At 36.1% G+C, this 576716-nt stretch overlaps 2 protein-coding genes, 1 non-coding gene and 2 pseudogenes across 7 annotated transcripts; 4 read left to right on the forward strand and 1 right to left on the reverse strand.

The window, feature by feature from the left end:
- The first annotated feature begins 415 nt into the window (after window positions 1–415).
- On the forward strand, window positions 416–3900 carry LOC119507722 (annotated as a pseudogene).
- A 170842-nt stretch (window positions 3901–174742) lies between these two features.
- PRR16 (proline rich 16) lies at window positions 174743–420404 on the forward strand. Of its 5 annotated transcripts, XM_037802235.1 has the most exons (4): window positions 174942–175052; window positions 317371–317468; window positions 359962–360032; window positions 382100–384724. In XM_037802235.1, the coding sequence occupies exon 4, from the start codon at window positions 382151–382153 to the stop codon at window positions 382853–382855; it is 705 nt and encodes a 234-aa protein (XP_037658163.1). In that variant the 5' UTR covers window positions 174942–175052; window positions 317371–317468; window positions 359962–360032; window positions 382100–382150; the 3' UTR covers window positions 382856–384724. The 5 variants fall into 5 exon arrangements, 4 of the variants coding, with proteins under 4 accessions (XP_037658159.1, XP_037658161.1, XP_037658163.1 ...); XR_005211488.1 differs by lacking the exons at window positions 317371–317468; window positions 359962–360032 and adding an exon at window positions 420307–420404 and having other exon boundaries at window positions 174743–175052; window positions 382100–382996; XM_037802233.1 differs by lacking the exon at window positions 317371–317468 and having other exon boundaries at window positions 174933–175052.
- Window positions 420405–425738: 5334 nt separating this feature from the next.
- LOC119508119 (synaptojanin-2-binding protein-like) lies at window positions 425739–426375 on the reverse strand. Its single transcript, XM_037801594.1, has one exon. It carries the CDS (start codon window positions 426302–426304, stop codon window positions 425873–425875), a length of 432 nt encoding a protein of 143 aa, XP_037657522.1. The 5' UTR covers window positions 426305–426375; the 3' UTR covers window positions 425739–425872.
- A 7521-nt stretch (window positions 426376–433896) lies between these two features.
- Window positions 433897–433999, forward strand: LOC119508639. The gene has a single exon (XR_005211538.1). It is a non-coding gene; the product is annotated as a U6 spliceosomal RNA (small nuclear RNA).
- LOC119507723 lies at window positions 433925–434742 on the forward strand (annotated as a pseudogene).
- The last annotated feature ends 141974 nt before the right edge of the window (window positions 434743–576716 follow it).

Consider the following 576716-nt stretch of genomic DNA (forward strand, 5'->3'; position numbering starts at 1 on the left):
CAACGCGCCAAGCACAGAAGATGACTTCCCTTCTTCCATGCAGAAAGCACTTCTCTTCAGTTTACCAGTACCTCCCTTCAGGACCATCTTTCATTCACCTTTTTTATGAGGTTGCCTTTCCCCTTTTGCATTTTGATTATTTTCTATTTCCTCATTAGAAAGGATTAGAATATATAGATAGATATTCCTTCATTTTTTCGTTCATTCAGTTGTTAGCGACAGCCAGTTCTATTTCAGGCACCATGTCAGACAGTGGTAAACATGGCAACATTCTTGCTCTCAAGGAACTTTCAGACTGTTGTGAGAGAAAGAGAAATTAAACAAGTAAATAAATAAGACCATTTCAAATAAAGATAAACCTATGAAAGAAAGAAAGCAAAGGAATGGAATAGAAAGTAACCAATGTTGAGGCGGGATGCAGCAGCATATGATAAAGGTAAAAACTTAGAAATGGAAGTTAGGTCAAGATTATAGAATTCTTATGATGTCAGGGGAGGCATTTACAATTGCACCTCTGAGAATTCACCTAGAGAAATTATATGAACAAAGTAGTGTTTGGGGGATTAAATAATGTTTGTAGGAATGCAATTAGCTCAGCATTTAGCATACTGTAGAGACTCTATAAAATGTTAAATTTTCTTCCTCTTTGCAGAATTATTCTCATGGTTAGATTAATGTCTAACCAATTTAAAATTAAAGGCTCATAATCATCAACCATTGTGGATTGAAATCTATTTGGTGCCATTAAGTAAAATTATTTAAAAATACATTTTTCTTCTTTCAGTTATAATGCTAGTCAATCTATGCATGTCATATTTTATTTGGATTACAAACTTTGAGAGAGTAGACTACTATAGTTTTAGCATTAAAAATGAAGCTGATTATATACTTAGTGATTACTAATTTACTATTGATTAAGTATTAAAAGAATCATTGAGGTGCAATTGATAAGATAAGATTAGAACCAGAATTTATTAACTATAATGATCTGCAACTTGATACTCCTTTCTGGCCTTCACTTTTCAGCCTCATGGTTACTAAAATCCTTTCTTTCTCCATGAGGTTGAGGGTATTATGATTCTTCATAAGTGTGGCTTACTTGAAAAACAATATTTAGCAGATATATGTAGAGGACTTTCTTATGTAATTTAAAATTTGCTCAGTTGGTTCTTTGTTTAATTCAATTTTATTTCCACAGCTCTTCAGGGCATTATTTGAGCATTTAATGAATATTAATAACAATTCACCCAATTTGCTAGTCCAAGCGATTCACAATGACTCAGAGTCCCAGGAATGGGAACAAAGGAGACCACACATATAATAGGCGAGGGCCCTATGATGGCCCTGCATTTTCATGATCAGGAAAATGTAATTAGTGAAAGAACAAAGCTTCTGTGGGTATCTACTTGCTAATTAACCTATTCACAGTTAAATCAAGAAGAAACAAAACTTTTGGGAAAAGAGACTTTCCTTTGTTCAATAAAACTTTCAAGACTGCCATTTTTTATTTTTCATTTCTGTGATATTTCATAGTTTAGCTTAAAATCCGAAATGACTCTTTCTAATGTATAAAATCCAGTATTCAAACTTTGAAGTTCTCAACTCTTTTCAAGATTGTTCCAAATAAATTGCAGGGTGATATTTGCTTTTTGGTATATTAAGGTTTTGTTTTTTTGTTGTTAGCTTTAAAAATATTTCAAAATGCACTAGTCACTATCTTCCCATCCTTCACTATTACCATAAGATTTAGTTACTTAGATTTAATTCATTAGAGATGTTTAATATTTAATTCTAAAACCCAATGAAAGGACACCATTTAAAATAATAACATCTATTAAATATATTTATTTTAAGCAAACTATGAATATTATATTAAGAAATTAGTTTATATTTTTATACCTTCACTAAGCCCTTGATCATGTTCTCATGGAATCTGCCTTCTTGATTTTCCCTCTATTATGAGTGTTGTCAGTATAGTGGTGGCCCCATCATCATATCAATGACTCAGATTAGTTTATGTAGGACAAAAGGGAAAAGAATCTCAAATAATCCCCGAGTCAAAGTGCTAAAATAGTTTTGTCTCAGTCCTCTAACCCCCCAGACTCTAGAAGAGTTGGGGGAAGGAACAGTGTGCTACAGAGTTGCATTTGTAACATTACAAATTAAAGAAAGCTAAATTTTCAACTTCTCCTCAATTCTCAAATTCTCTATTAGCATAAAGTACTGATCACATATTTGTCCTAGGAGATTTTAAAGAAGATTGCATATTAAGATAATTTTCTCTTAAAAATACAAATTCTCATTAAGTAAATGGAAAAAGGGATTCCAATAACAAATTATTGCTAGAGTCAAACATTACATTTCTTTCATTCAGTGTTGGGTTTCATTATATTGGAAACTTGAAGAAGTTTGTCAACCGAGAAATAACAAACTAAGCAGCAAGGCAACAAAGGCATTTATTTGGTGTCTTAGAATTGCAATTCAGGGAGCACAGATTCAGGTAGCAAGCCAAACCATGTCCTGTCTTGGCATTTCCAAGCAAGGGTTTTTAAGGAAAAAGATTAGATAAGTTGTCTGTGCTTAGTTGCTATTTGGGATTCTTTATCTTGCGGTTTGTTTATGGTGTCCGGCTGCCTTAGGGTTTTGAGGAGCATTGTTGCTTGAGGTTTGTACGCTTTGGCAGTTTGTGATACCCAGCTGAGACGTAAGAACCACCTCCAGAACAACCTCCCCACTCCATTTAAAATCTCTTAGCCATAGTAACTATTTTGTTTTATTTCTTTTTACAAGTTCAGAAACAAGACTCTGAAATGCCATTTTTCTAGTTTGCATAACTCAACCCCCAAAACTATATCACTGGGGGAAGGCATGGGGGGGGGGGGGACCATGATGGCGGCAGCTTCCCAGGCGCGCGCTGTTTTCCTGCCTTCAGGCTTTGGAAGTCTGTACCAGGAGGAGGCAGTGGCTAGCGGTCCTGCGACCCAGAAAAATCCTGGAAGGAAAAAAAAAAAAAAAAAAAAAAAAGTCTTTGTATCCGTCTCTTGAAGACCTGAAAGTAGACAAAGTAATTCAGGCTCAAGCTGCCTTTTCTGCAAACGCTGCCAACCCAGAAGTTTTGCCAGAAGCTTCTGCTCCCATTGCTCAAGATGGTAGTTTCCATCCTAAACTGTATCCGGAGCTCTCTAAATATATGGGCCTGAGTCTAAATGAAGAAGAAATACATCCATATATGGCCATGGTCCCTGGAGAACCAGCGCAGGGTTTGGTTGTAAGGCCTTCCGGTGTAAACTATATGGTGGCTCCTGTAACTGGTAATGATATTGGAATTCAAAGAGCAGAAATTAAGCAAGGAATTCATGAAGTTATTTTATGTAAGGATCAAAATGGAAAAATTGGCCTCAGGCTTAGATCAGTAGATAATGACTTATTTATCCAGATAGTCCAAGCTAATTCTCTAGCATCTTTGGTTGGTCTGAGATTTGGAGATCAAGTACTCCAGATTAACTGTGAAAACTGTGTAGGCTAGAGCTCTGATAAAGCACACAAAGTGCTCCAACAGGCTTTTGGAGAAAAGATTACTATGACTGTTTATGACAGGCCCCTTTAATGAACTATTATGGTACATAAGGGTACTATTAGACATGTTGGCTTTATCTCAAAATGGAAAAATAACATCCATAGTGAAAGATAGCTCTGCAGCCAGAAACGGTCTTCTCACAGAACACAAGATCTGTGAAATCAATGGACAGACTGTCATTGGATTGAAGACTCTCAAAGGGCAGACCTACTGTTGACATCTGGGATTGTAGTTACTATTAAAATCATGCCTGCTTTTATCTTTGAACATATTATTAAATGGATGGCACCAATCTGATGGATCACACCATTCCTGAGGTTTAAAGGACAAGTCATAATGGAAACTTAGCTGAACTACTCCACTGCAATTTACCTCTTCAGCCATTTCTGTATTATGTACATGAAGCTTTCCAGGAGCCAAGGAGTATATGCATATGCTGCATGGAGATCTTTTGATCTTTCACATTGCTGGGAATCTTACTGTAAGATCTGATATCTTCTCCATACTTCAAGATAGTTGTAGTCTTATCCTGGTTTTACAGTTGTGAAACTTTCAAAATATACACAGATTTTCATGGAATAGTTTATCTACTGGAAAGTTGATGCTTTCTACAAGCTGTTTGATTAAGATGACTGATACAGGCTCCTAGCTTTGTGTTGGAACCAGTCAGCTTTATATAGTGAGTCCTGATCCTATTACTTTATTTATGTGTCGACATATTAAATTTAGAATGATTGCCTTTGGTAGACATTATGTATGTATAAGACATTAATTAATTAACACCAGTTTCATTCCTTTTAAGCAGCATTGTACAGTGGGTGTAGATTACAAAAGATTGTGATTATTATTAACTACCTTAACTTAATATGCTTGAACTGTCACGTTAACCATGTTATTTAAGCATCTAGAATAAAAACCAAAATATAATTAATTGCTGCCTTTATAAAATACAAAATGTAGTTCTATACTAAACTGAAATGTACACTAACCTATAACAGTTTCGTGGTACACATGGAGCTATGGCATAGCTATTTAGTTGTATTTGAGATTTTCTTGTCATTGCCTAGTGGAAACTTCTTTTTTCTTCTAAAAGTTACTTATCTCACTTTGAGAAATAATCACTATATATTTTGGCATTCTTATGTTAATCTTAACATTATACAAACTAGCTACTTTGGAATAGCCTTAGAATGTTGTCATTGTTCCATTTCCTGACTTTTCCCTGCAAACAAAATGGCAATGATACTTTATCCTGATAGTTTTGTTTTTATGCTTATTCTAATTACATGTGTATAAATAAACATTCAAAACAAACCCCCAAAACAAAAACACTATATCACTAAATATATCATTAAAATTCGTGTACCTCCCCATTTCCCAACAAAGTTGAGATTTCATTTATTAAGCTACTTAAAAACAGTGAGCCTGTTTTTACAATATGATTATATTGTGGAAGATAGAGAAAAGAGAATAGATGAACCAGTTTCCCAGAAAATGTTCACAGTTGAAGAGAAAGGAGAGTGTGAAGTTCACTGAATCATGAGACATCCTGGAGATTCACATTTGGTTTTGGGTTGTAGTTCTTTGCCTGAATGATTTAAATCAATTTAGAAACTTTTGTGGAGGGAGTTGTTTTTTAGGGATGTTCCTTGCATTACTAGAATGAACTCCAGTCCAGTCTATTATTAGGGCACATCTCAAACTTTATAGCATACAAAAGAATCACCTGGAGTGCTTATAATAATGCAGATTGCTGGGCCTTGATCACAGAGTTTTTGGTTTATTGGGTCTGGGCAGGACCTAAGAATTTGTATTTCTATCAGGTTCTCAGGGAATGTTGAAGCTGCTGGTCTGGGGACCACAATTTGAGAACCACTAACTGCTCAAGAGTAAGTCCAGTTCATTGCAAAGCCACAGAATTGACCACACAACTTGGAAGTCAACAAAACCCATTATCAGTATCCCCTTGGAGTAAAAATTCAAATAACATTGCTGCTTAATTTCATTCTCTCTTTTTTCATGACCTGTTGCCCACTTTGGTCGTGAAGTCTTTGAAATTGTTCAGAAATGACTATTCATTTCTTAATCACAATGGGCACTCTTGACACAAACAGAAATGGAAAACGATTAGAGATTATAGATTTTTAAAAGACAGAAATAAAGATTTTTTTAAATTAAATTTTAGGTAATAACCATTTCTATACCTCAGATTAATAATATGTGATGCCTATATATGAATTGCATTCCACATTAAAATCTTATCTATTTCCATGCCAATTTCATATTCACAATTTATTTTGAAACTTAAGAATTAGACTGCTTTCTCTTAATGTCTTTGAAAAATAAGGGCAATTTACCTCTTTCAAAAACCTGATGAAATAGAGCAAAAAAAAAAAAAAACAAAAAACAAACAAAAAACCCACTGATGATTCCCCTAATACTCATTCAAACCCCTATATCAATGCCTACTTTCTTCAAGTGAAAGACAGAAATGCTTGAGCTGGGCTGGTTAATTAATTTAAAGTATACAGAGGTGTTGCACACTTACATTAAAATTTGTCTTTAAATATGTTTTTGTTATCCATACTTGAATTATCCTCCTTTATCTCCTAAATGTGTTCATTGAGTATACATCATACCTTTTTTTAAATCTTTACTTCTCTTTTTCATTACCCCATTTCAAACTGTTCAATCTTTGCAAAATGAAAGATATTTGAGTACCTGTTTGATGAATGTGTATATGCTTATGTTGTAATCTTTTTCAGCTATTTTCAGATGGTAAAAATCTCTGAAGGAAAGTATATTGTCTTGCAATGCATGACAATGCACATGACTCCTAGAACACTGTGGTTGCTTAATAACCTTTACATCACCATCACTGATATCATTATCATCAGTCATCAAAGCTGGTCTCAACTCTGATTCAATTAGACATAGAAAAAAAAGAATTTTCATTTATATCTCTGGTGGCCATTCAGCCCTGACAGCTTTCGCTTTTAAAATACTTCTGCTCTCTTTTAAGTAATTTTGTTGTGTGCCTTTTGTACCTGTAATGGTGGTATGTTCAAATTAGTGACAGAAATAATTGAAATGAGCCAGCACTTACTGATGAAAGTGTTGGGTTCATGTGAGCATTCTAACCTATTTCCACATGGCCAAAAAAGAGTAAATCATCATTGAAGCACAGTCATTCTCTTAATCACCTAATGAGTCTATTACTTCTATATGGACAAATGCACTCAGGGCACCCCATTGTCCTCAGAAAGGTCATTCAACAGTTGTTAAATTTGAGTAAATGAGAGTTATGCTGTCCTTCTCTGCACCATGACCTTACCTACTTATATACATCCTACAATTAAGAAGCAGAAATATAAAATATGAAATGTATTTCAATGATAAGTAGGTACACAGTGATCTGTAACCAGAAACATCATTTATCCCTTTGAAAAGCTTAAATGTTTTAGAATCTGAAAGATGTGTTGGATTAATTTTCGTCTATGGGGTGCTTTGTTCAAATGGAGTTTTATGCAGTAACATGTTATGTCAAAGAGATAAAAGCACGAGTTGCGAGTGAAGCCAAGTTAGGCCGATGGCACTGCCTTTCTCTGTAGCAGTTCCAACGGGGCTTCCACAGCAAGCTCAGAGAGTCTCAAAGCAGCGTGAAAACCACTGTATTTGAAGGTTAATCCGTGTTTTTCTTCTTATCCACAGCATTTGTCACTAAATATATATATATACTATATATGTTTTTTCTTAATTCATTTATTTACATTGGAATCTAAAGTTTATGAGGGGAGGGATTTATTTTTGGCTGCCTGGCACTAGTAGGTACTCAACAAGTATTTATTAAATGAATAAATATATGCATGAATGGATATGTTCAGCAATTAGTAGAATGAAAGAACAACAGTCGATCCCCAGGGGGAAAAAAAGTAAGACATGGTCCCTAACATAAAAGAGCAGAGTATTTGAAGCAGATAAAATGTCCATAAGAAAACAACCAATAGCATAAAACCAATACACAATTGATACTTTTCCAGTGAGGGAGGAAATGTGTACTAAAGCAATTAGGAAGAGGGTGAACTCTTTGGGCCGAGTTGATCAGGAGAGGCCTCATGAAAGAAATGGAGACAGAATCTTAGAGTTAAGCATTTCTTCACACTGCTCAGAGTTACAGCAACGAACAGACAAGTCTTAGATGCAGTAACCAAGTATGGGTTTCCTTCTGTTTTCTTTAAGTAAAGCATTAATGTAGGAATAATAAAAATACAAAAAGTATGCAGCTAATGAAATTTTGTGCAATGAATATACCATGTAAAACACCACTGTGAGCAAACCAGCACTATGAGACCCTTTCTCAAGGCACTTGCCAGTTGTTACACCTCCCTGTCCTTCACACCCACCAAAAGCAGCAACTACTCTGAATTACATCACAATATATTAGTTTTGCTGGTTTTTGAAAGTCCTATAAGTGGAAGCATACATTACGCATTCTCTTCTTGCTTTTATCACTTAACATTGTGTTTATGAGATTTATAATATAACTCTAATGACTGATATAATTTGAATTTAAATACTCCAACAATTTTTGATTTATTCTGTTTTCTTATTCTTGCCTTCTTTTTGAGTAATCTACTAATTTTTTAAAAAAATTGTTCTGTTACTCCTTATTAGTTTTAGTTATATATTCTTTCCTTTAGAAAGAATTTTATTTAGAGCAGCAATCCTAGAACTGTAGTTCTTAAACTTGACTCAAGATCCCTTTACAATCTTAAAAACTATTGAGGACTCCAAAGGTCTTTTGATTATGCAGGCTATATATGTTGTCCTTTATCGTATTAGAAATTAAAACTGAGAGTGTTTTAACACAGCAATACACAAGCACACATTCCATTGCCATCCTCACTCAGAGCCAGAATGGCATCAATTGTCATGTTGCCTCTGGAAAATCCAACTGTATACTTGTGAGGGAATGAGAGCAAAAAATAAATAAATAAATAAAAATTAAATATAAAAAATCAAATAATAACTTAGTGTTGTTATGAAAATAATTTTTGCTTCACAGACCCCCTGAACAGAGTCCTTGGACCTCACTTTGAAAACTACTACTTTAGAGATTCAACATGAATACCTGATTTATCAGAATCTATTGTATATTAGCATTTTAAGTGTAATTTCTGTCCCTTGAATGTGGGCTGGCCTTAGTGACTCAATTCTAAGGAACAGAGTGCAACAAAAGTGATGGGATGTCAATTCTGAGATTATGTTATACAAAGACTGTGGTGTGCACTCTCTCACTCTAGAATCACTTGTTCAAGGGAAAGCCAGCTGCTGCCATGTTGTAAAGCAGTCCTGTGGATGAGCTCACTTGACGAGCTCTTAAGCAGATAATACCTCAGCTGAGCTTTGAGATGAATGTAGCCCTAGCTTCATCTTGATAGCGGTCTCATGAGAGGCCCTCAGCAAGAACAGTGCAGCTAAAACCTCCTAGATTTGTAACCCACAGAGACTATGTGATAGTAAATATTTGTTACTTTGAGCTGCTAAATCTCAGGTTTGCTTGTTTTACAGCAACAGATAAGTAATGCACTTGGCATACATTTTCTTTTTTTTTTTTTTAATTTTTTTTATTTTGAAATAAATTCAAAGTTACATGAATAGTTGCAAAAACAATACTAGCCCCATACACAGAATTCCATCATACCCTGACCCCCCTCCCTCGACGGCTCAATCAACCAACATTAACATGCTGTCACATCACTATTTCTTTCCCTCCCTCCCTCCCTCCCTCCCTCCCTATCATCCATCATCTATTTTTCTGTCTTCTGAACATATGAGAGTTAGCTGCACACATCCTTGAACATACACTATAATTCACGTATGTACTTCCCATGAACAAGAACGTTCTTTTACGTAATTCCATTAAGCGCAGCTAAGAAGTATAAGAGATTCAACAATGATACAATGCTTACATTCTATATTTCCTTTTCCTTATGTCTCAACTGTGTCCCTTTGAGCCACCTGTCCTCCATCCTCCGATCCCATCCAAGTTCATCCTTAGCATTCAATTGTCGTCTAGTTAGACTGTCTTTTTTTTTTTTTTTTCTTTTTTCAATTGTGGAAACATATATACAGCCTAAATGTTCCCATTCCACCCCCTCCCTAGCCTTCCATTAGTGGGATTAATCACATTTAGAATGATGTTATGCTCTTTTCCACCATCCATTGCTAGAAATTTCCCTTCACCGCAAACAGCAACCCTACACTCCTTTCTTAACTCCCCATTGCTCCTTCCCCCATTTCTCTTAACCCAAACTCTACTTTTCATCTCTGTGATTATATTCTCTGATAATTTCTTTGTGTTTACTGTGGGGCTTAAAATTAACCTCTTAAATCCCTATCAATCTTGTTTTTCTTTGATACCACCTTCACTTCAATAGGGCACATAAACTATGTTCCTATACTCCTTCATTCCCCCACCTTTATATAGTTGTCTAAAATTACATATTTTACATTGAGTTCAAATTGGCCACTGATTTGTCCTTAGAGTTCGTGTATTTTTTATCATGTAGGAAGTAAATAGTGGAGTTATAGTTAAAAAATTATTGACTTCTATTTGTATTCCATTGTGTTTGGAGAATATTCTTTGAGTATATTCAATTTTTTTTTTTATTAATTTCTTGAGACTTGTTTTATATCCCAGCTTATCGTCCCTTCTGGAGAAAGATCTGTGATCACTAGAGAAAAATGAGTGTCCTGGTGATTTGGATGTAAGGTACTATATATTTCTGTTAAAATTCTCTATATCTCTTTCTCCTTTCTTTGTTTCTCTGTTGGTAGGGCTTCCTTTAGAATCTGAAGTAGGGCACATCTTTTATTGGCAAAGTCTCTCAGCATTTGTTTGTCTGTGAAAAATTTAAGCTCTCCCTCAAATTTAAAGGAGAGTTTTGCTGGATAAAGTATTCTTGGCTGGAAATTTTTCTCTCTCAGAATTCTAAATATGTCATGCCACTGCCTTCTTGCCTCCACAGTGGCCACTGAGTAGTCACTACTTAGTTTTATATTGTTTCCTTTGTATGTGGTGAATTTCTTTCCTCTTGCTGCTTTCAGAACTTGCTCCTTCTCTTCAGTATTTGACAGTCTGATCAGAATATGTCTTGGAGTGGGTTTATTTGGATTTATTCTGTTTGGAGTTCGCTGGGCATTTATGCTTTGTGTGTTTATATTGTGTAGAAGGTTGGGGAAGTTTTCCCCAAGAATTTCTTTGAATACTCTTTCTAGACCTTTACCCTTCTCTTCCCCTTCTGGGACACCAATGAGTCTTAAGTTTGGACGTTTTATTTTATCTATCATATCCCTGAGATCCATTGCGATTTTTTCAATTTTTTTCTCCATTCTTTCTTTTGTTCTTTCATTTTCTGTTCTGTGGATTTCTAGGACACTGAGATGTTGTTCAGCTTCCTCTAGTCTTGTATTGTGAATATCCAGAGTCTTTTTAATTTGGCCAACAGTTTCTTTTATTTCCATAAGATCTTCTATTTTTTTATTTACTCTCACAATGTCTTCTGTATGCTCTTCTAGGGTCTTCTTTATGGCACTTATATCCTGGGCCATGGTCCTTTTGATGTCCTTTAAATCCTCTGCCATGTTTTCATTCTTCGATTGTAGTTCTTTGGTTAATTTTGCGAGTTACAAGGTTTCTTCCGAAATCTTTATTTGTGTGTTTGGAGCTGGATTCTCCATATCGTCTGGTTTTATCATATGCATTAAGATTTTCTGTTGTTTTTGGCCTCTTGGCATTTGTTTTGCTTGATAGGGTTCTTTCAGGTTGTATCAAAAAAAAAAAGGGATATCGATCTAATTTTTCAGAGACACGGTTTGGTGATGTACACTTTCTCTAACTAACCAGTAGATGGCATCTGTGAGTCACCTATATCCCTCAGATCAGTTGTCAACCTTTTTCCCACGGAGTGTGGGGAAATGATTCTTGTGTGTTCAGTTGGAGAACTCAGTTTGGGTGTGTTGCTGGAGCCTTCTGCCCTGAATGTGGGGCGTGTGTATGGGTGGCCAGGGAGGAAGGGCAGTTCTACTGTTCAAATCTCCCAGGTTCCAGGAGATTAAAGGCTGCTGCAAGAGTCTAAGCCTTCATTTCAGTTCAGCCCCAGACCTTCTCTCTTGGTGTTGCACAAACCACCGGACTTGGCGTAGTGCCCCTGCGTTCTCTGAGCGGATCCCCCCTCCCAGCCGCGATCCTCCCTCAGCCAAGGGAATGCCGTGCTACGTCATCAGTGTGCGCCGTCCCTCAAGGGAAGCCCTGGGCTGCTGGGCTGTGCCGTGGGGCTTTCAGCTCATTTCAGATTGCAGAATGTCTGAGGCTGTCTTTACTGCAATGCCTTGTGGTCTGAGAACAGCTGAGGTTTTCTCCACAGGGAGAGAGCGAGGGACAGAAAAAATTCCAGGTCCACCCGTCAGCCAGATATAGCACCTGATCCTCTGGGCTCCCTATCCTAAGACAGATATGTTCTGCGATTCTCCCAAGGTCAGTTGTCCCCAAAAGCCTCTGTCTGCTTGTTGAAGATTTGCTGTCTGTATTGAGCAGTTAATTTTAAAACCTCACTTGGAGCTGGGCTGAGAAAGTGCACGGCGCTGCTTCCGTGAGGGAGGGGCTCTCGGCTCTAGGTTCTCGGCCCTCAGCATGGGTCTGCAGTTTTACTTACAGATTTTATGCTGTGATCTTGGGCATTCCTCCCAATTCATGTCGGTGGATGTTGAGTGTACAGTCACGTTTGTCTCCCCGCTGTTATTCCAGGTTATTTACTGGTTTTTTGTTCATTTATGAATTGTTCTGGGGGAGACTAAGTCTTCCACTTCTTTCTATGCCGCCATCTTCCCAGAATCGGCATACATTTTCTATCCTTTTACTTACAAATTTCTGTGTCTTTATATTTAAATGGTGTTTTTATCCTGTAGAAGATCTTAGAATTTTATTTACATTAATTAGTCCATTTACATGTAATAGAATTATTGACATAGTTTAGGTTTCTATTTACTGTCTTTACTATTTGTCTTCATTTAGCATACCTATATTCTGTTCTTCTTTTCTCTTTATTAACTTGTTTTGGAATTCTCAATTTTTAAAATTATATTTGATTTTTCCCCTTGTTAACTTTTTATTTATGAATTCTTCTACTGTTTTCTTCATGGAACTCTAGAGATCACAACATACATACTCAACTATTCCAGTCTAGTAGCTGAGTGAAATAAGTCAGACACAAAAGGACAGATATTGTATGATTTCACTAATATGAACTAACTAGCATATGTAAACTCTGAGTCTTAAAATGTAGAATATAGGGTACTTACAGATAGACAGAAGCTAGAGAAGGGGAAAAGATTACCTAATAGGTACAGAATTTTTAATGAGGTTTAACTTAAATGTTTGGGAGTGGATAGAGGTGAGAGTAGCTTGTTATTGGGATCATAAGTAATAGTGCTGTATTGTAGGTGAATTTAGTTGAAAGAAGTTGTTTAGTAAGAGTCATGTATATCACCAGTTAACACTAGAAATATAAATAAGTTCTTGCATGAACTAGTACAAATGTATGACACTTGTACAAAGAGTTAATAATAGAGTGATATATGGGGAAAATTACCTATTATAAACTGAGGACTAAGGACTATATTTAACAGTAGTGCCTTAATATTCTTTCATTAACAGTAACAGGTGTACCACACCAATACTAGGGACCAATAATGGGGGGTGGGATAGGGGATACGGGGTGTTTTGGGTTTTCTTTTTTTGTGTCTGTCTGATATTTTTCTTTCTGGAATAATGAAAATGATCTAAAATTGAGTATGATGATGATTGCACAACTAGGTGATGATACTGTGAGACATTGATTGTATACTTTGGAAGGAATATGTGGTATGTGAATATATCTCAATAAAATCTGCAGACTCAAAAAAAAAAAACATGTTTACTCCTTCAACAATAATTCTAAAAACATTGAAAATATTTACTCCATATGCCTCCTCCTGCATCTTGTTTGCCTGTGTTTTAGTTCTACATATGATTAAAATACTAAAAGATATTATAATCGATATTTTGTATAATCACTATTCATTTTAATTATGTATTAAACCTTTTCTGTGTTCTTTATTCCATTTTTCTGTATTGGATCATTTTCCTTCTGCCTGAAGAACACTTTTTAGAATTCCTTCAAAATACAGGCTTCCAAGTGTATATTTCATTATTGTTTGTCTGAAAATATTTTAATTTTATTTTCACATTTGAGGAATATTTTCCCTGAGCATAGAAATCTTGTTTAATATTTTTTTCTTTCTCAGTATAAAGATGCCATACCTGTAAACAATAGATGTCTCTTAGCTTACATAATTTCAGTTGCATGGTTAACTCAAACTTATTGCTGCTTTTTAAAATGTGTATACTGATTTTTTCCTCTAGCTGCTTATAAGACTTTCTTTTTGTCTCTGCTTTTCAACAGTTTTATCATAATGGACCTGTGTTTGGCTTGCTTTGTACATGTTCTGTCTTTGAGATTTGCCAGACTTCTTAAAAGTTTAAGTACACACTTTGATCTGTTTTGGAAAGTTCTCAGCCATGATATTACTTCAGACCCATTCTTTTCTTTGAATCTGTGTGGAAATGGATTTAATACATGTGTGTGTGTGTGTGTGTGTGTGTGTGTGTGTGTGTGTGTGTGTATAAAAATGTAAACCTTTTGACTGAATCCCATATTTATGTTTTACTCTGTTCTGACTTTTTTCCCCTCATTCTTTCTTTCCATGCACCAGGTGGGTTTTGTCTTTGTTTTGTGTTTGCATTCACCAATCTTATTGTTTACTATATCCAATCTACTGCTAAATCCATCTAAGGGGTTTTTAATTTTAGATGTTTTATTTTTAAATGCTACGCTGTACAATTGATCCTCTCTATATTTCAGTTCTCTGTTAAAATTTCCATTCTTTCATCTCTTTTGTCCATATTATTCTCTATTTTTATGAGCCTGTCATAGTTATTTTAAAATCACATCCTGTGAATTTTAAAGGTAGATAGCTTGTGCATCTGCTTCTATTGTTTATTATTTTTCTTAGATGTTGGCCATATTGTTTTGCCTCTTCTCATAATACTTTTTTCATTGTATTAAGAGTATTGTATATAAAAGAACTATAGGGTCTCAGATGTTATAATCTTCCACCGAAGAGGATTTACTTTATGTGCCATTAAACACATAGAGTTGTGGTGTTGGGTGAGTAGTAGCAGGGAATGTATTGGTCAAGGTTAGCTTAAAATTTTAGTAAGACTCAGTGTGTGTCTGGTATATTTCTTTTCCTAGGTTGTTTAATACTCAATTCTAGAGGAGTTTGGGAGATTTATTTCTGCTTCAGGAGATTTTATCTTAGCTGTTTAGCTTCTCACCCTGTGAAACTTCAAAATTTGGCACTGCCTAGAGGGAAGACATTTAATATATTTAAGGACCCTTACTTCTCCAATGTTGTCACTCAATCCACATGTAACCACTAAAAGCCTCTATAATTTGTCCTTTGCATGGGTAAGGCTCAATCATCAATTTCTAGCTTGTGCCCATGATCACTAAATGTCGCCAGGAAAAAATAGGGCTATTGATTCTGACTCTACCTCTACATTTTTCTCCACTTTATGGAATTTTAGTAAGTCAGTCCTCATTGCTTTCACAGCTCTTCAGTGCCTTCAGCAGTTAAATGTGGGAATGTCAGACTGTTGAAACAATTATATCCTACCCAGAAGCAGAAACTGCCAGCGTATCTTCGAATATTGATTCGGTTCATTCTCTCTCCTTCTGGAACTCCAATAATATGTGTTTTTAATTTTTTCACTGTCACATAAATATTTTATATTCTTTGTATTTTCTTTTAGTTTTTCTCTTTCTCTGTTATCTTTGGTCTAAAGATTTGATATCCTGTCCTATTGCCCAGGCTAGGAATCCTTTTTTCTGCTATGTTTAATTTAGTCTTAAGGGCATCTAATAGGTTTTTTTTTTTTTTTTAAACTGCAACAGTTTTATTTTTGAAAGTTGGGAGGAAGGGGATAAAGCCATTAATCTGTTATTCATCCATTCCCTTTATGCTCCTTCTCAACTGGACATACAGGTATAGATTGATGGTATTCACTAGGAAGAAGAGGCTATCTCCAAAATGTCCTTACATGGGGGGCCTCAGCTAAGGATCCCCACTATAAATGTAACCCAGGATCTAGGAAACATGGTTCCATGGCAAATGTCATATGGTAAGGGCTGACAACTTCCTGCAGTAGAAACTGGAGATGTCTCAGATTTGAAATGCTCCCCACTGGGTGAGGGACCCTTTGGGTGTTGCTCAGAGGCCTCGTCTATTTGGGGCTGGAAGTTCATGTCTGATCCAGGAATGAAGCACATGGGAGAGTCATCACTGATATCCCAGAATCATCTACCTCTTTTTCCTAAGCCTTTTGATTGCTTGTATACTTGGCATTATCTTGTAAAGGTTTATAATGGGTAGGATAAGTGATTTATATGAGTTTGACTTGATTATCTGATTTTGTGTATTAACTCTCAAGTCTGTGATGAGATTTTCTAGTTTATCATATATTTTCTTGCTCATATTGATCACAATTATTTTAAAGCAATATCTAATTCACTTTTGAGACTGTTTATTATCTAATTGTTATTACTCTTGATTTTTGTCATTTGATCCTGTCTCCTGGCATACCTGGTGATTTTTGGATTGTAGCGGGCACTTTATGTATAAAAAAATGAGGAGTCAATGGATGAAGTTATTTTCCTATAAAGAGGATCAAATTTTCTTGGATAGAGGAGTTGTATTTTGACAGTTTACCTTGTTCCAATCAGAAATTTAGTTGATTTGTGGCTAAGGCTGAGTTTCAGTGTTTGTGAGGGCTGAAGTTTGCCCTGCACCTATAGTGCAGACTTTTAGGAGTTACAAGTGAAAACTTGGGGTGTTTATAAGGCCATACTTTTTTTAGGCCCTGAATTCCAATTTTTATTCCCATGATGATGTGAGACTACCATGAGCTCTGCTTTATAATTTATCCTGCCTCTTGATGTCTTTTCAAACTCAACCCTAGAATCATCAAATGCCTTGAAGGAAAAATCAACAGAAAATGTTGTTCTTACCTCAATGCATTTTCCTCCTTTCCTGGATCTTGGCATCATAAGTTTGAAATGATTGTTTCCTGGTGCCTTCAAATAGCAAGTGTTTTAAATTTTAGCCAGTTTTTACTGTTGCATTCAGATAGAGGGTAGATCTGTTACTGGCTGTTCAATCATAACTAGAAGCAGAAGTCAAGTTTGTCTTCTTTTAAGTAAGGATTGTGTCTCCAACTATGCTAGATATTCTACTTAACAAAACAAATGGGGGAGGAGAATTCATGTCTTTTCACAGAATAGAAAAGTACTTTGGTTGTAGTCTTTTCATTTATTTGAGCATATTTACACTGTACTTGAACAATACAATTGTCTTTTAAATTGCTTTTATTGAACTTTTGATAGGAAGATCATTAAAGTCATGGATGTTTAAAGACCAAATAGGTCCATTATACTTTGTGGTTAACATATAGACTATGTCAGTTTGGGGAAGAATGAGGCTAGAAAAATAAGTTTATGTAAATTTGTACAAAGAGTTGGGATTTTATTCTGCACATAATGGGGAGTCCCATGAGTCTCATAAGGGATTAATTGGATTAAGATATAATCACATTGTGGTTTCAAACATGTAGCATGATGAAGAACTTAGCTGGTCTTTGTCCTCATTTCCTGGGAGGTAACCTCTGTATCCTTGGAATTTCCTGTAATAGAAATTGCTTTGTTATTCATTGTGGGCCTCGAACCACAGTTGATAGTTTATACTAATTAGCTGACTCAGAATGGCACCAGCCTCACCACTGGTCTTAGGCTTGGGGAGCTGTGCATTCCAGAAAGACCAACTGAGTCATTAGCGGGTTGGGGTTTTGAATTGCATCATATTAGCTGAACCTCCAGGGAGGGGATAGGGGATGGAGATTGAGGTCAACCACATGGGCATTCATTCAATCAATCATGCCTGTATTGTGAAACCCAGTGAAGTTCTGGACTCCTGAACCTTGGGTGAGCTTTCCCAATTAGCAATATGTGTTGATGTTCTGGGTGGGTGATGTGTTCCATATCTTGATGGAGAGAACACAAAAGGTTTGTTTTTGAACCCTCCCAGACATCTGGCCCTATGAGTCTCTTTTTTATTATTCAATTTTATTGAGATATATTCACGTACCATACAGTCATCCAAAGGGTACAGTCAATTGTTTGCAGTACCATCATATAGCTGTGTATTCATCACCCCAGTCTATTTTTGGAACATTTTCCTTGTACAGAAAGAGTGAAAATAAGAATGAAAAATAAAAGTAAAGAACACCCAACACATACCCCTCCCTGTCCCACCCTATTTTTCATTTAGTTTTTGTCCCCATTTTGCTACTCATCCACCATACACTGGATAAAGGGAGTGTGATCCTTAAGGCTTTCATGACCACACTGTCATCCCTATGAGTCCCTTTTGATTTAAAATATTTTCCTTTATGTATCTTTATGGTATAAAAACATTGTTATTTAAAATTTGGAGCCAAGAATTTCTTTCTCTAAATGGAAAAATGTGAGAAAACTCTTTCACACACCATTAATTCTTTATAAAAGTCCAGGAATTGTTTTTTACATAATACTATATATAATAATTAAAGAAATCTATGGACTCTGTAGTCCAATTATGAATTAGGAAAGCTTACAAAACTGATGAATGGAGATGGTCAAATGGTAAACTGAGCACGTACTACAATCTGATACTGTCTTATGGCAAATCGATAGAAATTACAGAAAAATATTTTTATTTTTATACCTTTATGAATGTATTATAAACTAAGAAAGCATTCCTTGGGTGTTGGGTGAAACCCAAGAAAACTCAGGAGCTCTTGCATCCAGAGGTCTATCCTCTTCCCTGGAATCATTTCCATGTGATCTGTCACAATCACTGGGAATCTGCAACATTCACAGACCAGAAATATCTCAATATGTAAAATAACATCTCAAACATAAAAGTAAATACACAAACAAGAGTCACTAAACATTTGAGGACTATCAAAACCATAAAATAGGGGCTTTAAACTCAAAAAGCAGAGGAACTTAAACCCAAGGAAAGTGGTTTAGTAGAGCAACAAGGAAACAAGAATTAAAATAAATATACTGTATGTTCTCAGAGAGATATGAGAGTCATATTCTACCTAAGGAATCGGTAGCAAATCATGAAGATAAGAAATTTTGATGTTGAAATAAAAATCTCATTCAGTGGGCTGGATAAGAGATTGATCAAAGGTGAAGAATGAACTAGTAAGCTAAAAGATTAAGCTAAGAAAATTCCTCAGAATATAGCAGAAAAAGACAAAAAGAAAGTTAAATTAAAAAGTTATTCAGATTTTCCAACTTCTGTCTAGCACTCAAGAAGAAAAAACGAGTGATTGATAGATTAAGAATATACAAAGCATTCACAGAAGACAAATATCCAGACCTGAACTAAGTTTTGAATGAACACACTGAAAGGATAATTTTGTAAATAGAATGAATGAAAAATACTACATGCAGATAAATGTGATGAAATATTAAAATTAATGGATGGAAATTCAAGTATAAAAGTTTTACACAATAAAAAATTAAACTGAAAAGAAATTAGAATTAATTCATATCATATTTCTTTTTGGGAAGAGGGGGTACTAGAAGACAATAAGGTAGAACTCTTTAAAGATCTGAGGAAAACAGTTTTGATCTTAGAATTATATATTCATGTATGAGTGAAATATTGACATTCACTTACATTTTGCAAGGGCTCAGAAATTTCACTACCTACAAAATCTCCTAAAAAGGATTAACGAAGGATATATTTAAGCAATATTTATTGAGAAAAAAAATAAACATTAAACAAACAAACAAATAAACAAAAACTTTTGAAGGCCAAGAAGCAAGGCAAGCTACAAAACCAGTGATAATCTTTTCAATTATAGTAAATGCTAAGTATGCATTTGTGTAATAAGATAGTAGAAGCAAAGAAGCAAAATACTGTATGGGATCAGTATGAGAAGAAATAATATTGTAGGAAATTGGCACTGTAATTGACAAGTAGATCAATGGAACAGAATAGATGGCCTATGAATAGATCTTGATAGAAATTTACTGTGATGTTTAATTTCATGTGTCAACTTGGCTAGGTTATGGTGACCAGTTGTTTGGTCAAGCACTAGCTTGTTTGAGGGTGCTTCCTTAGATGAGATTTGCATCTATAATCAGTTGGTTGCATTTATAATATGTTGATTGCATCTATAATCAACAAAGGAGAGTGCCCTCAACATTGCAGGTAGTCTTCTCATACAATCATTTGGAGGTCTTAAAAGCCAGAACTGAGAATTTCAGAGGTCAGAAGAAGAATTCCTGCCTCAAATGCAGCATTGGCTCTTACCAGATGCTCTGGTTTGCTAATGCTGTCATTATGCAAAATATCAGAAATGGATTGGCTTTTATAAAGGGGATTTATTAGGTCACAAATTTAGAGTTCTAAGGTCATAAAAGTGTCCAAACTAAGGCATCAACAAGGAGATACCTTCACTGAAGGAAGGCCAGTGGCATTCGGAACACCTCTGTCAGCTGGGAAGGCACATGATTGGCATCAGCTGGTCCATTGCTCCTGGGTTGTGTTTTAAAATGGCTTTCTCCAAAATGTCTCTGGACTTCTGTCTTCGCTTATCTCTCTCAGCTCCTGTGTGTCCTTGGTACTTACTCCCAGGATGTTTCTCTTCAAGCATCTGGGGGTCCTCTCTTAGCTTCTCTGGGGCAAATTCTGGGCTTTATTTCTTAGCTTAGCATCTCCAAACATCCTTTCGTCTGCATCTCCAAGTGTCTCCAGGCATCAGTGTCTGCATCAGCTCTTGAGCTCTCTTAAGCACTCCAGTGAACTAACCAAGACCCATCCTGAATGGGCATGGTCCACATCTCCATGAAAATAATTTCAGCGAAGATCTCACTCATAGTTGGGTGAGTCACATCCCCATGGAAACACTCAATCAAAAGGTTCCACCCAACAAGATTGGGTTAAAAGGTCTTGGCTCTTCTGGAGTCCATAACAGTTTCAGAGCAGCAAACCAGAAATTCTAGCCAGCCAGCTATCTGGGCAATTTGGACTAAGGACTTCAGCATCACTTGTTTAATGCAATTTTGTTGAGATATATTGACAAAGCAGATAATCATACAAAGTGTATAATCAGGGGTTCATGGTATCATTATATAGTTGTACATTAAGCACAAATTTTGAACATTTTCATTACTCTAAAAAAAAATAAAAATAAAAATAAAAAAGAACACCTCCAACTCCCATACCCCTTATCCCTCCTATTATTTATTTCTTTATTGTCTTCATTTTCTTACTCATCTGCTCATACACTGGATAAAGAAAGTGTCAATCACTAGGTTTACACAATTACATAGTCACACCGTGAAAGTTATATAGTTATACAGTCATCTTCAAGAATCAAGGCTACTGGATTGCAGTTCCACAGTTTCAAATATTTCCTACTAACTATTCTAATACACAAAAACTAAAAAGGGATACCTATATAGTGCATAAGAATACCCTCAAGAATGATCATTTGACTCCATTTGAAATATCTCATCCACTTAAACTTTATTTTGTTTAATTTCTCCTCCCCCTTTTGGTCAAGAAGACTTTCTCAATTCCCTGATGCCAGGGCCAGGCTCACCCTGGGAGTCATGGCCCATGTTCCAGGGAGATTTACTCCCCAGGAGTCATGCCCTATGTAGGAGGGAGAGCAGTGAGCTTACCTACACAGCTAGCTTAGAGAGAGAGGCTACATCTGAGCAATAAAAGAGGTTCTATGGGGGTGACTCAGGCATAATTATAAGTGGGCTTAGCTTCTCCTTTGTAGGAATAAGTTTCATAAGGGCAAGCTCTACAATTGAGGGCTTGGCCTATTAAATTGGTAGTCCCCAATGCTTGTGAGAATATCAGGAATTCCCCAGGTAGAGTTTAATATTTCCATATTTTTCCCAGTCTCTCAAGGGGACTTTGCAAACACTTTTTAATTCTCTGCCCAAATTACTCTGGGATGTATTGGAGCATCACTTTAACCTGTGAAAACCAACAAGATCTCACTCCCTATTCAAATTCCATGTAATTATGGTGTCTGACTAAACTGACCATAAAAGTTAAATTAGATAGTGTGCTACAGAAAGTATAAATTTTGCCCCCAATAAACAAATAAACATCTCTTCCCTTGGTCTCACATGGAAGTTGAAGTTTTAAAATACAGTCAATCTTGTCCTTTACCCTTTGGTCTTATTTGCCTTGGAAATCAGCTTCATTCATATCTCTGAAGTCTGGTCTCTTTTTCAGCTTTTTTTTAACAGCTGCTGTGTGGGGTAATACTGACTTTCATGGCTGTGGAACTCTAGCTCTGAGTCTCTGGTGTCACAGAGGTACCCAAAGTTCCAGAGAACAACCACTTTATACACAAATAGCTCAGCATCTCAGAATTTAGAAAAGCATGCCACAACTCATGAATAGATTTAACTGCTGTAAGAGCTTACAGCATAGGAAACTTTACAATAACGCTTCCCCTGATAACCTATGCTCTTGAATTCAATTCTCAGTGTTTGTACATTTTAGTTCATCTATATTAGTGGGATGTTATAGTATATGTCTTTTCATTTCTGGCTTATTTTACTCAACATACTGACCTCAAGTTTCATGCCTCACAACTTCATTCTTTCTTTCAGCCATTCAATATTCCATTGTATGTATACACCACAGTTTGCTGTTCCATTCATCAGTCGATGTGCCCTTAGGCCACCTACATCAATTAAGAATCATGAAAACAGAATCAGGAATACAAATATCCATTCGTGTCCCTGCTTTCTGTTCTTCCAAGTATATATCTAATAACAAGGTTGTAGGATTATATGCCAACCCTATACTTAGCCTCCTGTGGAACCACCACACTGCCCTCCAGATGGGTTACACCATTCTATTTCCCAACCAACAGTGAATAGTACATTCCTCTGTCCACATTTTCTCCAGCACTTGTAGCTTTCTGTTTATTTTTTAAACAGTTTTATTCACGCACCGTGCAATCCATCCTAAGTAAAGAATCAGTTGTTCCTGGTAATATCTCATAGTTATGCATTCATCACTTCAATCTATATGAGGGCCTTTCCATTTCTTCCACAAAGAAAGAAGAGGGGAAAAAATGAAGAATAAAAAATAAAAAATAAAATAAAAATGAGAAACAACAAAAACACCAAGAATCCTATAACCCTCCCTCATATCCCCCTCTTATTGACATTTAGCTTTTGTATATTGCCTTTGTTACATTTCATGGAAGTATATTACAGTGTACTGTGAGTTGTAAACTCTAAATTGCATTGATTGTATTTGTCCATATACCATCCCATTTTCAATCCCATGCAATATTGACATTCATTTGTTCTCCTTCATGTAAAAACATTCTTACATTTGTATGTTTAATCACAATCATTGTCCACTCATCCCAGTCTTTATCATCTATCTTTCCTTCTGGTGTCATACATGCCCCTAGCTTTCAACATTACTCACAGACATCTTTTTTTTTTCAGTGTACTTACAATATTGTTCTACTATCACACAGGATTGTGTATCCATTTCTACATCTATACAATAAACCTATTGAACATTCTGTACTACTTCAGCATCAAATGCCCAATCTCTATCCTCTTTCTATCTCCTAATAACCTGTGTTCTCAACTTTAACTCTCAAAGTTTGTTCATTAATGTTAGTTCATATTAGTGAGACCATACATTATTTGTCCTTCTGTTTCTGGCTGATTTAGCTCAACATAATGTCCTCAAGTTTCGTCCACTTTGTTATATATTCCATGATTTTGTTCTGTCTTACAGATGTATAATATTCCATTGTGTGTATATACCACAGTTTGCTTATATCCAGCTGTCCGTTGATGGACATTTGAGCTGTTTCCATCTCTTAGTAATTGCGAATAATGCCACCATAAACATTGGTTTACAAATGTCCATTTGTGTCTTAGTTTTCAATTCCTCTGAGAATATACCCAGTAATGGGATTGCTGTGTCATATGACATTTCTATACTTAGCTTCCTGAGGAATTGCCACACTGTCTACCAGAGTGGTTGTACCATTCTACATTCCCACCAACAGTGAATAAGTGTATGTCTTTCTCCACATCCTCTCCAGCAATTGTAGTTTTCTGGGTTTTTTGTTTGTTTGTTTGTTTATTTGGTAATGGCCATTGTAGTAGGTATGAGATGATATTTCATTGTGGTTTTGGTTTGCATTTCCTTAATAGCCAGTGAAGTTGAGCATCTTTTCATAGTTTTTAGCCATTTGTATTTCCTCTTCAGAAAAGTGTCTGTCCATGTCTTTGTCCATCTTTTTAATTGGATTTTTTGTCTTTTTTTGTTGAAGTGTAGGATTTCTTTATTATTCTGGATATTAAATCCTTATCTGATATGTGGTTTGCAAATCTTGTCTCCCATTGCATAGTCTGCCTTTTTACTTTTCTGACAAAGACCTTTGATGCCCAAAAGAGTTCAATTTTAAGGCAATCCCATTTATCTATTTCTTCAGTCATTCAACATTGTTTTTACTTATAAGTTTTCCCAGTTTGTGACCTCCTCTGTGGAGTTCAGACTTGCCAGCACCCACAGTCATGTCAGTCAATTCCTTACAATAAATTTCTTTATATCTATATCTCTATGGATACCAATTTAGATATAGATATATCCTATTGGTTTTGTTTCTCTGGAGAACTTGTCTAATATGTTTACTCTTTAATAAAATTAGCTTGCAAATATGTGGGGGAGAGATTAGTCTTTACAATTAATGGTTTAAGAACAATTGACTATATACATTTGGAGATATATATTTATATTACAACATTCTCATGGACAATTCAATAGAAAGTGTGCGAACAAATAGCTATGCATTTGTGGTTATATATCTTCACTACAGTATTTTATTTCCCAAAATAAATTCCAGATGAATTACAGAACTAAATGGAAGAAAAAAAAAAAGATAGTCAGAAGACATGTTGGGAGAATATGTATACAACTTTGGTATAAGAAGGCCTTTATTAAAGTATTCAACAAGCAATTATCATATAATTAATGATTAAAACATTATCTACTTATAAAATTGAGCTTTGTAATGATAGAAATAACCAATTGTTAAAAATAATTGACAGACTGGGGAAATAGCTAAATATTTAAAATAGATAATTATCTCCAAAAATACATAAGGAACTCCTACAAATCAATTAAAAAGCAAAAATATAAAATCTAATAGAAAAAATGGCCAAACAAAAGAAAAAAACAATTCACACAAGATGAAATATGAAAGGCCAACTAGTATGAAGTGGGTTGTTCAACCGAACTAGTAATCAGGGGAGAACAATCAAAATGAAATTAGATTGCATTTCTCACCAAACAGTCTAGGGATAATACTGTTTGATAATATTGATAATATGAAGTTAAGTGATGGTACAAGAGAAAGTGCTCTCTTGCATCATTACTGGTGCTATAAATGGGTACAACCATTTTGAAAGGCAATTTTGGAGAATTGCTTTATATTGCAACCATTACCAACTAATTCCTCTTCCCAATATCACTACTTCATATCCACTCAAGGGAAATATTCAATCATGTGCCCAGGCAACATGGGCAAAGATTTTTATTGACACAATATTCATAAAAGTGAAAAACTGCAGACTACCTAATTGTCCATTGATAGGGAAGTGAATGACATGAAAAATTTCAAAGTCCTAACTTTAACAAATAAAACAAGTTGTAAAATGATATGTGTTTTTGTCTTTTACGTGAAAAAAAAATCCTCACAAAATTCTGTGTATGTGCACATTTGAGTGTGTGAGTATAAGTGTCTGGAATAAAGTCTCTAAATATATTAATCACTGAACTATTGATCATGTTTAAGTCTCCCAAGTGGACTTAAAATAGAGGTGGTGAACAGAGGGAAATAAGGTTTTTTTAGATTGTTTGAAATTTTATCATATATATAAATGTATACATGTTTTACTCATGTAAACAAAAATCAATTTAAAATTATGACACTCTTTATTTGTTCAAAATCTTTTGTAATTGAGTAGCTTGTATATTCCTAGAACACTGTAACTATAAATGAATTTGGAGGATTAATGAGAAAGACTGAGGTATAATGTCATTGAAGTTGAATATGTTTTTCCTAGAAGTGATGGAAATGGAATTAAGTTTGGTGTTCTATTTGTTTGGGAAATTTAGCATGGTAATCTTGTGAAAAGAGCAACAAACCACAGATCAGTAAAAAGAGAATTTACATGTCTGTGTCCATATAAGTAATAAAAAATGAAAAATGTTTCCACCGTCTTAATTTTGCCAAATAATTAAAGCCATCTGCTTGATCTTTACCCTGTCTTTCCTTATTCAGATTCATATATGCTCGCTTGCTAAATGTAGAATATTCTTCTAAATGTAGAATGTCTCAATTGTAGACACTAATATGTATTTTAGCAAGTAAAAACCATGAGAAATTTAAAGGCTGAAAGATTTCATTAGTAAAATGTTGTTATTCTCTAAAATTACCATTTTATTTGACATATAATTTGTATTTAAATATGCCACAACTCAAAATACAGTGTGGATTGTCATAATATGCCTCGAGTTTTTAAAAACATGATTGTTTTACTTTGCTCTGCTGTTTTATTTTTGATTTGGAAAATTACACCTGATTTTGTAGTATATTAGAAATAGCTTTTTTCGTGCATCTTTAAAAAAAAAGACTACATCTGATTTCATCTTACTTCTAGGAAGTAAAGTCCCCATCGCTAAATCAAGTCAGAGATTCAAAGCAATGATCCGTGTAATTGAGGTAACAGTAGATTTACTTTGATGGCTAACCCGAGTCGAGGTTTTGCCACTGGAATTAGTTAGGTTTACTTTCTAAGTCCTTAGAACATCCCAGATATTCTAGGTGATTGATTAAAGAGCTACAGCAGTTAAGCACAACAGAATACTACTATCCATCTCAAGGACTTATTATGTGGGCATGGGTCACCATGAAAATTGATAAGTACAAGGGATGCAAAATGTTTTTGTAGCATTTACCATGTTTTGCATGTATGCAAGTTATCGATGGTTGTCTCTCTTCCACATGGCTCCTTAAGCTCCTTGAGAGCACGGAACATGTCAGGTTTTCTCTTCATTGCACTGTGTTGCCCGGAACATGCCAGGTGTGCAATAAGTATTTGCTGAATTAATGAAATGAAGTGCTCAAAATTGTGGAATTAATTATTTGGTGATCATTAGGATGACAAAAAAGAATATTCCCAGGATGTTGTATTCCTTTCACAGTGCTTTATTTTTGTGACTAGTATTTTAAACTTAGTATATTTTGATCTGTTTATGTTTATAGTCTGCTTCCCCAATCAGAATGTTAACATGAAGGCAGGGACATTGTCTTTCTATTCTCTACTGTGTTACAGCCAAAACATGTTGATGTGAAGAAATATTGAGAATGAATAGCTAATCAGGTGAAGACAACTCTGTTACAGAAAGGCACAAATAAGTTTGATCCATATAAGCTCTCCTTCATCTCTAGCTTGTTTGTTTACTAACCAAAAATTAGACCTAGTTGGAAGGAATATTTAATTCTTGCAATATTAATTGATAGACTGATTCATTCAGTCATTCAACATAGGCCCTAGCAGCAGATTAGCAAACATTTTGGACATGGATCCTGATCCCTTACATGCCATTAGATATTCATGTCCAAGAGTCAATTGTTTTAGAAGTTGGGACCAGTGAATAAACCAAAATATTTTAGCTGCCAAATAAATTAATCTAGTGGTTTAGCAGTTAAGCATTTTTCTCTCTGTAACAGCATAATATTTTGACTGCAGTTATTATTTGAACCAACTAGACACAACAGAATAATATAATAAGAACAAATGACATTTAGTTTACTTTATTCTACCACATGTCAAACTGCAGCTGATCAATTACAGTTCAAACAGTTCAGTAATGGGTTTTACTGTCATTGAGCAGATGAGTGTGTGTGAGTGTGTGTGTGTGTATATATATATATATATATATTTACTCATAAACATCCAGTTTCTTTAGGAACATAGGCTATTATAGATCGGTTCTAAAGTAGATCTCATGTTGTTTTTTTCCTTTTTATGTTGTTACTCTTAATGTGTAAAGCAAGTAAAAAAATAACTTTCAAATTTTAATCAAATTAAAAGAATATCAAATTTGCAATTGACTCAAATAATTTTGACCACAGTTTTCATTTGAACCAACTAGACACTTTTGAGTAACATGGTAAGAATGAGTGGTATTTAGTTGTGCTTCTATTTATGCAATCATATATAAAACCAATATTTTAAAAGTGCTATGCTATTTAAGAAGTAAATAAATGATTTAAAAACAGAGTTCAGATTCTTAAAAATGAACCAAAGCACATAGATATAATCATGGAATATAAACATGGATATAAACTGGAAATCAGTCACTGTGAAAGAAGTCTGGGAGTAAGAAGAATTGCATACATTACGGTATTTTAGTACAATGGTGAAAATAAAATGACAATGTCATTTGAGAATTGGACATCACAACATAACAGAATATTGAAGAGGACTTTTCCTTTTTCCAGAATTGGTGACTAGTACCCAAAGGTGATGTTAAAAAGTCACTCAATACCTCATATTGTAGAGATGGATTAAAACAGTTTGGAGTGCAGACTGGCTCTGCTACCCAGAAATTATCATTCCTACTGCCCCAGTCTATATAGTTGAAGACTGAAGTTAAAGAGGCAGACAGGTAATCAGTCATTAGAGTTGTGACACATGGGCTTGGAGGAGGGTATGTGGCATTTCCTTTTCTTCTCCGTAGGAGAGTGAGTGTTCTCCCCATCCAGGAAAGTGGGAAGGATCCCAAGAGAATTACATGTAGGGTTTGAGAATTACACATAGGGTTTGCTTCTCATTCTGTGTTTATATTTGCCTATGTGTGTAATTGCTGAGCAACTCTCTGTGCCAACTGGAGAAGAGGAAAGAGAGAGTCAGAGATGGCATGACTGAGAGAAGTTAGTGGAGGAGCCTTCAATCCCAGGTTTGATGTGACATAATGCATGAGTTTCCTCTGGTTCAAGTGGTCACAACAGAAGATAGTCAGACCTGGGCTCTCTAGACAGTACCATACCTAACTGGGTGGGCTTTTAGGAAACAACATCACAGAGGCAAAATGCTACAGGAGGTACTGGCTAGTTCAGGAGCTGAGGGCATTGCAATAGTTGAACAGAAGCCAAAAGAAAACCATGCTCACCTTCAGCTAGTGGATCCATAAAGAAAGACCCTGTGAGGATTATCCCCAGATGCAAACACTGAAGTGGAAGAGATGGCAAAGTTGCAGGTCTCCCACATCTCGAATCTGTAGGATGGGAAGCCCCCAACCTGGACCATTAAATGAATTACATATGCACGCCAATAGAAAGTAAACTGTTGCATATTGGCCTCACAAAAGGCAGCAAAATATCTCAGGATAGCCAAACAAAGAGTAACACCAACAGAGGACCACAACAGCAGCCAGGCAAATTGGAGACTTGCTCATTCCAGGAGGCCCCTTCACCTGCCTGAAAACACCAGAGGAGGAAAGGAAGAGAAGAGCAGAACTCCTGCACTGCACGTCCCTCAGTGTAAGCCTGAGCCGGGGGAAGTGAAGTGATAAATTTAGAGTATTAAATTAGAGTAGATATGGCTCTTTAATAACTGACAGTGACCTGATCCCGTAGAATCTGCTTGCAATATTTTTAAGGGATAATAAAGAAAGAACTTGGAGATGGCTGTTGGGGAATAATAAAACCTTTCCACGTTTGAACCCCTACTGATATGAGACTATCAAGTATTCACATTATACTTTTCTAAGTCTAGGCAGGATTCTGAAGTTATTCATTCATTCAGTCAGTAAACATAATAAAAAACCAATGACCCAAAACAAAAACCTGTTAAATTTCACTTTTCATGTGCCCACATCAAGGTCAAGTTTTAGTCCACTTATATTGCCCCATGATTCTACAGCACTCAGTGTTTATTTCAATTATTTGACATCAGAATGTCAGTGTTATTTAACTATTTCATAAATATGTGGGCTGTCCCCTCAAATGCAACAATAAACTGGACAGGTGGCCTCATGACTTCATTCTTCCCCATCTCCCTTAGTGCCAAGCACAGTGCTATAAAAATAGCAATGAATACTGATATAATGCTTCACATTTGAGTACTGTGGATCTTTGTTTAAGGAGATAGAAAGTCTTAGGAGTCTTTTTCTGCCTTTTCTAACAGTCTTTGCTCTTTACATTTCAATACTGTGTTATCTTGCATGTAAAGTTTAAAATAGTCTTATTTTATTTTGTATTGTACCCTTATATATATATACATAACCTATATACTCATAAAAAGTTCATTGCCAAATGTTTGTTTCCTAGCTGCTAATTTAAATATCATAAAATGGGTTGGCTTCACAATAAGAATTTATTAGCTCATGGTTTCAAAGGCCTTGCTTCCTGCCAGGTTTCTTCTGACTGGGCAGCAATCTTTGGGGTTCCTTGACTTTTCTGTCACATGGCAAAGCGCATAGCAGTGTCTTCCTTTTTCTGTTCCAGGTTCCATTGACTTCCAGCTTCTGGCTGCTCCTCCTGTGGCTTTTCTTTCCATGTCCAATTTCCTTTACTTAGAAGGGCTTCAGTCATATTGGATTAAAGCTCACCCTTATTCAGTTTGAGTCCACTTTAATGAATAACATCCAAGATCCTATTCACAAATGGATTCATATCCACAGGACCAGGGGCTGAGATCTGAACATGCCTTTTTCGAGGGATATGAGTCAATCCCCAACACCAAATATTCAGATTATTCAGATTTTAAAATATTTATCATTATATAATTGACACATCATGGCTAATGCTTAATGCTTATTCTTTTGAACTTTCTATATAATTTGAATTTAGTGAGTGTTTTATAGAGGCATATAGTTCAGTCTTGTATGTTGATCCATTCTGACAAAATTTCTTTTTAAATGAAGGACTTAAACCCATTATTAATTACTATTATATATTTGCTTTTGTCTTCCTTCTGTCATCTTATTCAGTGTTCTAGTTTAAATATTTGCTTGTTTCTCCTGTTTTCTATCTTTAATTGTATAAGGTTACATTTTATTTTCTAATAGCTTGGAAGATATATGGCTTAGCTCTGAAACCAGGAAGAGTAGGAAATGGGTTTAATGATCATTTTTTGCTATTGACAAGGAAAGGATGCCCCCACCCTCCACCACTGAAAGAAATTTAAAGGTATAGTGGTAGGTAAAAATTAAGTTGTCTTGTGATTGCATTCTATGAGTCATGTTTATTCAATATACTGGATACACACACACACACACACACACACACACACACACACACGATATTTATCATGTGTTAACACTTAACGAGTTTACTTTCTAGGGTCATTTTCTGCTAAGTGGTAGAGTTGTGTATTGATTTGGAGCCATTTAGGTACTAAGTCTGTGCTCTAATCTACACTCTATCTATAAATATTTCCAGAAGTCTAAAACCCTATGCAGAAAATGGCCCTGGATCTCAGATGAAAGTGGTAATTTCCACAGTATCAAATCAGACTGAGACAAGACTGGCAAAGACATTTTTCCTCAAAGTGTCTGGATGTTTAGCCCCATCCAAGCACCAGATCCCAGGCTCTATTGATTACATAGCACCCACCCAGTCTTAGAAACTACAAAAGAATTCCTGAAAGGTTCTTTAATTCAGAACTTTCCAAAGATGCTGTTTTAATTAGCTATTGCTGTTTCCAACCCATCACCAAACCTTACTTGCTTATTAGTGGCTATTTTTTCTCAAAATTCTTGTTTGTTCCTCTGTTGGTTTTGCCTGGGCTAAAGGGTTGGCTGGGCTGGGGATAAGATGGTGTCACTCACTCGTCTGGCGGGTGGTGCCTGCTGTTGGCTAAGGCACTTTCATTCTCCTTCACATGACCTCCTATCCTCCAGTGTGCTAGTTTGGCTTCTTTACTTGGTGGTCTTTGGACAGCATGCCCAAGAAGCGAAAGCAGACTGCTGCAAAGCTTCCTAAGACCTAGCATTGGAGGTATGACAACATCATTCTATTGGGTAAATGCCATCCCACATTCAAAGAATGGAGAAACAGACTCCACCTGCCAGGTGAAGGAGTAGTAAAATCACATAGCATAGTGGTATGCCTATAATTCTGGGAGGAATTGGGTGACCACATTTTGAAATCTACATATGCAACTAACATGAGGATGATTTTAATCAGCACATGAAAAGAGTCAAAATGTAGGGTACTGGTATTGATTTCTAGCTTCTTCTCACCAAGGGATCTGTTAAAATTGCTTCAACCAGAATGGCTAAAGAAAACATTTCTGCTGATGGGTCTGTATGTATCTTCTTGCATTGCCCAGGTTCTCATCCTCTTAAATGGAAATAGGTTTAGTGGCCAACTCTTATTTTATCCTTAGTAAGTGCAATATTCCCTGTAAGTTCTTTATGTTCAATCCTTACAACACTACCAATAGGTAGGTATTATTACCCACTTTTTAAAGATGCAGAATCAAAGATTGAAAAAGTCTAACTTGCCAAGTCACATATCTGATGAGTGGTGTCATTGGAATCTAAATTTAGGCAACAGGCTCTAAAGACCATGTTCTTTTTTTAAAAATCCAGTTTTATTGAGATATAGGCACATACCATACAATCATCCACAGTATACAGACAGTTGTTCACAGTACCATTGTATGGTTGTGCTTCATCACTACAATCAATTTTTGAACACTTTCAGTACTCCAAAAAAATAAAAATAAGAATAAAAATAAAAGTAAGAAAGAACACCTGAAATATCTCATTCTCCCCCATCACACCTTATTTTTCAATTGATTTTTGTCCCCATTTTTCTATTCATCTATCCATATACTGAATAAAGGGAGTGTGCACCACAAGGTTTTTCACAATCACACAGTCATACCATGTAAGATACATAGTTACACAATCATCTTCAAGAATCAAGGCTCCAGGGTTTCAGTTTGATAGTTTCAGGTATTTCCTTCTAGTTATTCTAGTACACTAAAACTACAAAGGGATATATATATATATAGTGCATAAGAATACCATCCAAAATAACTTTTCAAATCCATTTGCAAACTCTTAGTCACTGAAACTTTATTTTGTTTCATTTCTATTCCCCCTTTTGGTCAAGAAGATTTTCTCAGTCCCATGATGCCAGGCCCAGGCTCATCCCCAGGAGTCATGTCCCATGTTGCCAGGGAGATTTATGTCCCTGGTAGCCATGTCCCATGTAGGGGGATGACAGTAAGTTTACCTGACATGTGGGCTTAGAGAGAGAGAGGTCACATCTGAGCAACAAAAGAGGTTCTCTGGGGGAGACTCATAGGCACAATTATAAGTAGTCTTAGCCTCTCCTTTGCAGTAACAAGCTTCATAAGGGATGGCCCCAAGACCGAGGACTGAGCCTACTAAACTGGTAGTCCACAATGCTTATGAGATTATCAGTAATTCCTCAGGTGGGGAAGTTTAATATTTTATCATTTTTTCCCATTCCTCAGGGGGGCCTGCAAATACATTTTTATTCCCTGACCAGATTACTTTGGGATGTATCAGGGTGTCACACTAACCTGTACAACCTATCAGATCTCACTTCCTATACTAAGTTCCATGTAATTATGGTGTTTGAATAAACTGACCATATAAGTTAAATTATTTAGTGTGCTACAGGAAATATAGATCTTGCAACAAATAAACATCCCTTCCCTTGGTCTCACACAGAAGCTGAGGTTTTGAAACCCAGTAAATATTGTCCTTTACCTTTTGGCCTGACTTGCCTTATTCCTACCAGATCTGCTTCATTTATATCTCTAATTGAAATCTGAGCTCTTTTTCAGCTTTTTTTAAAACAGTTGCTGTATGAGGTAATAGTGCCATTCATAGTTGCCAAACTCTAGCTCTGAGTCTCAGGTATCACTATGCACAAAGTTCCAGAGACTGACCAGGTTATACACAAAGAGCTCAGCATGTCAGAATTTGGAGATAACCATTACAACTCAGGAATAGATATGACTGCTGTAAGAGCTTATGTTCTAGTGACATTTACAATAAGAATTCCCCTAATAACCTGTGCTCTAAAATTCAATATTCAGAGTTTACACATTATAGTTAGTTCCCGTTAATGAGGCATTATAATGTTTGTCTTTTCATTTCTGGCTTATTTCACACAAAATGCTGTCCTCAAGATCCATTCACCTAGTTGTATGTCTCCCAACTACATTCCTTTTTGCAGCCACTCAATATTCAATTGTAGATCCAGGAGGCAGGGCAATATGGCAGAATAGGGAGCTGCAGAATTTAGGTAGTCCCTAGAGCAAATAGTAAATAGCCAGGAACAACTACAAAATAGTCTGGAACAACTGATGGGGGGACATTCATGACCGGACAACATCATACATCAGTCAGGAATTGGTGGAATGTCTGAGATTACAGCATAGAAGTAGAAGTAAAGCTCCCCAAACTGTGGAGCTGGTGCCCTCCCCTACCAGTATGGCAGGCTGAGTTGCAAAAGTTCACTGTGGGAAAAAGAAGCAGTCCTTACTGGGAACAAGGGAATGTAGCTCAACCAAGCTCCAATTGTTGATTTAATTAACAAATTTGGACTACTGAATACATGCTATGAGCACAGATAAACCTGGCACAGCAAGAAAGGAAACAGGAGGTTTATCCTGGTAGAGAGGAGGCAAGGCTGGTGGGAAAAAAAATACATAAATAAATAAAAACAGGTGTTTTGGAGTCTGCTGAGCTCGAAATACTGGAAAAGGGCTGTGTCCCAAGAAACAGGGGCACATAGAAATGGGCTCTCATCCTTGCCTGATGAACTGGAGGGCTGGGGACTGGCTCTGAAAAGGGGACTTCTTTTTTCTTTTCTCTCATTCAAAGTAGCTCATTAAAGAAAACCTCAGCAGTTTCAATTGTCAGCACTGACCCTGGCAAGCTTGGAGTTAAGATAGTCAGAGAGTCAAAAGAAAAACTAAAATGCAAGGGATAATTCCCTAAAAGGCTTATCTTCCCTAAGAAAATGAGGGGGTGGGACTCAGCTCAATGGTGGTCATCCCTCAGAGAACTCAGACCCAGGGCCTAGGGGGGGAAAAAACAACAGAAACCATGAAGCTTGGCTTCTGACAACCTCAGTCCCTGTCTAACACAGGTTCCAGGGAGAATTAAATACACTGCACCTCTTTAAGCTGGTGGGGAACTGCAGACTGACAAGCACCACCTCTGTGCATGATTGGAAAAGCACAGGAAAGTCTAACAATCTACTGGGTCTCACCCTCAGGGAAACCTGATACTGAATACAGCCCCCTCCTGAGACCTGGGCCTGTCTGATGTGGGAAAATCTGATTAGGGCATTCAAGGAAACCAGATGCCTAGACAACAAAAAATTACAAATCACATGAGGAAAATGAAGATGTGGCCCAGTCAAAGGAACAAACTTACACTTCAACTGAGATACAGGAATTGAAACAACTAATTACTAATCAAACAAATCTCCTAAATCAATTCAAAAATCAAATCAACCAGTTGAGGGAAGATATGGCAAAAGAGATGAAGGATATAAACAAGATATTGGACAAACATAAGGAAGAACACAAAAGTTTGAAAAAACAATTGGTAGAACTTATGGGAATGAAAGGCACAATACAAGAAATGAAAAACAAAATGGAGACATACAATAGCAGATTTGAAGAAGCAGAAGAAAGTATTCATGAACTGGAGCACAGGACATCTGAAATCCTACACACAAAAGAACAGATAGGGAAAAGAATGGAAAAATGTGAGCAGGGACTCAGGGAATTGAATGACAATTTGAAGTGCATGAAGGTACATGTCATGGGTATCCCAGAAGGAGAAGAGAAGTGAAAAGGGGCAGAAAGAATAATGGAGGAAATAATCACTGAAAATTTTCCATCTGTTATGAAAGACATAAAATTACAGATCTGAGAAGCACACAGTGTATCCCAAACAGTAGACTGACTCCAAGACACTTAATATTCAGATAATTAAATGTCAAGGCAAAGAGACAATTCTGAAAGTGGCAAGAGAAAATTGATCCATCACATACAAAAGAAGCTGAAAAAGACTATGTGCAGATTTCTCAGTAGAAACCATAGAGGTGAGAAGGCAATGGTATGATAAATATAAGATACTGAAAGATAAAAACTGACAACCAGTAATTCTACATCCAGCAAAACTGCCCTTCAAAAATGAGGGAGAGTTTAAAATATTTTCAGACAAACAGACACTGATAGAGTTTGTAAACAAGTTACCTGCTGTACAAGAAATACTAAAGGGAGCACTACAGGCAGATAGGAAAAGACAAGAGAGAGAGCATTGGAGAAGAGTGCAGAAAAGAAGACTATCAGTAAGGGTAAAAAGAGGGAAAGAAAAAAATAAAATAAGATATGACATATAAAATCCAAAAGACAAAATGGTAGACAGTGGACATTACATTGAGTAAAATTAGCCAGAAACAAAAGGACAGATAATTTATGGTCTCACTAATATGGACCAACATTGATGAATGAAATTTTAGAGTTGTGAACACAGGTTATCAGGAGATAGAAAGAGGTTAGAGATTGGGTATTTAATGCTGAAGGAATACAGAGGTTCAGCAGGATTGATTTTATAGATCTAGAAATGGAATGGAATGCATAATAGTGTGTGATGGTAACACAATATTGTAAGTACTCTGAAAAAAGATGAGTGTGAGTATGGTTGAAAGAGGGAGGCTCTGGGCAGGTATGACACCACATGGAAAGATAGAAGATAAAGACTTGGATTGTATAACTTAGCAAAACCTGGAGTGATCAATGATGGTGATTAAATGTATAAATATGAGAGTTTTTAAATGAGGGAGAACAAATGAATGTCAACATTGCAAGGTGCTGAAAATTGGAATGTATAGGGGAAAAGTACAATTGATGCAAAATAGAGTCTATAGTTAACAGCAACATTGTAAGATGCTTTCATTAATTGTAACAAAGTCAATAAACCAAAGCTAAATGTCTGTAAGAGGGGATAAGGGAGTGATATGGGATTCTTGGTGGTGGTGTTGTCTGACCTTTTCATAGTACTTTATTTTTATTTTTCTTCTATCTTTTGTATTTTGATTCTTTTTTTCTCCTTTTCATCTTTCTTTGGGGAAAAGATAGAAATGTCCTCATATATTGTTGTGGTGAATGCATAATTACATGATTATAATAGGAATCATCGATTTTTTACTTAGGATGGATTGTATGGAGTGTGAATAAAACTGATAAAAAAATAAACAGAGATACAAGTGCTGGAGAAAATGTGGAGAGAGGAATGTACCTATTCCCGGTTGGTAGGGAATTAGAATGGCACAGCCCAGCTTGAGAGCATTATGGTGGTTCCACAGGAAACTAACTATGGGGTTGTCATATAGTCCTGTAACCCATTTTTGGGTATATACTTGGAAGAACTGAGAGCAGGGACATGAGTGGACATTGCACACTGGTGTTTATGGCAGTCATATTCACAATTTGTAATGGATAGAGGTGGCCTAAGGGTACCTCAGCTGATAAAAGAAATGGTGAACTGTGGTGTATACATAAAATGGAATACTGAACAGCTGCAAGAAGAAATGAAATTGTGAGGTATGTACCTAGGTGGATGGATCTTGAGGACAGTATGTTGATTGAAATAAAACAGAATCAAAAGACAAATGTTACAACACCTCACTAACATGGACTAACTATAATGTGCGAACTCTGAGAATTGAATCTGAGAGCATAGGTTATCAGGGGAAGACTTATGGTAAAGGTTCCTAGATTGTAAACTCTTATGGCAGTCACATCTATTCATGATTTGTAATGGTTATCACTAAATTCTGAAGTGCTGAGCTGTTTATATATAACCTGGTTGGTCCAGGGAACTTTGGGTATCTGTGTGATACCAGAGACTCAAAGCCAGAGTTCAACAGCCGTGAATGTCAGCATTACCCCATACTTCAAATGTTAAAAAAGCTGAAAAGGAGATCAGACTTCCATTAGAGATGTGCATGAAATGGACTTGATTAGAACTAAGGTAAACCAGACTAAAGGGAAAAAGATGATATTGACTGTGTTTTAAAACTTCAATTTCTGTGGGAGACCAAAGGAAGAGATGTTTATTCAGTGCAAAATCTTTACTTTCTGTAGCACACTATATAATTTAACTTGTGTGGTCAGTTTATTCAAACACCATAATTACATGGAACCTTGAGTAGGGGTTGAGATCTGGTTGGTTTGTACAGGTTAGCATGAAACCCTGACACATCCTAGAGTAATCTGGGCAAAGAATAACAAGTATTTGAAGGTCCCCTTCACCCCCTGGGAAAAATGTGGAAACATTAAACTTTGACACCTGGGGAATTACTGATATTCCCGCAAGCATTGGGGACTACCATTGTAATAGGCCAAGGCCTCAATCTTGGGGCTTGCTCTTATGAAGCTTGTTACCACAAAGGAATGGCTAAGCCTAATTATACTGGTGCCTAAGAGTAACCCCTAGAGAATTTCTTATTGCTCAGATGTGGCCTGTCTTCTCTAAGCCCACTCAGCTGGTAAACTCACTGCCTTCCCCTCTACATAACTCCCAGGAATGTAAATCTCCCTGGCAACATGGGACATGACTCCTGAGGATGAATCTGGACCCAGCATCATGAGATTGAGAAACCTTACTGGCCAAAAGGGGGAAGAGAAATTAAACAAAATAAAGTTTCAGTGGCTGAGATATTTCAAACGGAGTTGAGAGGTCATTCTGGAGGTTATTCTTATGTGCTATATAGATATCCCTTTTTAGTTCTTGGTGTACTAGAATAGCTAGAAGGAAATACTTGAAACTGTTGAGCTGCAATCCAGTATCCTTGATCCTTGAAGATGATCACATAACTATATAACTTACATGGTATAACTGTGACTGTGAAAACCTTGTGGCTCACACTCCCTTTATCAAGTGTATGGACAAATAAGTAGAAAAAAGGGGGACAAAAGTAAATGGATAGGAGGTAGAAAAGGAGTATGAGATGTTATGGGTGTTCTTTTTTACTTTTATTTTTATTTTTATTCTTATTCTTGGTTCTCAGAGTAATGAAGTGTTCAAAAAATTGATTGTGGTGATGAATGCACAAATATATGATGACACTGAACAATTGATTGTACACTTTGGATGATTTTATGGTATGTGAATATATATCAGTTATTAATTTATTTTTATTTTTTCTTTTATCTTTTTTATTATTCTTTTAAAAAAAGTTTGGAGTAATGAATATGTTCAAGTTCTGATTGTGGTGATGAATATTAAAAAGCGTTCTGTTGTATGCATACACCACAGTTCACCATTCTGTTCATCAGTCAATGTACCCTTAATTGACCTCCATCAATTGCAGTTCATGAATACTGATGCCATAAAAACCAGAGTGAAAATGTCCATTTATGTCCCTTCTTTCAGTTCTTCCAAGTATATACACAATAATGAGGTGGCAGGGCCTTTTGGCACCCACATGCTTGGGCTGCACCAACCTATGTACCCACCAACAGGGAATAGGTATATGCCTTTCTCCATGTTTCTCTAGCATTTGTATCCCTCTGTTTATTTTTCTCCCCTGCAATCTTGTAGAGATATATTCACATACCATATAATCATCCATGGTGTACAATCAGTTGTTCATAGTGTCTTATAGTCATGCATTCAGCACCACAATCAGAACTTGAACATATTCATTACTCCAAAAAAATTTTTAAAAAGAATAATACAAAGGATAAAAGAAAAAATAAAAATAAAATAATATAAAATAATAAGGACAGACAACAACGTCATCACCAAGAATGCCATACCCCTCCAGTATATCCCACATTTATAGACATTTAGCTTTGTTATATTGCCTTTGTTACATTTAATGGAAGCATATTACAATGTTATGTTAACTATAGACTCTAGTTTGTGTTGATTATATTTTTCCCCAATATTATCCTTTTTAACCTTGCAAGGTTGACATTCATTTGTTCTCCCACATGTAAAACCAATTTTATATTTTTACATTTAGTCACCATCATTGATGACTCTAAGTTTCACTAAGTTATAGTCTCAGTCTTTGTCATCTGTCTTTCTGGTGTCATACATGCCCCTGGCTTTCAACTTTACTCACAGACATCTTTGTTCAGTGTACTTATAATATTGTACTACCATCACATAGTATTGTGTATCCATTTCTAGATCTGTACAATCAATCCTGTTGAACATTCTATACTACTTCAGCATCAAATGCCCAATTTCTATCCTCTATCTCCTGATAACCTGTGTTCTCATCTTTAACTCTCAAAGTTTGCTGATTAATGTTAGTTCACATTAATGAGACCATACAGCATTTGTTCTGTTTCTGAGTAATTCTGTTCAACATAATGTCCTCAAGGTTCATCCACCTTGTTACATGTTCCATGACTTTGTTCTGTCTTACAGCTATGTAGAATTCCATCATATGTACATACCACAGTTTGTTTATCCACCCATCTGTTGATGGAAATTTGGGCTGTTTCTATCTTTTGGCAATTGCAAGTAATGCCACTCTAAACATCAGTTTGCAAATGTCCATTTTTTGTCTTAGTTTTCAGTTCCTCTGAGTGTATACCTAGTAATGGAATTGCTGGATCATATGGCAATTCTATACCTAGCTTCCTGAGGAACAACCACACTGCCTTCCAGCATGGCTGCACAATTCAACATTCCCACCAACAGTGAATAAGTGTGCTTCTTTCTACACATCCTCTCTAGGGCTTGTAATTTTCTGCTTTTTTGTTTTTGTTTTTGTTTTTGTTTTTTGTTTTTTGTTTTTTGATAATAGCCATTCTAGTAGGTGTGAGGTGGTATCTCGTGGTTTTGGTTTGCATTACCCTAATAGACAGTGCAGTTGAGGATCTTTTCATATGTTTTTGAGCCGTTTGTATTTCCTCTTCAGAAAAGTGTCTGTCCATGTGTTTTGCCCATTTTTAAATTGGAATGCTTGTCTTTCTGTTTTTGAATTGTAGGATCTCTTTATATATTCTGGATATTAAACCCTTATCTGACATGTGGTTTACAAATATTGTCCCCCATTGCCTAGGCTGCCTTTTTACTTTTCTGGCACAGTCCTTTGATGTACAAAAGTGTTTAATTTTGAGGAGATCCCATTTATCTATTTCTTCTTTCATTGCTTGCACTTTGAGAGTAGGGTCTAGAAGACCACCTCCTATCAGAAGATCTCTAAGATGTTTCCCTACATTTCCTCCTAAAAGTGTTATGGCCTTAGCACTAATGTTTAGGTCTTTGATCCATTTTGAGTTAAATTTTGTGTAAAGTGTGAGACAGGAGTCCTCTTTCACTTCTATTGAAGAGGCTGCTCTGTCCCAGTTTTGTTGACTTGACTGCCTTTTCAAAGACCAATTGTCTGTAGATTAGAGGGTCTGTTTCTGAACACTCAATTCAATTCCATTTTTCAGTATGTCTATTTCAATGCCGGTACCATGCTGTTTTGACCACTGAGCTTTGTAATATGCTTTAAATTCAGGTAGTGCAAGACTTTCCACTTCATTCTTCTTATTCAAGATATTTTTGGCTATTTGGGGCCACCCTGCCCTTCCAAATAAACTTGGTTATTGGTCTTTCTTTTTCTGCAAATTAAGTTTTTGGGATTTTAATTGGTATTGCATTGAATCTATAAATCAGTTTAGGTAGAATTGACATCTTAACTATATTTAGTCTTCCAATCCCATGAACACAGTATGTTCTTCCATTTTTTTAGGTCCTGTTTGATTTCTTTTAGCAATTTCTTATAGTTTTCTGTGTATAGGTCTTTTGTGGCCTTGGTTAAGTTTATTCCTAAATATTTGATTCTTTTGGTTGCTATTGTAAATGGAATTTCCTTCTTGATTTCTCCCTCCTGTTGCTCATTACTTGTGTATAGGAACACTACTGATTTTCCATGTTGATCTTGTACCCTGTCACTTTGCTGTATTCATTGATTAGCTCTAGTATCTTTGCCATAGATTTTTCTGGATTTTCTACATATAGGATCACATCATCTGCAAACAGCGAAAGTTTTACTTTTTCCTCTCTAATTTTGATGACACCTATTTCTTTTCCTTGCTGAATTGTTCTAGCTAGAACTTCCAGCACACTGTTGAATAATAATAGTGACAGTGGGCATCCTTGCCTTGTTCCTGATCATAGAGGGAAAGTTTCAGTCTTTCCCCATTGAGTTTGACGTTTGGGAGCTTTTCATATATTGTTGTTATCATGTTGAGAAAGTTCCCTTCTATTCCTACCTTTTTTTAGTGTTTTCATCAAGAAGTGGTGTTGAATTTTGTCAAATGCCTTTTCTGCGTTGAAAGAAGATCATGTGGTTCTTCTGTTTTGATTTATTGATGTGGTAGGAATTACATTAATTGATTTTCTTGTGTTGAACCAGTCTTGCATACCTGGAATAAATGTCACTTTATCATGGTGTTTAATTCTTTTAATGTGCTGCTGGATTTGATTTGCAAGTATTTTGTTGAGGATTCTTGCATCTATATTCACTAAAGAGATTGGTCTATAATTTTGTTTTATGTAGTATCTTTGTCTGACTTTGGTATTAGGGTGATGCTGGCTTCATAGAATGAGTTGGGTAGCTTTCCCTCCTCTTCAACTTCTTGAAGAGTTTGAGCAGGATTGTATTAATTCTTTCTTGAATGCTTGGTATAATTCACATATAAAGCCATCTGGGCCTGGGCTTTTCTTTCTGGGGAGCTTTTTAATGACTGAATCAATCTCTTTGCATGTGACTGGTTTGTTGAGGTCATCTAGTTCTTCTCGAGTCAATGTTGGTTGTTCACGCTTTTCTAGAAAGTTGTCCATTTCATTTAAGTTCTCTAGTTTATTAGCATATAGTCACTCACAGTATCCTCTCATTATCACATTTATTTCTGTGGGGTTAGTAGTTATGGCCCCTTTCCCATTTCTAATTGCATTTATTTTCATTTGCTCACTCTCTCTTTTTTGTTTTTTTGTTAGCCTTGCTAAGGGCCCATCGATTGTATTGATTTTTCTCAAAGAACCAACTTCTGGTTTTGTTGATTCATTCTATTGTTTTCCTGTTCTCAATTTCATTTATTTCTGCTCTAATCTTTGGTATTTCTTCCCTTCTGTTTGCTTTGGAGTTAGTTTTCTGTTCTTCCTCTAGTTCGTCCAGGTGAACAGCCAATTCCTCATATTTTGCTCTTTATTCTCTTTTAATATAGGTACTTAAGGCAATATGTTTCCCTCTCAGCACCACCTTTTCTGCATCCCATAAGTTCTGATATGTTGTGTTTTAATTTTCATTTGTCTTGAGATATTTACTAATTTCTCTTATAATTTCTTCCTTTACCCACTTGCTATTTAAGAGTGTGTTGTTTACCCTCTATATATTTATGAATTTTCTGACCTTTTTTCTGTTTTTAATTTCCAATTTCATTCTATTATTATCTGAGAAAGTGTTGTTTTGGATAATAGCAATATTTTAAAATTTGTTGTGGCTTGCTTTGTGACCCAATATGTGGTCTATCATAGAGAATGATCCATTAGCTCTTGAGAAAAACATGTAGACCTGATGTTGTGGGGTAGTGTTCTATAAATGTCTGTCAAGTCTAGTTCATTTATTGTATAATTCAACATACTGTTTCCTTATTGATCCTCTGTCTAGATGTTCTATCCATTGACAAGAGCCATGTATTGAAGTCTCCAACCATTATTGTAGAGATATCTACTCCCTTCAGTGTTGTCAGTGTTTGCCTCATGTATTTTGGGGTGCTCTGGCTCAGTGCCTAAATATTAATTATTGTTATTTCTTTTTGCTGAATAGTCTCTTTTATTAATATATATTATCTTTTTTCTCTCTTTTAATTATTTTACATTTGAAGTCTAATTTGTCTGACTTAATATGGATACCCCCACTCTTTTCTGGTTGTTGTTCTCATGAAATATATGTTTCCAACCTTTCACTTTCAACCTATTTTTGTCCTTGTGTCTAAAGTGAGTTTCTTGTAGACAGCATATATATGGGTCCTGCTTTTTAAACCATTTGCCACTCTATGTTTTTCTACTGTGGAGTTTAATCCAGTACCATTTAGTGTTATTACTGTAAGGGCAGTAATTTCTTCTACTATTTTGTCTTTTGCAATTTATATGTCATATCTTATATCTTATTATTTCTCTCTCTCTCTCTCTCACTCTCTCTCTCCTTTTACCCTTCTGGATAGTCTTTATTTCTGCACTCTTCTCCAAGCCTCTCTCTCTTGTCTTTTCATATTAGCCTGTAGTGCTCCCATTAGTATTTCTTGTGGCACAGCTCTCTTATTCACAAGCTCTTTCAGTGTCTGTTTGTCTGAAAATATTTAAATATCTCCCTCATTTTTGAAGGACAATTTTTCTGGATAAAGAATTCTTGATTGGCAGTTTTTCTCTTTCAATATCTTAAATATAACATTGCCTTCGCTCCTCCATGGTTTCTGAGGAGAAATCTGTACATAGTCTTATCAAGCTCACCTTGTATGTGATGGTTCACTTTTCTCTTGCTGCTTTCAGAATTCTCTCTTTGTCTTTGAATTTGAACAATTTAATCAGTAAGTGTCTTGGAGTAGGTCTATTGATATCTTTTCTGTTTGGGGTATACTGTGCTTGTTGAATCTGTAATTTTATATCTTTCATAAGAGTTGGGAGATTTTCAGTGATTATTTCTTCTATTATTCTTTCTGTCCCTTTTCCTTTCTCTTCTCCTTCTGGGACACCTATAACATGTATATTTGTGTGCTTCATGTTGTCATTCAGTTCCATAAGACCTTGATTGTATTTTTCCATTTTTTTCCCTACCTGTTCTTTTGTGTGAAGGATTTCCAAATCCTGTATTCTAGTTCACTGATCCTTTCTCCTGCCTCTTCAAATCTGCTATTGTATTACTCCATTATGTTTTTCATCTCTTCTATTGTGCCTTTCATTCCCATAAGTTCTGTCATTTGTTTTTTTTGAGCTTACAAATTTTTCTTTATGGTCATCTAGTGTTTTCTTTATATCCTTCATCTCTTTTGCCACATTTTTCTTCAGCTCATTGATTTAATTTAGAAGAATTGTTTGATCTTTAGTTACTTGTTTCAGTTCCTGAGTCTCAGTTGAAGTGTTAGTTTGTTCCTTTGTCTGGTCCATATTTTTGTGTTTCCTTCCTAGTATGGCTCATTATTTTTAGCTGTCTAGGCATCTGATTTTCTTGATTACTTTATTTTGAGCTTCTTTTCACTCTTTTACATAAGGTTTTCTTGCTGGTTGGCTTTGTTCTCTATCTGTTCTTTGGTGTTCAGTTCAAACTATTCTAGACCTCTAACATAGCTTCTGTTTAGTTGATCAGAATTTTTCAGCACTTGTTTTTCTGGTCTTGCCCTGCCTCTATGTAACCTTTTTCTGAGAGGGTATCGCCAGATATGATTGACCCCAATCAGATTTTCCCAGTCTAGACAGGCCCCATCTCAGGAGGAGAGTGTAATCCATATGACGTTTACCTTAGAATGAGACACTGCAGGTTTTCAGACCCTCCTGTGAAGCCTCTAGGTTCTGTGATTTTCCTATACTGTCCAGCAGATACCAATTGTCAGCCAGCCTGTAGTTCCCCACCAGTGTAAAGACATTTGGTGTCTTTATTTCTCAGTAGATTCTGTCCCTGCCACAGGTGTTGCTGAGTCAAGCTATTTCTGTTATCAAGCCCTTAGGGTCTGAATTCTCTGAACAAGGGCCCCCAATTGAGCTGTGCCCTGACTCTCCTTTTCTTGGGGAAGTTAGTGTCCTTTCAGGGATTGTCTCCTCCACTAGGCTTATTGCTTTGTCTCTCAGACCTATCTTAGCTCTGCCCTTGCCTGGGTCCAGCTGCGAATTGCAAATATCTGAGGCTTTCTGTAATGAGCTGCTTAGAATAGTTTTAAAAAATCCTATTTCAGTGCCTTTCCCAAACCCCCAAGATTTTTCAGTCCCAGTATACACTATTTAAAAATACACCATTTAGGGAAATATCTCTTTCACCTGACTTGTTACTGTCAGACAATTTTAATTCCTCCCATTGCCCAGGGCAGTGCTAAAGCCTGAGGTTTCTGGTAGCTCTGATGGGCTATTGAAAAGTTAAAAATAAAACAACAACAACAAAAAAAACAGAAGAGTCAGAGAGAAACAAAAGAAAAAGAAAATAATCATTATAGAGCCAGACCCCAACTCCCAAGGTTTGCAAATGAGTGCTGGAGTTGGTACTTATTTCCATGTCCCCATTTCTCTTGTAGCCCAGCCACTTCCCAGTATTCTGAACACCTCCAACTCTAAAAGTCTCTGTTTTTTTGTTTTTTTGTTTGTTCGTTTTTTGTTTTGTTGTTGTTTTGTTGTTGTTAGCTGACTTCCTCTCTGCTGGGCCAAGGCTTCCCAGTTCCTTTCATGCCTATTCTTGGTTTTTGTGTGCTCGGGGCTTTTATTCAACAGCCCAAATTTGTTAATTAATTCTGCAGTTATGACCTGGTTGAGCCTCCCTCCTGATTTCCAGCACAGCTTATTTCTTTTTTCCTTGGGGAACCAGCTCCAAGACAGTCTGCCATGGGAGAGGGGCACCAGCCCCCTGCAGGGGAAACTTACAGTTCTTTGCTGTGATCTCAGCCATCTCACCTGTTCCAGACTTAAGTATGATTCGTGTCTGGTCACATATGTACCCGAAATAGCTGTTCCTTACAGTTCCTGTATATTTACCAGATGCCCTAGAGGAGTAACTAAATTCCACCCATCACCACTCCACCATCTTTTCCCCAGAACCTAAAATCTGTGTTCTTAATGACCATGGTTACTGCCTCTCTGATCTTCCCTGTTTTTTTTTTTTTTCCAACCTCATCTGGAATATGATATAGCTTGCTTATATCAGAACTTCTATTTTCAGCCTCTTTTAATGATCATGTTTGAAATTCCAATTCAAATAATATTTTAATCAGGGTGAAGCAATCAGTATCTACAATATTTAATCTGCTTAGGCCATTAGTATGATGAGTCTGGTCTGTGTTGTGTAGACTGGTGGGTGAGCTGTTCAGACCAGTGTTCCCAAAGTCTGCCAGGGCCATTGGTGGGTTGTGGGTGCTCAAGAAATGACAAGCAGCATTGTATCATGGTTAAGAATACAGATTGGAACAAAACTCCAAGAATTTGAGTACTGTCTCTGTCACTTACTAGCTAGGAAACTTTGAGAATGTTACTTAATCATTCTGTGCTTCAGTTTCTCATTCAGAAAATGGGATAATAATTTCTACTTTATAGGATGATTATGGAAGATTAAATTTAATGAGTTAATATTTGCAAATATGATAGGAATGCTATTTGGAATGTAGTGTTTGTTAAACATTTTGAAAAATATATTCAATTCAGGTCACCCACCTAGCAGCAAATGATGTATCTGATCTGGGCACTCAGTGCATCTTGAGTGTCTTGGCTGGAGATATGTATGTTAGTCTGGGTATATGCCTTATTTGTTCCACCTGTTGAATGTGCTAACCTTTCTTCTGGGGATTGCTTTGGTTCAACTGGGCTGGAGATAGAGTTGGGAGTGATTTAGCTTCCAGTTTATCGGACAAGAGACATGAACTGGCCTTTGGAAGAGATACTCTTTGCTCTCATCCGTACCCATGATTATCCACAGGCTGGTTTCAGAATGAGAAGGAAAATTTTCCCTAGGTTGCCCCAGCCTGGTCCCTGTATTCTGTGTGGTAGTAGCCTCTTCCTCTATCACATCTCATTCACTTCTCATATCTACTAAGCTCTGACCGTAGATGATGCGCCATCAACCCAACAACCATGGTAAGCCAATCAATCCCTCTTTTCTGCACACACCCACCTCCCACAACAAGGCCTTTGCCCAGCGAGCACCACTGAGGCAGCTCAGGTGATCTGGGCTCCAGAATTTGAAAACTTGGCTCGCTGGCATTTACTGGCTGTTAAAATTTGAAGTTACTATACCTTACTGAATATCTCTCTGCTCAACCATAAAGTAAGGATTATGGTAAAATAATATCTATTTATAAATTTTCTATGAATATTAATTATGTGCTCTTATCACAGCACCTATTGTATAGTTAACTAGTTAAATGGTAGCTGTTATCTTCTATTGGAAATAGCTGTCATCTTCTATTGGATATAGGAAATTAAGTATTTCTATAAAATTCAAAGGGACTATTTTCACAAGTTATATGCCTGTTCATTGGCAGGAGAAGCCATGTAAATACCATATTGTGGTGAACCATGGGGAAAAGTAAAATTTATACCCAGCTGAACTTTTGGATAACATATGTCAACATTTCATATGGAAAGAATTTAGATAATTTATCTTTAGAAGGGTGACTTCATTTTGAATTTCTTATTATTCCAAAGCTCAGATATTAACCAAGCATAAAATGTATACCATATTGTAAGTTAAATGGACCATTCTAATGCCTCTATTTTAATTCATGGTCAGAGCTGGTATTTTTATTGCCATTCTTTGAGTTATTACAGGGGTGGCTGTTTTCTTTACCCAGTGGTGGGTCTAAAATAACTTACTATGCTTCAGTCTCTTAATCTTAAACATAACACACACACACACACAAACCCTGTCTTATTTAGAGTCTGTTAAGATAGTCCATCTAAAGCAAAAAAAATAAAATAAAATAAAAAGCATGAGATCTGAGCTGCTTGGAAATTAATGTTATAACACTACACTACCATTATCACGCTGTGAATCCAGTAAAGAACTATCAATTCTGCAGCATTTAAGGTGCTGTTTAATGTCAAACTCACAATTTACAACACTGCCAATTTATCTCACTTGCTCCCTCTTTTTCTTTATTTTAAATAGATCAAAATCAGAAGCAAGAGTCTAAATGTGTTGCATATTTTTAACAGTGCAATGCAAGTAGAGTTTTATTCGTTAAAAATAAGTATATATTTTTTTAAAATTTTGAAATGACAGTTTGGGATCTGAGATAAAAGTACCTAATAATTTTAATGTGGCTTCTAATGGGAATATATGTCTCCTGGACTTGTGAATGAACTATTGGGAAAGATTTCAAATATTTAATGGTAGGATTAGACATTTCATCATTTTAGAATTGGCAGAAGTGTTTGTGGGCATTATAACTAGAATATTTATGGTTTTAGATAGATTTATTATTCTCTTTTCTAATATTACCTTCACAATACATAATTAGCATTGACTGTGCATATTTATTACAAACAGGATAAGAGTTCATTGTCTTTCCATGGTCAAATAATAGAAAAATAAAATATATCCATGTTATCAGTACTTTGCCAACTAAATATAGAAAGCAAACTATAAATGAAATAATGAGTCTGACAGTGTTCAAGCTAGTTTGTAACATTAATTTTAGCTTTTATTTCTTCAAGAAAAAATATTAAGAATGTAATTTATGCAAACTAGGAACTTTGAGATTCTCTGATTATGTTTTTCTTGCGTTTTGTTAGGTAGAATACTACTACCATTATAGATAGTATTTAAAGGAAGCTAAAGGATTTCCTGGCTGCAAAATTTCTGGTTCTTTTATTCAACTTTAACTCTAAGAAGGAAATTCAGAGTGTTATGAAGTTTCCCAAATATAAGTAGCAAGGACCACCTCCACACCATTTATAGTTATTAAGATAATAAAGAACTTTAGAGTGCTGTGGAAAGCTGTCCCTGAAATGTTATTTCCTCCAATCTGCTGTTTTTATGAAGTAGGGGACTGCAGACCAGTAAATCAGAGATTTCCCAAAGACAATATTAGATTCAGTTTGGGATCAAACATAAAAAAATTCACTTTGACCAGGTATTTTTTTTTCCTAAAATATCATTCTTCCACCCAAGTACTGTGTTTTTCCAGGATACTGACCTCTAGGGGCTATTCAGATGGATAGCTTGATATTATCTAATTAGGTTTAATCGGTTTATATTGCTTAAAATGTTGTGTATATTCCTGAACACTCAAAGGCCTGGAGAAGCTCCCTAAATAAAAGTTCTATAATCTCTTCAAGTAAAAATACTTTCCAACATGTCAGGAAAAAGTAGAATATGTTTTTTTGTTGTTGTTGTTCGTTTTATTTTGCTTCAAATCATCAAGAAATATATTTGTGGATTTGTAGTCCATGTTTCAGTTAATACAGCAAAGTATGTTGACTCTTTATCTTTCTTGTTTGTTTTTGTTGATTTATACATTGATCATAATACAATGTGCTAACTGTTGAAGTATTTCATTATTAATCCATACTTTTTATCATGGAAGTAAATGTTAGATATGTGCAACCGAGAGAGAGAAATACCTTCATCTGAGTATAAAACAGTATTTCAGTATTATCTTAATAACCATGGCCACTAGATTCTCTCCCATGTAAACAGTGAATAATGAGAAACTCCAGGAAATGAAATAACCAGAAAGACACACTTTCTTTGGAATTCCTCACCTTGGTACATAAGTCAAAGTTTTGTTTCAATATGATAAAAATTCATCATGAGACAGACTCTTAGTCTTGAAATAGTTTGTATTCAACATTTTTAACCCCACATATTAAAATTGATGTTTTTACTTAAATAAAATTAGAACTATGTGAATTTTGAAGTTATTTTGCCATTTGACCTTTTTTATTGACTGTTCCCTATGATACAGGAAGAAAATTGTTTCATAAAAAATAATGTCTTTGGTAGTATGATATGAGATTGACACTTTAAAACAGGTAAGTTCCTGATGATCCAATCTAGACTTCTAAATTGGCTAGACCTTTGCCAAAAAAGACCTTTGCCATAAGGTATAGTCCAGTCCAGTGAATTCCAATAAACAGTTAATAAGTTACAACAATATGAAATTCTATGCTGTATCTACATTAGTTGGGGAGGATCCAGATTTTATGAAGCCTGAAGCTCTTATAATTTGAAGGAGCACTTTTTAATAAACTTTTAAAAATTTATTAATTCAATACTGCTAGGTCTTTTTCAAGTCTTGTGAAGAGAGGAGGTGTACTCTAGTCAGGAGCCTTGACTTTATGTTTCAATAGCTTCTTGGTAAATCTGCCTTTGCATATTATAGTCGGATAACAAGATTACATGATCCCAATGGTGGTTAGGAGAACTTTTGCCTGCTCTGAGATGATTCTCTTTGGATTTCAATAGCCTCGTTACAAATCAGCAAGTGCACTCTTAAAAAAATTTCTAAGGTTCCTTCCAATTATACAGTTTCTGTTTTTCAACCGGAGAAGTCATTACTTCTGGAATGAGTAGAACTGTATGTCAAAGTGGAAAAAAATAAATGGGCATTGTGACTTTATTAAGGTACTCTAATTTACATGGTTATTTCCTGATAACTCAGATTTATATATTTTTTCACATAGCAATATCATATCATTGTTGATAATTCTCTGAAGTCTCAATTTGATATGATCTCTTATTCCTATTTTGTAGGAATGTAGTATATTCATAACTATTTCAAAGTCTAGATCTTGGGTTCCAGCTCAGATCACGATGTGGTGGCAGGAAGAGACTTATGGAAGAAGGGGCAAAAAATGACACTATCCCTATAATTTGTCTCCTCTTTCTCTGCAGTTCTTCACATTGAAAATTTGACCTATTAATTGAACTGATTAACATGTTGTCTTTGAAAGTTGAAGTGATATTTGAATTGTCTGGATTAGCAGGGTTTTAACTTTTGTAGACAGATTGATGCATGTAGAAGTTAGATTGATATGTTGTGAATATTATTGCAGGGTTATTTTTCCAAAGTCTGTATAAAGACCAAGCCTGTTTGTTTTTATCCTCTGTTTACATGTTTGAATATATATAGAAAGATTTTTCAAAGATATGCTGAAGTGTTTAGTCTGGTGTCACTTCGTAATGATTTTAAATAATGTTTTTAAACTTATAAGACAATCTTTGTAGAAAAGCCTCTGGTATATATTCTTATGCTAATCCTCCTAAATTTGGAGAGCTCATTGAAGGTGGAAAGTATGCCTTATTTCTTTTTGTTCTCTTAAAATCTACATAAGTGACTAGCATCAAGTAGGTATATTAATGAGCTATTGATTGAAAAAAATAAATAATTTCAAATTTACAGAGCATTACTGCTATTCAAAATGTATACTGGAAGCAATAAGCCTTTGTATTTTTCTATAATTAAAGTAACAAAAAATAAATGTGATGACATTTTACATTTCTCATTGTTAACAAAAAGGAAATGTTAATAATTCCACCACTTGTTAAAACAATACTTATGAACATTTAGTGGTTCAATTAATTTTCCAAAAATAGTTTATTGCATATATACCCATCCCTCCATATTTTCATAAGTTTATATACACACATGACTGTAATCTTTTAAAAGTTCATTAAAATTGAAATAAAATACCTTTAATCTTCAGTAGCTCTCCATTTTGTGAAAAACAGAAGAGCTAACTTAGAGGATAAGCAATAGTTGAACACATTAAACACTACCTCTTCTTGTTCAAATGCAAACCATGAAATAGTCTTAAAAGAGGAAAAGTCAAGTATCTTACTGAAGCTTTCCAATTTCAGTACAATACATTTTTGTGGGATAGATTGGACCATTTCACATAGATTAAATTTGACAGGATACCAGACTTTTGCCATATTTTTACTTTTAATTCAGTATCCTTTTTAATAAATGGGAGGCAGAAAAATATAGTTTTTGGCTTGTCCTGATGGGGAAAACCAATTGAATAGTATTTCAAAACTGTCATGACTGCGTATCTGGCTTGCATTATTTTATATACAGCTAGAGGGTATTTTAGCCTTGACATTTCACTTGTCTTGAAAATAGTAATGATACATGAGCCAGCACTACACAGAGCTCCCATTTTTCTTTCCAAAAGTGCAGTGTGATTAGCCTTTTTATCTGCCTAGGACTACTGCCCAGGGAGGCTTACATGTCAAGGCCAATGCCACTTTGATGAAGCAACATCTCAAGATATTATGGTTTAAATTCTGGGCAGCAGTTGGGGGTGGACTGTTACTGGTCTTCTTGTTGACTCTGAACTGTCCCTTTCTCAGATGGGAGTTGCAAATGATCTTTTAACTGGACCCTGCATACTGTTTATGCCCTTTGGAGATAGAAGAACTCCACAGAAGATCCAGGTGGATAAGGCAGGGCTAATGAGGGAAGCTGAGAGAGAAACAGAACCTCAATTCTGCTCTGGCATCACCAAAGCTTCAGGACACATATATTGCTTTGTCAAGTAAGAAATACAGCCTTTTCTTCCAAAAAAAATTGAGACAGGTTTTTAGAATAAAATTCCAAGATGTGCAAAACACCAAAAGGACAGAGCCAGCAAAATAGTTCTGTGAATAAGCAGTAAATGTCAGTTAAGATCAATTTTCCTCTGAACCACAGCTAGAGTTCTTAATGACTATTCATAGAGTAATGACTATTCATCTACAGGAGTAGAATCCTTGGAGTAGGCAGGCAGTGGAATTAGCCCACGCAAAATCTGATGCAGGCTAAGAGCACCACTGGACTCAACAGTGATAAAATAAAAAGTCTCATTATGTGCATGAGAGATCAGTTTGTTTAACTCATCTCTTTATTTCATTTGTAACATATTTTAGGAAAGTTAAATAATTTACACCTTATTTTTAATTTTCAGATAAAAGTGGAGCTGAGATGCATCTTATGAAATGGTAGAGTGATGGTGAAAGAAGTGCTGAGGAATGGCTTGAAGGGCTTTAGTTTTTCCATGATCTCCAGTAATTACTTCCAAAACCACCTTGTTCTAGTTTGCTAATGCTGCCGGAATGCAAAACACCCAAAATGGATCAGCTTTTATAAAGGGGGTTTATTTGGTTACAAAGTTACAGTCTTAAGGCCATAAGTGTCCAAGGTAAGTCATCAACAATCAGGTACCTTCACTGGAGGATGGCCAGTGGTGTCCGGAAAACCTCTGTTAGCTGGGAAGGCACGTGGCTGGCGTCTGCTCCAAAGTTCCGGGTTCAAAATGGCTTTCTCCCAGGACATTCCTCTCTAGGCTGCAGTTCCTCAGAAATGTCACTCTCAGTTGCTCTTGGGGTGTTTGTCCTCTCTTAGCTTCTTCAGAGCAAGAGTCTGCTTTCAACAGCTGTCTTCAAACTGTCTCTCATCTGCAGCTACTCTCTCAGCTTCTGTGCATTCTTCAAAGTGTCCCTTTTGGCTATAGCTCCTCTTCAAAATGTCACTCTCAGCTGCACTGAGTTCCTTCTGTTTGTCAGCTCATTTATATGGCTCCAGTGATTTAATTTAGACCCACCCTGAATGGGTGGGGTAACACCTCCATGGAAATTATCCAATCAGAGTCATCACCCACAGTTGGGTGGGGTGCATCTCCATGGAAACACTCAAAGAGTTACAATCTAATCAACACTGATATGTCTGTCCACACAAGATTACATCAAAGATAATGGTGTTTTGGGGGACATAATACATTCAAACTGGCACACACACCAAATAAAATACCATGTAAGTTAAAACATTGCTTTGCCATGCACAGTTGCCACACACAAAAATCTCTCCTACCAAGAAAACTGGAGACGCCAGTGGACAAAAAGAGGCCTGGAGAAAGATATAGGAAGCTATAGGGCTCCACTTGCCTTGTTGGCCACTGCATCCAATCCCCTCAGCTCCTTCCTCCTCCTTTTATATTGTGGGCATTTGTAGAATAAAACATCTACAAGAATTTGCTACAAATACGCCAGGATTCCTTGCACTATTGCAGAGGATCAATTTTCAGCTATCCAAGTGTTGATCCAATTTACATATGAACCATGGTTATACAAATTGACAATATATTGTGAAACAATTCAAACTATTTTCTCAGAATGACCTATACCATTTCCATAGTAAGCTACATATATCGGTTGAAGTTACATAACATATTGAAGTAAGAGAATACTTTTTCCTAACCGTCTATCTCCAAGCATATGCAGTTTCCAACTGCTGGTAATTCCTTTCCTCAGTGACCAGTTGCAAACTGATGGCTAAGATATGTGCAAGCAGCTGTGATTCCTCATTGTGAAATCTGGTCTATGGGGTGGGATGGCAAAATAGATTTGGAATAGTCTGGAGAGGGAGGAAGTATGTCTCAGCCTGACTGAGACCTGTCATATATTTAAGGGAGCAAAGAGTCCACAAAAGAAACATATCTATATATGCGATGGGATTCTAATGAATAAGTTTAGATTAAGATGGTTTGTACCTCATATTCAATGTTATGTTATTTCCCTATCTCTTTACCTTATTAATTAAAAAATGATTTTTGGTATATAATTGTCTTCTACAGATCTGCAGCATGGATAGTTCATACTGTGCTCATTTATGGAGGAATTTTTAAATTGTCAGTGGATTGTGTCACATTGCATGAGAAAAAGCAATTCACTCCTGCAGAACAGAAGCTTGCCATTATGAAGAATGTTATTCTCATGGTATCATCAACTTTATCCAAAGACAGAATCTTGAAATTTCCATAGAAGCTGGAATCTGACATGATAACTACTAAAACTGCAGTCCCCATAGCAGTATCAACTGAATTAAAAAGGAAGTGTAAATTGTCTTATCAGAATCTTTGCCACACAATCCATGGTTTTACAATTGTTGCACTTCCTTGCTGTAAGCAATTTTATAACACATTGACCAGCTGCCAGAGGGGTTGGCATTATAAGCAGGCTTGAGAGATATAATAGTAGTTATAATAATAATAATAAGCAAAAAGAATAACATAGCAACAAGAATAATAATAATCCAAATAATTAATCTGTAAATTAATAATAGTGTTTGCTTCCTTTGATTGTTAGTTAATATATGTAAAACATCCAGCAGAGAAGTTTCAAAAACAATGTTTTTCTTCCTTTTTTCCTTCTTTTTTCATTTCCCTCCTTCTTTCCTTTCCATTATTCCTTCTTTCCTTCTTTTCTACCTCCTTTCTTTTGTTCTTCTCTTCCCTTTTTCCTTCTTTCCTCCTTCTCACCCTTCCTCCCTTGCTTTCTTCCCTTTTTTCGTCCCTCCTTACATCATTCTTTCTTCTCTTCTTTCTTCAGACATCTCAGTTTTCCTGTCTATATTTGAAGAGCATCCAGGAAGAAATCCTTTAGTCACAGGAATCAAGAGGTCCTTCATCCTCTCCTGCATCTCCTGACTTGGTCTGACTTATATCCATCCAGTCATTAGTAGTCTGTGACTACAAGAAAAATAACTCCTAAGGTAACTGGGGCATCTTTACATGAAGATATATGAAGCTAAGCCCTTCGGCAATGCACTTTAGCTTTGCCCTGTTGATTATGGAAGCTCCCAGGAAAAAGAGCAGCCCTCAGAATCTTCCAGGCAGCCTATTCCACTGGCAGGTTGTTGGTTCTGCTTTTCTTTTAAAAGTGTCAGGCAGGGAGAAGAGGCTCTGAAGAGAGCACTGGATTCAGGCTTGACCAATAATTTAAGAGTTAGGAAGATGAAAAACACTTTAGTTCCTCATTTCTTGCTTCCATCTGCTTGGCCTCATTCATTCATTCATCCATTCATACAACAGTTATTTGAGTCCACACTATTTCCTTGCACCTCCGCACAATGTCACTTATCTGTTCTCTTGCATTCTCTGTGTCAGGGTCCTAATTATGTCTCACTTGGGTTTCTCCAATAGTCTTCTACTTGCTCTCCTTTCCACACACCAACCTTGTTCTTCCAACACATCCAAAAAATCTGTTGCCAGGTGAAACTTGCTAAGGGGTATTTAGATGCTGTTATTCCCATACTCGTGAACTTCCAGGGACTTCCCAGTTCCGTGGAATGAAACAAAACTCTTCATCCTCCAGTTTAGGGCCCTATAATCTGGGCCCAAGCAATTCCAATGTTTGAATTCCATATATTTAAAGCACTCTGAACTATCTGTTCTTCCCTCTCCACACCATCTTTTTCTCTTCCTGTCTGTTTTAATCATGTCTTCTTCACCCCCTTGGTGAGGGAGGGATTCCCACCTAAGTTATGGGGATGGCTGAATACATGATACCTGGCACAGGACAGGTGAGACTGACAGCAATGTATCAGTCACACACTCCGCAGCCTGGGAGGAGGACACCACACGCCATGCAGGGCCACATGGAGGTTGTATCCGGGAACAGAGGGAACAACCCGAGGCTGTGGGAGGCAGGCTTGTACTGTCAAGAGGACAAGGTGTCCCCTGGTTCCTGCAGAAGGATGTCATTGGCTTGTTTGAATAATTCCACGGCCTGGCAGGGAACTGAAGCTTGCTACTCAGGGATAGGCAGGAACTGTGTCTGGTCCCTGTGATAAGGAGGGTTGTTTGCTTGGGGACCTTATCCATGGGAGAAGAGTAGGAAGGAGAGCTTGTGGTTGTAGCCATCCGAGGCCCTCCCAGTTTCTTTTCAGATGTCAAGGCACACATAATATTCTAATTTCACTGACTTCATGCTATGCTGGTTAGCTCACAAATCCTATTCGCCTTCTTTCATGGCTCAAATGCTGCTCTTCCCTTTCCTGTGCTCAGGCTGGAGGTCATCTCTGGCTCCTCTAAACCCATAACACTTTCTCCCATTACCTTTTGCACTGTCTATCTAATTTTATGGTCATACGCATGGCTTATTTGTCCTCCTAGAGGGTAAGCTTCTTCAAAGCAGAGCCCACTACTTAATTAACTTTATATTCCAACAATGTGCTTTATACATACTCCTTAACAAAGTAACTGGATATATGCATGGAAACACCACTCTTTTGCATTTTTAAGAAGATATTTTGAATGATGAACCTATCGTTAATTGCAACTGTAATAGGTGATATGATTCAGTAACAGCCTTTCTTATCAAGCTCTTGAAATCTTTTCTTGTAAAGTACGCAGTGTCAGGTTCATCAATCTTAGTGAAATCAGAACCTCTGCAGAATCATCACATTCCTTACATATACAAAAGATTGTCCAAAAGCCCCAAAAGTGACTATAATGATCATTACCATTAAGAAATTTTCTCTTCATCCAGGAAAGGAAATATATTCCTCTTTATTCCCTGAAAGATTGGCTTAGTCTTCTTCAATTTTTAAATAAAATTTACATTTCAAATATCAAAAAGTATAAAAAGGTTATAAAATGCAAAGTCTTCTTCCAAACTATTTCTCAACTGCCCAGTTTCTAGGACATCCCTTAACAAATATTACTGTATTAGATTCTTGCATATCTTTCTAGAGTTTTAATATATATTAAAGCAGATACAAATGAATTATTTTCCCATGCTTTACACCAGTGTTACCATACTATACATATTCTTTAGCATTTGTGTTTTTTACTTAAAAATGTATCTTGAAGATCTTCTCAGATCAACACATAGAATATTATATCCCATTGTGTGGTTACACTTTTTATAAATTTCAAGGTTATTCTTGCTTTGTAAAATGCCCAATTGTGATTTAAAATAAGCAATGTATTATAAAAAAAGATTATTTTATAAATTAAATTAAATTTATAAATTAACTTAGGGAAAATTGATCTCTTTATTACGCTAAACCTTCCTGTCAACCAAAAGCTATTAGTTCAAGTCTTCTTTGGTTTCTTCAGAGGCATATTAACATTTTCTTCTTAAGTTCATTACTAAGTAGGTAATACTTTTTCTTCATGTTAGAAGATTTGTCTTTTCTTCTCTCATATCTTCTAACCATATATATGACATAATTTGCTTTTATTATGCTAATAGTTTTATCTTGCCAGCTTGTTGAATTCTCTTATTGATTGTCATGAATTTTGTTAATTGTATTGGGTTTTCCTCAATTTGTGGTTCCCCAGTTATATGATTTGGCATTAGGGAAATCGTTCTCCTTTCAAAGTTTTTAACTCTTATTTTTTTCTCTATTTTCTAATTGTGTTGGTTATAAAATTGTTTAATAGTGATAATAGTGGACATCCTTTGCTTGGTCTTGATTTTAAAAGAATCTAAAGGGTCCTAGAATGGTATCTGTGCCAGTTTGGATATATTATGTCCCCCAGAAAAGCCATGTTGTTTAATGCAATCTTGTGGGGGCAGACTTATTAGCCTTTTGATTATGGTGGAAACTTTTGATTGAGCGTTTCTGTGGAGATGTGACTCACCTAACTGTGGGCAAGACCTTTTGATTAGATTATTTCCATGGTGGTGTGGCCCCACCCATTGAGGATGGGTCTTGATTAGTTCACTGGAGTAAGAGAGCTCAAGAGCCAACACAGTCGTCACTATGCTTGGAGACGCAGACAGACAGATGTTTGGAGATGCTAAACTAAGAGATGAAACCCAGAGTTTGCCCTGAGAACCTAAGAGAGGTCTCCCATATACTTAGAGAGAAATGCCCCAGGAGAACCAAGCAGAGATTTAACAGAGACAGAAGGCCAGAGACATTTTGGAGAAAGCCATTTTGAAATGCAACCCAGGAACAAAGGACCAGCAGACTCCAGCCACATGTCTTCCCAGCTAACAGAGGTGTTCTGGATGCCACTGGCCTTCCTTAAGTGAAGATATCCTCCTGTTGATACCTTAGTTTGGAAACTTTTATGGCCTTAGAACTTAGATTATTTATAACCTAATAAAAAAAAGCCAATCCATTTCTGGTATTTTGCATAACAGCAAGCTGTAGCAAACCAGAACGGTATCATACTAACTTTTGCATTAAAACAGAAAATTTTTCTACTTTTGAGAAAGTATCTATTTCTATATTATTGATTACTTTTATAAAAGAAGGAAATTACTTCTGCCTTCATCTCTGATGATGATCATATGATGTTTCCAAAGATATTTTAGTAAAATAAGCCTCAATAATAGTTTTACTAGTATTGAATCATCTTTGCAATTCAAGAGTAGAGATCACAGCAAGCATAATTATTTTGTTCTGGATTCTGTTTGCCAATATTTTATGTGGGATTTTGAAATCAATTTTCATATCTGAAATTTATCTCTAGTTTTCCTTTTGGTACTTTTTTTGTAAGTTTTGTACCAATGTGAACCTTATTTCACAGAACTTTGAAGTTTTACCTTTTGTTTCATGTTTTTTAAGTTTAATTTGCATTGGAATTATCCACTCAATTTGTTTTTTAGAAATTCCCTGTGGAAAAAAATCTTAGATGGATAGGTTTTGATGACAAGTATTTGACAAAACTTTCTATTTCTTTTATTGAAATAGGTTTTTTTAAAATGCTGTTTTCTTCAAGAATTAGTTCTAATAAATTAAGTTTTTTCTAGACAATTGCTCTCATTTCTTCCAGGTTTGAGTTTTTTGTTTGTTTGTTTGTTTTGTTTTGTTTTGGCAGAGAGTTAAGCAAAATTATTTCTTATGATTCTATAATTTCTTTTTCTATTTCGGGGTTAACTTTCCCCTTAACACTTTGGATTTTCAGTAATTATGCTTTCTTGTCTTTTTTTTTTTTTTTTCTAGATTAGTTTAATTCACAGTACTTTATTGTTTTGTTTTGGTTTACTTTTGGAAAGCTGTTTTTTTGGATTTTTTGTAATTTATGCTTTTAACTAATTTGTAACTCATTATTTTCTGCTTTTACTCATATTCATTTCTTCCTCTGTTTTCCTTAGGATTATTTTGTTATTGTCTAATTTCTTTACTCATTTGTTTCCAATTTATTGATATAAGTATTATTGCAAATTGGAATTGCCTCGATCATTATTTTAGCTGTATCAATAGATTCTAACATATAATGTTTTTGTATTTTCAGAAGTTTGGAATTCATCTTTGAAACAGAGTTGCTTGAGAATATATTTCTTTAAATTCCATGTGTCAGGGCTAGAAGGAGAGAGTAGAGAAAAACACATGCATACAATTGACCATATCTATTCAGAAGTCCAAAGGAGAGATTTATTTTTCATCTTTCTTAACCTTTCAGCTGCATTTGACACAGCTGACCTTTCCGTTCTGATGAAACCCCTTTCCCTTCACTTCCCTTGTACTCTCCCTAGTCACTGTTTATCAGAGGTCTTTGCCAATTTCTTCCTACATATAAACTCTAAATATTGCCGTTCCTTAATTTTAACTTTAGACATTTTCTCTAAGTACACCCTCTCTGGAGAGAGTACACATCTTTTAAATTATCATCCATGCTGATGATTCCCAGTACATATTGCCAGTTAAGACTCTACTTCTTTTGAACCCTAAGTTAAACCATGGACTATAGTTAACATCACAAGTTAAAAATAAATGTGCTTTCATCACTTGTCACAAATGTACCACAACAATGCAAAGTGTTCATTCTAGGGTGGTGATATAAGAATCCTGTATTTTATGAATGATTGTTCTGTAAACCTACAAATTCTCTAATAAGAATTAAAAAAAAACCCACTCAACTTCTTATTTCTATATGTATATCATTTTATCGATCTTTCATAAAATTAAATATATCTGAAATGTGGCTCTCTGATTTCAGTGTTTTTTATCTCAATGAATGTCACCATCCTCCAACTAGTTTCACAAACCCAGGGTCCTAAAAGGTATCCCTGACACTTTGCTCTCTTAGTCTTTACATCTATTAAATGAATGAACTATCTTAATTCCCTGCCCCATATCTGCTTCTCACCTCATTGTCATGACCCTACTCTAAACCACCAGTATCTCTTGCCTAACACCCTAACCAGTCTCACTATATCCACTCACATTCCTCACCCAATTTATCCTTCATATTGAAGCCAGACTGATCCCATAACACTCTATCTTGCTAAGTCTACTCAAGAACTCCTCATTGTTCAGAAAAAAATAAAAATTATTCACTTGGCCTTCAAGGTGCTGAATGATCTGGCTTCTGCTCAGTATCTCAACTTGAGCCACTCTCCAGTTTGCTTTCTCTACTCCAGTCCAGCAAGTTGTCTTTCCATTCTTTAAACGCACCATTCTCCTTTTACAAACTTTTGATATTTACATAGGCTTGCTGTAACCTTTGCTTGGAAGGTGCACTCCTAGTGTAATCTTAATTACTAATACCTTCCCATCCTTCAGTTTGTCTTCAACATTTATTTCTCAGGTAAGCTTTTCCGTATTAATTTTTCTCAGGTCCCTTTCATGTTGTCTTTGTCCAATATAGAAACTGAACTTATAATTAAATAAATAATTGGGTAATTAGTTGTTTAGTGCTTATTTTCCATACTAAAATGTAGAAATTATACAATAATAATTACTATAAATGTATAAGTACAGTCTACTCACCATCTAGAAACAAAAATAGAAATTCCCAGATTACATCTTATACCAAAATAAATTCCACATGAATACATAAATAAATTTATATGTAAAGAATTACATGTAAAAGTACATAGTATCATTAAATTACTAGAAGAAAAAATATATATATATTTATCTAATCTTGGTTTGAACAGAACATGTAAATTTTGGCAACAAAAGTAGAAATGACACAGGAAATGATTAGTGAATTAAATCAAATTTTAAAAAAACGTTATTAGCAGAATAAAGATGTTTTTAAAAGTATCCATAATTGGAGACCTAAAATAGTTCTAACATATGTTATAGAAAATTCGTTGAAGTCCTTAGATAGTATATAATGTACTTATTATTATTTTTTAAAACTCTATAAATCACTAAGAAAATTACAGATACCTCAGTTAAAAAAAGTAATGGTTTTAGAGGAGGCAATTCATAAACTATTAAATGCAATATTATATGAAAATTTTTGTCCACTTTGATAAACAAGAAAATCAAAATTAAAATGGGATTTTATTTCATTAGAATGGCAATGATTTAAAAAAAAAAAAAAAGATAACATCCAGAATTAGTTAACATATGGGAAAATGGACATTCTTATAGAATGATGGCAGGGCTATGAATTGGAATAACCTCTGCAGAGGGCAATTTTGCATTATAAGTGAAAAACTTTCAGAATGATCAAAAGTTCTTTCATACCCTAAACTTAGTCATTCCTCCTCTAGGAACATAACCTAAGGAAATATTCAGTTAACTGAAAATAGATGTGTTTGGCTTAGAGCCATTTACTGTCCTACCAGCAGAACTGAAGAGGACTTTATGATCTGCCTATTTATATTAGCCACATTCATAGTTACACTTAATTTTCCTCGACTTGCTTTTTTTTGTTTCTTCTTTATTAATTGGGATATTTTTCAGTATTGTACAAATCCTTATATGCAGACATGAATGCTTTCCAGGCAAGGTAAAATACTAATACACACAGCACACACATCTTGATAATTGTAGTTGGAGCTTTTAACAGAGTGCCCAATATGTAGAAAACATTCAATAATTTATAATGAAATAAAACTCAGTATTTCATCATAGGAATTATGTGAGCTGAGCCTGGATTATCTGTGATGATTCCTTGTGAAATAAATCTTTCAGGCCTCTCCAAGTCTCATTTCCAGAGGCCACGTCCATGCTATACTCACTTAATTGATTTTATATGCTCTCACAATTTGTACACAGATTTGCTTTATTTTGCAGAAGCACCATGTCTAATAGAGGGTCTGACAGCTGGGAGAAGTTGCTATTCCACAGTCCCCTGAGTAAGCCCACTCTGTCTGTTCTGCAAATCACCAGCACACAGATACCCTTCATCTGCAAAGGCAAACATACACTAACATGCCAGTTAGCAAAGTCTTCATTTTACTTATCACTATATACAAAACTTTAATTTTCAGCTCAGCAGAAGTCTAGAATTAGACCCCTCCACATTGCTATCTGGCATTGCCCAAATAGACTGTGGGGTAACTTACACTCGTGATACAAATTTCAAGGTAGGAACCTAAGGTGTCTCTGACATGCCAATTTTGAATTCATGCCAGTGGCCCAACATTTTACAAACATGTTTGACTTTATTTGTCAAGATTATAGTTTCTGGAATGAATCAACTGATATTAACTTATAAAAGTAAGGAAATGCAAACAAAACAAGATAAAATTAATGTTATGCAAAATTGTAACAGAGAGAGGGAAAGCAAGGTTTTGATTTTGTTCCAGATTTGGTTTTAAATATGATCCTTCATTATTTTGCTTTGAAAAACCAATTTAATATTTTATAAAACCTGCAGTTTGGAATTGGACACACATTTTCTCAGCAGGAAAATATTGCAAATACATGTAATTGAAGATTAAAAACAAGGAGATTACTGTTTCACAAGCCTGAAGGGGTTTGTTCACAAGAAATGAAATCCTTTGCAATTTGCAGTGGTTATAATGTGAGTGAAACAAGAACTATCCTGATGGCCTGAGGCCAAATCACCAACATGTAGAAAAGATTTCAGATTAGATGATGCCTTTACAAATGCAGATATTGCTCTCACCTCAAATTGGGTATCTATAAAAATAACTTTTATAGCCATTTTTGACCATTTGTGTTTATTTCCTGACTCACTTGATCAAAATTTGACAATTTGTAAGATGAATCTAAAATTTAACAAAATATAGAATCATCTAAATTCACATGTTCTTAGTTTTGACTAAGGACATCTAAGGTAATTTTAAAGAAGAGCAAGGATGGGGAATTTATTGAGAAACTATAATAATTACAAGTGTTACTAAAGCTGGAAAAAGTCAGAAGAGAGGCCAAAATATCCCAAGCACGTGAAATTATATATGAAAGAAGTAGTATTTGGAGAAAAATATGGCCTATTTAATGAATGGTACTAGGACAAGTGATTATTCAAAGGGAAAAACAGACAAACACACACTAGATACTGTTATATAGAAAAAGAAACCCCTTTAGGAAAAGGAGGTGGGGGGATTGTATCAGTATGCATACAAATACAGCTTCAATGTTTTTTTTTTTTTTAATTAAAAGAGATCTGAAACAAATATTGCAAAATAACATTTTCTAACTCTGATATTTCTAACTCTGATATCACAGTTGTCTTTGATTTTTAAATGTATAAAAACATTTCATAATTAACATGCATGTAAATAAATGTAAAACAGTTTTTGTTTTTTAAAACTACAAATATTAAGTAACATATAACAAATTATAATGTAATTACTCTTTAGCTAATGCTTCTCATTAAGGCATTCAACATACAACCTAAAAGAGATTGTTCATATATATATTAGAAAAATCTTTCTTTCCAAATTTTGGTTGACTTAGGTTTTCTTTCCAAATTATGCTTGACTTAAGTTTCTTCTCCTCTCCTTACCAAAATTCTGCTTTAAGAAAGGATTTGATCAGTTAATTTACATTGTAGTATAAATAACCAATTACATATAATTTTTTAACTCTATCATTTGCATCTCATAAAAGAAAATAAACTGATTACATCTAAAGAATAGCAAGCATTAGTGGAGGGTAGTAAGATATTTTTGTGGTATTGTTAATGTTGTTAAAGAAATTGTTTCACATCTGAGGTATTCCACTGTAGCTAAGAATTATATACTCAGCGTTTTGCATGGAGAAAAAAGGGGTACTTCAAATAATTTAGGAATGTTGTCAAAAATGTATAAATCATTTTTAAGAGTTCCATCATGCTCACATTCCAAAAATAATACCAGTATTTGATTGTTGCAATTCAAAGACAAGTAACTTCACCTTCAAACAAAGGAATTTGATAGTCTGCATATGTGCACATTAGAAGGAGTTTGCTAAGAACAGAAACTATAGGTTTAAACCTATTTGTTTTAACAGTAGTAAAAGCTATTCTTTTTAGAATGAGTCAACAAATCATTTGGTTTCTTCCCTTTTCAATCACTTTCTAAAGCTATTTGGGATCATAACATCAACTTTAGGAGCAGCAAGAATTATATGAAGTTTATTCTGCCATGAGAATGTACAGTTCAAAACTGTATTTATTTTGACCGTATCCTTAATTTTCCCTTCTGCCTTGATGATTAAGTTTACAATTTTCCTTTTTTCTAACTTTTAATTTTGATATTGTTAAACATAAAAAATGTTGAGAGAATTGTGGAATAAGTTGCTATAACTGTATTGCATGGGAACCCATGCTCATGACCACAACAAAAATTTCCAACAAATGATCTCTTTATTACTTGTACAGTTGTCGCAGTCCAAGAGGGCCATGCCAGTCCAGAGGCCAAAGAAGACAACAAGCATTTTCTGATACATGAATTTTTATTCAGGGCTCACTTCAGGGTGGGAAGTCATGGAGAGATCATGACTGCTCTCTCAGGCCGGGCAGGCATCGCACTCACAGGAAAGTCGACTGAGCAATGTAAAAACGACGGAAAGCCTTTTATAAGGGTTTAAGACAAAGGCCCTCCTAAGGGTGGGGGGAGCATAGATGCAGGAATAGGTTACTTTGACCTGGGGGGTGGTGCAGGAAGGACTAGAATAACACTTGCACAATTACATTTTGCTCTTTTTGTGAGACTAAGGGTCTCTCACCTCCTGCCTGCTTGCATAAAGTTACATTTTAAGGTCAATTTACCCTTTTTCTCTTTACTGGCTTGGAAAGGCAATAGGTTAAACATTTAGCTGCCTAGGTCATGCAGACTGCTGTGCACCAAAGATCTGCAGGCCTGTTTTGCTCAGGCCATGGGTTGCCACAACAGTATAAAGAGTTAAAGAAAGCAAATAATCTCTCTGTTCCTTACACAGCACAAAGAGCCCAGAAGAGCAGGGGAAGAAGGCACATCAGAGTTTGTCTCCTAGGATGGCTGAAAACTGCTCCGGCTGGGGTTGGGGTCAGTAGATGGCAGCTCCCACAGGCCCCATTTTACTCCAGGGAAGAGAGAAAAATCGATACTGTTTGAATGTGGTTTTTATCCACCTTATGGGAGAGGGAGCACTGCCTCTGAGAACTCCTGATAAGCATCAGGGGCTGCTTGTTCTTGTTGCCGGTTGCCAAGTTTAAGGCCTGGCCTGGCCTTTTCATTAGACTTAACATCTCCCCCAGGTTGTGGAATGGCACACGAAAGAAAAGGAGGTGGGGTTAGTGGAAGGAAGATCAGAGGGTGGCCACGTAGTGTGGGTTCAAGCCTTCCCCAGAGAAAGAGGAGGGGTTAAGTGAGGTCTGGGCAATAGCTGCTTAACAGGCATCCATGACTTTCTTAGCAAGAATAGATTCACATTTGATAATATTTTGGTGAAATTGATCTCTCTGTTTCTCTTTCTCACTCTTAGCTCTCTCTCCCTCCAACAGCCCTTTGCTTTTCCTTAACCATTTATGGATGATATTTCAACCCTAAAAATGTTAATATTCACTTCTTAAGAATAAGTACATTATCCTACTCAGTTACAATAATATTCACACCTAAAGTATTTCATATACAGTAATTAGTTTTTCAACTGAAAGCAAGTTTCCATTTTGGCTAAGCCTTTTATCAATAAAATGTGTTCCCAAATACGGTTGAGAATATTGAGGATTTTGTTAAAGCTTTCTGCTATTTCTTGAAGTAAGTCTAGCTCAGAGGCACAGTTGCTCAGATTCTTTGGAATGGTCTCTTGCTTTCCAATTCCAGAATGCTATCATCATTTTACAGTATTGGCTCACATTTAGGAAGGGAGGACTAGGTTATCTGATATTGAGAATTGAGATAGCTTCTGTCAGAGATTATGTATGTCTCTGACCAAAGGTTTTAGTTAAAAAAAAAAAAAAAAAAAAAAAAGCGACAGGAGGAAAGTGGTTTTATTTTCCCTGTGTTTCCCTTCTGTGGTTTCGTTTTGACTGGAGTTGACTATATAGAGCAGCAAGCAAACCACCTGCAAAGCAGTTGCTCAGCAGAACTGTTCACTGCTTGATCTATCGATCTCTCTTAGCTAATCTGTGTGAGGACACTTTCCTGCTTGTACTTTGCTGAAACATGGGGTAGACCTTTTCTCTCTGCCTTATGACCCACTCTGAGAGCTTTGGAATGTCTTCTTCAGAGCAGAGCTGCAAGTATTTTGGAGCAGTAAAAGAGATCCTACCGGGGGCTCCGTATTAGTGAGAGGGCCCCCGTATGACAGGGAGTTTTGCTACTGAAGCAAAACATTACTTTTCCCTTGCCTATTCCTTTTTGGAAATATGAAATTAATTAGGGCACCCTTTTCCTGCTTCAAACCTGGCTCCGTATTAGGATCCTTCTCCAGTAGTGGTCCTTCGTTACTTACAGGAGGACCCATAAACAGGCAGGATGATTCAATTCCTCCCTATCAGTTGCTAAAGTATACCTTCATATTGATTGTTCTACTTCTGACTACCACATGGTCCAGCAAAGGAAAGGTTAATGCATCACTAAGGTCTTCAAGGGTTCTGTTTTGATTCTCATCTGAGCCTCTCAAATTGTTAAATACTTTGCTCATCACCTCTGCTTAGGGGCAGGCATATAAAAATAGAGGGGCCCGGTTTTATACTTCTCTCTCTCTCTCTCTCTCTCTCTCTCTCTCTCTCTCATACGCACACATGTATAAGCAGATTAATATGTAGAATATGATGTGCATTTTGTTTATTAGGGGTTGTGCTTGGGATCAACTCCTGTGGATGGTGGGGACAGGGAGCAAGATTGGAAAGAGAGAGGAGTTGATCTGCAGTGTAAGCTGACAACAGCATTGATTGATTCCACAGAGGGCTCTTGAGCTCCACTGGCACATCAAAGGTATTTCTCACTGGGGCAAAATTGTCATGCCTAAATAACCACACCCCCCCATCAGGCACTGGAGTGTACTGCTCAGAAAGGGCAAGTTCTTAGGTGAGGTTGTGCTCTGTAGCTCAGGCAACCCCAAAAGTGACTGGCAGCTGAAGGGGTTCTGCTGACAGGACTCCCATCAGCAGGGACAATTCCTTCTTGAAGGGAGATGTAGGTGGTGCCTTTCTATGTGGTTTTGTTTTTAAATGACGGACTTAAATTTTTGAAATGGATCTTTCTCTCTCCTTTTTTTAGTTTATAAACAGTACAGTTAATTTGGACTCCTGTAGACATAAGGAATTTGTGTATCTGGGGCTAGATATATTTTTGTAATCTAATAATTTGAATTGTTTCATAATTTCTCATGTGACCTCTTTCTTACCCTCTATTTCTCCTTATTTTCTCTATAAAATGCTAAAAAGAAAAAAGAATGCATAAACCCTGGAAGGAATAACCATATTAGGGTCAGATTAATATAGAATGTAACAGAAGAAGCCTTTGGAAGCCATTTGTAAATTCCTTGACTATTGGTGGACTCAAGTATTTGTAACAACTTCAAATTTGGAGTCAAGCCCAATTGCTTGGTTTCCCTTACTTACCCTGCTATTGTTTTCCTCAACTTTCCTTGTTGTCCAGAAACAAATTTGGAATGCCCTAGACATTACCACCTTGCTGATCCTGCATAATGGGAAATAGAGCTGAGGTAGAGCTTACGTGCTACACTTCCTTCGGTGGTGCAACACCAGGGCAGCTAACATGAGGAGAAAAGGGCCATAGAACAGAGAAAAGGAGAGTGAGTACAAGGTAACTACTGAAGACAACTTTACAAGAAAATACAACTGATTGCTTGATTATTCTGGATATCTCCAAAGAGGCTATTGGGGAAGGAAGGGCAAGGAATTTATTTTATGACTCCTTCCAATCTCCTGTTTCTCACTGTTCAAAATTTGCCCCAGGTGTATTAATTTCTCCACAATTCCCAGACACTTAATGGAGCCCCTCCTGGCAGTCACCAGAAAAGCCATATCCCTCTTCCCTTAGCACAGTGCCTCATCTGCGTCTGGAAACTGTGAGTGGAGCCAGAGTCACTATAGTTCCAATCACAGTATGATGGAAGCTGTGCCCAATCTTGGTCTTTGTTTGGGGGGAATCTGAGACAGCTGTGGATGTTTAGAGATAAGGCCAACAGCATAACTTGAGGCTGTATGCACAGGCAAGCCGTACTGCTATGAATTGGGTTGGCCTGGGGGCTGCAGGTGCTGACCCAGAAGCTAAAGAGCCTGGAGTAGCTCTGCTGAGCCTTCCTGTGGCTGCAAATCTAGGTGTGCTCAGCCAGGCAAATCTGGGAAGTTGCTTAAGTTGAGCCCACCATATACCATCTAATAACATTTCAAATGGTAACATATCCACACAAATAAAAACATCAGTCTTCATGTGTCCTCTGTTATTAACTTAAAATAAAAATTCAGAGTTGGAAATGACCTTAGATATCATGAAGGCAAACTTCATCATTATTAAGAAAGGAACTATGAAGTGATTTGCTCAAAGTTACAGAGAACATTTGAAATCAAAGATGAGAACCCAGGTCTACTGATTCATAAATCAGGGATTTCCTTTACTGTTTTATACAGCCTCTTATTTCATATCCTGAAATATTTAAATAAATGAACTTGGCACATGATCCTAGTCAAAAGAATATATATATCTATCAAACTCCATGAAAAACTTACATGTAAGGAAATGCACATACAAAAAATATACATTATTAATATTGTCAAAGCATCTTCTGACAATACAAAATGAAATTGCAGCAGCTGCCTTAGAATAGTGAGGTAAACTGCTACCCTGTTAGTACTGGAAATGACCTTATGGATTTATCAGTTCATTAAATTATTAACACGGTTGATGAATCCCTGCTAAAGGGATCTACTGAAACTATATGCAAAACGTGGTGCAAATGAGCATTTTCCTGGGAAAACGTTTTATAGATTTGTGAGATTCACAAAGGAATCTGTTAAAGCTTAAAATGATAAAGAAGAAGAAGAAAAACCCTTACTGAACCGCCTTATTTTATACAGGAGGAAACAGAAGCTCAGAGAAGTGACATTCCCAACTTCATAAGATGAGTTAGTGGCAAAACTAGGACCAGACTGTTGGTATCGTGGGACTAGGTCCAGTGCAGTTTCCAAAAAATGGAAAACGCCCTTACTGCATTTTGTACCATTAACTATTTTTCAGAAGAGTGAAGAATCAGAAAAACTCAAGAAAACTGAAAGTGTTTTTTATTTTTTTCTTGTAAGAAAACTTGGAGTTCAAATGTCCTTATTTCATGAGAGAAAAGTGAAAACCAAAGAGCTTTTTTGTTTCTCAAGTTCACTGCCAGTTAGTAATAACACTGATCTGGGGTTTATAACTCTATCTTCCTTCCACTCCTGCTAATATGTATTAATATTGTCCCTGAAAAGTGAAGAATAAACAGAACTTAAGAGAAAGCATGTATGTTAATTGCACATTCACAAAATCAAAATCTATAAACTCATTTTCTATTGAAAATCTCATATTGTAAAAGAAGGACAGTGATAACAATAGTTTTGCATATCTCAAATGTGATTTTTTTAAAACTTGGAAGTAATACGTAGATAGGTATGGTATCTCCTTAATGCCCTTCTTGTATTGAAGATATAGTGAGAAATAAGCTGTTATTTCCAGCCTAAATATGAATAAGAGATTATTTGGTAGAAATTATCTAGCAAATTTGTTAATTATTTTTTTACTCTACATCTGGCATTTAAAAATAAGTGTTTTTTTAAAGTAATATTTTGTTCTTTTATATAGACTTTACAATTTTTCACCCAGTAAGATTTCAACTTTGAAATGTCATTTCATTAATCTCTCTAAAGATACAGAGCCCAGTATTTTCAGAACCTGGCTTCTTATTAGGGAGAGTTTGTGAACGGAGAAGCTCCTTGGAAATTTTAAATTCTTGGATTGTGTTTTCTTTCAGAATAAAGTCATCCTCTGTTCGTTACATACTATATCCTTTTTATTAACTGTCTTTTGTTGCATTAACTTTGCCTTTTTCATCTATTCTTGTGCTGCTTGGCAGCTCTAACTTGATCCTTAAGTAATCTGATACAGTGTGGGGAAATTTTCCTTGCCTCCTTCCTCATTTGAGATCATTTTGTCTTCCCGTTGAGCTTCCTGTTGAGGACTGGATTTCTGTAGCGTGAGGACCTGGGTGTGGAGGAAGCAGGAGAAATTCTGGGAACCCTGGGAGGGTTCTACAGGGCTCTGTGGTCTCAGCATTTGAGTTGAAATATTATTAAGTGTCTCTCAACTATTTTCATTCCACTATGTCTGGGATGTGTCCCTGTCCAGTGTGGGAATGAGCTTTGACTTCAGATAATTTCCCTAACCCAGTGAAGACGCTGAGGCATTCACTGCCAAAAGTTCTGTTGTTGTCTCATCTTTGCAATCATTTCCACTTCCCAGCAATAATGGAGAAAAACATATTCACACAGAATTTTTTTTTTTTTTTTTTTTTGGCATTTGAATTAAGAGTCCAGGGGTGGGAGGAATGGCAGCTGGGGATCTCCGTAAACTCTTTCTGTCTCCCACTTGTGATCAAGCTTTTGCTTATTTATTTCATTTTTCATCTTCTGTTTGAGTAAATAGCAGTATGCTATTGGAGATAATTAGCTCTTGAGTGTTTATGGGATTTGCTTTTCCTGTAAGCTTTATGCCCATTAGGGAATCATCCAAATGGTGAACAGTGGTTTTCCCTGTCTATTACAGAGATTGAGAAGAGGTCAGGAGGGAACTTCTACCCTTGTGGAAATGTCCACTTCTACTCCCTAGACTCCTCTTGTATTACTCTCCTGAGTGGAGTTATTAGTGATTATTTTCAGAACATTTTTTTCTTACCTAATTTCCCTCCCAATCCTGCAACACACACAGAACAGAATTTCAAGCTGCTTGGTCTGTCCCAAAAACCAAAGTGCATTGATATTTTGAAACTTCTGTGAAGTTCTTTTGCTGCTCTCCAATCATTTTCTTTGATTGTGCTGATATATTTTGCCATGGTTTGGTTTCTTTATTTGTTTCTCCCCATTGTCTGGTTTTCTAGCAAAGAAATCTTGGTATCTTGGCTTCAGTTCACTACCTTAAAATTAAAGACCAGAAAAGATATGACTAACTAAAATATGAAAATATTCACGAGTGTGAATAATACGATCAGTGTAATGCACAAAATATACTAAAATAATGAAGAAAATACTAATGCTGTCTCCATGTTTTCTTCCCATTGCATTTTTATCCCCATTTCTTTGATTTATTTTTTCACCTGGAATAGGTATAGTGAGAGAGAACAAGTTTAATGGTCTTGAGAAATGCCAATCTATGTGTAATAATGTCCTGAGGGAAAGAAGAAGGAGACACTAAGCATATTGTCTGGAATCTCATATTGTGTAACTGATTGAGAAATCTCATCAGGTGAGAGTCTGTTTTCTCTTTCCTTGAGTCTTCTGAGTAGTCACAGCATATTCTGTCAAGGCTCTTTGAACACAGTTCAAATCAGTATTCTCATTACTCATGAAGAAGTAGAGGCTGGAGGTTGTGGTTGGCATTCTGACAGGGAACTCTCCAGTGTGGTCATCACAGACTATGATATTCCCCAAGTTATGAAACTGTAAATATGATATTCTGAGGTTTTCTTTAAGGCTTGACTTCCTCCCCCCACACCTGAGGTCACCTGTGAATCCATATTAAGATCTTCCATCGGAAAAGATAATGGGCCCTATTGACAATGTTGAAGGGTTTCACACAAGACAGCACCTGCTGTTACTAAGGAGTAGAATTGGAAAGCAGATGGCTACCTGCCCAGAAAAAGCCAAGTTAGGGAAATCAGCCAAGGCTATTGGGCTGGCAAGGCTGCCCGGACTCCCCAGTGTTCTTCCCAGGGTCCCATCATGTGAATAGGAGCTTCCTATAATAGGAGCCAGAAACAGATGCAGTCTGTTTTTCAGCAGTGAAAGTTACATTGACTTTATCAAAGTGAGGATGCCAAGCAGCTGATTGAATTAAAGTGCCACAGCAATGTCACATTTTGGGACTGTATAGTGCACCTTCACAAAGGAAGTGGAACCTTTTAAAATACCTAACAAGGCTGCATACACACATAAGACAAGATAAACATACATATATAGCAGAATATATATGTATATATATAAAAAGACAATATATGTATATTTATTTGTGGGCATGTATGGAAAATACCCACTATTCTACAAAAAATGGATTTGATTCATTATTGTGAAGCTGACAATAACTTTCTATTCTGACTAAATGGTCATTGTATTAAAATGTATCCTATATGTGATGAATGACTAACAGAAGATAATGATTTTATTATAATTCCTTTGTGGATTGTACTGTTTTAAACAAAATGTGGTAAGACTGCAACTACTCAAGAAAGTGCTTTCCGTAAATCTTACTTCTTTAGTAAACTATTATTTAGAAATAATTGGCACAAAGTGGGGGAGGGCAAAGGTCATTTAAATAAAAGAGTTCACCATGTGTTGCTCTTCAGTAAATGGTAGCTATTGTTATAACAACGATTTTTTTTTAAAAATCTTTATACAGCACTAACATCCAAAAATACTTTGAGGAACTATGCAATAGCCATATTAAATGCAATAACCATATTAAAAAATATTAAAAAATAATGTTTTATTAAAATATTATATATTTTATTAATATTTTATTTAAAAATATTTAAAAATATTTTATTATTTAAATACATATTTAATATTTTAAAATATTTTATTAAAAAATAAAATATATTTTATTAAAAAATAATATTTTTTAAAAATACCTAAAAATTTAATAAAAGCAGAGAGAGAAGGAGATAGTTAAGTTACAAGAGATTGGAGGTAAAGAGGGATAGGGAATCATCCAGAAAATTCTGAACTAAGGAAATCTATTGCAAGTAAGCACAAAACTTACTTCTGAATTTCCTGGTTGTTAAGAAGAACCATAGGAGATATGGCTTTGATAGCCAAATAACAAAGAATCACACCAATTTTCCAGAAGAGATAAACATTTCCCAATTTTGCTTGCAAAAGGTGCTGGGACAACTGGATATACTCATGCGAAAGGGAAATTAATTTGGACTCCTACTTCATACCATATACAAAATTAACTCAAAATGGATCAATGACCTAAATAAAAGAGCTACAATTATAAAACTCTTAGAAGAAAACATAAGGGTAAATCTTCATGACCTTGGATTTGGCAACAGATTATTAGCTATGACACCCGCAGCAGAAGTAACACAAGAAAAATAGATACATCAGACTTCATCAAAATTTAAAACTTTTGTGCATCAAAGGATATTATCAAGAAAAGTGAAAAGACAAGCTACAGAATGGGAGAAGATATTTGCAGTTGTATATCTGATTAGGATACAGTATCCAGTATGTTTAACAAACTCTTACAACAAAAAGACAACCCAATTGAAAAATGGGCAAAGGAATGTAATCAACATTTCTCCAAAGAGATACACAAATAACCAAAAAGCACCTGAAAAGGTTCTCAACACCATTAGTCATTAGTAAAACGCAAATCAAAACCATGAGATACCTCTTCTCACCCACTAGAATGGCTATAATGAAAAATAACAGGTAAATAACAAATGCCTGTGAAGATGCAGAGAAATCGTAAATTGTTGTTGGGAATGTAGAACTGCTGTGGAAAACAATTCGATGGTTTCTTAAGAAGTTGAACATAGAATTACCATACGACCTCGTAATTCCACTCCTAGGTCTGTACTCATAAGAACCGAAAACAAATATTGAAACAAGTACATATACGCAAGTGTTCATAGCAGCACAATGCACAATATTCAAGTGGTTGGAAACAGCCCAAATGTCCATCAACAAATGAATGGATAAACAAATGTGGTATATCTAGACAATGGAATAATGTTCAGTCATAAAAAAAGAAGGGAGTACTGATACATGCTACAATGTGGATGAACCTCAGAAACATTATGCTAAGTGAAAGAAGCCAGGCACAAAAGGTCATATGTATGAGTCCATTTATAGGAAATATTCAGAATCCATAGAGACAGGATGAAACTTAGTGGTCGCCAGGGGCTAGGTGGAGAGGGTAATGGGTAGAAACCTCTTAATGGGTACATGGTTTTAACTTAGAGTGATGGAAATGTTTTGGAACTAGATAGAGGTGGTGGTATCACAGTATTTTGAATGTTCTAAATGTCTCTAAATTGTTCATCATAAAATGATTAATTTTAAGTTACATGTATTTCCCCTCAACAAATTTTAAGTGTCCTTATTTGGAAAATAAATTATGTGGTCTTCCTCTAAAATAGCAGGAAAAATATTGAAATTCAGGGACTGATACATGTTTTATGGGACCTGAAACTTTCACTATCTTGGGGACCTTCCTTAAGAAACAAAACGTAAAATTACAAATACAAAATTAGGAAGGGAAAACAATATTTATTTAGAAGGAAAAAATAAATTACAAAAAAATCATAAATTTTAAAGATGACATAATATAAAATCACAAAATTGGAGACATAGCATTATATTTTTATTAATGGCCTGGTGAAACACTAATATTTATTCCTGCATTTGATACTGTATACTGTAGGAACACCTCTACCTAGAACATCAATTTTATTATATCACTATCTACAGAGAAACTAGTGTGGTAGATTGAATTTTTGAATTTTTATTGGTAGTTTTAAGAAGTTTCTTTGAGCTTTGCAATTTATTTGTAATGTAATTAATTTTAGAGCTGTTGCCAAATTTGGGGAAATTTCTATCCAGTTGTTATTCTATATGTACTATGAGATTTCAGGGAATTTACATTTCCATCTTTCCTGAATAGCGACTAATAAATATTCTTTAAATCAACAACATACACTAACCAGTATGTCATCAATGCCTAGATTATAATAGTGTATGAGTTTTGTTTTTTTGTTTGCTAATGCCAGTAATTCACGTCAAACTCAAATCAGCAAAAATAAATATATCAATCAGTCAGTCAACATTTTCCCTGGTATATTCATATGCATTCCTCTTCATTAATTGCATTATCAAACAAAAGCCTATTTTTTAAATCTGTAAGAAATTATATTTTCCTCTACAGAATTTACTGCTTTGTATATGAGCTATTTGCTATTTTCTCTTGAACTTCCAGACTTCAACAAGACAAGAAGTGTCAGATACATAAAGATATGATCTGAAGCATTGGAATACATAAAACATGCAACTTCACACACAGACCTAAATGATGTTTATAGTACTGCTGTAGGTTTGTGTCTTATAAAGACAGGAATTTTGATCATTTTATACCCCTTGATTCCCATGAAAAGGAATGAAAACTATGGTAGTTGTATAAATTGTTTATGCTGTGTTGTTGAGTGTATTCCTGGCAGGAATAAACTTCATTTTCACTTGGCATCAATGAGAACAGACTCTGCTAACAATTATACCTGTCTAATAATTGGAAGTGTCTTTGAAAGGCTTATGGCTTTCTCTAGATTTCAAATCATTTTTCTTTCTACTCTCCTCATTCTCCCAATGTTCGTTATGCTATGACCCAGGCTCTGCAGCTTTGTGTCATGACACCAGGTGAGGAGGCACAGCATGTGCCAGAATGGGCGGGGACAACATATTTTTATACTGAAGTGACTATGAAGCACGTATAACTCACCAGTTGAAAATAAATGTGTGGCCAACCCAAATTGCTCTTAGATACCTAAAATTCCTGAGGCCATACTGATATCATCAGACAAGAGTGTGCCAGGGGAGAAGGTAGAAGGGACTTAGGCAGTGGTGTTAGCAGGCTGTGGCTAAGGTGTTTTACTTTTGCAAGTTTTACAAAAACTTTTGACTGTGTGAACTCAGAGCTGGGTCTCTCCCAGAGACTTGGAAGGAGACTGTGGAAGTGAGGGGTCCTGAAGGATAAACTCCATCATCTTCATGGTAAATCTGTCTCTGCAGGCGTGATACCCAGGGACTTTTGCATGCCTCAGTAAAGACCTAGGGCCAAGAATTAACTAAGAGTTCAGTAAATCCAACTCTACAAAGGCTTGGAATACAGCTTTCTAGTAATTGTTCGATATATAAAACTTAAAGAATCTGGAGGAATGAATGTTTAGCATGTAATTCTTTGATATCAATACTTTAAGCAAAACATTTTTTCATGAGACAATTCAAAATTTAAATAACCAGGCAAGGAATTCCGTATTGCCAATCTGAATGGTATCTCCACCTATAGACATGTAACATGTGAAACACTCAGATTTTAACTTAGATATTGATCTCTGTAAAGGTGGCCCTGCTATTTTCCAGTCTGGTCTCTAGAATACTGACTTTACCAAGCGGAGGTTAACAAATTAATTTATGTATCAGAATATATATCTTTTATTTGGGGTTTTATAAAGTTACATTTGGAGTTATGAAAGATGACTGAACCACTCCATAGTAATGAAGACTAAAACAGTGAAGTATACAAGTAGTTAATAAACATAATTTCTTATGTCAAATCATGTGACCTTGCCAGTTTTACAGAACATCTGCATAGGGAGAAATTATTTGCAGTGGGTTTTGAAGAAGTGTCTGACTCAAAGGAAAAGACACTGTCGACAGCAGAAAATAGCCTGACCAGGGTCATGAAGATGGGCCATGTTTACTTAACATAAAACAGTACTCCTTTTGAAAGCAATAACACCTTCTCTATTACACATGGATTTCAAATTTCTTCGTCAATGACCCTAGTCATTCCCACTGTAACAAATGTCTCAAATGAGTGGGGAAAAGAAACAAAAGGCAAAAGCAAATAGCTTGTTTAATAAATTGTTTACATCTTTACTTAGAAAACAAAACAGAGGCATTGAGAGGAGGAAAAACAGTGCTGCAATGCTCTGCAGTTTTGGCAGAAGAGAGCCCCCAGGGATGAGAGTTCAAGCCAAAGAGGTTCTCTGGGGCTCGTGGATAGAGAAAGGGACAAGTGAGGCTGCTTCTTGAGGAATCCTGGAAGGAAACAGTCCTGTAGTTTCTGTGTTTGGGACAAGGAGCGGGGACTCGATCAAGGTTTTTAGGTATGAATTAAGGTGAGGTCATAAGGCCTGATACTCAGAGCTTGGGTTAGCAGTCTCAGGTTCCATTTCCTCCCATCTTTCTGGATAAACTCCTGATCCAACTTCTCTTTAATTTCTATATTCTGATCTGTAACACTACCTTGCAGTAAGTTACACGTAACTTTTCTAATATCCTTCATTATGCTGTTAAGAAACATGTAGTTATACAATATGTTTTTGTTTACAAGTGTGCATGTATATCCAACTAATACTAAAGTTTTTACTTTATAATTTTCACACTCACAATTGACCCAACACTCAAGAAGTAAATATGAGTCATTACAAAATATTGTAAAGATTAAAATATATTGTGGTTAAGGGGGCATTTTCAAACCAGTTGTAAAACTTATAATTTTATAGTAAAAAATGATAGCAAATATGATTTCAGCAGTAGTGTCATTTTAAATAACATATTAAAGATATCTCTGTCTCTGCAAATAAAGTTCATGTTTTAATAATACATTGTATAATGAATGTTGAGATAGTATGAGTCAATAGTCCCTTATTTCAATTGGGAAAAGTTATCATGCAGTCTCTGTCCAGCTAAAAATCCCAATTTTCTAAACAATGCCAAAATTGTCTCAAACATCTGTATGACATACAATGTAAGGTATATGCAACACCAATTAAGTTATTAATTAATCTCTAGTTAACTTGTTAGTGGTCCATATGTATTCTGAATGCAATGATACCATATTGAACCAAATACAAATTATGTTTTACTTCTACATTGCAATAACCATGTATTTCAATATAAATACAAATAAAGAAAATATTATGTATACAAACAACACTTAGCAAAATAAAATATAAAAGGAAGCCAATAAAGAACTGATTCATCAAGTGAAATGTGATCTATTTTAATGGACTCTTTACTTGGGTTATAAAAATTTGCAATCATAGCAAAGATTTGAAAAATGAGGTTTCAGAATGCAAAAGATAGGTTTTTATACATTTTAAGCAAAAGAGAATGATTTCAGTTTTAGGTGTTTTTTTTTTTGTTTTCTTTTTTTCCCCATAACAATTCTTCCACAAGTATTTCAAAATACATTGTGAATGACTGAGTACCCAACCTGGCTAATAAATGCAGTCCAGAAATACAAATTATATATTATATTCTTTACTTTTAACTTTATCAGTCAGAGGTGATGCCTCTGACAATATTTCCCTTTCCATTAAAAAGAAATCAAAGGGTCCTTTCAACATATTCTTAGTTCTACTGTGTAGAAAACAGTTCTTAAAACTGTAAAGATTATCTTTTAAAAACTAAAAAGAGCAACTTTAAAAAAAAAGCAGTGCATGTTACTGTAAAAAATAGGAAATAAAGGAAAAAATTACCAATGTCTGTGTATACACACACACACACACACACACACACACACACAGTGGTGATTTATATATATATACACACACACACACACTGGTTTTATATATATATGTATATATATATATACATATACACATATCTATCTCACAAAAAATTGTGTCATGCTATTCACATCTTTTTATAATCCCAACTTTTTCTCAAATATGGGTAGAACCTCTTTTTAAAGGAGATTTAGAATTGGAAATGATCCCTTCAAGCTGTTATATAAAATCTTGTAATGTATTTTCCTGGTACTACATTTCCTAATATAAAATGAGAATTAATGCTTCTATGTTTCTAAACATCATTACTTCAGACCTCATTAATTTGAAATTTATTATTGTTACGACCAGTAGTGGACTGAAGCTTGCCTCTGTTTTTGTTTGTTTGTTTGTTTGTTTGTTTTTTAGTGTATCTTCCTTTTTTCTTAATTAAGAAAATAGAGGAGTATAAATATAGGGGCATAGATTGAATAGAGTAGTGGGATAATGAAAACTAGTGTGAAGTGATTTGAGCTACAGTTTTAACTTGTACAAATACAAATGTTTCATATAATTATTGAAAAATATTAAATCAAAATTAAATTTCAAAATCCATATAATTCAAAGTTAAATGAAAAAAAATAATTTAATTGTTTATCAGTGTGGTTGTCTATCTGTTTTTGTTTTTTTTAAAGCAGTTTCATTGAGATAAATTCACATGCCATAGAATCCATCACTGTCTTCTAGTATATTCAGAGATACGCGTTCATTACCACAATCAATTCTAGATCATTTTCACTCTGAAGAGGGTTCCCTATGATGTGCAGTCTCATGTTTGATCCTCTGGCTTTTAAAAAGTATTTGTTGAAGTATAATTTACATAAGAAAAATACACAAATTGTATGCTACAGTTGAATAAATTTTTCACAAACTGAACATACCCATGTAATGAGCACCCAGATCAAGAAACAAAATACCACTAGCATCCTGGAAGCCCTTCCCTTTGGCCTCTTCCAGTCAGTACCAACCCCCTAAGGCAAGCAGCCATCTTGACTTCCAGCACTGTAGACTGGGTTGGCCTGTTTGGAATTTTACATGAATGGAATCATACCATATATATTCTTTCACATCTGGATTCTTTTGTGAAAGATTATGTTTGTGAGATTCAGCCATATCGTTTGGTGTAGTTGCAGTTTTTTCCTTCTCATTGCTTTGTGAATATATCAAATTGTATTTATCATTCACCATCCTGTTTCTAGTTTGGGACTATTATGAATAATGCTGTCAACGTTTTGTAAATGTTTTTTGGTGAATGTATATACACATTTCTGTTAGCATGAAAATTGCTGGGTCCGAAGATATGCGTATTTTCAGCTTCAGTAATGTGAAATAGTTTCCAGAGTGTTTCCCAAAGTGATTGCATCAATTTACTCCTCCACGAAGAGTCTCTGTGAGTTTTGGTTGCTCCACATCCTCAACCACATCTGGCATTGTCTTTCTTTTTCATGTTAGTAATTCTGGGGAAGAAACTTGTCTTTTTTATCCACAAAATCTTTTCCTTGGCAAAGTAGTACTATGATTAATCATAGCATTTTTAATGCATTTTCTCATGTAGTTATGAGTGCTTCACTATTAACAGTAACAAGCTTAACAATTAATAAGTACTGGTTGTATATAATACAATTATGCACACCCATTCTCCATCTGTTTTATCAAAAACTTTTACCAAAGCACTCAATGTTTATGTGTAAGTCTGTTCTCTTCAACTTATGTAGAAGAGTAATTTAAATATCCTCATAAAAATATATTAAATTGTTAATGCATTGTCCTTTCCAGTATTCTTCACTTCACAGGCCAGAGGTCAATACTTAATATTTTTAAAATTGAATAAATTTCTAAATAAGTGAGGAAAAAGTTGGGGCCCTTTCAATAGACCTCATTTTATACCTCCTAAGTAAGGTAATCGTAAATTCCAGGTTGTCTGGGATAGTCTTCCGGGTTTATACCTGTTGTCCCAGCAAAGTGCCCCTTTTACCTAAAAAGTTATCCTAGTTTGGATGATATATTATATGAACACCCATCTTGGCCCCCAGTATTCTGCTTATTTTAGCTAAGAAACTATGCTGCCTTGCAGTCTAGAAAACCTATTTGCTTGAAGGTTATCTGACTCAGCTCATATTTGGTGGAATATTCTGGTATAAGGGAACACTGAACAAGGAACTAAAATATTTTCCTGTTGACATAATATGTGATTTCAAAGCCTGATCCCATAAAATACATTTTAGATTTCATAATAGTCCTTTTCATAGCTTTGGAACATTACACATTTTTCAATGTTTCAGGATGGATTTCTGATTGCCTTACCATTACCCCTATTTCCATACATGAATTCTTTTATTGATGTGGGACCCTTTCTCTCAGTTATATTGCTAAAAAATTTTCATTTGATCATTTTAATTCCATTTATTAAATTTCCTCTCAAAGCAGCACACATATTTTTAAAATGATCTTTTATCACTATTCCAATGCTCTTTTAAAAGAAAGGACAGAACACATTTAATGTTCTGTGATAATACAAACTAGCACAAAACTGGAGGTAAATGAGGGCATATAAAAGATGACAGTACTGAAATTCCTTTTTCGATTTGAATTCATTATAGGATCCAATTTTATGAACTGAATCCTTGGGTTTATGAAGTTACATTATGATATGGAGAGTGTACCCTGAATGGCTCCGGATGTTTTTTCATAATAGTACAGACATATGGAACTTACAGTGCTGACTGATCAGGGAGAAAGTATATCTCCAGGGCAGACTCAGAATTACCTTCCTCATGAGAAACATCGGTTTAGTATTTAAAGAACTGATGTTTTCTCATTTTTCATATTCAAAATGGAGATAGAATACTTTTTTGGGTGGCCTTGTATCTATAACCAATAGCTTGGGATATTCTTTAGAATCTTCCAGTCACCCTGTCTCTGGGACCAGTAACTCAGGAACATTCCCCTTATACTTTCTCCACCTCGTTGAACTTTTAGCAACTATGATATGTGCTGGCAGGTCCAGGATCCCTATTCCATTTGCTCATAGTAATAGCCATATTACACTTGCCCTCACCCACATCCATGATCTCATTCCACTACAAGCCTAAGACTTATGAATCTGTTTCTCAGACAGGGGGAACTGAGGAGATGAGCAATGGACCATGCAAGGAAAATGATGGTGGGTGGGGGGAGGGGGTGGCCATTGACAGGAACACTATTGGACATCAAGCAAGAGACGATAGAATGGAAAGCTTGCAGATAGAACTGTGTTTTAATAGCCACAAATTAATCAGATTTCCTGAAATTATCTTCATTCAACCTTATGTGACATGACATTTTGGTGAATGGCTGGGGCTCTGAAGTCAGCCAGACTTGATTTTTAATCTCTATGACTTTGGGTAGATTACACTATCCTTCAGTCTCAACACTTTCATGTGTAATATGCAGGTTATAACAATAACTATCTTAGGTTGTTATGAGGATTTAAATTAAATGATGATGAGAAAGCACTTATCAAAGTATATGGCGTATAGAAAATTTCCCACAAATAGTTGTTCTTACTACATTATTATTTTTAGTCTTGTGCTCATACACAAGACATGAGCACCCCAGAGAAATCAAAGTTGCTAAAAATCTCTCTAAGAAATATTGAAAATTCTCTAGGAATTTTGCTTGCCAAATCTTGTCTGTTGGTAGTCAACTACTGTTACTCAGACCTTTTTGAATGCAACAGACTTATTAATTGCAAATAGCTATATCCCACGTCTGGGGCATTCTAAATATACATATATATACACACACACATAGTTGTTTACACAACAACTAAAGATAACAAACATCACAGTTGTTACATGGGGATATTGTAGAAATGATTAGCCTGGAAGGACTGGGTCTTGCTAAAATCCAAGGCTTCTTTTTTTCATTTAACTTTGAATTACATGGATTTTCATCCCGTTTGACAGCTCTTTTCCATACATATGACATCGTAGGGTCCTGGGTTAAAGTCCTGAACTTATTATGTCCTAGAGTGTGATTCTGTGCAAAGCATATAATTTTCTATACCTCATTTTCCTTTCTTATAAAATAGGAGTGATAATAGTGCACAATGGCTTGGGGTTGTTGTGCAGGATAAACAAAATAATGCTTAACATACTGCAAATAAAAAGTAAAGTTAGACTTTGAGTCACTTCCCCCATTGTGGGTTTGCCATTAACAGCAGACCATTCTTAGTGTCTATGCAACTGTTTCAAGTTCAAATTTGAAGTAATGGTTTTCATTATTTCCATGAATTTGTGCAGTGCTAGAATTTTAGGAGGCTTGCTCACTGTCCAAATGCTGCCAGCAACTATGCAGTAGGAGGGTACATCCTTTCTGCTCTGCATATTCTTGTTTATTCTCTGTTTTCCATGCTTTCTGATTTGTGCACTCTCTCTCTCTGAACTATGCTGCCAAAGTGGGAGAGGACTATTTACTCTGCTACAGCTTTAAGTAGGAAAAGAGTTGCCTCCATGCCAGATGTAAACTGAAGATGTTTCCTTGACTGTATGCAGAATCGGTGGACTACTAGTTACTTCTTAAAAGTGTAATTTTGGACAACCCTCCTAGTTGCAGCCACTTGGGAATTTGCTATTTCAATCTTACCATTATGAAGACTTTATGAATAGACTACTTTCTATATTGAAGCAACAAATGAGCTTCAGTAAGAAAATGTAAAAGCTTTTATGATCTCAAAAATTATTACTGATTTGCATGTTTATTCATTCATTTCATTCCTTCAATAAATATTTATTGAGCAGCTTCCTTGTGCAAACATCATTTTAGGTAGTAGAGAATAAGCAGGGAACACAGATGGAGTGTGTGTGTGTGTGTGTGTGTGTGTGTGTAAGGGAGGAGTGCTAGTTTTGGATAGGGAGACAGGAAATAACATGAGTAACTATGAGGGGACATGCTACTAGATATTTGGTGAAAGAACATCCTGGGCAGAGGAAAAGGCAAGTGAAAAGGCTCTGGAGGCTGAACTGTGTCTAATGTCTTCATGTGACGAGCAGGATGAGCAAAAAGGAAGGATTAGGAGAGCAGATCAGAAAAATATCCAAGACACATTCCCACAGGGCATTGTAAGGATATTAGATTTTACTTCCAATTAATTACAAAATCAGGTTATCTCTGTAGAGCAGATAAAAAGGAGTGCACATATGGTAACACTGTGCAGATATCTGGCTGCGTTGCTGAGAGTAACTGTTTAAGGGAACTGTGCGTGATCATACTGATAGGCAGAAAAAGGGTCCACACAAGTGCAATTGGTCAAGTTCCATCTCTTCAAAGTATATACTCTCCAAATTTATTTATACCAGTTAACACAATGCCTGAAATTCCATCCTATTTGATTACTCTTTCAGCCTCAAAAAATATGTATACCATTAAAAGAACCATTATAATGTAAAGATATGGCTGAGAAGAGTGTATTTAACAATTAAACAATCTCTGAGATAAAGGCTCTTTGGCTATGGGAAAGCAAACTCCACTATGACTTAAGTAATGTCTGAAATTTAGTGAGCACTTAATTATAGAGCAATCAAGTGTCAAGCTGATAAATTAGGACAAAGAGCTGAAATGAAAGCAACAAACAACATTTTTTGGAACAGTGCAAGTAAGAGTCAAAAAGAGGCACCAGTTCTCCAGTGTTCAATTTTTCCCAAAGGAACAGCACAGAGCGAGGGTCAGGTGGATTCATAACAAACAGTGGGAATCATCTCACTGCAAGCAGCCCCAGATCAAAAGCCTTCTGCACCTTTATGGAGCTGTGGGCCAGGGGAGGGGCAAGGAGGAGTGGAAGGGCTAAGAGTGACTGAGTTAAAGTGAAGAAAAGTGCCTCAGATACAGCCCCAAACAAGGATGTCTCTGCAGAGGTCCCTGGAAAGTGCCTCAGTTGAAACCCTTGAATGGAGGCACCAGGGTTGGCAATGCAGATGTACAGATAAGGACTCATGCATATGGGCATGGCTGATCTGAGTTCTTGACTACAACTTCCTCCAGAAAGCTGCTATGCACTGGCTGTGCACCAAGTTGGTGTGAGGAGGGCAGCTTACCCCCTCACCCCCATTCTGCTGAGGTCTTCTAGGCAAAGCCTTGTAGTTAGTTACCTGTGGTACAGCATGAAAGATCACACCCAGGATTTTGGCCCAGATCTCATTCCTTATTAACAAATAATTGGCTGTCGAATAAGTGGCAATAACTAAATGCTTACTAATGGCCATAAAGGAAAAGAAGGAAAATAATAAAAGGGGAGATGAGCTATCACAATAGAAAATGCTTTGATTCTTTTTTCTTAAAAATGATCCTGAGTGAATTTTATTAGAGCAAGATTATATGTTTCAATTAGCCAAAAGAAAATTGAGTCACTGCAGATCAGAAGTGAAATTCTATAAAAGATTGTCAATATACATTTTTATATTTTCTTTATAACTGGGACTAATGAAAATGAAGCTTTTAAATCAATGTTGCCCTCAGGGAAGAATTCTAACAAGAATAATTTATCTTTAGAGGTATCATTTCTTTCTTAAAAAATTGTCAGAAGTGGTTGCAAATTTATTTCTCATTATCAGCAAAATTTTAACCATGATATCTTTGATTTATACTTATTTGGTGAATCTGTTTTATAAATAAATGATGATTGCTTTAAAATAAAAGGAACATTTTTCTTGGTTCCTGGGTGTCCTAGTTTGCTAATGCTGGAGAATGCAAAACACCAGAGATGGATTGGCTTTTATAAAACGGGGATTTATTTCGCTACACAGTTACAGTCTTAAGGCCACAAAGCGTCCAAGGCAACACATCAGCAATCGGGTACCCTCACCGGAGGATGGCCAATGGCCTCCGGAAAACCTCTGTTAGCTAGGAAGGCAGCTGGCATCTGCTCCAAAGCTCCGGCCTCAAAACGGCTTTCTCCCAGGACGTTCCTCTCCCTCCAGCAAGCTTGCTTCTCTTCAAAACATCACTCCCAGCTGCACTCTCTTCCTCCCCCCGAGTCAGCTCATTTATGTAGCTCCACGGATCAAGGCCCACCCCGAATGGGTGGGGCCACGCCTCCATGAGAACATCTCATCAGAATCATTGCCCACAGCTGGGTGGGGCACATTCCAAGCAAATCCAACCATCACCAAAATGCCTGCCCCATACAAAACCACAAAGATAATGGCATTTGGGGGACACAATACACTCAAACCGGCACACTGGGTCTTATCATCTTCCATATTCTATTATAAATAAAGATGAATTATTTACACAAATAAAATTTGAAAGAATAAGAAAAAGCTATATTGAAATTATTTGATTTAAAGTACGTAGTCAGATACTCAGCTGTCATTAGAATAGTATAGCATTTGTGTAATCAGATATACCCCAGAAAATTTGTTAGAAGATGCAAATAGTAATGAGTGTGTTATTGAATTTGTATTACAAATTTAATCACTTTAGCAAACTTTAGTAAAATGTGAAGTCCCCCAAAGAAAAAAACTTGGTTCTAATTTTCTTTCTCATTAAAATCAAGATTGTTACACAAATAAAATAATGTAATAGTTGTGGGAATTAAACATTAAAAGCAACAACCATGTGTTCATTCCTATGGATATTTATCAAAATATGTAAACACATAAATTTCTCAGGGAATATAGTCATTGAGAATACTCAATAAATATTAAGCATTACAAACAAGGCACATCTTTCCTCAAAAAGCTATATATAGAACTTCTATATGATCTGGTAATCCCACTTGTATACATACAAAAGAATTAAAAGCACAGTCTTGGACAAATATTTCTATACCAGTGTTCATAGGAGCATTATTCACAATACCCCAAAGGTGGAAGCATCTAAATGCCCATCATCGGAGGAATGGATAAACAAAATGTGGTATGTACATCCAATGGAATATTGCTCAGCCTTAAAAAGGAATGGAACTCTGGTAGACCAAGATAGCTGTGTAACATATTCCAGGGTGCTACTCCCCCACAGAATCTTTAAACAACTAGCAAAAACTGACAGGAGCCATTGTCCTCAAATTCTGGAAAGGACTTAAAAAGTTGCAGTAGCTGGATGAATGTCAAAACAAGAAAATGCAGCTTTAAAAATAGTAGGAGAAGCTTGCAGTGTCCTTACTGGACCTTCCCCCATCCCCTCCATGGCACAATGTGAAGCAGCTCATGCTTCCATTGTGGGTTCCTAGCCCTGTTCCAGAGGGAGCAGAGTAACTGCTAAGCATATAGAGGGGACATTGTATGTTAGAGCAAGTCTATCTGGTGGAAGCATAAAGACTGAACTAGGAAACTTGTCTGCAGCTTGCCCTCCCAGAATTTGTCCTGAAGGCAGAGAAGGATCTTAAAGACAGTTAAAACAGTGCAAGAAAAAATTAAGTAGAATAAGCCTGAGGCAAAGGACTACTTGAATTAACTCATAAAATATTGCAACAAGGAGGGGGGTGAAACTCTATTTCAAAGGGAATAGAGGGGGCATTTGAATTCCTGTAAATTGAAAATGAGGGACTTCCTAAGGCCAAGAGAAAGCACAAGACCAGGAAAAGAAGCAGACTCCATGTCTCCCCACAGGCTCAGATAAGATGGAGAGGACCCCACACTTCACATTAACCTTAGGGTGATCTTCTTGGTAAGAGGGCTAAGCTCTGAAGGAAAAGACCAGCCAAAGCAAAGCTAATTTGCAAAGACTGTGAAAGTGTTTTGTTATTGTTATTGCTAGCTCCTGGCACTCAAGGAAATCTCTGTCATATCACTAACTGGAAACAAACTTAAGACAGACAGTTTAGGAACTAAATTCCATGGTTAACACTATAAATACTAAAATGTACATGTGCAATAAGAAAAACAAGGAAAAAAGAAAATAATGTTCCATCCAAAGGAACAAGATAAAAATCCAGAAGCCATCAATGAAGTAGACCAGACTTTGGACATACCCAACAAAGACTTAAAAGAAAAAAAAAATTAAAAAGATCCTTCAATATGCTTAAGGAGATAAAGAAAAACATGGAAAAAGAACTAAAGGATATGAGGTAAACAATGAGTGAACAATATAAGAATTTCTTTGAGCATCTCAGTAGGAACCAAACAGAAATACTGGAGTTGAAGATCACAACAACTGAAATGAAAAATTTCCTAGGTTTCATCAGCAGCTTGGAGCTGGCGAAAGAAAGAATCAGTGATCTCAAAGGTAAGACAACTGAAAATTTTTCAGGCCAAGGAGCAGAAAGAAAAAAAAATGCAAACAAGTTAATAGAGTCCAAGAAAACCATACTCATACATACATTATGAAAGTCCCAGAAGGAAAAAGAAAGACAGAAAGGGACAGAAGGAATACCCAAAGATTAATGGTATAAAACTTTCACAATACAATGAAAGACATGGATTTACAGTTTCAAGATGCCCAGTGAACCCAAACAGGATAAACTGAAAGGGCACCATGTCCATACACATAGTAATCAAGTTGTCCAAGGAGAGAGTTTGGAAAGCTGTAAGAGAAAAGCAAGGAGTTACATACAAGGAAATCCTAATAAGATTAATTCCCATTTCTCACCAAAAACCATGGAGGCAAGAAGACAGTGGGACAAAATTTTTTGCCAACCAAGAATTTTGTATCTGGTGTGACATCTGTCAAAAGTGATGATGAGATTAAGACATTCCAAGATAAACAAAAGATGAGGGAGTTCATCACCACTAGACCTGCCCTATAATCAGCACTAAAGGGATTTCTTCAGAACAAAAGGAGAGGCCACTAGACAGTGAACTGAAGTGGTATAAAGAAATTAAGACCACTGGTAAGGGTAACCATGTGAGTAATTATAAATGTGGGTAATTATAAATTTATAATTATAAAATTATAAATTATAAATTATGAATACTATTATATTGTATATATATTGTATATATATATAATGTATATATATTGTATATATATATAATATATATATTTATTTATTATAAAATTATAAATTATAAATTATAAATACTATTATATTGTATTTTTTGGTATGTAACTCTACTGATGACTTCTTACAGATTTTAAAATGTGAAGATATAAAAAGTATTGATAAATCTATGGTTTTGGACATGCAATATATAAAGGTACAATTTGTAACAGGTACAACAAAAATGTGGGTGAAAGGAGGGGTAGGGGAACAGTGTATACATATGCTATTGAAGTTAACATAGTTTCTAATCAAATCTCATGGTTATAGGTTTAGGATGCTAAGTTTTAGCCCATTGTAATCACAAAGAAAATGTATGAAAAAATATATTCAGAAATAAATGATAAGAACTCAAAAGGGTATAATACAAAAAAAAATCAAAAAAATTTGAAAATTAACATTAATGGAAGAACTGAGGGTCAAAAAATGTATAAGACTCCCAAAGACCAAATAAGAAAATGGCAGAAGAAAGTCTTGCATTGTCAGTAGTTACTGTAAATGTAAGAAGAGTAAATTCTTTAGTGAAAAGACATATATTGGCAGAATGAATATAAAAGCATATCCCAACTATATGCTGTTTAAATACCTTAAAGTAGGTGAAAGTGAAAGAATAGGTAAAATATATATTAGGCAAATAGAAACCAAAAGGTAGCTGGGGTAGTTATACTAATATCAATAAAATAGACTTTAAATAAAAAACTGGTAGAAAGAACAAAAAAGATCACCATATGCTGACAAAGGGGTCAATTCAACAAGAAGATTGTTTGTTTCCTAAAACAGAAGTTAAACAACTACCAAACAATCTGTTGGCTAGCTTTCATCTATTTTCTTCTATATTTTTGCTAGATATATGAACAGAATTTAATCTCCTATTTATGCTGCCAAAGAAATAGACTTTTATTCCTATTGCTAGAAATGTATTAAATTGGAGGTTTGATTTTTCAGAGGCCAAATATCCTAGTGTATAGTGCAATCCTAAGAGATCAGGGTCCTATTCTCACCACCTCATCTGTATGCATCGTTCCTAAGGCCTATTAGGCCCTAACCAGAGCTTCATACACTAGATTTTTGTAATAGTTGTCATTTAATTACCATCTGTTATGATCCAGGTATTCTCTCCGTAACTTAATGCATCCCATGGATTCAGCAATCCAAACTAACAATGTGGAGTTCCATATTTTATATCTGCCATTAAACTCAGAAAAAAAATGGTCCTGATAACACTTGAACAAACAAAGAAACATATACAGTAGGCCTAGATTTTTATTTTAATCACTAAAACTTAGCTATTAAAATACTGGGTCCCTGAAGTATGGGAGAAATCTGTGACCAGAGAATCAAGAAACTAGAATACTAGTCCTGCTTCTGCCATTTAGTGGGTACAGGGTGTTGGATAAGTCACTTGCCTTTTCTGAACCTCCCTCTACATGTATAAAATTAGGTAGTGGATCAGATTATCTCAAAAATTTCACATTTCTTATTAATAGCAAGTTTTTCCTCATTTCTATTCTTGGTCTTTTTCTTCCTACCATTCAAATAATTTTATACCAGTGGAAATTAAAGACATCTGTTGTCTCTCCAGTATCTTCTTTTCCATTCCAGTACAATTGCCTTCCTTATCCATATAATCGCATAAAAATATTTACTGCATCAATAATTGCTTGAAAGGCAAAATTATCTATCTCATTTGAACTTGTGATGTGGTTTTTAAGAGTGCTATCTGTAGTCATGTATAAGTGTTACTCAGCAACTAGTATGTGCAGAGCATTAGCTGGAAGTATGATCCTTATTCTTAAAAAGCTTAAAATCTAGAAGTTGAGAAAGATACAAAAAATAATTTAAATACAAGTGAATCAAATGAGAAACAGTGGGGATACATGCTAACTGTGTGAGCATCACACTAAGATAAAGCATATTTTTAAAAATTTTTCCTATAAAGTATACTTTATCCTATATTTTATTCTTGAAGAGGGTGGCACATGAATGTTATTATAGATTCTGTGTCACACTATTCAGATCCCCCCTTAAGGCACGAGGCATTAATTCTGTATATTGCTCAGCGCTCAGAGTTGAATCTCTTCCCATTAAATGCCCTGTGCCACAGGGAGCTGACTTGTTTAGGACCACCTGAGAGGCAACTCAGTGGAGGGGGGGAGGTGACCTACAAAAGCTTCAAATTGGGACATCTTTGCCAGTGTAAGAGTACCAACGGGACAGCAGAGGCCTCTGTTGATCCACATCACAGTTTAAATCTCCCTCTACCAAAACTGCTTCCCTCACTCCTTTGCAGATGTTGATTCCAGGGGCACACCTCAAAAAACCACCTGCAAGCCAATCTCCATCTCAAAGTTGATTTCCTGGGAAATCTAACCTGACAGTTTGTGCTAGGAGTGGTCAGAGAAAGCATCTTAAATGTGATCCTGTAACTGTATTCCCCACTGACTGGCTGGGAAGGAGGTGTGGTACTGCACTCCCTGGTATGGTAGAGGTCTAATTGGTAAAACTGTAACCATTAGAAAACTGAGGTTGTGAGATGGGGGGAGGGAATGCAATGGATGGTGCAATCTGAGACTATCTGAGAAATCAAGGAAAGTTACAAGAACTACAGTATAGAGGCCTTGGCTAAAGATGACGCAAGGCTGAAGGCAATTACTGATTTAAGGCCAAGTATGAAACCAAAGGGCCTTCCTGGTGACACAGAAAGAGACTTTCATCTCCTTTAAGCCAGAGGGTAGATAAAGTGTAGCATCATAGCCAGGACTAAATTACAAGCATAGTAGAGTTCCAGAGAAGGTTGAATTCTCAAACCTCCGAAGCCTGCTATGCAGACATTTGGGGAAGGAGTGAGACCTGTGATTTGCATTAGGAATATTTGGGTCTGTTTATTAAAAAGTCATGAATCCCCAAATTCCCCTCAATCTTCTGGGTTTGCAAAAGTGTCCCTCTCCTTCCTGTTAAAACCTAACAGTACCCTCTTGCTCCAAAGCAATGTAAAGGCTACTGCCTTTCAAGACAACCTGAACAAACCCCACATGCATGCCCAGGAATTTACCCCAACTCCCATTCTGTGTATCAGATGAAAAATTAGGATTAATCACAGCTGTAAACCAGCAGGAGAAGTGCAGGGTCTGCTAAAGAGAAAAGGAACCAGAGTGCAAAGAATTTGCAGGATCTGAAGGACATGTGCCTGCAGGACTGTGAAAGTATGTATCCAGAGAAGGCTTAATCAAGAGTGTCAAAGAATAAAGTTGGATGAAGAGTTTATCAATATGGGAGCCACCCCTCCAAAATGTAAGGTAATCTTTGATATTATATTGTCAGAGTAGCATATTTGAGTATAAAAGAAATTTAACTTTATTAGCTCAGCAATATTGTAGAAATTGAGACTCAAGATGAAAGGAGTTGGAGATTATAGCATTTGACTAAAAGTTTGGGGCTATATTGGACAAATAAGCACTATGCTTTTCAAATGATTTGAAAATCACCTTTATTTCCCTTTTAATTTTGATGGTGATTTGAGTTTTTTTATTGTTTTTTGAAGAAAATTGATAAACTTGGGCAATGGTATCATGGAAATTATCTTAGGTTTTGTGTGGTTGTGCTTTAATCAGGGTGGACAAAGCTTAAATTAAGATTGAAAGTACAAGGAAGTACAAGTTCTTGCTGCCTACTTCCAAAAGAAAATTCGTTCTTCACAACTACGTTACATTATAATGCCACTGACACATAAGGGGTTTAAATTAATTTTGTGAGGTAGAATACCAGAATTATTAGTATTCCTTTTCGTCTGGGATCTTTATTTATCAACCTTTCTTAGTCCTATTGGAGTGTTTCAGTGGTAACAATACTGCCAGAGCCATCATGACATGGGTGCTGGTTGTCATGACCAGTATGGAACAATTTTTAAAAATCAACTATCGTGACTTTCAAAGAAAAAAAAAAGAATGAAAGGAGTGATTTTACAGAAAAAGACAGATTTCCAAAACTACATAAGAAAAAACTATGTTTCAAGAAGTGATAGCCAATCTGAATAGGCCAATTCCAGTACCAACAATATGTGGTATTTTTTTTTGCATTTTATAAACACCTATGTTTATTAAATACGGGAATTCGACTTTTTTAGCTTAGAAAATGTTGTCTATACTAGACTCGAAATTGCTTTGATTTCTGTTTTAGAACAAAAGCTGAAATGACAGATTGTGTCTTCTCTCCCCCTTTCTTACTCAACCACTTTAAAAATAACACAACACTTCTCATTTTCCAATAATAAAGCAACTCATCAGTCATCCATGAATACCTTGCTGTATTAAGCCTACATTTAGAAGAATTAATTTCAATGATTAAGTAAAGAAACAGTCCCTTAATTTTTTTGTGAAATAATATAAATCAGGTTCACCTTGTTTTTATCATTGTCTCTACTCAATGACTGATCATTCTTCAAACTTCATCTTAGATTTATTAAATTCTTACCTTTGACTATTAATTTTCCCAAGTGCTAAGTAGGTCATTTAAACACTTTTATTTCTAAAGTAAGCTTATCCTTGTATTATGTTCTTAGGTGGAAAAGGAAAACTAAATCCAATGTAAAACAATTATATACAGCAATTATTTCTGTTGTATATTTTTCCAAGTCGATTTGCATGCTCAGTTAATTTCTTTTTAATATCTTAATATCTACATCTCCCAATTTGTTTTCTTATGATGTACACAAATATTAATCTTAAAATACTTGCTTATAAATGATGCTCAAAAATTATTTTTAATTAAAATCCTCACTTACATAGCCATCTACTTTAAAGTCACTTGTCAGAAGCTGCCCTTTCAATAATGTGAGGGCAGTGCCTGCATAAGACATAATACATGGATCAAGCACACTGGCTATATTTTTTAGCATGTAATTTACTCATATTAGATTAAACAAAGTGATATTCTCATATCAGTTGACTTGTTTATGTCATGCAAGCACAGTCCTATACCAATGGGACTAATTAAAAAAAAAAAATTGTCCTGACAGGAATGGATTTGAGGGTGAGAAGGACATTTTGCAAAGAAAATTGGGACTCTGACACAAATTATTGGTGTAAGCTGTCTATATGGTTGTCCAGCCCAGAAATATTGCATACCAAAAGCATACAGGTTTTTAACTGGTCCACCATTCTTGTGGGACTGGAAAAATATTTTTTTACCTTGCCAAATGTGTTCTTAATAACCCTGGTCTCTGGTCATTTGAAATCTGACTTTTCATTGCATTTATTTTTCATTCTTATATTTCATGAACTCCTTTCACCCTTGTAATTTTTCACATCTTTATTTAGTCCTGATCACATAATTTAAAATATTATCAATCATAGTATAGTATGGTTTTAAAGTAATATTCTTTAAAACAAAGACCCACTTTTGGGGGTAAAATACAAATTTAATTTGCCACAATAGTGACTTAAAAAGTGTCTGTAGCAACCCTTTTTAGGTTCTAAAGAATTGGGGTAGCTGGTGGTGGATACCTGAAACTATCAAACTACAACCCAGAACCCATGAATCTCGAAGACAGTTGAATAAAAATGTAGCTTATGAGGGGTGACAATGGGATTGGGAAAGCCATAAGGACCACACTCCACTTTGTCTAGTTTATGGATGGATGAGTAGAAAAATAGGGGAAGGAAACAAACAGACAAAGGTACCCAGTGTCCTTTTTTACTTCAATTGCTCTTTTTCACTCTAATTATTATTCTTGTTATTTTTGTGTGTGTGCTAATGAAGGTGTCAGGGATTGATTTAGGTGATGAATGTACAACTATGTAATGGTACTGTGAACAATCGAAAGTACGATTTGTTTTGTATGACTGCGTGGTATGTGAATATATCTCAATAAAATGAAGATTAAAAAAAAAGTGTCTGTAGGATAGTTTACTTTAGAATTATGTGGTAACTGATTTAAATTGTAAAATGTTTAAGTGGTAAAAAATAAAAAAAAATTAATAAGAGAAAATAAAAGTTTATAATTAAAAGTAATTATCCCCTAATTTAAAATGCAATTATCCTTTTCATCCCAAATAATTATAGAGGTCGCCCTCCCCAGAAGCAACTGTTATTAAGTTTATTGTTACCTCCTAGATATTTCCTATGTGTTTATAATCATATATAAATGTCCATATTCAGCTTTCATTTCATTTGGTTTGAGGATTACCAAACCTGTTCTCTAAGTCCTTGACCTTTATCATAGTGCCTATTCTCATTTATATTGCAACTGTTTATAAATTTAGAATAATTTTATTTCTTCTTCCTTTTCATTCCTGAGCTCTGTCAACTCTCTCTGTCAGTTTATTATACCTTCTTTGATGCCAATTAACTATTGAGTTTCTTTTCATGATAGAGGCCATAATTACAGTAATTTATTTTAAAGGGAAATTCTTCCTCAGTAATTTCTTCCAATTTGTATTCTTTGTGAGAATATTTATTTATTATATAAGCACAGGGAGTTTCTTGCATCCTGCATGTGCCAATTGGCCTTAACTTTCCAACAGAAAGATCTCTGGTTTGCCGCCCTCCCCGCTGTAGGGGATGCCACCTAATTTGGAGATTCTGTGGCCCTTTTGAGATTTGAAATGATGCAAATCCAAATTGCATCTTCCCTCAACTTGACACATTTCATTACATTTGGTCATAGCTCTTCTATAGGTGCAATACAAATAAAGTCTTATTTTTTCCTGGTCTTACTTGTTTTTATTGTGTTGATTTCAAAGTCGAAAGTAGAGGTAGGCAATGACTTTTAACCAGAAAATTTCTTAAAAACTTTATTTAAAACATTCCCATCAACTGCCATTACAAAGGAAACAGTGGGTACATTTTTTGCACTTTATATATCTTTAAAATTCTTAAAATATATGATGAATGAATGTAGGTTGCATAGATAGAAAATTTTCTCATTGGAGGGTTTCACCAAGAGGCTTTGTACATTTAGATCAGAAGACAGGTTGGCATCATTCATACCATACCAGCTCCAGAGGTTATATTTGGCCACAGGGTGATAAAATTATTTTTTGATTCTATTTTTAAGTGAGAGGAAGTAGGTTATATATATATATTTTATATAAAAATATAGTTCATTGATCAGTCAATTTATAGTTCATGTAAATTGTTCATGTTGTTAAATAAATCTCTCATTTTATGTGCAACTTGCATTTTTTTTTTTTTTTTTTTTTCATTCTGGAGTTTTCCTTCATGGAAATACAGTCAAATTTCTTTGTCTTGTTTTGTTGTTGTTGTTGTTGTTGTTGTTTTTATTTTGAAATAAATTCAAAGTTACATGAATAGTTGCAAAAACAATACTAGCCCCATACACAGAATTCCATCATACCCTGACCCCCCTCCCCAGATAGCACAATCAACCAACTTTAACATGCTGTCACATCGCTATTTCTTTCCCTCCCTCCCTCCGTATCTATCATCCATCATATATTTCTCTGTCTTCTGAACATATGAGAGTTAGCTGCACACATCCTTGAACATGCACTGTAATTCACGTATGTACTTCCCATGAACAAGAACATTGTTTTATGTAATTCCATTAAGCGCAGCTAAGAAGTGTAAGAGATTCAACAATGATACAATGCTTACATTCTATATTTCCTTTTCCTTATGTCTCAACTGTGTCCCTTCAAGCCACCTGTCCTCCACCCTCCAATCCCATCCAAGTTCATCCTTAGCATTCAATTGTTGTCTAGTTAGACTGTTTTTTTTTTTTTTTTTTTGTGGAAACATATATACAGCCTAAATCTTCCCATTCCCCCCCCTTCCCTAGCCTTACCATTAGAGGGATTAATCACATTTAGAATGATGTTATGCTCTTTCCCACCATCCATTACTAGAAATTTCCCTTCACTTCAAACAGCAACCCTACTCTCCTTTCTTAACTCCCCATTGCCCCTTCCCCCATTTCTCTTAACCCAAACTCTACTTTTCATCTCTATGGTTATATTCTCTGATAATTTCTTTGTGTTTACTGTGGGGCTTAAAATTAACCTCTTAAATCCATATCAATCTTATTTTTCTTTGATACCACCTTCACTTCAATTGGGCACATAAACTATGTTCCTATACTCCTTCATTCCCCCACCTTTATATAGTTGCCTAAAATTACATATTTTACATTGAGTTCAAAACCACTGACTTGTCCTTAGAGTTCGTGTATTTTTTATCATGTAGGAAGTAAATAGTGGAGTTATAGTTTAAAAATTATTGACTTCTATTTGTATTCCATTGTGTTTGGAGAATGTTCTTTGAGTATATTCAAAAATTTTTTTTTTTTTAAATTTCTTGAAGCTTGTTTTATGTCCCAGCTTATGGTCCCTTCTGGAGAAAGATCTGTGATCACTAGAGAAAATGAGTGTCCTGGTGATTTGGGATGGAAGGTACTATATATGTCTGTTAAAATTCTCTATATCTCTTTCTCCTTTCTTTGTCTCTCTGTTGGTAGGGCTTCCTTTAGAATCTGAAGTAGGGCAGGTCTTTTATTGGCAAAGTCTCTCAGTATTTGTTTGTCTGTGAAAAATTTAAGCTCTCCCTCAAATTTGAAGGAGAGTTTTGCTGGATGAAGTATTCTTGGCTGGAAATTTTTCTCTCTCAGAATTTTAAATATGTCATGCCACTGCCTTCTCACCTCCATAGTGGCCACTGAGTAGTCACTACTTAGTCTTATATTGTTTCCTTTGTATGTGGTGAATTGCTTTTCTCTTGCTGCTTTCAGAACTTGCTCCTTCCCTTCAGTATTTGAGAGTCTGATCAGAATATGTCTTGGGGTAGGTTTATTTGGATTTATTCTATTTGGAGTTCTCTGGGCATTTATGCTTTGTGTGTTTATATTGCGTAGAAGGTTGGGGAAGTTTTCCCCAAGAATTTCTTTGAATACTCTTTCTAGACCTTTACCCTTCTCTTCCCCTTCTGGGACACCAATGAGTCTTAAGTTTGGACGTTTTATTTTATCTATCGTATCCCTGATATCCATTGTGATTTTTTCAATTTTTTTCTCCATTCTTTCTTTTGTTCTTTCATTTTCTATTCTGTGATTTCTGGGACATTGAGATGTTGTTCAGCTTCCTCTAGTCTTGTATTGTGAATATCCAGAGTCTTTTTAATTTGGCCAACAGTTTCTTTAATTTCCATAAGATCTTCTATTTTTTTATTTACTCTCACAATGTCTTCTTTATGCTCTTCTAGGGTCTTCTTTATGGCACTTATATCCTGGGCCATGGTCCTCTTGATGTCCTTTAAATCCTTTTCCATGTTTTCATCCTTTGATTGTAGTTCTTTAATTAATTTTGCAAGGTACAAGGTTTCTTCCAAAATCTTGATTTGTGTGTTTGGAGCTGGATTCTCCATATTGTCTGGTTTTATCATATGCATTAAGATTTTCTGTTGTTTTTGGGCTCTTGGCATTTGTTTTGTTTGATAGGGTTCTTTCAATTTGTATCAAAAACAAAAAGGATATAGATCTGATTTTTCAGAGACAGTTTGGTGACGTACACTTTCTCTTACTAACCAGCAGATGGCATCTGTGAGTCTTTAATTTGTTAGAATTGCAGCTTGGTGACATACACTTTCTATAACTAACCAGCAGATGGCATCCGTGAGTCACTTATTCCCCTCAAGTCAGTTCTCCCCAACTTTGTGGTATGTGGGGATCTGATTCTTTTGGGGTCCAATTGGTGCACTTAATTTGGGTGTGTTGTTGGTGCTTTCTGCCCTCAATGAGGGGCCTGTGCCTGAGCGGTTAGGGAGGAAGGGCAGGTCTAACAATCAAATCTCCCAGGTGTTCCTGGAGTTTAAGGCTGTTCTCTGCTGCTGACACAAAAGTCCTTGGTATTGGCGTAGGTTCCCTGGGATTTCCGAGTGGTTCCCCCCTCCCTGCTGTGCTTTTCCAGGACCTCTGTTGGGGGGAGAGGTGGCTGTGCCATGTCACAAGTGAGCGCCGGCCTCCAGGGAAGCACTGGGCCGCCGGGCTGTGTAGGGGCATTCCCAGCCCACTTCAAAGATGGTTGAATGGGATGCGTTACCTTCCCACTTTCCACACAGCTCCGCTCTCCCAGCTCCAGGACAATCAGCCATGGGTGTATTCAAGGCCACTGTCCACGGCCAATATTGTGTCGTGTGAGCGATGCTGCGGGAAAGACTCCCTGTCAGGCTGGGTTTCTTGTCTCAGGTCCTTGCTGTGTGTTCAGCCGGGCAGGAGTAGCCCCGCCCACTGGGGTGACGGCTGCGAGGCTGGGTTTCTTGGCTGGGCTCCACGCTGTGTGCTCGCCCTGGGCTGGAGCAGCCCCGCCCGCTGGGAAGATGGCTGGGAGGCTGGGTTTCTCAGCTGGGCTCTGAGCCGTGTGCGGGAATAGCCCCGCCCACTGGGGAGAGTGCTGCAAGTTGTGTGTCTCCCCTTTGTTTCCCTGGACCCGAGACAATCAGCAGTGGGTGTGGGAAGGGGTATCCTCCCCCCAGACACCGAGACGTTAGTCCAGACTGCTCCCATCTTATCTGCAGCTGTTCCCAGGCTGCTTTTATTTTTTTAAAAAAGTCCAATCCACTGTTTCCCCCCAATGCAACATGGCTGAGGGATTCAGCCTACTCACTCACTCGTTTCAGAATGCAGACTCCTGGTTTCACCAAACGCACGTTCCCTGTGGCTTTAGCAGAACTTGTCCAGCTGGTGCTACTTTGAAAGTGGTGTTCTGGGTCCTTTCTGGTTTTTTACCTAGTGTTTTCCATGGAGGTGTTTTTTGCTCTGTCTCACCTAGTCACCATCTTAGGTTCCTCCCCATCTTGTTTTTATTTTTACCTTCTTAGTAAATCAAATAGCTCCCCATTGAATTGATAATATCTTTCATTTAAAAACACTCTTCTATTTTCTTCCCACAAACAACAGATCTTTATAATGGCACTTAAACCATCCCAAGTATTGATACTGCTATTTAACAACATTCAAAATCCCCATATAAGAATTGCATGTATAAAAATGCACATTGCACTCAAGTATTTATTTGTATAAGATATTTGCAGGCATGCTTTGAATATAGGAAAATGTGAATCACAAGATTGTTACATTTAGAAAGTTAAGACAACTAGTGGGGGATTTCCTTAGAGCCATTCATCACAAACCTAAGCCTACCCAAGTTTCCCCTATTATTCAAACAACATAGGGGACATTTTATACTATCAGTAGGCAGATGTTTTGCTCACTTTAAAATGGTTATTGTTTTGAATTCTAGAATGCCTATAAGACTCAATAATTATGTGCAATTTTGAAGAAATGACATTTGAATTCTGAAATAAGATTTCTGATGTAGATACTAAAATATTAAACTACGAAAGAACAGTTTTGTTTCTTGATCATAAAATATTTTACCTATTAGATAAATAAGACACAAGTTAAATAACAAAATAATATACATGCATACACATAAATTTGTAGTGAGTGAGAACTAGGGCAGTCTAAGAGTCAAATTCAATTTTCAATCACAGGAAATTAAGCAACAATTTGGCCATCTAGCATTTTAAATGATGAGTAAATTTCCACTTGTGGATTTTATCTTTGACTATGCCTGGAACCAATATCTGAATCCTTACTTGAAATGAGTTGTGAAATACCACTTGCCAAAATATCAGATTTGGAAGAAGTATTTTGGTAGTTTCTAGTTACGTGTAAGGTAAGAAGTTGTTTTGAGTATGTTAAATATTTTAATTGTTAAAGAAGAAATTAGATAATATATAATATATTTTATTTGAATGTGGAAAGGCAAAGAGCAGTGGTTCTTATAAAGAAAATTTATGTTTTCAGGAATTAATTTATAGAAGGAAGATCAAAGGCAACAAGGGGCAGGAAGATAATGATGCATAAGTTTAGAGACACATGAGAACTTGCAGCTGGGCAGCATGGTTTCCTTGTACCCAGATTGGGTGATCAAACATAGGGTGGAAGGGGCAGTAAGGGGTATTCCTAACAGTGGACAAGGACTAGAAAATCAGCCAGAACTGCAGGGCATTATTTCTAATATCTGGAAATAGATATTATTATTTAATAGCTATTATTAATAGCTAGCAATATCTGATCATTTTTTTTGGGGGTGAATGAAGCTGGGGTTGGAGAGGAAGAAATGATGTATTACAACTGGTGACAGAGCTGACCAAAGAGGCATCCAGATGGATTATCATTAGAAGTCCATGAGGGCCTGGACTTCTTTGATGTTTGCTCAAAGGAGGCAGGAGTTAAGGTTTGGCTCCAGTTTCTAGGAATGCACAGTTTCAGGAGTAAGAGAGGCTCCACTCCTAGATAAATGGAAAGGAACCAGGCAAGGAACACGATCTGGGAATAAAGAACAAATTCCAGTCTATCTCCAGGGCATTTTAGTCAGTGGGTGTGGGAGCAGGAGTATGGGACAGTGCAGAGACCCAAACTTAATGCTTCATTAGAGAATGACAGCACCATTGGGAGTTCACATAGACACTGATATTTATCTGGCCAAAGTTGCTTGGCAAAGTGCATTTGGTGTTCTACAGTCATGGTTAGCTTAAGAGCATATGTTCAGAACCACAATATGAGCAGTGAAGGAAGCAGTCAGGCAGAGCACATTAAATCCACTGCAGTCAGTCTAGGGTCGAACTGAGCCTTCATGCGGGAGGCATCCCAGTGTAAGGCATGAGAATGTAAGTTCCTATAGCGCAGGCCTCTTCTCTTTTGTTCATCCCTCTATCTAAGGATATCTCACAGTTCCTGGCTCATTCTAGGCCGTTAACAAATACTTGTTGAATGAATAAAAGAATAAATACAGGATACAGAAACAGGAGAAATTATGACTAGTGCAAATATATAAATTGATTTTTTAAAAAAAGAATCCAATGCAAAATTGTGAAAATCTGGCCATGTGAGAAAGCGGTATTTTTTCACAAACATTGTAATATATCTTGGGAGATATTTCCATATAAGTATATACCACACTATCTGACTCCATTATATAAATGTAACACAATGTACTTACCCTGTCCCCTATTTAGTTGTTTCTAGGATTTTGTTTCTTTGTTATTTTAAGAATTAAGGCATTTATGAAAAAAGAAACTCATAGAGCTTTTAACATCTTCAAAATCTACTTAAATGATTTGACACTATTAAAATGTAAAACGATCTTCACAATAAGAGCTTTGCAGGTACAGAAATAGAATACTATGTAATCCATTGAGGCAATATATAATAACATTTAAAATTAGAACTGAATAAGTAGATGACAGTAACATGAACTTGGCAAAGGTCCAATATTGTTTTGCAACCAAAGTATGACTAGTTTAATTCTGAAACTATGCATTGCAAAGAGCACTTGATTTTCTAAATCCATGTCAATGCTGTGAAACTATAATGGAAGTGGGCACCCAACCTGCCTAAGTTTGCAGCAACACCGTAAACATCATTCTCTATGAAATATATAATAAACACTGTATTGATGGTAGGTATATTAGGTTCAGATCCTCACTCGATCCAGTAGAAAGACTAATACTCAGGTGGCATACTTGCCCACTGAAGAATTATATTAATCATTTTCGTTAGCTGATAATGTATTAAGGGAGAGAAAGTTTTTCATTATTTTTTTCATCATTTTTCTACAAAGAAAAATGTTTTAGATCATAATAATATGATATATGCTTTTGTCTGTCTTCTTGATAATAGTCTGCCAGACTGACTTAGTTTCAATTCTCCTTTCTTTCCAGCTCAGAAAGAAACAAAAATCACATCCAAGAGTCCATTTGCTTGCATGTCAATGGATTACATCTTTACAGTAGATGCAATATAGGGTGTTAAATGTCTTTGACTGTTCCTACACCTTAAGAGGCAAAGAAAATAAATATCATATTAAAACAATTAAAACTGTTCGTCTGGTGCTGATTTGCTTGAAGACCTTTGTTTAACATTATGATTATGTGACCCACTTTCAGTAACTTTCTTTCAATTTGTTTTGCTTGAATCCAAACAAATTAATAGGGTTGGTTTTCCCCTTAAAAATAAGTTGTACTTTTTTTAAAATACCATATTTAAAAATAGATCCAGTGAGCAATATGCTTTAGATGTATGAGAAATAACCAGTATGTAAATGTAAGCTATGGTTGCCATTTCTCCTGGACAGACAGGTGCCTGAATCTTTATTCACAAGTGCAATTCTTCATAAAGCAGAGTATAAATCATTAGACTCTCTTACTCTTTAGAGCACTTTTTTTTTTGACAATAATAAAATTACTTTAAGGAGATTTTGCAAACCTCAGGAGCTAATGAAAAACCTTATCTGTCTTGGTTGGCTTTCAGCAACTATCTGTTCATGGAACAAATTAAATAAGAAGGATGAACAAAAATCAAAAGAAGCCAAATAGGCAAATAAATTAACAAAGAACAAAAACATATCAGATACAAGATTGAGAATATTGGCATATTGTCCTTCATGCCATTTATTTTCTTAAATAGCTGATTTACCTATTATCATACCAGCATGAGGGAGAAAAATTATGTAGAATATAAACAGTACTTTTGCATTAAAAGCATATTTTCCTTGATATTTGCTCAGGAAAAAGTTATTTTTTACCTAATCTAATTGGAATTTCTCTGCCTAATATTTTTTTGTAAAATTACACAAAAGACAACAATTAGTAAGCCAAAAATTAAAGGGAGATTTAATGATTTATCATTGGGTGTTTTTTTTTTTTTTTGGTTTTGCTTTGATCTGTTTTTTCGACTACTTATATTGAGATGGTTTTTAGATAGCCTGTTATTTTAAGAACGTGATTCAAGCAGGGAGCATTCAGGATTCTTATGATTAGATTCAAGACCAATCTTTTATACTTGAATTCCAGAAAAAGTATTTAAAGAAAAATTATTTAAAGAAAGTATTTAAGAAAGATAGCTATGTAACGATCTATGGAGTTCTGTGATGTCTCGATTAAAACCAGCCAAAAGCTGGAAAATATTTACATAATGGTTAGAGAGTCTACAGTAAAACTATTCAGTTTTTCTTTAAATAAGAAGGGAGAAACACAGGGCTAAACTAGTTAAAAATGATAGAGAATCAGACAAAGCAACAAGTGTAGGACATCCAAGTATTATAAACAATTTGATAAGGATAGAGTTGAAAAATTAAAGAACCAAGTTAAAAATGGAAAAAAAAGAAAAAGGAAAATAAGAATCAAATTATAGGTAAATATGTATATGTGTAAAATATAAAATAGCTATTACATTTAATATAAATAGCAATTATCATATATTATAACATCTATTACACTTAATTTTTCTGGTTTAATCAAATGACTTATACCATACTGTGAACTAGCTATTTTTGTGGATATGTTATCATATTTTTCTCATTATACATAATGCATTTTATGGCAAAATATTTTAAAAATCCAGAGAAGTAGAAACAATAAAAACATTCTTAAAGACAAAATGCAAGGAAAAACAACTAAAAATCTTTCATGAAAATAATGGGGTTATTGGCACTGTCTTTCTGCCAGGCACTGGCAAAAGTACACTGCATATATTATCTTATTTAATTCTTACTAAGGCCCTATCCGATAGGAATTTATTATCTCTTGACTCTGTAAGCTTGGAATTGTTTGGCTCAGATAAACAGTAAGGACAGAACCAGCATTCAAGCCCAGGTCTGTGCAACTCCAGAGCTCACCCTCTAAGCCACTGCTGTACTGCCTGATCTCATTTTCACTCACAGGCATGCATATTTTAATGTATATGAAATCATGCTATAGACATATACATTTCCCCAACATTACATAGTGAGCAATATCTATGTCAGTAAATATATTTGAAAATAATTTTACCAATATAGAAACAATATGAAGGTAATTATAATTTGGCTATCCATTCCACTCAAACATTATTATAATTTGATTATTTGCTATTACTAATAGTGATGGGATAAATATCTTTGTGTATAGAGATTTTGGCATATTTTAACTTTCTTAGGATAGATTGCTACAATATTAATTAGTGAATCATAGGTTATGAACTGTTTTGAGGGTCTATGATTGACTAATTCCAGGAAGATTGTGCCAATTTGCTAGGAGAGTTGAGATCACTTGAATCACTTTATCTTCTCCACTACAAAATATTATAATTTTCTTTAAATGTTGGCAATTATATAAATTTGCATATGATTACAAATAAAGTTGAATTTTTTCAGACAAGTATTGTTTATTTCCATTTCTTCTACAGTTAAATGTTTGTTTATGACCTTTGCTTAGTTTCCTAATGCAGTATTAATTTTGTTCTTATTAATTTGTAAGGATACTTTATGAAGTATTTATCTTAATTATTATCTTAAAATATTTGTTTCAAATAATTAATTCCATTATGTACCAGTCTTTCAATTTTACTTCTGTATATTGAACAATTTCTTTAATCAAATCAGTCATTTTCTAAATTCATGAATTCTTCTAATACTTTTACCATTTAAGAACATTTACCAAACTTAAATCATTTAAAAACTAAATTACATTTTCTTCTATTTCCTACATCTTTTTTTTAATTGAATTCTTTATATGAAATCAATTTTAGTTTTGATGTGGATTTAGAATTTATTTCTTCTCAAATAGTTTTCCAAACACCAATAAATGAGTATTCCATCCCTGATCTATTTCTTATTCCTTCTGGTACATATTCATGCTTTATGGGTAATATGATATGTTCCATTCAACTTTTTGTCAAGCTTTGAAAATAGCATACTTTTTAATTTTATAATTTATGTTAAAATATTTTGAGGTAAGTCCTCCTTTTACTTCAAGATAGTTCTTTTGTTTAAATTTCAGTATAAAATTTAGAAAAATTTTGTCATTGAAAAAGAGGTAGAGATTTTTGTTGGACTTGTGTTCTAACTATATGTTAATTAAGAAAGAATTGGAAAAATCCACCTCTTTGTGGAATATTTTTTCTTGGTATTTCATGAGCATATTTCCTTCTTTGCAGAAGCACATTAACTTTAATCTCTCATATGAATTAAATAGCATTTTCATTAAAGAAATACATTGGGAATTAGTATTTCATAGAGAGTTTGATACACCAAACATCTTCATTATGTATTAGATGAGCTAACAATGCTTATGGTTATATTTGTATAATGTTGAGAGTGATTGTATTGAAACATTGAGAACTAGGAAAAAGAATAAAACATAATACCTGAATTCATGAAATAGCCAATAGATGCAATTACATATTTTACAAAAGAATAATTTAAAACTTGTGTGTAGATGTTCCAGTTTGCTAATGCTGCCATTTTGCAAATCACTAGCACTGGATTGGCTTTCATAAAGGGGGTTTATTTGGTTACAAAGTTAGCCTTAAGGCCATAGAGTGTTCAAGGTAAGGCATCAACAATTGGGTACCTTCACTGGAGGATGGCCAATGGTGTCCAGAAAGCTTCTGTTAGCTGGGAAGGCACGTGGCTGTCATCTGCTTGCTCCCAGGTTGTGTTACAAAATGGCATTCTCCAAAATGTCAGTGTCAGCTTTAATTGCCATCTTCAAAATGTCTTTCTCAGCTGCAGCTACCTGTGAGCTCCTTCTGTATAAACTTTTATAGGGCTCCAGTGAACCAATCAAGGCTCATGCTGAATGGGTGGGGCCATGCCTCCATGGAAATTATCCAATCAGAGTTATCACCCACAGTTGGGTGGGTCACATCTCCACAGAAACAACCTAATCCAAAGGTCCAACTTAATCAACACTAATGTGACTGCCCACACAAGATTGCATCAAAGAATATGGCTTTTTCTGGGGGACATAATATATACAAACCAGCATAGTAGCTTATTTTGGAAATTACATACTATGATATATTAATTAAATTTGAGATTTCTCGGAGTATGCATTTTATCTTGGAAATGTTATTTTCCAAATATGTTAGTCTATATTTTAATAAGGAATCAAATGAGAAGTTATGTCAATCATTTGTTAGAGTCACAAAATTTCAGATAACTATTTACAAGGTAGTGTAATTGGCATGTAGTTATCCTCTTTTTAAAAATATTACATATTTTTACCTTTAGCTACTCCTTTAGAGAAAGTTTTAGTTAATACAAGGTCCTATATAATTAACATATGACTATGGGCATCTTAGAACAAGATAAAAGCCTCAGTTTCCAGGTAAGAAAAGTTATCTTAATGCTAGGTCCTTGAGCACTATAGTACTAAAATCAGCTTAGGTTGTCTTGATCGATAAATGGTCTTAATGAGTTTTGTTTTTTTGGGTATATAGAGTCTGGTTTTACTACTGTGTAGAAGCTGATTGTCTTCAGACAGAGAAAAGTAGTTTAACCAGTACTTAAATCCAATAACACTTTATTCTTATTCTTGAAACCCAGCCATTAAAACCCCTTCTCTATATTTCTAAATTAAAGAAAAATAATATGAAAAGGAAATTAGTATTAGAAATTAGCATATTTGAATGATGTAAGTGAACTCTCTTTAGTATTAGAATATTGTATTAGTAGAATGTTATGGAAAATGAGTTAAATCAGAGAGAAAAATGTAAGAAACATGATTCTTCTCAACCTATCAAGGCCACTTTACATCTCTAAGTTATATAGCTTATGATGCAGATAGTAAGAATATAAAGGTATCTAATGAAATTGTAACATCTATGTAAAATGGAACAATTAAAATTCTAGATGTGATAGACACATTCATGTAGATTAGGATTTTAATGCAATAATGTTATATACACCATTTTTGTTCTTTTAATTGATTTTACCATATATGTGGGCACTTGTAGATGCCATAGATTTATTCTGTTATCTTATTTCATATTCCACATTCCTTCTTGACAGAATACTATACAATTATAGTATACAATAATTAATTTATGCAGTCCCCTATTGCTGTAAGTGTAAATTGTTTCCATTATTTTTATAATGCACAAGAATGCATTGAGCACTCCAAGGCACTTTGTCTACTTTCTTAAGATTGTTCCTAAAATTAGAATAGTAGAATAAATGCAATGCACTTCTTTAAAGCTTTTGATGCATAGCCCAAATTACTCTTCAGAAACATGGTAATTCATACTATTCTGAGTTCTATGAGGACACCCACCTCTTCACATACGACCTGTCACTGTATATTATCATGATTTTCATTGTTTTCAGCCAGAGCAGTGGATAATGATGTATCTTCACTATAATTTACATTCTTTGATTCATGTTCATTGGCCATTGAGGGAATTTATTATTTATATTATTTGCCAATTTTTCTATTAATATGCCCAAATAATTACAAAATGATGAAAATCATAGCCAACAGTGATTTACTTATAGTGCAGTTACTGTATAAGTACATTATATATAGGTACCTTATAAGCTTATTGTTTATAAGCTGTCAGAAACAATCCTAAGAGGAAAAAAGTATTATTATCCTCACTTGACAAATAAGAGAACCAAGGAATAGAGATGTTAAATAATTTTCCCAAGGTCAACAGACCAGAGATGGAAGCTGGGATTTGAAGCCAAGCAATTTGGCTTCAGAGTCTGTCTTCTCAATGACCATGCAGTGCTGTCCATCTTTTCTTTATTTTTGGTATACTACCTCTTTATACAAGGAGCATATTAATCTTTTTTTCATGTATGTAGCAGATAATTTTTCTCAGTTAACTATTTTTCTTTTTATGTTTTTCATGTTTGAATAAAAACATATTTAATTGCTCTTCACTCATACCTGTACATGTATATTATATATAAAATATATGATATTATATACAATATATAGGTTTGATTTTTCTTTTGTTTTCCTGTTTAGAAAAACTCCTCCTTCCAAGAATATATTTATTTGTAGCATTCTTTTTATGTTTAATTTTGTATTTGAATTTTTAATCTATGTTCATGTTTGGTTTGAAATACTGCATGCACCCACATTTGCCCAGCCTTTCTTAAAATCCCTTTAAAATAGGATACCTTGATCAGCAGGTGATAGTTCTCAACAAATTTTTGTTAAATAGAAAATATATGAAGATTGCTAAAATGAGGATGCTTCAGCCTAAAGCCAAATCTTCTTATTTCATATTGGTGTATTTACAGGTATTTTATCAAAGTTGATAAATTAAGAAATAGAGGTGAGAATAAATTGAAATTATTAAGTTAACCAGCAGAAGAACTAAAACAGAGGCATTTAAAAGTGATTTCCTCTAGGGAGTGGAGAGGAATATGGCTGAATATGTTCCTATTTATAATTATCCTGAATTATATTTTCCATCATGTCTATGTATTACTTCAATAAAACATTTTAAAATTAAAACTTAAGCCACTCGAAGTTCAAGCTCATGTAAATATGAGGTAGGAAAAAAGTTTTAATGGATGATAATTTTCTTAAAAATCTATTCTTTCTACAGCAAATTGAAATTCCACATTTATTCTTTCTTGTATTCCCAGAAGTACATAGATCTGGTTCTGGACTTTGTAATTTTTTTTTTTTTAATCTACCTATCCTGACCAAGTATCAGGACCATTTTAACTAATATTAACGCACGATGTCATTTGTTATTCTGTAATATTTCAATCTTTAAAAGCATTATTAGCTATTTTCATCTGTTTTGTTCCCTAGAATCCAAATATCTAAAAAAAGAAAGCAAGAAGTGTTAAAAATGACAAAGGAGAGCTGTAGTTCATTTATAGCTTATGGGAAAAAAAACCCACATAGTTAACTCATTTGAACAAAAGTGCCTGTTTCTGAATCACTCTCTAGTGTTAAGGTTTGCCATTCCCTCTGACCTCTATAGCCCATCAAACTCATCTCCGTCCTGACCTTTCTCAGTTGTGTTTGTTCCAGAGTGCTCAGCCATTTCTTCTGTTCTGATAGTGATGTTTTTGTCCCTAGGTTATTTCAGAATCTTAAGCCACTGTGTATAACAAAGACTTTAAAATAGTAGGTCTCCAGATTGCTAAGGTTTTCATCTGTGTGCCACACATAATACACTATGCTTAAGCATATATGCTTACATATGCTTATAAACATGTCTACTGAACTACAATTATAAAATAAAGCTATTAAATTTACTTTTGCCGTAATTACTCTTACTGGTCTATTTTTTTAATGTTTCTCTGTGGTAGACTATAAACTGTGGTTCAGGTATTCCAAAATATTGAGCAATTCTAAAACTATGTTGGACTCAGGGACTTATTATTGTTAAGTACCAAATATATTTTTTTCATTGAGAAAATACCACTTTTATTTGAAGTACTATTAAAATTGATGTTCTTCCTCTATGCACATTCTGAATAAGCAAATGATCAAACAGTCCTGGCTGGATTTACATTTTTTTTTAACCACTGGGAAACAGTGTCCTAAATTTCGTCCTTAGTTTTTATTGCAGCAATATTTATGGAAAACCCACAATCTGGTACTAGAAACTAGCCATAAAACATTAAACATAACCCAGACCCTCCTGATGATTAGGAAAGAACAGTAAACAAATAGGCAAACATCAATCAAGCAAAAAGAAAACAAATGCATGCAAGCAAGAGAGCAGGGTATGGCACTGAACCCACAGTATGCTTTTTTTTTTTTTTTTCCAATTCAGTTTGATTGAGATATATTCACATACACTACAATCATCCACAGTGTACAATCAATTGTTTACAGTACCATCATATCCCACAGTATGCTTTTAAAGTATGTATCCATGCATAAATGATATGGCTCAAATAGCTGAAAATATACAGTTTATGAGGACTTTGATTGGAGGTACTGGCCATTCATTCATTGATCAGTTCATTTGTTCTTTAAACAAATACGTGTTGAATGTTCTTTGTGCTGAAGGTGTAGGCTTTGTGCCGAGTGTGTCTCTCAAGTATTAGATCCTAAATACAGCTACACTTTGTACTGTGTTGGATTTGACATTGGGAACATACTTTTGAGTAACTGCCAGAGTTTTACTCTGAAGATGTAGCAATTTCCTCTATTTGAAACTATTTGTCTTTTTTAGTTCTGCACAGTTCAGTCAAAAAAACATTTATACACAATTCTCTTGGCTGATTTCCATAACCAAATTATGTAAATCAAATATAACCACAAAAGTCTACAAGAACAGGATATGAATCATACCTTGCTCAATGCCTTAGTTTTGTGCTTTTTTGTGTGTGTGGTTTTTTTTTTGCCAAATATATTGTTTTGTTTTGTTTTGTTTTACTAGTGTGGGATGCATTAGTTCTAATGCCAACAGCACCATGTTACATTTATTATGCTGCTCCTTTATCGGGAAGAACATCAGAGAAAATTTTTCTTCACTGTGTCACTGAAACAGGGTTCACATAGTCAAACAAGAAATAAAACCATTTTTTATAAAATTATTCCTGGGTAGGTTTTGAAAATGTAGCCTCACTCCAAAGTCTTTTCCAAAAACCTGAGATCATTAGCCTTCTACTACTTGATTTAATAACCTCGTTAGATCTCAATGGCTAGCAGGTAAACACTCCTAATTATTTTGCATACTTTTGCTTTAAAAGAACAAATACTTCTCTTTAACCATTTTCACAGCCAGTGGTTTGAAACATAATTACAATGGCATGGCCCACCCTTGAGAACTAGTTTATATTATACTTAAAACCCTGGGATTCTTGAGGTGGGTATGAGTAAGGATAGATTACAGTAATTGATTTCCAGGTCTTCAACTTCTCTTTGTCCTCTTCCTGAGAAAGTGCCTGCTATGAAGGGACGTGACTGTTCTCCTTTCCCATGTCCCCTTTGGCAATCACTTTTTTTCCATATCTCCTCCAACCTAAATCTTTCATGTTGCATTGCTCAGAGATGTAAGAGTTCCCAGGGGCTAAAGGAGCAGTCCTTTAATCAGGGTATAATAACCCTTTTCCCCATCCATCTATTAGATAATCTAATAGATTTATCTATTTCTAGTAAAATTTGATTGTTTTAAGTTTCATAATTATTTATAAATACATATGTTTTTGAACAATTGTTCACTACTAATAATTGTTACAATAACCCATTCCAGAAGAAATTTTTAAAACTTAGAGTCTTATATTCTTATGAAATTTTAAAATAAATATATTTAATTATATAGTTTTGTTACAGACAAGTATGATAGGGTGTTCATTAAAATGTTCAAGAATAAAAATATATTAGGATAAAAATCTGCAGGGCAAATAGAAATATGACTTTAATGAGCAAAAAACAATAAAACTTTTTGACTATTACAAGTAATTTGTTCATATATTTTTAAAAGAATCATGGGAATAATCCCATCCCTGTGATATTTATTGTCCATTTGAATACATTTTAAAAAGGATGTAACAGCTGTATTTAAAATGGAAACTGTATTCTTTGCAACTCTTTAAATGTCTGATAAAATTTTTTTTATTTTAACTTTAAAAATATACAAGATGATATCTATCTTCTAAAAATTATTTTATGGAGTAAAGGTACTAGGTACAAAAAATGTGAAGACCCACACGGTTCAACTTCACAGCTTATTGGCACTTAGAAGCATCGTACTTTCAGGATACTTTTGTTTCTTTTTTTCCAGAAGGCTAGAACCTGCTCATTCCTCTGTCCCACAAAGTCATTTCCTTCTACTCCAACCTCTTATATCCATTTGGGGGAAGATATTTTCCCCTGGAGTCAGACCTGTCACTGCATGGCAAATTTTGTGTCACAATCCTACCCCTTGGGCCTGTGAAACTTGTGTTCCACATGCTGGTTTCCTCACGAAGGACCATTCTTTCAAATCTCCTCCCTAATTTGATGTCAGGTAACTACCTAGGAGTTATATCGATAACCAGGCTGGTTGAGAAAGAACTCCTAATGGCACTTGTGGGGAGCCAGAGAATTTCACCTAAGGGAAATCACCACTTACAGATAAGCCACTTTCTGGGGGTGGGGAAAGCCTTCCTATCATAGCTCTGAAAATCAAACCTCATTTGAGCTACCCAACTCATCATTTTCCTGAAAACATTCTGTGAAATGTTGCTAATCAATTATTAAGAACTAAATCTAAAGGATACCTTCAATCCATGTTCCACTTGAATTTCTTTACAATATTTGGCAGAAATAATTTGTCTTTGAAAATCTCAGTTTCCGTGACACCTCTCTTAGGTCACTTTCTACTATGCCTGCTACTCCCACTCATGCTCCCTTCTGTACTGCTCTTTGTCTGCCTGACCCAAAACTCTGTTTTTCTTATTCTGAACATTGTCTTGTTGATCATCCACTGTATAGTCTTTAATTGCCAATAAGATATTCAAACAGCTCAAACCTATATATAATACTCATTTCTTTACATTTCCCATGTCTAAATGCTCCCTTTCCTTCAGGGATTGATCCAGTTTTTGCACACTCAGTGCAGTCTTTCCTAACTATTTGTCATTCATCTTAACTTTGTAGTACTCCAATAGAATGTATGATGCATAAAATTTCATTTGGATATTAAACAATACATAATCTTAACTTCATGCATATATTTGTTGACTTCACAACTGTCTAAGCTCATAGGGTATGCGGACTTTTGTTTGCTCTTAATGGCTAGAACAATGTTGTAAACACAACAGTGTTTAATGAGTAGCTCTTCTATGAATAATTCCAGTCTGCTTTGTGCGTAGGTCAAGCAGGTTCAGGCAGCCAGAGAGGGACTGTAGGCAAAGAGTAAGTGGTGACACCTGCTCTGACCACTTTTGGCATGTGGTCTTTCTGTATTTTCCCCCTCTGCCAGAGAGTGTCTTTAGCCCATCATCTCCCAAACTTCCAAGTCTCAGGCACTTTCATCTGATTGGGAAAGCATAGGTCATTTGCCTGTGCTCCAGCTGCAAAGAGGCCTGGAAGAGTGAGTATCTGGAACTTTAGCCTCTATTTTGGGAAGCAGACTCTGCTTCTCCCATCAAAACTCACAAGGGGTTGGAGGTGATTCCACAAGCATTAAAATGATATGAAGAGACATGGAAGAAGATGGCAGCATAGAGAGGAATGGAGGTTAGTTAGTCCCTCTGGAGCAACTAATAAACAACCAGGAACAACTAATCAATGATCTGGAATAACTGCTGGGGGACAATTGTGACGGTCCACACATTGTGCACCAACCTGGATTGGGAGGAATGCCTGAGATCAGAGCATGGAATCTGTGAGTAGAAACTGCAGACCTGAGCCGGGATCCCCTCCCCACATGGCAGCCTGAACTGCAAAGCCTCACTGTGATAGAGATCAGCACTCTGAACAAGCAAATATACCTCAGTCCAGCTCCAACTGGGGTTTTAATTGGCAAACATGGACTGCTCATTGCAAGCTGCAAATCCCCAACAAGCAGACAGAGGCTTTTAGTGATGACTGACCTTGAAGAGCTAGGGGACTTCTCTGTCCTGGGAGGGGCACTCAGAGGAACGGGTGCTTTCTCTGGCCAGCAGGTGAAACTGGGGGCCATGGATTGGCTCTGAAAGGGGGCTTTCTGTCCCCTTTTCTCTCTCTCAACCTGAGTGGCTCAGTTTGCAGCTCTGTGACCCAGACAAGGGTGGAGATAGCAGAGTCAGAGAGAGAAAGAACCTATTTAAATGCAAATGAAATTCCTAGGGGTTGTATCTTCCCTAAGAGGAAGGAGGTGGTGCCTGTCTAGATTACTGGCCTTCCATTCAGAACCAGTTCCCAGAACCTGGAGGAAAACAACCAAAACAGACACTAAGGAGGCCACACCTTCTTACACCAGTGCCAGGCACAACCTGCTGGGCAGTTTAGGAAAAGCAGAGCAGATTGAGGCCTCACTGGGTGTGTCAGTCTTCTAAGACACACCCTCAGGGAAACCTGATACTGAATATTGCCCCCTTTTGGGACCCGGGCCTTTTCTGGTCTGGGAAAACCTGATTGGGGTAACCAAAGAAACCAGATGCCTAGACAAAATAAAACTATAACCTACACTAAGAAAAATGAAGTTATGGCCCAATCAAAGGGACAAGCTTACACTTCAACTGAGATACAGGAATTGAAACAACTAATGCTAAATCAATTCAAAAAGCTTAGAGAAGATATGGCAAAAGAGATGAAGCATAAAATGAAAACACTGGGCATACATAAGGTAGAAATCAAAAGTTCAAAAAAACAACTGGCAGAATCTGTGGAAATGAAAAGCACAACACAAGAGATGAAAGAAACAATGGAGACATAGAACAGCAGGCCTCAAGAGGCAGAAGAAAATACTCAGGTACCGGAGAGCAAGACACCTGAAATCCTACACACAAAAGTACAGATAGGGAAAAGAATGGAAAAATAAGAGCATTATCTCAGGGTATTCAATGACAACATGAAATGCATGAATGTACCTGTCATGAGTGTCCCAGAAGGAGAACAGAAGGGAAAAGGGGCAGAAGCAATAATAGAGGAAATAATCAATGAAAATTTCCCATCTCTTATGAAAGACATAAAATTACAGATCCGAGAAGCTCAGCATACTCCAAACAGAATAGATCTGAATAAGCCTATGCCAAGACACTTAATAATCACATTATCAAATGTCAAAGACAAAAGGAGAACTCTGAAAGCAGCAAGAGAAGTTTTCCATCACACACAAAGGAAACTTGATAAAACTATGTGCAGATTTCTCAGCAGAAACCATGGAGGCAAGAAGGGAGTGGTGTGATATATTTAAGAAACTGAAAGAGGAAAAACACCAACCAAGAATTCTATATGCAGCAAAACTGTCCTTCAAATATGAGGGAGAGTTTAAAATATTCTCTGACAGACAATGAGAGAGTTTGTGAAAAAGATACCTGCTCTATAGGAAATACTCAAGGGAGCACTACAGACAGAGAGGAAAAGACAGGAGTGAGATGTTTGGAACACAATTTGGGTGATGGTAGCACAGCAATGTAAGTACATTGAACAAGATGACTGTGAGTATGGTTGAAAGAGGAAGGTTAGGAGCATATGGGACACTAGAAGGAAAGAGGAAAGATAAAGACTGGGACTGTACAACTCAGTGAAACCTAGAATGCTCAACAATTGTGATAAAATGTACAAATATGTTTTTTCATGAGGGAGAACGAATGTCAACCTTGCAAGGTGTTAAAAATAGGGAGGTATTGAGGGAAAAATACAATCAATGCAAACTAGAGACTATAATTAACAGAAACATTGTGTTATGCTTCCTTGAATGTAACAAAGACAATATACCAAAGCTAAATGCATATAAGAGGGGGACATAAGGAGGGGTATTGGACTCTTGGCATTGGTAATGTTGTCTGACTCTTTATTCTACTTTAATTTAATGCTATCTTTCCTTTTGTTGCTTCCTAGCTGTCATATTGTTTTCCCTCTTTCTTTTTCTTTTGTCTCTTTACCTTCTTTGACCCTTCCTCCTGCTTTGTGGAAGAAATGGAGATGTCCTTTTATAGATAGTGGTGATGGTGGTAAATACATAAATATGTGACTATACAGGGAACCATCGAATGTTTACTTAGGACAGAATGTATGGTGTGTGAACAAAACTGTCTTAAAAAAATGGGTTGAAGAAAACTTGAGGGCACTATATTGAGTGAAATAAGTCAGACACATTAGGACAAATATTGCAGTGTCTCACTGATATGAACTAATTATAATATGTAAACACATAGATCTGAAATATAAGTTACCAGGATATCGAATGAGGCTAAAGAATGGGGAGCGGTTGCTTATTATGAGCAGAATGTTCAACTAAGTTGAACTTAAATGTTTGCAAATGGACAGAGATGACAGTAGCACATTGTGAGAATAACTAATAGTGCTGAATGGTGCATGAATGTGGTAGAAAGGAGAAGCTCAGAGTCACATATGTCACCAGAAGGAAAGTTGGAGGTTAGAAGATGGAAATGTATAAAACAGTGAATCTTATGGTGGGCAATGTCCAAGATTAACTGTACAAATATTAGAAATCTCTTCCATGAACCAGAACAAATGTATGACACTATAACTAGAAGTTAATAATAAGGGGGTATATAGGGGAAAAATGTACCTATTGCAAACTATGTACTACAGTTAGTAGTATTTTAACATTCTTTCATCAACAGTAACAAATGTACTATACCAATACTATGAATCAATAATGGAGGGAGGGTTGTTAGGGGTATGGGAGGATTTGAGTTTCCTTTTTTTGTCTTTATTTCTTTTCAGGAGTAATGATAATGTTCTAAAAATTGAAAAAATTAATAAATTTTGGTGATGGATGCATAGCTATATGATGGAACCAGGGGCAATTGTACACTTTGGATTTTTGGATAATTGTATGGTATGTGAACAATCTCAATAAAAAAGAAGATATTAAGAGACTGATATTTTCAGAGAATAACAAATAGCTACAATATATAGAAAATACTTTTTTAGTCCACAATTTAAAATTTCTTTGTTTGGCTAGTTTCCAGAAATTAGTTCTGCATCAAAGCTTCCCATCAAGAGAAGTAAAAAGAAGTGGTTAGTGAAAGACCTCAGCTTTAATTGAGGAGGTACAGTGATTCCTCCATTGTTAGTTTTACCTCAACTGGTTTTTCTTTCAGTGCCATTGTATTTGTGGGTCAAAATCTTAACTTTTTTATTTCTATTTTTTTTTTTTTACTTTTGACATGTAATAAGGTTTGCTGTAAGACAGAGTCTTTCTCCAAATGCATCCCAAGGGTACTATTAAAATCTGAGAGCAGCAGGCTCTTCTTTCTCGGTCTGATCTGTGAGTCACTCACTCACTCATTACAGATATTATGAGCCTGAGCCTACCCATAATTCTGTGACGGCAATTCATTTTGACAATACTATACTATATACCAAGAACTGTGTGAGGTAAGGAGATAAAATATGATGATAAGAAAGGACTCAGTCTCAAGCGAGTTCACAAACTCATAGAGTACATAAACTAGACAAGTATATAAATGACTATAACACAAGGGCATGAGAAAGGAACAAGATAATTACTATAGGAATATGGAGAGGGGCAAGTATAGAGCATTGAAAAGCTCTTACTTGAGGTTTGGAAAGGATTTGGGCAAATGGAGTTGGGCTGTGGAGGCACATCTTTGGAAGAAACCAAAATGGGAAAACATGGGTTCTGTTTGAGAAATATTAAATAGTTCAGTTTGCTCAGAATATTCAGTAGTGTATGTAGAATAACAGGAGAAAAAAGAGGAAGGAAGTAGCATGTGACTATTTACCTTATACAATCATGTCCCCTGGTGAACAGCCCTCTAGTCACCATGGATAATCACCAGAGAGATGTGGTCTTAGCTAAGTAGTAAACTGTGGGTGTCTTCTCATGTTAAGCAAAGTGCCTCCTCTTTTTGGCCATCAACAGGCATTTAACTCCTTACCTTTGAATAAGAAATTCACAATTAGAAATCAAATTCTCTTCAGACCAATTCCACATTCAGAGATAAAAAGGAGTTGCACACCTGGATGTAAGTCTCCCTGGCAACGCAGGACATGATTCCCAGGGATGAATCTGGACCCGGCATCTTGATCTAAAGGGGAATGTGAGATGAAACAAAGTGAAGCTTCGGTGGCTGAAAGATTTCAAATGAAGTTGAGAGGTCACTCTGGTGGACATTCTTATGTACTATATACTTAACCCTCTTTAGGTTTTAATGTATTGGAATAGCTAGAAGTAAATACCTGAAACTATCAAACTCCAACCCAATAGTGTTGACTCTTGAAGACAATTGTATAACAATGTAGCTTACAAGGGGTGACAGTGTGATTGTGAAAACCCTGTGGATCACACTACCTTTATCCAGAGAATGGATGGATGAGTAGAAAAATGGGAACAAAAACTAAATAAAAAATAGGGTGGGATGGGGGTGATGATTTGGGTATTATTTTTTACTTTTATTTTTTATTCTTAAATTAATTCTTTCTTGTGTAAGGAATATGTTCAAAAATAGATTGGGGTGGTGAATGCATAATTATGTGATGGTACTGTGGACAGTTGATTGTACACCATGGATGATTGTATGGTATGTGAATATATCTCAATAAAATTGAATTTAATTTTCAAAAAATGAGTTGCACATACCAGACATTGAATAGACATTATTTTACTGAACTGAGAAGCTGATTTCTCTTTATGATCTAGTTTAACATCTTTCTGAACATCTCAATTTTATAGTGACAGGTACCTTGGAGATAATACACTAAATAGAACTGTTCAGGAAGGCACAGAAGAACAAAGCTTCAAATAGTCTCTCACCCATTTTTAAAAAAATTTCTGCCAGAATGCAGTGGTTAAAATAATGTCATTATACCAGTCTCCAGTAAGTATAACAAACTGTTCTAATTAAGCCATTTAAAACAACAATTTTATTGCAAACATATGTGCAACCAAATGTGTTTTTAAATTTACTTTCCATTGCTCTTTTTGTTCAAATTTAAAAGATCTCATCATTGTAAGTGGGATATTGCAAAATGAAAATATTAGAAACCAGAATTTGTGACAAAAAAATCCCTTGCTTATTGAAATTTGCATCAGCAATACATGTTACACAAAAAACACTTTCAAATTTCAAAATTTGCTTGAAAGCTATAGTAATCAAGACAGTGTGGTACTGGTATGAGGACAGACATAGAGATCAATGAAATTGAATTGAGAATTCAGAAATCAACCCTTACCTTTATCCTCAATTGGTTTTCAACAAGGATGCTAAAACAATGAAATGGAGAGAGAATAGTCTTGTCAACAAATGGTGTTAGAATAACTGGATATCCATATGCAATAGAATGCAGTTGCATCTTTACTCCCACCTTGCACAAAAAATCAACTCAAACTGGATGACAGATTTAAATGTAAGAGCTAAAACTATAAAACTCTTAGAAGAAAACATAGGGATAAATCTGCATAAGCTTGGGTTAGATAGTGGTTTCTTAGATATGACAACAAAAGCATAAGCAACAAAAGAAAAAATAGATAAATTGAACTACACCAAAATTTTTTTTTAAAACTGTGCTGCAAATGATTCTCTCAAGAGAGTGAAAAGACAACCCACAGAATGGGAAAAAGTACTTGCAAATCATACATCTGTTAAGAGACTTGAATCCAGAATGTATAAAGAACTCTTAAAATTCAATAGTAAAAAGGAAAACAATCCAATTAAAAGTGGGAAAAGACATTTTTCCAAAGAAGATATGCAAATAGCCAAAATGCATATGAAAAGATGCTAAACATCATTAGTCATTAGGGAAATACAACTCAAAACCACGAGATAATATTCCACTCCAACTATATAATGGCTGTAATTAAAAAGACATGTTGGGTGAGGATGTGGAGAAATTGGAATCCCCTACATTGCTGGTGGCAATGTCAAATGGAGCAGCCACTGTGGAAAACAGTCTGGCAGTGCCTTCAAAGGTAAGTCGAGTAATCCCACAATCCAATAATTCTACTTCTAGGTATATATACAAACGAGAAACAAAAACATAATCACACAAGAACTTGTAAGTGAATGTATTTAGTAACAACCCAAATGTCATCGGCTGAAGAACAGATAAATAAAATTTGGCATAGCCATACAATGGAATGTTATTTATCAATTAAAAAATGGAGTACTCATACATGCAATAACTGGATGACACTTGAAAACATTATTATAAGTGAAAGAAGCCAGTAGCAAATTAACACGTACTATATGATTCCATTTATATGCAATGTCCAAACTAGGCAAATCAATAGGACAGAAATTCTATCAGCTGTGCTTAGGGCTGGGGGTATTGAGGAAGCATGGGGGATTGACTTTCAATGGATATGGGGTCTCTGGTAGGCAGGACGGAGAGGTTCTAAATTAAATTTGTGGGGATGGTTGTGCAACCTTGTGAATAATAAAAAAAAAATATTGAATTGTACACTTTAGGTGGGTGAATTGTATGGTAAAGGAGTTCTATCTCAATACAGATGTTCAAAAACAGACTGGATGAATGAATATCAGTAACAATGAGAAACATTGAAGATATTTGTAAAATGAACATTTAAAATATATAATATAATCCTATATTCTCAAATTTATTGTATTTTCAATGAATATGATATGTAAACTCTCCCAATTATATTTATTAGAAATCTGTATGCAGGTCTAAAGCAGATTTTCTGGAGGCTAGTCACAAGTAATAGTATGATTGTGTAACATGTATGTACTGTTCCTCAAACAGCCTCTGTTTTTTTTTTTTTTCCCAAACTTGAAGTAGAACTCAGTTTTTATTATAGCCCTGTGAAATTAAATCCACTACCAAATCATTATTGAGCAGTGTAGATTTTACCAAATAATGTGAGTCAGGTTCAGGGAGACAGAGGAAAGGTTTTATATTAAACTCCAAGTGGAAAATGCTTTAACAAATATCCCATTTGACATTTCAATCATTCCATAAATGCCTGCTTCAGCTGTCACTCACTCTGAACTTTTCCCTCACCAGTCTAAAACCTGTTTCTCCCTACCCCTTTTTTACGCAAAACTTCTTGTTGAAGTCACAGCTTTTATTCCTCTTGAGAGCCCTGGACCCAAAGCCCTGGATCTTTTACTTTCAAGTAAGTTTATTACGGTTTTAACTCAGTAAAACTGTAGGCATTTTGTTGCTATAAACAAAAACGTTGTCTCCATATCTAGAACTTATAAACAGATGAATTAATATTATTAAACTGTTTTGAAACACTGAATTTAATGTGAATAATTAGGAACTCAATTGGATGACCATTTATTGGCATGATGTGTCAGATATCATGCTAGATGCTAAGTATGTCCAAAACTGGAAGTCATGGTCCTTGCAATGAAGAAACTCACAATCCTGCTTTCCATAAATGTGATCTAAATTGGAATTCCTCTAACTCTGAAAGAAAACTTAGGCAAAATAAGGAAATTAAGAACTCAAGATCATGATGATTCATGCACCTAGTTTCCGAATTTGCACTCACAGTTTCTAATAATAAAGGTTTTGTATTTGACTGGTGAGTCACAATGACTATAAAGCAGTTTGCACACATTTTTTTATTTAGGTTTCATAGAATACATTCAGTGATTCCAAAAGCATTTAATGAGTTCCCTTGGATAGCTATCAATACTTTCTGTATCTGTCAGGTCTCTATTGAAAACAGAATCAATTTTAAGTAACTTGAGCAGAAAGGGATTTATTACAGGGAAATCAACCTTGCAAGTGTGTCCTTTGGTGTGTAGTCAGAAGGACCACTCTCATTTTGATGCCCATAAGACTTCGGGACCCATGTACTCAGTTGTGGGAAAGAGGAAAATAGCATCATGCATTAATTAATTGCTGGTTCAGAATATATACTACTCCTTAAAGGGCAATTCCAAAATATTTCAAAGTGTATCTCACAGAAGGTGCTGTAACTGTCTTCAATATTCCTTTCCACTGGTCTATAAGTCAGGTAGCTTCTAAGTGATGGGGTAAACGATAAAGCCAATGAATCACATGGACACAAGCCCTATTGTTTACTTCTTTTGCAAGAATCTGAGTTTCTTGATAAGAAGCAGTAATAGGTAAGATAACATAGTAGTGAATAAGATATTTCATAAGAAGACTTATGTTGTTGCTTTTAGAAGTATGGTGAGCAAGAAATTCAAAACTATAAACAAAATATATATTTCTTCCAGTAAGAACAAATTTCCCTCTATTAGAAAGTCTCTAGTTGCCACCAGGTGATTTGTCACTCAATTATGTAGCCATATGGAGGGCCCAGGGCTGGATAAGGCTATGTTAACTTAGGCCAAAATGGGTACAGAAAAGTAGGTTTTGATGTAGTTGACGATGGTGTTGTTTCACCTTTGCATAACCTCCATACCTGCTACTATTTCCACTTTCTTTATGGACTTGTTAAAGCAAACTCTATGGTGTTTGGGAGACAAAGGCTGACATATCCACATAGTAGACTATTTTGCCAACTTAATAATTTAGAGCATCCTCAGCAACTGAATGATCTTCACATAAAACTGCTCCCCAGCTCTGGACTCATTCCAAGGGGAAAGCTATCCAAATTTGTACCAATCCTCCATTCTTATCCTTCTCCCTGACCGTCTTAACAACCAGTTAAGAATTGAACAATCAGTTAAGAATTGAACTTTGGAATATTTTTCCTTCCAGCATAAAAAAAGATATTCTGCTCATAGTGAAGTTTCCTTCCTCTGTTGCCCTTCAGGATGAAGCCAAGGTGGGTTGTAACACCTCAGTAATCCACTTCCAGCTGGTGCAGACATATTGTGTAAAGCCATTTGCAAGCTAACCTTGATTTTTTTCCTTCCTCAATCAACTAGAAAACTCCTTATAAGGCTAAAGTTGTGGGCTGATGGAAGGAAGCCAATACAGCAGGAGTGAGCACACTGAGAGTGTGAGTGATTTCTTTAAGGGCTTGTTCATTCATGGCTGTACGACACCAACCACTCCAAACTTATAAGCAGCAATCCTGGTTATGTCAGAATTTATGGTTTGCTGTATCAGAAAACACCCGGTTCATCATAGGCAGTTGAGGTCAAATGGTCACCTGGTGTCCCACATTGAGGGGTTTAGCATCAACCATAGCCCAAGAGTAATTCAAGAGCTGAAAAGGACTCCTCTATGATTCTTCTTTTGGGACTTGTCCCAAGGGCCACATAGCATCCCTCTCATGCACAGACATGTCAAGCACCATTCAATGCACTTGGCCAAAATGGTGAAATAACAAGGCTGCTTACAACACAGACTAGACCTATAATGAAAACTAAGGGCAACTTGCTTAGTTTGAATTTTCAGAAAGATAAAAACAGATAATCTACCACCAATAAACTTTATTACATAAAACACTTAAGGATGTACTTTAGAAATAAGAAAAATTATTCTTGAAGGAAGGTATGAGACACAAGAAGCAAGAATGAACAAATAAAACTAGTGCATTTCTAGGAAAATATGAAGCAACAATATTATTTAATTTTGGGACTTAAAAATAACAATGATAACATTTGTGACAAAAAATATAAAAGCCAAAAAGAGAAGGGGGACAAGAGTTGAAGTACTCCAAAATCCTAGTTTTGTAGGATAGAAAAGATGCTGATTAACCATTGAATTGTTATGTATGTATGATAGAGGGAAATTGGCAACCACAAAAAAGAATTCCACAATATAGGAGGGGAAAATGGAACTTTTAAAAAGTCAGTCATAAATAAAGTAAAACAAGGAGAAATAAACAATGTAGCAAAATAGGACAAAAAAAAAGCAAAACAAGAAGATAGAAATAAATACACACCTATCTGTACTTATAATATGTATAAAGGAAATACATTCACCAATCAAAAAACAAAGTCATTCAGATGCATGAGATTCAGATATATGCTGTTTATAAGAAATGTAACTAAAATAAGCATATAGAAATGTTGAAAATAAAGAATAGAAGAGAATACATCAAGTAATACCGACCAAATGAATAATGGTATAGCTGTATTAGAATAAGAAAAAGGAAATTTAGACAAAACATTATTAGTAATAAAATTGTTCAATAGATAAAATTATCATGACAAAGCACTTTAGTTAATCAGCTAGATATAATAATTCTAGTCTTGATTTAACCATTAACACATACAGGACAGAACTTTTTACAGGTGGAAATTGGCAAATCCACTATCAAAGTGACTATATTAAGCAGACATCTGTTTTATAAAGAAGTAGAACTTATGAACAACAGAAATTTGTTATATGTTTTATTGCATACTTTATGTTACTATGACGTATGTTTGTGTGTGTCTATATATATATATATATATATATATACACATTTTTATAGATATATATATGGCTTCACCTAATAATTATTACACATTCTTTTCAAGCCTACACAAAGCATTTTATCAAATTTGCCATTTACCAGCCACAAGATTTAAACAAAAATTTTTAATGAATTTTTTATTTGAACATATATACATAACAGTGATAACTTTCATAGTACGATTTAACAAGTAGTTAGAGAACAAATTTCAAAGAATGTTATGGGTCACAGCACCACAACTTCAGCTATTTCCATCAATGTAAAATATTACATACATATAGAAAGGTGTTAACGTTCAATGTACAGCTCAACAAGCAGTCATATAGGTAATAATTTCAAAAATTTTTATGGGTTACAGTTCCACAGTTTCAGTTCTTTCTTTATTATGCCATATAGGGTATATACAGAAAGGTGAAGACTTTCAAAGCACAATTCAATGAGTAGCTATAGAGCAAATTTCAAAGAATGCTATTAGGCTACAGTTCCACCATGTCATTTACCTCTTTCCAGCTATTCCAACATCCCAGCATTTACAAATATATATATATATATAATTATATAAAGTTTCAGTATTCATAGACCTTTGTTAAATCCTATCTTGTTTGTTGCTACCCCTTCCTTTCACTTAACCTCTTTCTCCACCTTCAGAGTGTCTAGGCAGTGAGCACCATAACTTTTTCATATTGAAAGGGGGTGTTGACAGTATGGGGAAGGGGGCTGCATCTGATTGTTGATCCTAAAGAGGCTATGGCCTCTGGGTTTTAGGACATGTCTGACATAGGAACACTCTGGTGAATTTAAGTTTCTGAGAGACAAAACTTAGAGAGTGAATCTTTTATAGAATCTCAGGTAGGGACCTAGGTACTTGGAGAATACTTTTGGTAAGGGCATGACATACTGTGTCCATTTGAGATGTCTAGCTGGAGCTTGCCTAAGAGAAACCTCCAGGATAGCCTCTCAACTCTATTTGAGATCTCTCAGCCACTGTGACCTGTGCTTGTTACCTTTCTTTCCCCCCCTTTTGGTCAAGTAGGCATTTTCAATGCCTTGCTGCCAGAGATAGGCTCATTCCTGGTAGTCATGTCCCACATTGCCAGGGAGACTCACTCTCCTGGGAGTCATGTCCCTCATGGTGGAGAGGTTAATGAATTTTTTTGCCAAGTTGGGCTTAGAGAGAGAAAGGCCACATCTGAGCAACAAAAGAGGTTCCCTGGAGGTGCCTCTTAGGCATAATTATAGGAGGACTCAGCCTCCCATTTACAGCCCTAAGTTTCACAAGAGCAAGCCTCAAGTCAAGGGCCTGATTTATTAAGTAGTGGGTTCCTAATTTCACTTAATATATATTCTATCCCAAGATAAATGGTCAGTTTCTTACATTATCTTACTTATTTGTACAATCATCACTCTCAACTTTAAACAATTATCATAACATAATACATCCCAGAGCTCTTATCAGCTGCTAATTATTCACCCTTAGTATTAGTGAAGTGTTAGTAAGATATTCCTATTAAATATAGTCTATAATATGTAATGGGTAGCTTTTACATATACCACTCTGTTGTTAACCCTCTGCACCAGTGTTGTAACTTGTAAGTGTATCATGATAACACTTATTTAAGTGTGCAGTGCTACTCTATGTGTTACATGCCTTTAAACAATCATTTATGAACATGTTCACCTTCAATACATCACTGATACTTATAATCCCTTTAATGAACCATAATCACACCTGACCATATTCATACCATTAAGTTCACTCTCATTATCATATCTGTACATATTAGATTATCATTTCCTCTTCACTAACTTCTGTCTATCTCTAGGTCCCCCATATTCCACATTATAAGACACTTACTTGACATTTTTCATGGAGTTCACGTTAGTGGTAACATGCAATATCTCTCCTTTTGTGTCTGGCTTATTTCTCCCAGCATTATGTCTTCAAGATTCATTCATGTTGTCATATGTTTCATGACCTTCTTTCTTCTTACTGCTGTGTAGATTAAAACAAGTTTTAAAAATTCAGTTTTATAGTTCATGTTTCATCACATTGTAATTAGATTTTAACTCAATAGCAAAAACTTTTATTAAAATACCAAACATTAAGAAAATTTTAAAGCACACTTTTAAGTAGCTAATGGCTGAGGAAGAAAATAATACAAAAAAAAATACTTTCAACTGATTGATAATGAAATTTCTACATGTCACACTCATAGGATATAACTAAAACAGTACTTAGAGAAATGTTGTCACCACAATTGTTTTACTAGAAACAAATAATTACTCTAAATTAATTCATTAAACATACAACCAAAGAATTTTGAAAAAGAACAATAAAGTAACTCCAAGGAAAACTGAAGAAAGTAATTAAGGCAAGTTTAGAAATCAGTGAATTGAAGAAAGTTCACCTTCAACATTGCCAAAATTTGTTTCTTGTAAAAGACTAATAAAATAGAGAAACCTTGTAAGTTTTATCAAGGCTCACATATTTTAAAAAGGGACATTAATTCACAAAAATCATGTTTGTGGTAGTCGGTTACTGCAACAATAGAAAACCAGTACTTTTCTCAACCTACTTTATAAAGCTAGTACATTCTTTTTTAAATTCAGTTTTATTGAGATTTATTCACATACCATACAATCATCCATGGTGTAAAGATAAAAGTAGAAAAGAACACCCAAAGCATTCCAATCCCCCCATCCCACTCCATTTTTCATTTAGTTTCTGTCCCCATTTTTGTACTAATCTGTCCATACTCTGGATAAAGGGAGTATGAGTCACAAGGTTTTCACAATCACACGGTCACACCATGTAAGCTATATAGTTACACAGTTGTCTTCAAGAATCAAGGCTACTGGGTTGCAGTCTGAGTTTCAGGTATTTCCTTCTAGCTATTCCAATACATAAAAACCTAAAAAAGGGATATCTATATAGTGATAAGAATGCCCTCCAAAGTGACCTCTTGACTCAATTTGAGATCTCTCAGCCACTGAAACTTTATTTTGTTTCATTGCACTTCCCCCCTTTGGTCAAGAAGATGTTCTCAATCCAGCGATGCCAGTTCCAGGCTCATGCCCAGGAGTCATGTCCTACATTGTCAAAGAGATTTTACGCCCCTGGGGGTCATGTCCTGTGTAGAGGGGAGGGCAATGAGTTCACCTGCCGAGTGGGCTCAGAGAGAGGCCACATCTGAGAAGCAAGGAGGTTCTCTGGGAGATAATCTTAGGCACAATTTTAAGTAGGCTTAAACTTTCCTTTGCAGTAACAAGCTTCTTAAGGGCAAGCCCCAAGATTGAGGGCTCAGCCTACTAAATTGCTAGTTCTCAATGTTTGTGGGAATATCACTAATAACCCAGGTGGGGAAGTTCAACATTTCCACATTTTTCCCCAGTTCCTCAGGGGAGCCTTGCAAATATATTTTTGTTCTCTACCCATATTTCTTTGGGATGTATTGGGTTTTCACACTGATCTGTACAAACCTACCAGATTTCACTTTGTATTCAAAGATCCATGTAATCATGGTGTTTGAATAAAGTGACCATACAAGTTAAATTATTTAGTTTGCTGCAGAAATTATAGATCCTGCACCACATAACCATCTCTTCCCTTGGTCTCACACAGAAGTTGAAGTTTTAAAACACAGTATCGTCCTTTACCCTCTGGCCTGATTTGCCTTAGTCCTAACCAAATCAGCTTCATTCATATCTCTAATTGAAGCCTGAACTTGTTTTCAGCTTTTTGAACATTTGCTGTATGAAGTAATACTGACATTCATAGCTGCCAAGCTCTAGCTCTGAGTTTCAGGTGTTACACAGATACCCAAAGTTCCAGAGACTGACCAGCTTATGCACAAAGTGCTCAGCATCTTGGAATTTGGAGATAACCATTACAACTCAGGAATAGATGTGACTGCTGTAAAAGCTTACAATCTAGAGACCATTACAGTAAGCATTCCCCTGATAAGCTGTGTTCTAAGATTTAATTCTCAGAGTTTACACATTATAGTTAGTCCATATTAGTGAGGCATTATAATGTTTGTATTTTCATTTTTGGAGTACTTCACCCAAAATGCTGTCTACAGGATCCATTCACCTCATTGCATGTCTCATAGCTTCACTCCTTCTCACTGTTGCTCAATATTCTGTTGTATGCATACACCACAGTTCACCATTCTGTTCATCAGTCAATGTACCCTTAGGCCACTTCCATCCATTGCAAATTGTGAATAATGCCTCCATAAACACCAGTGTGCAAATGTCCATTCATGTCACTTCTAAGTATATACCCCATAATAAGGTTGCAGGACCTTATAGCACCCACATAATTAGCTTCTTTGGAACCACCACACCATCCTCAAGACAAGCTACACCAGTCTACTTCCTTACCAACAGTAAATAAGTACATCCCTCTCTCCATGTTTTCTCCAGCACTTGTATCTCTCTGTTTATATTTTTCCCTGAAATTTTATGGAGATATATTCACATACCATACAATCATCCACAGTATACAATCAGCTATTCACAGTATAATCATACAGTTAAGCGTTCATCACCACAATCAACACTTGAACATATTCATTACTCGAATTTTTATTAAAAGAATAAAAAGATTAAAAAAATTAAAATAGAATACGATAATAAGGTCACACAACAACACCACTACCAAGAATCCCATACCCCTCCCTTATATCCCAGTCTCATAGACATTTAGCTTGGTATATTGCCTTTGTTACATTTAATGGAAGCATATTACAATGTTACTGTTAACCATAGAATCCAGTTTGCATTGATTATATTTTTTCCCCACTACCATCCCTTTTTCAATGCCTTGCAAGGTTGACATTCGTTATCCACATGTAAAAACATTTTTATATTTGTACATTTAGTCACCATCATTGACCACTCTAAGTTTCACTAAGATATACAGTCCCAGTCTTTATCACCTAACTTTCCTTCTGGTGTCATACATGCCCCTAGCCCTCCTCTTTCAGCTTTACACACAGACATCTTTGCTCAGTGTACTTACAATATTGTGCTATGATCACACAGTATTATGCTATCTATTTCTGGATCTATACAATCAATCTTGTTGAACATGCTATACTCCTTCAGCATCAAACGCCCAATCTCTACCTTCTTTTTATCTCCTGATAACTTGTGTTCTCAGCTTTAACTACCAAAGTTTGCTCATCGATGTTAATTCATATTACAGAGACCATACAGTATTTGTCCTTTTGTTTCTGGTTAACTTCACTCAACATAATGTCCTCAAGGTTCATCCATGTTATATGTTCCATGAGTTTTGTTCTGACTTACAGCTGTGTAATATTCCATCATATGTATATATTACAGTCTGTTTATCTGCTAGTCCATTGATGGAAATTTAGGCTGTTCCCATCTCTTGGCAAGCAAGTATATTCTTGATACCAACTACAAACACATTCAAGATGACAAAGGGAAATTATATGCCAATCTTATTTTTGAAACAAAATACAAAGTACCCTATAGAAAATATCATCAAACTAAATCCACCAGTATATAAAAACAATACATTTTAAACTAGTATTGGTTAACAGAGATGCAAGAGTGATTTACTATATTCTCTTAACATAATCCACCATATTGAGATCAGAAGAAAAAAAAAGTTCATCTCAGTAGATTAAAATTTTTTCAGGAAACTTCACACAATTCATGAGAAAATATTGATCCAGAAATAGATGGGAACTTTCTTAACTGGACACATGCTAGGTTCTGAAAACCTTCAGGAAATAACCTTAGTGTTGAAGGGTTTGAAATCATAAATAAGATAAGGGTCTCACCATCCACTCTTCACCAATAAATAATCCATGGGTTCTAACTTATTCAGAAAAATAATAAGAAAAAATGTCATAAGGAAAGGATAAAAGTAAGCAAAACAGGTATTATTCATAGATAATTTTTTATGTTTGTAGAAAGAGGTTTACAGAGGTAATTATGTTGCTAATATTCTATTTCTTAAGCTGATGGTATGTACATGGTATTATTTTTAAGTGTAAACACCAGAGGAATTCTTATATACGTATTAAATATTTCATAAACTGTTAATCACAAAAAGAGTTTTTAAAAATTTTTGTTCTGTTTTACTTCTGTAGCACCCTTCTCACTGTACATTGTATGTGAGTTGGTGTTTTGCTATTAGTTTCTTCATGGCTTTTGTTAGGTTATGTTACTCAGATCTGGATACAAGTTTTTATAGGAATCCACAAATTAGAGATGATTAGTAATTATTTCCCTAAATTTGGATGCTATATGTTCTTCTATTGATACAGCCTTTGTCTTAGATGCAATTGATGGTATGTAGAGACACATTACTACTAATTCATGATACATTTTCATTCAACTAAAACATTCAGCACTCAGTCATATATATTTCAGTATTCTCCTCCAAATTGTACTTCATTCATCCTTTATCAATTTGACAAATACGAATTGAGTGTTATGTTTTAGGAATTCTCTATGGAACTGGGATTTATGCATCTCAGCCCAAAAAGAAAGGTTGATGATGAGTTAATTAAAATATAGTGTGATAAATTTCACGTTAGATTGTGTTGGAAGGAAGTCAGGAGGAAGGCGGAGAATTTTTTTTTCAGATAGTCTGCAAAATTGGCATTTGGCACAGCTGTGTTATATCATGGTTTATTTAGTTCAGCATTTTGAAATCTGGTACTCACTATACATGGCAAAAAAATAATGAAATGTGAGGTATGAACTAAAGGCTTTGTGTGTTTAATGTTGTTTTTACCACACTGAAGTAGTTAGATCTTATCCTGAATGTGTTGTTGAACAACTGGGGGACTTTAACTGCAAAGAAATGAAAATCTAATTTTCACACTTTTAAAATATTACTCTATCAGCAGCAAGGAAGACTAGATTAGAAGATGAAAAAAGTTAAGTCATACACTAGCACACTATAGATGAAATCCAGAGATAGGAGAACTTAAGGTTAAGTTTTGAATCAGAAGACATGAGGTAAATCTATTAGTGTGTTAACCTTTTAAAGTTCTTTTAATGTTTTCTCAAATTGCAGGATTAAGTCTTACAATCTAAGGTATGGCATGTTAGAATACAAATATTAGGAAAACTAATAAATGTTATTGTCATACAATGATATATCATTAAAGAGTGAATACAGCAAATGGTGCCTTTCTTCAGTGCTCGTAAGACCCTTTCACCCATAGAAAGTTTCTTTGTACAACTAACCTGCAGTAGCTTAGAATACATTGTAGGCTTTTGTCACTTCTTTAAAGTCTATGTCATGAAATACTTGTAACCCAAATGGTTAGGAATGGGAATAGGGTAGATTAAATTCCAGACTTAAAAGTTATTAAATAGGCTTCTGTTCTAGCCCACCTTTTACTTACTCTCAGAAATAGTAACTAGGCATCAAATGTAGAAGTACTAACCTTGTCTTGGGAGACAGAAATAAAGTCAGAAATAGATGGTCTTATATAACCATGGCTGATATTTCATTTCAGCCACTCAGAAATATATATTTGTAGCAAACCTGCCTTTGACAGACTCCTGACAGTGCTGTACTAATCTAAGTTGAATACTCAACAGGAGTTATACTGAAATTATTCTGTGCTTGAGGTTATTTGCATCTGTGTTCAAATGTTCAATTCAAAATAAACCTTCCCTATTGTAAGGTATTGAGCCAAGAGTCACAGTGGATCAATTGTCTAATGTTTAAGTAAGTTTCAAAGGAACTTTTTCATGAATGACTGGAATTGGGTCTGATTGAGAAGTAGAATGATCTTCTATGGGCCAGGAAACCCATCTGCCCCCAGTATTTAACTGTAGAAAATAACTGTTTCCCGACCATCTGGTACCTAAAATATATGAACTATTTTGTGTTCAAGCTTCCATTCAAAGCAGACAGTTATCTTTTGGAAATGTAAAATAGATTTAATACCACTCCTCTCTCTTAAAGCCCTCCCTCCAAAAGCCTACTATTGCATTTGGGATAAACTCCAAACTTTATACCATGTACCAGCAAGATTTGGGCCCTGCCTTCTCTCACGAAAGATTCTCTACTGGCCCAATATTTCCTCAAGCACACAACATTCTTGCCGACTTCATAATCTTACCACTTGTTCCCATGTTCTGAAACTCTCTCCTTTTTAAGTTTTTGACTAATTCTTACCAACCTTGGGATCTCAGCCATCTACGACTCCCTGTCTTCCTTGTAAAAGCCCTCCATTACCCCTCAGTGTAATTTAGGGACCTTTATCTTTTCCATGCACAATCATGCATTCTTTCGTAACAGATAAATTAAAAGCAAAGCATAAATTGATGGGGAGAAGATATTAACATGTTGGGAAGAGTTACATTCCAAAATAAATGTATTAGAAACTATACAAATTTTATTGCACTTAACGAAAATAGGTGATCACATATTTATTTGTATAATTCTTTGACTTATATGATCTCCCTCTTTTAAGCTTTGAAATAAAAATCCTTTAGGGCAAGAACTATTTTGGTTTTGTTAATTACTATATAATCTGTACTCACTGATGACTTGACACATGATAGACTATTTATTATTTATAACAATGCCAATGTATTTATAATAAATTGAAAATTAGTTATGATAAATGAAAAATTATTTTTTTCATATAGACAACCAAATCAACCATATAATATATTATCAGTGTAAACAAATATCAGATATTTAAGCATTAATTGACAACAATCCAGCACAGGCCAAATGCTTAAATGATATTTTACCCATTATATTTTTAACTCAAAGCAGGCCATTTGATGCTTCCTGTGGTTTGTTAACACCTATTCTAATTTAAGGTATGATTGCCACTACTCAATTAATATTCAATTTTAAATTAATAATTTCCATAAGTAATTGATATATTTTAACCAGTAATTCCAGCAGCACTTGTTGAAGAGGACTTCCTTTCCCTATCGAATTGCTTTGATATCTTTGTCAAAAAAACAATTGACTATATAAGTCTACAGCTATTTGTAGAAGTTTTCTTCTGTTCCTTTTACCTATTTGTCTATGCTTACACTATTACCACACAGTGTTGAGAAAGCTTTGTTGTAAGACTTAAAATAAGACAGTATAAGTGTTCCAAACTTGTCCTTCCATTTCCAGATTGTTTTGGCTATGCAGTTTTCATATAAATTTTAGAACTTGTCAATTTATACGAAAGAGAAAAGCCTTTTGGAATTTTGATTAGGATTGCATTAAATCTATAGATTAATTTGGGGATAATTGACATTTAACATTTATTTTGTGTTCTAATTTATGAAGATAATGTATTTCTTGACTTATTAGATCTTAATGCATCTCAGCAATGTTTTGTAAATTTCAGTGTTGATATCCTGCACATCTTTTGTTGAAATTAACCACTAAGTATCTTATTATTTTCACCCCATTGTAAATCTTTTTCATGTTTTGCTTGCCAATTGTTTGCTGCTTGTATATAGAAACACAATTGATTTTTATATGAATGACCTTAAATCCAGCAACTTGCTAGATTCACTTTTTACTTCTGGTGTATTTGGGTTATTCTTTGGGTTTGGTGTGCTGTTGATTTGTCCAGAGTTGGTTTCTGTTGCTTGACAATAAATCGAACCTTAATTTATACAGATATTGGTACCAGAGAGTATGTTGAGGGCAACTGGCCTTCAGGAATATACATTCCAACGACTTCAATTCAAAATTGTACTGGAGGGTCTGGCCAGTACAGAGAAGCAATAATAATAAATTAAAGGGAAAAAGTTAGGAAAGGAAAAAATAAAATTGTATTCATTCACAGACAACTGAAAAGTTTGATAAATAGCTGCAGAAGTGCCCAGAAATCAAAGGAATAACTAAAAAACTGAGAGAATTTGAATCTGTGCATTTCTGGGAATGAGAAGCAAGAGGAATATATATGGACCTTCTCTCTAGGAAATACCCATCAAGGTAATTCTGCTCCAACAAATGTCTTTATGTAACACTGTCAATTATCACATTCCTTGGGTATTTTTTTGGAGTGGGTTTGAGTTGTCAGATACCAAGTCACATGGCAATTAATAGTAAGTGGTTCTCCTGTGTGGGGCCTTTTCTAGAGAAGATGGAATCATTGTGGTGAGGGAGCCACCAGAGTGTAATACACTCTTAAGGCATCATGGTAGGGTAGAGAGTCTTTAAAGGGCATGTCATCCTTGAAATGTTTCTAAGACTCATTCTTGTCTAACCAGAATGCCTTTTCTCTTTACTTTCCCCCCAAAGTTAATGGTTATTTAAAACTCTCATACTTGTCTCTTTTAAAGAGTTTGCCGATTATATTAATTATTAGTACATTTACTAAGATCATGATTTGATAAATCAGTGTCAAATTTCTTCCATTGCAGTGTTGGACTAGTTATTTCAACTAATTTAGTAACCGTTAAATACTTCAGCACATGTAAAATAAATGAGTTATATACTTGGTTAGATTAATACTATTATGTCACTTGCCTGACTTTTTGCATTGTTTAAATTATCACAGTTGTTCCTGAAGCAATTATTTTGTCATGTAGTTATAGGATTTATTTTGGAAGAGTTCCACTAAAGTCAAATGAACAGGAAAATGCTAAACAAAAAATTATTAATACTATGAAACAAGATTCAAGGAAGATAAGAAATGCAAACTCATGGCACCCACTTTTAACTTTTCTTTTCTGCCTCTGGAGCATTTTTATTCCTGTCTTGGTCATTTGAATATCATTTGAGTTTGATATTGAGTGTGTCCAAACTCTTGTTAGGATTGTGTAAGTATAAAAATCCTGGAGAAACTCTTGTCAAAAGAAAACAAAAAATAATTGATCTTTAATTGAAGATAGCCTAGAGATAATTGTTGTATTAGTCACATGAAATGAAGTATTTGATTACACTCCCACTCTTTCAGCAAACTTGATGTTTATATACCTGTTCTCCATCACAATTTTACATTTCTCATTGTATATAATCCTGTTGCTTGGTCTCTGATTGAGACATTTTTGGGAATGAATTCAAGGATTTTCTCCTCTATTCTAGATGTCTTCAATACTGTGTGATGAACATAAATTCTAATATTAAATGGATAATTTGTCACAGGAAATAGTTTGTAAATTACACTAACGCATAGTAAAAAGAAGGGAAGTTAAAAAACTTTGTTACAGAGTTAAGAATCAACTGCTAACTTATACGAGAGCTAAGTGCATCAAATATATCATTAGATTAGTACATTAGGAGATTAGTACATTAGGAGACCAAAAGTAGGGAAGGGGGCTTGAAGATAATGAACTAAATGAGGGATTACACCTTGAAGTTATGCATTTATGAAGACATGATGCAAAACAAACTTAACAAATATTATTATTATTTTAACAATTTATAGTTTGGGGTCATAAAATATAAAATATTATGTTAGTCTTTAGACTACAAATAATTATATAGTTTCTACATTCTTTGCTGCCATTTTTTTCTTTTTCTTTTTTTAATGCAATTTTATTGAGATATATTCACATACCATACTGTCATCCAAAGTGTACAACCAGTTGTTCACAGTATAATCATAGAGTTGTGCATTCATCACCACAATCAATTGTTGAAGATTTTCATTACTTCCAAAAATAAAAATAAATGTAAAAAATAACACTGAAAACATTTCACACCCTTCCTTCCCCCCTATTATTCATTTAGTTTTTTTCCCCATTTTTCTACTACTCTGTCCATAAACTGGATAAAGGGAGTATGAGCCATAAGGTTTTTACAATCACATGGTCACACTGTGTAAGCTATGTAGTTATACAATCGTCTTCAAGAATCAAAAATACTGGATTGCAGTTCAACAGTTTCAGGTATTTCCTTCTAGTTATTCTAACATACTAAAAAATTAAAAAGGGATATCTATATAATGCATAAAAATAACCTCCAGAATGACCTCTCAAATTCATTTGAAATCTCTTAACCACTGAAATTTATTTTGTTGAATTTCTCTTCCCCCTTTTGGTCCAGAAGACTTTCTCAATCCCATGATGCTGGGTCAAGGCCCATTTCTGGGAGTCATGCACTCTGTTGCCAGGGAAAGCTGCACCTCTGGGAGGTATGTGCCACGTAATGGGGAGGGCAGTGAGTTTACCTCAGAGTTGGCTTAGAGAGAGAGGCCACATCTGAGCACAAAAGAGGTTCTTTGGGGATGAATCTTAGGCACAATTATGAGTAGGCCTAGCCACTCTTTGCAGTAATAAGCCTCATAGGGGCAAGGCCCAAGATCAAGGGCTGGGCCTAATAAACTGGTAGTCCCCAATGCTTGCAAAAATATCAGGAATTCCCCAGGTGGGGGAGTTTAATATTTCCACATTTTCCCCCAGTCCCTCAAGGGGGCTTTGCAAATACATTTTATTCTCTGACTAAATTACTCTGGGATGTATTGGGGCTACATACTAACCTGTAAAAACCAACCAGATCTCACCCCCTATTCAAAGTTCCATGTAATGGTGTTTGAATAAACTGACCATACAAGTTAAATTATATAGTGTGGTACAGAAAATATAGATTTTGCACCAAATAAACATCTCTTCCTTTTGTCTCATACAGAAGTTGAAGTTTTAAAACACAGTCAATCGCATCCTTTATACTTTAGTCTGATTTACCTTAGTCCTAACTAACTCCGTTTCATTCATATCTTTAATTGAAGTCTGATCTCTTTTTCAGCTTCTTTAACATTTGCTGTATGGGGTAATGCTGACATTCATAGCTTCTAAACTCTGGTTCTGAGTCTCATGTGTCACATAAATACCCAAAGTTCTGGGGACCAACCAGGTTATATACAAACAGCTCAGCATCTCAAAAATTTAGAAATAATTGTTATAATTCATGGATAGATGTGACTGCTGTAAGAGTTTACAATCTAGGAACCTTTATAATAATCCTTCCCTGATATAATCTATGCTCTCAGATTAAATTCTCAGTTTGCACATTATAGTTAGTCCATATTAATGAGGAGTTATAATGTTTGTCTTTTCGATTCTGGCTTATTTCACTCATCACACTGTCTTCAAGGTCCATTCACCTAGTTGCATACCTCACAACTTCATTTCTTCTTGCCACTGCTCACACTGCTCAATATTTCATTGTATGAATACACCACAGTTCACCATTCCATTTATCAGTCAATGTACTCTTAGGCCACCTTCATCCATTGAAAATCATGAAAACTGCCGCCATAAACACCAGTGTGCAAATGTCCATTCATGCCACTGCTCTCAGATCTTCCAAGTATATACCCAAAGGGTTTCAGGACCATACAGCACCCCATTCTTAGCTTCCTGTGGGGCCACCACACTGCCCGCCAGATGGGCTGCACCATTCTACTTCCCCACCAATAGGGAATAGGTACATAGCTCTCTCCACATTTTCTCCAGCATTTGAATCACTCTGTTATTTTTTAAACAGTTTTATTCACATACTATAAGCAAGCTATTGATGGTTCCTGATATAATCACATAGTTATGCATTCACCATCACAGTCTATATGAGGACATTCCCATTTCTTCTGCAAAGAAAAAGAGGAGAAAAAAAATGAAGAATAAGAAAATAAAAGATAGAAGAAAAATAAAAATAAAATAAAATAAATTGGAAAGGTCAAACAACAACATCACCTAGAGTCCCATACCACTCCCTTATATCCTCCTCTTACAGACATTTAACTTTGGTATATTGCTTTTGTTAGAATTAATGGAAGCATATTACAATGTTACTGTTAATTATAGACTCTAGTTTGCGTTGACTGTATTTTTCTCCTATACTATCTAATTTTCAGCACCTTGCAATGTTGACATTCATTTGTTCTCCCTTATGTAAAAACATTCTTTTTTTTATACATTTAATCACCATCATTGACCACTCTAGTTTTCACTAAGTTATACAATCTCAGTCTTTATCTTCTACCTTTCCTTCTGGTGTCAAGTTTCCTTGAGGATGAAACCCAAAAAATTGTCAGACTTTCCAGTGAGGCCTCTAGATTCTGTGCTTTTCCTATCCTGTGCAGAAGGTGGTGCTTGTCAGCCTGCAGCTCCCCACCAGTGTAAAGAGGTGTGGAGCCTTTTTTTCTCAGCAGACCCTGTCTCTGCCATGGACCAAGGATGAATCAGAAGCCAAGCTTAAGCTGTTTCTGTTTTTTTTTTTTTTTTTTTTTTTGGTTTGTTTGGTTGGTTTCTTTGTGGGTTTTTTTTTTTGTTTTTTTTTTTTTGTTGTTGTTTATTTTTTAACCCCCAGACCCAGTCTGAATTCTCTCTGGAAGAGGGCTGCCACTTGAACTGGGCCCTGCCCCCAATTCTCAGGGAAGATAAGCCCTTTAGGGAATGGTCTCCTTCACCTGACTTCTTCCGTTGTCTCTGACAATGTTAACTCCACCTTTGCTTGGGTCAGTGCTGATAATTGAAAATGCCTGAGGCTTTCTCTAATGAGCTACATAGAATGACAGAGCCCTTTTCCAGTATTCTGAGCTCAGCTGACTCCAAAAACCTCTGTTTTTATGTTTATTTTTCCATCAGTCCTGTCTCCTATTTGCCATTAGAGATCTCAGGGTTTTTTTTTCCTGCTTGCTCCAAGTTTATCTGTGCTCATAGGTTCTATTTAGTAGTCCCAGTTTTTTAATTAAAATGATGATTGGAGCTTGATTGAGCTCCCTTACCTTGCTCTTGGAGAGACAGCTTCTTTTCCCACAGGGACATGTTCCAATTCAGCCTGCCATACTAGTGAGGAAGGGATGCCAGTTCCTCAATTTGGGGAGCTTTACTTACACTTCTATGCTGTGATCTGAGCTCTTCCACCCATTCCAAACTGGCGTACATTGTGGGTCTGGTCATGGATGTCCCCCAAACAGTTGTTCTGGACTATTTACTAGTTGTTCCAGGCTATTTACTAGTTGCTCTAGGGGACTAACTAAATTCCACACCTTCCTAAGCTGCTATATTGTTCTGCCTCTTTGCTGCCATTTTGATTATACCCATTTATCTCTGCATTAAATAAAAATATTAAATATCCATTTGAATGTGCTAATTTCAGAAGAACAAAGAAGACAGTCATTTCTATTAATAATTTTCACACAAAGATAGAACGTTTCTGTAGGCAGACATTATATAATGAGATAATATAGAAAATATTGTGCATGTGTGTATGTATGTATATACTTTTTAGATATTGGATACATATTTTCATTGGACACAGAAAACAAGGTATGTTCTTAAAATTTTGAAGATAAAGTATAAATGATGAGGACAAGATTTACTGGCATAAATAAATGTATAAAAATTGTTTGATCTAAGCACCTGGTGTCTCCTACTGGACACTGGGCAGCCCCCTACCCAGGAATTTATAAAGAATGTCAGGACAAATGATGCAGGCACTGATGGAAAAGGAATAAAGTTTATTACTCACGTAGTAAACCCAAAAGGATTTTACAAACAGAAGGGTTCCAGTTCTCTCAGGATTGAACCAAGATCTGAGAAGAGAGATGGCAAGGGTTGGAGATAGAGTCCACATGGAGGAGGGTTGGGCTTGCCATGTTTGAACTTCCTGCCAGCCAGAAAGGACAAGTGGCACACAGGGACACTCTTATCTTGGTTGCTCAAATGTGAGACAGGCAGGATAGAGAGGTGGGGATCTAAAAGATGTTGGTCAAACACCAAATAAAAGTCTGCTTATTTTTTATGAGAATAAATGTGCAAGAAATCATGCAATTTTCCTGGAAGATGTGGAAGTTATTGTCAAACGAGGAAGTAATGAGGCTTTGAATTAGAGTGAGATGCTTCTTTAGGTCTATCCGGTGAGAGAAAATTCTCCAGAAGGGCTAGAAGACCTTTGCAAACGCTTATTACTATTTCTGGGAAACACTATTGCAGTGGCCCTGGGAGTGTTTAAAAGTTGACTATGCTAAGTGAGGGAGACTTTGTGAAGGAGAGAATTCAAGGACAAGTTCCACTTAACTGATGGTATTTTGATAAAAACAGAAGATGTGAAGATGAGAGGTGAAGATTTCTTTTTTTCACTCAGAGCAATGCCTATAAAGAAGGTAGAACCATGATATACATTTTCTCCACTGGCTTACTTTATACAACTAAGGTTATTATTCCAGTGTATGTTTGAACTGAGACTATAATAATAATGATGTTTAGTATGGCAGTATGTTTTTAAATAATTTCAAGGAAAATTATCTTTTTCTGAAAAATAATCTTAGTAAACATTTATAGAATATCTATCCCATATCGTGCACTGTGTTAGAAGCTCTAGTGTTTATAAAGTTTGATATTTTCAAAAGAATATTATTTTAACATGTAAAACATTTTTACCAGGAAAAGATGCTTTCAGTGGCATAATGTGTAATAAAAACTTGACATTTTCTTATATCTTAAATTCTGTCAATGTTTTTTCTCTACAATAGGGGAGAAAATTAATTTAAAAATACAAAAATTTGTCTTTCTAAAAATATTTGTTGATAGTTTATTTATGACTTTGTAGGTTTAATGAAATATGTGTTCAGTATCCTTTAAAAATTCCTTATAGAAGAATCCAACTTTGTTTTCTGCCTATCAAGATATAGAACATCTACTTAAAAGTTTTCTTTTAGCAATTTCTTATTTTTTTCATGTTGGAACCTAATAAAAGGAACGTCATTAAACAAAATCCTTGCACAATTTTAGACCATCCCAGTAATCTGTCATAATCCCAGTAACCTATGAAGACTGAATGGTGTGTGCTTACGTAGAAGAAATTTCCCAGGCAATGTTTTAAGATATGGGTTTTTGCAAAATTAAGAAAAAATAATGAATGACCTCTCTTACCTCACTAGACAAAAGGTGAATCATACAATAATGGCATCATTTGGTTAGTTTTTACTCCTAAAACCTTGGGCATACAAAGAGTTTACCTTGGGTCACTTTATTTGGTAAACAATAGAAAATATACTATTATTAATACTAAAATTATTTTTGTAATCACTAATGCAGTTTCCTTTAAGTATAGGATGCACAGTGAGCTTAGAGTTCCTAGTGTCCATTTAGCTCTAATGTTAAAGACAGAATAAAAAATATTGAAAACTTTTGTACCATATGAACTACGAAACTATATATTGTAGTTCATTGACTCATTTAGTATCCCTACCTGGGTAAGCTGGTTCTGTGTTTTCTATTGCCCATAGATTAAACTCCGAAAATCATTCTACCTTCTCTTAATTCATACTATTGATAACCAGGAGAAATGGAACAAGAGTGATGACTCAATAGAAATCCAGAAATTATGCTAGAATAATAGCTTAAAATGCCCAGCAGTATAGTTCAGTGCTGTCGCCTCAGAGTTCCCTATTATTATTATATGATTATTACATAATACAGATGAGTTCACCCTCCAGCTGGCATTGCTCTATTGGATCATTATATTTATTGTGTGTATCAGAGTTACGTATTTCAGTGCCTCCACTGGACCCTGATGGCTTAATCTAAATTTTTGATTTGGAATTTGGAGAGGCTTTGTAGAATTGCATCAAATATTACCAAATAAAAGACAATGTCTGGGGGTTTGTGCATACTTTTCAATTTGTACATATTTCACATTTATTTTATGTTTGTTCAATCAATACTAGCTTGTTAGAATCCCAATCCCTTGAGTGATGATTTATCATTTACTGAGGCACAGGACATTTTTAACATGAATCAAAACTTCAGAGAATTAGAAATTACTTTACACATACACATACACAACTTCTGTCAATTCTGTCACAGTCAAAACATTGCCAGCTGCTTCTGAGATGATATCAAGTGGCAATTAAAATAGCACAAGTAATACTGAGCTATGCTTAGGTACAGAGAATATTTTATCTGGGTAAAGCATGAACTATATTTAGGTGATTGGGATGTATGTTCCAAATTAAAAGAACAGATGCTCTGAAAAATTAATCTTTGGTGCCATCCTGTCTATTTGTGCATAATATTGGACACGATGGGGCTTACTTGGGCCAGATGCCTGCCTTGTCCTACTTTAGTCCTCTCCTCAGTGGTCTCCAAGTATCTTCTGGAGACCACTAGGTCATAGAATATTTATAGGTGTTCTGTCAAAAATGGGTTGTATGGTCAAAGATTTGAAAACACTAAGTTAATCAAACTTGCACATTTGTCTCTAATACAGAACTCTCATACTATTTAATATATATACATGTGTTATGGGTCTTCTGGGGGAATGCATCACTTCCCCAAATTATCTATAGAATGAGTGCCAGAATAACCATTAACTACTAGGCATATAAAATACATGTTTGGGATTCCAGCAAAGTTGGGAAGAAAAAAAAAGTTAAATTAATATTTAATACGTGTTTAAAACATCAAGAAAGTAACTTTTAGAAAAAAAAATCAAAATTTTGTTGGACTTGTCACATTTATTCCCCAGTCTAATGTGCTTATTTTGGAATGCATGGCAGATGTAAACATGAAGATTTTTAGTGTTTAGTGACTTGAATGGTACTGATCCAGGACACTTTTTTTCAAGGAGCTTCTACTGGGGTAAATTGCTATTAAAGAATTGCTATTTAAATCCCATTCACAGCGCTTGTCATTCTGCTCATTTTAGGATACTGTAACACTTTCCCTGCTTGGAACCTTCTGACACTAACAGTTCCCTCTGGATAACTATGGGTCTGATGTGGCTGCCTCAGGTTCTCAGTGATTAAAGAAGGGTTCAGCCATCTCCTCAGAATAAACAAGTTCCAAAGAACAATTTTGGACACATTGGGACACTGAAGAGGTTGCCTACATTGAGCAGTTGGGCAAGGTGACCAGGATTCTGTTTGAAGAAGGATTGACATTAGGCATTAGGACCAAACCAAGTCAATATAGCAAAGTGAGTGATTTATTTTTAGCAACCCTAGTTCAGTGTCCTTTCCCTTCTCTCATATCCCAGTCAACCATGCACTCTGGAATCCTCAGGTATCTCTTATTCAGACCCTTCCTACTGTGATAAATTATTTCCCTGATTAACTGGTGGTTTTATCTTCTCCCTCTTCAAATACTCAACTAAATGACAGCAAATGATTTTTCGAAGATTTTCTCACATAAGAAAAAAAGGCCTAAGAGACAACATTTTATATATAGATAGATATAGATATTATATATATTATCTATTTTACATATAGCATTTTATATACATTTAATATATAACATTATATATAATATATATTATATATATATTAATTTGCAATATGGAAAATAGAAAGGAGAATCATAATTGAGTTAACAAAATGGGGAAAGTTAACACCTGAATTCCTTCAGAAGGGCATGCCAAAGAGAAGCAAGGCAACATTCCCTAAAGAACCCATGAAAAGTTCAAAACCTAGAGGCAACAAATTTACAATACCAATGAGTTACAGAAATGTTAGTGCTGTACCGCTCTATTTTCTTTTCCTCCTTTTGGTGGTATTGTTACATGTATTACATCTATAAATATTACAGTCCCAACAAAGCAATGTTATAAAGTTATAAAAGGACCAAAATGCATGAAGCAACAATTGACATAAATGAAGGACGAAATAGACAATGCAACATTAGTCATTGAATCCTTCAATATCCTGTTTTCAATAATGTATAGAATAACTAGGCAGAAATTCAAGAAGGAAACAGAAGACTTCTAAAATGCTATAAGCCAACAAGACTAACAGGCATCTATAGAACACTTAACCTAACAACATCAGAATATATATTCTTCTCAAGTTCACATGGAGCATTCTCTTCTAAGATTTCCCATACACTAGGCCATAAAACAAACCTCAATAATTTAGAAGGATTGAAATAATACAAGGTATGTTTTCAAATTACAATGAAATAATTTTTAGAAATAAATAACAGAAAGAAGTTTGGGACACTCACAAATATGTAGAAATTCTACCGCACATTCCTAAATAACCTATGTGTCAAAGAAGAAATCAAAAGGGGAATTATAGAATACTTTGAGGCAAAGGAAAATAAAGATACAACATACCCAAACTTATGGGATACAGCTAAAGCAGTGCTTAGGGTGAAATTTATAACTGGAAATGCCTATTTTAAAAAATAAGAAAGCTCTCAAATCAACAACCTAAACATCCACCTTAAGACAATAGAAAAAGAATGTAAAACTAGACCAAAAGTGATCAGATGGAAAACAATAGAGAAATCTATGAAATTAAATGGTTTTCTTTGAAAAAACCAATAAAATTGACAAATCTTTAACTAGACTGACCAAGATAAAAAGAGAGAAGATCCAAATTACTAGACTCAGACATGAAAAAGGGGGCATTATTTAAAAAATCTTACAATAATAAAAATTATTAGAAAGGAATGCTTTGAACAATTGTATGTCAAAAATGAAATGGAAAAATTCTTAGAAGGATAAAAACATGTGAGATTGACTCGAGAAGAAACAGACAATTGGAATAGACCTATATAATTAAAGAGATTGAATTAGTAGTTAAAAAACTAACCACAAAGAAAAGCTCAGGCCCAGATGCATTCACTAGTTAATTCAACCAAACTTTTAAAGAAGATTTAATACCAATTCTTCACACGTTTTGCAAAATATTGAAGAGAAGGGAGCACTTCCCACCTCATTCTATGAGGCCAATATTATCCTGATGCCAAAACCAGATGAAGACATCAAAAGAAAATAAAACTACATACTGATATCTCTCATGAATATGGATGTAAAATTCTTCAACAAAATATGAGCAAACTGAATACAACAACATATAAAAAGAATTATACACCATGACAAAGCAGGATTTATCCCAGGAATGCAAAATTGGCTTAACATCTGAAAATCGATTCAAGTAATACACTATATCAAGAGAATAAAAACCAAAACCCATACAGTCATCTCAGCAGAAGCAGAAAAAGTATTTAAGAAAATCCAACACACTTACATGATAGAAATACTCAACAAACTAGGAATAGAAGAAAACTTCCTCAACCTGGTAAAGGGCATCTATGAAATGCCCACAGCTATCATCATACATAATGGTGGAAGACTGGATGCTTTACCCCTAAAAAGACACACAAAATAGGGATGTTCATTCTCACCACACTTCTATTCAACATTGTACTGGAGATTCCAGCCAGGGCTAACCTATAAATCTCTGGAGCTAGGTATAGGACAATGGTGCACTTTTCTTTGACTGACACCTGTGGCTACTTTAGGAGTTCGGTGCTTATGGGAGAAAGGGGCAGTAGCCTCAGGTCTTTTCAGCTTGCCTTTCCCCACATGGAACCTCCACCTTACAATCCAGGGCAAATGTGATGAAGACCCCTGTATTCTCAGCAGCTTCACACTGATAGGAGCGCCTCCATCCTAAAAGTGGGACTGGACAGAGGTAGGGAGCCCCCATCTCAGCCACACTCACCCAGAACTTATCCTCTGCACCAGGTAGCTTATCCTCAGCAATGGGTAAGTGAGAAATACAGACGTCCTTTCCTCCTGGGAAGATAACCCTCTGACTGGGACCTGGGCGGGAGAGGGAGTCCTTGTTTTGATTTGCACCAGGCAAGCCTGGAGTTTTTATCTTTCTGAGTTGGGAGGTAGAAGAGAGAAATTGGGTTTTGGTTCACATCCCAGAGTCTCACTGTTCTTACCAACTTTCAGTTTCTTTTCTTTTGTAAATGTTTCATTTGCAGTAGGCTCTTAGGACCATTTCCAGGGACTTTAGCTGGTTGTTTTTGTTTTTTAATAATTTTCACCAGTTTCACTGGAAGTGAGTCCCACAGAGTTCCAAATGTTATCATGCTGGAAGTGGTTTGCCTGTAAGTAGTTTCTGATTTTATATAAGAGACTCAAATTCTCTTAGACTCATTTTTTCTTTAAAATGAAGACAATACTGCCTAATTATCAAGTTTGTTGTAGTATCAAATAAAATACGCACATACATTATTTGATTTAATATTTCTCACATGGAAGGCATTTTTATAAAGAGAAGCAATTATTGTCCTTAATCAGAAGTGATCATATTTCCCATACTCATTAATCCACTTAATAAATATTTCTTAAGCACTAGCTATATGAACTATTCCAGATGCTGGAAATTTTGAGCAAATCAAAGGTGCAGACTACACAGAACAAGATAGACAACAAACAAATAAATATATAAAATAATATCAGGAATTGATAAGCACTCTGAAGAAAAATAAAACAGATTAAGGGACTTGGAAGTGATGGGGACTACTAGAGGCAGATTCCAAATATTCCGTTTTCATCATTAAAAAGCTAAGCTAGACTGAAATTTCCAAATTTTGGTGTCCAAATGTCTTTTGTCTTCAGAAGTAGAACAAAAATCCTTTATCCACCCCTGAATCCAGGTTTTAGACACAGAAAATATAAATATTATTCACAGCAATGCTTAAATGTAATAACCTTTAGACAAGCCTTTCTAAAAGGTGGGGAGACAGGCTAATAGAATTTTTCTGGCACTTCTAATTCTGTACTATATCATAAAAATGTTCCAATTATATGAGAGAAGAAAGGAGAAAGAGATTAGAGATCCTATAAATCCTACAGGATATTACTGAAATTAAAAATATTATAGATGTTAGAATTTATTATTCAGATAGTAACTTTGAAAAGGGAGAAATATATAATGTCATTGTATACACTTTATATAGAACTAATTACTAAATTGGTTTCTATGTATTAGTATACTCTCAGAAGATAGAATGCTCCTTTATTCACTGTAATTCGTGAACATTGAGGTATACAAAGTATTCATTATTGTCAAGCGGTATACAGATACCATTAGCTCATATAAACTATACTCATGGAGCTTGTGCTGTAGTAGAAATAAAGTAACTACAGAAATAACCATGTGGCCAGCAGCACAGTAATAGTGTTAAGATGAAGTTAGCACTAAGGCTGCTCTGTGCTTAAACTTCTTCACCATCTTCCTTTTTTCTCAACAAGGATGCTAGTGCATTTAAGGAGCAAAGATGATTATCTTGTCTTACTCCTAGTTGTCCCCAACACCTCTGGGGACAACTACTACTGGAAAAGTCCTCTATTTCAACCACTAATTTCCCTGCATAGCAGTGGTCTTGGGTGATGGGAAAGGGATACTACTCCTGGACTGGCTTCTCTTGCCTTGGGCAGGAAGTTGTGTGCTGGGAGCTTGTGCAGAGAAAGCTGGCTGAATCTTGTGTCATAGGCAGAAATTAAGAGGTTTCATGCCGAGGTTGCTGCTCCCTCTGCAACAGCTGCTCAGTTCCTCTACAGAGCCATCACCACCGTTACCAGCTGTGTGGACCCTTCATTGCAAGGTCCCCTGGAGAATGTACTTTTCACTGATAAAATAGCTTATTTTCTTCTGCCTGTACAATTTCAAGAAGCTATAGGCTCTGTGTTCTGAATTTGCTTCTGATCCTTGAGAAATTATTGACGCTGTTGTCTCATAAATTGCTGACTAATATATCTAGTTCACTGAGGATCTGAATTTTTAATGCTATTTAACTTTAGTTAATTTAAATTTAAATAACCACATTAGCCTAATAAATAACCACAGGTAGTTAATTTGGATAACATATTGGACAGTTTAATTCCACAGAGTTGGAAGAAAGATGGACTGAAACCAGCAAGGGTGAGGTAATGTAATGCTTACGCTACCACAACACTGGACCTCAGGGTAAAAGTGGACTTCACACTGTCCTCAGCCTGTCTTTCCAGCCTTCTTATCATCTACCCTACTCTAAGGTTACAATTGCACACAGACTAAAAGACTAAGTCATGTCTAGGAGAGAGAGATTAATCATGTGCTGTTGATAAGTATAAGCTCCTGTTAACTAGGTATTGTCGATAAAGATTTGTTGTCATAGTCTTTATATACACTATTCTTTTGCAAGAATGTCCTTCAAGTTTCTACATCTAAAGCAGCATATGCTATTTCTTCTGCCACAATGTCCTTTAAGTTTCTCTATCTAAAGCAGCAATTCCCAGAATTTGTGTGCCCTCTAAATCAAAACTATTTTCAAAATATACTATGACCTTATTCGTCTTTTTTTTTTTCTTCACCCTGCTGACATTTGCACTGTGGATAAAACAGCACAAATTAAGGCAGTGGCACCAACTATCCTAGGTATCATTGCACCCCCTCACTGCCAGCCACTTGCAGTTTGAAAAAAAGAGAAAATTTTATTTAAGAATTTGTCAATGAAGGAATGAAGATATTAATTTTATTAAATCTCTACTCTTCAGTATTTAACTTTTAAATATGCTATGTGACAAAAAGGGAAGTACACAAAAAAGTACATCTGCTGGACACTGAAGTACAATGATTGCCCCCAAAGCACTTGTGCTATTGTTTGAGTTATAAGCGGAACTAGCCAGATTTTTTGGTGAACATCATTTTTATCTGAAAGAATGAATGAAAATTATGGCTATTCAGACTTGGGAATTTGGCAGACATTTTCTGGAAAATGAAGTGAGCCTATATCACTTCAAGGAAAATAATTGACAATATATGTTGCCAATGATAAAATTTGAGCTTTGAAATGAAAATTGAAATTTTGTAAAACTTTTATCTGTCACTGTGAGCTTAACCATTTCTCAGTACTTAGTGACTTTTCTGATGAGATTAATGGTAATATTAATGAATATGATTTTTTACATCATATGATGAACTGTATCAATATTTAGAAAAGCTATATAACTCCATGAACCAATATTTTCCAAAAGACCAATTCAAAATATTACAAAATGATGCAAAATATCTAATGCAAGTCAGGCCAGTGGAGTGCAATGAAACAAAGTATGAAATGTTCATTAATGTGATCTTTAGATTGCATATTACAACTAACCTGTAGGAGTCTTATCACTTTGCCAAGTTGTAGTGTACTATCAAAGAATATTCTCAATTATCTTTAAAGTCTATCAAACTTTTCTTCCCTTCAATTATTTATCTGTGTGAGGCAGGCCTTTCTTTAACTGTTTCAACCAAATATGCAGCAGATTTAATGCAGAAGCATATATGAGAAACCAGCAGTCTTCTGGTAAGACATTAAGGAGATTTCCAAAATTGTAAAATAATGATATTCTTTGAACACTTCTCACTGATTTTTAAATACAGCTATTTTCTGTAAAAAAAAAGTTTTTGTTATATCGTGTAACAGGTTTTATTTTTATTTATAATTGAATTGATAAATATTTTACAAATTTCCCAATTTTAATTCATAATACAGTGAATATTGATAGTTATAATTCACACAAACTAAAACTGTTTGGGGTCTTCAGTTATTTTAAGGGTTCCTGAATCCAAAATATTTGCGAATCACTGATCTGGAAAAATCTCACTGATACCACGGAATCTGGCTCAAACATGAGTCTTCCTAAAACATTTTCCATGATTCCCCAGCTACTCACACCCTGTTCTGTGTTTGTGTACCAATTTGTATAAATATTCTGTTGACTGCGTGTATATTGTATATCAGGGAGAGAGACAGATAGAGAGACAGACATGTAAGCAGGTGGAATTGAGCAACGGTCCTTTGTATAAAGTGAAACAGAATAGGGAAGAAGAACATTTGGCAGCTTTTAGGAGTACTGGTTATAAAGAGGAACCAAGGTAAGAGAATTAATTATTCTTGAAAAGAAACAACTACTTTTTCTATCTACATTGAGAGGGATAGTATTGATAAAAATTCATTACTGGTGAAAGGAAAAATTTCCCCCTCAATAAAGGGGGAGACACAGTCAGCCACTAAGAGAGGAAAGGAAGGGGGACTTGGAATCCTGGACCCCAAGGTCGTGAGACGGCTCTAGGAAACCACTGAAGACAATTAAAAGTACTGCTGCTGATATTCGCTGAGCATCTGAGGTCTCTGGCCATAGTTAGGTAGCCCAGATGTTTATTAGAACCTCTCTGACCCTTCCCTTGCTTTCTTTAATAGAGCAGGGAAGAGAAAGCTACTCAGAGTCAAAGTCAAGTTCAGAACTGTCAGAGAGAGTGACGTCAAAAGAGAGTGAGCAAACAGATTGGGCAGGCATGGAACTCCATTGAGGGGGTTGCAAAGGGGGTTTTGTTTGTTTGCTTTATTTGGCACATTTAATTGTATGTTAAGTGCTAGGCAAATCATATTAATAACTTACTCTGGCTAATAATTGGTGTATGTTATAATCTTTGAAGTTGGGTTAATGTCTAATTTAATTAAGAATAATGAGCAACTTTACTAATTGTGGCTCCAATTATAATTTATAAAGCATGAGGATACCTTAGGATAAGACCTACCCTATGCCTTAACTATAAAAAACAAAAAGCGTATTTGACAGTGACATCTTATGTACTCTCTTTCATCAACAATCACCCCTAACTGGCAATAATGGAGGCAAAGCAGTAAATATAAATGGATTATAGTCTTTATAATAATTGTAGCTTGATTTCATAAATTAAATACCATACTGTTTTTGCTTATTTTGAACATTAAACAGTGTTTGATTTTAATACTGAGATCCCCCCAAAAAGGGTAAACCTAAAGATTTGTATATTTCCATGAAAAGGAACTTTTGACTCATTTTCCAATTAGTTATTACCTGTTCCGGTAAGCCTTCTTACATTTCCCACAGCTAGCTAAGTCCCTTTCTGTTGGATTCTCATACTTCACTATGTCTACCTCTACCTTAAGAGTTTCGCACTATATGATAAGCACTCATTCACTTGTCTGCATCCCCCAGACAAAAACTCCTTAAAGGCAAGATAAGTGTTTTTTTTTTTAACTATTTCATCCTCAAAGCCAACACTAATACCTATCAAATATTAGATAATTAGTTAATACATTTAATCAAATTGAACACAAAGAGTAAGAAAAGGAAAATACTAAAACAAGTTTCAATGCTTAATCTAAGTTGATCGTTTTAAGCCAGGTAAATGGAGGGTGTGTTATGTAAAGAAGCTGGATGTCCTAGTTTGCCAAAGCTGTGGAATGCAAAACACCAGAGATGGACTGGCTTTTATAAAAAAGGGGGTTTATTTGGCTACACAGTTACAGTCTTAAGGCCATAAAGTGTCCAAGGTAACACATCAGTAATCGGGTACCTTCACTGGAGGATGGCCAATGGCATCCGGAAAACCTCTGTTAGCTGGGAAGGCACGTGGCTGGCGTCTGCTCCAAAGTTCTGGTTTCAAAATGACTTTCTCCCAGGACATTCCTCTCTAGCAAGCTTGCTCCTCTTCAAAACGTCACTCACAGCTGCACTGAGTTCCATCTCTTAAGTCAGTTCATTTATATGGCTCCACTGATCAAGTCCCACCCTGAATGGGTGGGGCCACACCTCCATGGAAATATCCCATCAGTTATTATCTACAGTTGGGTGGGGCACATCTCCATGCAAACAACCTAATTCAAAGGTTCCAACTTAATCCCCACTATTCTGTCTGCCCCACAACATTGCATCAAAAAATATGGCTTTTTCTGGGGGACATAATACATTCAAACTGGCAGATTCCACCCCCTGGACCCCAGAAAAACATATTCTTTCCAAATACAAAATACATTCATCCCACAATACCACAGAAACTTAAATCATTTCAATAACAATAGTTAAGTACAAGATCCCATCAAAATCAAATATAAGCATGGTCAGTCCTAAGGCATACTTTCCTTTAGCTTTGGATCTGTGAACTTAGAACAAGTTATGTGCTCCCAATATACAAAGAAGAGACATTCATAGGATAAACATTTCCATTGCCATAAGGAGAAAGAGTAAGGAAAACAGGGTTAACAGGACCAAAACAGTTCCTAAAACCTGCAGGACAAACTCCATTAGATTTCAAAGTCTGAGAGACATTTATAGAACAACGTTGCATCCTTGGGGCTTGAGAGAGCGGGAGCCTAACCCTTCCTAAGGGCCTTTTCGGCAGCCCTTTCCTCTCCAAATGCTTAGGTGAGTGCTCCAACATACCCACACATTGGGGAGACCACCTTCTCGGCCCCACCCTCCTCAAACATCGGGGCAGCTCCCGGATTCCCTTCCATCTCCGGGGCACACGCTCAACCCCTTGAGAACAGTGTGGTGGCAGCCAGGCTCTCCCCAATTCCCTGGGAATGTGTTCCACCCTCTTTGGGACCTCAGGTGGCAAAACTCTTCCAGAGCATCGAGGTGGAAAGCCCACCCTCGACCTCTGGGGCAAACTCACCCTTTCCATGCGTGCGGGCTGCTCCGCTCTCCCAGCCCGAGACCTCCTGACTCCAGACCTCAACCTCCATGGCTCTGTCTTTGAAGAGATTTTTCCTTTAATTTTTTCCTTGTCTGTCTCTTCCAGTCCAGACCGGCAATGGCTCTGTCTATAAAGAACTCACAAAAATTCTGTTGGCTTTGCATGAAACACACAGGGGTCAAAGCCATCAGACAACAGGACTTTCCACAAATCCTTTCTGCATAACTCCTTTTCCAATCTTGGCTTGTACTGAAATGGCGGCTGGGTTCCATGTTTGGTTATATCCTCGCGTTGGGCTGTAGCTTCTGGGATTCCACCCACTGCCCGCCCGTAATTTTCCAAGCCATCAACTTCTGGTTTCTTTGAACCCAAGAGTTCAGTTCTAAGCTTATCTCTCTCTGCTCGCATTTTACTATAAGCTGCAAGGAGAAGCCAGGATACATCCTCCACATGTAGTCTGGAGATCTCCTCAGCTAAATATTTCAGGTTGTTGCTTCCAAATTCTTCCTTCCATCTGACACCAGGACTCAATTTTGCCAAATTCTCTGCCACTTTAAAACAAGGATCGCCTTTCTTCCAGTTTGCAACAACACATTCATCATTTCTGCTTAAGTCCTCATCAGAAGTATCTTTAGAGTCCATATTTCCATAAACAGTCTCTTTAAAGCAGTTTTGGCCTTTTCTATCAAGCTCCTCACAATTCTTCCAGAAACTCCCCATTATCCATTTAAAAAGCCGTTCCAACATGTTTGGTATTTGCAAACTCAGCAGCAAAAGCACCCCACTTCTCCGGTACCAAAATCTGTCCTAGTTTGCCAATGCTGCGGAATGCAAAACACCATAGATGGATTGGCTTTTATAAAAAGGGGGGTTTATTTGGCTACACAGTTACAGTCTTAAGGCCATAAAGTGTCCAAGGTAACACATCAGTAATCGGGTACCTTCACCGGAGGATGGCCAATGGCGTCCGGAAAACCACTGTTAGCTGGGAAGGCACGTGGCTGGCGTCTGCTCCAAAGTTCTGGTTTCAAAATGACTTTCTCCCAGGACGTTCCTCTCTAGCAAGCTTGCTCCTCTTCAAAACGTCACTCACAGCTGCACTGAGTTCCATCTCTTAAGTCAGCTCATTTATATGGCTCCACTGATCAAGTCCCACCCTGAATGGGTGGGGCCACGCCTCCATGGAAATATCCCATCAGTTATCATCTACAGTTGGGTGGGGCGCATCTCCATGCAAACAACCTAATTCAAAGGTTCCAACTTAATCCCCACTATTCTGTCTGCCCCACAAGATTGCATCAAAGAATATGGCTTTTTCTGGGGGACATAATACATTCAAACCAGCACACCGGATAATAAACAATGGCAGATTTCAGCACTTACATTTTCATGTGCAAACCCAGTATTTCTTTATTGTTTGGGAGTGGGAGGTTTAAAAGTAAGAGTTAAATGAAGAGCCAATAAAGCCACGATCCCTTATTATTGCTCAAACAGCTGGGGTCATGTGCTGTTTGAACATGCACTGTGGAATTTTTTGCTAAAATATTTGAAGGATCTTGTATTGGTTTCATCCTAACTTGTGAAAACACTACTAGCCAGAGAATCTGTAAGACCATCATGAATCGTCATGGACTTGTCTTGGATGTTTATTTTAAATTAGGAAAAAATACTTTTGCCTATTTTTAGCTAAGAAACATTCACATCTTTATGGATATTTTAAAATAATGTTTTTCAATGTGGAATACATTGAAACATTATACAAATAGATGATACATTATACAAAGGGTATAAAAGAATGTACATCATGTACATTATAGAACGTTTCCTTCCCTTCTCATCCCCCAGCTGCCTCGTTCTATACACTCAAGACAAGCATTCATAAAGATTTTATAGATAGTTTGCAAATGAAAAATTAATTTACATAGAATATATATTCTAAATAGGCTTTCTCTACTCCTATATTCCCCATATTTCACACACCTGGCCAAAACTATCTCACCCTTTATATCTCATTTGAAATGGTACACCCTTAGAGAGAACTTTCCTGACCCCTCATTGTGGTTTAACTTTCCCTGGTATTTGCTCCCATTATACCAGGCAATCTTTGCTCCATAATATGTATCACACCTACACTTTATTATATAATAACCACCTTTCTTCTAGAGTATGATTTCCATAAATGGAATGAACAATGTGTATCTTATTCAAAGTTATGCTCTTCCCTAGGCACAGTTCCTTGCTCAAGTTTGATACATAATTTAGGCCTGATGAATGGATGTAAAGTAAACAAGGATGGGTTAATCTACAAGTCCAGTAAAAAAAAACAACAACTTAAATATCAATTCTAGATAATTCCTTATAGACTGAGGGAATATAATTCAGGGAATAGTTTACATGGGTGATAGAAGAACTGGTGAGCCAATCAGGGACGAGGGCAAGCCAGAGATTAATAACAGCTAGAAGCATGACTATTTTGGACTAGACGGAAAAAAAATGGGAAGAGGTTGTGATACAAAAACTATTCGTGGGGAGCAAGAACTTTGGTGGTGGCTGGCCAGCAATGGCTGGAACTAAGAGAGAGGGACTGCTCTACAGATGCTGAGGAGATGAGCTCCTGTCACAGATGTCATTGCAGTGTCTAACCCTCCTGTAAAAGAGGGAGGAATACGCAGGTTTCTCTCTCATTCTCACCTTCCAGTTTTCATCATTGGTTAAGCCTATCCAGAAACCAGTTGTCAAGAGAAGCTAGATGACAGGAAAATGGCATTCCTTGTGATGGAGAAAAGAATGGGAGAAGGACAGGAAAAAAGATTAGTGGATTAAACAAGCAACACCCAGCACTGCTGAACTTTTAAGTTGCCTGGCAGACCAATTTCTGTGGGAAATTATGGGAGACGAGTGGGGCACAAATTAAATCAGTATTGATGTATAATCAGCCTTTTCTGGCATTTCAAAAAGGGGAGGAATGAAATAATTTCTACCTCAAAATGCATGTTTTTATACCAACATAAATCTATACATGCTCATAAGAACATGGCATATGGGAAAACATATCTTGAGTAATGAGTACAATGGATAATATCAAAGACAGAGAAACATGATGAGAGCAATCATTTTGGGCATATGGACTGTGTAAGGCTGCTAGAAACACAAAGCAAAGAATAGCTAAAGTGTTTGCTTTTACATAAGTGGGGAACATTTATAGCTTCTGGAATACAAAAAAATGTGTGATCATAAAAGATCTTGTGTTTTTCTGACATCAACTTTATGGTCCAAGTAATAGGTTTCAATCAGCAGAGGAAACATTCCAGACCCTTTTTTCATTTTTTCATTATTACAGAACTGAAGGGAAAATGAGGAAAACACAGCCAATTACATAAATATGGAGCAATTTCAATAGGCATAATTTGTCTCTAGAATAAAGAAAATATTATTAAAGTAAGGAAGATGTGGTCCAACTGTTGGTGAAAAATTACATGTTTATGTGTCTATAATATTGATGGTGGGAAGTGTCTGGGGAAAAAAGTAAAAAACACAGATATTGTCTTATTTCTGTCTCTTGATATAATCTCCTTTGAAAAGGTAATGTAGGGAAAGTGAATGATTTGAACCTATACTACTCAGATAATCTGGTGGTGTACTTTAAATTTCCTGGACACTTAATGTAAGCTCATTAAATACATGATTTATTGAATATATGGAATATTTCAGACAGAAACTTTCTTAGAGATCATGGAGTAAAATGTCTTCTTTATACAGATGAAAAATTGAGACTAAAAAGGTACAAACACTTATTCAAGTTTGCAGATAAATGACAGATAACAAATACAGTTCTTATCTCCTGACCCAAATATTTGTAGTTAAAAGGACTGGCTATGCTGCTTCTCATTGTGTGACCATAGTCAATTAACTTCTTTTTGCCTGTATTTCATAATAAATGTATTATCTAACTCATAAGTTGATTGTAAAGATGAATGAGCTAACGCATATAAAGCACTGGGCAGAGTCCATAGTAAAGACACAACAGATGTTATATTATTCCTGTTCGGTAGTACTCCCTGAGTCTCCACCAAGCTCTGATTATCCAAGCATTTGATTTGAAAATATTATTTAAATCCAAATGGAGATCCACAGAAGGAGGCACCAGTAGCATTCACATGCTCTCATGATACTTTCTCTGGAACTCATTCCAACATCTTCTGCTATTGTGATACTGCCATGGTGGTTTTCTTGTCCAAACACACTGTCTTGATTTACTGTTCCCTGATTACTTCTATTATCCGTAATGAGCAAGGCTACTCAGTAGCAGCCGACTACTAGAAACTTTAATCTATTTGGACAAAGAACTTTGTAATTAGGCCTTCATTAAAGATGTGGAAATGGAGAGATAAATAGGGACAGTATTCCCTGGCTAAATGGCCTCTGCACGGGGTAGGATATGGCTGTCTGCAAGAAAAGGCAGCGTTTCATCAGATGCTTTGCACGTAATTGGTACTCGAGAATTTCTGTGGAAATAAACTGGATTGAGAGAAATGTAGTTGGAATGTGTGACAAGTCTGATTGTTCTGAAGTATATCAGGGTTTTGAAAAGGCTAAGCACTCAATAAGAAAAAATATATATATATATATATATATATATATATATATGTATATATATATATATAAAATCAATAGCATCACTAGTTTTCTGAAAGATCGTAGTGGAGTGGTTTGGGAAGCCATCACCTTGAAGGTGACATTTGAGTAAAGGCTAAAAAGAAGTGGATAAGTAAGTCTGTGGCTCTATGGGAGAAAGGCATTTCAATCAGAAGGCTTGAGGAATAGGACAGCATGACTGGAGGAAAGTGAGGGAGCAGGAGAAGAGTATGAGAGAAATTAGGAAAGTTAGCTGGGGGCTGGAATGGGTATGGACTTGTAGGCATTTTTGAAGTATAGGAAAAGTTTTAATTTTGTGGCTTTTGCTTAGTATCATTAATGCTCTGAAAAGAGAAAACAGGAGGCTCTGGTTGACTAATCATTAATTTAAAGCAAAGTGATATTGTAAGAGGACCTCCTTATCAGTTTTCAAAGAGACTCCCATCTTCTGCAGTCAGAGGGCCAGTCTTGCTGAAGAGCAAGCTCAAGACTTAATTACAAGCATTTCAGAACTACAGAGAAGGCTGATTCCATAGCCTGAGCAAGTCTCTTATACCAAAGTCAGGCCCCTGATAGGGAAGGAATGTGCATGTGAGATTAGGGATGGATGTACTTGGCTAGAGGCAGTTGAGAAGCTTCAGATTCCCCTGAATCCTCTAGGCCTGTTGAATTGGTCCATTTGCCTTGACAGAGGACAAAGGTTCTCCTTGTTTGAAGACTATACTTTACAGGACAATAATGACCTACTCGGACTCTTCCCTCCTCTTCCCTCCTGGCCAGCAGACCAATAATTTTGTCAAATCTGAGCATGACCTGAATGGAGAAGAATGGGGCAAGTGAAGGGAAGAGCTACCAGACCCAATAAACACATATAACGTGTACAAATAGAAGTCAGAGTTGAAAATTGAAGGCACTGATCCAATAGGGGCAGAATATGATGCTGGATAAGGGTTTTTTTTTGTTATTTGTTTTTTTCAATTTTGAACACCTCTCCCCTGCCTCAGGAATTAACACCCTGGTGCAAGCCTCTGGAGAAGGGTTTAATATGCTTCTTGTATGACTATTAGAAGTTGATAGCCCACATTGAGTGAATTAGTGATAGCAGAACTGCTGTGGAATATGTAAGAAGGAATGTAAATGCTCAGAGAAGAACACATACTAGAAAGAATTTGTTATGTAGGCAAGAAGACACACCAGTTGAATATGCCAGTGCAATAAAAGATGCACTGATGAAGGAAGCACCTGCATTGCTGAGTAGCTAAGTAAGGGCTCTGCACTGTATGACAGGGCTGACAGTGGGAGATCCTGTCCCTTCCCCATAATGGTAGGGATGATAGAATCTGGGAATAGCAGAGACCAGGAAGCAGTAGCAAGGTGGGTGTAATTACCATAGTGGACAGCTAAGCCAGAATTTCAGCCCTGAGACATCAGACCTAGAGGAATCTTTGGAGATGACTCAATAAAACATGGTGATAACTGAAGTCCTTGCCCAGATACATTACATAGTAGGTCCATTGAGTCCACAGACACACCCTAAGGTCATGCCCCCAGTTCCTGAATGTATAATCAGAATGGACATAGTTAGCAGTGGAAGAACCATTTCATTGACTTCTTAGCCTGTAGAGTAAGTATTACAGCAGCTAGTGCTAAGTAGAAGGCCTTGTTACTATGCCCTCCCCAACTCCCATCCCAGTATCAAAATAGTACCAAAAACTGTATATATCCCAGGTTAAATAGTAGAAATTAGTGCTGTCCTCAAAAACAAATGAAACAAAGTTGGTGGTCCCCTATGTATCCACAGTTAATTCACTGGACTAACCCTGCAAAAACCAGGTGTGCCATAATGGTTGATAATGGCCTACTGAGAAGTTAACCAAGTTGTAGTGCCAGTTGTAGCAGCTGTCAGGATGTCGCATCTTTATTAGATCTTTACTAGATGAAATATTAACCTCTGATATTTCATATTTAGCTGTGGATTTAGCAAATGTGTTCTCTTCCATACCCGTCAGAAAGGTATTTTGCATTCATGTGAGATGAATGTCAGTATATGTTAACTCTCCTGCCCTTTGTCATAATGTAGTCCAAAAGGATCTGAATTGTGTGGACATTCAGCAAACATTGGTTTCTATATTAACATTATCATGTTAATTGGACCTAAAAGTAGAAAGTGACAAGTACTCTGGATGCTCTGGAGAGATACATGACCTCCAAACAGTAACAGATTCAGGAACCTGGCATATTGGTTGCTCTTTTGAGACTCTGGTGGTATGGGGCATCCCAGGGCAACCCCTTCTTATGTAAAAGACAATTATTGCTCCTTTCACTTACTGTCATGTCCCTTACCATTCAGAAGCTGCCAGCCTAACAGAGCATTGAGATAGTCTCTTGTGACACAACTGGAACTCCAGCTTCAAGGTGACACTACCTAAAAGCTTATGACATTATCTTTCAGGGTATGATATAAACCCTAAATTCATGATTATTATAAAGTTCTAAGTCTCCAGTAGTAGAATATGTGGGCTTAGGAAATAAGAGGTGGAAGTAGGAGTAGCCCCAATTACCATTTTACCATTACTTCCAGGGAGCCATTTAGGGAATTTGTGCATTGTGTCCCTTCAACTTTAAGCAATATCTATCTAGAGACCCTGGTTCCTAGTAGGGAGACACTACAACCAGGGGAACAGTAAAAGTCCCACAACACATAAAGCTATGACTGCTGCCAGATCATATTGAGATCCCCATGCTAGCAAGCAAAGAAAGGAATGACCACAGGCTGATCATGGTGAAGAGGTAGTGTTGCTGCCACATAATGGGGGAGAGAGGAATACGTTTGGAATTCTGGTGATCCAACAAGGAATCTCTTGGTATTCCCTTGCCCAGTTTTAACTATAAATGGATGAGGATAACAACCAGTTCCTGATAAGACCTCTCAGGGAAGAGTCAACTCATCTAGACAGCAAACCATCTAGGCAGCAGAAATGCCAGTCAGGAAGAGCTAGACTGGCTGGTAGAAAAGACAGAGAAATATTGGTTATGGCCTTAGGACCAACTGCCAAAGTAAGGCATATAGGTTATCCCACAACCCTCCTCTTATTTCTCTAAAAAATGTAAACAGAATCCTGGAGAAGCTGCGTTCAGACTGAGTGAAATGAATGTGAGAAGAAATTGAATCAAATAGAGCAAAAAGGGTGGACCTTAGAGATGCTGTTAGTGACCCACACAATTCAATTATCAGGGTGGGACACCTGTACCCAAATTGCACCCTTCTCCAGAAGAGTCCTCTTGGCTGATGAGAGCCTCCTCACCCAGAGATACCTGGGAGGTTTTTCTTTCCGTCTTTTCAGGGAGAGCTGGTAGACAATGACTGATTAATGCTGGATTTAACAGCCACTCTCCTTGCCTCTAGGCAAGATAACCTTGATGGTGCAATTCATGTTTTAGAGCTCTTAGTGGGACCAAACTACGTCCCACTAAAAGGCCAGACTGCTGGAACTATATCATTGTCTGTTTCTTCCTTACTCTCTCATTTCTTCTCTACTTCCTTATAGGTACCTATAAGAGCACTCTCTCAATAAAGAATCCCCATCTTTTTTGAGAGGCTCTGTACAACAGAACCAAACATAGGATAATAATGTCTATTCTCATATTTACCTAGCATTTGCCATGTGCTAGACATGCCCACATGGGATGTGCTGGCTTGAATCTGTTATGTACCCCATAATAAAAGACCATGTTCTTTTAATCCAATCTTGTGGGGGCAGACATATTGTGGGTTGGACCATTTGTTTAGATTATTTCCATGGAGATGTGGCCCCACCCATTCAAGGTGGGTCTTAATTCATTTACTGCAGTCCTCAAGAGAGCTCAAGGAGAGAGAGAACACGAGCTCAGAGCCTACACAGACCCGGTTGCTTGGAGATGCAGACAGAAAGACTTTTGGAGATGTTAAGCTAAGAGATGAAGCCCAGAGTTTTCCCAGGAGAAGCTAAGAGAGGACCCCCAGATGCATAGAGAGCAACACCCTGGGAGAAAGAAGCAAGGACGCATAGGAGCTGAGAAAGAGGAGTGAAGACAGAGCCCAGAAACATTTTGGAGAAAGCCATTTTGAAACACAACCCAGGAGCAAAGGAACCAGCAGATGTCAGCCATGTGTCTTCCCTGGTGACAGAGGTGTTCTGGACACCATCGGCCTTTCTTCAGTGAAGGTATCCTCTTGTTGATGCCTTAATTTGGACACTTTTATGGCCTTAGAACTGTAAATTTGTAACCTAATAAATCCCCTTTATAAAAGCCAATCCATTTCTGGTATTTTGCGTAACAGCAGCTCTAGCAAACTGAAACATGGGGTATGTGATGGCAAACATGACAGACATTCACCTGCCCTCACAGAGCTCAGAGACTAGTGATCTTATTGGCATTATTTATTAAGCATTTTATTAAGGGAATTTGATAAGAATTTCTGAGTGCCTTTGATAATTTTCTAATTATGTTTTAAAAACTTTGGATATTAATTTCTGAAACTGTTGTGTTCAGATTAGAGAATATTTTATATCATATCTGCTTAAGGGAAAGATATATTAGAAGCCTAACAAATTTTATAAATTTTCCAGAAATACTTAAAGGGAAATTCTCAATCTGTTTTTTTTTTTTTAAACTTCTCTTATCTTACTGCACAGATGCCATATTTCCTTTCTTCTCATTGATATTGCTAAACAGATTTCTTTTTCAAAAAGTTTTTTTTTCCTGGTTTTTATTAAATTATTTATACAAGCATTCTCTTCCTTATTTTTAATTTAAAAAATTTTAAAATTATTTTGCCTTTCAATCACATCGTCTGTGTACTCATAATCCCCATGTTCACCCACTTTCTTCTTCCTCCTCTCACCCTCCCTTTCCACCTCATCCTTACTTATCTGAGGATCTAGGCTTCTGTCTCAGTGTCTGCAAACCTATCGGTCGCCTTGCTCTGTCCACATTCCTCTTGGACATGATTGCATATTTACGTACACATCTCAGATACAGCCACAAGCAGTTTGTGGTACATGATATCAGTGTACTTTTGGTGTTTAGTTGGCATTTATTTAGTGTATTTCTGCTTCAAGAGGCAGTCTTATTTTGCCCTCTGCTCATCCTCTTACACTTTAAACTTAAAGACCTACTCTTTGCATGAAAATGTGCAATTCCTGCTATGCAGAGCTACTTCACGTCCTTTCCTTAGCTCATTTTACTTCTGAGGACTCTTCCCCTCCCCGCCTGAATGGTTTCGATTTGCCACTCCCTGCCTCCTCTTCACAGGACTGTCTGCTGTTACCTGTCAGTCACAGCCCCTGTGTGCATGTGTAGTATTCTCATCACATTAAAAAGAAATACCTAGCAGCAGAAGGGCTGCTTTTACCTAATATTTTTGTCAGTGGGCAGGCCTCCGATTTAATTTTTTTTTGTCTTTATAGGAATTTGAAAGGAAATTTTAGGAAGGCAGAATCAAGCAAGCAAGGAACCATTTAAAACTGAAATCATCCACTATGTTTTGAGATTTTAAAATGTAGCGTTAACTTTAGCTACATTTTACCAAAGCACAGGGACACATTCATACTCACCATATGCCTGGAGAGTATCTGTTAATGGTGTGGTCTGTAGAAGTCAACCCTGCCCAGGCCCCAGTGAGAATCTGTCCAACAAGCCTTCTCAATTCTCCATTTTTATACAGCTGTCATGGAAATTGGAGGGATACAACAGTGTATATAAGTCTGTACAAAAGCATGCTAAAGATAGCTGCAAAAATGAGAATACTAAGAAAAAACATACAATATATAGTTAAATATATTATAAAAATCCAAATGAGAACACTCAAATAGAAAAATTGAGCCAGCACAGTATGAAAATAAACTTGAGTTTCTAAAATAATCAAGATGTAAAGCAATTTTTCATGTTCTTTTCATAGTAATCAGCACTACAACTGACCATTCTCAGATGAACACATATAAGCACAGAAGTTAAAAATAATTCAATTATATTTTATAAATATTCATTGACTTAATAATCAATGATTATGATGCCCAATCTCTTTTATTTGCATTATATTGCTACGGGAGACACAATTGGCATTACTTGCACATTCTAATGATTTTCAAATCCATCTAGTTGTGTAGGAAAATAATCTGAATGCAAAAGATGTGTATGATGGTAAAGTTATTTGCACATTTTACATGTGAAAGTTAAAGAAAGAAAATCATAAGAAAAATATGAAATTTTGTACACTTGAAAAAAATATTAAGATGACCCATACAAACCTAATATTCTATACTTTTGACCTAATAAGTAATATATTAAATAAATTATAAATTCACTCATTCCAGGGTGGGTTGTGGATGGGAGGACAAATCTGAAAATATATACTATATTGTTAACAACAACAAAAAAAATTGTTTCCCTGTAGTGACTATTAAAGCCATAGTTTTGGACCAAGCTTGAGGAAGCTGGGCCTCTTTTCTAGAATAAAGATCATTCCAGAATGCTCCTTTATATTTTTGCCAATAGAAGACTAACTGGTTGGCTGCCCATACATGCACTTTGTAGTGTATATTTAAGGAAGGATTGGGTGGTAGATGGCACTTTCACATTAGGTAATTTAAGAGTTTAATAAAGGGACTGCTTACAAAATTTTGCTTAGTGTGGTGAAACTCGCCAGTGGTGAAGAATCTCAGAAGATGCCAAGACCTAAAGGGAAGAGGAGAAAATGGCGAACAGAATCCAAAGAAACCCTTGGCAGGAACTGTGTCTTAAGACACATCCCACACTACAGGAAGTATGACTGAACAAATAAGCGTTCTTCCTCTAATCCCCACTACCTGAATCAATCTGAAAGACAAGGGACATAGTCCATACAGGTCAGCCTACTATGACATAGATCACTGTAAAAGAGAGTAGACAGTGTATCTGGAATGCACATCAAAGATATGGTGAGCTGTGATTTTATCAATTCAAACTCTCTATTATGGATTGAATCTGTCTTCCACAAAACCACGTTCAAGTTCCAACCCAGGTCTTATGAATGAAACCATTTGAAAATAGACTTTTGAAGATGATATTAGGTAAGATGAGGCCAAACTGAATCAGGGTGGGCCTTCATCCAATATGACTGGAGTGTTTATAAGCAGAGGAAATTTGGACACAGTAATAGTAGGAGACAGAAGGAGACAGATGACCACGTGTCAGAGGCTGAGACTGAATTACTGACTGCCTGCAAGCCACCACCAGAATGCTACAGATTTCAAAGAAAGCATGATCCTGCTGAAACCTCGATTTTGGACTTCTAGCCTCCCAAACTGTGAGACAATAAATTCCTGCTGTTTAAGGAAACCAATCTGTGATATTTGTTATAGCAACTCAGGCAAACTAGGGCAAACTAGGGCACTCTTGATCTGGCAACTGCCCCTTCAGACTCCCTGGTCAACCCTCGTAATCCCTCACCTGCTGCCTAGTACATGTATTTTGTGAGAACAGAATAGTTTCAGTAGAAAGTGAACCAGGAACCCTATTTTATTTTCATAACATTACTAGAATTAGCCTTACAAAACTGAAAAATTTAAGTATATGTGCTAATGTCAAAAATTAAAAGACATGAAATTAATTTTATAATATGTAATTTATCACTGGATTCAGTGAAACACGAAATACTGCAACAATTTTTAAGCTTAAAAATATTTTCTTAGGTAAATAAGAAACAGGGTAGTGCTACTAGAGTCAATGTTGCATAAATTACTGAATTTTATGGTGCAACTTCTACAACAATTAAAAAAAGAACCTGAGTTGGGAGTAAATTGAATTCCATGGTCACATTCTTGCATAATTTGGGACATAGTATAGTTTTTGCACCATTCCAACCATCCATTATCTTGGCTATAAATTACCTGGCATTCAGCCTATCAATTAGAAGCTGCCTGAATCTGACTGTGTGCTGCAGCAGGATGATGTGCCACTGTAGTCTAAGTCGCACTTTTTGCTCATGTGCTGCTCTATTGAACAGCTCAGAAATGTCAGGAATATTACTGAGCTGCCAATATTTCAAATGCATGGCAGAAAGGACATGGATGGAAAGTTTTCCCTCTTGTTTTCTTGCTTGCTTTAAGTATATTCAGAACTTTTTATGGCCCTAGATGGGCAACACTTGACAACTGATTTTGCCTTCATAAAATATTGCCATGCCCTTATTGCAGGGGAAGTCATTGTCATAGTACATACTGTTCTACTAGAAAATTGTTAACCAAAACCTTTAAGAAATCAGAATCATCCTTCAAAACTGTGTAATAGCCACCATCTTTAAAATTTCTTAAATAATTCTCAGTCTGAAATTGAGAATGGGAGACTTTTCCTTAAGTAATTCAGACCAAATGTCAACCTCCCATTCTCCCTCTCCTATTTCCTAATATCCTGTACCAAATAAAGTTAGAGATTCATTTATCAGGCAGGTAAAAATAAGCAAGCAAATTCTTCCCCTTCACATGTCTAACCTGAAGCAGAAAATATACTCTTTTCCTTTGGCACTCAAAGACAACAAGGGGGATTAGAGGTGCAGAGTATAAAAGGCAAATAATTCAAGAAGCTTTGCACTGAAGGAGAAAGCTCAGCAAAGGAGGAATTAGGACACTTAGGTTCTACGCTGGTTCTGTTCCACAACACTTGTGTGACCTCAAGTCCCTGAGCCTGGGAACCCTCATCTGAAATTGAGGATAATACTTCCTCCTTGCTCTAGTTTATGAGATTATCCTAAGAATCAAGGTAATGATGATATAAATGTGAAAGTGCTGGGAAAATGGTAAGACATGAATGAAAATAACAGAACAAAATTTGTTATATGGAAAAATACATCAGCATAAAAATACTACTCATACAAAGACACATGCACATACACACACAGTTCCTGATAAAGCCCCACTATACAGAATATAGGCATACAGAATCAATCATTTTGAAAAGCAAAATATTAAGAGTAATCGCTAAAAATTTTTAGAACAGTATTTACCAAACTGTGTTCCATAAAAAAATAATATATATATACATATATATGTATGTATTTATTAGGCAGGATGCTAGAAGAAGGAAGGAAGAGAGTAAAGAGAGGCAGGCAAGGAGGCAAGGAAGAAGAGAAGGAAGGAAGGAAGAAAAAAAGGTCCCACAGTCAAATGAAATCAGTTTAGAATGTAATTAAAAATATGAACAGGTAAGATCTTTCAGATTTTAATATCCCGATATTTAACTTCATCATTATCAAAGAGAAGTATATACAATGCGATGCTTCTCCAAAGTTTTGTACAATTGAAATTACTGGAACACACTTTGAAAAAAATGTCGTTTAGAGGGATTTGCTTAATCAAGCAATTCTGGGAAGCAGCCAAATCCTGGAACAGTGAAGACAGCAGGTTCCTTGATGTACCAAGACTGTCAATCAAAACAGACACAAAGAAGAACATTAGTAACTAACATTTGTTCAGTAATTCACAGATTACAAAACATTTCCATGCAATTATCTCTTTTTATCCTCTATTTCTGCAAAATACATATTGTATCCAGAAGAAGCAAAGGCTGGGGTGCTTTCGTATCCAAGATCACATAGCTCGTGCCAGAACCTGACCTAAGGTGTCTGACTTCAAATCCAGTGGGGTTCCACAATAGCCCCTGCTCCTATCGTCTAGAAAGAATAAGAGAGACAATGAAGAACTTTGTACTAGTTCTTGAAAAATTCTTAATAATGCACAGAGACTTTTCCTTCCGGTAGATCCTACATAACTATGGCACAGTGGTTTTTAAAGGGAACAGTACGACCCTCTATGGAACATATTAGACATTTGAGAAACTGATGCAACTGCGATGAAGCCAGAAGTAAAATATTACCAAGCGACTGGTTGTTTTTCTATCTGACTCTGATACTGTCTTTGGTGATCTCCTAAATGATTTTTGTAGACCCTCTAGTCTTTCCTTTTTTCCAATTCTTTCTGTCTTTCAAAGGATGTCATTACCAGGCTCTTTTAAAGTACTAGAGGTTGACTGCATGCCTCAACACTAGGGAGCTATTAGGAAAAGTCAGTATTATCCTCTTTTATACATTAATATAGGGAATTCTTTAGATATGTTAAAAAAGGGTCAGTTTAGGGCAGGTTAATATTCTCTTGACCTACTATATCATTTGAGGATCTTGGTGGAGGAAGAAGTAGAAGATGGAAGTACATGATTATGGATCTCAATTCTCATATCAAAGTCCACGAACTCAGACTGGCTGAGTATCTTACCTCTGCATTACACGCAATGCTCTTGAGGACATTCTATACTAGGTTTTCAGACTTGGGTGTTTACATCCCAGTTCCCAGGTGAGGAAATAAAAGCACATACTCTAACAGGTCACATACAGTGGTTAACATTGGTGACCAACACTGGTCATCAGTGGCAAGACATGGGCAAGACATCAGTGGCAAGACATGGGTTTATATTCCTGAAGGTCAGGATAATACTTAAGCAGAGGAGGTAGTCTCTCTCAACTTCTCTGTTCTCCCTGCCTTTATTAAAACCAATAACACTCTTTGGCCCATCCCTACCCACTTCCTTTACAAAGATAAAGGCCCTAAAATTTAGCAAGGGCAGATTTTTACAGGATCTCCAGGTATCTACTAAAATTCTCTGGGAGCATTAATGACCATCTGGGACTTTCAGTTGTGTTGAAAAGAGCATGGTGTGTTGGGTTTTACTCAGTGGTCAAGGTTTCCTTGGATGTAGGTGAAATACCTTCTAAGTAAAGGGGCTGTTACGTTGAGCCGAGTAGCAGTGGCCAGAATTTAGGAACTTTTTCTGAAATCCTGGAGAATCCTGGAGTATTTAAAGTCCTAGGCACTCTCATCACCTGGCCCAGCAGAGTTCACATCAGATAGGTAGAATGATATTGGCGATTACCATGTCAGGCATGGACTCCAGGATTTCAGGATGAGTGAAAACTCCTGAGAACTTTGTTTTCAAGGAGTAATTATTTAAGCTCTGCTTGCACATGTGGTGGGACAGTACAGCAGGTCTCTGGGCTGGGGAAGATCATTTGGCCTGAGTTGGAAATGGATGAGGGGGTTGGCTGTTGGCATGGGTAAACTAAATGCCAAGCATAAGGCTTGAATGAAATAGTTTTGGAAAGCAAAAGCAATTTTAAAGTGTCAGGTCTATAAGTATGAGGTAAAAGATATATAATCTAATCTAAGGATTATATGGTAGATATCTGCTGTTTTAATCTGCCCAGGGCACATCTCCTCTTTTTGGGAGGAAAACAGGCCACAGGGCAGGCACATGATCCCAGTTGTGCCAATCATACTTCCTCACCACTAATTACCAACCTGACCAGAACCACTGATAATGTATATGGTGCATTTGTGTGAATATGAAAATGTTGTCACTTCCTAAAGAAACTTTACTTCTATCTAATATAAAATTATCATAACATACAGCTTTTGGCAGAACAATTCATTTCACTACCACCTGTTGAAAAATCATGGTAATAAACTTACAAACCTATGATGTTTCTATGATAAGAATGACACAACTGTAAGAAACAGCCCTGTTCCCTATAATCCCATCCCACAGTTATTGACAGAGGTGTATTTACATGACCTAAATTGGACATATCCAAGTTTGATGTGATGAGCCCTTTCTGTTTTAGGTGCAGAGTCGTGAAGATGTAAGCTTGAATTTATCAGTGACCAAGGTTCAACTTTGTTGTGAAACTGGCCTAAGAGAAAGAAGTCAACCCACAAAATAGTAGTGGGTTAACAGGGGCAAAAATAAATAATCCCAATGGTCTTTGATTTCTTGGTTCCAATCCTACCTGAAGATAACTATTCTAACCTTTCTGTGGTTCAGCTGTAAGACAAATTCCCTTGTTGACTTGAGCAAACGGTGAGCTTCTTTCACATGGATAGATTATGGTGGAGGTCAAGCAAAATGAACAGACTACGGTTAAGAAATAGGGCAAAGATAGATCCTCTGATGTAATCCTGTTTTATATGAGTTGTATGTGAAATTGTCTAATCTCTCCTGCTGCAGGAGTACAACTGTATCTTGCCAAATCTAGTGACATCTCCATTCCATACCATAGATTCTTACCCAGTGAAGCTACTTGAAAATATTTGTTGTATTGATTTCAAAGCGTACAGAGGTAGATAACATTTCATTCACTCCTTCATTATTTACCTGTCAAATATTTATTGAGCATTTACTATGTCTAGACACAGTGCTAAGTACTCAGGTTACTATAGTGAGTATTTGCATTTAAACTTCCAGATAACATTTGGTTCTTTTTTTTTTTTTTTTTTTTTGCCAATATGTGTCTGTAGTATTAGTTAATGCGATTATACCAAAAGCAATTGATACATAGAAAAGAAACATTCTCTACACAAATGGACACAACTCAACATGGATTAATGCATTAACATGGGGTTCTAGCTCCCAATCATTATTTGATGTGCAGTTTCATCTCTCTAGATCTTAGTTTCCTCATCTATAAACATAAAGGGACTTAACTAGATGATACTTAAGGTGTATTCCGGCTCTTGACTCTATGATTGTAGACTATGACTAAACATGTATGATTCTAGACTATGATCCATCTTTCCTTGCTACTTAGAGGAACACTTACAATTGAATCTCCACAGCATTCTAGTTGAAATAGTCTCTAAAGTAAACTGGGATACACTTAAGGTATTCTTTTTAATCTCCAAAACCATTGGTTTCCAAAGTGTGGTTCCTGACTAGCAGCCCCAGCATCATCTAGAGATCTGTCAAAAATGTAAGTTTTGAGCCCCATCCTAGACCTACTAAATCAGACTCCTGGTAATGGGGCACAGCCATCTGTATTTTAATAGCCCCCGATGCTTGCTAGAATTTGAGAATCACTGCCTATACATAGACAATAAATTTAATAATATATACATATATATATGAAAAACTTTTCTAGTTTTTCTCACCTTAATTTCCCTAACAAACCTCTTCTTTCCTAGACTTTCTCCACCACTTCCCAGTGAAAACTGTTTGGGTCAGAACAGAGTTTTTTTTTTCCTGCTTTCATGTTTTCAAATACCTCCAATGATGTTATCAGATCTTACAAACAAAAGTAAATTCATTCAAAAAGAAAAAAAAGAAAGGAAAACAAAAGTTTCCATTAAGAGTGATGTTATATTATGCATATCATATTTTCTTTGAGACTCAATAATGGTTATTATGTTAGTGTGTCAATGACAGCTACTGCCATCAAAATGAGACAAAAATATTTTGGGAAGATTCTTGTGCCCTCTGAATTAAAAATTATGTCAATGTCATAGGGTTTTCTCATGCAGGTTAATTATCAGGGACTGACTGCAATGGAGTAAACACACACACATTCACTACACGTACACAATTGAGACAGTATCTGGTAAGGGCTTGTAACTGAAGAAACAACCACTAGATGATCTCCTATAATCATCCAATCTTTCCTGCTACAAAATCAGAAAATGCTGGCTAAAGAGACAGTAAGAAGAGAATGCTGGGTGTACAATCACTTCTATAAATAAAAAAGACCCTCCTCTATTTAGACATCTGTAATCCTGTTCATGTTTATAAGAATGTAGTTTGGGCGTGTACTTATTTGTAGCTATCACTAATGTTTGAAAAAATTTATAGGCAGATTCAGCAGGAATTTTACTAGGTGTCACTTTTGCTATTTGGTTCATCACTGAGAGAGTCCATGATGGGCCAAATGAATGAATGATTTTCCCATGAGGGTATAAAAAAAAAAAGTACATTGACTTGATTTAAACTCACGTATCCTTTTCATTCTGTCTCCTTCCTCTCAAAATTCTTAACTCTCTTTTTTCTGTTTTCTTCTTTAGGAATACTTTACCAATACTTGCTTTAGGTGATCCCAAGCAGGAGGGCAGTGAGAGCCACCACGGCTGGAGCACTATCAGCTTTCTCAGTTTCGGCCTGGAAGCCGTTTTGACTTTTCCTCTTTGAGTTAACTCCATACTGTATATAGATATAGAGAGATGATACCTATTGTTTAACAGCAAATTGTGTTGTGGGTAGGGATGAGGTGTTTCCGAGTGCTAGTTATATTTGATTTTGAGCTAGAACACTTTGATTCAGTAGCAAGAATGGATATCAGAAGAGAAACAGGTGGGGTTTTTGTTTTGCTTTGTTTTAAAAACCTTTAATGAAGGCGATTCAGCGTAGCATGGAAATATTCTTACACTGAAGGAGGGTTATTTTGTAAGGTTAGGAGGAAAGCACCACTTCCTTTCTTCTTCCCCAATATTCCTGCCTAAAATCACATACTTTGTAGTTTAGGGACTTCCCTACTGACTCACCCACAACTGCAAGTCAGAAGCTCAAATCTAGAAAAGCACCACCTTCTCTATTTTCTCACATTAGCTTTTGCTATTTCAGACCATTTATCTTTCTTCAGATATGAAATAAAAGTGTTGTTAAACATCAGCAAAGTTCAGTGAAGAAGTTCATAAATGTGATTTAATTATTTTTACTGTTATATCTTTATACAATAAAGAAGAATCTGAAGACATAAGAGAAGTGGAAAAAAATAAGCATATTACTTAACATTTCTAATTATCTCTTCTCTTTTCTCCTCTCTAATTTACTCTCTGCAAACTGGTTCTTTTATTCTTTCTTTATTTAAATTCTTTCCCAGCAACCTCTGTTTTCTGCCTTTCTTCTTTTTTCCTGATTTTTCAATGCTATTATATTTTTTACCCAATTCTAAATGCATATTTTTTTCTTCTACTCTCTTTTACTTCCTCCATATTCCAAGTGTGACTTCTAAAGAAGTTTTTAAAAAGATGAATTTTAAGAATGAACAGATCAATTATTAGGGGCTTGTGAAATTGGAATCAAGCAATAGTGGGACAAGGAGAGCTGCCAAGATTTTCCTTCATGTATGTAAGCATGTTGGAGTTACCTATGGTGTGAGAAGCATGAAAGGGAGAGCTCTGCTCTAGCATGACTGAAATGGGAAGCCTATAAAAAAATGATCTGGGGGATTGTGCACTGAAGAAAATAAAGCAGAGCCAGCCTGCCAGGTCAGTAGTTAATAGCCCATGGGTTTGCTGCTAAGGAAATTAAAACTCTAGCTAATGAGCCCGGTAACCACCCACTGAGAGAGAAACTGAAGGCTTCCTTTAACTCCCCTGCCCAGGTCCTTTTGACAGAATAGAAAGTTATTTCCTATTTGTTTAGTAGCAAGACTTGAAGTGGAGTCAGAAAACTGATGAAAAAGAAATTGGGGACAAATTCTTACTCAGATCTCTCAGGACCAGACCCAGACAGGGTATTTTCTCCCTTACCCCCAAAACACACTTCAGTACAGGTCATGCAAAGAGGAAGGACAGTTAAAAAAAAAAAAAAAACTGGCCTAGATAAGAAGTATAGCCAAGATGACTCGGACAGTCTCCTGGGGGGATTTTTGGTATAGGCACTTAAGAATTACTATTAGCTTTGTGGAATCAGCAGCTTTAGTCCGACTCTTTCAAGAAGACTGGCTGAATTTCATGATTCCAAGGGGTAAGGGGTCACATTAGGCACCCCATTTTTTTTGTTTGTTTGTTTTTGTTTTTGTTTTTTTTTCCTGCAGAAATAAGAAAACGTCTGTTTAACTCGTGTTAATGATTGGAATAACTGGAGGACTTTTGGCCATCATCCAGTCCTGGGTAATCATTTAGGGTCGCTCTATTGACTCTAAAAGCAACTCTTGATCCTACTGTGCTTATTTATAAATCGATCAAAAATCTTGGTGGAGATCCAGGTCTCCGCTAGCTAGTGAGGCAGAAAGAATCCTGGCTAGATGTAAGAAGCACAGCAGGCTGGGATGATGGGGGCATTTCATTATCAGAAGGAGGGAGCGGTCAGGTCACCAACTTGTCTCTGTGCACCCTGATACTGCCTTGGTCTGGGGAGACAGATCCCGGAAGGATGTGCCGCCGGGGCTGCAGCTGACAGCTCTCGCGGCTGCTGCCCAGTGCGGCTCTCGGCGGGCGGGTGAGCCAGCTCCAGAGTGCGCGAGAGAGGCGGGCGGCGGCGGCGGCGGCGGGAGGAGGCGCAGGCGCGGTGCTCTCCGGTCTGCAGCCCCGAGCCCAGCGCCGCGTTTCGGGGAGTTGATGGCAGCACCACAGTGCGGCCGCCCGGCCGAGCGCGAAGCGCAACCACCCGCCGCTGCCCAGGGAGCGCCCAAGATGTGGGGGGACCGGGGCGGCAGCGGTCGCAGCAGCCTCTCTTGACCTGCCTCGATTGGCCCCAAAGAATGTCAGCCAAGTCCAAAGGGAACCCCTCCTCGTCCTCTCCAGCCGAGGGGCCGCCGGCAGCCTCCAAAACCAAGGTGAAGGAACAGATCAAGATCATCGTGGAGGATCTGGAATTAGTCCTGGGCGACCTGAAGGACGTGGCCAAGGAACTTAAGGAGGTGAGAGGCGCGGGGGCGGGGAGGGAGTTCGGCGCCTTTCGCCTCCCTCGGGGGTCTAGGGTCCGATTTTCTTTGGGGACTGCCAGATTTCTAAACTCCTGGGAAACTACAGAAAGACGCCTGCAGACGGACTTTTCTTTGCTCCTGCGACTCCTGAGAAGAGTTGTTGCACTTTCTTTTTCTAATCAAGAAGAAATCAACTAGTGTTTTAATCGATGGACCTGGGATGGTGGGAGCGGCACACGCGCGCGTCTGTCTGTGTAAGGGGGAGTGGGGTGAGGGGTGGGGGATTAACCGGGGGTGTGTCGGCAGAGGAAGAAATGAGGATCCCGGCCCGAGCGTGCGCGATGCTCATCTCCTGCCCCTTGCTCCCCCCGAGTCCTTTGGCAAGTCCGCTCCTTGCCTGGCAGCCTCCCCAAGCCTGAGCTGAAGGGGGGCCAGGTTCTGGGCCCCGGGCCAGGCTGGGGAGGGCTGCCTGGGGGAGCTCGGTTCCGGCTCCCCTCATTGCTTCCCGAGCCCCGCTGAGAAGAAGGAGACCAGGGCTGAAGGCAGGAGAGCCCAGATGTGGAGCGGGTCTGGGACTTTCTCACTTTCGCAGTTCCTGAAGCATCCCCAGGTCCTCTCCGCACGTCGCTCCCAGCAACTCTGGGCCTTCTCGTCACCCTACCTCCTTCCTTCCTTTCATCCTGTTGCCACTTGGCATTGAACCCGGGGAGCGGGACGCGCCGGCGCGGGTGTGAGCTAGAGAGAGAGAGAGAGGAGCCAATGTGTGTGTATATGTGTCATGAGCGCGTCGGGGTCTTGCCACTTGCATCCTGGCTTTTTGGAACTGGGAATGTTTTGGTCCTCCCCACCGCCCCCCACCCCTCGCCATCCCATGGTGCTCTCTCTTTCCCTCCCGGGGTGATCGGGTTGGAAAGCGGCAGTATCAGTGTCAGGGCTGAGGCTGTGACTCAGGCGGCGGCGGCTCCGGGTGGGGGCGGGAGCCCGGCTGGGTGGGGTGGAGTGGTGTGGGGTGGGGTCCGGGCGAGCCGGACTGGCAGCTGGTGGCGCCGCGGAGCTGGTGGCCGAGCCCGGGCGAGTGCTGTTCCGCTACCGAATCCGTGCTTGGCGCGGTTCCCGGTAAGGGAGTCCGCACTCCCAGTTGCACACCATCTAAGATTGTAACTTCTGGGGTGGTGGCGGCCGCGGCAGGAAGGGTAGAAGCGGGGAATAGTCTAAATACAAAATTGTAATCCCATTTCTGATGCCAAGGGGTAGGAGAATGAGGACTGTTTGGATGACTGGCTTCTAGAGATTAATGCCTCCTCTCTCCAATTTCCAATCCAAATTTGAGGAAAGAGTGCTCCGGTCCCCCATTACCTCTGTGAACTGAACTCTGCATTTGTTACCTAAATGCCCGTCTCTTGAAAAGCCTCATTCCTTGGAAACGTTCCTTTTGCTAGTGGCAATTATTGTAGGGTGCTTCGCTGGCAGAAAATAATTACTACTACTAAGGTCCGGAGAGTGGCCGTTATATACGTGCGGGGAAAAATCTTGTCCGTGTTTGCAGGACTTCTGTAGGTTTATTACCACACAACTGCTTGACAGATGGGGAGATTATGCTTTGAAATTCAAGTCTGAAGCTGCAGTTCGGTTTGCTGTTGTTATTCTTTTATTTGACATCTTTGGCAGGCTGTGTTTTCGTCTGATACATTATGCCATTTTAAAAAAATAAACAAATTTGTGCATGTTCATTTTGGCAGAATTATGTTTCTTTGTGGTGAGAGATGTGGGAAACCCACAGCAGAGTACTTCCATATTTACTGTCTTCAGGAGGCTGAGATTAAAGGAAAGTAGTCAATCAAAATTCTGCATCTATGGGTACATAATTTCTTAGGTGAAAGATGTGTCATTCCATTCCCTATTTTGGCAGAATAAATTAAAAGAAATCTTACATCATGCTTGTGCTGCTTTACTTCATTATTCTGTAGACATTTGGAGACCAGGTAGATATACAATACAGTTAATCATCTAACCTCCCTGTAGCAACTCTTGGTTGGAATAGCAAAGTGTAAATCAGGGATTCTGTAGATTTCTCTCTGTTGGTTTCACTCTATCTATGTCTTTATTTACCTAAGGATTTTTAAGGGAGAAAAGTCAAGTAGTTTATAAAAAGAATAGAAAAAGCATGGATAGCGTGCAACCAAATAGACAAAAGAAACTGTCTTCTAGTAAATACTGTCTAGACATAAAATTTTGACTTGATGCTTTGGAAGCTTTGCTTGGCTATTAGCACTTATTTGTAAAATAATCTTACTGTGAGACTGAAATTTATGAATGATAAATGATGTGATGTGATGGTTAATTATTTTCATACTGGGTTTGCGCGTGCAACTGTACTACAGTGGAGTCTCAAAACATTGGCCATTTAAATAATATGAATGAGAGTTATTTTGAGAACAAAATATATAAAGGGCATATTTAACCTATGACATCTTGCAGTTGCCCAGCATTTATCTTTTTAAGATAATATTGCACAGCTGACTATGTCTTTGTTGCAGTTTTGAATGAAAGAGTAATAGAAGACTTTGTAAATTGCAAAGTTTGTTGGCCTATATACCTATGACTTGTAAATATCAATGTTGCTATTAATTCATCAGTTGTCACATTCAATATTCTGGTTTATAATATATATAAACTCTTACATTTAGAATTATAGTTCCTTTATTTGCTATAACATGCTTTTAGGTCATACTGTGTTTTGATACAGATTAGCAGAGAACTTACTAACTTGGAACAGAATTGAAAATTTAAAAAGTGATTATGACTATATCAGTACATCAGGCACCATGTGGTATTTGCTTTTCTTTTCTGCTTTTTCATTCTAACTAAACTGCAGTATTCCTTTTTCAATATTCTGTCCTTTTTCTTTGCATAAACTGTGTGACAAGAATATTGGACTTGCGTTTCAGGTTATTTTGAAACTGATTTTCTTTGTAGAAGTTTTCTGGACTTTAGTCATCTGAAAATTCAGGTAGGAAGGTAGATTCTAGTATAATAGTAGCAGCATGAGATCCTTTAATAATTAGTAACAAAATCTCCATCTGTTCAGCAAAAGAAGTTGGCATTATGGGTGTCTTTATGATTAGTTATTTAGGTTTAAGTGTTAGTATAAGTGTGGAAGCATCTATTTTAGCAGTCTCTTAGATGAGAATGAAAGGATTGGGGATGATTGAAAGTCTATATTTGGAGTTGCATATTGGAACAAGATCAACAGGATTTCTAGAAAGTCTCAGGACTGTTGTATTCTACTGTTAGAATGTAGTAGAACTCAAATAACTTGACTTTTCAGAAATAACATGTAATGGAAAACCCTTAAATATAATTCAGCATATTTTGTAAGCACCTATTATGTGTCAAAAACTATACCATCTTTTTATTGCTACCAAGATGGATAAGTTGTAGACTCTGGTCTCAGCGAGCTCAAAAAGTTGATTTAGGAGGCATTTAGCCTATCCTTCAACAATAATGATATAAAAAGACATTACTGCTTTTAATGGCCACTCTCACTGTGATCTGAACAGGCTTCAGGAAAGAAAATGGGTATATGTTAATTTGTAAACCATGCTTACTATGTAGTGTGTTAAACCTTGGGTGAAGCGAGGTAGAGTTTAAAAATACCATAAGAACACAAATGGATCAATGCTATATACATCAGACCACATATCCAAGTGTTAAAGCTCAATACAGGAGATTTCAGGAAGAATAAGTCTTTTGGAACAATGGAAAGTCTAAACGGAAGATTTTGAAACTTTCCTTGAAATGTGGATAAGATGTTGAAAGGCAGAAAGGAGAAAGAATTAACAGGAAATAGCATTGGGACATGAGTTTAATCCATGTTGATTTTTTTACATACCCCCATAAAAGAAAGAAAAAAAATGGTTGTGAAACTCTAGACTTTTAGGGATAAAATTAACCATAACTGGTATAGCAGGTGTGGGGTGATCCTTTACAGTAGAAGTGTAGAAAAAAGAGCTATTGCTTTCTAAAAATGGTTTTCAAATAATCTAACATATTTGAGTAGCAATTTGCTTTTTTTTTTTCTTCAATGAGGACTTCACTAGCAAACTGTTTTGCATGAAATGTTGGTGTTAATATGGGATCACAGCTCTTGTTGGTTAGAGAGAGATTGAAATCTGTAATAAACATCCTTTTATTTGGAAACAAAATTCATTGCTGTTTTAGCTGGATTTTCTTTCACTTTAGACTGATTATAACCTTGACCTTCTTTAATAGTGTTTCATTTTACAATTTTTAATAATAAGAATACTACATGGATTGAATCACCTTTAACAAAGGAATTTTTTTATGAAGGTTTTTAAAAGTAGACATGACACCCATGGGGGAACCAATTAAAATGAGTTTTTCTGTCAAGTCCAGGAATCAGTCAGTGATTGGTCTCATGGGTGGGAAGGCATGTCAGCACCATGTTTTTTTTTTTTTTTTTTTTTTATGTATAATGCCATATACCAAAATAAATTAAGCTTCAATATTCTGAGTTTGAAAAAACCATAGGAAGGACTCTTATTTGGGGCTGATGAAAAGAGAATCAACACTTATTTGCAAAATATTTTTGGTTTTAAATACCTTTTTCTTTTTAAATGGCTTATCCACTTGAATTTCTGTAGTTTATTGCTCTCAGAAATCTGCTGAATATTTTTTTGGTTGATTTGTCCATGCATATAAAACTCATTAACTGGCAGAAATTGTATAGAATAATCTCTGGAGTATTTTCAAAGTTCTAAAGTGGTAAGTGAATGGAATTTAAGAGTTCAATTGTAGCAATGACTGTTTTTTTTTACCACTGTATATAACAATGTACCTCCCCCAAACTGAGGAATATTTATCAAATGTTAAAATGCTTTTTAATTTTTCTTTTCTTAAGCATGATGGCTTAGCTTATTACTGAAAGAGGAGAATGATCTGAAAAAATTGAGGATAGCCAATAACCATCCTTCACAGTCTCTTTATTTCCAATGCATTAAACCATTCAAGACTCAGAAAATTAGCTGATAAGAAATTCAAGCAGCCTTAAAATAATAGTGTGCTTCAGGCAACATTGAAGTAATAGATAATAAAACCAATGTAATAGGTTTCATTGTTACCTGAATTATGTTTTTTCTGCCCCTGTTGCTTCGAGGATCTCAGATGTTTTTAATCAAAATGTAAGAAAGAAGATAGAAATACAAGTTTGAGTAAAACATATTTTCCCAAATTAAACTACAGAATCTTATATAGGTTCTATGAAATCTATGAAAAATTTTATAGAAAGTTTTTGAGAATTAGAGATAAAATTCAAAGTTATGAGATACAGTAGGTTGTTGAAACAATTTCTGATTGAAAGGTGCATAACTGGCATTAAGCCGCAAATATAAGATTAATAAACAACAAAGCATGCTATTTTATAGAGAACAAGTTTCCCTTTTCTGATTTCAGAAGTAATACAATACATGAATGTTATTGAAAGTTTGGAAAAATCTCAAATATATAAAGGAGAAAATAAAAATGATCCTTAATACCATGCAGAACTTGGTATGCTAAATATTTTCCTGTTGCTTCTTATGCATATTTAAAATAGAAGTCATATAAAATTATGAAATTGTATATAGTTGTGCTTTCTTGAATAATATCATATGATAGCCATTATATGGATCTGTTATCAGTTTATTTTATGGTTCCCTTAATGTTGGACATTCTATTTACTTCCAAATTTTTATGGTTATTAAACATCACTAAAAAAAACACCTTTGGCAATAAAAGCAGCTAACACAAATAGGTCTTACTCTGTGCTTAAGTGCTCTTCTAAGAGCACGTATTTATATTAAATTTTCTAATCCTCAAAACTGGCTTATGAGAAAGATGCTATTGTTACCGCATTTTACAGATAAGAAAACAGAGGCTGGAGAGATTAAGTTACTTGCCCAAGGTTACTTGGCTTCTAGGTAGAGAACTGAGGCTTCAACATCAGGCATTTTAGTGCCAGAGCCCAGGCATTCAACCACTAAGTGTTAGAGTTTTTCCTAAGTGTTTTTATAACCTTTTCCCAGAAGTCAAAGGGTTTGAATGTTTTAATGTTCCTGATCCATATCGCCAAACTCTCTTCCAGAGAATTTCACGTATTTTAGCCCCACCACTAGTATGTGTGTGGACATTGTTTTTAAATTGGGGTGAAGTTAATAAACATTTTAATTCAAGACTTGCTGTGTAGTTTATTATTTCTTCATTATAACGGGCATCTTTTTAGTGGGCTGTGTCCAACTTTGGTCACCACTATTGAGGCAAAATTAAGTGACTTAATTAGACAATGCAAATTGAATCTTGCAAATAAATAGGTGCTGCAGTGAATTACCTTTAATCTTCAACAAAAATGTTAATATTACATAGCTTTTTAATTATGATTTAGAAAATAAAGGGCAACTAATATGGGTGCTTGCATTGTATGCAGTTATTTCTTCCATTGTATGCAGTTATTTCAAATGAATAAAAATAATTTGGGATACTTTTATTCACTTTAATTGTTATCAAAGTGCCTTAGAAAAGGAGACATTATCCTTAAGTTTTTTGAGACGTTTCACTCTCTGCTATGACTGATGTTTGTTTCACCCTCTGCTATGACTAATGGATAGAGAAGCTTGTTGAATTCTCTACCAGGTCTAAAATTAGTTAACTGGGTAATGATTTCACATGTATTTTGTAATTAGATTTCTTATATTAACTTTAGTGCTGTTGAAAGTAACCTCACCCACCCCCATCCTTGCATGTAAAGGATACAAAAATGGCCTTATTCTAAAATCCTGTTATGTTTTTAAAATTTGGTCTAATATTAATAGAAATGTTTTCATTATATTGAAAGTTAGTTCATTAGGAAAGGACAGCACTAAATTAAGGTTTCCCAAGGTGGCCTGTCAACTCTGGACAGATATTTGCGGTACATGACATAAGTTATTTGTTTCTTTGAGAGTGGAAGGGAGGATATGAGGATCCCAAAGGAATTAGGGTCCTAAACTCCACTTTCAGTTAAGAAATTTTAATATTTTGGGATCAGAAGTTATATTTATGATCCCTATTTCTCACCTTCTGCTTGATAAATGCTACTTCAGGTTGGTGTTTGAGATGAAGGTTTACTTGTAGAATAATTGAAGTATGTTAAATTACATACCCATGCCCACTGTGTCAGTTATTAAAGTATTTGACATGTTATAAATAGATTTTCAACTACAGATAACATGTACTGTATTTGCTTAGGAAAAGGAAATTTTGTGATTTTTAACAGTTTCTTTTTTAGTGTGGCATAAAAGCAAACAGATATATATTGATGCATATTTGCCACTTTCATCATATCAAATCTTATCCCAAAATGCAAACTGTTTGTGTGATAGAAAAATACCAGGTTAAAAAATATTGGTCAAATTAATTGTCTTCTACCAACAGTGTTTCTTAATTTTTTTTCCATGACACAGACCCCAAGAAAAACATGACAAAAATTTTGAACTTTTCTCCTGGAACAAAAGCTCATACAAACACATGTTTTTACATATCTTCTGGGAATCTTGGGTGAGTGGCAATGGACTCAGGCCCAATAAATGTGATTGCCTTTTCAAAAATTTTCAGCTAGTTATTTGAGACCTAGCTCCATAATTTTCAGGATCAATACACCTGGCTGTTCAAAAAGGGAAAAAATAAATACCGATGACTGGAATCTAATTATGTTTATTCCAGAGAACAGGTAATTTTTCAACAATTTATTTCTCTTAGAAGGGCTCTCAAAGTGGAAAAAAAAATATGTGTAATTTGTTCCTCACCAAAAACTGTAGAAGGGTCTGGTGTGTGTCTGCAGGTTAGCTGTCCCATTTGTTGTTTCTAATGATGTGTGCCAGAGTAGTTACTACAACAGAAGGACGAACTGTTTTCAGAGCTCATTGTAAAGTAAGCATGTTCTCTCTTCTTAAAACTGATCCTAGAACAACATTTTGTTTTGTCTTGTTTTAATGTTTTCCTGTGTTCTTCAGTGTCATTAATTCATGAATTTACTGTAAAAAAAAACTCATTGATTTCTTGATACGCTTAAGATACTTTGCTGACGTCTATAAAGGATGAAAGCATGGAAAGTCTAAACGAATTGCGCTTGAGGGCCTTTACCTCTCTCCAGTAGGGTGAACGTCTCTAGCAGGTGCAAGAATAACTCTAAAGCAATGAAGAATGTGTAAAGAGCCATACCAAATTACACACAGAGTGCAAATTTGGAAGAAACATTAATATCACTTTCCATTTTAATTGATTTCTCTCTGAGTTAATGCATTTTAAACATTGCTTAATAAGATGTGTAGTAACTCCTGTAATGATACATCATAGTTTGGAAATGTGAGAGCAAGCCTTTCAAACTCAAATGTGTTGCTTTATTTTATTCCACATTAGAACATTATTCTTAAGGCTATGTTAATATATTCTAAAATTTCAACACAAATTACTAACACTAGAAATTGCTTTTATGAAATGAACTTTTTTCAGAGGAGTTTAGTTGCCAGTGAAGTGGGAATACTTTTGAAAACAATCAACAAGTGAGTGATTGTTCTTTTTAAAATCTGTTAAAATAAACCATTAATGTTTGACATACTTTTTGTTTCAACTAAGCTTTCATAGGTATGTGATTTCTACATCTCAATATAATTTAAATAAAACATCTGAAATACTATGGTAATTACTGCAAAAGATAACTATTTTCTTTTTGCTTTTGGTGATAGTGATAACAGGATAGGGCAACTATAGTTAATTAAAAATAACTTCATTATATTAAAACCCAAATATCAGAGATAAATTTATGTCTATTTAATATGCAGAATAAAGTATAAGTCTGATTATTCCTTTATTGCATAGAGCAATGTCTTTGATAAAGGGTTGGAATTTTTATTTTTATTTATTTATTTTTAATAATGGGAGAATTTTGAGGCTCTGTTGCACAATACGGTGACATAGTATAGAAAGTTAAGATTTCAGACTCTAAAGCCAAGCTGCTGTGGTCCAAATTCCAGCTCTGCCACTAACCTGCTATGAGATACTTGGGCACATTATCTAATCTCCTCCTTAATTTCCTCTTTAAAATGGCAACTATGATAATATAACCTATAGGCTAGTTATAAAGATTAAATGAGTTAATATACGTGAATGTTTTAGAACAGATTCCTATGCACAGAGTGAACACTGTGTATATATTATCATTACTGTTATTATTGTCTGAAATTTTCTCAGCACTTTTATTCATTACTCAACAAACACTTATTTAGCACCTACTGCATGCCAGGCATTGTTCTAGTGTGAACAAAACAGACAAAATTCCCTCATGGAGCGTGCATTCTGGGTGGGGAGGAGGCAGACAGACCGACATAATAAAAAACCAAACTATATCAAATATTGCAAAGCAACAAGTGCTATGAAATAATAGATTATAGAAGGATAAACAATGATGGGAATGAGGTGCAATTTTAAATAGGCTGGTCCAGAGTAAGCCTCCTTGAGAAGGAGACATGGAAGCTTCAGAAGAAAAGCTTGAAGGTGAAGGAACAAGCTGTATGGATATGTAGGGGAGCACTCTCCAAGCAGAGGGAAAAGCCAGTCCAGAAGTCCCAAGGCGGACAGGTGTCCCACATATAAGAGCAAGGAGGTCAGTGCAGCAGGAATGGAGTGAGCAGAGTAATAGAAGCTGGAGTTAGAGGGTCACGTTTAAGGATTTCGACTCTTACTCATAGTAAAATGGGGACTCTGGACGGTTTTAAGTAGAAGAGTGACTAGATCTGATCTACTTCCATCCCTTCCTCTTCACCTTTAATCCCTAGCTCAGGGTTTCTCAGCCTCTGCATTATTGATATTTTGGGTCTGATAATTTCTTGTTGTAGGGGACTGTCCTGAGCATTGTAGGGTATTTAGCAGTGTCCCTGTCCTCTATCCACCAAATGCCAGTGGCAATCAGAAACGTCAGTGTGACCACCAAAAATGTTTCCAGAAATTACCAAACATCTCCTGGGTGACAAAATTATCCTGATTGAAAACTACTGCTCTAGTACTTCCCTCTTATTCCATATTACCTAATATTGCTTACTTTTCCCATCTTTTTTCTTTCTTTGTGTTTTTATGCAGTTCTTATCCATCAAGCATCAGAACATAATTTTTTTTCATGTCTTTTCTATCTTATTCTCTATCTTGTTTTTACAAACCATTTTCTGTGGATTTTTTAGTTGCCTTTTCTTAATTCTCTTTCCATTTATTCAACCTACTTTCAAAACGTACTTTCCCATTTCCATCCATCACCTGCCCTACATAATTTTCCAACTATCACAATGAAATAAAAATTAAACTGAAAATTTGCTAGGAAGTTGGGTGTACATATACTTTAGGATTTGGGAAGAAGAAGGGAAACTCAGAAAAGAACAATGGGAGTATCCAAGACTGAGCTGCTTGTCTTTGTGCCCATTTTATTTCTGACATGAAGTCAGTGACATCCTTTGCCACAATGAATGGCTCTTTGTCTCATCCATCAATCTGTATTTCTTCCATTTTTGAAGAGACAGGAGGTCTTTGAATGATGTCACAGCTCTCTGGCATAGCACAAGTTATAGAAGAATAAATATGGCAATGGTGATGATCATCATCATCATGCCTAATGTCTGATGAGTGCCAGATACTGTTCTGAGGTAATTCGTTTATTTCTTACAACCTAACTCTGAGCTTATTATGACTAGCCTACAGATGAAGGATCTAAATCAGAGAGATTAATGAATATAGAGTGTTGGAGCTGGAGCTTTCTTCCTTTAAACCATTACCTATAAACAGCTTCCCCATTCTGGGTAGCAATACACTTGCCTTCCCATTTTCCAGTCTTTTAATTTTAATATAATCTCTCTCCTCTCCCTCTTCCTCCATCTCCTCTACTTCTGCCATTTCCCCATTCTTCTTCTTCCTCTTTCTCTTCCTCTCTTCCTCTTTTATCTCCTCTTTTTCCTTCCTCTGCTTCCTCATCAGCTTCTTTGACATGCTGCCACATCTTATACCCTCACTCAAAACTTTTATTTGAGTGCCTTCTATATGCAGGGCACTCTGCTAGGCTGTATAGATCCAATAATGGGAAAAAACATATGTGGCCCTCACCCTCCCTCTAGTGGGGAGAGTTCTATTGAATTTATATTCAAATAGTCACAGAAATGATATTTATTAGGAAGTATTAAGGGCTATGAAACAAAAGTAGCTGATGGAACAAGAACATAAAATCATTGATCAGTCTGGTAGAATCTTGGTAAGCACAGGTTTTCAGATTGGCTGCCTTCTCCCTCTCCAATGCCACCCCTTTAGTCCCTATGCAGTTACCCTTCTGATGATGTTTTAATAGCCCTAGAGCTAATAATTTCTCTGGCTCTTGTTCTCCGCCTGCCAATTCATTCTTTAAACACTGTCAGATTAATTTTTTTTTTTTTTTTTTTTTTAATGCACTGCTTTCTTCAGGTCACTCCCCTGCAAAAAGATCAAACAGTATCCTCTTGTTACATAAAATGTCAAATGACTAAATCCAGCCCCCCAGCCTGACATCTAGAGGTTTTTCCTATTTGGCCTTACTTCCATCTTCTGTTCAGTGAACCTCAGAGAACCTATTCCAGACTATCTCAACAAATTTTATAGCAACTTGAATTCTGTACCCCTCATCTATATGGCCTCTTTGTCACTACCTTGTATTTGCTTACATTGCTTAACAATTATTCCCAGATTTTTTTTTCTTTCAAAATGTAGTAACCTTTATTTATTGGTTACTGTGCTGATTTGAAGCTGTTATGTACCCTAGAAAATGTCCTATTCTTTTAATCCATTCCTGTGGGTGCAGACCTAATGTAGGTGGGATCTTTTCATTAGGTTATTTCAATTGAGATATGACCCACCTCAGTCAAGGTGGGTCTTAATTCTTTTTACTGGAGTCGTTTATAAGAGGATAAAGGAAGGAAAAAGCGAAAAGATCTTGGAGAGTAGAAGGCCCGGGAAGAGCTAAGAGAGGACCCACAGAAGCTTAGAGAGAAAGCCACTGAAGCCAGAAGCTAAACCCAAGAGAGAAGTACCAGCAGACGCTGGCCTTGTGTCTTCACATGTGACAGAGGTGTCCCACATGCCAGCAGCCTTTCTTCAGAGAAGGTATCAGTCCTGTTGATGCCTTAACTAGGACATTTTCATGGCCTTAGAATTGTAAATTTTGTAAACTAACAAACTCCCATTGTAAAAGCCAGTCCATTTCTGGTATATTACATTCAGGCAGCTTTAGCAAACCAAAACACCCCATCAGAAAGTCTTTCCAACTCTATCTTAAAAATGTTTCCAGAGTCTAATCAAGTCTCATCTCCTCCACTACTACTATCCTGATCCATGCCAACATCCTCTCTCATCTGGTTTGCTACAACAGTCTCCTCATCACTTTCTCTTTTGCTCCCTAAGACTTTTTTACAACTCTGCAGTTGGGATAAAATCGGATTCTGTTATTCTTTGCAGGTTCCTGTGGTGGCTTACCATTTCACTCAAAGGCAAGGGCCCTTCAATGGAGACAAGGCCTTGCAATATTTTCCCCCCTCCCCTGTTATCTCTCTTATACTTTCTCTCTGGCTCTGTTTGCTCCAGCCACAGTACTCTCCTTGCTGTTCCTGGAAAGAACATTCCTTACACATTTTTATGGCTAACTCCACTCTTGTGGCTAGCTCTTTCACCGTATTCAAGTTTTACCCGTGTTATCATACCCCCAAGGGCTATTACGACAATTCCATTTGTTGTTTTATATGCTGGCACTCTCCGTCCTTCTTTTGCTGTTTTAGGTTTTCTCTTCTCCTTAATTCCTAGCAGCTTCCAATTTACTAAACAATTTATTTCTTTCTAATATTTATTATTCATCTGTATCCCCCCCACTCTAGAATGTCAGCTGCTAGAGGTCAAGTGCCTACAGCAGTGGCTGGTGCGTCGTATGTGCTCAATGCATGAACTGATGAGTAGCTAGATCTCTTCCAACTCTATACTTGTCTCACCAGTGTTCTCAAGGATCAAATCTATCTCCTTTTACTTTCCACAGCATATCCACTAATTACACAGAAGGTGCACATGGTAAGTGCTTATTAAACACTTTTTGCATGGATTCTTCATCTTTCCATTTGTTTCATATATGATTTGTGAGTTTGCTGGAGGGAGTTTTTGTCACCCCAACTTAGATTCCATAATCTACCATCCTCATTAAATCCATCCCATGGTATTCTTATTTTTTGAAATTGGCAAAGTATCTCTTAGTAATAGCTAAGACATTAAATGTTTACTCCGAGTCAGCACATTTGTAAGTGTTTTAAACAAACTAACTCATCAAATCCTCACCTCCCTCATCTCCCAACCAAGTTTGTCCCTCCCATGTGTAAATCCTGGAGCCACTCTGTCTATGTAGACCCTAAAAAATGGCCTAAAACCTCAGGGCTTCACTTTACAAAGGCCTTGTTCTGATTTGAGCATTTTGTCCATTTATCTTCTAGGCCCAGGGATGTCTTTGTAAACCATTTGAAGCACTTAGAATTATATCTTCTTCATCAGAGATAATTCTACTTTCTTCTAATAAATATGTAAATTAAAATGACATGAGAGTGTGTCTGCCTTTTACAGCATTCACTATATTTCTCTGCTTCTTGAATATTATGCATATTTTTTGCCATTGGATATTACAAATTTTTAAAATAACTGGAAAATGTCTTATAAAAAGGAATATTACTTATGGTTAAATAAATTCAAGCATATTCACTTACGGGCATGAGGAATAAACAAGCACTTTGGTGCAAAGATTCAATATTATGTAAAATACTCAGAAACTAGATAATATCAGTGTTTACTTCCTTTTTTATCTTTCTTTTATGTACTCCCTCTAGTGTTCAAAAATATGGGTACTTAAAATTAGTCAATTCAAGTATTAATACACAAATAGGGCTTTCTTAATGTACCATTATTTTATTCTGCTCAGGAAATTATATTGTTAAGTTACTGGGCTTTCAGTGTGTTGTCTTAGAAACACATTTTCTCTCCCCATACCAGTGGGGATCTTACATGTAGGAAAAATAAATTACTGTCAGAGACTTTTTTTTTTCCTAATGTCTATCCACTCCTTGGGAGTACTTCGATATTGTAAGGAATAATGCACTTTAAAATGGAATTCAAAACTGAACATTCACCCTGTATATTTTCTCAGGGAGGTTTATATTCGATACTTAATACTTGAATACATACCAGGATGCATCATATGCCTTTGTGAAAATATACATTTTTTTAATATACTGAGTAATATGGCACAGGCTGCATGTTTGGGTTGTTTCATTAATCACAGACAGTATGCACCAGAATGCTTGAGAGTTTAACATCTGCTTCCTGAAGTTGCTAATACTCAGCAAATGTGCAGAAGTGTCTAATGAGTTCTGTACATCAACAAAATTGTCTTACCTGGGTTCTGAAGTACTCTGCATTGAATACCAGACTGAACAATAACGCTTCTAGGATTTTCCTTTGGAGAACAGTTTACTTAGAAACTACCAAAGAGAATTTGTATTCATAATGCTCTTCTTTTTGTCACTCCACTAAAATAAAGTCCTATCTTGAATATTGATAATTTAGTATTACTAGGGTCAAGACCTATAGTGTCACTTGGATTTGAAATGTTTTTAACTATGTAATGTTCTCATTGGTTCCTGATAAGGTGTCTTTTTCCTCAGGAAAGTTAATGAAGAAAAAGGGATTGAGTGAAAAAGCACTGACATTTGAACAGAGTTGTAGAGAGAAAAGATAAGCAGAGAAAGGGCTATCATTGAATGGAAAACACAGTAATGAGCTTGTTTTGTACAGCCAGGACACTAGTTATAATAATTAGTGAAGAAGATGGTAGGCCATTGGTTGTTAAGTTAAAGCAAGATGATGATTTGTCTTACTTTGTGAGGAAAGCTAAACCACCTGTTAGTACTTTAGTCAGAATTACAAAAATACTAAAATTGATCTTCAGTGCAACTGAAATATAAAATGTTCTTGTTTTTCACTCCATACTAACAATAAATATATTTGAGGACTTTTTCTATTCATATCTTCCCAAATTCTCTGATAGAGATAGTACTTACCAACTTGGCATTAACCTGAAGTGTTTTTTCGATAAAGTACATATCAGGCAGCACTTTGGCTGATGTAGTGCCCTCTGATATTTGTTACTTTTCAAATTAAATACAGCTACTTTACCAAAATTATAAAAAAACATCATTACAGAAATTGCTTCCATTACTAGTTAGGACAGGTTTTCAGTACACATGTTCATATTACATAGTACTCCTGGAATTTGTTAAAAGTAGAAACAAAAATAATGCATTATATTAATATATTTCCTATAAATTGTAGAAAGCACATTACTTTTTTTAGTATTCATAGAAAAATGATGCCTTAAGATGGATAAAAGAATAACTTAAAAATAAGATGTTTCTGTGAATTTAAGAGATGCTTTCTAATACCAAGATTGCTTCATGTACAGTGTCATAAAAACAAAATTCTCTTGATAAGTAAAAATTTTAATTGTAGGATTTTTAAAATGGAATTAAATGAAATGTGTTTCAACTTGCCTAGAGAGTGATGCTGAATATTTTTGTGTTCCAAAATAAACTTCAGTTGTTTAATGATTATGTTCAAATAGGTTTCCATTACTAAAAAGAATCAAGAAATATTGAGATCTGATTTAGTATCCAATCTCCCAATCTAACAGAAGTTTAGAATGGCTAGTTATTTTGCTTGTATGCCTGACATAATTTTAGTATTTTTAAAATTCAATTTATAATGAGGGCAGAAATTACCTAGATAACTAGCTAATAAGAAGAATGGCAAATTGCCGACATTAAAAAAAAATGCATATACCTATTGCAAACTATATACTGCATTTAGTAGTATTTTAACATTCTTTCATTAACAGTGACAAATGTACTATACCAAAACTATGAATCAAAAATGGAGGGAGGGTAATGGTTAAGGGTATGGGAGGATTTGAGTCTCCTTTTTTTGTCTTTATTTATTTTCTGGAGTAATGAAAATGTTCTAAAAATTGAAAAAAAAATCAATTGTGGTGATGGATGCACAACTGTATGATGGTATCGTGGGCAAGTGATTGTGTACTTTAGATCTTTGGATAGTTGTATGGTATGTGAACAGTCTCAATAAAAAATATATATATTTAAAAAAATGAGCGTATTGCCCATGGCGCATTATGTTCCCCACAATCAGGACGTAGGCTCCATGACAATAAGGACTCTAGGTGTTTTACATTACTTTACACTCTTAGCCCAGAGCTGTGGCTATCGTGATGCAGCCTAGCAAAGTACATTTAATGAAGACCTATAAAAATAAAATTTAAAAATTGTTTCTTGACAAGGGTATTTAGCTAATATAGTGTGAATAAGGAATTTTTAGCATGTGAACATCTGTAATGTCAGTCTTATATCAGCTTCTTTTGTTTTGCTTTCATTATTTCAGAATTAAACTACTGTATTAGGATAGGTTAGATTATGCTACAGAAACAGATTAACCCTGGAATATCAGTGGTTTAGCTTAACAAAGATTTTTGTATTCAACACTCTCCTTTCCAATGCAAGTTGGGGTGGAGCTCTACTCCAGTCACTTAGGACCCAGGTTGTTGTGATGCTGCTATTTCCACACATAGTGGAAAACAAGAAGATAAGGAGGCTTCATACTCACAATTCTGAGTTTTAGTGTGGAAGTGACACAGTTCGCCTTATGCTTATGGAGTTGCAGCCCAAACATAAATACGAGGGGAATGAAGCCTTTTTACATGCCTATAATGAAGAAAATTGAAACATATCTTCCTTTCCATCAATAGTGAATTAGAAGACAAGAGTATAATGTGCTCTTAAATTTGTAGAGCAAAATGTGCCATATATTTTTTATTTCTCATTTTATCTCTAAATAAAATTGTGAAATAATTAGGAAATTGGTGCTTAGCCTTAGTTTTGCTGTTGTCTCCCCCACCCCTTCCTATGGGATACAGGAGTATTGAATATTTTTTTTAATTCCATTTTGATTTTTTGTAGTGTTTTTGATTTTATCTTTTTGTATAGTTTTTTTTTGTAGTTGCTCTAGGTATAACATTATAAATACATAAATTATCACAGTCTACTGATAGCATCATTTTAAGTGAAGTATAGGTAGCTTACCTCTCCTTATGCCTTTTTAGTCTCTCCTCTACATAATATCATTGTCTTAAATATTTCCTTTACATACATTTGGAATCACATGTCAGTGTTATTATTTTTGCTTCCACTAGCAAACATAATTTACAACACTCAAGAGGAGAAGGAATATCTATTTTATTTACCCATATTTTTGTTAACCATGTTTTCTTCCTTCCAGATGTTCCAAGATTCCTTCTTTAATCATTTCCTTTCTATTCAGAAAACATCCTTCAGTTATTCTTTTCAGATACACCTGTTGTTGACAAATCTCTTAGTTTTCCTTCATTTGAGAATGTCTTGATTTCCTTTCCTCTGCACTCTTGAAGTATTTTTTTTTTTTTTTTTAATCCTGCTGGATGTAGGAATCTGGGTTGAGAGGTTTTTGTTTTTGTTTTTGTTTTAATTCCAGGGCTTAAAAATATGCCACCTCCTTCTAGCATCAATGATTCTGGTGAAAAATTGACTGTCATTCAAAATTTTCCTTTATAGGTAAGATGCTATTTCTCTCTCAAAATGTTTTCTGTATTTTTTTCTTTATCTTTACTTTTCAGTTGTATGACTATGATATATCTTGGTTTAGATTTATTTGGGTTTATCCTGTTTGGGGTTAGCTCAGCTTCTTGAATTTGTAGTTATATGTATTATGCCAAATTTGAAAAAGTTTTAGCCATTATTCCTTGGAGTACATTTCTATTCCTGCTCTTTTTCTCCTCTCCTTCTGGGACTCTGAAAACATGAATGTTTGATCTTTGATTATAGTTCCACTAATCTCCAAGTCTCTGTTTTTATTGTTGTTGTTTACAGTCTATTTTTTTCTATATTGTTCCGACTGGATAATTTCCGTCATTCTATCTTCAGTTCACCAATTCCTTATTCCATCCCCTCCATTCTGCTGTTGAGTCCATCTACTGAGTTTTTAAAGTTTTGATGATTGTACTTTTCAGTTCTAAACTTTATATTTGTTTCTTCTTTATATCTTTTATTTCCTTGTCAAGACTTCTATTTCTTGGCTGGCAACTTCCATTTCTAAAATTTGTTTCAAACGTGTTCATCTTTACTTGATGAAATACTTTATGATGACTGCTTTAAAATTTTTGTCAGAAATGTTGACAAGTGTGATTTCTCAGATCTTGGTGTTGACATGTATTGATTGCCATTTATTTTGTTGTTGTTGTTTGGTTTAGGGTCTTCCTGGTTCTTGGTATGAGTTATTCTCAGCTGAAACCTGGAGACTTTGGGTACTACATATGAGAGTCTGGGAAGGGGTGGGTGAGACACATCATGCCTGTTGGGTGTAGCTAGTATTCCAGTTTCCCTACTCTCCTTATTTGACACCAATGGTGGAATTGCAGGAGGGGTGTACCTTTTTACTACTTTGTGGGGGATGAAAGTCCTGGCTTGGATTTAACTCCTTCTTACTCATCCTTCTTTGATACCACCCTTGTTGGGGGTTGTGGCCCCTTATTACAGCTTTACAAGATTGAACCTAGGCTTCCCACCTGGCCTTTGCTGTTGTTGGTTGATGTAAGCTAACATTTTTCTGTAGTGTTTGGAAACTGTATAGCAGCTGTATAAGATTTTTCTGTCTTGCTCAGCTGTTCTTTTGCTAGCCCTTTGGCCAAAGAGAGAAGGCTTTTGTTTGGGCTTCTTTTTGTCTGTTTACCTTGATGTTTCCAGGTTGCCTGATTTTTCAGCTCCAAGTTTGGTAAATATAAGGCAAAAAGCAAACCCAGGGGATGTATCACTGTTTGTTTCCTTGAGTATTGAGGCCCCGAGTGAATCTATCTTTTTTCTACTCCCCTTTCAGAATCTTTTATGTTTATTTTATTTATAATATCTGGGGTTTTTAGTTGTACTTAGTGAAGTGAATAGTGAAACATATATCTACTCCATCTTCCTGGAAGCAGAAGTCCTTGATACCATTTGGTTTTTAAATTGAATATTAAGCTAGTTCTATCATTGTTATTATAATTGTGTTGTAAAAATTAAAACTTTTTTTGGCTAAAGTGTTAAATTTGAATCACAAAATTAAAAAATATGGCAGTCACTGAAGGGCAGCATTTACTCTTGATTTCTTGCCTATTCTTAGTTAAATAATGGAAACTTCATGTGCAAAACTGATTCCCTCTTAAGAAATTTAGATTTTTTTATCCATTCCATTAAAGAAATCCAAATATAGACATTATGCTAATGGCCATAACTTATTCTTATCTTTTTTTAAAAATTTTATTGAGATTGTTCACATACCGTATAATCATCCAAAGATCCAAGCTGCACAATCAGTTGCCCACAGTACCATCATACAGCTGTGCATCCATCACCACAATAAATTTTCTTTTTCAATTTTTAGAATATTTTCATTACTCCAGAAAAGAAACAAAGACAAAAAAAGAAAACTCGAATCCTCCCATAACTCTAACCACCCCCCTCTATTATTGACTCATAGTATTGGTATAGTACATTTGTTACTGTTGATGAGAGAATGTTAAAATACTGCTAACAGTAGTACATTCATCATTAAACCTTAAAATTAAAATGAATTTATGAGAAGAGAATTATAATTATTTAAGTTCATGCTAAATTCTATTAATAATTTTATATTCATTTCTTTGTTTATCTTGTAGGTTGAGATGAATTTAGTGCTTGGACAAGATTCCCTTGTGCTTATGTTTCTGATCTTATTCCTACATAATAATTAAGAAGCTTTAAAAAAATAAAGTGAGTGCTATGACATGAAAGACCATGGAAATACGAAATGAAAAGATAAAGTACCTTACCTTATAGAACTCAAGGAATAGGCATTTAGCTTCCAGTGACAGACTTAAACTTCTTAATTTGAAATAATACAAAAGGATTTGCATAACTATATAGGGAATGTATAAAGGGTCTAGAAAATACCTAGAGATAGTTTAATGCATAAATCCTCAGAATTGGGTTTACTCTTTTGGATGGCACACTTAAGTTAATAACAAAATAACATGAATCAAGTATTTGAATATTGCTTTTGAGTTCTATCAGTGACTTTTAAGTAGAAATAAATTTATCATTAATTTAAACGAATATTTTGTTAGCAGTGGAAGGGGGAGAGGGTATATCAAAAGTATAAATAGATGACAGATTTTCCTTTGTCTAGAAAAAAAAAGGTGACTTAGAGATATTAAAACACACATACACACTAAACTGCATCATGGTAAACAAAGACTAACTTCTAAAATTAAATATAATTTATAATGAAATGATGGAAATCTGTTATTTGCTATCTTTTCTAGCATATGCTCTTTAATAAAAACATCTTTTATAAACAATATCTTCACTATGGTTTTAAGGACTTTTTAATATTAGGATGATATTTCCATATTTTGATGCAAACTTCATTCATAGAAATGAGTAGAACCATCAAAACTGAATAATATACAGGGAATATCATCAGGTAGTTCATAAAAGAAGAAAAAAGAAATGGCCAGTATGCCTATGAAAAATTACAGTAGAGGGAGTGGGAGAGTCAGACACTGTAGTAACAAAGCTAATGAAGATGTGAATTGGAAATATATTTCTGGAAGGTAGTTCCTCAATCAGAAGCCTTGTCATACCAAAGGATCTGTCCAAAGGAAATAGAGAGACCAAAAATATTTTATATAAAGGAGTATGTATCAAAATATCTACAACAATTTTCTGTTGCATGTTTTTGTCATTCTTTATTTTAATTTTTCTTAATTTTCTGCTCATAACTTTTTTTACAGTGGACAATCAAAAGTATCTCTTTCCCAATTAGTAAAGAAACTCAATAAATATTATTTTCAAAAACATATTAAAATTGGAAATTTTAGCACATTTAAACCAGCTGATCAAGGGTTAAAAATTCTGATTGTCTTTGTTACTCCACAAGCAGAGAATCACTGATTCTTCCCTGAGTCTGTGACAGGAATGTTTTAAATGGTAGAAAACAGAAACTATAATAGAAAGGCAACTGATACAGGAAGAGGCTTTGAGTGCTTAAAATGCAAGGCCACCTGGTGTGGGAATCCAGAGGTCTTGGTTCAGATTCCAGCTGTTAATAACCGTGGGCAAGTCTCTTAATCCCTTTGGGAGACTGTTTTCTTTTTATTAGTTGAAGCATATGACATTGCCATTTGTGTTGCTCAAAAATAGTTCACTACCCACAATTTCTGGTTCAACCTATTAAATGTGTAATAGACTTCATCCTAGCACTAATAATCTGTGGGTTTATTGTGGAGTTGATGCTATTTTGTTTAAAAAAATAATAATAAGTGTTCCTTCTCATTCAAATCATCTGCTTTTAGGAGAACAAGGAACCCCTCTGGCCATTCAAGAACCTTCTCATATTAGCTAGTAAAATGGTCTGCACAGTCAACCTAGCACTTATCCTTCCGTTAAAAAAAATATTTTCCTGGATCACACTCCCAAACTTTGAAGCATATAAATACTAGGGAGCCATGAGATTTAAAAAAAAAGTTAGCTATTAAGGAAAAGCAAATTTTAAACATTCAGTTAATCTTGGTTAGAGACATCAAATTCAACTAATAAATCCAATAACTTTGAAGATTAAGAAAATATGAGCATTAATCATTTTTATAAAAATCATACAAAATCTGAAAAACGCATCATTTGTTAATTCAAGGGCTTAAAGTGTATCAAGTTTGGAGAAACGAGGTAAATGAGGAAAAATTATAGAAAAATATTTACTTAAAAAATGCCAATTCCAAAAATTTAAATGTGTTTTATTCTTATGAATATGATTCCAGTCGTTTACAATTTCTGTAAAGTGCCATGATTTTACATGACCTAATTTTAACTCTTGGAAAAATGAGTTTATCAATGTAGTGACAATGCCCCCATAGAAGTAATAGCAAAATGCATAGTCATTGCAGGGAAAATCTGGAATCAAATTGCTGTACTACTAAGGCAATGCTGAAAGAAGAGGGCAAGGAGATTCAAATAACCATCATGAGCTGAGAACATTTATTGTCACTCAAGTAAGAATCATGATTCTGTGTGGAAAACTTGTTTGTAAATCAATCCAGCTGTTGGAGACACAGTGGTATTTGGCAGAGGTCCAGGCCTCTCTCTCACCCTCTCTCATCTTTCTTCTGTCCCTGCCTTTGTGTTCTGACTGCTGGAGGTAAACACCCAACCTTGTTACATCATCTCAAGTGAAAACTCTATCACTGACAACACACCGGAATTAGTAGAGGTGCACTTGCAGTTTCATATCATACTCACATCCTAGTGGAGACAAACCAAAATAGATGAGCAGCATTTCTTTGAATCCCCACCAGCTATTTCTTATACATGGCCTGAAAAGTAACTTAAGAAATCATGGAAGTATGTCAAAAGTCAGACCTAATATATTTTTCCTACTACCATGAGACTGTCTAGTTTGTAGGATTCTGTCATGTACCAGGGATGACATGTTAAAAATAAATTCTTTTGTTCCAGTCTCTGCAAATACTTTCAGTAAAAAAGAAGTGGTGAGTCACCCTTCATAGGGTTTGAGTGGTGATGGACACTTCGTCCAAGAGGGGCCGAGTCTCTTGAAGAACATGATGACAGTCATTAGAGAGGACCTCATGGGGAGTTCAGAGAAGGGCACTGAGCCAGGTGCTTGCAACATGGACAGACAGACCCTGTCAGCCACAGGGAACCCCTCTGAAGTCAAGACTAAGAAGAGGATGATGAGGGCTGTGGCATTTTCATGCTGCTTCCTAAGGCATAGCAAATGTGAATGCCAGAGTGTCACACTCTGGGATCACCTGCTCTGTCACATTAAATCATGCAAGGCCCAAAGTCACAAGTCTATAGGCAAAGAAATATCTGCATATTCAAAGATGATCCCACTAACTCATGGGAACAGGTGGAGGCGGCTGATGATATAGGATAGGAGCGTGTGTGCTGGATATTGGTAGCTTTTATTGTCTCACATCTTCAGGTTCCTAGGAATTCTCTCATTTTAGTGTTTCTTTTCCCCCAACACATTTAGAATATAGTCTGGATAACCAATCTGGTTCATTAGTTTCAAGAATAATAATAAAAAAGGATTCCACCTAATTAATTGAATCTCATTCTCTCTTCCCTTTCTCTCCCTTCTCCTCTCTCTGTCCTGTTCTCTTTCTTCTCATTTTCCTAATGCTTTTCTGACTACTGGAAATGAGTTACAGAATAATATCAATTTATTGAGGCTTTTCATAAGTATTTGAATTGAAAATTCTAATGTCTAAGGAAATACTGATGGGGGCCTGAATAAAGAAATGATTTCTATTCTGTTAGATTATTAAAGTATTCCTGAGCTAATGCTTTCCAAGTTCTGGAAAAGGGAAATAGTTACTTTAAAAGTGTCTGAATCTGACTGTTGTCACCTTCTTGGGCAGATGTCCAATCAGAAATGGACTTCCCAGATAGGCTCCTTTGCACCCACACTTACCAAATGGAGAAGACTTGAGTAGCTAAAGCTGAAATTCCAAAATTTGAGTTTCAAAATTTACTCTTAGCTTGTTCATCATAAGAATTTTTAGGCTATCCATCACTGGAGATTAAAGTTACATGCATTTGACAGTTGTATGAGTGCCAATTATTTTAATGGAAAAAATGGTATGGAATTAGTAAGTTTTTTTATTCCAGATTGCTGGAGCAGCTTTAAACAGATTGAAGCCTTCTATTGTCTTCTCTCCTTGAATAATCTCTCCAAAACTGTAAAACAAATAAAAATTGTTCATGAATTATTTGGCATTTAGTATCTACTTTTTAATTTTACTTCTTCTCTTCTGCAAGTAGGTGTGTGTATATATGTATGTTTCTCCTTTTTCCTACATAAACTGTATCTTGTTTCAGCACATTCACTTGTAAACCCATACTGTGTGAGAAAGAATAAAAAAACATTTCTTCCTTTGAGAACTTAAATATACTGATTTCCAAGCAATGGTATGTGTGCCAGTTTGGCTATATTATGTCCCTCAGAAAAAGCCATGATCTTTGATGCAGTCTTGTGAGGGCAGAAGTATTGGTGTTGATTAGGTTGTTTCCATGGAGATGTGACTCAATCAACTATGGGCAAGCCCTTTGATTGGCTAATTTCCATGGAGGTATTACCCCACCCATTCAGGGTGGGTCTGAATTAAATCACTGGAGTCATATAAAAGAGCTGACAAACTGAAGGAACTCAGTGCTGCAGCTGAGATAGACACTTTGAAGACTGCTGTTGAAAGCTGACATTTTGGAGAATGCCATTTTGGAATGCAACCTGGGAGCAAGCAGACGCCAGCCACATGCCGTCTCAGCTAACAGAGGCTTTCCGGGGGCCATTGGCCACCCTTTAGTGAAGGTACCCTATTGTTGATGCCTTACCTTGGACACTTTATGGCCTTAAGACTGTAACTTTGTAACCAAATAAAACCCCTTCATAAAGGCCAATTCATTTCTGGTGTTTTGCAAATGGCAGTGTTAGCAAACTGGAACAGTGTGTAAACATAAACAGAAAGATGAATATGTATATACTATACAGAAATTAATGGGATCTTTTATACGAATTAACTTTGGATTTCCACCTGTGCTTCCTTGTTTTAATTTTGAATTTTAACAAAAAAGTAGCTTTTAAGTTTTCTTTACAACTCCTTCCATCTGTATCTCTTTTTTAAAGGAAAGGATTAAAGCAGTGTTATTTTAGCAGAAATCCCTGCAAACCAAAATTAAAATGCTATATATTTTGGTTAGCTATTTCTTTATAAAATTTTTAAATTCTATCAGAGTTATGGTATAGTGTTCGGTGAATATGTACATGATGTAAGCTAAACTAGTTTGTATCACTTAGGAGTATGTTCAGTTGCAAATTACAGAAAATCTGATTAACAGTGGCTTAAACTTACAGTAATTATTTTTCTTATGTACCAAGAAGTTACATGACAAGAAGTCCAGTGTTAAAGCAAGAGCTCCACAGTGTCATCAAGGATCCAACCATATCCCGTCTTTTATTTCTCTATCCATGTTCTGTGACTTTTTCCTTGATGCATACTCCACTTCCTAGGATCACATCAGTTTCCAGACGGAAAGAAAGGAGAAGAGCAAAAGGCTACAAAGTGCTAAGAAGGGCTTGCCAGCTGAGTCTGTACTTTTAAAAATGTTTTCTCGTCCATTCATATCTCAGTGGCCACATTTGGGTCCATGGCCAGAAGGAAGACTGGAAAGATTGGGCAGGGGGTATTTTAGCTTCTGGCCTCAATAGAAGAAGAAGGAGGGGAACCATGAATGGCGTAGGGAGAGGGAATTCAGTTTCTACCATACCATTCATTTCAGCTTTCTCTCAGTGGTCACATCAGACTAAAGAAAAACAGTAAAAGAAACTTCTTGATTTTGTAATATAACCAGGTGGCTACTCTGTTTTCATTCTCTTCTTCTGAGATTTGTGTCAGAGGATAAGCCTGTTTGAATTTTTGTAAGATATATCCAGACACCCTGAAGATATTAAAGATATATGCCCTGTTCCCTACAGTATGCCACAACTAAGCTTCTTAATGAGCCATAGTATGCTTCTTTTACAATATTAAATTAAAGATTTATATGCCCTAAGGCATTTAATGTTATATGTACTTATGATCTCAAATTTAAAATGGATGTTAAAAATTTATTTTTATTCTTGATGAAATATATCCAGAAAATATTTACTTTAACTACAAAACAAATTTTCAGTGATTGCTCCTAATTCATGAACAGTTATTTCTCGGTATGAAAAACATTTTAATTAGCAAAAATGGGAAACGTGACTACATGCAGAACAGATGGTATACCTCAGCAATGCACTTTGGTCATTATACAGTAAAGTGTGATTCACTCAAGATTGACATACCCAGTCCATATCATTTATGGAGACAGCAACAGTGGAATGTCAGACTGACATGATGGAGCTGTGGTCTCTATATAAAGCCTGAAGAGCATAATTTAATGTTTTGGTCATTGTTATTGTTTCACTTTGTCAGATTTCCTATTTTTCTTAATCAAAAACATCTTTTTTTCTCTCTCTCTCTTACTACTAACAAGTCCAAGTCTACTTCTTGAAACTTGAACTGGGAGTCAGAAAGTCCTGGTTTCAAATATGTTTTCTGCTGCTTCATTTAAGTTGGTCTCATTTTAGTAGAATTACTGGGTAAGGAGTGTTAGCTTCTGTCTTCTCATTTTTAAAATGGGGACGGTACCCCTGAGTGTGTGAATTATGGTCATGCTTCAATGACACAAGCGTGTGACACGCCTGGCTTAGCACCTGCGCTGACAAGGACACCATTTCCCCCCTTCTCTTCCTCTCCACCCTCAGCCTTTTATCTCCTTCCCTAAAGATCCTAGCTCTTTCATGACCTTTGCTAGGGATTACAAGCAGAAAAGCTAAGGGAGAGGGACAGAGCATGCCAGTTAACCATTTATTCCTTCAAGGTCAGTTGAAAGCACTAAATATGACAGCATGAGCTTGGTTATCTTTGGGGCAGCAATTACTGCACCCTGGTGAAGGATCAGTATAAACCAATTCCCTTTCTCGGAGACTTTTCCAATGTATCCTTTAGGTTTGTACACAGAAGAAAGTGGACTGCAAAGCGGTGTGTTTATGACAATGGCAGGTACTGCTGGTTGCCTGTCCACCATTTATTCCCTCCTTCTCCCTTCATGTCAGAATTCCACTTTGGTTGGAGGCACTAATATGCCCACTAAAATAAGAATACATCTCAGCCTCTCTTACTAAAATATGACACAGTCAGACCCAATATATCTAAGTCATTGGGTAGCAATTCCTGGAAAGCTTTTAAAAGAGGACAGGCCCAGCTGCACATGCCTTTTCCCCTTTGCCTTCCTTTTCTTCCCTTCCCCTTGCCTGGGACCAGAATGTAATGCCCAAAGGTGCAATGGCCATCTTGAGACCATGAGGATGAAAGCCATACACAAATACGGGTGGTGTCTTATAGTTGTTGCATCAGGCAGCCCTGCTTAAAATTGCACTTCCCGCCATGTAAAACCCTGTGTACTGAAGACACTGCTATTTGAGTTGTTTTTCACATGTAACTGAACATAATTTCTGGTTGTTATATTAACTCAGAGGAGAATGTGTGAAGCCTAATGGCAATTTGCCCTCTTCATAGCAGTCTGCTGCAGTATGATATAATCAGTGCATTTGGTGCTTCCTTCAGACAAGTGAAAATGCAGGGAGCATAAATTGCTTTAGAAATTAGAGTAGAAAGGAAAGCCTTTAGAACAATGGTCTTAGTCCTTGCTATATTCAAATTAGATTATTTGTATGTAAATAAAGATTCCCATGTTTGCAGGGCTCAGGACTCTAGGATACATGCAGAATATGCTTATATTATAAAAATCTGTCTTTTTTTAACAGCAGTCATATTATTAGCATTCCTTTTTAAACATTTGGATGATACAGGGGTCATCTTAAATTTTAAAACTTTGGCTTGCGGTCAAAGCTATGATATGATTATCAGCCTTTTGGTATATGAATACTGACAGTGACTCTTTCCTGTATAGCTTGTAACTTCGTTAGGATAGGAGGTGGAATGGAAATGATTATGTAGTTAGTCAAATAAAATTTGTAAAGTTAAAACTATATATTGATAGGACTGGCTTTCCCTAAAATAAGCTGTTGATTTAGATTATAGAGCTATGTCTTATGTTTATGTTGCCTGCGAATCTAGATAGTGAATTTCTAATTAGTTGGCAAAATGCAGTAGCACAGTAAATCCTTGTCATTCACATTCATGCATGTTTTCTCTTTCTTGTATTCCTCTTGTAAATACTTTAATTCACATGGTTTATAAGCACTACAGGGCCTCAATGGAGTAATCATACATCTGCAGGACAGATTTCCCCGTGGTTTCTGTTGTGTTCTCTGCATCCATCTGTAGGACTGTTTGCAACCATATGCTTTGGTATCATGTGAGAAAAAGTAGAATTGGCTGAGACCACCAGAAGATGGGTGGCAAGTCATTCTGGGGTACTGAAGTGTCTCTGCTGAGTGCAGTCACATGCTGTAAAGTGTGCTGGGTTGTTGAGGTTCTGTTTTTCTCAGGGTGGGGCTTAGGGAAGAATGTCTGAGAAGGGCTTCTCCATGGAGGGCTTCTCTGTCTATTGACAATTCCTTCGGTCATTCCTCATAGTTAGATGTAGTAGCATATAGGCATTACTTCAAGGGGGAGGGGTATTTGAACATAGAAAGAGGAGGTGATTAATTTTATGCTAGTGATTGCTGTTGAATTTTCATTGTCTTTCAATATTAAAGTCACCAGAAGTTTGTCCTATAGTATCTGAGTTAGAGCAAGAAGAAATTAATGTGGGCAGAAATTGCCAGTTGAATATTGTTTCAGTTTCCTAGCTGATAAAACAAATACTATTTGATGGGCTGCCCTAACAGCAGGAATTTACAAGCTCATGGTTTCAGAGGCTTCTTCCTGGGGTCAGTATCTTCTGGTTAGCTGGCAATCTTTCATGTTCTTTGGCTTTTCTATCACATAATCGTGTCTTCACTTTTCTCTTCTGGTTCCGCTGACTTCTAGCTTCTGGCTGCTCCCTGTGGCTTCCTCTGCCTCTCTGTTCGAATTTTGTTCTGCTTATGAAGGATTCCAGTAATGCAGATTAAAGTCCAACCTGATTCAGCTGGATCACTTTTTAATTGAAGTAAATTCTTGAAGAGATCTTATTTATAATGGGTCCAAACCCACCAGAATGTGTATAAAGACCAAGAACATGCCCAAACTGGGGTAACACAATTCAATCCACCTCATTCCACCCTCTGGACTCCAAAAAGACATGTTCTTTGCACATGTAAAATACATTCATTCCATTATAACACTCTGAAATCCTTAAGCTACTTTAGAACATTGCTAAGTACAAAGTCTCATCAAAATCAGTTATAGATATGGTGTGTTCCAGGACAAAATTTTTCTGTCTGATGGACCTGCGAAATCTAGAAAATGAGTTACCTGCTTCCAATATACAATGGAGATGCAGGCATAGGATAAACATTCCCATTCCAGATAGGAGAAATTGGCAGAAAAATAGAGGTCACAAGTCCCAAACAAGCTCCAAACCCAACAGGGCAAGCTCCATTATATCTCAAGTTCTGAGAGTCACCTGTGGCTTGATTCATTGTCCTCTGGGCCTGATGAAGTGGCAGCTCCGAGCACTTGTTCAGCATCCATGCTCTCCTGAACACTTGGGTGTACATCTGACTCTCTCCAAGCATCGGAATGGCTGCCAGGCTCTCTGCCAATATGGGATTGGCAAGTCTGAATTCCATAGCATAGGCCACAAGTTGGGAACTCTGATGAAGGTTTTGATGAATTCCCCAGAGAAGCTGGCTAGTGAACTCATCAGTTATCCTTTTAATGCCTTTAATTGATTGAATGAGACTTTTTTTCATTTTTGAAGGCAGTCTCCTTAATTGATTGTTGATGTAATCCACCACAAATACAGTAAACTGACTGATGATTTAAATTCATGAAATAGCCTCATGAGAACAATAAGGCCAGTGCTTGCTTGACCAGAGAGCTGGACACCATAACCTAGCCAAGTTGACACATGGATTAACCATCACAAACATCAAGGCAGGTCTGTTTTTATATTATCTGATCAATCAGCAAATTTCATCAACAGAGAATGAATAACCTTCTAAATAGGAATTTTGTATCAGCATTGAATAATATTTAATCCATGATGGCCTGTGGGGACTCTATGTCCTTACTTTGGAATGTTTCCCTAGTCTAACATGCGGGGCTTTTGGCACGATAAGACAACTGCTTCCCTGCTCAATGTACTGCCCTCTACATGTCCGTGTTTGGGTTAGTGCATCAATAAGGCTTCTACTAGCCTCCAAAGAATGTTTCAAAAGAGTCAGCAAAGGAAGGGTTTGTGACTGAGTGGAAAAACTGGGTAAATACCTATGCCTTGTTCTAGCTAGGCTTGTTATTTAAACTGGCCTAAGTTTTGTCATTGATTTACTCTGACTTACTGTTACTTTCTCAGCCCTTAAGGTGAGAGAATGATTTATGCCTTTCTTCAAAGAGATAGTATTGTGAGCAAAGTGCTCATGATTGGCAGAATACTTTGTGTTCTCCGAAAGCTACTTAAATACCAGGTAATAACTTTCAATGTGTTATATAGGAGCTTGTTAATGTATGTTAGAATATAGTTCATAATGGAAATATGAGAAATGGATAAGTTCTGACAGTTGAAACTGCTCCTCAGTTGAAAGTACTAAGCTGAAAAAATTACTCTCTGGCATGCTTATCATTGTGCAACAGAGCTTGCCATCTGAGAGGGATTATATTGCACTTCCTATCATTTGTAGAAAAGGATCATGTTCCATGAAATGCTGTCTGCACTCATATCTTGAATGTTAGACATGGTGTGATGCCATCATTTTTAAAAACTATTAGAAGCAGCTTTACATAGCAGATGAAGAAGGAAATAAGATGCATTGGGTCACATGGTTTGCTTAGATAGATGAATTCCACTTAGTCTGGTCCCCAAATTGGAATGCCTAGAGAATTCCTGTTTACCTCAAATCCTGAAATATATGCAGAGTCAATAAATAATTGGTGAGTTACATATATCTCTGAGACAGTAAGGATGAAATGGAATGAAAGGTGGACCAGTAATCAGGAAGCATAGATTCTGCTCCTGGTTCCGACATGTATAAGCCACGTGGCCTTGGTTATCTCATCTGTGAAATGTGTGGGTTCTCTCTTCCCTACTTGCATGGAAAGATCAACATTCAGTAGAGGAGAGTCTAAGATAAGATTATGTGATCCAGTCTGGTTTTCAGCTTTACCATCCGTGAAACATGATTTATTAACATATGGAATGTGGATACATCTGTCAGGAGCCCACACACAAGCTCTCAGAAATTAATGAATAAAAGTAGAATATCAGTGTGTTAATTTATAATAAGAAATTGCACTACCAAAGGGACTATCAATTTCTCCCCAAAGCCAAACTACTTGGAAAACCAAAATATAATTACAAATATATACTGGTTTCATGAAATCAGTTTAAGTTAAATGACATAAATCTACGGTACCTTAATTCATGCAAATAAGGTTTTTGTTTGTTCCTAGGACCAGAGAGAACACATCCTTGGGCCAAATTTTCCTCAACCTTGGACTGGGATCTGAGAATGTTCATTTTCTGCATTTTTTTTCTAAACTCTCATTGCTGACTTTTCTTCTGACTGATTCATTTTTATTGATTTTAGTCAACTTATGGTCCAGTTTTGAATATCTGGGAGTCATTTCTGGCTCTTTGAGATGACTTGCCTTAACTCTCTCTGACTTATTATGTGCTGATTTTATAATTAAATTTCAGAGGGAAATGTGATCTCCTTATTTCTAAGTTCTTGATGGAAATTCTCACTGCAGCCCCTCTCCTATCATTGCTGCTTGTGTTAGGTTAATTTATTACTTAAAAAACTCAGATCTAGGACAACTTTCTACTCAGTTAAGGTATTTATTTGGAGTGTTCTTGATGTTTAGGAGACAATAGTAATTTTCAGATTTTACTTTCATTATGTAACATTTACTAGCATTATCTTTACTAATGTCTTTTTAACACAGTCAGAAACTGCTGGAAATGTCTCATTCCCATCAATTTGGGTTACCTTAGAAAAGTAAGGAAACATGCCCTCTGGGGATCTTCTCGGAAAATGAATAACTATTGATTTTAAAAGCTTTGGAGAATGAGAAATCTATTTGAAGGCCCTGCACCCTTCAAATAGTAAGAAGTTATTCAGTCTTATTCACACCAGCAATTAGGTAATGTTTTATTAGTGTAATAAAGGAACCTTGAAAGGAAAGGAATAATGGCGCTTCAAAAACTTTTGCCATCACAGCTATGTGTGATTTCAGCACTGCCCTAGATTGAGGCATCAGCTGATAGCTTTGCAGGCTCCAGGCTCTGCCTGGAATCCCCAGCTGTTCCTGGAATCCCCTTCTATCAGCCTTGTTTTCCTTCCATATATAGGAGCAGTTCAGGAAACACATCTCCCTACCCTCTCCCTTCCACTGTCCCTACTTTTCTATAAGGGATGACTTTCTATTCCTCTGATGTTTTTGTGAGCATGAGAGTAGAGAGGGCTCCAGGTGATCAAATCCACAAAAGATTACAATTACCTGGCTATGGATCTGCTCCTAGCTTAAAAAAAAAAAAAAAGCCAGTCATGGAGAGTGGTGTGGAGGACCACCAGAAAAAGATGAGATGTTTCTGTTACAACTTGGTACATGGAAATACCTTGCTCTGGGAGACATCCTTCTGGCCATTCTTTCCAGACATTTGGAAGGTGGTGGATGAGTTAAATCTTATAACTGGTAGCTTCTGGCAGCAGAGAAAAAAAAGTCTGACATTAGAATCAGAATATCCTTTTTTACCTGTGACAAGATGATAGAATTTTCTGTGTCCATAAAGATCAAAAATAACGAATCACATTAGGATGTGGGCTACTTATCTAGGATGATGGCCATACTGTCTTTCCTCTAAGCACTCTCGAAACAACCTGTTTACATCCTAGATCAGGTCATTGTTCTGCTTATATCTTTTCAATGAGTTACTGCTGAACCTGAAAGACAGATATCTCATGATGGCACCTAAGAAGCTTCATGAACTTGCTGTTGCCTACCAGTCCCACCTTTTCTCAAACTTTGCTTTCCTTTCCTCATGAGGCTGTAGCCATACTGATCTCCAGTTCTCAGATACTTTGTCCAGGGCTGTAGCCTTCACACATGCTGTTTCCTCTGCCTGGGATTCTGTCCCTTTTGCTCTTCACCTGCCTCTTTCCTTCATCCTCAGATGCTGTTTACAGCCTCCTCTCTCCTCACCCCAGTATTCTCAATTACATCATTGTGTACTCTTTCTTCATAGAGCTTTTCATAATTTGGAATTACATATTTAATGAGGTTAGAGATCCTATCTGTTTCATTCACCATCATATGCCCAGCATGTAGCACGTGTTTGACATGTAGTGGGTGGTCAGTAAGTATTTTATGAATGAATGATTGAATGAATGAACCTAAGATGCCATTTCCAGCCTAATGATTTACTGATTATGCCTGTGTAACATTCTAGAATGCTTGAAATATCAATTTAAGTTTTCAATTTAATATTGTATGAATTTGAAGGCTCTTATTTTGTGATAAAGGAAAATCGATGCATTTTCTTTGGTATTAATTGCCCAAGATTTACATTCTTAGTGTATCTACTGTCCTGTAATTTCTTCTAGGGACTCCTTAATATACATTTATTGACCTTCTCCTTTCTTTTTAGTTAGAAAGAACATGTTTTTTGCCCCATCACATTTTCAACAGCAGTCCCTTTCTAAAATAATCTCTTTTGTAAACCAATGAAAAAGTGATATGTGATTAATACTGATGACTGTAATTCTGATTATATCATAGCTAAAGGGAATTTTGTATAATACAGCCGAGCAGGACACCTTTCCTTAGAAGTTATTGGGTTAAACAACCTCAGGGATACCCTCTCTTTGGATCACTTAAAAAAAATCTTTTCTCCACTCACTCCAAAAACTAGGTTAACATATTATATCAGTTTCTGACACAGTCTAGACCTGTGTGCAAATTAATTCACACAATAAATACAGCATGTTTTTCACAATCAATTTTAAACAATATGTTATGGAAAGTTGACCCCAGATAAGAGAAGCAGAGTGTGGATTAGAGAAGTGTTGTGGATTAGAGGTTATGCAAAGATCCCACATTCATTATCTTTATAACATTTATGTATTCTGAGATTATTTAGGCTTCATTCAGTTGGAAGGTATTTCCATATGCATTATATTGATAGATTATCTTTCTTCAAGAATCTTTTGTCCAAGAGAGCCTGACCCAGTGCTAAAGCTTCTCTCAAATTGAAATCAATAATGTTTTTTTCTCCTTATTGAGGATTTTTCTGGTGGATGACATTCATTTTTCTGATGAGTCTCTTTCGTTATTATAGTAACCTCCTTCTATTGCCCCCATATTGCAGCTCAAGACTGAGAACTTTCTGAGAAAAAGAGTCTCTTGATAGTATTTTCTCAGGAGAGAAGTACACATACATTGCCAGTTATAAGGCATTTACATTAAACTTTAAAATCCTTCTATCATAGCATTGATAGGTACAGACTATTAATTAGACTGAACAAAGTAAGGCTTGCTTGAATGCTTTTCTTTTTACATTTTCTTCTTTCAAAAATGTAGTTATTTCAAGACACCAATCAAAGAAGTAAAAATAAAATAGGAAGAATTTATTGAAAAACTATTTGGTGCATCAGTTAATTCCATGGATATTGGACATTTCAGGGGCAGGAATGTTTCGCACCATAGACTCATGCTAATTCTACCATAGCAAGGGAAGCTGGTGGCATCAGAACCTGCTGCTCTATTTCCCGTTTTAGCAATTTCCATATGGCTCATATGGTTCTTACCAGCAGGCTTTGCCAGGCAGGACCACAGGGTTGCCCGTGACATTTTGAGCATCCTGCTGGGTCTGTATCATAACCAAGAATGATATCTATTGTTAGCAAATTCCGTGAGAAACCCTCCTGAGGTAAAAGAGGAAGCTGTTTTGGGATTTCCCTGAGTCAGAGTGAAAAAGCTGGTGGGAAGAAATCTTTGGCAGCAGATGCTTTTGCCCTGCTGTGCAGGAAAGTCTGGGAGAAAACTGTTAAACAACAGGGAACATACTGAGGCCAATTTGCTCGATTTGAATCCTTCTGGGCAGGCTAATTTTCCTTGTTTTAAAACATTAATTTTAATGTATTATTTATTTGATTAGAGTTATATGCACAATATATAATTAAATTCATTCTTCTTTTTAAAAATGTGAACATTGGAATTGAAGCAGAAACTGCTTCCACCCCCACCAGTGTCATTCTCCCTCTTCCTGCTCAACTTCTACTCCCCATCCACTCCCACAAATCTTGGATAACCAGTTTTAGGCTTCTGTATGTATTGTCTCAGACTTTAAAAAATCAAAAACAAAAACAAAAACAAAAACAAAAAACTTTTCATATACCTATGTGGGTTCCCATAGAAAATATATAGTTTTCTTTCTTAAAAATGAAAAAAAATCAGAAATTTTTTATGGTGGAAAAAAATATCCTGGAAAATCACTAGGGTTTAAAAAAATGATTTCATACATTTCTTTTCTTATAGAAAGTAGTTGAATTTTTTATAGATTACCCTCTTTTCAGAAAACCAAATATTCTGGAATATGCATGATTAATAATTTGTAGCCAAAAGAAGAGAGTGCCTAGGTGAAACTTGGCTCTATGTCTGTCTCAGTTTTTCTGGGCTCTATTTCCAAAGGGAGGGGCCAGAGTGAAATGGTGGCCAGACTTTGTTCTGAGAAACAGGAGACCTGAATTCTAGTATATTTCCTGCCCTTGCTAGCTATGTGACCTTTCTAGGTCTCATCTCTGTGAGAGCAATAAAGTTCTGAGATTCTCTGTGATGCATCAATAGACTTTCAAGTAAAATAGAGTATCTTGGTTGGGGGAAAAGTTGTATGTGTCAGTACAGTGAAAGATGGGTCATCCTATCAAGCTGTGGAATCTGGAGTCAAAATGTCTGGATTTGAATTTCTCTAGTGTGCTTCTGGTTGTACATGACACGATCTGGGAAAAGTTACTTAACCTCTTTTTACCTCAATTTTTGCATGTAGATAGCGGATGAGAATAGTACATACCCCACAGACAGTTAAAGGATTAAATGAGATAGTTCATGCAGAGCACTCAGAAGAGTAATTGCTCAATAAATTGCTAATTCTCTTTAATTTTAGAAAGCACTATTTGCATAAGTAATTTACATGGGGCCCAAGAAACCATTTGGGTCAATGGTTCGCTCAGTTTCAATAATTTGGTTTAATCATATGTAGGTATTTGCAAAGGGATAGGTGACTCTATGAGAGCCAAATTAAGGGGAAGAACTGTGGAGCCCTTAAGAAGGAATTTATTGTAAGATAAGGAGACCAAGGCTGGGGCTTGGATATGGATTCCAGGAGGGCATGGAATCTGGAACCCAAGTGCATCCTGACCCAGCCATCCTAACAGAGCCTGCTCACACTGCAGAGAAAGATAACTCCATTTGTGGACTGAAAGGACTTGTTAAACTTTTTTTGTGGTGGCTGCTAGTTTCCCCCCAGTTACTTGGTCCACCTTTTCAATAGTAATAAATTTTTTCCTCAATATGTAGCCTTTCAGAATAATAAGCACATTATTCAATTTCTTTTTCAGCATAGTTTGGCAAGTGACTCCATTTTGGCCAGTGGATATGAGCGAGGTGATGTGTGCAATACTTGTACTTTGTTTCCATAAGGAATGCAAATGACCTCCTCTTCCTTCTTTTATCCTTCCTGCTTGCTGGAATTCAATGTAAAGGCTAGAGCTAGAGACATCATCTTGGAGTAGGAGGTGGAAGTCACATATTAAGGATGGTTGAGCAACAGGATAAAAGAGACCAGAATCTCTGATGCCCTAGAGCAGCAATATTTCCCATGGACTGCTTATATCTGGACTGTTAAAAAAGGAAGAAATAAACTTCTTACCTTGTTCAAGCCATTGCTATTTTTTATGAGTTAGGTCTTTATCATAACTAATGACATGACAATAGTTTGTGGTTAAATAAACCTGCAATTGAAGCCATCTCCTATCCCAAACTGAATATAACCTGGGAGGAGGGAGTATCCCTTTCTCTTCTCCCTGCAGACAATTGCGTTTTCAGGGTGTGGTGAGCATATAGAGCTTAGGAAGTGAAAGAGAATTAGCAGGTATGTGCCCCTCAGGAGAAAGATCCATGTTGATTCATTATAGGATTTATTTATTAATTAAATATTAATAATTATTTATTATCTTGAGTAAAAGAATTAGCTTTGTCTGTGCTATTGGCAAAGATGGAAAAACTATATGTTATTTAGTGATAAGTTTCTTATCAAAGGAAGAATGCTAATTTCTTAGAGATGAAATGACTGGAATTTGTTTCATGAATCTTTGCCCATAGACATTGAGTGACAAAATAAACCATTTTATTGATAGCCGTTTTATAGCACATGAATTTGTTTCCATTATGGACATTCTAATCCAAGTATGAAGTTTTCTGGAGAGTAATCCAGATTTCTTTCACTGACAAAGTCTTCATGTGATGTGATGTTAATGGACCTAGGTGTCTTTCTTGATATCATGTAGAGCAGAATTTGATTATGATTCTTTCATTTATAAACTTAAATCTCTTAGGACGCTATTGCTTTTGTCACGTAAATCACCTCTTGTATCAACTGTGAAATAGCCCAGCTACTTTTTTGGTCTCATTTATTTTAAAAAGAAAAATATGCCAGATATTTTGTTGGGCACTTACGACTCTGGGTAAATTAAATAAACAGGATCTTGGAGACCTAGAAAAAATTAAACAAATAGTAACACAGCAAATACACAATTACAGATTACTACTGTTAGGGAAAGAAAGAGTTGGATGTAATGAAGTAAGATGTGCTGATTGAGACTAGGACAAGGATACCAGGGCTCATTTCTCTGGAACAGATAATGGTTTGGCTGGGGCAAAGCTCTTTAGTCAGAGGGGAAGGTAAATGTAAAGACTCTGGGATAGAAAGAGTTCTGTATAGTGGAAGAACTGGGATAAAGGAACCTGTAAGGAAAGGGTGCAAAGTGAAGTTAAAGAGATTGTAAAGAGAGGAAAGCAGGAACATCTGGTACTACTCACTATCATATCTCCAGACCATATTCTGCTGAATGAATGAACAAATGAGTGAATAAATAGAAGAAAGAAAGAGATGACCAAAAAGAGAGTAAAGGAACTGGTGGCAGCTTAGGAGGAAAACCATGGGAGTGAGGGGTCATAGAAGACAAAAACTGAATGTTTTTCAAGAGAGACAGGATGTTTTCAATTCTTTGAGGTATATACCTAGCAGTGGAATTGCTGGGTCACATGATAATTCTATACTTAACATCTTAAGGAACTGCCACACTGTTTTCCACAGTGGCTGCACCATTTTACATTTCCACCAACAATGAATAAGTGTTCCTATTTTCCACATGTTCTCCAACACTTATTTTTTCATTGTTTAATGGTAGCCATTTTAGTGGGTGTGAAATGGTATCTCATTGTGGTTTGATTTGCATTTCCCTAATGACTAAGGATATTGAGCATCTTTCCATACACTTTTGGCCATTTGTATATCTTCTTTGAAAAAAGGTCTATTCAAGACTTTTGCCTATGTTTTGATTGTGTTTTTATGTTTTTATTGTTGAGTTGTAGGATTTTTTTATAAATTCTGGATATTAAACCCTTATCAGATATGTGGTTTACAAATATTTTCTCACTTTCTTTAAAGAGTTTTTCTAAGTTCTTTTTCCACCTCTTTGAGGTCCAAAAGTTTTTAATTTTGATGAGATCCTATTTAATTACTTATTTATTGTTGCTTTAGGTGTAAAGTCTAAGAAACCATTGCCTAACACAGGGTCCTACAGATGATTCCCTACATTTTCTTCTAGATGTTTGATAGTTCTGGCTCTTATATTTAGGAATTTTGATCTGAATTTTATATATGGTATAAGGTAGGGATCCACCTTCATTCTTGTGCATATGGAGAACCAGTTTTCTCAGCACTATTTGTTGAAGAGACTATTCTTTCCCAATTGTGTTCTCTTTTCCTCCTTGTCAAAAATCAGTTGGCCATAGATGTGAGGATTTATTTCTGAGCTGTGGATTCAATTCCATTGCTCTATATGTCTGTCTTTAGCCAGTACCATACTGTCTTGATTACCATGGCTTTGTAATAAGTATCAGGAAGTATAAGTACCCAAATTTGTTCTTCTTTTTCCAGATGGCTTAGGCTGTTTGGGGTCCTTTATAAATAGGACCTTTACATTTTATGATTGACTTTTCCATTTCTGCAAAGATGTTGCAATTTTTATCGAGACTGCATTGAATCTGTAAACCTCTTTAGGTAGAAATGACATCTTAACAATACTTAGTCTTCCAATTCATGAACACAGAATGTCTTTCTATTCATTTAAGTCTTCTTTTTTTTTTAATCATATTTTTATTGTAGAATTTAACATGTTTTGTAGATTTCTGTATACAAGTCCTTTACATCCATGGTTAGATTTACTCCTATTATTTTATTGTTTTAGCTTTTATTGTAAAGGGGATTTTTTTCCTTGATTTCTTCTTCCAATTGTTTATTGCTTGCGTAAACATTACTGATTTGATGCATCATAGATGCATCATAGAGAATAAACACTACTGATTTTGGGGTGTTGATCTTCTACCCCACCAATTTGCTGATTTAATTTATTATCTCTAGGAGCTTTGTTGTGGATTTTTCAGAATTTTCTGTATATAAGATCATTTCATCTTCAAATAGGTAAAGTTTTGCTTCTTCCTTTCCAATCTGGATGCCTTTTGTTTCCTTTTCTTGCCTAATCGTTCTGGCTAGACTTTCCAGTACAATGTTGAATAATGGTAGTGAGAGTAGGCATCCCTGTATTGTTCCTGATCTTAGATTAAGTAGGAGGTTAGTTGTGGATTTTTCATACATGTTTTTTATCATGTTGAACAAGTTAGCTTCTATTCCTATTGTTCTAAGTGTTTTTATCAAGAGAAGATGCTGGATTTTGTCAAGTGCCTTTTATGCCCAAATTGAGATGATCATGTAGTTTTTTTCTTTCATTCTATTAATGTGATGTATTACATTAATTGATTTCCTTATTTTGAACCACTCTTGTATACTTAGGATAAATCTCTGTTCATCATGAGGTATAATTCTTTTAATGTGCTATTGGGTGTAATTTGCTAGTAATTTGTTGAGGAATTTTTGCATCCATATTCATAAGAGATATTGGTCTATATGAGGGTTATATGTCGGCCTCATGGTATGAATAATGATTGCTCTCTCCTGTTCAAATTTGTGGAAGAGTTTGAGCAAGGTTGGTGCTAATTCTTCCTGGAATGTTTGGTCAAAGTCCCCTTTGAAGCCATCTTGTTCTGGGCATTTCTTTTTTCGGAGTTTCTTTTTTTTTTTAAATCACTGATTCAATCTCTTTATTAGTTACTGTCTTCTGTTTCTTCTTGAGTCAGTGTAAATTGTTTTTTTGTTTCTAGGAAGTTGTCTCTTTCATCTAGCAAATCTCATTTGTTGGTGTACAGTTGTTCATAGTATCATCTTATAATCCTTTGTATTTCAGTGGGGTCAGTAGTAATGTCTCCATTTTCGTTTCTGATTTTAGTTAATTTGTCTGCTCTTTTTTTCTTGATTGGTCTAGCTAATGTTTTGTGAATTTTATTGATCCTTACAAAGAACCAGCATTGATTCTGTTGGTTCTTTGTATTCTTTATTTATTCTCAATTTCATATTTCTCCACTCTAATATTTATTACTTCCTTCCTTTTGCTCACTTTGGGTTTGGTTTGCTTTTCTCTTTGTAGTTCCTTCAGCTTTGAAGTTTGGTCTCAGATTTGAAAACTTTCTTCTTTTTAATATAAGCATTTAGAGCTTTAAATTTCACTCTCAGCACAGTCTTTTGCTGCATCTCATAGGCTTTGGTATGTTGTATTTTCATTTTCATTCACCTCAAGATATTTCCTAATTCCTCTTGTGATTTCCTCTTTAATCTATTGGTTGTTTAAAAATACATTATTTAATCCCCACCTATTTATGAATTTTCCATTTCCCGTTTTGTTATTGATTTCTAGTTTCATTTCATTGTGGTCAGATAAGATGCATTGTATAATTTCATTATTTTTCATTTCATTGAGACTCGTTTTGTCATCTAAGATTTAGTCTATCTTGGAGAGTGCTCCATTTGGTCTTGAGAGGAATGTGTATTCTTTTGCTGTTGGGTGATGTGTTCTAGATATGTCTGTTAGGTACAGTTGGTTTATAGGATCTTTCAAGTCTTCTATTTCTTTACTGATCTTCTTTGTAGAATTTCTGTCTGTTATTGAAAGTGATATATTACAGTTTTGTACTATTAATGTAAAACCATCTATTTCTCCCTTCAAATCTATCAGTATTTGCTTAGTAAATATTGGGGCACTCCTGTTAGGTGCATATATATTTAAAATTGTTATTTCTTCTTGTTGAACTGATCCCTTTATGAGTATATAATGGCCATCTTTGTCCCTTGTAATGGTTTTTACTTGAAGTCTACTTTATCTGATATCACTGTATCTACCCCCAATTTTTTTTTTTTTTTTTTTTGCTTACTAATTGCACAGTAAATTTTTTAACCATCCTTTCACTTTCAACCTATTTATGTCTTTGAATTTAAGGTGATTCTCTTGTAAGCTTTCTGGATATGCGTATTCACTTCTTTTGCTAAGTTTGAGAAGTTTTCTCTCATTATATCTTTGAATATTATCTGACCCTTTTCTTTCTTTCTTCTTCTGGGAATCACATAATACATATATTGGCATGCTTGATGGTGTCCCAGAGGTCTCTTGCACTATTTTCACCTTTTACAATTATTTGTTTTTATGCTTCTCGGCCTGACTCATTTCAGTTTTCATGCTTTTGAGATCAGTGATTCTTTCTTCTGCCAGTTCCAGTCTGCTGTGGAAACCCTCCTGGGAATTTTTCATTTCAGTTACTGTGGTCTTCAATTCCAGTAGTTCTGTTTGGTTCCTTTTTAAAATTTCTCTCTTTTAATATTCTCACATTATTCCTTCACTATTTACAGATATCTTTAGTTTTTTCTTTGTATTTTCCTTTATATCTTGAGCTTATTGAAGCTCATTTTTTAAAAGTCTTTGCATGATATAGTCACAGTATGGTGTTCATTGATATTTTCTGTTTTTTTTATCCTTTTACTTTGGACAGATCATCATTTCCTATTTCCTTGTTTGTCCTATAATACTTTCTTGCACACTGTACATTTTAATATTTTAAAATGTTGACTCTGGGATATATTCCCTGAAATATCTGTTCCTTGAGTTTATATCCATATGTAATGTGATGGAGATTTTTCTGAGTGCCAGAAGCTAACAAAACCAAGGAAACCTAATAAAAAAACACTTTTGCCATCTTTGCAAGTTGGTTTTATGTTGACTGGTGCTCTGCATCAAAGTTCAGTCCCCCTGTGAGGAAGGTCAGCCAAAGGCAAATACAAAGTTCAGTGTCCTCTCTATCCTTTCTTGGCTTATGTCTTGCCTTGGGTTTGTGCTTACTAGTGTCCTTAGGTGTTCCCCTGTTTACAGGAGTTTGAATGTCCCCTCTGCTTCCCAAGAAGCAGACCTTCTCCCTATCCTGGGTGATCCAGTGTAGGTCTTAAAACAGGTAAGATTTTGCCCCAGGCCACCTACTTCAATTATTGCTTATACTGCTTTCTTTGTGTCAAATTTCTTTTGCTTAGAGGGCGACTCCGGGAGTTGGGGTATATTGGAGAGAAATTTCCCAAGTCAGTCTTTCCCAGTTGGAACAATACCAGGGACCCACCAGAGACCCACAAAGGAAGTGCTGGTCAGCCCCAAACTGCCTTGGTAAGGGGCCAGGAATAGTGCTCGGAGCTTCTCCCATGGCTCCCCAATGCGGTGCTTTTTTGACTTGGCTCCCAACTAGGAAATGCAGCCCTTCAACTGTCTTCTTCAGCTCAGTGATCTGTGATTGGACCATGCTCCCCATGGATCTTGGGGTACTGAATTTTTTTTGTCCTTCTCTGGCACCAACAAACTATGCCAGGGACCAGACCCCACTGCTACCTACTGCTAGAGTAAGGATGGGTGACAGTAACTGCTGAGCCGAGAGAGCAATGCACTGGTATTTACTGTAATTTATCAGCCTTTACCTCATGCTCTTCCTTGGATGTTTGTAAGTGTTTTACTGGACTTTGGAGTTTTGAAGTAGTTGATTCAGACAGTTCCTTCCTACTTAGTAGTTGATCTGGTGGAGGAACGAATTCCTGGAGTGTCCTTCTCTGCCATCTTCCCGCAATCCCTCCTGGAATGGTTTGTTTTTAAGTCTTTCATTTATTTGTTGCCATCTTGTAGAGGTGGACTTTACTGTCTGTGCATTCTAGAAAATAATGCATGTTCTCATTACATTTTTTTTCTATAGTTTATTATTGATATTGGAAAACATGGAAATTTTTAAGGTGAAATTACCTCTAGATTTGATATATTTCAAAGGCTTACTTAATTACAGCATATAGTAGGAAGTGTTATTTAATAGTTAACATTATTTTTAATTTTTTTAGTGATGGTTCAAGTGCTGGTTTGAATCGCAGGCATGAACTTTGCCATAGTACGAATGACTAGAATAAGTTTATTTGTATTTATGAATATTATAGCTAACACTCTTTAACATGGATTTTAGTGACTATAGTTTATTATGTTCATACTATTTAATTTCTTTAAATTTAAATTTGTAGCAACATTATTAATCATAAAATTCTTTAATTAACATTTTATGATTTAATTTTTATTTTCATTGAAATCTGATTTTTCTGAGGGCTTCATAAGTTACTGCAGTCATTACTGCCCTCAGACAGGGATTTATCATTATTTATCAAATTAAACATGTATTTCCTAGCAGGAGTCACCTGCAGTGGACACTTTCATATTATTTATGTACTTACCTATGTATTCATTTATTGATATATTTCTCCACAGCTTATACCACAAAAGCTTTGAGGTAATATCAAAAATGTTCTATTTACTAAAAGTAGAATAAAGAAGAAATGGAGAATCAGAACCAAGGGAAATATAAAGTAATAACTGAAAAACAGAGGAAAGAATATTAATGTGTAGACCACAAGGGACAACATGGTTCTTGTACTTAGCTTCCAATTTGATTCTGAGTTTTCCAGTAACCAGAATAAAAAGAGAGAGCTTCTCAGGTACATAGTACTCATTGTTAGAGAAGGTAATATTATTATTGTCAATTTATAGATGAGGTAACCTGCCCAAAGATACATAGCTAGTTGGAACTAGGTTACTGATAGAATTATTATGACTTCTACATCCAAACTTTTAACCTTTCTCTAAGAAATAGTTTCAATATCTCTACCACCACCCCAACCCCTATAGAAAATGTAGTATCAGAATTCAGAGATTTTTTGTAGCTGAATTACCATTCTGAAAAATGATATTGTATTTAATCATAATTAATACTGTATCTTTGTTTATATTTCTTCCTTATTGAAGGTGTAATGTGTCTTACATACAAGCTGAAAAATTAAATAAGGGTAAACAGATCTTGGTGCTTCAGAATATCTAGATCACATTTTATTTGCACTGCTTTCCAAACTGTTACATTGAACATTCGAATTTATTGATAGTTAACCACTTTTTGACATACAAAATGGCAATTCCATATGGTTCAAACTATTACTTCTTTCATTGGTGTGGAACATTTGTTACAATTGATGATAGCACATTTTTATAATTGTACTATAACTATAGTCTGTGGTTTAACCTGGGTTCAGTTTGTGTAGAGTAGGTCCATGGGTTTTTTTAAAAATTTTTATTCTTTTACTATATATGCAATCTAACATTTCCCCTTTTAATCACATTTCAGTAAATGCCTCTTATGGACCTTAGTATTATCTTTTCTAATGCAGACTTACTGAGATATGAAAACAAATTTTACTGTGCTTTGTAAACTGCAAAGTGATGCGCAAACATGAAGGGCCTCATCACATGTTCAAATATACTGAATCAGGTTGCCTCCAAATTCACCAAACTATTCTCTCCCTTCAGGCTTAATGACTCCTTTTTAATTTAGTTTTTTTGTATCCAGACTTGACCTTAGTGAAGTAAATACGAATTGTAGCTTTACCATTGTTTTTCTTTCTTCACCTCCTTACCCCTTAATTTATACTCTCTTATTTTAAGAATCTTTTAAGCCAGCTTCTTTCTGAAACATGGCTGATTAAAAATAGATACACTAATTAAGTAAAAGTTCCACTTCAAACGATTTAGTCCCACAGACTACTATGAATATACAATAATGACCTAATTTAAGAATGCATGGTTTTCCTTTAGTAGCAACATCAATATTTAATTTTTGAGTAACTGCTGGGTTAAAAATTCTGCTAGGTGTTTTGAGGGCCGTTGTCTTGCCAAATCCTGAACCACAAGTAACCAAATAGAGAAGAAATGGACACACATGGAGCAGTGACAGATCATGTCAGTGCTTCTAAGTCATCAGTGCATTTCAGAAAATAAACCTTGATGAGGACACACTTCAGGACAGCTTAAGTAGTCAAGTTGGTGCAATAGAAGATTTTGAGCAAAACTTTTGTTTTTTAATAAGACAATGACTGAATTATTAGGCAATGATAAACTTTTCTCCATAGTTAAAGATTTTCAAGTGTTTAAAAAGAAGAAACAACATTTGGGGGCAGATCTTTTCCTATGCAATAACATAGCAGATTAAGCTAGGTTTGAAGGGAATTCTGATTGAGTATTTTTCTCAGCTGGGAAACAGATCTAGGAGACAGTCAGGTCTGCAATCCCAGATGCAGTTTTTCTGTTTTGAAGGGGAAGAACATCCATGGTGTGATGTTGTGTCCTGCCAAACTAGCAGTAGGACTTACCCTAAAAGAGGAAATAGGGAAAGACTCAGCCAGGACTAAAATAGGGTGGTAGAGATTCTTAAGAAAGAGGCAGTACAACTCTGCAAATACACTCACTCCCCTCCCCTCTATGTGGGACATGACTCCCAGGGGTGTAAATCTCCCTGACAACGTGGGGCATGACTCCCAGGGATGAGCCTGGACCCAGCATCGTGGGATTGAGAAAGCCTTTTGACCAAAAAGGGGAAAGAGAAAGGAAACAAAATAAAGTTTCAGTGGCTGAGATTTCAAATAGAGTTGAGAGGTCATTCTGGAGGTTATTCTTATGCATTATATAGATTCCCTTTTTAGTTTCTAGTGTATTAGAATAGCTAGAAAAAAATACTTGAAACTGTTGAACTGCAACCCAGTAGCCTTGACTCTTGAAGATGACTGTATAACTGTATAACTTACACTGTATGACCATGTGATTGTGAAAACCATGTGTCTCACACTCCCTTTATCCAGTGTCTGGGCAGATGAGTAATAAAATAAAGGCATATATATAATAGGGGGGAATAAGGAAATATGGGGGAATAAAGACTTGGGATGTTTTGGGTGTTCTTTTTTATTTTTATTTTTTTTCCCTTTATTTTGGAGTAATGAAAATGTTCTACAATTGGTTGTGGCTATGAAAGCACAGCTACATGATGATACTGTGAGCCATTGATTGTATACTTTGGATGGTTTATATGGTGTTTGAATATCTCAATTAAAATTGCATTTTATAAAAAAAAAGAGGCAGTAATGCCAGCATTTATTGAAGGAAATTACTTACAGAGAGTTAAAATTACCTTATGACAGAACAAGATAGACAAGGAGTTCATGCGAGTCTGTCCACACTTAACAGCGATTGCTCTACAGGTTATATATGGCTGGGGAACAAAAGTAGCTAAATGCCAGGGACTTGTATGTAAGTTTTGGGAAAACATCTTGGTATGTGCCCTCTTCTCAAAACAAGATGTGTTCATGGCAGGCAGCACTCAAGGTTATAGCAGCCAAAGTTTGGTGTTTTTCCAGGGAGTTATGGGGAGGGATGCCCAAGGGGGCAGGGTGGGGTGAGGTCAATCCTTGGTTGGGTAGGAGATGCTGTATGTGTCACACATATGAGCTGTGGACAAAGCGGTGTATAATTCCCAGAGACTAATAAAGCTCTCATCCTTTGGTTGCCTTCAAGTCATTACACACTTTTCTCCTTCATATGCCAAGTCCCAAACAATCCCATCCTTCCTCATTCCCTTGTTGTGCATTCCTAAATCCATTTATATCACTATTTTCAGATCTATAAATTTTCCAGAAATGTTTATGTTATTTTATTTTTGTAATTGCATTCCATTTATTTCCATTTCTGACTTTTGGAATACATTTCTGTACCTCCTATGTTTTCTCCCCAGGAAACAAGTCCAGGCAATAACATGAGCTATTGGAATTCCCTCTGTCAGTTTTTCATGTTACAGTGCTCCATGGCATATGAAACCCTAGGTTAGGGACATCTTTGATCATAAAGACTGCCATGTTTACCACTTTTACCCTCTATCAGGGATTGGTAATCACAAAATAATACAGTCTGTAAGTATCATAGCTGGTTGGATCACATTTTTAAAAATTTTCAACAATCTGATTTCTGTAAAATCTCATCAAATAACAGATGAAATATTATGTAATAATTATGTACCAAAGGTTTTCGGGCATTTAAAGACTATATCTAGATTTTCAGTGACTCATTATGGCAGAACTATCCCAACTATTCCGGATCAACCTTTGAAGAGAACCAGTAATGCGCTGTCTGATTGCTAATTTGTTCAGATTAGGCAACTACTCAGATAGCATTCCTCTCTGGATTATGACATTGGATTAGTATACTTTAGAGCCCTAAATTCATGGGGAAAAAAATTAGTTACTATCAAAGTAAAAACGTAAGGAAATCAAAGACACCTGGTTATATGAAAATGAAGCTAATGCCACATGGTGAATTAATATTTGAGGTGGATTGATTACTTAGGTTTACTTATTGCATTTCTTGATCAATTAATTTGTTTCTTGTTGCTGTGTATAAAACTTCACCTTGGTAGATAATGGTTTCTCAAGTTAAAACCTATCCAGGCTAGTACCCAATTTGTAGTTGCAATTAATCGCTTCTCCCCTCCCTCAATAAGACCTCTAATGCCAGGGAGGTGAGCCCAGTCTGTGGGATCTGGAAGGGTCAGCTCATTCCCAGTTCTGGCTTGGATCTTTGCGTTTTTGCAGAGGAGTTTCATGTTGGGCTTTGTGATTTAGACAAGATCAGGGTATTAGAAGTTCAAATTAGCATTGGGATGTAGGTGTTTATTAAACTCCTGAATCCTGAATGACAGTGTGACTGCCTGTGCTGCTTCTGAGTGTAGAGTGGAGGGCAGAGTGCACAGCAATAAAGAACTGGTACCTTTAGGACAAATGGAAACTAAAGGCAGTTAAAGAAATTGCTAGAAGGAGAGGGTAAACAACAAAGGAGAGAGTAGTATGTTATTGTGATCAAGAATAGGGACTTAGAAGTCAAACTAATCTGTGTTTCTTATTTGCTCTGTGTCTTGGGTAAGCTGGTTAGCCTTTCTGAGACTCCATTTTATTTTCAGCTTAAAACAGGAATAATGCCTGTCTCATAGGGTTTTTGAAGTACTTCGTATGCATTCCACTGATGCTAGTATATGTATTAATTTGAAAATACTAGCCTGTTTTAGTAAGAAAAGGAGGACTAAAGGGTTAATACGGACTTTGAAAATTAGAAAAACAAGGCCATATACAGTTTAAGTTGGAAAGAAAGATAGTTTGAAACTTCTGGAGTTCTTGCCTTAATTTAACTGAGGGGAGATTTTTCTTTTCATTTCATGTAACATATACAGCTGAGTATTCCCTTAAAGCAGGGGCTGACAGATCTTTTCTGTAAAGGGCCTGCTATTCTAATCTTTGTCAGTCAAGAAAAAAATCTAGCATATAATGTAGATACTTACATAACAAACACATTTCCACAATTTTTTATTTGATGAAATTCAAAATAAAATAAGAATCATTGAGTATAAGTTTTTGTAATACAGGTCTACTAATAAGACAAATAGAATTCTTCTTTGGGGGCAATAACATTTTGCTTATTTGTGATTCAAAGTTAGTGTTCCCTATCATCAAATTGATAGCTAATGTTCATCTGTAAAAAAAATTGTTCTTAGTTCACTGGTTGTATCAAAACAGGCAACAGGCTGGATTTGACTCTGAGGCTGTGGTTTGCTAACTCCTGGTTTTAAAGGATTAGGGAAGCAAAAGAGCTAGGAGATATTCTGTTCAAATTAACATGTTAACAAAGTAATGTTTGCATAGCCTCAGGTTAATAATAGAAAAATTGGATTTCGCAACCTGTTTGGGAACAACCAAGATAAATACGGCTAATTTGAGTCATGGAATGAGAAGTACAGCTAGTTGTAGTTGTGTCTGAACATATTTAGTTGTAAATTATAATTGAAAATAAATATTGGGAGTATATCATGGGTCCCTAGTTTCTGGAAATAATTCTCTTCAATCAAAAAATGAGTTCCCTTTCCCTTTATACTTGCATGAACTCTCTGCAAAACAGGTAGACATTGTTGACAAATACCCTCTTATGTGCGTGCTCTCACATGTTTGGGCCACTTTAGCAGAGAAGGGAGAAAGAGAACATCAAAGGCAGTACTGAAGAATGCACATTTCATTTCATCTCTTGGAAGAACACAGAAGACAGACGACAGGAATGGAATTTCTCTTTCCCCTTTGTATGTGCCCAATGTGAGAACAATGTGAAGAGGTGAAGGGAAATCCACAGCTATACTCTAGAACCTTTTCTTAAATGATACAAAATTTCCAAATTACATCAATTGGTGAATATTATTTTAGATAAAAGGCAGATAGGAGAGGTATGCAGAAGACTTAATCATGATGGGGTGCCCCATCTCTCCCTGCTGAGCCAGGATGAGCATTCTGTGAGCCTGGGATTGGCAGAGAGAATGTCTCTTACTTGGTGCTGTTGTAGCTTCTGGAATTGAAATAGAATGGAGAGTTGAGTTCAGGAAAGGGAATTCAAATAGGACACTGTTATGGACAAAAATACTTAGAGCAATTTTTTTTTTAGCAGAGTCAGCACTGTGTTGAGCCAAGAAGATGAAAACAGAGAGCAATGTTTGATGGTAATCAGTTGGAATGTAATGATCTGGGAGAGCTGGTATTTTCCTAAAATGGCTGTCATCTGATTGCCCTTGAAGGTGATTGCCAGACTCATTATTTTGTAGGAATCAAGATGCTGACCAACGTTACCATATCCTAGGATGAGGTAGAGTAAAGAGCATGGGGTGGCAAGGAGCCTATGGAAAAGGGGAAAATGGAGTGAACTGTGGTACCTAACAGGAAGTGCAAACAGTTCCTAAAACCAGGTGTGGATTCAGGCCCAGTGAAGGCATCTGGATTTTCAGCTGGGCCTTAGGAATCTACAGATATCCAATGCAGAATGGTGAAGCACAGGCTCAGTTTTAAGCGTATAAAGAGGATATGGTAGAGATACCAGGTCCTGAGGTATTTTATGCAGAGAGTTCAGTCTGGGTAGGATGTATGACCACGTTCTTTCCCCAGAAGTTTGAATGTGGCAGGAAAATACTGGAAGGCTAGCCAAAGCGGCCATCTGGAGAGAGTTGACAAGTCTTCCTCCTGACCACCTGCATGCTCCATGGGGATGGACATAATCATGAGGAGGTACAGGAAACTGAATAGTATGGACCACCCAAGTATCTGGATAGTTTTGATGTTCATTCAGAGAAGGCTAAAATTATGCGGCCTTGTGGAAAGGCACAAAGTTTAGTCGACCCTGTCACTAATTAACCTGGATTAATAAAAAATCATGTTTTTTTTTATTTTCCTAAACAACCAATTTTTATGATTTAGTTGCTTTCCTTTTCCTTGAAAAGCAAACTCAATCTAACAGATATTAGTTCCTGATGTATATATAAGCAATGCACTTCCATTGGTGGAGAACGAACCAATCAATATTCAACGTAATTGCTTTTCTCATCACAGCATTTATTGAGGGCCTACTAAATGCCAGGTGCTGCCCTAAGATTATGAAGATGAATTTATATGGTTTCTAGAAAATGTAGCTTTAATAATTATGTTAATTATGACATTGTAGTCAGTACTAAGGAAGAGATACATAAAATTGCTGCAAAAACACAGAGGAGATAGTAACTAACTTTCTTGATTTCTGATAAGTTTTACTTTTAATAATGGCTTAATTGACAACCCAAACCATCTCTGAGGCTATGTATGTACTGAAACAATATCTGATAAAACTTTATCAGATGCTATTTTGTTTTTAAAACATATCTGTCTCTAAGACAAAACTCCAATTTTTCCTGTCGTGTTAACAGCAGGCACAATAAATAACCTTCTAGATTGTATAACAAATCTGGCCATGTTTATCCATTTGAATTAAATGCTAAAATTCCTTCTGGTAGTTCCCTATCACAAAGTTTATCAGCTTTCATGATTTGCTAACTGCTCCTATTCAAATCAGCTTGTTGAGGGGTAAAATAGGACAGAGAAAAATTCTTAAACATCCTTTTGAAAAATATGACAAGGGAGGAAAGGGCAAACTGTAATAGTTACTATGAATCTCAGGATTCAATAATAGGATATATTTTAATCCCCTTTGTATTGGTTTGCACTAAAATAGAATGATTGTCAAAGAATCTAGTTACCATGGTGATACATCATTTAAGAGCACATAACTAGATAAGGCTACTCAATTATAACACCAAAAATTTTGAACACAATGTAACAAGCTTTCCTTCTTTTTAATAGTAACCACTTTTGCTACATAAAACAATACAAAATTGAGTTTTGTGTGCTGGAATGAAATAAGAGTATATTATGATATTTCGTTTCATTATTTAGGAAGACTATACTTAAGATTTTTTTTTCCTGTCATTTATCAAGGTAAGAAAAACTGACCATTTGAGAACCAATATAGCCAATTCTCAGGCAACCAATGTCATCCCTATAAATATACTATACATACATATTTTTGCTTAAACACTACATGTCAAACACTTAACACGATGCCTGCACCAGAGTAAGCCCTCGTTATACATGGACAACAATGATTTGATAATTCTGTACTTTCTCTGTCTCTTTTGTCCTCTGATTTCCCTCTGCCTTTTGTCTTTTCCTCACTTGTTTCATTGTGTCTCACTGCGAATTCTGTTTTGTATTTCCTTCTATTGACTCTCAATTCCTTGCTCTTTTGCTTCAATGTTTTTCTTTTCCTTCCATTTATCCTATTTGATAATTCTGTACTTTCTCTGTCTCTTTTGTCCTCTGATTTCCCTCTGCCTTTTGTCTTTCCCTCACTTGTTTCATTGTGTCTCACTGCGAATTCTGTTTTGTATTTCCCTCTATTGACTCTCAATTCCTTGCTCTTTTGCTTCAATGTTTTTCTTTTCCTTCCATTTATCCTATCTAATTAAAAAATAAGATTAAACATGATGGAATAGCCTAAAAGTAGTTCTGGGATAGATCCATGGTACAGAGAGAGAACATTTTGAGAGGTCGAGTAGCATTTGATTTTGGATGAGGTTGCATGCGTGGCATATGGGGTAGGTAAGTAGGAGACAAGATTAGAAAAGTAGAATTTGATAGGAGGGAAAAAGGAACAACCCTACTTGAGAATGCATTTGCGTAATGAGGAAGAGTGTCCCTGGCAGAACTCAGGGTGGAAGCTTATATTTTCCCACCTCAGCCAAGGAGTCTAATAAAATCCCTGTTACCAAAATAGTAGAAGCTTTAGCAAACATTCTGCAGAAGACTTTAGTAGGACACATTAGAATCTCTGTTATAATTTTGCTTTCATTATTCCGTGCAGCATATACCATCGTGCAACAGAATTTAGAAACAGAAATAGACATAGAGTTGGTGAAAAATAGTTGAAGTATAAAAGAAATGCACTGAAAAACCACTTCCTTCTACTAAGTCAAACATTGTCATAGCCTAGCTCCATTTTCTCTGCATTCTGTTCACACTGGCTAGAATAAATAGAAACCCAAGCTATAAGTTTTCTTACCCCATGTATAAAAAATGACAACTGTCAAGCAAGAACCCTTCTAGAATGTAAGCATCTTCTTCCCATCTTAGTTTGCACTACCAGTGGAGGTAGTTTGATTGTAAATGATGATTTGCCATAGTTGATCCCAGCTTTTTCATGGAAATGGTTGATCAGGGAAGTGATTTAGCCTTATAGGAGTACACTGTAGGAGGAGGCCCCTAACCCCTTCTACTTTCTGCAAGGTCCTGGGTAGCTCAGGGAACCCTGGTGGCCAGAATGCATGGTGGGCTATAGTGAATGACATTGAGCAGGTTGAGGTCTAGAAGAGTATTCTGGGTGTCCAGCTTTCCATCCATGAAACCATAATATCATCCATATATCATAATACTTCCAAATACAGTATACTAATCAACAAATTCACTCGCTCCCTAGGAGTTTATTCCCATGTGAGCTTCAGTTGGGTGTTTCCTATATGAAATTATTTGAATCTTTTGATTTCTGCCTTCTTGGTTATATCTTTATTTATTTAAGGAGATTGCTTTGTGACATTCTTTTCCTAAATGACACTTCAGATCTCTCTAAATTGGCACTCATTTGGTAGACAGGAACCCAAGAGAAAACACAAAATAGAGTGGTATCTCCAAAGCATAATGCTAAATAATAAATATTTAACTTATGCATGCATATTTAAATATGTAAATATGACAAGGAATAATTCATTGATGTGACTCTGTCATTGTACAGAAAGTTGATGAGACAATGATAAAAATGTTGTTACCTAGCATTTAATGAGTTGAAAACACCCATATTCAACTTGTTTATAGTGAGTTAATTAGAGAGCTAGGTATAAAGAAACAGCATATTTTTAGGTATGTTTGGATTCTCTCACTTTCTGAAAAAGTAAGCATGGATTTCATTTTATATCCAAAGAGAAGGTGAGAATGAAATTTATATGATGGATTATATAAAAATTGTCTCAAAATCATAAAATCCTACATGTTGGGATCTAGGACACCATCTTGCCCAATCCTCTCTTACTTCAGGCAAGATTGCACATAAATCTCATGATGGTTAGCCAGCAATATCATTTTAGGTAAGGATATTACAAGTGGTTTGAAATACTGTCTATATTTACTACATATATGCAAGTTCTTCAGAAAATCCATCTACAATTTCTTTGAAGCCTATTAAGATAAATTTTATCCTTGAATTTATGTAATATTCTTTAAAATCCTTTACATTTATGGATTAGCTTCTATCATGAACTTTTGGGATAACTTTCCCAGAATGTTATACATATTACATAATAAAACTGACATATTTTAGCCTCCTTCATAGATATAATACAGTGGGTTAGAAAAGTATTTATTAGATCTCGTATGATATATCAGGTTTTATAGGAATTGTTAGTAATTCCATTTTTCTCTAGTTTTGAAGGTTATTATTACATCATCATTCAAGCCATTAAGCCTAAGGCTAAGATGGCTCAAAACATTTATATATAAATATAAATACAGATATAAATGTAAATATAAGTACAAATATAAATATAAATATATAATCACTATATTACTCAAGGAACTTAGAAGAGATTTAAAATATCATTTTATCCTTCAAAAATATTCACTTTTATGTTTTATGGGAAAAGATAAGTTTTTGTAAGGACTTTTATTTTTAATAAGAATTATATTTTATGCTCAATTATAATCTTATTTTATAAGAATGTTTAGGAAAAAAAATCACAAACTAAAGAAATGACAATAAGAAAAACAAAAACCCACCCCAAAGTCCATTCCTTAGGGAAAATACACAACCTTATTAGCATTTTATGCATGTCATTCTAGAGATTTCTCTGTATACAAATAAAAGGCATAGAATGAGTTGTCCTGAAATGAGTTATCACTTCTTCTCTGACCTTTGCTCTCTGGCTCAGAGCAGTTCCCTTAAGCCATGGTCTGATGGTTGCTTCTCCTGCTCTTTCACTCCTGCCAGTGTGGAGGTGGAGAGAGGTGCTATAAGTAGGGTGGTTACTGGAAAACTGACATTTGAGCAAACTTCTTGCTGCCTACTTTAGGGGTCAACTTCAACCAGAACTAAAGGGTCCAGGCAGAAAATGATTGGATAGTCTATTTCCCATCATCTACTTCTCTTCCCTTTTTGGAATGATGTACTGGATATCTTGAATGAATCTTTATATGTATCCTTCGCAGCTACCCTGAATGCAACTTCAAGGCATCAAATTTAGCAATTCCACCTAATCATCTCTAACCCTGCTAATTGGCCTTTCATTTTTTATTTAATTTAATTCAACAAATACTTATTGTCTATTTTGTGCTAGGCATTGTTCTAGGCACTTGGGGTTATATGTCAGTAAACAAAACAGACAAAGATCCTTTCTCTTTTGGAGCGTAAATTTTAAAAGGGGAAATAGACATTACCCAATAAACATAATAAATTAGTAGGTAATATAGAAGGTTAGAAAGTGATAACTTCTGTGGAATCAGTAGACCAGAGTAAAGGGGATCTGGAGTGCCAGTGTGGAGGTGGAGAGAGTTGCTATAAGTAGGATGGTTACTGAGAACCTGACATTTGAGCAAACTTTAAGGAGGTGAGGGAACTGGACATGCAGCTATGTGTGGGAAAAATATTTCAGCCAGAGGAAACTACCAGGGCAAATTTCCTGAGTCATGATTGTGCATGGTATATTCAAGGAAGCCTGTGTGGCTTTCTTGTATGGTTTGTGTGACTGAGGAAGCAAGGGAAGGGAACTAGGAGATAAACTCAGAAAAGCATTGAGGTCCGGGTCATTGGATATTGCAGCCTTTGCAACAGCATTAGTTTTTCACTGGGTGAAGTGGAAAATCATTGCAGATTGTTGAGCAGAATTGTAACATGATCTGAGTTACATTTCTAAAGGATCATTCTAATTTCCATGTTGAGAAAAACATGTAGGATTATAATGGTAAAAAGAGAGAAAATTAGGAGGTTATTTCAGTGACGGATGATGATATGATGGCTTGAACCAGAAAGGTAGCAGCGGAGGTAGTGAGAAGTGGCTGAATACTGGATATATTCTGAAGTATAACTAATAAAGTGTCCTGACAATTGGATGTGGGTTTATGACAGCAAGACAGGAGTCAAAGATGAATTCAAGTGTTTTGGCCTGAGCTTTTGGGGTTGCCACCATTAAATATCTGATACTATCCATTTCAAAGGGTTCTATGGATGAAAGTTACCTTTTTAAAAAAAAGTCTGGAATTAAGGACCCACATACACTGTCTAGTTCACACAAAATACACATGGGTGAATGGAGAAAACACATTCACATGAAAGAATGGCAATGTTGGTGCTTGGAAACAGGCGGTATATATACATTCCCCTTTTAGTGGATCTGCCTCTTTTCCCACTGGTCACTGATGAATTCTCATACTTCTAGGATTAGCTTTTATCTGCCTCCTATCAATCAAGATATTTCCTTTCTCCTTTAAAGTTTATTTAGATTAGTGGTTTTCAGATTGTGTTCTGTAGTGCTCCAGCATGCTTCAAGAGGGTTATTATTTAATTTAGAATTGATTAAATAATTAACCATTCAGAGAACTTAAGAGAAAACAAATGTATTAACAAATTTGAATACAATGAAGATCACAAAAGTACTTCATTAGTTATTTCAAATTAATTCTTGAAATAAAGCTTTTCCTGCCATCTCTGGGCATATATTTGGCACTTCTGGAAAATCTGTTATTGACTGGACAGGTTGTAGTGCTACACCTGCTTCATTTGCAGTCATATAAAATTTCTTAATTACGTTAGCATACATGTTGTATAACAGGGAAAACTCAGTGGATGCCCTAGCAAGTACTACACAAATATTATACATCCCATCATAAAAATGTCATCTTATCCATGGTCCTAGTGGTTATTGTTAGACTGAAGGGCTCCCTCACCCCCAGCTGTTATTATGCAGAAACAGCTGAATTTGGCCAAGCAAGATCAGAGTTATCTTGCAGATAACTTCAGTTAAAGACCCCAGAAATGGAGCTAAAATAAAATTCGTAGTCAGCATGAAAATAAATTGTTTTTGAACTTTTCAATGAGCTTTAAACCAGAGATTGTCATCCATATATTTTGGATTTTTAAAAATGATATTTTTCAGCATTCCATAATGTTAAAAGATACTTTAAAACATACTTTCTGCTAAAAAAAGGAGACTAAGACAGGATGAGTTGTCTATTCATTGACTCTATCCATGCTGAATAATTACTGTTTAGGAAATGTAAGCAAGCTGTTATTAATGTTTCCACTTCTGTGTTGAACAAAAGATTTCTACTACCTCTCCTCAAGCTACTGGGTTAGTTTAATGGATGAGTATTCTGAGGTGGTAAGAACTCTTGAGAAAAATGGCACTTTCAACTACATTTCTGCATGATTTAGGATTTTGTCGTCATCTGCAACCAAAATGAAATCCAGGCTTTTCTAACTGTGCCCAAATAATCCATTTCTTCTGAGTTATCAATCATCACAATTACCTCACAGCCTGTTTTCCCGGTGGTTACAGCTGCCTTTGGAACTTGATGAGGATGAGCAGCCTGGCTAGGGCCACCGCTGGGAGGAAGTTTGGTTGCAGATTTTCAATTTTATTGGGCCTTTGTTCCCAGGAGGAAGATTGTGAAAAAGAAGGTGAAGTGAAATAGAGAGAAAGGAAATCAATAATAAGGAAAATGGCTAAATCAGGAGGGGACAAACCTTTGGGAAGGCATTTTATTTTTCTTTTTTTAATACCTAGGCTCCTGAGGAAACAAGAAAAAGTAGCTCAGTATGGTTGTTGTCATTTGGTGAAATTTCTGACAGGAAGCTCTGAGGCCATTTCTACAACATGTAGGGAAGAACTGATGCAGATTTTCATGAATATTTTCTATTGAAGAAAGTAGATTTTTAAAAAATCAAAATATTGATAAAACAAAGCAACTGCATTTGTTTTAAAAAATATTTTTCTGGAAGTTTCAAAATTTTCTAAATCAAGACCCAATATTTAGAACCATAACAAACAAACAACAACAAGACACAGTGGTCATAAACTATTCAACATGATTTTAATAGAGACTTTACTCTGAAATTTAAATGATTACTACTAATGAACATCATGAACATACATGACTCACTTGGATTTAAATCTCTGTTATCTCCAGGAAAAATGTAGCTATATTTATTGACAAACATTTTGTAGGAGAGTATTACTAGGCATGAGGCTCTTGTGGTGGTCACTTGGTCATTGAATCTTTATCAGTTCAGTATAACGTAATTGAATGTCATTTTTTAAAATGGTAATTTATATATCAATCTGAGGCTGATAAGCTCTTTGAAATATTTTATTTTGTCATTTCTTGGAGGTATTTTGAAAAAAAACAGAAGGGAATTAAGCTGTGTGTGTGTGTGTGTGTGTGTGTGTGTGTGTGTGTGTGTGTGTGTGTCTTTAGTCATTTTTAGAGTTCATTGTCTTTTATATTAAGATATTTTGTTGTTCTAAATGTCTTTTTGGTTGAATTTCATGCAGGTCTCTTCTAAGGCCTGAGAATACAGCTGCCTTCACAGAGGTTTATATCCATGTAAAGCTGGCCATGTTCTTATTTTACCATGAAACCCATTTCAATTTTGGTGAACCTAACATGGTTTTATATTGTGATGGTTCAAGAGTAATGTAATGTCGTTTTCTTGAATGGGCCAAGCACATTCACACACTATATTTTTTGTTGTTCGTGAGCCTTTCTTCAGGCCAGGGTTTGCTTGCACATAGCAGCCAGATTGATCTTTCTTGAATACAAATCTGAAAATGCCTTTCTTCTTTAACAGCTTTACAAGCTTGGACTTGCTTTTACCGGAAAACCTTCAGGGCTCTTGGGATAATGACCAGATTTCTGTGTCAGGCCTATACCGCCCTGTGTGCCTGGCCCAGCCTTTCTCTTCTGGTCCATCATGCACCACATGCCCCTAGGCAATCCGTGTTGTAGTTACAGGGTCCTGTTTCCTGTTCCTTGAAAACGTCCTTCTTCCTGCCTCTGCCCCTTCACTCACTGGGTGACTCCACTTCTTTCCTCTCTCCCTGATCTTCCCTGGCCAACTCTTAGCCATCCTTTAGAACTCAGCTTAAAGACTCAGCCTTCCACTAACCCCACGCTAGCTCAAGACCTTCCTTTATGCTATGTTTTCATGCCACGTACTTCTTTTCTGTTGTATGTATCATATCACAACCATAATTAAATTGTTAAATTTATTATGGGTGGTTTATTGTCTGCCAGCCCAGGTGGAACGTAAGCTCTGTGTGGGCACCTGGAACAGTGCCATGAATGGAGGGACTGCGCAACAAATAGTATTCAAAAAATATATTCAGACTCATTTTTTAAAATTAATTGTCCAAAGAGATTCTTTTGAGGTGGGGCTGGGGAAGCACAGAATATTTATTGCAATAAAGACTATGTTTTGCAAACCTGAATGATTTTCAAGCTTCTCAACTCTGCATCAATTCTAGTCATAAGTAAAGGAATTTGTTGAACAGAGTAGACAAAGTGCATATTAGACTGTGTTCTGTTCCTAAGAACTATTCCTGAGCAATTAAGTAAGACCTTCTGCCACAGCAGATGTACAGCTTCCAAATGACTGCTTAATGGCATATTGAAATATCGCCTGTTTCTTAGGATTCAGGTGTTCACATGCCCTCATATTCATGTCCTTTATTATATAACAAAAATTAGTCTTTGGCAAGGATTGTGGAACTAGACATAGGAGTGTTCTTGCTGGTATACTTAGGATCACACAAGCATCAGGGTTCAGACGGGCTTTTGGGAATAGAGGTGTCCATCAGCTGAAAAGGCATTTCCCCCAGGACGTCTTGGTCACTTCATATTCTCTTGATCTTTCTCTGAATCAAGGCAGGTTTTATTTCTCTGTTCTTTTTTATTATACTCTCAAGTACTTACTGGAGTCACAGATTAAAAATGAAACAATAAAGTCTTCTCAGCACTACCCTGTTGGAGCCAAATCACTGGCATTTCTTCACTTTAGAATGTTAAAAAGTACCTCTGAAAAAGATACTTCTTTTTCATTAAAAATATACGTGTGTATGCATGTGTGTGTGTGCATGTGTGTTTGCTATATGCCTTAGGGGACACTGTAGTTCAGTGCTGAGCAAACATTGGTCCTTGTTACAACCTTGGTCTTGTAATAGTCTTGTACTAGCTTGTTGCAGGATTTTGATTTGTGATAGTAATGCTGGAGCAGCTTTTTACAACAATACAGGCATACTTTCTTCAAGATAAATTTATCCCTTTTGTATTTTTAGTGCTGACCTAATACAGAATTTTCAAAGCATCTTGTAGCATCTTTATAATTTAATAGTTTTTCTCTATTTTTAATAAAACTTTTATTTTGGAATATTTAGATTTACAGAAAAATTGCAGATAGTAGAGAAAGCTTCCATGTACCCGTCATCCAGTTTCTCCTGACATTAATATTACACAGTACCATGGTGCTTTTGTTAAAATTAAGAAATTAATGTGGATACATTGCTATTAATTAAACTCCAAACTTTATTTGGATTTCACTAGTTTTCCCACTAATGGTCCTATTTCTGTTCCAAAATCCAATCCAGGATACCACATTGCATTTAGTCTCCATGTTTACAACATACAGATGAAAATAAATAAACCATTAAAAAATTGAGTGAAAAAACTGATCCAGGATGTCATGGAACATGTCAATGGTAAAAAGAAATAGGACCATGTATACCATATTCATCATTTGATGCCAGTATTACACCATTGCAAAGTGTCTTGTAACCAGTGCTGGAAATGCTCCTCTTTGGAGATGAATAAGTCTTGGCTTTTCCACATTTGCTCCTCACCCTTTCAAGACACTTAGATTGGGGTTTATATTATTAGCATTCATTCTTTAAAGAATCAAAAATAGCAATAATGAAGACAATAAGTAATTATGCAATCTATGGTTTGATTGCTCTTTTTTTTACTATGAGATGATCATTTGGGGACTTTATAATATTGTCAGTTTTAGCTTAAGGTAACAATTATGAGGATTATTACATTTTCTATGCTTCTGTAACAATTCATTTGCTTCTAATATGTATGACACAACTTGTTTTTATTAGAAATCTGTGGCCTAAAATATAATCCCCTTACCTTTAACATTCAGAGATTCAATTTGTAATTTGAATTTTTGAGCAACAGTTGACCTTTTCCTGCCTTGTAAAATACCTGCTTGGGAAATTTCCATAAAAATATGTCAAAAACTGGTTAAAACTTGCTTAAAAGTACATAAAAAATACTTCCATATGCAGTAATGTTTAGGGACAAGGAGTAGGTTTATCTTCTTCTTTAGCTGAGTGAAGACATTTTATGAGCCTGGTGTTCATCTGTATTAGGGGACTGTTAAATCAAAATATATTGGAAGCATACTCTTTTTTTCAGTCATTTAGAGAAGATGTCACTTACCTTTAAATTATGCCATATAATGGATTGCTCATATTTTAGAATGCATATTATGCAGTAATTGATCTACACCAACATTCATTCCTTCAATTGGATGTGCACTTGGCAAATGTAGATAAGTAATGACACTGATCTGAATAATATATGATGCTGGCAAGAACAGAATAGTGGTGGTACTTTATTTCTATTGGTGATGTCCACATTACTAATGGATCATTTACACATAACAAAGATCACATTGGCTTGGGTATGCCTCAGCAGCATTTGTACTACCTTTCATTTCTGAAAATTATGTAGCTAAAGGCAGCCATATGTAATCAAATGGACATAGGATAGGAGTGAGGGGAACATGTTTCCTGCCATGGAGTTATTTCATTAACTTTAGGACCTCTGGCATTTTACTTGGTTTCTTTGGCTCTCATTCTCCTCATCTGTGAAATGAAACATTCAGCATCAGGACCTCTAAGGAGCCTTTTGGATTTACATTTGGATGATTTTGTAACTGTTTCTTCCATGATCATCCACAGTCACTCTTCAGTGTGTCAATCTGCAGCTTGGACTGGGCTAAATCATGAGTCCCTCTGACATTGCTTGGGCCTCTGGATCATCATAGGAGCAAAAGTCTAGAGCAGAAGCAACAGGTTCAGATGTCTGAAGTCATCTGGCAGGTACAGAACCTAGTGAAAAAGGAGGACATAGGGATCATGATGACCTGCTGAGGCATGCCCTTCGCCACGGTGCAGCTGCCGTGGAGCTCTCCTAGAAGTGCCTCAGAGGAATGGGGGCCAGAGCATCTGACTTTTCAAGGGAAGCCACATGATGACTTTTTTCTTTTAATTTTTAATACAGTTTTATTGAGATATATTCACATACCATACAATCATCCACAATGTATAATCAGCTATTCACAGTACCATAATATAGTGTGCATTCATCACCAGAATCAACTTTTGAACATTTTCCTTACTCCAAAATAAATAAATAAATAAAAGTAAAAAGGAACACCCCAAACATTCCACCCCCCCCATCCCACCCTATTTTTCATTTAGTTTTTGTCCCCGTCTTTCTACTCATCTGTCCCTACACTGGACAAGGGGAGGGTGGGCCACAAGTTTTCACAATCACAGTCACACCATGTAAGCTACATAGTTATGCAGTCATCTTCAAGAATCAGGGCTCCTGGATTGCAGTTTGTCAGTTTCAGGTATTTCCTTCTAGCTATTCTGATACACTAAAAACTAAAGAGGGATATCTATATAGCACATAAGAATGCCTTCCAGGGTGACTTCTTGACTCCATTTGAAATCTCTCAGCCACTGAAACTTTATTTTGTTTCACTTTGCTTACTCCTTTTGGTCAAGAAGATTTTCTCAAGCCCACGATGCTGGATCAAGGTTCATCCCTGGGAGTCAGGTCCCATGTTGCCAGGGAGATTTATGCCCTGGGAGTCATGTCCCATGTAGGGGTGGGGAGGGCAGTGAGTTTACCTGCCACTTGGGCTGAGAGAGAGAGAGAGAGAGAGAGAGAGAGAGGGAGAGAGAGAGAGAGAGAGAGGCCACATCTGAGCAACAAAGAGGTTCTCTGGGGGAGACTCTTAGGCACAATTATAAGTAGGCTCAGCCTCTCCTTTGCAGCAACATGCTTCACAGGGCATGCCCCAAGATCAAGGGCACATAATGACTTTTTAAGAGAACTCACATTCCTGAAATGTTGGCAACTAATTCAGTCTAAAGAAACCCTATCTATGGACTAAATAAAAGTTTCAGTAGGCTGAAACTCATCCATTGGATGTCATTGTGTGATTTCTGTTCTATTTCAGTGCCTTTCAAGCCATTTTCCCATTATAACACTAAAACATACCTTTTTGATCACAAACAAGTACACACTTGTGTGTGTGTATAAAACTAAAACAAATATTTCATGAAGCAATATATGTAATACATCACAATGTTTTCTGTTCTGTTCTATATAGCATATTTTCTATTCTGTTAAGTATTTCTGTATTTCATTTTTCTTAAAAAATGCTAGTCACATTTATGAAGCCATTTTGATAACCCACCAAAAGATTGACTTCCTAATCATTGCTCCATAGAAGAATCTAAAGGGCAGTACCCTTGATCACTAATTGTGACTGGTCCAACTAGGGAGTTTCCCAAATCTGAAATATCTCAAGAGATGATTTCCTTGGCTGGATAGCTAAGGGAACATTTCATAATAAATCTGGATATGTTGCTTGCTGAGGATTTAAATTTCCCATGTGGCCCAAATTTGACCTTAATCAGTACACTGGGAAATAACAGTGTGCCCAAGAACAAGGTAAGAATGAACAGAAAGGGTAGGAAAGAGGAAAGTATAGGCTAATTGGGAACTTTAACTTAAACATCACATCTCTTTTTGGTACAAGAGATCATTTTCTTTCTTTTAATTGCCTATAGATGTATGCCTTCATACATATATCTGTCCATAAGCATTCTTGTCTCTTCCAAATGTTTTAGTTATTTTCTGGCAAATAAAAGTTGATTTCATTGCATAGAAAATATAGATGTCTTTATGTATTAGATTCTATAGAAGAAATGTGTAGTTTTATGAGACTCTTCGTTTGAAATTAACCAGTGTTCCTTACATGGTGTAAAATATATTAGTGAGTTTTTTTTCAGCTCTAACATCCTATATTTTTATAATTGACCACTCAAATATGGTAGTAGCTTTCATAATGTCACCAGAAAGGCAGAAAACCTCACTTTACACTTTTTCCCTTCAAATTTATATCAAGTTAATGGAGCTTAATTTTAGGAGAAAATATTGATGAAGAAAAATGATTCAGTTTATAAAACTGTGTAACTCAGATGACATTTAGTATGTCATAGATTAAGTTCTTTTAAAAATGTGACATATTTTATAGTTTTTATTATTATCTTTAGGGAAATATATTAAAATTATATATTTTAGCAATGAATTTTGAGTACTATGTATGTTAAGGCTGTGTTTTACTACTCCTTATGAATCATTTGTCTAATGAAAAATAAAATAAAAGGATGTTGGGTACCCACTGATTTAACCTTTCCTTTAATTTAGAACTTCTTACAAATGTATTTATTCAATATTCAAATTTATATTGAAGAAATGCATCATTCTTGCCAACTTCTTTTGAGGTAACTTAAAGTATACCTGGAGGCTCTATCTTCTATTATTTAACAATATTGATTTTGACAGTGTGGTTAGTAAAGATATGGTCCTCTAATATTCAGGTAGACATACACCAGCATTTATTAAGCACTCCCCTTGTTATGTGCCTTTCATATATTACTCCTTTAAGTTTCAGAACACTTACTTGGAGTAAGTATTTTCATTATTTCCATTTTATAAGTGAGGAAGCTGAAGTTAATAAATGACAAGGAGTTTTTCCAGTGTTGTACAATTAGCAGCAGAACTCATGTACTTAACCACTGTGCTACACTATCTCCTTATTTAGCCCAAGAAAGATTTACTTTGCAGGGCTGCCAATAATTAAGTCACAGCCCTCTCTGGAATACAGAGATGAGTCATTGTATGCAGTGTGCACATTTCTAGGAATTTGTCCCTTTCATCTAGGTCATCATATTGTTGGTGTATAGTTGTTCATAGTATCATTTCATAATCCTTTTTATTTCAGTAGTAATGTCCCCTATTCATTTCTGAATTTGGTTATTTTTTCTGCTGTTTTCTTCTTCATCAGTCTAGCTAATATTTTGTGAATTTTATTGATCTTTACAAAGAACCAGCACTAGTTTTGTTGGTTCTCTATATTCCTTATTTATTCTCAGTTTCATTTATCTCCGCTCTAATCTTTTGTTATTTCCTTCTTTCTGCTCACTTTGGGTTTAGTTTGCTTTTTTCTTTGTAGTTCTTCCAGCTTTGAGGTGTGGTCTCTGATTTTACTTCTTTCTTCTTTTTTAATGTAAGTATTTGGAGTTATAAATTTTGCTCTCAGCACTGTCTTTTGCTGGAACCCATAGGTTTTATTGTGTTATATTTTCATTTTCATTCACTTCAAGGTATTTCCTAATTTCCCCTTGATTTCCTCTTTAACCCATTGGTTGTTTAGAAATATATTGTTTAACTCCCATCTATTTGTGAATTTTCCATTTCTCCCTTTGCTTTTGATTTCTAGTTTCATTCCATTGTGGTCATACAAGATACATTGTATAATTTTATTATTTTTCATTTCATTGAGACTAATTTTATGACCTGTGGTGGTTTGAAACTGGATGTACCTCAGAAAAGCAAGTTCTTCAAGTTAATCCATTCTTGTGAGGGTGGATCCATTGTAAGTAGGACGTTCTGATGAGGCTAGTTCCATTAAGGTGTGACCCACCTCATTCAGGATGGGCCTTAATCCTCGTACTGGAAACCTTTATAAATGGTTTGGATACAGAGAGAGAGAGAGGAAGCCACAGAAACAAGAAGCTGAAAGCAACAAAACCTGGAAGAAAGGGAGAGACCAGCAAATGCTGCCATGTGCTGTGCCATATGGGAGAGGAGCCAAGGATCACCGGTGAAGAAAGCATCACCTTGATTTGGACGTTTTCATGTCCTCAAGCCTTAAGCTAATAAATTCCCATTGTTAAAAGTCAACCCATTTCATGGTGTCTGCTTTGTTGCAGCCTAGCAAACTAAAATGTGAACCAGCATACAGTCTATTCTGGAGAATAATCCATGTGCACTCGAGAAGAATATGTATTCTTTTGCTTTGGGGTGAAGTATTCTATACATTTCTGTTAGGTCTAGATGGTTTACAGTATTGTTCAAGTCTCATATTTCCCCCTTGATCTTATGACTAGACGTTCTATCCATTATTGAAACTTATATATTAAAATCTCCTATCAATTTCTCCCTTCAAATCTGTCAATATTTGCTTCATATATTTTCAGACTCTGCTGTTTGATACATATATATTTATAACTGTGACATTTTCTTGTTGAATTGACCCCTTTATCAGTATTTAGTGACCATTTTTTTTCCTTGTAACTGTTTTTGACTTCAAGTCCATTTTATTTTAAATTACTACAGCTACCCCAGCTCTCTTTTTGTTACTACTTGCATGGCACATTTTTTCCATCTTTTCTCTTTCAACCTACTTTTATGTTTGAATTTAAGGTGCGTCTCTTGCAGATAACACGTCGTTGGTTCATGCTTTTTATCCATTCTGCCAATATCTATCATTTTACTGGAGTTTTTAATCCATTTACATTTAAAGTCACTACTGATAAAGCAGGACTTTCTTCTGCCATTTTTGCTATTTAGTCTTTGTAAATTTAAAAAATTTTTTCCCTCAGTTCTTTTAATGCCTACTTTTTAAAAAATTTTTTTTGCATTGTAACATATTGAATGCCTTCTCATTTCTATCTGGATATATATTTCATCTGTTGCCCTAGTGGTTACCATGGGGTTAAACTTTTAAATATGTAATAATCATATTATATAACAATCATATTTGGTTTGATACCAACTTGACTTCAATAGTGTACATATACACTTTTTCTGTACCACTTTATCCCCCAACCTTTTTTGGTACTTGTTACTACTTATATAATTGTGCATTGTATGTCCAAAACCATAGATTTATCGTTAATTCTTATGCATTTGCATTTTAGTACCTGTAGGCATGAGAACTGGAGTTACGTATCAAACAATACACCACAATAATTCTGGTATTTATAATTACCCAAATGGTTACCTTTATCACAGGTCTTTATTTCTTTATGCTGCTTTGCACTTCTGTCTAGTTTTATTTCCTTTCAGTCTGAAGAACTCCTTTTAGCATTGCTTGTAGGGCAGATCTAGTGGTGATGATCCTTCTCAGCTTTTGTTTATCTGGGAATGTCTTAATCTCTCCCACATTTTTGAAAGAAAGTTTTTCACTAGATATAAAATTCTTGGCTAGCAGTTGTTTTCTTTCAGTACTTTCTGCATTTTGACCCACTGCCTTCTAGCCTCCATGGTTTTTTATGTGGAATTGGAACTTAATCTATTTGAACTCCCTTATACATTACATGTTGCTTTTCTCTTGCGGCTTTCAGGAATCTCTCCTTGTCCTTTGCATTTAATAGTGTGATCAGTGAATGACGGGATGTATTTTTCTTCATGTTTATCTGTTTGTTGTTTTCTGGACTTCTTGGATATGCATATTGGTGTCCTTTACTAAGCTTGGGAAATTCTCTGTCATTATTTCTTTGAATATTCCTTCTAACCCCTTTCTCTCTTTCTTCTCCTTCTGGGACTCCCATAGTATGTATATTGGTAGGCTTGAATTGTCCCTGAGGTATATTAGGCTATTTTCACTTTTTATAATTCTTTTATTTTCCTACTTCTCACCTGAGTTGTTTTAATTGTCCTGTGTTTAAGTTTGCTAGTTCTTTATTCTGCCAGCGATAATCTGCTCTTGAACCCTCCCTGGGAGTTTTTCATTTCAGTTATTGTGGTCTTCTACCCCTGTAGTTCTCTGTGATTCCTTTTAAAATTTTCATTTTTTTACTAAGATTCTATATTATCCATTCATTGTTTTCCCAATATCCTATAGTTCTCCTCTGTATTTTCCTTCATCTCCTTGAACTTTTTTAAAGTCTTTGTTTGGGATGTCTACAGTCACGTCTTCCTCATTGATGTTTTCTGGATTTCTATCCTCTTCCTTTGGATGGGTCATCATTTCCTATTTCTTTGTTTATCTTGTATTCATTTGTTGCACATTCTACATTTTAATATTTTGAAATGTTAACTCTGGGATTTATTCCCTGAGATGTCTTTGCCTTGAATTTGTAACCAGCTGGTGATGAGACAGATTTTCTTGAGCTTCAGTTGTCCTATCAGGAGGGTCTGCCCAAGGCGAATGCAGTGCACAGGCTCCTCTGTGTCTTTTCTGGGACTGCGTCTTGTCCTGGCTTGTGCTTATTCATCATTTTTGAGTTTCTCTGTTTACAGGAGTTTTAATGCCCCTCTGTTTCCCAAGAGACAGACTTCCCTCTCTCACTTGTTGCATGCAAGGCTTTGCCCCAAACTGTCCTCCCCTATAGTTTCTTACACTCTTTCCGTTGCCTGAAGTTGCTTTAGCTTCAAGGGCAAATTCAGGGGTGGGGGTCGGTGGAGGGGAGGCACCAGAGAGGAGTTTTCCAAGTCAGTCTTTCCTAGCTGAAATAGGGCCAGGGACTATGGGGGGGGGGGTGCAGACCTGCTCCAAAGTGCTCTTGAGAGGGGATCAGAAAGGGCACAAAAGCTTCTTCCCTGGCTTCCCATAGTTGAGCTTTCTTGGTCTGCACAACAAATGCTGCCCTTCAATTAACTGTCCCCTGCAGTTCTGAGGAATCAGCATCTTTAAGTCTGTTCTACCACTGCCTTTGTCTCAGGCAGGTTGGAACAATTGCTGCCCTCAGGGCCAGGCCCTTAGTAATCTGAAGTCACTAATCAAAAGCCATGATTAATAATCAGCTGTGCCCATCCCTGGTCTCCCTGGTCTTGGAGAAGATGATTTTTTGTCCCTTTATCTCACTAGTGAGCTAGCCAGGAGCTGGATCCCATGGCGGCCTCCCATGAAAATGGGGGATGGGCATGGTAACACCATGCGGAGAAAGCAGTTTACTGGTCTTTAACTTGATTCACCAGCCTCTTCCTCCCACTCCTCCCTAGAGGCTGTACAGTGTTCTACTGCCCTCCGGAGTTTCAAAATGGTTGTTTCAGACAGTTCCTGCCAGTTTAATAGTTTTTCTGGTGGTAGGAATAAATCCTGGAGCTCCCTACTCCACCGTCTTCCTACAATTCTCTAAAGTTGAATATTGAGATCCAATAATCTAAATGAAGGAACACTGGCAAATTGTAAATAGTTCAAAGCATTTCAGTTTCTAAGGCTGGCAAAATAATCCTAAATACTTGGATTCTTCATTCTTAGGAAAGTACCAACATTAAAAATATATATAATTAAATTAAAAGGTCATTGTGTAGGGAGAACCTCAGATGGTGGCTAGGTGAGACAGGGCAAAAAAACACCTCTGTGAAAAATAATAGATAAAAACCAGAAAGTGACCCAGAACACCAGTTCCAGCAATGCACCAGCCAGACAAGGTCTGCTAAATCCACAGGGAGCATGCATTTGTTGAAACTGGGAGTCTGCATTCTGAAACAAGTGAGTAAGCCCGCTGAAAGTCCCATGGCCATGCTGCGGTATGGGGAGACTGGGAGTTGGCATTTGGTGACAGACTAGTTCTTTAAAAAAAAAAAAAAAAAAAAAAACCCCAGGAGCGGCTGCAGTCACGACAGTGAGAACCTTGCAGTGAAGCACGGCAGGAGCAGGCTGTGCCAACCTCTCGGTGTCTGGCATGGAGGATAGACCGCTGCTGATTCCCTCAGGCCAGTGGGGCAGAGGGGAGAGCCAAAAGGAGAAAGAAACCATGCTGCTTGCAGCCAGCTCCCCGGCGGGCTGGAGACACTCCTGCCTGAGGCCATACCCACAGCCCAAAGCCGCGCCAGGAAGCCCAGTATGACAGGGAGTGTATCCCACGGCACCACACACACGCTACAATATCAGCTGTGGACAGTGGCCTTGGGTACATACACAGCTAGTTGTCCTGGACATGGGAAGGTGGAGCTGTGCAAAGGTGGGGGGGGTGGAGACGCCCCATTCAGCCATCTTTGCATCAGGCTGGGAGCGCCCCTGCACGGTCCGGCGGCCCGGGGCTTCCCTTGAGGAATGGCATGCACTTGTGACATAGCACAGCCTTCCCTCAGCAGAGGTCCTGAAAGATCACAGTTGAGAAAGGGGGCCCGCTTGGAAAACCCAGGGATGCTACGTCAGTGCCGGCAACTTGTGGGTCAGAGGCAGAGAAAATTTGAGGCAAAACTGAAATGAAGGCTTAGACTCTTGGAACAGCCTTGGATCTCTGGGAACACCTGGGAGTTTTGAATATTAAAGCTGCCCTGCCTCCCTAACCACCCAGACACATGCCCCACATTCAGGGCAGTCAACTCCAACAACAAACCCAAACTGAGTCACCAGCTGAACCCCACAAAAATCATTTCCCCACACACCACAGAGACAGATTTGGGAAGAACTGACTTGAGGGGAATAGGTGACTTGCAGACGCCATCTGCTGGTTAGTTAGAGAAAGCGTATGCCACCAAGTTGTAGTTCTGAAAAATTAGATTGGTATTTTTTACAACTTGAAAGAACCCTGTCAAGCAAAGCAAATGCCAAGAGGCCAAAAACAACAGAAAATCTTAAAGCATATGATAAAACCAGACGATATGGAGAACCCAATCCCAAACACCCAAATCAAAATATCAGAAGAGACACAGTACTTGGTGCAATTAATCAAAGGACTACAATCAAAGAATGAGAGCATGGCACAGGATATAAAGGACATGAAGAAGAACATGGCACAGGATATAAAGGACATAAAGAAGACCCTAGAAGAGCATAAAGAAGAAATTGCAAAAGTAAATAAAAAAATAGATCTTATGGAAATAAAAGAAACTGTTGGCCAAATGAAAAAGACTCTGGATACTCATAGTACAAGATTAGAGGAAGTTTAACAACAACTCAGTGTCCTAGAGGACCACAGAACAGAAAATGAAAGAACAAAAGAAAGAATGGAGAAAAAAATTGAAAAAATCAAAATGGATCTCAGGGATACGATAGATAAATAAAACGTCCAAATTTAAGACTCATTGGTGTCCCAGAAGGGGAAGAGAAGGGTAAAGGTCTAGAAAGAGTATTCAAAGAAATTGTTGGGGAAAACTTCCCAAACCTTCTACACAATATAAATGCACAAAGCATAAATGCCCAGCAGACTCCAAATAGAATAAATCCAAATAAACCCACTCCGAGACATATTCTGATCAGACTGTCAAATACTGAAGAGAAGGAGAAAGTTCTGAAAGCAGCAAGAGAAAAGCATTTCACCACATACAAAGACTAAGTAGTGACTACTCAGCGGCCACCATGGAGGCGAGAAGGCAGTGGCATGACATATTTAAAATTCTGAGAGAGAAAAATTTCCAACCAAGAATACTTTATCCAGCAAAACTCTCCTTCAAATTTGAGGGAGAGCTTAAATTTTTCACAGAAACAAATGCTGAGAGATTTTGCCAATAAAAGACCTGCCCTACTTCAGATACTAAAGGAGCCCTACCAACAGAGAAACAAAGAAAGGAGAGAGAGATACAGAGAATTTTAACAGTCATATATAGAACCTTACATCCCAAAGCACCAGGACACACATTTTTCTCTAGTGATCATGGATCTTTCTCCAGAATGGACCATATACTGGGACATAAAACAGGCCTCAAGAAATTAAAAAACAAAAAAGAAAAAACAAACAATTGAATATATTCAAAGCACATTCTCTGACCACAATGGAATACAAATAGAAGTCAATAATTTTTGATTTGTAACTCCACTATTTACTTCGTACAGGATATAAAATACACAAACTTTAATGACAAATCAGTGGTTTTGGACTCAATGTAAAATATGTAGTTTTTGACAAGAAGTATACAAAGGTGGGGAAATGGAGGAGTATAGGAACATAGTTTACGTGTCCTATTGAAGTTAAGGTGGTATCAAAGAAAAACAAGATTGTTATAGATTTAAGAGGTTAATTTTAAGCCCCACAGTAAACACAAAGAAATTATCAGAGAATATGACCACAGAGGTGAAAAGTAGAGTATGGGTTACGAGAAGTGGGGGAAGGGGCAATGGGGACTTAAGAAATGAGTGTAGGGTTGCTGTTTGAGGTGATGGGAAATTTCTAGTAATGGTTGGTGGGAAGGTGATAGCATTACAACATTCTAAATGTGATTAATCACACTAATGGAATGCTAGGGAGAGGGTGGAATGGGGAGATTTAGGCTGTATATGTTTCCACAATTGAAAAAAAAAAAAAGGCTAAATAGATGGCAATTGAATGCCAAGGATGATCCTGGAAGGGATCTGAGGATGGGGGACAGGAGGCTCAAAGGGACACAGTCAAGACATAAGGGAAAAAAAAAAAGGAAATATAGAATGTAAGCTTTATATTAATGTTGAATTTCTTGAACTTCTTAGCTGAGCTTAATGGGACTGCATAAAAGAATGTTCTTGTTCATGGGAATTGTATATATGAATTATATTGTTTGTTCAAGGATGTGTGCACCTTGCTCTCATATGGTCAGAAGACAGAGCAATAGATGATGGATGATAGGGACGGAGGGAAGGAGGGAAAGAAATAGCGATGTGACAGCATGTTAAAGTTGGTGGATTGGGTTATCGGGGGAGGGGGGTCAGGGTATGCTGGAGTTCTGTGTATGGGGTTTGTATTGTTTTTGCAACTGTTCCTGTAACTTTGAATTTATTTCAAAACAAAATTAAAAAAAAAAAGTCATTGTGTAAAGTCCCGATTCCTCTTGGATATTATCCTGATTGCTAGAAGATATCTCACCCAAAGCCGATCTACCCTTAGCTCCCCTAGGTAGGAAAGCCAGGGCTGTCCTTAAACTTGGTCTGCCTGTACTGAAAGGAAAAATAAAAGTTTGGTGACTGCCCTCCACTTTCTTCCTCCTTAAATCCTTGACCAATATTCTTGGATCTCTGCTTCTCTAGAAGGGCAAATTATGCTCATTATAGTACAATTTTCTTTTCTTACAATATTAATGATATTTTGGCATTATCTATGAGAACATTATTGATGTAGACATAAATATATTTTTGTTACCTGATATCTGGTCAAAAGAGCAGAATGTCAGTTACTAAAGTGAGTGAAGTGCCCACTTGAAATTGTTTAAAAGTTTCTGTGACATGTGCTAAGTCATTTCATGCTGTGATACCTGTAAACATGCAAAAGAGGTAGAGGATCCCGAATACAGATATAGTAAGTTATATTATTTCTCCACAAATTGATTAAAGGCCCAAGTGAACCTATCAGTTATTACAAGAACATGCACTTACTAGCTGTAGACAAGAAATCTACTTATTTTAATTTTTGTAGTACTTTACTTCAATAATGTGAAAAAATGCTAAGTGATGAGAATAAAAACACCAATGTTTTTAATGAATTAATTTCATTAATTTCATAAAGTGTGGATTTAAGATGAGTCTTCTCAGCTTCTGCTGATAATGACATGTGTCTAAAGAGATATTGAGGTAGATGGAAGGTGTTTTTGAAGATGAGAAACTTGATTTCAAAAAATAAAACCACAACTCTGTGACCCTGTTTAAAGTATTGTAGATAGACCATGGCCATGAAGGCTTGATATTATCATTGACATTGTTTCCTAAGTTGTACCTACATCTAGATAAGCAATTGTATATAAATGAACTTTCCTGGCATACAGCAATGCTTACCAGAGCCACATGTAGCCATTGTTTTTCAAAAATAGACACCAATATTTTCCAGTCACTTGTTTACATTAATTTGTTACTTCTTCATTATTCTCTCCTTAAAGCTCTGCCGGCTTCAAATACAGCTCTTTAGACAAATGATTTAAAAAATAATAAATGATAAACAAAAATATTTAAATATATCATCCACTTTCCATTGCTGGCCAACAGAAAATGTGTCACTTTAGTTGAATCAGGATTATTTTTAAGAGAAATTGGCATGTTTTAGAAAAATAACAGGTCAGTCTTTTCAGGCTCCCTGTGTTCTTTGGTTGACTGAGTAGCTTCAGTTTAAAGGGTCAAATCTAATTAACCCTCAAATCCTTACCTTTTTTGTTGTTGTTGTCCTGGAATTGCCTTTTATCAGTACAGCTGAAAATAAGCAGACTATTAGCTAGGGCTTGACACATGTTATCTTTTCATGGATTAAGTTTATTGTAACATTATGATGGCATCTGACTTGCCATTGGCCAAGAGGTGACTGGAGAATTACATCAAAGAGTGATGTAAACAGCTTTGTGCTTGCTCTACTTTCTGCTTTTGGCTTGATTCAACAAATTACATTGTAAAGTACTGTACCAAGTTTAAATGTACTAAAATTTGAGTGCTGAAAAAGTTGAGACTTAGTGTTAAAAACAAACTGGTCTCACTTTCTCTCTTTGAATAAACATAGACACACAGACATGCATGTGCATGTGTGCATATATGCATACATCTATTTCCTTTTCATCAGTAAAGCCAAGTTACCATTTTAGAACATTGTATTGGCTTAATTTCCTCATCTGTCCAAGTTGTCTAAACTTGCATGTTTTTCTACTTTTATTCTTTTTTTTTAATTTTTTAAAGTTTATCAAAAAATTAAAACAAGCAACAAAAGACATACATTTCAAACAAAACAAAGCAAAGGATTAAGAAAAACAGAAAACCTAGAATAACTACTTGCTTCCAACCTGTTCCTACCATACCCCAAGAAAATTAATAAACCCTATCCAAACAAAGGAATAAGAAAAACAAATAATCTGCTGAAGGACAATTTGCTTTTTTCCAAGTTTCTGCTGTTACAAATGATGGTACAGTGAACTCCCTGGGTTGAAAGTGGGTACATTGCAAATTTCAGTAAATGTTGTACAAATGCCCTCTACTTCCCCAGAGGGTTCATGACCTTTTCCTCTACCTAATAAAAATATAGCAATCTTTTACACTTTTACCAAACTGATAGACCAAATGTTATTTTTTTGAAATAAATCCAAAACAATAGGAACAGTTGCAAAAGCAATACTAACCCCATACACAGAATTCCATCATACCCTGACCCCCCTCCCCCGATAGCCCAATCCACCAACTTTAACATGCTGTCACATCGCTATTTCTTTCCCTCCCTCCCTCACTCCCTCCCTATCTATCATCCATCATCTATTGCTCTGTCCTCTGAACATATGAGAGCTAGCTGCACACATCCTTGGCCATACACTATAATTCACGTATGTACTTCCCATGAACAAGAACATTCTTTTATGCAATCCCATTAAGCGCAACTAAGAAGTATAAGGGATTCAACAATGATACAAAGCTTACATTCTATATTTCCTTTACCTTATGTCTCAACTGTGTCCCTTTGAGCCACCTGTCCTCCATCTTCCGATCCCATCCAAATTCACCCTTGGCATTCAATTGTCATCTATTTAGACTGTCTTTTTTTTTTTTTTTCAGTTGTGAAAACATATATACAGCCTAAATCTTCCCATTCCACCCCTGCCCTAGCCTTCCATTAGTGGGATTAATCACATTTAGAATGTTGTAATGCTCTTTCCCACCATCCATTACTAGAAATTTCCCTTCACCTCAAACAGTAACCCTACACTCATTTCTTAACTCCCCATTGCCCCTTCCCTCATTTCTCTTAACCCAAACTCTGCATTTCATCTCTATGGTTATATTCTCTGATAATTTCTTTGTGTTTACTGTGGGGCTTAAAATTAACCTCTTAAATCCATATCAATCTTGTTTTTCTTTGATACCACCTTCACTTCAATAGGAAACATAAACTATGTTCCTATACACCTCCATTCCGCTACCTTTATATAGTTGTCTAAAATTACATATTTTACCTTGAGTTCAAAACCACTGATATGTCAGTAGAGTTTGTGTATTTTATATCATGTAGGAAGTAAATAGTGGAGTTACAGTTCAAAAATTATTGATTTCTATTTGTATTCCACTGTGGTTGGAGAATGTGCTTTGAGTATATTCAATTTTTTTTTTTATTAATTTCTTGAGGCTTGTTTTATGTCCCAGCTTATGGTCCCTTCTGGAGAAAGATCCATGATCACTAGAGAAAAATGAGCGTCTTGGTGCTTTGGGATGTAAGGTACTATATATGTCTGTTAAAATTCTCTGTATCTCTTTCTCCTTTCTTTGTTTCTCTGTTGGTAGGCTTCCCTTTAGAATCTGAAGTAGTGCAGGTCTTTTATTGGCAAAGTCTCTCAGCATTTGTTTGTCTGTGAAAAATTTAAGTTCTCCCTCAAATTTGAAGGAGAGTTTTGCTGGATAAAGTATTCTTGGTTGGAAATTTTTCTCTCTCAGAATTTTAAATATGTCATGCCACTGCCTTCTCGCCTCCATGGTGGCCGCTGTATAGTCACTACTTAATCTTATGTTGTTTCCTTTGTATGTGGTGAATTGCTTTTCTCTTGCTGCTTTCAGAACTTGCTCCTTCTCTTCAGTATTTGACAGTCTGATCAGAATATGTCTCAGAGTGGGTTTATTTGGGTTTATTCTATTTGGAGTTCGCTGGGCATTTATGCTTTGTGTATTTATATTGTGTAGAAGGTTGGGGAAGTTTTCCCCAAGAATTTCTTTGAATACTCTTTCTAGACCTTTACCCTTCTCTTCCCCTTCTGGGACACCAATAAGTCTTAAGCTTGGACATTTTATTTTATCTATCATATCCCTGAGATCCATTTCGATTTTTTCAATTTTTTTCTCCATTCTTTCTTTTCTTTCATTTTCTGTTCTGTGGACTTCTAGGATATGGAGATGTTGTTCAGCTTCCTCTAGTCTTGTATTGTGAATATCCAGAGTCTTTTTAATTTGGCCAACAGTTTCTTTAATTTCCATAAGATCTTCTATTTTTTTATTTACTCTCACAATGTCTTCTTTATGCTCTTCTAGGGTCTTCTTTATGTCGCTTATATCCTGGTGCATGGTCTTCTTGATGTCCTTTAAATCCTTTGCCATGTTTTTGTTCCTTGATTGTAGTTCTTTGATTAATTGTGCGAGGTACTTTGTCTCTTCTCATAACGTGATTTGTGTGTTTGGAGTTGGATTCTCCATATCGTCTGGTTTTATCATATGCATTAAGATTTTCTGTTGTTTTTGGCCTCTTGGCATTTGCTTTGCTTGATAGGGTTCTTTCAAGTTATAAAAAAAAAAGATACCAATCTAATTTTTCAGAAGCTTAGTTTGGTGGTATACACTTTAACTAACCAGCAGATGGCGTCCGCAAGTCACCTATATGCCTCAAGTGAGTTCTTCCCAATTCTGTCTCTGTGGTGTGTGGGGAAATGATTTTTGTGGGGTTCAGCTGGTGACTCAGTTTGGGTTTGTTGTTGGAGTTGACTGCCCTGAATGTGGGGCGTGTGTCCTGGTGGCTAGGGAGGCAGGGCCACTTTAATATTCAAACCTCCCAGGTATTCCCGGAGATTCAAGGCTGTTGCCAGAGTCTAAGCCTTCATTTCAGTTTTGCCCCAGCTTTTCTCTGTCGCTGACCCACAAACCACCGGCATTGATGTAGTGTCCCTGGGTTTTCCAAGTGGGCCTCCCTTCTCAGCTGTGATCTTCCAGGACCTCTGCTGAGGAAAGGCTGTGCTACATCACTAGTGCACGTCATCCCTCAAGGGAAGCCCCGGGCCACCGGGCTGTGCAGGGGCACTCCCAGCCTGATGCAAAGGTTAGCCTATAATTCTTGCCTGGTGTAAGTTCTGAATGGAAGGCAGGTAGCAGAGCTGGGCCCCACCTCTTTCCTCTTAGTGTAGATAGATGCCCTAGGGGAGGTCATTAGCATTTCTGTGGTCTCTCTCTGCCTGTGCCACACCCTTGTCTGTTCACAGAACTGGGAACTAAAAATGGCCGAGGATTTCTCCACTGAGTCAAAAAGGGAACAGAGCTAGTCCCAGGTGACCTTCTGCCTCTCCAAGGTCAGTCGTCACCCAAAGCTGATGTCTGCTTGTTAGGGCTTTGTACCTCTTAGTGAGCAGTTCACACTTGCTGATTAAAACCCCAGTTGGAGCTCAGCTGAGCTATATTTGCTTGCTGGGAGAAAGCTTCTTCTGGCACTGCGAGGCTTTGTAGCTCGAGCTGTGGGGGGAGGGGTCTCCCGATTTGGATCTGCAGTTCTTACTTAAAGATTTTATGCTGTGATCTTGGGCATTCCTCCCAATTCAGGTTGGTGTATGATGAGTGGACGGTCACGTCTGTCCCCCTGCAGTTATTCTGGATTACTTACTAGTTGTTTCTGGTTTTTTTTAGTTGTTCCAGGGGGTCTACTTAGCTTCCACTCCTCTCTATGCCACCATCTTAGATCCCTCCTTCTACTTTTATTCTTTAACAAAGAAACCTGTTAGAACAATCTTCCTGAAACATTTTTCAACATCTCCTTCCACTTCTAAGAATTGGAAGTGGCTCTTTGTGGTCTGTCCCATCAGCCACAATCTCAGACTGGGTTTGAAAACCCTCCTTAATTTCTGGTATCTTTACCTATGATACATTCCCTCTATTTTTCATCCTCTGCTGGAGTCAAGCAGGCTGCTTTCCTTCTTCCAGAGGATCTAAGTTTTCCTTGTTTCTCTAACCAGAACCACCCCTCTAATTTAATCCACATTGTGTGTATTTCTTGTCAAGTGCTGTGCCCCACATCTCTTCTCTGCCCTGGTCTGATGATGGTTGCCTTCAGCGAGCTCTCTCGTTACCCTTGAATTAGTGCTTCCTCATTTTCACATCCTTAAATTACTCTGAGTATATTAGTGCATCAATATTGTGAACTTTTTGAGAGGAAGGACCATAATTTATATTTCTTTGTACTTCTGTAGCATTTCATGAGTATGGAGATGTTAAATATGTACTTGTTGATTCTTAAAAATAAACCTTTGCATTTTGGGTATTGAGGAAATTTACATACATTGATAATAAATTAGGCACCAAGGCAGGTCATGGCTAAAGCAGCTAGGGCAGGACATTGTCCCAATTAAACTATAGTCAACTCCAGATTTACTCCAGTAAACTTTAATGCATTCTATCACTACTGATGTATCTAGTTCAAATTGCAAATTAATTAGTTCAAAAAATGCCTATGGAGCACTTACCACACAAAGGAATGTTGCTAGGCACCTAGGAATATGATGTTCAGCAAAAGTGGACAAATCCCTGTCCATGTGGAGTTTACCTTCTAACACAGGAGACAGAAATGTACTATTGCAACTCTCACAAGGGCTTATAGGAGATGCATAAGGGGAGTTAGCGTCAGGCAAATCCGAGTAAATTTCCCTAGGAGATGACAATGAAGAATGAATCAGAGTTATGTAAGTGACAAGAGGAGTTACACCTGTGCTCGGCAGAGCCTGTTAGCCATAAAAATGGTAACAGGAAAATGGGGTGTTGCACAGTATCTTCCATAGTTTCCACAGTACCTGTTTGCAATTATCACTAGATAAGCATCTTTAATCACACAGTCCTCTATCACTACTTAATAACAACTTTAAATAGGAAGTTCAAGACATTCAAAATTTGTTGGGAAATAAAGGACTTAGTCACCATCATTGGGTCTGAATTATGTGCTAGTATTCATTTTTCAAAAAGGCTCGAATAGAATAGAAATTATTCAACTGTGGAGAAGGTGAAAAAGAGTTGAGAAGTAAATTATAAACTGAAGATTAAGTTATTTTACAGGCACAGGTGTAGGAAGTTCTTGGATTTGATGGTGAATAACTAAAGATGAAATAAAGAGGCTTTAAAAAGCAGCTACTTTCCCATTCCACTCTAATGAGAGAAGACGCTGCCTCAGTGCTCCTTGTGCTTTATTAGGACTGACAGTGAGTAGGAGCAAGCAAGGGTGTTTGAAAATGCATCATCTCAGGGTCAGGCAGACTTGGTTAAAACCCAAGTTTTAATAGCCTAGTGCTGCTATTCAGAGGGTGACTGTGAAAATAGAAACAATATTATGAGTTTTGAGTTAATAATGTTTGTGTAAGTACCCAATGTATACCTTGAAAATAGAAGTTGTTTCCTCTATTTCTTTTTCTTCTTTTTCTTTTTGCCCTCAGTCCTTTCTTCCTCATTGTTAAAATATTTTTAAAATGCAGTGTAGCCCAAGGCAGGGAAAGGTAGAACTTGGCAGATGCCCTGATTATTTCAGTATCTTCGTTGCTCTGCACCAGCCCCCAATACTGCGTCTCTTCTTTTTAAGGAGAAAATGAATACAATTTTGACTGTTAGAATCAGACAAACTTGGGTTAAAATGCTGGCTCAATTGCTAACTAGATTGCTTGATTGTTGGCCAGTTATTTGATTTTTCTTTAGATTCATATTCTAGTTCATCATCCATTAAATGTGGATAATAAGAACTCCCTCTACAAGTTATTGTTCTCTTAGCAGTACCTGGCATATAATCAATACATAATAAATGCATGTTAGTTCCTTCTATATACTGGAAATAATTCAAACTTAAAGTTAAGTTTTGTCACCCATCACTGTGTTTTAAATTCAAGTTTTCTACAAACTGCCAGTACCTTCTTTCATCAGTGGGTAAGACCTGTGCATTCATGTAAGTATAGGACATGAAAAATTTTTAGGAGAAATTGCTGTTGATGTGGAGTTAATGTTGGTGGAGGGGTGTAGAAAGACACCAGGTGCACCAAAAGGGGTACTTAGCTCTCCAGGGGGAAGTTACCGTTGGGTTCTCTGACTTAGTAGAACAGGTTCTCTTACTGTGCTATGTGTCATGTCTTAGGCACTTAAATATTCATTACTTGATTGGATGAAGGAATATTTCCACCACGAGCTCAACCTAGGATATGCAGAGCATCTTATGGATTTACTTACTGATTTAAGACCAGAGGAGAACTTTCCTGCTGATGAAGCCCTAAACAAAAGTGAGTCCTAGGCATCTTCTCAGATCCCAATTCACAATCACCCACAGCATTTGGGCACAAATAAAAATGACATTGTGGCTTTCACAGTAGTGATAGTCTATACAATATGTGGACCATTTTGATAAGACCACATGAGCCTCTGAAGTTTATATTGATTGGAAATCCAATTAGTTTCTTTTGAAAGCCTCCAATGGCTCGTAATATTGACCTGGCTGAAGATATTGTTGTCGGTGGGGACTAGTGCTGAACACTTATTTCTTTTTCAGACTCATCGTATTGCCTCAAGTGATAGTGCTGGGAACTAGGTACTTGATTCTTTTCTATCACTGTTCACAGGGCTTAACATTATTATGATCTATAACATTCAGAACAATTATAAATAGAGCCAAAACAATAAGGTGTTTGTATTGTTTTGGGCAATGGTATTGACACTGGTGATATGGCCAGAGCCAGATGAAAGTAAGGCAGTTTTTGAAACAGAAGATTTACCCTTTGCCATTTAGAATGTGTGCCATTTATATCATTTTAAGATAAACCTGCAATTAAGAAACATATTTTCTGATTGGTTGTCAATTATTTCTAGCTTGTTCTGAAAAATTGATGTAGTTTTTATTCCCCAAAAATAGTTTTACTAAACCTTTGTCACTGATAACTTATAATACTTATTTTCATATATAAACTATACTGAGTTTCTTGATGTAGAGCATCCTTGTGGAAATAAACCTTATGCAAATTTATTCTGCAAATTTCTAAGCTTAGGCTAATTGTGTCTTATCATAATGAAAGTTTTGCAGAAGAAATCTTTGATAAATTATCATTGACTATATTTTATATTTCTTTACCATGCCGTACCTTAAGAAGTTCCTTAGCATCTATTTTCTATTGATTTTTAGAGTCATCCACTGCATATTGATAGTGAAAAAAAGATTAGAATCAAATTAGGAAACCTGATTTTTGAGCCTGCTTCTGCAAATAACCAGCTGATGATCTTGACTAAATCTTTTTAGCCCTCTAGAATTACACAGTTCAGAGAATGGGCCAGATTACTGATCTCAGAACTCTGAAATCAGACTACTTCTTTCATTTTATAGATGGTCCAGAGATTTTACATGGCTTGTCAAAGGCAAATTTGTCTAGGCAATAAACTTGAAAGTATAATCCAGGTTATCTGACCTTGGTTTCAGTACTATTTCCAGAATACCCAGATTCCATGAAGAATGAAGGAGATTCCAGATTAGTTATTGTTATATAATGTCACCCATTTAATGAGAAATGAAATATCATGGGAGCTACATACAGAGATTAGTATTCTTGCAAATTCTGGATACACTTATTATTGAACAATGAGCTGTGGATATTAAAAAATTGCATGATAAGCATATTAGAGTGCAGATTCCCTAAGAACCAATCTCATCACTCTCATTTAATTTTTGTAGGGTTAATCAGCATTGTTATGACTGTTTCCTCCATAGCATAATTTAATTTAAGTAAGGCATTTTACTCAGGAAGACTCTCCTCAATTTCAATGAAGAAAAATTGCTTCAAATTATTGCTCACATTTTATCAATCCATAAGCATTCCAAATAATGATGCATACAGGATTGAGTATTAGCAGCGTCTTAGTTTTGTTGTGAGGGGCTTTCCTTGCCTTTTTTTTTTTTTTTAATCACTTGATTTCATGACTTTCAAGGAGAATATCATACTCCATTGGATTCACAATGCAAGATCATTGGACTCTTTTTCCATTTTATTCCTTCAGGAAGATTTTGAGACAATACCTATAACTGATTTCCAAGAATTGGAAGTCTTACTAGGTTTCAAGGCACTCAGTAGCCAATATTCATATACACAGGCATAACCATTGTCCTTTGTTCCTGCAATGCTTCTGATTAGTGTGTTTCATTTTTCCCAATTCTTTATACCACAATATCACTATAACTGGAGATAATAATTACTAACAAAATAATCATACTTAGGTAATTTTAATTAATAAGTCTTTCATTAAATGAAATAATATGTAAGACAATTCCTATCACACACAATAGGGATTCAATTATTTGTTGTTTTTGAGTGTAACAATCAAGGACTTCCCCAGTAACATTCCAATGAGTTCTGTGGTTTATTTTGTCCTCTTTAAAATCTATTCCTTAAATTGGTTAAATCCATAGAAGCAATAGTAACTAAATTTTCTGATGATGCCAAGTTGAGAAGTAATAGCAAATATATTGAAGTTTAGAATCAAGTTTTCAAATGATACTGTCTGGAACCATGGGCAGGATACATGACCAAATGTAGCAAAGAAGGATTTCAAGTATTAAATTAATATTTAAAAAATTAAGCTGTGAAATTATAGAGTGGGGAATCATTTTTATAACAAAACTGGGTATGAAGGAACTTGATTACTTCACTAATACTCAATGAGAAGATGAGCCAATGAAATAGCAATACAAGAATTGAGGGATAGGGAGGAGAAAGAGGATAATAAAATTCAAATTACAACTTGGTCCTAGTTTGAAAGGTAATTCTGTTTCCTACTTTGGGGCAAGACTAGGAGGGTAGAGATAAGAGAACTAGCATTTATGAGTAAGGGATAGGTTTTAGGTCTAAGGGTAGCTATTTCAGAGATTCTTTATTATGTTAGCTTCACATCAGCTCAGATTCCAACTTTCCCAGCTCACCTAAATCAGTCTAATATAATGGTAATTTGAAGTATTGTCTATTAAATTGGGAAAATAAAGAAGGAATGTACCACAAATATCTGGGATAATTTTGTGAAGATTTAACTAAGAATGCAAAACTCATAACAAGAAAGGTAGCCAAACACAGCAGAAGTAGATACAGCATATTTTTCCTTAACTCCAGTTTCCACTAAGGTGCCTGTGACAGTGACATTCCACATAGTTGGGATCCGGCTGGAATTGAAGGTGAAGTTTAATTCTTACTTACTTAGTGCCCTTTTATTATGCGGGTTTATATTCCCATTTTGGTAGAATTTATGCTAACAATTCATGTGAATTCTTTTAAGAGTTGTTCAACATGAGAAAATAAATTAATGTAACCACATTAATAAAAAGAAGGAAAAAACCCACATGACCATCTGAATTAATGCAGAAAAAGCATTTGCAAAGTCCATCGTCCCTTCTTGAGAAAAATGATTGGAAACTAGTAATAGAAGGAAACATCCTCAACATAATAAAGGCCATATATGAAAAACCCACTGCTAAAATCACACTCAGTGGTGAAAGCTGAAAGTTTTACCTCTAAGATCAGGAAGAAAACAAAGATGCTCACTGTCACCACCATTATTCAGCTTTGTACAGGAAGTTGTAGCCAGAGCAGTTAGGCAACAGAAAGATATAAAAGAAAACCAAAATGGAAAGGAAGAAGTAAAACATTCTTTATTTGCAGATGACATGATCATATATGCAGAAAATCCTTAAAAATCCACAACAAAGCTACCAGATCTAATAAAAGAATTGAGCAAAGTGGTGGGGTACAATATCAATAGGCAAAAATCAGTAGTGGGTCTACATTAGTAATGAACAATCTATACAGTAGCAACTATAAGAATCAATATTTAGGAATAAATCTATCCAAGGATGTAAAGGATGTGTACATTGAAAAGTACAAAACATTGCTAAAAGAAATAAAAAATTACCAAAATAAAAGGAAAGATATTACACATTCATGGATTGGTAGACTAAATATCATTAAGTTGTCAATTCTACCCAAAATGATTTACAGATTCAACACAATCTCAATCAAAATGCTGATGGCCTACTTTGCTGAAATGGAAAAGCAAATTATCTAATTTATTTGGTAGGGTAAGGGGTTGTGAATAGACAAAACCATCTTGAAAAAGAAGAACAAAGTTGGGGGACTCACACTTCCCAATTTTTAAGTTTATTACACAGCTACAGTAATCAAAACAATATGGTACCGGCCTAAGGGAAGCCATATAAACCAATGGAATCAAATTCAGAGTTCAGAAACAAACCCTCACATCTATGGCCAACTGATTTTTGACAAGGGTTTCTCATCCATTCAGTGGGGAAAGAATCGTCTCTTCAACAAATGGTGCTGGGAAAACTGGATATCTCCATTTTTTAATAAAGATGGAACTAATAGCATATAAAAAAATTAACTCAAAATGGGTCAAAGACATAAATGTAAGAACCAAAACTATAAAACGCCTAGAAGAAAATGTAAAGATGCAATTTAGGACCGTGTGTTAGGCAATGGTCTCTTAGACTACATAACAAAAATATGAGCAACCAAAGAACAAATATATAAATGGAGTTCATAAAAATTAAAAATATTTTTGCACTAAAGGATTTCAAAATGAAAGTAAAATGACTGATAGGAAATAATTAGAATATGCAAATTCATAGAGTCAGAAGCTAGAATACAGATTACCAGGGCTGGATGGTGGTAGGAAATGGGGAGTTAATGCTTCAGTGGTACAGAGTTTCTGGGGTGTAGAAACATTTTAGTAATGGATAGTGGTGATGGTAGCACAACATTGTGAATGTAATTTACACTGTTGAATTATATATTTGATGTGGCTAAAAGGGAAAATTTTAGGTTGCATATATGTCAGAAGAATAAAAATAAAAAATAAAAAAATCATAGGACTGAACAACACAAATAATGAACCCTAATGTAAACTGTGGAATATGGTTAACAGTGTAATTATAATAATATTATTTCACTGATTTTAACAAAGTTACCCCACTTGTGCAAAGTTTTTATAACAGGGTGGGGATGAAAAGAGTAATTTCTGTATGATTTTCCTGTAAAACTAAAACTTCTCTAGTGAAAAATGAAAAGAAGAATGAATTTTCAAAAACACTGTTTTGACTGGTGGCAGATTGAGTTAGGTACCCCAGAAAAAACATGTCCTTAATCTTAATCTACCTTCCTGTGGGTGTGAACCCATTGTAAATATGGTCTCATGAAAATGTTATTTTAGATAAGATGTGGTCGTCTGCATCAAGATGGGTCTTCATCCTATTACTGGTGGCGGTATAAAGTGAAAGACACAAGGAGGGGCCATAAGCTGGAAGTCAGCAAGAACTCAGAAAAGAAAAGAGAAGACATTGCTATTTGATGGAAAAACCAAAGAATACAAGATTGTCACCAACCAGAATGCTACTGATCCCAGGGGGAAGCTATCCTTCTAGCCTCTGAAACTGTGAGCTGATAAATTCCTGTTGTTAAACCTGCCCAGTGTATGGTATTTGTCTTAGAAGCCTGGGAAACTAAGACAAGATCTATCAATAAAATGGGCAACTTCCTCATTCTTTTATACTTTAGAATCAATCTTTTAGATAACCATTTAAGTTATTTAATTATTTGTTTGAGTTTCTCATTCATTTTTTTTTTTTTTTCCTGCAAGGGAAGGGAGAATTCAGTTTACAAAATATAATCCTAATCATTGCCACATTTTGTTTTCCCACCAAGGAAAGGTGATTTTTAAAAATAGTGACCTCTTGTTTTCATTGATAATAATTATATTCAGCCACTTCATATTCTTTGAATATTTTTAACCAAGATTTTTACCAATACCATTGTGATATTCAGAGTATTCTGAAATGTAAATTTCAGGTTAAATGGTTTCTAATCAAACTGTTTCTTAATCCGCATTTTTATCCACATACTATACAGAAAGATATGTTTTCAAGTCCAAAGAGAAACTTCAGTAAACAGTCCAATTTCTCTCCCATTAGTAAAAGCTTTTAGTAATAAACTATACCAGAACAATTTTCATCCTTTTGTTTTTGCATCATGCTATACAAATGGAAATATTAACAAAGTCTACCAAATCATTGTTTATCTGGAGCTCTGTGACACCTGTAACTCATCCAGTTACTTTCTGGGTAGAGTATTGCTCACACCAAACAGGAGCCCATAAAGGTTCTCATGTAGATAATTTCTCTGATTAAAATCTTCCAGCTGAAGACCACTATGTCTATGCTTTCTAGTGCACATCTCTGGGGTTGACTTGACTTTAGGGATTAAATAGATCAGGATCTTTTCCCAAGAAAAATGTTGGTATAGCCTATATTTATTCATGTATACTATCATCGATTAAGGCTGGAGACCAAGACAAGCTCTTTGATTTTCAGTACGATTCATTTTTGCCAGACTTGTGCAAGGTAGCTCTAGTATATTCTGTATGCTGTCATACAATTTAGTAAAAAGGGAAAAAGGAACCCCTCTCAGTGGATAAATTACAAAACCCCTTTTCCTCTCACGTGAGCAGCCAATTGCACATCTTGGAAACTGGAAGACTGTGGATTTCAGCACTTACTTACCCTCGAATAGGTAACCCTATTCAGGGCACAAACTGTAAAATCATATGAAGCAGTTCTGCCTATATGTCTCATTTCTTCTATGAATAGCATTAAACAACTCACTTTCCAGCTCTGAATTTGTCTGTCTGACAGCTCCTTTAGAGAGCTAGCCCACTCGTCTGGTACATGAAGAAACATTGTCTAGGATATGTTTTGTTTTGTTTTGTTTTTTGATTTTTTAAATTTTATTTTGAAGTACTTACAGGACAGTTACAAAAATAATACAAACTCCATACAGACAACTCCACCATACCTTTCCCCTTCCCAACCCAGATCTACCAATTTGTCACATTTGCTATCTCATTCTATCTTTCAATCTGTCTCAGTCAATCTATCAATCCATTTTCCGAATATTTGAGTGTAGATTGTATGCATCGTGTTTCTTGAGCACTTAATACTGCCATGTACATTTCCTAAGAACAAAGATAATTCATTTCTGTAACAACCATAAATATAGTTATCAAGTTCAAGAAATTTAACATTGATATAAAGCTTACAGTATATATTCTAATTTTTTCAAATGTCCCAATAATGACCCTTTGAGCCTTTTCTCCTCCTTTGCTAGGTCCCATCCAGGATGAAGTATTGCATTTGATTGTCATTGTCTCTTTAGTTGCTATTTCTTCTTCTTGTTGTTGTTTTAAATTATGGGAACATATATACAACATAAACTTTCCCATTACCATCACTCCAAAGCATACCATTCAAAGGGATTCATAGCGTACACAGTATTGTAGTACCCTCACCATCTTCCTTTACTAAAACTTTCCTATCTCTCTGAATAGAAATCCCATACCCATTAGATATTAACTCCCCATTCCCCCTGTCCTCTGCTCCTGAAACTCTGTACTCTAATTTCTGTCTCTGTGAGATTACATATACTCCAATATTTTCTTTGTAGTTTCCATGGACCTAAATTTAACATCCTGGATCTATAAAATTCTCCTTTTCTCTGATACAATTTAGCTTCAGTAGTATACACAAACTATGTTCATATACTCCTCCATCCCCCACTTTTATGTAGTTCTTGTTACAGATTACACGTGTAGGTTATGAGTCCAAAACCATTGATTTATTACTACATTTTATGCATTTGCCTTTTAAATCTGTTCTGGTTTGCTGATGTTGCCACTAAGCAAAATATCAGAAGTAGACTGGCTTTTATAAAGGGGGGGGGAGTATTTGACTTCAAATTTACAGTCCTAAGGCCATCAATGTGTCCAAATTAAGGCCTCAACAAGAAGATACTTTTACTGAAGAAAGGCCAATGATGTCCAGAACACCTGTGTCATATGGGAAGGCACATGGCTGGTGTCTCCTGGTCCAGGGTTGTGTTTCATCTCCTCTCTCAGCTCCTGTGTGTTCTTAGTTTAGCATCTCTAAACATCCTTCTGTCTGCAACTGGAAGCATCTCTAAGTCTCTCTAAGTGTCAGCAGCATCTGTGTCTGGGTTGTCTTTCTTTTAAATGACTCCAGTAAACACACACTGAATGGTTGGGGCCAAATCTCCATGGAAACATTCAATCAAGAGGTCACACCCTAATCAAAAAGTTTAATCAATGTACCCCACAAGATTGCATTAAAGAATATGGCTTTTGGGGGACATCATATATCTGAACTGGCACATTCCACCCCCTGGACCCCAAAAGGACATGTTCTTTCCATATACAACATACATTCTTTCCATCAAAAATAGATAAACACAAAGTTCTAACATTTTATTCTGGCTGTGGACCTGTGAAACTCAGAACAAGTTATCTGCTGCCAATATACAAAAGAGGGACAGTAATAGGATAAATGTTCCCATTGCCATAGGGAGAGATTGAAAAGAAAACAGGGGTCTTGGGACCAAAACAATTCCTAAAACTCTCAGGGCATGTTTCATTAGCTTTCAAAGCCTGAGATTCATCTGTAGAATGAAGTTTTATCCTTGGGGCTTGAGAGAGCAGGAGTCCAACCCCTTCCAAGGGCCTTAGTGGCAGCCCTTTTCTCTCCAAACACTTGGGTGAGTGTTCCAACACATCCATGCATTGGGGAGACCACCTTCTTCTCAGCTCCACCCTCCTCAAACATCAGAGTGGTGCCTGGACTCTCTTCCATCTCTGGGCCACACACATAACCCCTTCAGAAAAGTGGGATGGTGGCCAGGCTATCCCTAATCCCCAGGGAATGTGCTCCACACTCTCCATGCCTGAGGCAGCAGCACTCTTCCTGAGCATTAAGGCAGAAAGCCTGCCCTCTGCCTCCTGGGCAAATTCACCCTTTCCATGTGAATGGGTTGCTCTGCTCTCCTTGCCCAAGGTTTCTTGACACCAGACCTCACATTCCATGATCCTGCCTTTGAAGAAATTTTTCCTTCAATTTGTTCCTTCTCTGTCCCCTCCAGTCCAGACTGGCAGTGGTTCTGTTTATACAGATCTTGCAAAAAATTTGTTGGCTTGGAATGAAGCATACAGGGGTCAAAACCATCAGACAAAAGGATTTTCCACATATCCTTTCTGGATAACTCTGTCTCCAATCCTGGCTTGTACTGAAATGGCCATCGGTTTCCATGTTTGGTTAAATCCTCACATGGGGCCTCTGCGGTCTCATTTTCTGGAAGCCCAGAATTTTCCAAACTATCAGTTTCTGGTTTCTTTGGACCCAAGAGTTCAGTTCTAAGCTTATCTATTTCCTCTTGCATTTTACTATAAGAGGCAAGGAGCAGCCAGGCTGCATTTTCTATATTTAGTTTGGAGATCTCTTCAGCTAAGTATTCCAGGTCATTGCTTTCAAATTCTGCCTTCCTCCAACACCAGGACTCAATTTTGCCAAATTCTCTGTCACTTTAAAGCAAGCATCACTTCTCTTCCAGTTGGCAGTGACACATTCAACATTTCTGTTTAAGGCCTCATCGAGTTATCTTTAGAGTCCATATTTCTACCAACAGTCTCTTCAAAGCAATCTAGGTCTTTTCTATCAAGCTTCTCACAATTCTTCCAGAATCTTCCCCTTATCCATTTAAAAAGCTGTTCCGACATGTTTGGTATTTGCAAACTCAGCAGCACCCCACTTCTGTGGTATCAAAGTCTGTTCCAATTTGCTAATGTTGCTGTTATGCAAAATACCAGAAATGGATTTTTTTTTTTTTTTATAAAAGGGGGCTATTTGGCTACAAATTTACAGTCCTAAGGCCATCCAAGTGTCCAGGCTAAGGCATCAACAAGAGGATAACTTTACTGAAAAAAAGCCAATGGCATCTGGAACACCTCTGTCAGCTGGGAAGGCATGTGGCTGGCATCTGTTTTTTCTAGGTTGTGTTTCAGTTCCTCTGTCAGCTTCTGTGTGTCCTTAGCTTAGTATCTCCAAGTGTCTTTCTATCCACCATTCCAAACATCTCTCCAAAAGTCTCTCTCGGATGCTCTTTAGGTATTTTGTCCTCTCTAAGCTTCTCCAGAGCAAACTCTGGGCTAGCATCTCAATGCATCAGCAAACATCTGGGTCTCCTGGCATGGCATGTCCTAGGGCATTTTCCTCTCTCTGCTTTCTATGCAAGCTCCCTTCAAAGGACTCCAATAAACTAATCAAGACCTACGCTGAATGGGTGGGATCAAATCTCCATGGAAACATTCAGTCAAGAGGTCATACCCTAATCAAAAAGATTAATGACTCTGACCTTACAAGATTGTATTAAAGAACATGGCTTTTCCTGGAGGACTTAATCTATCCAAACCAGCACAAGATCCTGTAGGAAGTAAAAAGTAGAGTTACAAACCTAAAATACAACAGTACTGGCATTTATATTTACTCCTGTTACTTTTACTAGAAATCCTTTTTCATGATGTGGCTTCAATTTACTGCCTATTGTTTTTCCTTTCAACCTGAAGAACTCTCTTTAGCATCTCTTCTAGGGCCACTCTAGTGACAAACTACCTCAGCTTTTGTTTATCTAGGGTATCTTAATCTCTCCCTAATTTTTAAAGAAAGTACCATTTTGTCAGATATAGAAATCTTGGTCGGGAATGTTTTGCTTTCACTCCTTTAAATATGTCATCCTACTGACTTCTTGTCTGCATGGTTTTTGGTGAAAAATCAGTATTTAATTTTTTTGAGGCTTCCTTGTAGGTGGCACATTGCTTCTCTCTTGTGGCTTTCAGAAGTTTTTTCTCTATCATTGGCATTTGACAGTTTAATTATAATATGTTATGTTGTTGGTCTATAGGTTTATCCTATTTGGAGTTCGTTGAGTGCCTTGGATGTGTATATTCATGGCTTGCATTAATTTTTGGAAGTTTTCAGCCAGTTTTTCTTTGAATGTTCTCCCCACCCCTTTCTCTCTTTCATCTCCTTCTGGGACTCTCCTAATATGTGTATTGATCACTTGAGGGTATCCCTAAGGTTCCTCAGGCTCTGTTCACATTTCTTCTTTGTTCTTTCTGCTCCTCAGTCTGAATAATTTCAATTGTTTTATCTTCAAGTTCTCTGATTCATTCTTCTGTTAGCTCCCATCTGCTGTTGGACACCTATAGGGAATTTTTCATTTCTGTTACTGTGGTCTTCAGCTCTGTTTGGTTCCTTTTCATAATTTCCAGCTCTCTATTGTTAAACAGTCATTTGCCTGATATCTTTTAGTTTTTTGTCCATGTTTTCCTTTAGCTCTTTTAGAATATTAAGACCATTTTTAAAAGGACTTTGTCTTGTGTTTCCCAGATCTGGTACTCTTCATTGATAGTTTCTCCTATTTCTTTGTATGTTTCGTAAGCTTTTGTTGAAACTAGACATTTTGATATTTTAATGTGTTATTGTTGGAATTTAGATTCTGAGACATCTGTTATTTAAACTTGTATCCAGCTAGTGTTATCACAGAGCTTCCTTGAATGCCAGGAACTAGGAAAAAAGAAGGAGGAAGTGAAGGAAGAGGAGAAGGAGGAGAGAAAAAAAGAAAACACCTTTCCCAGTCTTTATGTATTGACCTATGTAAGTGCTGTCCTTCAGTGCTTATCCATACAATGAATTTAGAGGAGCTACAGGCCAAAGCGTAGGGCTACCCTGATCCTTTCTGTCCATGTGTATTGTTTTGGGCATGGACATGTGGCCGCAGTTTATATGGATACAAATGTCCTTTCTCTCTAGGAAACAGTTTCCTCATGGTCCTGAACACTTCACTGTATATCCTACTACCAGCAATCCTTTGCCCTAGGCAATACAACTTGACTACTCTCCCACAGCATTCTGACCTACATGCAAGGCAATTTCTGGGATGGCAAGTCTCTCAGGCCACCTCCGGACAGTTTGAGTAAAACATGCATGCTCTCATATGTTCATGAGGGTTACTCTGCTCCCTCTGGAACCAAGACGAGGTATCCACACACACTGAGAACATGGACTGGCTCTGCATTGAGCCAGTGAGGAGTGGAGGACAGTCAGCCATGGCACCAGGGGCTCCTACCACTTTTATGTTGCCTTAAGGGTTGGTGGTTTGCAAAACACTGTGAAACTATTCCCGTGAAATAGATTTATTAACCCTAATGTATGTTTTGTATCTTAGTGGTTATCTTCTAAAACACAAACATCTAAAATATCATTCTGTTTCACTGTTTTGAGTATTAGATTTCTTATAAGTGCAAATACTTTATAATCGCATCACCCATGGATTTCTTTCACAGTATTTTGACATTTCAATTTATTCTGAATAGGTTTCCCTCTAAATTTTGACAGGACTGATTTAGCCTATTCTCACATGGGACTTAGCATATTCTGTGCTAAATATATAATCTCTGGCATGGGTGACTTGACTATCTGACGACTCCTGCCTTTCCACTGGATGGTACCAAAAGACTAACTTGAATATCTTGTAGTTCTGTATCTTGTTGAGCTTTACAGATTTTCTCTCTTTCTCTCTTTCTTTTTCACCAAAAGTCTAGAATTTGTTAGTTCCACAACTATTTAGAACAATGTCTTTTGCTGGGCTGTTTCTATAGGCTGATGGATATGGTTTTGATTACTGATTTCAGAATATGGTTATATCCGTATATAAAAAACAAAGAGAAAATGAAGAATCATCTTTTGTTTTAAAATTGATTAATTTTTAAATAGTTTCTAGATGTGAATGCTATAAAATTTTAAAGTTTCAAAAGGGCATATGCTCTACAGTAAAGCTCTCTTCTATCTCCGTGTCTAAGCAACTCACCCTTCTTCCTAGGGAGCGATAACTGTTAACAATTTCTTGGATAGCTTCCCATACGTATTCTTTAAGCAGTTTTCTGTGAATTCAATCAGAAAAGCACTCTTACTGTAACTCAGACAATATCATACTGTTCTTAGGTTTCACTATAGTCTTTGGCATATTGCTCTTAAATTGGAAAGAAACTTGATTTTGTTCTGATCTCACAAAGTTATGTCAATTGTTTTTCCTTTCTGTTTCTAAAGCATACTCAGCTCCTGTTCAATTTCTAAGTAATCGGCTTTTCAGAGTTTGTGTTGGTCTTTTGTGCTTATCAGATCAGTTTGTGCTATGCTTTCATTCTTATCACATCTTTTAAATTGGTCTAGAAGAATAAATCCATTATCCTAAGCCTCATATCTCGCATAGGCCATTTAAGCGTGAAATGGTACTATCATGTCTACCAATTGATGGTTTGGGCCCTTAATGTAAAAATACATACTAACACTGTGTTGCTGGCTTTCTGGTCTAGTTCCTTTTTTCTGAAACACAATCTGCTTACTTATAACCCTGACAACCTGCTTAACCCTCCTTGGACTGAGGGAGTGGAACTTGCCTTGGCTCTCCCATTGACCTTTCTGCCACTGGGCTTTACTCATCACATTTGACTTTTTGAATTGGGGCACCTGCCTAGAATAGACAGAGTTCGTAGAGCTGGTAGAATGTTTTCATTAAGACATCTCACTCCCTTCTATGGGCCAGCCCTGTGCAATAGATAATCTGTTATTTTGGACCAGGCCCTATATTGACCAGGTTTACTCCTCTTTCCACCTATCCCACTGTGGTCCAGCATGTCTGTTGCATGAGGCTCCAGAACGGATGGCAGCTGTAGGGGCTTTATATGGTCAGTTTCTCCCATTCCAAATATGATATGACAAAAATTTTAACTTTAATTATATGAAGGTACTGCAAGTCTGCATTGTATGACTGTGCTTATTAGTGCATTATCAGTACCTATGGAACAGGTGATTAGAAGCTTTGTGTTATGATGCAATTGCTTCTCTGCTTATCAATCATCTCCTTACTAAAAGATGGCCCCACATGGGGCCAGGTAGTGTTTAGCAATAGCAGGGATCACAAATACCTGTATCTGGACCCTAATAAGCTGACTTTTGACAGTTACAGGTTTCCAGGCATGCCCCTTGATCAATAGGACTGGGATGCTACCCAAAGATTCTGTGCTTTTCAGAAATTACCTAGATAGTAAGGTTGTGCAGCAGTGGGGAATTATTGAACTTTCTGTCACTGGTTATGATCTGGGAGATGGGTTATTTATGGGAAAGCTCTTTCCTAAAACAAAACAAAACAAAATAAAATAATCTGGAAACTAAAAAAATAGTTTTTTAATGTTCTGTATAAAAAAGAATGTAAAGAACCAACTCCTCTCCCTCTATCTCCCTACTCTTTCTACCACCTGATCACAGGAACCCACTCCAAATAGAAAATAATATTCAATATTTGTTAATTTATTGACTATGTTGTATGGCAAGACATATATATTATATCAGTTTTTATATTTGTAGTGAACAGAGTAATACAAAACTAAAAATTGCACATTCTTCAGTAATGATAGATTATACAACACAAAAAACACACAAAAATGGAATTCTGATGCCTTATAGCACACAGGATTTGAACCTTAACTGTCTAGTGCACTAGGTTAGCTTGTCAGAAACATCTGAATAATGTTTTGTGAAATGAATTTAGCTGGTTTTAGGGAAACTGTGAGGTATTTTTGGAACGCTGTCATCATTGGTTCCTGGAAAATACAACAATTGAATCAACCACCACCTCTCAAAGCTTTGACATATGGTCCCTTTTCTGGTGTGTTGACTTGTGAATATTTTATTTCCCACATGGGATGATGTGAGATCAATTCATTCCATTCATATTTTGAAATCTTCATTCTCTTCATCGTTCTCACCATGATGCTTTGAGGGCGTTGTTTTCCTTTCTGTTTATGTTTATAAATATTTTGCCAGATGTGCTAATGTTTTCTGTTGCATACTCATAAAACACTTTTTATCAATTGTTTATCCTCCATAAATGTTAAGACACTTTCTTAAAAAATGCATTCACTAATAAGCTTGCAAATTTTATACCTATAAAAACTCATATAAGGGAGGCGGGGCAAGATGGCAGACTGGTGAGCTGTATGTTTTAGTTACTCCTCCAGGAAAGTAGGTAAAAAGCCAGGAACTGCGTGGACTGGACACCACAGAGCAATCTGTCTTTGGGCATACTTCATACAACACTCATGAAAACGTGGAACTGCTGAGATCAGCGAAATCTGTAAGTTTTTGCGGCCAGGGGACCCGCGCCCCTCCCTGCCAGGCTCAGTCCCGGGGGAGGAGGGGCTGTCAGCTCCAGGAAGGAGAAGGGAGAATTGCAGTGGCTGCTCTCATCGGAAACTCATTCTACTGATTCAAACTCCAACCATAGATAGACTGAGGCCAGACACCAGAGACTCTGAGAGCAGCCAGCCCAGCAGAGAGGAGACGGGCATAGAAAAAAAAACAACACGAAAAACTCCAAAATAAAAGCAGAGGATTTTTGGAGTTCTGGTGAACACAGAAAGGGGAAGGGTGGAGATCAGGCCTTGAGGCGCATATGCAAATCCCGAAGCAAGGCTGATCTCTCTGCCCTGGGCACTTTTCCTTAATGGCCCTGGTTGCTTTGTCTATTAGCATTTCAATAACCCATTAGATCTCTGAGGAGGGCCGTTTTTTTTTTTTTTTTTTTTTTTTTGTTTGTTTTTTTTTTTTTTTTTAAATCCTTTTTGCTTTTTCTAAAACAATTACTCTAAGAAGCTCAATACAGAAAGCTTCAAAGAATTGAAATTTGGGCACGTCAAGTCAAGAGCAGAACTAAGAGAGCTCTGAGACAAAAGGCAATAATCCAGTGGCTGAGAAAATTCACTAAACAACACAACTTCCCAAGAAAAGGGGGGTGTCCGCTCACAGCCACCATCCTGGTGGACAGGAAACACTCCTGCCCATCGCCAGCCCCATAGCCCAGAGCTGCCCCAGACAACCCAGTGTGACGGAAGTGCTTCAAATAACAGGCACACACCACAAAACTGGGCGTGGACATTAGCCTTCCCTGCAACCTCAGCTGAATGTCCCAGAGCTGGGAAGGGGGAGCAGTGTGAATTAACAGAGCCCCATTCAGCCATCATTTGAGCAGACTGGGAGCCTCCCAACACAGCCCAGCAGCCCAGAACTGCCCTGGGGGGACGGCACTCACCTGCGACATAGCACAGTCATCCCTCAACAGAGGACCCGGGGTGCACAGCCTGGAAGAGGGGCCCACTTGCAAGTCTCAGGAGCCATACGCCAATACCAAAGACTTGTGGGTCAGTGGCAGAGACAAACTGTGGCAGGACTGAACTGAAGGATTAGACTATTGCAGTAGCTTTAAAACTCTAGGATCATCAGGGAGATTTGATTGTTAGGGCCACCCCCCCTCCCCGACTGCCCAGAAACACGCCCCACGTACAGGGCAGGCAACACCAACTACACACGCAAGCTTGGGACACCAATTGGGCCCCACAACACTCACTCCCCCACTCACCAAAAAGGCTAAGCAGGGGAGATCTGGCTTGTGGAGAACAGGTGGCTCGTGGACGCCACCTGCTGGTTAGTTAGAGAAAGTGTACTCCACGAAGCTGTAGATCTGATAAATTAGAGATAAGGACTTCAACTGGTCTACAAACCCTAAAAGAACCCTATCAAGTTCAGCAAATGCCACGAGGCCAAAAACAACAGAAAATTATAAAGCATATGAAAAAACCAGACGATATGGATAACCCAAGCCCAAGCACCCAAATCAAAAGACCAGAAGAGACACACCTAGAGCAGCTACTCAAAGAACTAAAGATGAACAATGAGACCCTAGTACGGGATATGAAGGAAATCAAGAAGACCCTAGAAGAGCATAAAGAAGACATTGCAAGACTAAATAAAAAAATGGATGATCTTATGGAAATTAAAGAAACTGTTGACCAAATTAAAAAGATTCTGGACACTCATAGTACAAGACTAGAGGAAGTTGAACAACGAATCAGTGACCTGGAAGATGACAGAATGGAAAATGAAAACATAAAAGAAAGAATGGGGAAAAAAATTGAAAAACTCGAAATGGACCTCAGGGATATGATAGATAATATGAAACGTCCGAATATAAGACTCATTGGTGTCCCAGAAGGGGAAGAAAAGGGTAAAGGTCTAGGAAGAGTATTCAAAGAAATTGTTGGGGAAAACTTCCCAAATCTTCTAAACAACATAAATACACAAATCATAAATGCTCAGCGAACTCCAAATAGAATAAATCCAAAAAAACCCACTCCGAGACATATACTGATCACACTGTCAAACACAGACAAGAAGGAGCAAGTTCTGAAAGCAGCAAGAGAAAAGCAATTCACCACATACAAAGGAAACAGCATAAGACTAAGTAGTGACTACTCAGCAGCCACCATGGAGGCGAGAAGGCAGTGGCACGATATATTTAAAATTCTGAGTGAGAGGAATTTCCAGCCAAGAATACTTTATCCAGCAAAGCTCTCCTTCAAATGTGAGGGAGAGCTTAAATTTTTCACAGACAAAGAAATGCTGAGAGAATTTGCTAACAAGAGACCTGCCCTACTGGAGATACTAAAGGGAGCCCTACAGACAGAGAAACAAAGACAGGACAGAGAGACTTGGAGAAAGGTTCAGTACTAAAGAGATTCGGTATGGGTACAATAAAGGATATTAATAGAGAGAGGGAAAAATATGGCAAACATAATCCAAAGGATAAGATGGCCAATTCAAGAAATGCCTTCACGGTTTTAACGTTGAATGTAAATGGATTAAACTCCCCAATTAAAAGATATAGATTCGCAGAATGGATCAAAAAAAATGAACCATCAATATGTTGCATACAAGAGACTCATCTTAGACACAGGGACACAAAGAAACTGAAAGTGAAAGGATGGAAAAAAATATTTCATGCAAGCTACAGCCAAAAGAAAGCAGGTGTAGCAATATTAGTCTCAGATAAAATAGACTTCAAATGCAGGGATGTTTTGAGAGACAAAGAAGGCCACTACATACTAATAAAAGGGGCAATTCAGCAAGAAGAAATAACAATCGTAAATGTCTATGCACCCAATCAAGGTGCCACAAAATACATGAGAGAAACATTGGCAAAACTAAAGGAAGCAATTGATGTTTCCACAATAATTGTGGGAGACTTCAACACATCACTCTCTCCTATAGATAGATCAACCAGACAGAAGACCAATAAGGAAATTGAAAACCTAAACAATCTGATAAATGAATTAGATTTAACAGACATCTACAGGACATTACATCCCAAATCAACAGGATACACATACTTTTCTAGTGCTCACGGAACTTTCTCCAGAATAGATCATATGCTGGGACATAAAACAAGCCTCAATAAATTTAAAAAGATTGAAATTATTCAAAGCACATTCTCTGACCACAATGGAATACAATTAGAAGTCAATAACCATCAGAGACTTAGAAAATTCACAAATACCTGGAGGTTAAACAACACACTCCTAAACAATCAGTGGGTTAAAGAAGAAATAGCAAGAGAAATTGCTAAATATATAGAGACGAATGAAAATGAGAACACAACATACCAAAACCTATGGGATGCAGCAAAAGCAGTGCTAAGGGGGAAATTTATAGCACTAAACGCATATATTAAAAAGGAAGAAAGAGCCAAAATCAAAGAACTAATGGATCAACTGAAGAAGCTAGAAAATGAACAGCAAACCAATCCTAAACCAAGTACAAGAAAAGAAATAACAAGGATTAAAGCAGAAATAAATGACATAGAGAACAAAAAAACAATAGAAAGGATAAATATCACCAAAAGTTGGTTCTTTGAGAAGATCAACAAGATTGACAAGCCCCTAGCTAGACTGACAAAATCAAAAAGAGAGAAGACCCATATAAACAAAATAATGAATGAAAAAGGTGACATAACTGCAGATCCTGAAGAAATTAAAAAAATTATAAGAGGATATTATGAACAACTGTATGGCAACAAACTGGATAATGTAGAAGAAATGGACAATTTCCTGGAAACATATGAACAACCTAGACTGACCAGAGAAGAAATAGAAGACCTCAACCAACCCATCACAAGCAAAGAGATCCAATCAGTCATCAAAAATCTTCCCACAAATAAATGCCCAGGGCCAGATGGCTTCACAGGGGAATTCTACCAAACTTTCCAGAAAGAACTGACACCAATCTTACTCAAACTCTTTCAAAACATTGAAAAAAATGGAACACTACCTAATTCATTTTATGAAGCTAACATCAATCTAATACCAAAACCAGGCAAAGATGCTACAAAAAAGGAAAACTACCGGCCAATCTCCCTAATGAATATAGATGCAAAAATCCTCAACAAAATACTTGCAAATCGAATCCAAAGACACATTAAAAAAATCATACACCATGACCAAGTGGGGTTCATTCCAGGCATGCAAGGATGGTTCAACATAAGAAAAACAATCAATGTATTACAACACATTAAAAACTCGAAAGGGAAAAATCAATTGATCATCTCAATAGATGCTGAAAAAGCATTTGACAAAATCCAACATCCGTTTTTGATAAAAACACTTCAAAAGGTAGGAATTGAAGGAAACTTCCTCAACATGATAAAGAGCATATATGAAAAACCCACAGCCAGCATAGTACTCAATGGTGAGAGACTGAAAGCCTTCCCTCTAAGATCAGGAACAAGACAAGGATGCCCGCTGTCACCACTGTTATTCAACATTGTGCTGGAAGTGCTAGCCAGGGCAATCCGGCAAGACAAAGAAATAAAAGGCATCCAAATTGGAAAAGAAGAAGTAAAACTGTCATTGTTTGCAGATGATATGATCTTATATCTAGAAAACCCTGAGAAATCAACGATACACCTACTAGAGCTAATAAACAAATTTAGCAAAGTAGCGGGATACACGATTAATGCACATAAGTCAGTAATGTTTCTATATGCTAGAAATGAACAAACTGAAGAGACACTCAAGAAAAAGATACCATTTCAATAGCAACTAAAAAAATCAAGTACCTAGGAATAAACTTAACCAAAGATGTAAAAGACCTATACAAAGAAAACTACGTAACTCTACTAAAAGAAATAGAAGGGGACCTTAAAAGATGGAAAAATATTCCATGTTCATGGATAGGAAGGCTAAATGTCATTAAGATGTCAATTCTACCCAAACTCATCTACAGATTCAATGCAATCCCAATCAAAATTCCAACAACCTACTTTGCAGACTTGGAAAAGCTAGTTATCAAATTTATTTGGAAAGGGAAGATGCCTCGAATTGCTAAAGACACTTTAAAAAAGAAAAACGAAGTGGGAGGACTTACACTCCCTGACTTTGAAGCTTATTATAAAGCCACAGTTGCCAAAACAGCATGGTACTGGCACAAAGATAGACATATAGATCAATGGAATCGAATTGAGAATTCAGAGATAGACCCTCAGATCTATGGCCGACTGATCTTTGATAAGGCCCCCAAAGTCACCGAACTGAGCCATAATGGTCTTTTCAACAAATGGGGCTGGGAGAGTTGGATATCCATATCCAAAAGAATGAAAGAGGACCCCTACCTCACCCCCTACACAAAAATTAACTCAAAATGGACCAAAGATCTCAATATAAAAGAAAGTACCATTAAACTCCTAGAAGATAATGTAGGAAAACATCTTCAAGACCTTGTATTAGGAGGCCACTTCCTAGACTTTACACCCAAAGCACAAGCAACAAAAGAGAAAATAGATAAATGGGAACTCCTCAAGCTTAGAAGTTTCTGCACCTCAAAGGAATTTCTCAAAAAGGTAAAGAGGCAGCCAACTCAATGGGAAAAAATTTTTGGAAACCATGTATCTGACAAAAGACTGATATCTTGCATATACAAAGAAATCCTACAACTCAATGACAATAGTACAGACAGCCCAATTATAAAATGGGCAAAAGATATGAAAAGACAGTTCTCTGAAGAGGAAATACAAATGGCCAAGAAACACATGAAAAAATGTTCAGCTTCACTAGCTATTAGAGAGATGCAAATTAAGACCACAATGAGATACCATCTAACACCGGTTAGAATGGCTGCCATTAAACAAACAGGAAACTACAAATGCTGGAGGGGATGTGGAGAAATTGGAACTCTTATTCATTGTTGGTGGGACTGTATAATGGTTCAGCCACTCTGGAAGTCAGTCTGGCAGCTCCTTAGAAAACTAGAGATAGAGCTACCATTCGATCCAGCGATTGCACTTCTCGGGATATACCCGGAAGATCGGAAAGCAGTGACACGAACAGATATCTGCACGCCAATGTTCATAGCAGCATTATTCACAATTGCCAAGAGATGGAAACAACCCAAATGTCCATCAACAGATGAGTGGATAAATAAAATGTGGTATATACACACGATGGAATACTACGCGGCAGTAAGAAGGAACGATCTGGTGAAACATATGACAACATGGATGAACCTTGAAGACATAATGCTGAGCGAAATAAGCCAGGCACAAAAAGAGAAATATTATATGCTACCACTAATGTGAACTTTGAAAAATGTAAAACAAATGGTTTATAATGTAGAATGTAGGGGAACTAGCAGTAGAGAGCAATTAAGGAAGGGGGAACAATAATCCAAGAAGAACAGATAAGCTATTTAACGTTCTGGGGATGCCCAGAAATGACTATGGTCTGTTAATTTCTGATGGATGTAGTAGGAACAAGTTCACTGAAATGTTGCTATAGTATGTAACTTTCTTGGGGTAAAGTAGGAACATGTTGGAAGTTAAGCAGTTATCTTAGGTTAGTTGTCTTTTTCTTACTCCCTTGCTATGGTCTCTTTGAAATGTTCTTTTATTGTATGTTTGTTTTCTTTTTAACTTTTTTTTTCATACAGTTGATTTGAAAAAAGAAGGGAAAGTTAAAAAAAAAAAAAAGAAAAAAGACAAACAAGGAAAAAAAAAAAAAAAAAAAAAAAAAACGATGTAGTGCCCCCTTGAGGAGCCTGTGGAGAATGCAGGGGTATTCGCCTACCCCACCTCCATGGTTGCTAACATGACCACAGACATAGGGGACTGGTGGTTTGATGGGTTGAGCCCTCTACCATAAGTTTTACCCTTGGGAAGACGGTTGCTGCAAAGGAGAGGCTAGGCCTCCCTGTATTTGTGCCTAAGAGTCTCCTCCTGAATGCCTCTTTGTTGCTCAGATGCGGCCCTCTCTCTCTGGCTAAGCCAACTTGAAAGGTGAAATCACTGCCCTCCCCCCTACGTGGGATCAGACACCCAGGGAAGTGAATCTCCCTGGCAACGTGGAATATGACTCCCGGGGAGGAATGTAGACCCGGCATCGTGGGATGGAGAACATCTTCTTGACCAAAAGGGGGATGTGAAAGGAAATGAAATAAGCTTCAGTGGCAGAGAGATTCCAAAACGAGCCGAGAGATCACTCTGGTGGGCACTCTTACGCACACTTTAGACAACCTTTTTTAGGTTCTAAAGAATTGGGGTAGCTGGTGGTGGATACCTGAAACTATTAAACTACAACCCAGAACCCATGAATCTCGAAGACAGTTGTATAAAAATGTAGCTTATGAGGGGTGACAGTGGGATTGGGAATGCCATAAGGACCAAACTCCACTTTGTCTAGTTTATGGATCGATGTGTAGAAAAGTAGGGGAAGCAAACAAACAGACAAAGGTACCTAGTGTTCTTTTTTACTTCAATTGCTCTTTTTCACTCTAATTATTATTCTTGTTATTTTTGTGTGTGTGCTAATGAAGGTGTCAGGGATTGATTTAGGTGATGAATGTACAACTATGTAATGGTACTGTAAACAATCGAAAGTACAATTTGTTTTGTATGACTGCGTGGTATGTGAATATATCTCAATAAAATGATGATTAAAAAAAAAAAAAAAAAAAAAAAAAACTCATATAAGAGTAGTGCTCAGACCATGAGAGCATCCAATGTGATAGTTTGGGGAGAGATCCTTGCTAGTCAAGGGTTAAGAAAAGTTCATTTCTTAAGCTTTAACAGTGATAGGGTGTGGGATTATCTCTTGAACACAGAATTTTGTATCTTGGAAAGTGAAAAATTGGAGTCAGAATTTGACTACCACACAGGGAAAACATGGACATGCTTTAGACAGTATGTCCATTTACTAAGGCTTTACTTTCTTGGAAGAGACAATCAAATAAAATTTGTGGTCCATGAATTTTGAAAGCTTTCGAGTAGGCCAAGGGCAACAATGAATATTGGAAACTGTCCATTAGAAGAGAAGACTATAGAAGACTGTAAAAGAGATGGGAGAAAACAGAATATTATCCCACAAAGGAGTAGCAGACAAGTGCTATGGTATTATATGGTGTCCTAAAGTGATGGGGAAGGGTTCATAAATAAGACATAAATAAAGCAGGGTCTTGAAGAGTAGGATAGAAGTTGCTAGAAAAATTTAGGAAATAAAAAAATGCCCAGGGGAGTGGTTGGATACTGGATGAAAAATATCAACTGGTAAAGGTTTAATATAAAGAGTAATTGGAAATAAAATTTGGTGAGTATTATGACTTCTATCAGACCACTAACAGAATTTCTAAAGGGGAAGAAAATTTTTTTAAAGAAAAAAAATGGTGGGAATTGTTGGATAATGATAGCTTATAATTCCAAGAATAGGATTCAGTCGAGGCATGGCTTATTATAGCATGAAGATGTGAAGAGGACCTGGGTTTTCTTTTATTATTTCCTAACTCTGTGTCCTCAGGGTTTGCTCTGTTGCCAGACTTTATATCTTTCACCACCAAATCCAGGGGATAAGATCATCTCTTTGGTAAGTTCCACAGAAAAGAAATAAAAATTTTTCCCCCAGAAGCTCTGGCAAACATCTCGAAGTGCCTTACGTCAATCCCTGAACTAATCACCATGGCTAGAGAGAAAGGGATATACTTAATGGCTTATGCCAGTCACTTCACTTCCTTGAGTTTGCATTCTGTTGCATCCACCTGAACATGAGAAAGAAGTAAATTTATTAAGGGAAAATCAGGATACTGTTGATGGGAGAGAGGGGGAATAAATGTTGAAGAGGCAACTACCAGACATCTACTGTAGGTAGATATACTATGGCAGATGTACATTGTAGAGGCTGAGGAAGCTTAGATGGTTTTCAGTAGAAATAGGACCTAATGCAGAGAGTAATGAAAAAGTTTAACATTCACATGCCCTATAATCTAGGAATTATATTGCTAGGTGTATTAGCAAAGGAAACTCTTGCACCTCTGCAGTGGAAGACGTGTTCAATAATGTTCTTAGTGGCACTATTCATAATAGCAAATCTGAAAGCCATCAAAATGCCACTTAAGACAAGAGTGGATGAGTAATTTGTGGTATATACACAAAATAATACCACAGTCGAAATGAATAAACTATGGCAACATACAAAGATATGGATGTCTTAGTAAAAATAGGTAGTTTTTAAGGATAATAAGGCGAAGAGAAATTATATATAAACAAGTAGGTAATTTAGATGCCACTGTTATATGATTTGGGAATAAATGAAGCAGTGTAAAATGATAGTGTATGCTGAGAGAGGATGGCTATTATTTTAAATATGAGCATTATTGAAGTCCTTCCAAAAGGTGGCATTTAAGCAGAGAATGGATGGAAGTGAAGACATGAACCATGTGTGTGACAAGGGAAAGAAGTCTGTTCTGTGAAGAGGAAATGGTTAATGCAAATCCCTGCAGGGGGAGTGGGCTTGGCATTTTCCAGGAACTTCAGTGAAACCAGTGTGACTGAAGTGTAGTAGGTACAAGGAATAATAGTAGCATATAAAGTCAAAATGGTAGAGGAGGTTTACATAATGTAGCGCTATTAAAAAACCATTGTAGGTCCTGGCTATTAACCTTGGGGTGATAGAAATCCCTTAGAGTGTTTTGAGCAGAGGAATGAAATGTTTTTAAAAGGATCTGATTGCTTTGTGGAAGAAAATAATGTGAGGGTCGAGCTTGGAATGAGACATCAGTGAGAAAGCTTTAAAGTCATCTAGTACGCCTCTTTGTTGCTCAGATGTGGCCCTCTCTCTCTAGATAAGCCAACTTGGCAGGTGAAATCACTGCCCTCCCCACTATGTGGGATCTGACACCCAGGGGAGTGAATCTCCCTGGCAACGTGGAATATGACTCCCGGGGAGGAATCTAGACCCTGCATCATGGGATGGAGAACATCCTCTTGACCAAAAGGGGGATGTGAAAGGAAGTGAAATAAGCTTCAGTGGCAGAGAGATTCCGAAAGGAGCGAGAGGTCATTCTGGTGGGCAATCTTATGCACAATATAGACAACCCTTTTTAGATTCTGATGAATTGGAATAGCTAGCAGTAAATACCTGAAAGTATCAAACTACAACCCAGAACCCATGAATCTTGAAGACGATTGTATAAAAATGTAGCTTATGAGGGGTGACAATGTGTTTGGGAAAGCCATATGGACCACACGCCCCTTTGTCCAGTGTATGGGTGAATGAGTAGAAAAATGGGGGAAAAAAAAAAAAAGGCACCCAGTGTTCTTTTTTACTTTAACTGTTCTTTTTCACTTTAATTTTTATTCTTATTATTTTTGTGCGTGTGGTAATGAAAATGTTCAAAAATTAATTTTGGTGAGGAATACACAACTATATAAGGGTATTATGAACAATTGAATGTACGCTTTGCATGACTGCATGGTATGTGAATATATCTCAATAAAAATGAATTAAATAAAAAAGAAAAAAAGGAAGTCATCTAGTGTGGCATGATGGTACTTTGGGAGAGGATGATTGTTCTGGTTATCTATTACTTTGGAATAGACTACACCAAAAGTTAGTGAGTTGTAACAACAACCATTTTATTATATCTCCCAGTTTTGTGAGTCAAGGATGTGGGCAGGGCTCTCAGCTGGGCCATTCTCCTTCCTGTGGAGCCTGTTTGGGTCACCTGAGGTATTCAGCTGGTGGCTGGTCTGGAGGATTCCAGACAGCTTCCCACGCATGTGTGATGCCTTGGAGGGACTAGTGGAAGGTTTAGTCGAGTCCATTTCTCCCTCCCTGTAGTATCAGAGCCACTCCACGTGCTCTTCCCAGTGTGGTAGCTAGAATGCTGACATGGCAGTTTAGGACTCCAAGATGGAGTATCTCAAGACAGGAAGTGGAAGCTGTCAGTGGTCTAAGGCATAGATTTAGAAACTGGCACAGCATCACTTCTGTCCTGTTCTGTTGGTCAAAGCAGTCACAGAGCCCATCCAGATTTCAGGGGAGGGAATTTAAACCCAACCTCTTAATGGGAAGCTGTCAAAGAATTTGTGTCCATCTGTAACCTGCCATAGTACAAAAGTTTCAGGTTGTGAAAAGTGGATAAATTCTAGATAAATATTAAATATATAGCCTGTAGGTTTAGCTGATGGATTAGGTGTGGGGTATGAGAAAGAAAGAAGAATTAGGGATGGCCCCATGGTTTTTAATCTAAACAACTGGAGGAACAGAGTTGCCATTTCCTGAAATAGAGAAAATGGAAATTCCATTTTGTACATACTCAGTTTCAGTTGCCTGTTAGATATCCAAGTGGATATATCAAGTAGGCTGTTAGAGTCTGGAGTTCAGGAGTAAGGTCTGGTGGAGAGCTATTTGTATAGAGATGGATTTAAATTAATGTGACTAGATGAGTTTCATTTAAGGAGGAGAGTCGGGAGATGAGGAGAAAGATTGAAGTACTGAGCTCAAGGGAAATTCAAATGTCAGCAATTACAGAAACGAGGAGGAGCTAACAAAGAGTAGGTTTTAAGTAGAAGAACCAAGAGAAGGTGATGTCAAAGATGACTTGTGAAAGTATTTCAAGCTCCTTATGCTCATTTGGATATAATTATGTCATCCCAAAGGCCATATTCTTTAATGCAATCTTGTAGGGGCTGATGTGTTAGTGTTGATTAGCTTGAAATCTTTTGATTGAGTGTTTCCATGGAGATGTGACTCAATCATCTGTGGACAAACCATTTGATTAAATTATTACCGTGGAGATATGGGCCCTAACTATTCAGGGTGGGTCTTAATTTAATCACTGGAGCCATATAAATGAGCTGACAAACAGAAGGAACTCAGTGCAGCTGAGAGTGACATTTTGAAGAGGAGCTATAGCCAAGAGGGACACTTTGAAGAATGCACTGGAATGGAGAGAGGAGCTTCAGCTTACAGAGACATTTTGGAGATGGCCTTTGAAAGCAGACTTTTGCTCTGGAGAAGCAAAGAGAGGCCAAATGCCCCAAGAGCAACTAAGAGTGACATTTTTGAGGAGCTGAAGCCTAGGGAGGAACATCCTGGGAGAAAGTCATTTTGAAACCAGAACTTGGAGCAGATGCCAGCCTTCCCAGCTAACAGAGGTTTTCCAGACACCATTGGCCATCCTCCAGTGAAGGTACTGATTGCTGATGTGTTACCTTGGACACTTTATGGGCTTAAGACTATAACTGTGTAACCAAATAAACCCCCTTTTATAAAAGCCAATCCATTTCTGGTGTTTTGTGTTCCGGCAGCATTAGCAAACCAGCACAATGCCTTCATTTGGACATTTCATGGCCTTCAGACTGTAACTTCGTAACCAAATAAATCCCCTTTATAAAAGCCAATCCATTTCTGGTATTTTGCATAATGGCAGCATTAGCAAACTGGAACACTCTTTTTGTTTGAATCCTAGGTACCAAGGCCTGAATGTAGTAGGTCCAAGAAGAAATTGTGAGGGGAGTAAATAGAAAAAGCTGATACGAGTTTAACTCCAAAATAAATTTCCCAGTACATCTCTGGTCTGCCACAATGAAAAGTCTCTATTCTCTCTTGCCCTCTATGTCTGAACAGAAAATCCAGACAAATGGGATGGGGGTGGGGGGTGGGGCACCAGAGCCTTTGTATCAACTTAAAGACAATTGATAAAGCTAGAACCTGTCCCTTTAAGTCTGCAACTTATAAAATGTTGCCTAGAGTTGTTTCTGGCCATTTGTGTCCCTCTCACACTATTAAACCACAAGGGTTTTATTTTCAACTGAATATCCAAAAGGTTTCATCACTTTGAATTTAAATGCTTGTTTGGAAAAGTGTTCTTACTATTATGTCAAAATAACAAGAGGAAAACATTCTAATTTTGAACCTATGACAAAAAAAGTTGAATTTGAAATCTTTGGGCTGATACTTCCCATGTGACCATAGTTCACACCATTATCTGTTGTTTTATTAATATTTCCTGCCTGGCCTCTGAAGTCATTTGAGTTTGAGCCATTGATTTTATTGTGGCAATGCTGCAGAGTTCTCTTGGAGTAATTGGGTAAAACTTTAGAAGCAGCATTGAAGGACATTCAACCAGCTGCTAGATATCTGAGTTTCAGGCCTGGCTCTGCTACTGACTGCATGATAAAGATGACAAGGATGCTCACGATGGTAATATCAACCTCAACAACACAGAGAATCCAAACAAAGAGGTGGTGTGCCAGTCAAGTTACACACTATCCCATGTAATCCTTCCTATAAATTGAGGTCGGTATTGTTATTGTTGCCATTTATACAGATGAGGAAATCAAGGCTTAATGAGATTAGATAACTCGTCCAGTGTCACACAGCTAATCTGTAGCAGAGTAAACATGGAAAGCCAGACAGACTCCAGAGCCTATAACATTTGTCTCTAAGAATGACAAGTGTCTCCGCTTTCCTAGGTTTTTTCATTTAGTGAGGTAAGGATAACAATAGCAATATGCCTTATATTATAAAATAACCAGAATTAGACATACACACAGTTTTTAAATTGTAAAACTATATAATTTTGAGATCATCTCTACAGTAAAGACTGCAGTCTAGGGTTGTTGATTCCTAGTATTTTTGCATTGCATTTTCGTTAAGGTTCCTGGATTTCTAAGTTAAATGAAATAGAGTGCCAAGTTAAGAGTCTTGCTTTTCATTCCTCCCATAGATAAAGCCAAATGATTTATGTGTTCCTTTTCCTACAAAAATAAGCCATATATTAATAGTGAATACAACTATTATAACAGTTATTTAACAGCATTGACTTGCCTAGTTTTCAAAATGATTATTGTCAATTTAATTATATACCACTTTTAAGCTAAAAACAACAAAGCTTAGAGCATCTATGAAGGATTTAAGAGGTAAAAGGGGATGCTTGATTTTCAAAACCTATTTATGTTCATATTAAACTTACAGGTAAATAATGGGAAGAAAGCCCCAAACCCCTTTTTTTAAAAATACAACTTTAGGCTTCCTTTATGTACAATTTAGATAAATTCATTTTTATTTAATTTGCTTTCATTCTGATACTATTTCACCAGAGGCATCCAAATAAGTAGAATCCATGGTCGTTGTCCTCCTATTTCTACCATTTCTTGAATTCTTTAAAACTAATAAATTCATGCATTAAAATGTATGCTTAAGCTATATTGCAAAGTATGTGGTCCCTTTTTCTGTTTTTTTTTTTTTCCAAATAATCATAAACAAAGATTTAACATGACAAGTTAGCTAAGTATTAGTGTGAAAAATTCAAAGAGAACTGCTTAGATTTTCAGGATAGTTGTTTAGTGCTCTATAGCATAGATGAAACATGACACAACATTTGATTTAGGTAAACTTAAAATGGTCTAAAAATGGGATTTAGTCTAACAAATCTCTCCAAAGCTGTTAAAGTCCTAGCAATTTTTATAGCAGTGTCTAGCATATGATTTGCTCCATCACTGTGTCTACTCAATGGTGCTTATATGTGCTAATAAAATACATTCACTCTTCTAGGCAAGTGGCTATGTTCTTATTATATTAAGAGAATTTTGGAAGAGATGGATTTTAGATATGTTTTTTGTTTTTTTTGTTTTGTTATTCTACTTTTCTAATTCGAGTCTTATAAGTCACAACAGATATAATAAAAGTCCCAACTTTTTCTCCTACTGGATACCTGAGTTTCTCCTAGATATACTAGAAGTCCTAGATATACTATAATTCCCAACTTTTTCTCACTCTGTCTCCTTTCTGACAAATTAGGTAGGAATACATCTCATTGGAAACTATTCGTTTTTGAGACAAATTTGACCTTTGAAAGTAATGTTTTTTCTGTGTGTAAAAATAATATAGGCTCACTATCAAAGTTTGTCTGATCTATTAAAATATAAAGAAGAAAATAAAAATATAAAGCATAATCTTAGGTCAAAATCAATGCTTTCAAATAGGAATCCTTGAATTTCCAGTGTAGTAATTTCCTAAATGGAATCAGTCTTAAATCTTGATGTTGTTGTGGCAAAAAAAATTGCTAGTTTTATCATTTCTCAGATTTTTGAATTCTAATTAGCTCTTTCATGAAGTTACTACATGTTTTCAAATTAAAATACTTTGACATTTATATAGTTATTTCAAATTTGGGTATAAATGTTGAATACTGACATTTTACTATTCATTTTTTCTTTAAAAACAAAGCATCCCATACTATTAGTTAGAAGAATGTGAAAATAAACTACTTCATTCAAGAAACATTTATTGAGTCTTTGCAATATGCCATATCCTGTGGTAGGTGGTGTGGCATAAGACCTCCTACTTCTTATTCTCTAAGAAATCAGTAAAGATTGTAGAATTAGGAATGCAATGGGAATATAATCTTGATTTGATACTTTGTAAATTATAACCTTATTCCCAAACTGCTTTTAAAAAGCAGCAGGGGTAGCTACAATACTTGATATTTTGTGTTTGTGCAATAACTAAGCTGAAGTTAGTAAGCAAAATGACTGCAGTTGTGGAGAATGGTGCTTTCAATTAATAAGGCCATAACAATACAGATAAATTTTGAACCTTAGTTAATAGCATTAAAAAACTACAGGATGGTTGTAGTTCTGAAAGTGAAAGATAAAATATAAAGCTCTTAGGGAAAAATAGGGGAATATCTTCATGACCTTGTGGTAGGCAAGAATATGTTTAAACAGGACACAGAAAGCTCCAGCTCTAACCGAAATATGCCAGTAAATTGGACTAAATGAGAATGAACTATTGTTCATCAAAAGAGATCATAAAGAGAGTGAAAGAGCAAGATACTGAAATTGAGACCATATCTGTAACGTGTATTTGAGAAAGGACTTGTTTCAAGAAAATATAAATAACTTCAACAACTCAAAAGAAACAAACAAAAAATCCAGACAACCCCATAAAAAATGGACAGAAGACATTAACTGAATTTCACAAAAGTGGATATCTAATTGCTCAATAAGCATATGCAAAGCTACCCAGTTTCAATTGCTAAAGGGAAATGAAATTGAAACCATTTTAGGATATTTGCAAACACTCACCAGAATGGTAAAAATGGAAAAAGAGTGACAATGTAGTGTTGGTTAGGATGTGGAGCAAATAGTTTTTCTCTCATACACTGTTGGTGGAAATGAAAATTAATAAATCTATTTTGGAAACTGTTTTCGTCAGATGTAATACAGCAGAATATAATTACATTAAAATCCAGCAACTCCACTTCTAGTTACAGATCAAAGGAACCTTGCTTATGTATTTACCAAAAGTCATGAAAAAGGGGCGTTCATTGTAAGTTATTCAAAAGAGCCCCAAATTGGAAGTAACTCAATTTTAGAAGAATAGAATGCATAAAATATTATAAATTCCTACGATGGAATACTATATAGCAAAGAGAATAAACTGTATGCAACAATATGGATTAATCTTGTGAATTAATAATATTTCACCTACTATGTTGAGCAAAAGAAGCCAGGTGCAAAAGGTCATTCCATTTTTGGAAAATTCAAAACTGGTAAAGTGAATTTGTGGTTTTAGAATTAAGAATCATAGTTATCCTTCTGGGGAGATAGAAACTGGGAAAGGGAAGGGGTGGCATCTGGAGTACTAAGAGTCTATTTCTTGAACTGCCTGCTGGTTACAGGGTGTGCTCCTTCGTAAAAAATTGCAAATGTTTTGTTCACTTTTCTGCATACATGGCAAACTACAATAAAATGTGTTAATAAAAATCAGAGAAATAAATAATTATATTGCCTGAATTGACTCCTCCAAGGAAAAAGGCTCATCTTTTTTTTTTTTTAAATAAAAATTCTTTTTGACAGTAAGGAAAAGCCCACTCATTTACCCTGCTCTTTCTCAGTTATTATGCTAAATTGAGCTGTAAGTCCATCATCATCCTACTATTTGGTTCTTGGATTTTTGCCTAGAAAAATAGAAAATTATTGCTAACATAAAAAATACTGGCTAACAAAAAGCCATTAAAAAAAAAAAAAATTCCTGTTCTTAACCTTTTCTGGAGGAATTTATCCCAGGTAACCCTATCACTTCTTCAGGATATCTGGATTAATTTTGCATAGTGCACTGTCAGATTTGGTGGTTTTAACATATTCCTTGTTTCTGAAAGGAATTTTATTTATTCATCATTTTAAATCTTTCATTTACTGTATTTTGTTGCTCTGCCATCCTCTTGAGATTTATATCATGAAGGTCAAATGCTTTCTTAATATTTAATAATTGTACATGTAATATGTAACAATGGAGGTAGTTGAATTTAGATGACTTGATTGTAGATGTTTTAAATTTAAAATTATGTACTCTTCCATTTACATTTAGAAATGAAGGGGGGAAATCAGGTAATTACATTTGTGACACAACGCTTCACGTAAATAAAGAGGTCTACCCACTGTTTGAATTATATGATACTCACCCATGTGAATCCGTTGCTGAAAGGATGGGATTGGATCATGTGTAGTGCATCAGCTTTTGTGAGGGTGGAGAAATGCTATGCAACATGGGCATTATTCTGGCTGCACATCCCTAGAAATCTTAACAATGGGTGAAACCACTCAGAAACTGTTAAATATTAGAATTTTCACATATTGTTAACAAACTGCCTCTGCTTTCCTTATTTTCCACCTCATAGATCTTGAGGTTCCTGTCTGTTATACCTCTTTACTATATCATTGTCTGTATTCTTTTTCATTTTTATTACCATAAAAGCAAAATCATTGTACAGTGTTCATTTCACTTTGCTTCAGATTTCTTGTAAGGGACCGAATTAAAAATATGCCTTTGTTTGGAAAAACAAGGATTGGTTGAGATTGGGTAGGTTATGATTTTTCTCTTATGTTTGTTATGTGCAAATTTTATTACTGTACATCACCAGGTAACCTACATATCCTTTACATAATACTACTTAAAATAAATTATTAGAAGATAGGGCTCCTCTTAAAAACAACTATTCATGTGACTATTAAGCCCCACATTAACCAATGCATGAATGAGAGTAAATATGCATAAAACAAAAATGAAGCATGTAAATATTCGTATACAGATTCCACACCATTTGTGTGTTAATTGTATCCATGGTAATGTGCTCCTCCCTTAACAAAGGAGTTTATGAAAAAAAATCCACTATCCATTTTCTTCTTATTTGACAGCAACCTAAATATAAAACCATTTTTCAAAGATTAGGTTTTCCTATGCTAACAAATACATTTATTTTATTTTTTTCTTTTTAACATGGGTAAATTCCAGGAAATGTTTCAAAGTGGATGAATAATTGCCTATTTTTGTGAGTTCACACTCATATGATTCATACATTACTATATATAGTCGTGCATACAGACAATAGCAATATGTATTCCAAGGATGTGCTTTGAAATTTTAACAAAGAAATCCAAACCCTAAGGTTTTTGTATTTTCATCTCAAATCTCCTTGTTTAATGCCTTGCAGTGTTCACACTAAGAGGTTGCTAGCGTATGAAATCTCAGTTACCAAAGGCTGTAAACACTGAAAAATGTAGAAGCTAGAGAGAGACTGTTTTATTGAAGTCTGGGGGATAACCTTGGCCCATCCATCATCTCCACTGACAATAACTTGAATGGCATATCAGTTCCGTTTTGAGGAAATAAAATAGGAGCAGACAAATAGTACCCAGTTATTTTCTTCAAGATAACTTTTAGTTGTGTGGGTTTCTTCTTTTATGAAACACTGAGATCTTCCTGATATTTTCAGGAAACACCATTTTATGACCACTCCTTCCTGGAACTTTCGGCAAATCTTTTTACACAAGTTGGTTCAATATCAAAGACCACAAAAATTGTTTGCTTTGGGTAGGCAATATTTGATGTGCCTCCTGCCTTTGTAGAGAGGTAAAGAAGGACAGAGGGAGGAATGACAGGGGAGAGAGAAGACAGCCAAGCGGCACTCAGCTCTCATTCACTGAGTGATGACTATCTTGCATGTACAATGCATATTATCTTACATAGTATTCCCAGAAATCAGAGATGGAGGATAGAGATACTATTATTATGCTAATTTTATAGAGGTGAAAACCTATATGGTTACTAGTTTCATGGTTACATGAATTAACACTATTAGAGATGTGATTTAAAACCATTTCTCTTTTGGAATCCAGAGACTACACTTATAATTGGTATGTTTAATTATGAGTGAATGAAGAAAAGAAAGGGAATGAAGAGAAAGGGGGAAGAAAGAATAAAAAGAAAAAATTATTTTTTTAAAATCATAATTCTTATCAAAGATATACTTTATTTTAAAATTCTTGAAAAATAACTGAAAATGTGAAAGAAAGAAAGTCCGCTATAAACCCACAAACCAAAGAACCTCTTTTACTTCTCACCTCGAAAATTGTTGTGGTATGCATAAAATTGCTTGATTGTGGTCCTATTATGTATGCACTTTTATTCCTTTGTTTTCTCTCTAAACACTGTATCTTAAGCATTTTCTGAGTTACTATAAATTCTTTGTAAACAATTTACTGTTGTTCAATATTACATTGAGTAAATGAGCCATAATTTAATTAACCATATTTCTATTATGGGCATTTAGTTTTTCACTATGATACATAATACAATATGAAAATCAGTCTTCATAGAGCATTTTACCAATTTGGATTAATATCCTACCACTGAATATGTTTTATATGAAACTTAAAATACTTGTCTCATGGGAGAATTTTAATCTTTGGGATGGCATATTATTAACTCTGTTAGTATTGCTCCAAATGAAAGGGAATTAAAAAAACATTAAATTTAAAAACTTTTTGTCATTTATCTTGTAATTTTCCTTGTCAATGAATTGAATATCATGGATTTTTAATATAAAGCACCCGTTTCATAGAATCTTAGAATACTGAAGTTCTTTTCTACAACCATAATGCATGTTTTAAATTCCTCTATACCCTTTCCAACTAAGCCTTTTTTAGCAATACAGATTATAGATATTTAAATGAAGATTTACTTTTTCTACAAAGTAACACTTATTTTCATAAACTTTTTATTTTATGTCATTCTATGTCACTTACAGATTACTGATCTGGACAACTGAGGCCTCTGACTCACATTATTCAAATATAAATCCATGCGTGACCTGGTTGACAAGATCATCTGCCGACCTCTGTCCTCTGTAGTCCACAGAGATTGCCAAAGTTCACTTTGTTTTTTTACCTTGCACCTCTTTAAACTGAGAGAAAAGACTGCAGTTTCTCAAGAGAGAGACTTTGCTCATTGAACTGCTGTCCTGGCAGGTGCAGTTCTAGATTCTAAAATTGTGGTTTTTGTTCCCTATTTTACTTTAATTGGCTTTCTGAATTTGCATGTGTTTTGTCAAAGTAAATAAATTCTCCTTGGAATATTGGAATAGGACTATTATTCGGGTTTTATGGGTGTGTTTTAAATTGTAGGCATCCTTTGAAGTTGAGCATCTTCCTATTTTGTCTCAAATAATCAATTTGCAGGTGTAATGCTCTGGCCTCCTCTGTCGGCAGATAATCACATACATTGAGTACTGATTGGCTGGACACAAACAGAGTGAGGCAAAGAACTTGCTCAGAAAGAGCTTGTGAAGATAAGATGTAAATATAATAATAACTATAGGTATACTCTGACCTATTATCATTTAATCCTCACTGCGACTTCCGGAGTTAGTTACAATTATCATCCCCATTTGATATATGGGGAAACTGAAGCACATGTGAAGAGATGAAATGGACTTATGTTGGCCTCAAGAGTATGTCATTTAGCAGATTGGAGAGGAGATCACCCACTTAGGATGTTCCAGGAAGGCTTTGTGGAGTATCTGTAGATATGTATGTTGGTAGATGAACGGGCATTGAGGAGTTTAAGATGGGCATTCTAGGGATGGGGGAAGGAATTCTAAGAGGGAACAGTGAGTGAACAAAAATTTCAGAGGAATGTTTTCTTGAGTCAAATAATTTGAGTGGAGCCAAGGATATATAGAGAGAAACCTAAATTCAGATGAATGGGTGAAGTCTCCATTGTCAGACAATAGGGAGTAATGGGCCCTGAGATTTACATGACTGCATTTCCTGCCTAAAAGAATTCTCATTTCAGTAAAAACAAAAATAAATATTAAAAAAAAAAATCAAAACAATAATAACAACAGTACAACTGTCCTCTTCAAATTCTGTTGGAGAAATAAAGTTGAAAACATAGGGAAATACTATAGAGGCCTTTAGAAACAAGACAACAATCTGGAGGCTATTGGCAAATATTTAAGAAATTTGGTACAGTAACTTCTGAATGTTTTTCTTATTCATTTCATATTGGTGATATTTGCAGTAGGTCTATGAATTTCAGGGTGGTCATTTGCAGGCAAACTGCCAATAAACAATTGCTCTGAGAATGTGGGGCATCTCAAAGTGCCTTAAGGCTAGTTTTAAACTGATATGCCAAAGGTTAGGCAGCATGCCTAATATTGGTTAAATATTAGTTATTTACTGCTGCATAATAACCCATTCCACAATTTGATAGCCTAAAGCAGCAATAATCATTTATTCCTTATCATGGTTTCCACGGTTTCAGCTGGCAGACTCAAAGGTAGAGGGCTGGAATTATGTCATCTCAGATGTACTCAAAGGCCTGGTGAGGAGGGCCTGCCTTGGCCGTTTGCAGGTAGCTTGGACTTCCTCAAAACATAGTGGCTGCATTCCAAGAGCAAGCATCTCAAGTTAGAGGGAGAGCCAAGCTGAAGTTGTTTTGTCTTCTAACCTAGCCTCAGAAGTCATGCTACACTGCTTTATCCACATTCTATAGGCCAAGGCAGTTCCAAAGGTCCACCTAGGTTTAAGGGGAAGGGAAATTAGCACTCATGTCTTGTTGAAGGATCGCCAATGTCATATGTGAATACAAGTATGTGGAAATAGATATACGTTTGGGAAGAGGGGTGTGTATGTGCGTGTGTGTGTATCTCCATGTTTGGAAAACGCAATCTGCCATTGCATCTCAGGGTTCTAAAAATGGGCCAATGCCTGGCAAACCATGTAGGAAGCAGAGTCACATTTGTCTCCTTGAGATATTTTCTTAAACATGGCATGTGTTAAGGCCAACTCACAAGGGAAGACTTTACTTTGTCTCTCTATGGCCTGTATGTAATGTGTGTTTGTACTGAGAAACTCAGGATTTGCTTTGTGGAATCTGACTGGAAATGGACTTGAAAATAAAACAACTGTGTCAAGAATGGAAGCCCAATTGTTTGTAAGTCTTAAGGGATTTGGGCATGTTGAACTGCCAAGCCTAAGCTTATTTGCCTGGCACAAAAACAACTCTGGAGGTTGACGGATGCTTTAGGGTGAGGATTTTGTTGTCTGAGTAGAAACTACCTGAGAACTGTAGACCTCTGTGCTCTTGAGTGCTGGTTTCCACAACTGCAGGATATATGCTTGTCACCTGATGTCGTGGAGGGCTCTTGACTCTCCCGCACAGCATTTAAACATTTGACCCATATACCTGTCCTAGGTATTCCAGAGATTTGTAGGAAGTTTCAAAAAGTGTTCTGACTTATTATGTGTTCTTTTCCACATTTATTAAATACCTGTAACCATGTGCACTTTGAAGAAAAATACAGAGATCAACAAAGTCCCCTATGTCCAGTGATATTTCTACCAAAAGTCCATTTCACTACATGCAAACAGGCTATTTCACTACAGGAAAGGAAGTGCCAAGATAAAAAGTTAAAAGAAAAGGAGGCCTTTCAGGCAAAGGGAGAAACACTAGAAAAGGTTGGAGATAGGATGCCACAAGGGACTAATTATAAAATACAGGATGAAGTGGGAAGTGATAGGAGCTGAAGATTGTGAGATAAGAGGAAGAGTTTATTACTGAGCAGAGATACCTGAACTGGATAGACCCAGTACCTTAACTTTCCTGAATTCTGATTTAGAGACTGGATCAGTAATGTTTACAAGAAGACATACAAAATTATAAACTTTAGGAATTGGAAAGAATCTTAGAAGTCATGTAGCAGTTGTGCAATTCTAGTTCAATACAGGATAATAAAAGGATGAAAGTGAAAAGATATCAAAGTTGATTCACACACCGAAATGTTAATTGCTAAATATTTTTCTTGCTGTAACTCCTGAATTTTAACAGTATTTTACGGATGCTATTTGGAATTTGTTAGACTACATTCATACTGCTTTTCTATTCCACACACAGTTTAGAATTTGATCCTAGAGCAATTTGTTTTAGATAAACACACAGAAGATTTATCTGCATTTTACAATGGGGTAAAATATATTTTGGATGGGTTGTGAATAGCCCATGATGAATGTTTTAGTTTCCTAGCCTGCTCAAACAAATACCATGCAAAGGGTTGATTTAAACAATGGAAATTTGATGGCTCATGGTTTTGAAGTCAGGAAGAAGTCCAAATCAAGACATCATCAAGGCAATGCTTTCTCCCCAAAACTGTGGCATTCTGCCGTTGGCTGCTGGCAATCCGTGGTCCTTGGTCCTCTGTCATATGGCAGTACACATGGTGACTTCTCCTGTCCTCTCAGTTCTCTTTCAGATTCCCTTGAATTTCAGCTTCTTACTTCCTGTGTATTTCTCTCCATCTGTCTTGAGTGTCATTCTGCATATAAAGGACTCCAGTAATAGGATTACGATCCATCCTAATTGAGGTGGGTCATGCCAAAACTGAAGTAACCTCATCAAATTTCCCACAGTGAAACAGTGGTTTCGCACCCACAGGAATGGACAAAGTTTAAAAACATGTTTTTCTGAGAGTACATACAGCTACAAACCACCATCATAATGAAACATTGAGTAATTTGCACAATCAGAAGTAATAATTCTGACTTCTGTCTTCAAATCTCATGTTCAAGATCGAGGTTCTTCCAAATTAGTAGCCTCTTCTGTTTACTAAGAGCCTTCTGTATAGTAGGGCCTCTAGAAGCTACTTTCATATACGATCTCATTTAACCTTCCCAATGAACTTGTGAAATAAATGTCACAATAGAGAAACTAAGACTCATAGGCAGCAGGTCACTTCCCTCATGGTCAGGACGGGCAGGGGTGGAATGCATCCAGTCAGAATCCGGGTCCCTGACCTTCCTGCCTCACCGTAAAGGCCCTGCTGTTGAACTTACTCTCTCAAAAATACTCTAACATAAAACTAATATATTTGCCCTTCTCTCATTTTCCAGCTCTATGGGAAATGATTGGTTCATTTGTTAAAACAGTTTAAAAATCAGTAGACTTTGAAATCATAAATAAGAATCAGGTAGGTATGTCACTTCACTTCTGTGCTTGATGAAAATGTGTTTTCCTATTACAGACGGTATGTTTTTTAGTATTTAAATTGTAGGAGAATGAAGGACAGGGTTTTTTTGTTTTTTTGTTTTGTTTTCTGTTTTGTTAATAATAAAGAAGCTTTTCCACTTGCTGTCTCCCCTACATATTGTAGCTTAATTTCTTTTTTTGGACCCCCTAATATTTACATTCTGTTAAGGATTTCAACTGTGTTATTTAAGTTATCACCATTTAATGTGTTTTAGGTGCTGTAAACCTACTATAGTCAGATCTGGGATCCCCGCCATCTTGGAGTTCACACTACATACAGAAACAAATTACAGGAATATATTTTAGATTTATGTACACAAAATTATCTTAATTTTTAAGTTTAATATTCATACTATTTTATTAAATAATAAACTTGTTAATATTTCCAGTTTTAAAAAAATCTTTCTTATTTTAACAGATCTAATCCATTAGTCTGTTTAGAGAAAGGAAAGCACATTTTTTCTTTGTTTCAAATGTGGTATTAAAAAACTTCTACAGTAATATTTTTAAATTATATACTTTAATTTTATCTATGTATTGTGAATACAAGCAATTCATCACTATATGCACACCACAAATTCTGATATTGAACACTCAAACAGATTGAATACCCTTCTTTATCTCTCCCTTATTTCTTTCCTTTTCAAAATAATAGGACAATCAAGTCTTTCTTCTCTCCGCAGCTTACATAGGGCCCATAAATTATTCATACTAAATCCCCACTGCAATAACATTATTTTCTAGTTTAAAAATGTCCCAGATTCTGTCCTGGATTAGAATCTTGGCTCTACCACTTTGTAGCTTGTGACCTTGGGAAAGTTGTTTACCCTCTTTGTGCTTCAATTTTATCTTCTATAAAATCAGAATAATGATAAGAACCATTTCCTAGGGTTATTATAAGGATTAAATTAGTTATCATTTGTAAAGAGAATAAAGAATAAAAATTAAGATCATTAGCCTGATTTTCTTGGCTTTTTACCAACTAATGTAAAGGCACTTTCTGAAACATATCTTCCGCCTTAAAAAAATGTGTGCTCCAGTTAACCTGCAGCATGCCTCATTTTCTGAACATTCCTTATTGGATCAACTCTGATGCCTTTTGTAGATGCTACTCTCTTTAACTAGAGTATCCTCTATGCGCTTTCCACTTATATGAATCGATTAATATTCCATGTTATCTGACACAGTCCCAGGATAGGCCCCATAAATCCTCAAGGTATAGGAATGTCCAACCCAACACAAACTCTGTGGCCAACTCCTACAGGCTTAGTCTGAGGCTTGGATTTGGGACAGTGATCCTTAGACCAGACAACCAAAAGGCCACAAAGTGAGAAGAGATTGAGTTCCGAGCTTGCTTGCCAAGAAGGTAGCTTAGAACCCAGAAGAGTTTTTCCTATAAGCATGATAGTAATTATGCCTTCCTTCTCTCCTCAAATGTGTTTCTGTGATTCTTAGTTGATTTATTGGGTGTTTTCATCTAGGATTTTCAGCTGGTGTTTTTGTTCCATGTGTAAGACATAATTGTCAGAACACACTTAGCTGTAAGAATATATTCCCTCTCAACAGAATACAAACAATAGGACCTAAAGTGACAATATCAAATACTATCCTCCCTTAATAAGACTTCGTCTCCAGTCTCACCCCAACTTGACCCTCCGAGGTCTAGCTCAGATTCTTGATTTCTTTCATTTTCACTCATCTCCTTCCTTAGAATGTCCATTGCAGTGTGCACCTCTTTTGCTTTACCTATCCAATCTACTGTGTCCTAAAGTTATATGTGCATTTGACTTGTCTCATTAAGAAATAGTGAGCAGTTTGAGGGATGTTTGCCTCATCTTAGAGTTCCCCACAAGTATTTTGTCAGTAGTTCTTAAATATTTTATTTTATACTCATTCTGTAATAACTGATATTTCATACTCATTCTGGAATGACTAAACGTTGACGTTTTTGAGGTCTGTGTTTTAGAAAGCTTCTGGCTTTTGAGAGTTAGCTCATATAACTAGAATTCTTAGCAACAAAGATTGACACTTGAACTAAGTTATTGGGGGACTTGCAGTCAGACAAATCAGAATTCAATTCATGGTGTGTTTTTGCTTTCAGATGTGTGACCTCCCCAAGCTCCACTTTTTATGATTGCAAAATTGAGAAGGAAAATTGTAAAATGGTTGCTGGGAAGGTAGAATGAGACCTTGACTATAAGTGAATAGCCCAGTGCATGGCTCATAATGAACATTCAGTAAAGCTTAGCTATTATTATCAATAATAGTGTGCATATATAAATTACTCTGAATTATTCCTAATTGTTCTGCTATGTAGTACAGAAAAGAAAGCATCTTTGATCTTCATTTATTACATGATTTGTTTTATTTAGATATAGTCAAATAACAGTATTATGTGTTCTTTTTTATAGGATGTCCTTGATTTAGAAAGAATTCTAAGAGACTGTGTATTTTACATACTCTACATGTAAATATTACACATATGCATATAAATATGCATGTATATTCCTCTTTCTTCACCTATCACAATCATTGTATTAAAGGCTATAAAATATTTTTATAAATGAATATAACCCTAGATTGCTTTATGACAGATAACACATCTCTGTTTCACAGTGTTCTTAGAACTATGATTTAAATTATATACACATTACAAAGTAAAATGTAAAATTGATTTTATTTACTTAATTTAATAAATGAAGATCACGGTTTAGAGAACTGAGGTATAAACCAAAAGTTTATCTGTTCATTTGTTTTCCTGTTTTCTGAATTATCAGTATGATTACCTTCTTTTGTCCCATAACTGCAAGTCTCCAAGTGTAGTCTAACTGTTTTGGGAATATAAGTAGTGTGGGCTGATTTCAATTGTTAGTATTACAGGAAGTGCCACATACCTTGGTAAGATTAATTTTAAAATAGTAAATTCACAGAGAATAATGTTGTTTTAAATAAAATTGCATAAAGGAGCTTGGAATTTATCTTGAATCTTTAAAAATAAAAATTAAGCATATAATTTTAGAATGATCTGTTCTCCAAGAGACATGCTAAAACAGCATGGAGTAGCTCATGCTTCCATCTGATATATATGAGACAATCTGATATATATCAGGTTGCTGTCAAAATTTTTATTTTAAAGTGATATAACAGCTTGAATCTTTATAAGATATTTTTGACATCTTTCACTTTTATCATCAAAATGCCTGAGAAGACAAACTGTCATAACCAAGGTATTATACTGTATTCTAGTTTTGCTATACGTAATGATGAAGATGTCACATTACCCTTCCATAAATTTTGGTAACAAACTAAACTTGATTGAAGCCTATATGGCGTTTCCAAAACACCCTCTTTCAAATATAAATTTCAGGTGAAAATACTTTACTTATTAACATGAAAAGTATGCCTGTAGGTCTAGAGAATGAAATGCAGAGTAACTCTTGGAGCAGTGTTCTGCACGGAGTATGCTTAGTAAATGCCATTGACTCCATTGACAGTTGATGCAACCAAGTTGTAAATTGCTATATTCAGTACCAGATATTTTGTGTTTGTTTTGTTTTGACAGATAAAGTGTCAACTCATATTTATATTTATATAAAGGGTATCCATCATAGTAAACAAGAATTCCTTTTATATTGTGGCCTTAGCAAAGCATGCCTTTGGAGTACGATAGAAGCATAATCTTTTGTAGTGGTTTATTTCTAAAGCAATTTGCAATACACCTGCTCTACAAACTGTCTTTCCCCTTTCTTTGCTGCCCACTCTCTACATGATCCATCCTTAAGAGGATCATAATTTATTGTTTAAAGTGAGTCAAGACAGCTCTATTACTTAGTTAGTAATTGACTTTGGATTCTCATAATACTGATTATTGTTTTATAGGAAACATCAAAGGATTTGTGTATTTTTAGCATTTTAACATGTCTCCTGCATAATCCAGAATATCAGTGATAGATGCTGTATTTTAAAGATATATTAATCTTTTCTAGAGTAGCATGAGATAAGTAAAGCTAAACTCTGGTACAGATACAAAAACCTGATATAATCAACTTAGTTTATTTCCTTTTTAAAATATTAACTTGAGAAATAAATTTATTCCCAAAGAGAGTCAATGTGACTTTGTGATTCTCCTAGAGGAATCTTCTTTTGGCCAATTAGTGTCTATCTCTTTCAAATAAATACTTCTAAGGATTTTGGGTCTCTAATAGTGTTTTATCTCAATAGTACCACAAATACCAGCTTTGAAGAGTTTTGGCTAAGTAGTTAGCTTTGCAACTTAAATTAATTCTTCAAATTATTTAATTAAATAACTAATTAATTAAACACATATTTAATTTAAAATTCTTCCATTATTAAAAGCTTCTTAATGTATTCCCTGTCAAAATGTAATATTTTGTAAGCACATTTTCAATTTCAGATCTTCATAGTGTGTCAAAGGATTGGCAACCATTGGGTGATTTTAAGATCTACATCAATGTTAAGAACGGCTTTATTCCCATGTATTAGTAATTGTTTGGCTTTGTTTTGACCCCTCAGAATTGGCCATTTAAATATAGAAAAGCTTTTCCATGACTTGTAATTTTATCTACCTATCTGTCTGTCTGTCTATCTATCTAATCTACCTGCCTAACTACTGACACCTCTCTCTCTCTCTCTCTCTCTCTCTCTCTCTCTCTCTCTCTCTTACATAAGGGGTATCCTACTTTTTGATCTTTGTGTGTGTGTGTGTGTGTGTGTGAGTGTGTTTCTAAATCCACTGGCCTCTGTGATTGTTTCCATTATGCCTTGATTTGATGTGAGAAGGCACATGCTAGAGCATGTTGGAAAGTTTCTTTCTTCTTCCTACATAAGGTACCTGGACTTCATCTGGACATTGTGGTGCAAGGATGGGAGCTCTGGAGGGACCCCCATCTGAGAATGAAGCTAACACACTTGAAGGGAAGAGTATGAATTTCAGAAAAACAGAGCTTGATTATATTGAAAAACTCCTGAAACTTGCCTTATCAGTTTGTGCTTTATATAGTTATTTATGACTATTGGATTGAAACCATTAAAACTTCTTTTTTTAAAAACATTAATTTTGAGCCATTAAATTAGATCCTTCATTCTTCTTTTAAGAATCTTTTTTTGTTTTTGTTTTTCTCTTTTTTATATAATGAAATATTTCAGTCATGCAGAAAATGCAGAGAACAAGGTAACCAATTCTTTGTATCCATTGCCCAATTTAGCTGAAGAAAATATTTTGCCACATTTTATTTAAATCTTTTAATAACAAATAAAATTACAAATATAATTTACAGTTCCTGTGTAAGTACCCACCCCACCCCCACTACCCATCCCATTCTCTTTTCTCTCTCCCTCTCTCCCTAGGGATAAAAATAATCCTGAATTAGGTGTTTATTTTTTTATATTTTCTACATATGTATATTTCCATACATAATAAGGATAATTCCTCAGTATTTTAAAATATTTTCTGATTTGGGCCATACTGTAATTATGCACAGCATTTTTTTTTTTTTTTTCATACAACATTATCTTTCCACAACTCCTGGCTCTATATCAAGCATTTTTACTGCTTGGCAGAATTCCATTAAAGAATATAAAGGCCATTTCATTGTATGGATACACCACATTTATTTATATATTCACCTATTGATTGACAAGTATAGTGTATCCAAGTTTTGCTACTGAGGGTTTTAAAATAGGATCTCAATGTTTTAATCTGTGTTTCGCTGATTACAAATGAGATAGAACTTAGTTTCTTATGTTTGTTCACCAGGCGTGTTTCTTCATTTATTAATATTGTAGATATTATTTATCTTTTTCTACTGGATTATTTGTCTTTGATATAGATTTATAGAGTAGCTTTATTATATTTGAATATTAAGGTATATGCTTTGCAAATATCCTCTCCTATTCTATTGGTTGTGTTTTAACATTGTTTATAGTCTCTTTTTATTTGTAATATAATTCATCAGTAATTTAGTTTATGCTTATACTTGTTTAAGAAATCCTAGGTTTTCCCATATTTTTTTCTGAAGTATGAAATTTGCCTTTCATATTTAATAAGTATTTTCTATTCCAAGATGATATGTTTCTCTGTTTTTTTTCTAAAAGCACTGGCATCTTGCTTTTCACGTTTAAATTGTGATTAATAAAAGGTTTGTTATCTGATGTCATGAAAAATAGGTATAAATATTCTGATTTTCCACATTTACGGCAAATTAACAAGCACCATTTATTTATTCTTTCCCCACATAATTATCATGTCAAGTCACCAAACGTAAGGGTGAATTTCTGAGCTTTCTATTCTTTTACTCAGCTATGTAGCATTATCATAGATATGTAACAGTATCAAATTTTTGTAAATACTATAGTTTTATAATGTCTTGATATTTAGGAGGATGCTTTCCCCAATATGTTATGTTAATCTTTTCTTTCTGCTTCTCCTCCACACTTTTTCCTTGTAATTCTTCTAGTGAATATTTTGGGCTATTCTCATTCCTTTGCTTTTCCATTTGAAATTTAAAATCAGTTTGTCAACTTTTTTGAAAAGTTCCTGTAGAATTTTAGTGAAAATGCATTAGATGTATATGATAATTTGGGGGTAATTGCTTTTGTTACAAGATGGAGTCCTCCCAGTCATGAACATGGAATGTTTCTCCAAATATACAGACATGAAGGACATAATTATTGTTTTCCAATGATGTTTCATAATAGTTTCCATAAAAGCTCCCACATCCTTTAAAAATATATTATAGCTGGTTTACATTTGGGTTATTATGTAGATTTCTCTTCATATTCTGTCAGTTTATGCTTTATATTTGTATTTATGACTTGGATTGAGGACATATGTTTCAGAATTTTTATATATTCCTTGTTAATTATTTCTTTTATAATTATGTGGCAACGTTCCTTACCCTTATTAATGATTAATGACTTTTGTCTTAAAAATCAATATGATCTGAGATTACTAAAGTTATACCAGCTTAATTTTAGTTAGAATTTTCCTTGTGCATCTTTTTAAGTCTCTTTACTTTTAATCTTTCCTTATGTTTTAGGTGTGACTCAAAATCAGGAATCAGGTTATGGCTTTTTAAAAATATATAGTTACATAATTCATATTTTTAAGGTGGAAATTTAATACAAGAAAACTTATTGTGTGTCTAAACCTATTAACTGCAGTGTTATTTTGTTTTTGGTTTTGTTTGCTTCTTTTCCTTCTTTGCTTGCCTTCTGTTGGACTGATATAAAGTTTTCTGTTAAGTTCTTCCTCTTCTAGTTTGGAAGCTGTAGACACTGATTCCTTTTATTTCAAGTTGAATGTCAAAGTCATTGTATAAGTTATACATAAAAATGTAACTTTGCAAAACACTTGTATCTAAGCTTATAAATCTTGCATTCTCCCAAAAAGTAGCCTTAATATTTATATTTCTAGTTGTTTAATGGTTTTCTTTAAGGTTTGAATATACTTATTTAAATATTAATTTATTCAATGAAGTTTAAAGTTATCCAATAGTTCATTATGTCTCTTTAACGAGACAGAAATCATTAGCACTCTTAACTTCTCATTTTGTTTGATAATTTCTTGGTCTTTTTTAAGGGAAGGTTTTTTTTTTCCTTGATCTCTTTGAACATGTTAACATACTTATTTTAAATTTTTAATGTTGTAAAAAATTTTTATTTTGAGTGATTTTGTTTTAGCTACTGGTTTTCTTGCCTGTTGTAGCATTCAATTTCTCAATATAAAGCGTCATTTTGTGAGTTTATTTTTGCTTATGTTTTTCTCATTCTTACTGTGCTTACCTCTCTCTGTTTAGTAGTGTTGATTCCCTCAACCTGGCCACTGGCTCCTGTCCCCCCCCAGTTTAGAACTTGGTCTTTCCCCAAGTGTTATTTTGTATGTAATTGACTCAGTCCCTCAGTTCTTAGCCTGGTCAGTTTCCTCTTCCCTGGAAAGGAAACTTATGAGCTTTCTTAATGGTCTCCTATATCCCTAGGCCCAAAAGGGCCCTATAAGACTCATGCGGAGATGGGCAGCACATATTTATCAGCATCCAACTGTGAATGTGACTGAGATCTTCAGTATTGTTGAAGCCCTTTTAGTCTCTCTTTACCCCAGAGGGGTTGGAGGTCCACCAGCTGCCACCTGGCTTAAGCCCTGCTGACACCTGTCATTTCTGTTCTGATTCTACTCCATGGAGATGCTGTTTCATTTGGAGCCCAGTTCTGTTGGTTTGGTTTGTTTTGTTTCCTGTTATATTTGGTCAATCACAACTATGTGTTTGAGGTTGTATGAAATGCACTGAAACATGTACTTACAATGAGAGCTTGATTCGAAGTTTTCCTTTTATTGTTTAAGCCACTCTTCTCTTGTTTTTGCCTAAAAAAAACCTCTAAATTGATACATCATATCAAATACACATACATCTTTATGTATTTTAAATATTTTCTGAAAGTATTATGTTTTATTATCTATCTAGCTTTCCATCCACTCACAACAATAATTGGTATTATTTTAACAGTTTAAAGATGAGGAAACTGAATGTTTAGAGAATAAGTAACTTGCTAAAAGTTGTTAGTTTTAGCAGGGCCAAGATTATACGGTTGTTAGATTAGTTGACGTACAAAAAAAATGGCATGTAAAAGTGCAGGTGATATGTCAACATGATTAAAAAAAACTTATATCTGGCATATAAATGACTTTTACATTTTATCTGGCATATAAATGTAAAAGTCTTTATATTGGCTAACTTTTATGTGTAACTGTGTTTTTTTAAAAAGGAAGACTTCTATCACTGGTTTGAGAAGTTAGCTATATTTTTCAAAATCATATAAATACAAAATTATTACATTTGAAAAATTGTCCATTTATTACCTAAAATTACTTTATTAACCACCAGTCTAATACTCTAATGAAAAATTGTGACAAACCATAACACCTCCTTCACTTAACATTATATGTTATCGATTATAATTACTTAGCTATGCCAACATCCATAGCTATGTTAAATGATTTCTAAAATGCGAGGAAAGCTTTGTGACTCCAGTTCAGAAGGAAGATCATTTTAGTCTATGTTTAGATGTGTGTGTAGGAATTTTGACTATCAGTGAATTCTTCTCTTTTGTAACTATTCATTAAAAGTTGTGAACATTAGTGCCTGGTTAAATTGTTTCAAGAAAAGCAGTAAAAGGCACTCATAATTTAAAATAGCATTGTTCATGTAGCTTTTTATGAAATGTATATCTTTGTTTATTCACTCTTCAAAGAAATCCTTTGGTAAAAAATTTTTCCCACCTATAAATTCAAAGTGAAGAGCTTTTTTACTTTTTTTTTTTTTTTTACACTATGTATCCTACCTGTGGTGATATAATGTGAAATGTGATCATTATTTCAGTGAATGGAAGAAACTAAAGCAAGCTCTTCTTGCTTCTTTCATTTTTGGAAAGGAATGTTTAATTTCCTTGAGATATTCTGCTATACTATGGAATTTTAGTTTGGGACTTAAGGCGATCTGTACGTGCAGGTGGAGTGGTTCTGAGAGCTCTTCTGTGAGCACGGAGGCTGCAGAAGGGGTCCTTGGTCTGTGCTTCCTCAGTGTCCAGTGCCCTGTTCTTGGGCTCTCTGGGGTTCCACATCCTTTCTGCAGTCTGCTTTACAGAGACTAGCCCTTTCTCTCTTCTAAAGGCTGCTAAGGAAGATTTACACTAACTTCTTTAAATCACCAGTAGAATGTTTTATTGTTTTGTTTTGTTCTTGTGATAGTTGTTTTTGTTTGTTTCATTTAGTCTTGCTTTCCTAGAGTTTATTGCCTATATAAGTGTGTGTGTGTTTGTGTGTATGTGTGTATTTGTGTGTGTGTTCTGGAAAATTCATTTTAAAGAGAAAAATAAAATCTTTTAAATTTGACACAACCCAAGCCATTCTTCACCTTTTCTTATCCCTCTCCCACTGTAAATTAAAGAAATAATCAACAGTAGCATTTATTAAAAAAAAAAAAAAGCCTTTGAATCACTACCTTTAATCACTTATTCATGCAAAGTTTGCATTCTTTAACTCATCCTCCAGATGCATAGCAAATCTAGGTGTTCTATAGTTGAGTCACTGGTATTCAGGCAATGGTAATCATTTGGATGCATGTCCTGAGGCTTAAAACATTTTAAGCTTATTTTAAAAAAAGGGGAGGGGGTCACATATTTTGGGTGAGGCCCTTCCTTTATATTTCCTGGAAATCTGTCCAGTATTTTGTTTCAAACTTAAATTGATACAAAGTGAAATCAGAAGTTTACTAGAAGAAGACTAGTAAGATTTAGTCTTCTCAAAAACTTTTCTCACTATGCAAAACTGATTTCTTAGACTGGGTTCCTGACCCACCCTTGCGACTAGATTGCTGCTCTGAGCCCTTTCTGTGTAGGAATTTTGCAACCAGCAGTGGTATTCAGAATTTATGGTAATCTCATTAGTATTTAACATAGAGGGCAGAAGTGGAAGACAGTTAATGCAAAACTATGGAACTAATGCAAAAACAAAAGAAAAACAAAAGTATAGACATGTATTCCTGGTGAATTTTTACTGCTTAACAGCACAAATTTTGAAAATAGGTAGTTTGAAAAAGTGGCTAGTGTACTGTACAATGAGTGATTTAATATGCTGAATAAAGTGTTTTTAATCTGTTAATAGGAATACTTCTATTAGGCTAGGTTTTACTAACCTAATTTCAATGATGAAACTGCATTTCTTTAAAAAAGTATGTAAGTATTATATACTTAAAATAGTGTTAAGTATTAGCAATCCCCAAGCCCTTTGATGGTATTTCATTTCTTTTTCTTTGCTGTCATGAGCCAATGTTCTGTGTTTGACCCATAGAAAATAAACTGGGAATAGCCTATTTCTTCTGGATTTCTGGAATGTAAACAGGACCTACATTCCTATTACACTCTTCCTGGATCTAGAAAGGTGTCAAAAAGGTCTCTCCTCCTGGTCTTAGTGTTCTGTGAAGCTAATTAATCTTTGTATCTATTCATATTCAAAAGAGAGATGACTATTCATCCTAGGGGGAGCATGTCTCCCCCCAAAATTTCCATTTATTCCATGAGAAAATATCTTCTTCATAGAGTTGTATCACTTAGCTTCTCTTTTCAGAAAAGGACATTTGGGGATCTTTGCCAAATTATTGTGGAAATAGATACGATATTCTTAGGAAGAAGAACCATTTAGCCAAGTTTTAGACAATGAAAAGTTTTAGGGTTAAAAATAATAATAATTCAGCATGAAAGTAAAACTCAAAGCAATGCATTTCTTATCAAATTAATCCATGCTTTCCATAGAGAAATTTGGATTTGTTTTATCAAGGATTTGATTTGTTTGAGTGATGCATCTGTATATTCTACATTATTTGTGCAATTAAAAGAGAAGTTTTTGAAGCAAGTGATTATTATTATCTGGAAATCTTCACTCCATTTTCTTTCCCATTTTTTCTGGGCTGTTCCTGGACTAATAATAATAGTTTAAACTCTGCGGAAAGCCACCACAATTTCCATTCTTTTCCCATGGTCCCAGATTACTGTTTTTACTCTGCATGTAGCTTTCCAAATTCTCAAACTCCCCTGAAGAGTTAGTCTCTTTTGTCTTGAGGCCTGCCCTCTGCTCTGTTCACAATCCATAAAGAAGGAAGTTTGGCTTCAAGCAGTTGTGCCACATCTAATCTCAGGTGTATGTGGCAGGCACCATGGGCCCAGTTTAACACCTTGAACAGCTACGCTGCAGAGGCAGGTGGGAAAGCAGTTCCCTACTATTTACTGCATAGATTTGTGATGGGGACAGTTTTCTCTGCCCGTGTCCATCTGTTTGCTAGTGTTCCTTGAACTAATTGCCTTTTACTACAAAGGCAACTGGTCAAAAATTAAACACTGACTTGAAATATTCCACATGAAAACTGCACTCTTCCTTTTATTTAAACTCTGACTGCCTGATGTGGCAATATATGGCAACATAGTTTTCAGATTATTTTAAATATGGTTTAAATATAGTATACAGCTGAGAAGAAATTTTAATGTGTATATATTATTTTATTGATTCTTTTTTATAATACACCATTTTAAGAATACTAAATGTAATTCATTTAATACATTGTTCAATGAAGTGTTTATATAATATTACTTCCACAAAACCTTGAAGCCTTTTTAAATATGAGAATTAATGATGTGTTCCTTTCAAGTTGAGTGCTCATATAACATGCTCTTATTTTGATAAGTGATGAATTAGTTAAAAGCTCACTTTAATGTCACTATTTTTTTGGTAACTGAACATGTTATTGGACAAATACATGTGAGAATTATGTATACATTGGGCAGATTATGTGCAGAGCATCCAGTTAACAGTTAAGTAGAGATTGAAGGGCACATAATGAATTTACAGATGGAGCTTGGCTATAGTTTATCTTGCCCATGTTTAATAAAGTAAAGGAAACCTATTAATTAAGTACAAATTTTATAATGGGGCACAATTTATTATTGTATTACTGATTTTATGAATAATCATACAATATACAATTAAAACTGATATTTTTAAATGACTTTTTATTCTCATATTTTATCATTACTTTTTGGTGGCACTTAAGTTAAAATTAGTTGAAACTGGAAAGTTTGTAACTTTATTCTTTTCTATTCTTTTCTTTCTCTTAAATCTTAAAATGTATTATTTTGTCCAATGGAAGATGGTGCTTTATATTTTTTCCCAATAATCCTTTAAGCAGTTAATATATTTAAATTTCATAATCTAAATTCCTAAAAAGATGTTTCTAAATAATTTACAAATAAACTATTGAGACCATTTGTTTTAACTTCCATTTGGGACAAAACAAACGATAATCCCAAATTTGAATGTTTTATTTAATTCACATGACTGCTTTACATGTATGATCTATTATATAATTATATTTAGGTTTTTTATATTTATATTGTAGGCTTTTCTGGGGTCCTTTGTGTAATTTCAACAGCATGGTGATATGCTGATACTTGATAAAAAACATTTTCTTTAGGACAGTGACATATCTCATTTAGGCAACTGCCACTAAAAAGGAGACTTAACCCTGAATTTTCATTCATTGTGTCCAGAAACATGGTTCATTTAAGAAATATGAACTGAAATTACAATACCCTCAGCTGCTAGCCTAAGAACTGGGTATTAATAAAGTGTGTGTATCTAAGAAACAAATGTCTTGTGATTTTCAGATGCTGGTGTTATAAAGATGAGTAAGGGGTTTTATCACTGCCCTGAAGAACCTTCGTGAGCCAGTAGAATAATGATTAGCATTTGAATAGCTCTTTCCTTAGCAAAGCAGTTTCAAACACAGGGAATCAAGTGATGGATATTTGTAGCTGGTGGGTTATGGGTAGGTGTTTGATTCCTAGATAAGTCTGATGGCTTAATAAAGAGACATCTTCCTCTTCTGTCACCAAACTCTGACCCTGTGGATAAAGACACATTTTATAATTATATGTCCTTGATTAAGGAGAGACAAGATAATGTGTCAAGCTGAACATAAAACCTATCATGATTCCTGAAAATTTTGTTTGGCATGCATTCTATGTTATGTTCCTTTTTTGTACCTCATTTCTGGAAAGATAAGCAAATGCTCCGGGTGGATTATCAGAACACATTATGGGTGCTGATTAACTCTGCAAAGGCCAAAAAAGTAAAATGTACATTTGTCAGGAATTCAAGTTCATGCCCTCCCCCATGGGAAAATTAAGATCATTTTTTTTTTTTATTGCCCAGTGGCCAATGCCAAGTGTAAAGTTTAGATGTATTCCTTCTAGAATTGACATAATACTCAGGATAACTGATATTCACTTTAATGATTTACTTCAAACATTTACCATATAATTTTCAAACCTTTCCCACTTTGGTTTGGTTAGACTAGTCTGAGACCATGCCTAAAATGCATGGGAGGGATAAAGGAAGGAATTGTTCAGCTTATACTTGGCAGTAAAGTGCTATTGCCGAATAAGATCACAAGTTATGGCTGGAAAGGTTTGGTAATAGTTTTTCCACTGTGCAAAGCCAGACAATCTCAGCCAAGCAGCAGAACAGAATCTATACTGTCAAAATGGAAAAATGAAAAAAGTGGTGGCAATTACGAAGCTGGGGAATTCTGGCAGTTCACTTAGAATTTGGCACTTGTATTTCACTTTGCAAAGAAACATATGGGCACTGACTATTTCATCTTGAGCCGCAGCTGTACTTGACACCTAGATTAATGATGAGACTTAAATGCGTGGTTCAGAATTCTTCATTCAAAGTGTCAGTAAACTTTCTGACATGCATTGTTACTACAGTATTTTCCCAATTTAAAAACAGAAATAAGAATTGTGGGAAGATGGCAGTGTAGGAAGGGCCAGAAATCAGTCCATCCACCAGAATAACAATTAAACAAGCAGGGACTGTCTTTATCAATTATTTCAAAACTCAACAAGAGTCTAGTAGATCACTATACAGCATCCAGGGAGGAATGGAAAGAAGAGGCTAGTAAATTACAGTAAATCCAGTAAATTGTTCTTTCCCAAAGTGGTTACTGGCACCCATCTCCCACTCTTGCAGCAGGCAGCTTGGGATCTGGCCACTGGTGTAGCTTGTTGGCACAAGAAGGGGACATAAAAATCCAGTACCCCAAGATCTGGAGGTTGGGGGGTGAGTCCAGTTACTGATTACTGACTTTGATTAGCATCTTTGGACCACTGGGGGCCCAGCTCTGAGGGTAGCTATTGTTTCAGCCCACCATGGACAAATACAGAAGAGAAGACTTAAAGACAGTATGCTTCCTCAGAGCTGCAGATGACAACTGAAGGGCTGCATTTGTTGAGCAGGTACCGAGTCAACTGCATTTGTTGAGCAGGTACCAAGTCAAGAAAGCACAGCTTTGGGGAGCTGTGCAAGAAGCTCCTGGTGTCCTTCCTGGCCCCTTCCTTCTTCTCTCCTCAGGGCAGTTTGGAGCCAGTGGCACTCCCTTTGTGGGTCCCTGACCTTGTTCCGTCTGGGAAAGACTGACTTGGGAAACTTCTCTTTGGTGTCCCAGTCCTCCAAGAATTTATCCTACAGGCAAAAGGAGCTTGAGACAATGAAAGCAGTAAAAGAAACAATTGAAGGGTCCAGCCTGAGCAAGGCTTGCATGCTTTGAGTCCAGTGGTGCAACACTCAGGAGAGGAAGAATTTCTCTTCCCTGGGAAATAGAGGGGCATTAAACTTCTGTGCACAGTGGAAATTCTAAGGCCACAAGTAACACAAGTGCAGGACAAGACACAGGCCCAGAAAAGACAGGGAGGATACTGTACTTTGCACTCACCTTGGGCGGACAATCCTGATAGGAGGGCTGAATTCTGACAGAAAGTACCAGCAAACACAAAGCCAATTTTTCAAAGTGGTGAAAAGTATTTTTTGCTTAGATTTGCTTAGTATTAGCTCCTGACAGTCCAGAAAATCTCTGCCGTATCATTAGCTCAAACTCAAAAAACAGATATCTCAGGTAAGGTAACAAATCTTTTGTGCGACAAAAGATTACAGATAAACAAAGAAACAGGAAATGATGGTCAATCCAAAAGAAGAGGATAAAAACCCAGAAAACATCAACAAAGAAAACCAGACCATGGACATACTGGAAAAAGAGTTTTAAAAAATGATCATCAATATGCTCAAGGAGATGAAGAAAAATACAGAGAAAGAACTAAAGGTTATCAGCAAATCAATGAAGGAAATGTATGAGAATCTCAGAGAAAAGATAGAAATTTTTAAAAGGAACCGACAGTACTGCTGGAGTTGAAGAGCACAATCACTGAAATGAAAAATTCCCAGGAAGGTTTCAACAGCTGATTGGAGCTGGAAGAAGAAAGAATCAGTGAACTCAAAGACAAAACAATTGAAATGAGTCAGGCTGAGGAGCAGAAAGAAAACGAAATTTTAAAAAGTGAAAATAGCCTTAGACACCTCTTGGATACCATCGTATGTACTAATATACACATTATGGGAATATCAGAAGGAGAAGAAAGAGAGAAAGGGGCAAGAGGAATATTCAAAGTTACAATGAGAGAAAACTTTCCAAACTTAGAAAAAAACATGAATATGCACATTCAAGAATGCCAGAGAATACCAAAAATGTAAACTTGAGGAAAATTATGCCCCATTACTTACCAATCAAACTGTCAAATGCAGAGGACAAAGAGAGAGATCTGAAAATTACAAGAAAAAAGCAACATGCTATGTATAAGGGAGTCCCAATTACATTGAGTACTGATTTCTCATCAGAAACCATGGAAGCAAGAAGGCAGAGGATGGAAATACTTCAAGTGCTGAGAGAAAACAACTGCCAACCAATACTCTTATTTCTGGTGAGACTTTTATTTTTTCAAAAATAAGGAGGTTAGTAAGACGTTCCCAGATAAACAAGAGGCGAAGGAGTGCATTACCACTAGACCTGCCTTATAAGCAACGCTAAATTGAGTTCTTCAGAACGAGAGGAAAGGATACTAGACAGTGGGTCAAAGTGGCATAAAGAAATAAAGACTTCCAATAAGGGTAACCGTTTGGTTAATTATAAATGTCAGTGCTATTACATTGTATTTTTTGGTATGTAACTCCACTTCTTACATCCTATAGGTACTGCAATGCAAATGAATAAAAATAATATGGTTTTGGACTTCAGATGTACAAGAGATAAAACATTTAACAAAGACAAAAAAGAATAGAGGTATAGGAGCTCTATATATGTATGCTATCAAAGTTAAGTTGGTATCAAATCAAATATGGTAGTTATATATATATGTATATGTATATATCTGATGTTAAATTTTAATCCCATGGCCACTACAAGAAAAATATATGAAAAATATATCCAGATATAAATGAGAGGGGACTCAATATGGTATAGTACAAAAAAATCAAATAAATATGAATGTAGGCATTAAGGGAAGTTTGAAGGAGAAAAAGGTATAAGATTTACAAAGACTAAAGAGCAAAATGGCAGAAAAAATCTTGCAATATCAGTAGGGAGTTTAAATGTAAATGGATTAAACTCTCCAGCCAAATTGAAGAAATTGGCAGAATGGATTAAAAAAAACATGACCTGAAGACATGCTGCTTACAAGAGACTCACCTTAAGTTCAAAGTTACTTTGGAGCGCTGCACCTGTATGAAAAAATACTGACAGGTCTGAAGGGATAAATAGATGGCTCTACATTAATAGTAGGTGACTTTAGTACACTATTTTCAATGATGGACAGAACATCTAGACAGACGATCAGTGATGAAATAGAAAACTCGAGCAACAGTCTAAACCAAATAGACCTAACAGACACACATAAAACACTGCTACCAACAGGAACAGAATACATATTTTTCAGTAGTGCACATGTGTCATTCTCCAGGAGAGACCATATCTTAGGTCACAAGTCAAGTCCCAATAAATTAAAAATTCTTGAAATGATGCAAAGTAACTTCTCCTGTCACAATGGAATGAAGCTAGGAATCAAAAACAGAGGGAGAAATGGAAAATTCACTAATATATGGAAATTAAGCCAAATACACTAAACAATCAATAGGCTAAAGAGGAAATCACAAGGGAAATTAGGAAATACCCTGAGGTGCATGAAAATGAAAATAAAACCTACAAAATCAGCAAAGGTGGTGCTGAGAAGGAAATTTATAGCTCCAAACGCTTACATCAGAAAGAAGAAGCAGTTCAATCAGACCTAACCTCACAACTGAAAGAACTGGAAGAAGAGCACAGGGGGTCCAAAATAGGCAGAGGGAAGGGAATAACAAAGATTGGTGGAGATTAATGAAATAGAGAATAATAAAACAGAGAGAGAATCAGTAAAACCAAAAATTGGTCTTTGAAAAAATCAATAAAATTTACAAACCTTTACCTAGACTGATGAAGGATAAAAAGGACAGAAATAACTAAAATCAGAAATGAAAAGGGATACATTACTAATGACCTCACTGAAATAAAAAGGACCATAAGAGGATCTATGAAAAACTGTACACCAATAAATTAAATAACCTATATGAAATGGACAGATTCCTAAGAACACCCTCAGACTATCTCCACTGACTCAAGAAGAAATAGAAAATCTCCACAACCATAACTACTAAAAAGATAGAATCAGTAATCACAAACTCCCCAACAAAGAAAATCCAAGGACCAGATGGCTTCACGGGAATTTTACCAATCATTCCAAGAAGAATTGACACCAATCCTCAAACTCTTTCAAAATTTGAAGAGGAAAGAGCATTACCTAATTCTTTTCACAAGGCCGACATTGAGAGGCCAGATAAAAATATCACAAGAAAATAAAATCACAGACCAATATCTCTTATGAACATCAATGCAAAAATACTCAATAAAATATTAGTAAACTGAATTCTACAGCATGCTAAAAGAATTGTACACCATAACAAAGTGAGATTTATCCCAGGTATGCAAAGGTGGTTGAACATAAGAAAATCAATTAATGTAAACACTACATTAACAGAAACAAGTAGAAAAAACAAAACAAAACAAAACATGATCATCTCAATTGACACAGAAAATGCATTTGATAAAATCCAGCAGTCTTTATTGATAAAAACACTTAGAAAAGTAGGAATAGAAAGAAACTTGTAACTTACATGACATGAAAAGGGCATATATGGAAACCCACAGCTAACGTTATACTCTTGGTGAGAGACTGAAGGCTTTCCTTCTAAGACGGCGAGAAAACAAGGATGCCCACTGTCTCCTCTGTTATTCAACTTTGCACTGCAAATTATACCTAGAACAATTAGACAAGGAAAATAAATAAGAGGCATCTAAATTGGAAAAGAAGAAATAAAACTTTCCCTATTCACAGATGATATGTTTCTATACACAGCAAGCCCAGAAAAATCCACAACAAAGCTTCTAGAGCTAATAAATGAATTCAGCAAAGTGGCAGGGTACAAGACCAACACCCCCAAATCAGTAGTGCTTCTATAGACTAGTAAGGAACAATCAGAAGAGGAAATCAAGAAAAAAAATTCCTTTACAATAGCAATTAAGGAAATCAAATATCTAGGAATAAATCCAACCAAGGATGTAAAGGACTTGTACACAAAAACTACACAACATCACTAAAAGAAAACAAAGATCACCTTGGTGGATTGGCACACTAAATATTAAAATGTCAATTCTATGCAAAGCAATTTATAGATTCAATGTAATCCCAATAAAAATTCCAACAACCTTCTTTGCAAAAAGGGAAAAGCCATCATTACATTTATATTGAAGGGTAAGGGGCCCCAAGTAGCCAAAGCCATCTTGAAAAAGAACTAGGTTGTAGGATTCACACTTTCTGATCATAAAACTTATTATAAAGACACAGTATTTAAAATATCATGGTACTGGTGCAAGAACAGACATTTACACCAATGGAATTGAATTGAGAGTTCATAAATCAACCCTCACATTTATGGTCAACTGAGTTTTGACAAGGGAGCAAAGGCCTCTCAGTTGTGAAAGAATAGTCTCTTCAACAAATGGTGCTGGGATACTAGATTTCCATTTCCACAATTAGAATAAGAAAACTCATAGAGTCAGAATCTGGAATACTGGTTACCAGGGGATGGGAGGGGGTAGGGAATAGAGTTAATGCTTAAAGCATACACAATGTCTATTTGGGATGATGGAAAAGGTTTGGTAATGGATGGCAGTGATGGTAGCAGAACATTGTGAATGCAATTAACAGCACTGCATTATAAATTTGTATATGGCTACAAGGGAAATTTTTAGATTGTATATATGTTACTATAATAAAAAAATTTTAAAAATCCATTGAACTGCACAACACAGTGTACCCACAGTTAAACCAAGGACTATTATTAATCATAAAATTATAAAATGTATTTTCATCAATTATAACAAATGCACTACTGCAATGCAAGGTGTTAATAATAGAGTGGTATATGGGAACCCTATATTTTACACATGATTTTTCTGTAAACTCAAAACTCCCTTTATAAAAAAAAATAAGCAGAAACCATGTGCTTTAAAGAGAAAGTCCTTTCCATGCAGTAGCTCATCACATTGTACTCAGATTACTCAAATCAAATCTATAAACAGTATTTTTTTTTTTACCTCCTTCTCAGAATGAGGAAAGAGAGGCACAGGGAAGTAAATACATGCATTGATTGGGGTCACACAGCTAGTGAGTCTGACTGTGGGAGCCATTCTCCTATCCCTGTCTCCTGTGCTGTGGCTTGAAGAGTAAACTGGTCCTATTTAACAGAAAATCTACATTCCTTTCCCTAGGTCCTAAGGTTTTTTTGTTTGTTTACACCTTTTTTTTTTTTTTTTTTTTTTTTTTTGGTAAACATTTTTGGGGGCCTGAGGTAGTTAAGAGAGGTGAGAGGCAGGTAAATTCCATCAGAACAGTCCAAGCATAATCTTCACCATTTCTTTGCTTTTCCACTCCAGCATTACCACTTTTATGAATCTCTGATTTTGTCAGTAGTGTTAGAAGTATTCTATATAGATTTAATGTGAAATGTGGTTGAAGGATTTGATTGCTCTCATTTTTGACTGTTGCTTTTGGAAAAAGTTTTAACTGTAAATAGTTTACTACTGAGTATCAAATAGTGCTTGCCTAATGCTATTCATGAGATTCTTTTTAAAAATTAATATTCTTCATTCAAACTGTATAATTCACTATTAACTCAAATTTTTCCCATAATTGAGATGTATGTAATAAAAATACAGGTAGTTATTTTGTTTGTTTTATTCACTGCCATATTCCCAGTATCTAGAAGGGTCCCTGGCACCCAGCTGGTACTTGAGTCTTTTGTTAAAAGAGTGTAAAAATGGATGAATGATGGAGGCAAAAGCCTTTAGTTTATTCAAAGATATAATTTTGGTTTTCCTCTTAAATATTCAAGGTTATTGTTGATGAAAATCATTAATGTCATCGGAAGCTGCAAGAAGCTGAGATAAATTGTGCCCCTTCTCCCCCCACCCCCACTACCCTACCCTGTTTTTGAGGTCCTTGAAGGAGAGTTTTTCTCACTCATTTCTGCATTGTTAGTACTCACACATAGCACAGTGCTCTCTAAATAGTGAAAGAATCTGTGAAAAAATGATTGAGCAGACTGATTACTTAAACTCTCGTCTCCCTATTCATATCTAATATTTGACCATGTCTCAAGTACAGTGACTGCAGTGTTTGGGAAACACGTTACCAAAGCTTGAGGCAGGAATGGGCACCCCCACACTTGGGGAGAAGTGATCCATCATCTCAGGATTGGGTGAGACCTCAAGGTCATGGACTCCAGCTGCCTTTTGGTCCTTACGGTGCTTACATCATCACCGCCAGGAGGTCACTTAGCCTCTGCTTTAACACCTCCTCTGTTATTTCACCTTTGGCTTCACATTTCCCGGAGTGTGTTTCCTTGAGGTTCAGTCCTTTGACACCTGACAAAATAAGCCTAGGTTCCCCTGAGACATAGCATCCCTTCAAATATTTGGGGATAGCTCTTATTTTCAGAGGCTGCTCTGCACTACACTACTTAGGATATTTATATCAGGTTCTGTGACACGATTTCTTGCCCCTTCTCTTCCTGATTATTGCCCCTCAATATGGTCCTAATTTGTTTGTGTTAGTAACTCAATAGACAGCAATACTCTAAAACTGTATTGATTAGTGAGTCAGTATGAAACTCAAGAAAGATTCCAGTGATTTGCTGTAGTCTTCTGCTCTCAGCAGGAATACATGCTCAGTGAGTGCTCTTGAAGACTCGATTGACGGACTGCTCTTTCCTCAGGGCTTTTATGTGTTCGCTGACTGTGTGATCCTTCACATGCACTGCCTCGATGAACATGCCTCATTAGTTGACTCCTCCTCTCCTCCCATCCATGTGCCAGTCTCCATCAATGCACTCCATTCCTTCATACTGACTCACTCACCCCGATTCATAACTTTCTGCACTTTGTTCAGTTCAGTGTGTTTTGGGAAGTCTAAAGTAAATACTCTATTTTAAAAAGCTCTCTAATTTTTTTAACAGAAGCTTCATAGCCTACTCCCACCTCCCCACATGATGAAACAGGGAAACAGTGCTGCAGGCAGACAGTGACAACAGGACACCAGGAAATGCCCGAGAAGGTCAGCCCTACCTTGACATGATGTTTTCAGGAATTTGAAGAACACATACCAGCATTTCTAAGAAACATGCAAGTCCAGTATATCATTTGTTATTTGAAATATACGTAAAAGTAGCGATTAACAATTAAATCTCTTTGAATATTAAAGTTATTAAATATTGACATAATTAACATTATTAAGAATCACAACATTAATTATCACCATATAAATTGTCATATTTTCGGTCTATGTTTATGTTTAAATTCCACAGAGGAAAATGCATGTAATAATATCATGAATTTTAGCAATGCTTTCTTTCTTTGTAGGGTTCCAACAACATTTTAAGGAGCATTTATAGTGCTTTTTAAATTGCAAGTTTAACTTCCAAGGTGCCAGGAATAATGGGTTCATGTTAGAATAATCATGTTTTATATCAACAAAGTTAGTTTACATTTGGATAATTTTTTTTTTACGGAGTATAGGAAACTAATAATTTTGGCCATTAGACAACAATCAAAATTACATAAAATATATGATAATAAGGATCAAATATTTGAGCCAATGTTCATTTCTTCTTTTTTTAATAATGAAAATTAAAATGTTTATTATTTATGGATAAATTGTACCACTTTGTGTTTAAAATAATATTTAAGTAAAGTCATTCCAAAATTTGATAGAAAATTCCAATTTTTAAATCAAGAAAGACTCAAACGTTTGTTCCTTGCCTCTGGTGTCCATGTAGGAGACAATTTTGAAGTAGCTACACAGTGTTATTATATAAGACCAAGCATGGGAGGTTTTGCTGTAACGGTTTTGAGGAAGTAGGGGGAAAAGGGAAAGAACTAACATATTGAGTGCTTTCTATGTACCAGGTGCTTTTCTTATAAAAAGTGTATGAAGTGGGTATTATGCCCATCCCACAGGTGGAAAAGCTAAGTTTCCTAGAGAAGAAGTATTGTGTTAATTAGCGATAGGGCTAGACCTTTAATTAAGTCTGCCTGGCTCCGTTTTCTTCCATCCCACTTTTCCTCTTCCGAGTTGTTTTTGGCAGTGGGTCTCTGGCCAGGTGGCTGATGGGATTGTGGTCAAAGTCACTGGAAAGAATGTGACTACACATCGCCCCACACGCCTGGCTAACCCTGACTTCGTGGAAGGACTCCCAAGAGAACAACACCCCACACCCCATCCCCCATCCCCGCTCATGGCCAGGCAACCTCTTCTAAAATGGCCCACTCTAAAACTTCCCAGCAGCTCACCAGATCTAACTGGTGCAATTAAACTTGCGTGGCCCCACCCTCCCTATCTAAATGATTTTTCACCACTTCAACAGAGCATCTCCACCCTTGTCAGAGAACTTTTCTTCTGATCACCCTCCCTCTATCCCTGTGGTTCTCTTCTGTCTGTCCTAACCACGATCCTGACCTGCTCATGGAACCTCCCAGCTCCAGGTTCCCTGTCTCCACGCTGCACCTTAGCCATCTCTCTCCTGACTTAGCTGAGCTCCTGCCACAGTCCTACTTTGCACCACGCCCTTTAGCCCTTGATTCTACATGGTCTGGTACTGTTCTCAACCTCCTCTGTCACTTTTGTCTCCCCCATCAGAGTTTAAATTCTTCAAGGCCAGCCTCTGTGTCTTACATGTCTTTTAATTTCCCTAGGGGGCTAGTTCATCCTTAGAGATACAGTAGATAGTCAAAAAATTAATTGTTATTATACTAAAAGATACAAGGGCTTGCATTTTCCATATTTTCGTAATCAGAAGGCCCACCTACCCACAGACATGCCCTACTCAAATGCATAGACATCTGTGTTCATCTCAAATGAGACCGTATCCATCATCACCTTCTGGTCACAGCAGTACAGAAAGAGGGTCTGCATTTTGGCCTTGATCTTGCACTGCCCCAGTTTCTGCTGCAATAGTACTTGCCCTTGACAGAACCGTGAAGTAGGTCTGGTTCTGGTTTACTGAGCCCTTTCCCTCCTCTTTTTGTCATCAGGCGCCTTCGCTGCAACTAAGAGTCTGCCCTGGCCATCTTGTCTGTCTACATTCCTTGTCTATTTTCTCACTCCACATTCCCCAGCTGGTTAGCTCATCTCTTCTCACCAATTGAAATTTTTTTTTTTAATAATAAATTTTATTTTGAAATAAGTTCAATCTTACAGGAACAGTTGCAAAAACAGTACAAACCCCATACATAGAATTCCATCATACCCTGACCCCCCTCCCCCAATGCCCCGATCCATCACCTTTAAGATCCTGTCACACCACCATCTCTTTCCCTCCCTCTCTCCCTCCCTCCCTTCCTCCCTTCCTCCCTAACACCCATCATCTATTGCTCTGTCCTCTGAACATATGAGAGCAAGCTGCACATATCTTTGAACAAACAATATAATTCACATATACCTTTCCCGTGGACAAGAACATTATTTTATGCAATCTCATTAAACGCAGCTAAGAAGTTCAAGAAATTCAAGATTGATATAAAGCTTACATTCTATATTTCCTTTTTTTTGTGTGTGTGTCCCATCTGTGTCCCTTTGGGCCTCCTCTCCTCCTACCTCAGATCCCATCCAGGATCATCCTTGGCATTTAATTGTCATCTATTTAAACTGTCTTATTTTTTTTTTTTTTTTTCAACTGTGGAAAGATATATATAGCCTAAATCTTCCTATTCCACCCCTCCCTAGCATTCCATTAGTGGGATTAATCACATTTAGAATGTTGCAATGCTATCACCTTACGACCATCCATTTCTAGAAGTTTCCCTTCACCCCAAACAAAAACCCTACTCTCATTTCTTAACTCCCCATTGCCCCTTCCCCCACTTCTTGGAACTCCTACTCTGCTTTTCATCTCTTTGGTCATATTCTCTGATACTTTCTTTGTGTTTACCGTGGGGCTTAAATTTAACATCTTAAATCTATAACAATATTGTTTTTCTTTGATACCAAGTTAACTTCAATAGGACATGTAAACTGTGTTCCTATACTCCTCCGTTCCCCCACCTTTATGTAGTTCTTGTCAAAAATTACATATTTTACATTGAGTCCAAAACCACCGATTTATCATTACAGTTTATGTATTTTAGATCCTGTAGGAAGTAAATAGTGGAGTTATAAATCAACAATACAGTAGTATTGGTATTTATATTTACCATGTGATCTTTACTGGAAATCTTTATTTCTTCACATGGTTTCAGTCAATTGTTTAGTGCCCCTTCCTTTCAGCCTGCTAAGGACTGACTGGTCCTGACTGACTGGTGATGAAGTCCCTCAGCTTTTGATTATCTGGGAATGTTTTCATCTCCCCCTCATTTTTATCCTTTGGGTGTTTGTGAATTCTCCAAGTCTCTGACGGTTATTGACTTCTATTTGTATTCCACTGTGGTCAGAGAATGTGCTTTGAACAAACTCATTTTTTTTTATTTTTTATTTTATTGAGGCTTGTTTTTATGCCCCTGCATACAGTCCCTTCTGGAGAAAGATCCGTGATCACTAGTGAAGAACGTGTGTCCCAGTGACCTGGGATGTAATATTCTATATATGTCTGTTAAAATTCTCTATATCTCTCTCTCATTTCTTTGTTTCTCTGTTGGTAGGGCTCGCTTTAGTATCTGAAGTAGGGCAGGTCTTTTATTAGCAGACTCTCTCAGCATTTGTTTGTCTGTGAAAAATTTGAACTCTCCCTCAAATTTGAAGGAGAGTTTTGCTGGATAAAGTATTCTTGGTTGGAAATTTTTCTCTCTCAGAATTTTAAATATGTCATGCCACTGCCTTCTCGCCTCCATGGTGGCCACTGTATAGTCACTACTTAGTCTTATGTTGTTTCCTTTGTATGTGGTGAATTGCTTTTCTCTTGATGCTTTCAGAACTTGCTCCTTCTCTTCAGTATTTGACAGTCTGATCAGAATATGTCTTGGAGTGGGTTTGTTTGAATTTATTCCATTTGGAGTTAGCTAGGCATTTATGCTTTGTGTATTTACATTGTGTAGAAGGTTGGGGAAGTTTTCCCCAACAATTTCTTTGAATACTCTTTCTAGACCTTTACCCTTCTCTTCCTCTTCTGGGACACCAATGAGTCTTAAATTTGGACGTTTTATTTTATCTGTCATATCCCTGAGATCCATTTCGATTTTTTCAATTTTTTTCCCCATTCTTTCTTTTGTTCTTTCATTTTCTGTTCTGTGCTCCTCGAGGAGGCTGAGTTGTTGTTCAGCTTCCTCTAATCTTGTATTATGAGTATCCAGAGTCTTTTTAATTTGGCCTACAGTTTCTTTAATTTCCATAAGATTTTCTATTTTTTTATTTACTCCTGCAGTATCTTCTTTATGCTCTTCTAGGGTCTTCTTTATATCTTTTATATTCTGTGCCATGCTCTTCTTCAAGTCTTTTATATCCCATGCCATTCTCTCATTGCCTGTCTGTAGTTCTTTGATTAATTCTGCCAGGTACTGTGTGTCTTCGGATCTTTTGATTTGAGTGTTTGGGTTTGGGTTCTCCATGTCGTCTGGTTTTATCATATGCTTTAAGATTTTCTGTTGTTTTTGGCGTCTTGGCATTTGCTTTACTTGATCTTTAATTTGTTAAAATTGCAGCTTGGTAACATACACTTTCTCTAACTAACCAGCAGATGGCATCTGTGAGTCACTTATTCCCCTCAAGTCAGTTCTCCCCAACTTTGTGTAATGTGGAGATCTGATTCTTTTGGGGTCTAATTGGTGCACTTAATTTGGGTGTGTTGTCAGTGCTGTCTGCCCCCAATGAGGGGCGTGTGCCTGAGCGGTTAGGGAGGAAGGGCAGGTTTAATAATCAAACCTCTCAGGTATTCCCAGAGATTTAAGGCTGTTCTCTGCCGCTGACACAAAAGTCCTTGGTATTGGCGTAGGTTCCCTGGGATTTCTGAGCAGTTCCCCCCTCCCTGCTGTGCTTTTCCAGGACCTCTGCTGAGGAGGGGAGGGCCGTGTCAAGTCATCGGTAAGCACCGGCCTCCAGGGAAGCCCTGGGCCACCGGGCTGTGTAGAGGCGTTCCCAGCCCACTTCAAAGATGGTTGAATGGGACATGTTAACTTCCCCCTTTCCACACAGCTCCGCTCTCCCAGCTCCGGGACAATCAGCCGTGGGTGTATTCAAGGCCACTGTCCACGGCCGATATTGTGTCATGTGAGCGGTGCTGCGAGAAAGAGTCCCTGTCAGGCTGGGTTTCTTGGCTTGGCTCTGTGTTGTGTGTTCGGCCCCAGGCAGCAGTAGCCACGCCCACTGGGGAGATGGCTGCAAGTCGTGCATTTTGTTTTTTTTTTTTCTCCTTTTGGCTCCCCTTTGCTCCCCTGGAGCCAAGACAATCAGCAGTGGGTGTGGGAAGGGGTATCCTCCACCCCAGACACCAAGGCATTAGTCCAGACCACTCCCATCTTATCTGCAGCTGTTCTTGGGCTTCTTTTTTTTTTTTAAAAAGCCAACCCACCGTTTCCCCACACCACAGCGTGGCCGAGGGACTCAGCTGACTCACTCACTCGTTTCAGAATGCAGACTCCTGGTTTCACCAAACACATGTTCTCTGTGGCTTCAGCATAACTTGTCAGCTGGTGCTACTCTGGAAGTGGTGTTCTGGGTCACTTTCTGGTTTTTTGTCTAGTGTTTTCCACAGAGGTGTTTTTTTCTCTGTCTCACCTAGCCGCCATCTTAGGTTCCTCCTCATTTCTTCTTAAAGCTTGATTTGTGGTACATAGAACTCATTCATAATTCAGGGATAATCTTTGCTATACCATATGTGACCATAAGAAGCATCATTACCTTTAACAGCTGTGAATACCTACTGTCATGAAGACATACACAGTCTAGGTCAACAAAGTACTTTTGATACAGTTTTCTGTATTCCCATCTTAGAAAGCTACCAATAGGGTGTTCATTGGTCCCAGTGTTTTCCTATGTATGAAAGAATGTGGGCTTATTGTTCATTATGCACTGTTGTTTTTGGAACTCTCAGTTTCAGCCTTCTTATCTGTACAGGGTTGTAGTTATCTTTTGTATTAAATGTGGATAGTCAGTTTTTCCACATCTAGATAAAACCTGAAAGATGCAATTATCATGTCTAGAGAATGTCAAATACTGGGGATATATTGACAAGCATACCATCACTATTTTTCTTTAATTAATTACATCATTTTATCATGTATTTGGGAACAGTATTTGAAATTAATTCCTCTGTGCAGTACTCATTTTATTTAACTGAGTAGTCTGTTAAGTAAACTTTCTATATTAATGTACCATTAAAGTGAATTTAATAATTTAATTATTTTCAGTGCAGATTGTAGTAATTAAATTGGTTTTCAACAGTCAAGAGCCATGCCATGCATTAAATTTTCATTTTAAGATGCTGTAATTGTTGTAACACAAGAAAAAATGTTGTTTGGAGTTTAGCTACACATATCTTCTCAACCAAATTCTACTTCGGAAGTAAGTAAAAAAGATATAATAGCACACATGTAGTATGCAAAAATACACAGAAAGGCAAGTAAGGGAAAATTGTTGAAGAAATCAGGATAATGAGAAAAATGGTAAAAAAAAAAAAAAAAGAAAAAAATTTGTCTATATCTACATTGATAAGGAAGACCCATAGAAGACATATTTGGAATTACTTTTTATTCCCTTTTTTACAATGTGAATTTGCCATGAAGGTACACAACATAGCAAAGATTAAATTATGCGGCAAAGGGAATATTAAGACCAGAATTTAAAATTTCTTAAATTTAAATTTTAGCTCTAATATTAACTTGCCGATTAATATTTTGCAAGTCATTTAATGAGTTCCCAAGGCCTTCAGGTGATTTAATTGACCAGGGAGTTCAGGACTAGTTCCCATGTGTTCTGTTTGACACATTTTCTGTAGTTAAAGCAGAGCTCATAGGCCTAGCATTTCCCATTAGAATAAAGTCTTGATAGTCTACAGCAAGACAATATCTTTCTTTATCTAGAGGCATTCAGCAGGCATAGATTGATACTCATGTTTGAGGATGAGAACATCATGCCAAATTCACAATATGTTCAGAAGCAACCCTCAGTACATGTTACGTGATGCCACAAACATCATTTTCTCAAGTGAAGTGTTTTGCACCCTTTACATTGTTGCTGGTGCACTAGAGAGTGACAGAACCTCTCAAATTGATTTATAGTTTTTCTATTAAAGAATTCAGATCTAAATATTTAACTGCCTTTGCTGTGTTTCATTTAACTAAAAATGATGAATTTACAGTTGAAGAAATTATAAGTTGACTAGTAAGAATAACTGTATAGAACTAGAAATATCTTTCCATAATTATTAGAGGGTCTATACATTTTGATTAAATATAATAAGTATTTGCTTCATTGAGTAAAAATGAGAACCCAGCATTCAATGTTACTATTGATTTTAATCACATTATTAGTTTGAGGATAAAAAAAAAATCACAGATAAAGTTGAGTAATAGAAGTAACTTAAAATGATTTGTTATTATGCAATCATGCCAAATGACAATTACATATTCCAATAAAAGGGAGACAGAAAAATTTGGGAGACCGATGAATTGCAGCAAAGGGAAAATGCATCCTAAGTATTTAATTTAAAATACAATAAAGCAAACTTTTGATTTTTTTTGCTATTTTTATCAAACTTAAAAGAACAGTTTGAACTAATGTAATAGATCTTTAATTAAATAAGTCAATCACTTGACACTTATTGAGTACAGCATAGGGAACTATGCTAGAAATAAGAGATATGAAGATTAATAAAGCACATTTCTGTTCTGCATATTTTCACAGTTTAGTAGAAGAGTTAAAAAAAAATAAACAAGGTGTAGGGGACAAGAGTAAATAGATGTTTACATAATAATATAACATCTTTTCTGTTAGAGTTGGAGGTAAATCAGAGAAAGGCTAAAAAGTAATAAATTGTGTTTTATGAAATAGGAGCTAAAATTAATGCAGCTCTAAGACTGGACTAAATATTGTTTAATAAGTGTCTGGATTTCTGAAGGAAGAATGTACACTGAACTGGCAAGCCTTGGTAAAGTTTGCCATTTTACTTAATAAAATAAAAAGAGGAATGTAAGAAATATCTGTCAGAACTTTTGAAAGGTTGTATAATTCCATAATAAAACAGTGAATGGAATTTACTTTAAGTTTATTTATCAAAGAATGAACTGGAATTCAGTTGCTTTAGCAGAATAAAAATCTTTATTTTTAAAATTCAAATATGCTTCAACTGAGAAGTACTGTCCATTTATTAAGCACCCAGGAATTATAGAGCATAATGATAGCAAGGCCAGCAGTTGCAGTGATCAGACAGGTTGATCAACTTCATGGTTGTGTTGGAATTATCTATAGATGTGGGCAGTGATTGATAATGTGCAGGAAGGTGTATTTGAGATGGAGTTGCTTGATTTTGTTGTCCAATCAAAACAATGTAGAAATTATTCTGTAGCAGTAGTGTTTACAGCCAGCCTTAACAAGTAGTTTTATGATGTAGATTGGTGAGCTTGCTGTATAATAGCTATGCCATATGAGGAAAAATGCAAGAGAGCACTTTTTGGTTATTGTTAGAATGTTATTTTGTCAAGTTCTGTGAGGGGAACAGGTGAATTTATACTCCCTACCTTACCGGCTACCCTTCCTTAGTCTTTGCTCAATCCTTCTTTTATCCTCAACCTCTCCATATTGCAGGACCCAGTTCTCTGTCCCAGCTGCCTCCTTCCTTCCCCCAGCCTTCCCACAACTCTCCTTGCCGATCTCATCTAGGCCCTAGATTTAGCTTTAAACACTAATTCTGTCAACTTTATGTGAGTGACTCCCACATTTCTATCTCTATCCCTGAGCCTACCCATCATCTCTGCTGGATGTTTTATAAGCATCTTAAACTAAGCATGTCAAAAGTAGAACTTTAGAATCAAAACCCAGGCCCACAATTCTTTTTATCCTTTAGTTCTTTACCAGTAAATTTCACCCACTTCTGTCCAGTTGCCAGCACCAAAATTCTATACACTGTTCTTGCTTCCTCCCATTTCCTCATCTCTCATATCAAGTCTTTTGGAAAGTTTTGTCATAACTGCCTCCAAAATATAGCCCGAATCATTCTTCCACCACTGTCACTGCTCCCACTTTATACCACCTTATGTTTTAATTAGACTGCTCTTATGTGAATCCCTAAATGATTTCTGCTTTCCCTCTTGCCCACCTATTATCCATTTTCCTAATATCAGCAGAAGTGTGATTTTAGAAATTCATCAGAGAACTATGTTATCTTGTGAGAACTCTAGGGTTCCCCTTTGTCACTAGAGCTTAATCACTCTCCTTAACTTGGCAGCCTAGTTGTGATCTACCCACTGTGATCTCTTCTGAACCCAGAACTCATCTTGCACCAGTCTCTGATGACCCTGTCCAACACTATCATACAAGACATTCTTGAGTTTCTTGGGTTTGCTTCCCAAACTTATTCCCATTTCTGGACCTTTGCATTTAGCATGTACATCTCCCAGGTCTTCCTGCTGCTGTCTCCTTCTTTTCATTTACTTCCATCTTATATGTTCACCTCTTTCAGATGTGCCTTCCTGACCACCCACCCACACTTGAGCTCTCCATGGATGTCTTTCCCACTCACTCACATACTTAGCCTCGTGGCACAACAAAGCTCTCAAGATTCTTTACCACATGCTGGTTGGCTTAACAATGGGAATATATTGGCTCATGGTTTGGGTGGCTAGAGGTCCCAAATCAAAGTGTTGACAAGGCTGTGCTTTCTCACAGAAGTCTGTAACATAGGTTTCCTGGGTTTGTATTTCTGCGTCCTGTCACTTGGAGATCTCTGACCTTGATGTCCTCCTATATCTTTCTCTGACTTCTGGCTTCTCTTTTTAAGGCCTCCAGTAACACAGATTAAGACCCACCCTGATTCACCTCAACTAATAATAACATGTTCAAAAGGTCCTATTTACAAATGGGTTCACAGCCACAGGAACTGGATTAAGATTAAGAACATGCCATTAGTTGGGGTACATGATGATTCAATCTACCACAGATTAAAAGAAATGTCTTACTCATTACTTTGGATTGCCTTCTGAGAGCAAGGCATGAAAAGTATGCATTTTAAAAAGTTGGCAGTCTACATTTTAAAAGCTTTTCACAGTCTTTAAATCTAGTACTTTTTGTATGATTTCCTTTAAGCTTTGTAAAAGGCTATATGTCAAAATAGAATTTGATTTGCAAAAACTTAATGTTTGCACTTTAAAAAGTATGCAGTAGAGAAAAAAACAAGAAAATGTGCACTGTTCACTTAAAAACAACACATTTTATGTCTTGGAATTAGGGATTAATGTATTTTCCATAAAAAAATGAAAGGTAATATGAAATAGTGCTGTGACTGCAGATACGTTTTATTATTTTCAACTATTTACAGAACATACATCAGTTTGAAAATGTGCTGTCACTGCAGTTATGCTAGGATAGAGAAGAATTAAAAAATAAATGTTCTAATCACCATGCTCCTTAGTAAAGAGAAAAGGAGACATATAAAAATGGAAAGGTTTTATTACAGCAAAACTATTGCATTTGCATGAATGAATTATGATGGATAAATTTTATCTACCATTACAAGTCTTCCTTGGTAGCTTTGTGTAATGATTGTATTTCCTAGTTCATTCATATTAATAGAGATTGTACATGTGTAAATCAATCTAATTGCTCAGGACACATTGTGAGGTAGGCCAGTTTAATAGAATGTGGATTCTGTGTTTAGCATGCCTGGATTTGAAAACTACCCTCACCCCTTTCTAGCTGCATGCCTTAGGCATATTACTCAGTTTCTTTTCTGTGAAAAGAAGGCTAATTGATTATTACTTCCAGTGTGTGGTTGTATTGAGCATTAAGTGAGATATACTTAATGTTGAACACCTAATGTCTAGCACATGGTAAGTCCCTAATAATGTTAGCTAATAGTATTCTTTTATTATCATCTTTATAATTATACAAGTTATCAAATCTTAAAACTGTCATCATTTCCTTGACACAGACCCCCAAGATTATATTAGAATAGGGTTTCAGTGTAAGAATAAGAAATAATTGTAGTTATTTTTAAGGATTAGTGAGATGTCTAGTGCAGAAAAGCAAACTCCATTAATAAATAAATTTAAAAAAATGCTGAGTTAAACAGATATAAGAGGTTTCTATACATTAAGATTTTCAGAACCTTAAAAAAATTAATGTAGAATTATATTATCTGTTGGTTTTAATCTTTTTAAAGTTTGTTCTTAGTGCTTGTGTAATTAAAAGTTAAAAAAAACTTTAATATGCATAGTGATCTTCCAAGAGGGACATAAATTGTGCAGGATTTTCAAAATTGGGACTATTTTTCCATAGAGAGTCTGGTACCCAGTCAGTTCAAAGATAGTAAAAGAACAATTGATTAGAAAAAGAACATTTTTCTGATCAGGTTAGGGATCCTTTCTAGAATATGAAGAACCTCATCTATAAACTTGAGAAACTTAAATATTTCAGTATTACATTTATAGCAAATGTGTAAGCACATTTAAGATGACATTGAAGGGAGTATGTAATTCAGACCTGCCATTCATCTTTTTCGTCATTTTCCTGTAGTTTAAAGCAAATCAAATAGTATGGTTAAAGGAAATTGGTCTGCATGCAGAACAAAAAGTGATTGTGTTTCCACCTCTTTCCTGGGAATATGTTTTATTTCAGTTAGATGTTTCTGTCTTCCAGTAAAGAGGTGGCAGAAAGAGTGTGCAGATGCAAATGCTGGAGTCAGGTAGCCTGGCTTGAAGCTCAGCTCTGTGCTTACTAGCTGTGTGACCCTGGTCAAATTACTCAACCTTTCTGTGCTTCAGTTATCTTTTCTGAATGTGGAGATAATAAATAGATACTACTTCAAAGTGTTGTTGTGAAAATTAAATTAGTTACTATTTGTAAAAGATTAAAAAATTACAAACTGCTCCAGCCCACAATGTGCACTATATATTTGTTAAATAAAATAATTAAGTTGGTGGAGCTACATTATTGTGTTTTCTATTTACTTTTCATTCCTTTCCTTCTGTCCTGTGTCTAGGGTCACATTCAAGAGAATATGGTAGCAGGAAGAATGGTTGTCCAGTGGTAAAAATCTAATTCTGCTATTTTGTTTCTGAAGCAGGTGGTTATTAGAGAGTTTCATCCCTGGCCAATGACTGTGTGGTAGTGGCCAATTAGGAAAATGGTATTTGGCTACCCTCCATATAAAAATACACTGTTTGTGCTTGATAGTGTCCAGTGTTGAGCAAGGATGAGGGTTGCAACTCTTAGAAGGAATCTTATGTACGTCTTGTCTTATTAGCTCTACTCCTCTGTTAAATTTCTTCCCATGATGATTTGGTGCATACTTTAAATTATTTACAGTAGTTAACTTTATTGTGCACCTTGCTAAGTGCGTTTTGCATTAACTGCCCTTCAGGACAAGTTAATAAAGAAGCTATTGTCATTATCCCATTCTACAGTGAAGGAAACCAAAGAAGTTAATGACTTGCCTAATTTAGAATTAGCATAATGGTGAAATGGTTTTCAAACCCAAAAAACTTGAATCCAGATTCCTGTGTTCTTAACCACTCTATAATGATGTTTCTCTTCACTAAAAAACCTTGGAACATAATGGAGCATCTGAAAAGTCTAAATGTAAGCTTTGTGTATCTTGATACAAAATTCCCCAGGGCTGAGTAAACACTATAGACATGTTTCTATTCATAAAACTAGTTTATGGTATCCATCCAACATTATTTATAATAGACAAAAAATGGAAACAATCCACATGTCCATCAGCTGATGAATGGATAAACAAAATGTGATATATCCATACAATGAAATACTATCCAGCAATAAAAAGTAGCAGACTACAACATGGGTGAACCTCAAAACAGTTGTTAAGTTATAGAACTAGATACAAAAGACCACTTTTCATTTTAATGAAATGTCCAGAGAAGACATCTCTGTAGAGTCAGAAAGTAGATTATTGTTGCCTCGGGCTATAGGCTGGACAGAGATTAACTGCAAATAAGCATGAGGGGTCTTTTTGGAGTGATGAAGGTAATCTAAAAGTGGATTGTGGTGATGATTACACAAATCTGTAAACTTATAAAAAATCATTTACTACAAAAGAATTGTACACTTAAAATGGGTGAATTTTATTGTTTGTAAATGAGACCTCAATAAAGCTGCCAAAAAAAAAAAAAAAAAAAAAGAAAAAAACAAGAAACTGGGTCATGGCTTGGGGATTAAGTATCCTGGACCATAGTTTAATGAAAAGGTTAAAGTTTCAAAATCAAGTTCAAAAGTTTATAATCCATAGTAATTTTCAAATGTATCTGCCCTTTCTCTATAATTTATAGAAGATAAAAAGTCACTTTTTAACATCTCATAAAATAAATTGGCTATAAAATACAAAGGTTTATTTATTTAGGATATTGTACTGACAAAATTTCCCTTCAACATGATACACCAAATATCTGACTTTGGAAATAAATTAGGTTTCTATACTCCATTTAAAGCATGTCTCTTAAATGAAAATATTTAAATAGGAGTTCCATCATGGTATTTGATTCATGTACAGAGAAAACTATGCAAAGTTTAGAAGAAATCCACTACCTATACCTTGGACAGATAATTAATATACCCCTTTAAAGTCAACAACTCATTTTACTATGTCCTAACGTTTGATTTTTCACTTACTTTTACTTTGTGAGCCATGCAGGACATTCATTTATCGTTTCTGCTATTTTACAGATTAGGCAACACAGGTATATAAGGGTTAAGCCCAAGTCAGGGAGGGATCTTTAAGTGGCTGAGCTGGGCATAGTACTCAGTTCTCCTGGACACTAATCATACATGAATCATACATGATCCTTCTATTCTGCTCTCATTGTTCCAAGTACATTTCCTTGCTTCTCTAGAGTGATGGCAGACATTGCAGCTGGGTTCTTAAGCAGTTAGTTTCATCACTAGTATGTTTTAAGATTCTCTCAATATCAAATATTAAATTGGAACTGCAAACAATAAGTTACAAAATGTGACACAAGACTGATGCATTATAATAATCTTTAATGTACATTATCAGGAATCTTCCAATGGATGGATGGAGAAAATTGTGAACCCATGTACACCATACCCATTTAAAAATAATGTACCTGAGTACATCATTTTTTATTCCTGGGCCTCAAGCTTTGTGGGGAAAAAAAGATGGGAAAGTATTAACTAATGTGCTGACTGGCCATATATCTAAGGAATAAGAGAGAGCTATGCTGCTGTTTTACAAAATGTAGAATTGTACTATAATGTATCTCCAAGTTAGTCTTCCCCAGGAATACTCCTAATTGCACATTTCCTATGTTTAAAGCCTTAGATCTCAGTCCATTTCATATGGACTCAAATACTTACTGCTGTAATAAGAATTGTCAAATTCTCACAAATCCAGTCCCTCTCTCTCTCTCTTTGGTATTTTCTTAATGAAATAAAGAAAATTTAATGTTGTTTTTTGTTGTGTTAGTTTGTTTCTAACAATAACATCTCTTGACCTAGTCTTAATATAATTATATTTCTTAATTATATTCCCTTTCTGTTGACCTTATTCTACTCTGCTGGATCTATTTCTTCTTTTAACAGCAGCATGGATTTTATAACCCCTTCAATTGCTCTGGTTACTTTGTGAATTTAAGCTCCTTACACGTGAAGATAGATTGTTCCCTGGAAGGCTGAATGTCAAGCCTGAATGCTTTGTTTTTTATTTGCAGTCCTCCTGTTTTCACTTCATGTTTTCTTTGTGCTTAGAAACTGATGTGCTGACAGCAAGGGAACAAAGATGGGTATCTTTCTTAGAAAAGCAGTATGCATGGGAACTATGTAAACATCTTTCTGGTCACATTTGTTTTGTTTTTAAGACAGTTGTGTTTTAGATGTAAGTGAGACTGGGTGGGGTGGACTTAATGTAAAGCACATGTCTTGGCAAGTTTGCCGACACTTGTTAGAACTCTCTGTGCATATGTTGAATAATAGATTCTGTTTCAGTTACGTGTTTTTGGCAGAGCTCAGCTTTGTGCCTTTTAAAGTCTAGGAGACATTTAAGTTTCTTGGAACTCTTTTTCCCCCTAAGGCTGTAAAGGGGAAAGTATATGAAATGTAGGCAGGAAATATTAGATTTCTCTAGGATAAAAAAGTATTTTAATCTTTTGTTGTATGAAATTGTATCCATATCTTTCCTATTCAACAGTAAGCATCTAAAGGGCAGGAATTTCTGATTTTCATTATTGAATTTCCTTAACTTATTTGAAATACACACATTTTGTTTCTATTCTTTTAGAGATTGCATTTCAATTCTTAACATGGATACTAAGAGTTCCAAAATTGTATATGTAAATATATAATATAAGCCTGGAGTACTTCTTTTCATCTAAGCATGAAAGAAATAGATTGGAAGGAAAATAATTTAACGTTTGAGTTTCACTTTTTTCTTCAGTGTTTTTCATTTGATGAATCTGTTTCCTCCATCTTTGTACATTCCTATTTTTTGCTATTTTCAACTCACTTTCTCCCATATACTTTTTAAAACTCATTTTTAAAAGGAACCCTGATTTAGCAGTTTCATTGTTGGTTTTCTTTGAAAATCATGCAAAATAACACATAAAGGCAAAGGGTCCTTAATAATACCATGCTATCTTCCTTATTAGATATTTTAAGCAGAGTTGTTAGTTCTTATTGAACTCCTCTGTTATTGACAGGCATCATATTAACTTTGTTTTCTGTCTTTTTAAATGCAGAAATGGAGGCAAGGTCCAGTTATTTCACCAAGACCATTCATGAAGTTATTAATAATATGGTTTTTCACAAATGGAAATGTAGCCAAAAGCTATGTAAACATGTATTTAGCCCAGTAATCCTTAGGACAATTCTTGATACATAGAAACTGAAGAATTTGGATAATAGTCTAGTCTTCATGAATACTATAAAGGATGTTATTTTAGAGAAATTGGGGCACTTCTTTCATAGGATTGAAGGCAAGATCTTATCTATGTAATTATTTTCAATGAATACTAAAATTATTAAAACTCTTATTTTGTTACTATTGAAAACAACAGATTTTACTTTAGAATTTAGTGACTTAATTCAGCATCTGTGCTTTCTGCTAGGTTAGAACAAGCAAATTAAATGACATTTCTCATTAGCAGCCTAGTTAATTTTTTGGTGCTTAGCCATTTAAAACACAATGGCTGCTTATTAACCAACATTAGATTTTTAATTAGTATTTGGATCTAATTAATGTATTTTTTATTGTTTTATGTAATTATTATTTTAATATTCTTATATTTTTAGGACTCTTCATCATAGTTGGTTTAAATCAGAAAATTGAGAAAAATAAATCTTAAATATAGTTGATTACATTGTGAGAAGATTATAAAAATGGAAATAAAGCTCTAATGAATGGGAACAATAATATCCTTCCTCTCATGATATCTCAATGTATATTGTAGTTTATTTTCTTTGGTAGTTTGACTGGCTAGACTAAACTTAACAAAACATTCTAGAGAAATGGTTTCTACTTGCCCAAAATTGAAAGCCCAAAAATGAGTGATAGTTTTTCTTATTCTTCTTCTTCACCTTAAAATACCATCATTGTCATTTTAAATCAATGTCACTGAATTCAAATATATGACATAAATTCTACAAGGACTTTTACATAGGTGGCATTGGTGCCATATGGAAAGAGAAATGTAAGAAGGCACATATGCGGGTTTGTGAAGATACTCATTCTAATGCTGCATACTAGTTTTGTAATTCACCATTAGTGAAACAGTAAGCTCAAAAAAGACTATTTTATTTACATATTAATTACCTCTGAATAGAGAGTTGAAATTACATTTGGAACGGTGCATGTATTTATGAATGGACCACTAGGTAGAGAGTCAAAAGTAGAACACGAATTTTATTTTACTGCTATTTTGCCAACAGGATAACTTCTGGCCAACTCTTTTATCTTTATTTGGAAAGGATACGAGTGGTACTGTCAAATGACCTCACCACTCTCAAAACAATCAAACAAGAGAAAACCAAACCCAACCTAACCTTCTTCCCTGGTCCTTTACCTAAGACCATCACCCACAAAACCACTAGTAGGCTTTAACCATTCAGGTTGAGCTAACTTACTGGTTAGGCAGTTTTCACTTTGCCATCCTGTGAATTGGCAGTCTATGAATTGACTCTCAGTGACTTGGCTGACTTCCTAGAGATCCTAGAGGCAAGGAGTTAGGGAAATATCCATTGCTTAAAAAGTTTTAAAAAGAGGCCATTGTGAAGCCCAGGACTTGGCAGCCAGAGGAGCATAGAGTAGGGGAGGGGGAGGAGCAAAAGGGTAGTGACAAACAAGCATGTGAAGAGAACCAGTGAGGAGCTAAACAAAACTTCCATCTAGTTTAAAATAGTGCTGAGACTAAAGCAGAATATGGCCTACCTTCCCTTCTGTATGCAAAAAATCCTCCCTCTTCAATCATTCAACAAATGTGCATTCAGGGCTCTGAGTCAGTCACTGTGTGAGGGCTGGGAACCCAGAAGTTAAGGAGTCACAATACATGGTCTGATGGAGCTAAGGGATTAATGGGTGAGGCGAATAAGGGGTAACAGAAATACACAAATACTATGTGGTCTCTAAGAAATTGCAGGGCATGGGGGAAGGAGGAAAATGTTTGATTTCCTCCTTTTCCTTCAACCAGGGTCTTCAGCCTTTCTGCTCTGATGGAGAACTGCACCCTCAGGGAGCATCATCACATAGTCACACTGTCCTGCGGGGAGTGGGGCTGAGGCAGCAGCAGTGCCTAAGCAGGGTTCCTGTCTGAGTATACCATCCATGCCTTCAAAGGGGAAAAAGAAATCCACCCAACAGCCCTAGGCAAGTAGGAATGCCTCAGACTTTCCTCTGTTCCTTCAAATGAAAGGAGCAAGTGTAAGAAAATGCCACTGTTCTCTCTGAAAAACCTGCCAGGGACATATCCATATGCTTCACTTCTCAGCACTAAGCTGAGAAGGACACTAACCTGATTCCGCAGGTTAAGCCTCAGCCTGGACCTCAAATTTGACATCCTTTTGTGTATTGATCTTAGGTCCCCTCAAACTCGTTATGTCCAAGACTGAATCCATCTGGTTCTCCGCCCTTCCTGCCCCTGGACACCTCAAACCTGCCACTCTAGTGTGCATTACCTTGTACACTCGATTACTCAAGCCAGAAATGTCAGTGCCTTTCTTAATCCCTTTTTCTTCTTCACCCTCCTCATCTAATCCATCACTAAGTTTTATCATTTCTACCTCCCAAACTTTACTATGTATGCTTCCTTAGATCCTTAGTTCCTTCAGGCTGTCGTCTTTTCTTCTCTGGATAAATGGGATAGCATTCTTCCCAATTTCAGTCTCAGCACCCTGCAAGTCTGAGCCTATCATTTTCCTGTTAAAAATTCTTAAATGGCTGCTGCTTTCCCATAAGGATAGTTTTCAAGCCTGTTTTAGTGCGTAGACTCTTCTTTCAAATGATGTTTTACGTAGTATCTCAGTTACATGGCATAAACAAAAAATATAGGCACTACCCTCCATTTTATGGTTAGGTACTGCCCAATTCATGAGTCTCTGAATAAAGCTGTGAGATCCTTAAATAAAGAAAGAAAGAAACAAATAAATAAATGCAAAAAAAAGGATATGCTTAGATTTGACATTTAGTGGGTGGGAGAGTGATATACAGAGAGTGGTTTCAGAGGTTCTCCCCATCATGCCTTGCAGAGTAACCTAAGGTACCTCAGTGCACCAGCAGTTAAAACAGAATGAACTTGAAAACCATCAATCTATAGAAAAAATTATGAGTGCCCTTGGGTGACATAAATCTTCAGTTATTCACTTGTCCAGATTTATTTCCTGTACTCCTCATCTTTACACTTCATGCTGCAACCACATTGAACTGTTGCAACTTCACAAAACGTGGGGAGGTCTATCGTGCCTCTATCTTTTGACACACTGGTCCCTCTGTCTAGAATGTGACTCTCTGATAACACCTCCAAGCAACTGGCAACTCATCATCTGAGGCTGAAAGAGTATTATCTGTTCCTTGCTATGCTCCTACCCTCAACCTCTAGGCACACTGAGACGTCTGTGTGTGCTCCCACTGCATTCCTACATAGCATATTGCATTGCAATTGCCCGTCTTCACATCTGTTTCTCTAAGCTACTTGAGATCAGTAACCATGTTTTCATTTTTGATTTCACAATTCCTAGCAGTCTTTTGACCTATAGTAGGCCATTAATGAATATCTGTGACACGAATAAATGGATAACTGGCTTCCAGAATTATTTTTATTGGATGACATTCATTTCAGGGATAAAGGTATTCTTAAAATACTTTATAATAATATTTCCCTCATTTTTTAAAAAATGAAATAACTCAATTATAACTTTGCTGATAATAAACTGATTGAAAGCAAGAAGAAATATATACATGGGGAAAAGCCTGAAATTTTCACTTTTGAAACTATTGAGACCCATATATCAGCTGTGGAATTTTCTCTATGTGCCTTTTTAGTTCTTTATTAGTAAATTTAAGGCATGTGATAAGTGCCTGCCCATTCTCCAGCCCACTCAAAGTTTCTTTTCTCTACATGATTTTATTGTATGCACTGGTAGCCAAAGACATCATCTATAATTTTGTTACGTTCATTTTACATTCAGGTAGCAGAGTATTTAAATTCAGGAAGTATTAAAAAAATGGAAACATAGTTTAAAAAAAAAGATGCACTCATCCTTTTGTTTTGGTAAAAATACTACAAATCTTTAGGAAAGTGAATAATGAAGTATATCTGTAATGCTTTATCTTTTTATTAACTATTAAAATTATTAAAATTACATTTGTATGCCTACATTGAAAACCTACAGGATATTATTGATTATGTCCTGAAAGTGTAAAATGACCCAATGAAACAAAAATGTTGTTTCTCTATAGCCTCAGGAGGTGTTCTTTTTCCCTGGCAGGGCTTCAGTATACTGTGATGAAGCAGGTTTGGGGCTAAAACTTTTTAGCTGAGGCCATGGAGCATCCTGGATAGAGCTCAGCAAGGGGGTTTCCAAACACCCTCACTATCTTCCTAGGAGTATGAGCACTTGCCAGTTACTTAACTTCTCTAATTTCTCATTTCTACTTTTGGGAAATTGAAATGACAATAACTACCTCATAATGATTCTATAAGGATTAATTGAGAAAATGTATATGAAGAGCTTATTTTAATTCCAGGCACAGAGTAAACATTCAATAAATGTTGGCTATTCTTTTCATTTAGCTCCAATTTATAGAAAAAGTGTCCTGTGAAAAGATCTGATATTTACAGCCAGGCTGCTGAGTTTAAGAGACAAAAGGAAATGACAAAGTTTGCTAAAAACAAGCAGCTTGGAAAATGTCAGACATTGATATTGTAACAAGTGATGTATAATTTTATTCATATTCTTAATAAAAGAGGCCAATAATATTTAAAGACGTATGGAGTAGATTGACGATAAGGTTCACACATAGGGAGTGAAAACAGGGCATTCCAAAACATCTGACAGCTATCCATTGTATTTTTACCTGAGTTCAACAGAAAATCGTATCACATTTATATTTTCATTTAATATTGCCTCTTGGTCAAAATATTTCATACATAGCCTTGTGAGTTAAAGACTGGGCTTACCTTAGTTTTTTATGATGCATAGTCATGATTCTTCATTTGATCTGGCATTTGAAAAGGCATTCCAGTTCTTTTCTTTGAGTAAGATGATGCCTGTATTTCTCAGACAGAACATCATCACTGAGGGTATTTCATATAGAGCAGTAGCACAGCTAGTGTTAGTATGCACTTCACTTTGTTTATATTATGAGTTCATAAACCATATGGGAATTTAAATAACATGAAATGAGACCTTTTGATAGAAAGCCCTCTTACATGACTTTCATTTATAGAAGAAAGATTTATCTCCGCAAGCCATTCATCTAAAGCCAGCTGTTGCCTAAAATCAAATATGTATCTCTGTGGCTCTCTTCTGACTAGGTGCCTTGCCAACATTTGTATGTCTTGTCATCTCTGAAGAGAGTTGGATATTTCTAACTTCTCTAACACCTACACTTTTACTTTTCTCTTTAAAATTGCAGATTACATATGGTATGTGAATATAACTCTATGAAATTGTAGGAAAATATATATATAGGAGTAAAAGTGTTGGAGAAAACATGGTGAGAGGGATGATGCCTCACCAATATGGACTAACTACAATGTGTAAACTCAGAATTGAATCTTAGAACATAGCCTAATGTGGACATAATAATTGTAATAGTCCCTAGATTGTAAGCTCTTAGAGCAGTTAACTCTATCCCTGAATTGTAATGCCTATGTCTAAACTTTGAGATGCTGATCCCCTAGCATATAACCTGATCGGTCTCTGGAACAATGCATATCTCTTAGACACCTGAAACTCAGAGCTAGAGCTCGGCAGATATGAATGTCAGTATTAGTGCATACAGCCACTGTCAAAAAAAAAAAAAAGCTGAAAAAGAGCCCAGACTTCAATTAGTGATATGAATGAAGCAGGTCTGGTTAAGACCAGGGCAAGCCAGGCCAAAGGGTAAAGGTTGAAACTGATTGTGTTTTAAAACTTCAACTTCCATGTGAGACCAAGGGAATAGATATCTATTTGGTACAGGATCTAAATTTTCTAAACGGTACAACTCTACAGTCGATTTGTTCAAACACCACAATTGCATGGAACTTTGAATAGGAAGTGAGATATGGTAGGTTAGTATAGGCTGGAGTGAGATAGTGGCTCATCCCAGAGTAATTTGGGCAGATGGTGGAAGGTATGTTTGCAGCCTCCCCCTCCCCGGCCCCGGGGGTCTGGGGGAGGGTGCGGATGTGTTGGGCATCCTCGCCTGGACTGGTGTTGATGTCGTCGCGGGCATTGGGGCTGGCGGTTTGGTGTGCTGGGCCCTCGAGCGCAGGACTTGCCCTTGTGGGGCTCGTTGCCGCGGGGGAGAGTCTGGACTTGCATGTGGTGGTGCCTGGGGGTCTCCCCCTGAGTCCCTCTTTGTTGCTCGGATGTGTCCTCTCTCTCTCTGGCTGGGCTGTCTTGGCGGGTGGGCTCGCTGCCCTCCCCCCTGCGTGGGGCCCGACTCCCGGGGGTGTGGATCTCCCTGGCGATGCAGAGTGTGGCTCCCAGGGATGGGTGTGGGCCTGGCATCATGGGACTGAGAGTGTCTTCTTGACCAAAAGGGGGATGCAGGGGGGACGGGGTGGTTTCGGTGGCTGAGAGATTTCGGGTGGAGTCGGGAGGTCGCTCTGGTGGACATTCTTGTGCACTGTGTGGATGGTGCCTCTTGGGTTTTGATGTGTTGGGATGGCTGGAGGTGAGTGCCTGGGGCTGCCGGGCTCTGGCCCAGTGGTCTGGACTCCTGAAGACGATTATATAATAGCGTGGATTGCAGGGGGTGGCGGTGTGGTTGTGGGGACCTTGTGGATCGCACCCCCTTTGTCTGGTGTGTGGATGGGTGGAGGGATGGGGATGGGAACTGGGGGACGGGTGGGGTGGGATGGGGGATGGTTTGGGTGTTCTTTTTCCACTTTTGTTTTTTGTTCTTGTTCTGGTTCTTTCTGGTGTGTGGGGGGTGTTCGAGAGTGGATTGTGGTGGTGGACGCGTGGCTGTGTTGTCGTACTGTGGACGGTGGATTGTGTGCCGTGGATGGTTGTGTGGTGTGTGAATGTGTTTCAATAGGGCTGAATTTGATAAAGAAGAAAAGGAAAGGAAAAGGAGAAGAAAAGAAAGGAGAAGAAAGGAAGGAAGAGAACAGAAAAAGAAGATGGAGAATTGCAGATTACTTGGCTATGTTTTTATATGTTTTTATGCTTTGTCTCTTGATGTCATCATAAGAGTTCAACCTGTGAGTTGCAACTTCATGGGTCACGCATTCTAAGAGCTGAAAGGACAAACTCAGAACTGTAAAATGCCTAAAAGCTTGGATACAAAAATATAAAGTTGAAATACAACTTTAATTTTCTCAACTACTATTTTTGACAAGCTGTTATGAACCCAAATCATGCCACATACTGTAGGCAGAATGGCGATGAAAAAGACATATTCCTCATCTCAGACTGTTTACTATCTAGTAATATAGGATATCAGGATAATATTTGCTGCAAATCACTGGCTTAAACAAAAACTAAAAGAAAAGTCATGTAGTGAGAGGTTTCAGGGTAGGTATGTCTGTGGAGAACACAGGATTGGTTAATTCAATAGACCAATGATAGAATCAGGGCCAGAGTCCTTTATTGCTCCATTGTGTCATGCTTGGTTTTGGCATTATCCTCTAGTGCAATCATTCCAGACATTACCTCTTGAATATCAATGACCTCAAGTAAAAAGTATGCCATATGAACTTGCAGTTATCTTTTTTTTTAAGACAGAAGAAACTTTCCTGGAAACAGACCTGCAGTCTCATTCTTGCCTTTTATGTATGTTTGCCAAGTTTGGGGCCATGTTTGATTTAAACTTATCATCTGAAGAGGAAGAGATGTTCAGAAGAGTTAACCACAATTCTCCAAATAGAAGTTCAGCCTGTAAATAAATATAATACATGCCGTTGTGTGATAAATAGTATAGAAAATTGAAACATTAAAATGGCATGGGATTAAGAGACAGGAATAAATAACAACATTTCCTTATGGTTCTGAGGGCTAGATGAAGAAAGAGTCAAAAGTTTCTGTTACTGTATTTATAGATTTTTTGTGGGGTGGTGGGTAGCACCTCTAATTTTCCATCATAGCACTTCTCACAATTGCAGGCAATTATTTGTAAGATTGTTGATTTTCTGTTGTTGCCTCCATATTGGAACTTCTTTAGGATGGGAATAATGGCTGTCTTCCTCACCAATGTGTCCCTCTTTGTTAAATGGATCAAGGAATGAATGGGTAGCATTAAAGAAACTGCAGAATTTTAACAGGCACAGGGCAGACATTCCAGGTACAGGGAGCATCGTTAGCAAAACTGTAAGTCAGAAAAGCTCAGACATTTGCCTGAATCATAGGGTAAGTATAGTAGAAGAATGAGGAGCTAGGCTGAAACGACAGGACAGAGTACAAATTTCATGGACTTTTTTTAGCACTTATTAAGGAGCACTGAATATATCACAGTTGGATGGTGATATGGTAAGAGCTCTGCTAGAGGAAGACAAATTTGGCAATGATCTGATAGACTACAAGGCAAAGAGGGAGGATATGAGACTACTGGCCAGGGGCTTTATCAATATGCAATAAGAGTTGTTGACATCCTGATCTGGGGTTAGCTGAGGAAGAAAATTATAATAAATGAATATAAGGCAGTATCACAGATGAGAATTGAGAAGGCTTATTAAATTATTAGGTCTAAATTATTAGGAATGACTTAGCAATGAGAAGACTAAGAAATGCAACAATAGAATTATGGATATCAGAAGCAGAAGTTCTGTTTTGTTTTGTTTCACGGAGTATGGGTTGAGGAGATATCCTGTTGTGGTGAGAGAAGGCAACGGGTTATCTAGGTGGATAACATGGTTCTAGATTCCTGAATTTGCCATATAATATGTGTTTAATATTGGAAAATGTATATCATGATAAAAAATAACTCAATTAAATGTTTTCTTAAGTGAATTAGCAAATTATAAATATAAAGTAAATTACAAATGTATTATAAATAATTTTATAATAAATTTATAGCAAATTATGAATAATTATGAAGTAAACTATAAATGATTACAAAATAAATTAATTTTATCCAGCTAACAACACAGAAAATAATATTGCTCAATTTTATTTTTTTATTAAAGAAGTTGTGGGTTTACATAACAATCATGCCTAAAATACAGGGTTCCTATATTCCACCTTATTATTAGCACCTTGCATTGGTGTGCAACTTTTGTTACAATTTATGAGAGCACATTTCTATAATTGTACTATTCACTGTAGTCCATGGCAGAGATGAGAAACTTTTAAGAAGCAAATATCAACAAATTTATCCAACAATTGTTGCCTACTATGCTTCTTGGTTTTAATCATACAGTTGTGGAACAGGAAAAAGCTTTACTATGTCTTCCAATCTTCCCTATTTCAAATAGATTTCAAAATATTCCAGATACATGAAAATCTGCTCAATTGTTAAAAACTTCCAAAAGAAAGTTCATAAACAGTGTCACTTTATATTTAGGTGATAAATAGCAGCATCTTCCAATTAAATTATTCTTTGTACTTAGAATAAATAATTCATATAAAAACGTAAGCTCATTTCTTTTTGTTTTATGGCTACATTGCCTGTGTTTGACCATTTTTTTTTTTTTTACTGCTTAGCCTTAATTTCCCTGAAGTCCTTTATAATATCACCCTACAAGTTATTTCTTTACTAATTTCAATCTCTAAGAGTCAGACAATAACTGTTATTTTTATAATCTGTAATTGCTTTTGGCTAACTTCTGAACCCTCTTTAAAAACATATAATCCTTTTAAAAACTATGTAGCATAGAATATGTTGAAGGCCTTTGTAAAAGTATCTGAATATCATACTTCATCTTGACATCATTTCCTAAACTACATTACAAAAAACTAATGCTTATAGGTGATATGAGAAAATTGACAGTTTCCACAATTTTGTTTGTTTGGAAGGGAGAGATATTGAGATCCTGATTTAAGGACTAGCAGAGAAATAAAAACAGCAATAATTGTATATCTAGCTGTACTACAGAGGACTTAACAACATTATTAGATAAAGCATTTAGGAAAGGATTAGGTTAGCAATTCACTGAAATTGGAAGATCAAGAAAAATATGACATGTTTGAGAAACACAGATAAATTATTTATTTGGATTTCTTCTATACAGGACTTCTCTGAACTTTAAAATGCCAATTTATAATGTAAATATATAAGCAGAATTTAGAAAAGGCTGCCCTCTAAGGCTACATATATATATGCAGAGTTTATATATTAACAGAATTCAGAAAAGGCATTTTTTAACCATAGCTTCTATTTTCACAGTAGCAATACATTGCTGAATTTAGTTGCACACTATAAATAGCAGCTAATATTTAGAGTAGCTTCCCACTTGTCTCACTTTACTCTTTAAAACACCTCTAAAATGTAGACTATTATCAACTATTATCACTTTTTAAAAAATGTAAAAATAAGGACTTCAGGGCTTAGAGAGATTAGTTCCCAGTGTATTAAGTGACAAAAACAGGATAAAACACAGTTCTGTCTATGTAACGTGTATGGTTCCCTAAAGTTGCTGAAATGCAATATATCAAAAATGGTTTGGCTTTTACAATGGAGGATTTATTATCTTGCAAATTTATGGTTCTAAGTCTGCAAAAATGTCACAATTAAAGCATCAAGAGGATGATACCTTCTCTGAAGACCGATTGACGGCATCTGGGTTTCTTCTGTCAGCTGGTTATCTGCTGATCCTTCTCTCTGGGTTCCGTTGCTTTCAGCTTCCATGTGCCCTTACTTGCTTCTCCAGGCTTTTCTCTTTCGGCTCTCTCTGGATGTTTCTCTCTGTTTTCTGTCCTTTATCCACTCACAAAGAACTCCAGTAAAGGATTAAGACCCACCTTCAATTGTGTGGGTCAAATCTCAATTGAAACAACCTAATCAAAAGTCCCACCCTCAATGGGTCTGCACCCAAAAGATTGGGTTAAAAGAACATGGCCTTTTCTGGGGTACGTAACAGCTTCAAGGCAGCACATAATGCAAGTATGTTCCACTACCTTCCTTTACATCCAGAATTTGTTAAACTTACATAGAATTTTTCTTACAGCTAATTTTGGGGGTCTGGGGTAGGATTTGGACATTGCCTTTCTGTCTCTTTTTCCATTAAAAGAATGAATATCTTTTATTATTTTTATATGGATGAATGTTATATACCGAACTGAAAGTTACAACAACTGGAGCATTTCCCCAAAACAACTATCCTTAAAGTAACCAACAATAAGAGTCTGGTTTTCTTTGGGAGATGGAATTTGCAGGTGGGGGTTGGGCTGGGGGGTGGGGGTGGGGGTTTTAAGGATGGGATGGGGTCAGTGGTGTGTAGATTCTGATTCTATGAGTTTGCTTGTTGTAATTAGTTCATATCAATGAGATCAAACAATATTGGTCCTTTTGTGTGTGGCTTATTTCACTCAACATAATGTCTTCACAGTTCATCCACGTTATCATATGTATCAGAACATCATTCCTTTTATAGCTGAATAGTATTCCATATTTAACAATTTGTTTATGCATTCATCAACTGATGGATACTAATGTTGCTTCCATCTTTTGGCAATTGTGAATAATGCTGCCATGAACATCCATAAGAAAATATCTTTCCAAGTACCTGCTTTCATTTCTTTTGTGTGGTAGTTCTATACTTAACTTTCTGAGAAACCACCAAACGTCTTCCACAACAGCTGCCCCATTTTACATTCCCAATAGCAATGAATGAGTATTCCTATTTCTCCACATCCTCTCCAACACCAGTAATTTTCCATTTTTTTAAAATAGCAGCCATTCGTACGGGTATGAAATGGTATCTCATGGTGGTTTTTAATTTGCGTTTCCCTGATAGCTAATGATGTTGAGCATCTTTTCATGTGTTTTGTCCATTTGTATATCTCCTTTGAGGGATGTCTATTCAAATCTGTTACTCATTTTTAATTGAGTTGTTTGTTTTGAAGGATTTCTTTATATTTTCTGGACAGTAAACATTTATTGGATTTGTGGTTTCCAAATATTTTCCTCTATTGTGTAGGTTGTTGTTTTACTTTCATGATAAAGTCCTTTGATTCACAAAAGTTTTTAACTTTGATGAGGTCCCATTTGTCTGTTCTTTCTTTTGTTGCTTATGCTTTTGGTATAAAGTCTAATAAACCATTGCTTAGCACAATGTCCTGAAGATGCTTCCATTAATTTTTGTATAGGAGTTTGATAGTTATGGAGCTCTTATTTAGTTTTTTAATACACTTTGAGTTTATTTTTGTATATAGTGTGAGGTAGGGGCCATCATTTTTGTGTGTGTGTGTGTGCAAATAGAGATTCCGTTTTCCTAGCACCATTTGTTGAATAGACTATTCTTTCCCAATTGAGTGCTTATTGTCCCCTTGTCAAAAATTGGTTTGCTATAGTTGTGGGGATTTATTTCTGAACTCTGGATTGATTCCATGGTCTGTTTGTCTACCCTTGTGCCAATACCATGCTATGTTGATTACTCTGGCTTTATAATAAGTTTTATTATCAAGAAGTGTGAATACCCAACTTTGTTCTTCTTTTTCAAGGTGGCTATGTGGGGCCCCTTACCCATCCATATAAATTTGATAATTGACTTTTCTATTTCTGCAAAGGGTTCCTATTTGGCACAATAGAAATGTATTGGAAATGGTGGTATGAAGGTGGTGATGGTAGCACACCATGGTGAATGTAATTAGCGGCACTGAAACATATATCTGAATGTGGTTAAAGGGCTAATGTTAGGTTGCATATATGATAGTGGAATAAATTTAAAAAAAAATTCATGGAACTGCACTGTACAGTGAACCTTAAGTTAAAACATGGACTATAGTTAATAGTACAATTATAGACATAAATGTGCTCTCATAAATTGTAACAAAGGTTGCACACCAATGCAAGGTGTTAATAATAGGGTGGTATATGGAAATCCTGCATTTTATGCATGATAGTTATGTAAACCCACAACTTCTCTAATAAAAAAATAAAACTGAGCAATATTATCTTCTGTGTTGTTTGATAAAATGTTTTACACATTAAACCAGAAGAACAGTTCAGAGATGCTTTCCAGGCATATTTCCCACTGGATTTATATGTTTGTCTTCATATTAGATAAAAATGGGTGGTAATGACTTTTTTATTATATTCTTTATAAGGGATTCTATAATAAATTACATAATATAATCAATGTTAATCATGGAAAAATGAATTTTTCTACTTAAATTTCCTCAGCATTCTTCCGTATCTGCAATATTAACTCTTATTGCTTTATGGTGCATAGAGTTGTGAATTTTCTTTAGTAACTCTAGGCTTACACATGCAAGAGAAAGGAAAAGATATGAATCACCTAAGATTTGGTTAATCCAGATTTCTAAATGAATTTATATCTGAATTATTTGAACACTTTCTAGTTCTCTTTTCCATTTGCTTTATGCAGACTGACTCTAAGACTGTTTCTATAGCTGCACACTGATATAAAGATCAAGTTAATTAACTATTTTGACAGTCAGTTTAGGTGGTTCAAGGAATAAACACATTGACAACAGTGCCTCATAAATTGGATCCATGGTAAATTTCCTGCACGCCCTTTTCGTGTAGGTTCGTGTACAGTGTAGTGGTTAAGATGCTTTACTTTGGAAGTCATGTAAACTTGCCATTTTCTGTGCTATATTACTTTGTTCCATTGAGTACAGTATGGAAAGGGAGGAAAAAAAGGAGTAAAGTAACAGTGGAAAAACCTGAGAAATACTACCTCAAGCCAAGTGATCAAGGTTAACATCAACAATAATAGGATATATTTATGGTGAATACCTTTGGTATGATGTGATGAGAATGGCATTTTACCTCTATGGTTTTGCTCCCCAGAACCCTTTTACCTTAGTCTAAACATGGGAAAAAATATCAGAAAAATCCCAATTGAGGGGCATCTACAAAATACTGGACAGTAATCCTCAAAACTGTCATGATCATGGAAAACAAGGAAACTCTAAAACCTTAACAACAAAGAGAGGTTAAGGAAAATTGACATCTAAATATAATGTGGTATCTTAGATAAGATCCTGTAATAGAAAAGGACTTTAAGGGAAAACTGAGGCAACCTGAGTAAAGCGCAGACTTAACGGTAATGTATCAATATTGGTTCGTTCATTGTGATAAATGTAACATACTAATGTAAAATGCTAATAAAGGGAAAATTGTATATGGGGTATATGAGAACTCTGTACTATTTTCACAGTAATTAAGTCTAACATTTTTCTCTGGTTGAAGGGTTGTTTAAAGGCTATAGCTACGTGCAATGATGTAGAAATATCTCATTCAGTCAGAGCCAGACACAAGAGTGAATATGGGATATGATTTCATTTATCAAGTGTAAGGATAGGCAATGCTTGTGCCGGTTTGAATGTATTGTGTCCCCCAAATGCCATTATCTTTGTGGTCTTGTGGGACAGACGTTTTGGTGCTGGTTAGATTTGCTTGGAATGTGCCCCACCCAGCTGTGGGTGGTGACTTCGGTGGGATACTCCTATGGAGGTGTGACCCCACCCATTCAGGGTGGGCCTTGATTAGTGGAGCCATATAAAACATGCTGACTCAAAGAGACTGAACGCAGTGCAGCTGTGAGTGACATTTTGAAGAGGAGCAAGCTTGCTAGAGAGGAACGTCCTGGGAGAAAGCCATTTTAAAACCAGAACTTTGGAGCAGACGCCAGCCACATGCCTTCCCAGCTAACAGAGGTTTTCCGGACGCCATTGGCCATCCTCCAGTGAAGGTACCCGATTGCTGATGTGTTACCTTGGATGTTTTGTGGCCTTAAGACTGTAACTGTATAGCCAAATAAACCCCCTTTTTATAAAAGCCAATTCATCTCTGGTGTTTTGCATTCTGCAGCATTAGCAAACTAGAACAATGCTAATCCATGAAGTTAGAAGGTTGGGAAAGTGGTTTCACCTGGGAGAAGGAAGTGACTGAAAGTGACTCAAGGGATCTTTTGGGGTTCTAGAAATGTTTAATTATTAGTTTATATATTGGTCGTATGGGAGTATTCACCTTGAAAAAAAAATTGAAGTGAATTTAAGATTTGTATACTTTCCCATATGTATGTTATACTTCAATAAAAATAAAAAGTTAATGGAAATGTTTGGTTTTCTTAGTGGCATTTGAATTTTGCAGATTATGAGGGAGTTTTTGAGCACTGAATTAAAAGCTAAAATTCATTCTGTGGGAAATGTTTAAAAAAGAAAAAAAAGAAGTGAGGACCATCACAGTATCGGCCATAAATATAATACGTAAGTTTTAGGTTGTGAAATTCCAATCTGACTCTAGGGTAGAGTAGGTGTCCTTCCCATAGTTCTAAGGGCTCTTACAAACTTTTGTTTTACTTAATGCCATTATATTGTATTTATGATTTTATATGCCTGTCTTCTTCAATACAATAAGACCTTGGAGAGCAGAAATAATACTTTATTCATCTTTTTTATCACCACTACCTAGCATGTGTTCTGGCAGATAGCATGTAGTCAATAACTATGATTGTGATCCATGAGGTAAAGAATGAATACATGCAAACATCAATAGATATTTACAGAGAGTCATTTACTTCTGTTCTGAGATGTGTTTATGTGTTATGTTGCTGATGATTCCCTCTCTGCCATTCCTTTCTCCTTTCTTTTAGATTGTATTTTCCATTTCTGTCTTTTAGTTCTACTTTATGCAGTTATCTTCCAACCCTTTAACTGGAGTTTTAAATATAGTTATAAAGTTTAATATATGAGACCCATTCATATTTTCATTATGTGTTTTCATAGAATCATATTCTTTTTTGATGAATACAGTTATATTCTCTCTCTCTCTGAACATATTCATAATAATATTTGAGATTTATATATTCTCTGCATTGTCTGTTTCTTCTCAATTCCTTCATCCTTTTGTTCTTTTCCTGGACCTGTTTGGGGGGAAGGCAAATTAGTTTGAGAAGATTATCTTTAGCTCAAAAATACTTTTCTGCATTTATTTTTGTGCCTGAGGTAATACATCTCTTCAGTCAAGTTCAATAAACACTTTTTGGGGGGCAATTTTTATGTGTCAAGCAATATGTTACGGACTGGAAAAAAAGACTAATAAATTTTGTCTTTTTCTAATTTTCATGCAAAGAAGAAGATATCGAGTAGGGATAGGAATATAACATTTCAGACAAAGGGATACTAAGATACAGATGTAAGAAATAACATGACGTATTCTAGAAAGTGCTAGTTAGATAGAGCTGCAACACAGAGTGCAGTTGTAGGAGTCATGAAAGATGAACCTCCAAAGACAGCCAGCAACCAGATCATGAAGGATGTTTTTTACTCATTTGGATTATATTCAACTCTGAGTGACCAATTCTCATAAAAGCAGGTGTTTAAATGAGTATTTTTTCTCATGTAAAGTAGGTAATCCAATGCATCTTCAAGGTACATCTTCCATCTTCAAGATGGTTGTTCATCATCATGTCTGCATTTCAGGCAGCAGACAGGAGAAACAGGAAGGAGATGGGAAAAACCCTTCCTTAAGAAGACTTCCTGGAAGTTACATACCTCAGTTATATTCCATTGACTAGGTCTACATTATATGACACGCTTACCAGCTACACCAGAATGTCCAACAAAAAACAAACAAATCTGGACTTGGCAAAGAGAGACTTTAATCAAAATGATTATTGAAAAAGGGGGAAAGGGACTATTGCAATAGAAAGAGGGGGCTATTGCAATAGGGAGAATGCTCTGACCCTAAGGTCCACAAGCATCTCAAGACATAGGCAAAATGGGATTTTTCTTGTAGAGAAGAATGAACTTGGCATAGGGAAGTGGGATGAAAAGTTGGTGTGATCATATAGTAGATCCAAGAAAAATTTTTGCTGAAACAGTCTATCTTCTGGAGGTCCTCTTAAAGTTCAGGGGTCTGGAGGAAGGAGAGACGCTTAAAATATTTTTGGTTAACAAGCACTTTGTTCTAATTGGTCAGTAGGGACAAGGTGTTTAGCTAATCATTTATAAATCAAAGATTGGGAATGTGCAGAGGCTGTGTCTGGCTTTGTCAGAGGCAAACAAAGGGGCATCCATGGGTTTTATCTAATTCTTATGAAGAAGAGTGGTTCTTTGCAGTAAACCATTTTCTGGAACACAAAGGGTAGGTGTGGGGGATTTCTTAATCTTCTGTTTTCCAGTATCACAGCGATCAGGTAAAAATTTAACATTGCCAAGAGTGAGGAAAATGTGGAATTTTGAGGCAGGGTAGCTGTGTGCCCAGCTAACATTTAAGCATTCTTTTACTGAAGAAGAAAAGGGAAAATTGTTGGGGGAAAATTCACAGTGCCTGCCAAAGACTTATTTAGAGTATAAATTTTCTCTGGTGGTGAGGAGCCACTGAAGAGTCAATGCCATGGAATTTTTCAGTTTAGAAGTATCACTCTGCCTGCCACATGAGGGATAAAGTGATGTGAGATTAGAGATGGTCTGAGCAGTTAGGCTTCATGTGAAGCATGTAAATATGGGAAATATAAGGTGGTAGAGCCATTATAGAGAGAATGGCAAGAAATTATCAGTAATAGTGATATTAAATAACTGCATTCACTTTGGCTTTCTATCTGCAGGGTTCATTAGATTTATAATTACTTTTATGAAAACATTCACCACAAACAGGCTAAATTCAAATACATGGTGATCAATTCTGTTAACTTACAGATACCCTTTCTTAAAACTTATTGGAATTTTGTATTATTTCAGGAGTAACTTTGTTTCTCCCAAAGACGTGTATTATAAAAAAAAGTTACAAACTCATGGTGAAATTTAAATAATATAAAAAGATATGCAAAAAGTGTGATTTTTTTATATACATCCCCAATTTCTAAAAGATCATCAGCCCACTCTGTCTACAGGTATGGTTCAGCCTTCCAAAAAATCTTCACCTATACACCACCACCACCACCACCACCACCACCATCACCACTATCTTTTTTCTCTCAAATACGTGAGTACTATTTGCAAAGGAGGTGCCAATATATGGTCTTTAACTTATAGAATTTAATTATACATGCAAGATCAGTATAATAAGGGATATTGGGATAAGGGGGTATTTAAATAGTGCAAACTGTTCCCATGCTCAAGAATGGGAACATAAATATTCTGTATCTAAATCTGGTCCCAGTGACCATTACTGCCCTCCTACATTTTGTAATATAAGCATCACTTTGAATTGAGTGTGATTCTAGTATTTATAAATGTACATATTTGCCTTATTGTCATTATATTTACAACATGGACTTCAGATGTCAGCAAATTCCTTCATTTAGTGCTCAACCAAGCAGTGAATCTGTTCCAAGTCTGCAGGAAAAACTCACTGTTAAAATTATAGGAAAATAATATATTCGTCTCCATCTTAGAACCTTCTAAGGGATTTTCAGAGTAATCTTGATCCCACTGTGGCCATTATTCTATAGTGCTGTTATTGATTTATTTAAAAATAGAGCTTTAGGTCTTTCCAAGCCAGCCACAGCAGCATGGCAAAACTTTCTGTGTCAATCTTTTAAGGAGCTGTGCTGTGTGGATGCTCCAGTTCCCTGGCAATGCCATAGTTTTTGCACTTTTTCCCCCCATTTTGTAAGATTTTAGTTTTGTTCTTGTTTTTATTTCTTACAAGCAGTGTTTCAACAAATGATAATCCACTGAACCTTCTCGTAGGCATGGTGAGAGTGTATCTTATGTTTAAACATAGCTACATCTATAACAAATAGTACTTTGTGAGCGTTCTTACATGCACCATGTGCAAGAGTATGTATACATACAGACGTGCACACATAGGATGACTTCCTAGAACTATGTTTATTTATTATTTTTAAATATTGTCAAATTACCCCTAGACTGATTATATGCTCCCATCAACAGATTTCATAATACCTAGTTAACATAAATGCGTTGAGCAGCTTGAATGTGAGGTATTAAGCTGCTTGTATTGTGACCAAGCAACCTATTTATATTCTCTTTTAAAACAGTGCCTAAACAGAATATCCCCTTGGGTTATGTGCCATCTATGCTGTATTTTCAAAGTTTTTCACTTTTTCCCTTCTCTTTGTACATTGGTATCGAATACGGATGTTGAGCAGTATGAGCCTTGACAATAAGGATGACGTGGGCATAAATATTGAAGACCCAATGCCAGAATGAAAAAGAAGTGATGGGAAAAAATATCAAGAGGTACTGAACCAGCAACTGAGCCTGAATATAAACAAAAAGCTGCTAGAAAATATAAAAAACTTCATAAGGCAGACGACAAGTGCCTCTCATTCACATTTCTAATTATTTTCCACAAAGATACAACCTTCAGCCTTCCTCCTTTGCTTTTTTCATTTATTGTTTATGTTAACTTTGGCTGTAGTAATGGTGAATATTTAATAACATGATACTTAATTACATAAGAGCTCAGTTTCTGTTGGTAATTGTGTATATTGGTTTGTTGACTATAAAGTCCATAAAATGTACCCATGCAGGTAACCAAAGGGAATAGAAATTTATAATGTTTGCAGAAATTTTCAATGAATGGTTTTTCTTCCATTCAATAGTTGACTTTTTAAAAGGAGAGATTTGTGTGGTACCTAATACTTTAGTGAATAAAAGAAAACATGGAAGGTGGTGGACCCATTTGTTGCAGACAAAAAGTAAAAAAGAATGAGAGAAAGTAGGAGTATAGGGAGTAGTTTATTAATTCTTGATAAGCCAATTTAGTGCTTCATTTCCTTTCTAACATTTTTTTATTCAGTTTATAATCTCAAAACTCGGGAGTATGCCCTGTGGGATGGTCCACTGAAATCCCCTGGTGTTAAACATAGTACAATAAAACCACACAACAATCTACCCTGTGTTAATACAGATTTGGATGATGGTGATTGATGACTGGTCCTCATGTTCAACCCAGCCTGTGTTCTCAAATGAAGGTGGTCTAAAGTTCTCATCTACCAGGATGTGACCAGATATGCAGGGAAGATTGGGGCCCCCTCTTGAGGAGCCAGGCAACTCGAGGCTTGGTCCTCATAGTCTCAGTGTTTATCCTTCCCAAACTCCCTGGATAGGGGTGATGAAACATCTGCCAGCTAACCAGATTCCTTGGGTTTCAGTCACTGTCCAGGAAATCCCAACTAGTTTCAGAACCCAGCCTTTTCCCTGCTACACAGAAGACAGAGTGGACAGCTGCCACCAGGTGGTGCCAAGTTCTAGCTGGAACCTCTATGGATTTGGAACATATAGTCAGAGCTACAGAATCCCATGCCCAGTGGCTGGATGGAGATAGCTGTTTAGGCTTGTCAAGGTCATATCATTATCCTCACAATATCATCGCCAGCTTTTACACAGATGAATCTCTTAGACCCTACTTAACCACATCATGACAGGGTTTCATTGTACTTGAATTTCCCTTAGCTGAAAATATGCAATTACACTATTATCGGGCATCATGGAGGAGCAAGTCAATTGAGCAGAGTCACACTGTATAGTTAATTTGAAGTTTTATCTTCTCCTTTCTTTGACTTATTTGTCTACTCACTTCTTACAGCACTGCTTTTCTTAATAGATGTAAGGTTGAAGGGTGGTAGCTATTATGTGAAAAAAATTGCTTTCTTCCATAATCCCTCCTGTCACATTTAGCTACAAAGAAAATGGAAACAATTTCTAACAGAGTAGACTCTCCAAGGAAAAAGGACTTATCAAACATAGCAGAAAAGGGGAAAAAATCATTGTGAGTATAAATGCCAACATCTAAAATTCAGTGTAATTAACTGTTTCTACAAATAAAGAATAAACTATAAAAGGGGCACATTTCTGTTGACATATTTAAATCCACCTTGCAAAAGTAGCTTTTAACCAATTTAAAAAATAGCTACTTCTATAAATTTTGGTTTATGATAAATATAAGCAATTTAAATTGTCAATTGTTGAACATTTTTTTTTTTTTTTTTTTTTTTTTTTTTTTTTTGTGCTTAATGTTTTCAATATTAGGTAAACTACTTAAGAATATATTTCATCTGATCTACTTTTATTATGAGATTACCATATGCTTCTGGAAAGTGTAAGATCCTTTCTACTAGGGCCATCTTCAAGAAGAAAGCATATCAAAATCTTTTGGTAGAAATACTGGAGGTTCAGAAACAAGAGAATATAACATTTTAATTCTTCAGAGCTTTAGAATGAGAAATGTCTGCACTTTTCTTTGTAGTAGCTGAATGATTTTTTAAACTAAAAAGCCCAGATTGTTCAAATGAAGGTTAAAAATTGTGCTATTGTTTATATTCAGAAATGTCCTTACTCATTACAAAATCAAATTTTATTCATTTATTTCCATTTGCTAACTGACAGTTTGGTTCAGTTACTATATTGCTCACAGAGCTACAAAGGTAAATTAGAAATGGTCCATATGAACCTCTATGTATTGTGGTGTTTGAGAGTGATAAATAACTAATACTCTTATTGCCAGCCCAGGCTTTGAATCAATTGAGAAATTAAACTTCCAAGTAAGCACATGGAAGCTAAAATATCACTTAAATTACTCATAAAAGGCAGGTTAAAGAATGTTACCTATATGCAGTGGTCCAATTCCATGTTCACTGACGTCATATTGGTTACTTAAAATCAGCCACAAAGGGAGCATTTATGCCAAAGAAACTGTTCAATACCACAAACTGGGGACGGTTTTTCCCCGAAAGGGCTGGTTGATAAATGACACACCATTGTCTGAAGACATGTTATAATCCAGATACTGAACCTACAAGGAATCTGAATCAGAGGAGGCTAAGAAATGCCCTCACTGCACCTGGAGCTGAACAGGTGTGTTCTCTGCAGATAACTTATGCATAAGAGGAAGGGGAAACACAGAACTTTAATTATACATCCATTCCCCCCTCCCCAATTCTCCTGTGAAATAACTCATGCCATCATCCCAAGGACAGAGGAAGTGAAAATGTGCCTCCACCAGAAAGGAAACATTAGCAGTAGTGAATAAATGTTTCCCCAAACATCTCCCTGAAACTTCTGCTTTTCTTCTCATGTTCCACTTGACTTAACCATTAAGAATTGTACTTAACTGGTAAGGGCTGTAATTGTTCTCTTATGTGGCAGAAAAATAATCTTCCATCTATGAAATCTATCTTTGAAAATGAATTAGTAGTAGATTTATTTTTCATTGTTTTTTCGGCACCAGTAAGTGATTTCACAATGGGAGGTATTACTCATTCTTTGCTGAGAAGCTCATGGCTGTGTAACTTTCCTGTTTATACATACACACACACACACACACACATATATATATACACACACATATATATATGTGTGTGTATATATATCTGTCTATTACATCAACTCTGAGCACCTTTGGGTTCCTAGGATTTAGGTATTTCTGAAACTGTTGTAATGGTTTCCCATCAGTGGTCAAAGATGTGCTCTGAAGTCTAGTTATTCAACCAGAGTAATGTTTTGGTGACACTAGAAAAAATGAAGCAAAGAGACAATGCCTGCCCCCACATTTCCACTGCCCCCAGACAGCAAAGAAGCTATTCAAAACAGTGCAATAATTAAATCAATTCCAAAGCCTCTCTGCATTCCTCTGAAAATCGACTTACTAGTCTGTGTCTCATCCTACATCATTTCAACCACATTGTCTAGCAGTTTTGCAATTTGATTAAAATAAAAAATAAGATATTCCAATAATAAAATACATGAAAGACTCCAAAAATAAAATGCCATTTTCAAGATGCCCCATATTTGCATATGAATCTGCTCCCATCTTCTAAGTATTTGACAGAAATTATTATCTGAAAATCAATCCTCTTCTAAGTTAAAATCCAAACATGTCGTCTGAAACCACATAATCTTGCCCTTGTGCATAAAAAAAAACAATAAAATTGTAACCCTTGCCAATTTCTTCCTCTGCTCTCCCTGGTTAGAATCAGAGTCCTTTCAGCAGGGCAGCATGGGCTTCAGAAGTTACATTAGCTTAATGCCGAGTCTTTCATGAGCCACACTTTAAAGAACCTAAAATTTAGTAAGACAGTAGTATTAGAAGCACTGGCCCCATAAAATGATAGTTCAAAAGTAAGCCAATTTGATTCCAGGACCAAGTAGTTAGGGTTTTAGGGAACCAGAGCAGAGACACAGTGATTTCTGACCAAAGGATGGTTTAGCTTGCAAAGGTTTGAAATGGATCGTTGAGCCAGATCACTTGATGTTTACAGAGATGGCAGATGCCTTAGCCGAATCACCTTCACGTTCAGATTACTGAACAGGTCCGTGAAGGAGAAGAGATAACACGCCCGTCTTCCAACCCCTGAGCCCTGGTACTTCTCACTACACACACTGCCCCGCATATTCGCAACTCAAGTTCCTCGTACCTATTCTGAGATTGCACTCTTCGTTACGAAACCTATCCTAAAATTATGAAGCTAGCACAAGCAGTGTATAAATAGATTCATAGTTTTAGGCAAAACAAGTTTTTTACAGTAAACTTATCAACTTTTTATCTTTTGGTCCCCAAACATATATCTTATAAGTATTTTTAAATGTGGAATTGTATTCCTTATGAACAGTTTTTGTTATCAACGCATTTTAAATAAAATAGTGTGATTTAGTGGTGACATATTTTATGGCTGGAATTTCTTTTCATTGCCAGACACACTTGCAAAGGAAACTTGCCGTGATGCTCTTTCTGTTTATTTGTCGTCTTAGGACAGAATCAGCATTTTAATAACTTCATGGATTATACAAGTAAACTGTTCAAAATTTCTACACAGCAAAGCAAGCTAATACACTTTGTTTTGTACTTTTTAAACATTTTTATGAACATTTAAAAATATTTAGAAAACAATAGGAAACAATGTAATAGGCACACAGTACCAACGATCCAGATTTAGATGTTCCTGTTTGCGAAATTTGCCTAGAGAACTTTTTTTTTAAATTTATTTAAACCACACAGATACTGCAAAGCCCCTAGTCCATCTTCCCAATGTACTCTTCTGTCTCCTTGAAATTGTTACTTATCCTCTCTGAGCATGCTTTTGTACTCTCACTTCCCAAGTATATCCTCATGACAATATATAGTCTTATAAGTGTGTTCTTGAACTTGCATAGATGATATAATTTATGAATTTATTTTAAATTATGATTTTGTTTAATAATTATGAAATATAAAAAGCAAATTTGGATTATTTTTTTCTATGTTTGATGTGGTCTGATACTGCTCTAGAAATAGCCATTGTTTTTGGTTAAAAGAAAACATTTACACTGAAATGAATTTAGAAATTAAAATAGTGTAAGGAAGACATTAAAAAACATTTCTAGAAATAACCATTGTTAATGAAAGGTAAATAACATTACATATATGGGGGGCAGGAGGGAAGGAGATGGCTGGAGCTAGGGAAAGAGGGAGCAAAGTAGAAAGGAGGAAATGTGATAGATAATTTTAAATAAATGGTATTAAATCTTACTGAAATATACTAGAAAAAAAAGAAAGAAACCTAAGTAAAATATAAAGAATAGCTGAACTTAAAACATACATTTCTTCATCTCAAGATACACTAGTTTCTAAAACATCCCCTTGAAATAAAGAAAAATATTGATGAAAGAACATTAAAAGCTTTTTTCCCCAGCTGTCTGATTGTATAAGTATCTGTTTGGAGGTATGAGGTATTTATTACCCTGCACTTCCTCCCATTTTCCCTCCGTTTCCTTCTAACGATTGTTAGTTTTTTGTTGTTAAGGAATTTAACATTTACATTCTATTCAGCAATAATAATTCCTGTTGTTGATCCTTTGTTCTGACTTTTTAATTAAAAGATACATATGTTAGCATCAGTTCTCTTACTGCCGTTTCTACAATGCCAAAATCTTAATTTTGATTTTATTTCTTTGTTAGCTAGATTTCATTGTACAATAGATTTTTGTTTTTGTTTAGTTTTCTTTAGGAAGTTTTGAAGAGATAACATAATCTCTGGTTTCTCAGATACTTGAGAATTTCTATTCATTGTTCCTATACTTGAAGGAAAACCTGGCAATTTTAAAATTCTCTTATAATGTATTTTCTTCATGAGAATTAGTGCACTTGGCTGTTGAATAGTGAACTAATCCTTTCTTCACATCTTTTCCTTTCATCTTCTGACTGATGAACCTTGGTGTTTGATATATTCCTTGGGTACTTGAGACTTGAGACTGTTATCTAGTGTCTTTATATTTGAACAGCAACTTGGCTGATCATGACATTCTTGGGTCACTCCCTCAGAACATTGAACACACTGCTATTCCATCTTCTAACATTTGATGTTGCTCTAGAAAAGTCTGAGATCAGCTTGATTTTTCTCCCTTTTTACTTAACTTGCTCCTTTTGCTTAGATGCCTGTCCTCGAAGTGCTGGATATTTCTCAGTGGCAGTTGTTCACCCACAGCTTTAACTGAAACACAATTTGCAGTTTAAATGGCCAAATTCAGTCCTTTCTTCATTTCAGAGAAATTATCTTCTTGAATATATTTCTTCATTTCATAACAAATGGGGTCTATTATTAGGAAAACAATTATTCTTATAATACACATCATCTTTGTATTTCCCCCATGTCTATTATCTTTTCTCTAATTTCTGCAATCTGGACTGCCTTTAGACCTAAGCAAGTGGGATCCTGTGCTTTAGATGGCCACACTCTGCCTCCTCCAGCTGCTACATTGTGCCAATCAGCCATGCCCATCCGAAATCTGATCTCTTGAAATCATCCTACAGTTCCTGGGACCCTGAAATTACCCAACTATTAACTTCAAAACACATTTCAAGGATATGTGATAGCCTCTTGCCATGATCTTTCTTTCTGAGGACAAACCAAAACACTTGTATACTTATTCTGAGACACAAGAAGTGGCCAAAATTTGACTATTTGCAGGGACTGTGTACAGAGCTTGGCATTATAGGCTGGGATATCCACACGCAGCATTTGAGGCCCTTCATGGTGTCTAAAAGAGCTGGATGGGAAAATAAAGGTGATGGGCAATGAGCAGGACTGTGGCCAGAAGCTGGTATTTTCCTCACTGCCAATTCTAACAGAATGCTGAGTTGTCCACAGATTCTGTATTAAAATCTGGCCTTGCAGGTCTTTTTATCAAGGTATATTTGTCAAGAAGAAGAATAGAAATTGTAAATATTTTTAAACAGTTTATTTCCTTGAATTAGGTGTTGAATATTTAGAAATATGGGTTTTGTGGGATTTTTTCACTTACCCCAGGCCCTGAAAATATTAGGGGCAGGCCTGGCTGGAATCTCTTGTTTTTTACCCTTCTGCGGTCAACATGTTTATGTCAAACCTCTCTATGCCAATAATTCAGTTTCAGGAATGTTTATCCTCTACCTTTCTGTTTGCAGTTTATTTATTAGTTTGGTAATGCTGTTATTTTGGACCTCAGTTTGTTTCCTTGGCTTTTCAGTTCCTCTTCAATCTTATACTGTTGTTTTATATCATATTAAGTATTTCTATAGCACAAAACACTCAGGGGAAATTTGTTCTTTTTTCTTCCAAATTGACTTCCTCACCCGTCTTTTGCATTATGAGTTCCTTTGTCTTTTCTTTTTCCCCCTTACACAATAGCAGTTAATAGAGTCCCATGCTCATTCTTTTCATTGTGCTTACTTTTAAAGCAAACGGCTCTGCTCAGAACTTCCATCAGGCCTCAAGCAATGAGGGTGACTTTCCTTTAACACGTTCCCAGGTGAGCCATAGTGTGAAGGTGAGTGTGTTTTCTGTTCTAGTAATAGTCCTATAGCTTAATGCTATACCATATATATATACTATATATATTGATGGGGCTGGACAGGGCTGGGGATGGAGCAGAACCCAAATCCTTGCTCTCCCTATGCAGAACATACAAATATTGTATTCGGTTCACTCTACCACATTCTGGGGTATATCATGGGCCTATGGGAAATGTGCTTATGTGACGTGTTAATTCCTCCAATTCAGTGCAACCCCAGCACTTAAGCTTCTATCCTTCAGTTCACTTCCATCTGTTCACTTTTACTTGTTTCACCATCTTCTCCTACAGTCCTGTCCATATTCCTATCTAGACCACTTTTTTTTTTTTTCATATTTTGGGTTATTTGGAAAATGTAAGGGTTTTTGTTACCTCACTGGAATCATTTATGAGGCAAAAGATCCAATTTTAGGATCTGTACTGAGTTTGCTTAAAACCATCACTTTTTTCCTTTAGCTGATAATATTTCAAATTTAAAACAGTAGGTTGTACCTCTTAATTTTTTGGTGTCTACTATTAGGTGACTTTTGCTAGTTGTTATTTTATTTGTCACTGAGGAAGGAGTTTCTATTTTACTCCGTCATCTATTTCCTAATCTTCTCACTGTGACCTCATTATTTATAAGTAAAAGTAATGCTTGCATGCTGTTTTAAGGTTGAAAATTTTGAACAGGGTACAAAAAGTTAAAAATGCAGTCATGGGCTTGGGGCAAGATGGCGGCATAGAGAGGAGTGGAAGCTAAGTAGTCCCCCTGGAACAACTACAAAAAATCAGAAACAACTAGTAAATAATCCAGAATAACTGTGGGGGGACGAACAAGACTGTCCACTCATCATACACCAACCTGAATTGGGAGGAATGCCCAAGATCACAGCATAAAATCTGTAAGTAAAAACTGCAGATCCGAGTCATGAGACCCCTCCCCTATAGCCCGAGCTACAAAGCCTCGTGGTGCCAGAGAGAAGCTTTCTCCCAGCAAGTGAATATAGCTCAGCTGAGCTCCAACTGGGTTTTAAGTAGCAAGTGTGAACTGCTCACTACAGGTACGAATCCCCAAAAACCAGAGTCTTTGGGTGACGACTGACCTTGGAGAGCTGGAGGGTCGCCTTGGACTAGGTCTGAAGTGGACTATCTGCTTCTTTTTCGGCTCAGTGGTGAAAGCCCCAGTCATTTTCAGTTTCCAAGGCTGTGACTCAGGGAAGGATGGAGACAGCACAAGCAAAGAGAGAGAGACCATTGAAATGCTAATGACCCCCCTTAGGGGGTCTATCTTCTCTAAGAGGAAAGGGGTGGGGCCCTTTCCATTCAGAACCAAACCCCAGAGCCTGGGGGATCACAGCCATAACTCCTCACACCAGTCAAGAATTATAGGCTAACAGGCATCACCGGCTGGGCAGAAAAGCACAGTGACCTGAAGCATCACAGGGTGGAGCAATTTTCTAAGACACACCCTCAGGGAAACCAGATACTGAATATTTCTTCCCTCTGGGACCTGAGCCTGTTCTGGTCTAGGAAAAACTGATTTGGATAACCAAGGAAACCATGCCTAGACAACAGAAAATTACAACCTACACTAAGAAAAACAAAGTTATGGCCCAGTCAAAGGAATAAACGTACCCTTCAACTGAGATACAGGAATTTAAACAACTAATGCTAAATCAATTCAAAAAGTTTAAAGAAGATATTGCAAAAGAGATAGAGGCTGTAAAGAAAACACTGTGTGGCATATATAAGGCAGAAATCGGAAGTTCAAAAAAACAACTAGTAGAATCTATGGAAATGAAAGGCACAACACAAGAGATGAAAGACACAATGGAAACATACAGTAGCAAATCTCAAGAGGCAGAAGAAAATACTCAGGAACTGGAGAACAAAACACCTGAAAGCCTACATGCAAAGGAGCAGATGGAGAAAAGAATGAAAAAATATGAGCAACATCTCCGAGAACTCAAGGATGAAACAAAGTACAATAATGTACGTATCATTGGTGTCCCAGAAGGAGAAGAGAAGGGAAAAGGGGCAGAAGCAATAATAGAGGAAATAATTAATGAAAATTTCCCATCTCTTATGAAAGACATAAAATTACAGATCCAAGAAGTGCAGTGTACTCCAAACAGAAGAGATATGAATAGGCCTACACCAAGACACTCAATAATCAGATTATCAAATGTCAAAGACAAAGAGAGAATCCTGAAAGCAGCAAGAGAACAGCAATCCATTACATACAAAGGAAGCTTAATAAGACTATGTGCGGATCTCTCAGCAGAAACCATGGAGGCAAGAAGGAAGTGGTGTGATATATTTAAGATAATGAAAGAGAAAAACCACCAACCAAGAATCCTATATCCAGCAAAGCTGTCCTTCAAATATGAGGGAGAGCTCAAAATATTTTCTGACAGACAATGAGAGACTTTGTGAGCAAGACACCCACCCTACAGGAAATACTAAAGGGAGCACTACAGGGTGATAGAAGACAGGAGTACGTGGTTTGGAACACAATTTTGGGAGATGGTAGCACAACAATGTATAAGTACACTGAACAAAGATAACTATGAATACAGCTGAGAGAGGAAGGTGGGGAGCATGTGAGACACCAGAAGAAAGGAGGCAAGATAAAGACTGAGACTGTGTAACTTGGTGAAATCTAGAGTATTCAACAATTGTGATAAAATGTACAAATATGTTCTTTTACGAGGGAGAACAAGCAAATGCCAACCTTGCAAGGTGTTAAAAATGGGGAGGCATTGGGGGAGGGATGCAATCAAAGTAAACTAGAGACTGTAACTAACAGAACCACTGTATTATGCTTCCTTTAATGTAACACAGGTGATATACCAAGGTAAATGCAGATAAGAGGGGGGGGATAGGGGAGGCATGTTAGACACTTGACATTGGTTGTGGTGTCTGACTCTTTACTTTGATTTAAGATTACTTTTCCTTTTGCTACTTCCTAGCTGTCATTTTTTTTGTCTTTTTTTTTGCCTTTCTACCTTCTTTGACTCTCCCTCCTGCCTTGTGGAAGAAATGTAGGTGCCCTTATATAGATAGTGGTAAAGATGGTGAACACATAAATATATGACCATACAGAGAACCATCGATTGTTTACTTAGGATGGAATGTATGGTGAGTGAACAAAACCATATTAAAAAAAAAAAAATGGGTTGATGACAAAACCTCGAGGACAATATACTGAGTGAAACAAGCCAGACACATAAGGACAATTATTGCAGGGTCTCACTGATAGGAACTAATTATAATATGTAAATTCATAGACATGAAATATAAGGTACCAAGATATAGGCTGAGGCTTAAGAATGGGGAGCGGTTGCTTAGTATGAGCAGAATGTTCAACTAGGATGAACTTAAATGTTTGGAAATGAGCAGAGGTGTCGGTAGCAAGATGTGAGAATAACTAACAATGCCGAATGGAGTGTGAATGAGGTGGAAAGGGGAAGCTCAGGGTCATATATGTCACCAGAAGGAAAGTTGGAGATCAAAAGATGGGAATGTATAAAACTGAATCCTATGGTGGGCAATGTCCATGATCAACTGTACAAATACTAGAAATCACTTCCATGAACCAGAACAAATGTATGACAATACAGTTAGAAGTTAATAATAGAGGGGCATGTAGGGAAGAAATATATACGTATTGCAAACTATATACTACAGTTAGTAGCATTTCAACATTTTTTCATAAACAATAACAAATGTACTATACCAATACTACGAGTCAACAATTGAGGGGGGTTGGTTTGGGATAGGGGAGGATTCGAGTTTCCTTTTCTTTTTTTCTTTTTTCATCTTCCACTTTATTTCTTGTCTGGAGTAATGAAAAGGTTCTAAAAATTGAACAAAAATTAAGTGTGGTGATGGATGCACAGCTGTATGAGGGTACCCAGGGGCAAGTGATTGTACACTTCGGATCTTTGGATAATTGTATGGTATCTGAAAAATCCCAATAAAAATGAAAAAAAAAAAGCAGTCATTTCATTTTCATTTTCTCCAGTACACATTTCCTACTGTGATTATTTGTACTTATTAACCAGTAACTTTTCCTTTATCATCACTTCCTTGAGGTTCTATCCCTATCATACTGTCTTATTTAGATCATGCTCCTTTCCTAGCTCAGGCCGACATGCTTACAGTTAAGGAAAACAACCTTAGAAAGAAAAATTAGTTAGAATATCATGTATTATGACTTCCTAACATTAAAGCTCTACTTTTGTCCTCTCTAAAAAAATCTGGCTTCCCTGCTGCATACATTCATATTGTAGATTGTGTCCAGTTTATTTTTTGGGGAAATTGGATTATTATTCCATTGCTTTTGGCAGTTGGTATAAGCTAACTATCAGCATATTGGCAATTCCTGGAAACAACTTGTAATAGAAAATAACATGCTTTTATGATATCCTGGTGTGTCAGAAACTATTTTGAGGTGGGCTGTAGGTAATTTCTTTATTTTTTTTTTAACTAATAATAAATATTGAAGTTCAGGAATTGATTTACTTTTTAAAAAAATATTAAACTATGTAAACAGTGAAAGTATCAAGAATTAGACGAATCCTTATCTATTATAAGAAATTCACACCACAGTCCTCGGAAGAATGGCCATATGTGCACAGGTCCTACATGTGATGAAGCAGTGACAATGTTGAGAAAAAATAATTTAAAAGGTCAAGTTACCCTCTGGGGTTGTGGGATGCTCTCTGTTAAGTTATTGTTCAGGAAAGACTAATTCAGGTATTTTACTTTGAATAGTGTTTGTCCAAAAATTCTTTCCAAATGTACAGAAAGAGATTAATTCCATGGTGACTCAATGCAGTGATACTGAAGTCTATTAAGCCAGAGGTTTCAAAATGGTCATTATGAGCTGAGTAATGCCTGCAGACAGACTCAGCTTTGTATGCATCAGGTGTTTTTTGTTTTGTTTTGTTTTGTTTTTAATTACACCAGTGTTTGGAAAATGAGGAAACTTCTTGGACTCTTTAAATGGCTTCACGCTCTACTCTTCACCACATTTCCTTTTTTTCATTGTTGTGTGTTCATATACCTTCCTCCCATTTGAAAATGACATTGCTTTATAAACAATCCTCATATAGTTCTTATATAAAGGTTTAATATTGGTCTTCTGAAGAATATTGTTATTTGAATGGATAGATATTATAAATTACTCAGAATATTTGGCCATTCCTTCGAAAATCTTGGTGTCTACATATATTATTTCTCCACATATTAATTTTTGAAATTTCAGAACATCTTGTACATACTGTCTTATAATTGTGTATTACATATGCATCTTATTTAATTCCTTTCTTAATATTGGTATTAACTTAAAGGGCACAATTATGGCACTTTTTGAAAATTAGACCTCAGTAAAAGAGGTGCAATTACGCTTAATCCACTAAGAATACTAGAACTCAGGCACAGAAAGGAATATCATAATGCTTGAAAGCCTTTATTAAAGAACTAGGTATTTATCTCACTCCATCTTATTTGCAAAAGAAACATACTGAATCATGTTTCATTTCCAGGAAAAAGAAGATGGATGCAGATGTGTATAGAGTCATATATTTTGAAGAGGAAATTAAGAGAGTATTAATTCCCTAATTGCTTTGATTTTCTTTATGGAATAAGAAGCTAGATCATGGTAGAGGGGACAAGGGAGAAGAAGTTGGGTTTGCAAAGACTGGATAAAGTTTGAAGTAAAATTCAGAAGTGAAAAGGGAAGTTGACAAAAGGACAGTTATTGCACTGGAAATCATAGATTTCTAGTGGGACAGATTTGCCCCATTGAGCCTGTCCCAAGCAGAGTTCAACTACATAGATACATGCATAGATTAAAAGGATAAAAATGTTTATTCATGAATGGAATTGCTGTACACTGGAAATAGGGAAAGGCAGTGGGGTTCAGAGTTTGGGCAAGAGTCTTTGTGGAAAAACAAACAAACAAAAACAAGAAATGGACTGTAAACTCTAAACTCCATAAATTAGAAAGGGCCGGGGTGGGGCGGGCGGGGGTATGGCTGACAAATTGGATAAATTAAGATTGCCAATATATCAGAAATCCTGATGAGCTTTAGATTTGGTGAGACGTTGAACAAATAAGCTGAAAGGAAAGTAAGGGAAGTAGCTAGTGGCCAGGTACTACACAAAATGCTTGATATTAGTGATTTCTGCTGCAGATGAGTTTTGAGAGATGATAAGATACAAGGTATGGCCCATCGCAGCACAATACCTAACCCATAGTATGTATTCATTCCTAATGTATTTGATGAATGAATGAACTCAGTGGCTAGAGATAAGGCTGTATAAAGGACAAGAACACAGAGGACTTTCTCATGTTAAGAATATTTTATCATAATTTGAAAGATTTTATGAAAATGAGGAACATGAGCCAATTTATGTGTTTGATTGAGCTTTGTGAAAGAGATTTGAGAAGGACAAAACTAGAGGCAGGAATCACTTGAAACATTGTGGGAGTAAGTTTCACTAAAGAAAATGTAACCTCTATAAAATGAAAATCTTGATATTTTATCGTAACAGTGACTTATCTAAAGAATGAGATTATCTAATGGTGATATATTAAATAAGGGTTACAACAAGTTAATGTCAGGAGATATTTGCATATATCCTGCGTCTATTTAATATTACCTCTGTATTGTTATACTTAGATGAAGTGTGGAACCAATCATCCCATTCTAATCTTTTTCTCCTACCTTTTTTAATTAGCTAAGCAAAGAACCACTTCATAAAAGAAAGGCTGAGTTTCACCATCACACAACTAATGAAAGTCAAAATTATAACTACATTCAACTGTCCTACCTTCTGATCCAAGAGTGTTATCAATATCCTTTTTAGTAATATTACTCTGATTTTTGAGGCGTTCTGCTATTTTACAGTATAATTATGTACTTGAGATATCAAATAGAGGAGAAATCAAGATTTTTCTGATATTTTGAACAAGTAATTTAATATCCTATATGGATTCCAAAATAATTTAAGCAGCTAATTGTCTAATTTTCTAAAATTCTTCTTCATTAGTGTTATATGCTAAACATTTCACTCAGTATCTGAGTCATACAAATATTTGACCTTTATCTTAAATATTTGGTCTTTATCTTATGAACAATGGGAAACCACTTAAAGGTTTTAAACAGAGATGACATAGATAGAAAGATATATGATAGATAGAAAGACAGATAATGATAGATACATAGATATAGAGAAATGATGAGAGATGAGAGATGAAAGAAGAGAGAGAGAGAGAGCGAGCTTTCTGACTGCAAAGTAGGGAATGGATTAGAGAGAGGATTGGATGCAGAGGAGTTTTGTTCTTTCAACTTTACTCATGATACTTACAGAATGTTTTATTTATAAAGCTTATTTACTATCAGTAGGGAAAATAATAGACAACCTGAGGTTTATTTCATTTACAATTTTACACATGCAAAATGATATAGAGATTGAGAGCCATAAGCTTGTGTTAATGTTTACAATTCCATTATCTTGAGTTACAGACTGCTCCTGAACCTCATTAACATAATGGAATCATTTTGAAGTGTATACTTCACAAAATGCAAGTAGATGAGTCTTTTACATCTATTAGGCTGCTAAAGCAATTATTATGATGGATGTTTCCTTTTCTACACTTTACAGAAGCCTCAGAGTAGAATAAACATGTTGCCTGTTAAAATAACAAGATTTCTTATGCAAACAGAAATTTAAGTTAGCAGTGATATTTCAGCCATTATAAACTGTGGGTAATGTTCATTACAGAGAGAAAACAGTAGTTAATAATTCACTTTCCTAAACCTGATAGGCAAGTCAATGTGGGTCTTACTTGAAGTGATTATCCCATGTGGTACATTTTAACTAAATGGAGCTAAATGTGCTTTAATAAAACCACTTTTCCCCTTAGTTGTTTTATGTACCCCTATTCTAATCCATAGTTGTTTGGACATGTGACAATTAGAATCTGTGTATGGTCCTTTGAGCGACCGCTATGTCCTTTGAGAGCAACTTAAAAATGTTTACCACTATATAAGGAAATGATTTAAATGAAACCAAGTGCTTTGTGTCATAATTTGAGTCTTTAAAAAAAATAAGTATCTTGGTTTTACAAATTGGAAAGTTAAAAATTGTAGACCATTTAGTGTTAAGTAACACAAACTTTTGAAACTCACATAATTTTCCAAGACTGCCAAGGTCCATTGATGCTTATGGACAAAAAACGTTAGAGTTAGATCTTATATTTAGATCTGGGCTATCTATATATTATCCTGTGTATGGTTATTAAATTATCTGGTTTGGTTATACAATAATGAGTCTTAAAAAGAAATGAATCTGCTAGAATATATGCCTCTATCTGCACTCTGTCAAACTACCAACCTCTACTTTCTTTTGATGGTGGCTGCCAATACAAATCTTTTGGGGAATGAACTTTAAAATTGCAACCAGTGTCTAGGCTCCTTTACATGGCTTAGAGTGACCCCTGTTTCCTGGCCCTTACCTCACTTTTTAGCCTTGTCTTATATTCACACTCTATCCCCAATTTTCTTCTTTACCAACACACAGAAAATTATTTCATGACTTCATGTCACTGCACATTTTTATTGTCACTACCAAGGACTGTCTTTTCCTCCAAATTTCTTTTTATCATTTGAGATGGCTTCTCAGATATCACCTACTGTTTGAAGCTATTCCTGACCAATGCTATAAACTGACCTGCTTGAAAATCAATTACCCCTTCATCTGTTCTCCTGAACTTGCAAACCCTTTAACCACTACACATAGCATACTGTCTGGCAATAACTATTTTTCATGGGGAATAACCATATCTAGTTCATCATAGATTCTTTTGGCATGATTTTAACTATTATTAGTCTAGTACATGTACATGCACACACCCCAATCAAGCTCTACATAAAGATGTACGAAGTCACCTTCTTTATCGTCTCCACCTTATAACTAAAACTGTTCCCAAGAGATAATGTCTTTTATCTATGTTTTTGCTTTCCTAGTGTTTGACTAACTAATATACACAAATACTTCTTTGTCTTTGACCTCAAATGGTATCACTTGACTCACTTTTATGGAAAATGAGGAATTAGTCTTTTTTTTGTTCCTTTTCCCCATATGTTGAAGAGACATATCGATAAACAACATCTCAATAGTAAAAGTAAAAAGAAACAGTATTAATGAACCCATAGAGAAGGAAATTTACACCTATTTCTATAAACAGGAACCTTTCAAAAGGGTGTTTAATTCAAGATTCAAATAGGTCTTCTTCTCACCCACCATCAATTTCTCATCACCCACATTTCAATGTGTCACTTCTTCCCCATATCACTAAGAACTGGCAACCTTCCAGGAATTCCATTTATTGAATATAGCCCATTATTATTTTTTTGAAGCCTTCTGATTTCCTGTTTTATGATTGAATAGTTGCTTTTTTAGGACTGTGGTATAGTTGTAATTCTTAAATTCTTTTATTTATTTTTGTATATCTGAGTTAGTTACAGTGTTTCTGGGATCCCACATTCTTCTCTATCTCAGATTCCAATTTTACTGTACTAGGGTATGTTCTTAATTTATTTTTAAGGAACAGGTACAAAGAAATGTCTTGTTTTGAATGTCTAAAAATGAATTTTCCCTTGTAATGGATTGTTAATTTGACAAAATATAAAATTAGAATTTGGGGTTTAAATCATTTTGCCCCAGAACTTTTGAAAACATTACTAAAATGTCTCTTAGTATCCATTGTTCCTGAAGAAAACTGATGATCATCTCTTTTAATTTTTGTCTGGCTGTCCTGTGTTTTAGTTGTTACGTGGACTGACTTTACCTCTTCATTCATCTGATGGTCAGCACTCATTTGGCCCTTTCCTTCTGAAGCCACATTTCTACTGTCAATCACGGAATTTTTTCTTATATTATTTTTTTATTATTTCCACTTATTTCCACCACGTCTTTTCTTTCCCTTTCTTTTTTCTGGAATTCCTTAATCAGTCATTAAACCTCCAGGATTGGTTTTCTTGTTTCATATCTTTCAACTTTTTTCTTGTATTTTCTTTTTATTTTAATCATCTTGCTTTATGGTTGGGTCTATTAGATTTTATTTTTCAGCCTTTCTATTAATCTTCTTTTTTTAAAATAGAATTTGTATTTTATATTCTAAATATTTTCTAGTCTTATGACCACTGTTTCTTTTTATAGTACTGTCTTCTTATTTTATGGGTGTAGTACATTCCCAAACATCTTTAAATGCACTTATTAAACTTCTACAAAGTTCAGTGATAATCTTTTTAAATTATTCACTTATTTTAGCCCTCAGTGCAAATAATTTTTGCACTTCCATAAGCACACCATCTCCTATTTACCTTTCCTTCAGTGTGAAGCTAATGATGAATCTCACAAAATTTAATTTTTATGCTACTACAAGCAAGGGAAAGAACTCTCCTTGAGAATCAGCAAAGAAGACCAAAATTATTGACAAAAGAATGTGAAATTTTTTATATTTAATGCAAAGTAAATCTGCTTAAAAATAAAATTAAGTCTGAAAAAAAAGTTCAATGGTAATAACAGTTTCATCTTCATATTCATCTATTCACTCGTCTTGGTCTTATTTTGTGCTATCGTTTATTCTTAAATACCTCATGATCCTGAGTCATATTTTCACAGTACATGGATGTTCCCAAGTCTTTCCTATCTATAAGGTGAGGGGGAGATTCTGATCAAAGTCTCTGAATGTATATAACAGGTGTACAAGACTTTAGTGTGTTTGGGCAAGGAGAAGATAAAGTGGCTGCTTTTTCTCCCATCCCCACTGTCCTCCTTGTGGAAAAAACGAAAGAGGAGAGTTTTGTTTGGAGTTTCTACCAACCACACTCAGAGACTTTTGTATCTGGAGCCATTGTTCAATTTCCTTACAGCAAGAATCTCAGTTTTTCTTTAGGCTGTAAGTTATTAACGTGCTGTCAATCTCACTACCCAGGAAAGAGTTTGGGGCTGTTCCAGTTTGCTAATGCTGCCAGAATGCAAAACACCAGAAATGGATTGGCTTTTATGAAGGGGGGTTATTTGGTTACAAAGTTACAGTCTTAAGGCCATAAAGTATCCAAGGTAAGTCATCAACAATAAGGTACCTTCACTGGAGGATGGCCAATGGTGTCCGGAAAACCTCTGTTAGCTGGGAAGGCACCTGGATGACATCTGCTCCAAAATTCTGGTTTCAAAATGGCTTTCTCCCAGGATGTTATTCTCTAGGCTGCAGTTCCTCAAAAATGTCACTCCTAGTTGCTCTTGGGGTGTTTGTCCTCTCTTAGCTTCTCCGGAGCAAGAGTCTGCTTTCAACGGCCATATTCAAAATGTCTCTCTCAGCTTCTCTCTCTCAGCTCCTGTGCATTCTTCAAAGTGTCCCTCTTGGCTGTAGCAAGCCCACTCCTTCTGTCTGAGCTTATATAGTGCTCCAGTGAACTAATGAAGGCCCATGCTGAATGGGTGGGGCCACACCTCCATGGAAATTATCCAATTAGAGTCATCACCCACAGTTGGGTGGAGCACATTTCCATGCAAACGACCTAATCCAAACGTTCCAACTTAATCCCCACTAATGTGTCTGCCCCCAAAAGACTGCATCAAAGAATATGGCTTTTTCTGGGGAACATAATACATTCAAACCGGCACAGGGGCCATTTGACATAATTTTTCCACTGTGAAATAACAATCATTCAAGAATTTCTCACCCTAATTTTTTGCATTTTTCTCACTCCCTCTCTCTATAGGCCGCTTTCAAGTTTGGAAACCCTCTGGGATGCCATCAGCTTTCCCCACTTTTTCTTTTATCCAGTCACATATGTATAAAAGTCTCAGGTCAACTGATATGCTCTCCCCCACTTTTGTGTGTTTAATTGGTCCCTCAAAAAGATATCTTGAAGTCCTAACCCCTGGTACCTATGAATGTGAACTTATTTGGAAATAGTTATGTGCAGATATAATGAATTAAGTTAGGATAAGGGCACACTGGATTAAGGTGGGACCTACATCCAATTTGGTTGGCATCCTTATAAAAAGAGGAGAAGGTGCATAGGCACTGATGCAGGGGGGAGATGACCATATGAAGATGGAGGAAGAGATTGGCACTGGGCAGCCACCAGCCAGGGAATACTTGGGGCACCGAGAAGCTGGAAGGGGTAAGGACAGATTCTCCTTTAGGGCCTTCCAAGTGAGCATGGCCCTACTGACACCATGATTTCAGACTTCTGGCTTCCAGAACTGTCTGGGAATAAACTGTTTTTTTAAGCCACCCAATTTTTGGTACTTTGTTATGTTAACTCTGGGAAACTAATACATCCACTCTGAGAACATTTTCTGAATTTATTTCTATTTTTACTTCTTTACTCATTTATAGGATTTGGGGAGGAAGACACAAAGTGCATATACTCACTCTATCTTAAACCAGAACACTTATTATTGTTTTATACTCAGTGTCTCACACAATACTAGGATAATAGTAATTGTACAATAAAATGTTTGTTATACCCAACCAAACATAAAAAATAAGACAAAGTACATAATAGCTACATCTTGCTTTTGACCATAAATATTAGTATTGTTGAATGCTTATGTAATTCATATTTATCAGGTTCAATGGCTGTTTGTTTATTAAATCTAGTTTACTTCAAGAGAACAAGGCAAGATTTGCCACTTATCTGTATATTACAAAAGCAATCAGCATTACCACCATGAAAAAATGTATTCTGTCTCAAAGAAAGTTAAAAGCAATTTTCAGCAAAGAAGGTCAACTCTCAGATAAGTTTATATCCTCCAAATTTACTTCCCACCAAGGATAATCAGATGTGTATGATTTTGTGTTGTTGCTTTTTCAAGTCTCTGTTTCAGAGGTTGTTAGTTGCCTTGGAGTTTCCTTTCTCCCGTTCTTACCTTGTATAACCTAGTTTTACATGTTGCATGTGCAAAACCAGGTAAAAACCTGCATTTCCCAGCCTCTCTTGAATCTAGGTGACTACATTTTGGCTGGTGTGATGTATGATAATTTCAATATGCTGCCATATATTACCTCCCTCTAGACTTTATGTGAAAGAAAAAATAAACTTGTTCCTCAATTAAGTCACGGCAGTTGGCTTTATTCCATTTATATATACTTCATATTCTCTATCAAGTATTCCAAGAAAAATGAAAATAAATATGAGAATACAATCCTATTATTACGGTGTTTGCAATGTTTCTGACTTCAAAGAGTGGCATGCTTATTTGGTCTAGTTGATAAAGAGAACTTAATAAAAATATGGAACTATCTCAGCAGCTGATTGGCCAGGTCTCTAAGAAACAATAATGTTGTGTGGAAATAAAGCTTGCTCTGGAAATCCAGAGACAGCTCTAGGAACCCAAGGCAGCTCTCTTAGTCACCCTTTGGAAGCAAGCATTTAATGGTCATTGCTAACACAACTCTTCCACACTGGTCACTGGGCCTTTTTAGAGGTCAAGAGAGTCCTGAGTCAGTCCTATTTCTTATGGTTTTATAGAATTTTTTAAATAAAGAAATTCCAAAGCAGAATTAACCAAATTGCAGAATCATTTAAATGTTTCCATTTATTAAATTGTTTCAGACACAAGTGCAATTCAATAGAATTTTATTACTCAAGGATAACTACTAGATTCATTCATAAATATTAATTCATAAGTACATAACAAATAATGTGATCTGGCAGTGAAACACCAAGTTGTACCCTGTGTGTGACGACTTGTTTCAATCCTGTCAATAGGTCACTGGGATGGATGTAGATAAAGATGATACAGATAGATATAGATACAGATACAGATATGGATATAGATATAGATTTAGATATAGATACAGATACATCATTTTTTTTTAAATTGTATAATGTCAAAAAAGAAAATCAAGTGTGTGAGCTATGAATCTGAGGCCAGGGCAAATTGCCCCCTTTTGTTTCCATGCTGGAATAGCCCCCACTGGTGACTCCACTACTTGCTGCTTCTGCTCTGTCAGGCTTATACTCCATCTCTCCCACGGAAGGATCTGACTGGGTCTGCCAGTTGCTAATATATTGTGCCTCTGTTGAACAGAGCTCTTGTACTTGAATTCAGCCACTGAACATCGTCAAATAGCTCTGTCAAGGTAATGTTCTTAACTATCTTTTTCTCTTGGTAGAAATTCCTGTGGCTCCCATTCATTTCTTTCTTCAGTTCTTTGCTGCTGATGCTGCATATTTAAAATGTAATTGTTTTCGTAAGTCAATCTTAAAGATCATAGAAAAATTCATAAATTTTCTGGTACAGGTTAAAGTTGTAGTTAAATTCCTCCTTTCTCTTCATTAAATTTGTAATTGATATTCTTGTGATGGAGGATTGTTGATGAGGAGGCCCTAGAGAAAGATTCACTCAAATTAAAAAAGGTTTATCTTTGTTTTTAAGGCAATTGAACTATATATTATGTGATTTTTAATTAAACAAGACAAATAGGATTTAAGAAAATGGTGAATACATCTAGAGCTACATGAACAAATATTTAAAGTTAAATGTACAATCAAATTACCTTAGTTGTACTGGAATCTGCCTGAAACGTCCACAATGCCAAGCTATAGAGCATGGCTTTAAGAGTCGGGTAATAAAGGAGGAGATTTCCCCCATTCTCACCGAGTCTTTATTTCTGTCTTCTTTTTTCTCTACGTAATCCATCTGGGTTTGGTGGGGCTGAAAATCAGACCCAAGCTAGGGAAACTGGGGAGGGATCAAAGTAAGGGCAAGAAATGACTTTTCTCTCAGGGTCTGCATTCATTCAGTTCCTTCATACAACAAATTATTATTGAATACCTACTAGGAGTTTCTATGATTCTCTGCCAGGGAAACAAAGATGGATAGACAACTTACGTGGTCTGAGGGGAAGCACACATAGACAGATAATTTCAATGAGTTTGTAATGCTGAAGGGGCAAAACACTGTGCAAGCATAGGAGAAGGAGCTCCTAAAATTTTCCTTAAAATTATAGGAAAGAGGTCTCTTTCCTGAAAATCCCACTGTAGTAACACCACTACAAGTATTTTTATTTTTACTATTTGAAGTTTAATATTTCCAAAAGTAATGTAAACTAAATCTCAATTAGCACAAAAAACTTAGATCAGATAGCTTATTTTCTTCTAAATCTGTTTCTCTATTATGAATATATTTAGGGATATTGTCTCAAATCCAAAAGTGAAGTCATGCGATTCCTAAGTCTCATTTATTATTATTCTTAATTACTCCTCATATTATCATAGCTGCCTTATATGGAAGGCTAAGTAAATCCTCCTGGAATCCTCAAACACAACATCTACCTAAGGTTATCCTTTCTTTAAAACTCTCTTTGTTTTGCCTTCATTATAAGATCCTCTGTGAACTTGAGTAGCTATAATTACTTGAACAAATGACCCAGTTTTCACTTTTGAGATGTACATGTCTCCTTTGTACCTTATGCATAGGTGAACATTCTTAGATTATGATAATCCTCTGACTGATTGATGTCATGCTATCTTTTCATCTCCAGATATCTGCCAAAAAAAAAAAAAATGTCCCACCAGTCCTATGTTTTTTCATTTTGTTTTCCCTGTAATTCCTTCATGACCCTGGCTAAGACTCCTTTAATTGCAATGTGATACCTTGAAATAGCTTACACAAACCAGAAAAGTATAATTATAAGGATACAGTAGATTTCTTGTCTTGCTAATTTATTCATCTCTCACTTAGCTGCAAGAACATCTAACTGGCCAAGTAAATAAACTCCAGCTCCCTTCAACATGTTCTTCATATGGCAACTGAAGATTACTTTTTAACTTCTTTCTAACTTTATTTTTCTAGTGTTCAATATTCATTTTATTTTCAAATTATAAAATATTTCACACATAACAGAAAGTAAATAAATAAATACAACAAATGCAACTGAGACTTTTGAAATGTAACATTTTGTCATAATTACTTTATATCAAGTTTTAAAAGAAATAAAATGTTTCAGTTATAGTTGATACCTCCCAACATCCATTCCTCTTCTTCCTTACCTGAGGTAAAAATAATACTGAATTTGGTATGTATTATTTATTTTCATGTTGTGCAAACTAAATCCACGTATTTGTATATAAAAACAATATACAGACACTGAACATATCTTTTAATAACTTTTTAATACTCAACATTATGGTTTTGAAATTTATCCCTGCTGATACATATAGCTCTAGTTAACTCATTCTAACGACTCTATGTAACTTACCCAGTCACTTACTGATGGATTCTGAGCTGTTACCAATTTTTAGCTATGGTAAAAATTTTTTTAAGAAACCCTGCAAGAAGCATCCTTGTGCTTATGCTTTCCAACCCTTTGCACATCTGTTATGGTTTCTCTAGAGTAGTCTAAGCTGTGTTCCTAAAAGACTAGATCATGGTACATACTCTATCCAATGTATAATGTATTGTCAAAAATTGTCTTAAAGTGGCTAAATTTACATTTCTACTGGCAATGTGTAAATTTCCCATTTATCTACATCATCACTAACAATTGGAATTATCAGATTGTTTTATTTTTATCAAACTATGGAGTGTGAAATGCTAGCTCATTTTTCTTCAGTTTGCATTACTTTGTTTACTAGTGAGATAGAGCATATTTTCATGTTTTTTGCAAATTTCATATTCATCTTATGTGAATTATTTTTTTGTAAACTTTCATCCATTTTTATCTTGGTTTGTTATGTATTATATGCATAAATACACACATATTTATATATATGTACATGTTATTCATATATGCATGTATTACATACACATACATTTGTTTATTGTATGTAAAATCTAACAAAGATACATGTGTGTGAATATTAAAATATATATATACATACACTACATGTATATATGTGTTTATGTGTGTATATATATATATATACACATACACACAGAGAACTTTCAATTCTCATTCATTTATTGATTCATCTAAGTATTAATACAATACTGTTTTGATTAAGAAAGATTTAAGCTAAGTCTTTTTGCTTGGTATTAACACAACTGCCTCAGGTTTCATTTGGTTATTTCCATCACTTTATATTCAAACTTCTTGAGTTTCTTTTTAACAGCAATCACTATTTTTGAATAAATTATTTGAATTTATTTGCATATGCTATGATTTCTGATATAGTTGAAGTCATTTGTTCCACTACCTTATGGTAATTTTTATTTGCCACACTTTTTATTTGTTTCTAGTTTTCTTCTTTACTATCTTTTTGAGATTTATCAAATAATATTTACTCACTTCTTATTTATTATGTTATTTCAGAAGCTGTAATTTTGAATCTTTTGTTTCAGTAGTTGCTCTAAAATTTTTCATGTAATTTTTACTTAATAAATTCTAAAGTTAATCAGTATCTCCATCTTCCTCATGCAAAAAATACAGTGACATAAAAATGCTTTAACTTTGTTCTCCAATCTCACATGTTAATTTTTCCTGGTATTTTAGTTCACATTTTCTTTCTCCTCTCTTAAATCAGTCATTAGTATTTCATATTTTTGTAATCAGTGAATACTTTGATTTACCTGCTTAGCAGTTTCTTTGTTCTTCTATGCTTCTTTCATCCCAGTCCTTCTTTCTGCTTGTTTTACTTTATATTGAATTGTCACTTGATAGTACTTTTTGTAATGAGCTGTAAGAAGTATATTCTCAATCTTTATTGTCTAAAAATTTCTTTATTTCATGATCATGTTTAAAGAGTTAACTATATTACATTTCAAACTATTTTCTTTCAGTATGAAATACATTTGCAAATTTTCTTTAGGCCTCTATTGCTTAAATAGAAATCTGTCAGCATAATTTTTGCTACTTTCTAAGTATTTGTCACTCCTTTTTTGTTGAGTATAACCTTTATCATTATTTTTCTGTGTTCTGTAAGCTCACTATAGTATTTCCAGATGTGGGTTAGTTTGTATTTTCCTGTTTGAAAATCTTTGTACTTATTAGAGAACTCTTCAGTTCTGCAAAATACTAATTTGTTGTCCTTTTGAATATTGCTTTTCTCACTTATGGAACTCTTAAATTTATGTGGTACTTTATCACAGTAAACCAAGGTTTCCAAGCTAGCTGATACCTAGCTCTCCAACCTCCCTCTCAGAGTCCTCCAGCAGAAGGATCTTCTTTAAATTGCACACTTAGTGCACTCTTCTGTCAGAGGACCTTTATTTTGCTCTGGTCTCCTACTGGAAAGCTCAAACCACTCCTCTTCTAACAAGTGATTCCAACTCATCCTTTAGGAATGCTTCACCGACCTTTCTAATGAGGTCTTATTCTCCTCTTTTACCACCTTGCAGTTTTCATTCAGAGTACTTGGAGCAGTTGCACTTCATGGTTATTTGTTTGAGTATGTACTTATGTCAAGCCCTTACACTAGATTCCCTGCTCTATGAAGGAATATCCCTCTAGGAGAAATTATTTTTTGCTGTTTGTTTGTTTGCTTTTTATTTATTTATTTATTTTCTTGGGCATTTTGGTGGCAACCAGGAAATAATGTAGAATCTGAAGACAGCCAGGACCTGTCACAGAACCAGGGATTCACTCACGCAGTACATATTCATCTCTGAAAAGCAGCTTCACTTCCCTCACATTAGGCCAGCTTTCTGTCATTTGCTGTAGGTATTTAATAAGGCCAAAGCCGCGGGTAAACTCTTCAGATGAAAGAGCACACAGTGCCTATGGGCCAAAGCTGTCCCTCCAGCTCTCACAGTCTTTAGGTGTCCTCCCCCTTTGACTTCTACAGCAATTTCTGGCCCAGAGCTAGAGAGCCACCAACTCTGTGGCTCATTTATGGATAAATCCTTTCTCCCCTGTTTTCTTCTGGAATAATGGAGCCAATATGACATTTTCAAAGTTGCAATCTCCTCTAAAATCAAATAGGAAAGATAGTGCTTTTGCTCACACTCGAACCAAAGAAATAACTCTTACTGCATCTATTTAATAACTGTTTGCTGAGTACCTTCTAAGTGCCAGCCACTATATTAGGCCTTAGGATGCAATAGTAAACAAAAATAAGAAAATACTCTGTGCATATGGGGATTATAGACTAAGGGGGAAATAGTATCTCAATGCTGATACTATTTAATATAATTAAAAACTGATGTGAGTTCTTTGAATGAAAAAAAATATGATTGCTCATATATACCAAATTAGCATGTCCTATAAAGGATATTGCAGTTGGACAGGGAAGGTTACTTCACGAGCGACTTCTGAGCTAAGATTGTAAAGAAGACTAGGAGTTATTTAGTCTAAGTTGAGAGGGAAATGCGTGCCAGGAAGAAATATTAGTATGTGCAAATGTCCTGTGGCAAGAAACACAATTATGAGGGTTTAAAATTAACCACAGATGTATGCGAATAGAAAAGAAAAGGAAAACTTGAGAGTTGAAGATGGAGAGTTCTTTAGGAGTGAAAGGCAATGATTTGCTAAAGCTGACTTGTACTGGCTAGCAAGGACCAACTGTTAAATTTTCAGAAATTTGGGGTTCTGGTTTTTCAATACAGCCATAATTAAAAACAAGACTGTATAAACTTATACTTAATTATATTAAAAACAAATGTTTTCTAATTATCCCTAATTATTCCTAATTGCTTTCGTATGTTTTCTTATTTGTGATCCCGAATGTCTTTATGTTATCTGTATGGTAGAATGTCCTACTGTTCATTTCTTCCCAACTCCACGTTCAGTGATGTCACATTACTAATCTGATATCGGCTATGGTGGAAATTTGCACCATGGAAATTGGCAAATGGTTCAAATCAGGACTTTTTTGTTTGATTCCTGGAGAGCCAGTTGTTAAACATGCCAGCACACCACTGAGTGAGATTATGCAGGATCTTGGAGGTCTTATTAAGAACTGGTGGTTATCATGGAGAAATGAACAGTCATTGAAAAGTTGTAAGCAGAGGGCTGTTTTAAAAGATCACTGAGACTACAGAGATGCAAAAGAAGCAAGGTGACTCTGGATGGTCCAAGTGGTAGACAATGGTGGCTCAGACTAGGATCACAGAGATGAAAATGGGGAGAAGTAAATAAATTCAAAATATACTTAGGACCTAAAATAAACAGGACTTGTTCTCCAGGTATACTGGAGAGACGGTGAATGAATGAATGGTATCAAGGACATATTTTAGGTTTCTGACTTACTCAAATGAGTGGTTGGTGGTACAATTCACTAAAATAGAAAACACTAGAAAAAACTCAATTAACTGGAGAACATGGGCTATGTCTTGGGCATGGTGAATTTGTTGGTCTTTTAGATACCCAAGGAGAAGACTGACCGTGGTAGACTTGGCATTTATGTTACTGAAATGCCTCAAGGGGAAAAAAGTAGACCTTCTAGATATCCTCCCCAAACCCCCCAACTTCTGGATGTTTATGATATTTCATTTTGAGCTCAATTCTGCCACTATGTGTCAAAGAGCCAGCTTCTGTTGAACAAAACTTTGGCCTGAATAAGAAAAGAGGGAAAATTCTCTAGATGAAAATGCATGGAATGAAAGGATTTGTCTTCTTACAAAAATAAACCATTTGTAAAGCAACCTGTAATTTTTCCATCTTCTTATATGCATAATATTTATGCGTGTAAGCCATGAGAACAGCCTCTGAGATCTCTGACTGTGGGAGGCATAACTCACTGAGGGCGCCACCTCTGTGCTCTGAAATCCAACACTTGAGCAGAGCCCCTGTTTCCCACACGGTGCTCCTTACCAATAACTGAACGCAACAGAGATACAAAGTCAATCCTGTTATAGGGGGTATCAGAATCTCTTGACAGGCAAACCTTATGAGATTCTGTGCCAAGCCTTGCTAAACTTTCCTTAGAACTCCACTGTCTAAGATGATTTCACCCTATTTTCCTGTCTTCACAACCTCCCTCCTTCACTAGGGGTCTGACAGCTTTATCAGATTCCATATCTCTGCCTTACATCTGTGGAAGGACTTGAGTTTGAGATTTGCTGCTCCTCTGCAGTGATAGCAGACATATGCTTTGTATTAATGTAGGATTCTGTACCCCAGGGGGTTCTCTGCTCCCTTCACCATAGTCAGATGGCTTTTGCTACTACCTCCCACAGTTGCAGGGTATCTTTGCTAGTGTCTTGAAGGTGGGAGAGTTTCCTTTCACTCCCCCAACAATTTAAGGCTCCTGCTTTGCGAGAAGGGTCTGGGGGTGGGTGGGGGGGTAAGTGGGTGAGGTTTTGCCCCTTGTTTGCCATCAACAGGGACTCTTACTGTGTCCTTCCGACCCTCAATCTCTCATATGAGAGGCCAATGGAAAAGACACAGTGCAGATTTCACTTGTGCCTGGGGAGCCCAGGGATTCTAAACTGTCACGAAAGTGCATATGCAGCCTTCAAGAGTTCTTCAAGGCTTCTAATTTTTTTTTTTTAACTTATTTTCATGGCTATTGCCTCTTTTTTCCTGTGATTTGCCAAAGGTGAAAAAATTCTTGTGTCCTGTGCTTCCTCAGAAGGCTTGACACTCTGTGCTTCAGTTCATCTGGTTGCCACGTGAACTCAGTTCTCTGAGGTCTCAAGACAAGTAATGATTTCACACATTATCCAGCTTTTTCCCATTTTTATGTTGGGAGCTGTATTTTCCTGTAGCTTTCTACAAACTAGCAGAAAGGGAACTCCTCTCCTCTTGTTTGTAAAAATCAGTTATATTCCTGCATCAGGATTCCATCTTCGATGAATATAGCAGAATCAGGAATTGATCGTATGCATCAAGTTTATTATATTCTAAGCATGTCGAATCATTGTGTTATCAAACAGTTGGTACTTTGGCTTTTGATAGCTATTCTGTAAATTTATTGAATGAAAACATTAAGCCACAATGGAAGGCACAATTCAATATTAATCATGTCTCCCAGAGCAGACTAAAGCTAGAAAGGAAGAAATTGTATCTACTGTATCTTGTTTTATGTCATTCTTCAACACAATTACCTTGTCCCTTCCACCAGGTGGTTGACCAGATTGATACTCTGACCTCCGACCTGCAGCTGGAGGATGACATGACTGACAGCTCCAAAACGGACACCCTGAACAGTAGCTCAAGCGGCACAACAGCCTCCAGCATAGAGAAGATCAAAGTGCAGGCTAATGCACCTCTCATTAAACCCCCAGCACACCCATCCGCTATCCTCACGGTCCTGAGAAAGCCAAACCCTCCACCACCTCCTCCACGGTTGACACCGGTGAAGTGCGAAGACACCCAAAGGGTGGTTCCGACTGTCAATCCTGTAAAGACCAATGGCACCCTCCTACGGAATGGAGGTTTACTGGGTGGACCGAACAAAATTCCAAATGGGGATATCTGCTGCATACCCAATAGTAACTTGGACAAGGCTCTAGTTCAGCCTCTGATGCACAGACCTGACAAAGACAGGTGTCCCCAGGCAGGGCCTCGGGAACGAGTAAGGTTTAATGAAAAGGTGCAGTACCATGGCTATTGTCCAGACTGTGATACCCGGTATAACATAAAGAGCAGGGAGGTCCACTTACACAGTGAACCTGTCCACCCACCAGGAAAGCTTCCTCACCAAGGCCCTCCCCTCCTTCCTCCACCCCATCTCCCTCCTTTTCCACTAGAAAATGGGGGACTGGGAATAAGCCACAGTAACAGCTTCCCTCCTCTCAGACCTGCAACTGTGCCTCCTCCCACTGCACCAAAACCACAGAAGACGATCTTGAGGAAATCAACCACTACCACAGTGTGATATATGCCATTGAAAAAAACAAACTTTTTTTTAATTTCTATATTATACACATAAAATAAGTAATGAGCACTTTCTACTCAAGCAATAAAAAGCCCAAATATATTAATCCTGCATTCAGCAAAGTGGCATAAAAATCGCCTGGTAAGTATGCAGTACATTGTTTATGTCCTGCTTATGCATTATTTTAAATGTTTCATCATCAAAAACCACAGAATAATAAAAAATCTGAATATGTTGGTTTTTCAATTGACCTATGATAACCTGTGACATGCAGATTTCAAATATCTTGGTTTACTATAAGAGATGGGATTAAATTCATTTTATTCATACCTAACATCTATGCATTAATAACATCATACTCTTAACTTTGATCTAATGTTTTTTAATAAGAAATTTTAATACTGAAGGACTATTTTATTATTTTTTTCTAGAAATGTTTGCCACTAGTTTTGCATTATTAAATGCAGAGGACAATACCAAAAATTATTTTCTATACTATACAATTATGATTATATGTTAAGCTATATATGTAATACAATATTTTGGTCTTTGGAAATGTTATTGTGATAATAAACTATAGTAAATAATGGCAAAACCAAATGCTTCTCAAAATCAGAATGAAGCAGTGATTCATTTACTCCCCTGTGGATATTCATTAAAATGGATAGCATCTTTGACAAGGTTTGGAGAAGACCACAATGAGTGTATGTCAAAAGTTCCTAAGGTGAATATCGTAATCCATGCCATAAATAGAAATGTACACATTTGTATATTATAGACTTCCAGTTTGGTACTTCAAGGACCATCTATTGAATCCCTCCTACATTGCCAGGCCATTTAGACCCTCCTAACATTCACCATTCCTCCAGGAAACACCATAAACCAGTACAGAGACGCCATGGGATGTTTTACCTTGTGCACCAGCAAGCTCCCTGCCTCCCAGAGGAAACCCACATTTACAGGACAATCCAAGGGGATACTGAAAATGCTGGTAACAGGATGCTTTCAGCATTGGCTTTAAGATGATTACCCTCATAGTTGAAAGATGCCATTATTCTTTGTCATTTCATAAAAGAAAGAGAGAAAATCTTTTCCTCCTAACATCTAATAAAAGTCTTTCTCTTTGGTCTAATTTACTAGTATAGGTCACCTACCCATGTCCAAGGAAAGTCCCCAGCCACACTGGTTTGGATGATCTGATGTTATGCCCATAGTTATAAATGAATTTATCTCCCCTTGAGTCATGATGAGGTCAGGTGCATGCCTGAACAAAATTGTTCCATTAAGTGGGAAGAACGAGGGTTGCTGGTATCCAGTCAGAGTTGTCCGTTATTCCTCCAAATCCAATTGAGAACTGCAATTTAGTAGATGGAGTCATCTTTGGTGGAAATTTGTTTGTGGTTCAATTTAATAAAGAATGCTATGACCTTTTTGAATATTTGTCTTTTGATCTCAAAACTTTGTTTTTATTCTACTGCAGGGAGATAGTCTTCAAGCGTATTTCTTCATTGCCTTTTTCAGGCTATATCATGATAATTTGGAACACTGTTTTTAAAACAACTTCTTATTAAAAGATTATAATACATTTGTGTCAGAATAAGAGAAAGAAAATAGGCTTTATTTTGTTAAAGGAACCGTCAAATGAGTAAAAAATAGAGGATGTCATGTTAAATGTTTACTCAGCATATATTTTGTTCGATATGTGTTGGTCATGGAGATGATGCAAACAGAATGAATTCACTTTTCAGAATTTTGCAAACTGTAAGACCAATAATCAAGGAATGCTATAATCTAAAATTTATAAATTGTATAATCTGTATGTTTAATGAATATGGGCCAGGTAAATAAATAACTTGTTGAATACCAAAATGATGTATCCATTTAGCTTTGGTATGAGTAAACACAGGATTTCATCATTTCTCTAGGTTTAAATAATTATTTCTTTCCAAAAGTCGATGCAGTATTATTAGAAGACATTCAGTTTTCTCCCTTCAGACCATATTCTTCCCCCAGCTAGGTTCTGAGACCAAAATATCACCTTATAGTTTGAGATCTTGACCCTTGTCATACCTGGCAAGCAAACTGGATCTCAAAGTAGAGCTTCCTAGCAAACATAAATTATCTACAGAGCAGATCACTTGCTTGCAAAAAAGTGGCTGGTTGAATCAGAACATGGAGCCATATACATAGAAAAAACCTCTGAGGACTAAATATACCTCTCTCCTCTAAGTATAGATAAAACTACCCCATGAAAGACTATCAATGTTCTGTTTGGTGGTGTATACCAAAACTATAGTACCTATTTTATCTAACATGTACATAAATAACAATTACCCTAGAAAGTTAATTCCCAACCCCAAAATATTATATTGACTTTACTCTCTTGTTACATTTTATTTATTTATAATCAACATTAAATATTAGGTTATAGCAGTATTGGGACACTCATTTGAGCTTATATGCTCCATATGTTACTTCTTTTTCATTAATGGGTGGAATAAATTGTACCAACATGTTTTTCTCCCCAAATGATAATTTTGTAACATTCACTCAAACTTAGTTACATCTTTAAGGATACATGAATTTGTAAAACATGGAAATCAATTAACATAGAATGTCATAATATTTGCCTGGTAACTTGTAATTTAAGAATCATAAGTGGCACTGCAGTTTTTGTAATCAGCCAACATTGCATTCAAAAGTTAAATTCTGAAGTGCAAGTTTGTACATCATCCATTAAGGCATCATAAAACATGGTACATCTTTTTCCCTTTCTGAAAAGCCCAAAGCAGAATTGCTTTCCTTCACTCCATCAGAGCAGGTTCTTTTTTTAACACTATGTATTTTTAGCACTTTTATTTACACAGTTAGAGAACCACAGAGCTAGTGTCAACAGTCCTTTGAATGTAGTATTCCTACAAAATTTAAAAGAGTAATAGGCTGCTTATGACAGCATCCTTCCTAGTATAAAGAAAGAATGTATATTTTCAAAGATGGTACTCATTAATTAAATAGAAATAGTAAAGGTTTTGTCTTTTTAATTTAAACACAGATTGTCCTACTTCTGTAATAACAGGTTATTTTATCTCTGCTGATGAAGGACAGAAAGAAAAAAAAATTAGCCAAAGTTCTCTGCCACCTTCAATAGTTATTTGAGGAAATGAAACTGGTATTTTAAGTCAGGCTTCAGCTAAATAGAAAAAATATATCTGCACAAAAATACATGGGCATGCAAAAAGAGAAATTTATCACTCGTCCAATTTGGTATTATTATATTCACACCTTCCCTCATTAGTTTAATAATATACTGGGGGAAAAATGAGTATACTATTAGCGGAAGTGGTTTAATTAACCTAAAATATCTTGTGTTTGAGTTATGTATGCCCGTGCAGTAATTATTTGATAAGTCACTGTGTTTTACAGCTTTCTCTGGGCACATCAGTTAGCTTGGCCAGAACAGCAGCTACACATGTTTCTGAAACTATGCAAGAAGCTTTATCTATGTGTTCTAATTATAGCTCTTTTTGGATAACTCTGTGAAGAAAAGATAGTATTTCTGCAACTAATTGCACTGGGAGTGGTGTAATCAAGTCATGAATCACAGCCTTGACTGAATTTTTTCCCATGGAATATGTGCTGTAATGCAATACCAATTCTTATAATTGTCCTGGAAATTCGTTTCTTTCTTCTAATTCTCTGTTGGTAGTACATTTTGCGCTAATGTATACTTAAATTTGTAGCAAGAGAGACTACATTATAATGTGCTGTGTTAAAATACCAATGATTTCTAAGCGAGGAAGTGATTTATAAGCAATAAAGGTTGATAACAACCATATCACTTAGGTAAAATCTGACAATTACTAGATATTATCACAAAATTACGTGATGTTTTCTGGGTTGATGTGTGACTATGACATCATACTTAAGTTCTTAGACTAGATGTTTTAGAGTTTAGAATCACTCAAGTTGCATGATTCTGAAGTAATGACAGATAAGATGCCACCATTGGGCACACAGCAGTGTAGAACATAAAACTGCTGTTAGCTGCATCTTAGTGGAGCAGCAATTATGTAGGATGCAAGAAAAAACTAAAGTGGGACAAGCTTGGCAAATAACCTTCTCTTTAAGATGTAGTTAAATCAGCATGGGATATAGAGTTTGTGTGATGACAAAGGGAAAATAAGGATGAACTATTGCTTTTAATTTATGACTCTTAGAACTGATCAGAGATAGGTAGACTAATAATGTTAACTGCTATGTGAAATTGTATATGCATTATAATGTCTCCAAGTCTCATAGGAATGTAGAAAATAAGTATTATTATTCTGAATTTCAGGTTAAGAAACCCAGGACCTCAATTTCAGAACTTAGCCTAAAGTCACCCCCTTAGGAAGTGGTTGGGTTGACATTCCAAGGCCAACATGGCTCTGCATGATTTTTCTTCTCCCGGCATCACCATTTTCTTTGTAGCCCTGAACTTTGCAAATCTTTCCTTTATTCTGAACAGGTATTTTGATGCTTGAACAGGGTTATCTAATGTTGTTTTGACATTCTTAATGTGTTTGATCTTTGCATAATATGAAAGGGATTTCAGGCAATTTAGCTACTGTCTAAAATGAATGAGCTGCTGAATAATGCAAGCCTAATTTTCTCTTGTACTATGCTAGTAGCTTCATCTTTCAGTTTTTTCTCTAAGTTCAAAGCTGTCAACTGTTTGGGGTTTTTCCCTGATTTTATATTAATGCCATTTGACCCTGAATGTGTCACTACTGTTCTGTGGTCTTTCATCTGTGAGTTCCATCTGTTTAACATTGACCCTGAGAGCTAAAAATAGCAGCCCCTCCACTCTGCAGAACCTCTAAAGAATAAGAACTTTGGAGCTCTGTCTAATAAAAACACTTCCATCCTTTAGCTATTAGACTATAGATATGATTTTCCACTGTTTAATAATGTGGTTGTGAATTCTCGTAATCACCAGCTAAAATCAAACAACATATGCCCTCAAGTGGGTTAGGAGTAAATGGTGACAAGACATGATATTTAACTCTTTTCAAGGGCTTACTTTACGCCAAACATTCTTGAAATTTTTTTGCATATAATATATTTCCATCTTTACATTGTTTTTCCTTTATAACAATCCTATGTTTTAGACATCATTATTTTCCACATTTTACAAATATGGAACTTTGGCACCAGAAGTCTTCTGCCCAAGTTTGTAGAGCCAGTGAGTGGTCAAATCAGAATTGAAAGGCAGGCCATCTTCCTTCATAGTCCATTCTCTTTACTATCACTCAGAACTGCTTAGGAGCATGGGCCCTACATGTGTCCATGTAATCTGTGAGCTAACAGTCATCATTTCACTGGAACCTTCCTGAGGAAAGTCGGAAGATATGGGAAAAGTAATTGTGTTTCTGTGTTAGTCAAGATAGACTAGGTTGGGTTGCAATAGCAAATATCCCCAGCATCTCTGAGGCATCAGAGTTATTTCTTGCTCACTTAAAGTCTACTCTGGGTCTGGGATACTCAGCAGTCATTCAGCAACACAGGCTGCTTTGATTGTTTGGTCCTACCGCCTGGTCACGAGACCTCTTCCAGGACTACCACAACAGAGGAAGGAGCACCTGGAGAATCATACAAGCACTTTTACCACCTTAGCCCTAAACCCTTCATTGGCCAAAACTAGTCACATGGCTCTCCCATGGTTCCCATTTGCCCAGAAAGAGAAGGACATCTACCTGTAGGTGAGCACAAGCCATTGTGAGCACATACCCACTGTTTCCTAAGGGATAAATTTTTGTTATGTGTATAATTTGAATATATTATAGAATTTATAGATTTTCTTAACTTTTCTTTACCTATTATCTGAAGTTCTTTAATATTGCCAGAATTAGGAAACTATTTTTATTTCAAGTAAATACGGAGAGTAAAGAAGTGAATCTAATAATAGCCCTGCTAAAATCTTAGGGGGGCAGGAATTGACAGCATTTACTAAAATGAGGTGAGGACTTGTATTACCACCTTTAGCTATCATATTTGAATTCTGTCTGAGAACACACACTGACCTATATTATGGAGTTAGACATATCAGATTTGTATTCTAAATTTTCATTGATTAAATTTCTGAATGAAGAATATTTCAGTAAATTAGATAACTATATGAATAATTGTTCCCCTAAGGAAAGAGAAACTCAATTGAAGGCATATATTTATTTACGCAGAATAGTCAAAGAAATCTGAAGACCCACTATAGAAGTTTAGAAGTTTAGATCATTAGCTATGTAAAATATCTATCCGTATCTATCTATCTATCTATCTATCTATCTATGATAGTAATCTGGAGGTTAGTATGTTAGGATAAAAACATAAATTCAAAATCAAAAGACCTGGGTTGGCATCTCAGTTTTCCCAACATTTAAGTATTCCTGGTCAAACTACTTAAAACTGCTAGGGCTTGTTTTAAAAACGAAGATAATGGTTCCTCTCTTTCCCACCTAATGGAAGTGAATTCCGGGTTCCCCAATCTTCCTTTGCAGTGTAAGGGGCGAAAAGAGTGATAACAGTAGACCACTGCAGTTGTGCAAACCCCAACCAACTTCTAGGGCCTCAGGACAAGCTTCAGCTGTTTTCCAGAAGCAAAGCTGAAAGGTAAAATCAGTGAAACAACACGGATATTCCAACTTCAGGAATCTACAAGTCCATAGCCTTCAGAGGTATTGACTAGACAGAAACACCAAATTATTTCACTCCATTCTTTGAATATGGCAGAAACAACTTCTGTAGTTTCCCTCTAGGGTGTATGTATAGCATGATCTAATTAATACTCTGTGCTTTGTTTTAAATTTCATTGTTATTTGTGTGAGATGAAAGCTCTTCCCCTGAGGTGACAGAGTGGGTTACACACACACAGTTCAGCTCACTTGTACAGTTTGTATAATCTGCTCCATTTATTTACTCAATTCCGACCCTGTCTTGGCTCATGCCTCTCTTATGATCACAAGGACAGATACAATATATATTTCCTTCTATTTAGTTAGTCTATTCCTTCACAAGGTCTTGGATTTTTACTTGTTGCCCAGGTTGCACACATTCTTTCTGATACAGTAACATTGCTGCATAACCTCACCACCACTGCCCAGTTCCCTAATATTTCCTTGTTCATTCCTCTGAAAGTTAACCATCTGCCCAACTGTTGATGTGAAGTAATAAATTGACAGCAATAAAACATCAAACAAATGGAAATCATGTTATTAGCTTGTAATACTTCTTGCCAGAATACCCATGTTCCTTGCTAATCTGGTGGATTATTTTGTATTTGCCTGGGTAGACACAATGATATTTTATTCATATCAATTGTGAAGTAATTATTTTACTTAGATGCTTTTGTAGCTACTACTATCAAGTAAACCTAATGATTTTTCTAGAATCTTGCCAGTTCATATGTAGAAGTCTCATTTTTAATATATTGAATTTTGTGAATTAGCGAATCAGGAAATGAAAATGATAGAAATCTGAGGTGACTGCAACAAAAAGCATGATTTATTAAACTGTTTTGACAGTGTAGTTTAGTTTTAATTATTTGTTGTAATACTTAATATCACGAGTAAATGCGTTTAGAAGATAATTTGTCTAATTAAAGTCCAATACCACCTGACCTCTATACATCTATTAAAAATATTTGTTCAAATGGGGGATTAAATCATCAAACTTTTGTATAAAGAAAGAATAGCTAGTTTGTGGTTAAAAAATCAGTGATTTTTTAAAAAATCTGACAAAGACTTAACTATTGCTTTACTTTCATTAAAGTTTATGATACACTGAGTATAAATTTCAGTAGGGTGCCTTTCAGAAGGACTGATAATTAAAGTCTTATCACAATAATTAATGGCTTAATTATAAAGGAATAAATGTTGCTAGTAATCATCAATGAATTATCATCTGGAACTATTATTTCCTACAAATTCATACCTTGTTTAGGAAAAAAAACAGAATATATGGATTTATTTTACATACGTTTTAAAACTCCTTATAGTTATATTTTTAGAAAATGATGGTATCTTGCCTGATATTTAAAACACACTACTGAAGTTCTGTGTTTTAATAGATTTCTTTTTCTAACTGGGCTCATTAACAGATATTACAGAGATGTACTTTCAAAAAGCACTCCTTCATCTGATTTCCAATAAATCTCCTAATCATACAAGCTCCAAATTTCAGCTGCATTTAACTTCTCTATCTTCTTTGTTCCTTTTATCCAAGTAATTTTAATTTTTTTGCCTACTCTTCTGTAATGTCATTCCCAATGACACTCTACAGAAAAGCTTTTATCCCCACACTTCTGATGATTGCATTTGCCGCCTGCCTGGTCACTGGACTTCTTGCGTGAGCTTCCAATCCATTCTGCAGATACCCAACTGAGAAATTTCCCTTTTATCATTTCATCTCCATCCAGAAATTTTGATGGCTCAGGATTCTCTGCTATTTTAAATTCTTAACTCCGGGCTTGGCAGTTCTAATAAAAATCCTTTCCAAGCCCACTTTTACAACCTTTCAATCTAGTGTGCTCAACAATGATGAGACTGCTGCAGCCAAATTATCTGATTACTGAAACTGCCATGGCTTGCTTGTTTCCTATTGGGCTTGTGGCACAGCCTGAAATAACTTCTCTATGCTATAACTTTGTAAGTCTTGCTCTGTAGATTTATACCTTTACCTGAACTGGGAAACCAACAAACAAACAGAGGTAAAATAGGCACAGCACAGGTAAAAATTCACAAAACAAGACATAGAGGATGTAAATAGGTATGTGTGTGGGGGGGGTGGAACCCAACTAGTAATTAAATAAATATAAATTTTAAAGGCATATTTTATTCTCTTAAATAACAATATTATTTGAAGGAATTATCTACCATGTCTACTTTCATCAAGAAATCAGGATGTAATAGTAGAAGGAATTTAAAACAATTAAATTCAGTCCCTTCATGAGTAGTTTAGAAAATTTACCTCTTAGTACCCCAAATAAACTTTTACAAATTCATACCCAGAAATGTAAATTTGCCAACTTAATGTTTAATATATTCCTATTACCTTAAAACAAGCAGTGCCTTATAGAAGACAAATTGCTACATCATGGTGTACTAGAATTAGAATCTCTGTACAGAAGAAGAAATAAAGTTGAGCTAATAATGTAAAGTATTATAACATATATAAAAAGTGCTCAGCAAAAAGAGGGAAGTGAAAAAATAATTGAAATAAAGAATTAAGCAATTTCTTATTCTTAAGTACAAAATCTTGTGCTTAAAAATTGATCTGAACAATTATGTAGTAAAATCAAGGTTATGCCCTAAATTAAAACATGAAGTAGACCTTTACCACTTAAATTAAGATTATAATTATCTCACCTTCTTGTTTACTAGTTTTTGTTATCTGCTTTTGAATTTGAATTTGAAGAGACACTCTATTTTTTTATCTTCATTTTATTGAGATATATTCACATACCACGCAGTCATACAAAACAAATCGTACTTTCGATTGTTTACAGTACCATTACATAGTTGTACATTCATCACCTAAATCAATCCCTGACACCTTCATTAGCACACACACAAAAATAACAAGAATAATAATTAGAGTGAAAAAGAGCAATTGAAGTGAAAAAGAACACTGGGTACCTTTGTCTGTTTGTTTCCTTCCCCTATTTTTCTGCTCATCCATCCATAAACTAGACAAAGTGGAGTGTGGTCCTTATAGCTTTCCCAATCCCATTGTCACCCCTCATAAGCTACATTTTTATACAACTGTCTTCAAGATTCATGGGTTCTGGGTTGTAGTTTGATAGTTTCAGGTATCCACCTCCAGCTACCCCAATTCTTTAGAACCTAAAAAGGGTTGTCTAAAGTGTGCATTAAGAGTGCCCACCAGAGTGACCTCTCAGCTCCTTTTGGAATCTCTCTTATTTCATTTCCTTTCACATCCCCCTTTTGGTCAAGAAGATGTTCTCCGTCCCACGATGCCGGGTCTACATTCCTCCTCGGGAGTCATATTCCACATTGCCAGGGAGATTCACTCCCCTGGGTGTCTGATCCCATGTAAGGGGGAGGGCAGTGATTTCACCTTTCAAGTTGGCTTAGCCAGAGAGAGAGGGCCACATCTGAGCAACAAAGAGGCATTCGGGAGGAGGCTCTTAGGCACAACCATAGGGAGGCCTAGCCTCTCCTTTGCAGCAACCGTCTTCCCAAGGGTAAAACCTATGGTAGAGGGCTCAACCCATCAAACCACCAGTCCCCTATGTCTGTGGTCATGTTAGCAACCATGGAGGTGGGGTAGGCCAATACCCCTGCATAGAGACACTCTATTTTGATTAACTTAAGGGGAATAAACCTTCCAGGGATGTATAGGGATGTATATAGCTGACAAGAGGGATTTCTGAGAGGCAGATCTGCCGTATCCCATGAAAATGAGGAAAATGTAAGCTCTAGCTTACATCTACATTAATGTAATGTATGTATGTAATGTATGTAATGTATGTATAATGTATGTATCCAGCTTAATGTAGATGTAAGCTCTAGGCACATCACTATGGTGATGTAGATGGGGACAAGAATGAGCACATCCTGCTGACAAGGACCTCAGTGTCATAAATCAGAGATAAAAATACAAGAGGTAAATACAATTTTCAACTGGAAATGAACAGATGGGGTCCTCCTTAAACCACCCAAAACTTGTACCATTTATTGGAACAAATGCACAGAGTTATATGGGCTTTCTTGCATTGAGAAAATTCTCATAATTTTTGCAGATAATATTCAGCATTTACATCAAATTTGTTTTCTAAACCTAGTAAACTGAAGCCTCTGTTGTTTTACTTCCTGCAGAGTGTGTAAATAAATACAGGCATTCTTTAAATGGTGTTTGATAAAATCTCTTTGGTAAAGATACAACAGTCATCTGATTTGTATTTGTGACTGAACGCATAGAATGAAAAATCAGGTGTAAAGTGTTTTACTGACTATTGTTTGCTCTGCTCATAGCTTTTTCTAGTGCTGTTATTTAATGTATTGTTCCATGCAAAGTTTGGAGAGCTTGGGGTGAAATTTGAAGGGAATATTTTTATGCCTATGGTTTGATATGGATGAATGCTTCCTTATTAATAGTTTAAAAGTGTGACATTTACTTAGCTTACATTGGAAAAGGTTAGTCCTCATAAATTTCCTAACCCATGAAACGAGGAAATCTATTCTGGATTTCTTGTAACCTATGGGCCAATATTAATGGCTGCCAATTACTTGATATACACTAATCCTTTAATAATGAACAGGGGAATAGAAGTGGATCTGGCGGTATGCAGTACCTTCAAGATACATTAGGAGATTTTCTGTAATGGGTTAGACACTGATGATGCACCTAGGGCTTATGTGGGCAAACACAAATTTTTTTAAGTGTCAAAATTCAAGACAGAGTTTAATATAAGAAGCTGTACCCTTAAAATAACACAGGCTCTTATGCTCCTTTCTGAACTCCCTAGGAAACTATTTCTAAAGAAGGGAGGGGGGGAAAAAAGCTTGAAGGTGTTGAAGAAAGATAAACGACACTTCCAGGTTTGAGTAGATAAGGCTATGAAAAGCAGAATTCCCCTCTCATCACTACTTCATCTGCTTGAAGTCCTCTTCTTTTCCCTCCTTTCCTGGCCTAGAGATAGATGCCAAATGTGAAAGAACGCAGAATTCTTTTAAATTTGGTGCTAATTATGCCAGAGAGAAGATGATTTTATTCTCAGGCAGAGATCCGCAAATCTAAAACAAATATGTTCTAAACATTCTTACCCTTTTACAGTCTAAACTAGAGCACCACTGTACTCAACATATTTTACATCTCATAAGCTTTATTTCTTTGCTTTCCTATATGCACTTATGAGGAGCTTAATCTTGCTTAAACATCAGAATCACCTGGGAGTCTTTGAATCCTGAGCCCCACCCCTGGACCATTTAAATAACAGTATCTTTGTGATGGGCCCAGACATCAGTATGTTTTTAAAATCACCCAGGTAATTCTATAATAATTACTAATAACACATGGAGAATGATACGTCTGATACTAATTATTTCATCCTAATTGTAAAATTAATACTGATGGAGTCTATTTACACCTCTCTTTCACTGTAGGTACAAAAGACAAGAATATCCTTAGAAATCTAAATTTTAAAAAGTTTAGATGAAATGTTAAAATGTTATTTCATTTAATGCAGTATTAAAATATAATAATTCCTGAGCTAGAGATCCATGTAAGGTAGATTGAAAGTGGGGAATATATGTCTTCCACGTATTACATTACCACTCTAAGATTCTGTCATTCACAGGCTCAATGTCTATTCCAAAAAGTAAAATTTGATATTAAATTGTGACAAGGACCAAAAATTTAACTATGTGTGTTCTAAGAATATTGATTAGGTATTAGTAATGTACGTAGGTATCAGTAAATCTAAGCTGATATAGGAATACAGACTGTTATTCTAATTTTATGAAATAATTCATTAGTTGTAGTTTTTATTCAGATTTGCTGATGGTGCATTGATGTTACTATATGAAATTTAATATTCTGACATTGTCTGAAATTTCGTATTCTTCATGGCATTGCTCAAAATCTATTTTTTGCAAGTCATGTTGATTAATTAAAATAGTGTATAACTTGGTATTTCCCCCCATGTGCTTTAAACAACTTCAAGTGTCGTATATTTTTCATCTTTATACTAAAGAAGTAGAAGTCTAATTTCAGTATACTGAAAAATTACATTCTTTGTAGAGTCTTCCAAATTATATTTTCAATCAATTATGTTTATTTTTTATTATCAGCTTATCTTTTCCACAGTAACTGTAACAATCTTCAAATTTTTTTTTTATTCTTTTATTTTTATGCTCATGGCTAAGGAAGTAAAGGTTGCTTTTTGACTTTCAAAACATAAGCTAACAATAAGGACATGATACTCATTGAAAGTGTTGAAATTCTATATTAAATATTAAAGATAGAAGCAGTTATAAAAATTTATTCACAGTGATCTTCCCTGGCCCTACAGTAATTATTCTTAGAAATAAATATTGCCAGTTAATATTAATAAACTTGAACTGGAGCCTGACATAGGATTATGTGGATAGAAATAAATTGTAAAACATATCAATCTAAAACAGAATCAAGTGTTTCAGCAAAGAAGATCCTGTTACGTCGATGACTGCTTATTGCATAAAAGAGAAAGTACCTTTGAAAAAAATCCCTTTTATCAAAAGTCCACATTGTATTTTTTATCATTCCCATTTTAATGGTTGCATAGTCAAGTCCGAGAAATGAAATCTAATTAAAATGGATAAAAAATGATCCTCAATAATCTTAGGAATTATTGCCATACAGACAAAAAAGGAAGAGACCACTTTCAATATTTATGAAAATCAAGCTGTGGCTTATATCTTACTCTTACTCAGAGACACTTGGAAGAAGGGCTTCTTTGGCTTAATTCTGGAACACATTTGGACCTGGATTTTGAGATTTTAGACTGGGTACTTACTGAACATGCCATCTCCATGTCTCCTGATATGAAGATACTCAGATATTCTTGCTTTTTGATTTTATCCTTTCCTAAAGAGGAAACCCATGATTTGGCTTTGGGTGCACAATATTTGCCCAGTTAGCTTGGAATCTGGTGTTGAAGACAGTGCATTTGGATTGGAGACCTTAAGTGTCCTCAGGCCAGGATGCAGCTGTCAAAGTCCTGTCATTATTATTGGCTCTAATGTGCAGCCATTCTAGGGCGCTCCAGGGATGCTGGAAATAGAACTTGCTTTTATTCCTTGAGTCTGTTCTTCCATAAAATTGCAAGGGATATTTTTTTTTTTGAAAGTTGTTTCACTGCCATACCATATCATACCATTCTACCTGATTTTTGAAGTGGATTTTAGGCTTTTCAAGGAGTTCTACTCAGAGAATTGCATTGTTTAAAAGGGAGTGGAATGGAGAAAAAGTAACATTTAGTGAGCAACCATTATTTGCTGGGTTGGGTCCTTTACATATGCTGTTTCATTTAATCCTTGTAACAACATTTGAAGTATATGTTGTTGCTGTTTTTCCCCCTTGTTACTTACAAAAAGACTGAGGAGATAAAGTTAATCTTACTTGCCCAAGCTCTCCCTGCTATTCTGTAACAGAGTACTTGACCATAATTCTGATCTGCTCCAAAGCCTATGGGCTTCCCAAAATACAGCAGTCGTGTAAAAAATAAGCAGTGATGGAGCCATATTGCATGATACACTCAAACTCCAAGTGAGAGGAAGCTGATGGTTCTCATAAGAAGTATTCTAAAAAAGTGAATTCTTAAATATTTTCCTGAAGCTCTCCCAGCTCATGTTGGGAAAGGATTATTTCTAAAGAAGTTTAGTTCATTTGAAACTATTGTATGCCACATGTTCTGTAGTTTTCAGCAATCTGAATATTTCATTGCCTTAAAAGCAGATGCAATTTAGGGAAGGGAGATACTGCCTGTCACTATTTCCAATAAAGTTTTCTCATAGGCTGCAAATTATTCTTTTAGGGTATTTGTGAAACAGCTTCCTAGTTTCTACTTTCTCTCTTAATTGAAAATTATTTGTTTGTAGGACTCATGAGTTAAGGCAGCATTTTTGGTAAGGAGAAGGAAAAGAGGTAAATAACTCTTCCAAAATTAATAAAGGGAGTTTCTTTCATTAGAGCAGTAAGAGAAATAAGGTTTGAAAACATTGTCAGGGACTCCGAATCACAGGGGCAATTCTATTGCACGTGAGAATTAGGCTTGGCTTCTGGGAAGCATCCCCGGGCTCAGAGCCATGTGACAAGCTGTGAACTGATAGCCTAGCCCAGTGAAACTTAAGTTTTCCTTCCCTATTGGTTACTGTTCAGTTTTTAGTTCCTAAAGATGAAGAAATAATATAAATTTCTCTACAAAGAATCAGCATTCTTAATAATATTTAGCATGCTTCACTTTAATAAAATCAGTCTTGATTTTTAACTTTTTAAATAATAGCTGTATTATAGTTACTGAATTGAGTAACTGCCAGAGTTTTACCTTCACCTTTCCCAGTCATGAAAAGTCACTGAAAAGTAGTAAATATTGTTCATTATACCTTGCTTTTAATCTTAGGATATATAAAAGACAAAAAAGGTTTCTAATCAAACTCTCTACTCATGGCTATCAGCAATTATCTCAGCTTTTCAAAAGAATAGTGATTACTTGTTTTACTTCTTTCAAAAGGGCCATTCTCTATTGCAAAAGCAGCAATGAACTCCTGGTTGGATTTTAATTGTCACGAAATTATTTCCTTAGGATAACTTGCATGAAATTATCTCAAAACACCTTTACTTGAATATGCCAATGTTCTGATAAACCTCAGACAGGAAACACTCAGAATTCTGTTATTATTGTTGAGGAAATAAAATGGAAAGTGTAAAGGATATTCTCTTGTGATTTTATGAAGTAAAAGAACCATTATCAAGTGCTGAAACACTAGGAGAAAGATTACTGTGGATTGTGTTAAGCGTGTATTTCAGAAACCAACCTTAGAGCTGAAAAGAGACCAGAATTAAACTAAATGCACATGCATAGCATGCAAATTTTTAAGAATTTTAGAAAATAGAGAGGGTAATTAAAGAAGGTGCAAGGCCATTTTCAAACACATTTAGTTTTTAAATTATCATTCTTTATAATCATATCCATAGGCCATTCTTGACTGATCAACTACAAATTATACCAATTCTTACAGTAAGTTTTTGCAGGGAAGATTTTATCATTGTCTGATCAAAATGCCTTTTGCACTTAGCACTTATTCTTAATCTTTGGCACATTCATTTTTAAAACCCCAGTAATTACACGTACTCTTAAAAATGATAGTCCATTTCTGGAAAAAAAAATTATAGTGATAAAAACAACTTTTATTAACAAGGAAATTCAAATAAAACCCTCTGATCTTAATATAATGTTTCAAAATCATGACTGTAGCCTAATTTAAATAGAATTAATTTTGATTATGGTTTGTTTTCACGTTCACAGTGATCCTTTCAAGTGGGTATATTTAAGTATTTTGCACTTCTAAAAATCTTTTCTACTTGTAGAAGCAACTAGCAATTTAGAAATACTCACAGCTATCTTGAAATAAGGATACTGTTCCTCCTACGATCATGGAGTCTGAATTATAGTTCCCTCTGGAGACAGTCCCACAAATAATGAAGTCTTCCAATGAAGTTTTTCCAACATATATTTTGGAAGGAAGCCTTCCATTTTACATTTCCTTGCATTGCTTTACTCTTTCAGGTGATTCCTTCAAATGTACTAAAGAATTTCTATGATTTCAGGAAGAATAAATTTCACAAAAATAAACAGTTTACAGCTTGGGACATGGATCATTTGCTTGGAGACTCAGCTCAGTTAAATCCTCATTAGCCCATCTGCCTCAAAATTCCTGGTAGTTTTCATCTATCCTTGGAAAGCTGTAGCCACAGGAAATCTCAAAGATGATTTCTGTCTTTTAGCAAGACCCAATATTGTTCTAATGCTAGGAAGTATAGGGTGTGATGTTTTAGAATTTATAGATTATTTGAATAAAATTCATCATTGAAAATGAAGAGTTGAAACCCTGGGGATTGCAGGGAATTTTCCCAAAGGTCTCCAGGTGTCCTGGACTACAGGAGTCTAGACTTATTAACTTCTAGTCAAATATTCCATTACACTATAGTTGCTTTTCCCTGTTATTCCAAAGATGGAAAAATAAATCAAATATGAGTTTTGGTGTAATAGATACATATCATAGGCCATTATAGAAGTGATTTAAGTGTGCTCATTGCTGGCCCAATGCAAAGTATATGTGGGTCAAATTCCTGTTTTTCATTTCCCAGCCTGCTCTCAGGTGACTGAGCAGGGAGTCAAAAACTCAGTTGCAGTTGAACAGGCTGGTGACGTAAAAGAAGTTAGCTTGTTGTATATCAGGAAGAAAATAGGGAGTGATGAACAAGAACCTTTGAAGACTCTCCTGGACCCTAACAACTTTTACCTTCAGGGATCCCTCCCATACAACATCACACCTGTTAAAATACTCCCATTATTTCACATTAAATAGAATTTATTTAAAGTTAAAAATAGGAATGAAGGCCCTGTCCTGATCCAGACCACAGAGTGAGATGCTTTGTGTCTCCATCCCCTCATAGAAATGTTCAACAACCAGCCAGAGGGGTAAAAACATCTTTATGAAAGCTCCAGAAAATAATTAAAGGGTTGCAATAATAGGGTGAGTCCCAAATCAAGAAAAAGACTATCTAAAAGTGGTAGGATCTCCTGGCACCCTGGCTGGCTCTTCCCCCCACACATCATTAGCTTGGCATAGGATCCATGATCCCATTTCTGGAGGGAAGAGTAATCCTGGTGCACATACTGCGAGCTTTTATTTTTGGCCCAGACTATCTGGAGGTGGCCTGAGGAACTCACCATCCCAAAACTTGTCCTGAATGTGGAAAGGCGGCTCACAGAACTCTTCTATAGAATACTGTGAGAGAACAGTCAAGTCAGGCTGCCTGAGGCAAGGCATATTTGGTCACAGGACACAGAGTGCACTGCCCAAGACCATGGGGAAACTATTTCCTAAGGAAGAGAGGACATTCAGAACTGTGAGAATGGGGGAGTTCCTAGGGTCAGACTCACACATCCAAGATAAGACACATGCACAGAAAGAATCAGTGAGGCTTGGAGCTATTCTCCAAACTCATTGCATGGATAAGCTCTGAAGGAGAGCACTACACAGTTCAATCTGCAAAGACTAGGAAAGATTTTTCTTGTCTTCTTCTTCTCCTTCTCCTCCTCCTGCTCCTCATCCTCCTTTTTCTTCTTCACATTTTATTTTATGCTTTATTGGTTGTTAGATCATGACATTCAAGGAAAACTCTATTATTACACTAGGTAGGTACAAGCTTAAGGAACGGAAACCTTAGAATCTACATTCCAGTGATAACACATTAAAATATCAAAATGTCCACATTTCAACCAAAAGTTGCAAAACATACAAAGAAATAAGAAGTGGTGGCCCAGGCAAAGGAGTATTTCATGTGTCAGGAACCATCAGTGAGGAGTATCAGACATGGAACACACCAGACAAACACTTTTAAAACACGTTCCTAAATATGCCAAAAAGCTAAAGGAAATTTAAAAAAAGGATAGATGACCGCAAAGAGAATATCAATAGAGAGATGGAAATTGTGAAAAGAATCAAACAGAGCTGAAAACCACAGTAACAGAAACTAAAAATTCCCTAGGGATTGGGGGGTTCAACAGCAAATTGGAGCTGGTAGAACAAAAAGAAGATAAGACTGTTGAAATAATTCAGTCTGAGGATCACAAAGATGAAAGAATGAAGCAAAGTGAACAGAACCTGAGGAAACTGTGAGACAACAACAAGTGGACCAATATATGCATTGTGGGAAGGAGAAGAAAGAGTAAAAAAAGGGCACAGAGAATATTCAAATGAATAATGTCTGAATCCTTCCAAATTTAATAAAAGACATGCATATACACATCCAAGACCCTCAACAAACTCCAATCAGAATACACCCAAATAGACCCTTGCCACAGCATATTATAATGAAACTGTCAAATGCCAATGATAAAGAATTCTGAAAGGTTCAAAAGAGGAACAAAATGTTACATACAAGTAACATGTATGCAACACAATAAGATTAAGTGCCATTCCTCATGAAAAACCATGAAGGCAAGAAGGCAGTGGGATAACATATTTAAAGTACTGAAAGAAAAAATTGCCAACCAAGATTTCTGTGTCCAGCCAAACCATCTTTCAAAAATGAGGGTGAGATTAAGATATATCAAGATCAACAAGAGCTGAGGAAGTTTGTCACCACTAGACTGGCTGTACAAGAGATGTTGAAGAGAGTTCTTCAGGTTCGTCAAGATATTGAACAATGGATCAAAGTTGCATGAAAAAATAATGATCTCCAGTGAGGGTAACAACATAGGTATTTTTGCTTTGTAACTCCACTTTTTACTTCCTACAATATCTAAAAGACAAACACATAAAACGTAATGATAAATCAGTGGTTTGGGACTCATAAGGTATAAACATATAATTTGTGACAAGAACTATGTAAAGGTGGGGGTAAGAGGGGTATAAGATCATAGTATATGTAGACTATTGAAATTAAGTTTGTGTCAAAGCAAATGAGACCATTACAGATTTAGAATGCTAAATTTAAGCCCAACTGTACCTTCAAAAAAATTATCAGAGAATAAGCAAGCTCATAGAGGCAGAAATTAGAGAACAGGTAGCCAGGGGTGGGGGTAAGGGGAATAGGGAGTTAATATCTAATAGGTGTTGGATTTCTGTTTGGGAAGATGAGATAGTTTTAGCTATTGAACATGGTGAGGGTACTACAATGCTGTGTATGAATCCCAGTGAATGGTATGCTTGGGAGTGGTTGAGATAGAAAAATGTATTTTATATATATGTTCCCACAATTAAAAAAAGAAGAAAGAGCAACTAAAGAGACTATGACAATTAAATGCAATACATGATCCTGGATAGGATCTAGCAAAGGAGGAGAAAGAGTTATTCTTCAAAGAGGTGTCATAACATATAAAAATTAGAATAGAGACTATAAGCTTTATATCAAAGTTAAATTTATTGGACTTGATAACTGCTCTTAAGGTGGTTATAAAAGTGAGCATCTTTGTTCTTAGGAAACGTGCAGGGAAGTATTAAGAATTCAAGGAGCATGGTGCTTTCAACCTACATACAGTTGTTCAGAAAATGGATTAATGAATAGACAGACGAACAGAAAGATGGATAGATAGAATGATATGGCAAATGTTTACATTGGTGGATCTGGGTATCTGGGGGCATATGTTGGAGTTTTCTCCATGGGGTTTGCACTATTTTTGTAACCATGCTTTAAGTTTGAAAATACTTCAAAATAAAAAGTTTTAAAAGATTGGATTTTAGAATTTGCTTCTGAAATTATTTGATTGAAGTTAATAGTTTGATAATTGCTATCTTGTTTTCATAATCATACCGTTCATAATCATATATACATAGGACTTTTTCAAACTGAGAAACTTGTTTTCAAATGTAATGAATTTTGGATGAATACTAAATTACTATTAATGAAGTTAACATAGTTGTATATTTTATAAGCGTATGATTAAATTCATTAACTATTTTCCAGAGGTTTTATTTTTATATTTTGAGATTAATCATTTTGAGGAAGAAGTGGAGGGGGTCTCAAATTTGTTGTTATTTGCTGAAAATTGTATAGTCTCCAGTACTGTGCCAATAAAGTTCATTGGACAAAATACCCCTGTTGAGAACATGTGAATTAGAGGAGAGTACATGCAACCCCTAAAGGCATTAAAATAAAAAATATTTACAAACATTCAGCCAACTACCTTGTCAGCCTTGAACTACCATGTGCATGGTGTCTCACCCATCCCTGCACATGCTATTTTCTGTGTCATTAAGTCAAGATGTCTTTTGGCAGTTTTTACTACCTGCAATTATTTTATTTATTTGTTATCTTGCATTTGTCTGTTTCTTCCCACCAGAATATAAACTCAGTGGAGAGAGGGTACTTGTTTGTCTCATTGCCTGGTGTTCAAATATTAGTTGAATGAAGACTGATAAATTAATGAAAGAAAAAAAAATCTGATGTGCTTTTTGTTGTGGTTTTAGGATGCCCAAATAATACCATCCCTCTCTTTCAAGCTTTGTTAGGAACCATTTGAGACTCACATAAAGATTCAGCCAGGTTGGATATCCATATGTCAGCTTTATTACAGATAAAAGCTAGACTGGAGATCGGAGCCATGTCGTCTGGCAGATAAATCTGTCCTACATTGGACAGACTTAGCCACCAGTCTGAAGCTGTGCTGAACAAAAGTCTGCTTCTGTGACAGTTGCAAGTTAGCGTGCACCGGAGACAGGCAGATCATCAAAGGAGAGGGGGCTGAGCCAAGCATGTTTACCTTGTCTCACAAATTTGCCAGTGAGACAGCTCACACTTCTCACAGGGAGGAGTGGGGCATTACCAGAGAAGTGCCAAAAGGTCACTCTTGGGCAGTCCCTCTTCTGGATGTTTGAGGTGAGAAGAAAGACTTTCCTCTCCTGGGAATTCACCCACCCAAAAAGTTTAGGGCTCTAAGTTATCAGTCCTCATTCAACTACATATGTGTTCTGGATTCTTATGGATGAGCTTCTGAGTCTAAGATAATGCTCCATAGATCATTAATGGATGAGCTATTTTCAGACTCTTAAAAACACACTTTTGTAACCTAGTTACAGAAGTGTAGCATTCTGTACCTACAGTCTGCGAACATGCCATGATTTTAAATTTCCTCTCATGGATTAGAAAAAGAATGTCCTGACCAACTTAGAACTCCTAGCATTTACACAGACAAATTAATTATTGCTAATATAAACAAAAAATATTAACTATAAAATGACTCAGCATTAATTCTGTGAACTTTGTAGCTCTCTATTTTTAAAAAATGCTAAAATCAATAATATGTAGTTTGGTAAATGGAATGTCAAGGTCTTAGAAAGTCTCTAAAATTCTGAACTTAAAACTCATAATAAAACCATTCACGTTACAGTTGAAGAATCTGAGTCCAAATGGCATTAAGTGGCTTGCCAAGTTCCCCTAGATCCATCATGGATCAGTTTGAACCTATGCCTTCTATTCGGTAACTTTTCCCTCTTAATCTATCTTCTTACAGTGCTCTCATTTTTGCATGTGGTGTAATTTTGGGATTACTAATTCCTTGAGTTCATAGGATGTGAATACTATGAAAATTGTATCAGTTACATATATAATACTACAATTAATAAATATGAATATATTTAGGGTGCTATCTAAAGCATTTGAATGCAACTTGAGTTTAGTAAACAATCTTTTCTAAGCAGTTCTCCTTTATCAAAGCCCAGGTTTTTTGAGAAAGCTGCCTGCTGGACAAAGATTTGTTATATTTTCAACATGCATGAATTTTTCTAGTGCTCCAAGAATGTGGTTTATATAATTGGCATAATAAAATTAGAAAATAATTATAAATAAGAATTCTCTGACTTATTGTCTTACATTATCCAGGCAACCAATTTGTTCCTTGTGCTAAATACATCTATTACAAAATATTAAATAACAATATTAAGTCCAATAAAAGAAATGCCCATAAAAGCAATGGTCTATGTCATCATTATATCAACTGTTAATATTGAACAACTTGCAAAAATTTTAATTAAAATAAAAAATAGAAATACAAAATGGAACATATGTAATTGGAGTTAGTTTAGTCTTCTTAGAAAGTATGTGTTATGATCAAAATTAGGTATTTTTGCCAGTATTAACTTGGGTTTTGAGGTATAGAAATTGTCTGATCTTCTGTAAGCTGAAACCTTGTTGAGCGTTTGAACGCCTATAAGCCCTGTCATTAAAATAAATCACAGGACTGTATTTCGAGTGGCACTAGGCACTGCAGAAGAGCCATGGAAGCTGCTTTGATTTCAATGTTTCATATTTACAGCACTTGTAACCCAGTGAAAAATACACAAACAGACACACACACATATGCTATTTAGGACATGATGGGCAATAAGTAAGCTATATATGATTGTTTCCTAGATGCATTCAGAAGTTTAAAATTAAATAAAAATATTCTTATTTATGTCAATTCTTCATATAATATGTGTAGTGGTGGTGTGGACGGTAGACAAAATTCAAAGTAAATTAAATTGCTTGATATTCCTGTTGTTATTCTTTACTTTGAACATTTCAGAAGCTACACTGTTTTCTGTAGTTTGGTCCTGTTCCTCTCTCCCATCTCTTTAGCTGAAGGTTAAGTAGAAATTATTTCTAAAGCATTGCTGCTCTTTGCACCTAGGCCTTCTCTGTAGGCACCAGACCCTGAAGCCACCCCCTCTGCTTCCCTCCAGCTGGCCGAGCACCATGAGGATCCCTCTCCCCCGTGGAGTCCGGTACATCTTAGGCATTAGCAGCAGCAGGAATTAACTTTAGCTTCTAATACACTCCATCTGGATCAGTATCACAAATTTACAAAAACATTCAGGAAAACCTAGTGAGAATCATCTCCAGAAATTTTCTCATGTGGCAAACTGTAGTTCACAAATGGGAAAGTCTTGAAGCTTTTCTCACTCATTGTCTGTGTCAACTTCCTTGCTACATGCATTCAACAATTCTTTCATTAAATATGTATTGGGCCCATTCTTTGTCCAGTCCCTTTCTAAATCAGTCCCTTCCCTGACTTTGTGACCAGCAGAGATCTGTCTTGCCACAAATGTAATTGGATTTCTCAGGCAACATCATTGATTCCCTCCTGTTCTTTGAGTCTAAGTGCATTACATCATCTTGCCCTTAAACCTTTTTTACTTTTCTGTATTTATTTCCGTTGGCCAAAAACACCATGGCTTTAACTATCTACTCTCTAAACCACTGTTAGACACCTCGAAAGCATTAGTACTTCACACTGTTTACTTGTTTTTCTTCCTCCCTGTTGACTATAAACCCAACTGTATCACCAACTTTAACCCTTTGAAGACAGAACCTCCTTGGATTGCCAGTGGCTGGCATGATTCCTGGAATGGATGTAAGGCTTAATAAATGATTGTTGAATGAAAAAGTATAGTGCATGAGTGAGTAAATGAATAATGATTCCTGAGCGTTGTTTTCTGCATAAGGCAATGAGCTGAGAGATGAAGCTGAGGAAGATGGACATGGTTCATTTAACTAAGTGAATTCACACTGTAAAAATAATTGTTGTAACTATTTCACCCATTGTTTGACAATTATTTTAATATTAAAATGTGCTTGTTATTTTAATGTTATAATGAACACCTTACTTAAAGAAATGGTTTTTCTGCACTAATAATTTAAAATAGATTTCCAGATGAGAACTAATGGATCAAGAGGTATGAACACTTTAAGCTTTAATTATTTATTAGCTCCTTCATTTTTCATGTAAAATAAAAGAGCTGTAACTACTGACAGATTCATATATATATATATTTAGTCAGAAGAAGAATGAAAATGTTTCTTAACAGAAATATTGTGGTTGTGCATATTTTATTTCTGGTCTAGTCATTCTTCCTGCTTTTTTCTTTTTTCTGTTTCCTTGATCATTCATATTTGATCTTGAGGGAACTTGTGGATAACCTGACAAAAATAATGATTTGATTAATAAAGTGATGCAGGAGAGATTTGCATAGAAATCACAAAGCTGTTTCTTGCATCTGTATTTTTCAATTTTCTATTAAGTAACTGGCCACAAACAAAATTGCAATACTGTCTGTCACATATACAGGCCCTTTCTTCTTGCCTGGTAAAAAACTAGAAAGATGATGACATTTTAGTTAAAAGGAAAATGGTCTGATATGAGCACTGAGCAATGTTTCCTTTGTAAAGAAATTGGTGTAATATCCTTTTTTGCTGGTGCTCTTTATGGCTCCTTGCTCTTTGTAAATTAGTATTTGAAATATGAACTACACTAATTAGACTCAAAAAAGTATTAATTAAATTTGAATATCAGAAAGGAAACCTTATAAACAAATTTTGAAGATTTATCCTTTAATATCCAAATCAAAACAGAAATACTAAATATTAATGTGGTTTGCTTTGTACATTAACTTGTGTCTTACATTCAATACTACAAATTTAAAGTAGCAGTAATTGAATATTCTACAAATTTTCTGTTATAAAACAAATGTTAAATGCCTTGTGGACTAAACCCATCATGTTTATAATACATTACACTCATTAGAACTTTGATTATTGGAAGTTTGTATGCAGCTGCTTTTAGTAATTTGATAAAGTGCTTCTTTCATGCATAAGACAATATTTTTGCTAAATATTTCCCATCTAACATTCATATTCTGCATGAAATCCAGAGTTTATTCATTCAATAAACATCTTTAAAGACCTAGTCAATAAAGTAGAAAAAACAATGTCAGGTAGGATGCTTTAGACTGCAAGTATCAGAAAACTCCAACAAATCAGGCCTAAGTAGTAAAGAAAATCAATTATCTTTTCTACCAAGAATCCACAGGACTCCAAGATTGATTGATTCAGTAGCTAAATAATATAAGCAAGGTTTTTTTTTTTTTTTTTTTTTTTTCTGTCCTTTGTTTTTCTGGCAAACTCATTTCATGTTTTCTAATACAGGGACACAGGTCTAGACATCACAGGCAGAATCAAAAGACTCCAAAGGCTTCTTTTTTTTGCCTTTTTTTAAAGGCTTTGTAAACCTGTTCTTGAAGACCCCAAAAGTTTTCCCATGCTTCTCATTGGTCAGTATTGTACCTACAGCACAAGCCTACACCAATCCTTGGAAATAGAAGGGAACTACAAAGTTTAGCTTATGATCCATGACAGTCTGGACCAGAAGAGAGATCACTCTCTCCTAGATTAGATGGTATGTGGAAGTGGACCTAAGTGCAATCCAAACTCTGCTATCAGTGAATTTTAGGTGGTCATCTTGTGATAGACAGCAAACATTACTTTATGAATTAGACTAGGTCCTGGCCCTGCAGGGTCTTACAGTCTAAGTGGGGAAACTAATAAGAAAACAAAGGACTGTAAACAGTATCACAATGCTCTGATATAAATGTGCATGGGGCCAAGGATGACCCTGGATGGGATCTGAGGATGGAGGACAGGAGGCTCAAAGGGACACAGTTGAGACATAAGGAAAAAAAAAAAAAAAAAAGGAAATATAGAATGTAAGCTTTGTATCAATGTTGAATCTCTTGTACTTCTTAGCTGCGTTTAATGGGATTGCATAAAAGAATGTTCTTGTTCATGGGAATTGTATATGTGAATTACAGTGTTTGTTCAAGGATGTGTGCAGCTAGCTCTCATATATTCAGAAGACAGAGCAATAGATGATGGATGATAGAAAAGAGAGGGAGGGAAAGAAATAGCGGTGTGAAAGCATGTTAAAGTTGGTAGATTGGGGTATCAGAGGAGGAGGGTCAGGGTATGCTGGAGTTCAGTGTATGGGGTTTGTATTGTTTTTGCAACTGTTCCTATAACTTTGAATTTATTTCAAGATAAAATTTAAAAAATGTCCATGGGATGTTATAGGAGATCTGAAGACTAGTGCTAGGAAAGGGCATATTATTTTAGATATAGTGGAGAAATGGGAGATTGTACAGTTGAGGAGAATACCAGAGGGAAAATATTAATGCATATAATTATGACTGCAGTTTAGTGAATAGTTATAGTTCTCAGTTTTTCAATTCATCAAGCTTTTGACAAAAATGTGTAAAGTATCTTATAGATTTCTGTTGTTGCTTCAGTCATATTATAATTTTAATTTTCAAATAAGATGTCATTGTTACATACTTTTGTGATATGTATCTACAAGTACAGGGAAATCTTAAGTTTGATTATAATTTTAGACTTTGTTATTTCATATCTGGTGAGTTTGACAATGACAGTAGATGATTACAATATGATAGATGTTACAATGCTTGATTTAGTTGCATTGATGCCAGATGGATTGCAGTAAATATCTTACTCTAAGCTTTTGTATTGGTATATTAAATAGTATTAAGGCCTCATACAATAAATTAATTCCATCAAGGTAATTGCCATTTACATTGTCACCTAAATAGAAAATATGCTGTCTTTTTTCAATTTTTCTGCTGTAATTGTAATCATAGAAGAAGAGTGGATATGATGAAATTTTGTCTTTCAAAATATTATGAAATATTTATGTTCATTAAATCCATTTGCAAGTAGTACTATGATATAAGACATTATTATACCACAGCAACCCAAAAAAAGTCTGTTACTGATCATGAAACTCATGTTCCCAATTCTAGATGAGAGTAGCAAAATAGCATGACTGTCTCAAGAGAAGAAATTGAACACAGTTTACAGTTTCCATTTGTGGAAACATTACAGTAACAGAGATTAATGACACAGATTTTTATGAACCTTGTCTTCAGTCCATTTTATATTCAGCAGAGATCTTTTAACAAAACTTTATCTTGATTTCCAGTATGAATTAATGTTATGTGAGAATGATATGCATGCTTTCTAATTAATTTGCATCCCTAGAAAATTTTAAAAATTTATGTAAAATGAAATATTTACAGTCTGATCTTAATCTGTCAAGATTAATTGATCATGATATATACTGACTAAAAATGAAAGAACCCTGCATCAAGTCCTATATGTGTAAAAGATTTATATATATGTAAAAGATTTAATCAATTAATAGCTGAGGTATGGGTCAAAAAATCGGTGGCCTTTATTATATATTTTATTTTTCTGGTATTTCATCTTGCCAACTAGATATGGGGTTGGTAAGTACAGTTATGAAAATTTCTGTCTAGCCTCCATTTTGAAAGGTTTTAAGAAATTTTGTATGTGGAGGATAGAAATACTTATATATTTATTGAAAGTCCTTTTATCTAATTTGAAATTAAAATTATTTGGTGTAAACTAGTTTGATATTTGGGGAGGGTTTTGAAGGGGAGGTAATACCACTGATAAATTAAAAGCCTTGATTCTGCAGAAAGGTACTGTTAGTGACTGATAGGATGCTTTTCTTTTGTACATAATTCAAATCTTTTTTTACATTTCTGTTATCCAAAATATTTAGGCATCTGACATTGTCAACCAACTATATACTGCAGTTTTTATTTGTTGCAATACATTAATATTTCAGAGGTACTTTGGGGCTCAAAATCTAGGATTTCAAAGTCAGTATGTGCATTTGACATAATAAAGCTATTAATGGTGATCAAAGTATTATATACTAACTATATTTTCCCATATCTGTATAATATATATATTTTGTGGTATTGAGATTACAGAAAGTTTAGAGTGTCAAACATGTGTTTAATAAGTAGTTTTAAAAAAAGTTATTGCAATTAAAATATTTGGAGACAAGGGTATCACATTTCAATTCATAAAGATCTTTTTAACTCTACTGTGTCATTAAGATGCTTTGTATAATGCCAAACCATAGATGGAGAAACTAAGTTTAGTAAATATCAAATCGATTTTCTGTAAAAAAAAAAAAAAAAGAAAAAAAAATGTTTTCCAAAAGTGCTGTCTTGAACAGTTTTGTGATAGCTGCTTTTTTGCCCCCATACCATCTTTTTACCTAAATGATTGCAAGTGGACTTTTCGTAGTAAAAAGAGAGGGAATATACAAATATCCTACCTTCAGATTCTGCCTTTCTAATAACTACAGTTAGCTTTCAAATGGTAATTAATACATTGCCAATTATGTTACCACCATCAATGGAGATTTTACGTTGTTGCTTTTTTATTCAACAAATGAATGACTGGGAAGCTGGGGATAAGGCCATTCAGATGTTTGGTCTGTAAGAGCAGCATGAACAAAACAGACCAGAGTGTTCTGAGATTTCCAGCAGTTGATTGTGGCTGATTTGAAGGGCGCTTGGGAGCCACTGGAAGATAGAAGCAAGGGAAATGAGTGGATGCTGGACTGTGGAGAGCTCTTGGTAACATGGGGAGGAGCTTCGACTTCACATAGGCAAGTGAAAAGTTATTGGCAGGAGATAATGGAATCAAGCTTTAATGTGGATGAAAAATTAGTCTTCTGGTAATGTGGAGGATAAAATAAAAGAGTGTGGGTAGAGGGAGGGCCAGATATAAGAGACATTAACAAAAGTAGAATCTACAGGATTTCAAACATATTTTATGCTTTGAGTTAAGGAGAAGAAGTAATCTTGGTGCACCCAGTTTTCTGCTTAGGGATCTGGGTGATGATGAGACCATTCACAGGCCTGGGCTTCAAATCAGAAAGATCAGATTCTGTCAAATAATGAACAATATCATTGTGTATACACTCTTTTCATTGTTTAAATTGTTTGCATGTCTGGTTATCTCAACTAGATTAAAGCAACAACTAGATTAAAACAGTTAAAGCAGGAAAAGGACTACGTGTTATATCCATTTCCTCTTGTAGAGGACTCGCACATAAAATTCTTCATTATTTATTTGTTATTTTATTTTAAAGTTAATTAACTTTATCTGTTTAGGATTTTATGTATCAGCACCTTTTGTTAGGTGCACATTATAGATGTGGTAAAGGTTAGAAAAAAGAGCTTTGAGATTAAAATGGCTTATAATTTCCTTTCAGTTTTCATAGGAGTAAACAGATGATTGCAGTGAAATTTCTTAGCAAGAAATATGAATGGAGTTAACTGTTAACTTTGCCATATTGTCCATGAAATATAATGATAACTAAAACACCAAGTTCACTACAGCATTTATGGCACCAACACACAGAAAAATCTTGAGAAATAAATGAATTATCATACTGCATTAGTTACAAGGAAAAACGAAACAACACACAAACTTCAATGTAATGTCATCAATTTTTTAAGATATGTAAAAAGAATCAAGTATTTTAATTTTCCTAATGAGGGAGATTTTCATGAGCAATTCCTGTTAAAACCTCACTTGATTCCCTAGGCTACTCGAATATCATATAATGAGCATTTAGTTGCAATTATTCTGTCTGGTTTGTTAAATAAATTCTTTCTACTTCTGCCAAATGTTTCCCTTCTGGGGGATTTGTCTTGACTTCTGGGTCATCGCTCCAAAATTATGATGTTACTATGCCTCTAACTCACATAGCTCTGAAATGAAAACAAGGAGATATGAAGTTAGAATGGCCAATATTATGCTTTTTAAAAATATCCTCATGTAATTAAAAAATAAATATAATATCTCTTATATCCCAAAGCACTATACTCTTTATTTGCCTTTCCTCATGCAATTAAGGTGATTATACAATACCCTGGAAATGTATTATATATACAAAATCCTGGGCATTTAATTGCTTGGTACTTACACCAGTTTCAACAATCTCACAGCCCTTCAACACACATTAACCAGGTCATTGTGAAGCCTGATCTATTGCGTGTAAGGTCCCGTATGGGCACTGGAAAAACAAAGACAGTTTAAGCTATGGTTGCTCCCTCCAGGGCTATGTTATGAAAAGTGACAGTGTTTTTAGGTTTAAGATTCACATGTTTATATTTCAAAACCATCAATAATTTCATAAACTGGTGACAGACATGGCCACTTTGCAATTTATTTTAATTGACAGTTAATCCTCTAGTAAAGTAGAAAAAATACATTTGTAGCATCTTTATTAATTTTTTAGTATCAATTTATTTTTACCTCATTGATTTACTACATACAGCTATAAGTCCAAACATAGGCTATCTCTCCCCAGTAATCTGTGTAGGATATTTGTTGATGTCTTTTGAGGCTTTCAGGAGAAATGTCTCTTTCCTCTTTGACTAAGCTTTTATCTTTATGGCAGAAATGCATATAGTTCAATCAAAGATCTATCAGTAACTGCAGCAAGAATATGATAATGCTGCTACTCAACATCCAGCCCAGTCTCACATCAGGCTTCCTGGAAGCCTCCTCTAATACTTCTCTCCTGCAGCCCACACACACCTTCAAGAAACTTCTAATACCCCCTCACCCTCATCACCACCAGTCTAGGTAGCACATGACTTCTGTCCTTACTGTGGAGCTCCTCAGGATGTACTGAACACATGTTGACAAACTTTCCTTTACTGGACCATGAGCTTCTTCAGTGCAGGGATTACTTTTACTCTTTTGAGTGCTTAAGGTACTAAAAAAAAAACAAAAAAACAACTAGGCAATGTATTTCTCAATGTAAATTTCTTGAATGAATGAGTGAATACTGTAGTGAAAAGGTAGTGGAACATCTGTCATCTAAGGCAGGGAATGAATTATGAATTCTACTTCCAGTACATCCTTATTCCATCTTCTTGGGGATTCCAAAGTTGTGGATGAGATCTAGTAATGCCAATTAATGTCTTGGGAAGGAGGGGAGGATTATGATGCCAAACACATGCTTTTGTACTTGACACTACAATTGCTCATTTTAGGTAATTAAAAGTATATTTTTACACAATTCATAGTGGAGAAGAGAATGCCATGGGCTATGTGTGATTTCGGTCCTTCTGGTTATGCTTTGAATATAAAATATAAGGAAGGCTGAGACGTAAATAGTTCTTTTTTGCTAAACAAAAGAAAGAAAGGCAGAACAAAGAATTATCTCCTTCAGATTCTAACAGTAGTAGTAATTATCTGTGTGTGGCAAGAAATCACAATTTCCCCCTTCTGTGGCTGTGCAGCTGGAGTTGAATATTAGGAAAGGTCATGTGGTGGGAGAATATGGGAATGTAATGTCTGCATGACTTTCCCCAATGCCTTATCACTTCTTATTTTTTTTTTTTTAAGACGTATAAGAATCTTCTAAGTTAGCAAACAGCAAGATGGTGAAGACCAGAATCCTGTCATGCTCTCTTGGCTCTTGGCAAAAAAAAAAATAGCATGCTGGTGGGCTAAGGCAGCTGTCATCATCATTTTGATTCTTACGTGTTTTAATAATTCTCACAATACCTTGGACAGAATTGACACTAGTGGAGTACTTGATGATGGTTTTATTCATTTGGGATGCAGGCTAATATCTATTGCCTTTTCTGTCTGGCTGTCCACTCTTGATGGAGAGGAAACACTCTGTGTCAAGTTCCCATGTATCCGCGGCTGAAAAAAGGGGTACATACACTAAGAGGGCCCCTTTGAATATCTCATGGCAAGCTGACTGACCCACACACACCCGTGCAGAAGCTTTGTTATGGAGTTACAGAAGAGCAGCAAATGTTCTTCCCACTTCCATACTGATCCTATAAAACATTCCTTCCCAATAAACAGGGCAGTGGCATGTCAAACCATTAAAATCCCTCTTCAGCTCCTGAACACCCCTGAAACCCCCTTTTATCAAGGCCATTGCTGAATAATCACCATTCTCTCCTTGAAACTTTCTCTTTCCTTGATTTTTATGACATCGGTTACCTATATATTTCCTTTTAATTTTCTTCTCTCTTTTCTGAGTTCTCTTTCTTACTCTTGCTAAGTGTATCTACTCCAAGATTCTGTGCTTGCCTCTCTTTGTCTTACATGTAGAACACTTTACCAGGGCCATCCCTTTCAGCTCCATGGCTTCAACCATGATTTATAAGCAGAGGACTGTCTGAGTGGTATCTTCAGCAGAGTGCTCATCTGCCTATTACAGAGTTCCATCTCGGTGTCCTGCAGACACATAAACCCAGTATGTCCAAGACCGAATTCAGTGTCCTCTCCACAAATCTGTGTTATGTTTCTAATTTTTTTTTATTAGAGAAGTTGTAGGTTTACAGAAAAATCATGCAGAAAATAGCGAGTTCCCACATACCCTACTGATGCCCACAGTTCTCCCTATTAATAACACTTTGTTTTAGTGTGGCACCTTTGTTACGATTGATGAAACAAGATTATTATAATTATACTATTATATATAGTCCATAGTGTGATAATTTGATGCTGCATATACTCCAGAAAAGATCATGTTCTTTTAATTCATTCCTGTGGGTGTAAACCTATTGTAGGTGGGACCTTTTGATTAGGTTATTTCAATTGAGATGTGACCCACCTCATTCAAGGTGGTTCTTAATCCTCTTACTGGAGTCCTTTGAGGATAAATGACAGAAAAAAAAAAAAAAAAAAAAAAAAAACAGAGAAGTTAAGAGAGAAAGAAGAGAAACACAGAAAAAAACCCCAGAGAAACTGAGAGAGAGAGAGAAGCCACAGAAGTCAGAAGCTGAAGCAAGGAAACCCAGGAGAGAAGGGCCAGCAGACATCACCATGTACCTTCCCATGTGACAGAGGAGTCTCAGATCACCAGCAGTCTTTCTTCATGAAGAAGATGTTCTCCTGCTGTTGCCTTGATTTGGACGTTTTGATGGCCTCAGAAATGTAAGTTTGTAAATTAATAAACCCCTATTGTAAAAGCCAAACCGTTTCTGGTATACTACATTTCATCAGCTTCAGCAACCCCCCCAAAAATAGTTTACATTAGAGTTCACTGTTTCTGCTATACACTCCTATGGGTTGTCTTTTTTCAAATGCTTTTTTAAAAAAATGTAATGTATACAAAACCTAAAATTACCACATTTAACCACATTCAAATATATAATACAGTGATGTTAATTACATTCACAATGTTACACTACCATCACCACCGTCAGTTGCCAATACCTTTCCATCTCTCCAAATAGAAATCAGTTAAGCATTAACTCCCGTTACCTGCCTCCACTTCAGCCCCAGTAACCTGTATTCTAGTTTTTGACTTTATGAATTCGCACATTCTAATTAATTCATATCAGTGAGATCATAAAATAGTTTTTCTTTTGTGTCTGGCTTGTTTCCCTCAGCATGATGATGATGACATTGATTCACCCATGTTGTAGCATACATCAGAACTTCATTCTTCTTTACAGGTGAATAATATTCCTTTGTATATATATATATACTACATGTGTTTATCCATTCATCTATTGATGAACACTTAAGTTGCTTTTATCTTTTGGCAGTCATGAAAAATACTGCTATGAACATTGGTGTGAAATTCTGCTTTCAATTCTTTTGGGTATATTTCTAGAAGTGGGATTTCTGGGTCATATGATCATTGTATACTTAACTTCCTGAGGAATTACCAAACTGTTTTCCACAGCAACTGTACCATTTAACATTCCCACCACTGAGGTATGAGTGCACCTTTTACTCCACATCCTCTCCAACAGTTCTTATTGTCCATTTTTGAATAGTAGCCTTTCTAGTGTGTGTGAAATGGTATCTCATTATAGTTTTGATTTGTATTTCCTTAATAGCTAATGATATTAAGCATCTTTCAATGTGCTTATTGGCCATCTGTGTATCTTCTTTGAAGAAATGTCTATTCAAGTCTTTTGCCAATTTTTTTAATTGGATTTGTATTTTTGTTGTTAAGTTGCAAGATTTCTTTATATTTTCTGTTTATGAAACTCTTATCAGATATGCGGTTTCTAAATATTTTCTGTAGGTTACCTTTTTACTTCCATGATGAAGACTTTTGATCCACCAATGTTTTTAATTTTGGTGAAGTCCTGTGTATCTATATTTTTCTCTTGTTGCTTGCGCTTTGGGTGTCAAGTCTAAGAAACCATTGCTTAACATAAGGTCCTGAAGATTCTTTTCTATGTTTTCTTCTAAGAGTTTTATAGTTTTGGCTCTTAAATTTAGGTCTTTGATCCACTTCAAGTTAATTTTTGTATATGGTGTGAAGAAAGGGTCTACTTTCATTTTCTGGCATATTTATACCCAGCTTTCCCAGAGCCTTAGTTAAAGAGATTATTCTTCCCCTATTCAGAGGACTTGGCACCCTTGTGAACCATCAGCTGGTCATAGATGTGAAGGTTTATTTCTGAAGTCTCGATTCATTTCCATTGGTCTATATATCTGTCCTTGGGCCAGTAATATGCTATTTTGATGTATGTCATTTTGTAATAAGTTTAAAAATCAGGAAGTGTGACTCCTCCAACCTCATTCTTCTTTTTCAAGATGACTTTAGCTATTCAGGGCCCCTTACCCTTCCATGTAAATTTGATGATTGGCTTTTACATTTCTGCCAAGAAGGCTGTTAGAATTTTGATTGGGGTTGCATTGACTCTGTAAATTGTTTTAGATAGAATTCATCTCTATACAATATTTAGTGCTCCAATCCATGAACATGGACTGTCCTTTCCTTTATTTAGGTCTTTTTTTAAATTTCTTTTAGCAATATTTTGTAGCCCTCAATTTATATGTCTTTTAAATTAAGTTAATCCTAGATATTTGATTGCATTATTAATGGATTTTTTTCTTGATTTCATCTTCAGATTGTTCATTGCTGGTGTATAGAAATACCATTGATTTTTGCATGTGTTCTTGTACTTTACTGATGTTGTTTATTAGCTCTAGTAATTTTGTTGCGAATTTTTCAGGATTTCCTATATATTAGATCATGTATTTGCAAATAGTGAAAGTTTTACTTCTTCCTTTCTGATTTGGATGCCTTTTATTTCTCTTTCTTGCCTAATTGCTTGGACTAGAACTTCTAGAATGTTGTTGAATAAAAGTTCTGATATTGGGCACACTTGCTTATTCCTCACCTTAGAGGGAAAGTTTTCAGTTTTTCACCATCGAGTATGATGTCAGTGATGGGTTTTTCATATACGCCCATTATCAGGTTGAGGGAGTTTCCTTCTATTCCTAGTTTTCTAAGTGTTTTTATCAAGAAGATCCACTGGGTTTTGTCAAATGCCTTTCATGCATCAATTAAGATAATCATGTATGTTTTTTCCATCCTATTAATGTGCTGTATTACATTAATTATTGTGTATAATTCTTTTAATGTGCTGTTAGATTCGATGCACTGGTATTTGGTTAAAGATGCCTGCGTCTATATTCATAAGTGATATTGGTCTCTTTATTTCTGGTATCTTTATTTGGCTTTGGTATTATGGTAATGTTGGCCTCATAGAATAATTTAGGAAGAGTTTTCTCCTCTTCAAATTTTTTGGAAGTGATTGAGCAGAATTGGTATTAATTCTTCTTGGAATGTTTGGTAAAATTCATGAATGAAGCCATCTTGTCCTGGGCTCTTCTTTGTTGGGAGGTTGTATTATTTTTCTTTGATCTCTCTCACCCACACCACCCGGCAGACAACACTGTAACAAATCATGAGAATATTGCTTAAAAACTTTCAACATCATCTGTAAAATGAGAATAATAATATCTGCTTTGCAGAATTACTGTGAAGGTACGCAATGGATTTGACATTGTTTTAAAAATCATTGTTGCTGCATGTTTCTTGTATCCATATCAAAGTAAGCTCTAGATGTTTATACGTGTTAAAATATTCAGATGCAAGAAAGAAGAAAGTTTACTATTAGGGTCTTCTAGAAGTTTTTAAATATATGTATATATACATATATATATTTAGTCATTAAGATAATTTTAAATACATCTCTTAGAGGTTATAACAATAGGTATTAACAACACAGAAAAAAACTGAAAATAATGCAAATGTCCAAAACAAAACTGATAAAGTAAATTATAAAATATCAATTCAATGGAGGATTAAAATGTGGTGATTCACAATGGAAGAGAATTGAGAGCAAAGAAATCAACCCTTACGTTTATGGCCAACTGAATTTTGACAAGGTGGCAATGACCATTCAAATGGGAAAGAATAGTCTCTTCAACAAATAGTGCTGGTTAAATTGGATCGCTATTTGCCAAAAAAAAAAAAAAAAAAAAAAGGAGGAGGAGGATCCCTATCCCACACCATATACGAAAACCAAGTCAAAATGGGCCAAAGACCTTAATATAAGAGCTAGACCCATCAAACTCCTAGAAGAAAACAAAGGGAAGCCTCTTCAGGACCTTGTGCTAGGCAAAGATTTCTTAGACCACACAAGCAACAATAGAAAAAAATAGATAAATGATATCTCCTCAAAATTAAAAACTGGTAAAACAGCATTCTCTGATCTTAAACAAAGTAAGTATTTTAAGTATTTAAATGTGCTACAATATTATGAGGTAATAATCATAAGAACTTTACTTTTTTTCCAAATGACCCTTTTATACAGGAGCTTGAAAGCATTTTGCATATTAAAAATGAGACACAGAGACAGTAAATGATATTTCCTCTGTTTCCCAGCAGAGACAGTTTTTGAAATAAATTTTTAATAAGTCAGGAAGTGATCTTTAGGGGATAGTTCTCTGTTGATAGCAAACCATTCCTGTCTCGATTATACCAAATTTCCATATTATCTCCATATTTTAGCCATAAATGAAAGGGAATAATTTGGAATCAAATATGAACTTGAGCTTGGCTGTTTTGTTTTCTCTTGGGAATTCATGTTGGCTGGCTCAAGAACATTTACGCAGACTCAACAGGGAAACGCTTATGTGTTTGTCAAACTGGATGGAGTGTTTTTCTGCAGTCCAGGCACCCAAGAGCCTTATTTTTGGTAATGTTTCTTCTATTTAGTCTTGCTATATTCTTGTAGCAATCACTGATTATTATCAACTCATGTATCAGTGATCATGACTAGAGCCTACACAATCTGTGTTTGAGACTCTTATGGCAAAGCTATAAGCATTTTCAAAATTAATAACTGCAGTTTTAATCTGGTGCTTATATAGCAAAGAACGCCTTAAATACCAGGTATTTAGTATACCATTCATGCTCTTCCCCTACTTCCCTTAAGCCATTTCTTTCCAACAGATGCTTCAGGAGAATGTTCTCTCTTATTGCTGAAATCAGTGGGGTTCTAACAGCATATTTTGCAGATTCACTACTCATGATTAAATCATTTTGAATTATAAGATGCTTCACTGTAAAACTTCCTCTAAGCTTCCTAGAATTTCAAAAAATCCATCCAAGGCTGAATAATTGGAACATTTGAATTAACTTGAGATAAGTATGGGCTCAATTTTTTTTCTTATAGAACCAGGAGAACAATATTATTACAGATGACTTCTGAAATCAGACATTTCTACATTTGTATTCAGATTTTGTCACTCTCCAGCTGTGTTGCAATAAGGAAATTGGTAAGTTTCTGAGCTGGTTTTTCCTCAAAAGTGGCAGAATAATAATTTCTTCATAATGTATACTTTTGGGAATTAAAATGAGCTGATACGTAAAAGCATCTAGCACAGCACATAGCAACTAAAAGTTACTCACTAATGGTTTATTGATCATCTATTAAGCAGTTAACATGGCACTAATAAGATTGATTTAAGCAGTTCTCCATTAACCAGGATTTGTGTATTTTTTGTTTATTGTCTCTTGCCATCTCTCTGCACAAGATTATAAGTTCCATGACAGCAGGTATGTTATTTATTTCTCATGTGTATGTTTGACTCAATTAATGAGTGAATGAAAAGTCATCTGATTTAATTCTTAAAGTTGATTAAATAGCTAAATGATATGTGTGAATAGACTGAAATAGAGTTATGGGAAAAGGGGTTGCATGATCAAAAACAGGAAATGAGAAACAACATGATATTTGGGAGAACTGCCATCAGTTTGATATTGCTGGAATGTGAATGGTAAGGTGGGGAGCAGAAGTATATCATGGAAGGCTTTGCATGCCACGCCAAGAAATCACCTTTGTCCAGTAGACAGTGGCTTTCAACCTCATCTGTTTAGTCCCATACGGGCTCCTCAGAATATTACAGAACTGCCACGGAAGTGAAGGAGAGTCCATATAGATGAGGCTTTATCCTATAGCTCCCATTTCTAACCCAAAACTCTAGTGTAAGTTTCCAACCAGAACAATTTTTATTTCCTTCATATATTCTAACTAATGTTTTGAGGATTTTGAGTAACATACCATTGTTTTATATGATTTTACTCCTTTACAATAGACAGAAAATACCACTGTAATGGAGACAGTGAAATATTTGGTGCAGGAGAATTGTTCGGAGACATGTATTTCAGGTAGATCATCCTGTAAGCTCTCTAAAGGATGGGTTCTCAGGCTTCTATGGGAGGTAACAGATTTAAACATGGTATATCTAACTGAGGTAGAAAATTCAAGAGGCACAACAGCTTTTAGTGTGAAGATGGTACAATCATTTAAGGTTATACCTGACTTGAGGGGCTTGTGGAATATCCATAATTAGGTTTCCACCTAAAAGACAGGTAGAAGAATCTGAAGCTTGGGGGAATTTCTGGGCTGAAGACATATATTTGAATGCCATTTGTATGAAGGCTATGGAAATTATAAGAGTATGCAAAAATCAGCCAATGAGGGCGCACAAAGAAAAGAACTATTCTTGAAGAAAGAATCCTTTGGAAAGACTGGCTTTTCAAAGACTAGGCTAAGATACAGGGCCCAGGAAGGAGATAAGGAAGAAATGGCAACTAATGAATAAAGAGAGCTGGGGCAGTTTGGGATAATGGAAGCCATGGGCATATTGAGTTTACGAAGGAAAGAATAAAAAAGTGAGATGTAAATGTCTAATGGATTTACCAAATAGAGTCCAAATTATACTTCATTTATATGAAAAACAAAACTATTTTTTTTAACCCTGAGATGTTCTTTCTAGGATTATTATATGTTTGACTTCCCATCTTAACCTAGCCAAGAATCCTCTACTCTTTTCTTTGCCTCTAGACTCACTTATCCATATCCCAATTAAGACTGAAAACTGCCATATAGAGATTAGCATTAATCCTTTTATCTTTCATGTATTTTGGGGGTGTCATTAAGACATAAATTATAGACTAGTACAGCGTAGCATTAAATGTGAGCCATTTAGCCACATGTTTAAAATATGGCATTTAGGCTTCACAAGATAAGTAGAAAAGTTGGGATGAAAGATAAGCCTTATAATTCAGCCATCACAGTATCTATCTAGAAGCCATGTACATGCATCTGATAGATTATTTCCTTTGAAAATATAAAGATGTATGTGTATAGTAGATTTTTGTATAGATTGTCTATAGGGTTAATAGAATAAAAAAATTTTAAAAATCCATGGAACTACACTGTATGAATATAGACTATAATTAATGTACAATTATAAAAATGTGCTATCATCATTTGTAACAAATGTTCCACACCAAAGCAAGGTATTGATAATAGGGCAGTATTCGAGAATACTGTATTTTATGCATGATTGTTCTGTAAACCCATAACTTCTCTAATAAAGGAAGAAAAAATATAGCAAACTAAAATGTATTATAAATGCCTGAATACAGAGACCAAGAATCATACATGAGTAATCTTCATAAATATTTTTCAAATGCTTTTAAGCTATTTATGAAGCCCTGAATATAATGACCTGGGAGCTCTGTTCTTAAGAAACTTAGGGTTTGCTGCTCCCAGAAGGTTGTGCTAGGTCTAGCTTGCACTGGCTGGTTAAAACCAATTGTGCGCAGGTGATTTTCCAACTCCACTTTCAATGACATCGTATTGTTAGCTTGAAATCAGTCATAGCAGAATGTTTACACCATGAAATTTGACAAAGTGAAAATCAGGGCTCTCTTCTGGTGAGTTGGTTGATAAACATTTATCAGCACCCTACTGGAGTTGCATCACTAATAGAAGAGACAGGTAAATGCAATTGGCATATATCTACTCCTTTGGTAGGACTCTTTTTGTGCCCTAGCACATTGAAACACAAATGCATAGAGCAGCTGTGTACAGTCTTAATTTCCACAGAAAGGCAAGGCTATAAATGAAAGCACATTATGCTATGAATAGAGAAATCCAATTCCATTTGAATGCTCACTGAGTTAATATATTGTACCATATTAATGTGTATGGGTTCATAATAACCTTTGGTCCTACTGTTCCCTGAATCTGTCCCATTCATTATAGAACCTGTGCTAAATTTTTACCTGTATTGCTGAAAATTATTGCAATTTCTCACATGGTAGTTCAAGAGGGTTTATAATCACGAACAACATGAGACCTATGCTCAGCCCTCTTGCAAATTATCAGCTCAGAAACTTTGTTATTATGCCACTGGAAAACAACCGTTGCTTTCAAACTGTAATTACTAGAGAACCTTTTGAATCCAGTCTGATTATGTAGCCTCCCCACATTTTCCTAAGCTGGTTAAAAGGGTTCTGTCAAGATATTTCTATCAGTTCTTTTATTTTTTTCTCTCTGTTGATTTTTCAGTGTTTTCAATGCATCCCCTGGTTTGAAAAAAAAATTATGGAGCATTTTACCAAATAAAGTGTTTTTTCCTACAGCTTAAATACATAAAAATATACATAAAAGTAACATTCATTTTAGTTCAACTTATAGCTTCCCATACTTAAAATTATGTGTACATGTAGGTGAGGGGCAGATTCTACTAATTCATTAATAAAAATGATTGATTTCCTTTTATTTCCTAATCCCCTACCATTGCTTTATTTAATTTTGAAATTACTTCTTCATAGTTAGAGCTATTTTTGTGGGCCTCAGAAAGCTGGGTAGCCACAAATAGCTTTTTTTTTTTTTTTTTTTTTTTTTTTAGGTCTAAGGGCAATCGTTTATGTCAGGATTGTTTACAGCAAGTTTCTCCATATCCCAATGGTTAACCAAGAGGCAAGGTCTTACTGAGAATTTTATTTTTAAAAACCTTCCTTTTCTACTCTAGCCTGATGCCACCATGACAGCTTTATTTTTCTGAATTACTAAAAAAAAAAAATGTGATGGCTGTCTGTAAATCTTTGTTGCTGTATTGTGTTCTACATGGTAGTGTTTCTTTTATTGTTTTTAACTGCTACTTAACCTAATGATATACTTTTAACTTTTCACCTATTTATAAGTTCTCTTAACTAGATTGTAAGCCCCTCAAGGGTCTTTCACTTGTTCCCTTCCTCCATGGAACTTTCTCAATTGCCCCAATGCTAAGTAACTTTTCTCTTTTGCTGCTTGCAATATAAATTCAACACTGCACTTTAAGGCCCTTTCAGATGGAGGCCATGTATTTTATTTCTTTGTAAAGTGCCTTGACAAAACAGATGTCTAATCAACCTTTGCAAAATAATTATTAGAGCCTCTTATGTTAAAAACTGGATACAACCGACTGCCTGAGGTAAAGTCCTCATAATCTTCCTATCAAGATTACACATGGCCTACAATCTGGCCAGCATATTTGGAGAATATACCACATGAACAGGATGGTTCCCATCTCACTAACATCCCTAGTATTCCCCAATCCCTAGCATCTCTCTACCCATATCCTCCTTCTCCCATGCCTTCCCTTTGAAAAACCCACCAAACTCCTCTATCCCTTAAAACAAAATTATTTTTCCACCTTCCCTGCAAAACTGTTTATTAATTAAAGCCATAACCAGTGTTTAGAACCTTTCAAAAAAAACAACAAAACATAACAAAAAAAAACCTAGCAATCCAGGCCGTCTTATCTTAATTGAAAAACAGAACTGATTTCATGCCCACCCTTTTCAGGTTTTGCCTGTTACCAGAAATCAAAAATACTCATAGGTAACATGAGAGGGTTGTGATGCCACCTTAGAGGAACTATTTTTTTCCGTTTTAGAATTTTTTTGCTGGCTTGGTTTGGTGCTATCACCACAGCCCTGACTATAATCATTCCACCTGATCCTTTAACAGGATCAAAGAGGTGACCAGGGTAGCCCAAAGATTGGTAGTTTTTCTTTATAGTTCAAAGTTTTTTGAATGGATCTGACTTAAGCAGAGCTGGATTATGGCAATTTACTTCAACTTCACCATTAGTTATTATGAGAAGAAATATTATTCATTCAAGATTTTTGTTAGTTGCTTCAGTTTTTTTTTTTCAATGACTCATATTGGGCATCTTCTTTAAGGGTCACGCCCTCACTCCTACTATAAATGCTCTATAAATCTCTTCAAATTCTTCAATTACGATCATCCCTAATGAAATCTAGAAAGTAGAGGAGCTTACTCATTTTTTTAATGCTTCATAAAGCATCACTATTATCACATGTGAATATACATTCAAATATACATATTATATATATATATATATATATATATATATATATGTATTCACTTTTTTAAGAAAGTGAGAATGTTCCCTTTCTTATTCTCTTGTGTTTGACATAGGCACCCAGGTGTGCAGTTGAAAGAAATTTTAAAAGGCCACAAAAACTTCCCAAGAAAGATCACTAAAAAAAAATCCTCTCTTCTCATCTCATACAGCTGGCTTTTGAGGAATGTCAGCTAAGAAAAAAGTCATCATCCATGGTGATGGGAAGACTGGACTTTGCTTTCTTTGGGTGGTAGCTGAACTTCTATTGGTGGCCCTGGTAAAAAATATAACTCTTCATTTGTTCTCAGCAAGTCTTTTCTTGGCTTTTCTTCAAACAATACCTTTACTCTCCATTAGGATCTGAGGATTTCAAGCAGATTTAGAATAGCCAGTTCTGGGTGGGTATCAGTCACTTTAAATCATGTGTTGGCTATGCAGAGAGAGGGAAAGATACGGGAGGATTTAAGGGAGGAGGATGACAGAAAGAGAGAAATGTATCTTCATCAGGGGCACTGGAGGAAAGCGAGCTTGTCAAAGTTGTTGTCGGTATTTCATGAAGGCCCAGGCTGCTACCACAGTGAGGGCAAACACTGGCACTAGCATCATGGCTATGGGGATGCCACTTGGCTCTCCTTCACTTCGGCGTCCTACAGGTCCATTCTGCACCCTGTGCTGCACTCTCAGGGACACAGCATAGCCTGCATTACGAAAGAGGTCTACAGCATCCTGGTGCAGCAGATTCTTTAAGTCATGGCCGTTCACCGAGAGGATCTTATTACCCTCCTGGAGCCGCCCATCCAAGGCCGCAGCCCCATTCTCTTTGATGCGGCTGACGAAGATGCCACTGTCATTGGAGACATACTGCTGATCTGTCCCACCGACGATGTTGAAGCCCAGCCCTGTAGGTCCTCTGGTAAGATTGATCTCTTCTTCAGTGACCAAATAATTCGCTCTTCCATTCATGTTTTATTGCTTTGCCTTCCTGGCTTCCCACTCGGGTCAGCTAGGGATCTGTACAGGTGAAGGTGAATCAATCTCCCCCGCCACAAATAGCTTTACTGTTTTTTTCACTTCCAAAAGATTCTCTTAACCACCTGTGCCTCAGTTTGCCTATCTTTAATATCTGAATGATACTAATAGCAGCTTAATAGGTTATTTGTGAAGATTAAAAGAGTTATTTGTACAGTGCTGGGCATGTCTGAAGTAACAAAAGTGTTTTCTATTATTGTTATTACACAATTGTTAAATGAAAGAATTGAACTTCTTAAAAATAAATGAAAAACTATAAAGTAAAAATGGCCTCAAAGCAGAACAATACTGTCTTACATTCTTGCAATTTCTTAAAAATAACATGTTGAACTGGGGTTTAATAGCCATCCTACAGTTTTATATTATTGCTCTATGAACACTTTTTAAAGATTTCGAATAGGATGATTTAATTTTTGGATTCAGAACCCCTAACTACATCCAACAATGTACATGTATACCCCTCTCTGGAAGTCTGTCAAAGTTTTTTGCCCTTAATTCTTGAAGAGGATTCCACTTCTCCATGAATCAAGGTACTTAAAATGCACCGTCTTCAAAGCATACCTGTGTTTAAATTTCTAAATATGCACATCTAGAAAATCATACATTTTCTATGAGAATGGCAGTCCTAACCCTTAGTTTATCTAACTTAGTCATCTACATATACCTTCTGGACTCAAGTAGGTGGCAGTGAACATGTCAAAAAGTGATATGTTCTATTAGAGGCAGTGTAGCTGCAAGTATAAAATCAACTTGGAATCCATTCATCAGGTTGTTAATCAATATTGCCTAATTAACTAATGATAGTATTTAGATATAAATAAGAATGAGCACAATTCAGGAGAAATGGTCCAGCATCAATTGAAATAAAAGTTTAAAATTTAGTGTGTTAGCCCAAGGACTTACCTTTTATTCGGCAATGCACTGTACATTTTCAGTGCTTTTTCTTTTCTCAGTCTGGTAATGCTCAAGCCATTTGCATGTTAAGTTACAACTTAGAGTGAAAGAGAGAAAGAAAGAGCAATTTTTTTTCAGTGTGGGCAATTTATACACCATTCCACTCAGTAATCCTAAAATTTGGGGGTGAAGGTAGGTGGGTGGCTAGACTCTTTATCCTAATCCTCAGTAACTGTCTCAGTCCTGGTGTGTTTCTCAGTGTGTGTGCATTTCTCCATGCTGACTTACCTTTTGTTGTTGACCCATATATATTTGTTGTGCATCACAGCCCCTAAATGCAAGCTGATTGCTTTATGGTTAACATCAATTCATTTACATGCTTCTCTTTGGGAAGCTTAAGGGAAGTTCAAGGTGATTGCATTATACACATTTTTAGCCCCTATTTTATAAATTTATATTCTTGTAACCTCCAAATAAAAGTAACAGTATACAAAAACTGATGAATATTATACATACAGCATTCATTTTTCACACTCGTGTACGTATGTGTATCTGTGTATATGTGTGTGTTTATTAGTTTTCCTCATATATAATTTGTTCCTTTCAGTAGTCAGTTAAGTAAACTTTTGAGTCTAAGGAATTTTATGTTGTCATCACATTCAGAACTTAGAGAATAATGTTATTCTCTGTGAACATGAAAGGTAGTAAGAATGCTAATATGGTTGGGATTTTATTCTCTTAAAAATTTCTTCACCATTGCCTCAGAAACATCTCTTCTGAATTTGGAGAAAGGAATGTTAATGTTCTTTCTGAATTTATGCTGTTTTAATGGGCAAAGTTGTATACTACAGCACCAGGTAGGTCTCTACTAGACAAATTATAGTTCTTCTCTTTGTATTTGTATCTGTTATTATTACTATGACATAATCATTTTCCCAGTTAGAACAATTATATTAGAGATATTTTTTGCTAGTTTGTGATCTAGCATGATACATATCTGCACAAATCATAAAAATGTCTTTGGACTATGTTTTTGAAAAGAAAAGATCACGTCAGATTTATATTCAATGTGTTATTTTCACATTTTACACTTACTTCTGGGCTTGTGTAGAAATAATTTAGTAAGAGGAGATGAAAAAAATTTACATCAAAAGAACTAATGTAAAAAAAAGTGTAAAATTGGCTTGGAGTAACACTTTGGGATTAGGTCATGAATAGGATGTTACATGAATTCATAAGTGCTTGTTATTTTGTTAAGTGTGTATGTGTGCATGTGTATGTGTGCATGTATGTTTATGTGTGTGTCTATGATCAACTTTGAGCTTTTAGACTGGGCAGTTCAGCTCAGCCAGCATTTTGCTCTTTGAATCAGAGTTTTGTTCTTACGTTCTTTGTTAGCTGCATAACGTGGATGCACTTTGAGCTGACAGCCAATATTTAATTTTAGCTGCAGTTCATTTCCTACTTAATCAAGACAGGTAACAACACCCTTTCTCCCAGATTGCTTCAGTTTCTACTTCAATAACTCGTAACAAAACATGCCACCCTCAGTTAACTGGATCATTTTAGAATTTCTGAACATAAAATGATATTTGACAAGATTGGAGAAAGAAAGAATAAATGAAAATGATTTTAGGTCTAATAAGAAGTGATTGACTTTCTAAAAGCAAAGAACTGACATTGATGAGAATCAGTTTGATAGAAAAATAATGTGATTTTTTAAAAATTAGTTTTACCTCCAAAAATGTATCATTTTTGATGAAAATTTTGATGACACATAAGTCTGTGCTAGGTATGGTGAAAGGAAGGGTTACAAGAAAATATAAAGTGATCAAGGAACTCAGTACCATATGACAGCTAAGACTTACCTGCATACAAATCACTCCAAGTGATGGGAGCTGCATGGAGCATGAATGCCACAAGATTGGAGAGTAGATGAGGGTGAGGAGTCAGGAGGCGTTCAGGAGATCAGATGTGAGATAAGTCTTAAAAGGTGGATTTGGACTTAGGAGTGATTTTCTGAGGGCCTAAGAAATGGAGAAATACATGGCAATATTGGAAGAATGATGATAAGATCATGTTAATCGAAGTCTTCAAAGGAATGTTGCACATAGGAGAACATATACATATTAACTTCTTTGTAAAAAATTTTAAATGCTTGGTAAAGAAATATGGACTCTATCTTGAAAGCAGTGAGAACTTTTTGAATATTTGGAAGGAGAATAATGTGGTAGGATACACTTTGGAATGATGAGAAATGGGGCTGAAGCACCCCTTTGGAGTCTGTCTGAATAAGCCAGGTATACAGTGACATACCATGAAGATTGGTAACCCAAGAAATCAGATATTAGTGATATTTTCCAAAAAGGACTGTTAATATTTGGGGTCTCTAAATTGTAGAATCCCAAATATATACTACATTTATTTGTTCATATCTTATCTCCCCCCTCCTTTCTCTCTCTTGCTCTCTCTCTCTCTCTTTCTCTGTGTATATATATATATATATGTATATATATATATATATGCACACACACACACATTCATTATACTCCAGTAATATGATTTTTGGAAAACAACTTTATTATATGAATCATACTGTACTCTAAATATAGACCATTAGTTGCCTATGGATTATTGTTCTAAATTCCTACGTTTCACTTGGAGAGTGTTGCCAGGTTATCAACAAAAAAAAATCTCCATTATAAATAAGGGAAAACAAAGGGCTGTGAATACTGTAATTAAACATTAATGTTTTTTCCAATGTCACACATTATTCCTTATTGATTTGCATAGTAGATTACACATAATAGACATCTATGCCCTATACTCAAATATAACAGCATAATAGATCAGCTATCTCTATAATACTAATCTTGAAAGTGTATTGATAGAACAGTATAAGACTAAACTTAACAGATCATGATCTGGGTATGGTTTATTAGAAGCAGCATTCTAGAAGAATAAGTGACGTGGAATTAAATGATGTGGAATAAAGCTTTCTATATCTAAGTGTTAATATAGTGAAGATGATAGTCACACATTTAAAAAAATATCACCAGAGAATGGCTCACCAAAGTAAAGTTAGATACATGATGCTAAATGAAAAAGGAAGAGAAAAGTCTATTTAGTATTGACTTAAAATTTCTTGTGATCACCAGCCTTTAAAAATAAATATGGAAGATGGTGGCATAGAGAGGTATGGAACTCAGTTAGTCTCATGGAGCAAAAAATAAACAACCAGGAACAGCTAGTAAATAATCTGGAACAACTGCTGGGGGACAGCTGTGACTGTCCACACATTGTACAAACTAAAATGATTGGGTGGAATGGCTGAGGTCACAGCATAAAAACTGTAAGTAAAAACTGCGGAACCCTGCCAGGAGCCCCCTCCTCCCACAACAGGCTGAGCTGCAAGACCTTGCTGTGGGAGAAAGCAGCATTTCCAGAGCAAGTGAATACAGCTCAGCCTAGCTCCAACCGGGGTTTTAATTAACAAATGTGGACTGCTGAATACAAGCTACAATCATAAACAAACCCCTAACAAGCAGCAAAGAACCTTAAGGTTGCACTCACTGGAGAGGAGGTGGGGCTGACTGAAAAAAAAGTTAATGAAAATAAAATACAGAGACTATTATAAATGACTGACCTTGGAAAACCAGAAAATGCCTGTGCCCCAGTAAAGGGAGCCCAGAAGACCGGGTGCTGTCTCTGATGAGTGAAACTGGGGGTACATGGACTGGCTCTGAAAGAGGGTGTTCTTTCCCTTTTTATCTCTCTCAACCTGAGTGGCTCAGTGGAGAAAGCCTCAGTTGTTTTCAGTTCACAAGGCTCTGACCCAGACAGGGGTGAAGTTAAAAGAGGGAGACAAAGGAGCAATTCAAATACAGAAGATAACTCCCTAGGGGGTGTATCTTCCCTAAGAGGAAGGAGGTGGGGGCCAGCCCTAGTGCCAGCCCTCCTTTCAGAACTCAGACCCCAAGGCCTGGGGGAAAACAGTCAAAACAGAAACAACCTAAACTGAGAGCTAAAGGGACCACACCTCCTTACACTAGTAGGGAGTGACAGGCTGACAGATGCCATCTGCTGGGCAGGTTAGGAAAAGCACAGTAGCTAGAGGCCTCACAGGAAAGTCTGTCAATCTTCTAAGACATACCCTCAGGGAAACTTGAACTGAATATATCCCCATTCTGAGACCTGAACTCATTCTGGGTCTGGGATGATCTGATTGGGGTAACTAAGGAAACCAGATGCCTAGACAATGGAAAACTACAAACTACACTAGGAAAAATGAAGATATGTCCTAGTCAAAGAACAAACTTATACCTCAATTGAGATACAACTGAGATATTGTTTCACTTTAATGAAACACTTAATTAAAGATTTTCAAAGAAATATGATAAATCAATTCAAAAACCAAGTCAATGATTTCAGGGAAGATATGACAAAAGAAATGAAGGATATAAAGAAAACACTGGGAGAACATATGGTAGAAATTGAAAGTTTGAAAAAACAACTGTCAGAATCTATGGAAATAAAAGGCACAACACAAGAGATGAAAAACACAATGGAGACATACAACAGCAGATTTCAAAAGGCAGAAGAAAACATTTATGAACTGGAAAACAAGACAACTGAAATCCTACACACAAAAGAACAGATAGAGAAAAGAATGGAAAATATGAACAATGTCTCAGGGAACTGAATGACAACATGAAGTGCATGATTGTATGTGTCATGGGTGTTGCAGAAGGAGGAAAGAAGGGAAAAGGGGCAGAATCAATAATAGAGGAAATAATCAATGAAAATTTCTCATCCCTTATGAAAGAAATAACATTACAGATCTGAGAAGTGCAGCATACTCCAAACAGAATAGATCTGAATAGGCCTACACCAAGACACTTAGTAAGCAGATTATCAAACATCAAAGACAAAGAGAGAATCCTGAAAGCAGCAAAAGAAAAGTGATCCATCACATACAAGGGAGGTTTGATAAGACTATGTGTGGATTTCGCAATAGAAGCCATGGAGGCAAGAAGGAAATGGTGTGATATATTTAAGATACTGAAAGAGAAAAACCACCAACCAAGAATTCTATATCTGGCAAAGCTGTCCTTCAAATATGAGGGAGAGTTTAAAATATTCTCTGACAAACAGACAATGAGGGAGTTTGTGAACAAGATACTTTCTCTACAGGAAATACTAAAGGGAGCACTACAGACAGATAGGAAAAGACAGTAGTGAGAGGTTTAGAACACAATTTTGGGTGATGGTGGCACAACAATGTAAGTAAACTGAACAAAGATGACTGTGAATATGGTTGAAAGAAGAAGGTTAGGAGCATGTGGGACACCAGAAGGGAAGTGGAAAGATAAAGACTGGGACTATGTAACTCAGTGAAACCTAGAGTGCTCAACAACTGGGGTAAAATAACAAATATATTTTTACATGAGGGAGAACAAATGAATGTCAGCCTTACAAGGTATTAAAAATGGGATGGTATTGGGGAAAAATGCAATCAATTCAAACTAGAGACTATAGTTAATAGAAACATTGTATTATGCTTCCTTTAGTATAACAAAGGCAATATACCAAAGCTAAATGCCTATAAGAGGGGGACACAAGGGAGGGGAATGGGACTCTTGGCATTGGTGATATTTACTGACTCTTTTATTCTACTTTAGTCTAATTCTATCTTTCCTTTTGTTGCTTTTTAGCTGTCATTTTTTTTCTTTCTTTTTCCTTTTCTTTTGTCTATCTACCTTTTTTGACTCTTCCTCCTTTTTTGTTGAAGAAATGGAAATGTCCTTATATAGACAGTGATGATGGTGGTGAATGCATAAATACATGATTATACAGGGAACCATTGATTGTTTAGTTAGGATGGAATGTATGGTGCATGAACAAAGCTGTCTTTAAAAAAACAGGTTGATGAAGAAAACTTCAGTGCACTATATTGAGTGAAATAAATTAGACACAAAAGTACAAATACATGGTCTCATAATTTCTTATTATGAGCAGAATATTTGACTAGGTTGAACTTAAGTGTTTGGAAATGGACAGAGGTGTCAGTAGCATGTTACTGTGAGAATACTAACAGTGCTCAATGGTGTGTGAATGTGGTGGAAAGGGGAAGCTTAGAGTTATGTATGTCACCAGAAGGAAAGTTGGAGGGTAAAATATGGAAATGCATAAAACAGAGAATCTTGTGATGGACAATGTCCATGATTAACTGTACAAATATTAGAAATCTCTTTCATGAACTAGAACAAATATATGACAGTATAACCAGAAATAAATAATAGAGGGGCATATAGGGAAAAATATAACTATTGCAAACTATGTACTACAGTTAGTAGTATTTTAACATTATTTCATCAACAGTGATGAATGTACTGTATCACTACTATGAGTCAATAATGGGGGTGGTGGTTAGGGTTATGGGAGGATTTGAGGTTTTCTTTCTTGTTTTTATTTCTTTTCTGGAGTAACGAAAATATTCTAAAAATTGAAAAAAATAATTGTGATGGATGCACAGCTGTGTGATGGTACTGCGGGCAATTGATTATGCGTTTTGGATGATTGTATGTTATGTGAGCAATCTCAATAAATTTGAATACAAAAAAACAAATATAGTTCTCCTTCAGCAGCACATATGCTAAAATGGGAATGATACAGAGATTAGCATGGTTCCTGCGCAAGGATAACATGCAAATTCATGAAGTGTTCCATATTTTTGAAATGGAGTCCATTGACCAATATATTGAGAGAAAAAAAGAAACATTTTGAAGAACACAGCAATTCATTTAATGAGCTAAATAAGCAGCCCGTTAATAAGGGAGTGGTAGTGACTCCAGTTCCTCCAAGAGAAAGGACCCCTGTGGCTAACACTCCCGTCAGCCAGCAGCACTCCTAAGGTAGGTCTCACAGCACTGCAGGTCTGAGCATCTTCAGTCCAAAACATTCAGAAAAGCCTTCTACTCTCTCAGCAACAAGAATGAATGTAACGTTTTCATCTGCTACTAAAGATAATGAATGTAAACTTTCACTGACCAGCCTCCAGCCAGAAAGTCTCCACATGTGATCATATCTGGGATTACCCTAAAAGGCCAGGCTGTGCTCAGGACACAAGTTAAAGAACACCAAGAGTGATTGGGCTGCTGTCATGACGCCACTCAGGTTGATAGCTGAGGCGGTGCAGACCCGTCTCCAGTAAGAAAACGAACGGTGTTTGACCTCAAAGCAAGCTTGTCTCATCCCCTCCACTATGAGCAACACAAAGGAAAGCTGAAACCATGAGGACTATCTAAAGAAAACAGTTCTCTGAATGAACAAGTAAGTAGAGTTAGCCTCCACAAGAGCACATACAAACTTGTCTCCAGACTAGGGAAGAGCAACGGAAGAAGCAAGAACAAGAATGAAAGGAGAAGAAAGAAAAGTTTTGGGAGCTCAAAGAGGCCTTCCTTGTGGCTGCAGATTAATGATGTTTTAACATCCTGTAAATACTCTTTTATTCCGAACTTTCTTTCTTTTGTAAATTTTTTTGTACTGTCCTCCCCACTTGAGTAAAAAGACCTTTTTCCTCTCTGAACTTTGTTTATAACACATGTAGTATCTGTGGGTTTCTCACCTGCTACATCTCTGAAGATACTGTCACCTTAAAGCTGACAAGTTCTTTCAAATGTCTTTACCTATGCCCCGGTGCACTTCAGTTTTCTAATAAGAGCTATCCTGTAGATTCTTGACTTAAATTTTTTAATGTCAAGGTCCCTCTGCTGGTTCTAATGTTAACGAAATTCACCTCTCTTCTAGGCAAAAACATTTACCTAATGTCAGCTAATTATACCACATGCTTCAGTAGTAATTTAACAAGTTAAGAATAGGGGAAGGTGGGATAGAAAAGCCACTTCCTCATCATCTAATCTAGAGACTGTAGTAATATTAATGAAACTGTAGGTCATATGGTTAGATTATGGTATCAGTATTTTGCATACACAAAAAATGTATTTTGTTTAAGCTTGTGAGCACCTTTGAATCATTTCATGAAATTGCTCTGGGTCACTCACTGTATAATTAAAACAAAATTCTATAGCTCATTTCTAGCCTTGCTTATTCAAAACTAAAAGATACAGGGTCATATGGAAATTAGAGGATTGCTGCTTTAAGGATTATTATGCTCTGTCAAACTAGCCTTTTATTAGCTTTATGGAAAAGATGATACTTCCTTAGCATCATATTCCTGTTTGTTGTACCTAAATGGAGCTTCTGAGTTTTGTAGTGCTTATGATTTTCATAAGTAATTTTTTTCTCATTTTGGTAAAAACAAAACAAAACAAAAGCAAATATACTCATATACTTTTAACATAAAACTTTTAACTTCCCATATTAATAACAATTGACATTTAAGGAGAACTTGCTATGAGCCAGACCTTGGCTATGCACTTAACACCTGTTAAACTTAATATTCACAAATCTATTATCATGCCCATTTAACAAAGGAATAGGGTCAGAGAAGGTAGGATCCTTCATTTTCATGCTGTCATGAAAATAGTATTTACCTAGTATTTATTACCGATGTTCTTTCAAAATCAAGTGAGATCAAGCCTTAAAAAGTCCTTTGTAAGCTATGAAACTCTTTATGAATAATTATTGTTATATGTAATTCATTTGCTTTGAGCTGAAATGAACTATTGGGGATGGGTAATAAATTATTTGTACTAACCTATTTTCCTTTAAACATTTTCCAGTGTTTGACTTTAGAACACTACAAGGACTTGTCTACTGATTATGAGAATGTGAATCCAGCATGTATTTAGGAAAATTAGTATGGAAAAATATCAGCCTTTGAGGAACTAATTTTATTCAAAGTAGCAATTTCTTAACTGTTATTTTGTGACTGAATTATAGAAATATCAAAAATTATGTCAGAAATTTCTCAAAGGTAATTATTTAGAGGTAAAGAATGAATTTATAACCAGTTAGTTTTTTCTAGGGTCATTTCAAGTCTGCCAGTTCCTTGGGGAATTACATGTTTAGTTTCGGAAACATGCAAGGGGTAAAAGAAGAAGAATAAAAGACCTCTTATCCATTTTTTAGATAAGATAATTAATGTGTATTGAATTCCAATATTGATCTTTTATATGTTGTAAAATTCCCTTGTGTTACATGTCATTCTTGCCTGCTTAAGTCTAGTTATATAGGATATAATACTGAGTGTAATGATTTAAATTAGTTTAGAAAAATGAAAAGTAGGTATATTAGTCAGGGCTCTCTAGTGAAACAGAACCAGAAGAGATATCTGTAAATATGAAATTTTGTAAAAGTGTCTCATGCAACTGTGGCAATGCAGTGAGTCCAAATTCCACAGGGCAGGCTGCGAGCTGGAAATTCCCATGAAGGTACTCAAAGAACTCCCCAGGAGAAGCTGGCTGGCTAAAGAAAAAGTGTACATTCTCTCTTCTCCCTTGAAAGTCTTCAAGTGATTGGATTAAATCCAACTGATTGGATTCTGTCATTGAGGAGGACACTCCCTTAATTGATGGAAGATATAGTCAGCCACAGAGTCAATCAATTAACTGATGATTTAACAAACCAGCCTTCTGGTCATTAACCAGCAATGAAAGGTCCTTGCAGTAATGGTGAGGTCAGTGCTTGCTTTACCAGACAACTGGGCACCATCACCTGGCCAAGTTGACACATGAGCCTAACCATAACAGTCTATCCCTTGTCAACTGGGCAGCTATACACATCACCTTAAACCATACTTAATCTCCAAATAAAACACAATAACAGACATATATTTCACTTAACAATACTCAGCTGTCCAGTGTACAACCAGAAACACACTAAATCTCTCTAGAATAGGGTGCAAGTCCTTGGGTAACATTCACTCTTAAACTTGATATCCTATAACTTAACTACTATGAAATGAACAATATAACGTATGTCATATTATAAGGAGATAAGATAGAGGGGAAAACAAAGATATTTGCTTTATGGACAAATACATACATACAAGAAAACAAGAAGGAAATATTCATACCATCACAGTCCTCATTTCTATAACTGGTCACGTGGCCATAGTTCATATTTATGACTATATTCTTCCACTACCCATTCATGTTCCCTTTACATTCAGCAAGAACTTCAGCTAGCTGTGGTTCTTTGCCTGGTGAGGTGACCCAAACTTTCATTCCTGAAGTTTCTTGCCCCTTGGTAGTCCTGCCTGGATTGGGTTGTTGCAGTTTTCCATTAACTTTAATCACAGGGCATGGTAGTAATAAGGGACACCCTAGGGGATCTCCTGTATCCTAGGAAAATTTTTCTTTTCCTCCATTGTGTAGTTGCTATTTTCCATTGACAGTCAGGATCAATTACCTCAGCCAGTACAGTAATCTCCTTCCTTGCCTGTAGATTCAAAGGCATGAGAAGCAGAAAATGGAAGGTGACAGTCTTAACTTCCAGTTCAGTGGAATTGCTGTTGGGTCTCCAGGTGGGAGCACTACTCCTTTGGGAACTAAGACTTGTAGACCAGCAGAGCTTAAGGTTACAGGGAGAAGAAGCAAAAATTTTCCTAGTGATAGTGAGTGGTCCCATTTCTACCCCTTGATTCCTAAACCCATGAATCCTGGCTATGGGAGAAGCAGCAACACAGAGTGGACACTGATTCAGAGCATACACAGCCTCCTGGAGAACACTGCCCCAGCCCTGCAAGGAATTGCCAATTAGTGTGCACCATAATTGAGTCCTCAGCAGGCCATACCACCATTCTATCAACCCAGCTGCCTCTGGATGCTGGGAAACATGGTAAGACCAGAGAATTCCATGTGCATGTGCCCATTGCCACACTTCATTCACTGTGAAGCGAATTCCATGATCAGGAGCAATGTTATGTGGAATACCATGATGGTGGATAAGGCATTCTGTAAGGCCACAGATGGTAGTATTGGCAGAAGCATTGTATGCAGGGAAGGCAAACCATATCCAGAGTATGTGTATATTCCAGTAAGAACAAATCACTACCCCTTCAATGATGGAAGTGGTTCAATGTAATCAACCTGCCAGCAGGTAGCAGGTTGATCACCTTGGGGAATGGTGCCCTATCGGACACTGAGTTTGGGTCTCTGTTGTTGGCAGGTTGGCCACTAAGCAGTGGCCATAGCCATTTCTGCCTTGGTGAGTGGAAGTCCCTGTTGCTGAGCCCACACATAACCTTCATCCCTACCACTATTACCACTTTGTTCATGAGCCCATTGGGCAATTACAGGAGTGGCTGGGGATAGAGGATGACTGGTCCACAGAACAGATCATCTTATCCACTTGATTATTAAAATCTTCCTCTGCTGAAGTCCCCCTCTGGTGACCATTCACATCAGACACAAATATCTTCATGTTTTTTGCCCACTCAGAAAGATACATACTTTTCCCCAGACTTCTTTGTCACCAATATTCCAATCATATTCCTTCCAAGTCCCTGACCATCCAGCCAAACCATTAGCAACAGTCAATGAATCAGTATACAAACACACCTCTGCCCAGGTCTCCTCCCAAGCAAAATGAACAATCAGGTGCACTGCCCAAAGTTCCACACACTGGGGCTGCAGTGCTGCAACTATCCACTTTAGGGTGGTATCTACATATCGTGCAGAACCATCTATAAACCATGCCTGAATTTTCTTTTCCTCAGTCAGCTGAATGTAAGAAATTCCCCAAGAGGCCATAGCTCTGGGCTGGGAAACAGAAGGTATTGTGACAGAAGTGGGGGCCATGGGCATTTGGGCCACTTCCTCATGTAACTTACTTGTACCTTCAGGACCTGCTCAAGCCCTATCTTGTATACACCTGTGCTGGTTTGGATGTATTATGGCCCCCAAAATGCCATTATCTTTGATGCAGTCTTGTGTGAGCAGCAAAAATATTGGTGGTGAATGGGTTGGAGACTTTTGATTGGATGTTTCTGTGGGGATGTGATCACTCAACTGTGAGTGAGATCTTCCATTTTATAACTTCCATGGAGGTGTGGCCCTGCCCATTCAGCATGGGCTTTGATTAGTTTACTGGAGCACTATATAAGCTCAGACAGAAGGAATGAGCTTGCTACAGCTAGGAGGGACACTTTGAAGAATGCACAGAAGCTGACAGAGTAGCTGCAGATGACAGACAATTTGAAGAAGGCCATTGAAAGCAGACTCTTGCTCCAGAGAAGCTAAGAGAGGACAAACACACCAAGAGCAACTGAGTGTGACATTTTGAAGAGGAGCTGTGGCCTAGAGAGGAATGTCCTGGGAGAAAGCCATTTTGAAACCAGAACTTGGAGCAGATGCCAGCCACGTGCCTTCCCAGCTAACAGGTTTTCCAGATGCCATTGGCCATCCTCCAGTGAAGGTACCCAATTGTTGATGCATTACCTTGGACACTTTATGGTCTTAAGATTGTAACTGTGTAACCAAATAAACCCCCTTTATAAAGTCAACCCATCTCTGGTATTATGCATGCCAGCAGCATTAGCAAACCAGAGCAATACCATTTCCATTTTATGATGGAGTGCTATTGTGTACACCCAACTTTATGACTTGTTGGGTCAGACAACACCCAGCTCATGAGAGGCAACTCAGGTCTCATGGTAATTTGGTGGCCCATGGTTAACCATTCTGTCTCTATTAATGCCCAGTAGCATCCAAAAATTGTTTCTTAAAAGGAGAGGTAAGGCTGGTAAGGCTTTACTCCAAAATCCTAAGGGCCTGCATTGTGATTCTCCTATAGGAGCCTGCCAAAGGCCCCTAATGCATCTCTATTTGCCATTGACACTTCCAGCACTATTGAATCAGCTGGGTCATATGGTCCAAGTGGCAAAGCAGCTTGCGCAGCAGCCTGGACCTGTCACAGAGCCTCTTTTATTTCTGGTCCCCACTCAAAACTAGAAGCTTTTCTGGTCATTCAGTAAATGGGCCAGAGTGGCACAACCAAATGAAGAATATCTTGTCTCCAAAATCCAGAGGCCAACTAGGCATCATGCTTCTTTTTTGGTCATAGGAGGTGCCAGAAGCAACAGCTTATCTTTCACCTTAGAAGGGATATCTCCACATGCCCCACACCACTGGAAACCTAGAAATTTTATTGAGGTGGAAGACCTCTGTATTTTTTTTTTTATTTATCTCCCATCCTCTCACATGCAAATCCTTCTCCAATAAGTCTAGAGTAGGTGCTACTTCCTGCTCATTAGGTACAATCAACATGTTATCATCAATGTAATGGACCAGAGTGATGTCTTGTTGGAGAGAGAAATGATCAAGGTCCCTGTGGACAAGATTATGACATAGGGCTAGGGAGTTGATATATACCTGAAATATGACAGTGAAGATATACTGATGACATTGCCAGCTGAATGCAAACTGTTTCTGGTGGTCCTTACTAGTAGCTATTGAGAAAAAACCATTTGTCAGATCAATAGCTGCATACCAAGTTCCAGGGGATGTATTGATTTGCTCAAGCCATGATGCCACATCTGGAACAGCAGCTGCAATTGGAGTCACCACTTGGTTAAGTTTATGATAATCTGCTGTCATCCTCCAAGACCCACCTGTTTTCTGCAGAGGCCAAATAGGAGAGTTGAATGGGGATGTGGTGAGAATCATCACCCCTGCAATTTTCAAGTCCTTAAGAGAGGCATTAATCTCTGCAATCCCTCCAGGAATCCAGTACTGTTTCTAATTTACTACTTTGCTAGGCAGGGGAAGTTCTAGTAGTTTCCACTTGGCCTTTCCCAGCATAATAACCCTCACTCCACAAGTCAGGGAACCAAGGTGAGGATTCTGTCAGTTGCTGAGTATGTCTATTCCAATTATGCACTACAGAACTGGGGAAATAACCACAGGATGGGTACAGGGACCCAGTGGACCCACTGTGAGATGGATCTGAGCTAAAACTCCATGGATCACCTGACCTCCATAAGCCCCTACTCTGACTGGTGGACCAGAGTGACATTTTAGGTCTCCTCAATTAATGTCACTTCTGAGCTAGGGTCTAATAATCCCCAAAATATCTGATCATTTCCTTTTCCCCAATGCACAGTTACCCTGGTACAAGGCCTAGGTCTCCTTGGGGAAGTCTGGAAGATTAACATTTCAGATCTTTGGCACTATTACAGGGTCCTTCCCCAAGGGCCTTCCCCTCAATCAAGGGGCACTGGGTCTGTAAACTTTCTCATGTCTGGGAATTGATTAAGGGGTCATGACTCTCTGTTTTTGTAATTCAAGGTAGATTTTGTTCACTTGCCCTAGAATACTTCTCCTTATACAGATTGAACAAGCATTTAGTAGACTGCCCATCTATTTTACTTCTGGATACCCCATGGTATACTGGCCAATGCCATATGTCTCTGCTAATCAGATTATTTTGAGTGCTGCTTTGAGTCTGCTGTCCATTATGGTAGCCATGCCCACCTTGTCTTTGGTGATTAGCTGCTGCTATGTGGCTTCTGCCAACTCAAGATCTGATTATCTTCATTGTGTTTAAGGATTCTAGCTCAGTGACTGCAGTTCCCACAGTAATATCTGACCCACAGAGGAGGGCAACTACAGAGCTCTTCAGGGATGATGGAGCTAATCTCACAAATTTATTCCCCACAGTCCTGGTAAAAGGTGTGACCTCTGGACATTCCTAGGGTGTATGAGCAGGTCTTCCATGATAAATACACTCTAACAATCCAGTCTCTCTAAGGCTTTGGATCCCCTCATCTACTTTATACCAGGGCAGTTCTGGCATTTCAACCTAGATAATGTCAACCACCTTTTGATCCATGTTTCAGCCAACCACCCAAACAAACTGTTACTTCCTTTCTAACTTTTTGAGCTACAATGTTGATTGCAGAATCTCTGCTTAGTGGGCCCATATCAATAAATTCAGCATAATCCAATTTTGTATTTCTTCCATCATTATTCCACATTTTGGAATATTCATTCCCACACATATTTCCCTGATTTCTGTCTATTCAAATTGGAAAACTCATGCAGTTCTTTTGGAGTATAGTGTACTTCCTCATGGGTCACACCTTTCAGGGCTGGTCAGGGCTTTAGTCTAGTTATCAGTCTTGAAGGAAAGAACAATGGTTGGGGTGGGTTATGAAAAGTATTAGAAGTATCCTTCAAGCCAGTTGCCTCAGGGCATTCAGTTGCAGTTTCATCTGGTGAAACAAGATTAATCTCTCCAAGTGGAGGAGTGAGGGCTATTTCTCCTGGGCAGGTGATTACACATTTAGCAGGCTCTGAAGGGCTAATCTCTTTAGATAGATGTTGGATGGCAGGCTCCTCAGGGGCAGGCTGGAGATTGGGTGGCTCTTCCCTCAGGGCAGGCTGGAATGGGAGGGGGATCTTTCCTCAGGGCAGACCATTACAGACATATCTAGCCAGCATTCAGCAGAATCAAGGGTTCCAATATCTCCACTGTCATTATCATCATTGATTTCCAATAAATGCCTTTGCTTTAACAGTAGTAGAGACACTGCAAGGTTGAGATTTTAGTTTACATTGTAAATGTGCTACTCACACAATGAGGCTCTGGTCTGTTTTTCTCAAGTCTGTAGCCAGAGGAAATAAGATTTTCCTTTAGGACATACATAGAAACCTTTACATCTTTGATATGATATTTAAGCTGCAAATATGAAGCTTCAGCTCATCCTTTTCTCTTATAACTTATCCAGCATATCTAAGAACAACCAGCCAACATCATTATACCTCTTATCTCCACAAAACTCTGTTAAGGTGTCAAAAACATTGTCACCCAGAGCCTTGCCTTGTACAAGAGTATGATTAGGAGAATCAATGGTGATATTTTGCATTCTCTATAGCCAACTCATGCCATGGACTCTCAGTGCCATCTTGATTATTGGAAATTGAGTTATTAGTGTCTTAAACCTAACCAGAGTAGAAAACCAATTGTAAAAGCCCATTTCAAGATTCTGTTTCTCAAGAACTATTCCCAGTACCAAACTGTGTTAGTCAGGGTTCTCTAGGGAAACAGAACCAGAAGAGATACCTGTAAATATGTGATTTTATAAAAGTGTCTCATTCAACTGTGTCAATGCACTGAGTCCAAATTCCACAAAGCAGGCTGTGCGCTGGAAACTCCCATGAAGGTCCTTGAAGAACTCCCCAAGGAGGCTGGCTGGCTGAAGAAAAAGTGAAAGTTCTCTCTTCTCCCTTAAAAGTCTTCAAGTGATTGGATTAAATCCAACTGATTGGATTCTTTCATTTAGGGAGACAGTCTCTTAATTGATCATAGATGTAATCAGCCACAAATGCAATCAATTGACTGATGATTTAATAAACCAGCCTGCTGGATGAATAACCAGCCATGAAAGGTCCTTGCAGTAAGGGTTAGGCCAGTGCTTGCTTGATTAGACAACTGGGCACCATCACCTGGCCAGGTTGACACATGAACCTAATCATCACAGTAGGCAATATAACAACATGTAAAACATCAGTCACATTTTGTTTTGTTTCCCCTAAAAGCCATAATTTAATAATGATTAAAATATATTCAACCAAATGCCCAAGTCAAATTATTTTAGGTGACTTGAGAACATATGTGTTAAAACACCATGTCTTTTTCTGGTTTCTGATGGTTAGATGCTTATGTCTCAAACCACAGATTTTATTTTAGAAAGCATTTAATTCAGTTAAGCAGTTTTTAATGCCTAGGTGATTCTAATGCATGTTTTTAAGAGTTTAAACTTCCTAACATCTAGGCAACTAATGAGATTATATGCATCTTCAGTTATCTGTAGAATGCTAACTCAATACTTATATTTGGCTCCCTCTTATTTTAAGAAGGAAGGAAGGGAAGAAGGACCATGAAGACTGATTCAGGAAATTTATGAAAGAACACCTATGAAAAATCCTATGTCACCAAAGAGTGGAGGAAGTGGATACTGGGGAAGAAGGTACTAGAAAAGAAGAAACGACTGGTAAGAAGAAGAAACTACTACTGCAGTGGGTTGAATAGTGTTCCCCCAAAATTCATGTCCACCTGATCCTCAGAATGTCACCTTGTTTGGAGATACGGTCTTTGCAGATGTAATTAGTTAAGGATCTCAACCTGCAATCATTCTTGATTTAGGGGGCATCCTAAATCAAATGACTAGTGTCCTCATAAGAAGAGACACAGAAAGAAGGCCATTGGAAGATGGAGGCAGAGATTGGAGTTAGGTTGCCAATAATCAAGGAACTCCAGGAGCCTCCAGAAGCTGGAAGATGCCAAGAAATATTCTCCCACAGCACCTTCCAAGGGAGCATGGTCCCCCCATGATTTAGAACTTTACACCTCTGGAAATGTGAGAGTAAAAACAAAAAAAATTGTTGTTTTAAACCACCAAGTTTGTGGTATTTGTTGTGGCAATTCTAGGGAACTAATAAAACTAACTTTCATGAAAAGCATAAAAAAGAATTATTTGGCATTCTTGTTTAACACATCATTGGCTCTGTCAGTAATACATATCTGGAAACTCTGGGTATAGTTCTGTGCTGACCTTTGATTCAATAGACCAAAGTGAATTCTGTCACTGAGATGAAGGGTGAGTATAAAAATGAGGGTGTTTTTTGCCCAGCCTGGTCTCTAGAGTTTCAGTCTAAATATAGTGCTTTTAAAATATCAAATTTGGAAATTAATTGATTTAATATTTTTATTTCTCAAAGTTCTATTATTTAATCATCAGAACTTTGCTTTTGAGTTTTAAAGTTGCAATATCAACATGAATATCCCCCAACTTTCTCAACCTAATAAGTTTTGACTCCATAGAAAGCATCATCATCATATTTACTGAAAGTGAGGAAATGATTTTGCATATGTTAGAAAGCCCTTTCAAAATATTAGTGACCTTTTATATCTGAACCTAAATCAAATCATTTTAAAAGTTCACAGGTTTGCAGCTAACCTTAGATTTCATTTCTTATGGGCAGAGCTCAGAACTTGCCCTATTATTTTGGTGACTGCATCTGTGTGCTGACTTGATATGACCTCATCCAGAAGGTGACTGACTGATCTGTGTTCAGAGTCAGTAATTACAGCTTTAGGCAGGCACTTCCTTCCTGCAAGAGGCTATTTAGCAAACAGCCATGTACAGAGAGATAGGGCCACCTACTGAGACAAACCAAGATTAAATAAAAGACACTGGATGAAACAAACACTGATTGTTGTAGAGAAGATTGGGTTCCTTGAATTTTTGTGCAATCTTATTAATGCCTGAATATAAAAATATTAGTTTCTTACTACAAAGGGCATTCTTCTGGGCACTGGCAAAGAATTAAAAGACTAATAAGGTATTGTTCATGTTCTCAAGAAACACAAATATAAATATAAATAAATAGTGGTGAGAAATAGCAAGTAACATAGATAAATAGGCAAGTATTTGGGGGAGAACAACCCCATAAAATAAATTACTGAAGGACACTGAAAGCTAAAGTTTCTATACTGCATTTATACAGCAAGAGCAATATTTTAATAGGGTACTTATATAAAATATGCTTTCTACATTATGAGTTAAGTGAGTAGGTACTTTTGCTAATGCTGCCATTTTGAAAAAATATCAGAAATGGATTGGTTTTTATAAAGGGGGTTTATTTGGTCACAAAGTTACAGTCTTAAGGCCATAAAGTGTCCAACATAATGCATCAACAATAGGCTACCTTCACTGGAGAAAGGCCATTGACATCCAGAAAACCTCTGTTAGCTGGGAAGGCATGTGGCTGGCATCTGCTTGCTCCCAGCTTGTGTTTCAAAATGGTGTTCTCCAAAATGTCAGTGTCAGCTTCCAATGGCTGTCTTCAAGATGTGTCTTTCAGCTACAACTAACTATGAGATCCTTTTGTCTGAGCTTTTATAGGACTCCAGTGAAATAATCAAGACCCAGGCTGAATGGGTGGGGCCACACCTCCATGGAAACACTCAATCAGAGGTCACACACTAACCAAAGGTGTCACTCACAGTTGGGTGGGTCACATCTCCATGGAAACAACTTAATCCAAAAGTTCCAACCCAATCAACACTAATACTTCTGCCCCCACAGATTGCATCAAAGAACATGGCTTTTTTTCTGGGGGACATAATATATAGAAACTGGTACAATACCTTTTCAAAAATGTCATGTTATAATGTGAATATAGATCTGGTCTCCCAAAATGGCATGTATCTAAATAGTGAAGAAGCTCACACTCAACAGACTTGGGTTTTTTCAAAAAGCAAGAGGGAAATGCAGATCACAAGCCTTTACATGGTTATAGGAAAGGAGAATGAGTCTGTGATGATTTGGAGGTGTATGTTCCCCAGAAAAACATGTTCTTAAAGTTAATCCATTCCTGTGGGTGTGAACCCATTGTAAGTAGGAAATTTGATGAGGTTACTTCAGTTAAGATGTGACCCCCACCTCAGTCAGGATGGTTCTTAATCCTATTATTATAGTCCTTTATAAGAGAATGAAATTCAGATGGGAGAAAACAAGCCATGGAAGAATGAAGCTGAAACTAATGAAATCTGGAAGAGAAGGGAGAGACCAGCAGATGCTGCCGTGCGCCTTGCCATGTAAATGAGGAGCCAAGGATCTCCAGCAGCCAGTCTTCAGGAAGAAAGCATCACCTTGATGACACCCTGATGGGGAGATTTTCCCAGTCTCAAAACCATGAGTGAATAAATTCTCATTGTTTAACCTGATCCATTTAATAGTATTACTTTGAGCAGTCCAGGAAACTAAAACAGAATTTGTGCAACTCAATTGTGTGAACAAGTGTTTAAAAAAAAATAGTTATGGAAGATCTAAGATGGTGGCATAGAGAGGAGTGGAAGCTAAGTAGTCCCCCTGGAACAACTGAAAAAAAACAGAAACAACTAGTAAATTATCCGGAAAAACTGCAGGGGGACAAACGTGACCATCCACTCATCATACACCAACCTGAATTGGGAGGAATGCCTGAGAACACAGCATAAAATCTGTAAGTAAAAACTGCAGATCCAAGTCAGGAGACCCCTCCCCCCACAGCCTGAGCTGCAAAACCTTGTGGTGCCGGAGAGAAGCCTTCTCCCAGCAAGCAAACATAGCTCACCTGAGCTCCAACTGGGGTGTTAATTAGTGAGTGTGAACTGCTCACTATGAGGTACAAATCCCCAACAAGCAGACAGAGGCTTTGGGTGACGACTGACCTTGGAGAGCTGGAACGTCACCTTGGACTAGCTCTGAAGGGGACTTTCTGTTTCTTTTTCAGCTCAGTGGAGAAAGCCACAGACATTTTCAGTTCCCAGTTCTGGGACCCAGAGAAGGGTGGAGACAGCACAGGCAGAGAGAGACTATTGAAATGCTTAACTTCCCCTAGGGGGTCTATCTTCTTTAAGAGGAAAGGGGTGGGGCCCAGCACTACTACCTGCCTCCCATTCAGAACAAGACCCCAGAGCCTGGGGAAAAACAGCCACACCTTACACCAGTCAAGAATTACAGGCTAACAGGCTCCACCTCCTGGGCAGAAAAGCACAGAGAACTGAGGCATCACAGGGTGTACCAATTTTCTAAGACACACCCTCAGGGAAACCAGATACTGAATATTTCTTCCTTCTGGGACCTGAGCCCATTCTGGTCTGGGAAAACCTGATTGGGGTAACCAAGGAAACCATGCCTAGGCAACAGAAAACTACAACCTACACTAAGAAAAATGAAGTTATGACCCAATCAAAGGAACAAACTTACATTTCAACTGTGATACAGTTATTATTGAAACAACTAATAATAAGTCAATTCAGAAAGTTTAGGGAAGATATGGCAAAAGAGATGAGTCATATAATGAAAACACAGGGCATACATAAGGTAGAAATTGAAAGTTCAAAAAACCAACTGGCAGAATCTATGGAAATGAAAGGCACTACACAAGAGATGAAAGACACACTGGAAACATACAACAGCAGATCTCAAGCGGCAGAAGAAAACACTCAGGAACTGGAGAACAAGGCACCTGAAAGCCTACAGACAAAAGAACAGATAGAGAAAAGAATGGAAAAATACAAACAACGTCTCCAGGAACTTAAAGACAAAATGAAAAGCAAGAACCTATGTGTCATTGGTGTCCCAGAAGGAGAAGAGAAGGGAAAGGGGGCAGAAGCAATAATAGACAAAATAATCAATGAAAATTTCCCATCTCTTTTGAAAGACATAAAATTACAGAGCCAAGAAGTGCAGCATACCCCAAACAGAATAGATCTGAATAGGCCTATGCCAAGACTCTTAATAATCAGATTATTAAATGTCAAAGATAAAGAGAGAATCCTGAAAGCAGCAAGAGAAAAGCGATCTATTACATACAAAGGAAGCTTGATAAGACCATGTTTGGATTTCTCAATGGAAGCCATGGAGGCAAGAAGGAAGTGGGGTAATATATTTAAGATACTAAAAGAGAAAAACTACCAGCCAAGAATCCTATACCTGTCAAAACTATCCTTCAGATATGAGGGAGAGCTTAAAATATTCTCTGACAAACAGATAATGACAATTTGTGAACAAGATACCTGCCCTAAAGGAAGCACTGTAGACAGAAAGGAAAAGACAGGAGTGAGAGGTATGGAAAACAATTTTGGGATATAGTAGCACAGCAATGTAAGTACACTGAACAAAGATGACTGCGAATATAGTTGAAAGAGGAAGGCTGGGACCATGTGGGACACCAGAACAAAAGGTGAATGATGAAGACTGGGAATGTGTAAATCAGGGAAACCTAGGGTGCTCAATGATTGTAATAAAAGGTACATATATGTTTTTGCATGAGGTAGAACAAATGCATGTCAACATTGCAAGGTGTTAAAAATAGGGTGGGATTGGGAGGAAAATACAATCAATGCAAACTAGAGACTAGAATTAACAGAAACATTGTAGTATGCTTCCCACAATGTAACAAAAGCAATATACCAAAGATAAATGCTTATGGGGGGTGGCGGTGGGGAATACAGGAAGTGTATGGGACTCCTGGCATTGGTGATGTTGTTTGACTATTCTACTTTAGGGTAATGCTATCTTTCCTTTTGTCGCTTTCTGGCTATCAAGTTTTGTTTTGTTTTGTTTGTATATTTGTTTTTCTCTCTTTCTCTTTTCTTTTTCTTTTGCCTCTCTGCCTTCTTTGACTCTTCCTCTGTCTGTGTGGAAGCAATGGAGATGTCCTTATATAAACAGTGGCAATGGTGCTCAATACATAAATACGTGACTATACGGAGAACCAGTGATTGTTTGCTTAGGATGGAATGTATAGTGTGTGAACAAAACCATGTTAAAAGAAATGGGTTGATGAAGAAAACTTGAGGGCACTATATTGAGTGAAATAAGACAGACACATAAAGGCAAATATTGCAGGGTCTCACTGATATGAACTGATTATAGTATGTAAACTCATAAACATGAAATATAAGTTACCAGGATATAGAAATGAGGCTAAAGAATGGGGAGCAGTTGCTTATTATGAGCAGAATGTTCAACTAGGGCAAACTTAAATGTTTGGAAATGGACAGAGGTGATGGTAGCATGTTATGAGAATAACTAATAGTGCTGAAAGGTGTGTGAAGGTGGTGGAAAGGGTAAGCTCAGAGTCACACATGTCACCAAAAGGAAAGTTGGAGGTTAAAAGATGGGAATGTCTAAAACAGTGAATTTTGTGGTGGACAATGTCCGTGATTAACTATACAAAATATCAGAAATCTCTCTCACAAACTAGAACAAATGTATGTCAGTATAACTAGAAGTTAATAATAGAGAGGCATATAGGAAAAAAAATATACCTATTGCAAACTGTATACTACAGTTAGTAGTATTTTAACATTCTTTCATCAACAGTAACAAATGTACTATACCAAAACTATGAATCAAAAATGGAGGGGGGTGTGGTTAGGGGGTATGGGAGGAGCTGAGGTTCCTTTTATCTTGTCTTTATTTCTTTTCTGGAGTAGTGAAAATGTTCTAAACATTGAAAAAAAACTAACTGTGTTGATGGATGCACAGCTGTATGGTGGTGCTGTGGGCAATTGATTGTACACTTTGGATCTTTGGATAGTTGTATGGTCATCTGAACAATCTCAACAAAAAATAATAGTTGTCATGCCTGAGTCTTAGAACAGTATATTGAGGCAAGAAGTTGGAACCAAAAACAACCTAACAAGTGACTGGGAATCTACTTAGATTGCCTCACCAAATTGGTCTATTTTATATCTTAGTTTACAATACTATAAATTTAAGCCTATTAGTGGGACTATTTTCTAAAAAGTATTCTCCTTCTACTTCCACCATATACGACTGTGTGCTTCTCTTCTCATTAGGAAAACTTACAAAAAGTTGATGACTTAATAAAATGGTAGTGCCTTAATTATGCTTAAAGGTACATATTTTATATGCAAATTTAAGTATCTTTTCCTTTATAAGTTTTGTATTTTACATCCTGGCTAAAAAGACCTCTTCAACTCCAAGAATAAATAAATTCACAAAAATCTTCTGGACTTTTCTGTCTTCATTTTTGTACATTTAAATCTTTTATCTTCCTTCTCCCTCCCCCACCCCATTGTGTAAGCATTGAGGTAATTGTTCAATTTTTTTTCAAATAGTTATTTATTTCCCATTTTTTATCCAATATATTTTATATTTAATTTTATCCATTTTGTGTTATCACAACATTTAGAAGGAGTAGCATTACTGGTATTTAACAGTAGGGCAAACATATTAGAAATCCTGCAATCAAATGTATGGCCCCTACCAGTGAAAATGTTCTACTTCATATAATTTCACAATTAAATAAATGGTTTACTTTACATTTCTTGATGACCAATGACATTGAGGACATTTTTATATATTAATTACCCAATGGATATCCTTTTATGTGATGTGCCTATTTGTGTCTTTTGCCCATTTTTCTATTGAATTGTCTGCCTTTTTCTTAGTCATTTGTAGGAATTCTTTTTATATTATCAATATATTCTAGAGCTCTTTGTTGAATATATTAATTGTAAGTATCTTTGGTTGATGACTCATCTTTTAACCCAAGTTATTATTTTGATTAACAGAATTCCTTAAATATTTCCCTAAATTTTCTTCAATATTTTTCTTCTGTGGTTCATGTTTTGTGTCTTATTTAAAAAAAATTCTAACATCAGGCATGAAGATACTTTTGGGTTTTCTTCTAAAAAATATTTTGTTTTACCTTTCATATTTACCTGGAATTGATTTTTGTGCATTATCTAAAAAGGGACCACGATACTTGCTTTAACTTTTCTCTTTATTAGTAGTCTATATAAGAACCTTGACAATCTTTCAGATTTTTCTGCTAATAAATTGGCATATTTGTTTAAATTTCATTCTTTGTTTGTTTCTGGATTTATAGAAATACAATAGAGTTTTTTATGTTGAATTTAAATCCAGTGATTTGCTAAGTTCCTTTATTAATTCTAATAATATATATGCAGATACTTTCAGATTTTTACATATGCATTTAAATCATCTGTGAATAGTGATAGCTTCATTTCTTCCTTCCTCATCTCTATAACTTTTACTTCTTCTTCAGTTATTGCACAGTCTTGGCCCTTAGGCACAGTGTTGAATAGCAGTGACATGGTAATAGCAAGCATCTTTGTCTTGCTGCAGATCTCAGAGGGAAAGCATTTAATATTTCATCATTAAGAATTGTTCTGGTTCACTAGAGCTGCCATTATGCAAAATACCAGAAATGGAATAGCTTTTATAAAGGGAGTTTATTAGGTTACAAATTTACAGTTCTAAGGCCATAGAAGTGTCCAAACTAAGGCATCAACAAGAGGATACCTGCACTAAAAACAGTTTTTGGTGTCAGAAACACCTATCAGCTGGAAGGCATGTGGATGGCATCTGCTAGTCCTTTACTTCCGGGTTGCACTTCAAAATGGCTTTCTCCAAAATGTCTCTGGGTCTCTCTTAAATTCTCCAGGGCAAACTCTGGGCTTCATCGCTTAGCTTAGCATCTCCAAACATCCTTCTGTCCACATCTCCAAGTATCTCTAAGCATCAGCAAGTGCCTGGGCCTGTGTCAGTTCTTAGCTTCTCTCTTAAATACTCCAGTGAACTAATCAAGACTGACCCTGAATGCATGGGCCTACACCTCCATGGAAATAATCTAATCAAAAATATCTCCAAATGGGTGGTTGAATCACATATCCATGGAAACACTCAATCAAAATTTCCACCCTAATCAAAGGACTAATAAACTGCCCCTGCATTAAGGAATGCGATTTTTTGTAGGGGGCATAATACATCCAAAGCAGCACAAGAATGATGTTTCCTATGGGGTTTTGCAAATAAATCTTACCAGATTTAGAAAGTTCCCTTCTATTACTTTTTGGCCAAAAAATGTTTTTTTGTTTTCAACCATGAACAAATAAAATTGAATTATAAAAAAATGCTTAAAAAGCAAAAAAAAAAAAAAAAAATCACTTCCAAATTACCTGAGGGAAGCACAAACACACACACACGCAGCATACAAACATAAAGAATAGAAAGATACGAAGAAAAGAGAATAATAGACAAAATAAAATATTGAAAATAGAAGATGCATTAAAAACAGAGCAGACAACATGACAGAATTGCATTAAAAAACATATAACATCAATAAATGAAAAGGAATCCACGTGTTGATTTAAAAAATTCATGGGTGGAGTAAAAAACAGTCAGACTCTTAGGCACAATTATAGGCAGGTTTAGCCTCTCTTTTGCAGTGACAAGCTTCATAAGGGCAGGTCCCATAACAGATGGCTCGGTACATCAACCCGCCGGTCCTCAATATTTGTGAGAACATCAGCAACTATCTGGGTGAAGAAGTCCAACACCTCTGTATTTCCCTCCAGCTCCTCAGGGAGGCCCTGCATATATATTTTTATTCTCTGTCCAAATTGCTTTGGGATGTGTCACTATTTCACACTGACCTATGCAAACCTACCAGGTTTCACTTCCTATTAAAGGTTCCATGTAATTATGGTTTTGAATGAACTATGTTAGTTAAATTGTTTAGCAAATATAGATCCTGCACCAACTAAACATCTCTTCCCTTGGTCTCACATGGAATTTGAAGTTTTAAAACACAGTATTGCCCTTTACCCTTTGGACCGATTTGCCCTAGTCCTAACCACATCTGCTTCATTCATATCTCTATTCTGGATTCTTTTTCAGCTTTTTTAACAGTTGTTATATGTGCTAATATGGACATTCATATCTGCCGAGTTCTAGCTCTGAGTTTCAGGTGTCACACAGGTACCCAAAGTTCCAGGGATTGATCAGATTATACGCAAAGGGAGGAGCATCTCGGAATCTGGAGATAGCCATTACAATTCAGGAATAGATGTGACTGCTGCCAGAGCTTACAATCTAGGGACCATTACAATAAATGTTCCCCTAATAAGCTGTGCTCTAAGGTTCAATTCTGAGTTTACACATTGCAGTTAGTCCATATTGGTGAGGCATTATAGTGTTTGCTTTGTTTCTGGCATAGCTCACTCAAAATACTGTCTACAGGTTCCATTCACCTCGTTGAATATCCTCACAATTGCTCAATATTTCATTGTATGCACACATCACAGTTCACCATTCTGTTCTTCAGTCAATGTAACCTTAGGCCACCTCCACCCGTTGCAAATCATGCATACTGTCTCCATAAATACCAGTGTGCAAATGCCCATTCATGTCCCTGCTCTCAGATACTCTAAGTAAATGTCCCCTAATGAGATTACAGGACTTTATGGCATGTGCATGTTTAGCTTTGTCTGGAACCACCTCACTGTGCTCCAGAAAGGCTATACCATGCTGCCTCCTAACCAACAGTAAATACATACATCCCTCTCTCCATGTTTTCTCCAGCACTTTTATCCCTGTTCATATTTTTCCATACTATTTTATAGAGCTATATTCACATACCATATAATTATCCACAGTATACAATCAGTTGTTCACAGTATCATCATACAGTTGTGCATTTATCACCGCAGTCAGCACTTGAAAATATTGATTACTATGAAAAAGAAGTTTTTTAATGAATAATAAAAAAGATAATAAAATAAAAATAAAATATCATACAATAAAATATAATAGTAGGGTCAGACAACAACATCACTACCAAGAATCCCATATCCCTCCTTTATATCCCCCTCTCATACTTATTTAGCTTTGGTATCTTGACTTTGTTACATTCAATGGAAGCATATTACAATGTTACTCTTGACCATAGACTCCAGTTTGCTCTGATTATATTTTTTTCTCACTCTGCATGGTTGACATTCATTTGTTATCCCACTGGAAGTGTTTTTGAATTTTTTTTTTTTTTTGAATTTTTGCAGGTTACATTCAAAACTTTGAGATACTACATAATATTCTCAGTAAAGAAACTTTATTAAATACATTTTAGTGCAGGGCTAACACCTGACCTCTAGATATGTTTTTTTCTTAATTTCAATTATTTTATAGTTCCCTTTCAAAGTTTTACAAAATAAGCAGAAACTACATTTAAAAAAAATTTATTCATGTGTTCAATACATGTTGATTTCCTTTTAAGAACATTTTTAAAATTAATTCATCTAACTGCTCTCCATCTATATGAGTTTTGCACAGCTGCTTTAACAAATTTCCGCTAACTTAGTGACTTAAAACAACAGAAAACAATAGAAATGTATTCTCTTACAATCCTGGAGATCCGAAGTCCAAAATCAGTCTCATTGGGCTAAATAAAGTCAAGATGTTATAATATCTTTTTCCTTCTGGATATTCTAGGGGAGAATCCATTTCCTTGCCTTTTCCAGCTTCTAGAGGTCACCACGTTCCTTGGCTCCTGTCTCCCTCCCATCAAACAACTTCATCACTTCAACCTCCTGTTCTCTTCACATCTCCCTCCAGCATTTGACCCTCTTGTCTCTCTCTTGTAAGGACCCTTGTGATTACACTGCTCCCACCCAGATAATTCAGGATAATTTCTTCATCTCAAGATCCTTAATTTAATCACATCTGCAAAGTTCCTTTTGACATATATGGTAACATATTCACAGGTTCTGGGGAATAAGAAATGGACATACCGAGTGACTCTAAGTCTGTATATCACAGCATCTTTCTTCATTTTTCTTCCCTTATTTTCTTATCATGTAGTCATTTGTATATGGCTTGTTTTCATAACATTTACCTCTGTAATACTATTTCCCCAGTTCTTCTGTTTTGCTTTTATTTAAAATGAATTCAGCTTTTCTTTTCGTATCTGGGTTCATAGAATTCCATTTTGAGAAGGTTTTGTTTGGTTGTTTTCTCCAAGAAATTCTCATAGGTGCTCCATTTGCTAGGTGATTTCTTTGTGTTTGAGAATGGGGACTGTAGGTCTCATTATGAATGTCAATTTGGTTGATATAACAGTATAGAGACATATTTTCTTTCCCTTAAAATTTTAGAGTTATTGCTGTCATATCTTCACATTTGAATACTATAGTGGAAAAGTCGAAAGATAGCCTGACATTTTCCAGTTGTAAGTGATTTCACCAAATTTCTTCATCCTTGATCTTCGGCTACTTAAATAAGACATATTTCATTGTTAATGATTTTGTTTCATATTTTCACCTAGAAAATTCTTTTTCTTTCACTTTTATTTTCAAATTTTCCCATGTTTCAGGAAAAAATTCCTCTATTAGATATTTCATAACATTTAAATTCCATTTATTGAATTTTGCCCTCAGGTCAAACAATCTTTGGTGTGGTCAATTTTGCCTACTATCATAGAATAATTTTTTTTCTTAATTTTTTTGTTGAGATTGTTCACATACCATACAATCATCCAAAATGCACAATCAATTGCCCATGTTACCATCATACAGCTGTGCATTCATTACCACATATTTTTTCAATGTTTAGAACATTTTCATTACTCCAGAAAAGAAATAAAAACACATGCAAAAAAGGAAAATCAAATCCTCCCATACCCCTCACCACCCCCCCCTCCGTTATTGATTCATAGTATTGGTATAGTACATTTGTTACTGTTGTTGAAAGAATGTTAAAATACTACTAACTATGGTATATAGTTTGCAATAGGTATATTTTTTTCTTTATACTCCTCTATTATTAACTTCTAGTTATATTGTCATAAATTTGTCTAGTTCATGAGAGACATTTCTAATATTTGTACAGTTAATCATGGACATTTGTACAGGTAGTAGAGCTTGGCATCGCTTCTTTCCTCTTAGGGAATATACACTCCTAGGGAGAGGCCATTAGCATTTAAATAGTCTTTGACTCTGCTGTCTCCACCCTTGTCTGACTCTGAGTGCCAGGAATTGAAAATGGCTGAGGCTTTCCTACTGAGCTAAAAAAGGGACAGAAAGTCCCCCTTCAGGGTCAGTCTGCAGACCTCTTCATCTTCACCCGTTGGCCAGAGACAGCACCCAGTCCTGTGGGCTTCCCTTCCCTCCCAGAGAGGTCCTCTGCCTCTCCAAGGTCAGTCGTCACCAAAAGCCTCTGTCTGTGTATTACGGATTTGCAGCTTGTAGTGAGCAGTCCACGCTTCTTAATTAAAACCCCAGTTGGAGTTCAGCTGAGCTATAGTTGCTGGCTCGGATAGTGCTGCTCTCTAGCACCATGAGGCTTTGAGGTTAGGGCTGTGGTGTGTGGGGTCTCCCAGCTTGGATCCACAGTTTTTACTTACTGATTTCATGCTGTGATCTCGGGCATTCCTCCCAATTCCAGTTGGTATATGATGAGTGGACAGTCATTTTGTCCCTCCACAGTTATTCCAGATTATTTAATTGTTGTTCCTGGTTGTTTATTAGTTGTTCCAGGGGAACTGTCTAGTTTCCACTCCTCTCTATGTTGCCATCTTCTTCCCAATAACCTTTTCATTTTTCCTTTAATCTCTTTGTTTTATCCTTTATCTTCACTCTGAATATATTATATTTTTCTATTTGGCAGTAAAATATTTTTCACCTGTCTATTCTTTTCCTTTCTGTATCTAACATGTATACTAATTCAGTGATAGTGTCATATTGGTCTTGAATTTGTTTCCCTTTTCTTCAATTTTCCTTTTTATCTCTTTCTGTTATTTTATATTGTATTTGATGTATTGATTTAGTAGAATCATGGTTAATTAATATGCAAATGTAAATTAACCATACATTTTCCTCTATAATGTAGTTTGTGAGCTTTTTCCACTTAGCTCATATTTAACAAGAACAATTACCCCATACTTTTGATTTGAAGCCATATTGCTTGTATAACATTTTTTATAAACACTTGCTTTCTTACCTTTTCTGAATCCAGTTTATCTTTCTCAAAAGGTACAGTTCTCTGTAGCCTCTGTGTATGTGTGGTCTCTGTATATTTGAAGGAATGGGATTGCAAATGGGAGTCTAGTGAGAGTCAGCTGGGACTAGGCCTTAACCTAGTCAGAAACTTGAATTCTACCTTGTTCATCAATGTCCCATATTCCAATTCACTTTACAGGGAATACACCCTGTTACATGCCAGGATGTCTGCATGCTTCAAATAACCACATAATTTTGTGCAGAGCCTTGGAATCTTGGCATCCATTAGTGAGCAGCTGCCTAAGCAGATTTTACCGTTTCACCCAGACCTCCCCAAAAGTCCTATCCAATACTGCTTAAGCCTAAGAAGATAATGAAATTGGAAAGGTGATTTTAGGCCCCAATGGATCATAGATATTTTGGTATGCTCTTCTACCTCCCATTGCCCCAGAAACCTCTTCTTTGTTTTTTCTCTTCTTATGTTTTACTAGGTTCTTGTTTAAAATCTCTGTGTTTTAAAAATCTTTCTCTCCTCCTCCTCAGCTCCTAGCAGAAATGCCCCAAATGTTAAAGGTCAACTGTTTTTCCTTTTTCCTGAGGTGGCCGGAGGCAGGTCCTCTCTGAGCTGTCTCCATGCCTTCTCATTCTACTTTTTTCAACAACTTTTTTTACTTGATTTTTGCCATAATGTTGTTTGATCACCTCTTTCTCCCTATGTTTCTGATTTGGCTGTTAGTAATACCATGGAGCAAAACCAAGTCAGGTATGGCAGAATTTTTAAAAATGTTTCTCTTTCTCTGGTCACCAAGTCTTGATTTGACGGCTTCTTGTATTTGTGGTTTGTTTGTCTGTTTTAGCTTATTTGTCATTCTATTTTTAGGTTTGGAGGCAGTGAAATTTTTAGATTTGACATTACTTTCTCATCTTCTAAAAGTTTGTAGTTAGATTTGTTCAGTCTTTTCTAAAAGTAGTTTTACTTCTATTCAATTATATTATTGTTTTTGTTCTTTGGATCATTTTGAAAGAGTAATCAGTGCAGAAATATGTTGGAGAGTGTGATCTCCAAGGCCCAGGAAACCATAACTGATTCATACTGGCATAAAGGTAATTACACTGAGGCAAATGAAATTCACTTCCAAGTCCAAGTGCTGTTCTAGTTAGGCTTGATTTGGACCCAGGAATCAGCTCTTATTAGAAGTTGCAATTTTTCACTTTGTGAAATGTACCCTTCAGCCTCTAAGGAAAATGAGAAATTTGGAGCCACAACAGGAATTCAGAAAAGCTTTTTGGTGAAGCATATCTGGAGCCAACCAGGAGCTTCCCAATTTCATAGACTATTTTTCCCTAACTCCCCTGTGTTTACCTTCAACTAACTTTTTTTCAGATGAGACACTAGATTAATGGTTTTCAATCTTATCATGCATTAGACTTGCCTTTGAAGTTTAAAAACAATAGCTGCCTAGGTCCTATACCCAGAAATTTGGTTTTAATTGTTCTAAGATGGGGCTCTGGTAGTGGCATTTTTAAGATGCTCCCAAAGGTTTTTAATGTACAGCCAGAGTTGAAAATCATGGTAATGGAAAATCAGTCAGGAGAAATAACCATTTTCAGGAGGGATGGTAGGGGAATACTGACTGAACAATACCACAATTCAGGATAAATGAAAGCAAATTATTTCTGCTACATGTAGAGCCACAGGGAAATTATTTTGATTTGAACTGTTGTCCAATATAGTTATTTAATAAGAGCAACTTTCTTCTTGGGAATGAAACCAAGCTCTCCTTTGACATTTGGGTTAAAAATATTAAAATCTTATTTTTATAATCAGCCTATTTGAGAAAATACATTCTTTCAACATTGCAGAGAGATTAATTTCTTTATTGAATGGTTGAAGAAGGTAGCCTTAGTTTATTTGAAATCTGCTATCATTAAGGAGAAAAAGTTTTTGAAATTAAATATGTATTGAAAACCTCAGATATTTTTTCCAAAATGAAACCAAAGACATAAATTTATGCTCAGAAAATGGCCATATATACAGGGCTAGGGGTAAATCTGTAAAATATCTTTACCAGTGTACCTGTATTACTAGAAAATTTATCTTAGGAATGCTCTGTAATTCTGAGTTTGTTTTTTCTTAAATTAACCTGCTCATTAATTTAAGCATTCCAACAATTGCTCTGCTAAGAACTAGTGCTACTAAACAAACTTCTGTGAATATTTGGGATTAATTTTCAATCAGATTCTCTATCTTATGAATAGCTTCATCTTTTAAAAACTGCTTCAGTTTTCAGTAGACCCAATCAGATCAGTGATTCTCAGAATACTGTAAGGCTGAAAGAGAGAGATGAAACTGAAAATGAGGTGCAACATCACATGATAAACAGAAAGCTTCCCAATTGATCTCTTGTTTTAATTTGCTAGGCTGCTGAAAGCATATACCATGAAATGTATTGGCTTTTAACAACAGCAATTTATTAGCTTACAGTTTGAGGCTGAGAAAAATGTCCAACTCAATGCATCATCAAGGTGATCCTTCCTTCCTGGAGACTGGCTGCCAGCGATCCTTGACTCCTCTGCCACATGACAAAGCACATGGTGGTGTCTGCTGGTCTCTACCTTTTCTTCTGAGTTTTGTTGCTTTCAGCTTCTTGCTTCCATGGCTTTCTCTCTCCCTCTGTATTCATCCCATTTATAAAGAACCCCAGTTAGAGGGTTAAAACCCATCCTGAATGAGGTGGGTCACACCTTAACTGAAGTAATCTCATCAAAAGATCCTACTTACAATGAGTCCACACCCACAGGAATGAATTAACTTTAACAACATGTTTTTCTGAGATATGTACAGTTTCAAACCACCATACCTCCTATACTCCAAATGGGTGCCGTAAATGCACAATCTGATTTTAAATTGGTAGTGATATCTCAAACAAACAAACAAGCAAACAAGATAAAGAGATAGACAAGGTGCTTCTGGGGCCCTAAGCATTTACTCTATTTTATAAAAGAGTGAGAGTGAAAGATAATGAGAAAGAAAGAAAGAGAGAGAAAAAGAGAGAAACCATTTAGTTTATCAAATATTTCCTAAAGTAACATTTGTAATTCATTTTTTGTAAACCCTGGATTACTAGGGTTTACAAAAAGATAGCAATTATGGGAACATTTAGTTCTAAGAAATTAGAAAATCTACATTTAATAGAGTATGTTTCCTACATTTAAAAAATATTACTTTTCTCTTAGAATTAAGTAAAGTGCTTAACACCCATTTCCATCATATATTTTCTATGCATCATCCAATAATTTAAAAATGATCCCCACACAATAAATCTCTGTGGGATCCCTTTAGCAAATGCATTATTGAATGATTAAACTTTTAGGCTAGATGGGATCCTCGATTGCCAATCAATGTTTGCCTTACGACAGCTAAAAATTGAAATAGAAAACTAGGTTGCTTCTTTCCACGTATTTGTCAGCCAAACACATAGGTTTTATAATATGTTCAGACGAGGAATGGACTGACACTTTTAAAACAATCGAGATTAAATAATATTAATCTCCTTGGGCCAAACCCATGATTCTCTACTAAGAAGTTTCTTGTCTCAGTTTTGGAGAACCAATGCTGAAACACTTCATATTTCTCTTATACCATTTTCTCCTTCCATGTATAATCCATTCTTTCATGCATTTATTCGTTCTCCTAACATTTTATGAGTTCCTATTACATGCCAAGGGCTGTAGTAGTGAACAAAATAAAGTATTTGTCAGTGTGGAGAATATGGAATAATGAGGGAAACAAATGTAAATCAAATAAAGACACAACTCCTTAATGTAAAACAGTGCTAATGCTATGACAGAAGAATAAAACATCTTATGAAAGATTTAGGAGATATTGTCTAAAGTAGGAGTCTGGGAAAGCTTATATGAGGAAGTGATAGTTGAGCTAAATTCTGAGCATGAAAGAGGCACTCATTTAGTAGGTAGCATGTTATGCAGATAAATGAGAACTGATAAATCCTTGGAGTAGGAGAGAGTATGCATGGAGAATTAAATGAGCTAAAAGAAGGCTCTTATAGGTGGTAAACAGAGAGCAAGGAAAAAGTACCAGGGTTTATGAGAGGGTGTCCAACAATACTGAAATGTCAGAATGAGAATTTACATTTACTTAAAGGCAGTAATGGAATCAGAAGGTGAAATTCTGTTGCCATTGCTTAAACTTAATTCTGTAATTTTATAACTTAAACAATTTTTATTTATTATGTTTATTAAAAAACAAATAACTCTTCTTGCTATCCTGTTACGTTTGTCACTACCAAATGGCAGTAATATGTCAAAGCCTTGGCCACAAGGTCAAATAGTAAGATTTAAATACAGATATATTTAAGAACATTTTTTTTCTTTAAAAAATATTACAGAACACATATATCTATACATTAAAGCTAAAGCAATGATAAATATATATTCATAGAAAACAGAAAAATCTTTAAAGATTTAGGTTTGAAGATGTCGGGTGATCTCCTTTATCTTATCTTTGTAAACACATTCTAACTACCTTTAAAAGATACATCTGATAACACATTACAGCTTTTTGTTTCTAGTAATTTAAAATCTACTGTTTCAGGGGCTTGTATTGGCTTTATATTTAGTTGCCAGAACCTCTCCTTGTGTCTCCCCTATAACACAAAAACTGAAAAAAAACCCCACATTTTTGATATCTCATATTAATATGTATCTTATGTAATTGGTCTCCAGGATAAACACTTAATTTCTCAACCAATTTTTGAAATTGCTGAAAAAAAAAAAAACACTATGTGGGAATCAATTATACAAAGTAGCATATATGTTAAACTTTGGAAAACAAAAGCTCAAGGTTTTGTTTGTTTGTTTGTTTATGTTAATTACTAGTATTTTTCCATAAAGTCCCATTAAATGGTGTACTCTCCTGCTGAAGGGCATTTTGTGGTCCAACTCTATTTAGATGTTAGAGGTGTTCAGGAAGAACTGATTAACATGTATTCATTAGGTACTTTCTTTAAGTCCAACAAGGCCTAAGGTGTTATGTAGGTGATTCATGATCCCTGCCCTCAGCTACCATGTAATCTAACCAGAAAAATACACTCACAGGTTTACAGAGAATTAGAGATAATTATGCACTAACTGAAATGGAGATATGAAAACAGAGCGAAGGTCGGGATCAGAAAACTCATAGATTTGTTTATACTTGAGCTATAGGTAGGACTTGTCAGGACAGTGAGAAAGGCCAGGAACATTTCAGGTATGAGTGGGGTCCTGGGGTAAAGAGTTGATAATCAAAAAGGTGTGTATGAGGTTGGGGGAAAGAAGCAGAAAAATCACCACCCTGCTTAAAAGGATATGTGTATGGGAAATTGATATGAAATAAGGCTGGGGGTAGAAAAGACCAGATTATAGGAAAGTGGCAATGTAATTAGGGGACCAGCAGATTGATGTTAGGAACATAAATGATTCTGGGACAAGGGTGACCAGAAGGTGGATTAGAAAGAGTATCATTGAGAAAATGAAGGTGATGAAAGTGGGGTTGGATTGCTAAGGGTGTGGAATATGCCAGGGCTGGAGAGTATATATATTTGGCAGTGATGGATCATTATATACTTTGAGCAGTGGAGTGACCTATCCATAGCTGGGCTTTGAGAGGCAGTATTTTGTAGTGTTTAGGATCACAGACTCTGGATTCAAAGTTGGCTTTAAATCCTGACTCTTCCACTTACTAGAAGTGTGATATTGGGAGGGACTTTCAGCCTCTTTATTTGCTGTTGTAAGCATTAAATGAGGTTTTATATGTAAAGCAGTTATAACAATGCCTGGAACATAATAAAGACTATGCAAATGTTACCTGTTATTATTAAGCTAGCTGTAGTGTCAAAGTGGATAGATATAAATATATTCAAGAAAGGGAAATGCAGGTGTAATAGTAGAGCAAGAAAAAAAGAAAATCACCATCTTAGGTAGTGACCTGGAATTTGAAATATTGTGGGAGGTAGAAATAGCATGATCTGGCAATTGAGTTTTTCTCCAAATTAGTAAGTAACATGGACAAATAACTTCTCTTTCCACTTCATCTGTAAAAGATGTGGAACCAGTTTTCAAAGTTTTTCTGGCTCTGACTTCTGAGGTTTGTTGATGCTGTAAACATTTAAGAGGGTATTGTCTCCTACTTAACTCTCTTAGACATAAAAAATTACATTTCCAGAATGCTGATAAAATATCTCAATGACAGATTTGACAGAATGCTCAACACGTTGGATACTTCCAGATGGGCAAACGTTATTCTTGTTATCTAAATGGAAGATAGAATCCACAAACTCATCTTCAGTATGCTTGGTGTCAATTGCATCATAAGACTAGCAGATATTAATAAATGGATGATTTGGGGGAACAAAAAATAGAAGAAGTAGTGATAACCTGGGCCTAGGATTCACTAAAAAGTTATATTCATTTCCTTTCCTTTGTTTGTCACTATCATGGAAATACAGATTCAAGGCATTTTACGTTTCCCTGAAATCTTTGTAGACAAGCTTTATATATATGGATTGGGTATATGGACTACAAGATGGATCAATAACTGGTTGAATTATTTGAAATTGCTTTCAATATTTCATCTGGGAGTGGGAATCCATGGAATAGAATTACAAGTGGTAGATGAAAGATATAAGGAAAGAAAACTGCTCAGTTCAAAAGAAACATGTATAAAATTCAGAACTGTAAAAATGAAAAAGACTGCTTTGGGAAGTGATGGATTCCCACTGGTGATTCTGTTTAAGTAGAATTGACAGTCCTTTGTCAGAGGATCATAGGGCAGAAGGCATGGTTATTTGTTGTTTTTGCCCACCCAGCATACATTTTTTGCCCTTATAGTAGTTACAGTAACCTAATTTTTGCTTTTAATAACTAATCTCATGTCATAGGAAAAGGTCCTAGAGAGACTATTGATAGAATTTCCTTTACTCTCCTGGCCAAGTTGATAACATGACCAAAGTCAGTTAGAGTCACTTTCCCTAGAATTTGAGCAGCAGATTGAGTCCATCCATCCTTCCAGGAAAACTCAATGGAGAATCCTCATTTATTGCTCCAACTTGAAATCAGACTTCCTGGTTTCTGTCCTTCCCTAGGCATGACTCACAGTGTTTAGTCTGAGGTATACCTCTAATTTTTCCAATAAACTCATGATTTTGAAACCCTATACAGATTTCCTTTCTGTTGAGTAAAGCCACAGTATCCTGGTTAATACACTGAGGTCAAGTTGCACATTGGTGATTGAATTGAATCATTATTAAAATGTCTTTCAATTTAGAGTGACTCTTTGATTTAGAAAAAGCTTTACTTCTTTTTAATTGGTAAAAATGATGGAGAAATGGGAGAATTGAATAAATATTGACAGGTTGAATAAGCCATATTTTACCATTGGACAGGCATAAGAGATTTTGATTTATCTGAAAAATTTTCTCCAGTTCTAGTGTCCTACAGTTGCTCTTGGTTGGATATGTGACATACTGATCTGTAGAAACAATCTGAAGAAATCTGTTATTACCCCTGCCAAAGTCAGCTTCAGTGAAGAGCCATCATCACTTTTAAGCTGCACACCAAATACAGGATAATAAATGGAATTTACTACCTTGAGGAAACTGAATTGATTTCCTGGACCAGAAACTGAAGAATTCCTTGAATTAGAGGCTGTCATCTTTCCCTCTGTCAGATCCATATGATGTTGTCTCTCTGTATTTAAATATGTCATTTAGATGATTATTCAGTATATGCAAATGTAATGAACTATAGGAAAAAATCTGAAATAATCCATCCATCAGTATCTTCCCCTCCTCTTTTACTGCTTGAATGAACCACACTTATTCTTTGTTCTAGTTTGCTGCCAGAATGCAAAACACCAGAGATGGATTGGCTTTTATTAAAGGGGGTTTATTTGGTTACAAAGTTACAGTCTTTAAGACTGTAAAGTGTCCATCAACAAAGGGTACCTTCACTGGAGGATGGCCAATGGTGTCCGGAAAACCTCTGTTAGCTGGGAAGGCACGTGGCTGGTGTCTGCTCCAAAGTTCTGGGTTCAAAATGGCTTTCTCCCAGGACGTTCCTCTCTAGGCTGCAGCTTCTCAAAAATGTCACTCTCAATTGCTCTTGGGGTGTTTGCCCTCTCTTAGCTTCTCCAGAGCAAGAGTCTGCTTTCAACAGCCATTTTCAAACTGTCTCTTATCTGCAGCTACTCTCTCAACTTCTGTGCATTCTTCAAAGTGTCCCTCTTGGCTGTAGCAGCTTGCTCCTTCTGTTTGATATTATATAGTGCTCCAGTAATTTAATTCAGACCCACCCTGAATGGGCTGGCCAACACCTCCATGGAAATTATCCAATCAGACTCATCACCCACAGTTGGGTGGGGCACATCTCCATGGAAACACTCAAAAAATTACAATCTAATTAACACTGATAGGTCTGCCCACACAAGATTACATCAAAGATAATGGTGTTTGGGGGTACATAATACATTCAAACTGGCACACTCTCATACAAAAAATACTCCAAGGTTGACCATTGCTGGAGGGTTTAGATCCTCAATTGTCTGATCTCACTCTATATTCTCTCAATATTCTTGGCTTCTGTTGAGTCTCTTCTTAATCATTCTCTATTCTGGTTCGCTAAAGCTGCCCAAATGCAATATATCAGAAATGGATTGGCTTTTATTAAGGGGATTTATTAGGTTACAAGTTTACAGTCCTAAGGCCATAAAAGTGTCCAAGCTAAGACATCAACAGGAGGATATCTTCATGGAAGAAAGGCTGATGGCATCCAGAGCACCTCTGTCAACTGGGAAGGCATGTGGCTAGCATCTGTTGGTCCTTTGTTCTTGGGTTTCATTGCTTTCAGCTTCTGATTGCAGTGGCTGTCTCTTTAAGTATCTGTGGTTTCTCACTTGGTTTCTCTGGGGTAAACTCTGGGCTTCATCTCTTAGCTTAGCGTCTCCAAATGTCTTTCTGTCTGCATCTCTGAGTGTCTCTGTCTATGTATGCTCTCTTAAGGACTCCAGTAAACTAATTAAGACCCACTTTGAATGGGCAGGGTCACATTTCCATGGAAATAATCTAATCAAAAGGTCCCACCCACAATGAGTCTGCCCCATAAAAGAACATGACCTTTCCTGGGGCACATAACCATTTCAAACTGGCACACTCCCCTAGTTCAGTCCCATTTACTGGTAAATCATTAAACATCTTTCTGATTTTTTTTTCTGTGTTTATTGAAGGAACCAAGTTTTTTTTTTTTTTTTTTTTTTTTACCTATTTTTAATCAATTTTGGGAAGTTATGTATATTTCCTGAAAATTATCTATTTCCTTAGTGTTTAATATTTTTTTTTTTTTTTTGCCAGGGTTACATTTCTGTGCTGGTGTGAATCTATTATGTCCCCCACAAAAGCCATCTTCTTTTTAATCCAGTCTTGTGAGTGCAGACTAAATATAGGTGGGATCTTTTGATTAGATTATTTCCATGGAGATATGACCCACTCAACTATGGGTGAGATCTTTTGATTAGATTATTTCCATGGAGGTGTGACCCTCCCCCCACATTCAAGGTGGGTCTTGATTAGTTTAGTGGAGGCTTTAAGAGAGCTCAGGGGCCCACACAGACCCAGACACTTGGAAATGCAGACAGAAAGACATTTGGAGATGTTAAACTAAGAGATGAAGTCCAGAGTTTGCCCCAGAGACGCAAAGAGATGACTCCTGGATGCTTATAGAGAAACACCCTGGGAAAACAAGCAAGAGTGCACAGGAGCTGAGAGAGAGAAGCTAAGAGAGACAGAAGCCCAAGAGGCATTTTGGAGATAGGCATTTTGAAACCAGAACCTGGGAGCAAAAGACCAGCAGAAGCCAGCCACGTGCCTTCTCAACTGACAGAGATGTTCTGGTTGCCATTGGCCTTTCTTTAGTGACGGTATCCTCTTAACAATGCCTTAGTTTAGACACTTTTATAGCCTGAGAACTGTAAATTTGAAACCTAATAAATCCTCTTTATAAAAGCCAATCCATTTCTGGTATTTTGCGTAATGGGCAGCTTTAGCAAACCAAAACAATGTCCTAGTTTCTTACAATCCTTCTAATTGCTCCTAAAACTGCAATTACTTTTCATTTCTTATTCCAGGTATGATCCATTTTATTGTTTATCTTTTACACTTAATCAAGCTTCCAAAATATGTTTCTGATTTTATTGGTATTTTCAAAGAGGCAACATTTGAGTTTAGATATTGTTTGTGTGTGCATGCACATACATGTATGCATGTGGTTTTGTGTTTAATTAATCTCAGATTTTTTTCCTCCATCAATTTCTTATTTTAGTTTCTTATGGTTTATTTAGTTGCTTTTATGCCTAAATATTTCAAATGAGTATTTTGTTCATTTTTTCTTCTTTAAAATTGTAGATATTTGTGGCCACAATTTTTTCTCTGTGTATAGATTTTGCTGTGCTCTACTAGTATTGATATGAATTATTCTGATTTTCCTTGGTTTTTAGATAGTCCACAAATTTTATTTTAATTTCCTATTTAAATTCAGTAATTTTTATAAGCTTTTTTCTTAACTTCTGAAATGTTAATGTTTTTGTCATCAATTAATTTTTGTTTCTACTTTTATTTTTATATTATCTATTTTCCAATTATCAGAGAATATGACATGAAAAATTTTCTACTTCAAATATTTTTTATATATTATGTATTTTTGTGGAAAATTACATGGCAAATTTTTGTAAATCTTCATAGATGAAGAACAATACACTACCTCTGGTTTGGAGGCAAGATTATCTTCCTCTCTCTCTGTAAATATATACAATTGTATTTGTTGTTTTTATTAAATAATTCCTACTATTTTTTCCTATTGTGTCTATCCAGTTCTTAAAGAGATATATTGAAGTCTCACGAGTTTTGGGCTTATCTTTTAATTCTCTTGTTTAATAAGTGGATGTTTTTAACTTTCATTGTCCAATTTATCAATTTGTTCTTTTATGGATCTTAGTTTTGGAGTCATAGCTAAGAAATCTTTTCCTAACCCAAGGTCACAAAGGTTTAATCCTCAGCTTCTTTCTAGATGTTTTATAGTTTTACATTTCACAATTAGGTACACAATACATTTTGAGTTACTTTTTAATACGGTATATGCAATGAATCAAAGTTCATTTGTTGTATTTGCTATCCAAATGTTCCAGCACTATTTGTTGAAAAGAGTATATTTTCTCCCCTGATTTACCTTTGCACCTTCATTGAAAATCAGTTGTCCACGTGTGAATCTATTTTTGCACTCTATTCTATTCCATTGTGTTTTGGTTATTTCAGGTCCCTTGAATTTCTATGTGAAGGTTAGAATTAATTTTTCAATTTCTTCAAAAAAGTCTGCTTGGATTTTGATTGGGATTGCGTTGAATTTACAGATCAATTTGAGAATAATTGGCATTTCAACAATTATGGGTCTTCCAACACATGAAAATTGTATTTTACCCTATTTATTTAAGTCTTAAAATTTGTCCCTGAAATAATTTGTAGTTTTCAGCCTACAAATCTTTTACAAAAAATATTTTTTTAAGATTTATATCTAAGTACTGTATTTTTTTGGTGCTAACATATATAGAATTTATATATTTTTTTAAATTTCAAATTCCAGTTGTTCATTGCCAATATACAGGAATAAGGTTAAATTTTGCATATTGACCTTGTATCTTGAAATCTTGCTAAACTCATGAATTATTCTTGGCATTTTTTATTTAGATTCTTTTTGATTGGTTTAGATTCTTTTGGATTCTTTACAAAAAGTTTTACCCATGCAAAGTTGGAAATTAATATATGCGACATAACGAAATTATTCAATCTTCTAATACAACAGTTTTGCCCTATTTAATTTCAAGTTACTTTTTGTACTTTCATTTGAATTCTCTAGATAATCCTTTAAATTCTCTCTTTATTTCTTTTTGGACAGAGTTTTACATCTTTCTTCCTTTCTTTTGCTTTGTTGCACTGGCTAGGTCTTTCTATGCAATGTTGAATAGGAGTGATAAAGAAAACAATATTGTCTTGTTCCTGATCTTAAAGGGAAAGTATTCAGCATTTTACAGTGAAGTATGATGTTAGCTGTAGGGTTTTTTTTGTTTGTTTTGTAAATGCCATTCATTAGGTTAATATTTTTTTTTTCTATTCCTACTTTGCTGAGAGTTTTTTTTCATGAAATGATGTTGAATTTTGTTAAATATTTTTCTGCATCTGAGATGTCCATATGGCTTTTCTAATTCAGTCTATTAATATGGTGAATTATGTTGATTGATTTTTGAGGGTTGATCTTGCCTTATGTTCCTGGAATGAACCCCAGTGCGTCTGATATGTTATCATGTTTACATATTGATGGATTTTAATTGCTAATATATTGTTTAGGTTCTTGGTGTCTATGTTCATAGCAGGGCTATAATTAAGTGTGTTTATCTAGGGTTTTGGTATTAGAATAAAGCAAGTTCCACAGAATGAATATGCAAGTGTTCCCACTTCTATTTTCTGGAGAAGATTGTGTAGAACTGGTATTAATTTTGCCTTAAATGTTTGGTAGAATATGCCATTGAAATCATCTGCACTTGAAATTTTCTTTTTTAAACTTTAGCCCATGTCTACTCACCTAGTCCCCCACCCAGCACCATGGGTAAAGTTTCCTCAGATCTTCTGATTTCCCTAGTGAGGTTCTGGAGTAAAATCCTACTTGAATGTTAATTCCCTGTCTGCAGCCCCCAGGGTTTCCAAGTCTCACGCTAGCCTACACTCAGCCTGCAGCTCTTTTAATTTGTTTAGCTCTGTCAATCTTCTTACCAGCTTATGCAGTATTTGCCAGTGTCTGTCCCAGTTAAGGAAAGTTCTGCTTCTCCCTGTAAGTGCCTGTCTCCTTCTAGACTTTGGGGGTATTGTTTTGCCCTGTGATCTCAGTTCTCTAATGATTTCAAGAAAAATCTTTAATTTGCAGTTTGTCCAGCTTTTCTCTTGTTTTAACAGTGAGAGCAGTACTGTTTCCAGCTCTCGGCACTGAAACTGGAAACACAATACTATGAATTTTTGATATTGCTTAATTAGAAAATTACAAGAACATCAAAGTATTTTTTGAACACATAAATAAAAATATTTGATTTAATATCTATCCTTACAGAATATTTCCTGGAGAATTGGCCACTGTTTTCTGCTTTAAGGAACTTGTGTCCATGTTCAAGTTTGCTAATTAAAACTTTTCGAAATTGCATAGTGACTAAGTGATAGAATCTTGTACATACTCTGTACTTGAAATACAGAAAATGGAGAATGTAAGGGATTGTCTGAGAATTCAAATAAAAAAAACATAAAATATAACTTGAAATTAAATCAAATAGGGCAAAATTGTTACATTAGGAGGTTGAATAACCTTGTTATATAGCATAAATGATTTTCCAATTCTGCATGGGTAGGAAATCATTGATGCTACTCAAGTAGCTCAAGCTTTACATTTTTCTTTTTACAATTTCTGATTATTATTCATTAAAATGTGCCCTCCATTACATATTCTTTTTAACATTTGAAGAAATGAAACCCAGAGACATAGATTTCTCAACCAAAGGCAGGATCATTCATAATGTTCTTATTCTGAATAGTCCAAAATATAACATATAGTCCAAAATATAACATATAGTTCAAAATATAACATATTAACATTCCAATCACTCCATAATAATTATTTTCATTTATCTCAAAAAAGAAACTATTTCCAATCAGTTTTGAGCCAAGATTTGCACCTGAATTTGGATTATTACAGGTGAGATGTAGAAAATTAAAGAAACAGGGAACAACTCAGAAATGTATAGTCAGTGCAATCAGTGTGTTTATTTTAGATTGCCTACCTATGTGCTAAAATTCTCAGTAAGCATTTCTTATAGTTGCACTGAAAGCTGGTAAGAATACCACTGATTTCATCTATAATGCAAAATAATTAATACTAAGGAACATATTTATTTTTGTTACGATGAAATTTTATTTTCAAATGGGAAAAGTAGGTAGAAGGAGCTCTGCAAGATATCTCCAAATAACATTTACAGAAAGGAAGCTGCATATAGAATATTTCTCCTCTGGATATTCATTTGTGGAAAATGAGTGGTGGAAAAGTATCAGAGAATATTTCAATGTTGAAATTTTCCAAAGTCTAATTTCTAATCAAAATTTCTTCTTTAGACTTATATAAATTCTTTCTCTGTTCAGAAAAGATCAGTGAGAAATTATACTGCCTAACATGCCACCCCATGATAAAATGAAGACTAGAAAATTTTTGAAGCCAGAAAGAATGCATATGACACTAAATGGGTCATATTTTGAATCTTCTAAAATGTATTTTGTTGAGAAAAATCTGGTATCTTTATATATCAAAGCATTCAGCAGCATGATTTTTCTTAGTTAAATATCTTTGTGGGAGTCTGAAACAAATTAATAGTTAACCAAAGGGTAAAAGAGCTTCTGGGAAAAATATATTCAATCTCAAGCCATTTTATTTTTTTAAAACTTAATACAGGAGTTTGATAAAGCAAATTATTAATTCATTCTGATATGATTTAAACCTAATTACTACTCCATAGTGTTCAAGTCTACCAATACTTTAAACCTGTCACCGTATTTGATGACACTTTATTTTTGTTTTGCAGTTATACTTTTATACTGCATAAAAGGTATACTTTTATACCTTTGATACTGGTATATTTTCAGATTTATCTCTCAGCACCCATAAAAGCAAGAAAATAAAGTAAAATATTCTTGATTTGAACAACTCCAAATATGACCACATATGCCTACTGTTCCAGTTTGCTAATGCTGCTGTTAAGCAAAATACCAGAAATGGATTGGCTTTTATAAAGGGGGTTTATTTGGTTACAAAGTTACAGTCTTAAGGCCATAAAATGTCCAAGGTAAGGGGGTACTTTCACTGGAGGATGGCCAATGGCATCCAGAAAACCTCTGTTAGCTGGGAAGGCACATGGCTGGCGTCTGCTCCAGAGTTCTGATTTCAAAATGTTTTTTTCCCAGGACATTCCTCTCTAGGCTGCAGCTCCTCCAAAATGTCACTGTTAGTTTGCTCTTGGGGCATTTCTTCTCTCTTAGTTTCTCCTGAGCAAAAATCTGATTTCAAAGGCTGTCTCCAAAATGTCTCTGTAAGCTGCAGCTCCTCTCTCAGCTCTTGTGCATTCTTCAAAGTGTCACTCTTGGCTGTAGCAAGCTTGCTCCTTCTGTCTGCACTTACACAGTCCTCTAGTAACCTAATCAAGGCCCAAGCTGAATGGGCAGGGCCACACCTCCATGGAAATGATCTAATCAGAGTTATCACCCAGAGTTGGGTGGGTTGCATCTCCATGGAAACACTCAATCAAAGAATTACAATCTAATCAACACTAATATGACTGCCCACACAAGATTGCATCAAAGATAATGGCATTTGGGGGGACATAATGCATTCAAACTGGCACATCTTCCCTCTGACTTAATAAGTTTATGATAGTAGTTTTAAAAAAGAACTGAATATGATCAAGTGAACAATCAGATGGAATTTCTAATTTCATTTCACCTTTGGGCAATCTGCGTTTTAAGGGCTGGGAAGATATGCTTAAGTCTCTGCTGTATTAAAATAGACTCACTAATTCACCAGTTAGTCCATTTTTTTTCAGCTTACTTATGCATTATTTACTTAAGTTTTATTTCCTAAGAATTTTGTGATGTTAACTTTAGTTATCTCATTATTTAGGTAGTTCAAGGATTTCCCCTTTTCTCTTCAAAATTGTTCAGTATTAGGAAGAGCAAACTTTTACTGAAGATTAGAATATTTTAATGTAATTCTTCTGATGCATACAGAGAAATTAATGCCAATTCTACAACTTTTTCCTGGTTATCAGAGTCATATCTCATTTAAGATTTTGTTATTATAGGAAAACTTATTAAAAGAAACTCAATTCCAGAACTGAGTACAGATCATCTTTAAGAAGAAACTGCTTACCCTGCAAAAATACATTTTCAACCTTTTTGCCCATTAAACAAGATAAGATCCATGTGAAAAGAGCTATAAAACAAATTAATTTCCAGATTAGACCTGAAAAAAACATATGATACCAAAGAATAGGTAGTGGTGGAGATAATGTGGGGCTGATCAAAACGTGGAAATAACACAAAACAACAGAATATCTTGCTTCATAGCCTCTGTTACGTTTGTGATTGGAATGTTAAGAGGAATAGTGAGGTGTTAAACACTGTGCTTCAGAAACATTTTCCCATTTTGTTGCCTATCTTTGCATTGATTAGGCTTGTCCTTGTTTAGATCAAGCTGACTTGGTGAGTTTCAGAAAAGGGATGCTTTGAGACTTGCTTTACAAACTTCCTATAGAAAAATATGCCCATGTGTGAGATGAACAGTTAGCAACATCTACGTTTCCAGACTGTATTACAGGTAGGATGGAACTGATTGGGCTGTCCAAAGTCCTGAGCTGTTATTTCTCTCAAGTCATGTTCAAAAAATTAAAGAATTGTATTCACTTACAAATTTCTCTTTATTTGTGGCTTGTATAGGTCAAGTTAGCTCAAGTGAGAAAAATACTCATTACACAGACACTTGCTTCCGCTTGAAGTAGTTACTGGAAAGCAGCAATTAGAAAATGAAGGAAAAAGAAAAGAGGAAATTCTAATAACATATAATTATATATTTTCTCCTGGAAAATTGCTGATATAAAAGATCACAAAGTAAGAGTTTCTATCCCTTTCATTCAGTGACTGTTAAAATATATATTAAGATTGTGATGAATGTTGAATGTCACACCAAGGACTTTTTTTATTTTTTCCATGAATAAAGGAGCAGAGGACTCATGAGATAAAAAAAATAAATAAATAAAAAAAAAATAGGAGGTCAATCTGGTGTGCAGGATGCATTTGCATTCTGGGGTGATGAAATTCAAGAATTTCAAGAGAAAGAGAGTCAAATGAATCAAATGGTCTACAGAGTTCCAAGAACATAAGGATTAAGAAATGACCCATGAATCTAAAAATTAATCAGGCATTAATCCCCTTTGAAAGTAGAAATTCAGAACAGTGATATGGCTGGATATAAGGCCACTGGAGGTTAAAGCATTCTTTTTATGCTGTAAGTAATAAGATAATATTAAAGTAAGAGAAAGATCAAGCCAATAATTGAACCAGGAAAAGGAATAAGAGTGCTTGAGTACTTTCACATGTATTATCCTATTTAATTTTTGCTACAATACTATGAGGTACATGCTATGATTATTTCCATTTAAGTAGAAAAGTTGCTTATTTATATACACTGTTGGTCTTCATTACATTAAAAAAAAAAAAAACTCAAGAAAAGCCAAGAGAGTTGTCTTTCTCAGCAAGGAAATACCAAAGCTTTAATTTCAATTAAATGATACACTACCCTGATAAACAGACTAAGGGTATAATCGATATACCTGAGGAGTGTAAACCTCCTGCTTCAGTAACCAGAAGGCATGAAGTATAAATAAGAGTAAAAAAATTTAGGTTATAATGACATAGTAAATTTGTAATAAAATAGCAAAAATAGTACATTCCAGAGAGAACCTTCTTGGTTTCAAAATTCTGGGTCTGACTGAGTAGCTGTTTTATTTGGATGATTTTCTTAACTTTAACCCTCTGTTTTCTTATCTGTTAAATGAAAATGTTAGGCTTGCTGTGACTATTAAAGGAGATATAAGATAATGCAGATAGCACAGCACATGCTTTCAATAAATTTTAGCTGTTGAATATATTGAATATGTATAAGTACTGTCGCTTTACTTTAAAAATGAGTAGAAAGAAACAAAAAATGGAGGAATTCACTCTTCCTCATTAGGGGCTGAGTGCTGTCTCTGTCGCAATCAAGTTGATTTCCTATTTCCTTATTTCCTTAATCCTTTCCTATTTCCTTAACTATTGGCAGCCAACCCCTATCAACTAAAGTATTCTAAGCATGCCTCTCTTTCCTCCAGTTAGAAGGGCTGAAGGCAACTTGTTAATACTAAGAGTTAGTTAACCAATTTTAAATAAAATTAGTTAAATTTCAATTTGCTCACAGTTCATTAAAATTAAAAAAAGTCTTGTATAGAAAGAGTTGGCCGTGGAAGGAGATTTGACCCACAAACTCTTCTTGTTTGCTGAATAGAGTAGAAGAGAAATAATAGTGTTTGGAATCAAGAACTTAATCATTTTAATTTATTTTGTGGTTATCACCATGTGAATAATCATAAAATCTCCCTTGACAATATTCTTAAACTTTAAGGTCATGATATATCTCATTTAAGATTAAAAATGAAAGTGATTAGCATCTAACGATATCAGATAAATTGAGACCACAGTCTTGGGAAGTTGATGGTGTCTAACTAATTGCAAAACATTTACTGCTTTGATTTTGAAAAATTTTAATGAATCATACACAAAATGAAAATGATATTTCTAATATCTGGAATTAAAGAGAAACTGTGATTTTCATTTTCATCATCATTCTACTGAGCTTTTTGACAACTGCTTTAGAGTAAAAACTAGTCAATAACCTAAGGTTTATTAGATAAATAGAAGAAGAGTATTGACATACAAATTTAAAATATAAGACTACATTTTAATGTGGCCACTTTGTTGGTCACTTATAAAAATTATTAAACAAAACTTCATTAGCATGTTGCTCTAATAATTTTTGATACTGTGGGTATTTGTAATTATACATTGAGGTAAATAATTTTATTTTGGAGTCAGATTTGATTACAAAATATGTTAAGCAAATTTTTCTATGTTCTTCAAGCATGGCAAAGTGGGAAAATAATGATGAGCAAATATTTGTCAAGACCTACTATTGCTAGGCACAGTGCCATATGCATCAAGTGCATTAGCTCTTTGATTTTATCTTATTTTCATCTGCTTGTATCTACTATGTCTTCAAGGATTTGGAAAATATTCGTCTGTTGTAGAATAGAAGCAAAGATACAGAAAAATGGAAACTGTTATTAATTAGTCCAAATAGTATGTTTTTCTTACATTGATACAACATTATCCTATTTATCTCCTACTTTTGTTTTTGAATATATTTCCTTTCTAAACATTTTTGTTGACACAAAGAGAAAATTGAGTCATTGAAGAGTTGTTCATTGATTTTTACAGCATTGTTTCTTAAATTTCCTTTGAAAAATACATTAAAATTCATGTCACCCCCATAATTTTAGAGCTATTAGAAGAATTACCCAAACACATACCTAATAATAGAATTATATCTAAAATATAAAGATAATTCTTAAAATTAAGCAATAAGAAAATAAATCCAATAAGTTTGCATACTCTATGATTCCAATTATATGACCTTTTGCAAAAATCAAAAATATGAAGGCAGTAAAAATATTTGTGGTTACCAGAGTTTCAGGGGGAGGGGTGGAGAGTTGATTAGGTGAAGAACAGGGGATAGTTTAGGGTAGTGAAAATACTCTGTATAATACTGTAATGGTGAATAGATGACAGTATGTATTTGTTAAAACACATAGAACTTTATAGCACAAAAAGTGAACATTCATATATGTAAATTTTAAAAATCATTTAGGAGTTCTGGGGATCTGAGGAAAGAATGCAGACTCTGACAAGTGAATGTAACTGTATTACAGATACTTCAAACAACCTCATGGAAGAGGGTGGAGAGGAAGGTGCTGACCTAAGCAACTTTGGAAATGAGTGGAGACTCTGAGACTAAAAGCAAAGGCACTGCATATAAGCTGTATACTCTAGAGGATGAAGTTGTTTCCCATGGGATATAGGTCAAAAATTCTGAAACTACTATACACATACAATAGGATTATACAATTAAATAAATGGATGGTAGGTGGTGGGAGCCAAGTTTCTCACTGTTGGAATGGGTTATAAATAAGCAAGGGGAGGAGGCTACAACCACCCATGTGGTAATAGATTAGAGTTGGAGACATCAGTATAAACTTATTTTTAGCTTAATATAGATACAGGTGGTACCTGTATGAAAGGCCTAAAAATGACTCCACAGTAGCAGTGAGTACACTTATAACCCAGATCTTGGTTTCTAATACCAATTTCCAATAAAGAACCAGTGTTTCCTAGGGAAATGGCTCAATCTAGGACTTGACCAGGAAATATTGAGGGTTAGCCTAGCGTGTCTTGTAGTGCCAGAAAATAAAGAAGTGCTGAAACAAACACATAAACAAATAAGCAAAACTCTCCTTGACGAAGATATGTCAAAAGATCACAGGAGCCAACTAAAGAGCCCCCAAGGGCCCCAGCTGGAAAATCTAGGGGCAGGATACATGACAACCCTCTGTGCTTTCTTGTCAATTTTTCTGTAAATCTAAAATTTCTCTGAAAGTCTTCTATATTTGAAAAAGTATTACCATGTGAAAATGATTCAGTTCAAAAGCTTACTTATTATGTTTATATTTTCATGAAAAACTATGTGTTTGTGTGTGTAATCTGACTTATCAAAAATATCAAGGTTTTCAAGGATTTATCCAATTTAATTTAGAGATATGATTATAAATTGAAATTTCATGTGGTGACTTTCTGCCATGTGTTCAATTTAATTATTGCTTTTTCCTTATGGCACAGCTTTGTAAACAAAATATGCACGTGGTGTTCAAAACTATGGTGGATTGTTCCCCTCTAGTGAATAAGGCAGAAATTCAGAGGCATCAGTCTCATGGCCAGTACTATAAGAATATAACTGAAATAGGAAATGTAAGCAAAATGTTTTATGCTTCTTATTTAGAAGAAAATAAAGTATACCCATGCATTCTTTTCCCAGAGCCAGAACCAATTACTTACTATTTTCGAAACTACTTACTAGAACAAAATTTAATCATTACTCCAGGGCTTACAAGTAATGAAGGCTTTACTTTATCAAGCCCATGTTCCAGAGAAATCTCAGTTTTTTTTTTTAGTTTGTGAAGTCTTGCTAATTGAAACTACCTTTCTGGCCTATAATAACGACTTCTTCATATCTTGGTTCAAAAATAATTTACTGCAATTTCTCAGTCAAAACACTGGAATGATCTAAACTCTAATTTTATTTTCCATACTTTCCAGTTTTGTTATCCACTGGGTACAAGGAAAAGAAAATATGGGAAGCAACAAAATTAAGGTCCTTTAAAAGATATTGCCTATAGCTAACTTTCGTGTCAAATATTGTGCCAGTGGTTGTTTTCTCATGTGCATGTGCATAAACTTTACTGTGCTTTCCCTCTTTGCATTTATAATTTCTTCAAATCAGTCCAATGGAAAATGTAATAGCTAAAATACAAATTTGAAACAATAATGGAATCTATATGTGCATTGCTTTGTCTGTCAGTACATAGACTAATTTTGGCTTAAGAAAATACTTGAACATTGGTTTAGGAAAACATCATTGAAGAGAATCTTATCTTTTTTACCACTTAAACAATGTACTTAATATTTTAAATGTCTATTGCAAGTAGCTTCTTGTGTCTAGTTATTCTGATTTTGATCATCCTAGTGTTATTAATATTGGCTTATTTAAGTTAGTTCTATATCTATAACAACATTTGTAAAGTTGTCTGCATGTACATTGACTTCAGAAATACAGAATTTTAAGCTTGATATGATTTGATATTAATTTTTCTGCATTTTTGTTGGGAAGTAGAAACTGTTTATAAATATTGTTTAAATAACTCTGATTTTCTTGTATCATATTTTATACTTTATTTTTACTACTTGATTGTCTTTCAAAGTGTTTCTACTTTTGTCATTATATATGTCCTTTTCTTGTGAAATATTTCATAGAAGGCACAGACTTCCACAGAAGCATGTTTCCAAGTTTTTAGCAATGAAATGATAAAATGATGAAGTGATTTTTATCAATGAAAAGTTCTAAAAATTTTTATTGCTGTAGTTTTTGACTACTTTGTTTTACTTTTCTTTTGCCAGGTAAACATTAGAGATTTCACACATAAAGAGAAGTAACTTCAGCACTAATATTCTTTAATTAGAGTCCTTAGAGTTTGAAGGTTTTTCTGGTTTCAGGAGGAGTAACTACTGGTGTGACTCTGGAACATCACAAATAAATGAGAGTGAATCCAGGCAAATGTACTTCAAATGCTTCCTCTTAGGGGATCAACTTGCAACCTCTACTCCTCAGGGAGTTAGAGGAGCCTGCTGGCCTTGAAATACAGGAGACTTCATTTGGGATTGTAGATCTGATGCCCATAATGAGTAATTGCAGTTGCTGTTTTCTTAACAGCTGGACTGGGTCTAATAACAACTTATTGATTGGGTGGTGGTATATAAAGGAAAAAAGATAACATTGGCATATACATGAAGTTTCCTTTCCTTTGGGGAAATGTTATAGGGGAAATAATAAGACATCCAAATGAGACAGACCTGTTTTATATTTGTTTTACCTTTCACTAACTCCATCATTCTGGAAAATGGCTTTGCTTCCCTGAACTTAAGATTCATATTTAGGATATACGATAAAGGTAAACACTGTGAATGTTCTGGTTATAATATTTTTGTTTCTGATCATCAGCTGTCCTAATCAATCATCAATTGTGTCCAACAAATAGAAGAGAGTACATATTAGGCAGGTTTTAAAGCAGTTCCAAGAAGTGACAAATCTAATATTTGCTTTAAACTTTATGTTATGGAGACTTTCACATATATATGAAAAGAGAATATTATAATGGATCTCATATACCCATCCTCTGTGCAACCATTTTCAATTGCTGACCAAACTTTTCAAATCTATAGTCACAACTACTCTCTTTATCTTATATTATTTTACAGCAGATCCCAGATATTGTTGCCAGAGCCTGGCTGGCACCTGAGGTGAGCTCTGGTGCAGGCTCATTTTCTTGTCTCAAGAAAGAATTCAGGGACAAGAGGAATAGTAGCAAGCAGTAAAGTTTATTTGAAAAGCTGGCACACACCAGGAAATAGCAAAGGTTGGTAAGAGGGAATGCACACTTGAGAGGTCAGTGTGAGCATGCCCCAAGAGAGGGGACGCACCGGGTTTAGCTATGTCCAGGTTTTATGTTAGACTGTTGCTGTGCTTTAGGCCAGGGTTGGGGAAGGAAATTCCCATTCTCCCCCATCCTGGCTTAACCCCTCCTTTTCCTCCATCTGGCTATCACAGCTGATTCTGGGAATTAGGGGTTCTTCTTTCACCCAGCCCCTCCTTTCTCCCTCTGCCTGTCTATCTCAGCTGATTCTGGGAACTAGGGTTTGGTTTTCCTTGTGCTTGACCCCTCCTCCCGGCTGTCCATCTAGCTAGCTGGACTATGGCTTGATGCTGACCCTCCATTTGAACTGACTGATGCCCCTGGCCTATTCTAGCCTGCCTCAATATCATAGAATTTTATCTGTAAAATTTTAGTATGCATAACTAAAATAAGAAATCTTTTGTTTTAGTCAGCATAATCACTATACCTTAAACCTGCTCTAGGACTGCTGTAGGCTCTTTCTCCATATCCCCTCAGCATTCACTTCTAAAACAAAGCACCTTGCTTAAGAACCAGAGACTCTGCCTGATATTTTGCTTCCCTTCTCTTCCTCCCTCCCTCCCTCCCTCCCTCCCTTCCTTCCTTCCTTCCTTCCTTCCATCCTTTTGGAAGTTGGTGGATAAATATCCAGCTTCCCCCTCTCAGTTACAACAGCAAGTTAAGCTCTAGTAGCACCATGGAAACCTGATTGATAATTCACCTTTTATTGGATTCCTTCCTTTCTCTGCCTCACTTCCCCCAACTCTCCTGTTAGTATTCTGAAATCACCTCCCAAATAAGATACTTGCCTAAGAATCCTGGTTTCCAATTCTGTTTCTAGGGAGACCAAATCAACTCACTCTCTCTAAAGAAATTAATAATTCCTAAATGACATGAAATATCTATTAAGTGTTCAAATTTCCAATTGTCTTATATATGTCAAATTTATTATTATTTTATTTTGTTTTACTTTTTAAAAATATCAAGACTCAAGGCCCATCCATGTATATTGTTTGATATGTATTTTACATCACTTTTAATCCAAGTATTTCCCTCTATATCTTTTTGTGTTTCTTGTACTTTATTTTTTGATGAAATTGGGTTGTTTGAATGGATAGGATTTCCCAGTCTGGATTACACTGGTTATATTCCCAAAGTGTAGTTGAAGAAGATCCCCTGATCCTGTTAATTGTTATTTGGAACTGGAGTCTTGTTTATATTCAGATTTAATTTTTTTCTTGGCAAAATTACTTCATATTTTCTCCTATCAAGAGGCATGTAATGTCTGGTCCTCTCTTTTTGGCTGTTAAGCAACCATATATGTAAATTTCATAGATCCATTAGTTTATTAGGGATTGCAAAATATTGGTAATGTAATTCCATTGTCATTCCTTTTCATTGATTAGTTGAAATATTTTTATAAAAACAAATTATCTCAAATTCTATTTGGTTTCCCAGGGGTACAGTTCAGTAGGAAAGGCATAAATGCTTGATTGTTTTCCTTTATCATTTTGCAAAATTTCTTTGTTCCATAGTATCCTCCGAAAGTGACCAATTAACATTTTTTTTTTTTTATTGTGCTTGATTATCATTCTGAACTCATGGATTAAACATGTTAGATGTGCTTCAGTCCACTGGAGTTATCCACATAGAGTTTTATGGCTTCCTTTCCAATTCTATGGCTCCAGTTACCTTCTGTTATCTGATTGCATTGTTTAATACTTATAATAAAATGTTAAATATTAAAAGAGATAGTGGGTATTTTTACTGGCATTAGTGAAAGAGAAGAGCCACTAGTATTTCCCCATTTCATAGATGTTGGGTTTGAGTTATCTTGTGTACTGGTTTGGATATATTATATCTCCCCCAAGAGCCATATGTTTTATTGCAATCTTGTGAGGGCAGACATTAATCTTTTGATTGTTTCCATGGAGATGTGACTCAATCAACTGTGAGCTAGAACTTTGATTAAATTATCTCCTTGGAGATTGGACCCCACCCATTCAGGATGGGTCTTACTTAAATAAGTGGAGTCCTTTAAAGGGATCACACAGAGAGCAGAGAGAAGAAAATGCCCAGGGATATGCTAAGCCAAGACCCAGATGCTTGCTGATGCTTGGAGATGCTTGGAGGTGCAGACAGAAGGACTTTTGGAGAAGCTAAGTGAAGCCAGAAACCCAGAGATATTTTGAAACACAATCAGGGAGCAAAAGATCAGCAGTCGCCAGCCACGTGCCTTCCATACTGACAGAAGTGTTCTGGTCACCATGGACCGTACTTCAGTGAAGGTATCATCTTGTTGATTCCTTAGTTTGGACACTTAGAACTGTAAATTTGCAGCCAAATAACCCCCCTTTATGAAAGCCAGTCTATTTCTGGCATTTTACATAATGGCAGCATTAGCAAACCGGAATATCTTGATAAAGAGAAATCCGTCAATTTCTATTTAACTGGTTATCTTATTTATATATATGCATATGAATATATATACACATATACACATATACATATATACTTACATACACTACATACATTTTTTAATGTGAAAGGTTTTCGAATGTTGTCAATCTATGGAAAAGATCTTTTGATTATTCTCCTTATTTCTTTTAAATTAAATTAATGAATTACCTAATATTGAAACACACTTGTACTCTATTTGATTGTTACAGTTTTTAAAATTTATTCTTGAATTCACTTTGCTAATAGTTAAGATTTTTGCATAGTTAATTATATGTGATATTGGTCTGTGGTTTTCCTTTCTGTGCAATCTTTGCCAAGTTTTGTAGACCAATGTGATACTCATTTCATAAAATGGTCTTGGTAGAGTAACTTCTAGAATACTTCAAGAAGTGTTGGGACTATCTGATCTTTCAATGTTTTGTAGAATTCTCCTAAGAAAATGTCTGAGCCTCGTGTTGCTTTTGTGGAGGAACTCTACTATTTTATGTCATTTATGGAAATTTGCCTGTTAAAGGTTTCTATCTCTATTGGCTTCAATTTTGGTGAGTTGCATTTTTCTTTTTCCCTTTTTTTTCTTGAATAGGTTAGCTAGTGGATTGTCTATGTTGTTGATTTTCTTGTAAAAGATCAGTTTTTAAATTTATTTATTAAATTTACTGTTTTCAGTCTTTCAACGTGATATTGTCTACTTTTATATTACTTCCCTACTTCTGCTGTTCTGGTTTTCTTTATTTTTCTAGATTTATTAGTTGGGTATTCATTATTTATTGATATAGATATTTAATCCTGTGCTTTTTCCTCTAGTAACTGCTTCAGCTACATTCCATAGATTCTGTTGTGCCTTTTTCTTTTATCTTATGTTTTCCATTTTACCCAAGAGTTATTTTGCAATATGTTTTAATCTCTGACTAGAAAGTACTTTCAGGATATTTAATTTATTATTATTATTATTATTTTGTTATGCTTTCTGGCATTATTTCTTTTGGTCAGTAATGCTGTTTATATTATTTCTATTTTTGGAATTTATTTCATTTGTAGATTTAGATGCAATCATTTTTGTGAATGTTTAGTTGAAAAGAAGCTATCAGACTTTGGAGTGTAACATGTCTATAAGATCATTATTTGTGATACCATCAAGTCTTTTCATACTTTTTAAAGTTTTTCCATGTCATAAACCTTGGATAGAGAAAGAAAGATAAGGCCTCTTATGAAAGTAATAATTTCTGTTTCTCCTTGGATCTCTAGTACTGTATACTTTATAAAATTCTAGTTTTACTGGATACATAAATATTAATAAGAGCTAGTTATTGTCTACTCTGAGACTTTTTCATTGACAAAATAAAAACTCCTTTTAGTTTTTTTTTTTAGTAGGTTTTGGTCTTTAGTTCTTTATTCACAGCTTCATAAGGTGCTATAATTATTTGTTTTATTGCTATTTCATTTTTTCAGATACATCACTTTCAGGCTTTTTAAATTTTTTGTCACTGTTTATGTGTGTAGATCTTATGTATAACCCTAGTGTTGGATTTTGCTTTTATAGTTAATCTGAAATTTTATCTATTTTAGAAAGACAGTTGTTAGTTTTTATTCATATGATCATTATTTTGGGTTTCATTTTGTAATATTGTTACAAATTAAATTTAGAAGGAAAATCCAAATATTTACATATTTTTACATATTTTAATCTAATATTTACCTTCATTCTAACATCTCTTCCTTTGGTTATTGGCCACCATTCTCTACCATGAATAATATTGAAATTAGCTCATAACCTTTTCTCTCTATCCTCCTTCTCCTCAGCATTTGATGAAGTAATATTCTTTTATTCCCAAATGATAACTACAAAGCAGTCAACAAACACCCTATTCCATTCCCATTATTAATAATTGCATTGTATCTACATATCCAAGCATGCATCCATTTTGTAATATACTTTAAGCTTTAGCTCCCTCATTTTATGTTAGTTTTATGAGTAGTTTATATTTAACATGCACCACCTGGCCCTATATCACTGTTTATCTTGTCATTCTGATGGTCTGTACTTCATTCTTTATAATGCAATAATGGGAATAATATTCCTTAATTCTTGCATGTTATTAATAGTTATCCACAGCCTTTATACTTAAGAGTTCAATATGGCTGGATGTAAAATTCTATCCTTGACTCACATTTTCTCACCTTGAGTATCCTAAATATATTGCTCCACTACCTTCTGGCATAAATTGTTGCCATCAAAAGTCAAAAGCTTTGATTGTCTTTCCATTCTAAATGAATTCATCTTTTTTTCCCCAATACTAGCAAGCTTTCTTTCTTTAAAAATTTAAAATGCAGTTATTTTATTAGAATACATCTGGATATTCATAGTTCTGATTGATATTCCCTGGAGAGTTTTGTGCTTCCTGAATATGTGGCTTTAGTTGTTTGTCTCCCTCCTCTCCCTTCCTCACACTTCCTCCCCCACCTCCCACCCCCCCTTCTTCTTCTTCTTCCTCCTCTATTTTGAAAATGTCTCCTTTATTTATTATTTTTGGGATTGTTTGGTACATTGCTTTAATTCACTTTTTCAGGAACTCATGTTAAATGTAGTTAGATATACTTTACTAGTATCTATATTTTTCACTTTTTACACTATTCTTTTCATATTGATTTTTTGATTTTTAGATTTTTACTTTTTTTTTTACCCTGCATTTTTCTTAAGCATTATTTGCTGTGTTAATTTGTTCTTTTTGGTTTCATCCAAGATTTTTATCATCTTGACAATTCTTTCCTGATTTCTCTAGCCTCATTAATGAATTTTATGTTGTTTATTCATACTATTTTGTCATTTTATTAATTTTTTGGCTTGTTTTGAAAGATTAGATTTTACTTTCATCTTTATTGTAGTTTCATCAGGTTTGCTCTTATTCCAGGATGTTATTCTACTCCTTATTCTCTTTTTTCCTACAATACTTAAAAAACTCTGAACTCAGTTTTTAAAATTTCTTCTTTTTTGGGAAATTGGGTTTTTTTGAACTTTAAGAAGAAAAGGGGAATCAAGATAGCTTTATAATGTTTGAGTTGATTCTCAAACTCTCTCTTTTAAAAATTTGTGTAGTATTAAAATTTTATGGCCTTGTACTTTCTGAAATGTTCTTGCCTCACTTTTCTTACTCACTTTTAGTTGCACTTTCTCTTTCTTTAGTCCTATTATCCCTATCCTACTGAATTAAGATATTTGAATTCTATCCATAGCTTCTCCACTATGAAGGACTTCATGCTGGAAGGGAATTTCAACTAGTTACTTTTGAAAGTTCATGATTTTCAAGCTGTGAAGCTTAACATTAAAAGAATTTTTAAAAGGGGCTCTCAAGACTGGATAATGAAACAAGTTATTTATTATAGGTAGAATATAATAATGATTGAAAATATTCCTTGATTAATCAAGGAAACAGTTAAATTTTGTTTCAGTGTTGACCACTGAAGAATAAAAAGTAGTACATATAATACGTTTTAGAAATGGTTAAAAATAAAATTTTTATTACCAGAGGGTAAATGCCAATTACCCGTTAAATTCATCCAATTTCCTATAGCACAAAAGAAATAACATAATTAATTTTTAACACTATCTGTTACCCTCTGGGAACTGTATTTAAAGGTTCTCCTTTGAAATCTAAAGGCTTTAACTTTCCTCATCATTTAAGAAGGGTTCACCTCTGAATAAATTTGTATCATTAATATGTTAGGACCCTGGCCCTTTCTCCTCCTTGAGGAATAACCCTGAATGCAGAAGACTGCAGAGTCTGCCTACTTCTATAACAACAGACAACCCACAAACATTCGCAGACACACTCACTCTTCACCCTTTCACCAGGAGTTTGAATGGTTTCTCCAATTTTATGGAACTTGGCATTTGGTTAAGAATATATATGTTCTAGTTATGAGGATAAAAATATATGGTTCTAAAATGAAATAAAATGTCTTCAAAATATAAATAATAAACTAAAAGCCCTTGCATGGACATTTACTTAAGCACATAATCTGGAAAACATCTTTCCCCTGGATATCACACTTGGATCTACTGATGTTCAAAAAATGAAAATGTAAACAAATAGACAAATGAATTGAGTACATCTTTGTCTCTCTTTGATGATTAAAATGTCCTCTGGAAGAACCTTACATAAATAAATAAGAATTGTTGATTTTGGACTGTCATGGTGGTGAAAGGCTATTTAGACTAGATCAGCTTTAGCAGATTGTATCATAACAACTGAAAAAATTCAACTCAGGAAGTTTTGTAATGTTTTTAAAGTTGTCTTTTTATCTCATTTTCACTTAGGGAAACAATTTCTTTTGTGAAAATATTTGGCTATGAACAAGTCTATTTTAATAAAGAAATAAATCTCTACTTTTTTCTAAACCTCTGTTAACCTTCTTAAAACACACTTATTGAAATACCAAATGCATACATTAATGTCCACCTGTAATCAGTTTACAGCTCATCTAATTTTCTCAAGCTAAACATACTTGTACAATCAGCACTGAGATCCAGAAAAATGATCTAGTAAGCACTTCCAAACCCCCAAATGCTACCTGCCCTGCTTTCAGTCACTACCCCTCACATCCAAGGTAACTACTTTGCTAATTATGAATGCCACAGATCAGTTTTATCTGTTTTGTACTTTATAGATAAGTACATATCTTTCATGACCAACTTCTTTAATCAGCATTATGCTTGTGAAATTCCTCCATATTTTTGCAGGCAGTTTTTGATTATTCGTTCTCATTGCTAGATTTTGCAAATACTTCATCATTGATTTATCTGTTCCAGGGTTGACAGGCAATGTCAATAGTATAGTTTCTGGTTTGGACTATCTGAAGGCAATGAACATTCTAGAATTTGTACTTTGGTAAACATATCTCTGTATATCCATAGAATTGTGCAACCATCACCACGATCTAATGTTAGCACATTTTTTTTTTACCCCCAAAAGAAGCCGTGCTCCCATTAGCACTCTCCATTGTCCCTACCCTCAGCCCTAGGCAACCTCTAATCTATTTTGTCTCTGTGGATTTGCCTATTTGAACATATCATCTACATGAAATATATATGTTCTCCACTCAATTTTAATACAGTTAATTTTCCCACATTTTTATTCCCATTTAGCATGGATAGTTTTTTCTAAAATTGTAATATCACATAATCTCATTCTAGAAAAGATATTAAAGAACCAGGATGAGATATTGTAATTTGTTGATTTCTTCCATAATATCAACTATTACTCAATGTATTCTCTCTCTTATACTCTCTTCATGCTGTGGTTTCTCTGTAATATTTTGGACACTGTTTTCATTTTCCCTCATTCCTTAAAATTTAACAGTATTTTGTAATACAATAAATCGAATACACTGACTTTCAGACTCTGACTCTAATTGGACATTTGAAGAAGCTGAGGCTAAAACCCACTCTCAAGAACTCATCACCCTGACTTAAACTTAGTAGGTGTGGAAGGAAGAATAATTTCATTCTCCATATCCACCTGAGGTTTTCTAAGAAAGAAATTACAAGAAAATTCTTAAAAAGATTTGAAAATTACTTTGAACATATGAAATGGTTGAAACATTGTTGAAAATTTAATTTGTTGGGATTTCTGTTAAACTCAAAGAATGCTTATAAAAAACACATATTCAGTAAGTTTAATTTAAGAATAGAAAAGCATTCAGATACAGGTCCAACTTACTCCTTTCTCTACTCAAATTGCCTGCCACTGTGGTCTGAGTGGATCTACTTAACATATTTCTGTATTCCTGTGAAACCAATTAAATAATGGAATGAAACTCTGACATGATGCCTGAGATCAAGAGCAGTCATAAAGCAGGATTTTTCAGTATGAGTAGCTACAAGCTGAGATGACAAGATATGTTCGACTGAAATTGCAGTATTATTAAAGTAACATCTAGTGCTTAAAAAAAGCTTGCCGTATAAGAAATGAGGTCAGTCTTGCATCTCGCAGATCATTAGAATCTCAAAATCACATGATCCATTTTCCCTTAGTCATTGCTCTAGGGGTAAAACCCAAAGTCCTTACAATCTTGCCTCAAGCTCATCTATCCAAACCCAACTCTCCTGCCTCATATATACCCTATTTTCAAAACCAAAATGCTGCACACTGTCCCCAAACAAATGAGGTTTGCTTACATCTTCACACACACGGTTCCTGAGTAGCTCTCCTAGCTCACCTCTGCCTAGTAAATTCCTGACAATACTCAAAGACACAATTCAGATATCATCTTCTCTAAGCAATGATACACAATTCATTTGCTCCCACCTCTTGAGTTCTGATTCCTTCATTGGTGTATTTGTCTCATTCAAAACCACACAAGTGCATGGCATCTTATGTCCTTACTTGCATGTTTATTTTCCTTAGTAGGTTTGTGAGTTTTTTGATGATAAGATAATATGCATTCCTCTTTTCATTTCTTGCACCCTGCATAGTTCATGGTACAGATTAAGCATCTGATATATATTCACTGAATAAGTTGGAAATAAACAAATGGACACAATTCCATTCTGGTAGTACAAGAACTATTTTTGCATACATCTTAAATATATCTCACATTTTTAAAAGATTATAGGCTTGATATCAGTCTTCTGGCTATGGATGGCAGAAAAAAGACATTTTTTCTCTACGTTTCTCCTTCACTCTATTGAGAGCCAACACAAAGATGCAACAAGGAAACAGCAACAACTCAAGCACACCTTGAGTGTTCCTTTTCACTATCAGATCTGATTGAGAGAAGAGACTGAGAGATGATGAGCACACCTCAGACCTAACAGCAAGTGTCACAGTCATGGCAGTATATCCCAGCATCCCTTTAGGAGAGAAAGGAGATATGAGCACAAGGACAGGCCTCCACAGAATTGGGAGACATCTTTGGGAGACCTAATTCAATCTCAGAACATGGCAGTGAATATGATGCTGAAGGAGAAAGCATACAAAGATGATTTTTTATTAGCTATAACCAAACCTTCTATGCAAGGGAGGCTGCTATGTATCAAGGGGTAAAGGAAGGAGGAGTGGAAGCAATCACCAGGTCTTAATACAAAGTACTTGTGACGAGAGGATTTGCAGTGAACTACATCATCCCAGTCATCACCTAAAATGCTGACATTTGGGGCATCAAGGACAGGGCATGTACCAAAAGGAAATAACAGACCTAGTAAGAGGGTACTCAAAACTCCGGTGGCAGTTGTAGCTCATTCCCTTTCTTATTCCACTGTCTGTCAAATCTCAGAGTATTTACCAAACTACTGCTTTTTTAAAGATAACTGGCAAGCATGGGTTTGAAAATGGTCTTTTGAATGGAAGCTGCAAAAGAAGGAAAAAACAAAAATAAACAATGGAGAAAACAGATTTTATATTTCATGTCTATGATATGTTCAAATAGGCAAATCCACAGAGACTTATCTTATGGTAGAATTACCTACTGGGTGCCAGATTTTAGCCAAATAATTCTTTAGGTTTCAAAGGAATTGCACAAAAAGAGTGGCAAGATAAAAATATAAATAAATAGAATAAAATTGAATGAAGACCCAAGTAAAGTCCTAGGTATAGACTTGAGTAAGTCACGCAAATGAATGAGAAAGCAATAAAGAAATAAAAATAGCACAGAAATTGAAACACATGAAAATAGTCCAAAAAAAAAAGAGGAAAAAATGAAGCACTCGAGTTTTGAGTAATAAGTTGGACACAAAAATTGTCAAAGATTTAAGGAGGAAAACTTTCCGGAACTAAAGACCGTAATCTACACATGGAAAGGCCATACTGGGTGTCAAGAAAAATTGACCACAATTCTGCCAAAAATAATTCATTTTATATTACAAGCGGTAAATGCATATTGTCCACAGTCCAATTATGTAGTTTAAAAATGACTTGAAGCTCTCATTACTTTACAAAATTTGATCTTACCCTTGGAGGGATTATTTATGAAATAATATTTCATCTGATGAAGTAATATTTACTTGCATTTTATCAGTTCCTTTAGGTTACACTTCTTTATGATGCTTCCATTAAATGTGAGTTAATTTTACTAGAATAATTTTTTAATATGACATGAAATGTGATACAAATTTTAAAACCTATCTATTTACCTAGTAATTTATGTATATATATTTATTTACTTATATACTCATCTATCCTTGTATCTGTTTGTTATTTGAGACCTGCTTAGAATGGTTTTCATCACATGTTAATGATGATTATTTCCACATGACAGAATTTATAGTATGCTGAGGAAATGAGTTTTTCATTGCTTCTTTGTTCTGTTTGAATTTGTTAATTTGAGTATGTGTGATTTATTAAAAAAAAAACCTTTTTAGAAGTATATGGAATATACTCTTATTGAAATATTGATAATACTCTAAATAATTCTGGTCTTACTTATAAAAGATGCGGTCTCTTGATTTTTTGTATAATATTCCTCAGAATATGTACCATATATTAATATGTAAAAAGTGTTTCATCATAAAATATTTTGGGAAATGCAAAGGAAATCTGACTAGCTTTCTTTAAACATGATTATCAGAATCTCTATGCCACCATGTTTTAAAACTCTCCAACAGAGGAAAAAATATGCAGTATTTTGGAAGTTTATTGATTTGTAGAACACTTTTCTTGTTGCTATTTCAAAGCCTGTACAGAGACTAATGTTGATAGAGCACACTTTGGGACACCTCTAGGTAAGTTTACCTTGGATTGCAGCCATACATCCAAGATATTCATTAGTATTTTTTGTATTAGGGAATTATTATATTTGTTGATTACAAAATGACAAGGCACATGACTTCTTTATCTTTAAATATTATACAGCCATTAAAATAATGCTACAATGAATTTTTTTAATTTTATTTTGAAATAAATTCAAACTTACAGGAACAGTTGCAAAAACAATACAAACCCCGAACACTGAACTCCAGCATACCCTGACGCCCCTCCCCCGATACCCCGACCCACCAACTTGAACATCCCATCACACCGTTTCCTTCTTTCCTTCCCTCCCTCCCTCCCTATCATCCATCATCTGTTGTTCTGTATTGCTGCAATGAATTTTTGATATCATGTTATAAAACCATTTTAGATTAAAAATTAGATCAACTAAGGAAAAAAATTAAACTGGATAAAATATGCCTAAACTATAATACTGGATGCCACTGAGTATCAAGAAGAGTGATATTTTGCCTCTTCCTTCTGCTGTTGATAATTTTCAAGGATCTTTAAAAATTGTGCATTATATACAAGATAAAAGTATAAGTTAAAATAGAAAACAAACATAAAACATATCTTGGATCTGTCATATCTTACCTCTGAGATTTTGACAGGTAGATAAGTCTGCGAACTGTCCTCCGGCAGTTCTGCTCAGTTCTTTTACTTTCTAGTTGCATACCCTAAGTTCCAGTAGTACGGCGTCACATAAGTTCACCCAAAATGTGAAATTTTCTTACCCTTGAAGCATTCGTCAACACTTTTCCTTCTTGCTTCCTTTTAAATGGCAGCCAAATCTACTAAAATAGGTTTCCTTTGCCTTGAGAAGGCTTTTTGCCTCCTCCACTTGTTTGCCATCCTTCAACCTACACCCCCGTCTCAAACAACACGACCACTCTGAGTTAGCTCCCTCCCTCATGGGATCTTATCCCTGAAATGTAAGGTCCATAAGGGCAAAAAATGTTCTATTTTGTTTAGTTCTGTATCTGGAATACATACGTCAGTGACTGACATATCATACAAAAATTCAATAATGGTTGAAAGTCATTGCAGCCACCACTAATAATTATTTGAGAAATACTTTTAAGGCAAGACCTATGTATTTCAAGAAGTACTTTAAGGATTCAATGAATTTTATTTGAATTTTAATGATTAAAAATTGAAGATTGGGCACAAGCCACAAAAGGCACGATAGATAAATTTGACTTCACCAAAATTAAAAACTTTTGTATATCAAAGGACATGATCAAGACAGTGAAAAGACAACCTACACAGTGGGAGAAAATAGTTGAAAACCACATATTAGATAAGGGCTTAATATCAAGAATATGTAAATAATTTTTACAATGCAACAATAAAAAGACAAACAATTTAATTTAAGAATGAGTCAAGGACTTGAATAAACATTTTTCCAAGGAAGATATAAGAATGGCCAATAAGCATATGAAAAGATGCTCAACATTATTAGCCTTTAGGGGAAATGCAAATCAAAACCACAATGAGATACCACATCAGACCCACAAGGATGATTATTACTAAAAAAAAAAAAGAAAAAAAAACAGAAAATAAAGTGTTGGAGAGAATGTGGAGAAATTGTGATTCTACTGCATTGTTGATGGAAACAAAAAATGGTGCAGCTACTGTGTAAAGAAATATAACAGTTCCCTAAAAGGTTAAATATGGCATTGCTATATGATCAGGCAAGTCCATTTCTAGGTATATACTCAACAAAGGTGATAACAGGATCTCAAACAGATACTTGCACACCAATGTTTTTAGCAGCATTATTCACAATAGCCAAAGCTGCAATCAGCCCAAGGGTCCATCAACAAATAAATAGATACCCAAAATGTGGTACATGTACACAATGGAATATTAGCCAAAAAAAAAAAAAAAAAAACAACAACAACAAAGTTCTCAGACGTGCTTCAGAGTGGAAGAACATTGAAAAATGAAATAAGCAAGACACATAGGACAAATACTGTATGACGTGATGTATAAGAGAGGTCTAAAAATAACAAATCCAGAAAGAAAGTAGATTAGAGGTTACCAGGGCATGAAAGGAGAAGGGAAAGGGGGGCTGTATGTTTGTTGGATATGGAGTGTGTATAAATAAAATTAATTTAAAAAATTTGACATTGTTATTAGTGAACCCACTGTTTCTTGGCACTATCAGTATTTTTTGTCACACTTTAAAAGTCATTAACTTTATTCTCCTCATGTGCTCTCAGTTGACATTTTGATAATTGTATATGTGCAATGGGCAGCCATCTGGGAGGGCTGGTTAAATGGATGGTAATGATTATCTAGCTTAATGGATAATGCTTATTCACAAATGCATGATGCAGTTAGGACCAGGACCAGGGCCTTCTACAAATCCAAGAATTTGTTAAAATTACACCAGAGTATCTTATTTACAGCCCTTGATGCCTGCAAAATATGTTCCATGGTTTCCTAAATACCTGCTTTACTTGATTAAGACTGAAATAGTTAACTGCTATCCCTTGAAACCACATGCAGTACTCCCTTTAATATCTGCCTTTGTCCTAAGCTATATGAATTTTTATTTTTAAACCAAAATAAACTAGATAGTTTGGAATTCAGAATGACAGCATCTTTGTTCCTCATTCACCAAAATTTTTCTGGCAGAGCAAATGTCTTAAGGTAACTATAAGTATCCCATATTTTATAGGATCCCATATCTCACTGCAGTGTCTTCCTTTGAAACAAGGGAATGCGACCAGCTGTTTGGCTTTGACTTAGGTCATATGCTCCATCCTGAGTTCCAAATAGATTCTCACTTGTGCGAGTTGAGGTTAGGTTCACATGTGAATAACAGAGTTCCCAAATCACAGTGACTTGAAAAGAGGAGATGTGAGTTTATTTCTTACAAACAATTCTTGAGGTAGATCAGCACTAGTTGTCACAGACTGAGATTCCTTCAAGATCTCCTCTTGGCCATCCCTGACCTGTCAGGTTCATCCTCATTATCTAATAGATCAACCAGGGCTCCATCCTTCAACTCCACACTCTAGGCGGCAGGTCGGAAGGAAGAAAGAAAAATGGCAGCCAAGGAAATGGGCTGGTTTTCTTTAAGAAAAGTTTCCAGAAGCTGTCATTCCATCCCAAACTTTCACTTCCATCCCTTTCTAACTTCATCACATAACCCACACAAATTGAAGGTAGAATTTATTTTGTTTGACTACCAACTTAGCTAAAAATGTGTTGTCAATTTTTAAGGGAAAAGGGCCATCTCTGAAAGATTACCTGAAAAATGTTGTCTAAGAGTTGGAGAGAGAGTGTCCTCCAGAAACAAAGTGAGGAATATTATCAGGAGACAAGATAATGAAACACAAATGTCCAGTACACTGAGAAATAAGAAATAAAAAGAAGGAAATACTAATGCAAATAAAGGGAGAAACAAAGCATGTGATTTTATGGAGCAAGACTGCATAAACTTTTATGGGGATAAAGGAATGGCAAAAAGGGACAAACAGGCTTTATTTTAAAATTTTAGTGTCTGCATATGTGGGTATAAGAAGATTTTTATACCTGATGTCAATATAGTCCATAGCTTGCAGATTTCTCATTACAGAGCTAGATGAAGTTAACATTTTTTCATAAGAAAACAGACTTGCTCACACCACAGATGGTAGTATTTCAATTACTAACTACCTTTTACAATGTTTCATTTATTTTTGAGTTGAGGTATTTCCTGTTGCTATGAGAATATCATTTTCTCCATTACTTAAGTCTGATTATTTAATTTCTTGAAGAGGAAGTTACTTTAAAACAAGGAAGAGGAAAGCAAATAGATAAAAGGCAGCTACTATGATTTCATGACTTAATTGTGTGATTCTTAGCCATGTATGGACAAGAGATAATTTTTGTTCCAAAAGCAAAAATAGGTATGCAGGAGAAAAGACTGAATTCCTCCCCCCCACCCCCCAAAAATGAGAGTTTTAGTTGCTTTGGGATTGTGTTCTAGAAAATTTTCCCATGAAAAATTTCTTCTTCAAAAAGATAATACCTAACTTTATCTATGTCAGAGTTTTGTAGAAATAAAAGTCATGACCTCAAACAGTGTGGATTTTGCCCACCCCTGAGGGGTGGGAGGGATGGGGAGTCTTTTTGCAACCACATTTGTGGTTGTCACAATTGGGGGCTCCTAATGACATCTAGGGGATAAAGGTCAGGGATGCTGCTAAACATCCTTAAGTGCACAGAGTAGACTCCCTTCCCCTCCAACAATGAATTATCCAGCCCAAATTGTCAAAAGTGCTGAGTTGTGAAAACATGACCTGTGTGAATTTATTTGGAAGGGTGAACACTCCCTAATAAGTTAAAGAATTACCTCTAAATCTGTATTTGATTTTTTAAAATAATATCATTCTATGACTAAATTTCTTCAACTGTAAATCAAGGGTTCTTAAGCTGAGGTCGATTCAATGCAAGGGTGTCCATGGATATCCATTGTGAAATCATAAGCATATGTTATGTATGTGTACATCTGTATATATTTAAAGGGTCAAGTCCACAGCCTTCATCTGATTATGGGTTTTATGACCCCTCAAAGAGTAAGAATCACAGCCAGGACCAAATTTATTCAAAACACCAAAGAATTGTAGTGTATTTATCAGGTATTAGTTTCCTTCAGATGAGCCAGTCTGCTATTTCAGACACTGTTTCCCCGAACATTCTCTGACCTTAGTCTATTAAGGCATGACAGATTCTGAAGTGTTCATTAAAGATCCCTGATTCAATCCTCTTTTATTAATAGTAAAAATATTGACAAGTAAATTTCCTTTTGGAGAGCTTGTGATTTACAAAGCCAGATTTCTCACTTTGATTAACATTTCTATAATTCACACTTGAATGTATCAAATGTTCTTGGTGGTGCATATTGTTTGGGTACTTACGGTAATAATATATTCTATATAGTTTACACTGTGTTTCCCCAGATTTGTTCTTTCTCCTTTCTTCCTATCTTGGGAAATGGTGTTATTGTCCATCCAAGTCACCACACCAGAAACAATAAGGGAAAATCTCCCTCACCCTCTCATTTTCATGTTCTGTCTGTTCTACATCCTAAAAATTGCTCAAATCCACTTCCTTTTCTAAATCCCTGCTGCAATTTGCTCAGTTCAAGATCTCAGCCTCTTTCAGTTGAAACACATTCATACACTCCTAACTCCTATCCCTGATTCCAGGCTGTTCTACACTTCATTCTTTATGCCACTTCAGAGCCATCTTTCTAAAATGCAAATCTGACCAGGTTACTTTTCAGTTGAAAACATCGATGGCATCCCCATTACTCACAAGGTAGCATCCTAAATATATCAGAACTATTAAGATCTTATAGATACAGTCCCAAGCTCCATTTCTGGCCTTGTCTCCTGCCAATGCTTCCTCCACTGGAGGCTGGGTTCCAACAGCACTGACCTCTCACCATCCTTGGATTTGCGTCCCCTGACTCCTTCCCTGCTTTGCTTGAATGGTATTCCACTTTTGAGGAAATTCTGTTTATCCTTCTTATGGAGGCTGGACCTTGAAGTCTTTTCCAATTCCCCCAGTCAGAGTTCATTCACTATTCTCTTATTTCTGTTCAAAATTCATTCGGTACTTACTTTTATATCTTATTCACCTTTGTTTTCCAAGCATCTTGTGCAGATCATGGCTCATACATATATATTCAGTAGATGTTGCTTTAATTAGACTGACAACTCTGTGGTAATTCAAGACTTTGCTCAGTGGTGGGCCACGTGGACAAGTCTTTGTTGTCCATGGACTCTCTTTGTTGTCAGGCTAAGTAATTGAGCAACAATGAAGTGATGGGAGGAATGAAATAGAAAAGTTTACACCAGCACGAAAAATTTCATCTTGCATTTTAGCTTTCTAAATAACTACTATTAGGAGTATAATAAAGTTTCAAAATAATTTGAGTAATTTACATGACCCCCTTTTTATGTGTATAATGAGATGTATATAAATCAAATAGTTTTACAGTTTTTAAATAGTTTTTTTCAAAATGTAGAGATGACAGAAGTTAGATATTATCATAGATAATATTTGCCTTTTGTAAAGATCCCACGTACCTTAATATGCAAAGTAGAACAATAATTAATCACAAACTTTAAAATATGTATACATCAATGTTCTAAAAGTATTGCTCCATGTTTTTAAAATGGCAATTCTTATCATTAGTCATGAAAAGTGTATGTAGTTGCTGAATCACAGATAGTTGCAGAAGAGCAGGGGTCAACAGGTCTTAGTGTCCTTATCTATGAAAATGAAGGAGTTGGTCTAAATGACCTTTATATCCCACCAAGTTTAACATTTTTAGTGCAATGAAACTAAACAAATGAGTTATTACTGCTCAATATATTCATTCAGTATATTTATTGAGTGCCAACTCTATGTTGGACACTGCTGATTAACATTTCTCAAAAAGATTATAAGATTAAGCACAGTTTATTATTGCAATCTTGCACATTTATTTTCAAAAGTAATACCATTTTAAATGGCTATTCAATTTATTTTAGATGTAAACTTAGAACATGATTTGTTGTTGACCTCAGATTTGAGATTTCTCTGCAACTTTGAGCTATCAGACAAGATTTGAATTTAGTGTGAATATGTTCCCAACTGCCTCACCCAGCTCTCCCTCTACCCCCCCTTCTCATTAGTTTTGCTCTTCACAGTTTAATATGTAGCATTTCTCTTGCATTATTACCTGAATCTCCATTTGATGGATGAAATCTAAGAACCAGGAAAGTCCAATATCTAGACTACAGTTACACAACTAGGAAGTGAAAAACTGGCCAAAACCAGTCTCCTGACTTCTTTCATTATACATAGCCCAGTGCCTTTTTAAGCACATGCTCCTCCAACTCCATTACATCTAGAAGCAGACTGATTTCTGGGCCCTAATAAAGTCAGAAGTCCACTGAAAATGCAAATTTGAAAATGTAGGAACTGTATGTTCTGTTTGGTTGTATGTTGTTCATAGAAGTAAAAGAGAAAATATTAAAGTAATGTAAGTTAGACCCCAGCTGAAACAAAAGTGCCTTGGGAGCCAAGCACTGAGATTATTGTTGGTTCAGGCATTATTTAATATGACAGTGGCATATTCATAATGCCTTTTGCTTCTTTGAGCACTAAAATGATGTGTAATTGGCTTGTATTTGAGAAATATCCTGGGAAATATTGTTAGGACTGCCGTACATACTGATACATTTTCTGGCAAGACTGAAGGAAAAGTGGTAGGGAATTGACTCATTCTCACATTAAATCCAAACATATCCTAGACTACTGCCTATTAAATCTGTAGTATTATCTTGCTCCCCTCAAGTAAAACAGAACCACTTTAAGGGACTTTGTGCATGTTGTATTTTACAAGGACTTGCCAGAAATCTCACCCTTTGTAGTTGATGTGAGACATTTTTCCTGTCCTTGTGCTTACAATATTCAGTCAAGCATTTTGGGGAAAAAAAAAGTTAAATTAAATGTGCTTTATTTTGTTTGTTTGTAATTCTTTTTGGGTACACTTAAAAAAGCAAAAAAAGGGAACATGGAGAATAAAGGTGATCTCTGTCATTCACAACTAAATATTTTTCCAAGTCAAGTATCTTCAGAGACCTTACCAACAGAGGTGAATCTCAGACTCTTTTTCCAGACTGTAGCATAGTCTTATTCAGCAGAGTAATAGTGGCTGACCTCCCTGTCCTTGACTTCTAACACTGCTTCTGTTGGGGAGGAGGGAGGTTGGTTAATCTGATTATATTAGGTTAATAAAAAAGGCAGCCCAGAAAGTTCAGCTTCCTGATTCACAAGAAGGCAGCCTATCATTTATTTAAAAGCCAGAGGAAAAAAAGAGATGCCACTTCATAAAGATGAGAGCAGCAATTGCTTGCTTGTCTAAAGCATTTAATGGCTGAAAAACATCAGTGAATATTAGAGGGGGAAGCACTGTAATCACTTGTTTCATGTAATAAATTAACTCCAAGAATGAATGAGATTTGAAAGAAATGTTCAAACAAGGAGGACGGAGTAATGCTAGCATCCTGTTGTGTTTGAAGGTACTCATTCTACCATGAAAAATAATTCCATTCTTCTAGCATGCCTTGCTTCCAATGAAACGTAATAGAATATGCACGTGCCAACATTAGATTAGACAGGGTTTAATGCAGTTACATAAAGAACATTTGCCAAAAAGAAGGATAAATATCACAGCCATTCATTTCACCGTGTTCTTCAATCTGGCTGCAACTGTTTCTCTGAGCAGCACATCAGTGAACAAAAAGGAAATTAAAAGGAGGAGCAGAAAGCATGGGATCTAGGAAGAAGAGGTTTACAAAAATAGTTTTCGGCTTTACAGGAAACAATTTGCAATTATTAGCATGAGGAAAATTCATGTTAGGTTTAGCCTATAATAATGAAGACATTCTGAAAGCAGAGACTTTCAGAAAAAGAAAAAAAAACTAAGCTGAACCATGAACACATTATTGAGTATGGAGAGGAACCCAGGTAAACATTCGCATTTTATATAGCCGAGGCTCCCACTTCCTCAGATTATGGGGTAAATTTCCTTTTCAGTGTGTTCCTGGAAGAGGACAAAGTATCCTAGTGACTCTTTGAAAATCAGTTCCTTTGCTGCTTACACTCCAGCATTTTTTACACTATGCACCTTATTACCCTTAAAATAATTAAATCTAAGAAAGTATTTGTAGCTCTTTGGTTGCAAAAATGGCAAATGTTGACATTGTTAATGATAGCAGAAGGAAAAGTACAAGACGTTTATTTTGATTTTTTTTTTTTTCTTGGCAAATCTGCTACTGTGGCTTCCCTGAATGGTAGGATATTGGCTACAAGGGTATATTACAGCTCTCTTGAGGGGGTCCAGTGGGAAATAGATGTGGATCTTTTTTTAAGATTTAAGTTCTCAGGTGGCTTGTTCAGCACTCCTGTTCAACATTTGTTCACTATTTCTATCTTTTTGCTTGTAAAATGGAAATACACGAACATGGCAAGTGTATTTTTACCCAGGTTATCTCGTTTACTTTCTTCATCAGTTTCTCCATGAGGAAACTGAGTCTCCCACAGTATCTTGCCCAAGCTCTTAGACGCCCACACCACGACAGCATACAGATGCTGTATTTAGAATTAGCAATTGCTAATTGCCCAATCGTATAAAAAATTCTGTATTAGTCAATAACTAAGGAAATTACCATAGAATTGCATGTAATTAAAATTTGCACTTAATAATAATAAGTTGGTTTTCTTGACTAATCTAGTGATTCATTTGTACTCAAAATAAGCAGTAGAAAAGGATTTCTAGATTATTCCTTAAAGTAATATTTTCAACTTGGAATCTGAAAAGAGGACAAAAAAAGGTGACTTTTTTCACATCATTTATTCTGCTTCTAAGGGAGAATTTGACTACAATTATCTAATCCTCAAATTTACATACCACAACAAAAAACTTTTTTCAAAAGTTTGACAAACTATCCTGAAATACATATGAGCTAGGCTTCTGAAATATGATTTTTAATAGTCTTTCAAGATGCTTATATTTTGGAATAGTTATAAGGTCATTATTAACATCTTAAAAAGGCACTGTTTAAAGCCGTATTATATTAGAAATGGCATCCTTCATAAGACAAAATATCCATCATTATTAAAAATTGTGTCACCAAACTGATTTCAACTGAATTATGATATTTGATTATGATATTTAACAAAATAATTGACAAACACACTTTTTCAAACTGATGTGATTCTATATGAACATTCAGAGATGCAAATATATATGTGTATAGTTTCATATAGTAATAAAAGCAGTAGTTTTGCTATGTGAATGCCAATGTTTCATGGACAATAGAACTTCTGTATTTTTGTATCTGCAGTTAATTTCCTTAGGAAATGTCATCAAATTCGCATTTCAAGTATTTATACTTACAAACTATATCCTTATTTTAGAGGGTGAAGTTTCGGGGGCCAGTCTATACCAGATAAATATTCTACTTTTTTTACATACAAGTGTCAATTTTTTTTTTTTTTTTCATCTGCATGAGAGAGATTGGGGAAGAAAGAACAAAGCTTTCTTCCAGCTTTTGAACAAGGGCCCCTGCATGTTCATTTTGCACTGTGTTTCTTAAATTACATGCTGGCCCTGGTAATTTAGAACAAATGCTATTGAACGTAACTGTCTGATGCACCAGCTCAGATGAGAAGGGCAGTGCTGAGGTAAATGATATTTCAGGGTATCAGGTACTCATTGTGGAAAATGACCCTCTGGCCTTAAAACTTAAATATCATCTCACTAGGCTGTTGCTTTTTCAGATACATACACACTTAGAAAATTTCCTCAATATGTCAAGAACTAACTGCAAGTTTATTCTGTGTGTTTTGCTCACAGATGTACAGGTTCACTAGGCAGTAGCTTTACCGCTGCTGAGCTCGGGAAGGCGAGGGCAGCCAACAGAGACTTGCACTTACATTTTAGAAAATGTCATAGGTAATTCATGAGGAGAAATTATTTGTGTCAACTTATAACTGTCGTGATGCTAGAATTAGCAACATCATTTTCCTCATATTAAAAATAATCATTTTCAAGGTGATTTCTTCAATATTCATAATTTGTGAAGCATGAAATGAAATTTTCCCCCAAGTAGCTAGACTTTCAATAGAACTTAAAGATACAATGAATTATACTTGTAACTGACTTTTTGTTAATTTAATCATAGGCAGTGAATTCTATGTGTAAGCAAATAAAAATCAAAACAATTAAACTCTGACAACTTGGAACCAAAACATGGACAAAATATAAAGTATATTAATGGATGAATGGAAATAGCACATGACGCTTCAAGAAATAACGTGGCTTGTTATCTTTCTGCTTAGGGCCCCTTGACTACTTTTTTCCTGAAACTTGACGTATTGCCTACCTATATTTAAAGAACCAGATTAAATACCGTATCTTATCATCGAAAGCTCTTTTAAGGCTCCCACCCCCCCATCCTCACCCCAGGTCTCCAGGAAACTTTGCCCAACTCCCTCTACTACAGCATTTTGTTTACCTTTCTTCATTCCTCCTGAAGAGTCGTGCTGAGGCTCGTATTCACAATTTTTCTCTTATCAGACTCCCATGTCCCAGCCAGATCACGACCGTGACAAGATTATCCATGGCACCATCCAAAAGGTACCTAGCTGTTAGTTACATCTTCAGACAATGTAACGAGTAGCAGATGCTGCCCAATCTACCCCATCCCTCCTCCAATCACATTTAGCCTTCTTCACAACACACAATAGGAAACCAGTGTTTGATAAATGTACAAATGAAAATTTGTTTAACATATGTCTAACACCCAGTCATAGTAGTTTTAGGCTGGCCTAGATTCTCAATCTCAGGTGATCACCATAGGCCACACTTGACAATAGCTTCATTAGGAAGGATACAACCGGATAAGCAAAGCATGCCTGTAGGACAGTGCCAGGTGTTGTTCCTCCATGAGAGTCTCCATGCATGACTAGGACAGGGCCTTTCTCTCGCCATACAAAGAGAGAGCTCAAGTGTGAGGGAACAAGACTGTGGCTAAGTGTGAGAGCTACCCAGACTTACACCCCCATCTACCAAATAGGAAACAATGTCTCTTCGCTTGTAAGCAGGGACATTACTGGATCCGAGAATGCAGTGTACTCAAGAAAGCCCTGGAAGTGTTTATAGTCATTCATAGTCCTCCGAGATCAAACACTGTTTATCAGTCAGTCTTTATTTCTATCACAAGCAATGCTGCCAGAAACATCCCTGACATTCTAACCAGCCAGTACCAACTTTCCATGGAAACAGAGCTAGAAAGTTAACTCAAGATCATTTTTCTTTTCATAGAGGAGAAAAAACTTTGCTATTCCTTTACTCACATTTGGAAACATAAATATTTGGGAGTTTGGTTTAGCAAATGCAAGCCCTTATTCTCTGACTTTTAAAGCAATACAATTCAAAATGACACCTAAACAGTCAATTCAAGAAAACGAAAAAAGAATAACAAATGCTCCCAAAGAAAGAAGATAAGAAAAACTAAAAAAGATAAAAATTGAAGTTAATAAAGTAAAAATTAAGATGCCTACAAGAAAAAAAAAATGATAAACTTGATTTTTTTTTGTTTTTATTTTTTTATTTTTTTTTATTAAATTCAGTTTTATTGAAATACATTCACACACCATACAATCATCCATGATATACAATCCACTGTCCACAGTATAATAAGATAGTTATGTGTTCATCACCACAATCTATCTCTGAACATTTTCCTTACATCAGAAAGAACCACAACAAGAATAAAAAATAAAAGTGAAAAAAGAACACCCAAATCATCCCCCCATTCCACCCTATTTGTCCTTTAGTTTTTATCCCCATTCTTCCACTCATCCATACACTAGATAAAGGGGATGTGATCCACAAGGACTTCACAATCACACTGTCACCCCTTGTATCTACATTATTATATAATTGTCTTCAGGAGTCCAGACTGCTGGGTTGGAGTTTGGTAGTTTCAGGTATTTACTTCTAGCTATTCCAATACATTAAAGCCTAAGAGGTGTTATCTATATAGTGCATAAGAATGTCCACCAGAGTGACCTCTCGACTCCATTTGGAATCTCTCAGCCACTGAAACTATTTCATCTCATTTTGCATCCCCTTTTTGGTCAAGAAGATACTCTCAGTCCCACGATGCAGGGTCCACATTCATCCCCAGGAGTCATACTCTGCGTTGCCAGGGAGATTTACACCCCTGGGAGTTGGGTCCCACGTAGGGGGTGGGCAGCGAGTTCACCTGTCGAGATGGCTCAGTTAGAGAGAGAGAGGGCCACATCTGAGCAACAAAGAGGTACTCAGGGGGAGACTCTTAGGCACCATTACATACACCTTTAGACTCTCCTTTGTGGTAATGAGCTTCATAAGGGCAAGTCCCATGCTTGAGGGCTCAGCACATCAAACCGCCAGTCCCAATGTTTGTGACAACATCAACACCAGTCCAGGTGAGGATGTCCAACACATCTGCACCTTCCCCCAGATCCTTGGGGCTGGGGAGGGGGAGGCTGTAAATATATTTTTTATTATCTGCCCAAATTACTCTAGGATGTGTCACTATTTCACTCCAGCCTATACTAACCTACCATATCTCACTTCCTATTCAAAGTTCCATGCAACTGTGGTGTTTGAACAGAATAGACTGTAGAGTTGTACCATTTAGAAAATTTAGATCCTGTACCAAATAGATATCTATTCCCTTGGTCTCATATGAAAGTTGAAGTTTTAAAACACAATCAGTTTCAACCTTTATCCTTTGGCCTGGCTTGCCCTGGTCTTAACCAGACCTGCTTCATTCATATCACTAATTGAAGTCTGGGCTCTTTTTCAGCTTTTTTTTCTTTTTTTTGACAGTGGCTGTATGCACTAATACTGACATTCATATCTGCTGAGCTCTAGCTCTGAGTTTCAGGTGTCTCAGAGATATGCATTGTTCCAGAGACCAATCAGGTTATACGCTAGGGGATTAGCATCTCAAAGTTTAGAGATAGGCCTTACAATTCAGGGATAGAGTTAACTGCTGTAAGAGCTTACAATCTAGGGACTATTACAATTATTGTGCCCACGTTAGGCTATGTTCTAAGAGTCAATTCTGAGTTTACACATTGTAGTTAGTCCATATTGGTGGGGCATCATCTCTCTCACCATGTCTTCTCCAACACTTTTACTCCTATATATATATTTTCCTACAATTTTATAGAGTTATATTCACATACCATACATTTATCCACAGTGTACAATCAGTTGTTCATGGTATCATCATAAAGTTGTACATTTATCACCACAATTAGCACTTGAACATACTGATTACTACAAGAAAAAAATTTTTTTGTTTTAGCAATAAGAAAAAATGATAAAAAGAATAATAACATGTCATACAATACAGTATACTACTAAGGAGAGCAAATAACACCACTACCAAGAATCCCATATTACTCCCCTATATCCCCCTCTCATATACATTTAGCATTGGCATATTGCCTTTGTTACATTTAATGGAGGTATATTACAACGTTACTGTTGACCGTAGACTCCAATTTGCTTTGATTATGTTTTTTCCTGGATACCATCCCTTTTTCAAATTTCTACATGGTTGACATTCATTTGCTTTCCCACATGCAAAAACCTTTTTATATTTGTATATTTAGTAACAGTCATTGGCCACTCCAGTTTTTGCCACGTTATACAGTCCCAGTCTTTATCATCTATCTTTACCTCTGGTGTCATACATTCTCCTATCCTACCTCTTTCAGCTTTACTCACAGACATCTTTGTTCAGTGTACTTACAATACTGTGCTACCATCACACAGTATTATGCTATCTATTTCTGGATCTATGCAATCAATCCTAAACATTCTGTAGTCCTTCAGCATCGAATGGCTGATCTCTGCCCTCTTTCTATCTCCTGGTCGCCTGTGTTGTCAGCTTTTAACTCCCAAAGTTTGTTCATTAATGTCTGTTCATATTAGTGAGACCATACAGAATCTGTCCTTTTGTTTCTGGCTAACTTCACTCAACATAATGTCCTCAAGGTTCATCCACATTATTACATGATCCATGTCTTTGTTCTGTCCTACAGCTGCATAATATTCCATCATGTGTATATACCACAGTTTGTTTATCCACTCGTCCTTTGATGGACATTTGGGCTGTTTCCATCTCTTGGCAATTGTGAATAATGCTGCAATAAACATTGGTTTACAAATGTCTGTTTGTGTCTTAAGTTTCAGTTCCTCTGAGTATATACTCAGCAATGGAATAGCTGGGTCATATGGCACATCTATATTTAGCTTCCCGAGGAACCTCCATACTGTCTTCCAGAGTGGTTGCACCATTCTACATTCCCACCAACAATGAATAAGTGTGCCTCTTTCTCCACATCCTCTCCAGCACTTGTCATTTTCTGTTTTTTGGATAATGGCCATTCTGGTAGGTGTGAGATGATATCTCATTGTGGTTTTGATTTGCATTTCCTTAATAGCCAGTGAAGTTGAGCATTTTTTCATATGCTTTTGAGCCATTTGTATTTCCTCTTCAGAAAAATGTCTGTTCATGTCTTTTGCCCATTTTTTAATTGGATTGTTTGTCTTTCTGTCATTGAGATGTAGGATTCCTTTACATATTCAGGATATTAAACCCTTATCTGATATGTGGTTTCCAAATATAATCTCCCATTGTGTAGGTTGCCTTTTTACTTTTCTGGCAAAGTCCTTTGATGTACAAAAGTGTTTAATTCTGATGAGATCCCATTTATCTATTTGTTCTTTGGTTGCTCGTGCCTTGGGTGTGAGGTCTAAGAAACCACCTCCTTTCACAAGATCTTTAAGGTATTGTCCTACATTTTCTTCTAAGAGTTTTATGGTCTTGGTGCTAATGTTTAGGTCTTTGATCCACTTTGAGTTAATTTTGGTGTAAGGTGTGAGATGGACATCCTCTTTCATTCTTTTGGAAATGGATATCCAGTTCTCCAAGCACCATTTATTGAGCAGGCTGCTCTTTCCCAGTTGCTTCGGCTTCACTGCCTTATCAAAGATCAGTTGTCCATAGATGTAAGGGTCTACTTCTGAACACTCAATTCAATTCCATTGATCAGTATATCTGTCCTAATGCCAGTACCATGCTGTTTTGAGCACTGTAGCTTTGTAATATGCTTCAAAGTCAGGTAGTGTGAGACCTCCCACTTCATTCCTCTTTCTCAAGACATTTTTGGCTATTCGGGGCATCTTACCCTTCCAAATAGATTTAGTTATTGGTTTTTCTATTTCTGTAAAGTAAGTTGTTGGGATTTGAATTGGTATTGCATTGAATCTGTAAATCAGTTTAGGTAAAATTGCCATCTTAACTATATTTAGTCTTCCAATCCATCAACATGGTATGTTCTTCCATTTTTTCAGGTCTTGTTCAATTTCTTTTAGCAGTTTCTTATAGTTTTCTATGTAAAGGTCTTTTGTGTCCTTGGTTAAGTTTATTCCTAAATACTTGATTCTTTTGGTTGCTATTGTAAATGGGACTTTTTTCTTGATTTCCTCCTCTTGTTGCACATTACTTGTGTATAGGAACACTACAGATTTTTGCGTGTTGATCTTGTAGCCTGCTACTTTGCTGTGTTCATTGACTAGTTCTAGTAGCTTTGCTGTAGATTTTTCTGGATTTCCTACATATGGAATCATGTCATCTGCAAATAGTGAAAGTTTTACTTCTTCCTCTCCAATTTGGATGCCTTTTATTTCTTTTTCTTGCCTAATTGCTCTAGCTAGAACTTCCAGCACAATGTTGAATAACAATGGTGATAGTGGGCATCCCTGTCTTGTTCCTGGTCTTAGAGGAAAAGCTTTCAGTCTCTCCCCATTGAGTGTGAAGTTAGCTGTGGGTTTTTCATATATTGCCTTTATCATATTGAAAAAGTTCCCTTCTATTCCTATCCTTTGAAGTGTTTTCATCAGGAAAGTATGTTGAATTTTGTCAAATGCCTTTTCTGCATCAATCGAGATGATCATGTGGTTCTTCTGCTTTGATTTATTGATGTGGTGTATTACATTAATTGATTTTCTTGTGTTGAACCAGCCTTGCATACCTGGAATAAATCCCACCTGGTTGTGGTGTATCTTTTAATGTGCTGCTGGATTCTATTTGCGAGTATTTTGTTGAGGATTTTTGTGTCTATATTCATTAAAGAAATTGGTCTATAATTTTCTTTTTTTGTAGTATCTTTGCCTGGTTTTGGTATTAGGGTGATGATGGCTTCATAGAAAGAGTTAGGTAGCTTTCCTTCTTCTTCAGTTTTTTTGAAGAGATTGAGCAGGATTGGTACTAATTCATTCTTGAATGCTTGGTAGAATTCACATGTGAAACCATCTGGTCCTGGGCTTTTCCTTTTTGGGAGCTTTTTGATGACTGACTCAAAATCTTTACTTGTGATTGGTTTGTTGAGGTCATCTATTTCTTCTTGAGTTAATGTTGGTTGTTTATGCTTTTCTAGGAAGTTGTCCATTTCATCTAAGTTGTCTAGTTTATTAGCATATAGTTGCTCATAGTATCTTCTCATTATCTCCTTAATTTCTGCAGGGTTGGTAGTTATATTTCCTTTCCCATTTCTGATTTCATTTATTTGCATCTGCTCTCTCTTTTTTTTTGTTAGCCTAGCCAGTGGTCCATCGATTTTATTGATTTTCTCAAAGAATCAACTTCTGGTTTTGTTGATTCTCTCTATTGTTTTCCTGTTCTCAATTGCATTTATTTCTGCTCTAATCTTTGTTATTTCTTCCCTTCTGCTTGCTTTGAGGTTAGTTTGCTGTTCTTTCTCTAATTCCTCCAGGTGAGTAGTTAACTCCTCAATTTTTGCTCTCTCTTCTCTTTCAATATAGGCATTTAGTGCAATAAATTTCCCTCTCAGCACCGCCTTTGCTGCATCCCATAAGTTTTGATAAGTTGTGTTTTCATTGTCATTTGCCTCCAGGTATTTACTAATTTCTCTTGTAATTTCCTCCTTTACCCACTGGTTTTCTAAGAGGGTGTTGTTTAGCCTCCATATGTTTGTGAATTTTATGACCTTCTGCCTTTTATTTATTTCCAACTTCATTCCACTGTGGTCTGAGAAAGTGTTTTGTATAATATCAATATTTTTAAATTTGTTGAGTCTTGCTTTGTGACCCAACATGTGGTCTATCCTAGAGAATGTTCCATGAGCACTTGAGAAAAAAGTGTATCCTGCTGTTGTTGGATGTAGTGTTCTATAAATGTCTGTCAAGTCTAGTTCATTTATCATACAATTCAACATCTCTGTTTCTTTAGTGATCCTCTGTCTAGATGTTCTATCCATTGATGAGAGTGGTGTATTGAAGTCTCCAACTATTATTGTAGAGGTATCTATTTCTCCTTTCAGTGATCGCAGTGATTGCCTCATGAATTTTGGGGCATTCTGGTTTGGTGCATAAATATTTATGACTGTTATGTTTTCTTGATGAATTGACCCTTTTATTAATATATAGTGTCCTTCTTTGTCTCTTTTAATTGTTTCACTTTTGAAGTCTAACTTGTCTGATATTAATATAGCTACTCCCTCTTTTTTCTGGTTGTTGTTTGCATGAAATATCTTTTTCCAACCTTTCACTTTCAGTCTATGTTTGTCCTTGTGTCTAAAGTGAGTTTCTTGTAGACAGCATATAGAAGGGTCCTGTTTTTTAATCCATTCTGCCAGTCTGTGTCTTTTTATTGGGGAGTTTAATCCATTTACATTTAGTGTTATTACTGTAAGGGCAGTAATTTCTACTACCATTTTGTTTTTTGGAATTTATATGTCATATCTTATTTTTTCCTCTCCTTTTACCTTTCCTGATAATCTTCATTTCTGCACTCTTCTCCAACTCTCTCTCTCCTATCTTTTCCTATCAGCCTGTAGCACTCCCTTTACTATTTCTTGTAGTGTCGGTCTCTTATTCACAAACTCTCTCAGTGTCTGTTTGTCTGAAAATGATTTAATCTCTGCCTCATTTTTGAAGGAAAGTTTTGCTGGATATAGAATTCTTGGTTGGCAGTTTTTCTCTTTCAGTATCTTAAATATATCATGCCACTATCTTCTTGCCTCCATGGTTTCTGCAGAGAAATCTGTACATAGTCTTATTGACCTTCCCTTGTATGTGACGGATTGCTTTTCTCTTGCTGCTTTCAGAATCCTCTCTTTGTCTTTGACATTGGACAATCTGACCAGTAAGTGTCTTGGAGTAGTTCTATTGGGATCTATTCTATTTGGGGTGCGTTGTACTTCTTGAATCTCTAATTTTCTGTCTTTTATAAGAGTTGGGAAATTTTCAGTGAATATGTCTTCTATTACTCTTTCTGCCCCTTTTCCCCTCTCTTCTCCTTCTGGGATACCCATAACATGTATATGTGTGCATTTCATGTTGTCACGCAGCTCCCTAAGATCCTGCTCATATTTTTCCATTTTTTTCACCATCTGTTCTTTTGTGTGTATGTATTCGAATGACCTGTCTTCCAGTTCACTGATCCTTTCTTCTGCCTGTTCAAATCTACTGTTGTGTCCCTCCATTGTGTTTTTCATCTCCTCCATTGTGGCCTTCATTCCCATGAGTTCTGCCATTTGTTTTTTTTAAGTTTATGAATTCTTCTTTATGGTCAGCCAGTGTCTTCTTTATATCCTTCAGCTCTTTTGCTATATCTTCCTTCATTTCATCAAATTTATTTAGCATTAGTTGCCTCCACTCCTGTGTCTCAGCTGAGCTATTAGTTTGTTCCTTTGGCTGGTCCATGTTTTTGTGTTTCCTGGTATGGCTGGTTATCTTAAGTTGTGTAGGCATCTGATTTTCTTGATTAGTTTATTTTGGAGCTTGTTTTCTGCCTTTTACCTAGTGGTTTTCTTGTTGGTTGGCTTTGTTCTCTGGCCTCTGTTATTCAGTTCAGCTTATTGTAGACCTCTAACTTAGGTTCTATTTAGTTGTTCAGAATTTTTCCCCTCTTGTTTATTCTGTTTCTTGCTCTGCCTCTATGTAACCTTTTTGTGAGTGGGTCTCCTCAGATATGGTAGACCCTAGTCAGATTTTCCCAGTCTAGTGAGGCCCAGGTCTCACTGGGAGGGTATGGAGTCTTCCTGAGAATGAGACCCTCCTATGAGGCCTTTAGAATTGGTGCTTTTCCTCTCCTGTCCAGCAGGTGGCGCTGGCCAGCCCGCACCTCCCCCACCAGTGTAAGGAGGTGTGGATCCTTTAGTTCTCCTGGTGACTCTGATCCTGTCAGGGGCATGGCTGACTGCAGCTGGAATCTGAATTCCAGCCCCTGGGGTCTGAATTCCCAGAAGGAGGACTGCCAGTTGAGCTGGACCTCCCTCCACTCTCCCAATCCTCAGAACTCCAGTTGTCTCTCAGGGGCACTATTCCCTTCTCCTCTCTCCTCTTTGGGGCCTCTCCAGGTAGATTCCTTGGTCAGCCTGAGTTGCCAATTAAAGACAGGGGTGGAGACCTTCAGTAGTGAATACGGAATTCAAAGACACTGTGGGTACTCTGTCTCCCCCAAGCCCAGCCTAGTACCTCAACCTGGGCTTTCCGATAGAAAATAACCACATATATTACTTTTAGATTTAAAAAAAAAAAAGTAGAAAAGGAATGACTAAAAAGAAAAAAGGAAAAAAAAAAAAAAAAAAAGGAGTCCCTTTTAAAAGTCTTTCCCCAGCCTGGAAGTTTTGTCAGTGTCAGAATAGGGCATTTAAAGATATGCTTTGGGCTATTGTCTGATAATTATTATTCTCCAACTGCTTCAGTTCCACCCCTGCCGGGGGAGGGGGGTGGGTCTATTGAAATGCAAAAAGATAAGGGATCAGTGAGAAGCCAGAAGGGACAAAATGACAAAATGTAGGGGGAAAAAATGGCTTTTTTGGAGTCTGGGAATGGGTGCCCGCTTTTACGTGCCCCCACTTCTCGGAGCCCAGCCCTTCTTTAGCACCCCAGATCCTAAAGTTAGCTAATTAATTTGTTAATTAATTCTGTAGTTGAGGCTGGGTTGAGCCTCCCTTCTTGCCCTCAGCAGATTGCTGTTTTTTTGTTTTTTTTTTCTCCCCCCTTTTAGAGAGCCAGCAGCAAGACAGTCTGTGAGGTCTGGGTGGGGAGGGGCGCCAGACCCCTGGTCCGGGGAACTTACAATGTTCGCGGTGATCTCAGCTTTTCCTCCAATTCCAAACTTGTGTCCAATGTGTGACGTTACTGGAGACCCCGAAAACACTGTTTCATATAGTTCTTGGGTAATTGCCAGCTGCTCTAGGGGAGAGATGAAATTCTGCTCCTCACCACTCCGCCATCTTGCCCCGCCTCCCCTTTTTAAGTCTAAACTTGATTTTTATAAGACAAAAATAGAGAAGAAAGAAATGAATAACTTTTGGAAACAGAAAAGAGCACATTTAACAGACTGCTGTGTTTAACAGTACAGTAGATAAAATAGTTCATTTTATAGAAAATTATAAATTACCAAATTTGGTCCAAGAAATAGTTAAACAACCCATCACAAAACAGAAGAAAATAAAAAGGAAGTTGAAGCTCTCCTACTAAAATAAGCCATCATGATAAGATAATTTTAAGAACCAGTTCTTATCACTGACACTGTTCAACATTGTACTGGATATACTAAACAATGAAATACAAGAAGAGTAAAAACTATGTAAGATAATGTATGGAAAGAAAAAGATGAACCTGTCCACATGATTGTTAGCTAGGTAATCTCAGAGAATCAACAAAAACTCTGTCAGATCAACAAGAAAGAGGAGTAAATTGGCTGGATATAAAAGTATTTTAAAAATTTGATAATATTCCTACATACCAGCAATAAAAACTTATAAAAAATAACACAAATTGAAAAAACCAGGAAACTACCGAGAAGCATAAAAAAAGGCCTAAATGACAGTGCTAATTGTTCATGTTTCTGCTAAGCTTCTTAATCCTGTATGGATGCCAATTCTCCCCAATTATCCTATAAATTCAATGATATCCCACTGATTTTTTAATTTTTCTAAGAAAAGAAAGAAAAAATTGAATCTGAAATGTATATTGCAGAAGAAATGAATGACTAGAATCCAGAAATACATGAATATATGCACGTGAACTGTAACGATTAGATAATGGCATATCAAATAATATCAAAATATGGAGTATTCAATAAATACTGTTGAGCTTGACAATTCATTTGGAAAAAAAGTTGGATTCATAACTAATATCATAACAAATATGCTCCTGAAATATTAAATCAGGGATTGACAAACTTTTACTGTAAAGGCCCAGATAGAAGTATTTTAGTCTTTGTGGGCCATACCATCTGTGTCATAACTGCTCATCTTGCAGTTGTGCTGCCGAGTGAATGGGGTTAGGGCAGTAAACTGTGCTCACAGGCTATAGTACTGACCCTGATTTAATCCCATTGAGCCAGAATTTCCTCACCTGGAAAATGAAAAGATTATCTACTTCATAGCTTGATATAAGAATTAAATATAATGTAAAGTATTTAGCTCAGAGTTTAGATGTAGTAGAAATCTAACAACTTTTTTTTTCTTTAATTTTCCATGCTTGGTCTACTATCTGGTTTATAGTAGGCAATCCATATATTTTCATTGAACTGACTTATGTGAAAGTTTATTGCTACTTTGAGTTTAACAGGGAAATGAAAAAAAATTTTTGAAACACTTTTAGTCTGTTCATAGTTACTATTTCTTATAATGCAGCAGATAATGACAAATAGTCCTATAATTAAAAACTATTGTAAAAATCATACCAAGGGTCCAAATAAATGTAGAATTATGTGACTCATGTTTGGACAAACTTTTCAACATTCTTAGCATTTCCTTGGGTTTCCTGGCTATCGTTGGCATTTTTGAAAAGTGCTGTCCTTGTTGCATACAAATGCTCTAGCTCAAAATGCAACTTATATAAATCAGTTAACATGGAATTTAATAACTCAAAGCCTAAATATTGTCTAGCATCATTCATATTCTGCATATCACATTTGGGTCTGGGAGAAATTACAAAAAATGGAAAACAAAACAAGCAAAACAAAAAACAGTCCCTTGCAGTGCTTGAAAACTTTGACCTGTTTCACCCAAAGCATGAAGAAAATCTTAATTAATTTTAAATAAAGGCTTTTTGAACAGAATGTAACAATTAACCCACTGATCTGAAAAATGGTTCAGAAAGCATTTCAGGTTAGGGTACTTCAACTCATTGTTGGTTATACAAGATCTTGGTGTATTCAGGTAATTTCTTTTTCATTATTTCAATGCTGAGTGAACTCATTTAACTTTTATAATTGTAATAGTGTATCATGTCATAATATTTGACGCAAACATACAAAAAAAGAATGTGAAGATTTTAAATTGTATTTTTTTGCATTTTTTATTAACATTTATTCACACACTGAACAATCATCCATAATATACAATCAGTTGATCACATTACCATCATATAGTGGTTCATTCATCACCCCAATCGATTTTTTTTAACATTTTCCTTGTACCAGAAAAAGTGAAAATAAGAATTAAAAAAAAAAAGAGTAAAAAAAGAACACCCAAATCGTCCCCCCCACCCTATTTTTCCTTTAGTTTTTTGCCCCCGTTTTTCTACTCATCCATCCATACACCGGATAAAGGGGAGTGTGAACCAAAAGGCTTTCACAATCACATTGTCACACCTTGTAAGCTACATTATTATATAATCATCTTCAAGATTCAGGGCTACTGGGTTGTAGACTGATAGCTTCAGGTATTTACTACTAGCTATTACAATTCGTTAAAACCTGAAAAGAGTTACCTATATAGTGCATAAAAGTGCCCACCAGGGTGACCTCTTGACTCCATTTGGAAACTCTCAGCCACTGAAACATTTCAGTTCATTTCACATCCCCCTTTTGGTCAAGAAGCTGTTCTCCATTCCACAATGCCAGGTCCAGATTCCTCCCTGGGAATCATATTCTGCATTGCCAGGGAGATTTATACCCCTGGGTGTCAGATCCTATGTAGGGGGAAGGGCAGTGATTTCACCACCAAGTTGGCTTAGCTAGAGAGAGAGAGAGGCCACATCTGAGCAATAAAGAGGGATTCGGGGGAGACTCTTAGGCACAATTATAAGCAGGCCTACTTTCTCCTTTGCAGTAACAGGCTTCTTAAGGGCAAGTGCCATGACAGAGGGTTTGGCACATCAACCAGCCAGTCCTCAATGCTTGTGAGAACATCAGCAACCATCCAGGTGAGGAAGCCCAACACCTCTGCATTTTCCCCCAGCTCCTCAGGGGGGCTCTGCATAATTTTTTTTCATTTTTTTTTTTAAGTAACTTTATCGAAAAATTAAAAGAAAAACAGACAATAAAAAAAAACATTTCAAACAAAACCAAAACAAAGGAGTAAGAAAAAACAACCTAAAATAACTACATTGCTTCCAACATGTTCCTTTTCTATCCTAAGAAAATATACAGACTATAACCCAGGAAAGGAATAAGAAAAACAGATAACGTAAGATAACTACATTTCTGTGGACTTGTTCCTACCATACCTACCAGAAATTAACAAACCATAGTCATTCCTGAGTGTTCCCAGAATGTTAAATTTACCCACAATATCTTATCTGTTCTTATTAAATTATCATTCCCACTTCACTGATTGCTATCTATCACTAGGTTCCTTACATTCTACATTATAAATCATTTATTTTACATTTTTCAATGTTCACATTAGTGGTAACATATAATATTTCTCTTGTTGTGCCTGGCTTATTTCACTCAGCATTGTGTCTTCAAGGTTCATGCATGTTGTCATATGTTTCACAATCTCGTTCCTTCTTACTGCTGCATAGTATTCCATCTTGTGTATATACCACATTTTATTTATCCACTCATCTGTTGAAGGACATTTGGGTTGTTTCTGTCTTTTGGCAATTGTGAATATTGCTGTATGAACATGGGCATGCAAATATCTGTTTGTGTCACTGCTTTCAGATCTTCCATATATGTACTGAGAAGTGTGATTCCTGGATTGAAGGGTAATTCTATATCTAGTTTTCTAAGGAACCGCCAGACTGTCTTTCAGAGTGGCTGAGCCATTATACTGTTCCACCAACAATGAATAAGAGTTCCAATTTCTCCACATCCTCTCCAGCATTTGTAGTTACCTGTTTGTTTAATGGTAGCCATTCTAATTGATGTGAGATGATATCTCATTGTGGTCTTAATTTGCATCTCCCCAATAGCTAGTGAAGTTGAACATTTTTTCATGTGTTTTTTTGACCATTTGTATTTCCCCTTCAGAGAGCTGTCTTTTCATATCTTTTGTCCATTTTATAATTGGGCTGTCTGTACTATTGTCATTGAGTTGTAGGATTTATTTATACATGCAAAGTATCAGCCTTTTCTCAGATACATGGCTTCCAAAATTTTTTCCCATTGACTTGGCTGCCTCTTCACCTTTTTGAGAAATTCCTTTGAGATACAGAAACTTCTAAGTTTGAGGAGTTCTCATTTATCTATTTTTTCTTTTGTTTCTTGTGTTTTGGCACAAGGTCTAGGAAGTGACCACCTAATACAAGCTCTTGAAGATGTCTCCCTACATTATCTTCTGGGAGTTTTATGGTACTGTCTCTTATGTTAAGGTCTTTAACCCATTTTGAGTTAATTTTTGTGTAGAGGATGAGGTAGGGTTCTTCTTTCTCTTTCATTCTTTTAGATATGGATATCCAACTCTCCCAGCCCCATTTGTTGAAAAGACTGTTATGTCCCAGTTCAGTGGCTTTGGGGGCCTTATTAAAGATTAGTCAACCATAGATCTGGGGGTCTATCTCCAAAGTCTCAATTCAATTCCATTGATCAATATGTCTACCTTTGTGCCAGTATCATGCTATCTTGACTACTGTGGCTTTATAATAAGCTTCAAAGTCAGGGAATGTTAGTCCTCCCACTTCATTTTTCTTTTTTAGAGTGTCTTTAGCAATTTGAGGCATCTTCCCTTTCCAAATAAATTTGATTACTAGCTTTTCCAAGTCTGCAAAGTAGGTTGTTGGAATTTTGATTGGGATTGCATTGAATCTGTAGATGAGTTTGGGTAGAATTGACATCTTAATGACATTTAACCTTCTCATCCATGAACATGGAATATTTTTCCATCTTTTTAGGTCCCTTTCTATTTCTTTTAGTGGAGTTATGTAGTTTTCTTTGTATAGGTCTTTTACATCTTTGGTTAAGTTTATTCCTAGGTACTTGAGTTTTTTAGTTGCTACTGAAAATAGTACCTTTTTCATGAGTGTCTCTTCAGTTTGTTCATTTCTAGCATATAGAAACATTACTGACTTATGTGCATTAATCTTGTATCCCGCTACTTTGCTAAATTTGTTTATTAGCTCTGTAGCTGTGTCAGTGATTTCTCAGGGTTTTCCAGATGTAAGATCATATCATCTGCAAATAATGACTGCTTTACTTCTTCCTTTCCAATTTGGATGCCGTTTATTTCTTTGTCTTGCTGGATTGCCCTGGGTAGCACTTCTAGCACAATGTTGAATAACAGTGGTGACAGCAGGCATCCTTGTCTTGTTCCTGATATTATAGGGAAGGCTTTCAGTATCTCACCATTAAGTACTATGCTGGCTGTGGTTTTTTTCATATATGCTTTTTATCATATTGAGGAAGTTTCCTTCAATTCCTACCTTTTGAAGTGTTTTTAACAAGAAGGGATGTTGGATTTTGTCAATTGCTTTTTCAGCATCTATTGAGAAGATCATTTGATTTTTCCCTTTTGATTTGTTAATGTGTTGTAATACATTGATTGATTTTCTTGTGTTGAACCATCTTGCATGCCTGGAATGAACCCCAGTTGGTCATGGTGTATGATTTTTTTAATGTGTCTTTGGATTCAATTTGCAAGTAATTTGTTGAGAATTTTTGCATCTGTATTCATTAGGGAGATTGGCATGTAATTTTCCTTTATTGTAGCATATTTACCTGGTTTTGGTATTAGATTGATGTTAACTTCATAAAATGTGTTAGGTAATGTTCCATTTTCTTCAATGTTTTGAAAGAGTTTAAGTAAGATTGGTGCCAGTTCTTTTTGGAAAGTTTGTTAGAATTCTCCTGTGAAGCCATCTAGTCCTGGGCATTTATTTATGGGAAGCTTTTTGATGGCTGGATCTCTTTGCTTGTGATTGGTTGGTTGAGGACTTTTATTTCTTCTCTGGTCAGTCTGTGTTATTAATGTGTTTCCAAGAAATTGCCCATTTCCACTAAATTATCTAGTTTATTGGCATAGAGTTGTTCATAGTATCCTCTTATAATTTTTTAATTTCTTTGGGATCCACAGTAATGTCACCTCTCTCATTCATTATTTTGTTTATTTGGGTCTTCTCTCTTTCTGATTTTGTCAGTCTAGCTAAGGGCTTGTCAATCTTGTTGATCTCAAAGAATCAACTTTTGGTGTTATTTATTCTCTCTCTCTTTTTTTTTTTTTTTTGTTGTCTCTATGTCATTTATTTCTGCTTTAATCCTTGTTATTTCTTTTCTCCTACTTGGTTTAGGATTAGTTTGCTGTTCATTTTCTAGCTTCTTTAGTTGTTCCATTAGTTCTTCAATTTTAGCCCTGTCTTCCTTTTTAATGTATGCATTTAGAGCTATAAATCCCACCCCCCCACAGTACTGCTTTTGCTGCATCCCATAGGTTTTTATGTTATGTTCTCATTTTCATTCATCTCTATATATTTAGCAATTTCTCTTGCTATTTCTTCTTTAACCCACTGAGTGTTTAGGAGGGTGTTGTTTAACCTCCAGGTATTTGTGAATTTTCTAAATCTCTGATGGTTATTGGCTTCTAATTGTATTCCATTGTGATCAGAGAAAGTGCTTTGAAAAATTTCATTTTTTAAAAAACTTACTGAGGTTTGTTTTATGTTCCAGCATATGATCTATCCTGGAGAAAGTTCTGTGAGTGCTAGAGAAGAATGTGTATCCTGGTGATTTGGGATGTAATGTTCTATAAATGTCTGTTAATTCAAATTAATTTATCAGATTGTTTAGACTTTCAGTTTCCTTATTGGTCTTCTGTCTCATTGATCTATCTATAGGAGACAGTGATGTATTGAAGTCTCCCATAATTATTGTGGAAACATCTATTGCTTCCCTTAGTTTTGCCAATGTTTGCCTCATGTATTTTGGGGCACCTTGATCGGGTGCATAAACATTTATGATTGTTATGTCTTCTTGTTGAATTGTCCCTGTTATTAGTATGTAGTGGCCTTTTTTGTCTCTCATAGTATCCTTGCATTTAAAGTCTATTTTATCTGAGATGAATATTGCTACTCCTGCTTTCTTTTGGCTGTAGCTTGCATGAAATATTTTTTCCATCCTTTCGCTTTCAATTTCTTTGTGTCCCTGTATCTAAGATGAGTCTCTCGTATGCAACATATTGATGGTTCATATTTTTTAATCTGTTCTGCCAATCTATATTTTTAGTTGGGGAGTTTAATCCATTTACATTCAATATTGTTACTGTGAAGGCATTTCTTGAGTCAGCCATCCTATCCTTTGGTTTGTGTTTGTCAGATATATTTTTCTTCTCTCTCTTAATATCTTTTAATGTACCTATATTGAATCTCTTTAGTTCTGAACCTTTCTCCCTATCTCTCTCTCCTTTCTGTATTTGTCTGTCAGTAGGGCTCCCTTTAGTATCTCAAGTAGGGCAGGTCTCTTGTTAGCAAATTCTCTCAGTTATTTGTCTGTGAAAAATTTAAGGTCTTCCTCAAATTTGAAGGAGAGCTTTGCTGGATAAAGAATTCTTGGTTGGGAAGTTTTCTCTTTCAGAATTTTCAATGCGTCATGCCATTGCCTTCTCACCTCCATGGTGGCCGCTGAGTAGTCACTGCTTAGTCTTATGCTGTTTCTCTTGTATGTGGTGAATTTCTTCTCTCTTGCTGCTTTCAGTAATTGTTTCTTCTCTTCAGCATTTGACAATCTGATCAGAATATGTCTCTGAGTGGGTTTATTTGGATATAATAAGTTTTGATTTTGTTGGGTATCTATGATTTGTGTATTTATGTTGTTTAGACATTTGGGAAGTTTTCTCCAACAATTTCTTTGAATACTCTTCCTAGACATTTACTCTTCTCTTCCCCTTCTGGAACACCAATGATTCTTATATTTGTGCATTTTGTGTAGTCCATCATATCCCTGAGATCCATTTCAATTTTTTCAATTTTTCCCCATTCTTTCTTTTGTTCTTTCACTTTCCATTCTTTCCTCTTTGAGCTTGCTGATTCACTGCTCAGCTTCCTCTAAGTGAGTACTGTGAAAATCCAGAATCTTTTTAATTTGACCAACAGTTTCTTTTATTTCCACAAGATTGTCTATTTTTTTTATTTTCTCTTGCAAATTCTTCTTTATGCTCTTCTAGGATCTTCTTCATGTCCTTTATATCCTGTGCCATGATCTTGTTGTTTGTCATTAGTTCTTTGATTAATTGCTCCAAGTTCTGTGTCTCCTCTGATCCTCTGATTTGGGTGTTTGGGTTTGGGTTATCCATAGCTTCTGGTTTCTTCATATGCTTTAAAATTTTCTGTTCTTTTTGGACTCTTGGAATTTGCTTAACTTGATAGGATTCTTTTAGGATATGTCAGCTTATTTGAACAATTATCTCTAATTTATCAGACCTACAGCTTGGTGGACTGCACTTTCTTTGACTAACCAGCATGTGGCATCTGCAAGCCACCTATTCCCCTCAAGCCAGTTCTCCCCAACTTTGTCTTTGTGGTGAGTGGGGGTCTGAATCTTGTGGGGGTCCAATTGGTGCACCAAATTTCCATGTGTAGTTGGTGCTGCCCACCCTGAATGTGGGGGTGTATCTGGGCGGTTAGGAGGGAGGGTGGCTTTAATAATCAAATCTCCCAGGTGTTCCTGGAGACTTAAAGCTGTTGCATGAGTCCAAACCTTCAGTTCAGTCTGCCCACAGTTTGCCTCTGCCATGGACCCACAAGTCCCTGGTATTGGTGTATGGTATCTGGGACTTCCATGTAGGTCCCTCTTCCAAGCTGTGCCCCTCTAGGGCTTCCACTGAGGGAAAACTGTGGTACATCAGATGTGAGTGCAGTCCCCAATGGAAGGCTCTGGGCTGTGGGGCCATGTAGGGGCATTCCCAGCCCACTGTAAAGATGGCTGTATGGGGTGTGGTAATTTCCCCCTTTTCACAGACCTCTGTCTTCCTAGCTATGGGACAATTGCGGGTGTGCAAAAGGCTATTGCCCATGCCAGATACTAAGGCATGTGTGCAGGTTGCAGGAAGGACTTCCTGCTGCCTTGGGTTGTGTGGCATAGCTTTGTGCCATGGCACTGGGCAGGGACATTCCCAGCCTGTTGAGAAGATGGCTGTATGGGGTGTGTTAATATCCCCTCTTCATGGACTTCCATTTTCCTAGCTTCAGGACAGTTATCTGTGGGTGTACAAAAGGCTATCGTCCATGCCAGATACTGAGGCATGTGTAAGGGTTGTGGGAAGGACTTCCCACCATGCAGGTCTGTGCAGCTCTCACTGCTGGATCTGCAGCTGCTTTTGGGTTTTTAAACTAATCTGTCTCCAAATGCCAACCCCCGGTTTCTCCCGACCATGGTATGGCTGCCGGTTCTCCAGCAGGCTTACTCACTCATTTCAGAATGTAGACTCCCAGTTTCAACAAGTGCATGGTCCCTGTGGATTTAGCAGACCTTGTCCAGCCAGTGTGTCACTGGAATTGGTATTCTAGAGCACTTTCTGTCTTTTAGCTAGTATTTTTTAAATAAACATTCTATTGTCCTGTCTCTCCTAATTTGCCATCTTCCTCAAGCCTTTAAACTGTATTTTAAACCTATAATATAGAAACTTTATGCAATTATTAAATTGGAAAATTATGCATGAAAGCTATTTGAGACTTTTCTTTAGTGGGAAAATGTATTTGAGCCTGACATTAATAGATTGAATGTGATATCTTATATACCATTCAGAGGTCTGGATATCTGTAACAAATCTTCAAAACTTACTAATACTTACATGCATTACTTTTGTACATGATCTTAGAAGCCAACAACAGCTATTGGTTAGAAGAATTCATTCTATGTTCTTTTATACATAGTCACTGCTTCCATGAATTACCTAAAAACTTGGCAGAACAGGAAAAGCCTCATATATAACATTTATATTTATCTCAAATAGACAGAAATTTAATGAAACTTTCTCTTAATTTAGTAAAAAGGGATGGGTTATTTTACTCTCTTCAATTTGCCACTACAAAAGCACTGGTAACTGTATTTATTAGTTACTTTTCTCAGCAGATGACTTTGTTCTTCCTTTATTGAAAAGTATCTGCCATTTGAACTTGCTCCCATATTGTATTTTAAACACATCCTCCCAGAGCTGTTTTCTAATACACAAATCTATCTACCACTCTCCTGGTCAGAATTCTTCAATAGTTCTCATTACCTTTAGGATCAAGTCTATTTTTTTTTTTTTACTTACATAATATGAAATCCCAATCCCCTGCCAACATCTCCAGAAACATCTGCTTTTATCTTCCCAAACTTCATGCTACCCAATGTTGTAGGAATCATGTTATCTTCTTGCTCTGTGCCTTTCCTATACTGTTTCCTGTTTTTGAAACACCCTCATTTCATAATTAACAGCAGTTTATTCTTTTTGCAAACTCCAATTCACCCTTCAAGTGTCAATTCAAATGCAACCTCCTATAGGCTTCTAGTCTTATGGCCATCCTTTATACTTATCCCGTTCTTATATATATATATATAATGGCATAAATCTTTTACCATGAATGTTTATGTATCTATTTCCCTTCTGGGCACTAGTCTCCTGGGAAGGCAAGTGTTTACATTTTTTTCTTTTATCTATGATTCTTAGAGCAGTGTCTGATATAAACAGTAAGTGACGAACATATATTTGTTGTATAATAAATGAATGAATGATGGCTCAATATGACAGCTTCAGTAAGCAGTAATAAATAATGATGACGACTTCCAAAGACTCCTTTATTGCAGAGCCATGATAATATAATTGTCACATTTAATTATCTTTATCTTAATTATGTGGAGTCTGTACCCACATATATGGAGAAAGTCACATTTATATTTTTTCATACTTCTTTCATTTAATAATAAAACCCGAATCTTAATTATTGTAGGACTGTTGCTTATATGTGGTGACTGTTTGGGTGCTGGTTTCCTTTATGTAAATGAGCATTTATATTTCTACATAATACAGTAAAGGCACAAGTAGGCAGATGCAAGCAATGCTGTTGAATAAGCACAGCTTAAGCCAGTTCAGTCCAGCCTTAGCCATTCCTCTATGCAGATATTGTTTTGCATCTTCTTCGGCATCTCCATGATAAAACATTGTCTTCTACAGTTTTAGACTCTTTCATGTTTCAGAGAATATCTTTAATTCCCAATCAGAATTAGGCCAGGGTACACGTTTCCTGATTGGTTTGGTGATGTGATTTTTTCTAGTTTTATCCTTGGAGGTGGGAAAGAGGGCTAATTTTTCTTTTTGGTTGTTTGTTTAAATTATGGGATACTAGGACTTTTCACGGTAGTTGGGAGTAAAGTAAAAAATAGTTCCTATTACTCTAATAGTATGGAAATTCCTGGGATTGCCATGGGACTAAATGATTTACTCTCTCTATGTTTGCATGTCTAAGCGGAGAAAGCAACATGCCTTCTGGGTTTGTCTATCCCCAAATGAAAGGGTTAAAATAGGGGCTTCTTAGATCGCCTTTAAGGGATCAAAAAACACATTTAAAGCCATTTACTCTCTATTTTTTACTTTTCTAACTATTAATTAATACATTAATTATGGAAGCAAGTTTATTTTAATAACTTTCTGGACTCATTGTAATATGGCATCAGTTTGCCAGACTGCTATGACAAATGTGACACAATGGGTTGGCTTAAACAAAAAACATTTATTGGCTCAGGATTTTCAGACTAGAAATCTAAAATCAAAGGGTTGGCAAGACTATGCTTTCTCCCAGAAAACTAGCATTGTGGTGCTGGCTGCTGGCAATCCTTGGGGTTCTTGGCTTGTATTCTTGCCTCTTGTCACATGGTAATGGCCTCCCTTTTCTTTCCTCTGTGGTATCTGGGTTTTCTTTATAAGGCCTCCATTAATCTGAATTAAGGCCCACCATGCTTCAGTTGGTCTTAACTAAAAATAACATGTTCAAAAGGTCCTATTAAAGTGGGTTCACACCCACAGAGATGTGGATTAAGATTAGAAATATGTTTTGAGGGGTATATAATTCAACCTACCATACAAAGCATTGCATAAATATCCCCTATTCCTCATACCTTATACCTCTATTTCTCATCCACAGCAAGTGATGCTCAGCATGTATGATGATATTTATGACTGAGTTTTCCAAAAAAAGTTCTCCAGAAAATATATCCATTAGTTATAATTATTGATACACAAAATAAAATTTTCCATTTTAACCACTTTAAAGTATGTAATTACTTTCACAGTGTTGTGCTACCATCACCACCATCCACTACCAAAATTTTTTTATCACCCCAAACAGAAACTCTGAACCCAATAAATATTAACTCTTCATAAACCTCCCCCAACTCCATCCCCCAACACACAATAATCTTTCTAAGAATTTACATATTCTAATTATTTCATGTAACTGAGATCATGCAATATGTTTCCTTTTGTGTCTGGTTTATTTCACCCAACACGATGTCTTCAAGGTTCATCCATATTATAGCATGTATTAGAACTTCATTTCCTTTTTTCTGCTGAATAATATTCCATTGCATGTATATACTACATTTCGTTTACCCATTCATCAGTCGATGGACATGGTGGGTTGCTTCTACCTTTGGGCTATTGTGAATAATACTGCTATTAGCATTGATGTTCCAGTCCCTGCTTTCAATTCTTTTGAGTTTATAACTAGGAGTGGGATTGCCAGGTCGTTTGGTAATTCTGTATTTATCTTTCTGAGGAAAAGCCAAATTGTTTTCTATAATACCTGCACCATTTTACATTCCCACCAATGATGCAAGAGAGCTCCTGTTGCTCAGCATCCTCTGCCAACACTTATTTTCCATTTTAAATATAATGGCCATTCTAAGGTGTGTGAAGTGGTATCTCATTGTGGTTTTGATTTACATTTCTCTAATGGCTAAAATGTTGAGCCTCTTTTCAGGAGCTTAATGGCCATATGGCTATCTTCTTTGGGGAAGTATCTATCCAAGCCCTTAACACATGTTTTAATTGGGTTGTCTTTTTTTTGTTGTTGAGGCATATGAGTTCTTTATATATTCTGCATCATGGAAAAGAATATGATGTCCTTTTTGCAAACTGAAAATCCATTTAAACTACATGGATTACAATTAAAGATTGCATCATACAATATGTTTAATTTTTTTTTTCTTATTTTGAAATGAAGGCTTTACCTTAATGGAAAGAGATTTTTTGATTAAATAATTTTAGGATGATTGTATACAGATATGGATGTGTGTGTGTGTGTGTGTGTATACATACATATGCTTATAGTCCAAGAATTTAAGGAATATCTTGAAAACTTGATACATCTACAAATGTCTAAATTTATCTTAGGGTCTAAATTGTCAGGGATAATAGAAGATACTTTAATTAAAACACAAGCATGTTACTACTAAAGTTTGATTACTAAGTTCAATTTTCTTTTATTTATGACATTTAAAGGGATGTAAGTTAAAATGTGTTCAGACATTTACATTAAAACACTTGATAATTCAATAAATTTTAAATTATGCATATCATTAACAAATGATTGCCTCATTCTTATTAATTTTCTTGTGTTTTGTTAACCTATACTAAATGCTTAAACTGATCATTTTTCTTTTGCTTTCTTCCTTCTGACAGCTCCTTCAGGTTGGAAGGATTATCTTTATGTGGAGGCATGTCAGTTCATTTTTCTTACTTCAGATTCATTCATGACTTCTTGAGACCAGATCTAATTTTAAAGTAACCAGAAACCTGACTATTTCAGAGAAGCAAATTCCTCAACTTTGGAGCTCAAGTAACGGCTGATAAGATCTGCATAAAAGCATCTGCCTCTAGTCTGACAACCTTGAGCAGAGAACCCTGGCAGCGAAAAAGCCACAGCCTTAAATCCCTTCACTCAGAAATCACCAAGAAGATAACATAAATAGATGAGAATGACTAAACAAGAAAGCCAACAAAGAAACAGAAACCCATCTTATTTCACCAGGGAAACAGATTCCCAGATGAGAACCCAAGAAAATTGCTATTCAGCTATTAAGCTAGTAAATTTTAAACTGATTTATCATTTGAAATTATAGAGTTAGAAGGTATCTATAGCCAGAATTACTCAGAATTTCCAAATCTATAGACAAAAAAAAAATAAAAAGCAACTGAATAAACAGAGAAGCATTGCAGCAATGAAGAGTGATATGACAGAATACTGCTGCTTGCCTTGAGAGAGCAGACTTTGCCATCCAGAGCACATCCAAAGCCATAATGGAATGACAGCATTGCCACCAATTGCTTGAAAAGTTTCTGCATTCAATTCTTCATCCCACATTGCTTGGGGTGGGTAGGGGTTGGGGTGGGAGTGTTGGTTGTTACTGATTATTTCTCAGTGCATTTCAATATTTGCACTGTCACTTCCATTCAGAGTAATGATGTGTACTGTTATTTGCATAGATGGTCCCTTGAGTTTTGAGACCACAACAAGCAGTTTCTTGCAGTAGGTCAAAAGAAAACACTTCAGAATTCTCAAGACAATGATTTCTCTTTCTTCCATAAAAATCAGTTAACTAATTAAAAAAATGGACTTGTCTCAGATTAAAACAACCACCACAGAATAATAGTGAAAAAGCATCAGTGTGGTTGAATGAATGAAAAAGGGGTCAAACGTATTTTTAATGAAGATCATTTTTTATCACTAACAGGCAAGAAGTCAAATACAGTGAACTGTACACAAAACGTCTGTGCTGAACATCTATTTGTTTTCTTAATTTAAAAAGTCACTTGTAATTTGTACTTGACATATAACAGTTTTATAGCCATTTGTCTATGTTTCATGGGAAAATGTAACAAACAAACAGCATTTTCAGTTTATTTTTCTAAATAAATGTGTTGTTTGTATTATTTGTAGTTGCGTATTAGATTTGGTTTTCATTACCTGGAAAATAGTTTCCTTTGATTCATTGGCATGCTTTTGTCTTATTAACTAATGGAAGATTGAAATTCTAAACACATTTTACAGTATAAAATTATGCTTTCAGTTTGTTCAACTCTGAAGGAAAAAATGATATTTTTTTCACCATAAGTTTCTTGTCAAGGTTATTTTAATATTATAGCTATTCTAACTACCAGGATTTAGTCTTAATGCATGAGGGCATTGCTGGAAAACAAAAAGTTTGAGTATTAGATCAGTAAGGATTTTTTCTCTAAGTGTTCTTCCTCAAAAGCTGCTCCAAAAGAAGATGAAAATTAGATTAAAATGTTTTCAGGCCTTTCATCATACCTAATGGTTCTTCATCATTCCTACCCAGAAGTCTACTGAGAGCTTCCATCAGTGGATGTAAAAATGACTGAATCAGACTGGAGCAAAAAATGCAAACTTTCCAACTCAAACAACAAGGATTTATACAAAGTGTTCATCTCTACCGGGGGCTTGTCAGCCGGAGTCAGTATTGATAACTGCTGTTGCCTCCAAAGAGTAGTGTGTAGTTCAAACAAATTGTTTTCAACATTTAATTGATTTGGTCATTAGGTTTATTCTTAAACTAGGATCTGAAACCAGATTTCCATTACATTCTTCTGCAATCACCTTTGGTGTTTAGAGTATCCTGTATCATAACAAAAAGAATGAGTTTGTAAAACAACACTCCACATGAATTTGCATGATTTGACCCCCTAAAAATTAAGACATTGTACATTAAAATAATCAGCTAGGAATTAACTTGCCAGTTTCTGTGGGATGTCAATGATTGAAGAATGCCTGGATTCATTCAAATCCTTGATACAAGCTGTGAATTATTTGAAATCAGAACCAGGAAAGTTAACTTTCCCCCCAAAATCAAACCTAAAGTCCATCAAGAATAAATGATAAAAAATTATAGCTCTTCATTTTGAGAATATACTCAATGATAAGCAGTACCATATCTTCTATAGCGCCTCAGAGATTTTGCAAAGATGTGACATGATCTTTGGGAGGATTATTCTGGTGGTAATTTATCAAGTGAATTAGAGTGAGACTAGGGAAGGGCAGACAAGAAAAAAATGCATAAAATTTTCCTTGAATTTAGTTTATTTTTTCTCTCCAGCTTTTATTATATTTACATTCTAAGTTACTTCACTTTTCCCCCACGTCATTTCTCTCATCCTTTCAAATTTTAAACTTTCCCTCTGTTATATTCACAGTTCAATATTATAAACTTATTAAATAATCCTCCATTAAAAAATCCCCATTGGAAGGATTATTAATACTTGCAAATTTTTTGAGTTGCAAATTCCCATGTAGTTATCTTCAGGTTTTAACCTTTGAAATTGGAATGGAGGTATGTTACATTTAACATGAAATGCTCTTCTCCCTACCCCTAATTCACACAGTCAGCAGGTATATCATTTAGATAAGACAATCCTGCTGTTTTACTGAATTCCTATATGGAATATAAACTGTGCCAGGCCCTAGGAGCAAATGGTGAGCAAAATAGGCACAAACCCTACTTTGATGGTATTTAAATTCTAGTGGGAGAGAAACACGTTAAACATGTGATCACACTAAATAACAAAAAATTACAACTCTGATAATTGTTTTAAACAAATGTATATGGTGACCAGAGACCATATAACCCAGAGGGGGAGTAAACTTTGAGCTAAGATCTGAAAGGTCAGTAGTAGTTAAATCAGGTAAAAAAATGTCCAAAGCAGTGCAGAAGGTTGAAAAGACATAGGATGTCAGAAGACCTGCAAAAGGCCAACATGAGTGGAGTGTAGAGAATCAAGAAGTAGGCACAGAGAAAACCAGTGAGATGGAGCCAGACCCTATCTGACCCATTGCTCAGTAAAGAGATAACAAAACAAATGTCAAGGAGGAATAAAAATAATAAGTATAAACAAATGACAGAAGTAATAGCAATTCTATCTGATATAAAGAAATGTAGGTGGATTTGCCTCTCTTAATAAAAGAGAAAGACTAAGATCAGTCCCCTGCCCTTCTGCCACAGGAAGGATTTACTTGTACACATTCCAAAAATAACACAGGCAGTTACACCATAAAATAATGGGTTAAACTATATCTGACTCAGTGCAAACCATAAGATAAAGAGGGTCAAAATGAACATAAAAGAAGAATTCAAACTAAATATTAATATGAACTAAATATTAATCCTGAAAATGGGAACATTTTAAATTTATATAGTCATAATTTTCAATAAAGATAATAAACATGTCTTCATTAGACCTCTGTGAATTCATAAAAAGTTAAGCAACTACAATTAGACACAAACAGCAAAGCATATATAGAAGTGTGTTGAAATCAACTTATGGTGGAATTTGGTTTGCTTATATATGTCAGAAAATCCAAAATTACAAATGACAGGCAGTTCAGAGTTGGCACAGCAGCTCCATAAAATCATCAGGGATCCAGGCTTCTTCCAAAAATCTGCACTGACACTTTTAGAGGATGATCCTTGTCCTCGTGATCCAAAACAGCTACTAGAATTCGAGTCGTTGCATGCATGTCTGTGCCATAGAATAGGGAGAGAGCTCAGCTTTTCCCTTTTAAAGGATACTTACCAGAAAATGTCATTCAATATTTTGGTATATTAGTCATTGTCCAAACTGGCCATGCCAGCTTAAGGAGGGATAAGCAATCCAGTCCTTTGACTGGGTGCATTGCCACATTGAATAAATTTGGGATTCTGACACTATAGAGACTAAGGAGAATGGACGACATTATATACAAATATCTAACTCTACCACAGGACTTCAAAAATGTAGCACTAATTCACCAGGCCATGGGTTGAGTACTGGAAATTTTACACATTAAATTATAACTAAATGTGAAGGAACAAAATGTTCAAATCATATTTTCAAAAACAAATAACTGTGGAATCACATCTATGTTTATAGATTATTGCAGACATCTCATCCACAATGACTGTGATTTCAGTTTCAGAAGGTACTGTACGCTTTATTAGAGATTTTCAAGAGAAATTTTGACTCTATGGGGTTTCACACTGCCATCATAATGATATTACACTGTATTGATAAATATAATTTATCCAAAATTCACCTGTGTACAGTTCAGTGGGGTATTGTAGCAATTGTTTTTTAGGAGAACACAGGTTATTTAAACTATGTAACATCTTTCTATTTAACAAGCACTTAAAATTGGGAGTATATTTTCTTCTGGGTCAGTGAAAACATCCCTTACATTTGTTGGTTTGGATATAGCTAAAGAGAGAATTGTTCATTGGGGTGGGAACAAAATCTAGGTGATCCCAATGCTTTGATTAAGGAAATCAATCCAAACATAAAATTAAAAAGTAAACGTGGGCAAAGATTTATGGGTTCCTGCAGAAAATGCAGACCCCCACAATTATATTCTTTTACCTAGCTAAAGCCAAAACTTTCTTTGTTCCTGAGCCAGTTACAAAGGCAAATAATAACAGTTAAATCTATTTGAAATTATTTTAGATCTAGAGGTGAAGAAAAAAGCTCACATTATGGCATGCTGTTTAATCCATCAGAGAAAATGCAGTCCACAGGTTTCAAGACATTGTAGTCTTTTTAATCATAAAGTACAGCCAACCCATGAATGACATTTAACCAACTGTGACCAAAATAAGCTTTCTACAGCATTTTCTTGCACATGCTCTACATACTCCCTTTATTTGCTCTAGAGAGAATGTATTTGGAAAAGTATCTAAATATTTCAAAAGTATTTGCTTATTCTTATATTATCAATGTACAAATTGAATCTGCAATATATCTTTCTAAATAATATATTTAGATATATTTTTCTAAATAATTTATGTTTTTATATTTGGGGGTAAATAAAAAACAGAGTAAAAATTTTGATGAAACACAGAAAGCAGATGGCAAAAGTGAATAACATTTAGCACATTAACAACAGTTCCGATGGAGGAGTAATACGAAGGAAGCATGCAATATTTTTCCATGATCCAAGAAAATACTCTAATGTTTCAACTTTAAATATTTAGAAATTCAGTGAAAGAAGCTTGGGCACGATAAGAGGAAGGTATACAGTACCTTATATTATTCTGAATTCAAGTTTTCACTTTATTTTATGAATATGTTATATTCTTTATTCCTGTAAAAATAAAAACAATATATATAAGACAAAAGTCCCCCTTTATCACCACTTGCCCACCACTTCTCCAGAGGGAACCACTGCAGTCATTGACATCAAATATAATTTTATGATACAGAAAAAACAGAAGAAAGGAGGGGAAACAAAATTGTTTACAGTAAGAGTTAATGCATCTGCATTGCCTAAGTAGCAAATTTAACTCAGAACTTCCTGGAACTCAGGGTAAATTGTAAAATGTCCAGCTGTATAATTCATTAGAAGGAGGAAGACAAAGTGTTAAGAACTTAAATAAATGCCAAGGGCTCAACAATAAAGCACTGTACATTTCAGTGAAAAGGGTTTTGTGAGTTAGCAAGAGAGTGCAGTCTAAGTTTGATATTCCTTAGTATTCCAAGAGCAAAATTTGGAAAAACTAGAGGACTGGATGTAAAAGCTGGTGTGAATGTGGGAGTTCCTAAATGATCTGGATTTCTGTTTTTTAAATAAACTTACCCTGGCCCCCATCCCTGCCCCAGCACACATCACATATTTTGCAGGCTAAACCAACCCTTTCCTAAGCATCTGAATGTCTGTTTCTCCCCGTTTCCACCGATCTCTCTGTTCTGCATCTTGCCCCTGGACCCAGTGTTCTCCTCCACACCATTTCTCCACAGCTGAACACCGTCCCTATGATCCCAATGTTCTTCTCTTCAAGGCACAAACAAGACAAGACTTTTCTGGGTCTAGCATATTTTACTGAAACTCTGGGGTAATAGTGATGGATTACAACCTAGCTCAAGTGCCTCCACCAATTTTAATCTATACATTAGATAATACTGTCCTAAAAATTTGCACAATGGGAAATTTTCCTCTTGGTTACATCCCACTCCTTTTTTCTTCACTTCCCACCCAAATTGAAGTCAGTTCTTCAGCCTAGCCCATCCTCACCCCATTGAGGCTATTCTCCCCTTTCTAGCTGCTTTCAGCCCCAACTTGTGACACTTCCTTATATAGAGCAGTTAACCATTAATACTTCTTTTCACAAAGCCCAGAAAACTCTTTAAGATATTTTCTTCAATAAAGACCTGCCTAGATTATGTTTCCCACCAAACTTTTGAAATTAAGAGTGTCCTTATTAGGCCAATAAAATTTGTAGGCACCTGGAAGGAAGACAGTAGAAATATTCATTTTTAACTCTGTCCAAAGAAATTCCTCAGGAGTTGTGAGACTGGGAGTGATGATTTTGTTATTGATTCTCTAGGGAAACAGAACTGCCAGGAGATATCTGTAATATTCACTCTTAAAATTGATATCTTATAACTTAAATACTGCAATATGAAACTAATGAAACTTATGTCATATGAGGGGGTAAGATAGGGAAGAAAACAAACACATTTGCTTCATGTAATTACACAAACATACAACAAAATAAGGAAGAAATATTCGTATCATTACAGTCCTCATTCCTGTAACTGGTCATGTGATCATGGTTTATATTTATCACTACCTTCTTCCACTACCCAGTCCATGTTTCCTTTAACCTCAGCAAGCAGCTTAGCTATCCATAGTTCTTTGCCTGGTGGGGTGATCCAAACCTTCATTCCTGAAGTCCCTCAGTCACTGATAGTCCTACCTGGATTGGGTTGTTGCAGTTTTCCATTGACTTTAATCACAGGGCAAGGTTGTACTAAGAAACAACCTAAAGGATCTCCTGTTTTCTAGGCAAACTCTTCTTTACCTCTAATGTACAGATGCAGTCCTATTTCCCATTGATAGGATCAATTGCCCCAGCCAGTACAGTAATCCCCTTCTCTGCCTGTTGATTCAGAGGCATGAGAAGCCTGAAGTGGCCAGGTGGCAGTCTTAACCTTTAGGTCAATGGAATCATTGTTGTGTCTTCTGGTGGAAGCACTTCTCCTTTTGGAACTAAGATCTTTAGATCAACAGAGGTTAAGCTTGAAGGGGCAGGAAGCAAAATTTTTTCCAGTGGATCACTAGGGATAATAGTGAGTAGTGCCACTCCCATTTCCAATTCTTGATCTCTGGACCCATGAATCCTGGCTATGGGAGAAATAGCACCATAGGGCTGATACTGATTTAGAGCTTACACAGCCTCCTGGAGAACACTCTTCCAGCCCAGCAAGGTATAGCCACCTAAAATTGAGGCTCCAAAAGAACAAATCCATCATTCTATCATTCCAGATTCTTCAGGATTATGGGGACCATGGTAAGGCCAGTGAATCCCATGAGCAGTTACCCATTCCTGAACATCATTTGCTGCAAAGCGGAATCCATGATCAGAAGCAATGCTGTGTGAAATACCATGATGGATAATGCATTCGGTAAGTTCACAGATGGTAGTTTTGGCAGAAGCATTGCACGCAGGGAAGGCAAACCCATATCTGGAATATGTGTTTATTCCATTTAGAACAAATCACTGCCCCTTCCATGATGGAAGTGGTCCAATGCAATCAATCTACTATTAGGTAGGAGCCTGATCACCTCAGGGAATGGTGCCATTTAGGGACTGAGTGGGTTGGTCTCTGCTGCTTGCAGATTGGGCACTCAGCAGTGGCTGTAATCAATCACCAGTTTGGCCTTGGTGATTATAAACCCTTGTTGCTGAGCCCATGCATAACCTCCATCCTAACCACTATAGCCACTTTGTTTATGAGGCCATTGGGCAATGGCAGGAATGGCTGGGGAAAGAGGCTGACTTGTATGCACAGAATGAGTTATATCATCTACTTTATTATTAAAATCTTCCTCTACCAGAGTCACCCTCTGGTGAGCATTCACATGGGACAAAAATATAGTCACATTTTTTTGCCCACTCAGAAAGGTCTATCTGCATGCCTCTTCCCCAGACCTCTTTGTCACCAATTTTCCAATTCTGTTCCCTCCAAGTCCCTGACCATCCAGCCAAACAACTGACAACAGTGCTGAATTAATATACAAATGTGCCTCCAGCCATTTCTCCTTCCAAGTAAAAGGAACAACCAGGTGCACTGCTCAGAGTTCCTCCCATGGGGAAGATTTCCCCTCACCATGGTCCTTCAGGGATGTTCCAGCAAAGGGGCTTCAGTGCTGCAGCTGTCTACTTTTGGGTGGTGCCTGCATGTCATGCAGAGCCATCTGTAAACCAGGCCCGAGGTTTCTCTTCCTTGGCCAACAGATTGAAAGGAACTCTCCAAGAAGCCATAGCTCTGGGCTGGGAAAGAGAAGTAATGTGGCAGGAGTAGAGGACATAGGTATTTGGGCCATTTCCCCATGTAATTTACTTGTGCCTTTAAGACCCACTAAAGCCCTATCTGGTACATAGAACTTCCATTTTATGATGAACTGCTGCTGTGCACACCCAACTTTATGATTTGGCGGGTCAGTTAACACTGAGCTCATGATAGGCAACTCCAGTCTCATGGTAATTTAGTGACCCATGGTTAAACAGTCTCTATTAAGGCCCAGTAGCAGCCCAAAAGCTGTTTCTCAAAAGGAGTGTCACTGTCTACAGAGGATGGCAAGGCTTTGCTCCAAAATCCTAACGGTCTGCATTGTGATTCTACTAGCGGCTTACCAAAGGCTCCAGGCAGCATCTCTATTTGCCACTGACAGTTCCAGCACCATTGGTTCTACTGAAACATGTGGCCCAAGTGGAAAAGCAGCTTGCATAGCAGCCTGAACCTGTTTCAGAGCCTGCTCTACTTCTGGTCCCTATTCAAAACTAGAAGCTTTTCTATTCACTTGGTAATGGGCCGGAGTAGCACACTCAAATGAAGAATATATGGTGCCTCTTTTTTGGATGTAGGAGGGGCTAGATGCAACAGCTTATCCTTCACCTTAGAAAGAATATCTCAACTTGCCCTGCACCACTGCACAACTAGAAATTTTACTGAGATGGAAGGCCCCTATATTTTTACTGGATTTATCTCCCATCCCATGACATGCAAATGCCGTATCAATAAGTTTATAGTGGTTACTACTTCTTGCTCACAAAGTCTAATCAACATGATATCATCAATGTAATGGACCAGTGTGATATCTAGGGGTGGGAGAGAAAATTAAGATCTCTGTGGACTCGATTATGACATGGGACTGGAGAGTTAATATTTCCCTGAGGTAGGACAATGAAGGTGTATTACTGGCCTTGCCAGCTTAAATCAAATTGTTTCTGGTGGTTTTTGTGAATAGAAATTGAGAAAAAAACAATATTTGCCAAAACAATAGCTGCATACCAGGTATCAGGGGATGTATTGATTCACCCAAGCAATGATACCCCACCTGAAACAGCAGTTGCAGTTGGAGTCACAACCTGGTTAAATTTATGATAATTCACTTTCATCCTCCAAGATCCATGTGTTTTCTGCATGGGCCAAATAGGAACATTGAATGGGGATGTGGTGAGAATCACCATTCCGGCAACCTTCAAGTCCTTGATGGTGGCACTAATCTCTGCAATCTCTCCAGGAATCTGGTATTGATTTTTATTTACTATTATGCTATGTAGGAGCCACTTTAGTGGCTTCCACTTGGCCTTTCCTACCATAATAGTCCTCACTTCACAAGTCAGATGCCAATGTTGGGATTTTGCCAGTTGCTGAGTATGTCTATTACAATTATACATTCTGAAAATGGAGAAATAACCACTGTGAGATGGATCTGGGTTAAAATGCCATCAATCACCTGACCTCCATAAACTCCTGCTCAGACTGAAGGACCACAGTGATGTTTGGGTCTCCTGGAATTAATATCACTTTTGAGCCAGTATCTAATAATCTCTGAAATATCTGGTGATTTCTTTTTCTTCCATGTGCAATTACCCTAGTAAAAGGCTGTAAGTCTCTTTGAGAAAGGCTGGAAGGAAGTATAAATTTTTGGCTGGGCAAAAATATCTTTCCCCAAGGGTTCCCATCCTTCCCCTCATTCAAGGGGCTCTGGGTTTGTAAACTGTATCAAGTCTGGGAACTGATTGAGGGGCTGTGACTCTCTGTTTTTGTAATTAAGTAAGGCTTTTGTTTACTTGACCTAGAACACTTCTGCTTATACAGATCAAGCAAAAATTTCATAGACTGCCCATCTGTTTTACTTCTAGGTACCCCACGACCTACTAGCCAATGCCATAGATGTCTGTGAGTCAGGCTATTGTGATTGTTGCTTTGAGTCTGCTGTCCATTATGGTAGCCATGCCTACTTTATCTTTGGCAATTAAGTGCTGTCACTTGGTTTCTGTCAACCTGGGAGCCAATCAGCCCCATTGTGTTTAAGGATCCCAGTTCAGTGACACCAGTTTCCACAGTAATATCTGACCTACAGAGAAAAGTGACCACAGAGCTCTTCAGAGATAATGGAGGTAGTCACACAAATTTATTTTTCACAGTCCTGCTGAAAGGTGCATCCTCTGGACATTCCTGGGATGTGTGAGCAGGTCTTCCATGACAAATCCACTCTAACATCCCAATCTCTGTAAGCCTTTTGTTCTCTTCATCTGCATTATACCAGGGCAGTTCTGGCAATTCGACCCAGATAGTGTCAGCAACCTTTTGGTCCATGCTTCAGCCAACCACCCAAACAAACTGTTAGAGCCCTTTATAACCCCTAAAGTTTCAACATTGAATCCAGAATCTCTGCTTAGTGGGTCCATATCAATAAAGTCAGCCAGATCCAATTTTGTATTCCTTTTGCCATTAACCCACACACCTAATATTTATTCCCAAACATATTCCCCTGATTTCTGTCTATGTAAATTTTGAAACTCATGTAGTTCTTTTGGAGCATAGTGTACTTCTTCATGGGTCATACTTTGTACCTCACCTTTGGTGCCTGTTGGGAATTCATTCTAGTTATAGGTCTGTAATAAAAGAGGGGTAGTGGGGGGGGGGTCATGAGAAGAATTAGAAGAGTCTTGCAAATCAACAAGGCATCCATTTCAGTTTCATTTGGTGAAACAGGATTAATCTCTTCAGACAGAGGAGTGAGGGCTCTTTGCTCAGGGGAAGTGGATACAGGTTTATCAGGCACAGCAGAGTTAATCTCTTCAAGTGGAGGTTGGATAGCAGATTTCTCACGGCAGACCTGAGTTTGGGTGTCTGGTTCCTCAGGACAGACCATTACAGGTTTGTCTCACATAGACTTAGCAGAGTCTAGGGTTTCAATGTCCCTACCCCCATTATTATCAAATCTATATGTCCCCATTCCAATTCTCAGGATTCCATTCCTTTCCAGTCCACTCCCTCATTTTAACAGCAGACACTCTGAAAAGTTGAGAATCTAGTTTGTAATTCATCCACTCACACAATGAGACTTGAGGTTTAGCTTTCAGAAATCTCAAGTCTGAGGCAACACAAGTAAAATTTTCTGTTTTTACACGTGGGAGAACAAATGAATGTCAACCATGCAGAGTGTTGAAAAAGGGATGGTATTTGGGGGAAAAGAAAATATAATAAAGCAAATGAGAGTCTATGGTCAACAGTAACATTGTAATATGCTTCCATTAAATGTAACAAAGGCAATATAGCAAAGCTAACTGTGTATGAGAGGGGGATATAAGGGAGAGATATGGGATTCTTGGTAGTGGTGTTGTTTTCTGTCCTCACTATTTTATTGCATTGTATGACATTTTATTTTTCTTTTTATTACCTTTTTTATTATTTGCTAAAGAAAAAAAACTTTTTCATACTAATTAATATGTTCAAGTGCTGACTGTGGTGATAAATGTACAACTATATGATGATAATGTGAACAACTGACTGTGGATAATTGTATGGTATGTGAATATATCTCTGTAAAATTGCAGGAAAAAGTATAAATAGGGGTAAAAGTGCTGGCAAAAACATGGAGAGGGATGTACCTAGTTACTGTTGATGAGGAGGAAGAATGGTGTAGCCTTTCTGGAGGTCAGTGTGGTGGTTCCACAAGAAGATAGGTATGTGGGACCATAAGGTCCTGCAACCTTATTATGGGGTATGGACTTGGAAGATCCGAGAGCAGAGACATGAAAGGACATTTGCACACTGGTGTTTATGGAGGCAGTATTCATAATTTGCAATTTGCAAAGGGTGCATTGACTGAAAAACAGAATGGTGAACTGTGGTGGAGGCATACAATGGAATATTGAGCAACTGTGAGAAGGAGTGAAGCTATGAGATAAGCAATGAGGTGAATGGATCCTGCAGACAGCATTTGGAGTGAAGTACACCATAAACAAAGGCAAACACTGTAATGCCCCACCAATATGGACTAACTGTAATGTATAACTTCTGAAGTGAATCTCAGAGCACAGCCTAACAGGGAAATGATTATTGCAATGGTCCCTAGATTGTAAGTTCTTACAGCAGTCAAATCCATTCCTGAATTGTAATGGCTAGCTCCAACTTTGAGATGCTGATCCCTTTGTATATAACCTGATTGATTTCTGGAACATTGCGTATCTGTGCGACACCTGCAACTCACAGCTAGAGCTTGGCAGTTATGAATGTCAGTATTGGCGCATACAGCAACTGTTAAAAAAAAAAAAAAAGCTGAAAAATAGCCCAAACTTCAATTAGAGATATGAATGAAGCAGATCTGGTTAAGACTAGGGCAAATAAAGCCAAATGGTAAAGGTTGAAACTGACTGTGTGTTAAAACTTCAGCTTCCATGTGAGACCAAGGGAAAAGATATTTATTTGGTGTAGGATCTATATTTTCTAAACAATATAACTTCTACAGTCAGTTTGTTCAAACACCACAACTACATGGAACTTTGAATAGGAAGTGAGATATGGTAGGTTTGTATAGGTTAGAGTGGAATAACAACACATCCCAAAATAATTTGGGTAGAGAATAAAAATATATATGCAGGGCCCCCTTAAGGAGCTTGGGGAGAATGCGGAAGTATTGGACTTCCTCACCTGGATTGTCGCTGATGCTCTCGCAAATGTTGAGGACTGATGGCTTGGTATGCTGAGCCCTCTATCTTGGGGGCTGCCCTTATGAAGCTTGTTACTGCAAAGGAGATGCTAAACCTGCTTATAATTGTACCTAAGAGTCTCCCTGAATGCCTCTTTGTTGCTCAGATGTGGCCCTCTCTCTCTCTCTAAGCCACCTTGGCAGGTGATCTCACTGCCCTCCCCCCTATGTGGGAACTGACTCCCAGGGGTGTAAATCTCCCTGACAACATAGGATATGACTCCTGGGGATGAGTCTGAACCCGACATTGTGAGATTGAGAATACCTTCTTGACCAAAAGGGGGATGTGAGATGAAACGAAGTGAAGCTTCGGTGGCTGAGAGATTTCAAATGGAGTTCAGAGGTCTCTCTGGTGGGCATTCTTATGCACTATATAGATAACCCTCTTTAGGTTTTAATGTATTGGAATAACTAGAAGTAAATAACTGAAACTATCGAACTCCAACCCAATATCCTTGACTCTTGAAGACAAGTGTGTAACAATGTAACTTACAAGGGGTGACAGTATGATTGTGAAAACCTTGTGGATTGCACTCCCTTTATCCACTGTATGGATGGATGAGTAGAAAAATGGGGACAAAAACTAAATGAAAAACAGGGTGGGATGGGGGGGATGATTTGGGTGTTCTTTTATACTTTTATTTTTTATTCTTATTTTGAGTCTTTCTGGTATAAGGAAAATGTTCAAAAATAGATTGGGGTGATGCATTCATAACTATATGATGGTACTGTGAAAAGACTGTACACCATGGATGATTGCATGGTATGTGAATATATCTCAATAAAACTGAATTTAATTAAAAAAAACTTCAAAAAATTAGATTTTTTCATGGATCTCATAGAAATTTTCACTTCTTTCATGTGGTATTTAAGTTGCAAATTGAAGCCTTCAGCTCATCCCATCCCTTCCTTTCTTTTGTTACTGTATCCAGCTTATTTAAGAATAACCAGTCAACATTATTATACATTTTAACTCCACAGAACTCTGTTATGGTGTCAAAAGCACTCTCACTCAGACACTTGTACATTTAAGTAGCCATATCCAATGGTAGTATTTTACGCATCTCTAATGTAAACTTACGCCATGGACTCTCTGTGCTATTTTCCTTATTGGAAAAAGAGTCATTAGTATCTTTGAATCTAATCAGATTAGAGAACCAATTCCAAAAAACCCCAGAACCAATTCAGAAATCTCTTTCTTTAGATTCTGTTTCTCAAGAACAACTCCAGGTACCAATGCTGTATTAGTCAGAGTTATCTAGGGAAACAGAACCAACAGGAGATATCTTTAAACATTATGACGTTTTTATAAGAACTGTCTCATATGATTTTGGGAATGTCACAAGTACAAATTACATAGGACAGGCTGCAAGCTGGAAACTCCAATTGTTTTAGTTTGCTAATGCTGCGGAATGCAAAACACCAGAGATGGATTGGCTTTTATAAAAAGGGGGTTTATTTGGCTACACAGTTACAGTCTTAAGGCCATAAAGTGTCCAAGGTAACACATCAGTAATCGGGTACCTTCACTGTAGGATTGCCAATGGCGTCCGGAAAACCTCTGTTAGCTGGGAAATCATGTGGCTGGCGTCTGCTCCAAAGTTCTGGTTTCAAAATGGCTTTCTCCCAGGACGTTCCTCTCTAGCAAGCTTGCTCCTCTTCAAAACATCACTCACAGCTGCACTCAGTTCAGTCTCTTTGAGTCAGCTCATTTATGTGGCTCCACTGATCAAGGCCCACCCTGAATGGGTGGGGCCACGCTTCCATGGAAATATCCCATCAGTTATCATCTACAGTTGGGTGGGGCGCATCTCTATGCAAACAACCTATTCCAAACCTTCCAACTTAATGCCCACTATTACGTCTGCCCCACAAGATTGCAACAAAGAATATGACTTTTTCTGGGGGACATAATACATTCAAACTGGCATACCAATAAAAGTCCTCAATGAATTCTCCACAAGAAGCTGGCTGGCTGAAGTAGAGATGGAAATTCTCTCTTCTGACTGCTGAAATCATCACTTTTCCTTTTAAACTCTTCAACTGATTGATGAGACATCACTCATTGTTGAAGGCAATCTCCTCAGGTGATTGTAGATGTGATCAGCCATAGATGCAATCAGCTTACTGAATCAGCTTGCCGATGATTTAAGTCCATGAAATATCCTCACAGTAACCATCTGATCAGTGTTTGTTTAACCAAACAACTGGAGACCATCACCTGCCCAAGTGGACACATGAATTTAACCATCACATTGACGTTGTGTTTTGTGTGTTTTCGTTTTCCCCCAGTTACATGAGTACACTCCTTCTGATCAGATTTTCATAAATGAGCATATGCCCTCTTGTGGTAGTGTGATTAACTTAAACATTGACTTTGCTTTTGTGCTCCTACATTCTATTTGAAGATAAACTCTTAATGTATTTGGATACCTGTGTGCTATTCAGTTCATATTAATGACTTAAGTTATGATGTTTACTGGGAGTGACAAAGTAATGGTAATCAAATGTGTACGTAACTGTATTAATTAGCTGGGTCAGAAGTCATTTGAGTTAACACAGCATGTTAAATTACTTCAGGAGTGCATTAATCACACAAGAAACAAACCTATTAGAATTCCAGGAGTCAGTGCAAAGATTCTTAGGAAATTAGTGGATTCCACAGATATTTAGGGAGTGCCTACCAGTGTAAGGCCCTGTTCTAAGAACTGGAATACATAAAAAAACAGAGCTGTCACTCTAGTGGGGATAAGCAGATGATAAGCAAATAAAAATTTAATAGTAAATCGAGGGTTAGAAGAACATTAATTTATATATAGCAGCTAGGCAAGGCTCTTTTGGTAAATTGACATTTGAACAGAGAGCCAAGGGAACTTTGCAAGCAAGACTTGTGTGGTCTGTGGGAAGAGCATTTCAGGAAAGGGGACAACATGGTTGAAGGTCCTTGGTTAGAGAAATACTTAGAGTGTCTGAGGAGCACATATTTTGCTTAGAGTGGAGTGAGCAAGGGAAGAGAAATGGAATATGTTTTAAACTATGTAGTGGCATGGGGTCAGATTTTTTAGAGTCTTACAGTGATCATAGAGACTTTGGATTTTACTATGAATAACATGAGCAACTATAATATCTGAGGAGCAGCATGATATGATTTACCTTTCAAAAGGATCACTCTAATGTATAGATAAGACTATGGGGCAAAGTTGTAAGCCAAGAGACAGGTTAGTAGATTATTGCAATAATACAGATGAGAGACGATACTGTCTTGGACCAAGGCAGCTGTAGAGGTGATGAGAAGGGTTCAGGGTGATGAGAAGGGTTCAGGGTTGGGATGTATTTTGAAGATGAGCAACAGGAATAGTGGGTTGATTTTGGTTTTTGAGAGAAATAGAGATATTAAGATTGACTCAAAAGTTTTTTTTTTTTTTTTTTGAGTTATAAGACGCAGAATAATAAAGTTGCTATTTATTCAGATGGCTAAAACTGAAGGAGCAGCAGGTTGAGAGGGGGAATCAGGAGTGGTTTAAAGCATGTTAAGGCTGAGATTCATATTGGATGTTCAAGTGGAGATGTGTCAAGAGAGGTAATAGAGTTCAGAGGAAAGATTTGGGATGGAGATGTATGTTTGTGAATCATCAGCATAGGTGTTGGCAAGCAATCCATGGGATGAGATGAGATCATTTAGGGAGGGAGTATAAATAGAGAAGTCCAAGAGTGGCAGCGTAGGACACAGCAGCTTAGAAGTCAGAGAGTTGAGGAGGAAACAAACAAACAAAAAATATGTAAAGGTGGGGCTAGAAAAAGGGAAAAGTGAAAAAACTGAATTTTAAGAAGATGAATCCCAAGTTACATGAAACTGCATATACTCCTTTCAGCTAAAAGTGTAGTCATCAACCAAAGGCATATTTACTTATATCCTTCATGCTTACCTATGTGTTAGCTTCTCACAGGCAAGGCTACGAATGTAGACAACATGTGGAGATTATCATGGTGCTATTTCATCTGGCTGTGGAATCATGGTTCCAGTTGTGGTCTGGGATTATGATCCAGTAAATAATCATTTTTAAACTTCTCAGCCTCTCCAACTCTTAAACAATTTAATTCAAGTAATATTTATAAACTACTTTTATTTTAATAATACTCTTAATAGTAACACTCATAATAATAATATGACTTATAATAAAGTCATATTCTGCCCATGTTGGAAGGGTGAAAAAGGACAGACACATCCAGCAGACAATATCACTATTAAATCTGAAGCAGAGACTGTATGTTTTTGAATTTAAAAAGAAACAGCAAAAAAAAAAATGGTTTATTATAAAAGATAAAGTAGGAAGGAACAAAAGTAAGCACCCAATAACTGGTGATTGGGTGCAGTGTTCCTGAGGTACTGATGTCCTCTTTGCAAGGCTGGTGTTTGTGGTACTGATCTGGACAGCAGGATGGCCTAAGAGCAATTGGTTAAGAAAGCAGTGAAGAGGACCAGGTTCAGTGTTTGGTCCTAAAGAAAGGGTTGTTTACTTGATTTGGGTAAAAACTTGGGGCAGTCTGTGATGGGGTGGGGTAAGCCTTTTACTAGGGTGGGATTGAAAATGGATGATCTAGCAAGTTTCTTGGTTGAAACAAGCTTAAAGAACTTGAACATGTTGCTTTTGGTGCTCATTCTTTCTCCAGGACCCATATACCTTCACTGAGTCTGCTTTGTATCTCAGTTAGTCTCCTTTATACTATCCCAAACTTCTAGGTGTCAGGCTGGTTTGTGCAGTGCTCAGCTGGCTCAGATGTGGTCCATTCTTTTACCAGCTCCTCCACACTCTTGGACATCCTGGGTAAGCCTGCTGTTTTGGGTCCTATATGAGGCCTGTGGCCAGGGTGTGAGCAGCAGAAAACCATGAGGTTATACCGAAAAAAGAGGAAGACCTGCGGACATCCCAGCTTTCATGGTATAAGAATTACTTCCAGCTCTCTCAATAATGCTTATTACTTATCTCAGTGGAGACTGTGAAAGGAAATAGGACAGATTTGCTTTAACTTTACCATCCCTATTGGTAAATGGCCAGGAAATATTATGAGTACTGTGTACCTAAAACATTATAGTCATATGGCAAGGACATCTGGTACTGATTGTATTATATTTTAAGACTTAGGAGAAAATATAAATTATTATATTTAAGAATTAGGAGACAATCTGGAACGATTGGCATGATGATAGCTAAGAGGTTACTGTGTTTCTTACCTTCTATTTTAGTTTTGTTTTCACTCTTGTATACTTCACAAGTAAAAATCTTACTCTGAATAACATTACAAATGTTTCTGATTTCTAGCAAAGACACACAGAGATGATTAAAGAGTTAGATAATAAGACAGATACAAAGTTATAGAATTGGACATGATTTAACTTTGAAAGGCAAGAAGTTATGGGGAAATCGAATAAATGATTTTCAAATATGTGAATTAAAAAAACTTAAGTAGTTTCCAGGAGGAGGAAATGAAAAGAAATTGATGAAATTAAGTTTCATTAAATAGATTTTTAAAAACTAGATATAAAAGGTAAATTCTTTCTGTGGTATATACCTTGGTTTACTTATTTTTCTTCAGTCTGGTTTTTTTTTTTTTTTTTCCAGTCCGGATCCCCCCTGCCAGAAGCAGGAGGAAAAGCAACAGTGGTCATTTATGTTCCATTTCTATTCAGTGATTCAATTAATAATAAATCTTAACAAGGATAATTGAAAGCTGATAATACAAAGGCAATGTGCATGTGTGCCATCTCCCCACCCCCACCCACCCAGTAAACAGAACAAACTTTAAATTGGCTCAATTGTGGATGTGTTTTATAATTAACTAAAATTGCAAAATAATATTCTGTTTATAGAAAATATTATTACAAGACAATGTTATGTCCATTTGTGTCTTTGGCTGGTTAACAATTTGAGTTTTATAGAGCAGACATTGAAGCACCTGCTAAACATAGGAAATATTGAAAAATTAACCTCTCCTGAAAACTACTTGAAGCCAAAGCATGTAATTTGATCATCCATCTGGCTGCCTCCTAAAATAATGTTTGATCGAATCCATCACCCAAATGCAGAATTTGAGGCATGAAAAATCAGAACAGGTTCTTGTCTAATGGCTTTCCAAATAATAAAACTTTCTATCACCTTGCTCCTCGAGAGCATACTTCCATTGCAGAGCTGCTTTCACAGCCTAGATGAGTAGCTTTAACTCTAGCCAAAGACAAGGAATGGCCTTAAAAACCTTGATTTCATCAAAGATATTTCTTAAATTTCTGTTCCTGATGGTGAAAGTGTCTTTCTGTTTTGCCTGATAGCTGTAATTAAAGAGAAAAATTGAATGTCTTTAATAGCTCAATAGTTAAAATATGCAAAGAAGAAATAACTGAATCCATTTAACACATCATTTTAGTTATCAAATATACAATGTGATAAATCCAGGAGTTCTGTTAAAGGATAAAGAATTAAAATAGAACATGATTTCCCCATTCCGTGTACTGTTTTGGAAGTTCTCTGGGTGAGCTTTTAAGATATGAAAATGAAGCGCTACAAACAGAGCAAAATGAAACACTGTACTCTCATTTATTGCCACTTAGGTAAGAGCATAGGCTATACAGCTGGAATCCCCGGGATGGAAACCTGGTTTTATACACTGTCTAACTTTTGATCTTTGGCAAAGATTTAACAATCTCTGCTTCAGTTTCTTCATCTGTAAAACAGGGACAATAATTACAATTGCTTCAAAATATTGTTTGGATTAATTAAGTTAAAACATAAACAGGCTTAAAACACTGGCATATAGTAAATGCTCAATAAATGTTAATAAAAATATATACTTTTCCTTAGAAAGACAGAAAAATTACCCCTTTGTCAATAGAAGTCAAGAGCAAACCCACTCACTGCTCTAAGACCACATCTCCCCTGGTCTTTACTCCTATCATTCCAGCCATTAAGAGGTCTTCACACCTGAGTTCCCAGAGCCCCATTCCTCCACACACAGAGGCCAAAACAGTTAACCAGACACCCATCCCTTCCTACCTCCTTCCACTCACAGACTTGCCATCTCTATTCATCTCAAATGCAGAATAACTAATTTCATTAAACCTTTTTTTCCGTTTATATCAGTTACCACTAGGAACCTCAGACTTCCTGGTCATGGTTACCTTATTCACTCTAAGCCCCTTTTCTACCTCTTATTCTATCCTTTTTTTCAAATCCTCCCCCAATTTCCAAAACTCTTCTACTGTGCTCTCTGGAATTCAAAGTCCATTACCAGTGTAATACTATTCTATGTACTACTATTCTTTGTAATACTATGGCTCTTTGTCATTATCTTCAACACCATCTCCTGGCCTCATTCTTGCTGATGCCAAACAATATACAACTAGATGAATTTCCTAGCACCCTGGACTCTCAATTTCTTTAATAGCTTTTCTATTGGCTTCTATCTTTCCTCAGCCATTGTCTGGCCATACCCTAGACATTATTATTTCCCAAACTGTGTAATTCATTGTCTTCATTGCCTGTATTTCACTCTAAATATCTCTTCTCTTTCTCCATCTCATTCCCTTTAGTGCCATACTCTCCATTTCAACAATCCATCCATTCCACTTTAATCCATTGATTTTATAATTATTCACACCCTTAGCATCCAATTTTCCCTCTTTCCACAGACTAAATTATATTCTTAATCATCATAATCACTCTTTTTGATAAACTTTCACCTCCTTTTCCCCTCTTTTTCTTCATTAGAGAGCTTGGCTAATTCTTCAAATACCTACTATGTATCCATGAAGTTGAATGGGGCTGGAAAAAATACACATCAACCCTACCTGTCTCACTATAAATCCATGAACTAAAAGAGCATATTGGCCTTTAATGCTCTCTGAGAATCTTATCCTACTTCCCTAAAACATTCAACCTTCCACTCATCTCATACATTCTCCTTTCTCCTCAAACCACCAGCGTCTCCTCCCATCCTCATTCTCAGTTGATATATGGGATTTCCACTTCATCAGAAACACTGAAGCTATCAGATGAAAATTTCCAGGCTCTCACTCCTCCCTCTACCCATCTACAAATACCTATACCTGTGTACTGTGCCTTCCCACCTGTTACCGTAGGTGATCCATGTGTACTTCTGTGTAAAGCTAATTCCTCTACTTAGGCACTAGAGCATGTATTGTCTCACCTACTCAAGGATATCTCTCCAACAACTGTGCCCTTGGTCCTAAATGATCATTTTGTTTGTTTGTTTATCTAATGAATCATTCCCCCAGCATAAGCACTTGTTGTTGTTTCTCATATCAAAAAGAAACATGAAATGTAAAGCAAAAAACTTCAATTGCCTCCACTCTCCCTGCAAGGTATCACTCATGTTGTGCTCCTTTTGGCAGTAAAAATTCTCAAAGGAGTTGAAAGTACACACTTTCTCAAATACCTCGCTTCCCATATCCATTTAGTCTTGATTTTAATCTCATAAATCAGGATTTTTGACCCCATCAATTTATCCAGAATGTTCAAATTAAGGTTATCAGTCACTCCCACATTTCTAAAATAAGTAGTCATTTTTTGTTTTAATCTTCTTTGGATTATCACAGGCATTTGGCACAATTAATGTCACCCTCCTATCCTTGACATATTTTCTTCACCTGGATTCCAGTGCCATAGACTATATTTTTCTTTTTTTTCAATTAACTTTTTTGTTAAAGAAATTTCAGGTTTACAGATATATGATGCATAAAATATATAAAATACAGATATTAACACCTTGCATTACAGTGGCACATTCGTTATAATTCATGAAAGGACATTTTAATAATTGTACTATTAACAAAGTCCATCATTTATAATAGGGTTCCCTGTGTTGCACAGTCCTGTGTTTTTTCTTAAAATTTTTACCCTAGTAAAATATATATACCTAAAATTTTACTTTTTAACCACATTCACATATATAATTTGGTGCTGAAAATTCCATTTAAAATATTGTGCTACCATCACCACCATCCATTACCAAAACATTTCCATTATTCCAAATAGGAACATTGTACATTTTAAGCCTTAACTTCCCATTCCCTATCCCCACCCTATTCCTTGATAACCTATGTTCTATATGCTGACTCTATGAGGTTTGCTTATTCTAATTCTTTCATATCAGTGAGAGTATATCATATTTCTCCTTTTGTGCCTGGCTTATTTCACTCAACATGATGTCTTCAAGGTTCATTCATGCTGTCACATGTATCAGGACTTCATTCCTTTTTATAGGTGACTGGAGTTCCACTGTGTGTATATACCACATTTTATTTACCTATTCTTCAGTTGATGGACATTGGTTGCTTCCTTCCTTTGGTAATTGTCAATAATCACACTAAGAATACCAGTGTGCAAATATCTGTTTGAGTCCTTCTTTTCAATTCTTTATGGTATATACCTAGTAGTGAGATTGCTTGGTCATATGGTAATTCTATACTTAGCTTTCTGAGGAACTGCTAAAGTGTCTTCCGCAGTGGCTGCACCATTTTATATTCCCACCAATAATTAATAATGTTCCTAATTCTCCACATCCTCTCCAATGTTTGCAATTTTCTGTTTTTTGAATAGTAGCCATTCTGGTGGATGTTTTGATTTGCATTTCATTAGTAGCCAATGATTTTGAACATCTTTTCATGTACTTTTAGTCATTTGTGTATTTTTTTTGGAGAAATGTCTATTCAAGTCTTTTGCCCCATTTTTAAATTGGGTTGTCTTTTTATTGTTGAATGGTAGGATTTCTTTGTATATTCTGGATATTAAATCATTATCAGATATTTGGTTCCCAAATATTTTCTCCAATTGAGTAGGTTGTCTTTTCACTTTCATGATAAAGTCTTTTGATACACAAACATTTTTAATTTTGATGAGGTACTGTTTATCTTTTGTTTCTTTTGTTGTTTGTGTTTTGGGGGTGTAAAGTCTTAGAAACCACTGCATACAAGATACTGAAGATGCTTTCTTACATTTTCTTGTGGATTTATAGTCCTGATTTTTGTATTCAGTTATCAGATACATTTAGAGTTGATTTTTGCATAGGGTTTGAGGTTGGAGTTCACCTTCATTATTTTGCATATCAATATCCAGTTCTTCCAGCATGTGGCCTATCCTATTGAAGAGAATATTCTTTCCCAATTGAGCAGACTTGATGGCCTTGTCAAAAATCAATGTGCCACAGATGGCAGCATTGAGAGTGGAAGCTAGTTAGTACCCCTGGAACAGCTAATAAAGAGCCAGGAACAACTAGTAAATTATCCGGAATAACTGCAGGGGCACAAATGTGACCATCCACTCCATACACCAACCTGAATTGGGAGAAATGCTCAAGATCACAGCATAAAATCTGCAAGTAAAAACTACTGATCCAAGCCGGAAGACCCCTCCCCTCACAACCTGAGCTGCAAATCCTCGTGGTGCTAGAGAGAAGCTCTCTCCCAGCAAGCGAATGTAGCTCAGCTGAGATCCAACTGGGGTTTTAATTAGCAATTGTGAACTGCTCACTATGAGGTATGAATCCCCAACTGACCTTGGAGAGCTGGAGGGTCACCTTGGACTAGCTCTGAAGGGGACTTTCTGTTTCTTTTTCAGCTCAGTGGAAGAAGCCTCAGCCTTTTTCAGTTCCCAGTGCTGGGACCCAGAGATGGGTGGAGACAGCAAAGACAGAGAGAGACTATTGAAATGCTAATAACTTCCCCTAGGGGGTCTATTCTCTCTAAGAGGAAAGGGGTGGGGCCCAGCTCTACTACCTGCCTCCCATTCAGAACTAGACCCCAGAGCCTGGGGAAAAACAGCCACACCTTACACCAGTCAAGAATTACAGGCTAACAGGCTCCACCTCCTGGGCAGAAAAACACAGAGACCTGAGGCATCACAAGGTGTACCAATTTTCTAAGACACACCCTCAGGGAAACCAGATACTGAATATTTCTTCCTCCTGGGACCTGAGCCCGTTACGGTCTGGGAAAACCTGACTGGGGTAACCAAGGGAGCCATGCCTAGACAACACAAAACTACAACCTACACTAAGAAAAATGAAGTTACGGCCCAGTCAAAGGAACAAACTTACACTTCAACTGAGATACAGGAATTGAAACAACTAAGAATAAGTCAATTCAAAAAGTTTAGGGAAGATATGGTGAAAGAGATGAACCATATAATGGAAACACTGGGCAGAAATTGAAAGTTCAAAAAACTAACTGGCAAAATCTATGGAAATGAAAGGCACAACACAAGAGATGAAAGACACAATGGAAACATACACAGCAAATCTCAAGAGGTGAAGAAAACATTCAAAAACTGGAAAGCAAGGCAGCTGAACACCTAACACAAAAGAACATATAGAGAAAAGAACAGAAAAATATGAGCAACGTCTCCAGGAACTTAAGGACAAAATGAAAAGCAAGAATGTATGTGTCATTGGTATCCCAGAAGGAGAAGAGAAGGGAAAAGGGGTAATAATAGAGGAAATAATCAATGAAAATTTCCCATCTCTTATGAAAGACATAAAATTACAGATCCAAGAAGTGCAGCATACCCCAAACAGAATAGATCTGAATAGGCCTATGCCAAGACACTTAATAATCAGATTATCAAATGTCAAAGACAAAGAGAGAATCCTGAAAGCAGCAAGAGAAAAGTGATCCATTACATACAAAGGAAGCTTGATAAGACTATGTGTGGATTTCTCAATAGAAACCATGGAGGCAAGAAGGAAGTGGGGTGATATATTTAAGATACTGAAGGAGAAAAACAACAAACCAAGAATCCTATATCTGGCAAAACTATCCTTCAAATATGAGAGAGAGCTGAAAATATTCTCTGACAACAAACAATGACAGACCTTGTGAACAAGATACCTGCTCTACAGGAAGCACTAAAGGAAGCACTACAGACAGAAAGGAAAACACAGGAGTGAGAGGTTTGGAAAACAATTTTGGGAGATAGTAGCACAGCAATGTAAATACACTGAACAAAGATGACTGTGAATATGGTTGAAAGAGGAAGGTTGGGAGCATGTGGGACACCAGAACAAAAGACAAAGGGTAAAGACTGGGACTGTGTAACTCAGGGAAACCTAGGGTGCTCAATGACTATAATAAAAGGTACAAATATGTTTTTACATGAGGTAGAACAAATGAATGTCAACATTGCAAGGTACTAAAAATAGGTTGGGATTGGGGGGAAGTTCAATCAATGCAAACTAGAGACTAGAATTTATGGAAACATTATATTATGCTTCCTTTAATGTAACGAAGGCAATGTACCAGAGCTAAATGCATATGGGGGGTAGGAAATAGGGGAAGGGTATGGGACTCCTGGCATTGGTGATGATGTCTTACTCTTTATTCTACTTTAGGTTAATGCTATTTTTCCTTTTGTTGCTTTCTAGCCATCAAGTATTAGTTTTTTCTTTGTTTGCTCATTTGTTTTTCTCTCTTTCTCCTTTCTTTTTCTTTTGCCTCTCTGCCTTCTTTGACTGTTCCTCCATCTTTGTGGAAGAAATGGAGATGTCTTTATATAGATAGTGGTGATGCTGCTGAATACATAAATTTGTGACTATACGGGGAATCAATGACTGTTTACTTAGGACAGAATGTATAATGTGTGAACAATACCATCTTAAAAGAAATGAGTTGATGAAGAAACCTTGAGGGCACTATATTGAGTGAAATAAGACAGACACATAAAGGCAAACATTGCAGGGTCTCACTGATATGAACTAGTTATAATATGTAAACTCATAGATATGAAATATAAGTTTCCAGGGTATAGAATGAGGCTAAAGAATGGGGAGTGGTTGCTTATTATGAGCAGAATGTTCAACTAGGGTGAACTTAAATGTTTGGAAATGGACAGGGGCGATGGTAACATGTAATGAGAATAACTAACAGTGCTGAAAGGTGTGTGAAGGTGGTGGAAAGGGTAAACTCAGAGTCACACATGTCACCAGAAGGAAAGTTGGAGGTTAAAAGATGGGAATGTATAAAACAGTGAATCTTGTGGTGGACAATGCCCATGATTAACTATACAAATATTAGAAATCTCTCTCATGAACTAGAACAAATGTATGACACTATAACTAGAAGTTAATAATAGAGAAGCATGTAGGAAAAAAATATACACCTGTTGCAAACTATATACTACAGTTAGTAGTATTTTAACATTCTTTCATCAAAGGAACAATTGTACTATACCAAAACTATGAATTAATAATGGAGGGGGGCATGGCTAGGGGTATGGGAGGATCTGAGTTTTCTTTTTGTGCCTTTATTTCTTTTCTGGAGTAATGAAAATTTTCTAAAAATTAAAAAAAAAATCATGTTGATGGATGCACAGCTGTATGATGGCACCATGGGCAATTGATTATATACTTTGGATCTTTGGATAGTTGTATGGTATGTGAACAATCTCAATAAAAAATATATTAAAAAAATCAATGTGCCAAATGTTGGAGAGGATGTGGATAAAATGGAACATTTATTCACTGTCAGTGAGAATGTAAAATGGTTCAGCCACTGTGAAGACAGTTTGGCAGTTCCTCAGAAAGCTAACTATTGAGTTGCCCTATGACCCAGCAATTCTGCTACTCAGTATGTACCCAGAAGATGTGAAAGCAATGACATGAACAGATATTCACACACCAATGTTCATAGCAGCACTATTCACAATTGCCAAAAGATGTAAACCATCCAAGTGCCCGTCAACAGATGAGTGGATAAATAAAATGTTGTATATACAGATGATGGAATATATGCAGTAGTAAGAAGGAAGGAGGTCCTGAAGCATGTGACAACATGGGTGAATCTTGAAGACAATGCTGAGTGAAATAAGCCAGATACAAAAGGGTAGATATTGTATAATTTCACTAATATGAACCACCTAGAAAATGTAAACTCGGAGTCTTAAAATGTAGAATATAGTGGAACTAGAGATAGACAAAAGCTAGAGAAGGGGAAGTAGTTGCCTAATATGTACAGATTTGTTAACAAGGTTGATCTTAAATATTTGGAAATAGATAGAAGTGATGGCACTTCATGATTGGGATTATAAGTAATAGTACCTATTCAAGGTGAATATGATTGAAGTGGTTGTCTAAAATCATGTCTCACCAATTAACACTTCAAATATAATTAAGTTCTTGCATGAACTACTTCAAATGCATGACACTTGTATAAAGAGTTAATAATAAACAGGGTAGTATATGGGAAATATTCCCTATTGCATGCTATGGAGTATATTTAACAGTAATAGCTTACTAGTACCACACCAATACTAGGGGTAAATTATTGGGGACAGAGAATAAGGCATGTGGGATGTTTGAGGTTTCTTTCTTGTGAGGCTTTGTCTATCTGTTATTTTTCTCTTTGGAGCAATGGAAGTTGCCTATAATTGAGAGTGATGATCATTGTACAATTAAGTGAGGATACTGAGAGACACTGATTTTATATTTGGATAGAATATATGATATTTGAATATATCCTAACAAAAATGTTTATAAAAAAATAAACAGAAAGATACAAGTGCTGGAGAAGATGTGGAGAGAGAGGTATACTTATTCAATATTAGTAGGAAGTAGAATGGTGCAGCCCCTCCAGTGGGTAATGTGATGGAGCCACAGGAGGCTAAATACAGGGTCACCATAGGATTAGGCAATTCTGTTACTAGGAATTTACATGGAAGAACTGAAAGCAAGGACATGAATAGACATTTTCACATTGTTATTTATGGTGGCATTATCCACAATTGCCAACGACTACAGGTGGCCAAAGGGTCCATTGACTGATGAGTGGAAAGGTGAGCTGTGATGTACACATATGAAGGAATATTGTACAAAGAAGGGAATGAAGTTGTGAGGTATGCAATGAAGTGAATGAAACTTGAGGACATTATGTTGAAGAAAATAAGCCAGAAACAAAAAGACAAATAATGTATGGTTTCATTTAGAAAATGCTTATAAGAAAATTAGGGCCTAGATTGTAAGCTTATGCAGCAGTCACATTTATTTCTGAGTTTTAAGTGTTATTTCTAAATTCTGAGATGCTGTGTTCTTTGTGTATAACTTGATATTTCCCTGGATCTGTGGTTATCTGTGTGGCACCTAAGACTCAGAGTTAGAATTCTGTAGCTCTGAAAATCAGCATTTGTTCATATCTCTAATTGAAGCCAAAAAAAGAGATTAGACTTCAATTAGAAATATGAACAAAGCTGATCTGATTGGGTTTAAGGTAAATCAGAATACAGGGTAAAGGATGATGTTGTTTGTGTTTTAAGGCTGGCCCTCATGAAACTTATTTCTCATTATGGTGAAGCTAAGCCTAATTATAAACATATCTAGGAGTCACCCCCAGAGAACCTCTTTTGTTGCTCAGATGTGTCCTCTCTCTCTCTCTAAGCCAAACTCTGCAGATAAACTCATTACCCTCCCCACCATTGGGACATGACTTCAGGGGTGTAATACCTCTGGCAATGTGGGACATGACTCCCAGGGATGGGCCTGGCCCTGGCACTGTGGGATTTACAATGCCTTCTTGACTAAAAGGGGGAAAAGAAATACAACAAAATTAGGTTTCAGTGGCTAAGAGATTTCAAATAGAGTTAAAAGGTAGTTCAGGAGGTTACTCTTACTCAAGCTTCTGCCAGAATTGTAAATTGCCATAGTATGCCAACACCCAATCAACAGTATTCCTGACAACTCTAAAGAAAACCCAGGGCTCCATCTAAAACCCTATAAAAAGTTTTCTTATTAAATTTATTTTTCAGAAACTTAAAACTTCCAGATTGTCCCTATGCCAAATAAGCCCAGAAACTTAGAGATACCAGTCTCTCCCAGAATATCAACCATTTGCATCCCCCTACCCCCTAATGTTAACATCCATTTTCAACATGAGGAAGTTAGAATGTTCATTGCCCAAATATCTCTGAATATTGAGAGAATGATTAAATGAGAGGGAGGAGTTGTAACAGAGAAGTTATAATTCAACAAATGATTATGATTAATGAATCATTATATAAATATTTCTTTTTAATTTCTAGTATATTAGACTAGTCAAAAGGAAATACCTGAGACTGTGGAACTGTAGCTCCCTTTGTATCAGTACCATGCTGTTTTGAACATCATATCTTTGTAATAAGTTTTAAAGTGAGGAAGTGTGAGTCCTCCAAATTCAGTCTTCTTTTTCAAGATGGTTTTGGCTATTTGGGGCTGTTTATCCTTTCAAATAAATTTGTTAATTAGCTTTTCAACTTGTGCAAAGTAGGCTGTTGGAACTTTTATTGAGATTTCGTTAAATCTATGCATTGATTCTTTTCATCATTTTGGGTAGAATTCACATTTTAACAACAGTCTTCCAATCTATGAACATTGAATGTTCTTCCATTTATAAAGATCTTCTTTGATTTCTTTTAGAAAAGTTTTGTAGTTTTCCATGTGTAAGTCCTTTATATCCTTGGTTAAATATATTCCTAGATATTTAGTTCTTTTAGTTGCTATTATAAATAGAAATTTTTTATCTTGATTTCCTCCTTAGATTGCTTATTACTAGTGTATAGAAACACTACTTATTTTTGCCTGTTGATTTTGTATTCTGCCACTTTGCTCAATTTATTAGTTGCAGTAGCTTTCTTGTATATTTTTAAAGATTGTCTATGTAAAGGATCATGTGATCTGCAAATAATGAAAGTTTTACTTCTTACTTCCCTATTTGGATGCCTTATATTTCTTTTCCTTGCCAGAACATCTAGTACAATGTTGAATAACAGTGGTGGCAATGGGCATCCTTGAATTATTCCGGGTCTTAGAGAGAAAGCTTTCAGTCTTTCACTATTGAGTACAATGGTAGCTGTGGGTTTTTCATATATGCCTTTCATCATGTGTAGGAAGTTTTCTTCTATTTTTATCTTTCAAAGTGTTTTTATCAAGAAAGGGTGCTGGATTTTGTCAAACGCTTTTTCTGTATCAATAGGGATGATTGTGTGGTTTTCTCTTTGTGTTGTTAATGTGGTATATTACATTGATTTTCTTATGTTGTGCCACCCTTGCCTACATGGGATAAATACCACCTGATTAAGGTATATAACTCCTTTATTGTGTTGTTGGATTCAATTTGCTAGTATTTTGTTAAGAATTTTTGCATCTGTATTCCTAAGAGAAATTGGTTGTAATTTTCTTTTTTTATAGTATATTTATCTGGCTTTGGTATTAAGGTGATATTGGTCTCATTGACTGAGTTAGGTAGTGTTCCCTCCTTTTGAATTTTTTGGAAGAGTTTAAGCAAGACTGGTATGAGTTCTTCTTGGAATGATTGGTAAAATTCACCTATGAGGCCATGTAGACCCAGCTTTTTTTGTTGGAAGGTTTGTGATGACTGATTCAGTCTCTTTGCTTGTTATTGGTCTGTTGAGGTCTTCTATCATGTTCCAGAGTTGCAAGCAAGTGGGATTTGTCCTTTTGTTAGTTGCTTCTGAAGGGATATTTTTTCAGGGGATGACTTATGTTGCCACGTTGATGACATCACTCACCATAGACCCTTGTTATTTTAATTTCACAAATCACTCCTCCTCAATCTCCATTAATTTTTGTAACTTTTTATTTTGATATATTTCAAACCCAGAGAAAAGTTGCATTAATAATAGGAATGCATTTCTCAGTTGTTTTCTTTTTGCCCCATTTGGGCTTGCTCTCTCCTTTTCTCTCTCAATCATCTGTAAGTTGTTGATGTTATGCTGCCTTACCACTAATATTTCAGTGTATTTCTTATACAACCACAACTCAACAAAGTGTACTTCTTATGCAACCATAGTACAATTATCAAAATCAAGAAATTTTACATTGTTAAAATATTATCTGATTGAAAGCCTATATATAAATTTATCAATCATCCCCAAATGACTAGTTTTCCCCCAGTCCAGGATCCAGCTTGAGATCACACATTACATTTATTTATTCTATAGGTTTAGTTTTCATTAATCCAAAATTATTCCTTTGACTTTCTTTGTCTTTCTTGACATTAATATTTTTAAAGAGTACAAGTCAATTATTTTGTAAAATGTCCCTCAATTTGGGTTTCTCAGATATTTTTTCATGATAGAAAATTCTGGTTATATATTCATGGAAGGAATATCACTGTGCTGGTTTGAATCTATTATGTTCCCCAAAACAGCTATGTTCTTTTAATCCAATCTTGTGGGCACAGACTTATTATGGCTGGGATCTTTTGATCAGGTTGTTTCCGTGGAGATGTGACCCACCCAACTGCAGGTGAGACACTTTGAATAGATTATTTCCATGGAGGTGTGACCCTGCCCATTCAAGGTGGGTCTTGATTAGTTTACTGGAGTCCTTAGGAGAGCTCAGGGGCTGACACAGACCCAAACACTTGGAGATGCAAAGAGAAAGACATCTGGAGAAGCTAAGCTAAAGATGAAGCCCAGAATTTGCCTCAGAGAAGCTAAGAGAGGACCCCAAGATGTGTAGAGAGAATCACCCTGGGAGAACAAGAACAGGAGTTGAGGGAGAGAAGCTAAGAGAGACAGAAGCACAGAGACATTTTGGAGAAAGCCATTTTGAAACCAGTACCTGAGAGTAAGGGACAAGTGGACACCAACTACATGCCTTTCCAGATGACAGAGGTGTTCCAGAAGCCATCAGCCTTTCTTCAGTGATGGTATCCTCTTGTTGTGCCTTACTTTGGACACTTTTATGACCTTAAAACAGTAAATTTGTAACCTAATAAACCCCCTTTATAAAAGCCAATTGATTTCTTGTATTTTACATTTTGCAGCGTTAGCAAACTGGAACAGTCACAGAAGTGATGTTGTGATGGTTTCAGAAAATTATATCAGGAGGCCCATGAGGTTTGTTTACCCAATATTGATCATATTAATTTTAGTCACTTAAAGTGGTGTCTACCATGTTCCTACACTGTAATATTGCCATTTTTCCTTTGTAATTAACAAGTAATTTATGGGCATATTCTTTGAGCCTACATAAATATCTGATTGTTCAATTAATCAAACTGATGGTTTTCTAACTCTGTCACTTGTTTTACATTTATCACTTGCCATTGTACTCTTAAGAAACTTTTCTGTATTTTTAAAATTTTGTTTATATTAGTATAAATTCATGGATTCCAATTTTATGCAATGAGATACATTCTATTTTGTTATTTTCTATTTTGAATATTTAAATTTACCCAGATTTGTGGAGTGAGAGCCCCTTTAAACTAGTTTTTTATATGTTATCATCGTTCTTTGAGAATTTCCTTACTTTCTGGCAGGTTTATTTTGTACTTTTTGTATTTCAAGTCCTGGAACCATGGTTCCTATTACTTAATAGTGGCATTTAGTAAATATGCTCTGATTGCTAGGTTTGCTAATTGCTATTGGAATATAATTGCTCTAGGGAGAGTAAGAATATAATACACACATGCACACACAAAAGCAAATTTAAGGATGTATGCATACACACTTGGACACACATGCACCTATATCTAAATTATTTATCTATCTGTTTATGCATTAAAAAACCATGAATTCATAATGTTACCTCTATTTCTAAATAAACAACACAATGTACATTTTAGCCATTATCTTTTCCATATTTGTTATTCAGTTCCCCAGTAGAGAAAATTATGTCTTACATTATTCCCAGAATATCTACTAATTTGCTCAAGCCAAGAATACAAAGATAGCAGTTTAAAAATTGCTAACTTTCAACTGTGAAAAGCAAACCTAATAACTAAAGTCTAATATTTTAGTTTTCTAGGCTGCTCAAAGCAAACACCATGAAATGTAGTGGGTTAAACAATGGGAATTTATTCTCTTATAATCTTGTTGTGAGGAATATGTCCAAATCAAGGCAGCATCAAGGTGATGTTTTCTTCTCAAAGAGTAGCCTCTAGTAATTCTAGGCTCCTCTGTCATCTGGCAGCATTTGCTGGTCTCCCTCTTGTCTTCTCCACCACACACCACCCTCTGGACCCCCAATAGATAAATTCTTTTACATGCAAATTATGTTCATTCCATTACAATACCTAAAGGCCTTAAGCCATTTCAGGAAAGATGCTTAGAGCAAAGTCTTATCAAAATTAGCAGTGGGTACAGTCTGCCCTGAGGCAAAATTCTCCTCTATCTGTGGACCTGTGAAACCTAGGGTCCAAGTTCTCTGCTTTTAGTATAGAAAGGAGGTACAGACATAGGATAAACATTTCTATTCCAGAAGGGAGGAATTAGAAGGAAAACAGGGGTCCCAAACAATTCTGAAACCCTGCAGGACATTAGATTTCAAGGTCTGAAAGTCATCTATAGAATGATGTTTTGTCTTCCAGTACTGATGAAGCAGCTGCCCCACCCCTCTAAGCACTTACCCAGTGGCCATGCTCTCTTGACACACTGTGATGAAGGCTCCACCCTCTCTGAGCATTGGCATGGCAGTGCTCTTACTGAATAACAGAGCAAAAGGACTGCTTCTTCACGTGCTAGTGCAGACTCACCCTTTCCATGCACATGGGTGGGCGTGCTCTCTTGGCCTGAGAAGATGTCTTCGGTCCAGACCTCAGCTCCCATGGTTCTTCCCTTCAAGTGGTTTTTCCTTCAATATGTCCCTTTTTGTTCCTTTTATTCCAGGCTGTCAGTGGTTCCATTCATACAGATCTCTCAAAAACCTTGTCAGTTTTGCATGTCATACACAGGTGTCTAAGCCTTCAGGCAGAAGGACTTTCCATAGATTCTTCCTACAAAATTGCATTTCCAGTCCTGACTTCCATGGAAACTGCTGACTGGTTCTATAGAGCACCAATCTCAGAATTTTCCAAACCATCAGTTTCTGGTTTCTTTGTGCCCAGTTTCCAGTTTATGCCTTTCCTCTTCCATTTTACTGTAAACTGCAAGGAGAAACCAGGCTGTACCTTCCACATTCAGCTTGGAAATCTACTCAGCTAAATGTTCAGGTTCATTGTTTTCAAGTTATGCCTTTCATTCAAAAGCAGAACTAAATTTTGCCAAGTTCTCTGACATTGTAAAATAAAGTCTCCCTTTCCTCCGGTTTCCAATAACACATTCATTTCCTTCTGAGACCTCAACAGAGGTACCTTTAGCATCCACATTTCTGCCAGCAGTCTCTACAAAGCAATCTAGGCCTTTTCTGTCAAGCACCTCACAGTTCTTCCCACCCCTACCCATTTCCTTATTCCAAAGCTGTTACCATATTTTTGGTATTTGCAATAGCAGCATCCCACTCTCCTGGTGTCATGATCTGTTTTAGTTTCCTAGGCTGCTCAAAGAAAATGCCATGGAGTGTATTGGGTTAAACAATGGGAATTTATTCACTTATGGCTTTGAAGTCTGGAAAATGCCAATATCAAGGCATCATCAAGGCAATGCTTTCTTCCCAAAGACCATCTGCTGGTGATCCTTGGATCCTCTTTTACATGGCAAGGTACATGGCAGCATCTCTTGGTTTCTCCCTTCTCTTCTGGGTTTCACTGATTTCTGCTTCTTGCATCAGTGGCTTTCTCTCTCATATCTGAAACTCATCCCATTTTTAAAGGATTCCAATAATAGAATTAAGAGCCGTCTTGACTGAGGTGGGTCACATGCAAACTGAAGTAACATTATCAAAGGTCCTGCTTACAATGGGTTCACACTCACAGGGGTGGATTAAATTTAAGAGCATCTTTTCCCTGGGTACATACAGCTTCAAATCACATCTAATATTTGTTTAAAGTTATTTTATGTAACCTTTCGGTGAAATTTAAGTGTTTAGTATAATGAGTTTGACAACTTTGTCAAAATATGGAACATTTTCATCACTCCAGAAATTCATGTGTGTCCTTAACAATCAATTTCCTCTCACCCTGTAGCAACTGCTTTTCTAATTTCTTTCACCATAAAATAGTTTTGACTGTTCTAGAATTTCATGTAAATGAAATTACTGTTATTATTTTTCATCAAACTTTCTTTTCCTCAGCATGACAGTGAGATTCAACTATGTGGTTATATGTATAAGTAATTTGATCCTTTTTGTCGCTGAATAGTATTCCATAATACAACTGTATCACAATTTGTTTATCTATTTTCCTGTTGATGGACATTTGGATTGTTTCTAGGTTTTGGCTGTGAGTACTGTTATGAATATATTGTATGTCCTTTTTCTGACATATATTTTAATTTCTTTTGGAAAAATAACCAGTATCAGAATTTTGCGTTCTTAAACTAGACGTATATCTAACTTTTCAAGAAACTGCAAACAGTTTTCCAAATTTTTGTAGTATTTCACAATTACACTAGAGATAAGAGTTGCTTTGCTTTTCATCCTTACCACCACTTGAATTGTTGATGTTTTTAAATTTTAACCATTCTAGTGGTTGTGTAGTGGTATTTCCTATGGTTCAAATTTGCATTTCTATGATGACTAATGATGTTGAGTAAGTTTTCATGGGCTTATTTTCCATTCATATACCTTTCCTTGTGAAGTGTACATTCAAGTCTTTTACCCATTTTTATTGGGTTTTTGTTTTAATTATTTATTTGTGGAATTACTTTATATATTCTGAATACAAGTCCTTTGGCAGATGTAAATTTTTTCACATTTTCTCCCAGTCTGATAATCTATTTGTTTCTATATAGTATCATGTAATTTACAGATTAAAAATTTGTGGAGTTTAGTTTATCATTTTCTTCTTGCAGAGTAATTTTATTCTGTGTCCTGTCAAAGATATTTTTGCCTATCCCATGTTACAAAAAAATTCTCTCATGTTAACACAACTAAAATTTATTTTTTGGATTTGTTGAGAGTTAAGGGAACCAAAGTACTGCTTGTCTCCCAGTTTGGATAATGTTTCAGCATCATTTGTTTTAAAATAAGAGATACTAAACATGTCATGGCAAAAAAATATGTTATTTCCAGTAATATGTGTGTTTAAAGATTTGCAAATTAATGAATAATTAATGACACATCTTAAGATTTGTGAGCTTAAGCAGATTGTATCTTGCTTATAGTGTTAATAATTACCAAGTGACATTATAACAATTTTTCTACATTTTAAATTTAACAATAAAAACTTGAGCTCAGATTATATCTCCATGGAGATGCAATTCTGCCTGAAAGATAAATTCTTTCTTAAACTGACATACAGTGTTTGGAATTAAAGCTTAATTAGATGGTGATTAATTTATAAGCTAATTAACCTTTCCTACTAAAGATATTTACTCAGGATTTTCTTTTATTCAGGTCATGTCTGTGTTTTAAGGCAGTAAAGGAGAGAATCCCACACATAACTCAGCTTATATCGAGCCAATAGTATAAAAATGAAAAATGTTATTTCAAAATGTCTTTCTCTAACTCCCTGTTTCAACACTAAAACATTTATTTTTAATTAATATGGAAATTCTAAAAAAAAAAGAAATGTCATGGAAAAACAAAACAAACTAAAATCTAGAAATTTAGAAGTAGAGCAAAGTGTACATTTTGCTTAGTGATTTTTAAAGTGAAGTTGCTGATACACTTAAAAGTACACATCTGAAAATTATTTCCAGACATTGCATGGGAAAATGCCTACAAGAAATTAGTGATTAACTGTGAATATTTATAAGTGCCACTCCATTTAATCATAAACTAAGAAAGGAGAACAAGGAGGTTATAAGTCCAAAACTGAAAAAAGCTCTATGGGTTTAATACTATTATTTCCAGAGAATAAATCCTGCCACACATCACCAGGAATGAGCACAGTAAATTTCAGGGGTTGGAAAACATTTCTTGGGGGAGAAAATCCCATTAAAGTACATTTGAATTGCTTCAAAAGAAGTTCCATGGTAGTGTCAACTGCCATTAACATGAAGGCTATTTCTCTGCTTCTAATTTCATTACATTTTTATCAAAGTCTATGACTTTTGTTTATGATCAATAACCAATTTCTTCTAAAAGCAGTAAAATGTTACAACCTTATTTGCTCACAGCAATGAAGATTTACTGGAATGTGAGTGATCCCTATTTAAATCAGCGTAGGGAGTCATCACTTATCAGAGGCTCTGATGGGCTTGATTTATTTATCACTGTCCTTTGGCTGATGGAAATTTGTGTTCATGACATAGTTTAAGCCAAACATCAGTTTTACTTTATAAGTTCCAGTTTCTTCCATCATATGTGATTTTCATAGGAACCGGTAGTATATTGCTACATCAGTAGTCAACTGAAGGAGAGATTCAAGAGAGATATATGAGGTGGCATGGAAAACTCTAAGCTCAGTTAATTTCCATGATTAACATTAAGTTTACTAAGTCTTTGAAATTAATTCATTTTTAAATTTCCTTTTGAATTTTGAAAATATAAAATGTCATTTGATATAACATATGAATATTAATAATATCCTTCACTTTTTTTATACCCTAATCATTCAGTGAGTTAATTAGCAAGTATTTCTTGGTTACATTTAACCAAATATGTGTCTTCAATTAACCCTACACAGGGCTTTGTCTTTTCTTCTCAATGTGGACAGAGCTAATATTTGTTTCAGGAAATAGTTGCTTATCACTGTCACACTTCTTGAAATCTACATCTATGCTATGCATGTACTTGTATGTTCTGACTTAGGATATTCAGGGTTTTTAATGGCTTCGATTTTTAGAAGTTCTAGCAACTATTAGTAACTGCAGTTAGTTACTATGGTTGTTCTTTTAGCTCAGATTTTTAGCCTCAAAATCTGCAACTGTTTTTTTAGAAAAGCTAGTTCTTTCTTTTCTAAGTGCTGCTTCTATGTTAATCACTCTTGTTTTTTTTCCTGGAAGTCAATATCTGAACTAAACTGTCTAAAGTTTTTCTTAGGTGGTTCTATTTCCTGGCCATCTTTTCTACAGCTGCAAGCCCAATATATTTGTGTTTTTATTTGATAATACTTATTGAGTGCCTTTTTGGTGCAAGGCATTGTACTAGGCATACAGTATATGTAGTGGTAAATGACAAACATGGTCTCTATCCTCATGGAAATAGAGTGAAAAATACCAAGCAGTTACTTATACACCTAATTCATTAAAATTGCAGAAAGTGCTATAAAGTGCAAAGACAGTATTCTATGAGTACAAAATAGGGTATACATCGTAAGCATAATTAGTTCAGAGCTACTCAAATTTTGATATTGGTAGGCTACCAGCAAATCAAAAACATAGGATTAGAGCACTAGTCTTGAGGTTTAAATTAAATATGGAACATGCACAATACAGGTTCATTCACGATTCAGCAAATAAACTTTAAGCACATCCCAGTAGCTGTTCTGTGCTAGTCACTGGAGACGAAAAGGAAATGAGACTGTCAATGCCTTTTAGGAACTCATAGTGTAAAAGGAAGTCAGACATATGCACAATTAACTCTAACACATGTGGAATGTGCTCTGATAGAATAATACATCCACTACATTAGTGGCCCAGAGGAGGGATTAATTAATTTTGCTTAGAGCAACAAAGAAGTCTCCAAAAAGGAAATGATATTTGGGTTCAGCCTTGAAGGATGAATAGAATTCCACCATGTAGAGATGAGGGTGAAAGAGCATTTCAAGAAGAAAAATAATTTAAATACAAAGACAAAGAAAAGGGGAATAATTTACAGTTCCATCTTAAGTTATCAGGAAAATAGAGATGCTTCAAACTGCATTAGGAAACGGAGAAAGAAAAATAAATGGATTATACTAAATAGAATGAAGCAAAACTTGACCAGGATGGGTATCTAAGTTAACACTAAGCAACTGAAAACATGAGTCTGGAAATTAGAAGAGCAGAAGAAACCTGAGAAGTGCTTTCAAATATTTGTGTATCTGTAGTGAATATTAGGTCCCTTCTTCAGGGCCTGCATTCATCTATCCACCAACTGCCGTCAGAATAGCGCAGAGCTAAATCCTCTCTGGGATTGGCCTTTGGCCACAAAGAGCTGCTTTGTTCAAAGTTGCATTCTTTCTTGGGGGATGGGGAATCAGTTGTGAGAAATTACTGGATGAGGCAAGGATTCAAAAACCTGGCATCCTTTTCTTATTTGGAACAACTCTGAATGGCCATCCAAGCTCCAGAACTTTCTACAAATTAGCTGAGGCTTCCATTGCAACTGAGTTTTTGGTCAGCTTCTCTTCGCTGTGTCATGCCGTCATCATATTCTTATAAGTGAATCTCCTAAGAACACTGTCTTAGGACAACCTTCTCCTTGAAAATCCCCATCTCTGAGTTCTAGGAAACCAAATATAACATAGTGCCAGCACAAATCCCAGCATACCCATGTGGAGAAGTACTTGGCTTGCTAAGGGATGAGAGGAACTGTGCCGGTTTGAATGTATTGTGTCCCCCAAATGCCATTATCTTTGTGGTCTTGTTGGACACATGTTTTTGGTGCTGGTTAGATTTGGTTGGAATGTGCCCCACTCAGCTGTGGGTAATAATTTTGATGAGATGTTCCCATGGAGGTGTGGCCCCGCCCATTCGGGGTGGGCCTTGATCAGTGGAGCCATATAAATGAACTGACTGAGAGAGAGAAAGCTCAGTGAGTGCAGCTGGGAGTGATGTTTTGAAGAGGAGCAAGCTTGCTAGAGAGGAACGTCCTGGGAGAAAGCCGTTTTGAGGCCGGAGCTTTGGAGCAGATGCCGGCTGCCTTCCTAGCTAGCAGAGGTTTTCCGGACACCATTGGCCGTCCTCTGGTGAAGGTACCCGATTGCTGGTGTGTTACCTTGGACGCTTTGTGGCCTTAAGACTGTAACTGTGTAGCAAAATAAACCCCCGTTTTATAAAAGCCTATCCATCTCTGGTGTTTTGCATTCTGTAGCATTAGCAAATTAGAACAGATTTTGGTACCAGAGAAGTGGGGTGCTTTTGCTGCTGAGTTTGCAAATACCAAACATGTTGGAATGGCTTTTCAAATGGATGAGGGGAATATGTTGGAAGAATTGTAAGGAGCTTCATAGAAAAGGCCAAAACTGCTTTGAAGAGACTGTTTGTGGAAATATGGACTCTAAAGATACTTCTGATGAGGTCTTGAACAGAAATGTTGGACGTGTTGCTGTGAACTGGAAGAAAGGCGATCCTTGTTTTAAAGTGGCAGAGAATTTGGCAAAATTGAGTCCTGGCGTCAGATGGAAGGAAGAATTTGAAAGCGACAACCTGGAATACTTAGCTGAAGAGATCTCCAGACTACATGTGGAGGATGTATCCTGGCTTCTCCTTGCAGCTTATAGTAAAATGCGAGCGGAAAGAGATAAACTTAGAACTTAACCCTTGGGTTCAAAGAAACCAGAAGCTGATGGCTTGGAAAATTATGAGCTTCCAGGGGGTGGAATCCCAGAAGCTACAGCCCAATGTGAGGATGTAAACAAACATGGAACCCAGCCGCCATTTCAGTACAAGCCAAGACTGGAAAAGGAGTTAAGCAGAAAGGATTTGTGGGAAGTCCTATTGTCTGATGGGTTTGACTCCTGCGTGCTTCATGCAAAGCCAGCAGAATTTTTGCGAGATCTTTATAGGCAGAGCCATTGCCGGTCTGGACTGGAGGAGACAGACAAGGAAAAAATTAAAGGAAAAATCTCTTCAAAGACAGAGCCATGGAGGTTGAGGTCTGGAGTCAGGAGGTCTCGGGCTGGGAGAGAGGAGCAGCCCACAGGCATGGAAAGGGTGAGTTTGCCCTGGAGGTCGAGGGTGGGCTTTCTGCCTCAATGCTCTGGAAGAGTTTTGCCACCCGAGGTCCCAAAAAGGGCAGAGCACATTCCCAGGGAATTGGGGAGAGCCTGGCTGCCACCACACTGTTCTGAAGGGGTTGAGCGTGTGCCCTGGAGATGGAAAGGAATCCAGGAGCTGCCCCAATGTTTGAGGAGAGTGGGGCCGAGAAGGTGGTCTCCCCAATGTGTGGATATGTTGGAGCACTCACCCAAGCATTTGGAGAGGAAATGGCTGCCAAAAAGGCCCTTGGGAAGGGTTAGGCTCCCGCTCTCTCAAGCCCCAAGGATGCAACGTTGTTCTGTTAATGACTCTCAGACTTTGAAATCTAATGGAGTTTGTCCTGCAGGTTTTAGGAACTGTTTTGGTCCTGTTAACCCTGTTTTCCTTACTCTTTCTCCTTATGGCAATGGAAATGTTTATCCTATGAATGTCCCTCCTTTGTATATTGGAAGCATATAACTTGTTCTAAGTTCACAGATCCACAGCTAGAGGGGAATTATGCCTTAGGACTGACCACGCCTAAATTGATTTTGATGGGATTTTGTACTTAACTTTTGTTACTGAAATGATTAAAGTTTTTGTGCTATTGTGATGAAATGACTGTATTTTGTATTTGGAAAGATAATGTCATTTTGGGGTCCAGGGGGTGGAATGTGCCGATTTAAATGTATTGTGTCCCCCAAATGCCATTATCTTTGTGGTCTTGTTGGACAGACGTTTTTGGTGCTGGTTAGATTTGGTTGGAATGTGCCCCACTCAGCTGTGGGTAATAATTTTGATGAGATGTTCCCATGGAGGTGTGGCCCCGCCCATTCGGGGTGGGCCTTGATCAGTGGAGCCATATAAATGAACTGACTGAGAGAGAGAAAGCTCAGTGAGTGCAGCTGGGAGTGATGTTTTGAAGAGGAGCAAGCTTACTAGAGAGGAACGACCTGGGAGAAAGCCGTTTTGAGGCCGGAGCTTTGGAGCAGATGCCGGCTGCCTTCCTAGCTAGCAGAGGTTTTCCGGACACCATTGGCCGTCCTCCGGTGAAGCTACCCGATTGCTGGTGTGTTACCTTGGACACTTTGTGGCCTTAAGACTGTAACTGTGTAGCAAAATAAACCCCCGTTTTATAAAAGCCTATCCATCTCTGGTGTTTTGCATTCTGCAGCATTAGCAAACTAGGACAAAACTGTATGCTGAATTAGATTTCTGGCTAATATGTACCAAGGTACCATCAGAAGACAAGAAAGTATACATGGGATTGGATGCTGAGGATGCCAAATTAAGAGGGACATAAAAGAACCAAAGGTTAGGGAAGGAAGAGTTTATAAATATGGGAGTATTATTCTGTGCATCAGAATTTAACATCTGGCATCTACCCATAAGATCTTGCTAATAGTCTCCTAAGACAGCTCTTAGAAACATGGAAAAAATAATGATCCACAATAAATAAAGTAGTATAAATGCCTGAATTGTCTGGAACACATTCCAGTAAATGCTGCAATGAAGAATGAGCTGGTGAAAAGGAATGAATAATGTTAAGAAACTCAATGGTACCTAATTTCTGTAGGCAAGGATGACAATGTGAAATGCCATTAGAGAACTGGGCACACTGATAGCAAGTATAATGATCAGATGCTGAAGTAATGTTGACCAGATGGTGATTCTTAGCCATCAGAAGAAAGAAAAATGCAGTTACCACAATGAGTGGCAAGATCTGAGTGACAGACAAGGGAGGCTTGACTCACATAAAGCTGTGGAGAAGGTTAATAAAGCAAGACAGTCCTTGAGTGAAGTTGAATAGTCAACCAACAGGATTTTGATTAATTTATACAATTAAAAGAAATCAATGAATGGATGATCAGGGGGCTGAGGAAAACTTCCCATTAAACAGTCAAAGTTTGAGGTGATGGAAAAGTTTTGTTAACGGATGGAGATGATGGTAGCACAATATTATGTATGTAATTTTAGCCACTGAATAATATGTTTGAGTGTGGTTAAAAGAAGAAAGTTTGGGTTGTATATATGCTACAAAACCAAAATAAAAAAACAGCAACAGTGAAACCTAATGTAAATATGTACTATCATTAATAGTATATTATAATAACATGGCTTCATCAACTGAAACAGAAGTATTACTAATAGGGAAAACTGTGGATGTTAGGGAGGTATATGGGAACTCTATATTTCCTGCATGATTTTTCTATAAACCTACAACTTCTCTAATTAAGAAAAAGTCACAGATCTTTTTCCAGACTGCAGATCTGACCAAGTTATCAGACCAGGAACCCACTGACTGAAGGAAGCTCAGTTTATGGTGAAAGACAATTTTTCACTATGTCATGTTTACAGTAGTAAATTTCCCCAGTTCTTCACCAAAGTGACTCATAATCTTTTATTTGGTTACCTGTTCACTGGAGAAGGAAATACCCAGATCTTTCAAAGATTGAAAGAAACATGAACATAATGATGAAGGAAAAAATATATACTTTAAAAGAATCAAATGGAAATTCTAGAAAGTAAAATACATTATATACATTGATAAACTTTTCTTCAGTTTAAAAACCACTGGAAAAAATCAGGGTAATTAAAGACATAGTAATAGATGTTATCCATACAGATGCACAAGGAGAAAAAAACACAGAAAAAAAAATCCTCTGTGAACTGCTGGATGATTCCAAGAAGTCTAAAATTAGTGTCATTGGAGTTCCAGAAGCACAATGGGCAGTAATTTTTGAAGAAATGATGTCTAACATCTTCTAAATTTACTCAAAATTAAAAGGCCACATATTGTAGAATCTGAATGAATCCCAACCAGGGGGAGAAAACACCAAGGCACAAAAATCCCATTTCATAAAGCCATTGATAAAGAGAAACGCATAAAGGCACAAAGAGAAAAAAGACATTGTATCTAGGGGAACAAAAATAAGAAAATTGCTGGCTTTTCATCACATCAGAAACAATACAAATCAGAATGTAATGGAAACAACCTCTTTAAAATGCTGAAAAAAGACTATCAACCTAGAATTCTAAATCCAGCAAAAATATCCTTAATAAGTGTAGGTAAAATAAAGGCATTTTCAGGAAAATAAAGGCTGAGGGGATTCATCATCAGAGGCCTGCATTATAAGAAAGGCTAACAGTTATTTCTTCAGGTTGAGAGAACATGATAACAAAAGTTTTACTAAGGTATGAAGAATATAAAAACATTTTTTCTCATTTTTCAGCTAATTTAAAATATATTTTACCATTTAAAGCACACATAATAACACTGTATTTTGGGCTGTATCACTGATGTAAATGTAGATATAAATTGTATGACAACAATAGTACAAAGAAGAGGGTAAAATAGAAATATACTTGTTCCAGTTTGCTAATGCTGCCAGAATGCAAAATACCAGAAATGGATTGGCTTTTGTAAAGGGGGGTTTATTTGGTTACAAAGTTACAGTCTTAAGGACATTAAGTGTCAAAGGTAAGACATCAACAATAGGGTACCTATACTGAAGGATGGCTGATGGTGTCCGAAAACCTCTGCTAGCTGGGAAGGCACATGGCTTGTGTCTGCTTGTTTCCAGGTTGCATTTCAAAATGGCATTCTCCAAAATGTCAGTGTCAGCTTCCAACAGCCATCTTCAAAATGTATCTCTAAGTTGCAGAAGCAAGCTCCTTCTGCCTGAGTTCTTATATAGGGCTCTAGTGAAATAATCAAGGCCCACACTGAATGGGCAGGTCCATGTCTCCATGGAAATTATCTAATCAGAGTTAACACCTACAGTTGGGTGCATCACATCTCCATGGAAACAATCTAATCCAAAAGTTCTAACTTAATCAACACTAATACATCTGCCCCAAGATTGCCTCAAAGAACATGGCTTTTTCTGGGAGACTTAATATGTACAAGCTGGTACAATACTTATGTATGTTTCTTACATTATATGTGAAGTGGCATAACATAACTTGAAGATAGACTGTGATAAGTGAAAGATGCATATTGCAAAGGCTAGAGCTCCTCCTAAATAAATTTGAGGTATAGCTAATAAGTCAAAAGTGGAGGAAAAAAGAATAATGATAAATATTCAATCAAAAAGAATGTATGGAGGAAGAACAAAAAAGATATGGTACAAATTGAAAACAAATAGCCAGGTGGTACACTTAAAAACAAACCTAATGATAATTTAGATAATTAAAATTTTCCAAGTAAAAGAGTAAATTACACTGGTATTTTTATTTGCTAAAGTTGCTGAAATGCAATACAACAGAAATAGGTTGGTTTTCACAATGGGGATTTATTAACTTACAAGCTTAATCAGGCTGTGAACATGTCCACATTGAACCATCAATAGGTGATGTTTTGTCCCCAGACTGGCTCCCAGAAATCTTGGACTCTGTCACATACAAGGCACATGCATATCTGCTGGTATCTCCCTTCTCTTTTGGGTGTCATTGCTTTTAGCTTCTGGCTACTCCCTCTGTGGCTTTCTTTCTGAGCTTCTGTATGTTTCTCTCTCAGCTTCTCTGTCTTCTTTCTATTTCCAGTTCTTATAAAAGTCCCCGGTAAGAGATTAAAACCCACCTGGGTCAGGCCTCAATTGAAATAACCTAATTAAGAGGTCCCACCCACAAAAAATTAAGAGATCCTATACCCACAGGAATGGATTAATTTTAAGAGCATGATCTTCTAGGGTACATACAACTTCAAATCATCACAACGAGATTAAAAAGATAACCCAAACTGTGTGCTACCTAGAAGAAATGAATTTTAAATATGAAATTGCACATAGGCTAGAAGTAAAAGGATAAAATTAAAGGTAAAAAAATAATTTAATATCAAAAAGCATGCCTCAGGACAGGGAATATTAAGAAAAATAAGAAGGGAATTTAATGATGATAAAAATGTCAGTTCATCATAAAACATAACCATTTTAAATTTGTATACTCCTAATAACAGAGCTTAAAATATATGAAATGGGAGTGACATCATAAGCATGAAGATGTAAACAGCTACTGAAAACTTCTCCCCAGATATTCAGCAAAAAAGGGAGATGACCCTGACTTGTACAAAACCTTAGAGGAGAGTATAAACTGGGGAACAACCCTACAAATGCCAAATTGTAGGTCCCTGAGTCTTAAGTGAGTCTCTTGTTGACAGCATATAGATGGATCCTGTTTTTCAATCTGCTCTGCCAATTTTGATTGGGAAGTTTAATCTATTAATATTTAATGTGATTATTATAAAGGCTTGACTCTCTTCTACCATTTTTTCCTTTTGCATTATATATGGTATAGCTTATTTTTTTTCTTTCTTTTTACCTTTAGGTACCCTTACTGCTAATCTTCCTTTATACACCCTTCTCCAAACCTCTCTCTCCTGTCTTTCCAATCTGTCTGCTTTTAGTAGTTCTCCTGTTCATGAACTCTCTCAGTGTGCATTTGTCAGTAAATATTTTAAATGCTCCTTCATTTTTGATGGACCATTTGTGCTGGGTATAGTATTCTTGGTTGGCAATTTTTCTCTTTCAGTATCTTGAAAATATCATACCACTGGAATCTTGCCTCCATGGTTTCTGCTGAGAGATCCAAACAGTCTTATCAAGCTTCCCTTGTATGGGAATGGAGCACTTTTTTCTTGCTACTTTCAGAATTCTGTCTTTGTTTTTGACATTTGACAATTTGATAGTAAGTGTCTTGGAGTAGGTGTATTTGGATCAATTCTGTTTGTTGTATGCTATGCTTCTTGGACCTTTGTAATTTTATGTCTTTCATAAGAGTTGGGAAATTTTCATTTATTATTTCCTTTATTTTTCTTTCTGCTCCCTTTCCCTTCTCTTCTCCTTCTGGGACACCTATAATACATATATTCATTCACTTCATGTTGTCATTCAACTCCTTGAGACCCTGCTCATATTTCTCCATTCTTTTCTCTATCTTTTCTTTTGTGTGTGGGATTTCAGATGTCTTGTCCTCTAGTTCAATAATCCTTTATTCTGCCTCTTCAAGTCTGGTGTTGTATGTCTCCATTGTGTTTTTCATCTCTTCCATTGTGCTTTTCATTCCCATAAGCTCTGTCATTTGCTCTTGCAAGCTTTCAAGTTCTTCTTTATGGACACCCAGTGTCTTCATTATATCCTTCATCTCTTTTGCCACATTTTCTTTCAACTCATGGATTTGATTTAGAAGATTTTTTGAACATTTTTAATAAGTTGTTTCAACTCCTGTATCTCAGTTGAAAGTTAGTTTTTCCTTTGTCTTCTCCATATCTTCATACTTCCCAATGTGAACCATGATTTTTTGCTGTCTAGACATCTGATTTTCTTGATTAGTTCATTCTGGAGGTCATTTTCTCTCTTTTGCCTAGGGTTTTCTTGCTTGTTGGCCTTGATCTCTATCTGCATCTGACCAGAGAAGGATGAAATATCTCTTGGATTCTACACTGTGTCAGACTAGAAGGACCTGAATTACCTCCAGGAGCTGAAAGGCTGCATCTGAGGGAGTAAGGCTGAATTACCTCTTTTTTAAAAATATATTTTTTAGTGTAGAGTATGACATATATACATAGAAGCTATAACTTTTGAAGCACAATTTAGGAAGTAGTTAGAGGGCAAATTTCAAAGAATATTATAGGTTACAATTCCATAATTTCAGTTATTTCCTTAATGTGAAATATAACATATATAAAGAAGGTAATATCATTCAAAATATGATTTAACAAGTAGCTATACAAGAAATTTTCAAAGAAGTTATGAGTTATAGTACCGTAGATTTAGTTATTTCCTTATTGTGAAATACAATGTATATATAAAAGGTGATAGCTTTCAAATTACAATATAACAAGTAGCTATAGAATAAATTTCAAAGGATGCTGTGTTTTACAGTTCCATCATTTCAATTCTTTCCATCTAGCTATTCTAATACCCTAGCAAATAAGAAAAATAAAATTATAAAAAGATTCAGTATTTGTAATCCTTTGTTAAATTGCATAATGTCTATTGCTATCCCTTCCTCTAGTTTAATCACAAAACAGGTTGAAAGTGGAAGGCTGGGAAAGGATATTTCATGCAAACAACAACCAGAAAAGAGCAGGAGTAGCTATACTAATATCAGACAAAGTAAACTTCAAATGAAAAACAATTAAAAGAGACAAAGGACATTATGTATTAATAAAAGAGACAATGCATCAAGAAGACACAACAACCATAAATATCTACTCACCAAGCCAGAGTGCCCCAAAATGTGTGATGCAAACACTGACAACATTGTATACTTCTACAACAGTAGTGGGAAACTACACCACTTTCATCAATGGCTAGAACACCTAGACAGAAGATCAATAAGAAAACAGAGATTTTCATTAGAAAGATGAATGAACTAGACTTTACAGACATTTGCAGAACATTGCACCCAACAACAGCAGGATATACATTTTTTCTGAAGCACTCATGGTTCATTCTCTAGGATAGGCCATATGCTGGGTCACAAAACAAGTCTCAATAAAATTAAAAATATTGAAAATATACAAAACACTTTTTCATATCATAATGAAATGAAATTGGAAATCAATAACAGATAGAAGGCAGAAAAATTCTCAAATATATGGAGGCTAAACAACACACACTTAAACCACCAGTGGGTCAAGTATGAAATTATAAGAGAAATAAGTAAATATCATCAGGCAAATGAAACTGAAAACACACCATATCAAAACTCATGGGATGCAGCAAAGGCAGTGCTAAGAGGGAAATTTATCACCTTGAACACCTATATTAAAAACGAAGAAAGAGTAAAAATTGAGGACTTAACCAGAGGAACTTGAGAAAGAATAACAAACTAACCCCAAAGAAAACAGAAGGAAAGAAATCACAAAAATTAGAGGAGAAATAAATGAATTGGAGAACATGAAAACAATAGAATAAACAACATTGGAATTTGGTTCTTTGAGAAAATCAATAAAATCAATGGACCCTTAGCCAGGCTGACAAGAAAAAAAGAAAGAGAATGCAAATAAATGAAATCTGAAATGAGAGGGGGGACAAAACTACTGATACCATGGAAATAAAGGAGATAATAAGAAAATATTAAGAGCAACTATATGCTGAAAAACTAGACGACTTAGATGAAATGGACAACTTCTTAGAAACGCATGAGCAATGAACATTGATGTGAGAAGAAATAGAAGACTTCAACAAACCAATTGCAAGTAAAGAGATTGAATCAGTCATCAAAAACCTCCCCCCAAAGAAAATGTCTTTACATAAGAATTATACAATATATTCAAGAAAGAATTAGTACTAATCCTGCTCAAACTCTTCAAAAAAATTGAAGAGGAAGGAAAGCTACCTAACTCATTCCATGAAGCAAAGATCACTGTAATACCGAAGCCAGACAAGGACACTACAAAAAAGAAAATTACTGACCAATCTCTTTATGAATATAGATGCAAAAATCCTCAAAAAAATACTTGCAAATAGAATCCAGCAGCACATTAGAAGAATTATACAACATGATCAAGTGCATTTAATTCCAGGTATGCAAGGCTGGTTCAACACAAGAATATCAATTAATGTAATATACCACATCAATAAATTAAAGAGTAAAATCCACATGATCATCTTGATGCAGAAAAGGCATTTGACACAATTCAACATCCTTTCTTGATGAAAACACTTCAAAAGATAGGAATAGAAGGAAAATTCCTAAATGTGGTGAAGGGAATATATGAAAAACCCACAGCAAACACCATACTCAATGGGGAAAGACTGAAGGCACTTCCTCTAAGATAAGAAACAAGTCAAGGATACCCACTGCCACTGTTGTTATTCAACATTGTGCTGGAAATTCTACTTAGAAAAATTAGGCAAGAAAAAGAAATAAAAGGTGTTCAAATTGCAAAAGAAAGAGGAAAACTTTCACTGTTTTCAGATGACATGATCCTATATTTAGAACATCCTGAAAAGTCTATGGTAAAGCTGCTAGAACTAATAATCAAGTACAGCAAAATGGGAGGATACAAGATGAATGTTTATAGAAGTGTTTCTAAACACTAGCAAGGAGCAGTCTAAGGGGAAAATCAAGAAAAACTTCCATTTACAATAGCAACCAAAAGAATCAAATATTTAGGAATAAATTTAACCAAGAACATATAAGACCTGTACATAGAAAAATACAAAAATTGCTAAAAGAAATTAAGCAAGACCTATATAAATGGCAGGACCTACCATGCTCATGGATTCAAAGAGTAAATATAGTTAAGATATCTATTCTGCCCAAGTTGATTTATAGATTCAATGTAATACCAATTAAAATCCCAACAACTTACTTTAAAGAAATGGAAAAACCAATAATCAAATTT

Source organism: Choloepus didactylus, chromosome 13 (genome assembly GCF_015220235.1).
Source record: "Choloepus didactylus isolate mChoDid1 chromosome 13, mChoDid1.pri, whole genome shotgun sequence".
NCBI lineage: Eukaryota > Metazoa > Chordata > Mammalia > Pilosa > Megalonychidae > Choloepus > Choloepus didactylus.

What these genes read in the sequence shown, in the direction of transcription:
- PRR16 (XM_037802231.1), top strand. Translation starts at nt 174,894, where the DNA reads ATGTCAGCCAAGTCCAAAGGGAACCCCTCCTCGTCCTCTCCAGCCGAG. An exon ending in TGGCCAAGGAACTTAAGGAG is followed by an intron (nt 175,053 to 382,099) that starts GTGAGAGGCGCG and finishes CCCTTCCACCAG; the next exon opens with GTGGTTGACCAGATTGATAC.
- LOC119508119 (XM_037801594.1), bottom strand. Translation starts at nt 426,304, where the DNA reads ATGAATGGAAGAGCGAATTATTTGGTCACTGAAGAAGAGATCAATCTT.